This window comes from Diaporthe batatas (genome assembly GCF_019321695.1).
Source record: "Diaporthe batatas strain CRI 302-4 chromosome Unknown Contig00001, whole genome shotgun sequence".
Lineage (NCBI taxonomy): Eukaryota > Fungi > Ascomycota > Sordariomycetes > Diaporthales > Diaporthaceae > Diaporthe > Diaporthe batatas.
Genome location: NW_025408548.1, coordinates 638,586 through 1,172,639, shown reverse-complemented (window position 1 = coordinate 1,172,639; position 534,054 = coordinate 638,586). Strand labels below are relative to the sequence as shown.

The 534,054-nt window shown below is 50.6% G+C and overlaps 142 protein-coding genes across 142 annotated transcripts in view; 72 read left to right on the top strand and 70 right to left on the bottom strand.

The window, feature by feature from the left end:
• The window catches only part of KVR01_000535 (uncharacterized protein), a gene marked incomplete at both ends in the record, with an annotated part of 2,985 nt that extends 1,409 nt beyond the window's left edge, over positions 1 to 1,576 (top strand). Inside the window, 2 exons of the mRNA XM_044781766.1 lie at positions 1 to 750; positions 1,495 to 1,576. The exon at positions 1 to 750 is cut by the window's left edge and continues 411 nt beyond it. Coding sequence (XP_044650484.1) covers positions 1 to 750; positions 1,495 to 1,576 — 832 coding nt within the window. The remainder of the gene's footprint in view (positions 751 to 1,494) is intronic.
• A 2,713-nt stretch (positions 1,577 to 4,289) lies between these two features.
• On the top strand, positions 4,290 to 5,597 carry KVR01_000422 (uncharacterized protein; the record flags this gene model as incomplete). The annotated part of the gene is made up of 1 exon (XM_044783219.1): positions 4,290 to 5,597. The coding sequence occupies one exon, from the start codon at positions 4,290 to 4,292 to the stop codon at positions 5,595 to 5,597; it is 1,308 nt and encodes a 435-aa protein (XP_044650371.1).
• Positions 5,598 to 6,806: 1,209 nt separating this feature from the next.
• Positions 6,807 to 10,444, top strand: KVR01_000835 (uncharacterized protein). The gene is made up of 4 exons (XM_044782100.1): positions 6,807 to 6,893; positions 7,001 to 7,476; positions 7,590 to 7,798; positions 7,870 to 10,444. The coding sequence occupies exons 2-4, from the start codon at positions 7,183 to 7,185 to the stop codon at positions 7,925 to 7,927; spliced, it is 561 nt and encodes a 186-aa protein (XP_044650784.1). The 5' UTR covers positions 6,807 to 6,893; positions 7,001 to 7,182; the 3' UTR covers positions 7,928 to 10,444.
• Positions 8,699 to 10,359, bottom strand: KVR01_001008 (uncharacterized protein; the record flags this gene model as incomplete). The annotated part of the gene is made up of 2 exons (XM_044784123.1): positions 8,699 to 9,044; positions 9,068 to 10,359. The coding sequence occupies 2 exons, from the start codon at positions 10,357 to 10,359 to the stop codon at positions 8,699 to 8,701; spliced, it is 1,638 nt and encodes a 545-aa protein (XP_044650957.1).
• Positions 10,445 to 11,411: 967 nt separating the features above from the next.
• Positions 11,412 to 12,263, bottom strand: KVR01_000922 (uncharacterized protein; the record flags this gene model as incomplete). Its single annotated transcript, XM_044786286.1, has 2 exons — positions 11,412 to 12,003; positions 12,040 to 12,263. The coding sequence occupies 2 exons, from the start codon at positions 12,261 to 12,263 to the stop codon at positions 11,412 to 11,414; spliced, it is 816 nt and encodes a 271-aa protein (XP_044650871.1).
• Positions 12,264 to 13,803: 1,540 nt separating this feature from the next.
• On the bottom strand, positions 13,804 to 15,441 carry KVR01_000275 (uncharacterized protein; the record flags this gene model as incomplete). The annotated part of the gene is made up of 5 exons (XM_044793234.1): positions 13,804 to 14,181; positions 14,241 to 14,658; positions 14,718 to 14,883; positions 14,944 to 15,013; positions 15,133 to 15,441. The coding sequence occupies 5 exons, from the start codon at positions 15,439 to 15,441 to the stop codon at positions 13,804 to 13,806; spliced, it is 1,341 nt and encodes a 446-aa protein (XP_044650224.1).
• A 2,211-nt stretch (positions 15,442 to 17,652) lies between these two features.
• KVR01_000339 (uncharacterized protein) lies at positions 17,653 to 19,501 on the top strand. Its single transcript, XM_044781774.1, has 2 exons — positions 17,653 to 19,163; positions 19,256 to 19,501. Exons 1-2 carry the CDS (start codon positions 17,901 to 17,903, stop codon positions 19,262 to 19,264), a joined length of 1,272 nt encoding a protein of 423 aa, XP_044650288.1. The 5' UTR covers positions 17,653 to 17,900; the 3' UTR covers positions 19,265 to 19,501.
• Positions 19,502 to 22,850: 3,349 nt separating this feature from the next.
• KVR01_000410 (uncharacterized protein) lies at positions 22,851 to 25,187 on the bottom strand. The gene is made up of 5 exons (XM_044793855.1): positions 24,808 to 25,187; positions 24,593 to 24,755; positions 24,304 to 24,538; positions 23,298 to 24,241; positions 22,851 to 23,242 (listed from the first exon to the last, which is right to left on the bottom strand). Exons 1-5 carry the CDS (start codon positions 25,017 to 25,019, stop codon positions 23,180 to 23,182), a joined length of 1,617 nt encoding a protein of 538 aa, XP_044650359.1. The 5' UTR covers positions 25,020 to 25,187; the 3' UTR covers positions 22,851 to 23,179.
• A 618-nt stretch (positions 25,188 to 25,805) lies between these two features.
• KVR01_000915 (uncharacterized protein) lies at positions 25,806 to 27,323 on the bottom strand (the record flags this gene model as incomplete). Its single annotated transcript, XM_044781376.1, has 5 exons — positions 25,806 to 26,237; positions 26,353 to 26,699; positions 26,752 to 26,918; positions 26,978 to 27,162; positions 27,210 to 27,323. 5 exons carry the CDS (start codon positions 27,321 to 27,323, stop codon positions 25,806 to 25,808), a joined length of 1,245 nt encoding a protein of 414 aa, XP_044650864.1.
• Positions 27,324 to 28,772: 1,449 nt separating this feature from the next.
• On the top strand, positions 28,773 to 30,680 carry KVR01_000909 (uncharacterized protein; the record flags this gene model as incomplete). The annotated part of the gene is made up of 1 exon (XM_044784073.1): positions 28,773 to 30,680. One exon carries the CDS (start codon positions 28,773 to 28,775, stop codon positions 30,678 to 30,680), a length of 1,908 nt encoding a protein of 635 aa, XP_044650858.1.
• A 688-nt stretch (positions 30,681 to 31,368) lies between these two features.
• KVR01_000585 (uncharacterized protein) lies at positions 31,369 to 33,053 on the top strand. Its single transcript, XM_044785877.1, has 2 exons — positions 31,369 to 32,013; positions 32,068 to 33,053. The coding sequence occupies exons 1-2, from the start codon at positions 31,915 to 31,917 to the stop codon at positions 32,920 to 32,922; spliced, it is 954 nt and encodes a 317-aa protein (XP_044650534.1). The 5' UTR covers positions 31,369 to 31,914; the 3' UTR covers positions 32,923 to 33,053.
• A 123-nt stretch (positions 33,054 to 33,176) lies between these two features.
• On the top strand, positions 33,177 to 34,115 carry KVR01_000577 (uncharacterized protein). Its single transcript, XM_044786782.1, has 2 exons — positions 33,177 to 33,452; positions 33,551 to 34,115. Exons 1-2 carry the CDS (start codon positions 33,367 to 33,369, stop codon positions 34,017 to 34,019), a joined length of 555 nt encoding a protein of 184 aa, XP_044650526.1. The 5' UTR covers positions 33,177 to 33,366; the 3' UTR covers positions 34,020 to 34,115.
• A 318-nt stretch (positions 34,116 to 34,433) lies between these two features.
• On the top strand, positions 34,434 to 35,408 carry KVR01_000872 (uncharacterized protein; the record flags this gene model as incomplete). The annotated part of the gene is made up of 1 exon (XM_044785622.1): positions 34,434 to 35,408. One exon carries the CDS (start codon positions 34,434 to 34,436, stop codon positions 35,406 to 35,408), a length of 975 nt encoding a protein of 324 aa, XP_044650821.1.
• A 574-nt stretch (positions 35,409 to 35,982) lies between these two features.
• On the bottom strand, positions 35,983 to 36,795 carry KVR01_000102 (uncharacterized protein; the record flags this gene model as incomplete). The annotated part of the gene is made up of 1 exon (XM_044794565.1): positions 35,983 to 36,795. One exon carries the CDS (start codon positions 36,793 to 36,795, stop codon positions 35,983 to 35,985), a length of 813 nt encoding a protein of 270 aa, XP_044650051.1.
• A 1,670-nt stretch (positions 36,796 to 38,465) lies between these two features.
• On the top strand, positions 38,466 to 39,645 carry KVR01_000218 (uncharacterized protein; the record flags this gene model as incomplete). The annotated part of the gene is made up of 2 exons (XM_044794751.1): positions 38,466 to 38,931; positions 39,023 to 39,645. The coding sequence occupies 2 exons, from the start codon at positions 38,466 to 38,468 to the stop codon at positions 39,643 to 39,645; spliced, it is 1,089 nt and encodes a 362-aa protein (XP_044650167.1).
• Positions 39,646 to 40,252: 607 nt separating this feature from the next.
• Positions 40,253 to 44,072, bottom strand: KVR01_000794 (uncharacterized protein; the record flags this gene model as incomplete). The annotated part of the gene is made up of 3 exons (XM_044782300.1): positions 40,253 to 42,896; positions 42,952 to 43,348; positions 43,424 to 44,072. 3 exons carry the CDS (start codon positions 44,070 to 44,072, stop codon positions 40,253 to 40,255), a joined length of 3,690 nt encoding a protein of 1,229 aa, XP_044650743.1.
• Positions 44,073 to 44,743: 671 nt separating this feature from the next.
• On the top strand, positions 44,744 to 45,781 carry KVR01_000533 (uncharacterized protein; the record flags this gene model as incomplete). The annotated part of the gene is made up of 2 exons (XM_044782687.1): positions 44,744 to 45,078; positions 45,145 to 45,781. The coding sequence occupies 2 exons, from the start codon at positions 44,744 to 44,746 to the stop codon at positions 45,779 to 45,781; spliced, it is 972 nt and encodes a 323-aa protein (XP_044650482.1).
• Positions 45,782 to 49,887: 4,106 nt separating this feature from the next.
• Positions 49,888 to 51,199, top strand: KVR01_000196 (uncharacterized protein; the record flags this gene model as incomplete). Its single annotated transcript, XM_044785695.1, has 2 exons — positions 49,888 to 50,160; positions 50,231 to 51,199. The coding sequence occupies exons 1-2, from the start codon at positions 49,918 to 49,920 to the stop codon at positions 51,197 to 51,199; spliced, it is 1,212 nt and encodes a 403-aa protein (XP_044650145.1). The 5' UTR covers positions 49,888 to 49,917.
• A 1,560-nt stretch (positions 51,200 to 52,759) lies between these two features.
• KVR01_000658 (uncharacterized protein) lies at positions 52,760 to 54,922 on the top strand (the record flags this gene model as incomplete). The annotated part of the gene is made up of 3 exons (XM_044789452.1): positions 52,760 to 53,139; positions 53,191 to 53,959; positions 54,242 to 54,922. 3 exons carry the CDS (start codon positions 52,760 to 52,762, stop codon positions 54,920 to 54,922), a joined length of 1,830 nt encoding a protein of 609 aa, XP_044650607.1.
• A 595-nt stretch (positions 54,923 to 55,517) lies between these two features.
• Positions 55,518 to 56,894, bottom strand: KVR01_000237 (uncharacterized protein; the record flags this gene model as incomplete). The annotated part of the gene is made up of 1 exon (XM_044792518.1): positions 55,518 to 56,894. One exon carries the CDS (start codon positions 56,892 to 56,894, stop codon positions 55,518 to 55,520), a length of 1,377 nt encoding a protein of 458 aa, XP_044650186.1.
• A 1,437-nt stretch (positions 56,895 to 58,331) lies between these two features.
• On the bottom strand, positions 58,332 to 60,135 carry KVR01_001002 (uncharacterized protein; the record flags this gene model as incomplete). Its single annotated transcript, XM_044789050.1, has 5 exons — positions 58,332 to 58,491; positions 58,540 to 58,706; positions 58,805 to 59,119; positions 59,192 to 59,989; positions 60,055 to 60,135. 5 exons carry the CDS (start codon positions 60,133 to 60,135, stop codon positions 58,332 to 58,334), a joined length of 1,521 nt encoding a protein of 506 aa, XP_044650951.1.
• Positions 60,136 to 64,116: 3,981 nt separating this feature from the next.
• KVR01_000439 (uncharacterized protein) lies at positions 64,117 to 65,533 on the top strand. The gene is made up of 3 exons (XM_044785438.1): positions 64,117 to 64,442; positions 64,516 to 65,338; positions 65,411 to 65,533. The coding sequence occupies exons 1-3, from the start codon at positions 64,349 to 64,351 to the stop codon at positions 65,505 to 65,507; spliced, it is 1,014 nt and encodes a 337-aa protein (XP_044650388.1). The 5' UTR covers positions 64,117 to 64,348; the 3' UTR covers positions 65,508 to 65,533.
• A 292-nt stretch (positions 65,534 to 65,825) lies between these two features.
• KVR01_000756 (uncharacterized protein) lies at positions 65,826 to 67,957 on the top strand. Its single transcript, XM_044782480.1, has 2 exons — positions 65,826 to 67,166; positions 67,229 to 67,957. The coding sequence occupies exons 1-2, from the start codon at positions 65,909 to 65,911 to the stop codon at positions 67,651 to 67,653; spliced, it is 1,683 nt and encodes a 560-aa protein (XP_044650705.1). The 5' UTR covers positions 65,826 to 65,908; the 3' UTR covers positions 67,654 to 67,957.
• Positions 67,958 to 69,078: 1,121 nt separating this feature from the next.
• Positions 69,079 to 70,866, top strand: KVR01_000483 (uncharacterized protein). Its single transcript, XM_044789110.1, has 3 exons — positions 69,079 to 69,782; positions 69,839 to 69,885; positions 69,938 to 70,866. Exons 1-3 carry the CDS (start codon positions 69,171 to 69,173, stop codon positions 70,767 to 70,769), a joined length of 1,491 nt encoding a protein of 496 aa, XP_044650432.1. The 5' UTR covers positions 69,079 to 69,170; the 3' UTR covers positions 70,770 to 70,866.
• Positions 70,867 to 72,938: 2,072 nt separating this feature from the next.
• On the top strand, positions 72,939 to 74,747 carry KVR01_000975 (uncharacterized protein; the record flags this gene model as incomplete). The annotated part of the gene is made up of 2 exons (XM_044793080.1): positions 72,939 to 73,207; positions 73,268 to 74,747. The coding sequence occupies exons 1-2, from the start codon at positions 73,005 to 73,007 to the stop codon at positions 74,745 to 74,747; spliced, it is 1,683 nt and encodes a 560-aa protein (XP_044650924.1). The 5' UTR covers positions 72,939 to 73,004.
• A 717-nt stretch (positions 74,748 to 75,464) lies between these two features.
• Positions 75,465 to 77,193, top strand: KVR01_000564 (uncharacterized protein; the record flags this gene model as incomplete). Its single annotated transcript, XM_044782498.1, has 4 exons — positions 75,465 to 76,319; positions 76,380 to 76,697; positions 76,767 to 76,933; positions 77,007 to 77,193. 4 exons carry the CDS (start codon positions 75,465 to 75,467, stop codon positions 77,191 to 77,193), a joined length of 1,527 nt encoding a protein of 508 aa, XP_044650513.1.
• An 11,723-nt stretch (positions 77,194 to 88,916) lies between these two features.
• KVR01_000946 (uncharacterized protein) lies at positions 88,917 to 90,073 on the bottom strand (the record flags this gene model as incomplete). The annotated part of the gene is made up of 1 exon (XM_044793004.1): positions 88,917 to 90,073. One exon carries the CDS (start codon positions 90,071 to 90,073, stop codon positions 88,922 to 88,924), a length of 1,152 nt encoding a protein of 383 aa, XP_044650895.1. The 3' UTR covers positions 88,917 to 88,921.
• Positions 90,074 to 92,244: 2,171 nt separating this feature from the next.
• On the bottom strand, positions 92,245 to 93,830 carry KVR01_000395 (uncharacterized protein; the record flags this gene model as incomplete). The annotated part of the gene is made up of 4 exons (XM_044792668.1): positions 92,245 to 92,364; positions 92,423 to 92,563; positions 92,803 to 93,269; positions 93,350 to 93,830. The coding sequence occupies 4 exons, from the start codon at positions 93,828 to 93,830 to the stop codon at positions 92,245 to 92,247; spliced, it is 1,209 nt and encodes a 402-aa protein (XP_044650344.1).
• Positions 93,831 to 94,137: 307 nt separating this feature from the next.
• KVR01_000705 (uncharacterized protein) lies at positions 94,138 to 97,423 on the bottom strand. Its single transcript, XM_044783794.1, has 3 exons — positions 95,656 to 97,423; positions 95,478 to 95,590; positions 94,138 to 95,422 (listed from the first exon to the last, which is right to left on the bottom strand). Exons 1-3 carry the CDS (start codon positions 96,933 to 96,935, stop codon positions 94,227 to 94,229), a joined length of 2,589 nt encoding a protein of 862 aa, XP_044650654.1. The 5' UTR covers positions 96,936 to 97,423; the 3' UTR covers positions 94,138 to 94,226.
• Positions 97,424 to 99,748: 2,325 nt separating this feature from the next.
• Positions 99,749 to 102,402, bottom strand: KVR01_000711 (uncharacterized protein). Its single transcript, XM_044789938.1, has 4 exons — positions 101,701 to 102,402; positions 101,339 to 101,588; positions 100,911 to 101,261; positions 99,749 to 100,843 (listed from the first exon to the last, which is right to left on the bottom strand). The coding sequence occupies exons 1-4, from the start codon at positions 102,226 to 102,228 to the stop codon at positions 99,897 to 99,899; spliced, it is 2,076 nt and encodes a 691-aa protein (XP_044650660.1). The 5' UTR covers positions 102,229 to 102,402; the 3' UTR covers positions 99,749 to 99,896.
• Positions 102,403 to 102,856: 454 nt separating this feature from the next.
• KVR01_000305 (uncharacterized protein) lies at positions 102,857 to 108,212 on the top strand. Its single transcript, XM_044788171.1, has 6 exons — positions 102,857 to 105,569; positions 105,805 to 106,017; positions 106,143 to 106,202; positions 106,254 to 106,301; positions 106,378 to 106,533; positions 106,620 to 108,212. The coding sequence occupies exons 1-6, from the start codon at positions 103,283 to 103,285 to the stop codon at positions 107,729 to 107,731; spliced, it is 3,876 nt and encodes a 1,291-aa protein (XP_044650254.1). The 5' UTR covers positions 102,857 to 103,282; the 3' UTR covers positions 107,732 to 108,212.
• Positions 108,213 to 108,634: 422 nt separating this feature from the next.
• KVR01_000087 (uncharacterized protein) lies at positions 108,635 to 109,297 on the bottom strand (the record flags this gene model as incomplete). The annotated part of the gene is made up of 1 exon (XM_044789773.1): positions 108,635 to 109,297. The coding sequence occupies one exon, from the start codon at positions 109,295 to 109,297 to the stop codon at positions 108,635 to 108,637; it is 663 nt and encodes a 220-aa protein (XP_044650036.1).
• Positions 109,298 to 110,305: 1,008 nt separating this feature from the next.
• KVR01_000569 (uncharacterized protein) lies at positions 110,306 to 111,918 on the top strand (the record flags this gene model as incomplete). Its single annotated transcript, XM_044786028.1, has 2 exons — positions 110,306 to 110,612; positions 110,672 to 111,918. 2 exons carry the CDS (start codon positions 110,306 to 110,308, stop codon positions 111,916 to 111,918), a joined length of 1,554 nt encoding a protein of 517 aa, XP_044650518.1.
• Positions 111,919 to 112,665: 747 nt separating this feature from the next.
• Positions 112,666 to 113,769, top strand: KVR01_000647 (uncharacterized protein; the record flags this gene model as incomplete). The annotated part of the gene is made up of 1 exon (XM_044786935.1): positions 112,666 to 113,769. One exon carries the CDS (start codon positions 112,666 to 112,668, stop codon positions 113,767 to 113,769), a length of 1,104 nt encoding a protein of 367 aa, XP_044650596.1.
• A 2,457-nt stretch (positions 113,770 to 116,226) lies between these two features.
• Positions 116,227 to 118,605, top strand: KVR01_000033 (uncharacterized protein; the record flags this gene model as incomplete). Its single annotated transcript, XM_044791168.1, has 3 exons — positions 116,227 to 116,733; positions 116,803 to 118,068; positions 118,171 to 118,605. 3 exons carry the CDS (start codon positions 116,227 to 116,229, stop codon positions 118,603 to 118,605), a joined length of 2,208 nt encoding a protein of 735 aa, XP_044649982.1.
• An 836-nt stretch (positions 118,606 to 119,441) lies between these two features.
• Positions 119,442 to 123,002, bottom strand: KVR01_000743 (ubiquitin-ubiquitin ligase HUL5; the record flags this gene model as incomplete). The annotated part of the gene is made up of 3 exons (XM_044787382.1): positions 119,442 to 121,791; positions 121,850 to 122,470; positions 122,527 to 123,002. 3 exons carry the CDS (start codon positions 123,000 to 123,002, stop codon positions 119,442 to 119,444), a joined length of 3,447 nt encoding a protein of 1,148 aa, XP_044650692.1.
• A 3,161-nt stretch (positions 123,003 to 126,163) lies between these two features.
• Positions 126,164 to 127,090, top strand: KVR01_000357 (uncharacterized protein; the record flags this gene model as incomplete). The annotated part of the gene is made up of 2 exons (XM_044792290.1): positions 126,164 to 126,334; positions 126,581 to 127,090. The coding sequence occupies 2 exons, from the start codon at positions 126,164 to 126,166 to the stop codon at positions 127,088 to 127,090; spliced, it is 681 nt and encodes a 226-aa protein (XP_044650306.1).
• A 1,187-nt stretch (positions 127,091 to 128,277) lies between these two features.
• KVR01_000893 (uncharacterized protein) lies at positions 128,278 to 129,048 on the bottom strand (the record flags this gene model as incomplete). The annotated part of the gene is made up of 2 exons (XM_044794366.1): positions 128,278 to 128,847; positions 128,902 to 129,048. 2 exons carry the CDS (start codon positions 129,046 to 129,048, stop codon positions 128,278 to 128,280), a joined length of 717 nt encoding a protein of 238 aa, XP_044650842.1.
• A 687-nt stretch (positions 129,049 to 129,735) lies between these two features.
• KVR01_000957 (uncharacterized protein) lies at positions 129,736 to 132,688 on the top strand (the record flags this gene model as incomplete). The annotated part of the gene is made up of 8 exons (XM_044783255.1): positions 129,736 to 130,653; positions 130,912 to 131,083; positions 131,269 to 131,303; positions 131,409 to 131,581; positions 131,739 to 132,010; positions 132,067 to 132,260; positions 132,375 to 132,477; positions 132,504 to 132,688. 8 exons carry the CDS (start codon positions 129,736 to 129,738, stop codon positions 132,686 to 132,688), a joined length of 2,052 nt encoding a protein of 683 aa, XP_044650906.1.
• Positions 132,689 to 133,099: 411 nt separating this feature from the next.
• KVR01_001051 (uncharacterized protein) lies at positions 133,100 to 135,221 on the bottom strand (the record flags this gene model as incomplete). The annotated part of the gene is made up of 6 exons (XM_044794303.1): positions 133,100 to 133,211; positions 133,391 to 133,522; positions 133,746 to 133,839; positions 134,048 to 134,171; positions 134,312 to 134,477; positions 134,530 to 135,221. The coding sequence occupies 6 exons, from the start codon at positions 135,219 to 135,221 to the stop codon at positions 133,100 to 133,102; spliced, it is 1,320 nt and encodes a 439-aa protein (XP_044651000.1).
• Positions 135,222 to 135,624: 403 nt separating this feature from the next.
• Positions 135,625 to 136,550, top strand: KVR01_000100 (uncharacterized protein; the record flags this gene model as incomplete). The annotated part of the gene is made up of 2 exons (XM_044789392.1): positions 135,625 to 135,662; positions 135,713 to 136,550. 2 exons carry the CDS (start codon positions 135,625 to 135,627, stop codon positions 136,548 to 136,550), a joined length of 876 nt encoding a protein of 291 aa, XP_044650049.1.
• A 2,641-nt stretch (positions 136,551 to 139,191) lies between these two features.
• Positions 139,192 to 143,204, top strand: KVR01_000168 (uncharacterized protein). Its single transcript, XM_044782675.1, has 4 exons — positions 139,192 to 139,713; positions 139,937 to 141,830; positions 141,891 to 142,149; positions 142,207 to 143,204. The coding sequence occupies exons 2-4, from the start codon at positions 139,967 to 139,969 to the stop codon at positions 142,325 to 142,327; spliced, it is 2,244 nt and encodes a 747-aa protein (XP_044650117.1). The 5' UTR covers positions 139,192 to 139,713; positions 139,937 to 139,966; the 3' UTR covers positions 142,328 to 143,204.
• A 10,448-nt stretch (positions 143,205 to 153,652) lies between these two features.
• Positions 153,653 to 156,335, bottom strand: KVR01_000027 (uncharacterized protein). Its single transcript, XM_044793433.1, has 2 exons — positions 155,460 to 156,335; positions 153,653 to 155,382 (listed from the first exon to the last, which is right to left on the bottom strand). The coding sequence occupies exons 1-2, from the start codon at positions 155,962 to 155,964 to the stop codon at positions 154,805 to 154,807; spliced, it is 1,083 nt and encodes a 360-aa protein (XP_044649976.1). The 5' UTR covers positions 155,965 to 156,335; the 3' UTR covers positions 153,653 to 154,804.
• Positions 156,336 to 156,809: 474 nt separating this feature from the next.
• KVR01_000706 (uncharacterized protein) lies at positions 156,810 to 158,834 on the top strand. Its single transcript, XM_044784095.1, has 3 exons — positions 156,810 to 157,341; positions 157,400 to 157,958; positions 158,048 to 158,834. The coding sequence occupies exons 1-3, from the start codon at positions 157,159 to 157,161 to the stop codon at positions 158,473 to 158,475; spliced, it is 1,170 nt and encodes a 389-aa protein (XP_044650655.1). The 5' UTR covers positions 156,810 to 157,158; the 3' UTR covers positions 158,476 to 158,834.
• KVR01_000880 (uncharacterized protein) lies at positions 158,831 to 160,369 on the bottom strand. Its single transcript, XM_044781963.1, has 3 exons — positions 159,764 to 160,369; positions 159,394 to 159,685; positions 158,831 to 159,320 (listed from the first exon to the last, which is right to left on the bottom strand). The coding sequence occupies exons 1-3, from the start codon at positions 160,325 to 160,327 to the stop codon at positions 159,226 to 159,228; spliced, it is 951 nt and encodes a 316-aa protein (XP_044650829.1). The 5' UTR covers positions 160,328 to 160,369; the 3' UTR covers positions 158,831 to 159,225.
• Positions 160,370 to 160,912: 543 nt separating this feature from the next.
• On the bottom strand, positions 160,913 to 163,418 carry KVR01_000303 (uncharacterized protein; the record flags this gene model as incomplete). Its single annotated transcript, XM_044783898.1, has 8 exons — positions 163,317 to 163,418; positions 163,180 to 163,229; positions 162,768 to 163,118; positions 162,396 to 162,694; positions 162,059 to 162,322; positions 161,835 to 161,983; positions 161,384 to 161,737; positions 160,913 to 161,053 (listed from the first exon to the last, which is right to left on the bottom strand). The coding sequence occupies exons 3-8, from the start codon at positions 163,091 to 163,093 to the stop codon at positions 160,913 to 160,915; spliced, it is 1,533 nt and encodes a 510-aa protein (XP_044650252.1). The 5' UTR covers positions 163,094 to 163,118; positions 163,180 to 163,229; positions 163,317 to 163,418.
• A 732-nt stretch (positions 163,419 to 164,150) lies between these two features.
• KVR01_000013 (uncharacterized protein) lies at positions 164,151 to 166,384 on the top strand. Its single transcript, XM_044787787.1, has 3 exons — positions 164,151 to 164,295; positions 164,352 to 165,118; positions 165,197 to 166,384. Exons 2-3 carry the CDS (start codon positions 164,732 to 164,734, stop codon positions 166,298 to 166,300), a joined length of 1,491 nt encoding a protein of 496 aa, XP_044649962.1. The 5' UTR covers positions 164,151 to 164,295; positions 164,352 to 164,731; the 3' UTR covers positions 166,301 to 166,384.
• A 22-nt stretch (positions 166,385 to 166,406) lies between these two features.
• KVR01_000304 (uncharacterized protein) lies at positions 166,407 to 170,754 on the bottom strand. Its single transcript, XM_044795023.1, has 3 exons — positions 170,541 to 170,754; positions 169,502 to 170,485; positions 166,407 to 169,445 (listed from the first exon to the last, which is right to left on the bottom strand). The coding sequence occupies exons 1-3, from the start codon at positions 170,655 to 170,657 to the stop codon at positions 169,314 to 169,316; spliced, it is 1,233 nt and encodes a 410-aa protein (XP_044650253.1). The 5' UTR covers positions 170,658 to 170,754; the 3' UTR covers positions 166,407 to 169,313.
• On the top strand, positions 167,256 to 169,208 carry KVR01_000938 (uncharacterized protein; the record flags this gene model as incomplete). Its single annotated transcript, XM_044782930.1, has 1 exon — positions 167,256 to 169,208. One exon carries the CDS (start codon positions 167,256 to 167,258, stop codon positions 169,206 to 169,208), a length of 1,953 nt encoding a protein of 650 aa, XP_044650887.1.
• Positions 170,755 to 172,001: 1,247 nt separating the features above from the next.
• Positions 172,002 to 173,513, top strand: KVR01_000855 (uncharacterized protein; the record flags this gene model as incomplete). The annotated part of the gene is made up of 2 exons (XM_044786197.1): positions 172,002 to 173,274; positions 173,368 to 173,513. The coding sequence occupies 2 exons, from the start codon at positions 172,002 to 172,004 to the stop codon at positions 173,511 to 173,513; spliced, it is 1,419 nt and encodes a 472-aa protein (XP_044650804.1).
• A 982-nt stretch (positions 173,514 to 174,495) lies between these two features.
• On the top strand, positions 174,496 to 175,209 carry KVR01_000552 (uncharacterized protein; the record flags this gene model as incomplete). The annotated part of the gene is made up of 1 exon (XM_044786435.1): positions 174,496 to 175,209. One exon carries the CDS (start codon positions 174,496 to 174,498, stop codon positions 175,207 to 175,209), a length of 714 nt encoding a protein of 237 aa, XP_044650501.1.
• A 2,644-nt stretch (positions 175,210 to 177,853) lies between these two features.
• On the top strand, positions 177,854 to 178,592 carry KVR01_000021 (uncharacterized protein; the record flags this gene model as incomplete). The annotated part of the gene is made up of 2 exons (XM_044788150.1): positions 177,854 to 178,063; positions 178,131 to 178,592. 2 exons carry the CDS (start codon positions 177,854 to 177,856, stop codon positions 178,590 to 178,592), a joined length of 672 nt encoding a protein of 223 aa, XP_044649970.1.
• A 157-nt stretch (positions 178,593 to 178,749) lies between these two features.
• KVR01_000482 (uncharacterized protein) lies at positions 178,750 to 180,321 on the bottom strand (the record flags this gene model as incomplete). Its single annotated transcript, XM_044792687.1, has 2 exons — positions 178,750 to 179,151; positions 179,209 to 180,321. 2 exons carry the CDS (start codon positions 180,319 to 180,321, stop codon positions 178,750 to 178,752), a joined length of 1,515 nt encoding a protein of 504 aa, XP_044650431.1.
• A 1,090-nt stretch (positions 180,322 to 181,411) lies between these two features.
• Positions 181,412 to 184,029, top strand: KVR01_000039 (uncharacterized protein). The gene is made up of 2 exons (XM_044789837.1): positions 181,412 to 182,143; positions 182,214 to 184,029. Exons 1-2 carry the CDS (start codon positions 181,670 to 181,672, stop codon positions 183,540 to 183,542), a joined length of 1,803 nt encoding a protein of 600 aa, XP_044649988.1. The 5' UTR covers positions 181,412 to 181,669; the 3' UTR covers positions 183,543 to 184,029.
• Positions 184,030 to 184,240: 211 nt separating this feature from the next.
• On the bottom strand, positions 184,241 to 187,969 carry KVR01_000842 (uncharacterized protein; the record flags this gene model as incomplete). The annotated part of the gene is made up of 1 exon (XM_044782299.1): positions 184,241 to 187,969. One exon carries the CDS (start codon positions 187,967 to 187,969, stop codon positions 184,241 to 184,243), a length of 3,729 nt encoding a protein of 1,242 aa, XP_044650791.1.
• A 3,093-nt stretch (positions 187,970 to 191,062) lies between these two features.
• KVR01_000897 (uncharacterized protein) lies at positions 191,063 to 191,953 on the top strand (the record flags this gene model as incomplete). The annotated part of the gene is made up of 1 exon (XM_044787554.1): positions 191,063 to 191,953. One exon carries the CDS (start codon positions 191,063 to 191,065, stop codon positions 191,951 to 191,953), a length of 891 nt encoding a protein of 296 aa, XP_044650846.1.
• A 1,004-nt stretch (positions 191,954 to 192,957) lies between these two features.
• Positions 192,958 to 194,019, top strand: KVR01_000866 (uncharacterized protein; the record flags this gene model as incomplete). Its single annotated transcript, XM_044794479.1, has 2 exons — positions 192,958 to 192,967; positions 193,298 to 194,019. The coding sequence occupies 2 exons, from the start codon at positions 192,958 to 192,960 to the stop codon at positions 194,017 to 194,019; spliced, it is 732 nt and encodes a 243-aa protein (XP_044650815.1).
• A 395-nt stretch (positions 194,020 to 194,414) lies between these two features.
• On the bottom strand, positions 194,415 to 196,551 carry KVR01_000861 (uncharacterized protein; the record flags this gene model as incomplete). The annotated part of the gene is made up of 6 exons (XM_044789731.1): positions 194,415 to 195,204; positions 195,317 to 195,361; positions 195,435 to 195,545; positions 195,609 to 196,024; positions 196,100 to 196,265; positions 196,340 to 196,551. The coding sequence occupies 6 exons, from the start codon at positions 196,549 to 196,551 to the stop codon at positions 194,415 to 194,417; spliced, it is 1,740 nt and encodes a 579-aa protein (XP_044650810.1).
• Positions 196,552 to 197,962: 1,411 nt separating this feature from the next.
• Positions 197,963 to 202,353, top strand: KVR01_001023 (uncharacterized protein). Its single transcript, XM_044794159.1, has 9 exons — positions 197,963 to 198,400; positions 198,459 to 198,558; positions 198,638 to 199,200; positions 199,268 to 199,381; positions 199,433 to 199,575; positions 199,662 to 199,949; positions 200,048 to 200,654; positions 200,726 to 200,898; positions 200,964 to 202,353. Exons 1-9 carry the CDS (start codon positions 198,142 to 198,144, stop codon positions 202,134 to 202,136), a joined length of 3,420 nt encoding a protein of 1,139 aa, XP_044650972.1. The 5' UTR covers positions 197,963 to 198,141; the 3' UTR covers positions 202,137 to 202,353.
• A 172-nt stretch (positions 202,354 to 202,525) lies between these two features.
• KVR01_000639 (uncharacterized protein) lies at positions 202,526 to 203,629 on the bottom strand (the record flags this gene model as incomplete). Its single annotated transcript, XM_044783067.1, has 2 exons — positions 202,526 to 203,195; positions 203,217 to 203,629. 2 exons carry the CDS (start codon positions 203,627 to 203,629, stop codon positions 202,526 to 202,528), a joined length of 1,083 nt encoding a protein of 360 aa, XP_044650588.1.
• A 1,895-nt stretch (positions 203,630 to 205,524) lies between these two features.
• On the bottom strand, positions 205,525 to 207,085 carry KVR01_000442 (uncharacterized protein; the record flags this gene model as incomplete). Its single annotated transcript, XM_044785614.1, has 2 exons — positions 206,803 to 207,085; positions 205,525 to 206,741 (listed from the first exon to the last, which is right to left on the bottom strand). The coding sequence occupies exons 1-2, from the start codon at positions 207,059 to 207,061 to the stop codon at positions 205,525 to 205,527; spliced, it is 1,476 nt and encodes a 491-aa protein (XP_044650391.1). The 5' UTR covers positions 207,062 to 207,085.
• Positions 207,086 to 207,874: 789 nt separating this feature from the next.
• On the bottom strand, positions 207,875 to 210,466 carry KVR01_000684 (uncharacterized protein). Its single transcript, XM_044783022.1, has 4 exons — positions 209,247 to 210,466; positions 208,940 to 209,139; positions 208,505 to 208,857; positions 207,875 to 208,412 (listed from the first exon to the last, which is right to left on the bottom strand). The coding sequence occupies exons 1-4, from the start codon at positions 209,394 to 209,396 to the stop codon at positions 207,958 to 207,960; spliced, it is 1,158 nt and encodes a 385-aa protein (XP_044650633.1). The 5' UTR covers positions 209,397 to 210,466; the 3' UTR covers positions 207,875 to 207,957.
• A 1,028-nt stretch (positions 210,467 to 211,494) lies between these two features.
• KVR01_000147 (uncharacterized protein) lies at positions 211,495 to 212,545 on the bottom strand (the record flags this gene model as incomplete). Its single annotated transcript, XM_044783687.1, has 5 exons — positions 211,495 to 211,934; positions 212,041 to 212,175; positions 212,236 to 212,347; positions 212,411 to 212,433; positions 212,518 to 212,545. 5 exons carry the CDS (start codon positions 212,543 to 212,545, stop codon positions 211,495 to 211,497), a joined length of 738 nt encoding a protein of 245 aa, XP_044650096.1.
• A 986-nt stretch (positions 212,546 to 213,531) lies between these two features.
• On the bottom strand, positions 213,532 to 216,255 carry KVR01_000665 (uncharacterized protein; the record flags this gene model as incomplete). The annotated part of the gene is made up of 7 exons (XM_044782107.1): positions 213,532 to 213,651; positions 213,795 to 214,070; positions 214,145 to 214,825; positions 214,932 to 215,235; positions 215,325 to 215,422; positions 215,486 to 215,729; positions 216,245 to 216,255. 7 exons carry the CDS (start codon positions 216,253 to 216,255, stop codon positions 213,532 to 213,534), a joined length of 1,734 nt encoding a protein of 577 aa, XP_044650614.1.
• Positions 216,256 to 217,817: 1,562 nt separating this feature from the next.
• Positions 217,818 to 218,477, top strand: KVR01_000466 (uncharacterized protein; the record flags this gene model as incomplete). Its single annotated transcript, XM_044794082.1, has 1 exon — positions 217,818 to 218,477. The coding sequence occupies one exon, from the start codon at positions 217,818 to 217,820 to the stop codon at positions 218,475 to 218,477; it is 660 nt and encodes a 219-aa protein (XP_044650415.1).
• A 545-nt stretch (positions 218,478 to 219,022) lies between these two features.
• Positions 219,023 to 220,551, bottom strand: KVR01_000276 (uncharacterized protein; the record flags this gene model as incomplete). The annotated part of the gene is made up of 6 exons (XM_044787157.1): positions 219,023 to 219,357; positions 219,508 to 219,587; positions 219,673 to 219,896; positions 219,965 to 220,123; positions 220,199 to 220,303; positions 220,393 to 220,551. 6 exons carry the CDS (start codon positions 220,549 to 220,551, stop codon positions 219,023 to 219,025), a joined length of 1,062 nt encoding a protein of 353 aa, XP_044650225.1.
• A 1,064-nt stretch (positions 220,552 to 221,615) lies between these two features.
• KVR01_000445 (uncharacterized protein) lies at positions 221,616 to 223,633 on the top strand. Its single transcript, XM_044793016.1, has 3 exons — positions 221,616 to 221,991; positions 222,061 to 222,484; positions 222,540 to 223,633. The coding sequence occupies exons 1-3, from the start codon at positions 221,740 to 221,742 to the stop codon at positions 223,433 to 223,435; spliced, it is 1,572 nt and encodes a 523-aa protein (XP_044650394.1). The 5' UTR covers positions 221,616 to 221,739; the 3' UTR covers positions 223,436 to 223,633.
• Positions 223,634 to 224,242: 609 nt separating this feature from the next.
• KVR01_000923 (uncharacterized protein) lies at positions 224,243 to 227,889 on the top strand. Its single transcript, XM_044784693.1, has 5 exons — positions 224,243 to 224,532; positions 224,644 to 225,314; positions 225,393 to 225,504; positions 225,568 to 225,854; positions 225,942 to 227,889. Exons 1-5 carry the CDS (start codon positions 224,409 to 224,411, stop codon positions 227,808 to 227,810), a joined length of 3,063 nt encoding a protein of 1,020 aa, XP_044650872.1. The 5' UTR covers positions 224,243 to 224,408; the 3' UTR covers positions 227,811 to 227,889.
• Positions 227,890 to 228,435: 546 nt separating this feature from the next.
• KVR01_001065 (uncharacterized protein) lies at positions 228,436 to 230,956 on the bottom strand (the record flags this gene model as incomplete). Its single annotated transcript, XM_044792533.1, has 4 exons — positions 228,436 to 229,167; positions 229,222 to 229,791; positions 229,858 to 229,971; positions 230,033 to 230,956. The coding sequence occupies 4 exons, from the start codon at positions 230,954 to 230,956 to the stop codon at positions 228,436 to 228,438; spliced, it is 2,340 nt and encodes a 779-aa protein (XP_044651014.1).
• A 1,054-nt stretch (positions 230,957 to 232,010) lies between these two features.
• KVR01_000846 (uncharacterized protein) lies at positions 232,011 to 234,345 on the bottom strand (the record flags this gene model as incomplete). Its single annotated transcript, XM_044786746.1, has 4 exons — positions 232,011 to 232,298; positions 232,371 to 233,216; positions 233,315 to 233,434; positions 233,500 to 234,345. The coding sequence occupies 4 exons, from the start codon at positions 234,343 to 234,345 to the stop codon at positions 232,011 to 232,013; spliced, it is 2,100 nt and encodes a 699-aa protein (XP_044650795.1).
• Positions 234,346 to 237,192: 2,847 nt separating this feature from the next.
• On the top strand, positions 237,193 to 238,587 carry KVR01_000219 (uncharacterized protein; the record flags this gene model as incomplete). Its single annotated transcript, XM_044789255.1, has 1 exon — positions 237,193 to 238,587. One exon carries the CDS (start codon positions 237,193 to 237,195, stop codon positions 238,585 to 238,587), a length of 1,395 nt encoding a protein of 464 aa, XP_044650168.1.
• A 7,705-nt stretch (positions 238,588 to 246,292) lies between these two features.
• On the bottom strand, positions 246,293 to 246,757 carry KVR01_000381 (uncharacterized protein; the record flags this gene model as incomplete). The annotated part of the gene is made up of 1 exon (XM_044793668.1): positions 246,293 to 246,757. The coding sequence occupies one exon, from the start codon at positions 246,755 to 246,757 to the stop codon at positions 246,293 to 246,295; it is 465 nt and encodes a 154-aa protein (XP_044650330.1).
• A 997-nt stretch (positions 246,758 to 247,754) lies between these two features.
• KVR01_000759 (uncharacterized protein) lies at positions 247,755 to 250,157 on the bottom strand. Its single transcript, XM_044793137.1, has 6 exons — positions 249,721 to 250,157; positions 249,593 to 249,618; positions 249,134 to 249,437; positions 248,954 to 249,029; positions 248,092 to 248,497; positions 247,755 to 247,991 (listed from the first exon to the last, which is right to left on the bottom strand). Exons 1-6 carry the CDS (start codon positions 249,761 to 249,763, stop codon positions 247,851 to 247,853), a joined length of 996 nt encoding a protein of 331 aa, XP_044650708.1. The 5' UTR covers positions 249,764 to 250,157; the 3' UTR covers positions 247,755 to 247,850.
• A 4,737-nt stretch (positions 250,158 to 254,894) lies between these two features.
• KVR01_001027 (uncharacterized protein) lies at positions 254,895 to 255,516 on the top strand (the record flags this gene model as incomplete). Its single annotated transcript, XM_044793548.1, has 3 exons — positions 254,895 to 254,979; positions 255,074 to 255,133; positions 255,350 to 255,516. The coding sequence occupies 3 exons, from the start codon at positions 254,895 to 254,897 to the stop codon at positions 255,514 to 255,516; spliced, it is 312 nt and encodes a 103-aa protein (XP_044650976.1).
• A 3,925-nt stretch (positions 255,517 to 259,441) lies between these two features.
• Positions 259,442 to 261,080, top strand: KVR01_000689 (mitochondrial 37S ribosomal protein RSM7). The gene is made up of 2 exons (XM_044788767.1): positions 259,442 to 260,036; positions 260,186 to 261,080. Exons 1-2 carry the CDS (start codon positions 259,584 to 259,586, stop codon positions 260,633 to 260,635), a joined length of 903 nt encoding a protein of 300 aa, XP_044650638.1. The 5' UTR covers positions 259,442 to 259,583; the 3' UTR covers positions 260,636 to 261,080.
• A 2,889-nt stretch (positions 261,081 to 263,969) lies between these two features.
• Positions 263,970 to 267,615, top strand: KVR01_000663 (uncharacterized protein). The gene is made up of 3 exons (XM_044782177.1): positions 263,970 to 264,864; positions 264,944 to 266,666; positions 266,739 to 267,615. The coding sequence occupies exons 1-3, from the start codon at positions 264,690 to 264,692 to the stop codon at positions 266,908 to 266,910; spliced, it is 2,070 nt and encodes a 689-aa protein (XP_044650612.1). The 5' UTR covers positions 263,970 to 264,689; the 3' UTR covers positions 266,911 to 267,615.
• Positions 267,616 to 268,454: 839 nt separating this feature from the next.
• On the top strand, positions 268,455 to 269,855 carry KVR01_000551 (uncharacterized protein). The gene has a single exon (XM_044792227.1). The coding sequence runs from the start codon at positions 268,717 to 268,719 to the stop codon at positions 269,671 to 269,673; it is 957 nt and encodes a 318-aa protein (XP_044650500.1). The 5' UTR covers positions 268,455 to 268,716; the 3' UTR covers positions 269,674 to 269,855.
• Positions 269,856 to 269,865: 10 nt separating this feature from the next.
• Positions 269,866 to 272,722, top strand: KVR01_000972 (uncharacterized protein). The gene is made up of 2 exons (XM_044789827.1): positions 269,866 to 270,619; positions 271,057 to 272,722. Exons 1-2 carry the CDS (start codon positions 270,245 to 270,247, stop codon positions 272,623 to 272,625), a joined length of 1,944 nt encoding a protein of 647 aa, XP_044650921.1. The 5' UTR covers positions 269,866 to 270,244; the 3' UTR covers positions 272,626 to 272,722.
• Positions 272,723 to 276,804: 4,082 nt separating this feature from the next.
• Positions 276,805 to 277,901, top strand: KVR01_000458 (uncharacterized protein; the record flags this gene model as incomplete). The annotated part of the gene is made up of 2 exons (XM_044782742.1): positions 276,805 to 277,090; positions 277,141 to 277,901. The coding sequence occupies 2 exons, from the start codon at positions 276,805 to 276,807 to the stop codon at positions 277,899 to 277,901; spliced, it is 1,047 nt and encodes a 348-aa protein (XP_044650407.1).
• A 158-nt stretch (positions 277,902 to 278,059) lies between these two features.
• KVR01_001041 (uncharacterized protein) lies at positions 278,060 to 280,023 on the bottom strand. The gene is made up of 4 exons (XM_044788982.1): positions 279,817 to 280,023; positions 279,153 to 279,755; positions 278,693 to 279,092; positions 278,060 to 278,632 (listed from the first exon to the last, which is right to left on the bottom strand). The coding sequence occupies exons 1-4, from the start codon at positions 279,860 to 279,862 to the stop codon at positions 278,149 to 278,151; spliced, it is 1,533 nt and encodes a 510-aa protein (XP_044650990.1). The 5' UTR covers positions 279,863 to 280,023; the 3' UTR covers positions 278,060 to 278,148.
• Positions 280,024 to 280,505: 482 nt separating this feature from the next.
• On the top strand, positions 280,506 to 282,478 carry KVR01_000377 (uncharacterized protein; the record flags this gene model as incomplete). The annotated part of the gene is made up of 3 exons (XM_044794937.1): positions 280,506 to 280,931; positions 281,002 to 281,318; positions 281,707 to 282,478. 3 exons carry the CDS (start codon positions 280,506 to 280,508, stop codon positions 282,476 to 282,478), a joined length of 1,515 nt encoding a protein of 504 aa, XP_044650326.1.
• Positions 282,479 to 284,645: 2,167 nt separating this feature from the next.
• KVR01_000126 (uncharacterized protein) lies at positions 284,646 to 285,692 on the bottom strand (the record flags this gene model as incomplete). The annotated part of the gene is made up of 1 exon (XM_044782981.1): positions 284,646 to 285,692. One exon carries the CDS (start codon positions 285,690 to 285,692, stop codon positions 284,646 to 284,648), a length of 1,047 nt encoding a protein of 348 aa, XP_044650075.1.
• A 6,404-nt stretch (positions 285,693 to 292,096) lies between these two features.
• Positions 292,097 to 293,063, top strand: KVR01_001026 (uncharacterized protein; the record flags this gene model as incomplete). The annotated part of the gene is made up of 4 exons (XM_044783481.1): positions 292,097 to 292,148; positions 292,232 to 292,353; positions 292,493 to 292,703; positions 292,780 to 293,063. The coding sequence occupies 4 exons, from the start codon at positions 292,097 to 292,099 to the stop codon at positions 293,061 to 293,063; spliced, it is 669 nt and encodes a 222-aa protein (XP_044650975.1).
• On the bottom strand, positions 292,709 to 294,395 carry KVR01_000950 (peptide-methionine (R)-S-oxide reductase). Its single transcript, XM_044793828.1, has 3 exons — positions 294,386 to 294,395; positions 293,852 to 294,315; positions 292,709 to 293,785 (listed from the first exon to the last, which is right to left on the bottom strand). Exons 2-3 carry the CDS (start codon positions 294,090 to 294,092, stop codon positions 293,394 to 293,396), a joined length of 633 nt encoding a protein of 210 aa, XP_044650899.1. The 5' UTR covers positions 294,093 to 294,315; positions 294,386 to 294,395; the 3' UTR covers positions 292,709 to 293,393.
• Positions 294,396 to 294,831: 436 nt separating this feature from the next.
• KVR01_000385 (uncharacterized protein) lies at positions 294,832 to 296,639 on the top strand (the record flags this gene model as incomplete). The annotated part of the gene is made up of 2 exons (XM_044787492.1): positions 294,832 to 294,949; positions 295,027 to 296,639. The coding sequence occupies 2 exons, from the start codon at positions 294,832 to 294,834 to the stop codon at positions 296,637 to 296,639; spliced, it is 1,731 nt and encodes a 576-aa protein (XP_044650334.1).
• Positions 296,640 to 297,323: 684 nt separating this feature from the next.
• Positions 297,324 to 297,771, bottom strand: KVR01_000057 (uncharacterized protein; the record flags this gene model as incomplete). The annotated part of the gene is made up of 2 exons (XM_044789589.1): positions 297,324 to 297,482; positions 297,637 to 297,771. 2 exons carry the CDS (start codon positions 297,769 to 297,771, stop codon positions 297,324 to 297,326), a joined length of 294 nt encoding a protein of 97 aa, XP_044650006.1.
• Positions 297,772 to 298,682: 911 nt separating this feature from the next.
• Positions 298,683 to 301,875, top strand: KVR01_000873 (uncharacterized protein). The gene is made up of 4 exons (XM_044781654.1): positions 298,683 to 299,096; positions 299,271 to 299,374; positions 299,454 to 300,490; positions 300,591 to 301,875. The coding sequence occupies exons 1-4, from the start codon at positions 298,868 to 298,870 to the stop codon at positions 300,652 to 300,654; spliced, it is 1,434 nt and encodes a 477-aa protein (XP_044650822.1). The 5' UTR covers positions 298,683 to 298,867; the 3' UTR covers positions 300,655 to 301,875.
• A 675-nt stretch (positions 301,876 to 302,550) lies between these two features.
• KVR01_000301 (uncharacterized protein) lies at positions 302,551 to 303,726 on the top strand. Its single transcript, XM_044786560.1, has 2 exons — positions 302,551 to 303,265; positions 303,338 to 303,726. The coding sequence occupies exons 1-2, from the start codon at positions 302,638 to 302,640 to the stop codon at positions 303,661 to 303,663; spliced, it is 954 nt and encodes a 317-aa protein (XP_044650250.1). The 5' UTR covers positions 302,551 to 302,637; the 3' UTR covers positions 303,664 to 303,726.
• Positions 303,727 to 304,501: 775 nt separating this feature from the next.
• Positions 304,502 to 305,698, top strand: KVR01_000890 (uncharacterized protein; the record flags this gene model as incomplete). Its single annotated transcript, XM_044785845.1, has 1 exon — positions 304,502 to 305,698. One exon carries the CDS (start codon positions 304,502 to 304,504, stop codon positions 305,696 to 305,698), a length of 1,197 nt encoding a protein of 398 aa, XP_044650839.1.
• A 473-nt stretch (positions 305,699 to 306,171) lies between these two features.
• KVR01_000248 (uncharacterized protein) lies at positions 306,172 to 307,074 on the bottom strand (the record flags this gene model as incomplete). The annotated part of the gene is made up of 3 exons (XM_044785842.1): positions 306,172 to 306,487; positions 306,540 to 306,633; positions 306,696 to 307,074. 3 exons carry the CDS (start codon positions 307,072 to 307,074, stop codon positions 306,172 to 306,174), a joined length of 789 nt encoding a protein of 262 aa, XP_044650197.1.
• A 4,516-nt stretch (positions 307,075 to 311,590) lies between these two features.
• KVR01_000767 (uncharacterized protein) lies at positions 311,591 to 313,557 on the bottom strand (the record flags this gene model as incomplete). The annotated part of the gene is made up of 1 exon (XM_044792205.1): positions 311,591 to 313,557. The coding sequence occupies exon 1, from the start codon at positions 313,505 to 313,507 to the stop codon at positions 311,591 to 311,593; it is 1,917 nt and encodes a 638-aa protein (XP_044650716.1). The 5' UTR covers positions 313,508 to 313,557.
• A 1,308-nt stretch (positions 313,558 to 314,865) lies between these two features.
• KVR01_000426 (uncharacterized protein) lies at positions 314,866 to 315,916 on the bottom strand (the record flags this gene model as incomplete). The annotated part of the gene is made up of 2 exons (XM_044783149.1): positions 314,866 to 315,497; positions 315,589 to 315,916. The coding sequence occupies 2 exons, from the start codon at positions 315,914 to 315,916 to the stop codon at positions 314,866 to 314,868; spliced, it is 960 nt and encodes a 319-aa protein (XP_044650375.1).
• Positions 315,917 to 318,495: 2,579 nt separating this feature from the next.
• KVR01_000064 (uncharacterized protein) lies at positions 318,496 to 320,027 on the top strand. The gene is made up of 2 exons (XM_044791787.1): positions 318,496 to 319,140; positions 319,318 to 320,027. The coding sequence occupies exons 1-2, from the start codon at positions 318,727 to 318,729 to the stop codon at positions 319,837 to 319,839; spliced, it is 936 nt and encodes a 311-aa protein (XP_044650013.1). The 5' UTR covers positions 318,496 to 318,726; the 3' UTR covers positions 319,840 to 320,027.
• A 304-nt stretch (positions 320,028 to 320,331) lies between these two features.
• Positions 320,332 to 322,602, top strand: KVR01_000502 (uncharacterized protein; the record flags this gene model as incomplete). Its single annotated transcript, XM_044790663.1, has 1 exon — positions 320,332 to 322,602. The coding sequence occupies one exon, from the start codon at positions 320,332 to 320,334 to the stop codon at positions 322,600 to 322,602; it is 2,271 nt and encodes a 756-aa protein (XP_044650451.1).
• A 489-nt stretch (positions 322,603 to 323,091) lies between these two features.
• On the bottom strand, positions 323,092 to 324,266 carry KVR01_000195 (uncharacterized protein; the record flags this gene model as incomplete). Its single annotated transcript, XM_044793061.1, has 4 exons — positions 323,092 to 323,213; positions 323,302 to 323,423; positions 323,560 to 323,863; positions 324,083 to 324,266. The coding sequence occupies 4 exons, from the start codon at positions 324,264 to 324,266 to the stop codon at positions 323,092 to 323,094; spliced, it is 732 nt and encodes a 243-aa protein (XP_044650144.1).
• A 656-nt stretch (positions 324,267 to 324,922) lies between these two features.
• On the bottom strand, positions 324,923 to 331,655 carry KVR01_000993 (uncharacterized protein). Its single transcript, XM_044789788.1, has 7 exons — positions 330,702 to 331,655; positions 329,726 to 330,413; positions 328,601 to 329,566; positions 328,428 to 328,523; positions 326,962 to 328,170; positions 325,969 to 326,906; positions 324,923 to 325,888 (listed from the first exon to the last, which is right to left on the bottom strand). Exons 3-7 carry the CDS (start codon positions 328,714 to 328,716, stop codon positions 325,500 to 325,502), a joined length of 2,748 nt encoding a protein of 915 aa, XP_044650942.1. The 5' UTR covers positions 328,717 to 329,566; positions 329,726 to 330,413; positions 330,702 to 331,655; the 3' UTR covers positions 324,923 to 325,499.
• A 4,206-nt stretch (positions 331,656 to 335,861) lies between these two features.
• KVR01_000373 (uncharacterized protein) lies at positions 335,862 to 338,576 on the top strand (the record flags this gene model as incomplete). The annotated part of the gene is made up of 6 exons (XM_044781853.1): positions 335,862 to 336,018; positions 336,075 to 336,151; positions 336,214 to 336,586; positions 336,672 to 337,791; positions 337,875 to 338,257; positions 338,377 to 338,576. 6 exons carry the CDS (start codon positions 335,862 to 335,864, stop codon positions 338,574 to 338,576), a joined length of 2,310 nt encoding a protein of 769 aa, XP_044650322.1.
• A 409-nt stretch (positions 338,577 to 338,985) lies between these two features.
• On the bottom strand, positions 338,986 to 339,556 carry KVR01_000409 (uncharacterized protein; the record flags this gene model as incomplete). Its single annotated transcript, XM_044787087.1, has 2 exons — positions 339,148 to 339,556; positions 338,986 to 339,064 (listed from the first exon to the last, which is right to left on the bottom strand). The coding sequence occupies exons 1-2, from the start codon at positions 339,549 to 339,551 to the stop codon at positions 338,986 to 338,988; spliced, it is 483 nt and encodes a 160-aa protein (XP_044650358.1). The 5' UTR covers positions 339,552 to 339,556.
• A 3,213-nt stretch (positions 339,557 to 342,769) lies between these two features.
• On the bottom strand, positions 342,770 to 344,047 carry KVR01_000022 (uncharacterized protein; the record flags this gene model as incomplete). Its single annotated transcript, XM_044794160.1, has 3 exons — positions 342,770 to 342,972; positions 343,082 to 343,608; positions 343,704 to 344,047. The coding sequence occupies 3 exons, from the start codon at positions 344,045 to 344,047 to the stop codon at positions 342,770 to 342,772; spliced, it is 1,074 nt and encodes a 357-aa protein (XP_044649971.1).
• Positions 344,048 to 363,397: 19,350 nt separating this feature from the next.
• On the bottom strand, positions 363,398 to 365,296 carry KVR01_000490 (uncharacterized protein). The gene is made up of 2 exons (XM_044792469.1): positions 364,624 to 365,296; positions 363,398 to 364,559 (listed from the first exon to the last, which is right to left on the bottom strand). Exons 1-2 carry the CDS (start codon positions 365,114 to 365,116, stop codon positions 363,754 to 363,756), a joined length of 1,299 nt encoding a protein of 432 aa, XP_044650439.1. The 5' UTR covers positions 365,117 to 365,296; the 3' UTR covers positions 363,398 to 363,753.
• A 2,617-nt stretch (positions 365,297 to 367,913) lies between these two features.
• Positions 367,914 to 369,955, bottom strand: KVR01_000891 (uncharacterized protein). Its single transcript, XM_044790701.1, has 5 exons — positions 369,554 to 369,955; positions 369,274 to 369,490; positions 368,818 to 369,206; positions 368,359 to 368,732; positions 367,914 to 368,300 (listed from the first exon to the last, which is right to left on the bottom strand). Exons 1-5 carry the CDS (start codon positions 369,743 to 369,745, stop codon positions 368,051 to 368,053), a joined length of 1,422 nt encoding a protein of 473 aa, XP_044650840.1. The 5' UTR covers positions 369,746 to 369,955; the 3' UTR covers positions 367,914 to 368,050.
• A 354-nt stretch (positions 369,956 to 370,309) lies between these two features.
• On the top strand, positions 370,310 to 372,432 carry KVR01_000083 (uncharacterized protein). The gene is made up of 3 exons (XM_044783460.1): positions 370,310 to 370,872; positions 370,951 to 371,300; positions 371,361 to 372,432. The coding sequence occupies exons 1-3, from the start codon at positions 370,500 to 370,502 to the stop codon at positions 372,219 to 372,221; spliced, it is 1,584 nt and encodes a 527-aa protein (XP_044650032.1). The 5' UTR covers positions 370,310 to 370,499; the 3' UTR covers positions 372,222 to 372,432.
• A 1,307-nt stretch (positions 372,433 to 373,739) lies between these two features.
• Positions 373,740 to 375,717, bottom strand: KVR01_000272 (uncharacterized protein). Its single transcript, XM_044785753.1, has 2 exons — positions 374,340 to 375,717; positions 373,740 to 374,281 (listed from the first exon to the last, which is right to left on the bottom strand). Exons 1-2 carry the CDS (start codon positions 375,535 to 375,537, stop codon positions 374,190 to 374,192), a joined length of 1,290 nt encoding a protein of 429 aa, XP_044650221.1. The 5' UTR covers positions 375,538 to 375,717; the 3' UTR covers positions 373,740 to 374,189.
• A 2,245-nt stretch (positions 375,718 to 377,962) lies between these two features.
• KVR01_000951 (uncharacterized protein) lies at positions 377,963 to 378,769 on the bottom strand (the record flags this gene model as incomplete). Its single annotated transcript, XM_044788733.1, has 2 exons — positions 377,963 to 378,121; positions 378,143 to 378,769. The coding sequence occupies 2 exons, from the start codon at positions 378,767 to 378,769 to the stop codon at positions 377,963 to 377,965; spliced, it is 786 nt and encodes a 261-aa protein (XP_044650900.1).
• An 881-nt stretch (positions 378,770 to 379,650) lies between these two features.
• On the bottom strand, positions 379,651 to 380,682 carry KVR01_000977 (uncharacterized protein; the record flags this gene model as incomplete). The annotated part of the gene is made up of 2 exons (XM_044793466.1): positions 379,651 to 380,197; positions 380,294 to 380,682. The coding sequence occupies 2 exons, from the start codon at positions 380,680 to 380,682 to the stop codon at positions 379,651 to 379,653; spliced, it is 936 nt and encodes a 311-aa protein (XP_044650926.1).
• A 562-nt stretch (positions 380,683 to 381,244) lies between these two features.
• KVR01_000652 (uncharacterized protein) lies at positions 381,245 to 382,448 on the top strand (the record flags this gene model as incomplete). Its single annotated transcript, XM_044783427.1, has 3 exons — positions 381,245 to 381,290; positions 381,525 to 382,217; positions 382,276 to 382,448. 3 exons carry the CDS (start codon positions 381,245 to 381,247, stop codon positions 382,446 to 382,448), a joined length of 912 nt encoding a protein of 303 aa, XP_044650601.1.
• A 602-nt stretch (positions 382,449 to 383,050) lies between these two features.
• KVR01_000413 (uncharacterized protein) lies at positions 383,051 to 391,293 on the top strand (the record flags this gene model as incomplete). The annotated part of the gene is made up of 3 exons (XM_044790983.1): positions 383,051 to 383,680; positions 383,748 to 390,788; positions 390,877 to 391,293. The coding sequence occupies 3 exons, from the start codon at positions 383,051 to 383,053 to the stop codon at positions 391,291 to 391,293; spliced, it is 8,088 nt and encodes a 2,695-aa protein (XP_044650362.1).
• A 3,648-nt stretch (positions 391,294 to 394,941) lies between these two features.
• On the top strand, positions 394,942 to 395,666 carry KVR01_000110 (uncharacterized protein; the record flags this gene model as incomplete). The annotated part of the gene is made up of 2 exons (XM_044786339.1): positions 394,942 to 395,473; positions 395,530 to 395,666. The coding sequence occupies 2 exons, from the start codon at positions 394,942 to 394,944 to the stop codon at positions 395,664 to 395,666; spliced, it is 669 nt and encodes a 222-aa protein (XP_044650059.1).
• An 824-nt stretch (positions 395,667 to 396,490) lies between these two features.
• Positions 396,491 to 397,596, bottom strand: KVR01_000820 (uncharacterized protein; the record flags this gene model as incomplete). Its single annotated transcript, XM_044794344.1, has 2 exons — positions 396,491 to 396,634; positions 396,700 to 397,596. The coding sequence occupies 2 exons, from the start codon at positions 397,594 to 397,596 to the stop codon at positions 396,491 to 396,493; spliced, it is 1,041 nt and encodes a 346-aa protein (XP_044650769.1).
• Positions 397,597 to 398,722: 1,126 nt separating this feature from the next.
• Positions 398,723 to 402,566, bottom strand: KVR01_000576 (uncharacterized protein). Its single transcript, XM_044791944.1, has 2 exons — positions 401,338 to 402,566; positions 398,723 to 401,279 (listed from the first exon to the last, which is right to left on the bottom strand). The coding sequence occupies exons 1-2, from the start codon at positions 402,320 to 402,322 to the stop codon at positions 399,262 to 399,264; spliced, it is 3,003 nt and encodes a 1,000-aa protein (XP_044650525.1). The 5' UTR covers positions 402,323 to 402,566; the 3' UTR covers positions 398,723 to 399,261.
• A 9,083-nt stretch (positions 402,567 to 411,649) lies between these two features.
• On the top strand, positions 411,650 to 414,435 carry KVR01_000496 (uncharacterized protein; the record flags this gene model as incomplete). Its single annotated transcript, XM_044792885.1, has 4 exons — positions 411,650 to 411,997; positions 412,048 to 412,486; positions 412,545 to 412,890; positions 413,580 to 414,435. Exons 1-4 carry the CDS (start codon positions 411,842 to 411,844, stop codon positions 414,433 to 414,435), a joined length of 1,797 nt encoding a protein of 598 aa, XP_044650445.1. The 5' UTR covers positions 411,650 to 411,841.
• A 339-nt stretch (positions 414,436 to 414,774) lies between these two features.
• On the bottom strand, positions 414,775 to 416,070 carry KVR01_000217 (uncharacterized protein; the record flags this gene model as incomplete). The annotated part of the gene is made up of 3 exons (XM_044788635.1): positions 414,775 to 415,396; positions 415,427 to 415,500; positions 416,020 to 416,070. 3 exons carry the CDS (start codon positions 416,068 to 416,070, stop codon positions 414,775 to 414,777), a joined length of 747 nt encoding a protein of 248 aa, XP_044650166.1.
• A 2,328-nt stretch (positions 416,071 to 418,398) lies between these two features.
• Positions 418,399 to 420,030, top strand: KVR01_000105 (uncharacterized protein). Its single transcript, XM_044789037.1, has 2 exons — positions 418,399 to 418,914; positions 418,971 to 420,030. The coding sequence occupies exons 1-2, from the start codon at positions 418,684 to 418,686 to the stop codon at positions 419,613 to 419,615; spliced, it is 876 nt and encodes a 291-aa protein (XP_044650054.1). The 5' UTR covers positions 418,399 to 418,683; the 3' UTR covers positions 419,616 to 420,030.
• A 1,994-nt stretch (positions 420,031 to 422,024) lies between these two features.
• On the bottom strand, positions 422,025 to 423,449 carry KVR01_000619 (uncharacterized protein; the record flags this gene model as incomplete). Its single annotated transcript, XM_044790687.1, has 1 exon — positions 422,025 to 423,449. One exon carries the CDS (start codon positions 423,447 to 423,449, stop codon positions 422,025 to 422,027), a length of 1,425 nt encoding a protein of 474 aa, XP_044650568.1.
• A 3,473-nt stretch (positions 423,450 to 426,922) lies between these two features.
• KVR01_001016 (uncharacterized protein) lies at positions 426,923 to 431,157 on the top strand. The gene is made up of 7 exons (XM_044792564.1): positions 426,923 to 428,308; positions 428,374 to 428,489; positions 428,566 to 428,713; positions 428,764 to 428,854; positions 428,905 to 429,312; positions 429,405 to 429,489; positions 429,541 to 431,157. The coding sequence occupies exons 1-7, from the start codon at positions 428,225 to 428,227 to the stop codon at positions 430,856 to 430,858; spliced, it is 2,250 nt and encodes a 749-aa protein (XP_044650965.1). The 5' UTR covers positions 426,923 to 428,224; the 3' UTR covers positions 430,859 to 431,157.
• A 1,060-nt stretch (positions 431,158 to 432,217) lies between these two features.
• On the bottom strand, positions 432,218 to 433,544 carry KVR01_000664 (uncharacterized protein; the record flags this gene model as incomplete). The annotated part of the gene is made up of 3 exons (XM_044790571.1): positions 432,218 to 432,450; positions 432,641 to 433,412; positions 433,485 to 433,544. 3 exons carry the CDS (start codon positions 433,542 to 433,544, stop codon positions 432,218 to 432,220), a joined length of 1,065 nt encoding a protein of 354 aa, XP_044650613.1.
• A 1,776-nt stretch (positions 433,545 to 435,320) lies between these two features.
• On the bottom strand, positions 435,321 to 437,854 carry KVR01_000783 (uncharacterized protein; the record flags this gene model as incomplete). Its single annotated transcript, XM_044785669.1, has 6 exons — positions 435,321 to 435,687; positions 435,795 to 436,497; positions 436,637 to 436,678; positions 436,760 to 436,848; positions 436,932 to 437,371; positions 437,429 to 437,854. 6 exons carry the CDS (start codon positions 437,852 to 437,854, stop codon positions 435,321 to 435,323), a joined length of 2,067 nt encoding a protein of 688 aa, XP_044650732.1.
• Positions 437,855 to 444,679: 6,825 nt separating this feature from the next.
• On the top strand, positions 444,680 to 445,586 carry KVR01_000477 (uncharacterized protein; the record flags this gene model as incomplete). The annotated part of the gene is made up of 4 exons (XM_044793318.1): positions 444,680 to 444,725; positions 444,797 to 444,885; positions 444,960 to 445,343; positions 445,449 to 445,586. The coding sequence occupies 4 exons, from the start codon at positions 444,680 to 444,682 to the stop codon at positions 445,584 to 445,586; spliced, it is 657 nt and encodes a 218-aa protein (XP_044650426.1).
• A 958-nt stretch (positions 445,587 to 446,544) lies between these two features.
• On the bottom strand, positions 446,545 to 447,426 carry KVR01_000411 (uncharacterized protein; the record flags this gene model as incomplete). Its single annotated transcript, XM_044789981.1, has 1 exon — positions 446,545 to 447,426. The coding sequence occupies one exon, from the start codon at positions 447,424 to 447,426 to the stop codon at positions 446,545 to 446,547; it is 882 nt and encodes a 293-aa protein (XP_044650360.1).
• Positions 447,427 to 451,501: 4,075 nt separating this feature from the next.
• Positions 451,502 to 452,547, top strand: KVR01_000198 (uncharacterized protein; the record flags this gene model as incomplete). Its single annotated transcript, XM_044786893.1, has 2 exons — positions 451,502 to 451,742; positions 451,799 to 452,547. The coding sequence occupies 2 exons, from the start codon at positions 451,502 to 451,504 to the stop codon at positions 452,545 to 452,547; spliced, it is 990 nt and encodes a 329-aa protein (XP_044650147.1).
• A 6,772-nt stretch (positions 452,548 to 459,319) lies between these two features.
• Positions 459,320 to 461,489, bottom strand: KVR01_000203 (uncharacterized protein; the record flags this gene model as incomplete). The annotated part of the gene is made up of 4 exons (XM_044788741.1): positions 459,320 to 460,326; positions 460,396 to 460,787; positions 460,913 to 461,098; positions 461,269 to 461,489. 4 exons carry the CDS (start codon positions 461,487 to 461,489, stop codon positions 459,320 to 459,322), a joined length of 1,806 nt encoding a protein of 601 aa, XP_044650152.1.
• Positions 461,490 to 463,894: 2,405 nt separating this feature from the next.
• KVR01_000051 (uncharacterized protein) lies at positions 463,895 to 465,468 on the top strand (the record flags this gene model as incomplete). The annotated part of the gene is made up of 2 exons (XM_044788651.1): positions 463,895 to 464,113; positions 464,194 to 465,468. 2 exons carry the CDS (start codon positions 463,895 to 463,897, stop codon positions 465,466 to 465,468), a joined length of 1,494 nt encoding a protein of 497 aa, XP_044650000.1.
• Positions 465,469 to 465,658: 190 nt separating this feature from the next.
• KVR01_000420 (uncharacterized protein) lies at positions 465,659 to 466,739 on the bottom strand (the record flags this gene model as incomplete). Its single annotated transcript, XM_044793957.1, has 2 exons — positions 465,659 to 466,376; positions 466,438 to 466,739. The coding sequence occupies 2 exons, from the start codon at positions 466,737 to 466,739 to the stop codon at positions 465,659 to 465,661; spliced, it is 1,020 nt and encodes a 339-aa protein (XP_044650369.1).
• A 1,700-nt stretch (positions 466,740 to 468,439) lies between these two features.
• Positions 468,440 to 469,398, top strand: KVR01_000398 (uncharacterized protein; the record flags this gene model as incomplete). Its single annotated transcript, XM_044781850.1, has 2 exons — positions 468,440 to 469,198; positions 469,324 to 469,398. The coding sequence occupies 2 exons, from the start codon at positions 468,440 to 468,442 to the stop codon at positions 469,396 to 469,398; spliced, it is 834 nt and encodes a 277-aa protein (XP_044650347.1).
• A 680-nt stretch (positions 469,399 to 470,078) lies between these two features.
• Positions 470,079 to 471,857, bottom strand: KVR01_000677 (uncharacterized protein; the record flags this gene model as incomplete). Its single annotated transcript, XM_044793939.1, has 2 exons — positions 470,079 to 471,763; positions 471,818 to 471,857. The coding sequence occupies 2 exons, from the start codon at positions 471,855 to 471,857 to the stop codon at positions 470,079 to 470,081; spliced, it is 1,725 nt and encodes a 574-aa protein (XP_044650626.1).
• Positions 471,858 to 473,358: 1,501 nt separating this feature from the next.
• On the bottom strand, positions 473,359 to 474,384 carry KVR01_000189 (uncharacterized protein; the record flags this gene model as incomplete). The annotated part of the gene is made up of 2 exons (XM_044793790.1): positions 473,359 to 474,262; positions 474,329 to 474,384. The coding sequence occupies 2 exons, from the start codon at positions 474,382 to 474,384 to the stop codon at positions 473,359 to 473,361; spliced, it is 960 nt and encodes a 319-aa protein (XP_044650138.1).
• Positions 474,385 to 476,077: 1,693 nt separating this feature from the next.
• Positions 476,078 to 477,202, top strand: KVR01_000905 (uncharacterized protein; the record flags this gene model as incomplete). Its single annotated transcript, XM_044785935.1, has 3 exons — positions 476,078 to 476,352; positions 476,408 to 476,471; positions 476,525 to 477,202. The coding sequence occupies 3 exons, from the start codon at positions 476,078 to 476,080 to the stop codon at positions 477,200 to 477,202; spliced, it is 1,017 nt and encodes a 338-aa protein (XP_044650854.1).
• A 911-nt stretch (positions 477,203 to 478,113) lies between these two features.
• On the bottom strand, positions 478,114 to 479,057 carry KVR01_001062 (uncharacterized protein; the record flags this gene model as incomplete). The annotated part of the gene is made up of 3 exons (XM_044783042.1): positions 478,114 to 478,450; positions 478,513 to 478,574; positions 478,680 to 479,057. The coding sequence occupies 3 exons, from the start codon at positions 479,055 to 479,057 to the stop codon at positions 478,114 to 478,116; spliced, it is 777 nt and encodes a 258-aa protein (XP_044651011.1).
• A 504-nt stretch (positions 479,058 to 479,561) lies between these two features.
• On the top strand, positions 479,562 to 481,004 carry KVR01_000959 (uncharacterized protein; the record flags this gene model as incomplete). The annotated part of the gene is made up of 4 exons (XM_044791534.1): positions 479,562 to 479,886; positions 479,957 to 480,396; positions 480,455 to 480,624; positions 480,695 to 481,004. 4 exons carry the CDS (start codon positions 479,562 to 479,564, stop codon positions 481,002 to 481,004), a joined length of 1,245 nt encoding a protein of 414 aa, XP_044650908.1.
• Positions 481,005 to 481,572: 568 nt separating this feature from the next.
• On the bottom strand, positions 481,573 to 484,112 carry KVR01_001066 (uncharacterized protein; the record flags this gene model as incomplete). Its single annotated transcript, XM_044790541.1, has 4 exons — positions 481,573 to 482,806; positions 482,861 to 483,282; positions 483,342 to 483,547; positions 483,761 to 484,112. 4 exons carry the CDS (start codon positions 484,110 to 484,112, stop codon positions 481,573 to 481,575), a joined length of 2,214 nt encoding a protein of 737 aa, XP_044651015.1.
• A 714-nt stretch (positions 484,113 to 484,826) lies between these two features.
• Positions 484,827 to 486,486, top strand: KVR01_000714 (uncharacterized protein; the record flags this gene model as incomplete). The annotated part of the gene is made up of 6 exons (XM_044791197.1): positions 484,827 to 485,243; positions 485,312 to 485,778; positions 485,837 to 485,897; positions 485,972 to 486,152; positions 486,209 to 486,287; positions 486,357 to 486,486. The coding sequence occupies 6 exons, from the start codon at positions 484,827 to 484,829 to the stop codon at positions 486,484 to 486,486; spliced, it is 1,335 nt and encodes a 444-aa protein (XP_044650663.1).
• Positions 486,487 to 488,889: 2,403 nt separating this feature from the next.
• Positions 488,890 to 490,740, top strand: KVR01_000566 (uncharacterized protein; the record flags this gene model as incomplete). The annotated part of the gene is made up of 1 exon (XM_044791061.1): positions 488,890 to 490,740. The coding sequence occupies one exon, from the start codon at positions 488,890 to 488,892 to the stop codon at positions 490,738 to 490,740; it is 1,851 nt and encodes a 616-aa protein (XP_044650515.1).
• KVR01_000320 (uncharacterized protein) lies at positions 490,684 to 494,232 on the bottom strand. Its single transcript, XM_044790844.1, has 7 exons — positions 493,772 to 494,232; positions 492,203 to 493,690; positions 492,112 to 492,129; positions 491,977 to 492,043; positions 491,409 to 491,876; positions 491,266 to 491,303; positions 490,684 to 491,201 (listed from the first exon to the last, which is right to left on the bottom strand). Exons 1-7 carry the CDS (start codon positions 494,084 to 494,086, stop codon positions 490,788 to 490,790), a joined length of 2,808 nt encoding a protein of 935 aa, XP_044650269.1. The 5' UTR covers positions 494,087 to 494,232; the 3' UTR covers positions 490,684 to 490,787.
• Positions 494,233 to 494,654: 422 nt separating this feature from the next.
• On the top strand, positions 494,655 to 497,471 carry KVR01_000328 (uncharacterized protein; the record flags this gene model as incomplete). Its single annotated transcript, XM_044788668.1, has 2 exons — positions 494,655 to 494,986; positions 495,063 to 497,471. The coding sequence occupies exon 2, from the start codon at positions 495,078 to 495,080 to the stop codon at positions 497,469 to 497,471; it is 2,394 nt and encodes a 797-aa protein (XP_044650277.1). The 5' UTR covers positions 494,655 to 494,986; positions 495,063 to 495,077.
• A 592-nt stretch (positions 497,472 to 498,063) lies between these two features.
• Positions 498,064 to 499,960, bottom strand: KVR01_000659 (uncharacterized protein; the record flags this gene model as incomplete). Its single annotated transcript, XM_044786394.1, has 1 exon — positions 498,064 to 499,960. The coding sequence occupies exon 1, from the start codon at positions 499,774 to 499,776 to the stop codon at positions 498,064 to 498,066; it is 1,713 nt and encodes a 570-aa protein (XP_044650608.1). The 5' UTR covers positions 499,777 to 499,960.
• Positions 499,961 to 504,769: 4,809 nt separating this feature from the next.
• Positions 504,770 to 507,765, top strand: KVR01_000609 (uncharacterized protein). The gene is made up of 4 exons (XM_044784716.1): positions 504,770 to 505,356; positions 505,434 to 505,635; positions 505,691 to 505,832; positions 505,907 to 507,765. The coding sequence occupies exons 1-4, from the start codon at positions 505,171 to 505,173 to the stop codon at positions 506,592 to 506,594; spliced, it is 1,218 nt and encodes a 405-aa protein (XP_044650558.1). The 5' UTR covers positions 504,770 to 505,170; the 3' UTR covers positions 506,595 to 507,765.
• Positions 507,766 to 507,809: 44 nt separating this feature from the next.
• On the bottom strand, positions 507,810 to 509,121 carry KVR01_000755 (uncharacterized protein). Its single transcript, XM_044791063.1, has one exon. The coding sequence runs from the start codon at positions 508,835 to 508,837 to the stop codon at positions 508,010 to 508,012; it is 828 nt and encodes a 275-aa protein (XP_044650704.1). The 5' UTR covers positions 508,838 to 509,121; the 3' UTR covers positions 507,810 to 508,009.
• Positions 509,122 to 509,542: 421 nt separating this feature from the next.
• Positions 509,543 to 511,256, bottom strand: KVR01_000283 (uncharacterized protein; the record flags this gene model as incomplete). Its single annotated transcript, XM_044784399.1, has 1 exon — positions 509,543 to 511,256. The coding sequence occupies exon 1, from the start codon at positions 510,890 to 510,892 to the stop codon at positions 509,543 to 509,545; it is 1,350 nt and encodes a 449-aa protein (XP_044650232.1). The 5' UTR covers positions 510,893 to 511,256.
• A 273-nt stretch (positions 511,257 to 511,529) lies between these two features.
• Positions 511,530 to 514,410, bottom strand: KVR01_000362 (uncharacterized protein). The gene is made up of 2 exons (XM_044781777.1): positions 513,646 to 514,410; positions 511,530 to 513,209 (listed from the first exon to the last, which is right to left on the bottom strand). The coding sequence occupies exons 1-2, from the start codon at positions 513,678 to 513,680 to the stop codon at positions 511,913 to 511,915; spliced, it is 1,332 nt and encodes a 443-aa protein (XP_044650311.1). The 5' UTR covers positions 513,681 to 514,410; the 3' UTR covers positions 511,530 to 511,912.
• Positions 514,411 to 515,909: 1,499 nt separating this feature from the next.
• On the bottom strand, positions 515,910 to 518,423 carry KVR01_000454 (uncharacterized protein; the record flags this gene model as incomplete). Its single annotated transcript, XM_044786653.1, has 2 exons — positions 515,910 to 517,121; positions 517,563 to 518,423. The coding sequence occupies 2 exons, from the start codon at positions 518,421 to 518,423 to the stop codon at positions 515,910 to 515,912; spliced, it is 2,073 nt and encodes a 690-aa protein (XP_044650403.1).
• A 1,776-nt stretch (positions 518,424 to 520,199) lies between these two features.
• KVR01_000999 (uncharacterized protein) lies at positions 520,200 to 522,276 on the top strand (the record flags this gene model as incomplete). The annotated part of the gene is made up of 2 exons (XM_044792118.1): positions 520,200 to 520,225; positions 520,839 to 522,276. The coding sequence occupies 2 exons, from the start codon at positions 520,200 to 520,202 to the stop codon at positions 522,274 to 522,276; spliced, it is 1,464 nt and encodes a 487-aa protein (XP_044650948.1).
• A 961-nt stretch (positions 522,277 to 523,237) lies between these two features.
• On the bottom strand, positions 523,238 to 524,185 carry KVR01_000508 (TATA-binding protein; the record flags this gene model as incomplete). Its single annotated transcript, XM_044788688.1, has 4 exons — positions 523,238 to 523,521; positions 523,585 to 523,740; positions 523,796 to 523,875; positions 523,941 to 524,185. 4 exons carry the CDS (start codon positions 524,183 to 524,185, stop codon positions 523,238 to 523,240), a joined length of 765 nt encoding a protein of 254 aa, XP_044650457.1.
• Positions 524,186 to 534,054: the final 9,869 nt, after the last annotated feature.

Here is a 534,054-nt window from a genome sequence, read left to right as displayed (position 1 = left end):
CGGAACGACGAGAATGTGTGGTTGCTACAAATGGAACCCAAGGTTACCAGTGGTCGTTGAACCGCTGCATATTAGGGTGAACAAGGGGGAGCTTGTCATTATCAGGTCCATATTTGGTGGCGATCATCAGCACGCCGAGTTATCTTCCAGCAACGGTATGGTCTTGATGTCCTTTGAAGAAGCTCTGGCCATGTCCGCTGGGAGGTCCGCTACTGTGGCCGAAGACCAAATATATGGCGTCCTGGGAATATCCATTGGGGGTGAGAGAGTCACTGTCGAGTATGGAAAGCGACAACCACTCGACTGGCGAAAGATGCTGCGTAAACTGACAGACGCCGGTATGATCACGGACAGGCAGCTTGCCGCAGCCAGTGTCAACGATCTCCCGGGGATGTCCTGGCTGCCAAAATCAGGGTGCTCAATCTATGGGCCATTTTTGGAAGGAGAAAGACTTGCGGCACAGATCCCAAGACCCCCGTTGTTGTGGACCGAGAAGGGAGCGACAGTATTCGCTATCGAATTCGCATGGGTTGATGTGGTCAAGTCTAATCATGATGGTGCAATCAACAACCGCATGGAGAATATTAACAACATGCCTTCCCACAGAATTCTTGGGTCAATCAGGGTTCAAGAGATCCTTCTAGACGTAGCTGGCACAAGCTCAGGAGCCGAATTCACGATGCGTAGGCTGGAGGGTACACACATGATGCTGTGTGACATTTCTGGAAACCAGGCTATCGCCATCAGAGTGTCCGGGGACATTCAAAGTGGGCGAGTTCAAAGACAGGATGGCTATGTGTTAGAACTGTTTTGCCCCGAGGCTACCCTTCAGTCTCTGAAGGGGAATAAGTTGCTCGTAGGTATATAGCTTGGAAAGATTTTACGAGGCTAGAACAGTGGATGTCGAGTAATGCCCTGCTAAGGTCAAAGCCCTCCTCAGCCCCAAGGGACTTCAGGATCCCGTTAAGGATGTAACTCGTACTGTATCACTATCTCTCTCCTTCAAAATAGCAGCATAGTATTATCAACGGACTACAAGCCTTCTGTGTTCGCCCTGCCCACTATGCTTGAGAAGCTGAAGAGTCGTGGACTCTCTCCTTTGACAGAATGTCCCCACCCTCCGTCATATACTCGCACATTGAGCTTTCGAGAAGGGCAGAATGTCGGTCGCATAGGTAGAGCCCTCTTTCAAGAAACATGCTTTGAATCTCGGCCTCGATGAATTCGCCCCACCGTTGATCTGGAGCCTGGGTTGCCCTGCCTTCGGCCAAATAACCGGTATCAAGAAATCGAGTCAGCCATCAAAATAAGAGAGACTAGTAATACGCATTCTCGGATCAAGTCCTGCGAGTTTATGATCTCCATGGATAGCCATGCCTATAACCTCTCACAAGAAACAGACCGACGGAACTCGGGCTGTGGAGAGAGAGGGTAATTCCTGACCGAGGATCACGCAGTGCTTTTCCCATAGAGGTGAGGATCTCGAGAAACGAGATTGAACTTTATTAAGTATCGACAAGGAGTCATTGGCCGCCCTAAATGCTTGTACACAGGATCAGGCCTCGAAATTCTATAGTTGAACGAGACACTCTTAACAGAAGCCGCGTTTTCTCACTTGAAACAGGCCAGGGATATCACATACACAAGACCGGCGAAGCTCCTTCGCCTCCTACAAGACGCGCACTAATACGTTCCGAGGAGTAAGAGCCGTTATGCCCAAATCAGTCGAGGTTATTCCGGGTGGTCCCTTAGTTCGGCGCTGTAGAAAACAAGAGCTGTTCACATACGGCAAGCATCCTCAAACGATACCCTCGAACAAAACAAACTCAATTACAGCATAAGAGACCCACCAATCACCGCGGGGTGGACACCTGTCTTGGGAGACGCCGTTCATTGACCGAGAAGCGATTGGTTGATCGTGAAACTGAGGCGAGAGATATGTCAACGTCTTGAACAAAAAGCAATAAACGGACGATTCTCCGAGTTCTGGCTCTGAACGTGTGCCTCGTGATGAATCACCGAGTCAAATCTGCGCAGGCAAAACCCGGCCTTGGACTGAACGCGTGCGCGCGCGCTAGATGCTTAACCGGTGGGCGATCCCCAAATCTCGCTACATTCCATAGCTTTAGGAATACCTCTTTCAGCTGTGCTTTTCGAGTATCATTTGCACGCCAGCGTGGCAAGGAAATGGCTTGATACTCCGGCTTCCGAACATCTGCTGGTATTGTACACTCTGAAACTCATGTGGTATCCGTTACTCGCCTTTATGAATGAATCCTTTCATGACAAAGCCTTCAGGAACGTATTTTGAAGAGCCTCGCCATGTGTCCTGAGTCGGCGATGAAGATTTAGAGGCCAAGACAATCATGGTGTGGCCAAGTCACCAACAAGCTGGACAGGGTCATTCGGATAGATAAAGCGAGCTGGGATCCGCGAAGCAGCCTGAACATATAGCTAGGCATTAAATGCTGTCCATGCTTCTCAGTTGGAAAAGTCTGTTTGTTATTGATCAAGGCGCGTGAGTATTGAGCAGCTTACCCCAATAGAGCTGTTCCGATGCAAGGTGAAAGCTTCCCTTCAGACGAAATGCATGGGGCATCGGTTGAGCGATCAGCTGGGATGAGAGGCTAAGGACCTCGGGATGTTTTCCCCACGATTGGACACCGGTCATCATTTATCAGACTGACGTGCAGTATGTCCCTTCGAGAATAAATCTTATGACAGTAAGATCTCTGCAAATGTTCCCTTGCTACCCATTGAAGCATTCACAGCATTGTCCTATTCTCGGAAGCAATTACCCATCGTGCTGACCCGGATGGTGGAAACCCAGCCTATGTCGTTATGTGTCGTGCTGCGGCATGCTATACGTGGAAATACATCGGTGAGATCCATGGATGCCAGGAATGGCGATACATTGCGAGTACTAACGAGTTGCCAAGATGAGATGTGCACCCTGCTGATAAATTGCAATTATCGGCCAGGAGAGTGTGCCTTGTGTGTCGGCTGTAGATCCTTCAAGGCTCTGACACACGGGACTTCTCACCAATTGGTCTAGCTGTGCATGATCTTCACAAGCCGTATCGCATCAACCAGCGCCAATCCCTGCCGAGCCTTACGACTCTAGTCTAACAAGGACACGGACTGAACAGACTGCCACGGTCCCCTGATTGTAACGGGAGCTACCCGCACCGTCGTATCCATCAAGCCACATCCCATCAAACGCGACTGGTTGGGATAGAGTTTGGACGTGCGGTAGTTTCTGTTGCCGTCGAAAAGATGGGCTGAATCCTGTCTTCACGTAGGATGATCCACGCAGCAGCAGGAATGACAGCTGCGGCAGAGGTCTGTCCGCACGTCAAGTCTGACACTTTTGTGACAGGAAACACTGCCAGTGGCACAGCCTAGAGTAAATCGGGCCACGTTCAAAAACACACATCCCACTTAGGAAACATCCTTCGGCATTCTACACGCCATACCTAGGTACATGGACCCCATTGCCGGCAGATCTCGACCCGCCCGCCCCACACAAGACGACAGGGCCGTCTCCCAAGCCGGCATATTGCAGTGGTGTTGTACCGAAGCCTCATTGTGTGGCCAAATGCATAGGGTGTGAAATAAGGGACACGCCCATGTGAGATCGGCGCCTATTGAGGAACCATACATGCTTTCGCTCTGGGTCGCAAGATCAAACCGGAAAGGGGTAGCTCGTTTGTGTGCCACTGTGATCACGTTTCGACCAGAGACAGCGACAGTCCTGGGCCATAAAGCAACTCAATTAGACGTCACGTCACCGAACCATAAATTGTTTTGCTTCCCCTTCTCGCGATCCCAGGCACCTGTAACACGAGCCGGTCTGGCTGCTGAAGGCCACCTCCTTTCGGTCCCTACAGTTTTAATATGATACTACATCGGTCCTGGCGACTGATTTCATTAATATATAAGCCTTAGACACACTCATTCAACCACCCGGCTGCGCGGCGAACATGACAGATATATGTGAGAATAGCGGCGGTCTAATTTGTGAAGGAATCAACGGTTTCAAGAGCATCGTGGAAGGCTTTGCAGGCGCCATCGGCCAGACGAGTGCTCCCCCGATACCTACACCTGCATCAGCACCAGAGCTGGTCACCTCTGTACCGGACGAAGCGAGTGAACCCACATTACCGCCTCCGCCTCCCCCAGTTATTGTCACGTCGACCTCGCCGCCCGAGGTCGTGACTGTCTCCGTGACTCCTCCAGCAAGCACTTCAACTGCCATAGTACAAGCGCCGCCGCCGCCGCCGCCCGAAATGGCTTCACCTGCACCACAGGCGCCCATCACGAGCTTGCCCCCTCAGATTATCGTGCCAACAGCTGTGCCAGTGCTGTTGACAACCACCTCGCCTCGGGGATCCTTCATAGAATCACTCCCGACAAGAACAGCGACCACTGTCAACCCATCCAACAGCCCTCTGGTTCCGGGCATACTCGCCAGCACAGATTCCGGCTCAGGCATCGTCGGTCCGGCAACAACCATTACATCTTCTCCGGAAGGGACGGCGATAGCCCTTCCAGGTGCCGCGCAAGGTGGTGCCATCTCAGACAAATCACCACAGTTCCCCACCGCTCTCATCGCAGGCGTGTCGGGCGGCGTCATCGCTTTCATCTTCATTTTCGCCCTGCTGTGGAGGTGGTACCTCCGAAGACAATCGGCAAGAAGGCAAGTGGACAGCATGGCCGACGAGAAGGGACTGGTCCGCACGCACGACCACGATCGCCGTTCAGGACCTTTCCAGCGTCCTGCCGATCGCATCATGACCACCAAGATATGGACTGGCCCGAAGGCATTCAAGTCAGACCAGACCCGGTTCTCCTGGGCCGCGACCGAGGTCTCGTTGGGCGATGACCTCGAGCCCCTCACTCCCAAACCGGTGATCCAGCAGACTGTGCACAGGGTTAGCGTGCCGCTTCCCGTCGAGGCCAGCAGTTTTCGGACCAGCTCGAAGGAAGGCAGCGTGCACAGCTCTGTCTCTCAGCCAAAATCGTCGGTGCAGCAGGCAGTGGTGCGGGAGGTTGTTATAAAACAAGTGGGAAGTGGCAGGCACAGCTCACCCACCCAGCTGCCAGTGACTGGTACGGACGACTCTTCACAGTCAAAAGATGTTGCCATTAAGCCGGAGGAGTTGAAAGTGGACCCTCAGCCGCAGGAGTTGGAGGGAAACCCTCAGCCGGAGGAGTTGGAAGGGGACCCTGTGCCGAGCCTGAGTGACTTCGACATGGAGACAGCAACGCTGGAGAAGGAGGAAGAAGAGCCTGAAGGTCCGGGACTGAAGAGGCAGTACACGTTGACGTCTTCCCCGCTTCACCAGAACCCCTTCAGAGACCCGGTTGAAGAAGAAGAAGGAGGAGGGGAGGAAACTGAGAGTCCGATGTTTGTCACATTCGAGATGGTCAACACAGAGACACCGTCACCAAAAGGCGCACCGGAGAGTGAGCCTGATGTGCAAAGGGATGATGGGCAGGAACGTTCTTCGTCACCCGTACATGTTCCACAGACCATCACTTTGACAGCTGAAGACTTGAAGAGGGCCTCGACGGCGAAGACCATCGCGGAATGAACTGTATGATGCGGCAGATGGATGCAGAGCTTGCTGGGACACAGATTTCAAGCAGTACTAGTAGATTGCAAGTCGATCATCATTGTACATAAACATGTCTTGACATATTACTTCAATTCATAGCGTACTTGGTTGGACCGTCATTTTCTTTGATAGCCATATGCAGAAGCCGACAAGCCACACGTGCCGCCTTCCCGAGATACTATGAGAGCACTTCTAATGTTCGTATTCAGCAACCAAACCCGCTTCTTTTTCCTCAGAAAAGCAAATGGCTCTGAGATGCACTAGTCGGTGATCAACACTACCTGCGTATACAATTGACAGCTGCCAGTAGTTGTTCAACTGAGGACACCGTGGTCCGCTACTTCTTTCATAGTTTAGCCCACCTTAGAGTTTTGAGAAGACACCCTCAGCCCCAGCCTCTCAGATCCTTCTTGAACATTACAAATTACCTACTTACTTAGGTATCCTGCTGCACCTGTTGCCTACCCATACATCCCGATCCCTCCGCACCGCCACTGATCAGAACGCCCCGCCGAGGCATACTGCAGTAGAGGCATGATTCGTAGGCGTGCGAACTCACGATCTGCCGGATTGGAGTTGACTCAGACTTGAAACCGGATGCAGTCTGCTGCATCTTGTGGGACCGTAAGGAAGACGTGAAGGTGGAATAAGCGCAGGCCCGCTGAGATGCTTTTCTGCGCGTGTCCTGCGGTTGGCTGGCTTGTTGGGAGCGGACTCGGTAGTGGCGCCATTCATTTACGCGCTCAGACGTGGTCACGAGCCGTTGACCACGCTTGGGCTTCATGCAGATATTGCAGTGATGTATAGATGCCTAATAGGTTTTGGTAATTTGATAAAAGCGGAGCCCAGCCGGCAGTGCAAACAGGTAGAACAAGATTAGTGTCAGCGGGCGTTTTGAGCTGCTTGGGACTAGTATTTGACACTCATGCTTGCTGCCTACCTGTGATAGTTATCAGGAATTAGGATGCAAACTGTTTACTTGCAAAGCACTCAGCCCCCGTTGCAACTGGTGTTCTGCCAAGCCACCCGGCGTTGTCAATCCCGAATCCTGCGCCGCTGCGTACCTCAGCAGGGCCGTCGAGCCCTCCAAAAGCTTGGTTTGCTCAAGGATCGTGTGGCTGGGCAGGCAGCAGGCACTTCGATGTTCCTCATGGTGGCGACCTCGGAACCCGGCAGCCCGTCAGCCCGGCATGTTCCTTTGCTGCCGTCCGTGGCTGCGTCACGATGAGACTGAGGTCACATTTGTTGGCCCACTTGTGTAAGCAGTAACTAGTTAGTGAGCCGCCATGAACAGCCAGGATCGACACGGTGCTGGGGGACAAAAAGGGGACTCGGAAGCGCGACCCGTGAATACTAATCCGAACTTCCTGACTATTCAGAAACTCGAATCCCCCCCACACGTTTCCAACTACCCTGCGCACGATCAAAAACCTTCTGATCAATCCGCATGACGACCACCTAGGCATACCACCAGTGCCGAACGTCCAACTGCGAGCTTGGACGAACTAGTATTATTTGGGCCTTCGACTATTATACCCGAAACCTTGGAACAGGCCTTGGGATGGTCCATCAGCCAACCCACTGGGCCGAGCGCAAGGCAGCCCGCACGGCATGGACGACCATGCCGGGGCTGTACAGGGGCCACTGGGAGTTCGAGCTGTTCCCCTATGGACCCAAGCCGGGCGATTTTGACAGGTACGGCCAGTACCTTTGGTTCTACGGCGGGTGGTACATCATCTGGCTCAGCACCGTCGCGGCCGCTGTGCTCGTTGTCCTCGACCTGGTCCTCTACGCCCACCCGGATCCGGCGCGGGAGGAGCCTGACTTCAGGTGCTTGGTGCTGAGTGTGGTACCGGTAGGTTAAGATTAAGTCCAGTCTCGCCAGCGACGGACATTAGCACCTGTTCCCCGCCCGGAGGGCCGCTTTGGCATTTCGATCAATGGCTAATCTGTGCACCTCGACGGTAGGCTGCCGTCGTTCTCGTGTGGATGTCTGTAGATGGCTCTCTGAGAAAAAGGACGTGGCCAAAGGGGAGGCTCGGTGTTGAAGGTGTGGTAGTCACCGGCACGGTCGTTTGTCTCGGCCTGCTTGGAGCACTGGCTGCGGTTAAAAGCAGTCAAGGTGATTCCTTTGCCGACTGGTACGCTGGATTGTCTGGGGTTTTGGGCGCCTTGTTGTAAGTCGAGTTCTGCCCTGCAAGCCGTTGCCTTCACTGTTGTCACTTTACTGATTGGGAGTCTGCTCAAGACTCTTGCGGCTCCTGCGACTTTGCGAGCTTGGTTACGCACTTCGTCATCCCGAATAATTCCATTGTCCGTTGCAGAATTGAATACCTGAAGCCAGATCTCTTCCCTCCCCTTGACCATCATCCGTGACCATCCTCCTTGCATATCCTTCATGATCATCCCCTGTGACCACCCTCCTCGAACACCCTCCTTTCCACCTATCCGCGTGGGAGTCAACCACGACGCCCCGATTCTTCCCTGCGCCGTCACCAACTTTTGTGGTCCCCTTCCAAGAGACAAGTATGTTGAATACTAGACGGTATGTTGAATACCAGAGGGTGGGTTGAAGATTTGGGTGGATATCGGAATATCCGAGAGGACCCGAGAGCATGTTGAACATCTCAGGGTACTCAAGAGTATGGATCACGCCCGCTCAGGGCAGCCGAATCAGCATGATTACTCAATTGATAGCAGGTGTTCAGCTGGTCGGGGCTCGCGAGCTCGTAGTCTTGCAACTACCGAGCTCGAGGCCGACCGATAGAACTCAATCTGCTATGCACTCGAGCCGCCCGCCCGGGCAGGCGGGGGCGAGTGACTGACAACAGTGGGTGTGGGCATTTGCCGTGCCTCCGGGAAACTCGACATTCGAGGTCCGGTGGGCACCCCTCGGGCAAGACCGCTTCAGCAGCGGTAAGCACCTAGGCACGATATACAGTGGTCTCAGCTAGATCGTCCCCCGCCGGTCAAGGCGGGGGCCGAAATAGAGAGAAGTTTCATACAGTGATTTGCTGTTCGGGGGCCAGGCCGTCGCTGGCGACGCCCCCTGCCGGCGGGCATGTCCCCCCCGGGTTTTACACCGAGGAGGAGATCCAGTTTCGCATGATGGAGTTGGATGGAGCCCATCGATGCTGGATCTTCTTCATTTCAAGTCGTCGTTGTTTCTTGGCTTCTTCGTCCTGTTCGCGCTTGACCTTCACCTCCTTGACTACAATCACGTCGTCGACCTGTACCACGTCAGCATGGGTCACATGGTCAGCATGGGTCACCTCCTCGGCTTTGATCACCTGGGCCCTGGTCACTCTGGCTTCGATCACGTCCTCAACTTTGGCCTTCGCGGCTTTGAGCGCCTGGGCTCTGGTTACTCTGCCTTCGGTCACCTCAACTTTGGCCTTCTTCTCGGATTTGATCGCCTGGGCTCTGGGCACTTTGGCTTCGATCACTCCTCGACCTTGGCCTTCTTCTCTTGATGGCGTCCATGCTTGATGTCATCGTCATCCTCGGACATAGCCCTCTTCTTGATCACGACGCCACCACCTTGGGGTGCGACGAAAGGTGGTGTGCTCGCGGATTGGGCATTGGGAACGGGGTGGGGGTGTTGTTGTTGTGCAGGGCATTGCTGTTGTGGAGGGGCGACTGGCGGCCGCGCCGAGTACACGTGAGGCGCGTATGCGTGGTTGGCCCAGCCATCTCGGAGCGCTGATTCATTCTGCACACTTCGCGATGAGAAGTTCTGCAGAAAGCACCTCAGAATGGGATCCTTCTTAGCCTCCTTGACCGGAATAGTCTTGTCCTGGTAAGGATCGAGCGTGTAGGCCTTGAAGGCTGCGAAATTGGACCATGGTAGGCGAGTTGTATCTCTACCCAGACGGCAAGCGTCGAGCAGGTCAACGATGTTGACAAGGGTCGACTTCAGGATGCCCTCACATTCAGCCTTGGTTTTGCCGGGGTTCTTGCCGACAGCTCGGCACATGGACTGGAAGCCGAGGAGCTCTAGGGCTGCCTCCTGGCGTTGTGGGTCAAACTCAGAGACGCTCTCCAAGGCTGCATGCTCGTGTTGCTCCTTTTTGATGGTGGAGGCTCCCTGGCCCTCCTCTTCCTTGACCACAGGCAACTGGACAGACTGAGAGGCGAAGAAGTGTGTTTCTATCTCATTCCGAAGGGCGGAGGCGCGCTGCTTGTGGTACTGCCAGGTGCCACGTTCCCAGCCCTGGGACCGCGAAAGGCGGGCCCACTCGTCGCTAAAAGAGGCCTTTTGGTCGGGCACGAAGTCTTCAGATTTGAACAGGGAGAAGTGGCCGCCCCCGCCGTAGACGGCACAGAACTCTTGGGCGGCGGCGAGGGTGGGGAATTTCTTGTATCTGGCGTCGGAGAAGCCGTCCACCTGCTCGCGACAGTCGTCCCAATTGTGGTATATGCCTGGCTGGCGGCCCCTTGCAACGGCGTAGAAGGGCCCCCTCGCACTGGAGGCCGAGGACGCTGAGCCGTGGTTGACAGGTTGGTCAAAGGTGGCTGGCGGGGGAGTGGGCGAGGCGGAAGACTCGGTCTTGAGATTGTTCAGGTATATACCGCCCTGGGCGAGCCATTCGATGGCTTCCCGTTCGTGTGTGAAGCCTCGGAACCTGGCGCGTGAGTAACCCATGACCTGTTTCGCGCAGGCCGGCCAGCTGTAGTACAGGCCAGGGCGCACGCCCGCGCGCACTGCGTAGCAGCTATAGTTGTTTCCTTTGGCCATTTTGTTGACTTGTGTGGGCCAGAGGTCGTGGCACAGGACCGTGACCAGCAAGTACGAAACGGGTGAGGTCTTATGAGGTGTCGAGGTGACGAGGGGATGAGGGTCAGGGGGACCGACGCGTCACGCGTCGAAAGTGGTTCCCGTGTTGTTTATACGTGGTCCGTGTGCCCACATTCCAAGGTTCCCCGAGATTATACCCCTCGCCCATCGAACCATAAACCTTCCGTGGACACCACTGGCACGTCGTATTGTACAGTACGCTATCGCTATCGGTGTCTCAAATGCTGATTACCCCTGAATTACGATGCTCTCCCTTAAGTACCTAGGTACCTAAGTACTCACCGCTGCGAAGGGGGGCAGAGAAGGTCCGACCCCGGATTGGCTCCCAACATCCGAGTCCATTGCTGCTCACATCAATGATAATGTCGCAGCTCTAATTGGCACACTCGCAACGTTGATGATCACACGCTGAGAAGGGAATACCATCCATCCATCCTCCAATGACACCATCACACAATTGGCCTTTCAGAACCGCCATCTCTCAATAGAGCGAGGCTCTATCCAAGGCCCGCGTATGCCTTTCCGATCCACCAGTAGCCGGCCGCTGTCGGATGTGTTATCCGAATATCACCCACTTGAATAGAGTTTGTCTGCGCCACAGTATCCACTGGGCAGCGGCCACGACTTCGCCCGCGTTCTCAGATCTCTTCTGACGCCTCCGAGTCTGTTTCAACTGCCTCGCGTCGCCTTCCAAGACCGCTGCCTGGCCAGTTGCCACAGACACGAGTAGAAGACCATCAATTCACCGACGTCTGTGCCACAATCAACCCTGCTATGGATTAACTTCAGGGACAGCCAGTGCCTAATAAAGACCTCGGGCGCCAACTTGATTCCATTCCCAGCATTTGGATGTTTCAGTAGTTGGGGTAGAATGCTACCAATGTGAATAGAATATGCTCTACTACAGCTATGTGAGGCAGCGAATGTACATATTTTGAAAGGAACTTTATCTTCACATCATCCCACACCCAACACCATGGACGTCGATTCACCTACTGGCACTGTGAGTAGTACGAGTTCTGTACCTTGCAGGTAAAGCCAGAGGCGCAGGTGGTTGCTCCAGTCCAGCCGATCCCACCACACTGGCCCCACTGGGCAACGGTACCGGAGCCGGAGCCGGATCCAGTGCCTGGAGGCGGTGTCCCCGTGCTGCCTGCTGAGGTGGTCGTGCCGGTAGAGCCGCCGGTAGAGCCACCGCCGGGAGCCTTGCTCAGGGTAATGGAGCCCTGGCCGGAGCCAGTCCAGGACTCGACAGAGATGGTCTGGTAGTTGTACGTGCCCAGCTGCATGCCAAATGACTTCCAGGCGTTGAAGTGGTTGGCGACGGTGACGGTCCCCGAGGTGCGGGGCGTCTGGCGGATGGAAATGTACTGGTTGAAGGTGGTGGTGCCAGAGATGGAGGGCTGGTTGACCTGTTGGTGGACGTAGACGTCGTAGACCCCGCCGTCGCTGGTCACCGTGCCCTTGTGGGTGCCGACCTTTTGGTAGCCAATGGCAGTCTCCATGATGTAGTACTCGACCAGAGGGTTGGTGTACCACCCGTACACAGAGAGAAGACCAACACCGCTGGCGGAGAAGGAGCCGCTGTAGGTGATCGGGTCGGCATTACCAGGCTGCCACCCGAGGCCGACGACGAAATCAGCATTGGTGTTGTACTTCACACTGAACGAGCCTGCGCTCTGGTTCGGGGTGTAAGTGACACCGGCGCCTGAGGCAATGTAGTTCTGGTTGTAGTTGACCGGCTCGGCACGCTTGGTGAGGATGGTGGCAGGGTTCGCTGAAGACTCGAGAGGGGCAGCCAAGGCTGGAATAGCCACGGCTGCTAGGGAGAAAAGCGACCGCATATTGGACAAGCTGTAACGAGAGAGGCCGATAACTGATGAGTGATGAGATGACCCTTGGGGAACACCAACTGGCTTTCAGGGTGCTTGGCGCCAAGTCTTTATATTTATATTATTGTGCAAGGCTTACACCTACTTGCGGCAGCCTTACAACTACGGAGGCTCCATACTTTTGCTTTGGGGGCGATTACTGCTCTCGTACATGATATTGCACTGTCCTAACCAGCGGTACGCATGGGCACCGGTCGTATGGAGTTCGATCCTTGAAACAGAACGGAATTATGAGGCTCGAATAAATTAGCGGGTAATATTCATGCAGAAAATCGGCCGTGCTAGTGTTGTTCTGTCATTCTCGACTAACGAAATGGAGATGCAGTGCCGATCAGGCGGTAGCCCAATAAGGCGCTTAAGTCCGAACCGACTCGGACACATTTAGCCAAAATAAGCACATGGTCATCCAGGCACTCGAATGTTTTTAGCCGCCGCGTGGCCTACCACCGTTGGATTTCCAGGGCGCTAGATTTATTAACATTCGATGTTCCCACTGACCTCCCCTCCAATTAATGACCCTTAGATCCCCGGTAAAATGAATTACTGCCTCAGTCGAGCGTCAGCTAGATCTTATACAAATACAAGACACCACGTAAATACCAGCCTCGCGCGCGTCAGGCTCCATGGCGCTTTTCTTTTCCAATCTCTGGCAACCGTTGCCAAACTATGTAAGGCCTTGCTACAGTCTCGGAACTTGGTCTACGGGCGGGGCCATATCAAGCCATTGGCTTGAATAGTCTCCAGCGTCGTGCTACGAGCACACTTGTCGCTCGACCAGGCCCCAATACCCGATCCGGTAAAGTTGTCAACCCAAAATTGTCCAACCTCCAGCGTGGATGCTTCACTGGTATCCGGGTATGTTGATGCAATGCCAAACACATTCTTTCCCGGGCCCGCCCGGAGCACGCGATTGAAATCAGAATCTGTCAATTTGCATGCCCAGCAATCGCCATCAAACCCACTAGTAACAGTTCAAACACCACAAGGCGTCTTGCGCATCTCGGTACTCGAAATGACGATGAAGCCCATCATGAGACACATTTTTTGCGACGGAGTAAATATTTTACCATGTGGCTGAGATGCAAGGAATGATAGTAGGTGTTTTCATGGCTCTGGCGAAGTAGTAGTCAATGACCACCAACGAAGGCGCCATGGTGACGTGGTACACAATGATGCAAATCAGGAAGCTGAGGCTCTATATACTCATTATAGTCTTGAGTGCTTACCACCATATGAAGGCCCCATGTATGTCCTCGGACGTATACGGAATAGAAGCGAAACCACTTATGCCGACATTTGGAAGCAAGAATGACTACTTGGACTGGCAACTCAGAACCTTGGAATTTGGTGTCGACAGACCAAATGATGGCCTTGATAAAGTCTTCTACACTCAACAGATCAAGTATGAAAAACGACACATTAAGCACTATAATTACATGCACCACTATAATCACTCTACCTTTTAGACCCTACTCCCCTTCACGGCCCCAACTCATCGTCCAACAAAGCTGAACAAACTCCTAGCAGGAACAGTAGATTGTGCAGCGCCCTTAGTATTCTTGGCATTGCCCTGCTTGAGATCATATCGCTGGTTGGTCAGGAATGTTTCGACCTGGCAGTCATGCGCGAATCCAGACACGCTGACTGACTGAGGCGAGTCGCTATTGTTGATGATTTGGACTGCGACGGAGCCGTCGGTGTTCCTGAACGCGGTGGCGTTGAGGGCTGCGACACCATTGGCAGAAACGGCAGCATCGATGCGGACCGCGTCCTTGCGGACGAACTTGGAACCCCAGTGGGCCATGGCGTAGAGACGCTTGGTGACTTTGAGCTCGGAAGTCCCGTTCACGATGAGGAGGGATTCATTGTCCTGCGTAAGTCTCGTCAGATACTATTATTGGTTGTTCTCCAAATGAAATGTAGACTTACGGTAGCGTTGGCAGCACCCCACCAGTACAGAAATGCACTGACATTGCTGTACTGGAAGGCCTCCTGGATGTGGTTGGCCCAAGTGAGACCGAAGCTCTGCTTGTATGAGCCAGTGGTAGAGTTGTACCAGTCGAAGTTGGTGGCATCGAACGTAGACCACTCCGTGACCCAGGTCTTAAGCGGGGTGTTGTAAGGAGTGTTGGGAGCGGAGCTGTAGCCGTGTGCAGTAACGAGGCCGAGGTTGTGTTCCTCGCCGGCTGCTTGAATGCCCGTGAGACGCTGTCTGTTCTGATCCCAACCAGCTCCGTCGCAGCATGCGATCTTGGTCTTGACTCCGGCCCTGTCGAGCGTGGGACGCAGAATCTTGATGAAGTCAGCTGCCTGCTGACCATCAGACAACATAGAAGCATATGTGGTGCTACTCAAAAAGTCAGCATTGAATACAAATTGCACATCTGTCAAGTCTTGTGGATCTACTTTTGATCGGGCTCGTTCAAGAAGCCAACATAGTCAATTTTGATGCCATTGCGGCGGTAGTCTTGGATGTAGCGCACAATCTTATTCGCATACGATTGCCTCCAGTCCCCAGTGGCGCAAGAAGCATTCGTAACGCCACAGAGGTATCCTCCGTAGTCGTCGTTGCCTGAGGTTTGATATCAGCGATGGACAGACCTCGGGAGGTTCTACGATAAGAATGACTAACCGTTGGTCTTCATGTACCCATCAGCGGACCACGCATTGGCATAGATTGTGTGTACACCTCTTGCAATAGCCTGATTAGACAGCCAAACCTGAAACTCGTCATCCCGAGGAAGCGGGATAAAGTTCAACTTTTGAGCATGTCAGCACTCTTTTTCCCTATACCAGAGCAATGATGTCCTTTCAGGCTTACCTCGCTGCTGTTTGAAGCAGGTGCCACGGGACAAATTGACTTCATGAGGTCGAAAGGGTCGGTAGGGGAAGATCCAAGGCCATTCCGGAGAATGGTCATACCCGCACCCCTATCGGTAAAGAGAAGGTCAAGGGCGGCATTGCGGGTAGGCGGGTCGAGCAGATGCAGAACAAGAGATCTTTGAAAGGCTTCTGAGATACCAGTGCCGTCGTAGGTCTGGTAACGGATATTGTCGGAGACCTTTACCGTAATAGGCGAGGCCGCGAACGCGGCAGATGCAAGGGCGGCGGTAAGGAGAAAGGACTGCATATTGAAGGGCAACCACAGATACAGATGTAATGGCAAAACCTGTGAGGTTTCTTGTGATGTGACCATGTGACCATGCACTTAATTTATATGTGACCAGCGGCAAAAGCCAGACACGACGTCAAAATCCTCATCCGAAAGACCGAGATGATATGGGCAGCTGGTGATGACAACATAGCGCAAAAGACAAGCCATTATTAAACCAACTACCTATTCAGAGTGAGCAATAGTGCAAGTCATACCCCGGGTCATTGGGGTTGGCCATAACCAAGTACGGCACGCTAAGTGATCGAGCTGTCATTGTCACTGGGTTCCTGGCCGGATAAATAAGAGGGCCTCCACGATGCTACGGTATTAGCCGGGACGACTGCCGCGTGACGGCCAGTAAAAGCTTGGGAAAAGCTTGAGTTCACGTAAAAGGGTTCTTGGATGCCGTACACTCTACGTGTACCAAACCAACACCGGGGTACCTCATCTTGCGGCTCTACAACCCTATCTGGCTGCCCGGAGACGTGGAAGGCGTTACACATGGCTCTACATTAACTTTTGTGGGGGCCAGATTGGGATAGGAAGAAGACCAGTTCAATCTGTTGTGTATGTCTTGGGCGAGGTAGAACGATGATTCCAACACAAGCGGAAAGAAATAGGCTACCAGGCGATCGGTTCTTGAAGGAGTTCTAACGTTCTGTTCCTCACTGTATTCGTCATCGGGATATAGCTTCACCATCAGAATCTGGCATGAATATCAATGATATCTGCCGCTTTTCCATTGTTTATTGACACATATCCATTGCGTTGAGCCGCCTTCGAGCTCTTGATCAAGTGGCCGAGCCATGAGGTCCAGCCAAGGGGTGTAGATTTGTCGTCTCACATATTCTCACATGTGGTTGAATAATGTTAGGCTTTATTGAGACCACCGAAGACCCCGCATGGCGGCGGCGCTACTCCATCCAAGTCTACTCCACGACATTGACAGTCCGGACGAACGCATCTACTAGCAAATTCGTGATGAGGTGGCGTCCCAATAGCTAACCGCTTTCGCTTTGCTGCAGGCTTAGCTTTGGCCCTAATCAAAATGCTGCGTTCTTTTGCTCTAACCATAAATTCGAGGTGATGTCTTGCTATGAGCCTGTCTATGAGCATGGCTTTTACTTTGAGTCGTTGTCTCCCTAAGCAATGAGGAGGATGTCAAAACGCGATCAAGACTTTTGGCAGTAGGCTAGCAAGATCACTGAGGGGTTTATAAATTGGGTGGTAGTTTTAGAGATGTTGAAAAAATTTCGTTGTATAGAGTGCTTAGCTGAGAATATAATTTGCAAATACAAGGTGTTTCTTAATACAAGTGGGCACTCGAAGCATCACTTAGGATATCTATTGCTGTTTGAGTATAGAATTCGCAACAAACCAGCTGGATTAGTGATCCTGACTAACGCTTCTCCACTAAGCTCATGCTTGCCGGAAAACTCTGGTGCTCAGCATAATTGCAGCGTCACCTCGTCAAAACAGTGCCGCAGTCATAGGTGCCCTGGGGTAGAGAACCGACGGCGGACGAACGATTTCATGTCTGAATCCCGTGGCTGGGATATAAGATACTACCTAGGTCTTATTAAGTCTGCTCTTGTCATCCGATTCACTTGGATCAGAGTACGCACGTGAGTGTCGAGCCACATAATATTGTTTCCCGGCGCAGCGGAAACACGGGGTAGGCGACTCGGGAAGCTTTCCCGGAAACCAGGGGCACCTAAGTTCGCCAGATGGCTAGACTTGTGTGCCAAGCAATTGCTTCTGGAGCGTGTTGGGGTACGTTTTGATAACATGTTATCTTGACCGATTTTGAAACCGTCTGAGTGCCAGATCATGTGTATGGCCTGATGCCTGACACCCGGACACTGGCCAACAAGCGCCCGTATTTTGAGCTTTGGATTCGCGCCTGAAAAATACCTCGCTTTACAAAAGCCAGGTCCTCCTTCCAGATTGTTCCAACCTTTTTTTCTCGGAAAAAAGATGATGGCTATTTTTGTCCACATGTGCAGTGGTGGCAACGTCTGCAAGTCGGCCGAGTTGCAAATCCGGATTTGACCCCGGCTTTCCGGGAGCGTGTGGTGAGGTCGGACCTGCAGATCACCCCCATACCTTGTTTTGAATACGAGTAAGCTTCGCTTGTACCCAGAAAAGATGTCATCTGGCATCCAGCTCTGTACCACAATCACCACTGACGTCTGTTCCATCGTCAGCCCTACATGCAGATCCAGATACACGTCAACGGGTTGATTCTTTAAAAACGAATTTCTGAGCCAGGCGCCCAGAAGTCTGACCGAGCGGATAACAGCAATGCCTTGACTCTCAAAGCTTCAGACATTCTCATCTCGGCCTGCCCCAGCGCCTCACTGCCACGCTCACCGGCGTCTCATCTCTGTTGACCGAGTCTCACCACTCGCGTCAATGTCCACTCGCTCTAAGGAATGGAAGTTAGAAATAGTGATGGCATGACAGTATGGGTTCCAAATGAGGCCTTCGAATTCATCCAGAAGATATGGAAGCCCGAGTACCAGTGGGCCCCTGTCCCCGTGGACAAGTCCCTCGCAAGGGCACCTGAGCAGATCGCTTTCATACGGGCCCCAAGTCCTGGCCCGGAACCAACAGCACCATCAACAGCATCTAATCAGACCCAGAATCCAAATGCACCCGCAAATGAGCCCAAGCCGGCAAAGAAGCCATCGGTGCTACAGGCATTTAGGGCATTTGCCGGGCGGCGCAATGGTTCGGCACCACCGCCGCAAAAGCCACAGTCGGAACCAAAAGCGACCCCAGAGGCATCAAAACCAGTAGTGCCACAATTATTCTCCGAGATCTTGGTTGGCTCCGAGAAGCCTTCTGCCACGCCATCACTGCCACAGCCAGTCAGTGTACCCACGCCCGAATCAAAGATGCCAGCCATACCACCCGTCCCGCCAACACCAAATGTGGTCCCCGGAACTCCTCGAACTCCACGGACGCCCAGGACTCCTCTTCCGCCGATAGAGACAACCTTGCTACAGCGACGCTCAAGAACCTCCGGCGACAGCCCTGCATCGGCTGAGCTTGAGACGGCGATAACCACAGTATCAAGCCCGGGAGACACGGAGTCGCTGCAGACACCTTCCACAGCGACAGAGCTTGAGAGCCCACGAACGCCACGAGACAGCTTCAAGCGCAGAAGCAATCGCAACACGCTTCCGTTGCCTTACATTGAAGGGATATCCGGGCTAAGCAAGCCAGCGCTCCAGCTGTCGAAGCTCGAGTACCTGGGCAACGACAACTACCAGCCCCCACAGGGCCCATGGCCCTCTGTGGACAACTGGCGCAACTACCAACAGGACAACCAGTGGGGCGGCTACCAGCTTAACCAAGACTTCCATCCGGGCGGTTGGGAGGCCGTCGAGAATCGGCGTGCGCTGCCTATGCCTGGCGACCTGTCATCGCCACCGGGGCCATGGAAGCTCGAGGACGGTAGGGGGGACTACAGACCCAAGGCTGGCACGCGGGCCGCGGCGTGGAAAACGCTTGACGGGAGCCGGCGGGAATTAGACACCAAGGACAACTTTGTCACGCGGAAGCAGAGCAATACTGCATGGCATGGGAGCAAAAAAGGATTCGCGCTGCGGATGGATATGCATCTTAATGTGGAGGTGCAGCTGAAAGGGAGCGTCTCTGGTGACATCACATTGTCTTCTGAGGCTCTGTTTGTGAGTTGACAATCCCCCCCCCCCTCACACACACACGCAACTCGCAGTGATTGAATAATTTTCGACGTCTGAAGCTGACATGAACCTTCTAGGCACTGTAAATAACGTGTATATTATGTGCTTTTGTGCTGCTGTACTTACGGCATCGAGAGGTCTGGTGTTCTTCCAAGAAAATGCTAGCCCAGGTCAGGAGGAATATGGAGCAGGAGCTGAGCACCTTGTAAAAAGCGTTGTCATTTCATGATACCCCCATTGTATAGTACATCACGGGCCACCAGCTACGTGGTGTTGTAGGACTATGACGGTGTAGCAGAAGACAAGTCACATTATTGACATCATATGTACTGCCGCCCTGCCCTGTGATGTCAAGGCTTTGTCACTGAGACATTCTCGAACAAAGCTTCGGCCGCGGAGACTCTCACTCCACCCTGGTCTTCCACTGTATGTTTCATTCTGGGTGGTGAACTCGGGCTCGCTCATGTCCCCTACAACGAGTTTACTTTCGCTGCGAATGGCGTTCACTTGGATGTGATACCGCGTATTTCCGGAAACATCAGCTTGGGCCGGCCCCAATCTCCGTACCATGTACCGTTAGTTTTGCCGAGTGTGACTCTTCTGACAGTGGATATTCCTGCATAACTAGCCAACGAATGCATTCAAGGCACTTCTTGAGAAAGCAGTCCTGAACAGCAGACCCGCATCAGTATCGCCGCCAGTAATCATAATGTCGCGTCGAAGACCAATGCAGTTGAAATTTGGTGCTCAGAAACGCCATGCCTTCATCTGGCGACTTGGCATTACCCATGTAAGCTGTCCAAGTGGCTTCCTTTGTTATCCGCATACATATGAGGCGTATGTGGCGCCTTCATATAGTGATAAACGCTCAAGATCCAGCATTTAAAAAAATCACAACGCCGATATCATGCATGAAAAACACAATCCACGGGCACGTGGCCGCAGTCTCGTGTCGCACAGACAAAGCTAGGTAGCATCGATCCCGATTCGGGCAGCAAAATGCGAGTGTGCATCTGAAGTCCCAAGGTTACGAGACGTCCACGCTCACTGAAGTCAAGAATTGACGCTCACAGCTGACTGCAGGACACCAACATTGAAGGGTGCAGAGTTCGTCCAGAGACTCGGTATCCTTGGCATCTTCTTTTTAGGTCGGATGATCGGATCGTCATTCATACCTGCCAATTCCTGAATGTCGTGTGGTTACACGGTTGACACCCGGGGGCCCGAAGAGCCCCTCCACCGTTTAGAATTACCGCCACGATTGTGCACGTGTTTAGCCCATGGCCAGGTCGGGCCGAGTGGCGGAACAGTAAGCCGACTTCCATCAGCAATATCTTTTGGGGGCGGCCAATCGTCTGTGCCGGTGACAATGCCGAGATCGCCTGCAAAGAAGCGGCGTCAACTATCACACCGGCTGCACAGTGGCGTCGGGGAATTGATAGTAATGAGGAGCTAAAGCGCTCACCAAAGCACTATCTTATTTGGTTAACCTTAATACCAATATTACTAATAAGGATTTATTCACTTTTATATAATAGATATTTAAAATTTAGTAATAAGAAATATTATAAACTTTATATAATATATTAAAAGTATAATAAAAATATTATAATAATAATAAGAAGTTATAATATAAAATAATTAATTTAAATTATAAAGTTTTAAAAAATATAATAAGTAATAAATAGACTTTATATATAGGATAGCTTTAATTATATTATATTTTTTTATTTAATTATATATTTATTTCTTTATTATTTTCTTAACGTTTAAATTAATTATTAACTTATAATTTAAATATAAAGTTAATAATTACTTAATATATATCCTTAAACTTATTTATATATAGGGATTAAAAACGAAACTATTATATATATAATATATACGGTCTTAAATGCTTACTACCGTATGAAGGCGCTATGTATATCCTTAGACATTTACGGAATAGAAGCGAAACTACATATAATATATACTAGTAACTAGTCTTAGGGTTAAGAATATAATAGATAGCTAAATCATGAAATAAATAAAATAATCTAGCTAAAGCCGCTTCTATCATAATACCATTTGACCACACTTGTTGATTGTGGATGGATCCCACTTAAGTGGTATTCTAGCAAGGAGTGTGCCACACCAAGTGCCGACTTCACAATGAGGTATAGATGGCCGTCAACTAGTACATCTGCCAATATCTGATGACAGTAGGCTGGCGAATTGATAAATAGAGAGATTTCTCTGTCATCTTGCGGCTTCTGACAACTTTCCATGCCAAACACTGTCTTTTCGATAGCCTGACAGACACTGATAGCGACAACTTATGGATTTATTGACACTGAGAGTGCAACAATGTTGAGACACATCTCTTTGCTGAGGCCTTCGAGAAGAAGAACCATAGCTGTCCCGCAATGCTCTTCCAACCGCAAACAGATCTCATATCTCAATCCTGGCATAAAGAAAATGCCTACTGAAGCGCTACACAACTGGGAAGCTCACTTAGAGCAGAGAAGTTCCTCTGCAGCAAACGACTTCCGCAGTAAGCTCCTCCGTGCAATCGAGTACCTCAGTTCCGGAAATCAACTAACTTTTGCCCAGGCGATACAGTGACCACACCAAGCGAAGAAATGCTTACTTCGATCCTGTCTAACGCTGCAGGCTTCGGGGATGATGTATTTTCCGAGGATCAACCAACACACTCACTTGAACAATTCGCAGCAGACATCACAGGGATGCGCAGCGCCGTGTTTGTGCTTTCTGGAACGATGGGCAATCAGATCGCCATTCGGTCCTTGTTAAAGCAGCCGCCCTATAGCGTCATCTGCAACCGTCAAAGTCATCTCTTCCTGCACGAGTGTGGAACGGTCTCAGCCTTCTCGCAAGCTCAGATGATACCTGTCATACCAAAGAAAAGTGCTTATATGACTCTTGAGGACATTATACCGAATATTATCCCTGACGATGGAAACACCCACTGCTCTCCGACGAGAGTCATATCGATCGAGAACACCATCGGTGGCAGAATTGTTCCCCTGGAGGAGGTTAAAAGAATCTCCAACTATGCTCGAGCCAAGGGAATCTCTGTCCATATCGATGGAGCCAGGCTCTGGAATGCCTGTTATCCGCGCGAAGCCGGTTTGACGACCACACAAGCAGCCGAGAACGCACGCTATCTTCTCAAGTCTTACTGCTTGCTGGCAGACACCGTGACTTTGTGTCTCTCCAAGTCTTTGGGTGCACCCGGTGGCTCTGTATTAGTATCCAACTCTCCAGATATTGCATCGCGCGCCCGACACTTTCGCAAGGCCATGGGTGGTGGCATGCGTCAGATAGGAGTATTGACAGCACCAGCACGTGTGGGTATAGAGTCGGTCTTCCTATCGGGTGAGCACCTGCCGCGTGCCAATGCCATTGCCCGGCGACTGGAAGGCACGTGGAAGTCCTTAGGCGGACGTATACAGCCAGGTCTAGATCAGGAGACCAACATGGTATGGCTCGATTTGAATGCCCTGGACATCACGGACGAGGAATTCGTTCGTATCGTCTCGCCATGTGGAGTGAAAGTCGCGGGTTGTCGGCTAGTAACGCACTATCGTAGGTGCTCCTCACTCTTCCCTCCCTCTGGATTAATGATGACTTGAACTTGTCTATTAACCCATTTCATCATTCAGAGATTACGGATGACGCCGTATCTGCCTTGGAAGACGCGCTTAAAATTGTTGCACTTAGGATACAAAGCAGTTGAAAGGGCAGCAGCAACCACCTTCCCAGCGCTGAGGGGGAGAATTCGATGCCGTTGAGCCGAGTCTTGTGTATAGATTTTATGACTGCAGAAAGAGTCACACCTAAGTACTCAAGCACTTAATACCCGAAATTGGGCTCTTTCACTATATACCTGGCAGATAGTCATACAAGTCCTTTCATCTGTACACTATATCTGGTTTCGGGATCGCGACTGGACATAAGCTTTCCGCGGGTCGAAAGCAAAGACACTCTCATTGTGACAATTAGTTCAACAATCTTTCCACTGATTGAACGACGGGATATCGGGGAAAAGCCGGCTTATAGACCTGACAGCTAGTTAGCAAGAGCTGAAATGGTGGCATCACGATTTGGTTGACATACGGCTTGGCAGCGACCGTTGAACTCGTCAGTCGATGCCGCGATCAGAGACGTCTCGTCACCAGGGACACCAAGCTCGACAAGTGGGCCGGACTCAGGTGTGACCTTTTCCCAGCCAGGACCGGCAGAGGGATTCTTAATCCACTCGACGAACCACTGGTGGATAGAATCAGCCAGTGCTTGCTGCGCCTCAGTAACTCCCGAGAGTCCTGAGAAGCACTCATTTCCACCGTGGAAGAAAGGGACCTCGGTGCCGTGGGTAGGGGCTGTATTGGGTGGCCCCACAACGTTGTCGTAGGCGCCGAAGAAGCGGTACACCCAAGTATCCTGGATGGCACTGCGGAGGTCTTGGAGGTAGTCCACCGCACAGTTGAAGCGGGCGTCGCCGTACTGAGCGCCGCTCCGGAGTGACTCGCTTCCGTACTCGGAAGCGTTGTATGCTTCAATCAAGACAGAATCCTCGATATGAGCGCTGTCGGCATCGAAGGTGTTGATCCAGGAGCTGAAGTTGGTGTTTTCACCGCCGTAGACGAGGCTGAATATAGTGCCCTCGCCATCTGACGTGCCAGTCAGGAGGGGAACGTGGGACGCATATTGGCCGGCGGCGAAGCGAGCGGCATAGTCTGAGTGGCGGGTGATGTTGTCGATGACTGGAGTGAACCAGGTGTTGAAGGTCGAGTTGAAGTTGGAGGTTTGGAAAGCATAGAGGTCAACCTTGCGCAGGCAGTCGATCTGACCATCGCCGCCGGCAGGGCATCCCACTTCGGTGGCAACAGCGTCAAGGGCTTCGTTGGTTGGGGCATAGGCAGGGCCAGAGACAGCATTAGCACTCATCTGCACGGCACCTTTGAGCCACGTATCGGGGTGGTTCCAGAGGTAGTGATCGACATGCACGGAGCCTGAAGAATGACCACCAAACACAATGTGGTCAGGGTTTCCCCCAAAGGCTGTTCTGATGTCAGCTCTCCTTCATTTTGGTCCACACGTAATGGGGATCTCAAATTCTTACCCCGGATGTTGTCGTGGATCCAATCGAGAGCCTTCTCAACGTCCAGGATACTGAAGTTCTGGGACTCTTCAGGACTTGCATCATCCAACTCTGAAGAGTGCGGAGACGCGAATATGCTCTCGCGAGTATTGAAGTTGACGTAGACAACTCCATTGCGGGCAAAGTTGGCGCCTTGGAGTTGAGGGTTGCTGTTGGAGCCTGTCACCATAGCACCGCCATACATGTACACGAAAACCTAGAATTAGTTAGATGAAAGTTCTGGTGATCATGTGCTATGCTCGACACTCACGGGCAGGTCCTCTCCAGTTGAGGGAGACCATATATTCAGGTTGAGACAGTCCTCTCCCTGCTGGCTAAAGGCCGTGCCAGAGATGGCCTGAGGGCATGTCGGCCCATAGGAAGTCGCCTCAAACGTTGAGTTTGATTCCGGGACGTCCTGGGGCGCCCGCCACCTTTCGAATGCTTAGCAACACACGACGCGAAGCATTACAGAGGCTAACAAACCTATTGTCTCCACCAGTTGTCGCGGCATATGGGACACCTAGATAGACGGAGTTGCGAGTATCGTCGCGAAAGCCATTGATTCGTCCCTGAGGAAGAACGACGCTTGTTGGCCTCGAGATGTTAGTGCGTGCCCCTGCTACCACGTGAGGGAAGAAAGAGGATGCAGCCAGAGCCAGGCTGGTGCCCTTGGTGATGGCATTGACAAGTCCCATGATGCAGTTGGATGTCGTGCGGCGAGGTGTAGAAAACTGTGGACGACAATTACTGGTGCAAGCTACTGACAGCGTCCATTCTGATTCATACCGACCAAAAACAGACTCCTTTTGCCTAGGCTAAGATGGAGTCCCCACAAGAGCATGCCCAGGTGTGCAGGCAGACAGATGGCGATAGTTTGTCGAGTGGAGAGGGTGCCACAGAACATCAGGGGTCATAACCAATAGGGGACTATCTTGGCCTTGCATTGGCGCTATCGAACGAAAGGGTGCATCCTCCGGAAATCTCATTTAGTCTCGAGCTGGGCGGTCTGGGGTCTGGGTCAGCAAAAACACGCTCATCATAGCAAATTTCATGCATCCTGGCGGTGCGGCTCCATAGTCGACCCTCTTGGCGCCGGCACCACGGCGCCCACGAGGTTGGAATTCGCCACATCCTAGGCAAGTGCCGGTGTTGACCGTCTGACCGTGTCAGCTTTAAAATCAAAGAACGCAGCTAAGCTGACCAGTCTATAGCAGGCCTAACAGGCCGGGGCTGCCGGCATCCACCCGAAAAGGGACTTCACTCTTCCTCCGGCTTCTTTGGTTAGTGGCCGAAAGGGTGGGAGATCCCACTGTTACCTCCAGTGTGAAAATCGGCGTCCCGCAATCACACTGCTCTCGGCTGCATGAACGCACCGGCCCGACTGCAGGGTCCGGAATTTGGCAGCGTGCGCGATGTTTCGGTCATCAATTTGTATAATTCAACTTCAAATTACTGTTGAAATTGTGTATTGTGGCCTGATTTCATATCTTGTGAATCTTACTCGACTTCCACTCCTTGTACGCCATTTCACTCTCTGCAATCACGTCGTGCCCAAGCAGCTCATCCTGAGCCGATGGGTCTGCCCACCTCCAGCGGGATGGACGGATCCAGTCGTGAGCCTTCAGCTCGGTATCTCGCCGCCTCTGCTCCTCTCCATCCTCAAGGTGGAACATGTACTGGTTTGCCTCGGCACCCTTGGCATTGGTCGTCGTACGCAGCTTTCGTAACTTCTCATACACCTGCAATAGTGAGCCTACATGTTCATGTGCCGGTCCAGGCAACTCTTTCTCGTCTCTGACCAGGGAGCCAATGAGATTTCCGAGCACGGCTCCATCCTCGACCGCCATTGCCGCGCCTTGGGCCTGGTAGGGCAGGGTAGGGTGGCAAGCATCACCGAGGACGGTTACATTGCCCTGCTCATATCATCAGCCCATGGACGTCGTTTTTTGAGTCTGGGGGTGGTGGAGGGGGACTGGCCTTGCGCCACGTATCAAGTTCGTCATGGGTGCATATCTTCCACTTTAACACAGCGGGGATACGGGAGATGATCTTGGTGAGGCTGCTGTCCCACCCCTTGAAGTTCTCTCGCATCTCACCGATTTCGCCCTGGACCTTGTTGGTTCCCGGAGGCAGGTCATCAGGCCTGATTAGGACCAGATTATACTCTGAACCTCCTTTGACCGGGTAGAACACGCAGTGCTTGTTGGGCCCCACCCATACGGTGCAATGCTGTTGCTTGCAGAGGTCGGTAACTCTGGCGTCATCTAAGGCGAGTAGGTCGGACGTCTTCAAAGTTGCTCGATAAGCCAGATCACCTGTTTCACGAGGAGGCGATGGATGACCGAGTATTCGGTCCCGGGCAGTAGACCACAGACCTGCAATGGTTATATACGATACACAAAGGGTGGGAAAACATTGCTGGCATACCGTCAGCCCCGACGATCACATCCGCTGATATGACCTGCCCCCCTCTCACCTCCACAGTTGTATCCTCGAAGTCGATATTGGTCACGATGGACCCAAGTCGAATTTCTGCGCCAGCACTTACCGCGGCATCTAATAATGCTTTGTGGTAGTCCGCTCGATGGATGACTCTGCACAAACGTTAGTCCGCAAGTCACGTCTATGGCATCAGGTATGATGTTTCGCTCACATCCACGGCGCTCGATATCTCTGTTCCGAATCCCGAATGTCCCTTCGTATGATGCAAGACCCATCCTCATATCTAAGGAGGTCAAAAGAATCCGGGAGGCAGGCCTTAGCTTGAACCTGTTCGAGTAGGCCCAGCCATTTCAAGGCGCGAGAGGCATTGGGCGGCGCTTGAATCCCAGCGCCGATCTGCGCGCATCAGCGAAGGTCCGAGCTGTAGTTTCGTGGCTTCGTACCGGAGTGATTCTGGGGGCTTGCTCTAGAACAACAACTTCTAGGCCGTAGCGGCGACATGCAACGGCGCATGCGAGGCCACCCAGGCCAGCACCGATGATGACCACTTTGAACATCACACCGACGCTGCTTTCTGTGGCCTCACACAGTCCCTAGCGATGCAATTCCCTCAGCCTATCGTCGGTCTATGACGGAGATCCCGAGCGCAATATACAACTTCTGGAATGGCTCACCGGGCGAGCTTTGACCGGGATAGTCAGATATATAGAAACAACACACCGCCGGACGCAATGGTTTTACCTGTTCGAATTTTGAAAGCCAAGAAAATTCCCAACGGAGAAGTGCACCACTGTTCCTAAGGTTGCCGCGGATGACAGCCGCAGCTCCACCCCCGCACTCTTGTGTACCTACTTAAGTACTTCAGTAGTAGGTACCACAAAGCAACATAGAGTTTCAGTAGAAGATGGTTTGGACCTAGCTTGGCCGAGGCGAGTGGTTTGTCACACGCGCCTCTTAGGGGCCGCGACACCCGGATTTCTGTATTGTTACACAGTACAGTCTCCCCAATCCCGGGGCCCTTTTGGCGATGCCATCTTCCCCGATATATCGTCGTCGCACAAGCCAGATGTCATGGCGTACTCACAATTTGACGCACATGGCGTGGCGACTAAGGCAGTCATCAAGTCCTGCCAACAATGCCGTCACAAAAGGGTAAGAATTCTCCCCCACCCCCCGTGCTTGTTCATTGCCCAGGTGATCAAATCAGGCGATGCAATATGGCAACTGACTCTGTTTTCCCAACTCAAATGCACCACAGCGCAATATCCATGCCCGAACTGCCAGCTTTACGGAGCCAAACCTTGGAATGCGTCCATCAAACAGGCTCAGCCGCTGCGCGGCAGATGTGGAACGGTCCCGCCGGACGATAACGGGCACATCCGGAGGTATATCTGTAGAAATATGCTCCGATAGTTGCTCCGAGGAATGCTTCTTGGAGACCGAGGGTGAAATGATTATAGTTGTTTGTCCACTTATGTAAACGTAATACTAGTAATAATAGTGGACAGAAGATAAAAGTCTCTTCGCTCGCACTTAAATTAGTGCTGGGAAGAGAGACAACTGAGTATACACTATTCGTTCTTCACTTTCTACAATATCTCCCACCGTGAACTCCGACGCCCAGCTCCGTCTCGATTTCACATTCCCAGTTCACCAGCAAGGTTGAGGCAGCACCTCGGATACGATACTAGCAGCAGAGATCCCGCCGCCGCCTGGTGACTTGATGAATTTCTTGAACAAATGATGAGGTACTGACTGCAAATAATCTGGCCTCCGTGTATCCTCCCAATCGTGCTGAATTTTAGACACGCATCAATGATTTCGTAGTGACACAAATGAGGCCCATGTTGGCTGCTGGCTGCCGGCTACTGGCTGTCGCCGCAAATTGCCTTTTTGGGAATTCTGCACATGTGCTCAAGTGGGCCTCTTTTCAGCTCAGAGTTGTCAACACGGTTTCCGTGGTCCCTGACTGACATCAAACGACCAGCCCTCTGCATCAACACAACATGGAAACAGACAAATACCAGTACTCCCCACTATCGGGCTCGCGCCAAATTCGTCTTCTCAAGTTACATCCCAGGGGCAATTCAGAGGACTCGCAGCTCTCCGTGGACCTCATCACCGTACCTCTCGATGAGGCCCCTCCGTTCGAAGCCCTGTCGTACGCATGGGGCGACCCTCTTCCGCAGACAGAGATCCGCTGCTCTGGTCTGAAAGCTACGATAGGGCTCAGTCTCCACGGTGCGCTGCGCCAGCTGGCCCCCCGCGCTCCGGAGCCTGGCCGGTTGATCTGGGCAGACGCGCTCTGCATCAACCAGGAGGACATCCCTGAGCGGAACGCCCAAGTCCGAATCATGAGCCAGATTTATGCGGCGGCATCTAAGACGGTGATCTGGTTGGGTGATGAAGATGGCCATGTCGCCCGGGCGATGGAGTCTCTGGAGCGCTTCCTCGTGGCCGTGAAGACATTTGACTGCCCCGAAGGCGCTACAAACTCCTGGGACGACATTTACTTCAAGTCTCAGGGGCCAAACAAGCTGCCGATGGCCTTGAAGACTCTTCAAAAAACCTTTGGTGGCGAAGCAAGCCGGATCGAGGCATACGGGGACATATGGATGCTGCTGCGGCGGCCCTGGTTCTCGCGCAAGTGGGTGATCCAGGAGCTGGCCAACTCGGAACACGACACTTTCCTCGTGGCCGGCCCAAAGAGTCTGGCATGGGAGGCCGTGGAGGCGTTCTTCCTTGTGGTGGTGCAGTGCCCGGGGACCGTGGGGCTCTTTCGCAAAAGCTGCACGTGGAGCCTCGAGACTCCTCCTGCTGCCATGTCCTCTGCGATGCACCGGGCGAAGACGCTCGCCTTGTTCCTTGACGAGGATACACCGCTGTTAGTGCAGGTGGCACGCACGCTCCATTTCCTGTGTGCGGATCCCAGGGATCACATCTTTGCCATATTGGGTATCTCGAAGAACAACTCGGCCTATGAGGATCTCATTGACTACGACAGCCCGATGGCGGTGCTCTCCCGCCGCCTGGCCCAGGCGTCTCTCAACGACCCCCGGGACCTGCAAGCTTTGTGGTCATTTGGTTCTGTTCTCTCTGCTGATCATCGACAATCCGTCTGCTCGGTCTCTTGGATGCCCAATATTGAAAAGCTGCAGGCTATGCACCCTCTGTCCGCTTCCATGTGTGTGACATCGCATCAGGTAAGCCGATTCGCAAGTGCCTCTGGAAACACAAGGTTGGCTGCTTCGGTGAGGGGAGGCCAGCTGCATATTATGGGACGGGTTGTGGACCGTCTTGAAGAACTGACAAAAGACGAGAGCCATTGGTACGAGGCGATCTGGGGTGTTTCTGGCACACAACTGGCTGGCGCTCTCCGGGAGGCCAGGGAAATCGATCGTTGGCTGGATGACTGCCAGGCGATCTCTGATGCGGCCCACAAGGATGAAAAAAGCTTTCTACATGCCTTGTTCAATAGCGAGTTGGAAGCTCTAGCACCACAAGAATACTACCGGCGCGTAGAGCCGGCCATGAAAGCGTTCCCAGAATATCGACGGTTTGAAAAGGCCTTGCATTCTGCTGAAGACGAGAAACAGGCTGCGGAGATTCTGGCCACCGCGTTTCCCTTATCCACCAGAATGTCCTTTGCTCCCATACCCGACCTGCTCTTCAGCATGATGTATAGGCGCTTTGGTCGCACAATGAATGGGAGACTGGGTTGGGCCCCGCGCACAGCCGAGGCAGGGGATCTCGTCTGTGTATTTGATGGCATGGCTCTGCCATATGTCGTGCGCCCGAAGCGGGAGACCGAGGGGGTTTACGAGCTTGTTGGAGAGTGCTTCATCTCAGGACTCTTGTCTGGTCAGGCCATGAACATGGTTGGCATTCAGTCTACCGAGATTAAATTAGAGTAAATTAGCGAGGTGGCGATAAAATAATGGCTATTGAACTCAGTACGACGCACTCTACCAGGTATATTCCTGGCCCGACATTCCTGTTACTCGGTGATGTGATCATAGATTACTATTATGCCTCGACTAAATCGTGGCTGCGTGGCTGTTAATGATCAGGCCAAGTTGGGTTGATAATCTTTTATGTTGTCCTAGATGCCCACGAAAGCAATAGTTAGGTGAGAATTCCAACTCACGACCCTTTTTCTTCGTCAGTTGTCTCGGACCAATTTTAGCCGCCACAGGGTGACCATTTTCAACTGGACAAAATGGTACTGCGGCCAGGTGTGGCTTTGGATCTATCCTCGTTGGACTTGTCCGTAAGTTTAAATGGGGACTCTATAATGGCCCCATCGGCTGTCTGAATTTGACGGGGTGCTTTGGATGTGTTGCGACTTCAGGATAGAACCTTTGAAGAGAGGTGATGTTGAAGTCTCGCGTCGCCGAAGCACTGCCGAAAGCGGCCCCCCGGGACCGTGGTCGGCAGCCTTCGGCTCGCCTCGCGAGGGTGGCCGAAAGGCGCGCAAGAGGCCCGTGCACTGACCGGCCGCTCCGGGACAGCGGGAGATAAGCGAGGAGCAAGAGCGCGATAAGCAACAAAGTGCCACCGTCTCTCGGTAACACTGACGTCACACGTCTCCCATGGCGTTCGCGTGTTCCTTGCTCGATGCACCGTTTTGGAGGGACCAGCGAACTCAATTGACCTCATCGAGCCGAGTCCCCCGCTGTCCCGCCGGTGACGACTTTGGCGCGAGAGATCCTGATCGCGTCGTACTTATTGACGGGCCTCTGCTGTCTCGGTCTTCTAACTACACGCGTTCTCATATCCGTACTCTTCCTGGCTTTTGACTAGCCCAACCTGCGAACGCATAGATCCATCTCCACTCACGTTTTGCAAGGCCTCCAGATTCCAGCCTCTAGATTTCCAATCAGACTTGTTTACGACACATCCGAATACATATCAGCCCTCCGGCATTTGAACTTGATACCCAGCTAATTCTCCCCGTCCTGTGTTCCTGGCAGCAGCGCCAGCTTATCTTCCAAGGTTCCTCCAACATCCTCCAAGGCTCCCACCAATCTTCTTCATCACTTGGAGACTCCGCCGCCCCGGACGCATCCTACCAGCATCTCTGGCCTGCGTGCCACAACCGACAGCCAAAGCTTGTCATTCATCAGAGTTTTAGACATCTAGACAACCATGTCCAAACAAGAAGAGCAACAGCTGCCAAACTACGGGCCGAGCGATTATGTCAAATTCTTCGGTGCTGGCGCCCTGGCGGCGACTCTGACACATGGAGTATGTCTTCACCTTATAGACACTGATGGAAGCATGAGCTGACATTGCACGCAGGCAGCTACCCCGATCGACGTGGTCAAGACGAGGATACAAGTCGATGATGCCATGAAGGGCCTGAACATGGTCAAAGCAGGACGCACAATCGTCGCAAAAGAAGGTGCATCAGCCCTCCTCACAGGTTTCGGTCCCACAGCGGTCGGGTACCTGATCCAAGGTGGTGGAAAGTTTGCAGGCTATGAGTTCTTCAAGAAGAAGTTCATCGAAATGAGCGGGTCGACCGAGAAGGCAACCCAGAACAGAACCGCCATCTACCTGGGCGCATCCGCCACCGCAGAGTTCTTCGCCGACATTGCCCTGTCACCATTAGAAGCGACCCGCATCCGTCTCGTGAGCCAGCGTGGCTACGCGAGCGGCCTCGCCACGGGCTTCATGCGCATGGCGCGCGAGGAGGGCTTCCGGGGCTTCTACTCCGGCTTCGTGCCGCTGCTGTTCAAGCAGGTGCCCTACGCGGTGGGCCAGTTCTCCGTGCACGAGGCCGCCAACGAGATGATCTTCCGCGCCATGGGCCCGGAGAAGAAGGCCAGGCTCACCAAGATCGAGTCCACGGGCGTGGAGCTGACCTCGGGCATCGTCGCCGGTGTGGCCGCTGCCGTCCTGTCCCACCCGGCTGACACCCTGCTGTCGGCCATCAACAAGGGCGCTGGCGACAAGTCGCAGAGCACCACCGCGCGCATGTTCTCGCTGGCGCGAGAATTCGGCCCTAAGAGGCTGCTGACCTCTGGGCTGGGCCCGCGTGTGGTCATGACTTGTGGCCTGGTCGCGGGGCAGTTTGTCATTTACGCGCAGTGCAAGGCGCTTGTTGGTGCCCCGCCTGGAATTGAGATCCATAAAGAGGAGAAGTTGGCGTGAGGAAAGTGGGTCTTGTCTCGGCGTTTCCAAGGGTGGGACTACATACCATTGATACAACGTAGACGGCGCTTATCACGGAGTCAGGGTGGACGGCGTCTAGAGTATCCAATTACAGAGCCATTTTGTCAGAATGCAGTGGTTCTCACCATGATCAACAGTGCTTTCATGCAAGAAATGATCAATAGCGCGTTATCCCCGGCAACGTGATCTAGCATGCCTGTGTCGGTTTCACTAATGCAGGAGACCAACAGACAAGAGTGCTCACCCACTAACATGCCGCATATCGATCCCCTGCGTGCGCCTAGGCGCCCGAGAGTCATGGGGATCGAATGCTGATTAAAGACAGCATTCATTGCAAAACTTAAACTCTGACTTGTCTATTTAACACGCCCTTTCTGCCACGATCTCTCCTGCATCTACTAGTCACAGTACCTACCTCGCCACATGATTTCAATTTCCCATATTGGTCTACAGCTCTATTTGACATTCTATTTGAGACCAGATCTCAATACAAATCTTAACATTCTACAGTGCGTCACTACCCCCTCACGCCATCTATATATTTTGGTCATTCGGATTTGCACGCAAGCGACAGAGTACTTTCGGCTAACGCAGTGTGGAAACCCAGATTTATCAACATGGAGGACACACTCAGACTTTCAGAACTCGTTCTTGATGAGTCAGGCAAGATGAATCATTATGACGAAGACGAGGTCCAAGACACAGAACTGCTGTTCGACGCCAGCGCCCATGAGGACTCAGACGCAACCTCAGGGACCGACGGTAGCCTAGAGTCAGAGAATGATGTCGGCTCAGAGTACTCTCTCGAATCGGAGGAAATCCTGGACGGGGACGACGAGGTCAACGTAGTTGAAAAGATCGACGCAGTCGCAAGTGTCGGGGTTGACGATGAGCAAGACGACGAAGAAGAAGACCTGGATGAGGAGGACGGAGAGCTGAATTCACAACTGGAAGTGTTTGAGGATGTGGAGGATGAGGAAATTGGTGTTGGCACGTCTGAGGAGGTTCAGGTCGGTCCGAAGAAGTCGAAGTGGTTTGCCGAGTGGCTTCGACAGAGGGAAGAGCGGTACAACTAGATCAAGATATAGATCTGTTCCTTTACGAAATATGAGCATTAAGCGTTCCGGGTACTTCCATTAAAATATAAAAGGTATTATGGACACATTATCAAATCATGTTGGACGATACTTATCATAATGGTGATCGCATGGGATGTCTCAAGAGGTCGTCCCCGCCACTGACGCCGCCGTCGGCTGTGGCAGCCACGAGGCGCCTTGGAACTCCTTCAAGTGGCTACATCAGGCCACGTCCGAGACCTCGTTCTGGAAAGAGTTCGAGTTCGAGCACAAGTCGCTCTGCGACATGTGCCGCGTAGTCTTTGGTATCTCTTCCTCACCATTCCCAGGGAGGCGGCCCAAGACGTCCATGCCGTGTCGATACCCACGAGGCATCTTGAAGCTACTGACCCGAGGGACAAGGTCTAGGGACTCATGGGAGTCTGTGGGGAGCTGGTCAAGACCATCAAAATCGACTACGCGGCTCCGATTCGAGACGTGTACGCCGATTTCGCGAGGAGCCGGATCGAGGCGGACGGTGAGCTCTTAACGCTTCTTGCGGCTGGATCGTGTGCTCCACACAATGGAGAGGATATCAACCTTCCTTTGTGGGTCCCGGATCTCCGCGGCACGGCTGGTGTTGACACCAGATACCTGAGTGGTGCTTACCTCGGAACGTACAATGCCGACGGCAACGAGGGTTTGAATCCTTTCTTTGCATTTTCCACGCGTGGCGAGGACCATATCCTCGAGGTTGACGCCTTGATCTGCGACTCTGTCCAGGTCCACATGAAACATGAGAACAACAACGAGGACCACCGCGAGACCCTCATCGACACCTTTTGTAGGACGGCCGACGGAAACGACTTCTCGGCCGCCAAGCTGCGCCAGTACTTCGAGGTCATCAGCTTTGGAAAACCTGTACTCGCCGCAGGCAAAGGGCAACTTGATAGGAGACAGAAGAAGGTTATGGAGAGGCTGGCACTTGGCATGTTCGAAAGCCTAGAACACCGCCATGGCCCCCAACAGGCCCTCATAGACTTCCTAAAGTCCTTCCGGGAAATCGGGATCGACCTACTCGACAAGCACTCCTCCCAGATCTCACCAGACTTCGGTCCTGACGAGCTCCGCCGCGATGAGGCCGAGTACTTGTTGCGCACCGGTGCGAATGGGGAATCAGCCATGTTCTCCACGGCCAATGGTTGCCTTGGTATTGGCCCTCAGACTCTAGAGCAAGGAGATTTGGTTGCTATTGTACAGGGATCGCGGGTCCCGCTACTATTGCGACGGCGGGATGACTGTTTTACACTCGTTGGCCCTGTTTATGTCTCCAACATCATGCAAGGGGAGGCTGTTTCTGGTGGCCACGACTCAATCAATCAGCCCTTTGAACGGATAGAGATCATGTAGTACAATTTAACATAGAACAGTGACTCTGGGCATTCGGAGAAGACACTGTCAGCTCATTTCCTTTCTAGTATCCAGTACCTAGTTACAAATCGACATCAAAGCGAGGCTTGGCACCAGTTGACAGTTTTCCGCCCCAATGTCTCCCTCAATGCAAATGTGAGCGATCGTAAAACCTAAACCATTCACCGTACTCATGATACAACCGTCTCCATCATTTAATATGCAATTGAACCTTTCGTGGCTAGCAGCGTGCTCATACATCAAGACAGGCATCGACTTCTGTCGGCACATGAACAACAGAGTCAGTCAGCCAACTATCATCGCTCAAACTCGTCAAGTTTCGGTTTAGAGAAACCCAGGACTTTTTGATATGATAGGGTTTTCGAGGCTCTTCTACTGGCTGTTTCGTGAAGAGAGCTCGGTCATCGCATCGTCGTTCGTATATCCTACAGTGCAACAAAACCTATTCAACGAGGCACACACGTAAGACGGCAGGTCAAACTCGGGGTTTGGAAGAATTCGTTGTTTGATCTAAATATGGGTTGTAGTTTGAGTGGCCGCCTCATGAAACTGCTTAATCTACCCGGGGCCGCTTGTGAGTGGTATCCCTTAGCCTCACCATGCATACCGCCGCTGCAGGAGGGCGCCCGACAAATTCCACGTCCAGAATCCCAGAAGCTTTAGCCAGCTGGCGCAGCGTTCCGAAGCCGTAGTTTGCAGCTTTAAACTCCGGGGACAGATAATTGCCGACGTTAGATAGGTTCGCCTGACCATCGTCCCCAGCGCACGCCTCCACAGCCTCCCTTAGGATGCTGAGGGCCTGTGCGTCCAGCCTACCGGTCGCAGCGCCGGAGCTGGCGGGTGCCGTGGTCGGTGAGATGCCCACATTGGCATGGGAGCTTGCGGGATGTGGTGTCTCGCCAAGGCTCTGCGAAGCTTCGAAGGCATGGATATAATAAAATTTGTCATACGCGTTGATAAAGGGGCGCGGCGTCTTCGCATCGCCAAAGCCGTAGACGGCGAGCCCCTGTTCCCGAATGCGCAAGGCGAGACGCGAAAAATCGCTGTCGTTTGAGACAAGGTAGAAGGCGTCAAAGTGGCCAGTGTGGAGCAGGTCCATGGCGTCAATGGTCATGGCACCGTCGGTGGCCTTCTTGTCGGTGGCCTTGTCGGTGGTGTAGGCGAACTGCTGGACAGGCAGGATCGAATGCTCCTCGAGGAACTTCTTCCAAAGCACGTGGTCGGGCTGTGTCCAGTCGCCATACATTCGTCTGACTCTCGCATCACCGTGCTTGGTGATCTCGGCCAGGACGCCTCTGATCGTATAGGCCCCGAGGTTGATGCTGTCGATGAGCAGAGCAACCCTGGGAAGCTTGTCTGAGCTCATATTGGTTTGCAGTGTCGGTTTCAGATATCGTTGCGAATACTATGAATGAGTCTCACGCGATGCGAAATGAAGAATGGAAACTGTGTATACCTGAAGGCTTCGTTCGGCTAAGGAATAAGCAGAGCGAGGAGATAAAACGCCGCGCGAGGCGGCAGGGTGCCTAGAGCCGAGCGGGAGCTGCTCAAGTGCTCCTTCCTCAACACCACGCAATAACAACTCCTTGGGTAGGTACAGCACACTGAAGATACATTGATTGACCAATCCGTGCACGAGAAACATTTTGCCGGGTTGCACAGCAATGGAGAAAGCCCCGCTCGTCGTTGCCCTTCCGCTTCCTTCCAGGACACTCCTCGCTATGCTTAATGATCTGGCGTTTTGTCAACACCTAGGCAAGAAGCACGCATTGAGACGTCTTTTCGTACCTTGGGGGTACCTTGTCGAGTCAACCAACCACTTCAGCCTCAGCCTCCGAAACGACACGTCTTGGACACTAACCCTAAGCTTGATTGTGCCATCGTGGATGGAAGTGTTATGGAAACCGGGACTTGTTTCTGCTTTACGACGGTGTGTTGGAAAGGCCCAGGCATTACTCAATTAGCAGGTGGCAGAATGCGAAGATGGATACAATAGGGTGCAGCGTGATTATGGGCCGTCTGTACTCCAGTATAGTGGCCATGTCATGATTGACGCGGTGATTTCTTACTGTTTTGCTAATAAATTAAGAGGTACAGAGGGTACAAGAAGCCGTTATGTTGATTACCAGTGAGTCCCCAGGTAATGGATGCTTGGGCATCGGACCTTGCAGTTTGCGGTACGGCTGGGTCATTGTCATTGTCCGATGTTACCAGGTGCCGTTCAAGTGGCGCTGCATCAATGCGGGACATTTGACGGGCTTCTGGCGCCGGTATATATGTCAGGTGTAATGCACGGTGAATTTGGTTGGTGTCATGAGGAAGTTGGACCTTTGACCGTGGAGAAGATACATCTGTTATAAACTAGGACGATCCATCAGTATATCACAGCTCACTAACCTTTAAAGGATTCTCTACGGGGCTGGTCTTGTTTGGGCCTCTTGCGATTAGGACCGTGACATTGACGTGAAATCTATGTTGACGGAGGGAGCAAGTCTGCTTTCGTACTCGCCTATTCGAGCTGAAGTTTAAGGGTTTACTCTTGGCAACAAGCCAAAAGCGCAAGAAGATCATCCTACCGTAGGTGGACCAGCTATCAGAGACGGGGCCACGAGGTCTATTTGCAGTGACGTGTAAATCTGTATGCATTTCCACAGTGATCTGAAACCTCCCAGAGCTGGGCGGTGTTCAAATACAACCACTTCAATCGACAATATCGCTGCCGCTCTCAGCCCCAGTGTGATGAGGCCCGTATGTGAAATAGTAACATTGGAACAGCGGCACTTAGCCTCATTGGGAGCGGAAGTGGGGATTGGAGGAAAAACATTACAATTTTCAAGGTTACTACACCTGGGGACAGAAGATTGCTTCCTAATTAGGGTCCGTCCGAATTCAATATTATGGAGTACCCCTCTAAGGCGGGTTTCCCAGCCCTGGGCTATAAAAAGGTGTGAGACTCCGATCGCCAAGCTTTCGGTCGTGTTCTTCCAAGAGATCGGATGAGCTTGGCTTCAGCCCCAAGTGCTCTAGACAGACAATATGTTCAGCATTCTAGCTTCTATTGTAGCCGCTCTCGGCCTTCCTTCTGTGACGTCTGCTCTAGCCTTCCCTGGAGCCGTGGGCTTCGGCGCGGTCTCCACCGGCGGGACAGGCGGCACAACCTGCCATGTCACCAACCTCAACGACTCCGGCTCTGGCTCTTTCCGCGACTGCGTGAGCGCGTCCAACCGGATTGTCGTTTTTGATGTCGCCGGATACATCAAACTAAGCTCAGCCGTGTCCCTATCGAGCCACCTGACCATCGATGGCTCGACAGCGCCCAGTCCCGGAATCGGGATCATGGCTGCTGAGGTCTCGGGCAGCGGCAAGAATAACATCATCATCACCAACATGAGATTTCGACAAGGCAGCCTGGACTCGAACACAGGCAAGAGCGCAGTGAATTTTGGCACGGCTTCCAATATCATTATGGATCATTGTTCGTTTGCGTATGGTCAATGGGACAGTGAGTGGATTTCAAAACCGCCCTTCCGCCAAACCGCTCGGCTGTACTTGTCTAATTTCTTACATCAATTCCCTAACTCTTGATTGTCAAGCGATCGACGCCGTCGGGGTGGTGAACTTGACCGTGTCCAATTCTATAATTGCATTTCCCATCGGACAGCAATTTGGTGCGCACATCGAGACTGGGCCATCTACATTCTTCGGCAACCTATGGGTAAGCGCGCATAATCGCCAGCCACTATCCAAGGACAACACGCAGTACATCAACAATGTGGTCTACAACTACCAGGCAGCATATACCGCGGCAAACACAGGCGGAAAGTTTTCCCATGACATTATCAACAACTATTTCATTGCCGGCCCCAGCACGACGAAGGCCTCCAATCGCTACTACCAGATGAATGCTAACCAGGCGGCCTACGCCACCGGGAACTATGGAGATGCCAGTCTTGACGGAGTTCTCAACGGCGCACAGGAGAACCAGGTTGGAGACGCTGTCGTACTCAGTTCTCCCTGGGCTGAATCATCCACTGGAATGGTGAAGTGGAGTGCCGTTGACGCCGTGACGAATGTTTTGGCTTCGGCCGGAGCAGTGCCGCGGGACGAGGTCGATGCGTTGGCCGTGAGCCAGGTGAAGTCCTACGGGACAGCTGGAAAGATTTATGGAGATCAAAGCAGCACCGGTCTGTCGAACGGTGGCTATGGCACTTTGTGAACGTGGCTCCGGTCGGCCGTCAAACGAGTGGACTATCGCCTTAACAAAGTCACAATCGAAATGCCTCTCAAATTCAAATGCATGTATATTGCCTGTCTGCCATCGTGGGGATCCTCCATGCCACATTCCATGCCGGATAATCCTAGACCTTTCGTCTTAATACCCTTCGCACTCTATGCTTCGATTCCCTTTGTCAATTTGACGATATGATCAAATTCTGTTCTTGAACTTTATTAGAAAGCTTTCAGATGCATCGCTCATGTCACCATGTCCGTCGTTCCCCTGGTTCTTTTCCTCGGCACAGTTGGTTCGCATCGCATCAACGTGACGAAACTGGATTATTAGTAGAAAGGTCATGCGTCGTTACTGGGTTACGGATTCACATCTTTCAAGTCTAGCTTCTGTTCCAAGTAAATATTTGGATGGAGCACTGAATAAAGCTTTGCTTCGCCTTGGGATAACTCAAGGAGAGCGACATATCATTGTGGATTCCAATCAGATTTATGTCATTGATTCTATGGAAATGCTGAAAGAGTACCTGCTCCTCAAGCCTCAGTACTGAATTAGACAGTAGACGTAGATATAGGCACCCATATAAATTTGAAAGCTATGATATTTGCTCCAAAGCCCAAGTGGCTTCCCTAAAAATACCTTCCAGTGCACCCTCAGCATCGATCGGGAACACATCAACCTCATCCGTCGCTATACCCTCCTGATCCGCGAGCTGACTGTGGACCATCTCTGCCTTCATGTAATGACCCTTCCTCTCCTGCAGCCTAGCGATCAACGTCTCAGGACGACACTGCAAGTCCAAGAATACCACATGGGCCCTGCCGTCCGCGCCGATCTGCCGGATCTGATCCCGGTAGGAGCGCTTCAGCCCTGAGCAGCTGACCACAACCGTGTCGTAGCCCAGCTCGAAGAGCTCCTCGTGTGCCCGCCGCACGAGTCGGTCAAGCCATGGTTTCCTGTGCTCGTCGGACAGGGGCTGGCCGGCGTGCATGCGGTCGACGGCGTCTTTGCTGTGGAGAGAGTCACCCTCGATGAATGGGGCGGCCATTGGCGAGCTCGCCAGTGCGGTGGCCAGGGTTGTTTTTCCACTACCGCAAGGGCCGGTGACGATGATTACTCGCTTTGCGGGCGAATTTGTCTCGCCATCCTTCTTGGCCGCCGAATTCTTCCAGGCTGTCCTGCAGAACTGGTCCACGAACTTCTTGGCAAAGTCCTTGTCCAGTAGTGGCGCATTCTCCAGGGTTTCAGAGAGCGACCGCGCCGTGTCAGTGACATACTTCTTCGAGGGCGAGAGCTCGTCACGGTCGTACTTGCTTGCGAAGAAGTCGACCAGCTTGATGGGCGGATTCACGACGGGGTCTGTGTTAGACTCCCTGAGCCGCTTGACCCACTCCTTTGGCTCGACCTCCTCAAACTCTAAGCCGGCGCTGCGCAGAGCAGGTAGAAGATCCTCGGTCCAGCTGAATGTGCGGTGGTTCACCACGTTCGCGAATATGGCGCCAGTGGTTGCTTTACTGTTGTCATCTGTGAGCGAGATCTCGGTGACACCCTTTGCGACGATGTCCACAGGAAGCCAGGATGGAGTCTCCGTGAGGCGTGGCAGTGCACCAATCGTGAGGGCGCTTTGCAGCATCAGCGGAACGGCCTCAGTGGCGTTCCACACGCCATGCGTCGTGTCGGCAACAATCTGGCCAATTCGCAAGACCCGCACTGGGATGCCCGCGCCCTGAGCGGCACGGGAGCAGATCGATTCAGCAACGCACTTGGACTGCGCATAGCCCATCCCTTGTGCCCATTTGGCGTCGGGCAGGGACTCGGGAACGGGGCCTTGTTCGTCGGGGTGTCTGGCGACCGTGCTCACCGACGAACAGAAGTTGAAAGATGCGCCGCCGGACTGGCACAGGTCGATCAGGTGGCGCACTCCAGCAATGTTGTCCTTCTCAAACGATGACAGGCGGATGTTGAAGTTTACGGACCAGGCGGCGTGGATGACTGTTCTGAGACTTGAGGTTATCTCACGGTATGTTGACTCTGGCAGCCCCAAGTCAGGCTTGGAGAGGTCGGCAGGAAGGGAGATGACCTTTCTGCGAAGCTGTTGGGGTAGGCTGTGGTACAGCTTTCGCGAGATCAGAGATTCTGCTGTCCGCTTGGCTGCGCTTGACTCATCTTGAGCGCGGACGAAGCAGTATATCCGATCTATGGAGGAGTCTTGCACCAGCTGGGCGACGATGTGTGCGCCAAGGGAGCCGGTCGATCCAGTGACTGCGACAAACTTTCCAGTCTTGGGTCGAGGTGGGGAGAAAGTCGAGTATTTCTCAACCAGGGATGCAATCTCGTCTTCAACGCTGGTCTGTGTTGATGAGCCCGATAGATACTCAGCGAGCTTGTCGATAGAAGGATGGTCGAACACCACATTTTGGGTCAGCTTATTTGGTGTCTTGACGGTTCTCAAAATCTCTGCCCGTATTTGAATCGATTGCAATGAGTCCAGTCCAAGAGCGAAGAAGTCACTCTCATCGGTGAAGCTAGTCCCCTGTGGTACGGACTTGGTGACCAGTGCTCTCAGGAGATCGCGCAGCTCTGTCTCGGAATACTCCCGGGCATTCTCGTTAGTTGCCGAAGATATCTCATATGCAAGTTCGATTTCCTTTGCAAAGACCCTGTAGAACATCTTACGAATGAGGCTGCCTTTGTCGGTGCGCGGGTAGTCGACATCATGAGGGAGAATGACGACCATATCCTTGGAGATTTTGGCGAATGCATCATCCGATTCTTGAGCTGCCTCGATGAGTGGCCATACCAGATCGAGAACCTCAGATGGTGATTTGTCGAGGGCTGCCGCAGGCGATGGCACGACCAGAACTCCAAGATATGGCTGCTGAGCTCCAAAAACAACAGCCTCCGTAACGAGCTTACTGGATCGAATCTTGCCTTCTGTGACTACAGGATTGAATTTCTCGCCGTTGACCAACACGATTGTGTCATCTTGGCGGGCAATATACTTCCACGCGCCAGCAACTGTTGGGTGAGGCTCGAAGAGATCTTTCGTGCGGTAAGAACCGTCATCCATATTGGTGGCTGTCTTGGCCGGCCAACCTGGGAGGACACAGCACTCAAACAGGCCAGGCCCCTGTGGGATCCACTTCAAATAAGGCTTCAGCTTGTCATGTTCCCGGACGTAGTTCCAAGCCTTGTCGCCAGGTTGCCGGAAAGATGTCATGAGCTGGCCCACTTCGGTTCTATTCGGGGTTGTTAGCAATGGTCTTTACGGCAGGGATATAAGACTTTACTCACGCTCCGTAGTGGCTAACAAGATTTACACCATGCTCGACCAATAGATCACCTAGGTCATCGGGGCAGGCTGAGCCACCATACATAACGATCTTAAGCTGAGCGAGCAGTGACAGGCCTTCGTCGGCCTCGGCGAGGAGCTTCAGTGCATAGGGAACTCCATAAAAGATTTCGAAATCGTGGGTCTGCAAGATCTTGATGAGATAGCTGCAGGTCAAGGGCAAGTCCGCGTTATACAGATGAATGGCCTTTTTGGACCAGATCGCACGGTAAAAGTTAGAAATACCGTGGTTGTGGTATAACGGCAGCGTGATGAACGCTTTCATGTTCATGTTGCCCGAAAAGTTGGACACCGCTGCGTTTTGTTTCTGATAGATGGCTTTTGGCAACCCAGTTGATCCTGCGAGTATGGGTTGTTAGTTCTAAAGTTGTGAGACAAGAAAGCGGGGATGTAGTCTTGGTGCAAATTTCTTACCACTTGAATGAATAATGTACACAACCTGGGTCGTCTCCACGCTCGGATCAAGAGCGCCGTCGAGCTGAGTGTCTCCAACGACATCGACCGGGAATTCAAAGTTCGACCTCGTAGGCATGTCGAGGACTTGAAGGCCTGGTACTTGCTCCTTGGTAGCCAGTGATGGCTCCATATGCCGGGGATCTGCGAGTATGTATGTCGCCCCGGTCGATTTGATAAGTCCCTCGATGGCAGGGACTGATATTCTAGTCGATAGGAACAGGACTGTGTGGCCGAGTTTGAACAGTGCCATCATAGTCACCAGATATTCGAGGTTCGATGGCCCGAGCATAGCAACAACGGTCCGCTTCTCGTTGGAGCTTGTCCTTGATGGAACAGTAGCCTGGAGGTGCTTGCCCACCCGATAGGCGAAAACATCGAGCTGCTGGAATGTGTAGTCGACATACTCGGTGCCTGAGGACGGGTATGACACAACAGGCAAATTTGGATCTGTCCTTGCCCGCCGCCTTAGAACCTCATCCAACGTTCTAAGTGTTGAGTCGTCTTCCACCTGCTCAACATGTTGCACACCTGCGACGTCCTTCTCAGTGCCTGCAGCCAGAGGTTCAGCTGGCCTCCAGATAGTTGACACAGCTGCTGCGGGGGCCATGGTAAGTGAGCAGCTCGGATGAAGGGATCCAGTGGGTAGACTTCGAGGGCCTGCGGCGGGTTGGCAGAGCTATTAGTTGAAATGTTTGAAGTATCGCGCGGGCTATGGGAAAGATGTAGTCCAAATCAGTTGAGGATGTTTGTGACGGTCGGGTAATGTGCATGCTCAACTACAAGTGAGTGCAGCTAACCTATGGTATATGAACTCAACTCTGACAGTCTCATGAGCCACACGCTGCACTCGGGTATTATTGATACGAACATATTTCCAACCGGGAACACCTTATTGCCGATGACGTTTCCGTAGTGGATCATCGTCTTACGCGGTAGTCTGCTCTTGGTGAGATTCGTGACCAATTGCACGCGAATCCGGCAAGGGCCCGCTTCGTTGCGGCCTGTCCAAATTGGGATCCCGGAAAACCAGCGGGCGGGACAGCATTTCCGAAAGTCTTGGATGTGGTCCGGCGCTCGATCGTCAAAAGAGTGCGTGGGGCATAACCGCTGTGAGGAATAAATCCCAATGTCCCCAAAGTGGGCTTGGTTAAAGAGGCCAGGGATCACGGGCATCTGTCAATATTTCGCAAATCTGATAGCTGTCCGAGCCAATCCGAGGCACCTTCTCTGCATTGATACCCCAAACCCCAACTGCAACTTCACATTGACTCGTTCGCGATGTCGCTCCCCACACACTTCACCCTCAACACTGGCGCCAAAATCCCAGCTGTTGGATTCGGAACTTGGCAGGCACCCAATAATGAAGTTGTCGGGGCAGTCAAGACAGCCCTAAAGACTGGCTACCGCCACATAGATGCCGCCGCCATCTACCGCAACGAGGCGGCAGTTGGAGAAGGTATCAAGGAGAGCGGTGTCCCACGTTCAGATATCTTCATCACAGGAAAGCTCTGGAATACAAAGCATGACCCAAAGGACGTCGAGGCCGCGCTGGATAAGACACTGAAGGATCTGGGGACGGATTACCTAGATCTCTTCTTGATGCACTGGCCCGTGTAAGTTGAGGATTCCACAATGCCGAGAGCATGAAGATTTGGATCGCTAACAAATATTTGCTGCAGTGCGTTTGAGCCTAGCGAGAAATGGTTCCCGATCGACGAGCATGGCGTCTTCAAGCTGGCAGACATCGACCCAGCAGTCACATATACCGCGATGGAGAAGCTGCTAGACACCGGAAAAGTCCGCGCGATAGGCGTCTGCAACTTCACGGTCAACAAGCTCAAGGATCTCATCTCGAAGACGAAGGTGGTCCCCGCAGTCAACCAGATCGAGGCACACCCATATCTCCAACAGCCTGCGCTCGTGGACTTCTGCAGGTCAAAGAACATCCTGATCGAGGCATACTCGCCACTGGGGAACAACCAGACCGGCGAGCCGAAGGTCGTGGACGACGCCGGGGTCAAGGATCTGGCAAGCCAGCAGGGCCTCGATGCCGCCCAGCTCGTCCTTTCGTGGGGCGTTCAGAGGGGCACCGTCGTCCTGAGCAAGAGTGTCACCCCGAGCCGGATCGAGTCGAACTTGAAGGTGGTGAAGCTGCCGGATGATGTCTTCCACAAGGTGACCGCACTGGAGAGGCATAAACGCTTCAATGTCCAGGCGAGATGGGGCTACGACATCTTTGAGGAGATCGGAGAGGCGGAGGTCAAGAAGATCGCCCGGGACGCGGGGCCGGAGAACTTAACCAAGTTCAACATATGATTTGTGGTCAAGATGCATGTATTATTACTTTTACACGTAGACTATATAGACCGCAACTGTCAAAGAATATGTGCTCAAAGATGGTGCGTATTTGTCAGGCCACATTTCTGGTTGTGTGTTTCATGAAAACGGGGCATCGTAGCTCTCCGAGAAAGTACCAAATGCCTGTGGTTCGGATTAGCCAAGACCCATACGGATATTTAGGATGCATGTCTCCACACTTACCATCGAATCCAAGTTCAACCAATCCTCACTTTGCCACTCCTGTAGTGCCCAATTCATTTCCTCAAAAGTGGCCCCAAAGCTATTTTGTGGTGTTGAATTCAACTCCATCGCACTCTGAGGGCGACTAGCTGGACTAGGGAACGGTGCCTCTGGTGTCTGAGTAGGGGTTGCATGTGGTGCATGACCAGTGGTGCCCCTCATCTCAGTCCCCTGCTCTGCCAGTGTCTCCCTACGCGCTGCCGCCGAGCTGATGTGCCTCGGCATGATTCCTCGAATCGCCTCCCTCCGCAACTTTTCCAAGATCAGACTGTACCTCCGGCTGGGCGAGTTGGAAGCTGTAGCCTGCGCCAGGTGTTTATGACATTTCTCAGCCAGTGCCATGAGTTCCGAGTGGGAGATCTCCGCATCAAAAACAACGCTTGGCTGTGTCTTCCTGCTCTGGACCTCCCAGGCATAAACTATAGCCAGGGCACAAAAGGTAACGTAATGTGTCCACCAGAACGCGTGAAACAGGGTTCCCTGCTCAGTCACCATTTCGTCGACTGTCTCGAGCACAGTAGTTGCCGCGATGATGGCTTCGCGTATCTGAGGTTCGCTCCCAGTGCTGACTTTGCCCAAGAGAAACAGACGGTTGATGTGCATAATTGCATGACAGTATGCTATTCGAAGAGTAATTGACTGACGACGGAACGTTGGTATCAGGCTGGATGGGTGGATGGACCCCAGATACGGCGGGAGGCTCTCGCGCCAACGCTGAAGGTCCTTCCCAAGGCGGTGGGCAGCTGTGATGCGTTCCTTGTGTGATACCTGCTTTATTGAATAGACCGTCCTGGCTGCTTCGCTGATGATGGTTCCGATCCGAGAATGATAAATAAGGGCATCTACATGGCAGTCCTTCTTGCCCCGTTGATGTGATGCAGCAGGGCCCGTAGGAGTCATATCCTCGTCGTTGACGCTGTCGGGCGCTTCTTGGTCGATGTCTTCGTCGTTGTAATGTCGTGGCCTGCCGAAAATGACACCAAGGTATTTGTCCAAGATGTAGGCAGTCCAGAAAGTTCGTTTGCGCAGCTGCAATTCGATGTAGTTCCCTTTCGGTACTTCTCGAGATTTTCCTCCAGGTTTTCGATGGAGGCCAAGCGCGGATATAAGCTGTATGGCAGTGCCGAAGACATACCAGGCCTGGTTGAAACGAGACGTTGTGAGGAGGTACAGAACTTGTATAAGCCGAGCCTGTGCGGATTCCAGTGTCGGACTCGCGGTCTCCTGCTGAACAAGCGCAGATGCGTCGGAGAACAAGGCGTCGGTCTGCTCCATTGATGCTTCTTCGTCGACTTGAAACCTTCCAGTGGCCTTGTCCTCGTGAGACTTTGCTATAGCCAGTATAGTCAAGACTATGGCAGCCTTTGCACGCCCCACGCCATGATACAGTGGAAGACCGGCTCTGTCGTTGGTGGACATGAAAACCAGCCAACCTTCAACAGTTTGCAAGTGGAGGAAGCGGTATGTCGCCATGCAAACATCCGAGTACAGGTGAAGGAGCCTCTTTGCCAGTTGAGTGGGTGGAAATTCAACACGGTCATGCCGTACACGGCCGAGGGGCTTGTCGCCTACTGTCAGGGTCGGGCTGTCCTCGTTCTCGGGCTGGCTAGGCACAGGAGCGATGTATTTACCAGCCTGTGCACTCGCCTCTTTGGACAATCGTCTGCACGCTCGATGTAAGAAAGCAAGACCGGAGGTGGTATCGTGGTACTGGCCCTGGATCTCGGACACCTCCAGTTCGGGTGAAGCACGCGAAGGCGCAGAGGTTTCGTTCCCTGCGCGTTGTTCTGACTGTGGCATTTGCATGGGTTCCATCGGAGCATTGACCGCGCGGAATCGTGTGCTCACGCCGGCGTTGTTGCTATCCAGGCCTCGGCGGCCGTAGCCATTGCCTTCCACGGCATCGCGGTCGCCAGAAGAGTAAGAATCTCGCCGGTCGGGCACTCTCGGCGGGCTCACAGGCCTTCCCCGGCTATACTTTGCATCATAGTGACAGTCCCGGGAGCGGCCCCGTTTCACACAACTATCACAGGGCAGCGTACCGGAGCATCTTGCCTTCCGTGCCTTTGGGTTTTGCTCGAGCGTCAGCTTCGGCCTACCGTGTGACCAGGCGGGACAGCCACTGCTATCTCCGGGAGTGTATAATACCTTGCAGACGTCACAAGCACGTGTGACCTTTACTATCTTCCGCTTTGTGGGCCGTTCTGTAGAGTCGGAAACGCTGCGTTTCCGCTCCTGTGTCGAGGCGTGTGCCAGGACGTGCAGGGGCGTACTGGATGACACAGACAGCGAGGGCGACGCAACCATGGGTGCGCTCTGTGGGCCCGATAATGGTGTGTTGACAGACGCTCCTCCAGCTGGATCATCATCCTGACTGCTGCGGCTGTGTACACCCAACATCTTCGGAGGAGGGACGAGACGTCCGTTGGCCCGTTGGTTCCCCCCCACAGCCCCGGAGGAGCTCGAGGCCAGTAGATTCCCAAAGCTCACAGCGGCGGCTGTGGCATCGCCCCACGCGACAGTTCGCGCGAACTGGGTACCGAGAGGCGTGCGTACAAGTAGAGATCCTTTTCCGACGGCGAGCGGAAATCCTTAAGACTGGTGTTCGATGCCCTTTCGATGCGTTCGCCTCGTGTCATCAGTACATGCGGTCTTGGCCAGCGGCCTGTGGGGGAGGGATGGACCTAATCCATTTTCGTCTCGGGTAGTTTCGTGTGAGTGCAGGGTTTGATAGGGTAGACACGCGTCGTCGAATCACAAGCATATCCGCCTGCATAAATCCGGGAATGAGGCCCATATTTTTCATGCGAGAACCCCGCGTTACCCACACCCCCCCTCATCTTACCCATCAACCCATCAGTCCGGGGAAGAAGCTTGGCCCCCTGCCAAAGGAAGCGATCCCGAAAGGCTGGGTTCGAACACTTACAATCGTAAGCTGGTCATTACTTTGACGCACCGGCAGCTTGGTGACCTGCAACTAATAGTATGGGGAGTCTGTTTGATATCAATAAGCCCAAAGTGAATACTACTGGGTTGCGCTTGTCAGGACCTGGAATTTGACCATCGGCCATGCTCCTGACGTTCCTATTCTTAGACCCGGGATTGCAACCGTGACATCCTGCTTGTTTCATTTGCCCTTTTCCAGTCAGGGGCGCAAAAAGGAAAAAAAAAAAACAAGAATGGCCGCCTTGTCCAGCGAGGCTGCCGATAATAGGCTTTGAATCATTCGTCTTCCTATCGACGGCTTCACCTTTCAGCCTTAAAATTCCTCGATCAACTCTCAAGATGGCAGACAAACCAGATATCTCGATGGTCAACAACCGCAGCACGGAAGACGGCGATCGCCAACATCCATGTCCGCGGTGGTTATAGAAGAAGGCCATGACTGCACTGGATATGGACCTCGTGTCTAATAATATAAAAACGTATCTCGACTGAATATGGCCATTACTTACATGCGCATCACTCTACATCCGTGCATCACGATTCACTCGCTACGCTCCTGAACTAAACGTGTCTCTATGTTTGTAAAGTGACAACGCCGATGGTTTGGGGTACGGGAATCAAAGAGGTGACACGCCTTGAGCTAACCTGGCAACTCGTCCCTGCAGTCATCAAGCCTATCGCTTTTACGTTCGGAAGTATTACTCATCAGATATTCCACTGATTCAAAGCACACCTTACGGTCAGCTTACGCCAAGACAGGAGATTTGTGGTCTTCTCTGGAACAGGCCCCATCTTACCTGGTTTCGTATAAAGAGTTTTTATAGGGGTCAAGGAATGAGTCGAATTCGCTTTTCTACCCTCTGAATTACACGCGTCGAGATGGTGCAACCTGTACCGACTTTTTCATGACCTAGCAATCTGTTCCAATGAAGATGTTTCCAGCAGGGCGCTTGATCACTGCTCTGTATCTCAAGTTCGCCACCACAAGCGCAAGGAGAAGCTTGTATGTCTCGAATTATGGAGGGACTGTCTCACACCTCTCCCTCGAGGAGACTTCAGGGATGTACTTAATCAATTTGCTCACAGAAACACAAGACTGCGGCTATAATCCCGCATGGATGGTGTTGGAGAAATCCAGAAACACCCTATTGTGCCTCAACGAGGGTTACGTGAGTCTTGGAAACTCGCCTGACAGGAAATCCTGATGCGAGTACTCTTGGGTTCTAATGCACGCAACAGACCATCCAGAATGCTGGGTCTCTTGCGGCCCTGGATGCAGAGACGCTCAGAGCCACCAGCAACATCACTACGCTATTCGGGCCGGCAGCAGGGAGCAAATACGCCTCGGAACGCATGGCTATGGCTCACTACGCCGGTTCCGGCCTGTCCGTGATCGACACGAGCAATGCAAGCGCGCTGATTGAGCTCCAGCGATTTCACTACGAGCATAAGCTGCAGCCAGGGCAATATCCGCCACTCCAGAACCAATCCTATAACCACGGCACAGCAGTTGACCCCACTGGCCGCTTTGTTCTAGCCTTCGACCGTGGTGCCGATGTCATCCGCAAATACAGAATCGGTAGCTGGGATGATCGGCTGGACGAGCTGGGCTTCGAGCCCTTGGACCCCGGCAATCCAACTAACGGAGCTCGTCACGGTGTCTTCGTCAAGGGAAACGGAAACAAGACCTTTTTATACGTACTGGGAGAGCTTACTGCGTCTCTCTTTGGATTCGAGGTCATCTATCGAGATGTTGAAAGAGACTTTGAGCTCCAACCGATCTACAAAGACAGCATATTCCAGGATGGTTTCAGCAATGGTCTGGGGCTCGAGATCTCCATTCCAGCGGAAATTGCACTCGCAGAAAGCAACCATCTGATCTTGTCCTCCAGAAACGACAGTAGAAGTTTGTACCAAGGCGAGGCAAGCGATACATTGGTCACGTACGAGGTGGACCTTGATTCCGGTGGTCTTAGTCTTGTGCAACTCGCGCCTTCGGGGGGTAAGTGGCCACGAAGCTTCTCCGTCAGCGCCGATGGCACTTTGATTGCGGTTGGAAATCAATATTCGGTACCGGGAAGGTTGTCTATATTCAGCAGGGACCCACTTACAGGTATCATCAGTGACGACAAGGCACTTGCTACGTGGACCACAAGTGTTGCTTTGCCGGACGGTGGCAGCTGGTCTATGGTGTTATGGGATGAGTGATGCAATGCTGGTCTTACTTTGTATGGTTAGATACAAGCTTTCTAGTAACTGGACATGTGAACCATTCCGGACCGCCACTGGCGGCCTAGGCAGTTTTTGATCTTGAAATTTACCATCACAGTTGACGGCCATTGTCTTGCGACACCGCATCATAATTCGTGGCGTATTTGTTTTTTGGCCTGAAATTGATTACTGAGCGACTGGCGTGCCACGCAGCTGCCATTCGGCTTCACAGGATTCAAGGTATCCATTAACAGTACCTAGGTAGGCCACAATTTACCAGAGGTATGGTAATAGAGATTCTGTAAAAGAATTCAATCCAGGCTGTGCTACATGTGCAGCTGACGATGGAAGTGCAGGGGTCTCCCCGCTCTGCTGTCTCGGAAAAACGAAGTTAGGCCTCCCCCCTGTTTTATTACCCCTGTCAAAAATTTTAAAGGTTTATTAAAGAGTAGTCTTTTTTTAATAGCTCTATTAATACTTAACTTAAAAATATATAAAAAATATATTTATAATTCTTATTAAAACTTCTATATAATAGTATTTTTTAAATATTTATTATTAAATCTTTTTATATAAGGTATAGAGGTTACTAAGCTGATAAGATGAGTAAGTGCACGGACCTATTAAGTAGTCTAATCTACAACCCTAGTAATATATAAACTTTAAATAAGAATTATTTAAAAATTTTAGTCTTATAAAGACTTTTATAAGGATTATAAAGATATTTTTTATATATTTCTAAGTCTAATATTGATAGAGTTATTAAAAGAAGACTACTTCTTAATAAACCTTTAAAATTTTTGACAGGGGTAATAAAACAGGGGGGGGGCCTAACTTCGTTTTTCCGAGACAGTGATTATATAAGCCTTTCAATCCAATACAAGAGCCTCACTCTACATTTGCCGTGCTCAGATGCCTTGATCCTATCCTGATAAGTTGTACAGTAACTCTGTGCCCTACACTCAGCTCGCTAAGTGGAGGTCATCAAGCGCCTAAACAGTCAGTATGATGTCGACAAGTCCCAAGATCCGTGAATCAAACAGCCTGAACTTGTCTTGGCCCCAGTCTGTCCAATACCTCATCGATCCAGTCACGCCTGATGTCAGCAATCCCAATGGCAGCCAGGCAGCCGAACCACCGGACACACACATCCGAGTGCCTGTTACCACTTACAACGGAGTCCCGCGGGAACTCCTCAGGAAGGCGCAAACAGTGGTTGAGGATGAGATCCGCGTCTTGGATCTCAGAAGCGGCGCGCGCGAAGATCCCTTAGTAGGATCGCTGCGTAAAGTGCGCCTATCAGACCCGGTCGTGTATGAGCCGCTGTCCTATACGTGGACAGACTACGACGACGCCATGAATTCTGATGATGACGTTGAATACCAGGCCATCCAGACCATATTTCTTGAAAATGCCGATACCTTTCTGAACATCGGAACAAACTGTGATAAGGCTTTGCGCAGCATACGGAAACCTACATCAGACCGGAGAATCTGGGTGGATGCAATCTGTGTCAATCAGGACGACCCAGAAGAAAGGTCTCGCCAAGTCGACCTGATGCGAAAGATATTCGCCAGGGCTTTCACGGTCCTTGTGTATCTCGGCCAGGAGTCAATGGAGGATGACAGTGGCGTCGCAATGTCGTTGCTTGGACAACCTGAGCGACTGCGGGACTTCGATGGGCTTACGTCCCACGAGAGATCCAGTCTCACCAATATTTTTGCGAGGCCTTACTTTCGACGTATGTGGATAGTGCAAGAAGTGGCGCTGGCACCGACCCTCGAGTTGCACTGTGGCGCGGCGACGACCTACCTCTCAGCATTTGCGAAGAAGCCCTTGGAAGCAATATTCGGTTCCGGAATCGCACATCCCCCATGGCTCAAGCACTCCAGATACTCAGCTGGCTTGACCCCAAAAACGCCTACAACCGCCAGCGTGTCACGCGCACAACAGTTTCTGAGACTCCTCTTTGATACTGCGTCGTGCAGTTGTAAGGACGACCGCGATAGAGTCTTTGCCCTCCTGAGTCTTTTACCCTTAAGCGAGGAAGAATGGTTCAAGGCGGATTACGGCTTGTCCACTGCGCAAGTCTATACGGGAATAGCGGCCTTTCTCGCCACCAACGGTTTAGAAGGGGCAGTGTTGATCCTGGCTTCGCGCCTAGCTGTAGAAGGTGATTCAGACCTTCCATCTTGGGTCCCAAACTGGAAGATGCTCGTCAATGCTAGTATGGAGGATCCGAAGCTTTTTGATCATGTGGTTACGCGAAGTCAAGACTTTGGGCTGGTTGGGGTGCCTGGTGTCACCAGGTTTGGAGCCATCACTGTCCGAGGCAAGATTCTCGGACCTATCACCGTTTCAGACCGCGACCTGTCCTATATGGCGGTCTCGCGAAATTTCATGCGGGAGCGTCACCAACTTGACACACAATTTTGGCACGCAAATTCTGTCCCTGGTGAACTGGACCAGTGTTTCACAAGCCAATTCACGTGGACGTTCATAAAGCCGGCTCAGTCCCCGTTTGACAAATCTTGGGAATGCCACATTGAATCCAGGCTGAATTACAAGCCACCAAGCCATGCGCAATACCTTGCTGTTATGCTTGAAAATGAACAGATATATCATGCGACAGTCTTGATCTTGAGGCAAGATGACGGCTCTCATGGCCAATACACGCTAATTGAAATCGGAATGCCCCTTGTGTGGGGGGTTATTCCCATGGATCGGGCATGGATTGATAATGAGGGCTGGATAGAAGTCCCTCTCAAGAGACTTTCATTGTCCATCTCCGAGGACGGTTGGCTGCACGACATCCCACTTCCCCCAGAACGGTTTCCTCGCTTGCAGACATACCCTTATTTGTGGGGCTACAATCCGGCGACCTCGGGAATGAGTCTGAAGCACAAGGCAGCAGCAGAAATCCTGTCCACCGATCTAAAAACGCTGGACCTGTGGCTGGAGTGGGAAAAGCAGGCCGATATTTGTGTGCAGTTACTTAGCGACAAGGCACGCCTTCAAAGCCTTATTGACGAAATCAAGGGTTTGACACAGGAAGATTATAAAGAGATTGAAGTGCAGGCAGGACTGGGCCAAAATTGGTCCTTGGATCACTTCTTAGGTCTCCTCGTCAAAGATCCCTTGACGACTGGGCCGATGGAATGGCCTCACACGCAAATTGACCGTGAACAATCTTACGAGGAAACACCTGCATTGCCGCTCCTTATGCAATGGGCGGCAGTCACCTACCGCTTCTTGCTGCTGCTGCGACCGCAGTCCCACTCCAACATTCGTTGGCTGGCTCGCCGTCCGACCCCTCATCCCAGTCAGGTCGAAGATTTCTTTGCACGGGCTATGTCCGTTGCCCATTCCCAAGGATCAGCTGCACCTCTCGCCACTAATGGCCACGAAACTCGGGACTCAGAGCGAGCTGCCTTTCTGCTCCGAAAGATTTTGCACCAGTTCTCGGAGTCAACGGATCCACTGCGTGAACAAGAAAGGTGGAGCCCGTCGATAATACGACTTTACTGGAGCTGGGAGAAGTTCAACGCTTTTTTGAGAGAAGAATTGTCCAGCTTGCGCTATGTTCGACCGGATATAGAAAGTCTGCGATCGTGCTTCAAGACCCCGATGCCGGACTTTTATCGCGCTGATGCTCATGAACTCCTAGTAGCGCATGGGGTGGATCTCAGAAACGAGTACACGGAAATACGAATCAAATAATTGGTAGAGTCCACATTCTCAACAGTAACACTGCTTTATCATCTCCTGCTTGAGTAGCTGTCTACACTTGGATATTTAATTAAACCATGTGTCCTACTCGCATTTTGAATTCGTCGGCAAGAAGTGTGTCGAGTTTTCATGACAGAACGCAGAATATGGCCATGTGATCGAAAGCTCCTAATGTGCATCCTACCAGTGCACCGGTGGAGGCAGTGGAAGCTGGGGCTAGGCATAGTCAGCCACCAGGCGGGTATGGAGTTGTGATTGGCTTCCCAACTGCAGACAGCACAGCAGTTCAAGGCTGTCATCCGGAGAGGGTCTCGAGCGTTTACCAATGTATAAAGTCGCCATGTATATCCTCAGACGTGTGCGGAATAGAAGCGTAACCAGTTACATACACCGACAGTCTTTCGAATCCTTGTGATATCTGTAGTCCTATCACGTAGGTACGGGCCTGAGTACACATTTATGCTTAAGGCCTCTATATCATTTGACATTCCCATTATATGAAGCTAAAGTAATTAAATTACTATTACAGAGTAAAGCTCAGTGCATATAGTGTACTTAGGTAGTGTAGGGTGACCCTGCGCATCATTTACAGCTCAGCGAGCAATTCGGAAACGACACTCTTTGTGAAGTCCCAAATTGGCGAAGAAGCCTGAGTTACCCATGCAGCACCAGTCCAGTAGGTATTCTGCTGCCCCTGAAGCCCGTACAGCCTCGAGTAGAATCCGTCGCGAACGTCCTCCGCCGAGACGTACATGCGGATGTTTGGATGGTCGAAAAGCTCTAGGAACTCGGTCTCCGATTCGCCAATAACGCCCCCGGCAGCCAATCTCTCGAGAGTGGCGACAGTGTCAGCCTTGACCGCATCAGGCTCGACACGTTCGTGTGCAGTGTAGTAAATCACAAACGTGTTGTCTTGGAAGCCAGTGGGTACCACGTTGAACAGCGCCGGAAGTACTGGGATGTTGAAAGGGGTTGTGAAGCCCACATTTTGCACGGTCACTTGCGGCAGACCCGAGTGGCGGATGACGCCGGCGTAATACTGTTGCGTTGTGAATTTGTCGAAAAGCTCGGTCTCCTCATTACTCAAGTCCCAACCTAGGAAATTGGCGGACACTGGCGGAGTCGCCATCAGAAGCTTCTTGGCCACGAAGCGTTTGAGTCCTGTGGGTGTCCGCACGATGGCCTCAACTCCGGATTTTGAGCGGCACAGCGTAATGACGCTCGAGTTGTAATACACGCTGTTACCGAGAATCGAGGCCGCCGAGCGATAGAGGTCGTTGACATCTCGCGTGACTTTGAACCCCGTCGTGATGCCTCTCAGAGGGTCCAAACTGAGCAGCTTGAGTGGGAACAACGCAGGTTCTTTCCATGCCTCCGCAGGCTGGATAATTGTGTTGATGAGATTTGCAATGCCACCAAAGCCGTGCTTTGACATGAAGTCGCCCCAAGGCATGTAGAGGTCCTCCGGCACCGGATCAGGCAGGTAGTAGCCAGGGTAGACGGTGGAGAAATTCGCTGCAAGATACTCGCCGTACCTCTGGATGGCGATTCCAAGTTCTGTGGTGCTCACATTGGCTGCGGGAGCTGCTACACCAAGGGAGAAGTCCGCATTGATGGTACCTGACGTGTCGATCGTTGGCGCTGTGAAGAGAGGCACGCCGTGTCGAGCAAAGTAGTCGATGACGACAGGAATGTCGTAAAATATTTGTACGCCGACGTTATACACGCTGCCATTGGGCCCATAGTACGAGTCTGCATGTCCACCCAGTTTACCTGCGCGCTCAATGACAGCCACGGTCTTGTTCGCATCGTGCACCTGTATGGCTCCGTAGGTTCCGGAAGAGCCGCCACCAACCACAAGCACATCTGTGGTCACAGTCTCAATCTCGGGTTTGGCCGTGTGCTTGGTCGCCGAGGCCAGATGAAGGAGCCTCGAGTAAATCAGAAGGTCGAGTGCACGCATGATGGCAGATTGTGAGTCAAGGCGCTGAGACTGAGAGATAAAAAAAAGAACAAACAAAACCAGATTTGCACGAAGGTCTTTCTGGTGAAGTCCGCTATCAGCATACCTTCTGCTTTTTATATTGGTAACAGAGCAAGCTCTTCGGAATATCGCGGTGTTTAATTTCCCGTCGATTTCAAAGAGGGTATGCCCGTCCCCTTTTGAGATCAAACTTTATTGTTGCAGTGAGCAATTCCGCATCACTCGGAAGCTTAAATATAACCTCCCCGAGGCCTCCTTAATGCTGTCAATGTCAACGGCGGATGCCCAGGGCCAAAAAGCGAAAAGGAAAACACGCACCCTCGACGAGTTGCCCTTGAAAGATAATAAGAAGTGAAATCCGAAAGTAGACTGGGTAATATATAACTTAATTTCCATGCCGCGCTGTTCTATATGCTGCTGTCGCAGATGCCAAGGCTCCGGGGGCAACAAGCTTCCAGGTGGGACCAAACTCGGAAATTGAATTTCATATTCCCTGCCTGTCATGCCGTCAAGAAACTGTCCAGGCTTCCTGTCCACCCGGCGACACGTCCTGACCAAGGTAGGTAATATCGGGAATGGTGGAGAGACCGAGTATTCTTCAACAATGAAATTAAGCGAGCATGTGAGATCTTAGCATCGAACCTTGGAAGTTGCCAACGACTGGGAACTCCTCTGGGCCTCACCCCTGTAAGGCACTCCCTTCAAGTTATATATTGACTTCCCAGAGGACAGCCACCCATGCGCGCGGATGGGAATGGGACTCATCTCACATTTAATGCTCCCTCATACTCTCAAATGGGAAACCCCTAGAATAGTCCGAATTACCCCTTGTCCAGGTTCAGGATACTCCTGCATCAAAGAGGCCATCGAGATCTGAACAAGGAGCTGAAGCTTGCCGACAACAAGGCGAGGGGCCTTTGATAAGCTCCCAGGGAGACACTCAGAACCTCTTGAGTGTGTCTACTAGTGTCTGTATGACCTGAGCTTGTTTTGAGGATTATATACTCTTGACATAATACTGTAGAGGAGGAGCCTGGGATGCGCAGCCCACAGTACCTAGGTATTGACAAAAGATGACACAGCAGACCCCCTGAAAGCTGTTTCTATTACCGCGTCATTTAATGCCATCATTGGCATCCTATTGACAGGCTTTTCTTTCCTTGCCATCGGTCTCGATGACATAAACCGACTCCTCGTCAGTTCTCATTTACAGACCTTGCGAGCAAGATCGGTAATGGCTTGTCCATGGACGTCAAGACACACATCGTCTTATTCTACAGACATGTAGGCATAATTGAGATTGCAGTTCTATGAAACTCCTTATTGTGATATGATCAATTGACCTAAAGTCTTCAAACTGTTCGTACTGCAGCTCACAACCATCCATTGCCGTACTACTTCTTCTCACAAAGCCCTCTAGTTTTGCCTAGACTTCACATACACGTGTAGAGGTGGTTTCTCCCAGATGCTGAAGGCCTTACACTGGTCGATCCAGTTTCTCGAGTCCTCGGCCAAGGCCAGGTCGAAATTCCACAGTACCTTGCACATCAGCATGCGCATTTCAGAATTTGCGAGGCTGCCGGCGTCAGTAATGGGCTGCAACAGGACAAGAAGAGAGACGTACTTCTTGCCGATACAGACGCGCGGGCCGTTTCCAAATGGCATAACTGCATCGAGCCGATCGTTCTTAAACCTTTCATCACCTAGCCATCGCTCGGGAATGAACTCATTGGGGCGGTGGAATAAGTTCGGGTGGCGATGAATGGCCCAGAGGGGATTCTCGGCAAGTGTCTGGTGCGTTGTTAGGCTGTCAGGTCAGGGGCAGATAGACGAAACGAAATGGTTGGAATATAAACGCAGGGACAAAAGGAATGCACTAAATTGCTTACACCGGGGGGAATGTAACGCCCGTCGATGATCTCGCCATCCTTGTTTATGACACGTGGGACTGGAACGGGTGCGGCCGGGAACAGGCGAAGGGTCTCATTGAGGACTGCTTCCACGAAGGGGGTTTGCACATCCTGAGTAAGGCTGATCTCTTTGTCGTCGACATAGGACTGACGGACCTCGGCCACGGCACGAGCCAGAACGTTAGGATGGGTGGTCAAGAAGTATGTCGCAGCGGACATCGTGGTGGCTGTCGTCTCGGAGCCTGCAAGGATCAGGAGGGCGGCGTGTTCTTCGATGCCCTCGACACTTAGGCCCTATGGATGAGGCGCGGCATAGGGTCAGCTACATCTGCAATGAAGACAAGGAACCTTAGATGCGCAACTTACATCATCCTTGCCCTTCCGGCCCACAAGCATCCTGCTGACATAGTCGGGCCTCTCCACAGTCGCTGCTAGGCGCCTAGCCACCTTCTCCCTGCTCAGGGCCTTGTGGTATGCGTTTTTGCCGGCGAGGTCGCGGGGGAGGACGAGTTTTGCCAAGAAGGGACCTACGCGGCGGCCGTAGCGTAGCATCTCATTTGCAAAAAGATTCTCTTTGACACCTTTGAAGATGTTGGCGACCCAGGGGTGGTACGACTGTCCATCGAGACACCCAAATGACTCGCCAAACGAAAGGTCGCCAATTACATCAAAAGTGGCCCAGTTGTACCAGCTCGTCACATCTAGTGGTCCCGGCGCACGCTTGCTATAGCTTTGCATACCTTTGATCAACTTGTCGGCGTATTCGCGGAACATTGGCTCCTGCTCTATCATGGCCTGGTTCGAGAAGCCCGAGGCCAAGATGCGCCGCAACCGCCCATGCTCTTCGCGACCAACGGCGAGGATAGTCTTTTCATTCCCGCCCAAGGCGAGGACGTCTCTCGGATTCTCGTCCTTGCCCCCCTTGCGATGGCCATGGATTGTTGGGACTGTGTCGGGGTGCAAGATCGAAAGGATATCAGGCGCGACACGGATAAAGTAGCCATATTTCATGGTCATCTCCTGGAGATGACGAGGGTAGTCGCCCGAGAGCTGACTCTTCGTATACGGTATCTTGCTGATAGCATTAAGCTTGGGTCCTGGAAAGTGCCGCAGGGGGTGGAGGTATAAGTTGTACAAGATTTCGACGACACAGTAGGCGAAACCCTGTGAGAGGACTCGGTTGTTAACAGGTAAAGAATTTGATAATGAGAGGGCTGGGAAAGGCATACCAGGCCAAGAGCAGCGAGCAAAATTGTGCCCACGCTGGGAAGAGCCGCATTCTTCCCCGCCCAGGAGGTACTACTGTCCATGGCGCATGTGTGAGTGGGAAAATGATATGGGATCTTGGTAAAGACGATGTACTGGAAACCAAGCAAAGGCGCAAAATCTGGGCTTAATCCAGGACTTGATGAAGGGCGTCTTGCTAGATGGTGTTGGACCTCTCTATCGTAACGACCTCCTCGTGCTGCTTTCCCAGGTTACTTATAGTAGATGGATCGGATCACTTGAGCAATGCACCTATCTCGAAGCAGCCGCAGGGTAGCATTATTCAAAGTTTGTCGGCGCCGAAGATGTGAAAGGACCGCCGAGCTGGAGGGTACGCCAAGGTAGACGCGTGGACTCCACCGGCCAACAGATCCCCCTCAAAGTTGGCATTCACCTGAGAGCTTGATGCCCGCATAAGTAGGGATGGTCCATAGTCCCATACAACTATATGTCTGCAGGGCAAAAAGTCAATACATTCCAGCAAATCTTGCGACCACAATTTACTTCACTCTGCTCTCTTAAGGAAAGGCGGCTAAGCACATGAAGGTAGTTAGGATAACTGACATAGACCTGCGGAGAGGATACTGGGTTCCACGTTCGGTGTCGGTCTTACTAGGGGCGCCGACTGGCGGATATCTCCGCCCAGGTGCATGTGGGCATCTTGAACGGATTTCAACCTTCCGGCCGATCTTCAGTCAAAGCGCATGACATGACAACGCAGACATACCTGACTGGTTCAATGACCACACGCTTCTTTCACCGCTACCTATCCTAGGGTGCATATTGTATTCTCTATATAATATTATTCATAATGGAGTTTTCAAACACAGGGACTTAAGGGTTTAATTCTATTTGAAGACGCTATATATGTTTATATGTATGGGGATTAGCAACAAAACCACCCCTCGATGTCGTCACCGTCTGCCAAGGCTCATGTCAAGGATTCCGCGGTCAAAACAGAGAAGCCTCCACCCCGAGAGTAGCCATCCGCATCCTTGTCCCACATACGGCTTCCCAATAGGGTCAATCAACTATAGCCTTCTCATAGGTATACATAGCTTTGGTGTAAGGGGCAAGTTTGCGCTCCCTACGAGTGCCATTGAGCAGTCCGCTGCGAATACTCTCAAGTGCCGAACAGCTTGATACAGTGAAACGAGACTTGAGTAGAGGCGGTGTCAATAGTCACTGAAGGTCTATGAAGATTAAAGAAAATACGGGAACCGGTTGGATATGTTATTCCGAGCTGTCTCGGAAGCCAGGTAGGTGGATGTTTGAAGAACACTACGACCGACGACGTTCGAGTGCATACTCCTCGTCCGTAGGGCCAACGAAAACCTCGGCGTTCGAGCCATCGATAGCTCTAAGGGGTCAACTGGTATACCAGCGGCCTCGAGGGCCTCGTATGTGGTTTCCAAAGGGAGTCATTGGTGGGAGTCAACGGCTCTCGCCCCCCACCGCGTTGATACGGAAAAAGTCCGCATCGGATCCACGAGTATCCTCAGACAAAACATATGAATGCCAAACTCATATAAGCGGCTTGAGCGAGTGAGTGCTACAAGGACTACATGCAGCTCACACGCACCATTGCTCGTGCTAGGATGTGTATTGCTGTGTTGGTAAAACTTCGCTGCGTCGAATGGTATCTCATCGAGCAGATCCGCTGGCTGAGAAAGGAGGTCCCACAGTTTGGAAGGTGGAGACGCACCACCCAGAAATCTGCAGGCGCTTCCCACAATAGCGATGGGTCCTTTCACCGGTTAATGCGGCATCTTGTTGTCGCTGGCGGCACGCAAGACATCTTTAAAAGTTGTCCTGAAAAAATCGAACAGTCTAGAGAGGTGCCAAAGGAAACACCAGCTTTCGCGGTTGCCATGGTTATTTCTGCAGCAGAAAAGTCCAAAGCTCGCCCAGGAGACAAGCATGCATGATGCGATCGCAGCTAGCACAAGGGTGGAGACAAAAAGGTTGGTCGACAGGGCAAGTCACCCAAGCAGCACTGGGTGTCAGGGGCAAGGCGGTACAGAGTACACCATGAGGCTCAGAGAGATTACGGAAGGAAGTCAGCATACCTATATCTTCCGCCATGGGCTTGTCGTCTGCCCTAGAGAGCGCCCGTCGTCATCAACCCCATCGGCGCCGAGTGTATTCAAGAAGAAATATTTTACATGTTTCCGGCCGCGGGCCCTAAACTTGGTTTCGCCGTGCCTACTTATGAAGGCCCCGGCTATGGCCTAACTTTATGAAGCCAGCATTCTGATGCGACCCGACTGGGAGGCGGTACATTCAGCCGTGCTAGACTACCTCTTCCAATACGTACTCGAGTACAACGAGCTTCGGATTGACCTGGACTGAATCCCCATTGCTAGTGTATCACTCGAGGCCTACGTCGTATTACGCTCAGCGGCTGACCCACGCATCAAGGCATGCATTACCGCCGATTTACTTTCTTACTTCTGGGGGTTCGTCACGGCCTATCTTGTACCCACCTTCTTCCGAATGTGGATACGTGGATGGGTCCTGGATGCGATCGTTAACGGTATCATTACCCGTGGGCCTCGGCTTCCACTTACCCACTCCTGGCGGAGTGGGTGCCAAAAACCCGCAACGGCCAAAACCTCGCAACACCTATACCCACCTATTTTCACTACTTTTCTCTATAAAAGTCTACTTTTTAATTAAGTATATTTCCTTTATTAAATTTTATATTATATAAAAATAAATATCCTTAAAATCCTTATTTTATAAAGATTAATAATAAAATATTTTTAAATTTTTAGAGTTAGGGTTTAAGATTTTAGTTTTTTTAGTTAAGGGTTTTTTAAAATTAGTATATTTATTTAAATAAATTATATTATTAAAAGTAAAAATATTAGAATATTCTTAAAATTATTTAGTATATATAAATAATATTTTTAAAAGTCTTTTTAAAATTAAGGTTGTTATATTCTATTTCTTTATAATATTTTTAATATTATAAATCTCTTTTAAAACTTTAACTTTTAATCTTTTATAATTAGATTCTAATTTTTAAATATTATTTATATAAAGTAAATAATTCCTATAATATTCTATTACTTTTATTTTTAATAATATAATTTAATTAAGTTAATATACTAATTTTAAAAACCCTTAATTAAAAAAACTAAAATCTTAAACCCTAACCCTAAGAATTTAAAAATATTTTATTATTAATCTTTATAAAATAAGGATTTTAAATATATTTAACTTTTCTTTATATAAAATTTAATTAAGGAAATATACTTAATTAAAAAGTAGATTTTTATAGGGAAAAGTAGTGAAAATAGGTAGGTGTGGGTGTTGCGGGATTTTGGCCGTTGCGGAATTTTGGCACCCCCTACGCCAAGGGCGTAGGGGGGTAGGGAAGGCCTGCCCCCCGGGTACTGCGGGAAACTATCTTCATTTCTAGACGCGTTGGGAGACATTCACCTCTGCTCGCTTCTCCGGAAGCCACTCAGCATTTGAGCTCCTCCTGGCTGAGCGAAAGTACAAGTCAAGGCCCTATCCAGAAACCGAATGGGAGCAGCCGCCGCAAGACTTGTCAAATATGGGACCGGCACTTAAGGAGGATTCTTGTCCAGGTCCATTGCCCGCCCAACCTTGGTGACAGGGGTAGCCAACTCACTCTACTTCGATGCCGAAGATCATACGATAAGGATCTTCCGAGAGCCGCCACAAGACGCAAATGAAGTGCGGACTGGACCTCGGCCCGGTGAAGGTGGTCTGCAGGCCAAGATGGAAGCCTAGGCCCTATGTAATCAGCGGGCGTTTGCATTTCTGGACAAGCAATTTCAGGTGCAGAGAAACGGGATCGAGTTCTCGGTTCTCGGCCAGCGTGCCGCCAACAGTAGCATTTGTGAGCCGCAGGAGCCACCAACAGTTGCATTTAGGCCGTTTAGGTATCATGGGGGACCACCAAAACAAGCATTTCCACCTATCATTCAGTGCTTGGTAAGGTTCTCGAAACCAGTCTAGCCCTTGCTGTTCTGCGTCGCTGCTCGCTGCCCCACAAGGCCTGCGGCTGGATCACTCTTCCATAAAGTACCTAGCATCAACAGCAACCAACATCCAACGCGCTATTGATAAGGACCGCATGTGCAGCCACACTAGGCCCCGTTGCTTCGCGCCACGGGTTCTGGTCAGACTGCTCTTCTTTGCAATTACAGCTCAGCGCACCTACTTTCCGTCGCCAATTCTGCATTGGAGCTCCGATCGCCGCACTATCCCACTTGGCGTGCCATGTCTTCACTCTGGGCGCAATTTTGGGCAGCCAGGCTCCCTCCCGCAGACCCTGTCCATCTTTCGTATAAGGATAAGGCCGTTCTAGTTACAGGTAACATATTCTTAGGCAACCTTGGAAAGCTTGAACCACCATGTCGTGTCGCGTTGATGCTGACGGTGCTCAGGTGCAAACTCTGGCTTGGGCCATGAAGCAGCTGTGAAATACGCTGCCTTGGGCGCTGACCCTCTTATACTTGTTGTGCGAACTATAGCAAAGGGTGAACAGGCGCAGGCGGACATCATTCGTCGTACGAAATGTTCTCCCGAGATTTTTATTATTGAGACCGTGGACTTCACCGAACTCGCATCAGTCAAAGCCCTCGGTGATCGCCTGGCGTCACACCGTGACCCTCGAGTGCAACAGCTCCACGTTGCCCAGCTTGCTGCAGGTGTTGCCCAATGGCAGTATGAAAAGAGCTCTGAGGGCTATGAGGTGACATTGGCAGTGAACGTGCTCTCTCAGGCACTCCTCGCCATTCTTCTACAACCGATGATGCGGATGGCTGCAACTACAGCCTCTCCTGATGGGTTCATGCCTCACCTGTCCTTCTTGCACAGTATCGCCGGGTTTGAGGTGACGGCAGACTGGTTTCCAGCTGGCAACACGCAGTCACTGATTCAACGTCTCAATGATCAAGAGAAATGGGACCCAACCAAGCAGTACTTCCTCGCCAAATTCGCGCTCTGGGGTATAATAGAAGGTCTAATCCAGCGATGCCAAGAAGACGACTCGGAAGCATGTCGTAACATCGTGATCAATGCTTCATGCCCATCAGGCTGCAAGACAAATATGGGCCGCAATTTTCCCTCATTTGTTAAGCCTATATTGGCATTACAACATTTCATCTGCGGTCGAACCGCTGAACAAGGCGCGCGCTCCCTTGTCGGTGCCACAGCACTGGGTTCTGAGAGCACTGGTAAACTCTGGAGAAACGACAAGATTCAACCGTAAGCAGCCTTTATAGAATGCAGTCGCTCTTTCCTGGACGTCTACTGACAGTTTCAACAACACTAATATAGGCCCTCAGACTTTATGCAAAATTCCCGTGGTCGGGAGATCCTGCAGGATACTTGGAAGGAAACGCTGGAAATCCTTCACCAACGTAATTTAATGTAATTCCGAAGCTAGAAACTGTAATGCAAGCTACCGTGATCAAAATCGCCCGTGCAAGTGGTTGCTGTTCAGTGGTCAACGAGATCACTGACAGACTGCTCCTTGGGGATGTCTTTTTGACATGTACCTCCGTATTGTCACGAAGTAATTTTGGTGCCCAAGTGGGTAAGTGGAAGCAGAAGCCCACAGGTACTTACCTAGGTAAGTAGGTACGGAGCAGGTATGTACATCCGGCGCTAATGTCTGTCTGACCCAACGCGCACAGCTTTAGTGGGCTGAGGCACCAGCTTGCTTTTCCTGCGACTCCTGAGGCAGTTCTCTCTTTCCCGAATCTTTCTCCGCGAAAGTGAACACCTCACATTATCGTCTTTTAGGATCACAGCTACACTGTTCCAGCTTCCAACATGTTCGAATGGGTTGCCGACCAGCGCAACGCCTTGAGAGGCCAGTACGAGGCAGCAGTCAACGCCATCCGGCCGTTGAGGTTGACCCAGTTCGAGCCATTCCGTTTATTTATCAGAAAGACCACGCATGATCTGCGTTCTGGGGACCCCTCTTCGTTGGCAATTCTTGCAATTCTCACGATTGCCACTATATTCATAATCGACAGACTGAGTGCCAGGTTTGCTTCAGCAGGGCGAAAGATGAGGCTCCCGACTTTGAAGATGCGTAAAGGTTGGGACTATCCAACACTCCTGCAACAGGGAGCCCGGATGCACCCCAATTCCCCATATATCATCACGTACAGTGGATACGAGTATGTGGTGTTCCCGTCGTCAGCTTTCGACGAGATTAAGAAACTCAACGCTTCTCGGGCCTCCATGGTCGACTGGTTCACGCAGATTTTCTGGCAAGGATGGCATTTTCTGGGCACCGACAACAGTGCTCGCTACCACATGGTTAGCATCGATATTGCGCGTGCACTACCCTCGCGGGTCTGGATGCGTCAAGAAAATGCTCAACAGGCCTTTGAAACAGTGTTAGGTCCTACAGGAGTCAAGCATGACTGGACCACATTGTCCTTGTGGAGCACAGTGCAAAAGATTATCTCTCTGATGAACGCTACCGGCCTCTTTGGCCCTGAGCTTGGGCTCGATCCCCGATGGCTGAAAGCTACTGAACGCCTCCACAGTGCTATCATGGTTGGCATCGTGGGCTCTCATCTAACGCCCCGCCTGTTACGACCTCTGGTGGCTCCTGTTGTTTTCCTGCCCGCCAGGCTGGTCGACTGGCATATGTCTTCGCTGTTGCGACCAATGCTACAGAAAGAGATGAGACACTACCAGGAAAAGAATTCTTCCCAAGACAAGGCAAAAGACACGACCACCGTTCCCGGTTCGTCCTTTCGCCCAGAGCCAAGCAATGAGAAATTCCCCTTGACGTCTTGGCTACTGGATCGGTACCGAGCAGGGGACAAGAACCTCACTCACCTTATCCGTGATCATATCGTGGTTGCCTTTGAGGCAGCTACAACTTCAGCTGGAATGTTATATTTCTTGGTAGCGGAATTGGCTGTACGACCTGATCTTGTGGAAGAGCTGCGAGAAGAGCTGTCTCAGAATATGGATTCAGAGGGTCATTTGCCACTAGGCTATCTCGCGGAGTTGCGCAAGATGGACAGCTTCATGCTCGAATCTGCCCGAGTGACTGGAAGCAGTCATTGTATGTTTACCGGACCTTTCCGCCATCCATCTGTGCGCGCTGCTAATACTTATTCCATGTAGTGGCACTGTTTCGAAGAGTCCAGAAACCACTGAAGCTCTCTCTTGGGCCAGAGCTAGCTCCGGGAACACTCATCTGCGTTGACGCGTACCACCTCAAAAAGTCTCAGACAAGATATGAGGCTGCCTCAGAGCTTAAGCCGCTGCGATTCTACGAGATGAGGCAAGAGCCAAACCAAGAAGAATTGCACCAGTTCGCGCAGCCGGGACCAGACAATACGATATGGGGCGGTGGTACGCAGGCATGCCCCGGAAGACTGTTCGGAAGTGTGACTATCAAGGTGGCTCTCGCTCATTTCCTGCTCAACTATGACGTTCAGCTTCTGCCCAATGGTAAAAGTGCGCCTAAACGAAATTCAATGCCCAATGGTTCCATTTCACCAGATACCAAAGCTAAGATCATGCTTCGAGAACGGAAATACGCCTGAGGGAGTGCACATGTGGTTGGATTTCATGTGCCCCAGCCTGCAGTCACGTAGTGCTATGAGGTCAAACATCTGCATTGGTGGGCCGCGGTTTTGGGACTTTTAATTGATAGAAGCTCAGATTATGTTTCGGGATAGACTTAAGCCATAGCTGATCACTCAACAGAAAATACAATGAGAGTCGTGCGGCGGGTTGAAAACAGCATCCAAGCAAGCCGTTCAATGTCATCGAATTAAGGGCACTCATTGTGACTATTCTGAGTGACTTGCACAATGAAAGTGCATCCAGACTCTTGTTTGAATTTTCCGCAGGCATGTTATGATAATTACAACCCACTTGAGAGCGAAGCCACAGTATTGACAACTGAAGACCGGGGATACGGTCGCGGGAGCAGGACGCCATGGAAACAAACGGACGAGGTCCATTATCGTTAATTTATCAGAAGGTGATATATATGATCTTCAATATGCAGTTACAAATGGAGGTGCATACTTACTACCGGCATGTACCACTTATCATTCCCCGCCAAGTTAACGCCCAGCACGCGGCGGCGAACTTATCATATGCCGTCAAACCAGCTTGCACCCTATAGTCACCTGAGTCCACTTGTGCACCAAAAGCCCACATATTCTCGCCCCGAATCGTGCGCGACTCAGTTACCATTTCAGTATTTCAGCTGGCCACTCTGCTTCCTCTATGCACGCGATCGTCGTTTATACTACCTAATCTAAGCAGAAGCCGAATCCTACTCCAGCGACAAGAAGCCAAGCCCAGATTAGCCGGTGCATCCTAACACACTACATCGCGCACTATGCGCGATATGGAATCATCTCACGAGCAGTCCAGAATTTCTGAAAGCTGTATATCAGCTGCCAAGCTTTTCGTATCTGCACGTTTGGCAGGACTTTTGCCGGGTCGCATTCAGGCGGGTGGGACCGCCAGCAAGCGCCCTGCTGTCAGCCGGAGATGGTCGAGAGGACCAATGATATGCTGTCTGAGAGTGATAAAAGCTGGGCTCGTGGAAATTAATACAACGCATGTAGTTGTTTATACGGTGCCGTGTAATTGAAAATCAAATCTGACCATTTGACACTCTCGAGGAAAACGCGAGATGACGTCCAGTCCCAGGTGGTTTCATGGGACTTGCTGCAAGGAGACTTGGGAAGCTTCCTCAATAGTCTGAGTCCTGGCCCGGAAAACCGTTAGACAGCATGCAATAGTGTCGGAGGATGCACATTAGCGAGAAGTTTATCCACGGTACTGGCGCCAATTATGTGGTGCGAGGGGATCCGCCCTGCCTTGGTGGAGGGGAGCTGTGCAATCCCAGATGGCAGGGGATTCCGCTGTCGCTGACTTGAGGGTGTTGACTATGCAGAATTACCAAGACATGATATGTGCGGATAGAGCTCTTGATCGTCATAATAAAATGTTTTCAGAAGCATAAGTAGTGCCCATTCCTTCACACTGTTACATAGGCAGTGCACTGTATATCTTTGATTCCGTGCATTAACCAAAAATCATGATGTCCCGAGTCTTCCTATCCTCGATTATTATTACCTTTATCCGCTGCGCCTTGGCTGACACCTGCTCGTCAGTGGAAGCACTGCGCTACATAAATGTATCCCGCTCCCTAGACCTCGCTTATATCGAGGAGCAGTCCCAGTACTGGTCCACTTCATGTTCAGCCCTGACTCCCTCTTGTATTATCTTTCCCAAGTCAGCGGAGGAAGTTGCCACCGTCGTGACAATCCTTGCCAACAATAGTGAAACATTCGCGGTCAAGAGTGGCGGACATAATCCCAACAATGGCTTCTCCAGTGTCCAAGGTGGGCCGTTGATCGTCACGGAACATCTCGACCAGGCCAATGTGAACCAAGCGACTGGTGTTATTGATGTGGGACCTGGTAATCGACTAGATGGAATTGCAGCCAAGTTGCAAGGGAGTGGATGGACGTTCGTTGGCGGTAGGATTGGGAACACCGGTGTAGGCGGTCTTGTGCTCGGTGGTGGACTGTCATACATGTCAGCACAATATGGATGGGCTGCCAGCATGGTCCTTGAGTACACGATAGTGTTCGCGAACGGGACTATTGGTTACATCAACAACGACAACTACCCCGATCTATTCAAGGTAAGATGCATCTCGTCTCTCGAAGCCCTCCAGGGTATAATGTTAAATGTGGACAGGCCCTGAAAGGTGGTGGGAACAACTTTGGTATTGTTACCAACTACAGGTTAGTCTAGGACCTTCCATGAGACAACTTACAGAGATTTACCAGTGAGCAGATTGCAAGGGCAGCGTCAAGGAAACGTATGGGGCGGCAATCTCGTTTACTTGAGGACACCAGAGAAAGATGTCAAGCTTCTCAAAGCAGTACGTGATTTCACAGAATACAATGACGACCCCAAGGCTGCTGTCATTGTGACCGCAGAGCGCACCAATGTCAACTTGGTGGACTCATGGATCATCTTCCTCTTCTACGACGGCCCCTCTCCCCCAGCAGGCAAGTTCGACAACTTCACAGATGTCAACCCGCTTATGGACACCACCCGAGAGCGCACGTACGCCGATCTCATGGCCTCGAGCAACTGGGTCGTCCTGAAGGGGGTCGTGGTGGACATTGCCACGGAAACTATCCCGCTTCCCAAGGCCGAAGACGAGGGCAAAGTGATGGAGGAACTGCACAGTCACTGGAGAAACGTCACTGAGACCACACTACTTGAGCCCGGCATCGTGGCGTCCATTGCGTGGCAGCCATTCCCCAAGGCCATCGCCAGGGAAGCACGCGCGCGTAGCCCGGATCTCATCGATGCGGATGACTCTGTCGATCGCATCATCATCGAGATGAACTACGCGTTCGCCCTGCAGACGAGCTATGACAGGATGGCTGACACAATGGAGGCGACGTATGGCGGCGTAAGAGAGAGGATCTTGGGCTGGCAGCAGGATCGGACTCTTGAGGAAAGCTACAATCCCGTGTTTATGAATTACGGGTTCTTCCGCCAAGACTACTTTGGGAGACTGAAGCCAGAGAACAGGGCGCTGGCGAAACGGGTGCAAGAGGAGGTGGACCCAAACGGGCTCTTCCGTACTAGGACCGGCGGATGGAGGCCCTAACTTCTTTTCCTATTGTTGTAGCCCTCTGTGGGCGAATTGATCTGGTGGTTTGCTCAGATGCAGTCATGTAGTCAAGTCAAGTCAAGTCAACCCTGAAGAGTTCCAGCATAGTGGACAAGCTTGTTAAAGCAATTGCGGTTATTGTCGCACTTGGTTCCAGATAAGTGAACGGCCGTGAAAGAGTCTCTGATCTAGGGACCCTTTGAGCAATCCCAGAGCCCGCCCGCTGTGTCATCCTACAAGTTTATGACTTGTCTCGACAGCACAGGGACGCGCCACCTATCCCTATCGTGTAAGGTTTAATCCTCACCCAGTCTTTCTAATACCTCAGCTGACGGTACAAAGAACGTGGACCCGGTGATTGGCGTGGAGAAGTCCAAAATCCTGTCATGCAGTCCCGGTGGGCTGCCAGAGAACATTCGCTCAAGCATCTTCTCAATGACCCACAGCTTTTTCGAATACCCAATAAAGTACGTCCCAAACTCGCCCGACGCTGGGGACCCAAAGGGCATGTTGTCTCTCAGAATGCCGTGCTCATTGCCGTCTTTATCAGCAATTGTTGACAAGCTCTTGTGAGACTGCTGCTGTCCGTCTTCAGCGTCGTCCAGCTCGATGTTATCCAACTTCGTCCGCCCGATGATGGCCTCCTGCTTCTCCGTCGACAAACCTCGCCATGACTTGAGATCATGTAGATACTTCTGTACTACAACATAGCTACCTCCCGGCGCGGTCTCAGTCTTGTCATCGTCTTGAGTGACCAGAACGGCTTCAGATACGTCTGGGCCCACGGGATTTGCAGTGCCATCGACGAAGCCCAGAACATCGCGGCCATCGAAGTAGCGAAAACCAACTGTCACATCCTCTGTCTCGACTGCATCGCCCAACAGGTCCATGAGTTGTCTCTCGAATTCGAAGGACATGTCTCTCCTCTCCGACCGGATGTGGAGTAGCAGGTCACCTGGTGTCGACACTGCGGTGTGCTTGGCGCCGCGGACCTCTTTAAATGGTCGCAGCTCTGTCGGCCGAGGGACCTGAGCCAGGTTGTCCCAGATATCGCTCCCAATGCCGACGGTGCATGAGAGATGGGCATTCGGGTGGCGGGTCGCAACGTTCTTGGTGATGTCTGAGATACTAGAGATGGCGGATCGAATGTTCTTGACCGCGTCCGGTTTTCCCGTTGCCGTCAATACAAGGAACGTGGCAGATTGAGTTAAGGGTGCTTCAACGGCTTGCGGATTCATTGTGGCGGATGAGTTGTGTTGGGTTGTTGCTGAGAGGTGACGGTTATAACGCTCTGGGCGGGCTGCCCTGGTTGGGTACCAAATCCTGTCTCTGCGGAATAGGTGTGCCGGGCTTATTCGATGAGGTGGAAACGCATTAGGGACACGAACATAGAGCATGTTGGTTGACTTCGGAGCAGAGGGATCATACTGCCATCGCACATGATGTGTTCAAGGGTTATTGGTAACATCAATCAGCGGGGTCGCGAGGTCGAGACATCCAGGGCGTTGGTGTTCTCGACTTGCTAAGCAATTCCTTGGCGATCAGCGACCACAGCTGGGGGCGTCATCGCAAATCGGTCTACGGCACCACAAGGGAGGCCGGTATCTTCGTGGACAAGGGATACTGACCCTAGCTAATGCAGATACCAGCGGTCGTGGAATCGCCCCGGGCATTAGCGAAGTAACCTACAGCAGCAAATCGCGAGGCACGTCTGGAACTCCCCCTCTCCTCAAGGTGACGCTGGAAGGAGAAGAGACATCGTCCGAGCGACACCGATAGCGACCAGCCACTCACAAAGCGTATTCATCAACCAACTTGGGCTAGTTGCACTTCCGAACATCCGCAAAGTAACGCAAGAACTGAAACGAAACTAGTTAGGTCACGACCAAAGGCATAGGAAACCTGGTGGTGCTCAGTAAGCACGGGCGATTTTCATGCATCAGCAATTCTTGTCTGGGTAGCAAAACGCTTGGGCACGGTTGCTAAACTCTATCTGGTAGAAGCTATACTGCATTGTGTGATTGGTATTCCATCTTCACGCCTAGGACTATCAGATGCAAGCCTCCACATTTGTGACGTTTCCCCGTCTGGTACCAAACTCACCTTCTCGGCTAAAAGACCGAGTGTCCCGGCGTCTACAGTCGTACACTACTGAATCCTCGATTCTCCGTCTTTACTTTGTAGTAAACCAGATCACAGACTCCTTCCCTTCACTGCTCCAACCCCGCAATCATGAAGACTACCAACAGGCCCGATGAGTGGAAGATTGAGCAAGGCCTTGCTGGGGCTGAACTCCCCGTTCTTGATATGACGGGGCCCCAGACAAAGGTGCTCCCCCCTCAAACCTTTGGTGATCTTACGAAGGACGAGGAAGCTATCAAAAGTGTCGGTGATTGCAACAAGCTCTTCGCGGAGGAGCGTGAAGGGTGGACTGGGTGAGAGACACTCGTTCGCAATCAAGGAAAGTCGTTCAATGACTTATGATCTTCAAACAGCTTCGTCGAATGGGAGAATTACCCAGACAAGAAGGCTGCAGCCCACAAGATCTTGACGTCACAAACTTTCCCTCCTAATCCGGAGTTTCAGCTTGGCCCTATTCCCGCCAGCAACCCTGTTCTGCCTGGCACCCATTGGAAGATGTGGCACAAGGCAGTGGGTGGCGCCCTGTCCCGGATACCAGATGATTCTTGGGATATTGTACTGAAGGAGAAGCACGCCGATATGCTCCATTTGCTGCAATTTCCCTACAACGGAGAGCCTCCCAAGCGCCTGGTGACTGACCATGAGATTACCCCCAACCCTTTGCACTTCGTTCGAAACCATGGCGGTATTCCTATCATCGATAAGGAACATTACAGCTTCCTACTGGATGGTTTGGTCAAGGAATCACGGTCATTCACCTTGGACGACCTCATGGACGAGTCCAAATTTCCGCGCATGGAAAAGACCATCACAATGCAGTGTTCCGGGACCCGCCGCATTGAGCAGATTCTGAAGTATCCTGGCCAGGGTGACGAGGTTCCACAGGCCCCTTGGGCTGAGGGTGCCATTGGCACCGCCAAGTACGTCGGTGTTAGTCTTAAGAAGGTGATCAAAGCCTGCGGTGGCTTGACCGAAGGCGCCAAACACCTGGAGTTCTACGGCGCCGATACCTACTTCAAGGACGACAAGACCATGAATTACCTCGTCAGTGTTCCCTGGTCCAAGGTCAAAGCTAACGAAGTCATGCTTGCTTGGGAAATGAATGGTGAAGTCCTGCCCAGAATCCATGGATACCCTCTCCGCATCGTCGTCTTCGGTTATATCGGAGCTCGAAGCGTCAAATGGCTTTATCGCATCAAGGCCATTGAGCAGCCTACTCGCGCGCCAGTGCAAAGCCAGGAATACCTGTATTTCCCGCAGCAGGTCGGCAAGCACAACTTCAAAATGACCGATGGAATCCAGATCCAGGAGATGCCCGTCAGCTCCGCCATAATGTCACCATGGACCAAGCAGGTAGTGATTCACAACGGCAAGATCCGCTGCAAGGGCTGGGCCTATTCTGGTGGTGGTCGCTGGCCGGAACGGGTCGAGCTCTCCTCCGACGGCGGTTTCAACTGGTACACAGTGCCGATCGAGAACCTCTCCAAGAAGCGCAAGTGGACCTGGCGAACCTGGGAGATGGAACTACCATGCGATGTCGAGGGCTGGATTGAGATTGTCTGCCGCTGCTGGGACAACTCCCTCAACACTCAACCTCCCGATGTGCGGACCGCGTGGAACTGGGGGCTACACGTCACCAGCTCTTGCCACAGGATCTCGGTCTACAGTGTGAACAATACGCGACCGAAGACCCAGGCTCGCCTTCAAGAATTTCAAGAAAAGGGCATTCCTTTCGCCCCGATCACTGTCCCGCTTGCCTTCCCCTCCCAGACCTGGGACGATTACGAGAAATTCTGGGGGACACATGATCCACGAGATGCTGAGGATGAGTAAATTATGACCAAGTCTGTGAAATGGGTTTCGTATCTGCTTTTGGTGCTGCTGGAGAGGATCGTCAAAAAGGCCCCTGGGCTTATGACTCTTCGCTAGGAGAACGTTGAGCTTTGAATGGGATAGGACCCTGAAACAGTTTGTGAGTGCGAGTGACTTCTGCTACAAATTTTCTTCTGCTGCCAAAAGGGCGAGAACGGCTTCAGGGAGTGATATACTTTCATTTGGTTCAAGAACCAAGTGTTTTAGGCGACGATATTCCGACGAGCAATTGACTCGGTTTGAGCCTGAACGTGACCGGAGCTGATACAAAAGTACAATGCTGTGAGCAATTACAAGCCTCCCGTGGAAAAGATGATGCTTATTGCCCTTGTTGCCCCCCTGAATCGACGACTCTGCGCTTTGCCTGTCTTCGGTGCTTCATCATCATCTCCTTACACTGCTCTAGGTCACATACGTAAGGTTTTGTTTGCTACAGATTATGCTTCCAGGAAACGTGAATGGTCGGATTAAATATATTGAATTCCGGTGAGGAGGCGGAAACTCTGTGATGTGTTGCAACTCAAATACTCATTAAAGTTTGGCGGATCCATCGGCCCTCTCCGCTGTGATAGGATGCCCAAGTTGATGATACGTCAGAGATTCCCCTTCTCAACGGTGCTTCTTTGCTCATCTTTGAATCTTACATCTCATCACCCCTTCTTTGGTGAAATGCCCACAATGGCCGTGTTTGCGTTACCAGGGGGCTTCAGTCTGGGCCAAGTAGTCGGCCTCACCACGATCGTGGTGGCTCTATACCATGCCTTTAACATCATCTACAATCTCCGATTTCACCCCCTGGCGTCTTTCCCAGGGCCCCTGGCTCACCGCGCCTCACGCATTCCTTACACCCTCTCGATCCTCCGAGGTCGCCTTCACACCGACACGGCAGCCCTGCACCGCAGATATGGGCCGGTCGTTCGCGTCGCGCCGAACGAATTGGCATTTGCGGACTCGTCGTCGTGGAAGGATGTACACGGCGGCGGGTCCAAGGAGCTGGCCAAGTGGGGGGAAGCGTATCTCGTGCCCGCGTTCATGGCGCCTCACCTACAAAACACTGTTGATAAGGAGCACCACAAGATGCTCCGCCGGGCTGTGGCGCCGGGGTTCAGCGACCAGAGCTTGCGGGCGCAGGAGCTACTTATCTCCAAATACATCCAGAATCTCACCGAGAGGTTAAGGGAGTCCTGCAGCGCTGGGAGTGGTGTTGTAAACTTGGAAAAGTGGTATCGCTTCACCGTGTTCGACATTATCGGCGACTTGGCTCTGGGCGAGTCGTTCGGCTGCCTCAACAGCGCCGAGTTCCACCCGTGGATACAGGGCATGAACGATGCCGGCAAGGCCATGTGGCTGCTAACCGCTCTGAGCATGTACCCGGTCCCCAGGAAAGTTTCCAACTGGATCTTCGAGAAAGTGGCAACGAAGGGCTTTGAGCTGCATAACAATTTGGTGAAGTCAATGATGGAGAGGCGCGTGGCTCAGGGTACTAATCGTCCCGATATGATCAACCCCATTATCATGAAGAAGGACGAGTGGGTCAGTGAAACAGGTCTGTGGTGGTGCATCTAAACTTTAGGCTGACTGTGGAGCAATCAGAATCTCAGTGCGAACGACATGATCTCGCACGCGACGGTGTTTATCGGTGCTGGGAGCGAGACGACGGCGGGGGTACTGACGGCTGTCACCTCTTTCCTTCTCGAGGACCCAGACAAGCTGGAGACGCTGAAGCAGGAAGTTCGCTCAGCGTTCAATTCTGAGGCCGAGATCTCACTGGATGCTGTCAACAGCCGCACGCCCTATCTGATTGCCTGCACTGAAGAGGCTCTCAGACTGTACCCGCAAACCGGCGTGGCGTCTCTACGGGTCACCGGGAACGGCAACGATGTCATTTGTGGGATCCCAATACCGCCGAAGGTATATTGTTATTCCGACCGACGAAACATATAGATAACATTTATGGCTGATGCTGTGGCGGTGATGCAGACGGTGGTAGGGGTTTGGCCGTGGTCGATGTACCGCGACCCGAAAGCATTCGTCGACCCCGATGGGTTTCACCCCGAGAGATTCCTTGGCGACCCACAGTATGCCAATGATGATCGTGAAGCATTGAAGCCCTTTTCTACTGGAGCGAGAGATTGTGTGGGGAGAGGGTAAATTTCTCTGCCATTGTTTCCATATATGCACTCGTTTGACGTTGAGGCAATGCTGACCGCCGTTCATCAGCCTCGCTGTCATGGAGCTGCGAATCGTACTCGCCCACATGATATTCAACTTTGATATGGAGGTACAGACCGACAGCAGGCACTGGACACGAGATCAGAAGAATCTCTTCATTGTGTGGGATAAGCCGCCCTTCAATGTGCGGTTGATACCCGTAGGGCAGGAATTGGGACAGGAGACGACTCGATAGATTCGTCCTAACAACATCCGTATTATATGCCATATGTTGATACAGTCTGGTCGAGTAGAAAAGAAGCTCAAGAGCCTGGTATATCCATCTACACCCCTATTGGGCGTACCTGAAGTCCTGAGGACGGGTGACTCGTACTGTGAACCGAGTCATTGAGTGTTCTTCGTCGAATGCGTCAGATGTAACTCCTTGTACCCACCAACCCATGCAAAACTCCTTTCACTGTGGTGCGATCCTACATGACCAGTCCTGCTATGCAATTTTCTGTTTGTCCAAACCCCAGTCAAGCCACCGTGCATCAGACCGGATGGAAAGCCTTTTGATTTGGCATGCCAAAAGTGGCCTCGTCCTCGGCATCATAATTTTTCGAGTCCGCCGGTAACCACACCTTGTTGAATACAACCTCCTCTTTATCATTACCGCCGAGTGACGCTGTGGAGCCGTGGTCGATTGCAGATAACTTTGTGAGGTCGATCGTGTCTGGGTAAAGTTCTGGGTGTGATCTCTTTCTACTGAATATGGTTTTCTGGCTGTCAGAGTCAAGCTTGTCCTGTGGACGGTGCTGATACTTCCTCCCGTTCTTGAACTCCCGTAGGCGGTGCGGTGTGAATAGTGGCTTGAGGGCCGGGACGCTGGCGCAGAGGATGGCGGTATTAATTTCTATCTGTGAAAAAAGATTCACCTGTACACACGAGTCAGTTGGTCTTATTCTCTCTGGGGGGTATATTGAATGAAGAAAGACTCACCGCAATTGCGTCACGGAAGGGGTCGGTTGCCAATGTGTACGTGTAAATGCTCTGCAGGCGTACCACTGACATAATGGCCGCGAAGATACCGGCTCCGAAAATCATAGCGAGCGCAATCTTCTCCTGAAGAGGACGATTGTATCCATTCAAGGTCTTGATAGGGAGGGCTATAATCCAAAAGTCCGTTATGATATTGACACCGGAAGTAGCTGTCGAAGGGTCAGAAGTTATTCACTCTTTCTTCGATAAACAGAGATGGAGGCGTACAGTAGAAAAATGCAGTGGTGTTGATACATGAGCCCGGCTGTGTCCGAGTGAGGTCCCACAGCTTGCTTAAGGGCTGGCATTGGCCCAAAGTCACACAGAGGCAAATGGCTGTGAACATCATTTGGAAGACAATGGTGCCGTAGCACAGATAGCGAAAGATCTCAGACACCGCTACGAGTGAGAGTCAGTGGGTGCAAGAGGTGTCCCTGAGGAGAGGATTGACATACCAAACCGGAGGTACATGCACAGAATAGACGCCTTTATGAATCCAACGATGAGATAATAGGTGACCTCGATTGCTAGTGTCGTCTGCAAAAGCTCGAGCATGTTGTTTGTCGTCAATGTGGATGCCGGGAATCCGACGTGGTTTGCCCTCAAAATCAATATTTCGATCATGTAGCCGACGGTGAAGAAAAGCGCCACGAGAATCGTGTACTCGTCCCACCCAGGTTTCCGCACGACGACGAAGCGTATTAAACATCGCACCGCAACAATGAATGCTGAAAAGGAGGATGTCAGCGGTCCAGGCCCCATCACCCGCAGAATGGCGCCGACGTTGTCGTGACTGTGACTTACTGGACAGTGTTGTGAGAACAATAGACAGAACGACGAGGCTGTCCTGCCTCTCCTGGTCGGTCTGCAGCATGATGTCCTTGACGACCCGAAAGGGTCATCGAGTGTTTACAGCCTCACAGGTGGAATAGCCCACGGTAGCGCGGGCCACTGGTGACACAAGGCTCGGCTTAAACAGATCCCAAGATGCGAACCGGTCGCGGGAATCATGCTCAAGTGAAGCAGAGCTATAATAATACACAGAGCATACTGGTTCTATTGGCCTAATCCCAGAATGGCGACGGGCCGTCCTAAATACGCAGGGCTTCTTGTCGGTGCTTTGATCGCTTCCAGCCCTTCGGAGTGACGATGATTGGGAGAGGTTGGCGCTGGGCTGGGAAATGGAGGGTTGGTGGCATGCTCGGCCCAGCACATGGTTGCAAAAAGCTTCCCGCTTGTGAGTTCGTGATTGTGTGCTGTGCTTCCCGATAGACTCGGGCTAGTGAGCCTCCTGATACTAATATGGAACGCTCCTGGGAGCTTGGGCGGAGGGAGCTTCGAGGTCATTTACGACCCGAGGATGCGGTGAAACCATCGATCTTAACGGGCATCAGATGTACACAAGGGCTTTGGGCCGCGTCGTCGCCCAGATGTGCCATTTCTAGTGGCTGAACGCGGATTAACTCTGCTAGAGCTCATGCTGTGCCTTATCCCGCGTAACGCCTGGGTGGTCAAGCTTTTCGGACAAGGATCGCACGTCTTCTCAGGGGCGATCGATCTCGGCATCAGCCCGTTTCAGGCATACAACCCGCAGCTGAGCCCGCCTGAGCAGGCCTAGGCCAAGTCACGTATTGGTCTTTTTGTCTACAGGAATCAAGTTGTGAAAATTGCCATCACATGGAAATTGGTACTGTGGTACGGCGAGGTAACCCTCAACCAAACTCGCGCCTGTTACGCTGAGGTCACATGGTTGTCAATAACATTCCACCACTGATGAACTTCCGACAGTCCAAGTGAGAAACGCCATCTAACTTTCAGTAAGGAGTCCATTTTCAGTGGCCGTGCTCCAATTCCAGTCCATTGTGTATTTTACATCATCTTCTCATGACCCCATCCGAACTTAGTCTACAGGCTGAGTACGTTGGGGATTCATCTGAAAAGACGCAGGCCAAGGCCTTCCACAACAACAGGGCATGATCTGCCTCCAGTGTTGCATTCTGCCCCCTGAAATCACGCGTAAGCATGGATGGCAACTTGGAGAGGCTCACCGAGCTTTCCGACGTGGCGTGCACCTGACCCTTCAAAAGTGGATCACTACAAGTCTGCAATGTGCCTGCAGCCAACATATGCACCTGCGGCTGAGAAATACACCCATCGTCAACCAGAATCCGCGATGAGACAGCTTCGAACCAGCTTCTGCGCTTGAAATGCTAGCAACATTGTTGGCGAGTACAATATTGCTCGGACAAACGGGTCACTACTCCGCATTACGACCCGGCCCTCGTGTACTACTTAACAATCAAACTTTAATTTCTCACCCAAGCCATGCCATGGCCTAAGGAAGAGCCTCGGGAAAGCCTTGGGAAACTATGATCTCAGTGCCGCGTGCTTACCTACGTCCTGGATGGATCAACGCATGTTCCAGCTGTGCGAACGGACAACCGCATGATACCGCCCACACACCATCGCATACTGCAGCCCTTCTGCGAGCGATCATTCAAGCATATAGTCTCGCTTGAAGGCGATGTTGGGCGGATTCGCTTCTGAGCTCCAATATCCAGTTTCTTGCTGGTGCTGGTAGTATTCAGATCCAGTGGAGTGCCGGGCCCCCTGCTTCGTCTAGACTCTGGATGTGGTGGCTCGCATTACGGAGAATTCGGAAACCTTCGTGCACATGGGTGGCTATTTGAATTTGGCTTTCCAAAAAGTCCCCGCCAGGAACAAGTTTCGTGCCAAGCTGCCAGACACTGCGCAGCACAGGCCGTGGAGTCAAACCCCAGAGGTCGGCAAACTCTGAGCCCGCCCATGGCTGGGGCGAAATATGCATGGTAGCCCGAGCTCCCTCCATGTCGAATGCGGCTGTGTCTCATGGAGATCTCGACACGGGTGGAATATAAATATCAAGGTTCGAATGCAGTACTCAAACCCTACCGGCTAATTACACGGCTGTTCCCCGCGGCGAGGACGCAGGACTCAGCCAAGCTTGGCTCGGATCCTGCTGGGCGATTGAGCAAGCGAGTGATGATGGAGATGACTCTTCAGGCACCAAGATTGCGGTATGGTAAGAAAATCTTGGTGACGAAATCTTATTTCAGTGCGTACGCGACAGGTAGGATTCGGGACCTGAAGGACCTCGCGTTGTGTGCCGCGTTTCATGGGGATGGCTCGTTTGGAGTTGCGAGCAGCCCGGCCACTCGTCTCCCGTGCCGAGGGGTGTGGCCCCATTCAGACCACGCCATGGGAAACCTTAAATATCGGCTGTTCCCCAAACCTCGGTGCTACCGCACGTCCCATGCGTTCGCAACGTGGTCTCCCGGTGGGGGGGGGGGGTGGCGCTTACATCTCCATCTCCCTTTGCCTCCCCACTGCGGCATCTCTATGCGCTGTCGGTGCGGAGGGCCATTGCCCATGCGATGGACAAGGACAGCGGCCCGCATGATGTGCCGGACTCATGAGATTGCTGGGAGGCTACTGCTCGAGCCTTAGGTGCGGCTGGGTTAAGAGGAATCTATCAACCGGGTTCATCAATGCTTCTAAGATAGTAACGGGCGACGGTGTCTCCCCGCTGGCGATCTGACGGCCCACCCGCTTACCCGCTTGCCCGTTGGTTTCAGCACGTGTGGTTCATTCCAGGTTCCTATAGCTTGTAGTCGGCACGTTACTGATCCCCATTTTACGAGATACTCTCTGTGATGATCGGCCCGCAAATTGATCAAAACTTTGGACTCCTCTCCTTCGCATCTGGCCCAGATCGATACGAGAAGGATGCAACGTGTCACAAGGCATAGCGGAGAACTTTTCACCGTGATGCCTTGCTCCCCCGGACGATACCTGTCGTATGATAAGAAGCCCTCTCGTGGGCGGGCCAGCTAGCGGTGGGAGCATGAGCAAATACAGACTCCGCATACTCCTACCTCGGTTAAACCGCTGTCTGGGAAAAACGAAGTTGCGCCCCCCCCCGGTTAAATACCCCCTATTCCTCAGTTAAACTAAAACTTCACTAATAAAGCGAAAAATCCAACATTCTCACTAAAACACCCCTATTAACCTTATTAACACTAATAATAAATTATCTTTATTATTTAATAAAATAAAAATAATATTATATTAATTTTATATAGTTAATTTAAATTTAATTTATAAAGATATATATAATTTATTTATTTTAATATAAAGTAATATTAATTTAATTAACTTTATAAATAATATTATTAAATTAATTTATTAAACTTAAACTATTTAATATTTATTATATAAAATTTATTTAAAAGTTAAATTATATAATTTATTAATAAAATATTATACTATTTAAATAATTATATATTTAAAAGTTAACTATTAAGGTAATTAAAGTCTAATAGATTATTTAAAAGTACTTATAAGTATTTTTAAAGACTACTTAAAATAAGGTTATTATAATAAATTAAGTAATTTAAAGAGTATAAAAATATTATTTAAATTAATAATAAAAAAATATTTAATAATAAAAAGAAGAGGGTTTAAAAGGTATTAATAATAAAACCCTTTACTATTAAAGTAAAGTTTTAATAAATAATAATAATAATAATATTAAATATTTTAAAAGTTATTTAGTTAACCCTTTAATATAAATATATTTAAATAAACTAACCTTAACTTTATTTATTAAAATTTATAGTTTAAAAGTTATTAATATTTTTACTATATAATTTAAAAGATAAAGTATTATATTAAAGAAGGAAAATTAAAGTTAAGAAATTTAGAGTTTTATTAAATTATATTAATTTATTTAAAGATTTAATTAAAAGAAGTATAAAAATTATTTAAATATAATTATTAAGTTAAGAAATATTTTTATTAAAGCTAATTAATTTATAAATTAAAACTCTTTAACTTTATAGTTAAAAACTATAAAAAAGATATTAATAGGAAAATTAAAATATTTAACTATAATAATATTATAAATATATTTTTAAATTTTAAAAACCCTTTTTTTAATTTTAAATAATTATAAAGTTATATTATTAATATAAAAGTTATGAATATTTATATTATAGGATAATTACTTAATTAAGTATATATTAATTAAAATTTTTAACTATTATTAATTATTTAATAAATAACTACTTTAAAAATAGTTTATTAATAATTAAATAGATAGTAAATATAAATATATTTAATAGAAATTTAAACTTTAAAATTTTTAACCTATATTAATAACTATTAAGTAAAGTTAAAATAAAGATAAAAATAAACTTTATGTAAAAAATATAAATAATTAATAAGGATATAATTATATTTTTAAATAAATACTATAAAGTTAATTATTATTATTAAAATAAAAGATTTTCTATAATAGTAATATTTTATTAAATAAAATAATATATATATTAGTTTATTTAATAAAAACTTAAATTAATTTAATATAATTATAATAAATAATATTATAATTAAATATTTATTAAAAGTTTTTTTAATTATTAAGTAGTTTAAATAAAACTTAATAAAGAGAAGCTTAATAATAATAAAGTTAACCTTATCTTTTAAAAAAATAATAAAAATAAAAATAAAAAAAGGATTATTAATATAATTATTAACTTATTATTTAATATTAATTTATTTAAGGTTAGATATAATTAAATAGTTTTAATAAGATTATTATTACTATTATTATTATTAACTTTCTTTTATAAATTTAATAGGCTTTTAACTTTATTATTAATAATAATAATAATAATAATAATATTTATAAAACTTATTATAAAAGTAAAGGTTATTAGTTATTCTTTTATTATTATTATTATAAATAAAAGAAATAAAATAGTTTTATATTAAGAATTTATTATAAAAATACTTTAAAAATACTTTAAGAATCTATTAGAGAGTTTAACTTTAATAACTTATAAGAATTATAAAATATAAAGAGTTTAATTTTATAAACTTTATAAAAAAATATTTAATTTAATAAATATAATTTAAAAACTATCTTATTAATTTAAATATTAATTAAACTATATTTAAAAAGAAAGAAAAACTTTATTAATTTTTTAATAATAATAATAATAAAAGAACTTACTATTATAATAAAAGTTATTAAATAACTATTTAATAAATTATTAAATAAATATTAAAAATATATACTTTATAAAATTTATAAAACTTATTTAATTAATTAATTAATTTTATTTAATATTAAACTTTATAATTAAGTTAGTTATTTAATAAAAGAGTTAAAAACTTATTAAAGTAGTTTTTATATTTAATAAAATAGAAGTTATATAATAAATTTTAAAAGACTTTTAAATAAAAAAGTAGTAATTAAATATATAAAAGATATAATTAGTAATAGAAAGTAGTTAAAAAGAAAGTTAATTATTTTAAGTAAATAAAATAAATTAAGTATTTAATATTAAATAATTAATTAATTAAATAGATTTATTTATAATTAATTTATTTATTTTAATTCTAATTATTAACTTAACTATTTAACTTATAAATAATACTTTTATTTATATAATTATATTTAATTAAAACTTTATTAATTTTAATTTTATAACTTTTAATTAATATTATTATATTTACTTTATTTTATATTTTTTAATATTTATATATAATAAAATATTTTAAATAATTTTAATTTTAAATTTAATCTTTTAAATATAAAAGAATAAAATTAAATAAAATCTTTATTTAAATTATAATTTAATAATTTATACTAATATTAATAATATAAATAATACTTTAAATTATTAAAATATACTTTAATAAAATTAAAATTAAAAAATATAAAAATAAATATTTATATTTTATATTTTTATATTTATTATTTTAATTATTTTATATTATAATATTATAAAATATTATTTATTATAAAGATTAACTTTAAGTTTAAATATAAGTTTATTTTAATAAAATACTTTTATTAATTATTATAAAAGTACTTTTTATTATATAATTTTATATATTATAATAATAAATAAACTATTAAATATAATTATAAGGAGAATATAAAAGTAAGCTCCTTACTTAAAAACTTTTAATCTATAAAGTATATTTAATAGGTATTTAATTTATTCTCTTTATATTATTTTATTTATTAAAATTAAATTTATTAATAAAAATAAATATCTTTATTATATAATTTAATTAATATACTTATTAAAAATAGTAATTATAAAGTTCTTTATTATATTAATAAACTAATATATATATTTATTTATTATTTTATATATAAACTTTAAAAATATTATTTATTATTTTATAATAATATTAATTTAAAACTATTTAATAAAAATATTATATTTTATTAAAGTATAGATTTAATTTATTAAATAAAAAATTTTTAACTTCTAACCTATATAATTTATATATTAATTAAACTTTATAAACTTATTATTAAAAATAAACTAATAAACTTTTAAAATTTATTATTTTAACTTAACTATATTTAATAATAATAATAATAATATATTTAAAGTAACTATATAAATAATAATAACCCTTTAATAATAACTTTAAATTATTCTATAATAATATTAAAACTTAATTTATAGTTATTTATTAAATAATAATAAGTTAAAGTGTAAATAAAACTTTAACTATTAAAGTTTAAATAATAATAAATAATAACTAACTATTATTATAACCTCTTTTTTACTAATTAAAGAATATTAATAGGTTAATAAGGGTGTTTTATTAAGAAATATTAGATTTACCACTCTACTAGTAAAGTTTTAATTTAACTAAAGAATAGAGGGTATTTAACCAGGGGGGGGCATAACTTCGTTTTTCCTAGACAGCGGCACCTGGGCATTGCACGGACTCGAGGAACCAGTTCATGCGTTAGCCGCGTTCATAGTAGGCAGCAAATAATCTCATAGGCATGCCCTTCTGGCACTTGCCATCCGGAAGTCAAGAGCCGTGGGATGATTTATGCTATAGCTCGCGCGAACCACTCATTAAGCAAGCCGCACATATAACTGACAATGCACGCCGCGGCTGCCCATAGTTCCAGGGCTATGATGTAAACCTGCCAGCCTAATCGGTTCCTTTCTTATTCCGTATACTTCCGAAGCCATACGCGGCGTCTTCATATAGCGGTAACTACGAAACTACCTCGGTACGTAGACTACCTAAAACCTGGATGCACAGCAACCCTATCGTGCTCGTCACCCGAATGTAGCTATAGTTGGTACATCAAGACCCGTGTTGTCTAAGCGGTTGTTCCATTTGACACGCCGCAAGCATCGCAGAAGGATCAGTGCACGGTGGATCCGCGTACTACATTACCTAGGTAATTACCACTTGGAGGCGCGCCATGGTAACCAAACGATACGGCTGATGAGCCCCCACGCTTCTCCCGGACAGCACGGAGTTGCTCCAAACACACCATCTGGGTAGTACTTGCGACAGGAAAGTGAGCATGGCCTACCATATTCAGACAGCAATGACGGGTATTATTTCCAAGGTTCTTGGCGGAATTGTAAATCGAGCCATATTAAAAGCAAGCGCTACGTGGCGGCCGCAACTGGAAGGTATCCGAAATGTTGATTCCGAGGCCTGTCTCGCGCAAAGAGACAAGGGGCCGAGGCTCGCGCAACGTTGAAACCTGAATGTCGTGCAAGAGGCTTGCGTTACGCAGAGTCGACCATGAGCAGACCGCATGTCGATTCGAAAGGAGTCGACAAGACATGGAACTGCCAAACGGCAATGTAAAGAGTCTTGTTTTGTGTGTCAAGACGCCATTGGCTTCGATCTCCTAATGACTTAACTGAGACTTGTTTTGTGCCTATACCATTGATCGCTTCACTGCAAGCAGCCAGCACGGATTGACGCCGTTATTTGAGGCAGACTGTGTCGCGTTTTTGACATTTGTTGGCATTACCGAGGTTGTAGAGATCACGGGTGTATCCTATCAGCACTGGCATATGCGGCCGACTAACACCGCTAAGTTCCACTGTCACTGAACCATGGACCGTTTGGCTGGGAGTTATGGGGAAGAGCCAAATCTTTCTTCACTGGGTCTCCCTTTATGGGATTCTTCTCTAATGTGGTTTCGCTTCTATTCCGTTTACGTCCGAGGACATAACTACATGGCGCCTTCATACGGTGGTAAAAGCTCAAGACCCAGCGGTTAAAAAGATACAGTGCCATGACAACGCTCAAAGTCTCCCTAGCCATGCCTTAGACGAGGAATTATCACGCTAGTTCCCATTCAATCGAAGTTTCAGAAGCACTTGGCTGTCTCCAAGAGCACTGGAATCCGTAGGTGCCAGCGACATCGGGATTGGGTTATTAGAACGACGACCTTGGCAGGCATACTGGTATTGCGTCCCACGAGAGCCCCGATCTCGTTTCATGATTACACAAGTCTATGACTGTGCACATATTGAGCCATGCAAGGACACAATAGATCGGTCCGCACCCTTGAACCACACGTATATGAAGGGATCACTCGGGCGTAAACGCCCAGTGGGAACTGTGGGCCTTCTGGGAAATCAAGCAGCAAGACGATGACCGATCATCTGACGGATGAAGTTAATCCCTCGTGATGTCTGTTCCAGCTACGAGCTCGGTACTGGCATGAAAGGGCCGCGATGGTGGATACATTACCTGGGTAGTGGGTAACGAGACGTCTCTTGTTCTGCCACTATGCAATTTTCTGTGCCAGACCAAAATGAATAGAATCCAATACGACAGTTTACAAACGTACAGAATCTTCTGGGATCCGATTGGCCTCTCGCCGTCATCTCATCATTGAATACCCCAGGCGGGTTTCGGATAAACACCTAAATGACCATAAGCACATGCCCGCCTGAAGGGGTGAAAATACGATTCTGCATTTGAAGTTGAGCAGGTGGTCGAGCTAGCCGAGCCAAAGTGAAGAGTAGATGAAGTATCGCTTGGTGGTGGAAATTGTCATTGCAAATTCTCCCCGTCCGACCAATCGTCCGTCCCAGGCTCCACGAATTCGAGGGGGGAATATCAAACAGAGCAAGTTGGCTGTTTTCCTAACTATGAATAACGAGGAGGGGAAGACCGTATTTATAGACAGTAGTGCTACACAATATACTGGAGCCCCGTGCTGGTGACATCAGCCCGTGGCTTGGGCTAGACCACACAAAAGCGACGAGCCAGACAGTTGAGGACTAGAGTACAGGGGCTTACCGGTCGTCATTCTGCCGTCGTTCGTTTTCACAAACATAACGCCACAAGTTAGGGGAGGCAAAATAGTAGAGCATCTCCTCCATGAGGGGTGGAAAGAAACCGACATCTAAAGACGGCAACAAACATCTACGGTTATAGGGCGCAATTCGTCAAGACGGTGCCCCTTAGCCTTGTCTATACGTCGCAAGGCTGAGGCCACAAGCACCTATCATATTATAACTATCGTTATCAGCATCATATTCTTTCCAAACACTAGGTCTTAAGTGCTTACCACCATATAAAGGCACCATATATGTCCTTAGACGTATACGGAATAGAAGCGAAACCACATAGGGCGCAATAGCCTAGTAACCTTGGAAAAAAAGCCCGTGCGATACTAGCAAGAATTATTGCTGTTTCAGAGAATTTACCGTTCTTCCAGCGACCAATAAGAGGTCCCATGCCTTTCCTTTGCTGTTTGAAAATGTATCGAAGCATCACGCTCGCTGCAATCGTGATCGTGTCTTTGAACGTCTATCGGAAAGGGGACAAACAAACGTATTTGCACCAGAAAAACTGCACGGAGAAGCATTCTCTCGGCCGAGACGGTAGCATCTGCTAAGAATCAAAGTAGTAGAAAATTATTGACACCTGTCAGCTAGACACAGGTGATGCCTGGAAGTATCAAGAGCGCCGACAGGGTCGGGTGAAGATATATATATACACAAATTTCTAACGACGACGGAATTGACCACGGCAAGCAAGCCTGCGTCCACCCCCCCCCCCCCATCAGCGCATGGCGCAGAGAATCCAACACCTCAAACGGTGACCTTGCCCTTGATGAACTCCGCAGCAGCAGTGACATCAGACCCATAGCCAAGGTGGCCAGAGGCACTGGCGCTCTTGGTGCCCCCCGCAGACGGCGAGGCGCCGGCCCCGGCGGTGCAGACAGGATCGGCGGACGCGCAGAACGACTTGAACGCGCCGGCCGGCACGCCCTTGACGGCCTGGCCCACAAAGGGGTCGCCAAACGTGACGGCGGCCTTGACTTTCCCCGCCTGCGCCGCGTCCAGGCTGTTCATGGCGTTGTGCACGAGCATCGCGCCCTGCGAGTAGCCCGACAGCACGATCTGCGTGTCCGGGCAGGCCGCCAGCGCGTCCGCCACGGCTTTAACCATCGCCTGCGTCCCCGCGCCGCCCGTGCCGATCTCGGTCGCGATCCCGCCCGCCGACGCGGCGTACGCGACCCCCGTCACGACGCCGTTGTTGTTCAGCGCCTTCGCGACGGCCGTGTTGAGGCCCGGCCCGACGACCATGCCCAGCGTGCCGGGCTCCGTCGTGCCGCGCGCAAAGATTACCGTCACGGCCTTGCAGCCGGCTGCGCCTTCTGCTGCGGGGGCGGCCGCGGCTGTGTTGGGCGAGGCGGAGGTGTCGGCTAGGGCGTCGGTCGGGCTGGGGGAGGCCTCGGATCCCGCCGCAGGGGCGGCGCTGTCGCCTGAAAGCCCGGGGATTGAAGGGGTCCCGGAGCCGCCTGTGAGGCCGCCCAGGAGATCGCCCAGGCCGCCTGCGCCAGCCCCGCCGCCGCCGAGGCCCGGAAGGCCACTCGGGAGAGACGGGAGGCCACCACTTCCGAGGCCTGTTCCCGCGCCGCCTGTGAGGCCGCCCAGGAGATCACCCAGCCCGCCTGCGCCAGCCCCGCCGCCGCCGAGGCCCGGAAGTCCACTTGGGAGAGACGGGATGCCACCGCTGCCGAGGCCTGGGATCGAAGGGATTCCCGAGCCACCTGTTAGACCACCCAGGAGGCCGCCCAGGCCGCCTGCGCCAGTGTTGCCGCCGCTGGGGAGACCTGGGAAGCCGGTGCCGGTGCCACTCCCAAAGCCTGGGATGCTCTGGCGGGTGGTCTTTGTGGAAAGAGGCAGCGCAGCCGCCGTGGAGCAAAAGTATGCTACGAGAAGAGCTTGGTAATGCATTGCTGCGGTTGAAAAAGAACGGAAGCTTTGGTAGTCGGAAGGAGGTATGTGAGAAACCGGAGCGAGGCGGATGAGAATGAAGGACGGCCTCAAGCCTGTTGTTTCTGAAAAAGGATAGGTGAAGTAAAGAACGCCTTTGGCGAAGTGAAGGTAGGATGCGTCTCTTTTGCTGATGGTAGACTGCTGGATCAACAGAATTGTGTCCGAGTCTCGAGAGAGAACATCTCGAACACTTATAGACACAACACAACAACCACAACAACCCAACCAACCATGGCAAGTGATGCCTTCCTTCCCCTTCCGGAAGCCAACCCGGGTCCTGCACGCCAATGATTCATCGCATGAGGCCGCAATATGTCTGTGGCGTTAGCACGAGCACGCGTCCGGGGAAGAAACATCCATCCTGAAGGCTGAGTTGCCCAAGCCGGTCTGGAGCAGCCCACTTGGTCCACTCGCCCGGTGATCCATCCTCCAACCCAACCAAGCCGCTAATGAAAAGGAGAGAGGATCACCAAAATACCCCGGAAGCCAACCCACCCATATTGACGTCGGCATATTCCTGTGCAGGGGACATGGCCGCGGGCTGAGAGCTAGTGTCGAAGGGGAACAATTCAACGAGCAGACGCCGGGAGGGAGGGAGGCCCCCCCACGAACTAACCCTTCGCATCCATGAACCTGTCGGCCGAAACATGACTATGTGCGGCCTGGGCATCGCTCCCCCGTAGCGGCTCCCCCCTGCCCTGTCAGCTCAGCCCGCCCTGGCGGTTCGGGCGAGGTGCACGCTCGGACGCACGGCCGTCCACCCGTCAAATTTCTCCCCGGTGTCAACCAGCTGGTCGGCCTGGCCGTTGAGCGCTGTCAAGTCTCCGATTGGGCTGGCCGTTGGCCAAAAACACGAGAGGCTCCTGTGGGGCCGAGTCATGAGAAGCTGCAGCAGGCTGGAGGAGTCGGACTTACACCAGTGCCGTGGTATATAGATAGAACAGGGTTGCACCACACCGTCCGATTTGCGGTTCATCTGTACTGCAATGCACCACACCACCACTGCACGAGGCTGAGGTCGTTAAGGTTCCTTTTTTCCTTTTGTTTCTGATCCCCAGGAGTGTGGGCCGGGACACACAAACCACCCGTTTGTTTCCATATAATTAGGGGGAGCTTAAAGTGTCGATGTGTTTATGCTTCTTTTTTTGCACCTTTGGCAGCTGGAGAAGACGTCAGGCAGGCCTGTGTGCAATGAAACCCCTGGCAGGGGGGCCCGTCCGGTACGGATTGCCTGGGCAAACTTTTGTTTTAGTCAGCCCTGGCAGATCGCACCAACCAACCAGCCCACTGGGACCCAAAACCAAACCGTTTCTGGATGTGACTCGCGGGCCGCAATCAATCTGAGATTCAGGAACGAACCTGTCAGCTGCTCTTGCTTCTTCCTAGCCCCACGGGCAGAGCTGGCAGCCATCATCGCTGCATGAAAATTGTCCGGCGACCAAGGCCCAAGGGCCCGGCCAGGTCTCCACTGGGGAGTGAGTATCCATAGTGGCGGGCCGAAGGTTAAGACCCTCCTAGGCCGCCTGCGGAGCCAATCGCATTACAGGAATGCGGCGGGTGGAGTGGATCACGATAACTCGCGCGGCTGCGAATCGCTCGCCATGTTTGTTGTGGAGGCCAGCCATTTTGTGACGACCGAGTAAGAAGTATTCTTTTTAGCAGATCAGTCACACCATCATGTGTTGGCCAGAGTCAGCATCGGTCAAGGTGTGCGGCCTCTGGGACTGATCAGGGCTGCCTGCATCAGATGATGGTCTCAGAGGCCACCCATAATTGAGATGGCAGCCGGCCTCGTTCGGGGATGCCCTTGGTGCTGGTATGTGAGCAGCGCGCACATGTGATTGAGACGGGCGGACGAAGAACCCCGAGCCCAGGTGAGGTGGAAACGACCTGTCATGTCTCCTTGACCACCAATCACATCTCATCCGGTGCATCCAGAACTGTCTACCTTGAGAGGACGGAGGCAAGACGAGGTAGGAATTCGTCCCCGATTAACAAGCCAAGGTGAGCAGCCACAATCCAAGAGGCCTCGGCCGTCGACGCCTGATATCTGAAACCCTGCGCGATATCTACACAGACGACGTCAGTATCATGCGATACCGAGCCACAGAAGGGCAGGCTCGGCGCCCTCATTCATCATCTGCGCTGCCGTCCTCGCCGTCGCCATTCTCATCCTCGTCTTCGTCCTCCGAGCTCGATTCGCTGTCCAGGTTCGGATCCGGCATGACCACGTCGTTCAAGAAGCTCACCTGGACCTAGTCAGCCACGGGGGTTTCACATTGATGCCGAAAAGCACGCTCCACTCACATATCCAACCATGGCCCTGATAATGTCCGCGATCCTGTCCTGGCTATCGTCCGCGGTAAAGATGCTGTCAGGGATCTTCTTGCCAACCGTAAAGTTGCGCAGCTTAAGCAACTCGATGTCTCGGTGATCGGCGTCGAATCCCTGTGATCACGGGGTGGGTGGGTTAGCAGCTATTTGGCTCGAAGTTTCTCACCGGCCGGCACTCCCCGGGAAGCGGGCCTCGACGTCTCTCCGAGATCCAGCCGGACCCCACCGCCAGCCAGCATAACCTAGCTAGCTCAGTTCCGAGCACCAAGTCAAGAGGTACAGTTGGGCCTCGGTGTCAGAAGTTGGGATATCCGGAGTGGCGAGGGGAAACGAGGACAAGAGTTGCTTCGTACCTTTGGCTTCGTCTTCAGGGCGTTCTCCACGTTCGCCTTGCAAAACGCCTTGACACAGCTCTTCTCATCGCCGCTCTTGGCCCCAGGAAGGAAGGTGGTCCGGAAGGCATCGTCAAGCAGCACCCTCCTCCACCTCCGCGGCCTCTCGTCTATGGAGGCCCGCAGTTTTGCCACGTGCGAGGCGTCAGGGTGCCAGATACCACCGCCGATAAAGCACGACCCGGGCTCGCAATGGACGTAGTAGCAGGCGTAGGGGCCCTTGCGCCCGGTGCGCGAAAAGGCGACGCTGTAGTGCGGCTTGTACGGGGTGGGGTCCTTGCTGAAGCGGATGTCGCGGTATATGCGGAAGACGACGTCCTTGAGCGGCAGCTCTGGGATGGTGGGGTCTGCCTCGATGATCTTCTGCATCAGGGTCTCGACGTAGCTGTTCCAGTCCTGGAGGGAGCGGCGGTACTCGGGATCGTTGGCTGGAGGGGGGTGGTAGGTCAGCCGGGGTCCACGTACAGCTGTAGCCTTTCTAGGCCAGGGACATGGCTATGTGGCTTACACTTGAGCCATGATCTCTTGTTGTTCGCCTTGAGGTCCTTGAGGAACAGCAGAGTGTTCGGATGCAGCCTGTCATCCTGGTAGTCGATATCGCCGGCGGGTCGCATCTTCTTCAGCGGCGTGATTGTGACCCTCGGCTCCTCGTCCTCGTCCAGCTCGTCGTCGTCGTCATCCTCCTCTTCTTCTGCCTCGTCCCGGAACTCGTCTCCGTCGTCATCGCTCTCGACCTTGGCCTTCTTCTTGGCAGAGGTCGGACGCGACACCGGGTTCTTGCGCGGCCTGCCTCTCTTCCTCCCTGTGCCATTGCCATTTGTCGCCTTGGAGTCATTCGCTGACGAGTCCTCGATCTTGTCGTCAGATTCGTCGGGGTCGGACTCGAAGTACTGGCTCTTCTTGCCGGACGAGCTGATGCGGGTCGACCGGCGGCCGCCGGATGCCACGGGGGTCGCGGGCGACGCGGCTCCTCGCTTCCGAGGGGGCATTTCGAAGGCGTACCTAGGTATGTGTGTACGTAGCTGATCAGCAGAAGGTCAATGAGATAAGAATGCAGGTTGATAGTGCAGTAATGCTATACAATGCAGCAGAGCAGCGAGAGGCTTTGGCTCGAGTGTAGACGTCATTCCTAATTTCAGCCGGAGAATTGACGCGACCGAGGCGCGTTTCACCCCCCTCACCCCCCTCATCCCCCTCTCCCCACTCTCCCCCAACCCTTGGATCTTCCCGTCCCAGCGCGAGAGCACGTGTGAGGGACCCCCTTCGCTTCCTCTCTTCGCCCAAAGTGGATCCTGGGTTCGTTCATCGACCTGATGTCAACACTCATCATGGCAACAACTCTCACTCTCAATATGCTATTATACGACGACTATGACTACACACATCTACCCGATCGCCTTGACGGACCAGCTCGGCGGCAGGTCCTCGTCGGCGGTGCCCCAGCTACCCTCCCTCGTGCCCACCACAAACTCCAGCACGCCGCCCCTGACAAAGAAGTCGTGCGTGATCCAGCTCCGGGTCCAGGGCTTCCCGTCGAGCGTGGCGCTCTGGATGTACTTGGCCTCGTACGTGGGGTCGAAGTTGGCCACCCTGATGACGGACCAGCGCCCGCTCCTCGCCCTGAGCCTCACCTCGCGGAAGAAGGGCGGCGTGAGCAGGTACACGTCCTGGCCCGCCACGGGGAAGAAGCCCATCATGGCCAGGCCCGAGAAGGCGCCCATCGCGCAGTCGTCGTTGCCGGGGATGCCGTTGAAGGTCGTGTTGAACAGGCTGGGGATGTACCGGTGCGCCCAGTACGAGCTCAGCCCGGGCCGGCCGGCGTAGTGGAACTGGAACACGGGCAGGAAGGACTGCTCGTTGCCCATGTAGATGATGCCGCTCTCGTGGAAGTAGCCGAGCCGCCGCGCGAAGAGCTGCGGCCCGCCCATCGCCCGGATCAGGCCCGCCATGTCCTGCGGCACGAAGAAGCTGTACAGCCACGGGCTGCCCTCGTACGTGCCCATGCCCGTGTCCAGGTAGCACCGGTGCATCTCGTGCACGGGGCTGCACGTCCGCGTGTTGTGGTACCGCCAGCTGCCGTCCACGCCGCGCTCCTGCAGGAACCCCTTCCAGTCGCTCCACACGTGCTCCTCCTCCTCGGCCCCGAGCTGCCTGCTGGGCTGCACCAGCACGTCGCCCTGTTCCGGGTTCCACAGGTTGCGCCAGTTGCCGCTGCGCTGCATGTACTTGTGGTAGTCGTCCTCCTTGCCCAGCCCCTTTGCGAGGAGGGCGATGGCGAAGTCGTCGTACGCGTACTCGACTGTGCGTGAGATGCTGCGCGTGCTCCGCCCCGTGCCGTTGGTGTCCTGGTCGTCGTAGGGGATGTACCCCAGCTTGTGGTAGCTGACCAGGTTGCCGCGGCCCTCCGTGTTCCAGCTCAGCGGCTCCTCCTCGGCGTCGGATATGACTGCTGCGTAGGCTGTCTCCCAGTCGATGCCGTCCGTGATGCCCTTGAGGAACGCGTCTGCGATCACGACATCGGCGTTGGTACCGCCTTGTGTGAAGCCCTTGCAGAAGGCCATGCGGCAGTCTGGCAGTTTGCCTGTGATTCTTTGTCAACGGTTGAACTGAGCCCTGTCCTTTGAGGCCGTGCTTACCAAGGTTTCGATAGATATCGACCAGTGTGCGGACCATTTGGGCCTGCGCGTTGGGGTCGATGATGCTCAGCAGGGGATGCTGAGCACGGAACGAGTCCCAGATGCAGTAGAACCTAAGAAGAACAAACGACCACGGTCAGACTTATTCCCGTGTCTGCTTGCGGGCTGTCTCACTCACGAGTCAAAGTAAGGCTCATCCGACTTCCACAGCTGGTTCTCCCCGGTATAGTTCTGCGGCGACAGCATCGTCCTGTACAGCCCAGACCAGAACGTCACCAGCAGCGCCGGGTCGACATCCGCCTCGTCCACCTCGACGACGCTCAGCTTGTCGGCCCACGCGTCCTCCACCCGCGCCCGCACGCCCGCAAAGTCCCACCCGGGGATCTCCGCCTCGGCGTTCCGGCACGCCTGCTCGCGCGAGATGAAGCTCAGCCCGACGCGCGCCAGGATCTCGTCCCCGGGCGGCCTCTCGAACTGGACCCAGCCGCCGACCGAGCCGCCGGGGAGGCTGAAGTCGCCGCCGGGGTCGTTCTCGAGGATGCGGCGGCCCGCGTCGGGGACGTCCTGCATGAAGGTGCCCGCCTTGCGCACCGTGGCGCCCTTGAAGTCGGCGCAGAAGAAGGCGTCGTACTCGCCGGTGCCAAACGACGGCCGGTACTTGCTGTCACCTGTGATACGCGCGCCGCCGCCCGTGTCCGCGTCGACGCGGATCCCGCCGCCGTGCCGTGTGTTGTCCAGGTCGTTGAGGTCCACCAGGATCAGCGGCGAGTACGGCACGCTCTTGCCGTCGCCGTCCTGGGGGCTGTCCTTGTCCGGGAAGCGGAACCGGTACAGCGCCGTGTGCTCGGCCGCCGTCATCTCCGCGGCGACCGAGTTCTTGAGCCGGATGGAGAAGTAGCCCGGTTTGGCCTTGGAGGAGAGCGGCCACCGCATCACGGCCCGGGTGAGCGTCATGTACTTGCACCTGGCCACGTCGTCGTCCGGGCAGCCCGGGTGCACGAACAGGGGGAACTGGCCCATCGAGGGCCGCCCGCCCGTGCCCGAGTCGTGCAGGTGCGAGAAGCCGCTGATGAAGCTCATGTCCTCCACGTAGCCCGCCGCGTTCTCGTGCGTGTTGGCCGAGTCGGCCACGGGCTTGGCCATGCCGTACGGCAGCGTCGCGCCGGGGAACACATGGCCGCCGTTGGTCGTGCCGATCAGGGGGTCGATGTACCTCAGGACGCCCCGCGCCGGCGTCAGTCTCTTGGGGACGGCGTGCCCCGGGATGATGAGGTCCAGTACTGATCCTCTGAATGATGTAAACCCGGGCACCGGGATTAGTATCACGACCAGGAAGAATACCAGTGTGTACACCACCACTTGTCTCCTGTTGGGACGGCGTGGGAGTCTTTTGGGCCGGTACGGCGTGCCGGCCTTCTCCTTGTACTTGGCGCCCCGGGGCAGCGCGCCGCTCGCCATGGTCGATAACTCAGCTCGGCGTCGACGACGCGGGCTTCATGCAGGTTTGCAGCCCGCTCAGATGTGAGCAAGTGACGTGAGAGCCGCGTATATGGCAAGGATTGTGGTCCGAACCTCAGCTCGGCGAGGTCGCGTTTCTTCAGGTGACGGCGCCAAGGAGGAGGAATGTCGTGGCTGCTGCGGACCGAGGCGGCATGAAGTGGTCAGCGGATGCACCCCCTCCGTGTCAGCTCATGTGCGGGTGTGTGTGAGCTGCGCGTGTGCGTTTTCGGATGCAAAGGCGGCTCAAGCTACTTGACCAGACTGACAAGAAGAGGCTGAGGCGCACCGGGCTTGCGGTCGGCTCTGAGACATGTCTCGAGGGCGCCCAACATGTGAAGCCAACATTGAAGGAATCCATCTGGACCCACATTCTTGACACGGTGTCGGATCCCGCCTGTACTCTTCCCCCGGCCCTTGGCAGGGGACATGCCTAAACCCGCTGGCTTGGCATCCTCACGGTGGCGAAAGTCCAGACGCACGTTGGAGTAGCAGCAAGCTATTGCCTGGGTAGCTGTCAACTGCACGTCACAGACTTGCCCAACGTGATGCTATTTACCTCGGTATTCACACTCTTCTCCCGAAGCTCTGATTGACTTCATAATGCTATTGCGCCCTTTCTTGTACCTCCATGCTATGGCAGACGGACTGGTAAAAAGTGGAGAAGCACCACGGAATCAAAACCGGCGCAATGGAGCGTTCAACTAATGCTCACCAGAGAGGTACAAGATCAAATACAATTCGTCAATGGGTCATACTACCTCATTCCTATGGCTACTTAAGTAGTTAGCGGATGTTCTAACTAGAAGCGACTTAAAGCGGCTGGCTGAGTCTGAGCTCCGCTATAATGGTAAGCCCTCCCGTCTGTACATCTATCTCCGCATAGGAGGCTGCATGTGTGGAGAATAGCGGATATGGCATCCTCTGGATGAATTCAGCTGTCATGGCGTGAGGTATCACAGCGACCTGCACAACTTACTCACTGTCACGACTTGAGTTATGGATGAGCATCTTGCCATTGCCTGGGGACGAGCACCTGTAGTCAGCAATATGTGATAAATTATATGCACCAGGCCGTACGAAGTCTAGCTTCGTGCTGCGAGCCAAGCAGACTTGTGTGATATTTTCACCTCGCATGCTCATACAAGGCCACCTATGCAGTCGTCCACGAGCCTTGGAATATTTCCAAGCTGTCTGTCCGATGTTGTTGGGAAGAGCCATCCTCCTCATGCCACTCATTTATCTGACTTTCCGATTCATACATTGAAGATTCGCCAAGATGGCCGGTGTACCGCAGCCGATAGCTGCACTTGCGATCATCGCCGTCCAGGTGACCACCACGAGTATTGTGGTTGGATTCGCGGCGCATAACTCCCTTCTTCGCCTCGGAGGGTTACTTGTCACGCTTCTCGCCACATACGCCCAGCTATCCGAGGCGCGCGTCCAGCATCCCATCGCCCGGCCTTTCGTCGGTGCTGCAAGTGTTTTCCTCGCCCTCATGTACCTCGACACGGTCCTGCTGAGCAGGTGGGCCTTTGACGCCGACGGCCCGACCTCCTCCCTTGGTGGGCTTGATCCCACCCCGGAGAGAGGGGACCAGGGCAAGCCTGAGGAGAAGGACGCAACCGAGGAAGGCGGCCACTCTCCCGAAGGTCCTGAGGTGACCGAACAGCCCCGGCCGAGAAGCGTTGCATCACGCCTGCGCTTCGGCTTCAGCATCGCACTGCAGAGTCGCTTCCCCTGCACGCCGTGGGGTGTCAAGCACACCCGGGGCTTCGACCGCGCGGACATCCCACCCAGGGAAGCATTCATCAGAAGCATGGGCCTCAAGATCGCCATCCTGACTCTGATCTTGCGCATGGGCAGGCCGTCCGGCGATCCCGTCCAGAACTGGGTGCTCTTCTCCCCGTATGAGATCCCAATGGTCGGGGTCGTCATCGACCCGACCGCGGACTGGTCCGGCTTCATCAACTGGGAGCGGCTGCGGATCAGGATCCTGGATGTTCACGGTTACTGGATAGTCCAACGAGTCATCATCAGTCTTCTCTACGATTTCTCCGCCACGGTGGCAGTCGCCCTACGCATCACTGAGGTCCAAGTGTGGCCACCCGTGTTCGGTCGGCTGAGCTCGGCGTGGTCTTTGCGCCAATTTTGGGGGTGAGTTCTCCCCTGATGTGGACGATCCCAAGTCCGGGAATACGCCCTCCAAGTAAATCTTCATGCAGTGCATTCTTGTTAACAGGACTTCGTATCCCTCATAGCGAGTTCCAACACCAGCTCCTCCGCCGTGGCTGCAGCAGCATCGCCCACTGCATCACGTCACGCTTCCTGCGGCTATCCAGAGATAGCCCGGTGGCGCGATACATATTTATGAGCCTCGTGTTTGCCCTTTCTGCAGGGTTTTTCTTGCTCGTTGACATTGCGATGGGAATTCCCGTGCGTGAGAGCGGTGCCGTGGTCTTCTTTTGCTGGCAAGTGCCGGCCATCATGCTCGAGGACCTGGCTCTGGCCACAGCCGGAAGAGTGGCGGTCAGTCAGGGGTTGGGTGTCACGAGGCAAGGCGAATTCAGCGTGGATAGGTTACCGCCTATCGTGGGATTAGTTATTAGGGCAATTGGTTACCTCTGGGTTATCATGTGGCTGACATGGATGTCACCGGTATGGATATATCCGGCCATGGAACGGGACACTGGGGAGCCTATCATCCCGTTCTGAAGCTTGAGTGGCAATGCACCCCGGATGGAAGACTATTGCAGGATACTACGACAGAAAGATGAATACAAGAAGGATAAATATTGATTGTCTCCTAGAAAACAGCAGTGAGACCATGATCCATCTATCGTAGAGCGCACAAGCACCGCTTACCGAGGTATCAATCACCAATTCGAAACATGCCTCCCGAGTTATATCCACTGCTACTCCTTACCAAGGCTCAGGTGAACCTTCCCAGCTAGGTTCGGAGCCCGAATGCAGCATGTAACGATCGATTACCCGAGAAGAACTGGGTGTAAGCCCAATAGATGGCATACCATGCATGTTTAAAACTTCACGGTCCCCCTGGAAGAACTGATGTGCTAAGCCTGACCTCCACGGACTGGTGATGAGAAGCTTCGTGTTGGCTTGAACGGCGGGGTCGCCGACGAGTCGCGTAATCTCTGCCAGGACAAAGTGCGCTTCGGCAATAAATTCATCGCGCTCGTAGAATACCATGCAGTCGATTAAACAGAACAAAGTGGTCTCGCTTGGCAGATGACGGACGAGCAGGCTGAAAAGGTGACATAATTGTTGTAAATCCACTTGGCCGACGCGCTCGGGATGGAACTCCCAGGGGGTAGGCGATATGTTCATGTGAGGCTGTTGGTGCAACAACTGACAGATGAGAGACTGGATCAACGCCTTGCCACCAACGAGGGCATCTTCGGACGGGTCAATGTGGCAGCTGCAGAAGAACACGAGGGTAACGAAGCGAGTGGGATCTGCCCGACCCGCTTCGGTCAGAGTGGCGGTTAATAAGGTCAGAGGTGACGCGGTTCTGCTGCCGCGAAAGTCGCCGTGTACTAGAAGCTTGACTGGCCTGACAGAACCCATCCACTGCCTGAAGAGTTCACTCTGGACCACCCGATCTGCCTTCTTTTTGTCCTTCAACGCCAATATTGTGCCCAGGTTCTTGACCCTCGAAAGGTCTGAAGAAGATACATCCGGGACACCTAGCAGCTGTAGAAGTGATTGGGCTGTCCAGATGGGAAAGCTTGGTACATGCATAGGTGGTCCGTCCCAAGATGATGGAGATGGCAAGAGTGCCAGGGGAGCCGGAAGAGGCGAGACAGGACGCGGAGCTATTTGAAGCTGATTCATAAGTGCAATAAGTTCTGCCACAATGATTCAGTTTTAGCAGGCCGAACACCATGTTGACTTGGTTGTTTAACTGCACATTACCTTGGCGGTCCCTCCGGTGCATTGCATCTTGTTGCTTCTGAATCTCGTCTCTGCGCCTTAGTTCTTCTTGGTGCTGCTTCCGATCCAATTCTTTCTCTCTCACGTACACCTGCATCAAGCTCAGGATCGTGTTCTTCGTGTCAGCTGAGTGTCTGGCAGCTTCGGCTTGCCCTGCAAGCAGCTGGGCCTCACGAGTGAGTATCTCCTGCATTGCAGTTCTCGTCCCCTCGTAATGGGAGTTCTGCGCCTTCTGGACCAGGTAATTGCTTCGTTTCTGAACTTCATTAAAGCTGTTGAGCAGCGTGGTCTGATATTCGCTACCAGTAAGCACGGCCGCTGCGGCTCTTCGACCTATGTCAAGTTTTAAACACCACGTAAGTCAAACCGTAGCTGGCGCCCGGCTCACCCAAAGTAACACACCAACTTACCTGAACTCTTGAGAAAGAATGCCATTGCCTGCTCCACTGCCTGGAAGATAGACACAACTAGGGACACCGATGCCTCTCTAACACTGTCATCCCTGGGAAAGGTAGCAGCGAAACTGTTGATGTTCGAAAATGTCTTGGAAAGATCTGAAAGACTCGTCAAAACCTCTTGTCTTGTTTTCGCCGCCACCGTCATGGCCTGCAGAAGGAGGCCAAATGTCCCGGCTACGGGAGTGGTCCATGGCTCTATATCCTGGCACGTGTTAGTATTGGGGCCCTACTATTCAGTCTACTAGTGTGAAGTAAATCTTGATATGTTCCAAAAGTTGAAACCCGAGAATGGAAAGAACAGCATTGGTACTTACAGGTACCAGCTTCGTTATATGTGCCGCAGGTTGACTGAAGTTGTCGGCAACTCTGCGTCGCATACGCTTGAGCGTGCAAGCAGTTCCATCTTCACCTGTGTAGGCGTTCTGAGCCTTGCTCAAGCGAGAGCAAACCTCGCCCCACCCGCTGGCATTACGAATACCACAGGCCGAGCTGCCCAGGATTTTTGGCTCTACAGATTCAGCCAACAGTATTGCAATCGCCTCTTCGAATATGTTGTCCCAGAACTTCATGGATTCCAGATCGGCAGTCTGGCGTTCCTGGTCGGGTATCGTGACTTCGCCCTGAGAGGGTTGAGATCTCCATTCTGGTTTCGTTACCGTCGATCTCCCTGCATCACCTTGACCCGAGGAAGCAGGTAGTACAGGCAAGTACTGGCCAGAAGCCTGGTCGAATGCGCTCGGGGCATCCATAAAAGCTGGATCATGATGTGGAAGCCGCTCATCTATAAATAGAACCGCAGGCGACCGACTTTGAAGCCCGCTGGGCGGGCTATTCTGCTCCATTCTGCTGAAATCGAGCAGCTTTTACAGCGAAATTCGTTATTGAGATACTGCTGGTCATGAGTTCCAACATGAACTCTGTCTAATACAATAGGCACTGCCGCAGCATAGAGAACTGAATGCTTAGGATGATCAATCCATGACTTCTATCTACAGGAGCTCTATGGTGGTATAGAATGCCAAACCGCGCTGGAAAAGTCCTGCAGAGTCGTCTCATGCAAGTATCAGGGGGCGGAGACACAACTAAGACTATCGGAAAAACGGCCGTGGGCTTCACATGCAAGGCTTGTGAATTTTACCACACCGAGGTAGTAAGCGGCATATGGTTGGTTCTGATGGAATGAAATTAGATACCTCAGCCGGCCAACCGCATATTTTGCGACAAACCTATCCTCATCGCGGATGTTCAAGGCCCAGTGGGCGGCCCTGGGTTGGCCGAGATGGTGTAACGCCACACTTGATTACGCGCTTTCAATTATACCAATAATTGGCCAAAGCCCTTCAGCCGAGCTTCATATTGCATGAAAATCTGGTTCGGCATCCAGAACCGGTCAAGCCTTGTAGTATGGCTGGACGTGCGGAAACTGTGGTGTCACACCACAGCACCAATGCGCCAGACCGGTATGCAAGTCGACCGACAAGTATTATCAAATGGCCACTCGGATCGAGCTCCTTAAGGGTATTCACTCTTGTGTTGCTCATGTCACAATCTGTTGGCCGCTTCGACAGAAAGTGTCTTCTTGCGGGGACATTTGGAGTATTTTTGAGAACATGATTCTTAACTTTGTGGTTTGAGGCATTTACTTAAAATGAACTATTGATATCGTGTTCATGCTTCTTTTGTGGTTTCTTTGAGGTCATTCCACAAAGACAATATTCGAAATTCACTTGGACAAAAGCTACCTACCCCACCTGCAATTCCTCGAACACACAAAACATCCCACCTTCTCTGCCCAAGTGAAAAGCTTCTCTATCTCCCAAGTCACTGATATTCTTGCGATATTGGATTCAAGTCACTACCTAGGTACCTTGCCCCTGACCATATTCGACACAAGACATGATCAGCCCGAATCAAGATGTTCCCACCCAACCAGGCCCGGGCATACAGGACGGGGTGTCATCAAATGCAGCAAATACTGCCTCGCGACAATCGCAGGACGATGACAGTGCGCGAGCTCAATACGTTCCTGAAACGAAGGAATCAGAGCTATCAGAACGATCAAGCAAGGAACCTATCGACACGAACAAGAGTGGCGATGATGTCCGCATCTCGGATGGTGGCAGCAAAACAAAAGCAGAAGTCTTAAGCAGCATTGAAGCGCTTGAGCAGGACTTGGAGAGAGTAAAATTTGGGTTCCCATTGGAAAAAAAGCTTAATGAAATTGAAAATCGATGGGACGAGAGTATTGAGCAGGAAGGAAGCGACATGGAAGGCCGGAGATGGAGATTCGTGAAGGAGGAGAGATCGCAACATTTATTGCAGGAAGCAACGGCTTTCGCATTTGGCAAAGAATGGCTCCACGATAGCCAGAAGAGTTTCGTTCAGAAAATGATAGCGCGTGAAGAGTTCGAGAAGAAGCTCAATCTACGCAGACTGCAATGGGAAGCTAAGAGGGGCATCGCGCCCTCGCCAGCCGACGTTTCTATCAGGTCGGCGTCGGAGTGGCCTAACTACGGCCGCCATCTTACCATGTCAGCGCAAATGTACGATGGGATAAGCTTTGAATCGCTATTCAACGACACTATGGAGGCTAAAGGATACGACGCTCAAGAACGTCAGCTTCGGGGTCAAATTCACGAGGTGATTCGGCAAAAATATGAGTGTCTCAGGGACTGGGTGGACCGTTTCCAACGGCATGAACCAGCGGAAGATGCGAGAAGGGTCTTTTACCACGATGTTCAGCCAAGATCTACAATCATCCGCGCCAAGTGGGAGCATTTCAAGTCCTGCTCGCCCAAAAAAACCTATCTCAGCGAAAACCGGAAGACTCTCTATGCTGTGGACGTATTGGAAGGCGAACCCGAAGTCAACCTTATGAAGAGACACTGGCCCTCTCCGAGAGCGCACAGTAGCGAGATACCTTTCGATTTCCCCGAGGCAGAGCAGATGGTTGTTCCAGAGCGGATCCGGCTCAATTGTCCCGAGTCAATCTACACCTCGATTGGACTTGCGCGCGGAGCTTCCTGGCGTTTAGGTGTTCAGACCATTCTTTTGCAGCCATATCGCGTGCTCATATATAACGAGCGAAAGATCAGAGGTCGACAGGAAACCCTGAAGAAAAAGCTCGACGAGTTCACTAAACAAGATGATCCACCCCATGTGAGCGTTCAAGCACACGAAGACACCGACCAGGCCAGTGATGGGAAGCAAAGCACACCCCTGGACCCCATCGATACCATCATGCTCTCGCAAGCCAAAACAGAGACAGCAGTCAATTACATTAGCTGTGTCATCAAGTTCCTGGATATCTTCGTCGTACCTAGACGAGACTATGTTCAAGGCACGCATTGTCGGCAAGTCTATTTCCGAGATTTATGGTACCTCTTCAGCCCTGGAGACGAGGTGATCAGGCTGGATAGAAAGCAGGTGTATAAAGTCATCGGTGTCGGCAATCCTAGACACAAAGGATCACTCAAGAACGCATTTTTCGACTTCAATGACAACGGCTCGTCGATGAATTTTGAGGTGACGTGTGTGTATGTAGATTTCGACGGGAAAAGGCTTGGGCCGGTGTTGATCACATTTGCTGTGAAGCCGTTTGCAGGCGAGAGACCGGTCGACTCGCTCGAAGTCTATCCACTTCGGCTTCACATTTGCGCAGTCGATGGAAGAACGAATCTCCCTGTTCCACCAGACACCACAGCTCTCAGGCAACGGTTGATACAGAGAGGGAAAAGGTTCTTTGAAGCTGCATGCATGAGGTTGGATAACGCATTCTACAATGGACCAACAGCAGAGGGTGATGAAGTTGAGAGTCAGGTGGTGGTCGACTTCGAAACAGCATTGGCATCGGGTACGAACTTTGAGAAAGGGCTGGTCCCCAACCTCGAATCATTACTCAGCAATACTGACAATCCAACGGAACCCATCCCTGCGGACGACGTTCGGTGCTTAGGACCCTGTTGCGAGGGCGAGTACGTTTTCAACGACGATTTCGTGGATACTATCCGCAGAGAAGATTTTGTCAACAGCTTTATCCCCAAGGCACACGGAAAACTACCTTCTGTTGCTGTATACCCACGGGCTTTGGAGGATACGATCGGAGAGAATGCTCTGACGGACGAGGAGTTTCTCATCATGACTTATCGTGTATTCGCATTTGTACTGAGAACTCGAAAATGGGGTAAGTGAATTTGATTTCCCACTTGTTGATTTGCGTCTTTTATCAACTTGAAGAGTCTCATCTTATTGGATGATACTACAACTTGCACTCGATGGAGTGAATATTGTGGGATGTGATTAATACGAAAGAACTGCCTGTTACCGTATCGTCGGTTACACTATGCACTCTGGTTGTGGAAAATAGTTTCGTTAGAATTCAAATGAGCTAAGGACATTGCTAATTTGAAGCATCACAGCTGAGCTGGATCTGACCTACATGGAAGATGAAACCAGAGGTGATGTTCAATCGAAAGATAAGAGCACAAACAGAGTTGAGGAACCAGCTTTTGAGCAGCTTGTGTTGCCCGACGGACATAAGAACATTGTGATGTCACTGATATCACAATATTACCGAAACAGATACTATGGGAGGCGCGGCATTGACCAGTCTGATATTGTGAAGGGCAAAGGTAGGAATCCGGATTCCTTCAACCCTTCATTTAAGAAATCTCTCAGAAAGCCTGCAACACAACTCGAAAGAGATGTCCGTCATCGTTTTAGGCACGATGGCTACTGACGTGGTGATATATAACAGGAAAGGGTCTCATTCTGCTTCTGCATGGGGCTCCTGGGGTGGGAAAGACGAGTACTGCAGGTGAGTAATTTGAAAGAAGACGTCTTCGAAGCAGTCTGACGCATATACCAGAGGGTATTGCAGAAAAGTTCAAGAAACCGCTCTTCACGATCACTTGCGGTAAGCGGCGCAATTTTTCATTATCCACTCCTCTGATGCCCTTGACGATTTATTGACGGATACTATTCTTTTGAAGGTGATCTCGGCTCCACTGCTCGAGAGGTGGAACAAGCATTGGACCTCAACTTCAGCCTTGCCAATAGATGGGGATGTATATTGCTTCTTGACGAAGCAGATGTATTTCTGTCTTCTCGGACTGACGATAACTTCGAGAGAAACGGCCTTGTTGCGGGTCAGTATTCCTCCAAAATATTGCGATTCCAAGGTTGCAAGGTGTAGGGTGAAGTGTGCTAATGCAACCTCCGTGCACTTGTACAGTCTTTCTCCGTGTCCTTGAATATTACGCTGGAATTCTCTTTCTCACCACCAACCGAGTTGGAGTTATTGACGAGGCGTTCCGCAGCCGAGTCCATATCAGCCTGTACTACCCACCTTTGGGTTACCAGGAGACTCGGGCTGTTTTCAAGCTGAACCTGAAGCTTATTGAGGACCGCTTCAACATCGACAAGAGAAACATCGACATTGAACGTGACGAGATCATCGACTTTGCTCTGGACTATTTTAGAATACACGAGAAGGCCAGATGGAACGGCCGACAGATTCGGAACGCCTGCCAGACGGCCCTTGCTTTGGCCGAGTTCAAGGCACAAGGCGAAGATCATGAGCGCTGGGATCCAAATGCTGATGTGCGACTTTCAGTTGAGAATTTCAAGACTGTGTCAAAGGCCTACCTCGAGTTCACGAAGTACCTCGATCATCTATATGGCATGAATAACGAGTGGAGGGCCAAAGAACGTGGCCTGCGAGAACCTCATGCCGATTTTATGCGGTCGGCAGCTTCAACTGGGACCTTCGAGCCCTACGGCAATGCTCAATCGTACAACATTGCGCCGTCGATACCAGCGCAAGCCGTCCACAGCCAAGCTTACCAGCCAGCTCCGGTGACGAGAACAGCTCATCTGAGCCCGACCGTCGGTTTTCAGCAGCCGGATCAGCAGGTCCCATACCAATCCATGCCTGTGCAGGACGCTCCTAGAGGCAACATCATGGATCACAGATCGTTGGGCCAATTCCCCGCCCCAGTCCAGCCCAAGCAAGCACCACAGCCCGGCCAAACCTTTTCCGGCATGCAGTTCCAACATGCACAGAGCCATGCCAACAGACAATCAGGGCCATGGCTGGGACAGGTGGGGCCCGAGGGAATGACACCACTGCAACAGCAACAATTCCAAACATTCATGCAGCAACAGTTGCGTGACCCGCCGCCACCATGGGTGTCGAACTCCCAGGAAGCTCCTCAAGTCCAGTCACCCAACCTGGGCGTGCAAGGTAACGTTATGCAGTCTTCCCGTGTGCCCAATCCTTCAGGTCCTTCGCCTCCGCAACCAAGGAAGGTCGATGATGGTGGCTTTGAGTACTCTATGGAGTGAAGCGCACTATCTGCTGCCGGTCTATGGCTCAACGGAGGAGAAAGGACTAAGTCGGAGGTGCCTCGGGACCCTTGGGATACAAGAAACGGTTTGTGATGAGGTTGAGATCTAGAAACAAGGGCGGGAGAGGCACTATCACAACAGCTAGTTGGCCTTCTCTTCTGGTCATTGGCTTTCCTTTCCCTGCGGTGCGCTTTGTCTTCCAAAAACATTTTCTACACTCCCTTAGGTGGACTTGGGTTGTTTTGTGTGTTCGGTGGAGCAATGGCTTGGGCACAGTCCTGCAGGTTTCTTCAGTAGGCGCCGCCTCTTGGTCTCACAATTATGTATCGTCTCTCAACACACCAGTATGCACCGTGACAGTGTGTGGGAGGGGGGGAGTCGGGCGCGTGATGGATACACTGAATTTGACCTTAAACCGTGTACTGGCTTGAACACATCGTGTAACTTGAAACTCAAGTAATAAATGTTCATGCTTCAACTGATCAGGCCCCTAATTTGCCGTAGCTCAGGGTTACTAATCTGGGTTCTCGACAAGCACTCTATGTTTACAGAGAATGGATGTGCTTAACAGTCGAAAGTGCCAGTAACTTCAAATTTGGACCAGCATGCGGTATTTGAGGAAGACTCCTTGCGTGTACTCATTGTATGCTCAAACAATTTCGCTGCTACGGCTGTCCTACCAAGAAGTGCAGTAGGTCAAAATCAACGGCCCGGGCTATTTATTTTATACAAGGCTGTGGACTCCAGCCTCTGGATTTCCTTCATATATACTATTATTTGACACGATTGGAATCTGTTTGGCACCAATACTGAGGAAACTAGAATCTCAACTTGAGCAGCAGAGAATGCAACACATAGGACATCCGCACGTCCCAATGCAGCAGAAAAAGCTTGTTCGAATCAGCAATGACTTCTGTTATAGATAAAAAGACAAAGAAAAGAACGGAAGGACACGTACAGCAACCAGGTGGCCCAGATAGTCTCGACCTCCCACGCCTCCCGCATCTCCCTCGGGCCGGGCCGCTTGACTACCTCCCATGTCCGAATACACCTCTGGCGACATGCCCCATGGTGCTCCGGATCGTGTTCCGCGACGAATTGGGCCTGGCTGCCGACATGGTGCTCATACTGCATCGGTTCCGTTCTCGAATAATCTGTCGTGATAATTGGAGAGCCAGGCGTGGCATTGTGTGGTGCAGTTCCACCGGCCTGGCTTCTTGCCTCATCCTCGTTCGTCTCGTTCACCCGGCTTCCGTTGGCCAGCGGCCAGTCAGAAGTTCCCGGGAGAGTAGCTCTCTGGCTTTGATAAACTTGGCCAGCGGACGCCTCTGAAGGGTGAGTCTCGTAGTCTCGAGGCGTTGTGCTTGGCAACGGTTCCATGTTATATGATTCTGACGGATGCCCGGTTTCTAGACTCCTATTGTCTTCAGCCCCAAAAGACACATCCTGGCTATTCGCGGTGATAACTGATTCCAGCGTGACTGGCATGGCGGCTTGTCCATCATGATTAATCCTATGTTCGGCTTGCTCTATGGGGCTTCTTGTGTTTGTATCGTCGACCATACTGAGCCGGCAGGTGATTCACAAAACGGGCGCCGTTAAGGAGTGTGGGTCAGAGGTCGTGCAGGAGTATTATTCTCGCGAACACAAAGCGTTGCGGTAGAATCACCAGTAAAGACATGCTTGCGGTTTCAGCTACTCTGTTTCCTTTCGACCGCGGCTCGGGGTATCAATAATTTATTTCAGCACCTAAGAGTAGGCCATTGCGACTTCGCGCGTGGGCCGGTATTTTTCGCACCAGCACACACAAGAATGGAAAGTTTACCCTGGGAGAGCGTTTGTGGAAGCTCAGCTCTGTGTGGCGCTCACAGCTGAGGCGGGCTGGAACCTTCCGAGGTGGCACGGCTTATATACGTCGTCTTGCTCCACAACTTCGATTTGCCGCCACTTATACGGGGACTCTCAGTAAGCCCATTGAACCCAACCTACTCAAATCGTAACTAAAGCTGATGACTCTGGAAAGTCTGGGATCGAATCTTTAGTGATACCGCAGGTAAGACAGCATCAACAGGGTGCGCACTCGCATGTATGAGCAAGGGTCGCGGAATACATATGTAGGCGCATATCCAACTCTGCATTCAAAATAGCGAGCGATCCAGGCTGAATATCCAAAATCAAAAAATACAAGTTCAGTAGCTATCAAGTCATAAGTCAACCATTTTAGATCACCTCCACTAATTTAAACGGCCAAGCACCACCGATTGAACTAGATTCTTGAAAGACGAATCTCATCAAGTTCAAGTTGTCGTGGTTCAGGAATAGCTTGTACAAGCCACATGTCCAATGTTTCAACGCTCCCTTCCGGACTCAGCATGCTAGTGTGGCAACATTTTTGTAATGCGTATAAAAGAGCCTTTTCATGCCATGCGTTCCCAAGGTTTCGGCAGTCGAGCAGGCTCCCGTGCGCTTACCCTGTGGCAGGGTCGCCCCGGCGTCACAAGCGGCTGACCTCTTCTCCAAATCTAGAACGTCATTCGCCCACCTCGGCGCCTCGGGCGTGGGGGTGTCGACATGGGGGAGCTCGACTCCCTCGTCAAGCCGACGGGGCTCCCTGCCACCAACTCTCACGGGCCCTCAGACGCCCACGCCCTGGGAGAAGCACCAAAGGATCCCAGGTCTTTCAGGATGGACAACTCAAAGCGAGCCCGGGGCGAACGTCAGCCCCTGCTAAGAGAGGTCGCCCCCGTGCCGATCCAGGAAGACAGCAGCCTGTCTCCTGGTGACCTGTGCCATGCCCACGAGCACGACACATCCCACGCGCGCACAACCGGCACAGCCGCCAAGATCCTGGCCACGACGACCTCCTTCCTCGTGCTGGGTACGTACTACTGCTACTACTACTAGTACTAAGAGAACACACAACTAACACCCACCCAGGCATGCTCATCTCCACCCCGGGCGTCGTCCTCCCGCACCTGGAGGCCCACTACCACCTCTCGGACGTGCGCGCGAGCCTCGTCTTCCTGGTCGCCCCCTGGGGCTACCTCGCCGGCGCCTACCTCAACGACCCGCTGCACCGGCGCCTCGGCCAGCGCGGCATCGCCGCCGTCGCCCCCGTCTGCCAGGCCCTCTTCGCCTCGCTCGCCGCCAGCTTCCACGACCCGCAGCGCGGCGGCTTCGAGGTCTTCCTCGCCGCCACGGCCTGCGGCAACGTCGGAGCCGGCCTGCTGGACGGGTCGTGGTGCGCGTGGGCCGGCGGGCTGGGCGGCGGGCGGCGCAACCTCGTCCAGGGCCTGCTGCACGGGAGCTTCTCCGTCGGCGCGGGGCTGGGGCCCTTCCTGGCCGGCACGCTGTTCTCCGTGTGCGGGCGGCCCTGGTGGGAGTGGTACTACGTGCTCCTCGGCGCGGTCGTGCTGCAGGCCGTGGTCCTGCTGTGGGTCTTCCGGTTCGAGGACGGGGCGCGGTACCGCGAGGCGCTGGGGGCGCCCAAGCAGGGCCTGGGCGGCGATGGGGTCGCGGCGGTCGATCGCATGTCCGAGGCGCCGCCGCCGCCTGCTGCTGGCCATGCTGGGGCGGGCGCGCTGCGGCACGCCGTCACCTGGACCTGCGCCGTCTACTTCCTGGTCTACGTCGGCACCGAGTCTGCCATATCAGGCTGGGTTGTCACCTTCATGTTGCGGGCGCGCCACGCCTCGACATATGTCGCCAGCCTGTCGTCCTCGGGCTTCTGGATCGGCATGGCGGTGGGCCGGCTGCTCCTCGGCCTCGTGACGGACAAGGTCGGCGTCCGTGTTGCTGCCACCGTCTACGTGATCATTGCCATTGCGGCCCAGGCAGTTGTGGCTGCCGTGGACCTCGCCGCGGTGTCGATCGTCGCCGTCGCCGTCGTGGGTTTCTTTCTGGGGCCCTTGTTCCCCTCCGGCATCGTCGTGCTCGCGCGGCTGCTACCCAAGGACCTGCATGTCGGCGCCGTGTCCTTTGTTGCCTCTGTCGGTCAGCTCGGGGCGGCCTTTGGGCCGTTCGCCATGGGCGCCATGGTCCAGCTGTTGGGCATCCGGACCTTCCAGTTCTTCATCCTTGCCTTACTCGTGGTGGCGCTGCTGATTTGGCTCATGTTCCCGAAATTGCCCCCTGGTGAAACAGATGGTGAAGGCCCGGGAAGTACCGAGCCCACGGGACCTTGATCTTGTAATGAGAGCCTTCAAGGGCCTCGATGCGGTTTTCGCCGTTCAAACCTCACGATCCTTTTACTCTGACATGTCCATGCATATGATCTGATCACGTTACAACTGATTGGCCAGACTGGAACATATAAAACATTCGTCATAGAACATATATCACTTGAATTATTCACTTCACCCCCCTTTCCAGGACAACCCTGTACTCAAGCTTTCCCCAGGGGACCGTGGTAGCTTACCAAGTTTCCATGCCAATTTCCGCCAGAAAGGTTATTCAGACCCACCGCCAAGCAGACATTAAGTGAGCACTGAGAGCATGCTATAAAGCCGCAGTGGCCCCGCATGAAGCAAGCCTGGCCAGCCCGTGGTTCTGCACGCGCAGCTGGAGGACCCGGCGCCGAAAATATACATGCGTGTCTGGGCGCCAAGGCGGTTTGACTCGCCGTGAACCCTCCAAGGCTCCCATAGTGGACGAGGCTCGTGCAGATCATCGAGGTCGGCCATACCACCAAGGACGCTACCCAGGTATAAGGTCAAAGGCGCGCGTCATGCGTCACAGCGGCGTGAACCCAGGCATTGGCCAACAGCAGAGACTCCCGCCCTACACTCATTTTTATCGCGGCCTTGACATACCCGAACCTTGATCTTGCCTCTGGCGTGACGACAAGTACGCCATTCCCTCCGTCCGACCAGGCTTACGCACAGTATCCTGCGGGAGGAGAACATTGAAACCAGCTACTAGTGCGGTCGAAGATGCCCAGCCTCACCAAGGCGACAGCCCTCGCGGCGGCCGTGGGCTCCGGTGCCCTGGCGCAGCAACTCACCTCGTCGCACCCGGACCTCGCCGACTTCGCCGTGTACGACGCCAGCTTCCAGGACATCCTGGGCGACAGCGCCTCGATCGAGCTCATCTACAACGCCACGGAGCCGCTCTTCCACGAGGGCGCCGTCTACGTCGCGGCCGCGGACACGCTCTTCGTCAGCTCGAACCGCATCCCGCTGCCCGAGGGGCAGGCCGACGAGAGCACGAGCGACCAGGTGATCAGGTTCTCCGCCGTGACGAACGTGTCGGCGCCCGCCGCCCAGGACGGCGCCGCCCCGCCCGCCATCGCGGTGCAGCCGCTCGACACGTCCAGCATAGTCCTGCCCAACGGCGGCGCGCTGCACGCCGGCGCGGAGGGGATCCTCTTCACGGCGCAGGGCAGCAAGACGAGGCCCGCGGGCATCTTCTCCATCCCGGACCCCATAAACAGCCCCAACGCCTCGGTGCCCGTGGTCACCTCGTTCCTGGGGCGGCCGTTCAACTCGCCCAACGACGTGGTGGCGAACCCACAGGACGGCGAGGACGGCACCATCTGGTTCACGGACCCGTCCTACGGCTCGTCGCAGGGGATCCGGGGCCCGCCGCAGCTGCCCAACCAGGTCTACCGGCACGACCCGGCCGCAAACGCCACGCGCGCCGTGGCGGACGGGCTCCAGCAGCCCAACGGCCTCGCGTTCAGCGCCGACTTTGGCGCGCTGTACGTCACGGACGCGAGCGCCTCGGCCGAGGACCCGGCCGGCGCGGCGACGATCTACAGGTACGACGTGGTCTACGACGCCCCCGGGACGTTCCTCGCCAACAAGAGGGTGTTTGCGTTCGCGCCGGCCGGGATCCCGGACGGCATCAAGGTCGACGCCGAGGGGAACGTGTGGGCCGGCACGGGGGCCGGCGTCGCCGTGTGGAACGAGGCTGGCGACCTGATCGGGCAGGTCACGGTGCAGGGCGGGGCGTCCAACTTTGGGTTTGGCGGGGACGAGAAGACCGTCTTCGTGCTGGGGGAGAAGCTGCTGTGGAGGGTGAGGCTTGATATCTAGGGGGTAGACGAAAGAAAAGAAAGGGTATTCTTGTACATAGAATTAGGGTTGAATGAATGAAAAGAGCCTTGGCCGTGATGGATGCATGTGCACAATCGATCCCGTCGATGAGGGTGTCGAGGGCTCGACGCGGCTCGCCGGCTCAGCCTTGGCAGATATGCGTGCCGGGCCACCTGGCAGCGGCGTGCAGGCGGGCTGGCGGGTGTCCCGATGCCCCTAAATTCGTGCATGAGATCAATGCACGCATGAAGTTCGAGTACTGCATGATGACGAAGATAGAAAGGCATCAAAAGAAGCGGGCCGTGAACCCTGGTAGACAGTTTGACTGCACTGGCAGAACTGACGAGACAGACCGATTCACCGAACTGACTATAGGAGAAACAAGATCCAGGAACGGGCCGCCGGGTTTGCCAGGTGGGCTTTCCCTGGGTCTTGGTTTGTGTTGCTGAAGATTGACGGGAAACACAGATCGGTAGAGAAACAACTACACCGACCCTATTCGGTCACGATCACCACGATCAACAATATGTGGCGACCAGCCTTGTCTCGGGGCAGCCAGGCAGCCAGGCAGCCAGGCAGCTTGCTGGTTGACCCCTCCAGGATCACCAGTGGGTGATTGTCGACTTTTTTTTGGGCCAGAAGCCCTCGCACATGTTCCGAGGTGGTGAGGTGCGCGGATTAAATTGCGATGCCAATTCGGGTAAGGCGACTCGAGACACGAGGGCGGGCTTGGCACGCCGCTCAGTCTCAGTTTATTGCTCAAGTTAGTCAGTTCACTCGGTCTCGGTTGAGAGGCGATGTTGATGATGGTGGTGTAGATCCATTTGGACGTCTTCGTATAGTGCTGGATGCGTGAAGGACGTGTTAGTCTACCCATTACGGAGTACTACCGTGCCTAGGTAAGCGCACCTGGGCAGCACACTGACCTTCACCCAAAGTCTGGTGCACGCATCTCACACAGGGTTCCATCAGGAACTTCCAGAAACCCCAAAACATGTCAAACCCCGGGCTGGCAAGGCAAGATGGGATGAGCTCGCTCACTGTCGCCGCCCATGGTCAAACACTGGCTCCCACAGACGTCCGTCTGTCTGGTGGGGCTCATGTTTCAACACGGCGCACGCTGGACCAGACACGCATGGCAGTAGTCGTCACTGCTCCCTCATCCTCTGCGCAACTGGCGATGCTCGAGCTCGCCACCCCAATGCGGCCAAGGGCGAATCAAGCAGCCGATCCCCCAGATTTCAGATTTCAGATTCCAGATTTCACCCATCCAACTTCGGAAGAGGACAAGAAGGAGGAGGCCAATGGGTCCCCTACTGTGTACGTATAGTAGTACGCTCGCAACTCGGATGATCCCCGTCGCCTCTCTCACTCCCACCTGTGCCCCAGTGGCCCCGGCATCTGCTCCTCGGCTCAACCAGGCTAGCCTGCATGAGGCTGCGGGTGGCCCGCCCCCTTCTCTCGCATTGCCCCTGAGCTCTGCCGACGCTAGGATGGTGCTAATGTAGCAACTGATGGGGGTGGACTGCGGACCAAACCACACTTTAAGGCTGAGGCCGGCGTCAGCCATCGCCCATCGGGCAGGCCAGCACTTGAGAACAGGCCAGACAGAACACGGACGGGCAGACAGGACGCTCCGGCTGGGCGTTCAGACTTGAGAGAGTTTGGGGGATTCTTTACGAGTCGTTGGCCCGACCCATCACTGATGCCTCCCCTGCAAGCTTTAACTCTGCCCTTACAGTGTGCCTTGACACCAGCCCAAGCTTGGAAGCTTATATTCTTCCCTCTTGCAGACCCTCACTCACTCTGACCACTGGCCGATCGACAGCCGCCTTGCCTTTTTCTTTGCCTTTTGGATCTTTGAGACTATTCTTCAAAGTCAATGCAGCCGATGAGACACTTTCAGCATCGGCAACAGCTCCTGGAGTCCTCGTGCTGCTGAATCTGTATCATTGCTCCGTAAGACACACTCACCTTCGGCTAAGTACCGGGGCCCTGGGCTGACGTGCGGAACCAAAGGCGCCGCCTCGCGACGGTACTAATTCTAAGGGTGTTCCCGAGGTCGACTGACTGGACCGGGCTGGTTGCTTGTGTCGGTACTCGCTCACACATAACACACTCACGCATACGCACACACACACACACATTAAGACGCTTGGAGTCGGCCGTTTCAGCCTTGTGCCGGACACCCTCCAACAAATCCCCAAAGCTACTTTTCTTCCCCAAGTGAATTGAACAAGTCTGTTCACGTCAGAGGACACTGCAACCCTATCTACCGAGCGGGCAAAGGACTGGTTTCCCGGAGGAAGTGTCGTGGTCGTGGTCGTGGTCGTGGTCGCCGTCGTTGTCGACATGACCAGACAGCGTCCATCATAGACTTGCCCTCATCAACTCACTCTCACTCACCCTCGCCCACCCCTATACTCTCATCCCCCCGCCAGCCCCCCTGAAACGGGTATGAAGAAGCGCGTGGCCATCCAGACGCCCCGAGGCATTCGGTATCCAGGAGGCCTGCCCTCCCCGCGCCGCAACAACATGCTGCGCTCACGCCAGCAGACATACACCTTTGTCGCCGGCGTCTTCATCCTCTACGCCATCTTCGCCACGACACGCACATTCCTCCCCGTGGCGGACCTGCCCATCCTGTCGGACATCGAGCCGCCCTCCTTCGCCTACGACAAGGCCCCCGTCTCCGTCACCGACGATGGCGACTGCCCCGAGTACGGCCGGTGGGCCGCGCACCCGCACGAGCCCAGGTCCGCGGGCAGGCACCGCCTGCCGTACCAGAGGCCCAGCCCGGGCTGCAGGAAGATTGTCATCCCCGAGGTCGAGGAGGTCATCCGGGAGATGAACAAGACCATCAAGGACCCGGACCTGTTCCGGCTGTTTGAGAACTGCTTCCCTAATACGCTCGACACCTCTGTGACGTGGACGGGCGTGTCCAAGACCAACATGCAGGAAGAGGTGTGCCCCTTTTGCCATCTATTGCCACATGCGTGATGATAGTAGACCCTACTGACACTCCTCCCCCAGCTCACCTTCATAACAACGGGCGACATCCACGCCATGTGGCTGCGCGACTCGGCCAACCAGCTCCAGAGCTACGTGAGCCTGCTAAAACCACCATCAAGCGACAAGAGCAGCAGCAGCAGCAGCAGCAGCAGCTCCTCCTCGTCGTCGTCATCATCATCCAGCAGCAGCGGCGAGGGCCAGCCCGGCAGCGGCAAGCTCGCCTCGCTGTTCCGCGGCGCCATCAACCTCCAGAGCAGGTACATCCTGGCCTCGCCGCACTGCAACGCCTTCCAGCCGCCCGCCGAGTCCGGGCTGGCCCCCGCGGACGGCGGCCACCGCTCCGACTTTGTGAGCCCGCCCTACAGCGACGCCGTCGTCTTCGAGTGCAAGTACGAGCTCGACAGCCTGGCGGCGTTCCTGCAGCTGTCGTGGGACTACTACTCGCGCACCAAGGACGCGCGCTTCTTCGTCGACGCCAGCAGCGGCGGGTCGTCGTCCCCCACCACGGCGGCCAACAGGAGGAAGAAGGGGGCCGGCAAGGCCGCGACCAAGGGGGGCGGCGGCGGCGGCAGCAGCAGCAACAAGAAGAGGACGCCCAGCAACAGCGACAAGACGACGACGAGGAGGAGGGGACCCCGCCGCGGCGCCATGGACGGCTGGAAGGACGCCGTGGAGGCGATCCTGGACACGGCCGAGGCGATGCGCGCGCCGACGTACAAGGAGGACGGGATGGTGCCCGACGCCCCCTACCGCTTCACGCGCACGAGCTCGTCCTCGACCGAGACGCTGCCCAACGGCGGCAACGGGAGCCCCGTGCGCAGGGGGACGGGCCTGGTGCGCAGCGCGTTCCGGCCCAGCGACGACGCCACCACGTTCCAGTTCCTGATCCCGGCCAACATGATGCTCGCGCGGTACATGGGCCTCTGCGCCGAGATCGTGGACCGCGTCGAGAGGGAGGAGGCGAGGGTCGCTGCTGCGCTGGAGGCTGCTGCTGCGTCGTCGTCGTCGTCGTCGTCGTCGTCGTCGTCGAGTAGTGGTGGTGGTGGTAGTCCTTCAAGCCAAGACGTCGTGGGCGGTAGTAGCGCCTCTGACTACTACGACGATTCCATCGGGGACGGCGAGGATGAGGATGAGGACGACGACGACGCCGAGCCCCTCGCCGACAGGATGCGGCGCATGGCCGCGGAGATTAAGAAGGGCATCGAGACGTACGGCAAGATCAAGCACCCCGAGTTTGGCGAGATCTACGCCTACGAGGTGGACGGGTACTACTCGACCAGCTTGATGGTGAGCAATAACAGCCCCCTTCCATCACGACAATACACATATATACCCCGTCGAAACAACAACCACAAAAAAAAAAAGACAAAAATCTAACATCCCCAACAGGACGACGCAAACCTCCCCTCCCTCCTCTCCTCCCCCCTAACAGGCTACGTAGCCCGCACAGACCCAATCTACAAGGCGACGCGGCGCTTCGCCCTGTCCGACGCCAACCCCTACTACGACCACGGGCCCGTGATAAACGGCACGGGCGGGCCCCACATCGGCCCGGGCATGGCGTGGCCCATGTCGCTGGTGGTGGGGATCATGACGAGCGACGACGACGACGAGATCAGGAACCTGCTGGGCCAGCTGGTCTCGTCGACCGACGGGCTGGGCCTCATGCACGAGAGCGTCAACGTCTGGAACGCGGGCATGTGGACGCGCGCCTGGTTCAGCTGGGCCAACGGGCTGTTTGGGCAGATGGTGCTCGACCTCGCCGAGAGGAAGCCCGGCGTGCTCAAGAGTAGCTTCCAGGGTGGCGGGAAGGGTCGGTCATGACTGGGGCGGGCGTCTGGCTCTCTGCTGTTTGTGCATCGGGTTTTGCATACATGCGTGTGCCGGGGTGGGTGGGTGAGGATTGATGATCTTGGGAAGGCTGGCGATAGTAGCCCCCTTTCCCTACACCATTTTCTTTCAAATAGCCGGGGCATAACTTGCATATAGAAGCGGGATCTGAATTTCTTTGCATTATTTCATATGACGAACAGCTAGTTTATCGCACTCTCAGCCTTGTGATTACAGCACTGCCTACTCAGCCCTTGGTTTCGGGTTGATTGGCCGTCGTCCACGGCTTGCGTCGCAGAAGGCACCTTTGAAGTACCAGAAGTGGTCTCAAATCATCATCGTTAACTAAACATGTCCGCACAAATAAACCTCCTGCCCCCTCAAAGAGGAGGTCGTCCTACGGGAGGCTGCTCCATAGCATGTAACACGGTATTTTCCCCAAGCTGCCATGGGCAACTCCTAATGGGGAAACCTCCTGTGCCTCTTTTTCTTAGGGACTCCCTCCTATAGGCAGATGAACCGGGTCCAGGACACGGTCCAAGAGGTGGCCTATTGTGAGAAGCCACCGTGAAAGCTGGATGGTAACTGGTCAGGTCGGCTCGCTTTCCTCGTGTACGTGCACAGGGTAAAGGGTATGTATACGCTGGTTGATTACGTCCCTACGGCTGGCTGGCTAAGCCCTCTGGCTAGCAGCAACATGAATGACCGTTATTTAATGCCCTTTACTCCACGCAAAACATATTCGAGACCCCCTTAACCGTAAAAACGTACGGTCTGAACTTTTCGCCGTTCCGCCCGCACGCCACGGCAGCCCGAGCCGCGGCCTCCTTCTAGCTCAGATCGAACCCAGCACCAGACAGCACCGCGTACAGCAGCTTCTCCTCCATCTCCTTCTCCGTGCGGTACATGGGGAGCTTCAACAGGTTGACACAGGTGCTGGCGCTCGGCAGCCGCGTGGGGTCCGACCCGCCGTCGCGGATGCTGAACGCGGGCTTGAGCTGGCCGAAGCCGAGCAGCGGCGCGCGCGGCGTCGACGTGACGTACTTGAGCACGGCGCGCCGGTTGCGGTCGGGCAGCCTGTGCAGCAGGTCCCAGAACATCTTGATGACGGGGTGCTCCTCGCCGTCGTCGCCGATCTGGTACAGCCCCGAGTAGATGGTGTGGCGCCGCAGGTCCTCGAGGTCGATCTCGGTCGAGTCGCCGCCCACGAGCCGCTGCAGCTCCGACTGGTTGAACATGCTCAGCCACGCCGGCTCGATGATGGCGCCCAGGCCCTGGAGGAACGCCCGTGTCACCCGCGAGGGCTGCGCGACCAGCCGGTGCCGTGCCACGTAGTTGATATATAGGAGTTTGTTCTCATTGGTGACGGTCATCTTGTCACCGTCGGGCGCGAGCTTGCGGGTCGCAATGCGGACCGGCTCGTCCGGCATGGAGATCTGGTCGTCGATGGTGAAGTCCAGCCCGAGCTCCGACACGTCGCCGGGGTAGTTCTTGAGTTTCATCATGTTCGCATAGAGGTCCTGGTCGAGCTCTCTCAGGTCGTTGATGTTCGCGCGGTACCCTGCGTCGGACGCCGATGCTGCCCATTTGAGCAGGAAGAAGCCGGCAAAGACGACGTCAATTAGGATTCCCTCGTACAGGCACTTGCCGATTATGCGCCCGAGGAATTCGTATTGCTCCAGAAGATTCGTCATAGCCTCCCTCCATTCCGGCGAATCGGGGGTTAATCCTGTCTCGCGAAGCTTAGTTTGCCGTTGATCGATGGCACACGGGTTGGGGTAGAGAGAGTTCTGGCTGTTGGCGACAAACAAGCCCTGCTCGTCCGAGAAGGCTTCTGTGGTGGCGCTCATGAGAAACTCCTTGGTAACGCCCCCGCCGTCGATGCCCGCTTCGGCCATGTCGAACTGGTCAACAAACGTGATCTGGATCGGCTCCTTGAGGCCGTCCTGCAGCTCGTAGAACTGCTCGTATGCATCCTCGAACACCCGTCCCCGGCGGACCTTGGCCGTGTGGCGCCCGAGAACCTCCTGAGCTCTATTTGGCGACGGCATGGTGTGCATCAGACTCATGCGCCACTGGTCTGCTTCGACGTGGCCATCTCTCCGCCTGATCTTGTCGAGGAACACAAACTCGCGGAAGATCTTGACTCGCGTGTCGAAAGGTATGACAAAAGGCATGTTGCGCAGGATTTCAAGCTTCGGCGCGACAGTCGCAACCTGTAACTTCCGCTGTTCTTGTTTGTGAGCTGCCCTCATCCTCTCCAGCCGTGCGTTGCGCGCGGCTTGGGTCGTATAAGCCGGAGTTATGTACGAGTCCTGTTCGTCGCTGTCGCTGTCCTGCTCAAAATTGACGTCTTCGTCTTCACTTTCGGCATCTTGGATTTCCCGCTGCCTCTGGTCCTCGGCCACAACAGCAGACTTGAACCCCTCCATATCAAATCTAGAGGTCATGAGCCAGTGGTCGCGAGGCAGGAATCCTCGTCGAGAGTCACGCTCATAAACCATGCGCATAGCTTGTGTCACGGTTCCCCTGAACGTATCGAAGTCCACACCCGAAACCACGCTGTATGTCTCTTGTGTCGTGCTCGACTCGTGCAGCGCCTTCCACTGGGAACCAAATAAATCCTGCGCATTCTTGTTCACACGCGAGGTGTGTCTCGAGGCATGCTGACGCAGGTCATTTGCGTTGTAGTACAGCGTAAAAGAAAGATTCCTCAGGAACAGCGTCAAGCTTTTGAGCTCCTCCAAGTCAAGCATACACTGTCGCAAGCGGGACACCTCGAGTGTCTGGACATTCGCGGGGCCAAGTGGGAAAAAGAAGTCCTCGTCATCTGTGAGCCGTAGGACAAAAACGTAGAGTTCGAGGAAAAGTAAGATGGTCCTCCATTCGCGGTCCCACACCGCACCGCCCTTGGTTGGGGCAAGCTGCTTCGAATTTTTGCCCTGCAGGAGATCGAGAGTGCTGCCTCGCTCGTCCGACATGACACTCAGAAAGGTCTTTGTACGGGCCATAGCATTCCAGAAGAACTTTACCGAATTTGGGTATGAGGGTATGTCGGCGAGATAGAGCCTCATGCGGATGTCGTCGCTGAGGGCCGGGAAACAACGGATCAAGGTAAGAATGTATGCCGCAAGCAGGCTGGCCTCGTCGGATTCCTCTTGTGAAGAGCCGGCAAAGTTGCTATGATCCGGTTAGTAGTTGGACAGAAGATGAGTGGTAACATCTTGGGCGTTCTCACCTTGTAAATCTTTCCAAAACATGAGTGATCTCGTCCTTCTCAACCAGAGACTGGATAGACTGTTCTATGAAAGATGGGAGGCGTTTCTTGGTAGTGGCTGAATCTGTCGTTGTGTGTCCAATGTGGTACTTCTTCAACTCGATGTGCAGGCTGGAGAGCTGGATGTACAGAGCATGCAAGTACGATGGTCCGAGCGAGGAGTCCCTCGTGGCATTCCCCAGGGCGATGAAATGGGCCAAGAGCCATAATCTCGAATCTGTCTGCTGTTTTGAGGCCCAACCAGCGGTATAAGCTTCCAGAATGCCAGATGATACCTTCTCTGTGTCGATCCGCTCCGCAAAACCACCAACATTGCCCTCGAACAACTTGAGGTTTGGTTGAGTCAGGAAGCACAGAGCAAATGCATTCGAGGCCTGCCGTTCTCGGTCCTGGGCTATAGGTATCAAGATCGCCTGTTCCAGTAACGAGAGGCTCTCGGTATCTCTGATTTCCTCGTTGCGACAGTAATTGGCGATGATTTCGAAGAGGCTGTCCAGGTTATCGCGGGCGGATTCGAATCTTGTGGAGAGGATTCGTATCACCACTTCCAAGTTTGAGCGGGAAACTTGACTGTAGCCAGAGCTAGCGACAAATGTCAGATATTGGTATGCGGGTAATGAGCGCTTGGGGCTGTTTACCTCTGCAGGAAGACGAGTAGATGTCTTGTTAACCTCCTTATTTGTGAACTGTTTGCTGTCTCCCCGGATCTGAGAAGGGAGCAATCAGTTTGAAGGAGGTCTTGGGAGAAACGCTCAAGTCGCATGCGGTCGTCGGGCATCCGAGGATCGAGGGCGGCAAGCACAAGAGGGAGGGCTTCGGCTGCCCTTGTTCGGGGGTCGGTCCGCGACGAGTCGTTGTAAAGGGCGTCGAGGGCCTCGCGTCTTTTGTCCTTCAGACGTCTCCTCGAAGCATGGCCCCTCCATGTCTTCTGTATTGACTGTGCGGCCTTGAGCTTCTCCCTCTCGAGCTGTCGCTTGTTGCGTTCGGCCTGGGCGTCAGCAACGGTCTTGGAGGCGTTGGAGGAGCTGCTGGGCGACCAAGGGTTGAGGTTCTTCTGGCCGCTCATGTTGACATTTCGCGGCCGCCGAGAGTTTCCCGAGAATGTGGGAAACATTTTGATGGCGGGATCGGTCGGCGGTCGGCGGTCGGCGGTCGGTGGTTGGTGATGGGTGATGGGTCAGCAGCAGCTCGAAGGCCGAGTCAGATCGAGCAGAGGCTCTCGGATGCGGTATTCGGAGGGAGGGGTGAGGGTTAAGTATGCTGGAGAAGGTCAGCAGTTTTCCCTGTAGGGGACAGGGGACGATTCTCTAGGAGGGTATCCTACCGGATTATGTCCCCCTGGGTTATTCACTACGAAGTTGTTCAAGCAGAAGGTTGGTTGTCCCGTAAGAGGATATCCGGCCCGAGGGTATCGGACCCCTAGAACGGCGCAGCGTGAGCACGTCACAAACAAAACCCAGGTGCAATGGCCTTGGCGGTGACGCGGATGCGGTGCCGCGCCCGCCGGGTTTAGCGGCGCCCTCGTTCGGGCCTAGCGCTGACGCGGACTCCACCCGCCGCTTTGCTAATTGGCCCGTTCGCTACGTCGCGACCGCATGTTTCGCGTGGCAGCATAAATAGAGCCCGCCTCCCTCCTGTCCCGAGCTTGTACTCTCGACCTGACAACCCCTCAACTTCCACCACTTCATCCTCGCCGACAGCGCCGCTGCGCCTTCGTGCTCATCTCGTCAAACATCCTTGTTCAATTCCACCCAACCCTCCTGGCCCTTCGCCTCTGGGTCGCACCATCGCGTCTCGCGGCATCCAACTTCCGCGGCTCGCTTCCACCGCTGGCCGTCTAGACTAGACTCGCCCGTCCCTCTCCATCCCAACCCCAATGATTCCGACGACGCGACACTCGTCAACATGCTCTGCGCTGAGCGACTACGATGGTTTCCACACTGAGCTCCAACAGCACCTCATGTCCGCGCGCCGCCCACCGTTCCGAAAATATCCGTCCCTTCGTCCTGACGCCTGACTCTATGTCTGCCTAGCGGATCCTGGACGCAACCCACATTGCCTGCCTGTCCTGACCAGTCACAAAAATGCCGCAGATGCCGTTGCGTCAACGCGGAGACACCAGGAGGCCTCTTCCTCGCATGGCTTTGCCCAAGACATCCGACCTTGTGGGCTGGACGCTTTGTTGGTCGTGGTCGGACCGATTTCTAGCGTCAGCTGCGGCGGGATATGCAGGGGCAGGTCACGCGGGAGATATCGCGTCGACCTGATTCGACTGTTGGTTAGCCGTGATTCAGGCCGCAGCGGGCAGAGACGGCGAGGAGTGGCCGGAGACGAGGTTGTGGTAAAGCGGTCCAATTGGAATGAGTCCCGGAGAGCAAAAGGAGGGGATCCGGCAAGGGGACAAGCTGGACCCGAAGATGACGTGGCCTCTCTGGTGTTACGAGTTGACTCGCGACCTACATCCCTGCGCGCGCATGAAAAACGCCCCATGCCTTTGGTCGATGGCGAGGCAGATACGAAACTAGGAAGGAGCTTAGAGGCTGAGTCGACGGCGCGTGAGAGCAGCTCGGTGAGATTTCACCATCCCGTTGGTGGCTTCGGGAACGGCACGGCCAGGGAGAGTGACGACCTCATGCAGAAGGTGCAGGAAGGGCACCGCGCCTGTATCACATCGGCTAAGCCGCCCTGGGCAGTCTCCAGAGATACCGTGGACCTTGTGCCATCAAGCCAGGGGCGTGATTCGCAGCGACGACGATGTCCTGCGAAGGCGACCTCCGGATGCCTCCTTTCCGTCTCGGCAGCTGCGTGATTGGCAGAGGTACGAGGGAGTGGTGTGTCGCCGCTGCTATGAGGAGACGCTTATGGCCGAGCACGTTTCTCGCAAGCTGTTGGGATTGATGGAATGGACGGGCAGGGGGAAATGCAGACAAGCTCTTCTTCACTGGCGCTGTGGCCAAGCCCTCCCTCCCGCTCCTCGCACATAAATTTCGCTCTTCCCCCGCGTCCACCACATTGAAGACGCTTTGCTTCGCGCCGAACACCCCTCGGAATCCGTCCTCAAGTTTTTTGACTTCCGCAATTCGACTGCCTCAGCGCTCGCAACACGATGGCGAACATCTCCCTTGATAGCCAGATCTTTTTCAGTCTCCCTTCAGCAGCTGGTGGAAAGCTTACGAGCCGAAGTCGTTCGCCTCGGAATGGAGACCCCTCTGTTGCCTCTTTCGGAGGCAAAGAAAAGCTACAGCGAGATGTACACGACAATGGGTCCTCCCTGGCCGATGCAATCCTGATTCCTAGCGATAGCGAGTCCGATGACGGCGACTTCGACGACGGTCAATCCGATACTTCTTTCCCGCCGATTGACGAGCTTGTTCCACCAATTAGACACATTGTTGAATCTGGCAGCGTTGCCGGTATAAGTATGTAGCCGAATTCTCATCCCTCGGTGGGCCATTAGATTGACGTATATAAGCAGGCAAGAGTTTCAACACTGCATCCGGTAGCGACGCTGACGCGAAAAAGCCATCGGCCACCGATGCAGCCAACTCAGACGGCCGGAGATCCCAGCCGCTGGCGCTCGCTGTAGAAAGTCTGAGCCTGCCTTTCGAGGGAGTTCAAGATCGCTCAGAAGAGTCATCCCTCGCCGGGATGGTGGAACCAAGCCGAGCGACTACGTCGAGGCGGCTACAAAAGCCCGGCGCGGAGTGTGCCGCAGCTTCTCCGTCATCATCTTCGCCGAGGCCACCGTCCTCGCCCACGCCTCAGCAGACTGATCCCTCTCCAGAGAATGACGCGGAGAATCCCCTACCCGAAGCCGGTCTCGCTCTCCGAAATGGCGACACTGCAGGCCACATCAGGGTCCCAGATACACCAGGTCCTTCCCCCGATGAAGACATGGTCGACATGCATTGGTCTGAGTCGCAGCGCGATCCTCTGTTTGGCCAGCAACGGACACGCGACCCGGAACCTTCTCCAGGGCCGCCTACCACAACAGCACCGCGGCGACTGTCTAGGCCGCCCAGGGCCGTACAGCAACACGAGCCGGTTCCCCAGGGCAGTCCCTCATGTGAGGCAAGACAGACATCCCCTTCTGCGGACACGTGCGGCAAGACCACTACGGAGATATCTCGCGTGTTACCGCTAGGAGTGGAGGCTTCACACTTGGTTAGCTCAAACCATCCTTCTGTGCCTTCTTCACCATCTGAGAACGGCACATTTCGAGAGAGCACGCCACACCCTATCTCAGCAGGCAGAGGCGACCACGATGACGAAGCCATGCCGCCTCGCGTCAAGCCGAAGGCAGGTCGCAGGAGGGCTGCGGTTCGCTACGGGAATCGTCATTCTGTTGACGCTCTCGACATTAATAACCGCAATGGCCGGGCTGAAGGTGTGCAGCAATCCGACAAAGACGATGACATAAGCCCGCCACTTCGCAAACGCCGCAGGGTAAGCTCTCGTCGTAATACGGGTCCTTACCGGCAAGATGCGGATAACGAGGTTTACAGCCCTTCCCAGGACAGCGACAACGAGCGGGAGGCTCGGCCACGCCATAAGCGCCGCCGATCAGGCCCCCGGAAACCCGCTCCCACAACAGCCACCGGACGGCAGACAAGTGCGAATTACGCTGGTACCGGATCACGCCAAGTCTAGATTCCCGGCCCCCCTTCTTCATAAGGTTCCAGCGAACACCAGAAGTCTGTCAAAGCGCTGTCTGCAAAGTTCACAGAATGGCTACTTGAGACCGCAGTCGTCAGGAGCGCAATAGTGGATGGTGTGACGACGTTTCAGCTACAGTTTAAGGCAGACCTCTACTGTTCAAAGCATAGTCGCCGCGTGCTCGGCGGCCCACAATCTGATTGCGGGTCCAACTCGCCGGCCAAGTGGCACAACTCGAAGCCAGGGCCTATCGCGGGTGCATTGACATCGGGCAAGACCCCTCCGGTTCCCCAGTCGGACGATGACGTGCAATCCCTGCTGCTGACAGAAGACGCTGAATGGGAGGTCGACAAGATTTTGGAGACCAGGAAGCGAGGAAGAGGCAGCCAAATACTTGTCAAATGGGTGGGCTTCGAGAAACCAACCTGGGGACCATTGCGGAACTTTCTCGGGACGGAAGCGCTAGGCGCCTACATGGCGGAACATGAGGACATCCCATCACTTAGCGCCTCAGGGGGGCCGGGCGAAGATCATGTCGTGCGCTGAACCCTGTGAGGGCCTGTGGGGGTGGACCTGAACGCAGCCGAGGGGAAAAGCGCCATTTTACTGTAGTAAAATCGCGATTTTGATGCTAGCTGGGAGCTAATGTATTTACAGGGGACTTAATGGTAATTGTGGGGTAGATGTGTCCACGGATGAAAAAAAGGGGTGTCCCTCGATTAGACCTCTTAAATAACCCCTTAAAAATGTAGATCCACATCATTCGCCCTCAATCATGAAGTCTCTTCTAATTCTGCCTTACCTAGCATAATGTTTCGCCTTATAAATTCGGATACGTTTGGTCCTTATACATCTCCCATCTTCAACGCAGTATTCGTGGCGCACTAACCCCTGGGCCAGTAAGACCCTACCAATGTTACGTTTGCCTCACTTATGCAAACACGCCCGTCTACTCTCAGTAGCTGGCACTTAACGCCACTTTATTGCGGACCCATGACTAGCCTAGACCGGAACTCGTAGAACGAGCGTCGGACACGAGAAGGGACATTCAGTCTACCTACTGAGCAAAGCTCCCCTACTGACGGACGTGGACTAGCAGGCATATCCCAGGGTTTGGCAGAGTGAAGGGGAGCATCATCGGGTCCGTCAGCTCCGCTGGGCTGCCCTCTCAGGGTTAACGAGTGGAGGCTTGGCTATGATTCTCACGCTCTCACTCGTATTGAACTTCCAAGCGGAGAGAGGAAATTCACGTACGTGGAGCGTCCGGGCGGGTCTGACTGCACCGCCAGCTAGTCCTTGCCACTGCCCGTCCATGCCTCCTCGGTGTAGGAAGTCGGGAGAACTCCGATACACTGATCCCACCCCGTACCTCTGCCAATCACGCAACTGCCAATTCGGAAAGGAGGTCTCCAGAGATGTCCGCCATCGCAGGGTATCGTCATCGTTGCGAATGACATTCACGGCCGCACCTGGTGGTACATCGTGGTTCTGGATTGATACCTACACGTATATGTAGTACTAGTTGGATAAAATGATTAACAGGCGCAGGGCCAAGACTTGACAGAATCCCCGATTTAAATAACAAAACCAAAGGAGGGTAGTGGTCTTTGGAGCCAGAACGCTGTTAAATGGAAAGAATGATACGCGCCCGTACTACTCTCGATGGAGTTACGATCTGCTCTCGAAGCACTCGGATTGTTTGTCTTGCAAACAGCCTTGTCCACACGAACAAACTAGGCAACAACAATCAACTGCAGCGCGTGTGAAACAATAGCGTGTCCCTCGGTTCCTTCCGGGAGAACCTCGCCGTTGATGTTGAGGACAGTCTCCTGCGGTGGCTGGCCGGCAAAAGGATCAGGAGCGTGGCCCAGATGGGTGCCATTCCTAGTCGTGCTACAGGTGACGTTGTAGTGGCTGCCGGATCGAGTTGTCGTGCACTTGAGTTGGATGATGCCTGGGACTGAGCCATCAGCGTATTGCGCGTAATCCGCGGTCGCGAGCCAGTCCGTAGTCGTGGACGTCTCGACATCCCGAGCAGGCAGCCAACTGGCGTCGGAAACCAACACGGTCGAACGGACTTGGCCCAGCTCAAACTCAGTGAAGACCTTGTCTTTCGGGCAGATGGAGAGAGCCGTCAGCGCAAATATGTCCTGGGCTCCGAGGTCTAAGACAGCAGCCGCAAACGTAGCGACGAAGTCCTCGTGGGCTGACAAGTCCATGCCTGGATTGGTGGTGAACTCGTAGGCAATCATGGTCCCATCGGGGGCTGCCTTGAAATAGAGGCCACGCATGTTGGGGGTCTTCTGAGGAATCCGGGGGCTACAGAGAAGGAAGTCTCCATGACTTTTCCCTGAGACGGTTTCGTAGACCATGACTCGCCCTTCGGGTAGATCGAAGTGCTTGTGGACAAGGTGGATAGAGAACTTGTCTGCGAGTCCATGAGCGGCAATAATGCCGAGGAGAATGGCATGTGCCTTGGGATTGTTGGCTGCGGCGTCCGCCATGTTGTCGATGTGAGGAAGCTTTTTGTATTCAGCAGAAGGCAGGGGACCTTCGTGGAGGCGTTTATTGTTGAGAGGGCTGAGAGGAAGAGACATGATGGGCAGTGAATCGGGGTGATATAAGCGGTTAGGTGCTGTGAATGGAATAGGACGGACTCAATGAAGGCAGACGTGACAGCCTTACGCAACCCTTGAGCAACGAATTGATCGAATTGAAGCAAGGGATGGGCGGGCAACAGAATAGCAGCTGGAGAATATGGTGCTGTTCGAGAAGTCTGCAGCAGGGTCTGACTGACGAAAAGAGCCTTTGAGCGTGAACGCGGGGAGGCCTTCCTCGACTTTTCTACTTCCACTGACTCCGACAAGCAAAGTACTCTGGACTGAGATGCATTTTTACTGAACGAGATAGGAAGGTAAAATGCAAGAGTGAACCAACATGCATTCAACCTGCAGGAGTGTTGGCAGTTGGTTCAACTGGCATGTTTCTAGCCAATCAACGCTCCCGGACGGGATGACTCATAACTAGCCAATCGGGTCCGGTCCCTGCATCCAGGGCTCCACAGCCTTCCCCACTCCAGGCACCACTCTGATTAAGCTCTCCTTCTATCTTCCACGGGCTGCGCGCACACCTGCACACCTGTCACCGCCTCCATTTTTCTTCATCTACATCCTCACGAGATCCTCTCCACAATGCCAATGGTCACCGCCGACAAGGATCTGCCCAAATTGCTCGATGCCCCGGCGAAGCAGGTCAAATGGGCAAAGAAGCTGGTCGCCGAGCATTTGGGCAGTACCGCGAAGCGCATTGACAAGCCTCCAATGCAGGGAATGTTTAGTAGGACCCTATTCGTTACCCTCGCTGACGGTCGTGAGGTGGTCGTGCAATTTCGTACCGAACCGCTTGACGCCAACGCGTTCAAAACCGCCAAAGATGCCCTGGGCTCATTTGTCCCAAATGCTGAAGCACTCGGTAATGAAGAGTTGGAGAACGCAGGTGCCTGGGCTTACTCCCTCACCCGCATGCCAGGCAAGATGTGGCTGCACGGAGTCGCTGGCAAGGGAGCCGAAGGGCGTATTGCCATCAACAAGTCACTGGGCCGTGTCTTTTCGAAGGGTTATCTCGCTGATAATAGCCACAAAGCTGTTGAAACCAAGCTTCGACCGCACCTAGACGCCATTTTAGCGTCACCGTTGGAAGATATCCTCCCCTATAAAGCGACTACCGAGAGCTTCGCCAGAAGGCTTGACGAGTTTGCGCACCTCCCGCTGTGGGTTGCCCATTACGATCTCAACAGTGTGAACGTACTCATCGACGGAAACTGCGAGGTCACCGCCTTGATCGACTGGGAACTGTCTACCCCGCTGCCGTTCGGGGCCGGATTTGGCCGTATCCACACCCTTGCTGGCGAATTTACCGGAGGCGAGTTCTGGATGCCGGATGAGTTTGAGGTTGCGGAAAGGGGATTTTGGACGGAACTGTTTGACGGAATGCCGGAACACATTCGAGCGATGTTGGAGAAGCGCCTTGACTTGGTCCAGGATGTTGTCATCCTTGCGACCTTACTGAGTTGTTTCTTCTTTGAGGATGGGAAGATCGGCGTTGGCCAGGTTACTTTGAAAGCACTTCCCAAGTTTATGACCTATCGAATTCCTTTCGTCCGAGGGCAAGAGCAGCCGTATAGAGAATGATATGATGTCTGGGATAGAATATAAAAGGGGCATGGAGAAATAGCTGAGGATCTTAGATCTAAGGGCGAGGAGAATTAAAACACCCGAGACATATTGGGACACACCTGCTCATTTCACTCACTCACACACACACACACACACACATAAAAGATTGCAGTAGGGTGTGAAGTGTTTTAGCCACTCCTCCCAGATTGCTTCTGGCTCCGACTGATACAAGAACTGAACCTCGACTTACTTGACCTCTACCTATGGCAATCCCATCTCTCCAAGCACGTTGATGAGCGGAGCATTCCGAATCTTGAGGGGCCTTTAGTCCAAGTGACCCACGGTGTGGTCGCTATTGTTGCCGGTACGCTCGGGATAGTCCATATCGGAGTGATCCCCCACGTTACAGCCTAAGACCAGGCCGGGGTTTCCCGATGGGAAGCGGACCAGGAGACAGGTTCGCGCCGCCGAACGCCACGCTCCTCCACAAAGAGATTGCGGGCGAACCAGCTGCGGGCCTCCAGCTCTGTTGTTCACGTTGCTTCCTAGACACGTCAATCCAGGGCCGGGTATACCTGCGGCCGGTAGGGTGACTCACGAACGCCCATGGTTGCAATGACACCCGTAAACATGAGGCTCTGCTTGCGTGAACTACATGGCTGCCTGCGTTCGTATGAGCTGTACCCCAGTCATGCGATAGTGGGCGCGGTGTCTGCTGCCTGGAACTGAGCAGTACCAACAAGGGTTTCGTGTCGATCTTGCCCCACCGCGGACTTCAGGCCCAAGAGAAGCTGCATCCTGCCAACGGCGCCTTTTGCCAAATCGAACCACTCCGAGCCACTCTAACCACAATTGGGGCAGGGTGCGTTATCCGGTCTGTCGTCGCAGCCAGTGGGCTCGAGGGGATACGGCTCCATTTCTCCGGTGGTTAAGCCGCGTCCGCGACGGCGGAATAGTGACGACCCCGCAAGATACCCGACGGCCAATCGTTAGCCGCCCCCACGCCCTGATGCCTAAAGAAGTGGATTTTCGTGTCGCCGAGTCCAAAATCACCTCGACCCAAACAACTCTTTTGCAACTGCTTTTGACGAAACGAACGACCTCGCGGCTTGCAGCAGGCCTTTTCCGTCGGCCAGCCTGAGCGCCGATAGAAACCTCATCCCCCCGCGCGTCAGCACGTTCCTTGCCATGAACAGCGGAGTTTCCAAGGCGCGGACCCGCCGCTCTCGTGTGCAACTATCCAAGGCCTTGCAAGAAACGCTGCTGGACGCTATTGCAGATAGCATTGCAGGTGCGCATATCGATGTCCCCTGAGACCGGGAAGACTTGTTAACCCATTAGGTACAGACCTTCCGCGGAGCCACCGAGAGCAGTCTCCAGAGAGCGGAGATCCCGCCGGAGACGCGACACCCGTGCAGGCTCGGAAGAGGCGACTCGACGCGACAGGTAGCGATCCGTTGCCCGCGAAGAGAGCCCGATTGATACGGACGGACACGCAACAGCCTGGAGTTGAGGACGAGAAAGCAGAGCAGGCGGACAAGGTATGACATCGATCACCCATGCACGTCCACAACTAATAGGGCAGCTCGTGCAGACAACTCTATAACAGCCAAGGCCCAACCCTCCTAACCATCCATACGCCTCGTTCCTTAAAGACTTCGTCGACCCCGTCCATTCGGCCCCCGGTCCCGCATCCATCCACACCTTTATTTTCGAGTGGCTCGAGTCGGTCGGATCGGATCGAGAGAAATAGTGCCGGTCGGATAGCCATCTTTACCATTTAGACGACGTCCCCGTTTCGAGGAACCTTACGAGATTGGCACCGGACATGGGCTACACACGGGATGCTGATGGGTTTGTAGTGCCGCCGACGCCGGCTTCTACCAGGTCTCGTTTATACCGTTCATACCAGGCGATGGAGGATTCTGCTTCCAGTACTGCCAGCGTTCGCCATCCGTCTTATCGTTAGAACAACCTAAACTTGAATAACATTAATATTAGGCATGCTAATAGTTAACTTCCTGGTTATATTTCCAGTTATATTGAGATATTATGGGTAGAGCGAGACTCGCCTAGTCCGTTGTTCGAACAAATTAATGGATATCTTGACAGGATGGAAGACCTGTAAAGGGGATGCACTGAGGCGGACGTGGAAGAATTCTTTATAGATATGGTGTTTCCAAAAAACTCAGACCGGACCTACGGGCACCTGGCAGGCTTGGAGAGTTTCAAATTATCCCTGATGTCTTCTTACCTTATTCCCAACAACCCTGAAAGCCAGTTTAGGGTTTCTGGGCCGAAACCTGATCTACTTTACGGGTACTCCGGCGCTCTTAGGGATGGGGCCTTCACCCAGCCACAATTCTTAGCCCAAGAGGGTCTATATTCTTGAAATGCATGGTTTGCGGAAGCGACAATATAAGGCTTTAGGTTTTCGTTCTTCGCCATTGAGTTCAAAGCTGCCGGAGGTACTCGCGGCGACCTCTGGGTTGCTACAAATTAGTGTGCGGGTGCTTTATTAGCCTGCCTCAACGCCATCGACTAGCTGAATACCTCGCTTCGAGACCACTAGAGCGTGCAACGTGTCGACAACTTATCCTATTGTATTGCCGTGGACAACAATATTGCCCAGCTCTATATATCGTGGAAGGAAGACGGTTTGAACTATTACCTCCAACGGGTTGACGCTTTCCTATTATCGAGGCCAGAGGATTTCAAGAACTTTTGCAAGCAGGTCCGAAACATTCTCGATTGGGGAAAGGACACACGCTTGACGCAGATTAGGGATGCATTGGATACCATCCTTGAGGAAAACAGGAAGAAGGCTGCAGAACATGCGAAGTCCCGCCTACCACCATCCGATGGTTCTGCCACCACCACCAGCAAGAAGCACAAATCTTCATCGTCGCACAGAAACAGCAGCAGTTTCAACAGCGTGCAAGGACCAAGCGGCGGAGCAAGTGGGGCGTATTTGGAATGGGATGAGACGACCTCACAACAAGCCCATGAGGAGCTATCTTGCCCACCTCAGCAACTGCAAAGCTTCATTGATGCTGGCGACTAAGGGAGAGCGACTACCTAGGCTAGGTGGTGGGTTGTACAGGTGACCGACCGTGCAATCTGGAATGTGGGACGTGGGTGTGCAGAAGCCAAGAGTCGGGAGCCACCTGCGCCCGAGCCCGGGCGGGGGTTGGCCGCGGCCGGGGCTCTGGCTGGCGTTTCCAGCCCGCGGGGAAGGCGTTTCAGTCCCGCGGGGAAGGCGTTCAGTGCCCACCGCAAAGCCAGGCTTTAGGCAGTGGCGTGGTGGGGCGGGCGGCCACGAACAGACCGCGACGAACCGCGACGAAAGGACCGCGACGAACCGCGAGCAACAGCGACGAAAGGTCGCGGCGAACCGCGACGAAGGGGCCGCCATAAACAGCGACCAAGGGCTCGCGATGAACAGCTACGGTCTAGTGCCAAAAAGCACAAGTGCGAAGTGCGAAGTACAGTGTAAGATTGCGACAATGCGTAAGGTGCAAGTACTGCGACATCTTCAAACCTCCAACCCAGTTCTCGGCCCATCTCTCCCATCCAGTAAATACTCCCGCACTTGCGCCGCCACACTCCGCGTATCGCATGATTGCCCGGGTTGGACTGCCGATTCAGCTATTTTGGCGAGCTCCCTGCAGACGATGGCAAGCCCGGGAGGAGACGTCTGCGCGATGTGGGATGCTAGGAACTTCAACGTCGGTACGTTGAACCCTGAGGATCTATCGCTGTGTGATAATTAGCTTCGACGAGACGCGAAAGTAGAAAGGTGGTATGTACGCGACAGTCTCGGCCACGTCCGAGTAGATGAGGAGGGAAAATGGCGGTTGTACTGTAAGGTCCCTCAAACGCCTGGCATAGCGTGTGCGCTCCCCGAGCTTCCTCTTCGTCGTTGGCCGCCCTTGAGCGCTCGCGTATATATCGATGGCGAGGCTCGAAGCGCCATAGCCGGACCGAAACTCGACCCTCCCATCCCGATGGTCCAAGTCGATGATCTGCTCGAGGGACTCAAAAACACGTAGTAATTGCATATAGGCGAGCCTTTTGAGCATGCGCGTGCTCTCTCTACCAAAGATGATGCTGTCCAATTCCTGGAAGGCGGTAACGACGCGGGGGTCCGAACTGGTGATGTTGTCCGGCAACGCCGTCTTCCTAAGTATGGAGATCCAGCTCGCCAGAGCCATCTCACAATTGTCGGCGAAGAAAGCCAACGCATCGACCCGGATCAGGCTAGAGGAAACCTTGTGGATTTGTGACCAGTCCCCTTTGTTCGCTCTCTTGGCCCGCAGCCGGCTCCCTGACTGCTTACGCCTTGCTACCGTTGCCGATCTCCTGCGCGAACGCTTGCGTCTCTTGGTGTTCCCCGCCTGCACCCGCTGTGACTTCTCGGCGATAGCCGGCAACCGGGGACTGACCATGTTGGAGTCCGCGCCGGTTCGAATGTCTTCGTCGACCTCCATAGCATCATACATCCCATCTGTGGCTCCGGGTACGACAAGTGGCTGCTTGCCGGAGAACCTGCTACGAAGAGTATGAGGTTTCAGGAACTGTGAGCTCGGCGAGGTGAGGCTGGCGAGCGTGTGGTTCGTTCTATATACAGGTCCAATCGCATCCCAAAAACGCGGCTCCGAAAGGACATGGGCCGGAAGCCGGGCTTATGGCCTGGGAGCCGGGATCACGGCGGCTAGCCGCCCGACATTCCGGATCCTCGCATCGGGGATCCTCGCATCGGGGATCCACTCGGGGATAAATGGAGGCACCCTCTATTGGGAACCCCATCCCCAGTCCTCCCCAAGGCCTTCCAACCCAAAAATGCATCCGCTTACAGTTTCCGCAATGAAAGGAGCAGCTGGGCCGCTCCAAGCAGCAGGGGCAATGGTCCTACCGGATGTAGACCTCGACCAGTTGAAGCAGTAAGCTGCCAGGCGAAAGAAAAGCATCCATTCTAACGCGCTGGCACTAGACTCTTGACGGAACCGGTCCAATTCCTCGTTGGTGGCGACGGAGTCGCTTTTCACATCTGTCGAGGCCTTCTGTCTCGGCTCTCCGGCCCATTCCATACTCTCGTCCATGGCGGGATCCCGTCAACGAAGGGCTGCGTGGACTGGATGGTTGTCGAGGAGGCAGTCTTCTGGCGGTTCGCTCAGTTTGTCCACACCGGCTCGTACACGGACTTCGCGCCGGTCGGGGAAGACGGGCCTTACCATAACAACAACGCCAACGACAGCGTGGCTGGCGGAGCAGAGGAGCAGGCAGACACCAGCAGCTCTGGCGAACGCCTGCTACCAGCCTATTCCGGAGCCCATCCCAAGGCTTCGTCGGAATCCCACGAGATAGAGAGAAGCGACGTGTTCCGATTGCCGTACTCTCTTGTCTCCTACGAAAGCGCCGCCAACATGTGGCTCATCAATCGATTCTATACCGCCCCGCACTCCACATCGTGCAAAGACCAGGGCGGGCCGGTACGGCTCCCGTCCAAGCGAAAGTTCGAGGAAATATCATGCAATTGCGGGCCTTCCGAGAAGAAACGAGACTGTATCGCAGCGTTCATAGCGCAGTGCGGTAGCCTCCCCCCCAGCATCGAGAACGAGGAGGGCATCAAACTTCGCGGGGACGTGTCGACGCGCCGCACCAGGTCTGCTGAACAATTGCTCATTCACGCCAAGGTGTGGTTCTTGGCCGAGAGATACGCCGTGGCGTCGCTTATGGAACTTGCTTGCTCCTACTTGGTTGATGAGCTTGCGCAGTGGACCATTTCGGCATCGGACTTCGTTCCGAAGTTCAGCGCTCTCGTCCGCTAATGTGTATGCCAACCGCACGACTGGGGGATGCCGGCTCCAGCGGCTCGTAGCACAGTTCGCGGCTTGTATGGTGGAGGACGTGATCGACTTCGAGGGCTGGTCTGGGTTGTTGGACGAGGTGCCGGATTTTACGACGGATTTGGTTCGTCAAATGACGGACCGCTTCCGGTGAAGTCTGGTGACGAGGAGCTTTGCAGCACCGGGGGCGGGCGACGGTTTCGTAGTTCTTGAGGCATCCGAAAGGTTAGGAATACGATCTCTAGTTCTGAGAATTTACTTCTGTCAGCGGCAGGGAAATAGCGGTGATAACCGTGGCCGCGGTGCCCTGCGCACCAATGTTGCGAACGGACCTACAAGCGTAGCCGTCCTGCTCGATTCTCATTCCACCGTAAGGAAAGTAAGTGTAGCTTCACGTCGCCAAGCGGTCGTCCTGATCGCGCCGCCTACCCAACACCCCAGACGGATAGTTTAGATCGCGAAAGGGGACGGTATGTCGGGGGCATCAGAGACGTCTATTAAGAAAGATAGGAAAAGTCTTGCGTAAGCCTTGATTTTGTCGGAGGAGCCACGTCGGAAGGTTAGAAGGCCGTATGTCGTAGGGTTTAGCATAAGTCCGCCATTATCAGGTTAATGTGTCTACAGCCCAGATTAGCTAATGCGCCTCGGCCCCTATATTAGCCATAGGGGCTGGTGGAGCTGAAGATTTTGGCTTGAATTCTGCGGTCATGTCGCTGTGTCTTGAGTGATTGAGAACCGTGAAGAGAGCTTCAGTACTACGGCCTGAGGAAGTTTTAGATTAAACCCGTTTGATGTTTGAAAACATGAAGCAAAAATTAATAGTAAAAGTTGTGAAAAGCCTCGAATGGGCACGGCTGCGAGGCAAAAGATGCTCCCAGAGAGGTGGGCGAGCCGCAGGTAGCTAGCTGGCTTGCTGGCTGGCTGGCAGAACGGGCAGGCAGGCAGGCAGGCCAACGATGAGGCAATCAATCAGATGTCATCCCGCGGGTGCAGCTGCAGGGCCGCCCCAGGACCCATGGAGCCAAGCCGAGCTTCTGGAACTTTCAGACGGTGGACGGGGTGCTGGGATTTAGTCAGCACAGAGCGAGTGCTCCGTAACGATAGGTAGCACGACAGTGCCACAGCACCACACACACAACACAGTACCACAGTAGGGGACAATTCCGACCCAGCTGACAGCTTCGGCCAAGAAGGGGTCCAATGGACCGACAACCTCGGGAGGACTCACCCCAGTGTGCAGTGCCCCGGCCCGTGCCTTTCGCCCAGTGCACGGTACAAATGTGTGGCAGAGACAGATCTTGAGAAACACATCTTGGAGATTCATTACAGTTGATCGAGATGGGTCTCGACTCGACAACAGACATCTAAATCGAGAAGTCCTCACCAACCTCGCGGTGGGGCTCTTCCCCGGAGTCCCGCTTCATCATCTGCTCCTCATATAAAGGACGTCGTGATGCATCTGACCCAGCAACTAGCATCTGTTCGACTCGCGTTCTTGTTGCTTCTTGACGCTGGGTGAAACCACATCGACGTGCAGACAAATAGTATTCTGGCCCGAGCCATGACTTCAAAATGAAGCTCCCCCTCATGTTCATGGTCATGCTTGGCCTCGCCTCCATTGCTGTCGCGTGTACAGCATCGCAACCCTAGGGAGGGCCGTGTCAGCACGGAACTGTGGGCCTTTACCACCGACTAAACTGACACCTCCATCGTGCTGGAACAGTGACGAAGCTTGCCGAAACCAGCACGAGAGCTGCAAGGCAAAAGTGCATCCATTGCTGGCAACTTTAGCGACTGTCCATGCACCGAGACTTCCTACAGAGCGTACTTGTGCAAAGGCTTCGACTGCATTGGGGTAGACTGCAAGGATGCCATGTAGTCTACATCCTGGAGGTGAACATTTCTCCGTGTCACAAGGATGGAGGGGCAAGCGTGGGATGAGAACCAAGCGATAAGAGATAGCGAGACCTTCCTTCCCCCGGGAGCGAGGGCTGCCCCGCACCTGCCTCAAATCGGATGCTGCCAGGCTCACCGTATCCATGCAAGTCAAGTCAGTAACGAAGAGCAGGCGTATGCAGTCTGGCAGTCTGGCAGCCTGGCAGTCCTCTGAAATGGATACGGTGAGCGAGTTGGTTCATGGTTGGGTCCTGCGCCGTCGACACAGCTACAAAGTACTCCGTAGGAAGGTACCCCATTAACATGCGCATTTACGACAAGTTCATTGTAGACGGGGAAAGAGGGGCCTGAAGTGGCTGGCCACTGATGCTTACCTGATTACCAAGGTACCTCAGCAACTGGCGCTGTGCAATGTTTGTTCCCTGCGAAATGAAATGGGAGCAATTCCATCATGGCAGGCATGGCTACTATGCTAGGCCATCCCGATCCATGCACTTTTGTCTTGGTAGCCCTGGGGCGGATGGCGGATAGCAGATAGCAGAGCAGGTCCGTCGCGCGACCAGCAGCAAGCAATGGGTCAGGCGCGGTCGCTGCTGGCGTACTCCGTAAAGAGGCACGGGTTGACGGGGTACGCAGGTACTTCCGTACTAGCGCATGTGACGCGCGACCGACAGCCTGCCCAGCCCAGTCCAGTCCAGTGCCAGCAAACAGCGACTGCAGGCGGGAAAAAAAACTTCATCAAAAAAGGCCAGTCGACTCCGCAGGCCCCTTCCTTCCTTCCCTTCCTCCCCCCTCAACCCACGAACAACCTCTTATCCTCAAGAAACCCTTCACGGTCGCGCGAGCTTCAGATTCCCTACGTACGACTTCACCATCGTACATGTGTTCTGTTCTCGTCTTTCCCAATCAGAAAAACTCCACAAAAAAAATTTGAAAACTCCCGCAAAAAAGACCAAATCCCAGCCAACCCAAACCAAAAAGAAAAAGAAAAAAACTACAAAATCACAACAAAAACCTCATCCCCTCCCTCCTTCTCTTCAAACAAGTCAAGACGCGGAACTTGTCGTCTTCTTCTTTGATCAGATCAAGCCCTTGCGACCTGCCAATACCGAATCCGACAGATTCCAGCATCACGCGGTCCTCCTTTGACCTCCCTGGTTTGCTTTGTCTGCAGTCAAGCACACCGTCTGGTCAACCTGGTCCACTCGTCGTCGCCGCACGATCCCATCGCATCAAGACCCATACTTAGGTTCGTTGACTCCAGGCGACGCATACACACTGCGCATCACGCCTCGCTCTCCCTCCACTGAGCAAACACCTTGCATCATACTTCCCCCACCCCCCAAATACCAAAAATACCACGTCGCGACGGCAGATCCTCCGACCGCCGCGGCACTGTCCATGAGCCCATGCACATCAGCATCAGCTACTTGACTGTCGATCATTACTGACCATCGTCTCCCATCGTGCAGTGTCGTCAAGCGCACCTTTCATCCTTCGAAATGGCCGCCCCTGCTTCCACCGCCGCTGTTGACCAGCTCGCTGCTGATCTCGGCAACACCAGCCTCAACGGCTCCGACAAGAACCCTGCCAACATCAACACCGCCGTGAACCCCACCGAGGGTGCTGAGGATGGCGCCCAGCCTACCCCCAACTCCGCCGCCCCTGGCAACCATGCCTCGTCTGCCTCCCTCTACGTTGGCGAGCTGGACCCCACCGTCACCGAGGCCATGCTCTTCGAGCTCTTCTCCCAGATCGGCCCCGTCGCCTCCATCCGTGTTTGCCGTGATGCCGTCACCCGCCGCTCTCTCGGGTACGCCTACGTCAACTACAACACCACCGTCGATGGCGAGAAGGCTCTTGAGGAGCTGAACTACACCATCATCAAGGGCCGCCCCTGCCGCATCATGTGGTCCCAGCGTGACCCTGCCCTGCGCAAGACCGGCGCCGGCAACGTCTTCATCAAGAACCTCGATGTCGCCATCGACAACAAGGCTCTGCACGACACCTTTGCTGCCTTTGGCAACATCCTGAGCTGCAAGGTCGCCCAGGACGAGCACGGCAACTCCAAGGGCTACGGTTTTGTCCACTACGAGACCGACGAGGCAGCCTCCCAGGCCATCAAGCACGTTAACGGCATGCTGCTCAACGAGAAGAAGGTCTACGTCGGCCACCACATCCCCAAGAAGGACCGCCAGAGCAAGTTCGAGGAGATGAAGGCCAACTTCACAAACGTCTACGTCAAGAACATCCAGACCGACTGCTCCGACGAGGAGTTCCGCGACCTCTTCACCAAGTACGGCGACATCACCTCGGCTTCTCTTGCCCGCGACCAGGAGACCGGCAAGAACCGCGGCTTCGGTTTCGTCAACTTCACCACCCACGAGGCTGCCTACAAGGCCGTCGAGGAGCTGAACGGCAAGGACTTCAAGGGCCAGGACCTCTACGTCGGACGTGCTCAGAAGAAGCACGAGCGTGAGGAGGAGCTCCGCAAGTCCTACGAGGCTGCCCGCATGGAGAAGGCCAGCAAGTACCAGGGCGTTAACCTGTACGTCAAGAACCTGAGCGACGATGTCGACGACGAGAAGCTCCGTTCCATCTTCTCCGAGTTCGGGCCCATCACATCCGCCAAGGTCATGCGTGACGCGATCGAGGCCGGCGAGGAGCAGGAGGACACCGAGGGCAAGGACAAGGAGAACAAGAAAGAGACCGAGGAGACCTCTGGCGACGACGAGTCCGGCGAGAAGAAGTCGGACAAGAAGTCAGACAAGAAGTTCGGCAAGAGCAAGGGCTTCGGTTTCGTCTGCTTCAGCAACCCTGACGATGCCACCAAGGCCGTCGCCGACATGAACCAGCGCATGATTGACGGCAAGCCCCTCTACGTCGCTCTGGCCCAGCGCAAGGACGTTCGCAAGTCCCAGCTTGAGGCTAGCATCCAGGCTCGGAACCAGATCAGAATGCAGCAGGCTGCCGCCGGCATGCCTGGCCACTTCATGCAGCCACCAGTCTTCTACGCTCCCGGCCAGCAGGGCGGTTTCCCCGGCGCCGGCGGCCGTGGCATCCCTTACCAGCTCGGCATGCCCATGCCTGGTGCTCAGGGTGGTCGTCAAGGCCAGTTCCCCAACGCTTTCCCCGGCCAGCCTGGCGGTGGTCGCGGAGGCATCCCCCCTCAGCAGATCCCCCCCAACATGTACGGGATGCCTGGAAACTTCCCTCCTGCCGGCTACAACCAGCCCAACAACCCTCAGTTCATCCAGGCCCTGCAGCAGGTCCAGCACCAGGCTGCTGCTCTCGCCGGTGGCCGCGGCGTTCAGCCCGGTCGCGGCCCAATCCAAGGTATGGGAGGCATCTCTGGTAACATCCAAGGTATGCCAAATGCCTCGACCCTCGATGCGTCTGGAAGTGGTCACGCTAACACGCTTACAGGCGCTCCTGGCCGCGGCAACATGGGCCGACAAGGCCTCCCCCAGGGCGGTCGTGGCGCCCCACCACCACAGATGGGCCCCTCAGCTGACCTGAGTGCCACTGCACTGCTTTCGGCTCAGGTCGCTGCTGCGCCTCCACCTCAGCAGAAGCAGATCCTGGGCGAGGCCATCTTCCCCAAGATCTCCGCTATCCAGCCTACCCTGGCCGGCAAGATCACTGGTATGCTTCTGGAGATGGACAACCAGGAACTCATCAACCTGTAAGTTTCCGCCAGCCTGTGTATAGTATTAAATAAGCCATGCTAACGTGACCACAGCACCGAGGATGAGAACGCCTTGCGTGCCAAGGTTGACGAGGCCATGAACGTTTACGACGAGTACGTCAAGAACCAGGGCGACGATGGCGAGAAGGAAGAGAAGGCGGAGCCCAAGGCCTAGAGGGTCTAGACACTCGCCAAACTTTGAAACGGCCATCGCAAGCGCTTCTCGATATGATACCCTTGATTACTTATCTTTCTCGATGACCCGCACGACTCTCTACGGTTTTGACAGCACACTTCGTGCTGTTTCAGTTGGCTCTCATGGGAGAGCCCAATCTGACGACGAGACTCAACGACCGAGGAATTTCGGCATCTTCTAGTTTGGTATCTCTGGTCGTTCTGAGGCGGCGCTGTCAAAGCATTCTTCGTGGACCATCTCAATGTGTCCCACAGCGCTCGGAGGATGTACCCTGGTTCTTGTTACACGGTTCAAGCACCCACGCTTCTACCATGCATTGTTGAACGATTTTCTTTTTCTCTTTTCTTTACTCCCAAGGGACGGTGAACCCACGGCTTGGACGATTAAGGATGGACCCCCCGCGTACACGATCTTCTCGGAACGGTCTTCCTCCTTCTCGGCGGTTTTCTACTGGCTGGCGTTAATAGGTTTCCTTTCCGGTTGCTGCTCGTGTTTTTTGCCCATGAAAGGGGGCCGCCATGCTCGGAACCATTTTCTTTCACCCGAGCCGGGCCGAGCTTTGAGATCAAACAATACCCCCGTCGTCACCTGCCGGAATTGAGGCTTGTGCGACTTTACGTCCATTTATCGAGAGGGAGAAAAGGGAACATGGAAGGGATGGGAAGCGATGAGGAGAAGGAGGATGAACGGGATTGGGGGGTGGGTATGAGGATTATGATGATATTGATTATTTGCTGCCTCTTTTTCATTTTCATTTTCATGATGAGATGACTATGGATGGATGGCGATTGATGATCGGTAGAGTTAGGTACTATTATGGACCCCCGGAAAAGTTCTTGAGGTTTTTGTTTGATGACCTGGTCAGATGGATCTCTTGCTGTGCTGATGATGATGGTCTTTGGTGAATGATTTGGTGTGTGTTGGTGTGAGGACTCGATTTCCTCGGAGACATACGCTCCCCTTTATGCACCAGCTTGTGTCGGCCGGGTTGCCTTGCCCTGCCACAGCGTATTGTAGTCGGCGCGGCTCTCGTGCCTGTCCTGTCTGGCCGCCTGTCCTGTAAGGTCTGTCGTTGGTGTGCGCGGCAAACACCTGCAGGTCTTTTGCCAGCCCCGGCTTGCTGTTAATGATGTCCACGCATGAAGACCCAGCCAGCCAGCCAGCCAGCCAGCCAGCCAGTCGCACAGTAAGCAGAAAGTTGACTTTTCAAAAGACACAGTTCCAGTTCTATCCATACCACTTGCCCCTTCACAATTTACGGTGGTTGCTTGCTGGCTTGCTGTGTGCCGTCCCCTCCCCTCCCCTCGCGCCTGCCTCTCTCTCTCTCTCTCTCTCTGTGTGTGTGTGTGTATTTGTGTGAAGGGAAGCCAAACCCTCCCCATTCTTCATCATCATCACCCTCTGCTGAGGTCCGTCCGTCCGTCCTCTTGTGGGTGGGGTGGGTAGGTACACCTACCTATCTTGGGTACCCAGCTGGCCGGCTGGCTGGCTGGCTGGCCGGCTTGGCTGGTCGCTGGTCGTAGTTCCCGGGACAGCGGGCAGGCGGCCCATGTTTACATACATTAGGTAGGTACTTATCAGGCCCATCTCGCCGTGGCATACATGGCGACGAAGCAATGTTTCGATGGATACATGCATGCATGGGTGGGTGCTCAAACACCACCGTCCGCTCCCAGCCAGCAAGTCCGTCCGTCCCTCCCTCGAGGGGCTCGTCCAACTCCGCCCAGCTGCGTCGGGGACCTGGATCACATACACACACACATACATGCATACATCTCCCTCTGAACCACCCAGCCAGCTCAAGCAAGAACAGCAACAACCCGCCCACATCTCTCCATCCACAAAGCCAGGCACGCGACGGGACGGCAACATGCACCACGCGCAAAGGGGTAAAGCATCCGCGTAACAAATACGTATGAGTTGGCTGGCGTGCAAAGTGCTAAAACATGCTCTGTATCTCCCCAGGTCCCCGGGGCACACAACACACAACACCCAACACCGCTCGCTGTCCTAGGCCATCCTGCAACAATCACCAACGCTGCCTACATCCCTGAACTGCCCGCCTCTCTAGACACCATATCGTATCATCTCACAGCCTCCGCCAACCTCCTCCGGATCGACAGGTTCCCCCGAGATGAAGCTCGTGACTTGCTTCCTGACGCACTTGGGACAGGCCGCCCTGTCGCCGCGGCACCACCACACCTGACAAGGTTTGCAGAAGCGAGGTTTCTTGTGCAGGGGCATCGTGGCTTGTGTCGAGGTGTTGATCTCCGAAAGGGGTTGGTGTGTCTGCTTCGTGTGAAGTGTACTTGATTGCTTCTCGGCGTTGTTGGCGTCAGTAGGTCGGTGGGTAAGGTATTTGGCGGCTGTTTTGGTTCGCGTGCTTGCGTGAGCTGTGAGGGCGGCACAGAGGCCTAGCTCAGACCAGTCGTGACCTGTTTGGTCGACATACACTGTCAAGTAAATCCACAGTTCCTCTAACAGCGTACTAAAGCCATGACAAGCCATCAAGTTGGTCACAGAGTCCCTTCGCTGCCACATGTGTTGGTGACATGGGAAGAATCAAGAACAGCCATCACCGCCTCAACAGTGAGACCACCAGGCCCTGAATGTTAAATCAACCCAGTCACTTCCGATCGGTCCTGACAGTATCACACGGACGGTTCACCCCACACCTCGCTTCACAGCAGCCAAGAGAGCTGCGAGGCAACATCAGGGACGGTCGTCGGCGCCAGCCTTCCAGACAACACAGCTAAAAGACCTTGTCAGTCAAAGCCTCCAGGTGTAACTCAACTTCACGAGACTGGCTTACTTACCATGAGACACGAGTCCAGTGCCGTGCCCTGCATCCGCCAGATCGCGGACGGCTTGGCTCCATCGTCAAACCTCAAGGCTGACCACGCGACCGAGTCCGAGCTGATTCCAGGGATCGGCAAGCCTCCGCAGTCAGGCCAAATAGTAATGATACTAGTCCAAAAAAAATCGACGCACCCCGTCTACTCCCCGACAGGCTTCTGCTCGATAAGCCGATCCCTGACGACGCCACTGCCGCCGCCGTAGAGCATCTCCATGAGCTTGCCCTTCTGGCGGCTGCGCACGCCCTCGAGGTAGACGCCGACGTCCTCGAGACCGCGGATCTGCTCGCCCACGGTGAGGGTGGACGAGTTGACGCTGCGCACGAGGGGGCTGACGAGCTTGCGGCGCAGGCTCTCGAGGTTGGCCTTGAGGGCGAGCAGCTTGTGGTTGTGCTCGACCAGGATGCCCTTGTTGCGCACCGTCTTCTCCCGCACGTTCTGCAGCAGCAGGCGGTTGCGCTCGTACTTCTTGACGTCGCTCGCCCGCGGGCCCAGGATACGCGTCCACAGCGACGAGAGCAGGTCCGCGTGCATCTCATCCTGCGCGTTGGACTCGCGCACCACCGTGCGCGCCAGGTTGAGGAACTGGTGGTCGATGCTCTCAAAGAGCCCGAACAGTGCCAGGCTGTGCTGCAGCTCGTTGTTGATGGCCTCCTCGAGGACTGCCAGGAATTCGTTGAATGTGCGTTGCAGGGTCTGCCGGGTGCGCTGGGGATTCGACATGCCAAAGACGGACGTCGCGATGGCACCGATACGAGTGGGCGTGCCGGCAGGCGTCTCGAGCAGGCCGGCGGTGGTGAGCATAGTGTGGATGTTGTCAAAGGCCGACGTTAGGGGCGCGGATGGCAGGGAGGATACTTGGGAGAGCTCGCGCCGAGCCCAGTCCATTACGATCAGGATGCTAAATTGTGAGTGTCAGCTTCTTCATTTCAAGTACCGAGAACATTTGTAGCAGTGGGGAGGTCTTGTTACCTGTCAATGTCCCCATCGACATTGGCAAAGAACTTTGTGAGCTCAATGGCCAGCGTCTTAAGACTGTCACTGAGCTCATCCAGCTCCTTGACAATGATCGGGGCGCTGGTGAGGTTGCTGCTGCGCACGCTCTCGCCCAGGTCCCACACCGCAACACCCGTGGCCTGCAGGTCGCCAACTTGTGCAACGCCATTCTCGCTGTAGTAGATGAGCGGCTCGAAGCTCCGCGCGATGCCGGCGACCTTGACGAGGTCCGGGACGGGGCGACCGTATGCAGGCTGGAACAAGGCGCGGGCGGCGGTCAATGACAGAAAGGCGACCACGGCAGACAGGATCATACTGGACCAGCTCCGTGTGACGAGCCTGTAGGCCGAGCGCACTAGGTTGATGGCCGACTCGATCGGCTCGGTCCGCTGCTGGACCTCGGCGCGAACGGCGAAGCGGATGTCTGTGCGATTGGCGGTTAGTTAGATGTCCACTTCGCGCGAGATCAGGGAAACATGCAGTTCTCAGGATCATCTTTCTGCGGCAGTGCGGCGAGTCTCGCCTTCATCTCCTCTGCGGACGGTTCCTCACTCTTGATGCGGACCTCTCCGTTGGTGGTCGCATCTGCCTTTGCATTCCGATTTCCAAGATTTCCAAACTTGCCTGCGGCCTTGGTGTGAAAGGGCTGCTTCATGGGCTCGGGCTCAGGGCTCCTCTCCTTCTCGGGGCTCATGCTTCCGGTGGGCAGCCTGGTGCGGCAGGCGGCAGCGAGGGTCTCGTCGTCGTCGTCGTAGTCCTCGTCCATGCTGTCGTACTCGGGGCTTGACTCCCTGCTCCTGCTCCTGAAGCGAGGCGGGGGCAGGCCGGCGTATCCGAGCATGTGGTCGCCGCCGCGCCAGAATCCTATACTCTTATCACCGTTTCCTAGGCGCCTCCAGGCTGGCGGGCTGTAGCCACCTCCGGAAGCCATCGAGTTTTCCATCTCGCTCAGGTCGTCCTCCGTGTCGCTCCTGAGGAATCCGCTGTGGGCCGAGGGGTAGCGAGGAAAAGGCGGTGGCGAGCGACTGACCGATTCGAAGTCGTGCAGAGAGGCGTCCAGGTGATCTTGGGGGTCGAACGGCATCACTGGCGGGCCTGTTCCTGGGCTTGCTGTCTTTGGCTCTGTCGGTTTCGCCAGCCTTGGTCCTCCTGGTAGCGCGCAAGACTATGCGCGATCCCGTTCCTGATCTGCGGCGGCCGTCCTCGAGGGCAAGCGTCGCGCGGGGTTGGGGTAGGCCTTCGGTGAGGGGTGGGTGGTTGCGCAGCTCGATTGGGTCGGGCGCGCGGTTGCGATTCCAGTATGGGTACCACCAGGTATTGGTGTAGTCAAAGTACGAGGCAGGGCGATTGGCGTAGTAGTCGGTGGGGTGGGTGGCGACGTCGTCGTGGTACTTGTGCTTGGAAAGCGATACGGACTTGTCGGCTGACCTCGCACTGCGGAATGGCAGGGCAGGGAGGTACAGGGCGAGGAAGACGAGGGCGATGGTGAAGATGGCGAGGGCTGTGCTTGGTGCGATTGTCACACTCACTAGACTGAGGCTGACGTTGTTGTTGACAGTCACGAGCGACTGCATTGAGTGCCTCGCCGGGGTGTCTGGAGGGGCGGGAGGCAGATGGACGATGGATGATATGAGTGAGATAAGGGCGGCGGGTGGCGCGGGAGAGAGGGAGAGAGATGTTGAGAGTAGAGATGGGGGGTAGGGGGTTGTAGTAGTTGGTTTCCGTGTGGTCAGGAGGAGTAGAGTCGACTAGTGCGCAACATGGACTGGTGGTTGCTCCAGTTCTGGGTGCAAGTTCCGTGTGCAGTTCCGTGTTCACCGCTTGTCGCGACAATCGTCAGAAAGGGAGAGAGGGACAGCAATAGTCTCTAACCAAGGGATGCGATCTGGGGCCGAGCTGAAGAGTCGACGTTTGTTTGGCGGCTGTCGCAACGCGGTCTGTGCCTGGTTGGATGGTGACAGGAGCTATAGCCAGGCCTCGGAAAGCTTGAGCATGTATGTGGTTTGGAGGCTGGAGGCAGGAGGGCCTGGTCGAATGAGATGATGCGATGGCAGTGGGTAAGGTAAGGTAAGGTAAGGTAAGGTAGACAAGACAGGTAGAGTTGAGGTTATCCCACCAGGTCGGTACTGTGTATGGGAGAATACTGGCAGATGGGTCATGCGGGTGCGGATCAGGATCAGGATCAGGATAAGGTACGGAGTAATGCGACAAACAGCGTCAAAGCGGAGTGCAGAGGGCTGCAATCGCCGCGGCCGTGGGAGGGAGGATAAGGGAAGTGGAGAGAGAGTTGGGTGGGGAGTCGGGTGGGCTGGGATGTGGACGGTGGACGGTGGACGATGGACGATGGATGGACGGTTGTGTTTGGCCTGTCCTGCCCTGTCCTGCACTGTTCTTCCTGCCCTAGGTATCCTTCCTTCCCTCTCCACCTGCAACCTGACAACCTTGGAAGTTGCTGTGTTCTGTGCTGTGGGCTGCAGTTATTATGACTTGGCTTACAAACATGCAGCCATACAATACGGGCAGATCTCTGGAATGAGGACCCCAGATCAGGTCGGTCTCACTGTGACACACCCACGCAGCTGTCATAAGGTTTTAGATATGCACTCGATGGAGGTAAGGTCCACGGTTGTTGGAAGGGCAGAGGGGAGGGGGGTATGCCCTCCATCTGATGGCATCTGGGGGAAACTGTCCCTCCTCCCTCTGCAAAATGGAGGGGCTGGCGGGCTAGACATGCGCATCCCTGCCCCCATGCAAGTCCCATGCAAGGGAAGGGGACGGCCGTTTTGGAGACCACGCTCTCTGCCAATCAGCCTCGACCCTCAGCCAGCTTCCCGACCAATTCAACCCCACCCCTCCAGCCCTCGTGGTGGTGCTCCGTCCCTTCCCTTCCGTCTTGAGATCATGCACACCCCATCAACTTGTCCCTCCTCTGCCGTGACGGACCAGTCTCAACATGAACAAGTGCCTTGTCCTTCCTGCTTTGCCCTACCATGCCATGCCTGCACTGTCTCGCCCAGCTTTCCCAATGTTTCTTGCTGATCGTGGCGGGTTCCTGAGACATGTCTTTAGTCGGGTCCGGCTTGCCACCTGCGGCATGTACCTCTGCCTGGGAAAAGAAAGTCCGTGGTCTGTGGTCTGTGGTCTGTGGTCTGCCTGATAGGCTGCTCAAATCAATAAATCCCCCCCCCCCCAAGTGCCCATCCATGTCCATGTTTGTGTTTTGTTCGAGAAGCTGAACGCACTGACTGAATGACTGACTGACAGACAGACCGACAGTCAGGCAGATGGACCCAACAAATGGATACCTGCAAGCACTCAGACTAATCGACACTCCGGCCCGCAACCTGCATACACCGCACATGTACACTGCCCTATGTCCGATGCACCTGCAGTTCCTCCCCCATTCCCACATGTGCCATCATCCGCTCATCCATCCTGACCTCCAATAGCACACAGCCTCCCTCCTGCCCAAGACCCCCCTCCCCCACGGTCCCACTCCCTCCTGACTCCCGGCCCAGTCCACACAAGTCCACGCATATGTCCACATGACAACCTGCAGGAGATCCACTGGATCGTTCGAAAAGGGGGCCCTACTGATCACAAGCTAGCTCACCTCGTGTCTGTCTGTGTATGTGTACTGTCAACCATGCTGGGCAGAATGCCAGACTGCCAGCTGAGACTGCTGCTTCTATCTGTCTACTTGCTACACTTACTACTTACGTGCCTAGGTAGAGAGGTGTGTAGTCGTTCCCGTTGGTTTCCGGAGCTACTATAGTCCTCCCGCCCCGAGAGACAGGCCGAAACATGATAGGCAGTCGCTAGCATGTCATGGCTGATGGTTGCTGGGCAGATACAACGTCTATCCGTTGTGAGTCTAGAACATGGTGTAGTTATAGTTAATCCATCAATGCTATACACAAATTATAAGGCGTGATATCTACTGTATGCGCTCGCTCCCAGGCAATCAATCAGCCGCATACAGAACACAGCAGCAGCATCATCATCATCATCATCATAAGCACCCCTCGGTTTCGACACTAATCCCGCCGCCACAGGTGGTGCGCTGCAAGGATCAGCCATGGTCCCTTCATGCAACACGTAGCACTGCATGCATACAACAACCTTACCCTACCACCCTCCTCACCACCCTCACCCTCCGCGCCATCCCCCTCGCTTGCTGATGACTGCTCACACACCACCCCCCCCCTCATGGCCACCTGACCGGAACTGCCTGCCACACCGGCCCTTCGTGAATGGTCCGATAAGGAATTTCACTGTAGATAGTTGACTCTCGCGGCCAGCAGGCACAGCGCAAAGGGGTGTTCTCTCGAGCTCGACGTCATTCCGTGAAGGGGGAGGGCCGTGGGGTGGGCTGGAGGACCCTTGGGGACACAGGCTGGCTGGCACAGGCACTCCCGTACCTGCTTCTTATTAGCCGCGCTGCTCTGCCTCCCGAGGTCGGCGCCCATCCGGGTTTGTGGCTCGGGACCCGGGCCTTACCTGATGCGTGTGTTGTCGGTGCTCTGTGAGCTCACTCACTCACTCACTCACTCACTCAGTCGTAATAGTGACTATGCAGGTGGAGTTGCTGACATGGTTCTGTGTTGGATATTCTGCGCTTGCGCTTCTCGAGTCCACCAGCACACTCAATCATATCCGCGCTGCACTAGCAAAGATATGGAAGGCGCAGGTCATAACGGTAGCGTTTCGTCATGGAGCACTTAAGACCCTAGGCAGCCTTTATAGGGCGGCATCAAGTTGTTTCTCCTCAGTTTCACTACCTAGGTACCTAGGTAGCGCGTGTAAGAACGCTCAAGCGTTGCGCATATGGCAGCTACATAGTAGGACAAGGTGAGGCTCTCACAGGCCGAGAGCGAAGCGGCATGTGGCTCTACTAACCGTGCCAAAGATGTCAACCTTGTAAACGTTGCTATTAAAGGTTCGACAGTAAGATGTAGTATGTTCAGGGATGATTTCTTCTACGACAATACTCTGGAATACAAATGTGGGAGGCAACTGGTCCGAGAGGCTTGAAGTGGTTTCATTTCTAATCCCCATACATAGAAATCGTAGTTATGTGGCGCCTTCGTTCAGTGGTAACCGCTCAAGGTCCAGCGTCCGAAGAAACACAATGCCAATAAAAGTACAGAGGAAATACAACTCCGGGCCCCAGCCTCATGCCGCACAGACAAGGCTCGAGAGGCCTACAGGGGCAAGAGACTGAAGGGGTTCAGGACTCAGCTACGGCTGCGGCACTTTCAGTGCTTTCGTTCTAAATACGCATGCAACCAGAAGGCGTAGGGTCCCTTCACATAGTGGCGACCGCTCAAAGGCCCAGCGTTTAAAAAATCACATCGGTTGCCATACATAATTCATGACTGTGTACCACCTTTCTCCGCAATGCTTTGATGGTCTGAGTGATGGGGACCTCGGGCTGCTGCCACTTCGTTGCGCTCCATGGTCTCGTAGAGGAGGTCGAAAACCATGCTCCCCATGACTAGACTGAGCACACTCAGAGGCAGATAAAATGTGGCAGGACTTATGGGCAGAAAAAAACAGGTAAACAGTACGTGAACCATTTTTGACTTGACGGCAAGGCCCAGTCTCGAGGGAGATGAATTAGGCCATATCCAATATCGACTCTTAATCAATCTGAGAATCCAGACCAAAGCATTGAAGGTTCATTAAGCAGTACCCTAGGGTAAAGGCAAACTAGAAGCCCGAATGAGCCTGCCGTAATGAAGGCCAATACTCTCACTCCAGTCTCCAGCCACACAAACATGCCAGTCAGAAATGCCAGGACATCACCCACACTGGATGCATAAATGCTTGGCTTGGAGAGGGAAGAATACTGAAAAGTGCAAGAGTTATTACCTTTCATACTTCTCTAGTCTTTCAGTTCTTACATCACCACGAAATTCCCTCATGGAAGCCATGCCTTGATCATGTCTGATGAAATGTGATATGTCAAGCCATCCATAGCCCAGCAGCGTGACTGACGCCACTAAGAAGACAATGTCAAGCCGTTCCCCCCTATATCCTTTGCGCGAAAGCTCATACTGAGGAACTCGGGAGTTGTGAGGCTGTGTGGGGTGGGAGGAAGATACAGGCAACCACCGCAGAAAGGTTCGATCCCGACCTGCCATCTTTCGCTTGTCTCTTCCTCAGTGACGCCATTGAAAGATCAAAGCGCCTGTATCTGGTCCACCAAGTTGTGTGCACTTAGGGCGTGTCCTTCTGCAGCAGCCTTGGGAGGAGGACTTGTTCGATACCGTCCACTTGTTCTTGAAGGAGTTTCGGATCGCTGAGCAGTATTGCCCTGCTGGTGATACCTATCCACAGCGTTTGTACATGTCTTGAATCGTGGTGCAAAACCACGGAAGTTTTTCCGAATCTCCGTCATTTGGGAACTTTGTCAAAACATCCACACTTCGAGCTCTTGGAATGTGATGAGATGCGACCGTCAGGGAAGCGGTGGAGAAGTGATTTCATTTTTAATCCCCATACATATAAAATGTATTTGGCGCTTTGATATATTCGTAAACGCTTAACACTTAAGACCCAGAGTTAAAAAAAAAATTACAGTGCCAAGAACAGTGGAAAGAGAATGCAGCACGTCTGTGGGCACGTCTACAGGTGGCTCAGCCTCGCACAGACAAGGCTGGAAGGCATCGCTCCCAGGGCACAAGGATTCCAGGAATATCTACCCATGGAAGAAGCAGCGTCTACCGCATCAAATCTACTGTGGAAGAAAGATATTAAGCCAACGTGCCAAGCTGAGGCGAGATGTCGCGTAGGCTCTGAGGAAGCTTGAGGAGCAGAAGCTGGGCCCCATGCGCAAACAGAGAGATTCAGACAAGGCTTACGCAAGATCGCGACTTTTGCAATGGTCGTGGAGTAGCTCAAGTTTGAGTGACATCAATGTTTCGGTGGCCTAGGTCCCTGCCAGGTCCAAGATGACGCAGTCGGACAAGGCGCGGATGCAACCGTTCAAGTTCAAGGAAAGCAGAACCATGGAGCCATCCTATGGCAAGATGCAGGATCTATACAATCAAGAACTCTCAACCATGGAGGTCTTGTGGAGTGGGCGAAGACAAACCAGCTATAATGATAGGCAATGGTAGACAGTGATTCTATGGCCATCATCTATCGAGCTGACCGACTCCATGGTCCTGACCACCGCACCAGTTCTGAAGTTTCAGATAACATAATGATAAGCTGTAGAGGTCACACACGAGTCAATTTTACTTGATGGTACGGTGGAGTACGCCATAAGCGTAGCCCGGACGCATCTGAGCTGTAGGCCAACGTCCAACCGATCCAGGTTGTCCATGAAGCGGTCGATGAGCCCGCAACAGAGCACTTGCAGCCGTTGAGGCCCTTAGCTACTTAGGTACTCTATACTCGACTTCGTTGGGGGCTTTCTTCCCTCATTGCTTCTTTTCTTAACTGGGATATGTATTATTTGAATGGCTAGGTAAGATTTCGACAAAGACTGGAGAGCTTCACCTCTCTTATGTTCCTCCCGTGACAGGGCAGGCAGGTTGCTACGCCCCGTTTAGACCTAGAGGAGACAGCTCACGTTCCGCGGACGAGCCTGATGCACATGGGCACATCGTAGCCCACAGTTCGATTGGGTCGGTCACTTGCTTATTGGTCCACTTGCTGGCTGTTGGTCAAAATCCTTAACCAACGCAAACCAAAATATTACTGATCAACAATTTGAACGTGGGGCGTAGATTCCAATCTCTGTCCCTGTGTTCCCTGCTGTCAATGATCGACTTGGCAGACACCGAGTGTGTTGAATAGAATAAGACGAACACCAAAGCATTCCATCACTCCCGTGGTCTTGGGTGACCTGTTCTTCGCGAGCCGATCAAGCAACCTCGTCGCGACTGCTTCGAACCTGGCAGAAAAAAAACACTCTTGTGCAGCATTGTGAGCTCTTGGTCTACCTGGCCTGGCTGCCTGGTTGGACTATCTTCAGCGGTTGCGTCCGTCGCTGTCGTGCGATCCTCGGTCACCTCACGTTTCCGGAATGCCAGCCTTGGACTCGCTCATGACTCGGGCCTACTGGATCACAGACAGGGATCTTTTAGACCAACCTCTCTTATCGTGGCGCAAGCCAAACCCGAACAACCGGAAGCTAGGCGAGCGGGGCCATCCTGTTGGGTTCCTTTCATCAACCCGTACGGGCCCCCACAGGGAAAGATCCTGGCAAAATCACCTGTCAACTCAACGCCTGTCCACACTTGGTAATGTTTCTCACGAAAGGAGCGTTGAAGTTCGGCCTGAAACTCGGTTGAATCTTTTTTGACAGGTGATCTAGTCTTCACTAGCTCGACTGCTCATGTGGGCCCGATATCACCTGCGATGATCCGTCTACCCATGCAGTGAAGGCAGCTTGCCAACCCCTGCTGGTATCTGGCCTGCTGAACTCCGTATTGGTGGCAGACTGGAGTCGTCTACATGACATCTCCCCACCATCGTGCGTTCAACCTCACATGTGGATTCTAAGGTTTAGCCCCTGGACCAACACTGGACCAACAGGTCCAACCAGCTGCCCCCGGAAACCCCGCGCGACCCATTTTCGGCTTCGTCTGCTTCATGCCGCGGCCGATGGCTTGGGCTGGTTGAGGATCACGTCGATGACCTTGTGGTCGTTGTACGCGGCAACAGTGCGCTCGCAGAAGGACTCTATGCGCTCCTTGGACTGCAAAGCAGCAGGGCAAACAATCCAGACGACGTTGGTCATGAAGGAGCGGCGGTATTCGATCATCAGCTCAGGGTCGTTGCGGTCAAACTTGGGACCACCCTTGCGGTGCAGGCTCTCGAGGTAGTGGTCGAGGATCTCCATCTCGTGGGCCCGGCGGTCCTCGACGCTGAGCATGGTTGTCAGGTGGTATGAGATGTCGTGGAAGCACGAGCCAAAGTGGAACGCCGACCAGTCGAGAAAGCCGATGCGCCCGTCGTCGGTAAAGTAGACGTTCCCGAGATGCGTGTCGCCGTGAAGGAGTGTGCGGAACCGGGGGTTGCGCTCGGCGTAGTACCGGTCAAGTGCCTCGTTGCATCGTGCACCGTCCATCAGGTACTCTGGCAGCTTGGGCCGGCCGGGCTCGCGAACGATGTCGTGCCATGGCGTGCACATGAACTTCATTGCTGGGTCGTAGTTATTCCAGATCCCTGCTCTTCAGTCAGCCTAACTATTTTCCTCAAGCGGTGGTCAAAGGGAGCAGCCGCCGCCAGGGGGATCAGCTTACAGGGATGATCTTCCTGACTCTGGCCCCAGTAACGCGCATGCAGACCCGCCAGCTGTTCCACGCCATTCTTGACTTTTTCGACCGAGTAATTGGCGACCTCTGGGGCAAAGGTGCACCCCTCGTGGACGAGGTCGCTCATGATGGCGATACCCTGCTTCTCGCTCTTGCCGCCCCACAAGCTCGTTGGAAAGATCATCTGTCCTTCAATGCTGGGCGCGATCTCGGAGAAGAAATCGGCCTCGCGCTGCGCCAGACTGAGCGTCCAGGGCTGCTGTTCCACCATCTCTGGGCTGAAAACGCCTTTGATGCAGACATGCTTGGGCCTAGACTCGTCCGCATCGTTTCCGTCCTCGTACGTAATGGTGTAGAAGAGCTTGCTGGCCGTGCCGAAGATGTTGCGTGTGTTTTCGAGCGACTTGATCTTGTGTCCAAGCTTGGCTCCCAGCCACTCGGGAGTGACGCCCTCGGGCACGATGGGGAGCTCCTCGGTCGTAGTTGTAGACATTTTCTTGGCGTACTGCAGGGGGGGATCTCTCTGATGGGTTCACGGGGGTTGGGTTGTACCATCCTCTCACAGCGGAAGGTGTTCCCAATATATAACACACCACTTTTGCCTGCCTGGATACCTTTTCTCACCGCCAAGCCTCCGGTATCAACCCCACGTTTGCCGCATCCTCGAGAAAATATCGCTCACTTCCTATATAGGTACCCTAGGGTAGTCATCCGTTGATACAGCTTGCTGTTCTGGAATGTAGAAGACGCAAAGTAGCCCGGCATATTTGAGTGGATCCGGCACCAACAGGTCGGTCCAGTCGCAAATCACGTCGACAATGACCCAACGCAACGAGATGGTTTCCACTCAATCCTACTTTCGGTACCGCTTCTCCCAACACGAAGCCCAAATTAGGCATTACTCCGGACCCAGATTTCCGCTACTACTAGAAAATTGTGTACTGCATGGGGCGCAGCTGTAGAATAGTATCGGCTACAGCGAGTCCACCTCGCGTGGAGCGTACGGCAAGCTGTTACAGTAGAAACCAATGACAGCACTTGAGAACTCCTCCGCAGAAGACTGCCGCTGGGAAACGAGAATCTGCCGGTGCAGAAGAGGCTTAGCATAAAGCTTGGCTGAACGGGTGCCATGTGCCAACCATCCTTCCAGGTTCTTTGGCGATCGTGCGGCGATAGGATTGTGCTTCAAAGGTTCTCGCCTACATGTCCCCAGGGTACCTAGGTACCTAGGTAGGTACCTAAGTACTTATGTATGTGGAGGGGTGGCGAGAAGCAACAAGATTCAGAGCCCTGGAAATTTTCCCTGTTCCATGCCATGTGTAGTCTTCATGAGGAATAGTGGATCTCGTCTTGCTCCGGGGACCAATTCGTTGTTTGGTGCCCTGCTGGACAGCCCCGGGGTCCTGCCGCCCCCTTAATGGCATCACGCCCCTTCTTCTTCTTGGAAATCGATGATCCCCGATGAAACTCTGGAAAATGATCCATCAGGTAATCGTGTTAATATGCCAGCAAAAACCGTCTCCTGCAGACACTGATCAAGGGTGGGTCATGGTTAAATGCTGAAACAGAAGTCGTTCTCGGCGTCTTCGGCGGAATCACACCTCCTGCGAAGTTTTCGAGGCGAAGCTGTCTTGAAGACATTCAACCACACGCCGGATGCTGCGGGCGGCCTGGACGAACCGCAAACATGGCGAAGAATCTGACGACGACCGAGTTCGAGCCCATCCAACCGGAGGGCCTCGCGCTCGACATGCTGATAGTGACGATTGTCATGACCGTCGTGTCCAGCCTGGTAGTGTGTCTCCGGTTCTATGTCCGCTTCACGGTGACGGCCTTCTCTACCGAGGACTGGTTGATGCTTGCAGGATGGGTAAGTTGCCACATCAACTCTTCTTTTGATGAACCCTAGCCGATGAACTTTCTTGCAGGTAGTCAACCTCGGACATAATGCATCCGTCATGGTCCTCGCCTTCAGCGGAATCGGGTCACACGACGACATTATCACCGTCGGCATGATGTATAAGATGGGACTATGGACGATAATTTGGCAGTTCCTCTACGTGCTGGACGGTGCTCTCATCAAGTCCAGCATCATCTGGACCATGCTCCGGCTTTCCCAAGACACCAGTAGGATATATCAGAGGATCCTCTGGGCGCTCCTTGCGCTGGCTTGGATAGTGTGGCAGATCTCGTGGCCGGTAGCCATCTTCCAGTGCAAGCCAGTCTCAGCCGCCTGGGGAGAACCGGGAGACTGCACTTCGGGACAGACGGTTATCCTGCAGGTGTCCTACTTCGTATCCGCCGCCAACATTTTCACGGACATTGCAACCGCTTCAGTGCCTGCTTTCCTGCTTCGCCACCTACAGATCCCTAAGAAAGCCAAGATAGCGACTGTGGGTATTCTGTCACTGGGTGTCTTGGCCGCTGTGGCTACGACTATCCGTATCGGCTATACATGGGCCTACACGGCTGAGGTTGATAAATTCTGTGAGTCTTGCCGTCCGTCGTTTTCTCTGCTCTCGCACCGCAAGAAGCGTTTTCTTCCATTAAAGCGGGACTGATGATTTCTCCCACAGACACCATCGCCAAAATCGTCATGTTGACAGTTCTCGAATGCGACCTCGGAATCATATGCGGCTCCCTGCCCATGCTTCGCCCCCTTTTCAAGAAACTCTACTCGAACTACGGCTCCAGCGACAACTATGCGACAGGCCCCTCCGGCCATAATAACATCAACCTAGTGACCATCGGCGGCACCGGCGGGCGCCGCACGCATGTGAAGCTGACCAACCCGGATCTCGACACGGTCATGGGCGACCGCGACCATCACTCGGAAGACGACGAGTCGACCCGTCGGATCTTAAAAGTGCATGTCACCCATGAAGTCAGGCAGGAGACTATGAAAGTGGGTGGGGGACGGGATGCTGTCCAGTTCCAGGTCGCCGTGGGGAGCCCGAGGCATGAGCACAGCCCAGTTACGAAGAGCGCCCAGTACTATAACTAATGTGTATCGCTATGTGTAAGGAACTGTAATTCAGGCTAATTTTATATAAGAAGATCCTGGTCAGTTCACGCTCAATGGGTGTTGCCTTTATCTACTCAAATATCTTCCACCGTATGAAGGCGCCATGTATGTCCTCGGACGTATATGGAATAGAAGCGAAACCACCTATAGGGAATAGGCCAGGGTTCATGAGCTCTCAGATGCCTTTATACGCGGGCCACGGGCAAAAGGATCGCATACAAGAAGCTAGAGAGGGGCCAGTCGCCTTCCCCCATTCCCAGAGGAGCTCACTCTCACGCTAGACAACAACCAGGACTGTTGTACTATGTAGTAACAAGTTTTGATATATTAAGGGCCAGGACGTCTCCACCATCATCTACCCGCAAGACACATGTATATGTAATTACCCTTTCTTTTCCTCTTCTTTTCTTTTCTCTCGTACCTAAAGTCTATTTTAGACATCATCTCACCGCAGCGCTAAAGCTGCATCATCCATTTTGCCTCAGCCACTGTTATTGACACTGTATTTCTTCAAACGCTGGGTCTTGAGCGTTTACCACTGTATGAAGGCGCCACGTACATTTTACATGTATGGGGATTAAAAACGAAACCACCATTTGCCTCAGCCCCATTTTCCAGCCTCTTCACCTATGACAATGCGGGCTGCCTCTGCCGATGACATGTGGCAGACGCCCCAGACAGGGACGCTCTTGAAAGCGCGTTACACTCCCGGAATGTTGGTTCGTCTTCCTAATTTCCCTGAAAGGATTCACAATGCTGTCTATAAGCCTGAATAGTCCAACCCTCTAGTTGTGTCCTGTCGTTCTTAGGTCGACGCGGGAGGCCTTTAAGAAGCGATTTGATGTTAGCTATCCGCAGTTTAGGTTTGACTCCAAGGGCAGGGCTCTTCCCACTCACCGAAAGAAGAACCGCCAATCATAAAATAGTAATGAATATGCCTCATAGCCGCGAGATTGTGATCAGGAAGCTTCAACACGTCACTAACCCATATGCCGGGTACCCAATGGCTTTCGGCCAAGGCATAGGACATAAAGCTGGGGGGCAGGAACCCGGCCTGGTCGAAGTCAATAATAGCAACATCACCAGAATCAGTAAAGATAAAGTTGCTAGCATAGAAGTCACTGTAATAGAAACATAGGCTCTTCTCAAGGTTAACAGTCGGGGATGTCTTGAATCTGATGGTGGACGCCTAGGTAGCAATTCGTGTTAACCACGATCAGAACTGGGGCTGCCTTGGGACAACGGGGCTCCCTGTGTATCCACTTACATCGTTCAAGTGCTTCTCCAGCTCGTCGACTGATGAGTAAACGCAATACGAAATGTCATCCCTAAACAGGGAATGCCGGATTCGACCACCGCCAACAGGGCCAGGCGTTTGCCCTGCAGGTACTGGAATTGACATAAGCAGCCTCATGGCCCTTGCGATACTGTTGGTCCGAGCAGCTCTTTGTGGGTCACTCCAGTCCTTCTGGTCCATCAATTGTTGCAGTGTCTTTCCGGGGATGTATTCCATGACGATATAGAACCAATGGCCGCTCTGGAATGTGCGGTAGACACAAGGGGTACGGATTCCTCTTGTCTGATCTGGTGGCATATCATTAAGAGCTTTCCAGACATACTCTTGGTTCCGCAGCTCTGGCTGGAGTGCAGCTTGGGAGCCAACCTTAACGTAAGCGATGGGTTGTTCAAGTTGTGGGGGGAAAGCGAAGCCCGTCACACCATAGCCGCTAGGCCTCACTCGTGGTGTCTGTTCCCAGGCGGCAATGATGTCCTCCTCGCGCCAGCTCAAGGCAATCTCCCGTTTGGATGAGGCTTGGCCGGGCGGTGGCATTGTGTTCTGGATGGTGAGAAGGATGAGTGACGGAGAGTGTGGGAATCCTGTCGAGTACGGAAGTGTGGAGGCGTCTGAGTGGCGTGAAACGGGCTGCTTTTAAATCTTGTAGGCCGTCCCCAACAAAAAAGAAATGCACAGATCAATCAGCTGCCCACATGTCCGACACGGCTCCCACAGATCGGAGTAGAGGCTCTACAAACTCGCTTAAGAAAAAAAATCACCTATCATATTACTGTTCTCCCTTTGTGGGGTCTTTTTCAAGGGGACCTGATTTGCTAAAATAGGCTGCAGCTTTCCTATGCCCTGAGCTCCAGGGCTGTGCCACCAACAACTACATAAGTACCAACAATGTAGAAGGAGTCGACTCACGCGGACTTGGCCCGCGCAACTCATCGTCTCCATTAAATCCCTTGATAAAACCTGACCTGAGAGTGCACCGGTCCCTAGTGGAATGAAAAGCACCGGCCATTCCAGACCCTCAAGCTGTTCTATTTGGGTCCTTGCCCGGCTTACCAAGGCGACTATAGTAATCATGCAGTCTGTCCTGCTACGCTAATATGATGTGCTGTGTGTGCCAGACGTCTAGTCTCCGTCATATTTCGCAGCTTCCTCTCTCCACATCTCCTCTATGATCTTGATGCCGCTGTCGACGATCACTGTGCCACCTGAGCCCCCTGGAAGATAGAATATGCAAGAGTCAGCAAACACACAGGCTCGCATGGCCTATGAATTGAGCCAATCCGGGAAGAATGTTCCTCCGGAATTTCGTCAGAAGTCACATTCTCTATCCGCTCAGATTCCTCCCTGAAGAGGGTTGCTGCGTCCTTCTCATAAACAGGTTAATTTCTGTGGAGCGAAAGGAGCCTCGTGAGTAATACAGGTGGGTGTCTTGACCATGACAGAATGCATATCGGTAGACATAAAGAGTGCGTCAAGATGCTTTAGATTTCAACCAATTAGCGGGATCAAGGATGTTGTCATTCCAGTTGTAAGATAACGAACCTATACTAATATTCCTGCGTTATACAGAGACCGATATACTCACAATCATACGTCCCGACACAGCCAAGGGTGTGTTAGTACTCCTGCTATATCCAGTCGAGCACTAGGCTCAGTCACAACCATTCGCTGAATCAGATCGATAATTCCTTTTGACTGAGCATCCCAACGATATTGCTTGTCTCTCCAGCTCGTCACAGCAGCTTCTGATAGTTCTAAAATAAGCTGGTCTTTAGACAAGATTGGTGCGCTCCCACGTAAATCACGACTTATGGAACTAGAAAGTTTCTCAAAGTCTAGGCACTCGAGCCATTCCTTAGGCGGTGAGCCACCAACGCGGAGGGCATTTCCGAGACGCTGGTAAAAGTCTCGAAAGCCGTGTTGGTCGACTAGGATTCCGGGATAAATCTAGTTGGCATCAACAGGTCAGGTGCTGAGTCTAAATATTACGATCTGCCATGCGCTAAGACTTGCGACTCAAAAAAGAAAGTGTTCAGGATCTTACCGTGCACCCCAACGCCCATATATCCGCTTCCTTACTCCAAACGGTCCCCGCGTTGCCGTTAGTAATGTCGTAAAGTATTACCTCAGGGGGACGAATTTGGAAAGGGGCCCCGCCAGGTAAGTGGCGAGGAGACCGGTCAACGGAAAATGCTGTAAGGATGCTATTCAGTCTACAACGGAGCAAGCGCACAGGCGCCAATCAGTCAATAAAATGCTCCTGCTTACCTCTTCCAAAGTCGAGCAACTTGATGGTGGCCGAGATAGGTTTCGGGTATTGGCCCTGTTCTGCGAGGAAGGCTCCGAGTTGTGCTGATGGAGTGACGTAGGCTGGTACCGTATTTCTAGGAAATATTGGGTCCCGGGGTATCACCGGAAGCACCTCTTGGTCGCCTAGGAAGAAATCCTGGATATCCTCTTCAGAAATCTCCTGAAGTCCTGGTGCGGCGACGCCAAAGTTGTCCCCGTGCAGGTCTGCGTCCAAGGCCGGTGCTGTCAGTGCGGTTGTCCACAGGTCGGTTTATCTCGGAGTGTTTTCAGGTCCAGCAAGACTCATTATACTTACCACCGTGTGCGATTCCTTGGGAGTGTAATAGGAGAACTGCAGATGCAATCTGCCTCAAGATGTCCTTTTTCGGCCATCCCTGCTTAATTCCTAATCCTTCCAATGGAGCCACAACTTCGGTAACAAGACACTCGTGAAACCCATTTGGGCCTGATATGATAAAAGCCTCATAAAAAGTCAAGATGTTATCAAATCCAGGGTGTGCTCGGCCAGATTGTTGGATTCCGTATAAGATATTCGTCTCCCTGCTGAAGGAGGGCTTGTCGATACCGCAGCAGACTTTGAGAGCAACATATCGGCTAAGAACGAGATGCTCAGTAATTGTTTTTATTAAAACGGTGATGCTAGTACTTCTAGTAAGGCAGTGCTCACCATTCTAGAAGGTCGCGTGCAAGCCACACAGTTGCAAATGCACCGAAACCGAGTTTCTGAATCACTCGGTACCTAGGAGCTTTGGACTGATCGTTTTCGCAGGTACCCGGCTTCGGCAAGACGTCGCCGAGGATAATGGGGTGATAGCCATTTTTCCGGTACATAGCAAAGTCTTCATAGCTCAAGCCATCACCATTCAAATAAAACAACTGTTGCTCTTCGCCCAACTTTGGGCTAGCCCTTGTAGGGGGGTTGGCATCATCGACACCGTCCATGGTCGGAACGCCAACGGCGGCGGTAGGCGACGCCTTACTACTTTCGGCCATAAAATATCCAGAACTCCGTTCTAGACTATCCCCTGGAGTTTAGCTGGTTTCGCTTCTATTTCGCATACGTCCGAGGACATACATACCAAGCAATGTGATGTTGAAAGTGCAGCTTGATGGAGACGGTACTGGGTCACTGGGATATGAAGTCTGTTGTGAGAATTGACCTTCAACCCGAGTAATCAGGTAGTTGAATTCTACGCGGTGTGTGCGCATATCTTACAGCATCAAGGGCCTTGGAAAGATGCTCATTTCAAGCTTCAATTTGTTGAGGCTTCAAGTTGGGTTTTGGAAGCTTGCGGCGACTCGAGGCGCGTGATTGGACTGATCGCGCGAGGTACTTACAATTTCAGGCAGAAGTGGTGTGGCAACATCGGCGGCTGGAGGTACTTATTAGCGGGTCGAGTCATAGTACAATTAATAGTCAGTATCTAATATTGTTACTAGGGTTCTATATATAGAATAGCTTATGTTTGTTATATTAATTCTAGTTCCTATTTCTAAGTTATATTTAAAAGCCTCTAAGAATTACCTATTTATTTATAAAAGAATATTTATTTAAATTATATAATATATTTTATAATATTATTTTTTTTAAAAAACTTTTAATAAATATATTTATTTAAGATATATTATTATTCCATTATATTATTAATAATAGTATATTACTATATATTTATTAAATATTAATATAAAAATAATAATTTAATTTTATATTTTATAATTTTATTAACTATTATATTAAGAATTTAAAAGTTTAATAATATTAATATAAAATATCTAGGTAGTAGTTACGTTATTAGTCATGCACAGATGGAGTGATGGTACGAGTCTCATGTACTGCTAGGAATAACTAATAGGTAGATTGGTTTTGATGGTCTTTTGGCCGGGCGGCAGAGCGCTGGATCGCCGGTTTATCAGTTGCGCCCCCAGAGGGTACGCCGAGGAGATCGGCAGCGGGCCAGGGTGCCATTGGACTCCAGCGACCCGGACGGAGTCCCGAATTCGTCTAGTGCTGATCGGGACCTTAAAAGGTATGGAGAGTTAAAGCGAGCTGGCGAGTTAACAATGACCGCCTGAAATGAGGTTACAAAGCCAAGGCGACGGGCCCGTATATCGGGTGGCGGACCCAGAAACATTACAACGTCGAAAAACAATAAATTCAGTCGTCCGCTAGAATGGCTTCAGGGCTTTCGATTGTGGTATGTGGCTTCGCACCTCTGGCCTGCCACTGTACTGTACTGATCCATCATGTCAGCCCTTCAGGTCTCGCTTTGTGTTGTTTTGCTCTTGGCCAGAGGCGGCCAGGCGGCACCGGAGCTCATCGAGTCGGAAAGGGAGCAGCTCACCGCGGCGGACATCGAAGCACTCCCAAGTGGATCCAGCCATTTATTCCAGTCCAGTTCCCTCTCACAACACCAAGGCAGCACCCGGTCCTGCAAAGTCTACCCAGGCGACGCCGACTGGCCGTCCGACGAGACATGGGCCGCGCTCAACCAGGCCGTGGACGGCAACCTCCTGAAGCCGCACCCACGGGCGTCGGTATGCTATGACGGGCCGTACTACGACGCGGCCGAGTGCAGCAAGATCTCGGCCAACTGGACCAACTCGTACATCCACCTCCAGGACCCCATCGAGATGTTCTCCCCCATCTACCAGGGCCTCACCTGCATGCCGCCCACCATCTACGACAGCAAGGGCTGCACGCCCGGTGGCTTCCCGATGTATGTCATCAACGCCACGACGCCGAAGCACGTGCAGGCGGGTGTCAACTTTGCGCGCAACACGGGCGTGCGGCTCGTGGTTAAGAACACGGGGCACGACTTCTCTGGCAAGTCTGGTGGCGCAGAGTCCCTGAGTATCTGGACTAGGCACTTCAAAGACATTCAGTATATCCCCGAGTATGAAGACGAAGCCAGCGGATACTCCGGTGCCGCTTTCAAGACCGGGACCGGTGTTCAGGCGTTTGAGATATACAAGGCTGCTAGCGAGGTGGGCAAGGTTGTGGTTGGTGGCGAGGGTCAAGTAAGTCTCCTTGGAAGGACATTAAAAAAAAAGACAAGGCCTCGAAAGTTACCAGCTGTAACTGACCAAATGTCGTAGACCGTAGGTGTAATGGGCGGCTATATCCAGGGCGGCGGACACAGTCCCCTGAGCTCCATCTACGGCACCGGAGCCGACCAGGTCCTCGCATTCGAGGTGGTGACGCCAGATGGGAACTTTGTGACTGCCGACTTCACGCAGAACACAGATTTGTTCTGGGCACTACGTGGAGGCGGCGGCAGCACATTCGGCGTCGCCACGTCCGTGACAGTCAAGGCGCACCCGGATGTACCCACCACAGCGTCGAGGTTCTCATTTGACACATCCACAGTCGGCAACGAGACATTCTGGGCTGGAGTGCGGGCCTACTTCGACTACTTCCCCAACAACGCTGACCTCGGAACATATGCGTACTTCTTGCTGCTCCCGAACAATCCTAAACAAGGAGTGTGGACATTCCAAATGACGCCCTTCTTCGCGCCAAACAAGACCCTGGAAGAGACCGAAGCCATCCTCGGCCCATGGCTCACCCAGCTGGACGCGCTCGGGATCAAGGTCGACCCGAACATCACCCACTACGACTCCTTCTACCCGGCCTGGGTGCAGTCCTTCCCCCTGGAGACGATCCAAAAGGTCAACTCCAACTACGGGTCCAGGCTGTTCCCCCGCGCCAACTTCGAGGACCCAGGCCTCCTCAACACGACCTTCGACAACATCCGCCTCTCCTCGGAGAGCAACCTCGTCATCGTCGGCTTCAACATCAAGGCGACGTCCCCAGACAGCCCGGACAACGCGGTCAACCCCGCGTGGCGCGAGAACGTGCTGTTCGCCATCCAGTCGGTGCGCTGGCCCGTCAACGCCAGCACCGAGCAGATCTGGGAGGCGCGCAAGTCGCTCACGCACGGGCACATGCAGCGCTGGCGCGACATCACGCCCGGCGCCGGCAGCTACCTCGCCGAGTCGGACCGCATGGAGCCGGGCTTCCAGCAGGCGTTCTGGGGGGACAAGTACCCCCGGCTGCTGGAGATCAAGAAGAGGTACGACCCGGGCGATGTGTTCTACGCGGCTACGGCCGTGGGCAGTGAGTCGTGGCAGGTGGTGACGGCGAATACCCTGCCGAGTGAGAATGGGCGGTTGTGTCGGGTCAATTCCACCAGCACATAACGTTCAAATGGACATGGTGATATGGCAGAATGAATATAAAATTGTCTCACAAAGATCTGTAGGGTCACCAAGGACGGCATGCCATGGATGTTTGGACATGCCCAAGGGCTGATTGATTTTTCACAGTCCGTGTGTCGAGTTTGGGAACATGGATGAGACTGGGTGAAAGATGTGAAGTTTCTTAATTTACGCCTCTAGAGCATCGTCGAACTGCCAATCAGGCCTGAAAGGAAGTTGTTCATGGCTTTGCATTCTCCCACGACCACTCACCAGTCCATATCTCCTCAGCAGCAGCAGCAGCAGCAGCAGCAGCGACTCATCAAGTAGAATTGAGTCTCTAAATGAAACCGCCAACACTCATGACAAGCATGAGCCCAAATAACAACCTTGGAACGATTCTCGCTGCCTGTCGAGTCGCGCAGAGCCATAGATGAGCATAGCCATGGCAGGGCTTTTCTGTGACTCAACAAGTTCGAGGGTTTTGGGTCTTTCACCGCTCCAAAAAAGACGGAAAGGTCCGAGTCGGTTTGTGGGAGTCAATAGCAGTCATAGGTATTTTGAGAGACGTGAGTCACAATTGCCCAGGATTGTCCCAGGCAAGTCAGGACTGAGGTTGGCCCGCTGACTAAGAATGGGCCAGAATGGGCCCTGGTGCCTGGAAGCCCCACTAGCCGCAGATCGCTCAGCGCTACTGTATGAGCTTTCAGGGTCCTAATGACTTCATCGCCACTGCACTCGACGTTTCTTTCGACCCGTTCTCCTTCCAGCATGCATGCGCCTTGAACTGTATCTGCATAAAACCCGCCTCTTCTTCACCTAAGAACCTATCTACTGCAGAATTCTCGGTTACATTCTCGACCTGAAATAGTTATAACCGACTCAAATCTCACTCCTGTCGAAGCCCACCTGGCTTCATCAGGCCTTGCTGTCCTTTCGACGGCCACTCAAGTCGACGATGCTCGACACCCTTCCAGATGACGTTCTACTCATAATAGTCGTCCATCTAGATACCGCAAGGGATATCCGTGCCCTCCTCCTGGCAAACAGACGTCTCGCATCCCTGATCAGAGCAGACAACGAGAGCGGCTGGCGTGCTTTCGTCCGCTCCCGGTTCCCATCAACGCCCATCCCCTTCGTGCCCTCACCCACCTCACCCACCTATCCGAAATGGGCTGAGATAGCGAGCTCACTGACCTGGCAATCCCGTGCCTGGGAGCGCCGCTCGCTTGCTTTCCAGGCCATGCTGCCAGAAGCCAGTCTCAACCAGGGCAGAGGTCCGCGACGCCGCCAGGCGACTCCGTATCATCCTGTCCTGGATGCCCACTTTGACTTTGCGGCAAGGGAGGAGCTAGTCGTCTGGGGCGCTGGCGAGAACTTTGTTGCGAGGAGGCGAAGGTTAGGGCGAAAAGGCGGCTGCCCGGAGCAGGTCACATGGCATCGGCTGGATGGGAAAGACCAGGGCTACTCCGCTGGTCCTGATGATATCAAGGCCGTCGCGGTTGTGGAGGATGTTGTCGATGGCTTAGGAGCTCTGGTCGGCAGAGACAATGGCCATCTTGTCCTGCTGGATCTGAGCGAGAAGGGCTTCGGCGAGAAGATGGCCGATTTCAGCCCCGAATTCACCACCATCGATGGGACCGAAGAAGTCGGCCCAACCACACGGTTCAGCCAGGCCACCATCAATTCTATCGACGTGCTTCCTCGGAAAAGGCTTGTGGCTGCTGCTACAAAGGCTGGGGTGCAACTGTACCGTCTCCCTGAAGCATCCGGGGTCAACGTCGAGCCCTCCGCCTATCTTGACCTGACGACCGATCACTTCGATGTGCCAAGCATGACCCTGGGGTACGCACGGTGGATGGGGGAAGACACGATGGCCTTTGCCTTGCAAGGCTGTCAGCACCAACTCAGATACGCCACGATCACTCCTACCGGGATCGAGACCTTGTCCCCTTACAAGAACCCTGCCCTGGAGGACCGATTTGACATCAGCTATGGTAAGGGCAGGTTGTGCACCCATTCGTTGACCCCGATCGACGCCTCATCCATCACCGGCGGGAACGCCAACCTGCTCCTGACCGCCTGGCGCGACGGCTCGGTGAGGCTGCAGGATCTACGCACACAGTCACCCTCCGACCTCGTGTACTGTGACAACATTGACCCATGGTCCGAGTTCGAGTCACTCCTGCCCTTCGGCACGGGCCACTTCGTCGCCGGCGGCGCCCACGGCGCAACCATCAAGGTCTTCGACTTCCGCTGGTCCAAGGACTACTACCACACCGCGGCGCTGCCGTGCAGCGGCGAGCGGCCTTTCCCGAAGCCCATCCAGCCGTTCCTCCAGGCCCCAGGCCTCCCCGCCAAACCGCGGCCGCAGTGCCAGGCCCGGCCAACAGGCAGCCGGTGCACATGGCACGAGCTGTCGCGGGACCAGTACTACCGCCCGAACGGCACCTTTTTCTTCTCCAAATCCCTGCCCCGAAAGGATGCCTACGCGGGCGTGTGGAGCATGGCCCGGTCGTCGCCCCTCGCACCCAACTTCTACATCGGCATCTCGGGCGGCGTGGTCGAGGCCAGCCTCTCCGCAACGCTGGGAGGTCTTGCCGGCGGCGCCACGGAAGCCGACACTGTGTTCGGCTCCACGATGGGGGGCCAGGACTCGGGCGCGGGATACTCGACCTTGCCGCTGGAGGCGAGCCTGATGGAGACGGGCGACGGTATGATGTACAGGGAGAACGACCGGACCGTGAGGATGCCGCCGATGAGGGGCAAAGGGTGGAACAAGCTCAGGAGGGACGAGTATGAGGACATACCGTTGGAACTTAGGGCGAGGCACCGGCTGGACGAGCGATACCAGATCATGAGCGACTTCGTTGGCGATGTGGACCCGCGTCGGGCAAAGGAGAGGTGGTGATAGACACCATAGGAGAGTGTCCCACACAAGGCTTGTGGGTATCTGGTGGCCGCGTAGTGGGCACCTGAGCAGAATAATAGCGCATATTACTGCCGCACCTTGGGGCTACTTGTCAGAGGTTCCCGTCAGCCTTTGGGGTTTGCAGCTCTCCCCGACCCCTCGGCAATGCCTGAGGATCCATGGATGTTGCAGGACCCTGTCGAGGGGAAGCCTTCCACTGGGGTCAACGACAAGCAGCTTTGAGGCATGTCAGCAGCCAGTCCTTTTCTCGAGCGGATATCGAGCTCACCGACCTTCTCTATGAGATCCCTAGCCTCAGCACTCACGAACGACGGAATATGCACGTCGCCGCTCGCGATCCTCCGGGTCGTCATCACAAAGGTATCCTCGAACGGCGCCTCGCCCACGAGGAACTCATACGTGAGCACGCCGAGGGACCAGAGGTCCACCCTCTCGTCGTAGGACCCGTCGGCGCCGGGGGGACCCGGCGCCGCCACCATCTCGGGCGGCAGGTAGTCGAGCGTGCCGCAGTACGTCGTGCGCCTCTTGCCGGGCGCGTGCACGCTCCACCCGAAATCCGAGATCTTGATCTCGCCGTGCAGGCCGACCAGTATGTTCTCGGGCTTGATGTCGCGGTGGATGACGTTCTTGCGGTGCAGGTGGCGCAGCGCCCCGGCCATCTGCGCGACGTACCGCGCCGCCCGGCCCTCGCCGAACCTGCCCCCGGCCGCCCTGCGCAGGTGCCCGTACAGCTCGCCCTGGCCGGCGTACTCGAGGATCAGGAACACGCGCCGCGGGTCGTGGAAGTGCCCGTACAGCCGCAGGATGTTGGGGTGCGCCAGGTTCGCCTGGATCTCGACCTCGCGCCGCACCTGGACCTCGACGCGCGCCTGCTGCAGCTCGCTCTTGTGCAGCACCTTGAGCGCGCAGATGAACCCGTGCGCCCGCTCGCGCGCCAGGTACACGCGCCCGAACTTGCCCTTGCCCAGGGGCTTGCCTATCTCGAACATGCCGAGGTGGAAGGCCTTGGGGGGTGAGGGCTGCTTGGTGAGCTTCGCCAGTGCCGGTGCTGGTGCCGGTGTTGGCTTTGCTTCGGGGGTCTCATCGGGGGTGACCGTCACGGTAGGGGCTGCTTTGGGATCCTGCGAGGGCTTTGTTTCCGCTGTTTGGGGGACAGACGAGGTCGACGTGCTGTTGTTTATCTTGGCTTGGAGGGCGACTTTGACGAGTTTCGGGCGGAAGAAGGTATAGGAGAGAGACTTTCCCATCGGCCTGGTCTGTTACGGGGATTAGTAACGGCTGCGTGATACTCGAGAATCATTTGGGACTCGCCTTCAGATTCTCCTTGTCTTGCCCTTGGGAAGTCGAATTCTCCTTATCCTGGCCTTGCTTACGGTGGCCATCAATAGACAAGTCTTGCAGTCGGGTCTGGAGATCGTGAGTCGACATCTTTGCGAGCTGTCACTAGTACAATGAACAAAAATAAAAGCGGCTCAGTTAGAAACAAATTGGAATGGCAGACAAGTTCAAATAGGCGTGATGCGAGTTCCTCGGGGTTGGAGAAGCCAAGGCAGCATGCGGCGTTGGTCCCCAGCCGCAGTCTGGTCGCCCGCGGGCGATGCGGCACAGACACACACAGTTGCTGGGCAACCTTCAGCCAGCCAACCGTAGGGTTGTTCTCACTCATGACACATGTCGGGGTTGAATATTGCCTAATTCTTAGCACACGACAATGTTCGCAGTCATTTGAAGATCTCCTTGGCAGTGAATTACATATTATCGGTGATGGCGCAGGCAAGTAGGATTTGGTCAAAAAGCGTTTTCAACGCGTTTAATGGCAGAAGTACCAATTATGACGTTCACCCGCAACCATATACGGTGGGCAATACTCTCCCAGCAGAGCAATTCGGGCCAATATGAGGAACCGTGGCGGAGCTTGACGTACATAATCTGATGGGCAGCGCCTGCCTGCAGAGAATTGCGCCCTAGACCAGTTGCAATAGCAGTCCCGATCATTTTCATACACTGGAAAAGTGCTGGAAAAGTCATGATGAAAGCAATTGCGTTGGCTAAAAGCTCCTAACTATGCTTCTTCGACACAGTCAAACACGTTTCCATTTCCGCGTCGAGGTATTGTGCGGAACCATGGCCGCGAATAGGTCCACCTGGGCAGGGGCGGCTTCCCTACTTAAGTAGAAATAAGGGAGATGTGCCTCGAAACATTTACCCTAGTTTCGCACCATATGCCTCCTTGATTACCGAATAAATGGGCATGCATCGTTCATTGCAACCAACAAGCTCACGTTAAACGTATCAGTATTTATATGCTTCGTACACAGAATTCAGGAACCTCTTCCGTGAACTACTCTCAGTGCTTGCCACTCGATACTTGCGTAGATATCCACGTATCTAACACCAAAATGGGAGGCATTATATCGGGCAGACCATTGGGCTTTTCATCTAGGGATAAGAGTATCACATGCTGCTCCCTTGCTCAATTAAACAAGCTTCCAAGTGGGTAACTGCCGCTCCCGCCAAGCGATGGCTTGAGCAATTGTCTTATTTTGAACGTGGCTTAATTCCTGTCCAGTATGAACCTGCCCCTCAGCCCCTGAGAGCGCAATGTCCCATCCACTCACGCCTGGCCCTTTACTGAATGTAGGTGATTCTTCACTTCCTGGGCAACTTGCCAAGTCAAACTTCACGATCAATCGAGCATTCGAACATTGGAGGTCGTTGACAGTCCATCTCCTTGATCGGCTCTCGAGGCTCCCCCCCCAACAGGTTTTCACTATGTTCTCATCACAGAAAAGGCTGAACAAAGTTCACATCCTAATCGTACTGGCAATCCTCTCGGTGCTCGCCACGGTGCTCGTGCTGTTAGACTTCAGCGATACCAGCGTGCTTATTGACTCCCTCAAGCACTACGAGCAAGTACAGGCCGCCAGTCAGAAGGAGAACCATGCTTCAGGTAGCCCCCGCCCACCGCATCAGGGCCAAAATACCTGGTACGGGAATATTTGGCAGAAATTGCAGAAGAAACAGTATTGCAAGTGGGAGTTCTCGCATTACGAGGCGAGCGAATACGAGGAGCAATGGTTTTCGATCATCCACGAGGCCCAGCACGACATTTGCTCCGTAGTCGCGCGACCCGAGCACGCCGAGAAGAGCACCAACATTGTCCGGCGAATCGAGAGCCTCCTACGCCTCGACCCCAACATCACATGGACCGATTTCGACACGATGCCCCACACCGAGCCGGTCCCGGAGGACCGTCTCTTCTCGCGCATGCACTACCACCGGAAATGCTACGACGACAAGCTGGCAGCCTTCCGCCCGTCCGCGGGCCGCGGCGTGCAGCTCATCGAGCCGTTGTGGGGGATGCTGCGCGACCCCTTTGACCCGTGGTGCGGCGCAAAGCGGCTGACGATGCCGGGCTGGGACAGCCGCCACGAGAACCAGAGCAAAGAGGCCATCATGCCGATGGGCTTCGCGCCCTATGCATACGACGCGGCGGCCACCTCGGCCATCGGGCTCGACGACCACAGGAGGGCGCACCTGTGGAGGACACACGGCGTGCCGCCGTGGCACTCGCACCTGACCCCCAGCCAGGACCCCCGCGGCGGCGGCATGACGGTGTTTGAGAAGCCGCGCAACGTCTTTGTGGACCTCGGCTCCTCGTACTTTGAGGGCTGGGCCGGGCCCGGCGGCACCGCCGCGAGCGGGCGGTGGTTCTACGACACGTACCACGCCCGCGGGCGGCCGTTCGACACCTACGTCGCCGTCGAGGTCGAGAAGCTCGACCCGACGCTCGTCCAGTCCCAGCTGCCCCCCGATCTCGTCGGCATCTACAACCTGATCAACATCCCGCTGACCATGGACAAGGGCGACAAGCTCAACGCCGTGGATCTCTTCAAGCGCATATCCAAGCCGGGTGACTTTTTCGTCCTCAAGCTTGACATTGACTCGGCCCCGATCGAGGTACCGATCATCAAGAACCTGCTGGCTGACAACCCTGAGAACGGCGGTGCTAGTGCTAATATTGATGAGTTGATGGTTGAGCACCGTAAGCTGTTCCAACTTCTTCCTGTTGCCAGCTTGATTTCCATAACATGGTCACACGAGTCACTAACGTATTTGTGTTTATCCATCTTTATAGACGTTGTTTATCCGCCCATGACTGGCCCCGAGCCTTGGCGCCCATGGGGGGATCTCGACCCTGCTGTTTCTGGTGACTTGGCTTACTCCTATACCTTCTTCCGCGATTTACGCAAGAAGGGTATTCGATCACATAGTTGGCCTTAGGCTTTCCTACATGCCATGAAAAGAAATATCTCTCTGTCGACTCAAAGGTGGGGTTTTAAATGGGAAGCGTGGATATTGTGGTTAAAAAGGCCAGTCACCCCGGCTAATTGAACAAATGCCACGAGTTGCCAACTTTTGCAATGCCGCGGCTTCATGTCTCAAGTCAACCTGTTTTCAACCGATCGAACCACGAATGCCTGCCGGGTATAATGATGGTTACAACAACATACTAGACTACTGTCTTGAGCGTTTGCCGCTGTAGGAAGGGGACATGTGTGTCTTCTGACCTACGCGGAATAGAAGCGGAACCAGATAATTGACTACCAGCAAGAATATCTATTTCAGTGACTGTTGGATCAGTTTTGAGGCGGACTAAGCTCATCCCTGCTTAGCCAAGTTACTAGGAGGATGCGGGATGGATGGGGTTGATTGGTGTGGCTGCCCATGTGGCTGCTGGCCAGAGAAGTGCTGGGCTGATTTCGTGCCTGCAATGAACACCGATTCTAAACGGTGCTCACACACGTCTGGTAAGATATGTTTACCTAGGTATCAGCTGAAAAGTGACACATGATTCCCTTGCAGATGTGCCTGAGCAGCTCCTGACAAGACCGCCTTTCAGGACCTGAAATGGATTGTTGTGGGGGCCGGCGGCCGCTTGTCCCCCCGTAAGCAATTCTGAACATACTTAAGTACACATGAAACCTGAAGCTGGGGGTAACTCTTCCACATCAGTCAGCGACCGCCTATTCGATTCCTTCCAGCAACTTTGTATTTGGGCGTCTATTTGTCCTTGAAACTCGTCAACGGCACAATATAAAACTGGACTCTGCCTTTTCTCTTGTTAATCCCCTCGAGCCCGGTCGACTCCTTCTTTGCAGTTTTCCGTGCGCGGATTAGTTATTGAATCAAACCGGACAGATTCGCATTATATTTCAACTCACATACCGTTCACACTTCTTATAATATCTCACCAAGTGGAAAGATGCCCTCGACATTCAACCCCTCCGGCTCGTATATGAACTGCTTCTTCGTGACAGTGACATACCTCCTGGGTCTTGACAGCGTCAATGATCTGCCACAGCCTGTCAGGGATAAGATGAACAGAAGTAGAGGAATCGCTGCTCCAGATGGAATTGACACCGAGATGGAAGACTGTCTGAAGCAAACTGGCCGTCCCTACCTACTGAAAAGCTGGGTCGATCTTACTGGCCCGAACCCTGACAACCGCCAGGGCTCAGAGGTTCTCGGTGGCCGCCACGGGGGAGGTGACGGGAATATTGTCTGGAGGGAAGAGCAATTTCTCTTTGGGGAGTGGAACGTCAACCAGATCGGAATTGGGTACACAACCGCGGAGAATAAAGCCCACTTCCTTGTCGTCAAGGACACCAACCCTCCATCATACGTGTGTTTCCAGGAAGACACCGGCGGGACGGAGAGATGGAAGGAAGTGAGAGGCCAGGAGCAAGAGATCAATGGAAACTGGCACGATGTGATCAATAAGAATCGGTCGAAGGTCCTGTGCGCCTTTGCTTTCAAGGATGTTCCGGGGCCCAGAGGACACACGCAAGGGCCCAAGGGTCACACGCCAGGGCCTAGAGGACACATACCAGAGCCCAAAGGAGACCCGTCAGGGCCTAAGAGGGCCCCAAAGTCGCGGTCCAGGCGGTTCTGGTCGAAACTTTGCTGCTTTTTCTAAGGGTATTACTTATTTTGAAGACACGATTAGAAATCCATCCTGTTGTACGATCTGGAATGGACTAGGGCATGGGAACGTTTTGTATTCTGAGACTTCATGGGTTGGAATATATTCGGCGCGCAGATCTGGCTGGTCAGTATCGCATTATTCATTGAAGCAGATACATTTGGGTGAGAGTCCGAGCGGCTGGTATCACTTAATAGTTGACAAGCACCAAATACTCTGGAAACACTCTGCCCTCTTTCTGAGCCTGCATGTGGCGAAGCCGACTAAGTGCGCACAGCTTGCAGCTTCGTGCCCACCACATGCACTTGCTTCAACTATCCACTATTACTAGTTCATCTAACAGATCAAGAAGCGGACAATGCTCAGGCTCCGCATAGTACACCGCACCAAGGTCCTGCATAATCTTGCACCGCTCCTCCATAGTGATTGCCATATAAATTCTTCCCGAACCCCCATACCGTACGTTAGTGGGTACTAGAGATAGTCACTATAATGTTCATTTACCTATTTAACTATCATTCCTCTAAGACCGACTTTAAATACACTCAATGTAAATAGTAGCCTTATAGTATAGGTAATCATTTAGCCTTTTAGTGATTTCTTTATAGCTAAATAAACTTATAAAAGAGAGGGTCGTTAAGGGATGAAGTAGTCGTTAAGAAGTCTTTATACCTTCCCCTATATAAGGAGTGGAGGAATACTTCTTCCCCTTCCCCTTCCTTCCTTCCTTCCTTCAACTTCAACTAAGTCCTCCACCTTCCTTCAAGTCAATCACCTAGGCAGTCAGAATCAACCACATCTAGAAATTCAAAAATAGGGCCATCAAAAATAGGCCAACAAAAGCCAAGAACTTAAAAAAGACCCAATAGGAAGAGAAAGGGAGGGAATCTCTCTCAGCCAGCCAACATACCTAAATAGAAAACCAACTATAGGGGAATAAAGAGAGAGTTACTCAAAAGGAAAGAGCCTCCCTAATAAGTCTATATCCACTCCTATAACTACTTTTTCTCTATAACTATTTTTAACCTTTAAAATACCCTTAAAATTTAGAAAGAATTATTTTAACTTAATAATATATACTATTATAATTATTAAATTAAAATAAATATTATAGTAATAACCTTAAAGGAAAAGAAGTAATATAGTAATTAAGAGGTTACTAGAAAGATATAGGTATTTATGGTGACTATCTCTAGTACCCAGCAACGCACGGTATGGCCATCTCGCTAGCATCAATAACAGTTGTGCTCAAAGCCCAAACACCACGCTCGGCTGGCCATCCAAAGTAGACTACTGGCGTTTCCAGGTCCCATTCTTCCTCTGGGTTCTCGAGCTGCCACATCCACTCTTCATCTTGGCTAGCCCACCATTTTGCGCCAAGCTGACGCATTCGCTTGCAGTGCGCCTCCTCGTCTGCGGCGGTCGAGTTCAGCGGCCGTTCGATTTCTTGAAATCGATCCAAGCCGAGGAAGCTCATTTCGACTGTGAGGCAGGAGTCCAAAACGTAATAGCCACCTTTTGAAGGCCATCCACGGACTGATGCGCCGGGCCCATCGCCAAAGCTCACCCGCCATTGCTTCCTTTTACCCGTCAAGTAGGATTCATCTGCGTCCTGGCCAAAGGTTTCTGAGGAGTTGCCTGACGAGTTGCACATGGACTCCCACGTACTAGTAGCAGTGGCTGTGTCTTGCCCAAGCCAGTGATAGCCGCTTGATTCCAGATGCATATACAAAGCATGAGCGGCGATGAGAACGAGGTAAACAAAGAGTACAGGAGCGCAGATCCAAATAATGAGCCTATTCCCAGCCATTGTGACGATGATGACGGTCACGACGTTGGTGAGGAGTGTCTCGGTGCTGCCTGGAATGGCAAGAAACGCCTCGGCCAATTTTCGGAAGCTTGGTTTTGTGACAGCCAACCACAGAATCAATTAGGAAGTAGCGTTGTCTTTTTCTTACTGGCTGTGGGCTATTTTAGTCTTAGTACCAATTCGATTAGTGCCACCAGGAATACTACCTAGGTACGGCACGTTCAGGCAAAGCGCGTCATCAGCCCTGATCAGATACCCGTGCCAGCACGCCCAATAACTAGTAGATTTCAGGAGCCGCATTTGTTCATATTGTGAAGGGTACAAATATCTACTGTATTCATCATGCTGGCGTTCTCAATCCTCCGCTGGATCAGCATTCTTGCATGTCAAGCTCGGTTGCAGACCATGCTGGGATCTTTGGAAATTGTGTGTAGTTGGATGCTGACACCATGAAAAATTCGGTCTAACCGTTATTCGTATTTAAAGTGTTAGGTAATCGTCGTTCACTTAAACAGAAGGGGAAAGCATTAGGCCGACGGAACCAACAGGCACAGGACAGGATCTTGGATGACCCAAATGGTTGGGCCCGGATTCAATAGAATCACAAAGAATACTAGTATCGACACAAGAAAGACCTCCCAAGTGAGCCGCATGATTAGAAACCCACCCACACACTTGGAGCTTGGCCAGAGTTCTTTCAAGTATAAGTATGATATCTCTACCCATTTTCATTTCGTCTTCGGATACAGCTTTGTACACTAGATTTGCCACCTGCCCATCCATAAACATTCCTGGAAACTATCTCACCTGATAGGAAAGCGCTCCAAAATGTCAGACCTCAAGCCCATTATCGTCTGGAGCTTGGGCTACAGCCCCAACCCCTGGAAGGTGGTCCTCACCTTCGAGGAACTTGGCCTTCCGTATGAGATGAAGCAAATCGGCATGGCAGAGCTCAAGCAGGAGCCGTACATATCCCTGAACCCAAACGGCCGAGTGCCAACAATTGAGGACCCCAATACGGGGATAACGTTGTGGGAGGTATGTTATGCTCATATTGTGTAAAATTTAAGGACCCGTGGCTGACATAGGATTGTGGAACATCAAGTCCGGCGCCATCGTCGAATACCTCATCGACACGTATGATACCAAAATGACCCTCTCTTACGCTCGGTCCAATATGGCGCACTTCCACCAGACGCGTACCTGGACGTACTTCCAATGCAGCGGCCAGGGGCCGTATTTTGGCCAGAAAGCCTGGTTCCGCCGCAGCCACCCGGAGAGAATACAATCGGCCCTTGACCGTTACGATAATGAGATCAAGCGTGTCACTGGAGTCTTGGACCTTCACCTGGGCAGAGAGGGCTCGCAATACCTGGTGGGCGACAAATGTACATATGCAGACCTCGTCTTCCTCCCCTACATCAAGTTCCTGAATGTCTTGATCGCTCCGGAGATAAACACCAAGACTTACAAGGAGTACGAGAAATGGGTGGAAAGGCTTTGCGATAGGCCGGCTGTCAAGAAAGTCTTTGCTTTGATGGACCAGGCACTTGCGAGCGCCAGCTGATTGGGAGACTTCTGTCTAAGAGATCGCTCTTTACTTCCCAGCAGTATTTTATTCTCCCTGAACGCTCAATGGGATTGTGCCTCTTTAGACTCTGGGTCTCATGCGTTTTTGATATATGTACAACTAGGAATTAGAAACGAAACCACTTTCTACGTCTTCATTTTGTCCCCAGCGCATTTTGAATATCACAGTAAGCATCCCACGTCTCGATCCTCTCTTTCAACCACCCACTCGTTGTCTTGAGCGCCGTTTTTCTCTGTGGCATCTCCGGCGCATAGCCCTTCCCCATGATGGCCCTGTCATCCATCTTGCAGAGATCCTCTGCGAAGCTCCATTGGACGCAGTTATCCCAAGCCATGCAAGCTGCTTCACAGGCCTCAACAGATTCCCATGCACCCGCCCATGTGTCGGTATTCTCCAGACCTTCTGGCGTTGGCGAGTCGGCGGTGTTGGCCGATGTGACCCGATATTTGCTCGACATGTTGTCCCACCACTCAGCCCTTTTCTCGAGCTCAGGGGCGATCATATGCGCGAAGAAATCTCCATGTCGGAACGGAGTCTACAATCTCTTCGTCAGAGTTACTCAATTTTCTTATCGTCACCGAGAGAAACTCACTGTGTAGTCCCATGTCTTTTCCAGTTCGTAATACCTCGCCACATCCCGCGCGTGGACTTTATGCCACGAGTAAAGCGGCAGACACCAGCTCCATTTTTCAAATGCAAAGGTCCAGTGCACGAGCGGGTTAAAGCCGTACCGGAACACCTCGTCCCCGCCATTCTCGCCAAGCTTGATGCCGTACTTGTTGAGCGCATGGCCCAGCACCTGGTCGCCGCAGCAGTGGTCCGCGGTGTACCTCTCGTACTCCTCAGCCATGGCCTTGTTCCTCCCGAAGCTCGCCTCCCACGCGCCCCGGCTGAGCGCGAAGCCCGCGCCGCCCTGCGCGAACACCACGTCCGACTTGGCGGCGTAGCTGCCGAGCCAGTGGGGCTCGCGGTGGTCAAAGCCCGAGAGGTAGTGCAGCACGCTGGAGAGGAACAGGTACGTGTCGTCCTCCGTGTAGATGTACCACTTCGCGTCCGGCCAGTTCTCCCCGGCGTGCTGGACGAGCGGCACGAACTTGTACTTGTCGATGATCCAGCCGCCTTGCGGGCCCCAGTCGTCGCCGTCCACGCCGGCGGCCTCGAGGTAGACATTGTGCGCGGCGTAGGACACCTGCGACCGGTAGACGTCGAATTCTGGGGAGTTGAGCATCTCGGCGCTGGTGTTAGCCAGGACGTCGATCACCGTGAAGGCGCCGATGGTGTCGGAGCTGTCTGAGTAGATCACTGTGTTTTTCAGTGGGATGCGCTCTGGTGCTAGGGTGGTGAGGAGGTGGGCTAGGAGGCGCTTCCACATTGAGGTGCCGCCGGTTTTGACGATGAGCAAGACATCCTCGGGCGAGAGCGTCTCATTTTTGGTGTGGGTGGGAGTGGCTGATGGGCGAGAGTCGGAGTGAGATTGAGCTGATGGTGTTGTTGCTGGCAATGGTTGTGATTTGACTTGCGGCGATTCAAACTCCAATTGCCAGTGTGGCTGTTGTGTAGACTCTGTAGCCACCTGCACCACTGGCGGCGGACTTTGTATTGCGTGGTGGAAATTGTCGGGATCAAGCAGGATGAAGAAGAACCACAACGACGCAGTAATGATGATGGCCGGCACCAAGCGGTTCTCTTTGTAGAGTGCCCCCATTTTGATGCCACGAGTGTAAAGGGCGTGAGGGATAGACGCCCGTTAGATACCTAGGAATTGATGCGAATAGTGGCTCGTCTCCTTCCTGCGCCTTGCAGAGCAGAGATGTTGTGTCGTAAATATAATTGAAAGAGGCCCAACTGCATGTATTAGTTGCTGAAGCCCTTGTTGAAGATGAGGGTAAGAGGCTAGGTAATTATCTCTCTCTAGTCTCAATGACTAGTATGTCTGTATATATTTGAGGACTCTACTGAACCAAATCGTCTTATAGTCAAGGCAAAATACTGGTGCATTCACTCGCACCCGTGTACATGTGCAGTGGTGACTACTAAGTGCCTATGTATCCTTCACAACCATCCACGATCCTAAATTAGGCACACGAGGCGCTAGGACACAATCTCTTCACATCAGCCAGTTAACTGCAATGACTCCCGGAGTCGGCCTGACCGCTCCTTCAGCTCGTGTATGCAGTCACACGGTCCGGCGAGGAGTACCCGAAGTCTGGTGTGGCTACTCAGCCTCTTTTTTTCCGTGCAACGAATCATTGGGGGTAGTCAGCAGAGGCATTGGGGTAAAGAACGGCCTGATTTGACAGAGGCGGGGTTGTTGCAGGCAGCGGCCCTGCAGGATGGTACTGTGGCGTCAAAATTCACTGTCCTCCTATGGCACAGTTCTGGGCATTCTAGGCACGTGCTAGGCAACTTGGGCTGCGAATTTGCAAAAAGATCAGAGACACACACACCCATTTCTGAGTAATCATACCACCCAAGCTAATTGGAGCCTCAAAGGTAACATTTCTTCGTGATCGTGAAGGAGGGAGGTAGGTAGTGAGCAGCCTCCGAAAATAGGTGTGCGAATCCCCACTCTCTTGCAAACTCAACCCGTATTCTCCAGTTCTGCTAGTTTTGCCTGGCCTGCCTGCGTCGGATACTAGTGTACCGGTAGACGGGCCGAGTCTCAGTCGGCTACAGGTATTATTTCACGTCAACATGCATATAGATGCACAGCCTACTTGGCCATCATACGATGATGATGCCTGCTAGGTACATTGTGGGATTGAAAATGTGGTCATGGGTACGGGACCCGAAGAGTCACCGCAGAGAAGCATTAACACTTTGTGGCTGACTTGCCTGCTTGGCAATGCGTACCCGATCCTTAGACTGTGTAAAAAGAAAATGCACCTATTCAGGGTCATCGTATATATACCTTGGGGTTGAGAAGGGAGGGCATCGTGGTTTTTATTTTCACACAGCTCGTCAACCCTGTCACGTCATTCGTTCTTGGGCGCTTCAAAGCTCGTCTTTCTGCTCGGATTCCTGTCCAACTGTCTTTCGTTGCAAGTCATACAATGTTGCTGGAAAAGGATTCCGGGGCTCATGTCACCAGCACAGCATATCCGCGTCACGTTCCCGTCTGGCGGCAATGTCTCAATATTATCTGCTGCTTTCTTTCCGCGCCAATTTACTTCTTGATGACTATGTCGACTCACTACCCCGTCACACTTGATATACTCTTGACTATAATACTAGCAGAGCTGAACCGTTTCTACAATCAACGGAGACGAGAAAAGCTTCAAGAATTGAACGGTCAGGATGAGAGTCCTGTACGAGAGAAAGAAGACTGGCTGAAGTGGGAGTTGAACGTCGAAAAGGCAGCCCCGCGACTGGACTGCATGGCCGCCGTTGTTGGCTGGAGGGAAGATCCAGATCTGTTTTCACGCGCGCTGGAGAGCTACAAAGGCACGGAGGGATGTACGTTCCTCTTGGTGGGTGTCGATGGTGACGAAGCAGAGGATCAGGACATGGTTGACGTGTTCAATCAGGTAAGAGCCCAAGGGTTGAGCAAACAGACACGCACACCTGGGCACATAGCACCATGCTAACCTAGCCCAGGTTTACCCTGAACGTTCAGCCGTTATCCATATCTCAGAACCACTAGGCGAGCTTGCAGAGCGCACAAGGGCCAAGCTCGTCGCCATGCGCTTGCAAGACGGCCAGCCGGTTGATGACGCCGAAATCGACAAGCAGGCGATGCAGCACTGCATCGCCCTCGCCCGCACCATCCTCGACCACCACAACCTCACCATCGGGGGCGACTACCACACCGGTATCCGGCAGGTCTGCCTCCGTCAGCGGCACATGCACAAAAAGGGCATCATGTTCACGACCTTTGTCTTCTCCCTCGTCATCGCAGATATTCTCGGCATCGAGTTCCTCTGGTCCTCCGACAGCGACACCATCGTTTTCGAGGATTCCATCTCGCGCACCGTCGACTCCATCGCCGCGGACCCGCGGATCGGCGGCGCCTCGTCCGGGCTCGTTGTGCACAACTCTGCCGAGACGGCCGTTACCAAACTAGCAGCCACCATCTACTGGGGCGAGCTGTATCTGACGCGCTCGTCGACCGCCGTGACGGCCACCAGCGACTGCCAGAGCGGGCCGAGCTCCGTCTTCCGCCTCGCGGCGCTGCCCGACATACTGGTGCCGTGGTACCTGCAGACGGTCCTGGGGAAGCGGATGATCATCAACGAGGACAGGCACCTGACCACGAACCTGCTGCTGAGGGGCTGGGGCGTGGTGTACGCGAGCGATGTGCTCGCCGCCACGGACACGCCGACGACGATGAGCAAGTGGCTCAAGCAGCAGCTGCGGTGGGCGAGGGCGACGCACATCGAGAGCCTGCTCATGCCGCGCGTGTACCTGAGGACGCACCCGTTGCTGTTCTTTGGCATGGCTAAGCGGGAGTTTGGGCCGGTCCTCGGTGCCGTTGCCGTGGCGTACTACCTACTGACGTCTCGAAAACTTGTGTCGGTGTCCTTTGCTGATGTCGGGATAAGGATGCTGTTAGGCGTCTTGTACAACGTCCTGCGGAATCCCGACCGCCTAGGGAGAGGAATTGGTGCTTCCGGAAAATGGGTTGTCCCGGGTTTCTTCTTCTACTACATCCCGCTTCCAGCAGTCCATGTCTGGAGCATGCTGACTTTGACGGCTGACGGATGGGGGACGAGCATGCGAGCAGATGGAGATACTATACCGGCAACAGTGAGCGGAGAAAAGCCGCAATTTGATTTGGGGTTCTTTGTTGTGTGGATTGGTGTGCTGGCTGCAGCTTCGGCGAAGTGGGCTGCGTGCTATCATGATCTCGACCTGTTGAACACAGGACTTTTGATGATTATTAGCATCAGCATTGCCAGTTTTGGAGCATGGAGACTTACAATTTGAGGAGCAAATGTGGCCGTGCGTTAGATGTCGGCGAGGAGTCGGCTGATGATAGACTATATAGATTCGTTAGGCCCATAGCCTTTTTGTTAAAACTCAAGACAGCATCGATCTTTCTTAGTATTGGATAAGTGGTTATGAGCGTGAGAAGCGCCGAGATATCGGTCTGTGAGTGTGTATATGCTTCTAGTACTCGAATGTGGGGCCATCCTACTTCTAAGTTAAGATGCGGGCTGGATGAAGAAATTAGCGGTGTCAATGATGTATGGACATTGCTTTTCGATGGGTGGAGATTGCAGCTCGATAGGTTCTTTATCGCATGCAACATTATATCAAATGCCAATTATGAGCCATTCCATTCGTCTCTACGTCAGCACTCATAAGAGACAAATGCAGCTACTCGCAAAATCACATCCGAGAGAGTTTACAAGATTTCTCAGAAAGAAAGGCAAAATTTGTTATGGTGCGGGAAAAAAACAGCTAGGCATTGACAGGGGAATGTAAAGACTTCAAACAACTTTAGATTAAACTTTATCAACGGAATTATTTGATCCAAAGTATTTCCTGTTCCTCCATTAATCTAGCACACCAGGGAGTGCTCAAGAATCTTGGGAGGACAGTGCACAATACACCTTTCAAACCCTACAATTTACTCCATCGCTATCCCATATAAACTTCTATGTGCCTGTCGACGCTCGAAGCTAATCACGCAGTCTAGGGCGGAGAGGCGATGGATGCGGCTTCGTGCCATCGTGTAAGTAACCGCCTGTACCTGGTGGTGCCGGCTCCAATGTTCGTGTCGAGGACGGCGTCCCAGGAGCCGTCTTTGTCCCCTGCTCAGTGGCTTGAGGAGGGATGGATGGCGTCGGCCGCCCGGCTGGGACTTCAGGCTCTGGGATACCAGTGATGCGGTTACCACCGTGCTGATACGGGAACGGCGGGAACTCGAGTCTTGAAGTGAAATCAGGTGGGGGCCCCATCGCAAGAACGCTGTCCAGGCTTTCAATATCTGACGGATCAGTGGCGTTGGCCTTGAGGTCGTTCAGGACGTCCATAATAACCCATGGGACAGCCTGCCAGAAGTTGAACGCAGCTCCCACTACATCAAGGGCTCCTTGCGCAGGAGACACAGGCGGCGCACCGCTGCCGATACGCTTGTACAGTGTGACACCCCTGGCTGCGAAGGCCGCACGAGGAGCGGCTCCGGAGGCGCCCTCGGCAGCCGAGGATGCAGCCTCTGTGATGACTCTCATGGCAGCGACGACAGGATCGGTCCCAGAGGCCTTGGCCGCCTCGATGGCCTCGGCCATGGACGCGGCAGTGGCATCTGCAGCAGCAGCGGGAACACCAGCGGGGCCGAGAGACCACGCGAGACCTGGGCCGGAAGCTCCGTTGACTGCGGCCTTGGCCGCCTCAGACGCAGCCACGCACGCGGAGGAGGCGGAACTTGAGATGACCCCGAGTGCAGCATTGAAGGCCGGCCTTCCGATCCAGCCCTTGGGTGCGGCCGCGATGGCGAGTTTGATAGCCTCGACCGTTGACTCGATGGCTTCAGAGGGGACGCCTGCCTTGAGAAGCGCATTGGCCAACTCCTCTGGGGAGGTTCCAGGAGTTGAAGCGAGCTGCGCGGCTGCTTGTGCGGTCCACGAGTTGATGGCAGAAGGAGTGTTGAAGGCAGCTCCAGCAGCAGCGTTGACCACAGGCTCGACCTTGGCTGCCCCTGAGCCGCTCGCCGCCGCCTGGTCGGCCGCCCACTTCTCCGCCTTTTCCATATCGGCCTTGAAGTTGTCGATGATCTCAGCCGCCTGCTCCCCGGTCTTTCCACCTCGGCAAAGGTCGTCATACCAGTCGTCCACGGAATCGGCCGCCTCGCTGACGATGTCGCTTGGCGGACGGGGAGCCCAAGGCTTGTTCGGATTAGGGTTGAAGTTCCAGTGCGGACTCATTTCCATTCGATAATTCTTGAGGGTTTCCATCACGGCTTCCGAGGGGCTTCTGCCATTTGAGAGCTTTCTTATCTTGTTGAGCGCGCGGAGCACCTTGGCAACCCATTTGATGAGGTTTACACCGGGGATTCCGGAGCCCGAGCCAATGCCGAGGGCCTTTGCAAAGCGGTCTCTTTTCCTCCCCTTCGAAGGTTCGACGTTATCGATCACGTCTTGCAGGTCTTGATCCAAGTCCTCTGGAGAGACCGGGGGGTCACTAGAAAGTGGCGGGTCAGTAGGCACCGGGGACTTCGAGTTTGTTGTAGTCGATCCTGTTGACTCGGCTGTGGTCGATTTCGTTGACTCCGTTGTGGTTGATTCAGTTGATTCGGCTGTGGTCGATTTAGTTGACTCCGTTGTGGTTGATTCAGTTGACTCCGCTGTACTCGTGATATCAGAGCTTGAGCTTGTTGAAGATTTGGTGCTCGTGGTGTCGGGAGGCTTGGTACTCGAATCATCGTGGTGGTGCTTTGTACTCGTGCCGTCTTGCTTCTTGGTCTCTGTGGCCCTAGGGGGCCCAGGTGGCCCAGGTGGCACAGGAGGGGGAGGGGGGACAGGAGGCACAGGTAGCCCAGGGGGCCCAGGTGGCCCAGGTGGCCCAGGTGGCCCAGGGGGTGTAGGGGGCGTAGGTGGAGGAGGAGGGGGAGGAGGGGGAGGAGGGGGAGGAGGGGGAGGAGGGGGAGGTAGCCCAGGTAGCAAAGGTGGCCCAGGGGGCGTAGGTGGCCCAGGGGGTGTAGGGGGCGTAGGTGGCCTAGGTGGCCCAGGTGGTCTAGGGGGCATAGGAGGAGGGGGAGGGGGAGGAGGTAGCCCAGGTAGCCAAGGTGGCCCAGGAGCCACAGGCGGCCCAGGGGGTGTAGGTGGCCCAGGTGGTCCAGGGGGTATAGGAGGCATAGGAGGAGGGGGAGGAGGGGGAGGAGGAGCCACAGGAGGCATAGGTGGCCCAGGGGGCCCAGGTGCTCCAGGTGGTCCAGGGGGCACAGAAGGAGGAGGAGGTAGCCCAGGTAGCCAAGGTGGCCCAGGAGGCACAGGGGGCACAGGTGGCCCAGGAGGCATAGGTGGAGCAGGTGGCCTAGGCGGTCTAGGGGGCACAGGAGGAGGAGGAGGTAGCCCAGGTAGCCAAGGTGGCCCAGGAGGTCCAGGTGGTCTAGGTGGCCCAGGTGGCCCAGGTGGCCCAGGGGGTGTAGGTGGTCCAGGTGGCCCTGGTGGCACGGGGGGCACAAGGGGCAAAGGTGGCATAGGTAGCCTGGGTGGCCCAGGGGGCTCAGGCGGTTTAGTACTCGTATCGTCATGGTGATGCTTGGTACTTGTGCGATCATGCTCTTTGGTCTCTGTGGCCCCGGGAGGTTTGATGGTCGGTGGAGGTTTGGTTCCCGTGGGAATAGGGGCGATAATGAAGCTCGAGCGTGTTGAGGAGCTGCTGGTGGATGTTTTCGAAGGCATAGTGGAACTTGAGCTCAACGGACTGCTTGTCTTCTGCCCAACAGTGGACGACAACTCCGAGGAACTACCGCTTGTTAAGACAGGCGTTCTAGTAGTTGAGCTTGTCGTGGCTGTCCCATTAGTTTTGGAGGCCGTTAAGCTTGGCTTGAACAATGTGGGGGTGCTTGTGACAGAAGCTGATGAGTTGGTATGGCTGAGAGATGTGGAATTGGGCCATCTGACGGTGCTAGACCAGGCGGCATGAGTGGACGAGGTGATCGTGGCAGATGAGTTCGTGGTATGAGACTCTTTTGACCGGGATGTAGTGAACGTCGAATTCGTGTATCCGCTAGAAGGATTCGGAGTGGACGTGGAATTCAGAGACAAAGATGGGCTTCTTTGTGATGTCGACGTGCAGGGTGGAAGTATTGGACTAGTACTGTGGTTCCTGGTCTGACTTTGGCTGTTGACGCTGCATGAGCTTTCTGGGCCGACACTGGTGCCAGACGACGAGGCCGTAGGTCGGGTCTCGGATGTGGTGGAGTTAGGCATATGATACAGGCTGCTCCTACTTGCAGTGGTGGCGGCAGTGCTGTGACCCGTTGTTGCGTTATGTGCAGTGGTTGTCTCTCCGATGGACGGCATCGCGGAAGTCGTCTGGTTCCCATAATGATTTGAGGGAGAAGGACGTTGAGTCGGAAGTGGCGGGTTGTCAGGATCATCCTCTTTGCACCCAAAACTCATTTTGCGATTGAATAAAGTCCAACGGCAGCATGGGAAGACGTGTCCCGTCATGTGACATTCAAGTACGACGTTGACACGGGTTTTTGGGTCTGGCGCAGCTCCTGGATATGCAGTGTGGTTGCCGGCGCCGGCGTGACACTCGGGACGGATGTGTGTACTCGAATTGAGGCCACAGCCTGCATTGATCTGTTCGGGAGTCAGGCCATCTTGACTAGTGAGTGCCGGAAGTGCGCTGACAAGCGCTGACCCGGCGAGGGCGACGAGAAGTGTCTTGGGCAACATAGATAGGTGATGATGGTAGTTCGAGTTGAAGTGGGTGTATTCGGATTGAAGCAGAAGTCTGGATGGAGGCAAGAATTCAAAAGCTGTAGAATTTCAAATTTACTGACTTCCGCTATCCATGCACTACCTGGTACTAGTCGATGAATCGAACTTGTCATCGCCGCACTAGTTATCCCACGATATTCTCTTACCTCCTCCGTTCACGAGACTAGTTGGCTACATGTCCACTTAGGTAGAAAAGCTCCCCTTGGCGCAGAGTCGACATGTCCTAGTGACACGAAGCATGTTTCTCTTGCCGCAAAAGAAAATTCTGTCACAAAGGTATTTTTTTTACTAGGTAAGATCTAAAAGTTCGCATGCAGCCGATAAAAGTCTGGTTTAGCAAATTTGGATAAAATTGACCACAATAACGACCCACATCTTAGTGAGGTAGTTGTTACATTTGGTACCCAGCTTCGGAATCCATGCCAGACTGTACTCTCACCATTTCCTACTATAGTAGGGGATCTTACCTAGTTTCGCTTCTGTTCCATGTACGTCTAAGGACATACATGGCGCCTTCATATAGTAGTACAAGCTCAAGACCTAGCAATTAAAAAACATATAGTGTTGATAATGGAGGGTAGTTTAAATATGATAGGTGCTTATAGTTTTAGCCTTATGAAGCATAGATAAGGCTAAGGGGCACCGTCTTGACGGCGGTGTTAGCTAGAACACCACGAAAGGAGTCACACGGTGTACGAGATCTAAATGTGTTGAAAATATTCAGCCAGCAATACTAGGCACGTATTCCCCCGCCAAATGTCCTGATCTTTCAACCTTGATAGTATTTCAAGTTCTAATTTCAGTTACACAGCCTTAATCTGATAGCTCTCTGGATACCTATGTCAAACCTTGCGTCGCAGGGTCGAATTTACAGGGCGTTAATCATGCATATGACCCTGCGTTCTTAGATGTTAGTAGTTGGCTGTGATGAAGAGGCGGGGATTTGCACGCTCCCCTCGGGTCCACGGGTTTGTTCCGGCTTGCGTGCTTAGCCAGGATTGTTTATCAAGGATACTGCCAATGCATGCTGCTTACAAGCCACAGGGGTATACAGCAGTATCGTGCAAATCTCAAATGAGCAGAGGTGGCTTATAGCTTGCAAAACACATTGCAGTGCTAATGTTATATTGCCGTGCTGACGAAATCACATCATACCACCACTCCATTAGAATATGGACCTCGTGCTGCGATGGTCTCCATCTAGACGACCAGCATCTGCTCGTGTGGTTTCACTTCTAATCCCCATACATATTCAACATATATAGCACCTTCACACAATAATAAACGCTCAAGACCTAACGTTTAAAGAAATGCAGTACCAATAACAGTACAGAGAGAATACAATACGTCTATGGGTACGTGGCCTCAGCCTCGTACCACTCAGACAAGGCTAGGAGGCATCGCTCCGGACGGCGCCGCTAACTAGAAAGCCGGCAAAGCCGTTATACGGCGAGACTACTATATGTCGGAAATAAAAAAAAACTGAGCACGGGTGGCCTGGTTGGCTGGGATGCATCATTCTACGGCTTATGTGCTTTGAGTATGGATAACAGCAAGATCACAAGGAGGCCGTTGACAGGTAGTTGACCTGGACAGTAGTTTCCTATCCGGTATTGGGGACCGTTGTATAGATCGTACTCATCGGGGCGGCGTTGAGTATTACAATGTGAATACGTAGGAGAGTTGCACAACACTCTGAGAACTTGGTAACAGAGTTGCAATCCTCAATGTCCGGGATCCGAGTCGGAGATAGTCCTCTCTGGGAATACCTTCCGAAGGTCTGCGGCCGCCGCACCGCCCTTGGCCTGCGAGCGCACGGCCATCACTAGGTGGGCAATCCCAAGAGACAGTAGCTGTCGGCACCCAGCTAGTCCCAGTCCTACATTGCTTCCCATGACAATGGCCACCTGGTCTGTGAATCCATTCTTGCCCGGCAAGAGCTTGGGTCTCGTGAACTGCCGGGCCGAGAAGCCCAGGGCTGTACCCTCGAAAGTGTGGTTTCGTCTTGAATCCACATACAGATAAAATGTATGTCGCGCCTTCATGCAGTGGTAAGCACTCAACACCCAGCGTTTAGAAAATACAGTGCCAATAACAGTGGGAAAAGAATACAGTACTACACTCGAAAGAAGCCGTGCTTTCTAGTTCTCACGACATGATGGGGGCATAAAGAGAGGTGCCGTAAATAATTTCAAGGATTTGACTATCCACTTCGACATCTGAAGGTATGATCAACGCTCCGAGTTTTTTGATGCGTGTATCTCTTGCTCTGCAGGCCGAACGATATCGTCTAATATCGATGCTTACACTTTTCAAGATTAGGTAGTCTTGAAAAGCGTGAGCACTACATTGGGCATATCACTCTGCGAGCCCACATGGCACCAGCATGTCGTGTTTCATTTGTTTGGAGAACTTGGTCAGCTTACTGCTGGTCTTAGCTACACTATCCCTCTTACATGCCTAGCTACAATTGAAGTATTACCGGTAGCCATCGCCCCACTCGCCAAGGCGAACGGACTTTTAGGGGGAACGGACTTTATAGACGAGGTAAGTCTCCGCTGTCTGCCCGTGCCGGAGTGATTGTCCTCCCGATCCCTGAGTTTTTGTAATCAATTCGAGGTTCCTTCTCGCCTTGCCCGTGCGAGCATGTAGTCTGAAAGGCATGCAGAAAGCTCACGCCGGATGTCAAACGTTTGGAGCCCACAGGGCCCAGCCGGAAGTCATTCTGCTTTGAGGATCTGTGGCTGAAAGCTGCACTGGAGCGGCCTGGGCGTCAGATTACCAACAAATCTGGGCCCAAGAACTGTGTATACATGCCCATTTAAGTAGCAAGGTAAGTTGCCATATATATTGCATAGGTACTTTTACAATCTTGAACGGAATCTCCGGTAGTAGTGTCTCATATTAGAGCCCTCTGTCATTGTGAAGAGCCTTGGAAACTTGCCGCCGATCTCGTGCAGCTCAAGCCTTGGATAATCTTCCTCAGTACACATCTAATCAGCTCCAGCACGCCTGCTTAGTGTGGCAGCAATGACTTCACATTTTACCATGACAACAAAACAAACGATTCTCATCACCGGCTGCTCAGACCATAGTCTGGGCTCAGCCCTGGCCCTCGCTTTCCACAAGGCCGGCTGGCGAGTCTTCGCATCAGCCCGGAACTTGTCAAAGCTCAAGCTGGCGGAGGAAGCCGGCATCGAGACACTGAAGCTTGACATCACCTCAGAGGAGTCTATCGCGGCCTGCGTTGCCGCGGTCCAAGAGCTCACCGGCGGCCCGCTGGACGCACTCCTCAACAATGCCGGCGCCGCGTACAGCCTGCCACTCCTGGACATCGACATTGACAAGGCCAAGGGGCTGTTCGACCTGAATGTGTGGTCGATGCTCAGGGTGACGCGCGCATTCGTCCCACTCCTGATGCAATCAAGGGCCGGCGGCCGGGTCATCAACAACACGTCGGGGGCGTCCACGGTTGCCGGCTCGATGCCGTGGCAGGGCGCCTACAACGCGTCCAAGGCCGCCGCCACCAGCGTCACAGAGACCCTCCGCCTAGAGCTCAGCCCCTTTGGCATCAGGGTCATCAACATCATAACGGGCAGCGTCAAGTCGACATTCTTCGACAACGCGCCCCCTGCCAGGCTACCGCCCACCTCGATTTACGCCCCCGCCAAGGATATCATCGAGCAGAAGATGGCCGGCGCGGTCATGGACGAGAATGGGGCCGACCAAAACGTGTGGGCGGCGCAGGTCGTCAGGGACCTCAACAAGAACAGGCCAACGTACTGGGTGTGGCGGGGCTCGCACACTACTATCCTGAGGATTGCGAACCTGCTGCCTGTTGGATTCATGGACAGCATCATGAGGAAGATGACGGGGTTGGATTTGGTTGAGCAGAGGATCAAGGAGCAGGGGGATGCCGGCAAGGTCAAGTCATCGTGATGGGCGCAGGGGCGTACATATACTTTCTTATGTCAAGCGTTACCCACCATTTTACGAGCATTTCGCTATAGATTCATAATTCCAAATAGATATCAGCGTTATTATTAAATTAATTGTATTGTATGACCGAATCAGAACCCTCCCCCCTTCTGCTAGGTTTGTGTGCTGCCTCCCTGTCTTCGTACCGATGATCGTGTATCCACTAGTCCTGGTCTCCTTCAAATGTTACTCCACGGATGCTGTTCAGGTGACTTGCCTTGACATTTTGCCTGACGAAACTCGACTGGGGTTTTGCAGCGAGCTACGATGTCAATGGAAGGATATTCCAGAAGCTTTTTTAGCCGTGCAAGCCTCTATATCGCCCTAACTGAATCGCCCTACTACTTGTCTTATAAAGCAGCCATTAACTACCTTCTTTGGCGGCCCACAGAGCGTTGTCGAGTCCGGTGGCACATGATTTACTTGTAACCCCAGACATAAGATTACCCAGGCAATCGACCACCTGGGCAGCTTGGAGCCCCCATGGTAGGAATACATGAGGCTGCAGGTCAAAATACAGTCACTGGATCTCCAGGGCAACATCTTTCAGACCACCAATTTCAGTGGCATGGCCATGTAAAGGACCGAGTTAAAAAGCTTGCATTGCTTGTTCTATAGTTCTTGTACTTAATTGAAAGTGGGTTGTATCTTGGTCTTGAACCAATACATATGTCTGATCGCTGATTTTATAGATCGTAGAGAAGCATATTATTTCCAGATCGACCCCCGGCTACTTTCTTGCCAAAGTGGGCCTATTCCCAATTCCGGTCCGTCACTGCCTCACCTGGGCTCCCGCCTGGCCGGATTCTGAAATTTACCCCGTGCCCAGGAACTAAGGCGAAATTTCACTCGCAAGATGTAGAATCAAATACTGAACTGCCACCCACCAAACGCAGTAACCTGCCTACCTACTCAAGTAGCTGCTTAAATTGGAGTTGAAAATCTAAGAATGAATTGCTGGAGCTATGCAAGCTCGTCTCTGTCTCTGGCTTTAGGGTTCATAGAGCCGCATCACAATTATTTCGGAACTTGACTTCTCATCGAGTGAGATTGCTTGTATTATTTGTTTGGTGGGTGAGAAGTACAGTGAATTATATGAAAGAATATCTAATTATAGCAATTATTTGGTGACGCTCAGAAACTTCAATACCATTGGCTCATCCCGTGTAGCATCGCTTGCTGCCTAGTCCTAACCCCCAAGCTAATACAACAGGATGAGATCCCACATTCCGAATCTCCCTTCTCACCACACTTCCCGCACCCCCAATATGACTGAACCTCGACGCCCACCCACGGGGTCCCCAGGTCCGGATCCAAGACTCGCTTCACCCAGCGCCTACAACCGAGACGATGTAGTGTCTCTGCTGTCTTCGTTTTACGAGTCGCTTCCACACGTCTCCTCGTCAATGATCCATCACGCCCCGGAAGGCGGCTGGCCAAGCATCTCCAAATCCAGCCTCGAGGCCTGGGGGATCCACAAGACGGACGAGGCCATCGAGCTCCTGCGCCACCTGCCCTACCTCACCGGGCTCGAGCACGCCTTCGTCGCCCCCGCCGCCTTCGCGTGCGACTACCGGGTCCTCGGGTCGGCCGACGAAAAGACCGCACCCGGCTGGCTGTGGGGCCTCAAGTTCGACGACGCCTTCTGGCCGGGCTGGGTCGTGCAGCTGACGGCCGGCGTGGACAGGGAGGGCGCGTGCTACATGCTGGACACGACGGACGGCACGGTGACGCGGGGCAGGTCGGTCGGGTTCCGGTTCCCGCCGTCTTACGGGGAGGACGACCCGCGCGCCTGGCGCGACAGGCTGTGCGATGATGTTACGCTGCCGCTCCAGGCGCAGCTGCAGACCTGGGCGGCTGGATATCGGGATCTGATATACCTGGCTGTGCCGCCCACCATCTCCGATTACGCCTGTCCCGGGGTCTACGTGTGGAGTGACAAGGACGGTCCTGGGTCCGTGGACTGGAATGAGATCGAGGTGAGTAATGGCACACTCATGGGCCTATCAATCGTTTTCACTGCCTAGGTGCCAATCAAGTTACTAATCCAAGTTAGGGCCTGAGGAAAATTTATACAGAGCATGGGTGGCCAAATGATTACCGCAAAGATGAGTGTATCACAGCCATTGAGCAGTGGTGGACTCGAGGCAGAAAACACAACTAGGCACTAAGTTCATACACTATGATTTAATGAAGCCAGAAGGGAGTGCGGCTCGGTAGCTTGAGCAGTCTTCTTCTGGGATACGATGTGTACAAGTATCTTGAGCACGAAATACAAAGTCAAGGGGTCCTGAGATCAACAGTTTTGATCACAGGCGCAGAGGTTCCAGATCAAGCCTTTCTATGTTGGTAGGGAGATGATTTGAAAATTAAAAGCAATTAATTCTTCAAGAATCCCTAAAATAGCACGCATATTCTAAATCTAGCTCGATACGATGCCTACGCAGTAGTACTCCTGGGCCCAGAGACTCGTCGCACAATTTGCCCCGTTGGCCCCCAAGACAGTGTTCCACGCATACAGATTGGCGTTCGAAATGGCATTCAGAGACGCAAACACATCGCAGCTATCCCCATCCACTGCCATAGCGTACTTGTTGCAACTGGCTGTGATGCCAGTCTGCGTCGGACCAGGAGCCGGCACGGGCGTCGTAGGAGCAGGGGGCGGGGCGATGCCAACGCAGTACCACTCCTGGGCCCAGAGCGAAGTCTGGCAGTTCTGCCCAGAGGTGCCCAGCACCGCATTCCAGGCGTACAGCTGCGCATCGGTGATCTTGTTGCGCGACGCGAAGACATCGCACGTATCCTCGGACACCGCCTGCGCAAACTTGTTACAGTTGCTGACGATGCCAGACTGCGTCGGCCCGGGCGCCGTGGCCGGCGCCGTGCTCGTCGGGGCGGCCTTGACCCCGATGCAGTAGTACTCGCTGGCCCAGAAGTTGGTGGTGCAGTTGGCACCGTTGAGGCCGAGCACGGGGTTCCACGCGTAGAACTGCCCGGTGCTTATGCCGTGCGCGCCGGCGAAGTCGAAGCAGGTGTCACCGGCCTTGGCCATCGCGAAGTTGTTGCACCCGCTCACCAGGCCGTCTTGCGTGGGAGATGGGGCGCCGGCTCCTTCCGAGGCTGAGTTGCCTGTTGTCGTTGCCGTTGATGTCGGGGTGACGATTCCCCCTTGGCCCCCTCGTTGCTGGTTGCCGGCGTCTGCATCTGTGCCCCTGCAGAATGTCAGCTAAGAGATTTCCAAAACGGCTGAAACAACCCAACAAGTATCCATCGAGGATTTCGCTGATGCATCAAGCCTAACTCATGGGGACATTCGATACTTACAGTGGCGGGGGAGGTAGCACGAACGATCCTGTGGTTCCTGGGGCACTATTTTATTTACCGAAATGATTAGTTGTTGACTCTTTCTGGTGTTCCCCACGGACACGACACCTTGACATACGTGATGCATATATACTGTCCTGCTGTGAGATCATCACAGAGGCCCATGATATTCTTGTTCCAGCTGAGGAACTGAACGGTTGTTACCTTCAGTGAGGCTGCAAGCGTGTCACTGCAGACGAACGTTCGTTAGAAAGAATACAGCAGCGGTTACAGGCCAAACACATAAACGTACCAGGTTTGACCACTCGCGACCTGCTGCAATTTGCAAGCAGCGCGCAGGCATGTACTGGCACCCACAACGCAAGTATCGCTGCCTGTCTTGGCCTTCAGTTCCCCAGTGGTCACACCGTACTGGTTTGAGAGGGAGTCGCAGCCAGAGCCGCTTGAAACCGTCTGTCCGGGACAGGTGGTGGCTGCAGGGGAGGTTGTGGTCGTGGCAGTGCTCGAGTCGCCCACGTTGGCCGAGGTCAGGGGGGGTGCTGCATCGTATTCGGGCACGGCACGGATCGTGAATTCCGGAAGCTTGGTGGTACATATATCCTCGATATCCTGGAGCTGATCGACGAGGTAGTCTGAGTAGTCCGCCTCGGTCAAGAAGCTCGAAGTGACGCGGTTGTAGAGCATCCAGATAAAGCAAGGATTGCACAACTTCATGTGTGCACTGTCAGCTTCTTCATATCCAACATTCGAATTCTGTCAGTTCAGGCGGAATCGGTTGCTTACTGTGTCGTCATCGTATAAGTTTGCCATACGGACGTTTTCAGTTGGGATCGACGACGAGTTCCCGCTGCAAGTGGGATCTGTCGGATTTACAGCACAGTCGGCCCTCACGATGTCGGATCCGACCCATTCTTGTGACTCTGTTAGACACCACTGATGGGTGTCCGAACTATGCAGGCGCATATAGGTCAGACAACCAATTCCCAAGTAAGCTTCAACAGGCTTTTCGCAAGGGTGACTTACTCAGAAGCAAGGCATGCAACGTTGAGTCCATCAATGAAGCGATCAGCTATGGAGTACGCAGGAACGAGTTTGCCGTACGCAGTAAGATACTGATCGTAGCAGTCATTGGTGATGCTGTCAATCCAGGTGGACGCGTCCTGTTGACAAGTCCCGCCACAGAGTGTTGTAACGTTGTCGTCCTCCCACCAGTAATTATCAAATTCGCCAACCATTTGAAACAATGTTTGATCACAGCTGGGAATGGTCTGGTTTCTTTGAAAATTTGTATGTCAGTCTCGCATGGTCTTCCACTTTCAATCTCAGAGAAGCCGAATGAGTTACCGTACAGTGATTCGATGCAGTCTGTAGATATGTTCAAAGCCTTGCTCAATTTTCCTGGGTCCACTGGCGGATACAGATTGAACTGTGCGACTGTGGGACGAGCCATCATGAGAATCCCCACGCAGGGGAACATGAATTCTAGGGAGAACATGATGCTTGGATGCTTGAGTATCTTGGGAAGCAACAGACAGGTTCCTCAAAGAGGGCGCGAAGTCCCTAGAATGGGGGAGACAAGAGCCCGTCGAAGGTATGTCGCTGGAGGTAGACAAAGGCGACTTGCTGTGCTCCTGACCGCAGTGTCATGCGAAGAATTCGAGATTCCTTCTTCTGATTGTATATCAGAGAATGAGTAGACCCTGTACAAACATAGCATTGGATTTGACACGCTAAGCCTGTTCCTGAGGGCCTCGTGCGTGTGGTTGAGGCCCACCATAATCAATGAGCGCGTCAGCGTATCAGGTACTACTAACACGCCAGATGGGTAGTCTAGACCCTGAAGTTTCTGACATTTGAGCAGGGTACCTAGGTAGTAGAGCATTCCGGGAGTCGGATCCTTCTTCCTTCGTGTGGCTTGCCAAGACCCCAAGTCAGATCGCAATTTGCCAGCTGACAATATTGAAGAAGCTTGTCTCGGCCGACAATGCTTATTCCTCCGCCCAGAAAGCTTGACTTTAGACCCAAAAAGCTTAGCATGCGCCGGGCGTGTTACCGAATTCGCACGAACAGGCAGCAGGCAGACAGTGAACCGCACTCCGTATAATCCTTTAGACCCTTAATCTTGATGTAATATCGATAGCAAGGTAGGATCGGCTAACAGAATCTTTGGTGAGCATCACTGAAATTCTCTACCACTCCCACTAGAGAATTCTTCCCGTCTTTAGCGCCGGACTAACCTTTAAAAGCCCTGACCATTGTACCAAATCTAGGTTTGATAGTGTCGAACAGCGGACGATGATTGGCCAACGTTGTCCGCGCGGACAGTAGGGTCTCTCAGGGCCAGCCCCATCGGGCCCCTTTATCCAGCAGATTGATATCACCGGGAATGATTTTCAATCTTGATGCGAAGCTGGTGTAAGCTGAGTAAGAACAATAACCACGGAAACGTGTCTGCCTAAAGAATAATGGATCAAATCAGGGGCAACACAGCATTCCAGGCCCGGAAAGACCTCGGGAAGGATCATCACAAGTGATCATTTGACCAACTTTCATCTGGGAAGGAGGGTGTAGTGATTTTAATCACCAGGATCATCTTTCCTATGCAACGACAGAGCAAATTCAGGCGACTGGGATCGCTTGGGCTCGCTGGGATTATCAGCAGAGGTTTTAGAAACCACGGTTTTACCGAGGTCAAGAATGTGGGATACGGAAGGACACAAATTGGTGTCATGACCGCAAAACCTTTTCTTTGATTTCCCTGTGGCCATCACCATAGTCCTATGATATCGTGACAGTGTCGTCTACTCTAGACGAGCTTCACTGCAATGCTTCGATCCTACATTCCTTTGGCAGTTCCTATCCTGCTTCTGCACATTCTTTACTTTGACCTGACCATTGCAGTTCCCTTCAATAGCATTGACCATAGACAACACAATTCCTTCTTCGAACACCCATCTCTGAACAGGCACAGTCTAGAGAGGCGGCTACCCACGGGAACATGCGACGCAAATACACCTTGCGAGAACGCGGCCTGCTGCGGTACCAACGGCCTATGTGGCTACTCGCCAACTGAATGCGGAGCAGGTGGGGTTTTGATGCCACAGCCTGTATGAATGTCCCTCCAAGACTGACTCATTTACAGGGAACTGTACTTCGAATTGCGATGCTAAGGCCTCATGTGGGCAATATGGAAAGCCTGGGCAGCAGAACTGCCCGCTGGACGTGTGTTGCTCAAAGTTTGGGTAGGTTTAAGCTGTCCCCAACCCCTCTCTGGAGCTTTTCATAGCTTGGTCTTGAGTCTAATACACATATAATCTCAAGGTTCTGCGGTTCGACCAGCGACTTCTGCGATGCAGGATGTCAAAAGGACTTTGGCGGTTGTGGCGATGTCAAACGACCATCCTGCAATGGGAACTCGATTGCGAAGCGCACAATCGGCTATTACGAATCCTGGGCCAACACGAGAAAATGTCAACCCGTGTCGCCAGAGGATCTGAACCTCAACGGTTTCACACACTTGAACTTTGCCTTTGCCTCCTTCGACCCTTCGAGCTTCGCCATTGCGCCCATGGACTCCAAGAGCGGTGAGCTATTCGGACGTTTCACCGCGCTGAAAGACACCCATCCTGGCCTCGAGACGTGGATCTCTGTGGGCGGTTGGTCTTTCACGGACCCGGGCCCTACCCGGAATGCCTTCAGTGACATGACAAGCTCTGCTGGGAACCGGCAAAAGTTCATCTCGGGGCTCATCAGCTTTATGGAGCAGTATGGCTTCGACGGGGTGGACCTCGACTGGGAATACCCTCAGGCCGATGACCGTGGTGGTATCACGGCAGACAAGGACAATTACTCCGCTTTGGTCAAGGATCTGCGCGCAGCCTTTGGTAAGAAATTTCCATAATCTTGGAACTTGTTGCGCTTTTCACACATGCTGACAGATTCTCGGTATAGGCGACAGATATGGCATCTCAATGACTTTGCCAACATCGTTCTGGTATCTTCAGCACTTTGATCTCAAGGCCATCCAGCCCAATGTAGACTGGTTCAACTTCATGTCCTACGATCGTAAGTATTTTCAAACAATGACCAACTTTATCACATACTGACAGCAATAAGTCCACGGCACGTGGGATGCCCAATCCAAATTCCTCGGTCCTTACATCGCTCCCCACACCAACGTGACCGAGATAGACTTGGGCCTCGACTTGCTCTGGCGGGCAGGAGTCAAACCAGAAAAGGTCATAATGGGATTCGGCTGGGTACGTTATTTCTCAAAGTCTACTGACAGAGCCGACAGCCTCCCCTGAAAGTCGTGTGGCTGATGATATCTTGCGTGTCCCAACAGTACGGGCGGTCGTTCACATTGACAGACCCATCATGCAATACACCCAATGGTGTCTGCCAGTTCTCAGGTGGCGCAAAAGAAGGTCCCTGTTCCGGTGCGAGTGGCATCCTTGACCTGCAGGAGATCAAGGATGTCATCGCTGACAAGAACGTCAAGCCTGTCTGGGACAAGGATGCGATGGTGAAGTGGATAACCTGGGACTCTAACCAGTGGATATCCTACGATGACGACGATACTTTTGACCAGAAGCGCAAGTTTGCTAATTCCAGATGTCTCGGTGGTACCATGGTGAGCCATCCTTCTACTCCACGTACATTTGTGCACCACATGTGTCACATCACCTAATCTTGTCTTTTGGCTGATCAATTTCCCCTTCCTTGTTTAAGGTCTGGGCTATCGACCAGGTGAATCAAGAGGACGACAACCACCTTGCTCCAGCCCCGGGCGTCTCGACACAGGACCAGCAGGACGCCAAGCAAATGAGCGATGACCTTGCCGCAGGAGTGACCTGCTACACCACCGACTGTGGCCAGAAGTGCAAATCGGGCACGAACAAAGTGTCTGAGATGAACGGCCAGCCAGGAAAATTGTCAACCAATGGCCGGTGTGGGAAAGGTGAGTACCGGTCACTCTGCTGCGATGACGGCACGCGCATGGGCACGTGTACGTGGCGAGGCTACCGAGGCGTTGGCCTGTCATGTATGGGCGGCTGTGCCGACGGAGAGACGGAGATAGTGCAGGACACGAACAGCCATGACAAGAATGGTGACCGCACCTGCACTGGCGGCATCCAGAGCTACTGCTGCAAGGACTTCAAGCCAGCACCATCTGCGGACGACATCAAACAAGAGGCCGAAGATACTGCGAAGGACCTGGCTGAACAGGCTGCGGAGCAGGCTGCCCTGGATATTGCAGCGAAGGCTTTCTGTCGCATTGCCGTGCCGGCTCTGCTGGCACCTTTAGAGCTCATCGAAGCGGCCATCCCGATCATAGGTATGGAAAACTCTCCCTCCCCTAACGCCTCCCCAGCAGAGATGAGGAACTTGACTGAAATGTTACCACAGGAGAGATCTTGGATATTGCCGAAGTTGCTGCCACGCCGGCACTGGTTCAGCTCTGCATCAAGGGGGTGGAAAAGGAAGGGAAGGCAGTCTTCAAGGTCTTTGGAAAAGAGCATAGCCTTTCTATGGACAAGCCAAAGACAACCAAAGTCTCCCGGCCACCAGAGTCAAGCCATGTAAGTGCACATTCACGATCTGATCGTTATGTTGACGACCTGACTCAGTACTGATCTTCGGATAGACCTCAGCCCCCACACGTTCAGCCTGCCCCAAGAGCAAAAGGGCCGACTGCGAGAACAACGACCCGCAATACCACAAGACAATTACGACAGCAGTGGTTGACCAATTTCGAAGCCCTGTCAGACAGATCATGTGCGACGGCGGCGGTGCCAACCCCGGAATCAACGACCACCCACAGGCTTGTTTCAACTATGCGTCCATCTCTCGGGTCAACCCACAGTATGCGACCATTACATGTCCATATCGCAAACCGACAGCGAGAACGCTGCGACCTGTCACGGCGGAGTTCAACGGCCAACGCGACCGGGCACGCTTTGATGCCCAACTAGCAAACTTGCCTCTTGGTGGCTGTTCTCCCGACGAGTATCCACCAGCGGCGATGGCAGATATCAACGATGGCTTCAACGACCTGACCTCAACTCAGGGCGTGCGCCGCCCAGTGGGGTATGTAGACCGCGGTCAGATGGTGCGGCTCATCGCGAGCCGCGACAACTACCTCGCAGGCCGGCTCTTCGACCAGTGCAACCCCTACGCGCCGTACAGTCTGGACAACCCCCACAGGGAGGTCCCCGCCGGGAGGGGCGGCAGGGCCGGCGTCGTCACGTACACATACTTCAGGGCCGTCTTCGACCGCGAGCGCTTCACCATCGCCACCCAGAACATGCCCAACTGGGCCGACGACGGCATGAGCGACAACGCCTGCGCCATCTTCAACAACGGGCCCGTCACGCACCCGGGCTACGCCGTGCTGAACCGCGACCCCTGGTTCGACAACCACCCCACCGAGGCACAGCTGACCGCCGCGTATGCGCCCGCCGCGCGGGCGAGGCGCGAGTGGGTGGACGACGTCGGCCTGGTCGTGGTCGCCGGCAACTCGAGCCATGTGGCCTCCAAGGGCGAGATCCAGGACGAGTTCGGCTTCGACGACTGCGCGGACGAGAAGTGCGCCCGGGAGCTGCGCGCACTCCGCGCTGTTGCCCAGCAGCGGCGGGACGAGCTGTCCCCGTCCCGGCCCACGAGGGTCGATGCCGCCGCCACGCCGGCGGTCGAGGTCGCCATGTTGGACCAGGGCGAGGACGGAGGTTTGGAGCCGGCGACGGAGATCAGCGCTGATTCTTTGCGGCCTGATGTACCGCGGTATACTGGTACTGCCAGTGCAGGGCAGGGTGTGTAACAGTTTGCAAAACTGCGTTGCAGTGCTGGCTGGCAGTGACCGGATGTGGACTGTCCTTTTACTTGTTCGCCTGGGAAGTCTTGCGCAGAAAGATGTTCTGCCTTTCGAGGTTATGATGGTTGGTTGATGCCTACCCTACGGTAATTCAGTCAGATTCTTCTTGTCACGCGTGCCAGTGATGCATTCCAAGGTTTCAATGCTACCAGAATTCAACATGTATTGTAATGTCTGCCCAGGCCATTAGAAATCGGTAAACTGCCGAGTTCAGACCCAATGACGGCCGATGAGGGCGCCAGGCCACTGTCTCTTCTCTCGTTTTCTCCCCCAGCCCAACTGAATGTGCACATGTCCAGGTGGGCTCGCGCCAGACTCCTCCTCTGGAAATCCCATCACTCTCTTGCTGCTGCTGCCTTTGCTGCTGCTGCCTTTGCTGTTGCTGCCCTGACCAGGTCCTCGAGCATCCCAATGGCGCCCGGTGTCTCTCGCCATGCAAGTGCGTGGTAGTCACACACGACCAACTGTTGAAGAATCGCGTCGGTCGCCACAGGTCCCTGGATGACCCTTTCCTGTCTGAGTGGCTCGTAGTGATACCTGATCGACCTTTGAAGACTCGCGTCGGTCGCCACAGGTCCCCGGATGACCCTTTCCTGTCTGAGTTGCTCGTGTACAAGGAAAGTTGGCCAGAACATCGGATCGGTACGCTGGACTCTGTAAAAAATGACCTTGACCTCCACTTTGAGCAGCTTCACGAAGAAAGCCGTCTTATCCACGGAAGCCTCAGCGATATCCTTCCACGCGGCCACCACGTTGCTGACCAGCGGCATCTGAGCTCGGATCATATGGATGAAGTCTTGACGGAGCACTCCCTGGAAGGCGCGGGTGGCGTTCTGCATGTTCTGCAGGTCGAGAAGGATTCGCACCTTGATGAGCATCGCGGCCATGATGTGGTTCATGTTCATGGGGCCATCGACGCGGAGGGCCGTGATGGGGCACTCAACGGGGTCCTCGCCCCTCATGTCGAGATAGGGCAGACTCCGAGTCGGATGGGCCCAGTCATAGCTGGGGGCTGTGAGTGCCCACCACTTGATGAAGTCGTAGCACTCCTGGTCGCGGCCAAGGCGTAGGAACAAGGTGGGGATGATGTCGCGCGCGCGCAGCTCATCGGGATCGGAGGGACAGAGGCGGAGCACCTCGTTCAGGTGGCCAAGTGCGAATTCCACGGCCACAATGTTGTCGAAATGATTCAGGGTGTCTGTGGCGACCTTGCGGTGCTTCAGCGCCATCTTGGTGCGGTCTTGATCCTGGCGGGAAAGATCCTCGAGGGCCTTCTTGATGACACTGCACGGGTGCTCATGGGCGGCTCGGTCTCGGTGTTGATGTGCGCGACAGCAGTAGTAGACAAGCTTGCACACATCACAGGGCTTGAGCGCGACGCGTTCGTGGCAGACCTGGCACTGGCGTCGCTCAAGGGTGAGTTCCACGGTCGGGTCCATCTTGAGGGCGAATCGGGTGTCTGTCTGTACAAGTGAGGAGATGCTGTTGCTCTGGGAAGACGATGTCCCGATGTTGACAAAGGCTCTCCGAGATGGAAGTCAGCTCGGGGGAACTGGAGATGGAGGATTATGAATCAAGGATGGAGGAAGCTGCCTGCAACCAAACAAAAGATTGCAGAGTTTTTCAAAGCAGCTTGCAATTCGGACGCGCTTAGCGTTGTTGACTTGCGTTTGTCAAAAGGGACGGGGCAGCAATTGGACAACCAGTTGACCAGTTGACCCTAGCAACCAAAGGTACAATAGGGACAGGGCCATAACTGCTCAAGTACCTAGGTACCTGGGCAGCAAGTCCTACCTTGGAAGATCACAAGACTGGTATAAAGAACCTTGATATCACGTGAATTCGAGTGGAGGGCGCCATTCACCACCCCCAAGCCTAAAGTTTTGATTGTGGTAGTTGAATCAATTGCAACGCCCTCATGCTACTGTTTGCTCAGGTTTGAGCTGGGGCATAAATTCACTCAGATGGCATATCATAAGCCAGACAAGACTCTAGGGTTGTGGACTCAGCTCACAGCACCTAGGTAGACAGCAACAAGTGTAGGATGGGTGGTTTTCAAAAGGAGCCCAGTTTCAAGAAGACGAGTCCTTCAGCACAGCCATGAAATTTGATGTTACTTGCCCTTGGCCCTATCATGGGACACACCACAGCAAAGAGTTCGTTATGGGATCGGGCGATTTGCAGCTTGACCTACCCAGTCATCGGAGGCATTGACACACACGGACGGCCGCTCGACTGGGCTGGTGGCTGATCGCCTCTGGCCACCACGAGACAAGGTGTAAAAGCCTTCCAAGGTTGCTTGGACGACTGGCCAGACTGCACTTGGGTTGTAGGGCTGGGAGTAGCCAAGCAAGAGGTTAGAAGGCCTTGCTGCCGTCATGACCTTGGCCAGGCCCTACGAGTTGAGATTCGGATTTTGTTTCTTCACCAAGGAGCCCAACCTCTGCTTTATTTTCTGTCCTTGTGTCGTTGACTACTGGAGTCCAGATATCCCTTGTTGTTGTTCCTTTTTCAGATACCTAGGTAAGCTCCGTGTGCGGGTTGACCGCGTTGTGGTTGATCCACTCATCGCCGCCATCAAAGGCACCCTTGAGTAGGAGCTTTCTCGCCTGCGCAGGTTGATCTGATCCTGTTAGCTGCCACTGAGATTTGCTTGGTCTAGTTTTGGCTAGAACTTTCTTTGGTCGGAACATACCGTGAGGTCCTCCACGACCGCATCTTGCGAGTCATGATCGCTTCGCTCAGAGATTGGGCGCATCATTTGCGTGCGCCATGTCGCTAATATTACTCTTTCTACTTGGTGTAGAAAGCTGCAAACATCGCCCATCTCCGGGTTTCTGGTGACGCACCGTCGCTTGGGTGTCCGTTTCGCAGCATGGGCAACGGTGTCCCCCTACCCACCCACACCATAGGGCAACCTCCTGGATGGCTCTCTGCTATTGTGACCCTCGCATGGGACTTCCCTGTATGGAATACTTACCACAGCGGAACCTCCTATTGGAGGTGATCACATAGATACCTAAGTATCTAGCAGCTAGTTAAGCTACAGCAGCGTTCTTATGATCCATTGATGCGTCGTTTTCGAAGGTGTGGCGGTGCTCTGGTTTCTGGATAGTAGGGGGTGAACGGGGAAACACACATAGGATCTCGACGTCATGCTTTGCGGTCAGACATTCGGCCACACTTTGCTTTGTGACATTGATATGTAGATATTCAAGGGGTATTTAACGATGAATCAGTATTCAATATATTATTTGTTAGCCTTATCGCATAAAAAGTGTTCCCTTCGCCTGGTGGAAGAAGAAGTGCCAAGAGTTAAGGATGCTTAGACTCTTTACAGCCTTACATGAGCATACTTCAACAATTCTTCATCCTCCAATAACCGGTCCGCACACCCCTCCTCCAGACACACGCAGACCTCCAGACCCTCATCCGGCGCGGCGCCTCTGACGCCAGTCCTCTGGGGAAATATGAACACGTAGCCCTCAAACTGGGGGTTCGGCCACCTCAGCGCCACCGGCAGGCCGAATCCAAAGTCATGCTTCCGGTACGCCTCCATGCCCTGCCAGCTGGTCCCGGCCAGGTCGATGCCCAGGAAGTTGTTCATGTTGACGGTGATCCAGCGCCTGTCGCGCAGGCCCGCCACCCACTCGGGCATCTCGGCCGTGTACTGCGGCGTGATCTCCCTGATGCCCTGGCGCACAAGAGGGGCCAGGCGGCGCAGGTCGGCCCCGACGAGCTCGCCCACGGCCAGGGGCCCGGCGCGGGGCAGGGCGCACCCGTTGCCCAGGTACCGCGGCGGCAGCGGCGGGTCGAGCCTGGAGCGGGCGTTGGCGGGGTGGATGATGCTGCTCCTGTCGTCCATGGACGGCCTGAGCAGGGGGATCTTGGCGCGCGTCATGGTCTTCCAGAAGAGCGCCATCACGGCGTCGTAGGTCGAGATCCACCCTCCGAGTCCGTCCCCTGCCTGGGCCGGCGAGGCGTCTGCCTTGAGCTGCTCGAGGCTTGCCCGGGTCAGGTGCCAGATGCGGCTGACGATTGGTGGGACTACAAAGTCCGCGGGTGGCGGGGGGGTCGGACCGCCCACGTCCTTGAGCGTCGTGAACTTGCCGTCCAGCTGCTTCCACCGCTCGGCGCTGGGTGCCTTGGGCGCGCTGAGGCGCGAGCGGTCGCGGTTGGCATCGTCGATTGGCTTGAAGGCAGTGCCGTGCTTGGCAGCCATGGAGTTCTCCGCCCACGTGGTGAGGAACCCATCAGCGCCGGGGGCATCGGTAAGGCTGTGGTGCATGGCCAGGCCGAGGATGAAGCCCCCCTTGATGAACGTGATCTGGAAAGTGGCGACCATCAACCCGTCCTTAGCGTCCTGTCCCACTGGAGAGAAGATCATCTTTTCCGTGACCACCTTCGGCAGGAGCTTGTCTGGGAGCAGCTCAGATGCCGGGAAGTGCCGTGCTGCGAGCTCTTGGAAAGATGGATGCTGCGCCTCCTCGTCATCCCCGTCGAGGTGCTCTACAAAAAGGCTCACGGCATCAGTACGCTTTGCGACAACCCCTGTTGTATTCGCTGTTAGTTCATCGTACGTCTTGGAATTGCCCAGTCTCATGGAACATACACAGGCGGCCATTGTCCTCGTCCATGTGAAGAGAGCCGTTGACGACCGGGTACTGCGTCAGGGCATACTCGAGGCCTTTTCGGAAGGTCGTGACGATTTCGTCCTTGTCTGCTCCGTCCGGGAGCTCAAAAACTTCGACTATTGGGACGAATATCTTTGGCATGGTGTGGTCCATGTCGGACAGCTCAAACTTCTCCTCTCGTGGCACGTGGCGCCAGTCGGCGCGACGCACGCGGATCTCTTGTCCAGCAGCCGCCATGTTGCAAAGTGAATCCAGATGTCAGAACGGGGATAGCCGAGTCTTGCGACGGTCTTGTAAGTGAAAGTATGCAGCTAAAATTTAACGTTTTCAAGGGCAAGTCCAGCCGTTGGCGGAACCTTCCGGAATATATACTTAAGTACTTAAGTACTCAGACATGACGGATCAGGGTCGCGATGGGGAAGCTTTAATTTCTACCAGATTCACGGTCCGATACGACCAGAACAACGATTATCTTTACGTTATGCAAAGTTGTGCACGCATCAAGCGAACACTGACCCGTGCAAGTACCGACAATGATCGACGTACTCCTGACTGACCCCTGAGCATGCAGGGACCCAAGAGACCCACGTGTGGGTAAGGCTCCGGGACGGTCCATATGGAGTTCGACAAGCCGTTGGCTGCAGGTAACAGGAGTCATGGTATCCAACGAGACCTGATCAGTGCACCAGACACGTCTGAGCTTGATTGAACATCATGGAATATCCTGGGTGTGGCCCCATGCATCATTTCGGCCGGCCGAGTGAGCGTTACACCGACCTTCAGCAATGCATGGATGCACCTCGGCAGGGCTGATCACGAACATTCTCGGCGATGCTAAGGTCCATCCGTCCAGCCAGAGATCAATAATTCTGTGGAATTCGGTGGGCCAGTCTCACCTTGGGATCATGATATTCGCGCCAACTGTCTATTGACATCTGTTCGTACAAAAACACGGTACCGATGCTCTCTTTTGCTAACTATCAGCCAGCTGTATTTTGGTGAGTGATATCCACGAATTTTAATTTCTCGCAGGCTATGGGGCCAGAACGGTCTCATCGGTGTCATTATTATTGCTTATTAAGTAGAACTATGTGTACAAAGTAGGTATCTTTCATCTGTCTCCAGAGCCGCCCCTAGACGGCTGATCCGTACGTAACGGTGACTTGACGCGTCCTGCGAATTCCATCTCCGTAACCTTGGTGTTGCTGGTCATCTCCTAGAATCTCCTTGTCACTGTCGTTATCAGAGATGTGGTCTGTGTTCTTGGCGCCCATCGGGGCAGACGAGAAGGCGGTCACATTCGTGGTAACCATCATCCCCTTGCTCTTGGCCCCGTTGGACGGCCCGAAATTCGCCATGCCGAAGCTCTCCGCGTCGGGCCCGCCATCCACCGATGCCAGCGTCTGCTTCTTGGAGGTTCCCCTGCCGTAGCGGCTGCCGTCAAAGTTGTCTCCTGTGCCGTACTGGTAGGCCGATGATTGCATATGCAACACCTTTTGCCACATAGGCCGGAGCGTTGGGACGGAGATGCAGACGACGGTGACCATGAGCTCGCTGGAGGTGAACATCACCGAGTCGGCCGTGGCGACTAGATCACGGGAGTCAAATGTCAGCCACTCTGTTCGATAGCAATGATTGTCCCCGAAATTGGGGAGGAGAGTCGACTTTTCGGAATCTTACACAAGTAGTCGGCAGAGTTGCCCAGCACTCCTAGGCCGGTAGTCCTGATGACGCCGCAGACGCCGGCAAAGATACCCAGGCTAAGCGACACACAGACGGTGATCTTCTCCTTCTTCTTCATGTTGAGTTCCCACAACACAAACCACGGGAAGATGGCCAGAAAGAAGTCCATGGCAGCGCTCCAGCTGCAGGTGACGTAGGCCAAATTGGTGAGGCTGATGGGGCATGCCTCTATCGGAGTCTTCTGGTCCCATAATGCGTGCGTTGGCGTACACTGCGCCCAGACGCAAATAGCCAGCATGACGGCAACAAAGCCGTTGCTTAGCATCCACGCCCAGAGTAGCATTTTGTGCCTGTCAAAGAACGTCAGAGTCAGCAATTCAGCTCATCGATAGGAGGAAACGCAATAGTGGTCCAAAAGTCTATGATACTGACCAAGAAGTAGTAAGAATCCTCAACAAGAACAAGGCTCCAGCTGCTTTGCTTGTGCCCATGGTCAGGGCTACGGCCGACTGCCCGATAAGCTCCCAGAATGTCGCCCCGGCTCTGTCAGAGATCGCTAGGTCGGCATTGTGCTGGCCGAACCCATAAGCACAAGACACTGAGAACGTGACGGCAAATACAAGTTGCAATATCTGTATGTCTGATCAGCCTTGATAGATCCCAAAGACCCCAGGAGAGAGGTTTGTCTGCGGGGCAGCCATTCCTCTGAGTCCCGTGCGAAGTCGTGAAAGATGCTTACCCAGGTTATCCAAAGCAGATAGTCATCAGACCCAATCTTGCCCTTGATGAAGTGTCTTGTATACCATCTCAAAACGATGAAGGTCAGCGTTATCGCTGCCTCGGTCCATATACACGCGAGCACCGCCGGACCCTTCCCGCCTAGAGGCATATCGGACTGTCGGCGGCGAAGACTTGCTTTGGGCGCCGATAGAATGTCGAAATGCAACAATTTAGTCTTTCAAAGAACCAGGGAATAAGAAACTGTGAAAGATAGAGCAAGTCAGATGAGTCAGTACCTGGTCACAGACCGAGAGCACAAAAGTTTTGTGTTGGTTGTCGGTACAACATCTGGCCTGGATTTCTGCCATCAGAGGAAACGGGGTATATCAAGCGGTTAAGCGTTTTGGCGTCACCCAACGGGAAAGAAAAGGGTGTCTCAGGCCCCAGCAGCATCGAGACCTGGGTCCTGGGGCTGTCATGAAGGTGGAGCCTCATTTCTGGGTCCTAGTGCGATAATGCCGGTACGCGGTGAAATTACCCGTAGTTTCAGTCATGTATGTTGCTAGGGACCGTCAACGACTCTATGCCCCCCATCTCTATGCGAAAATGCTTTCAGCGCTGAACCATAGTTTTGTGTGACTGCGACCTCATTCTGGCAGCGATGTGTCGTTCCCGTGAGCCAGCGCCCTTTAAGGTTCTCCACCGTGACCATTGCGATTTTCAGAGTTCCGGAGTTCTCAGCTCATTCTGGGGCGCCGGAAAGAAAGTGACAAAGATGGGGTAGTCAGGGCGCTGTGTATGGGTACCTAGGTATGGAGGACGGCCCAGGTGGGCCTGGGGTCCGAACTACTGACTGCCGAGACGGTTTGTCCTTATCCCTTTCAGTTGCATCAAGCATACGAGCTGTGTTCGAGTCAGATGAAGTGGGAACTGGCATTGGTCCCCGAGGACTGGACTCCACTTTTCAGACTTCGAGTCGGTGACGATCTCGATAGGGACATTACGCGGCGGCGATCAAGTCGACGCCAAGCCCTAATTCCATACTTTACCTCCACCAAGAACCTTTCATTGCCAACGTCTGGCCCGTTCATCGCCGAAGTTTCTACGGGGCTGAATCCGGCCGTTTGATATGATGCCCGCGGGCGTGAGCAGGTTGCTATCGCCGAGTGGCTTTTCAAAGTAAAATGAGAACAAATGTGGCTTACCCCAGGGCAGCTTGGGCAGCTATGGAGAGCCGTGGTTGAAGCTACGTGTGTCAAGGCAGCTCTAGTGACGACTAAGGCAAGCCACTGATTTTGTTGCGTGGCATCGTTCGAAAACTTGGGCCTGTCAGGTTCGCACTAAAAATAAACACTCCGTATCATCCCATGTTCTGCCACGGCAATGACCTGTCAGTGGCTCGGGCTCCCCGCAACCCTGCAGTCGGGCACTAGCTCCCGAGGTCAACAGTCAGGGCTGGACTGTCCTTTAATCGTCAATTGGACGATCCTGCACCGGGGAACATTGCACCCGAGAGTACTACCTTTCTCATGTTGTATGTCTTTTACAGGTGATCGCACGTATGAGTGCTTAAAAGATTTAAGAATGAGTTTCAATAGCTTACATAATGTTGTTTTAATCTTTTAGGTGTGGGATATCATATTCTTCAAGTTTCTTTATTACCTCGAGCTGTAATAAGGATTGAAGAATGAAGCATGTATTTGACGGGATCAAACTCATTTACTACTAGGAATAACTTGTTAGAAGCCATCAGTCACTGTAGTCCTGCGGGTGTGACGGTACGGGCTTATAACTGCTAAATTTCCAAGGCGGGGGACTTGGAAATTGTGGTCTTTTGGCCGGGGCGTCTGTTACGCTAGCAGTTAGCAGATCCGTCTCAGCGGGCGAGCAGTCTATTAGATTAATAATTAGTAGGTCTGATTGTTTTATAATCTTTTATAGGATTTACTACTGGACCACTACAGGAAACTTATAACATCATATTAAATCTTGCTGAACAAGAGCAAACACTCTTAAAGGTATTGCAAGCTTTTTTGTACGTCTTTCTTAGCCCTTGATACTAGCCAAAGTTCTGCCGAACCGTTGTTTAATACGGTCTCGGCATATACAGGACTCAGAGACCCTGCTAGCGGGAGAGTAGCTGGACAAGAGACTGACAAAACATTCCATGCTAGTGTGTGTGATTGGTTATTACTGGCGCCAAACTTGGCGTGTCAAAAAGTGAAGCTTGGGATACATCGTGGCATCTACTACATGCAAGGCTAGCCCTAGCCCGCCTTCTCCTCAGCTTTGATCTTAGCCTGATATTCGGCCATGTTCTTCATGCCCTTTGGCATCCCGTGCCAGTCCAGCCCTTGCTCGTCCATCAGGACCGCGCGCGTCTTCATGGCCTTGACCCAGGAGTCCCTTGCCGTCACCCGCTCGTGCCACGCCTGCAGGTTCGGGAACCCCTTGAACTTGTCGGCGGCGGCGCACTCGAGCAGCGCGTCGGTGCGGTCGTTCCACGGCGCGAAGGCCAGGTCCGCGTAGGTCATCTTGTCGCCGACCAGCCACGTGCGGTCCTTCAGCTGGCCGTCGAGCACGCCCTGGATGCGGCGGACCTCGGCCTGGTAGCGCTCGATGGCCGAGGGGAGCTTCTCTGCGTGCAGGACGTTGAACCAGCCGGCCTGGCCGAAGTATGGGCCCTGGCCGCTCATCTGGAAATGCACTAGGTCAAAAGATCATCAGTGATAGTTCGCAGGCGCCGGCATTGCAGGATGCGGTGCCGGAAGGTAAAACAGAGGCTAAGGGGGGATAGTTTATGTCTGCCTTACGCCACTGGTTGCATTCGTGCTTCTCCTTGAGCGTGTCGTAGCTGAGAACATGGTTTTTGTCGTACTGCTCGATCAAAAACGTGATGATGGCGCCGGATTCCCACAGGGTGATGCCTGTGTTCGGGTCCTCGATGGCTGGATGGGTTAGAAAGAACCAATGGGCTCCTGGGCGGTTGATGTCTACATCCTACGTACCAGGAACACGGCCGTTTGGATTGATGTCGATGAACGGCTTCTTCTTGATCTCCTCGAACTTGAAGGACATGATCTCGTAGGGAAGTTGCAATTCCTCAAGAACGATGACGACCTAGCGCTGGTGTGTCAACATCCTGTCACACACCGAGACTAACAGTCCTTCGGCGGTAATCACCTTCCAAGGGTTCGGCCCGGGAGCTGAATGTTCATGATGGAGTCAGCGGTCGCGATTTCGCCCAGCGAGGGAGGGCCCGTGCAGTAGGGTTCTTGTCAATCACGTACGTGCCATCCAAACCTTGATTGGCTTCATGATCTTCGCCGTCTTGTGGTCTCGCAGGTCAAATGCAAAAGGCTAGAGTGTGGCCGATGGTCTCGAAGTTGCACAGCGTGCCTTGCTCGAAAGTGGTTGGAGAGTAAGCAGCTGGCAATCCAGAGCGTCGCTGGATTAAATACCCCGCCTCACAAGCGGAGGTTGTCAGCACGGGTAGGTCTTACTTATGACGGCACGTAGATTGCTGACGGCCGTCTGCTGCAGGTGCCCTGTACCAACACATCTCGGGCAGCTGCGATGGGCCGTTTGGTTCTTTGAGACCTGCAGGCAGCTGTGAAGCTCGACACGTTCCCCGGTCCTGACTTTCTTGCCGTGGGGTTGTTTGGGCTGTTTTTGTCATAGATCGACAATTGCCACCCCAATGGACTTCTCATAAACGCGTGTCGAACAACTGAGCCTGGATGAGAATGCCACGCCTTACCCCTCTCGCAGGCGTATGCACAGATGGGCTCACGGATATCGGCGAAGTACTGTGTGACGAAGCGCGTCCCAAGTTACCACTGGCAGTCAGTGACTGGGCTTTTCAGTCTGTCACGCAGCCGTACTTGATACGGTCACCCTATGTCATTTTCAACTACCAGTGCCAGTGTCTGTTTGGCCCTTTGACTGGCTCTTTGTCTGGTCAATTATCATTTTCCTGGCCCCGAACTCTTTCCCTGCCGCCGTCTGCAGTTAACTTCCACGGTTTTTGATCGAGGCAACACATTAATGCTCACATGCAAACATATGACACCACGGAACCACATTTCAAAATCCTCACTTATTGTTAATTTTAAGAATTACGAAATTGTTAGGTCTGGGAATCTACAGCTCGAGCGGTGTGCTTTCAAGTGCTAGGGCTCACAGGGCCTGGATGAACTTGGTCGAAGACTCAGAGAAGTGAACTACTAATCCTTATGTGCACTCATTTTCTGGTGCACATTCTGTATTAATCCGTCCTTTTCAAATGGACCTGCGAACCCGGTCTACGGATTCATCCCCTCCTTTGTTTTGTCTGAGTTGGACGGTGCTGACTTCTTGGTGGAAATCCACTTGCATCCACAGACTAAAATGAAGGCAATCGCAGGCGCTGCGGCTGGAAGGTACTGTGGCATTGTTAGTTTGAGTGACTTCATTGGCAATTTTCCATGGCCTATCTGATCTCTTGATACATCGTGCTGATATGAACGCATTTGTTCTCCCCGAGGGGGTGGTGGGGCAGGGGTTTGGTAATTAGGATTCGTCTCACAAATACCTGGGTGCAAGACTTGCCATATGCCTTGACAACAGCAGCCAGATCCTGATCCGGAACGATCGATCTGAAGTTCGTGGCGCCGGCTGAAATGACATCCTCCACGAGGTCCGATGTAATCACGGCAGACAGATTCGTCTCCAGCCTCTTCTGGAAGACGGCCTGGCCCAGCGCGAGAAAGATCGAGCAGCTCGTAGACACGAACATGAGCAGATTGGAAGACCCAGTCGGGACCAGGTCAGGTGGCAGTGATGTTTGCATCCCGACCTGAGCCTAAGATCGCGGGAGCATCATTAGCATGAGAAGTAATACCGTGACGAGGCAAGGTTGGGCCACTGGTTCCTTACTAGGTTTGTCGCTAAAGCATAACCTGTTCCTCCCAAGATCTGATACCCAATCCAATTACCGCTGGGGATGCCTGGGTAGATCGTGCTCAGCAGGCCACCGCTGAGACACACACAGACATTTGCGAACAGGAGAAATGGATTCCACCACCCAATCTTCATCACGACCCCGGTACCTAACAACGCCATGATCGCATCAGAAATAACAGTTGGCAGATAATTCACCCCACTCTCCGTGGGACTATCACCTCGCACAGCCTGAAACCAGATGGGCAACCAGTAGATGATAACCTGGAAGGGACCGTTGACAAAGAAAGAGCTGGCACAAAGCAGCCCTACGTTCCGGTGAGCCTTGAACAGCCGTGGCGGTATGAGTGCATGATCCTGAAAGTATATCTGCCAGGGGATGAATGCGCCCAGCGCCGCGGCGGAGCCAACAAAAAGTCCAATGATGGTTGGGGAGTTCCAAGCATAGGCAACGCCACCCCATTGTAGTGCCAAGAGCAGCATGAGCATGAAGCCTGCAAACAAGCAGAATCCGAGTATATCCAGGCCCTTGACGCGCGTCCGGAGTGGAGTGTGGTCTGACTCAGCGTTGTGTATACGAACGAAGAAGGCAAATATGGCAGCAGCGAAGCATCCGATGGGCAGGTTGATATAAAAGCACCATCTCCAAGTGACTTGCTTGAAAGGAGAAGCCAGTCAGTAATGCAAGCTCTGGTAAGCTCTATCAAGTGAACAGTGGTGTGGCCGGGCTGGGTCAAGCGGGATGGATGTCAGTTCAACGAACCTCTGTCAGGGCCCCGCCGATCACGGGTCCGACGATACTAGCAACCGCGAAAGTAGATGATATGGCTCCAATCCATATAGCACGTTTGTGTAGTGGGATGATGGCAGCTTGGACGGCGAAGCCACCTGCAAACATGCCGGAGGCTCCCAAGCCAGCCACGGCCCGGCCCGCGATCAGGGCCGGGGACGAAGGAGCGAGGGCGCAGACAAGACTTCCAATCTCGAATACCAACAGGTATGCCAAGTAGGCGATTTTCTTTGAGAACAAGGTAAACACCTTGCCTGCTAGAGGTTGTGACGCACATCTGGACGGGGCATCTTCTTAGCGCCGGGACTGAATAAAACCAAGACCACCAGAGCCGGCTTGGGGAGGTGAGGCGGTGACAGGACTCACATGGCGAGCTGAAAGGCAGCTCCGTACCAGCCTACATCTTGAATCGAATTGAACTCAGACGTGATGCGCGGAACCGCAGTTGCAATCAAGGTGAAGTCCTATGGGCCACGAGCATAAGCCTTGGCCATCGTCTGATCCTGTGTGCCAAGGCATGGACTTACCAAGCCGACGAGGAGCGTACAGAGGCAAAGAGAAGCGTTGATCAGGAGCAGTCTGCCGCCTTGTACCTCGTTAGGGTCACTTGTCGAACTGTCCGGGGGCCCTCCATTGGGCTTGTCAAGGTCGACTCTCGGGTAGGCAGGGACATCGCTCGCCTCAGGCTTCGTGCTGTCAGCGTTCTTTTCGCTCATGACGGTCGGCACCGAACCAGAACCTGAGAGAACTGATAGTTCTGTCGACGTCGGGCTTGAGTGAAGAAGACGCGACGGCCGCTGATGTAGGCTGACACAGTCAGTGAGTTTAGGCTAAGAACATGTGGTTTGATTCTGGCACTGCCTGAGCTCGGTAAGCAGCCGGAAATGAGGCAATGTATCCTCTACTCGGACAGTACAAAGCACCAGAAAGCTGTGTTGGTTGTCAGCCAACGGCGAATACGACGCATTTGCGGCAGAGCTGTCACATGCCGCACGTCTGGCCGCACAGGTCCCTGTTGGATGCGACCTCAGGAGCTTCTTTTCACAGCTCAGTAATTACGCGCCATGATTGCTGACTTCTGAGAGCTCACGTAATACAACGTTTTGGACGTGGCCACCGTGCGAAAACCGCCCAGCTTCGATTGGCCGCTCCAAAGTGAGCTGTAAGGTGCACAAGGCGCCTTGCATGCCAATGTTGCAAGGGATTCTGACCAAGTGCCGATCTTTTATGCTTCGGGGCACGACCTCGCCCCTGCTCCGTCTTGATTTGCATTACACACCGGTAGCCATTCCAACATCCAACGAGAGACCAGTGATTCGATGCCTCGCTATCGCGTCTCCCCTTTCCGGGAGCAGGGTGCGTCACACCGCGAAAAGCTACTCAAAGCTCCTTCCTGCACTGGCTTGATAACGGCGGCCGTTTCTGGCCTGCCAGCCCTTCCGAACCAGCTGGATGTCGTGTCTGTGGTCACATTAGGTAGGTGTTAGATTGATCTCCCAGCGCAACCTCACAGGATCCGCCATATGCGGGATGCACTTGATCATCACCAGATACGATGACTCAGATACGACGTTGAACGGATTTAGGGCGTATTGTGCACCCTACAACAGAGCCGCAGCTTTCAGGGTCTTTGCCGTGCCCCGAGTGTGTAGTCATGTGGCTGATTCCAATGCCCGGATGCCAATCACTCGGACTTGGCTTTCCGCCAAACGGGTGGCTGGCGAGTGTAGTTAGAACCATGCTTGTCACAGCCAGTGCCTTGTCACCCCCAGACAGAAGAGACACACAAGTGGCGTTATTGCAACGACATACACATTGAAAGTCAATATGATTACTTGGCCATGTATTTCCTGGGCTTCCTTGTGCACGGGGACGCTCGTGCTTGGGCTCATATACTATTTGATTGATTCTATCCTGGTGAAAAGAGATGCCGCCAAGTTACCAGGGGTTCCTCTCACTGGCACCCCTTGGACACTTACACCCAGAATTGTGTCGAACTCATTCTTTGCGTTAGACGCCGCGTCAATCCTAGAGAGAGGATACCAACGTGTGAGTAAACGGGGGCTTTGAGGCTCCATCCCATGAATCGCAGCCAAGCTGATTGAGAATCGAGTTTAAAACGGGCACATTCCAATTGGTGCAAAATGATAAGAATGTTATTGTATTGCCCCTTTCGACCCTGGAAGAGCTCGTGTCAATTCCCTCAGCTGTCGCCAGCCCTCATGGCGGACTAGAGAATGATCTGCTCGGGCCATACACGGGGATTGATCTCGTGCTCGAGAGCAGGATACACCATTCCATTATTCAGCGGAAGCTAACCCCGCGACTTGGATTGGTTACTCCTGGGCTTGAAAAAGAACTTTGCAACGCACTTATGGAGTGTCTGCCGACCGGCGAGAATTGGGAAGTTTTCCAGCCTTACCAGGCTTTTAGCAAAGTTTCAACCAGATTCTCCGCTCAAGCAATTACTGGTCCAGCGTTTTCAGACAATGAGGAATGGCTGCGGATTGGAGTTGAATATGTTGAGTCTCGTAAGTGTAACAATGTGGACCGACATTCGGAGCACCTGGGCAGTTAACTGACCTCGATTCAGTATTCCAAACCATCGTCTGCCTCCGCTTTCTGCCCCGCTGGATGCGTCCGGTAGCGTGTTGGTGCCTCCCTTCTTATTGGCACTGCCGTGGATATCTTCACAGGGCAAAACGGCTCCTCGGCCCCAAAATACAACACCTGCTCAACGAGAATGATGCTGGACGTTTCGTCCCTCAGGACAACGACGAGCAACATACGAACGTCCTCAGCTGGCTCATCGACGCCGCCCGCGGCAGGGACCGCAACGCTGACACCATGTCCCACGTCATGGTGATACTGGCTCTCGCCTCAGTGCACACGGTCCTTCTCCGTATTGTAAACGTGCTGTACGACATCACTGCACACCCAGATATCCTATGCGAGCTTCGGGCCGAGATAGAGACCGTAGCTAGGACCTGGGAGGATAAGCCCTACGAGAGGTTACACAAGCTCGACAGCGTGCTGATCGAGTCCCAGCGAATGTCTCCTCCAACCATTACCGGGTTGAAGCGACTCTTTCGCGCCGACTACACGTTTCAGAATGGGCTGCACGTACCCAAGGGCTCTTACGTGTGCATGCCCATCTACGCTATCGAGAACGACCCTTCGCACACCGAGGATCCTCGGGCCTTTGACGGGCTGCGCCAGTATCGTCTATCCACAAAGGAAGAAGATCTAGGGATCCAAGGCAATAGCAAGAGGGTGACTTTCAGCACACCCACGCCTACAAGACTGAATTTCGGGTACGGTCGTGCTGCGTGTCCTGGCCGGTATTTTGCCGAGCTGGAGCTAAAGATGGTATTTGTGAAGCTGCTGTGCGAGTACGAGTTCAAGTTCCTCCCGGGGGCTGAGAGGCCGGCCAATTTGATGTTACATGAATTTCTTTTCACGTGGCCATGGACGAAAATGCTTGTCAGACGTCGGCAGGGGGCTACAGCTCCCTTCTGATGAAAATGCCAAGGTGTTTCTCTTGAGGTCACAGGAGCTATATTTGTCAAGATAAGGGCAACTGTGTCCTCGAGGAAATGCATTCATAGGGGAATATCGCCGCCGTAATTTACCTTTGTGTGGACGGAGACATATTAGTCAATCAAATCATGCAACTTTTGCCAGCAGTGACATTTTTCAACAATATTCAAGAAATTATTTCACAAATAAATCCAGTCCTCCATTGGCTTACAATGTTGAACATGCCCTAATACCCAGCTAGAAATCTTATTTGAGTGTCTCCTTTTAAACTGATGGTGATTAAATGCATCATTTGAGTCCACCAGTCTCAAACGTTGATCCTAGTTTAACTCATGATTGGTACCAGAATTATTCTTCGAGTATCCAGAATCATTGAGTTCCATTTCAAATCGGTTGACGGTTGGCCCTAGAAGAAAAAAAGGGCTCGGTCAAGACTTCATCTCCAACTGTTCATTGAAGAACGCGACCATCTAACTTCTCTCAATTCTTTCCAACTGGAGTCCGCTCGGAGCTCTTTAAGAGCATCAATGCCCCCTGACGACGTCCACTCCCCTAGTGACATTGATGCCACCGTCAAGATCATTCAACTCGATTTCCTCAGTGCGCCTGTCTGTCGAGTCAGACTTGATGTGAACCTCCGTCGTGCCGTGCGAAGTGAACTCTCCGTGCTCTGCCGCATTGATGTCCTGACGCGAGTCGGAGTTGTCAGGAAGTCGAACACCTGATCTGCTCTTGCTGCCGCGGCTGCCACGTGGAGAACTGCCACCACTCGCGAGGGAAAGAATAGAGCGGACACTGCGAATGAGGGACTCTGGAGCGCGTCCACCAGCGACAAGTGGACCGAATGTGGGTAGAGACCCTGCAATTATAGAGCAGTGAGGCTCGATGATGAGGAAACAGAATTGTGTTGCTTGGATGGCTGTGATAGACCGTCAGTGAGTCCGTATCATGAGAAGACGCTCGATGTGGTGGGTTAAAATGCGAAGGCCATAATATGCATTTAACTTACACACTGAAGCCTGTTGGCTGAGAATAGATGTGAGGACCTTGTGGTTAAGTGCTAGCCGGACTGCAGACGCAACGCAACAGCTACCGAGTAATATGGTTAGTTGAAATAGAATACAAGTGTCCAGATACTAGCACAAAGAATGCCATTGCAGGGCATCTGACTTACAAAATACCGAGCCAGAAAATGGCACCAACCATGAACTTTCTTCTTGTGGGCATGTGGAGTGTGGAAATAATAGGCAGAGGAAAGCAGAGAATAACAACGTCGAGGATCAGACTTGATCCTACTTGTGTGTAACCAACTATCACCGGATCAAGTCTCCAAACATACACTTCGTTGGCGGCCGTAGTCCGTACGAAAGTCGCAGGATTGCCTTGGAGGGCCACGATCTGTGATGGTAAAGAGAGGAGTTAACAGTGATTTCCATGACATGGCATCGAGTCTCTGAATTGCTTACCAGAATCATGGCTATCCCCCAGAGCGAGACGAAGACGACGGCAATCCATGTGGCGATTCGGAATGGCCGTACGGCAAAAATCCTTTTGTACAAGAGTAGTATGGATACCTTCACCGTGGTCAAGACAACTTGGACTAGACATGAAGCTACGACGAGACACTGCACGCTTCCTGGGTTAGACTGGTAGAACTCGGGTGATTAATAAGGGTTTGTGACAGGGAGAAAAGCACTGACGACAGCGGCATAGACAGAGCATGACAAGGCATCTACTGTGCAAGAATTGACGCCTATTATGCCAGCATAGGCCCAAACATTGATACTAAGCGCGATAGAGAGGACCTGTCCATGACGCGAATTAGCTACACTGCTACGGGCGTCCCACTGACGTCGTGAATGGGTGGGATTTGGGGTTGGAGACTTGGACTTACCCATGTTGCAACGATCCACCAGTCGTCGGCCAGAATGCCTTGCTTAGTCTTCAATCGTGCCTTGACTCGAAGTAACACCGACGCCAGAGACAGCAAGGGGAAGATCACCGAGACAACCACCAGTCCGGTGGTGATTAGAGAAGGGCTTCCGGTATCCATCTGGGCGAGTCTTGGTTTGTGAGAAAGAGCACCCTCCGTGATTGTTTTCCGGTCTGCTCTGCTTGGGTCATTTTTTGGGGAACTAGGGTGGGTCAACGGCCACGTGAAAAGGGTGAGAATATATGATCAGCGCTACTAAGATATGGGACGGGCCAAGGGAAAGATGCAACGCAGATGCAGGTCAATTTAGCCCTTGTGTACGGTTCCATCAAGTAAATATGTGTGGGTGGAATTAATGGCTGAATGGTCAGCTATCTATCCCGGGTAGTCTTGCTGGGTTGACGTAAGTACCGCAAAAGTCCTGAAGATCGGCATCGGTCTTGGTGTGCGAGGCAAACCCTTGACCGGTCAGAGCTGAACGTCCTCGCGTCCTGTTCCACGACACCTACCAAAATGCATGGGGAAGTCTTGGACGTTGATCTGTTCTCGCTAGAACCAATCCCAATCAAGTTCGCGTACCACTGCACTGACAGGAACTTTAGACCGCTGTGGTCAAGTACGCGAGTACGCCATCTACACAACGCAAAAGCAACCGTACTTGGCCACTAACTACATCGAACAGCATCGAGCACTTTAAGAAACCATTCACCGGCCCGAATTTCTACATGGCAGGCGCTTATGTCGAGGGCCAAAATACCGACAAGGCAACATCGCTTAAAAACTAGACCCCCGGGGCGTATGTAGGGCAACAACATGCATTTTCCCACATAACGTGTAGACATGTAAGCGCTAAGTCTGCAGCCTTGGATTACGTGTACGAGGTTGGAACGTCTCCTGTAAATCATGCAGTCATGCTGCGTAGCATTGTAGACACCGACTGTTCCGCACTGTGCAGGCAGCCCCACGGTCCTGGCGGAATCATTCACATCTGCCTGGTTTGTGGAGAAATGGCAGGACTCAGAACACAAGATTGGCGCTTGTGGTGTCATGGCTTTATTCAGCCTGCAGAATCTCACCTTCCCGTCTTCGAAGGCCGGCGTCAAGGCATGCCAGTGGCTGATGACCGATCGCGTAGAACTCTGAAGGTCCATCCTTCTAGACCACACAAGGCACAAGTAGAGTCCGATACCGTAGAAGTAGTCGACTGTTCAGTAGGTCAATGATGATGAAACATTGCGGATATCTTCCCAATCATCTCATCTTCACTGCCTCCCTGACAGTTGTATTGAACCCCTTTTTTTCGCGCCCATGGCTTCCGAAAACAACACCGGTGACACATTGCGGGATGTGAGCTTCCCGTATCAGGCCTTTTCTAGCCAAGCCATTTGGGTCGCATTGCTTCTTGGCGCCGTGCCTATCCTCCTGTCCTTCGTCCAAGACAAGACGTACAATGACGGGCTCCCAATCGTCAACCGATATTTCTCCCGGGAACCGCATTTTCTGTCACGGCTGCGATGGGCCGTTGGGGCTAGGAAGATACTGGCCAGCGCCAAGGAAAAGGTTAGCTGTCAATGCAATTTGGACGCCAGTGACAGCTGGGAATGCCAACACTAGTACTGATGTATTTAGTTCGGAGATCAACCGTACCGGCTCGCCCGCGGTGACACCGATGTCGTCGTCCTCTCGCCCGACTACATTGCCGAGCTGAACAAGCTTCCCGTGGAGGTCATTAGCTCGCGACAATGGCATGCACTGACAATGCTGGGTGATGTGACTGGCATAAGCATTGTGCGGCGGACGAGCTACCACGTCAAGATATTGCTGAGCCGGATCAGTCCAGCACTGCCGGAGCTTCTGGAGCCGGCTGCCGAGCGCGCCTGCAGAGCACTGACGCGTCTCCTTCCCCAAGACCCTGAGGCTCCATGGACTGTCATAGACCCTCTGGACACCTTTGTCAGGTGTGTAAGCGAGGTTGTCTCTTTGGTCCTGTACGGAGCTCCGACTTGTGATGACCCCGAGCTTGTGCAGTTGTGCCACGAGCACACGAAGCATTGTAAGTGTCCCCGCGACAAACACATCTGGCCCTGATCTAACCCATTTATAATCAGTATTCACCATTGTATTTGTCCTGCGCTGGATCCCTGCGGCTCTTCAACCATATGTCGTCTGGCTACTGCCCGCAAAATGGTACCTTGAGAATGGCTGGAAGGTGATCGAGGCACGTATTGTTCCTCTGATCAAACAGCGCATGGAGGAATTTGAAAATGGCCTCCCGGCAAACCCGGACATGGTCTCATGGATGGTGAAAGACGCTCGATCAGCCCTACAGAAAGACCCATGGTCCCTCGCCCGCCTCGCCGGCACTCTCACAGCTGGCGGCACCTACAGCACGGCTAACTTCGTGGTGGAAACCCTCTGCGACCTCGTTGCCCACCCTGAGCTTCTGGAGGAGGTGCGTGAGGAAATCCGTCTCCAACACGAAAAGTGTGGCGGAGTCTGGGATCAGGCCGCCTTCAACGCGTTGGACAAGCTCGAGTCCGCGATGAAGGAAAGCAGTCGTCTCGCGCCAAGCGCTATGCTGCTGTACGGGCGTGTTGTTGGCGAGGACTTCACTCTCCCTGGTGGACTCCGACTCAGCAAAAACCAGAAGATCGCCGTCTGCGCTAACGACAAGGCCATGGATCCAGAAATATTTGAGGACCCGGAGACATACAGGGGCCGACGTTTCTATGATGCCGATTTAGCAAGCCACCGCGCGCAGCCTTTCCGCCATGTGGATCCGGTGCTCTTGACCTGGGGCTCAGGCCGCTGGGCGTGCCCGGGCCGATTTTTCGCAAACATGACCGCGAAGATCCTGTTGGTCAAACTCCTGGATGAGTACGAGTACAAGTTTCCGAAAGGAAAGCGGCCGCCTAATGCCATGATGCATGAGTTCATTTTGTTTCATCCTCTAGGGAGACTCTCCGTTCGCCGAAGAAAAGAGAATCTGGGGATTCGTTTCTGAGATCACGGAAGTTTCCCGGATAGAGTGTGGGCGAGTATTTAGATCCATCCAGTCGACCGAAACACTGTTTTCCTTCGAGTGGTCTTCGAAGAAACCTTTCGCATTAACGGTCACTTAGCACAAATCAACGATGTTTTCTTTCAGTCCTCACGTCGAGTTTTAGCTACAATATACACATGATAGATTTGATTGCGCCAATGACCTCCACAGCGGATCTTTTGATTAAGCTGAATGTGGGCATAACTAAGCGTGATTACAGAAGAGCATCTTCATCGTAAGTCCCGCCAGCTGGTGCTAGATATAAACTTAGTCAGGACTGTAGGAGATGTCTTGATCCCAGATTCGTGAAGAATTTTCCTCTGGTGGCTTTGATGTCTATGATACGAGGATAGACCGAAATATTACCTTTGAAAGTAGAGTACGAACGTCCTACACACATCATGGTTGAAGTAGCGACAAGTAGAGGGTACTTGAACAGGACGATAAGCAAAGATCGGCATGGAAGGCCCCTTGGCAATGCCCGCGTTGGTGTCCCTCCGAGCCAAAATGCATGCACGCTTATGCAAGCAAACGGTAGTATTACTGGCCAGCTGGAACATCAGTCCAGCGAGGACATGGACGTCAGAACTGATCAATAATGTCATGCCGATATGAAAGTCGCTCATTCAGAAAATGGACACACAAAGATCTGCATGAAGCGACAGGGGGCTATCTTTGCGCAGCATGGCTCGGCGCTTATGTAGAGCGATCCTTCAAACTGTCGGATTTTGTAAGTCTTAGTCGAAGTCCGCGTATTTTCATGACGTGGAATTTCACATATATATTCCCGAGGACTAAGGATGGTGGAACACGTAATGTCGGATAGAACAATCATTGTCCCCATCCATGATCTTGGCGAGTAGCTGCAACCTCACTTGCAGACCATCTTAGAAATCTACTTCCCTGCACGCAATCGGTCAGTTGCCGGATAAGAATGGCACCAGAGACAGATGACACCGGCCCGCCAAGCCCGGACATTCTGCTTGCGACACTCGCCGAGGCTTGCCTGTCAGGACAAGGCTATGGATCAATGTCTCCATCCATCTATGATACCGCCTGTAAGTACTGCAGAAGTGAGGTGCCGTGGGGGCCGGGCTTTGGACACTCGGTTCGGTGCTTGTGTTTTGGAGTCATTTCGTTAGCATTTGTACATTTCTGATTCAAGACAGGGCTCTCTATGATCGAGAAGCCAGTCGGCTCGGGACTGTGGCTATTCCCTGACTGCTTCGATTACATCTTGCGACAACAATCTGACAATGGGGGATGGCCATCTTATTCCACTGTGACGGATGGGATTTTGAACACGTCTGCGGCACTACTGGCGCTTATAACACACCAAAAGAGGTGTCGCTCGGATCAGGTCTTAGAGTCTCGCTGTCACAAAGCCCAACAAGCCCTCGAGACCTTATTAGACCGTTGGGACGTGTCAGCGTGCGATCAAGTAGGCTTCGAAGTGTTGGTAACGCAGCACATCAATCTGCTGGCCGCGGATGGAGTGGCTATTAAGTTCCCGGGAAAGCAACACCTTGATGAGGTTTTCCATGCAAAGCTCAAACGGCTCTCATCATTACAAGACTTCCTTTACAAAAGGCCATGCACATTGCTGCACTCACTGGAAGCAATGATAGGGCATATCGACTTCGACCGGATCCGCTGCTGGAGAGAGCCCAGTGGATCAATGATGAACTCGCCATCGTCGACAGCTGCATACCTTATGCACGCTTCCGAATGGGATCAGGCCGCTGAAGATTACTTGCGCGCTGCTTTGCAGCAAGGACCAGGACGATCCACAGGGTGCGTGCCTTGCGCTTGGCCTACGACAATATTTGAGGTTTCATGGGTAAGATCTACAGCCCCTTCAGCACTCAATGTGATTAGGTTCTTGAATTCTGCGTGCTGACTTGTATGTATTTGTTAGACAGTTACAACTCTTGTTCAAGCTGGTATCCGAATAGGCGAAGGGGACTCAAGTGCTCTGAGAACGGTTCTGGAGCGTGCTTTGTCTGATGGTCAGGGCTGTGTTGGATTTTGTGAGAACTTCTTCTTTACTTGGTTAACAAGAATTCGTGTGACTGACAAAGATGCTCTTGCAGCGCCAAACTCGACCGTTCCAGATGCTGATGATACGGCAAAAACCATCCTCGCCCTGCGATATTTGGGGAACAAGGATTTTAGCATTGACCCACTCCTGGCGACGTTTGAGACTGAAGAGCACTTTTTGACTTATCAAGGAGAGAGAAATCCGAGCTTCAGCACCAACTGTAACGTTCTCATGTGTCTTGGTATGCTAGAGAATGCTCTGGAATATACCTCACAGATCACCAAGACGGTCAAATTTCTGAGCGACCGCATTTTCGCGGCCCAGCTTACAGACAAATGGGTACGAGCCCACATTCAATTCTTCACAGCTCCTATCTCTCACTTAAATTTGCTGGTATAAACAAATAATCTGATTCAACCTCATCAGAACCGATCTGAACTGTACTCGATGATGCTTCTATCCCAAGCTTTGGAGCGCCTATACGGCATCGACAATGAATCGCTACTCAACAAAGTGTCATTTCAATGCCCCATACTATTCAATGAATCTGTCCCAGTTGCGACTATCCAGGTTCTCATCAAATTGGTTGGCTCACAAGGAGAAAATGGCTCGTGGGAGGATATGTGTGAGCCGACGGCTTACGCTATTCTTGCCCTGAGGTCGCTTGTACACCTACCATGGTTGCGTGACGGTTTGGAGCTTTATGGAATCAAGTCCTGCATTGACCGGGGCAGATCCTATCTGAAAGAATCTGGCCATAGCGAATGGGTCAGAGGGAGGCACATCTGGATCGAAAAGCTTACCTACGCTTCGCCCCTCCTATCGGAGATTTATTGTCATGCTGCACTCTACATCTCGCCTCCTCAGCCGCAGGGGAATGATACACCTACACCGTCTCTAGCGCAAGTACTGCCGAATCCTACGATCCTCGCAGGGATGCGAAAAGCCGGCGTACTTATGGCCCGCACGCCACTCCTAGGCCCTTCTCAGCTAGAGCCAAGTCTCCTCCGCGCCGCTGAGCTCCAGGCGGCTTACGCATTGGGCGAACTCCAGAGGCACAAGCGGGACGTGTTTCCCGCACCACCACGCAAGCATAAAACCAACGGCAATGGAGGTGTGAACGATGCGGCGAGGGACAGATACCTCACGTTCGTGCCACTCACGTGGACGGCCTGCGCTGCGGTGTATGGTGGAAAGTCCGTGAGCCTGCGCGTACTATACGACATGATGGTCTTCTCCATGCTGGTGTATCAGGCGGATGAGTACATGGAGGGAGTGGTTGAGGCTGACCTGGGGACACATTTAGAATCGGTCAGGGAACTAGTCAGACGTGTTGTCGGCGAAGAGCTGGCCGATGCTCCTCGCCCTCTCGGTCAAGAACAACCCTTGCAGCCGAAGAACGGCGTCACCACCAGCAACGGCACCACCACAAACGCACATCCCAAGGCTCTCATGGATGCTGAGATAGTACTCCGGAGATTTGTCTCCTACGTGCTGCGCCATCCATTTGTGCTCGGGAGCCCGGCTCATCTCCGGATGAGAGTGACGAGCGAGGTGGAGGCGTTCTTACTTGCTCATCTCCAGCAGGCCGAGGACAACAGGACGCTGCATGCCTCCCGACAAGGAGGCACCCACCTAAGCTTTACTCAAACTGATGAAGCTGGTTGTGGATCACGCATCTCGGCGAATCCATGGGAAAGCGCTGGCGGTGACAGCTTGAAGTCAGGCCAAACACAGGAAAATGAGAGGGTCCATCCGGCAAAAAGGAGCAGGACCTTCTACAACTGGGTCCGGAGCACATCAGCAGATCATACTTCTTGTCCTTGTGCATTTGTCTTCTTCAACTGCCTAGTCACGTCTTCGTCACCCAAGGCGTCCTCCGTTGATCTATACGGAAATTCGGCAAAAACGGCGTACGTGGCCGAGGACTTGTGCCGCCACCTAGCCAGCATGTGTCGTATGTACAATGACTATGCAAGTGTTGTGCGGGACGAGATCGAGGGTAATCTGAACTCCATTGCTTTCGCTGAATTCGGCTCAGGTCAAGAGCGTATCGAATCAGATGGGAGTGTGGAGCATAAAAAGGCGCAACTCATGTGGATCGCAGAGTACGAGCGACGCGGGATGGAAGCGGCCATGTTGGAACTGAAGGGAGAGGTCGACAGCCGCAGTGGGCTAGATCAGGGGATCGTGGATTCAACTAGGTTGTTCGTCTCGGTTACGGATTTGTATGGACAAATTTACGTGATTCGGGATCTTACTAACCGTGTGAAGGGAGGTGGGACTCGGAAATAGATAGCATCGCCCAGGTGTGGAAGAGGATACGAGACAAGTTGTTCATTTGAGCTTTCCAATGTTTACCACCATCAACGTTCTACCATGGCTGCCTCACCTCGTGCCCAGTATCAATTCTCTCATGTAACAGACTTCCTAACCCACTGTACACAGCCAATCCTGCCTTTAGCACTTCGTTGCCCCACTGCTTTTGACACAGACAGCATCTCTTGCTAAGGGTTTTCCTACTTCAGGACAGCTTCTCACAAGCATGTGATTGGGACCAGAGTCTCTCACAAAATGCCCCAAAGGGGGCTCTATTACCTAGAAGGATTTGTAGAGCAAGCTGTACTGATAACTACAGCCCATCAAACTATCTAGAACCAAGCTTGAGGCTTGTTGGACAATATTGAATTCGCAGGCATAATCGACTGCTTGGCTTCAAAGGTCCTCCAAAAAATCACCCGTTGTCCTCTTGGCGACAAAGGAACCATCAAAACGCCCAATGCCGCCAATCTCGCAACACCTCTTCTCCATCATCCAAGCTGAAGTAGGCCGAAGTACACAACTGGAAGGCCAACGAGGCCACCGACTCTTAGTACAGCCGCTCTCATCTTGCTCAGACTTCGCTTCAGTCTGATCCACCTTACGTGTCCGCACCATCGGACTCGTCCGAGCCGAACAACGATCCGGAATCAAACGTCTCCCACTCCTCCTCCTGAGCCTTCTGCTCGCCACGCTCCGCCTGCTTCGCGCCTTCGCTGCCCAGTGTGTTCTCCAACTGCATATTGGCCTCGTTCGCTCCCTCGTCCTCGGTGACACCGTCCTGCTGAGTGGAGTGAGACATCTCGTTGCACGGACGGCCAGACGGAGCCAGAGGATCATTGGGGTTGTAAAGGTAGCAGCCGTCCAGGCCAATCGGCGGCTCCTGTATATCAGCAGTATGCTGGGTGTTCGCAGGGCCACCGTGACTGGGCTGGCTCGCAGAAGCGATGCCCTGCTGGGTGGTCGCAGGGCGACCCTGACGAGGCTGGCTCGCATGAGCGATGGGGCGGTTGGATGGGGGCATTGCATAGCCGCCTTGATTCGGCTGGCTCATGGCATAGCCGCCCTCACCAGGCTGCCACACAGGGAAACCATAGCGGTCGAGCTGAACAGGGGCGAAGCTGGTGTTCTGTGCGGCCATGGGGTTGGGCATCATCATGTTGTTGTAGGCTTGCGGCTGCTCGTTGACAGGGACGTGGCCCTGGAGGTTGTTGGCCGGATGATGAGCCCGAATAAAGTAGCCGTTCTCGTCCACATCCAGAGGAAAGGTGCAGGTCGGGTCCATGACGCTGGCAAAAATCTCGTCCGCCGGTCCATCAGGCATCGGCATGCTCTGGGAGCCGCCATTCTAAGGCGCCCCCTGCGAAGCAAGACCATGACCTGGGACGATGGGACCTTGAGCAGGAGCCGGGTTGTAAGTTCCGGGCGCGAACTTGGCCGGGATGTAGTTGTTGCCCTGGGTGTAGTTGCCCTGGGGCTTTCTATTTGCCTGGGCGTGGTTGTTCATCCGCGGCTGAGCGTTGAGACCAGTCCGGGTGCGGTTCAGGACGGCAGGTCGGTTGGTTTGGCCGTGATGCTGCTGATGAGGCGACTGAAGATTCTGTTGCTTCTGGCTGGCCGGCAGCTGAGGCTGGCTGTTCTCCTGCTTGACCTCATCGGCCTCGGGCTCGGTATTCTGAGTCCTCTGGCGCTTTGCAGAGACATTCGAAGCGCGGCGCGAACCAGTATTCGCGATGCTGGGCGTGACAGATGCTGCTGCAGCTCCTGTCCCGGGGTTATTCACGGTAGAGTTGGCCCTGCTGCGCTTCGCCTTGGTCGCCTCCCTCTGCGCCTCGTACTTCTGATCGTTCGTGCTCTTGGCTTCGCGCTTGAACCTCAATTCCTCATATGGGTCTGCGGCGATGCGGTTGATCCACTCGTCCGATTCAAATGCACTGCCAGCGAAGTGCGCATTATTCTAAGAGGCATTGTTTAACGTTAGCTTATTTCCATCGTGAGGAGCGGGAACATCAAAATCACTGACCTTGAGTCCGTCCTCGATGGCGTCGAATCGTGTCGTGAAGCTCGGGTACTCCACGACGGAGTACCTCTTGTCGGAAAGCAGCAAAGTGCCCTCCTGCGCTCTCACACATGCCGACTGGGAGTCATTGTTAGCGAATGTCAAGTTTGGCCACGCCCCGGGGCTTTCAATAACGTACCAGGAGCATCCACCCCGTCAGCTCTTGAATGAAGTTGTTCTGGGTCCTGATTTTCTTGACTGCCTGCTTTGTCCAACCGGGGGCATCCGCCCTCCAAGCCTTGAAGGCGTTGAATAGGCGCTCTGCCAACTCACTCTGTTGGGCCTCAGTTGTGGGCAGATCCTGTGCCAGATCAGGCGTTCTCTTCACCCTCCTCAGCCTCTCAGCCTCTTTGTATTTCTGCATCTCTCGAAAGTTGTGGATGCGGCGTCCGAACTTGTGGCCGCCTTCGTCCATCCAGCCTTGAACCTTCGCGATGTCCTCTTCAGTTGGCTGGAACTGTGATAGCTGTACAGCCCATGGTTGAGACCCAGCCTGAACGGTCGGGGCCGCTGGAGCAGGACAGCCAAAGTTCTGGACATTGGCATGGTATTGCCAGTGGTGGATGTTTGGGTGATTCTGGTGTTGGATGTTTGGGGGATTCTGAACCATGTTCGGGGGAATTTGCTGGTTCTGGGGCACGTACTGAGCCTGGGGCAACTGCTGGCTCTCGGGGTTGGGCTTCTCCTGAATCGCTGGTGCCTTGGGGACGGCAGTGTAAGGGTCAGCGAAGTGGCTGTGGATAGCAGGCTGGTTGTGGTTCTCAACAGTCTGCTGGTTGGGAATTGCAAGATTGTCGTGAGGCACCCGCTGATCCTGACCCAAAGCCTGCGGCTGATGCTGGAAGGTGGGCTGGTAGTGGATGTAGCTAGCGTTCACGGTCGCTGAGCCGTACTGGCGTATCGGCACGCCATTATCGCTGCCGGCAGAATTGGTGGAATTGGTAGAAATTCCTTCTAGACCAGTCGGACCAGGCATGGCCGTGGGAGAGCCACGAGGCTTCACAGGGCTCGTGTTGAGTGCCGCCTGAGGCGGACCCTCCGCACCGAAGCGATCTTGATCCATTTGATGAGGCTGAGTTTGCAGAGCCAAGTTAGTATTGAGATGGAAGTGAGGTCAACGAAACACCGAAACACCAGACTTCATCGCATTGGACACCACGATGAAGTTGGTCGCAGGCAACACAGTTGAGTATGCTGATCGAATCAGGGTGAGGGGAATTGGTTGGGAGGCACCAAGCAGGGAGTTCGCAACGACTTGCAATGGTCTGTCGCCAACCCGACTGGTGTTTGGTTGCACTGAGGACGATGGAAGAATGGAGGGAAGAGGGCAGGACGGCAGCAAAGGTATGGATGGTGGATATGCTTACTATGGTCGCTTGCTCGATGGCAGAAACGGGATGGAGGCTGTCTTGGGGATTGAAGGTCGGACCAAGGGCCTTTGTGAGTGTGTTGTGGTTGGAATGAAGGAAGGGAGCGGACAGAAGGGGGGGAGGGGAGGGTTTAAATGTTCGGAAGCCTGGCTGCGGTGGGGTCGGATATCTTGAGTGACTGACTTACAAGTGAAGTTGTCATATTACTTGAAGCACCCAGATGCCGTTTGTCGACTCAAGGTAAACAGTATACCACCAAGGTAAACAGTATGCCCCAGCCCGAGGCGTTTGATAGTCACCCTGCCATATCAAGGCGCAATGTTACTTTCAGCATTCACAATACAAGATTTCTACAGCTTGGAACTTGCTGCGGCAGCGGGAAGCAGGTGTGCCAGAGTCTGGTGTGATTCATTCATTTCACGACAGCTTCACTGTTTCCCATCTACGGTTTCAATGTGCAGTGTCATGTGATTCACGACAGGAGGGAGTCTACGCGCTCTATCAGCCCAGTGAGTGCCAGGCACCTAGACCGTCGGGCACAGAGGAGTCAGTAATGGATCAAGATTGTGGCGCTACAGACCTAGACTATAGCAAGAGGACGAATGAAGAACTCTAGTCTCCAACCAAGACGTACGTCCGAGAGTGTCGGGACATAAGAGTATAGCACGGCCCGCCCTCTGCCATCGATATCTTACCACAGCTTCTCCTTCAAGTTCCGGCACACATCTTCATGGCCACAAAGGCCGTCTACAGCCATCCCCGACGACCACCACTCTCGTCTTCGCGTAGCTCGTAGAGAGACGGGTCGAGATCGGCGAAGCCGAACTCGAGGCCGAGATCGTCGCCGGGCTCGTCGCCGGGCTCAGCGTCGGGCTGAGCATCGGGCTCAGCGCGGGCAGCGCCGAACTCTCTGTATATCAGGTCGGCGCTGCTGGGGCCCCCCAACGGCGGGTCCACGCTTGCGAGGGTGTCCATAAACGCCTCATCTGAAAGCCTTGGATCTGCCATCGCCTCACGAATCAAGCTGAGACCTTCCTAAGGTTCCTGCGGTCCGTCGTGGGCGCCTGGAGTGGCCGTTCCGGCCGTGGTGGCAGTGGCAGTAGCAACAGGGCCTGGCATGGCTGCCGGCTGCTGGCCGGGCTGCTGGCCTTGAAGCTGGGCAGGCTGCTGAAGGTTTCCGCCCTGCTGCTGCGCCTGGTTCTCGCGAGGCCGAGCGGTGCCGGGCTGGCGAACGGGCTGCTGGCGTTGTTGCTGAGCAAGCTGCTGAACAGTTCCGCCCTGCTGCAGCGGCTGCTCAGAAACCTGACCAACCTGAGTCTGCGGCTGGTTCTGACGAGGCTGAGCAGTGCCTGGCTGAGCGGTGACGGGCTGCTGGGGAAGCTGCTGAGCAAGCTGCTGATGACTTCCGCCCTGCTGCTGTGGCTCGTAAAAAAAGTGACCATCCTCAACCTTCGGCTGGATCTCACGAGGCTGAACGGTGCCGAACTGCTGACCAGACTGCTGGCCTTGTTGCTGCACGTGGGCAGGCTGCTGAGAACCTCCACCCTGCTGCTGCGGCTGCGCCATAACCTGACCAACCTGAATCTGCGGCTGGTTCTGACGAGGCTGGGCGGTGCCAGGCTGCTGGCCTTGTTGCTGCATGTGGGCAGGCTGTTGAAGACTTGCACCCCCCCGCTGCGGCTGCGCCAAAGGCTGACCAGCCCGAGTCTGCGGCTGGTTCTCGGTAGTTGTGGGTTTCATCCAAGTAAGTGCGTAAGGAGGAAAGTGCCCCTCCTCGATAACCCGCCTCGCCCGCTTCGAGCCGGGTTCAGCGGCGCCAACCTTCATCTCCGCCCTCTTCCTGTTGAGGTAGGTGTTGGTAACCTTCCTGCCGCGCTCGCCGAAGGGATCGGCGACGATCCTCCGGAGCCCTTGCTCGGACTCCAGAGCCTCCCTCACGAGGTTTTTGTTGACCTACGGATTGTTCGCGTTAGTCAGCGCACAGTCTCCTATATCGGTACATACATAGATCTCGTGTCGGAGTTCCAGTGCAATAATAGTTCGAGACTTACCCTGAGAACCTCCAACAAGTCAGTAAATCGTCCCATGAAGGTGTCATATTCCGCGAACCCCGCGGCCCGGCCGCTGTCTGGTAGCTCGAGATTTCCCGTCTGGGCGTCCCGGATGGCGCACTGTAGCTGCTGTTAGTTACCAAACAAACAAGAACAAAAAGGGGCGGGTCGCGGGAAGGGCTGACCATGAGGTCCCACGCCAGCATCTCGGCTCGGAACGGGCCCATCTCCTTGACGCACTTGACTCCCACGCTGTCGATTTCAACAGTGCCGCGCTTCTTCGAGTGGTGGTTACGGGTCGCTCCGGACTCGATATGGTCGAGATTGAATATGGCCTCGCACATGTCCCTCGCCAGCTCCTCCAGGGCTGCATCGTCCTGGGGCATGTCCACCAGACCACCGACGGCGTTCTGCCTCTTGGCCAGGTCCCTGAGGCCCTGCTTGAAACGATCGTGATCGGCGAAGCTCCAAACGAGGCGGGGATAGTACATCCCCTTGCGTGATAGGTGGTCCTGCACATCGCCAATGGTTTCCTCCCGGGTCGGGACGGGACGGCGGCCACGCCGGGGAGGCGGGATGCCAGGCACGTTTGGCTGATTGATGGTTCTCTGCCCAAGGTACTCAAGCTCCGGATCAGTATCGCCTGGCATTCCGGCGTTGGAAGGGGTTCCGACGTTGGATGCGGGATCAGCCGGAATCTGCGCTGGAAAGCTCGGAGGAGGCACTCCCAAGCCAGGATTGGACGGATACTCAGAGAGGGGTCCACGCGCAGCATTGGACGGCACATTCGGATTGAACGAAGATGCAGCATACCCGGGCGGGATGCCTGCAGAGGACACTGGGCGAGGGTGGGTGTCCGCGCAGAAATCTCCCGAGTCGTCCTCGTCGTCTTGACTAAACGCGCTCAGGATGGGGTGACCGAAGGGCACCCACTGAGGCTGGCCGTTGGCCTGCTCGGGGTCCCAAAAGGGATTCCGAGCGTGACCGGGCGGGGGCCTGGGGATGGGAGGGGGTCTGGGCCTGGGAGGCATCGTAATGAGAGACTGGACAAACAGAAGATTAGTTCGAGGCGGCTGCGGTCAACAAGCGAAGGGGCATGAGAAGATGTACGGCGAGGGACACGGCGGGCGAATAAATGGTGGCCAAGTCTAGATTATCATAGACAATGTCTGAGGGAACGTTCTCGTCTGTGAGAATAAGGAGAAAATGCAGCTGGTTGGGACTGGGGAGGATTGATAACAAGAGGTGGTGTGTTGTGACCGCCCGAGGGACACCGTCGAGGAAAACGGCCGAGGGAAAAGGGACGAGGGACACAACGGCCGAATAAATAGTGGGCAAGTCTAGATTATCATAGACAAAGTCTGAGGGAACGTTCTCGTCTCCAAGAATAAGGAGGAAAAGCAACTGGTTGGGACTGGGGAGGGTTCATAATGAGGAGTGGTGTGTTGCGACCGCGCGAGGGACACCTTCGAGGAAAACGGCCGAGGGAAGGGGACAAGGGACAAGGAGCAAGGGAAAAGAAGAAGAAGATACTTACTGATGAATGCTCGAGGATTGTATTTGGTTCACAGATGTGTATGATCGTGTCGCACGCCGACTGCTCAAGTAGAACCAAGGACTGTCCTCGATGTTGGTGTTGGTAGATCAAGATCAAAGAAAGACTGGGAAGGCTGGGCTGGTGTGAGGTTTTGTGCCTGCTATTGGCGCTAAGAAAGATCACCAGCATTGAATCGATGGAATCCCACCACTACCCCGCCATCGTTGTTTGTCAACAGCTGTTTGTCAGTGACTTGAGCTGTGCCAGAGCTGTGCCAGGTGCCGCGGGCAACTTGAGCTGTGAAGTCCAGTCCCAGACCCACTGTTGACATCGATAACAGCTGCTGTGCAGGAGGACGACCGACCACGACGAAGAGAATCATGCTAACTGCGCTTCTGGCGCGCCTGTTGGGAGAGTAAACACACGTGGGATGCAGCTCAACTTATACGGAGCTCGATCTAGGGACCGCTGGGCTCCTTGTCAGTCTAGAAGGATCAGCGGGTCTTGACAACTTCGTAAGGGCTTCAAGCAGACGAGAACGGTCGAACTGCACGGCCGAGAGAGAATCATTGTTGTCCAACAACAGTTGGACGGCAGGAGGTTGGACGGACCTGTTAGTACTTCATCCTTTCGGAAAGCAGCTTTGGGCCTATCGTCAGACGAAGTCTTGGACAAACAGGCGACCTTGGAGCATTCGTAGCAGGCTGTACGTCGTTCTGGTCTGAAGTTGAAGCTGACCAACGGTTCATCCAAGCTTTAGTGCTCAGGGAACAAGAGGAGCATATGAATGGAATACTTGATGATCAACGACTGGGGGACAGGAACCCTCATCGAGATATTGGCACAATTGTGGCAGCATGTACACGACCTCATCACGACAGTCAGACAACAAAATTATAGCTGGGCGGAGCCGCACCCCCTCAAATCGACACGAATGATCCTCCTCGGGCCCTTTGGGCAAATATGCCTAACGCAGAGACACAAGATCAGGGCAGGGACAACGTCGAGTACGGCGGTCATGAAGAGAAGATGATCGAGAGGCCGTCCCTAGAACGAGGCATCGGGTCTCCCCTAGAGTAAACACTTACTCGACAATCCTTGCGCCAGCTACAGACACTTCGTTACGGGGCTCCTAGACTGGGGACTTTTGCAGTCCAAAGACAGATAATCGTAGCGACTGGTGGTGCCCACCAGCTGGAGTCGTCATACAACATTGGAAATATCAGGATACGACAGGCATGTCGGGGCATTCACGAAAGAGCTGGCTCGTGTTGTGCGACGGTGAGAAGGATGACACAGCTTGAGACGATGCTAGGTTGTTTACCTAGGTAGATGGGCAGTCAGCCAAAATATTTGTCTCTTCCACTCTTCTTTGCCCCGTCCGATGCCTTTTCCACGGGCGTTGTAATTCTATCCCTCACTCGTGGGCCAGTTTACAAACGGCTCGCCAAGGAAATAAGCGCGGACACATCGAGCTTGTTAGATGTCGAGAGGACGGCTCTTGCAAGTGTGTGGCTTTCCAATCCTGCCTGGTCTGGACTGCGACGAGCTCTTCGTCCGCTTCCAGAACAATTTTCCTTTTGTTATAGGAGCGGCTAATAATCTCAGATGGAAAAGTCCCCAGTTGATAGAAGACCAAGATCCATGCCCGTCGTGACTACGAGTTTGGACGGTGGCGACCATTGGCCCCAGAAGACAAATGGCGGGCCGAAACTGGTACCGAGCACGAGAAGAAAACACAGACGTAGGCCGGGGGGAGGTTCAAGATGCTTCAAAGAGCCCATTTACGGCTGGAAGCGACCCAGGTACGGCGCACGGGTCAATAAGAGTCTTCGAATTGGAGCAAGGGGCTAACGTAAGTACCTAGGTAGTAATAGCATTCCTTCCTATCCAGGTCTTCTCACTACTCGTAGTGCCCGCGGCCAGCGCCGAAACATATTAGGAACGGGTCTTCAAATGTTTCACAAGGGACCAACTACACCAACAAATTTCAAGTGGTGGGAATAGCGCTCAAAGTTCATTCATCAGAGGATCAAAATCCCAAATCCTAAATCCTGGCTTCCTGCGACCTGTCATGGCCCCCGAGTCACCACTGCCGCAACCTGTTTCAGGGCCCCTGGCGGCCGTGGTCCGACACGAACGGTTTCACCCTAGCTCGCGTCCACAGATCAGGCCTCGTGCATCCCAAGATTCGTGAGAACAAAACCTCCAGCTCTTGGCCCCAAGCCGTTCGCCTGCTGTCAACATCTTGGCTTCATCTCTTGGCCCTCGCCCTACAGCGGCAAGGCGTTCTCATCCCGAACACGCGGCTGCTCGTTGAACGACAGCCAGCCAGCCAGCCATGCTGTGCCAAGACCGCCCCTGGGTGGCAGCCCTCTTCATGGGGCTGCTGCTCATCGCCATCTGGAGCGCCCGGCTGACGACGGGGTTCGACGGGGTCGCGGTGCTGCTGTTCGCGCAGGACGGGGCCGGCAGGCCACAACACGAAAACGACTTGGCGGTGGCGGAGAGGGTGTTCATCCAGCAGGCGATGGACACGGAGTTCCCCACGCCGATCGACTACAGCCCCATACGGGAGGTGTGCGCCCGCACGCCCTCCAACTTCAGGCCGGGCCTGCTCTTCACGTGCGAGGGCCAGCACGGCGGGATCGGCATGCTGCGCAACCAGATCCTCAAGTGCGTGCGGTACGCCATCAACGGGGGCGGCGCCCTCGTCGTGCCCTCCATCGCCCTGCGCAACCCGAGCGACCTGACCGACATCGAGACGACCAACGAGGTGCCGCTGGACTACCTGCTCGAGCGGGACGCCTTCGTCAGGCACCTCGAGGCCGGCTGCCCGGGGATGCGCATATACGACAGGGCCGAGGACTTCCCGGGCTACGACCAGCGGGTGGAGGTGGACCTGACGGGCGACCAGTTCGAGCCCAACCACCCGCGGGAGGGGCTGCGGTTCCCGCGCGAGTGGCGGCGCTTCTTCGACGAGTGGCTGGCGGGGGAGAAAGGGGTCAGCAGCATCAGCGCCGACAAGCCCGTCCACGTGCGGATGGGCCAGTCCTTCCTCGAGTACCCGGTCCACGACGACGGCGACGCCTTCGCCAACGAGTTCGGCAAGATCCTGTCGTTCCGCAACGACACGCGCGCGATGGCCGCCAAGGTCCTCTGGGAGCTCAAGGAGCGCTTCGGCCTGCGCCTGGACCCGGCGGCCGCCATCAACGGCGGCGCGTACTACGGCGCCCACCTGCGCCTCGAGGAGGACGCCGTGTGGGCGTGGCCGCCCGACGAGTGGCGCTTCTCGCGCGTCGACGAGCAGTTCCGCGAGCAGTTCGAGAACATCGCGCGCACGGGGCTGCGCGTCGTCTACGTGGCGTCGGGCGACCAGGGGGTCGTGGACCTGTTCAGGGAGCGGCTGAGGGCGTCGGGCCTGGTGGAGGGCGACGTGGACGTGGTCACCAAGCACGACCTGCTCCGGGGGGCGGACCGCGAGCGGCTCGACGCCTTCACCTTTGACCAGCAGGCCCTGGTCGACTTCACCATGATGTTCAAGGCGAGCGCCTTCATGGGCGTCGCGCACTCCAGCTTCCCCTGGAACGTGGCCCTGCGGCGGCACGAGGTCAGCAGGTACAAGGCTTACGGCAACGAGGGCTCGGATCTCCTGAGGGACGAGTACAGCATCATCATGGGCATGCGGGCCGACTACCCGCACGTGGACCCGTTCGAGTACGGTATATGGCCGTGAGGTGGTACGGGGTGGTCCGAGTTGGTTTAATATTTAAAACACGCCCGAAGCGTGAGGCGGCGATAAATCATGGTGAAACTGCCTACCTGAACGGCCAAGCCCACAATTTGGGGGATATCCAGCCTCAAGGAATATCACGCCAAGCCGAGGCTGTTGATTCATGGAGCTTGTAAGCCCGTATGTAGGCCACAGCAGGCCAGCAGGTGCAGGCTACAGCTTACGGCCACATCAATGATCCCAAGACGGATCTGCGGGCCGGTCGTGGAATACGGTAGTCTTAGACTGTGTTAGAGACGTTTGTCACAATAAGCTGGCACCAATGGGGCTCCAATATGGTGCTGGCGAAGGATGCTGGTACTAGCGCCCCGGCAGCGCAGATACCCCGCCGCGCAGGCGCGGCGCTAGCTATAAAAGAATAGAGGGAAACTAAAAGATTTAAAAAAAAGGAAGGAAGGTAATAATTAATAGCCTACTACTATTTAATATACTACTTTTCCTTTACGCCTATTTTATACTTATATTATATATACCTATTTACTTTATTTGTAATTTTTTGCTCTAATAGTTTAATTGTTTTATTTATTTTAAAAAGTAAATTATTTAAAATATTAATATAATATTAGTATTACGCCTTATATATTTATATATTAGTATTATTATGCCTAAGCTATAAAAAATTTATAACCTTTATAAGGGCGGCTAAATTTCTTATTTTTAGGTAGTATAATCCTTTTTTAATCTAGCTTTATTTTAGCCTAATATTAAAAATATAGTATATAATAGTTAATTTATAAGTATATAATTTAAATATAAAAAAAAGGAATTTAATTAATAATTTAAAAATAAAACTATTTATTAATATTTTTATATTAAGTAAGCTAAGCTTATATTATTTTTATAATAAAAATAAATTTATTTTAATTTTTATTTTAATAGCTTTTATATTTAAAAATATTATTTTTTATTTTAAAATATAAAATAAGCTTAATTTATATAATATTATTATTATATTTAAGCTAAGCTATTATTTTAGCAAATTTTTGCCTTTATTTATAATAAAAATTTTATATAGCCTTATAAACCTTTTTTAACTTTTATTATTATTTTTATTTATATAAAATTATAAAATTATAAAAGTAGGTAGGCTATATAATATGCTATTTAAAAGGCGTGTTTAAGTAAAATTAAATTAGCTTTATTATAAAAAATAAATATAAAATATAAATTTTTATTATTTTTTATAAACTTTAAAAGTTTTATATAATTAACTTTTAATTTTATTATATATATTATTACTATATTTATTATATTTGTAATAATTTAATAAAAATAATAAATTTATTATAAGTTTTATATTATTATTAAAAGTTGAAATAAAATTTCTTAATAATTTTATAAAGTTATATTATATATATAATATAATTAATAAATTTAAGTTAAATATTTATATAATATTTTATATATAGGTGTAACTACTTATTATATAGAAATAAATAGTTAATTAAGCTTAATATATAAAGGCTATAAAAGAAATAATATTAATTAGTAATAATATAATATTATTATAATTCTATTAAGTTTTTAATTTTTTATATGCTATATTTGCTAATAAGTTAAGTATATTTTTAATATTATAAAATATATTTATAGTAATAATAAGCTAATTATATATTTAAAATGCTTTTATAATTACTTTTATTTAGGCTATTAAAAAAAAGTAATATTTTATTTTTAATTAGCCCTTTTAATAATTTACTATAATTATTACTAATAAAATATTATACTAATATATATTTTAAATTATATTAAAATAATTATTATATTTATAAATTAATAAATTATATTAGTAGCTAGTATTTAAATGCTTTTATTATAATTATAAGTAAAAGGGCTATATTATTATTTAATACTTTAAGACCCTTTTAAAAACTAACTAATAACTTTTAGGGTTATAAATATACTAAATAATTAGTAATATTATGCCAAATAAATAATAGCTTTATATTAATATGCGGGTTAAAATTAATAATTATATAAAACCTTTTAAGATATTATTAATTTAAAATTAAAGAAAAATCTTATTAGCTATAATGCTATTAATATATATAAATATTAATATTATTTTAAAAATAAATTATAATTTATTAATATTAGTAATAATTTAATTTCCTTTTATAATAGTTGCTTTTTTTATTTAAATAATAGATTTTATAATATTATATATATATAATATTATTATTTTATTATTATAAACTTATTTAGTAAAAATATTATATTTGGCTTTTTTGGCTAAAAGTAGTAAATTTATTTATTTAGTAAAAGTAATAATAATAGTACTTTTATTTTATATAAAAATTAATTTAATATTTATATTTTAAATAAGCTATTTTTATTTAGTACTATTATTATAGCTATTTACTTTTATTTTATTTTTTTAAAAGGCGTAAATAATAGAAATAAAAACTTTTTAGTTGCGCCCTTATTATACTTATTAGCCAAATATATTAAATTTAAAAATATTTATTTAAAAAAAGTTATATATATTTTTGCTAAATATATACTTATAAATTATAAAATAAAGCTAAAAAAAAGCGCCTAGCCTTTATAAAAATTATTATATCTTCTTTTAGGTATAAAGTTAAAAGTACTTTAAAGCTATATAAATAATATATTTATATAAGGATTTATTAGGCTATTTATTAGCTTAATAAATATATTTATTATATTTATGCTTAAAAAAGAAAGCTATATTTTATATTAATTATTATATATTTAATTGGCTTATATATAAAAATTATATTTTATTATTTTAATTTTAAAATTTTAAATTAATTTAAAATATAAAAGTATATATTAAGTTAAATATTAAGAAATATATTATTAGGTTAAAATTTATATAAGTAATAAATAAAAATAGCTTTTATATAAAATATAATTATTTTAAGTATATAATAATACTATTTAAACTAATTAATGCCCTTATAATATTTTAAATATATATTAATTGCGCCTTTATAGGGCTTATAAATATATATTATATTATATATTTAAATAATATTTTTATTTTTAATAATAATAATAAAGTATATATAAAAATATATATAATATTTTAAAATGCTTATATTAATAAAGATTATATTTAAATTTTAAAAATATAAATTTAAAACTATTTGGGTTAAATTTTTAGGTTTATAGTTATATTTAATAGCATTATTATAAAGTAAAATTATATTGCTATTATTAAAAATAGCTGCTATTTTATAATATTTATAAAATTTATATTTTTTAGGTTTTAGGCTTTTATTAATAATTTATTTAAGTATATTTTAAAGTAATTATACTTTTAATTAATCTTTTAAAGAATAATATTATAGGGCTAATTAAGCTTTTATTTTATATAAAAATAGCATTTAAGTATTTAAAACTATTTTTATAATAGCCTTTATTTTATAATATTTTATATTTTTATTATATATATATTTTAAAATAAATATATTTATTAAAGCTATTAAATTAGTTATTTTATAACTTTTTTAAAAAGCCTAATATTTAATTATATTTAGGTTATAAAATTAATTTTTATAAAGTAATATTATAATATTAATAATTTAAAATTATTTGCTATTATTAATATTATTATAATTTAATATTATTATTTATAATATTTATAATATATTATAATTATTTTAATTAATTATTTAAACCTAAAATATTAATATATAAAAAAACTTTTTATAAAGTAGCTATAATAGCTTAATGCTTTAATAGTAATAAATTTAGTAATTAAATATAAGTTAGGGGATAAAAATTTAGTAAATAGTCTATTTTATAAGTTTAATTATATTTATAAAAATTAAGTAAAAATTAAGTTATAAAAACTTAATAATTTTATAATATTAAAGAAAATAGTGGATTATGGCTATAATTGTTAAAATATAAATTTATATTTAGAAAAAGGGGGCCTTAAATAATGTAAAAAAGTAGTATTAAAGCGCAAAATATGCTTAATAATTATAATTGTTTGAAATTAAAGTATATATTTAAATGCCCTTTTATATAAAATAAGGAAGCAAAGTATAATAATAGTAATAATATAATTTAAGCAACTTATAATAATATATTTATAATATTTATAGTAAAAAAATATTTTTATATAAGGAGGGGCATAGTATAAAAGGCGCGAATAATATAATAAAGCTAGGAAAATATAGTAATTAAAAAATAGGCTATTTTACTTTAATAATAAGGTTTATATATTAGATAACCTAAATATATAAATAAAATTATTATATATTTATTATAATAATTAGTTTATAGGGCATTTTAATATTAGTAAATTAATTAAGCTACTTATATATAGCTATTATTAAAACTTTTTAAAAAATATAAAATAATATATTAATATATATATAGTTTATTAATATATAAAGGCCTAAATATTAATTATTTAGTTTTTAATATTATTATTATTGCTTTAATAATTATAAAAAAATTTTAATAAACTTTATTATAAGCTTACCTTTATTAATTAATTTATATAATAATAAGCTTTATAATACTATTTTATAATAATAAATTACTTTATAAAATATATAATTTATATTATAATAATTATATAGTTAATAAATAATAGCTTAATAAATATTTTTATTTTATATATTTTATTATATTTAAAATATTTTAGGAATTATATTAAATTAAAGCAGTTTTTATTAGTTATTTTAAGCAGAATTTTATATAAATTTAGAAATAAAGTAGCATATAAATATTACCTTTTATTTATAAATTAATAGTTAAATGAAATAATAAAATTAAAACTTTAAATACTACCTTTATATATATAGAAATATTAAATAAAGTAATTAGATATAATAATTATATTTTATATAATTTATATATAATAATTTTAAATATTTAATAATTAAAGCTAGCTTTTATTTATATTATTTAGTTATAACCTAGTAGCATTTATTAATATACCTTTATTATAAGAAACTAATATTTTAAATATAATTAAGGCTAGTAAAAATATTTAAGCTATATATATTTAAATTATATAATATTTATATTATATTAATGCCAAATATATAAAGTAGTATAATTATTAATACTTTAATATAAAATTTATAAAAGGTAATTTGGTTATAATATTAATAAAATATTTATAGTAAAAATATAAAAGTAAAAACTTATAAATAAGTATTTAGGCCTATTTTACATTTTAAAATAATTAAAAGTATAGCCTTATTTATAAGTTGGATTTATTTATATAATATTATATTTATAATATTATTTTATTATTGCTTTAAAGCTATTTAGGCTTTATAAAAGTAAAGTATTTATATTATAATTTAATATTAAAATTAAATAAAATAATATTTTTAAAATAAAAGCTATTTTAGGGCATTAAAAGCTATAATTAGTATAATAATATTTTATTTATTAAAAGAATTATAGCTATAATAATAATTTATAAAGCTGCATTTTTATATATTAAATAACTTAATATAAAATATAAAATAAAGATTAAAAGGTAGTTAAAAGCATATTAATATAGTATTAAAGTTATATATATAATATAATTTATATTTATTTTTATTTATATAAATATTTTATATATTTACTATTTAGGGATTTAATATTACCCTTATAATAATTTTATATTATATTTATAAGGGTATAATATGCCTATTTATTTATGTTTTTATAAGGTTATTATTTCTTATATACCTTTAAATTATTTTTTATTATTTTTTTATTTTTATTTATTTTTATAAAATATATATAGTGCCCATATTTTATATATAAGCTTTTTAAATATAATAATATTATAGTAAATTAGTAATATAAACTTATTTTTTGTAACTATTAAAATAATAATAAGTATAATTTATATAGTTATAATAATTATACTTTTAGCAAGTAAAAGGTAGATTGCCTTTATAAGGCGCTTATATTTATTATTTTAAAAAAAGGCTTAAAACGGCTTATATATAGTAAAAAATTTAATATAATATATATATAATAGATTAGTAATATATAAAAAGGAACTAAAATATATTTATAAAAGTATAAATTTAGTTGCTATAATTATAATAAATATAATACTTGTTAGTATTTAAATAAAATTATATTAATTATATATATATAATATAAATATATAATAAAAGCATTATATAAAATATATATTTTATTAGTTTAATAATAATAATAATAAATATTATTTTTAGGTAGTATATATAATGCACATATTATATAAATATTATATATATAGGGCTAAGTGCTTTTAACTTTTATAAAATAATTAAAAATATAATATTAATATTTAATATACCTAAAAGGATTATAATAGGGCATAATATAAATAAAATAAACTTAAATATATTTATTTAAGGGCAAAGCTATTAAAAAATAAAAATAAAAAAATTAAAGTATTTATTAATAAAAGCCTAATATAAATATAACTTATATATTATATAAATATAATATTATAAAAATATAATTTATAATAAAAGTAGAAATATTAAATATTTAAAAACCTATAAAAGCTATTAATATAAGGCACAAATATTATAAGTATATTATATAAAAATATTAAAAACTAATATTAATAATAGTTATAATAAATAATTAAAAAATAAGTTAATATAAATATCTAGCTTAAATAGTACAAATATATTATAATAGTAATAAAAGGAGGACTTACTATTAGAGTTATTATTACTATTTTATTATTACTATTTTATTATTATTATTATAATATATTAATATAATTTTTGCAAATTATTATATATAGGGGGTATTTACTATTTAACTAATTGCATTAAGGAAAAAAAAAAAAAAAAGAAAATAAGAATATAAAAGTTTAAATATAAGGGCAAGAAAGTGCCTTACCTATATTATAATAATAAAGCTATTTAAAATAATAAATACTTTTAATAATATAATTTATTATTTAAAATAATAAAAATAATAATAATAAAATAAAAAAAAAATTTTTTAAAAATTATAATTATTTTACTTTTTTATAATATTATTATTATATTAGTCTAGCCTTATTAAAAACTCTTATATTAATAATATCCCCTAGTTACTATTATATTACTTTAAAATATAACATACTATAGCCCGGCCCTTTTATTTTTAACTTGGCCTTAATTATATTATAATAATATTATAATAATATTATAATATTATATTATTATTACTTTTAAAAATAAAAATATAAAAGGGAGGGCAATTTATTAAAAATATTTATTATAATAAGCTAATATTAGTGGGGCTTTAATATAATACTAGTAAAAGATGCTAGTATTAGCACCTTAATAGCATAAATATTCTATTATATAGGCGCGATATTAGCTATAAAAAGATAAAGGGAAATTAAAAGGTTTAAAAGGAAAAAAGGAAGGTAATAATTAATAGCCCACTACTATTTAATATACTATTTCTTCCCTACACCTACTCTACGCCTATATTGCGTGTGCCTATTTACTCTACTCGTAACCCTTTGCCCTAATAGACTGCTTAGATAAGATACTAGAACTTGTAATTAATACCTTCAACCGGCCAGGCCGTATCCAATGTCGTATCATCATGAGTGATGTTGAGCCCAAAGAACACCTGCTCTTCGTCGGTGAAGGTCCCAGTCGCTTTGCTGGTGATCAAGACCTACTAGTACCCTTGGCTCCAGATGTCCGCTCACTTATTTGCACTTCGTCTTCGGAACATCATACCAAACAAAGACGATCAGCTCAACCGGGCGTCCCCCAGTGGTGTCCTCCAGCCCCATGCTCCTGCAAGCTTCTGCCGAGTCCTCAGGCCCGACACGTGTCGTCTCCGACGCGTCGCCGAGGGCAACCTCCTCGTCATCCAGCCTGATGTGCAGGCCCGGGCGGGGCGAGAGGAGCTCCATGTCAGCGGCGAACCCGTCGTCGCCCTTGAACCTGTGGTAGCCGAGAAGAGGGGGTATGGCCCCGGTCGAGGCGTCGAACGCGAAGAGGCCGTCGCATCCGTCTTCCGCGTTGTTGTAGTGGGCACGCAGTGAGATCATTGCCGTGCTCCCTGAGTGGATCCTGGGATCGTCTGCGAGTGTGCACATGTACAGGACGGCTGATCCTGCGCTGACCAGGGAGGCTGCGGCGGGTAGAATCAAGATGGAGGAGTGCATGGTGTGGTGATAGCTCGAGGCTTTGGATGTGTCGAAGTTTGCGAAGGAGACAGAATTTCGCAGTCATCGTGTGTGCTCGTGTCATCGAGGGCACTCCTTATGTATAAGTGTTCCGGAGAGGATTGATTCCATGGATTTTCTATACTCTAGGTACTACACCGACAGCTCAGGCCCAGAGCATACACCACACAACTCGATGATTGTAGGCAATGAGGCCGCCACTGTGCTCCTCACGATAATGAAACAGTCCAGGCCTAATGTCTCTGTGGCTCCTGAAGTCAGTAAACAACACACGTGTCTTGGAAACCAGCTCTTCACCAGCCCTACTACCATGCTAGCGTAAACTACGATCTCAGGGGTTTCTGGGTAGTGCGGTATTCCAGACCAAAGATGTATTCAAGCATTAATTGACTTGGTGGAATGGACGGATCTGACATGGCAGCAAGCATGGGCGGTTGACCTCGAGGGCTCTCAAAAGCCCAGACTGGCCGTCTCGAATGTTTTTCCCCAAGAGAATCCGTCTCTGGCGAACAGACGGCGGCGTATTTTCTCAAGGGCCTCCTCTGCCGCGGCAGCTCAGAGGCCTCGTGGCCGTCGCGCCACGCCGGCGGTAAGGACCTGAGACACAGCGGCGCCCGTCGACAGGCGCCTGCGACAGGTACAGGAACATGTTTGTCTTGGGCCGGGTAGGGCAGCAGCAGCGCCTAGATTTGGTTTTAGAATGGAAGTAGGGCCGGAATCGACCTGTGGCGACAACAGAGCGCGGCCGGCTGAGGTCAGCCTGGGAGCCCTTACGCGTTTGTCACGCGCGTTTGCGTGGGTGGGGAGCACCTTGACAGACGAGACCGACAGAGAGGTCACGGGATCAATTCATCGCAGGTGAACAGCAGGCATTGTGGGGGTGGGGGGGTCGGTCTACATCTGAATTCAATGTTACAACAGGCCATTCGAGATCACGTGTTCAGATGGGCAGTCACCGTCCGGTGAAGCCTTGGTGCTGATGTCTTGAAATCCGAGACTGAATGTCGGTCGATTGGTCTGAACTTCTAAAAAAATTGGCAGCGGTCAAATGTACACTACTTCTAACACACATCTACAGCTTGCTCTGTGTCGGCGAGACAAGCTCCAGCTTCTCCTTGAGCGAGCCCTCGGCCTCCACGCTGATCCTCTCGACGAGGTCCTTGCACGTCGGGATGTCGTGGATCAGGCCGATGACCTGGCCGGCAGTCCAGACCTTGAACAACGCGCCACGTCAGCATCATCCCATCCGGCACGACAAAAAGCAACAGATGATCGGTCGCGGGGGGGGGGGAGGGGGGGAGGCCACAACTTACACCATGGTCCGGGTCACCGTTGATAAACACCTGCCTGCCCCGCTGCCCGCTCACGTAGGGGGCGATCTCGGCAAACTCGCCCGTCTTGCTCTCCCTCTCGACCTTGAGCGCCTGCTCGGTGACCTTGTTCCTGTACAGGCGGGTGGTGTTGGTCCACCTGCGCAGGACGAGGGCGGTGTCGGTCTCGCTGGCCTTGACGATCTCCCTCTTGATGTTCTCGTGGATGGGCGCCTCGACCGTGCACATGAAGCGCGTGCCCATGTTGACGCCGCTGGCGCCCAGGCACAGCGCCGCCGCGAGCCCCTGCCCGTCCGCGAACCCGCCCGACGCGATGAAGGGCACCTTGAGCGACTGCCGCGCCCGGCTGAGCAGGATGAAGTTGGTGATGTCCGATTCGCCCACGTGCCTGCGGATAAGCGTTAGCATGGCGGGTCCCCCTTGGTGACTGACCAGCCCCCCCTCCCCGGGACATCGTATTCTCAAGTTGAACTTGTTCCGGCGGTCGGAGGCATGCTGGTTATACAGCTCAGGGGGTGGGAAGGAGAAGCAAAACTACGAGGGGAAAAGCAAGTGGCCGGGCTGCCGGGAAGCTCGCATGTGCATGAGGCAATGCGGGCGACCATATGACGGGAGATGCACAATACAGACAAGGGCCCGGTGGGTGTCCGGGCCTGAGCAACGTTGCCCGGCAGGACCAGGCCGTCAGCCGCGCCTTGTCATGACGTGCAGAGAAAAGGGGGAAGAGGGGGGAAACAAAAAAAGAAAGAAAGCAAGGACCGCGGCATGGCAAGCGCCACGTAGCAAGCCGAAATCACGGGGACAGAAGCATGACGGGGCCGGCATGCGGTGTCATCTCACTCACCCTGCGCACTCGAACCCGTCGATGCTGAGGAAGTCGACGCCGAGCTTGACGGCGCTCTGCGCGTGTCTGATGGTGGCTGTGCGTGCGAGGTGTCACCACGTAAGCTCCTGCCGCACCACCGCGCATGCGCGCACGCACGCACACACACAAAGGTCAAGGGGGAGGGGTGGGCAGACTCACTGCACTTGTGCAGCACGATACACCCGGCCTCCTTGAGCTTCCTGATGACCGGCCCGGGGCTGTTGCCGGCGGTCTCGACGATCTTGACGCCCTCGTCGATGATGGCCTGGGCGTAGGCGCCGTAGTCAGGCGGGTTGATGGACGGCAGGAGGGTGATGTTGACGCCGAAGGGGTTCTTGGTCATGGTCCTGCACTTCTGGATCTCCTTGCGCAGGTCGGCTGGCGTTGGGAAGATGAGGGCCGTGATGATGCCCAGGCCGCCGGCGTTGGAGACTGCGCTGGCCAGCTCGGCGTACCCGACGTACTGGAATAGGGGGCCCGGGAGTCAGTTATCTTTCTCATCATGTGGTCATCGCCACGGGGCCGCCTGCTCATGGCCACGTCTCGTCCAAGGGAGACGATGTGCCCTCTCGGTGGCACGAGTCGCAGGGCAGAGCCGGGCAGACTCGGGACACGTACCATCATACCGCCCTGCACGACGGGCACTGCGGCTCTTGTCAGTCGACTGTCTCTAGACGGTATCCACATGTCCTGGTGGGCTTGGGGGTGTCCCTCCAGAGTATCTCCCTCCCGAATACCCTACTAACCTCGAATGCCTAACCGGCGGGTGAGCTCTGTGTTCCACGGCATGGTGCTGGTCTTGACTGGTGTGGTAAAGGGATGGCTGGAAGTAGGACCACGGGGGCTATCTTGACGATCTCTGCGGGTATGCAAGTCTAGGAGAATGAGAAATGTCGTGAGTCGAAGTCAAGTCTAGGAAGAGAAAGGCGCTGAAACGATGCTCTAGTCTATGAGGAATGAGGGCGGCCCCGTCTTTGTGAAAACAGTCTCGAGTCGCGGTCGGGGACGGAGGACGACCTCGGGATCCAGGGAGGGTCAGCCGAGTCAAAGGAGCCGAGGTCCAGTTGTGGGGAATGGGGGATTGGGGGGATGGGGGGCCTCTTCCGTGGCAGTGGGACCCCTGACCCGTAGTCTGGGGTAGCCGACGATCGAACCCCTGCTCAGCCGCTTACTACACACACCTGTGCAGTGCTGTGTGCCATGTAGGCTATATCGATCGCTATCGTTATCGCCATCTTCTGACAGCTGAAAGCGCGAGTCACCTGTCCCGCCCGACGAGACAGACAGAACATGGCAGGAAAATAAGTCGGGCCGGGCGTAGAAGTCGTGACAACCTGAAAATCACTCGACATGGTGCTGTTCTCTCGTGTTGATTCTGGGCATCATGCAAGGGCCAGAAGACATGAAGTGCAACAGAAAGAGGGCTGCAGGTCGGAGGCCAACTATTGAAGCTATTCCCACACTGAAAACCGGCAGTATCGGCGAATGCTGGCACAAGCAACAAGACTAGCCCAGCGTAGAACCTTGTGACAAGAAACTTTCCGCCAACACCATGTTGATACTGGGATATCACTGATCTTTTATAATTCTGCCTACGTCATGGTGGCCGCTCTTCCCGAGGTCCTCATCAATACTGGTCTTAATCATTGACAGGCAGACCTTTGGCTAAAACCCGAGGCATTCTAGTGATGCGGGGTTTCCAGAAAATTAATCGATAGATTCGTCATTGTAGAAGGGGAGTATTCATGAACAATGTAAGGTCCTGGTCTATCTGATAGCACGCAATGTTCTGGTCAAGCCTACCCGCCGGATGGCTCTTGTCATTTGGCGACCCCTGGCAGAGCTCAATGCTAAATTGGGCAGTCGCCCGGACCCTGGGCCCTACCCTGGGGCCTGGAGGTTCCCAATCGGAAGTGAACCTTGGAACCCAGGCTTCAGTCACGTCACTGGCGTATCAACCTCTTCTGTTTACCTGCGGTCCTTGCCCGTTTTCTGTCAACCACCAGCCAGCTCCATCAGCCAGCCAGCCACCTGACAGCTGCAGCTGCGCCCGTCGATACCGATACTCGATACGCAGACGACATGCCGCAGTTCGTAATCAAGGCGATGGCAGGACGTGGCTTCCATGGTCTACCTGCAGTCCCACGTTGAACACTCCGGCGTCGGTCTTACCTTGGGTGGATGATGGGCTGCTGGGCTGCTGGGCTGCGACATGCCTGACCAGCCGGCCGCTGGGCCCAACCAATTCTGAAGTTTGGAAGAAATGACACCGCATCACCCTTACCCGCCCGTTCAATGCGCCTCTCCGAGCAATCGGCCCAGCCAGCCGGTCCGTCCGGAGTCTGGTGTTGCCTAGAAGCTGCCTGACTGCAGCTGCCCGAGGGAGTAGAAGCTGCTCTTCGGACGGAGACGGACACTGACTTGGTCATAGAGACGCCGCCCGTCAGTCAACATACGCTCCAACAGCTGAGCGTTCCTGCTTGCTGGTGGTGCTGTTTGACCGGCTAGCTGCTTACCTTCTGCACGTCATCCGCCCCAGCCCCTTCGGCAGTCCTTCGTCCACGCGTCTTCGTCGACCCACACGTGCGTCGATCGCAAAGTCGGGCTTCGCTTCTTCTGCGAGGGGAACGCCTTGCCCGCGGCCAAGCCTTGGGCCTCGCAGTGATCTATCACCATCAGTGATTTGTTGGCGGTGCCTGGTATCTCTTCTTTATGGGATGCCCAAAATTCGATCGGATATGGCTGCCGCATCTTGCCTTTGGCTTATCATGGATAACGAATCAACACGGCACCATCGGGATACTTGAGCGATTGCATATGTTGGGCTGCCTGGCACAAAAGTAATACGACACTCTAGGACTCGGGCATATGCTTCGGTGCTGGCCACGACAGATGTCAGCAACAACGCTGCTGTGCAAGGCTGACTTCACGGTTCAAATCGACGCTCTGCTGTTGTGTGACCAGCCTGGTAGCCTGTGGACGGGATACCAGAACGGGTTATCACCAGTAGTGTAACGCGCACCTGTGCCTACCGATTGGGCGTTGCATGTCGCTCTGCTGCTTGACACTGGCAGCTTGGAGACACTCCCACAACGCTGGGTGGTACCGTTTTGCTTTTTCCTTCGGCAACCGCAGCTGATGATATCGATCGCTCAAAAGAGCCGCGTCTCGGTTGACTCCATGTCTGAACGTCTACAAGCCCTAACAGCCAGCCATCCGAGCCATCACTTACCCCTTTTGCGAGCGCAAAAGAAACACGTTTCGCACTTCGCAATTCAAAGGCAGTCAGGGCTGTTGATCACCCACGCAACCCCCCTGGCTTTGTCGCAGTCCGCCATCACCACCAGAGACGTACGTCTGCGCCTCAGCAGAGAGCCCTTAACAGGGCTGACCAGGACAGCTGGCCTGTACGACCGTATCAAGGGCAGAGGGCTACTCCCATGTTGCATCCGCCGGAAGCCTCGCCTCGTTCAACCTGCCGGCCACTTAGTGCGAGTCGTCGGTGCAGCACCAGCACCACTACCAGCGTAGCTTTAGGCAAATCAGTAGACGACACGAGCGGACAGGGAAGAGTTGATCCTACTGACCAAGAATTTGTATCGTGAGGCTGACTACAGCGGCAAATTTGCAGGTCAACTGTACCTCTTCGTGTCGGGACGCCTCACACTGATGCGTGTGGCATCATGACTGCCACGCTTCTGCAGCATAACCCCGCTGACCAAGGTCAACAATTGTCACTTGGCAGACTCCTGGACCTGCCTCAATCGAGGCTTCAGGCAGCACAAGTGCAGGCGGCACTGTGCCCAAAATATTCCGTCCAAATCTAGGCCTCGTCTCTCCCTAGGCCGTAATGGAGATTGCCATCTTTCTACCTGACCTCGGACTCGCCTACGATGAGGAATACTAACACCACTTGATGCCCACTGGCACCGCCGAAGTCTAATCTCGATCATCAGGAGCCAGCTCATCGACTTCCAAAATTAGGCATTTCCGAATCCTCATCAGCCTCGTTTGTTGGCTGTGGCTTTCGGGCGGCATAACACATCACGAACGAGCCTGGGCATGCCGGTTCAACATGACATGACCTGCATGCATCAGGTGTCAAGGCCCCCTCCAAAATACACATGAGAATGATTGGTTCGGGTACAGTAAACGGTGGAGGGTCACATTGGTCTGTCGTGCCTGGCATGAGTCCTGCGAATATGCTAGATTTGGGCCTCCGCACATTGATGCCGCCGTTTGTCCCTCCCTCATCGCTTGGGCCCAGATTTCCGGGACGCTACCAAGTGTGGGTCCCGGTCTCATTGGAGCGCGATGGCTGAGATCAGACATCTGCATACAGGATCGCCAGGGCGAGTAAACATTTCGAGAGACACCTAAACACCGAAACACCGACCAAGTGAAGCAATCCCCAAAAGTCGTTGCAAGCAACGGCGTCAGAGCTGCGGTCGACGACACCCACTCATTCAGATGGGGAACGCCCGGTGTAGGATCAACGCTGCCCGACCCCCCCAAGTTCTACACCGGGGTGGTTGTCACGGATGCAGGCCCATGTCTGCCGCATATGCAGGTGCCACACCCGCTTGCTGTCTCCCTGGCTGCATGATTGCTTACAGGATGCTGGGCATCTCGAACCACCGCCCAAGCCAGCCTGTCTGGGCCTGGTCCGTTCTGTCTGCCCTGCCCTTTGTCCTCGCGCTTGCTTCCGGGCGTAATCTGAGGTGTCACAGAGATCTGGAGCCTAACACGACTACTCAAATCTCCTTGAATAGACCCAAATCCCCCCCTCGTCATTTTACATGACGCAGATGATGAAGCAAGAAACAAAACTCGAATGGATCCACGATAGCAGAATCCCCAGTCGAAATGATGCGGTATGCCCTCATCTTGCTTTTCGGTACATGTGCCATTTCATCCGGCCCGGTCGACTCCCTCTCCCAAGACAACCGTCACACACCTTCAGACAGAGCTCAGAACACTGCGCGTCTCCTTCTGGTACTCTGCTTGTACCACTGCGCTCCTCCGACGGACGCCAGTACCTCCGCACTAGGCCTTTGTTCTGGGTGATGGGTTGTCACTCGCCTTAACAATGTGGGGATGTTTTGATGATAATTCAACTGCAATACTTACGACCAAGGTCCTCACAGTACGTTGTCCGCCTTTCTCCTATGCTTCTGTGTTGGAAAAGTAAAGATGGCCTTACAAGGGCCCCAAAAAAGCTGAGACTTTTCTTTTCTTTGATATTTCCTTGTCTTTTTCAGGCCTAGATCGTCCGCGTAGCAAATACCGGCCGTCCACCCTGCTTGCCACGATTCAATGAGGATGCACTTGCCCGTGGCTACCAAGTTAATTCCCGACCGGCCCTGCCGTCTACATGCAACGTCTGATGCAAACAAGTCGAATGTAAAGGGGATCTATGTGAGGAACGCCCGCAATACACACCCACCGTCTCGTCTTTTTTTCCTGCCACCTCACACGCATCGAGGCACCACCCCGTCTCCAATCATTTCTTTTCTTTTGCGTCGTTGGACTTGTACCGTCAGCTTGTTGCACGGGCACGGGTATAAGAGCATCGTGGGCCTCCCTCCCTTCAGTCACTATCGGACCACCACTACTGCACCAATATCACATCACACTTTCCTCCCTTGCTTGACAAGACCTCCGGCGTTGATTCAGCCCGCGGCCTTCAGAAACCTCCTCCTTCTTCTCACGTCTGACTGTTCCTCCGGCATCAAAATCTCACTGCACGATCGCTGGGAAGCCCATTTTACCCTCGCGCAATAAATACCATCGCACACGGCACACAGCACCACCCACATACACATACACATACACGCGACGCAACGCAAAGCACCGCAACGCTTCACAGCACATCTCACATTGCACCGCACCGCACAACACCCCACCACAACACGACACCATGTCTTCTTCGTCACGACACAGCTCGAGGGCCCACAGCACCAGCAGCGCCGGCGAGAGCTGCGCATGGCAGAGCAGGCTTGAAGGTTGGAACTGCCCGCCCGAACACGTCGTGCCTTGTCCACGTCACATATTTCACCAGCTTCTACATACTTTATGCTAACAGGGAGGAATCCGCAGACGCGTGCCGCGAGTATCAGATTGCCTCGCCATCGTTCCAAATCGTCTCAGACAGAAGAGGTAAGCCTGAGCCCCCGAAAGCCAGCCGTTTCCAGCGCCCCATCATCCAGAGTGGTTCCGAAGATGGATGAGGCGAGGTGGCGGCGGCAGACAGCCAGACAGCCAGCCAGCCCGGCCGCCACCCGTCCCCACGGAAGTGCGAGGGGGTTGGAGGGAAGGAGGCACAGGAAACTATCAGATCGATATGGCTGACCACACATTACCCAAAACAAACAGGTGGCCGCACAGCCTGGTCGAGCCGGGTGACCGTCAACGGCGCGATCCACCAGGCCCGGTTCTGGTACGACGGCAAGAACCTCAACAACGCCAAGGAGGACGCCGCCGAGGTCGCGCTGAGCTTCATCTCCATGGCGGCGTCGCCCTCGGCGGGGAGGCGGTGGTAAGACGGGGGGGGCGCCCGACTGCCCACCACGCACGTGCGTGTGTGTGGGAGAGAGGGAGTGGCGGACGGACGGCAGGAACAAGAATGGGGGGGGGGAAAGAGGGAGGGTCGAGGGTCGTGGGCGAATGCGAGGGCGAGGCCGCCACCCGAGCAAGACGGCAGCAGCGGCAGCACTCGTTGACGAAGAATCCGTCTGTGTCGTGTCTGTCTCTATCTCTGACAAGCCACGGGTCGCAGATCGCTCTCTCGCTCTGCCGCGCCACAGCAGCCTCACTCGCGCCTTTTCCCTCCAGGGCCCTCCCGGCAGCACAACGTGGACCCGTGGCGCGTGGCGATGGGACGGTCGGTACCTGGCCTGTTCCCGCTGCGTCGCGTCCACGGAACTTCTTGCAGCTCGTCCGTCTGCCGGGGCGCCTGGTCGACTGCCGCGAGTAGACGTCTGCTCCCGCCTTCGGCCAACCCTTCCCACGCCCGGCGGCCCGGCATTTCCAACCGGCGGCACTGGATCAACTTTTTTCATTGTATTATTGGGTTTGGGGTGATTTATCACGGATTTCTTTCACAAGAAAAAAAAAATTCATACATACACACACACACACTCCTTGTTTTCTCCCGGCTTACTTCGGACCACCACCCATCAGCCTCGCAATTTATTCCCCCCCCCCCGGTCCGCTCGGTTTTTTTTTCTCTTGCGACTCGACTTGTACCATACTTACTTGATACCGGGCGCCCGCCACCGTGCAATGGAGGGACGACAAGACACAAAAAAGGAGACAGGCAGTAGGCAGCAGGCAGCAGGCAGCAGCGACAGTGCAGAGAAACAGCCAAAACGGCGGCGCCACACGGCGAGGCGAGGCAAGGCGAGGAAGGCAAGGCGGAATCAGGGCGCGTCTCTGGCGTTACTGTTGACTTTGCTTTTGGAGCTTATTTTATTTTATTTATTTATTTTTTTCTTGGTTCAATTTTCCTCCCTCACATCATTTCCCCACTCACAGTCCTTACCTGTTCATCATCATTTGGGGGGGGGGGGGGTGTTTGGGGAGGCATGCAGGCAGCAGGCAGGCGGCGCCTTGACGACAGCCGCACTGTTGTGTTGGGGTCACACAGATGGACGATCAGGGTCAGGCAAGCAGGCAAGCACTCCAGCCAGACAGACAGAAAAGGGCATGGCATGGCACGAATCTGCCGGCACATCCATCTATCTACCACGAGATGCAGCAATGGGATCAATAATGAATGTCCGATGACGCCACGCGCGCCATGTATTCTTGACAGCGCATCATGCATCCCCGTTTAATTCCTGTGTTTCTTTTTTTTCTTTGCCTTTTCTTTTTGTTTTGTTTGATGTCTTCTCTCTCTCTCGGGGGTCCGGTTCTCTCTTCTTTTTTTTTTCTCCCTTCAGATCGATCCATCCCGCACGACGATCACCCATCCGGATGGGGCATCCGGCCAGAGGGCAAGACATGCGGGAACAAGCGAGATTGAGAGAAGAAGGATATCGGGCGAGGGATGCTGGCCTGCCTCTGCTGCTTCTTCTGCTTCTTCTCCTTTGCTGCCTACCGACCTCCTCAGGGCTGGGTTCTAGACGGATGCAGATCTAGAACCCCCGGTGGGCAGGGCAGGGCAGGGCAGGGCAGGGTGTCTGTGTGTTCTTCCCTTCTGTGTCTTTTGGGTCTGTGCAGGACTTGGGGTGTAGTCGAGATTGTTCTACGACATCGACTTCACGCCATGAGAACAGGACTTGTTCTCCTCCGCCTACTGTCGTTGACGCAAGGAAGGGCAGGGAACAAACAGGCAGCGCCTGTGTGAGATCAGGAAAAGCAAGCGTGGCGCGAGGGGTGGTTTCCATATGGTGGAGTCGATGGGCACATGTCTTTTGTTCCGCGCCCCCGGCCCACACTCCCTCTCCTTTTACCATTGTACTCGATCTTGGCGCCGGCATCTCGAGATAAGATCAGATGAGAGCAGTCTCATAGTAATGCCAATCAGATATTACATGTCTTTTGTCAAATTATCTGTGACATGCAACCAGGAGAATAAAACAGAAGCAAAGCCGGACAAAGCTCACAATGTGTCCCCTGGGTGAGGTGTGACAGGTCAGTTGCACCTGGGCGAGCATCGGGGGGAGCCGTCAAAGCCAAGATCTGCGAGCCGGGGTCGCTCAACGTCCCATAGCGTTGATAGCCGATGTGCCGGTGTACTGTGTATCTCTCCCTCTCTCTCTCGAGGTACTACTCGGCCATGCAGGACGTTGGCGGTTGGGTCCGATGTTTCGTGTCGTGGGGCAGGCTTCTGCATCGCCTCGCTTCGCTCCGGACCACCCTCTCCCACCACGGGGAGCAAGATCACGAGCTGTGTGATCCGGGCCTCGACTCCGAGGATGAGCTGAACCACCCCGCCCCCCCCCTGCTACAGCCTGCGACGTTGACAGGAATAAAAAACGGGGTTCGTTCGTTTCCCTCCCAGCGAGCTGCAGCCACCTTGGCTCTTACTGCAGATTGGCATGCAGCCGGTGCTGCGGCTAGGCTAGCACTTGCTGAAGGGCTGGGTCGCTTTGGAGAAGAGTCGGGTAGTCAGGTAGGTGGGAGGTACTGTGTAGTCAGGTAGTTGAAGTCCAATGACACCCTGACAGCTGCAGGACATGCTCGTGGGAAGGGGAGCCGACCCTTGTCTCAGCCATGGGTTCATTGTACACCCTCAGCCATATTGAAACTGCCTGACTGCCAGGGTTGTCTATCGGGTACCAGGCAGACTGGCAGACCGCTAGGCAGCAAGCACTGTCAACCCTGCCCTGTGGCCCACCGTGGGGTTTTTTGTTTGGCGGGATGATCCGGGATTATGTAGTGTAGACAGTGGACACAAAGGAAGGAAGAGGAGAGAGAAAAAGCAAAAAAACCAGAAGAAAACAGCAAATGCCCCTGCCTGGGTGGTGGGTGTTGAGCCTCCCTCCCCCACCTCCCTGCCTCCCCCATACCGGGTCCTGTGATCACAAGCGATGGCGATCCACTGAGGCAGCGGCCCAGGGAGGAGCAGCGGTCGAGGGTCGCGGATGTATGTCGCGCATGCCAATGTTGGGCTTGAGTGCTGACTGCGCCGCGGTCTGCTGCATGCCAACCACCACGTGGACGGGGGGGACGGGGCAATTTAGCCGAGCGAGACATCATGTCATCAGTTGATGATATGAGCTGTGGAGCTGCCTGCTGGCTACCTGGCTGGCTGGCTGGCTGGCTAGCTGAAGGGTTCCAGAACTCGCGGTATGATGACGATGACGATGCTCCTGCTGCCAGTAGCCGGCCTTCGGGTCACGGTCTCGCATTGAGACCTGATCGATGGATGGTAAGATGCACCCATCCATCATCTCGGTGAGGCGGACGGGCGCTGATGGGGCGCCCGGTTGGGTTCCATTTCGAAGCTGCCCGAATGCAACGAGAGTCGCAGCGGAGGGGGAAGGGGCAGCTGTTGGCGACGATGCTGACCGGTGTACCGGACCAGACACACATGTGGTTGCGTCGACGGCACGGGAGTCGACCTACGTACTGTGTGGTAGTCCGGGCGACGAAAGAAGCCGGTGTCAGTTCGTAGTAAGATCGTCGACGCCCAAATGCTGGGCGGGCGGAAATAATGGAGACGGCTTCAGACCGGCCGTGCTGGCGAGGCAGCAGAGGGAAGCTGGTCGTGGTGTTCCAGAGTGAGACAAGGGCGTTATTTGGTTCGACGTCTTGAGGCGAAGACCGAGGCGTTTTTTGAGGTGAGATAATGAAGCATGGGCAGAATAAGAAAAGGAGGGCAGGGATCGATGCGCAAGGAGCAGGAAGGTTGATCCGAGCTGGCAGCTGGGCGAAGCTCCCCAGAGGAGAACCCAGGATGAGCTCCCCAGGGAGTGGGAGGGCTGACCCTGGCAGAAATCTGGGGAGGGGGGAGGGGAGGGATGGTGTGTCAGTTATGTAAGCAGGCCCGTGCCTGCCGGGAGTGGCGTCGATTTTTCGCGATGGCTTCGACCGCGCATCACGGCCGCCTGCCAGCATCGGGTCTGCGATTGGTTCCAGCAGCTCCCCAACACACCTTACAATGCCGCCAACCTCCAACATATGGGGCGCATGCCGCTCCATCGCCATACGATCACGACGGCCAGTGTGCCAATCACAACGGCCTGCGATCGCGGCGATTGCGCGACAACTCTCCACTGATCCAGGAGCGCCGCGCCCGAACGGGATCCCCAACATACCCGGTGTGGAAGGAAGCCTGGCTGCTGGCCGCCCAACACCGCCGTCTCCCGAGGACAGCATCAGAGAGGAGGATGTTCAGATGCGGGAGCCGACGCCGGGGGAGCTGGCCCTGTCGCAGCTGGAGCTCACGGCGATCGGCCTGAACCCCTTCGGCGGGTTCAAGTTCGGGGAGCCGGAGGTACCCGTGGGCAAGCTGCACGAGACGAAATTCCACATGAAGCACCGCTACGAGGAGGGTATAATACAGCTCACCAAGCTGCTCATGCGCGACGGAAAGCTGAGCAAGGCACAGAGGGTCAGTGACGATAAGATCTACCTCCTCCCGGACCTGGCAGGACGAGGTGGACTGCCGCGTGGACGGGGAAGAGCCACACGCAGGGGGACACCAAAAACATGGCCCGGCCCGGCCCAGAAAACCAAAGCTAACACGCTCAAACCCAACAGGACATGGCGATGATCCTCAACTACCTCCGAACCTCCCCGCCGCCCAAGCTCAACCCCCAGCGGCCCCTGCTGGCCGGGTCCCCGCCGCCCGAGCACCTGCCGCTGAACCCGAACCTGTACCTGATGCTCGCCATCGACTCGGTGGCGCCGCTGATCCGGATCCGCGGCTTCACGGGCCTCGCGGGCGGCGGCAAGGCGCTCGAGGTGCCCGTGCCCATGTCGCGGCGGGCGCGGCGGCGGACCGCCTTCAGCTGGATCATGGACGTGGTCGAGAAGAAGACGTCGATGGGGTCCGGCCGCAAGATGCTGGCGCACCGCATCGCCGAGGAGATCGTCGCCGTCGTCGAGGGCCGCAGCACCGTGTGGGACAAGCGCAACAACGTGCACAAGACGGGCACGAGCGTCCGGGCGAACCTGACCTCGCCCGCGCTGCTGAAGAGGAAGGTCTGATCCGTGCCTCTCGGCTGGTTGGTTGTGGGTGGGTGGGTGTGTTTGAGAAACTGCATGACGGGTGGGGGTGGCCTGTCTACTACGCACGGGCTTGTATGAAATGCTACATGGTGTATACTCGTGCGCGAATGCCTGTTCGAGCAGCTGGAAAGCTGGCGGGCTGTTTGTGTGTGACTGTGGGATTCCTCCGTCTCACTGGTGATCCAGCTGTCTGGAATGCAACGGCACATCACATCTACTAATGCCATACCGCTGCTGAGGCTTCTCTTTTTTACATGTATATAAAAAAGAAAGCATCATAGCGGAGTCCCAATGGCTTATGTACTTGATATCTATATGATCATCTCGCGTGGGGGATTCCTCCACAAAACGTGATTGCTTAGGAGGGTATCATATAGAAAGGCGGATGATCCCTCCCACAGGACAGAGTCTCGTAGGCAGCTATCCCATAGAAGGGAATCCTAGGGAAGAGTGTGCCGAAGAATATTCAGGAAGGATGCCGTGGACCGCGCAGAGCTCTTTGAATGGGAAAGCCGCTCTTGGAATTGGCCCGCCAGCGTGTGTTTTTGACTCGAGATGCAGGCTGCGCTGGCCCCAACCACGCGCGTAAATGCTGTCCCGACTCGTGGCTGAACTAAGGTCGCCTGCTCCCGTTGCAGCAAAAGGCTGGGCAATTGTCATAATGTTAATCCGAATGGTGCTTGTTTCGATTTATATGTGTCACGGCATGCAGACTTGGCCGGCTATCAGGTATTGAAATGGACCCTTCGTGCACTTTTTGCGGTGCAGGGGCAGGGATCGAGAAATGTCGGGGGGTCATCTAAAAGATCAACCTTGAAGCACAGCGGGGTTCCTGGTTAGTTTGTGTGGGGCAGCGCTTAGAGGGCCCAGACGACTCGAAAGAACCGCGGGAAGACCATACTAGCTAGGTCCAGAGCCCCATCCTGCCTGCCCGTTTTGGGGTTCCTGGGGGCTTGACGTAGCTGTTTTCTGGCTTGTGATACGCCACGGCGTCTTGTGCAGAACAGTACTTCTGATGGAGCGTGCAGAGGAACGATGCCAACAGCCAGAGGAAAGAAGCTCAACGCTGGTTTCAAAGACTCATGACAAACTCACAGGTTGGGCCTCTTTTGGCCTGAGCTTTTTCATTTCCCACAGCTGCCCAAGCGGAGCATGGCAGGCGCGGGTGAACACCACACTGTGCATACCATTTTTATACATTAAACAACCCTAAATGAATTATTAATTTATAAAAATGGGTAAGATAAAATAAAGAGTGAGAGCTTTTTTCAAAAAATAAATTAAAAGATAAATATAAAAATTATATTTTATTTAATTTATTAATTTTTTAATTTTAAAAAATAGTTCTTTAAAGTTTTTTATAATAATAACTATTTTAATTTTTATTTAAATATTAGTTATTAATTAATATAAATAAAATAAAGTTAGACATATAAATCTAAAGTACTTAAACTAATAAAAACCTTTAAATAGTTTACTAATAAAGAGCTACTAAGCTATGGCACCTAAAATAAGGTCTCTCATTCCCAGGCATGTCTATTTCTTCAAAGACTACAAAATATTACATGTCGAGCGTGGATTCTTGCCTCTGGAAACAGAAATGCTTAGGTGCTTTGGCGCCCATCCATCGAAAAGTAGGTTCTTTTATCTTTGATATCTTCATCCCCTCTTCGGCGCACCTTGCATGCTCTATGAGTTCACCATGTCTCTGCTTCACAATGAAAGCTGGAGGAAATTTCTAGCCTCCGGTCTTCTTGCTGCCAATCCTTCACGGTCGAGCCTCTCACCACGTTTCTCAGTCCTGCGGTATCATTCTTCTGCACATCCTCCACAGCCGTCTCGCAAAATGGCGCCACCTCACCGGCTCAACGGTCAATCAGGCCGCATCTATACCATCGGAAAGGTTCTGCAGGAGGAAGAACGTCCACCAAGTCATGTATATCTTGCAACGTATGAGTCTCCAGTGTGACCTCTAAAATGCACTCCTGCTGACAGCGATGCTCACAGCGCCGAAGAACAAAAGTTTGTTGTGAAAAACGTGTCCAGGACTAGTTTCGTCGACTATCAGGAAATTTACCAGAGCCTTCGTGATTGCCCCAACCTCGTGTTGCTTGTGATACCATACCGGATCGATCGACCTTTGTCTACGAGTATTTCAGCGATAATCTCCCGAGTCTGGCTCAGGAGAAACCGCCGCTAAAGGTGGTGAAGCATGTTCTGAGAGACGCGCTGAGGGGGCTGGCCAAGTTACATGAGAAAGACCTTGTCCAAATTGGTAATTAAGTTCAAGCATTATTACCCGCAGCGGAGAAAAAGACATAAACACCCCATAGATGTCAAACCGAACAATATCCTCATCCAGCGGCAGAACACCGAGGCCATGAATATCGATCAGGTACAGCTAGCTGACTTGGAAGATTCTGCTCATGTCCCAGGGAAGCAAGCGGGGAGCCAGATGTGGCGGAGCCAAGACGCCCATGCGTCAGGCCCCGTGAATAAGCCCTCTGATATGTTTTCCTTTGGCATTGTGGTAAGTAGCCCTGCACGTGTTGGTCTTCTTTCTTGTTTTCATCCTTCACACTAAGCCCATAACGCTATGCTGATTGCCTCACAGTGTATCTACGCTGTGCATCAGAGGCTTATATTTGCGGTTGGTCACCGTATGAAGGCGCCGTGTATGTCCTTGGACGTATATGTGGGTTCGCTTCTATTCCGTATACGTCCGAGGACATATATGGCGCCTTTATGTGGTGGTAAGTGCTCAAGACCTAGCGCTTTAAAAAGATATGATGTTGATTACTATGGTTACAACTTAAAATATGATAGGTACTTGTGGCCTTAACCTATAGACAAGGCTAAGAGGTATCATCTTGACGGTGGTGTTAACTAGAACGTCGTGCCTTTTAGTTAAAGAATCTCAATAGTTAGGGATCTTCTAAAGGTCTTAGCACCTTATACCCTAGATAATTTATAGTTTCTAGTTTCTTTTTAAGATTTCTTTTCAAAGTTTATTTTTATTTAACATAATATTAAGAATTAAAAATATTAACATGGATATATTAATAGTATTTATATTTATATGTTATGTATTGAACTCTTAACTTATATAGATTTCCTGGATTATTTTATAGTTTGTTAAAAATGGGGAGTTTTGGTGGGAAAGGGGTGGGTGGAACTGGACTTTTGACGGCCCACTGTACTTCAGGCCTATTGATTCGGCCCCCTCCAGCTGCCTTACCTATTGGAAAACGTGCCCAAAACTCTCTCGTAGGTCTTGATTTCGTAAATGAACACACTAAGGAAGGACTGCAAGATCAATCAACAACGCAAATCTAGGGGCAGACGGAGAAAAGGACTGCATCATCTCAGCCCACCACAGCAGGCGCAGCAGAAACACCACGAGGAACTTCCCCTCCTTTGCGTCGATCGTCGGCTGCGCCAAAGACTTGGCGCAGGTCAGACCTCTGAGCAGCCCACACGCACTGACGCACTTGGCACCCACGCCTACACCGTCTCTGTCTCCGTCTCCGATTGTTGCTGCGTAGTGCACAACAACCCAGACTTGGCAACCACTACTCTTGGCAGACCCGACCGGGCCACTTTCTGCTCAGCCATGACTTGAAGGAACACCAGTCGACCTGTTGCATCGTCCCGCTCTTTCCTCCTCTTCCCCCCCCTTCTGTTTACACACGATGCTGTTGCATCTTCTCCCTGGCCTCGAATCCTGCAGTCACCCACGACAACAAATCATCCCACGCTAGGCTCCAATCTGCCCATATCTGCCATACTTGCCATACCTGCCATACCTTAATCCTAGAGTTACAATACCACACGTCTCGGTCGAGCATCACCGCCAGCCTCTTTGCGCAACGACAACGATCTTGGCACCCACCTGCCGTTGGGCGATTCTGGTGCTGTCCCCGACTGCTGCGCCCATCTCGTCCCGTCGTCCTCCCACGCCGAGCCCGTCCACACTCGACTGCCTGTCCTACCCGATCACAATCGGCGCAAAACACTGGGTCCCTCCCTCAGAATGTCTCATCCGCACAAAGTAATGTCTATGGAGGCGGCGCTGGAGGAGGAGAGGCGCGAGGTCGAGGCCCTCATCGCCGCTAGGAACCGTCCCCGCCCTCCCAGCGCTCTCAGCGGCGTCCGCTCCTCCTCTCCTTTTACTCCTCGCTCCCCCGTCAGGAGCATGCTTGATATCGGTGAGGATTGTCCCTTTTCTGCGTGGCCAGTCTGACCGGCTTCGACTCCACAGCGCTAACACCTTCCCTCGCCGTGTAGGCCCCATGAAGAGCATGCTGGACGTAGACGGTCCACCTTCCGCCCCCCGCAGGAGCATGCTCGATATGGACAGCCCTCCAGCGTCTGCTTCCTCTGGCAAACAAGTCTTCAGCACCCCGTCCTCGCCCGTCCTGGCTTCCAACCAGCTGGCCCGCGCCGCCAACTCCTCCCACCCCAGGCACATGTCCGATGTGTCCTCCAAGCCCGTCGGCTTTGGCCCGCGATCATCAGACGGCATCCGCGACCTCACTTCCGAGTACCAGTTCTCCGACATCATCACGAGCAACACTGGCCATGCGGCCCTGCCAAAGCGGGTGTCACAGGGCAACAAGAAGACGCCCCAGCCCCCCTCCGCCATGTCACACCTTGTACGGGGCGGTGATGTCAGCAGGATACCCCTCCCCGGCGACACAAGGGGTCGCCACTCCATCGCAGGGCCTGGCATGCGGATAGGCAGCAAGTCGCGCTCCCCCCACTCCCGCCTGGGCATGCGGTCAAGCTCGCCTGCCACGAACCTCCTGTCAGGCAGGCACCTTAGCCCGGCCGGGAGGGCCTTCGTGGAGGAAACATACGGCGTGGACATGAGCAACGCATACCGGAGGCTCTCAGATGCAAATCTCCTCCGCTCTGGCGGGACCCTTGCTGAGATTGGCCGCAAGAAGAAGAGCGAGGACAACCCGGACGGCGGCAGGCTGGCGAAGGACTACCTCACCCCCGACGGCGACGACCTGTACGACGATAGCAGCGATGATCAGGATGATGCCAACACCGAGGAAGGAGAGCGTGGGCGCAAGGCGGCTAGGAGCTTCGAATCGCTTGGCGGCCCGGACAAGGCAGGGGCGACGGACAGGGCAGCGCTCAGCTTGCTAGCAGCTGCTGAGGAAGAACGCATCGAGGTTGCGAAGAACCCGCAAGTCAAGTACCAATACCGTTCGCTCTTGGACGAGCCCCAGATCACGGTTACCGGCCCTTCTGGGCAGAACGAGAAGTCAAAGTCCTCCAAGGCGTCCGCGATACATCCTGCTACCAGCTTCGACGATGGCCCGCCCTCCGGAGCAAGGACGCCTATGGACTCGGACACCGAAGCTGATTTGACGGACATCAGGCGCGCACAGAAGCTGTCACTCTTCCAGACTCCCATCAAGGACACACCCAACGCCGCTCGGGCTCTCCGCATCATCTACCGTGGTGACTGGCGCAAGGTTGCCCAGGAGGCCAAGGAGGAGCAGAGAACCCTGCGCAAGTACATTGTTGCCTCCGACCTCAGCGACGAGTCAACGCACGCCCTCGAGTGGGCCGTTGGTACAGTCCTCCGGGACGGCGACACCATGATCTGCCTCTACTGCGTCGACGAGGAGGCCGGCATCGCCGGTGCTGACGACGCGAAGTCGGTCAAGGATCAAGGTGCTGCGCTGAACGTGGTTGCCGATAGCAAGGCCCCCGTCACGCCCGGTGGAAGCGTCTTGGAGCTGCAAAAAGCCGATCAGAGCTCGGAGTCCTTGGCAACGCCCATCAAGTCAAAAGCCGAGGAAGAGCGGCACATGGCTGTTCAGGACATCACCGACAGGGTGGAGAAGCTTCTCCGGAAGACAAAACTGCAGGTCCGTGTCATCGTGGAGGTCTTGCACTGCAAAAACCCGAAGCACCAGATTCTGGAGATCATCGACGTCGTCAGCCCTACCTTGGTCGTCCTCGGGAGCAGGGGGCAAAGCGCACTCAAGGGGTAAGTTGCCGCCTCTCATCTACTTCTCTTCGTATCCCACGATAGTTTCAAGATGGCTAACAACTAGCGCAGCGTAATTCTTGGCTCCTTCTCTAACTACCTTGTGACCAAGAGCTCTGTCCCAGTTATGGTCGCGCGTAAGAAGCTTCGTAAACAGTCTAAATACAAGAAGCTCTCGATGACGCAGGTCAACAACATCAGCAGTCCCATGGCCAGGACCCTCGCAAACGCAAAGATCGACTAGAAGCCTCAATTAAGGGGGGGTCTTGCTGAAAGCTCTGACCCGGGACGCACGCGTCACGTCAGATTTAAGGAGCCAGAGCCGGACCCCAGACATGGGCCCCCGAAACGGGGTATACGACTAATACGGGACGTGGTTGTCGACGTCGTTAAAGTCCGCCATGCTCGCTTCCTAGTGGCAGGCTGGGTCTATCAGCGAAGATTAGACCGTGACGACTCGGCCAGGCGGATCCAGAACGCCGAGCGGATGAACACCAAGCTCAACGCCCTCAGGGGCGTGCGCGACATGGGGGGCGCGGGGTACCAGCAGTTTCTCGACCGCACGCCTCCGGAGGACCCGGGGCCGTCGGAGGAGGGGCAGGGCCGCTGGCGGGACAGCAGGGTCGCGAGGCGCCTGCGCAAGGAGAAGGAGAGCCTTTCCCGCACCCCGGCCCCGGGGCTGCTTCCGGGGAAGTATCAGCGCTGAAGAAAAGGGGGTGATATCAAGTGACCGGATGGGGCTCCTCCACATCTTCGGAATCGTGTTTGGTCGGTCATGGTCGGTCTAACGTGATGGTGGGGTTTGGTTTAGCGTGGATATGGCCTTGTTTTTCGGGGTTTTAATACATGACACAGCGAGTACATCGATACCTCAGCTATAGTGATGACACACAGCGAGAACATTGATACCTCAGCTTAGTGTATGTAATACAAGTGTTTCTTGTCTTGGCTTCTCAGTTCCAGGCCCCCCGTGGATAATCCGATCATTCGGGTAAGAGCGGCCAAGATGAGAGGTTGGATGTATTCATTCAGCCTCTCTCGATTTCCATGTCCGAAATGCACACCTTGCAGAGTTGCTCTGTCCATTTGCGCGACCCGGGTAAAGGTCCACTCCGAGTAGATGACATTCATTCTATCCTCCCATACAACCATCACCTGACAGATAACGTCCTGGCCGTATAACCTTGGAAGACAAATTTGTATAAGGCGATCTGCTAACATCTCATAGGTCAACAAGCCAGGAGATAATATCCCGCAGGACAATCCCCTCCGGAATAACCTACAACGGAACAGCCTCTCGGGGGTAGCCAGGGACAGCCTCTTAAGAGATGCTCTCTTTCACAACAAGTTTATGTGGGCTGATGTCTTGGAATCTTGCGAGATGACCAGGTCGGCTGTCTGGGGCCAACATCCTGAGGGGAACCTCTCAAGACACAACCTCTCGGTGACTAAACTCTTTGTAATTGACCTCCCAGCACACATTGACGGTGATGTCGGAACGGCATTGTGCCCCTCTCCCTTGGTCTCCAACTTGATGGGCGTGACCTGTGGACAGAGGCGTTTGACAGCCCTGGAGGCAAGCCCAAAGGCGCCATGCATATCACACCTGTTGCTAGCCATCACCATCACTCCACACAGATGAGAAACAAACAACGGCCTCTTCCATTTCCTTGTCCGCCGCCTTTGTCCTTGGCGTCCCACTCACACTGGCAGAGGGACCAGAACAAGGCTTTGTGCACTCGGCGCGGCTTTGTATTCACAGAAGGAGCCATGAAAAGGCGAACAATGCCTTTCACCAGGGGTTTCTAAATTTGGATATAAAATTTTAGAACGCAGAGTCTCGTCGGCAGTTCTCTATTCTTGGACTTGTCCACTTCCTTGCAATACCTGCTTACACTATTGGAATAACCAATCATCGCTGACAGCTTCACCGTGAACTTCATCCACCATCTTGCACAAACCCGGCCATTTTGTATCGACGAGTGATCTGTCTCGACGGGAAACAAATCGAACTCTGGTAGATACCCATTCCCAACCAGTCGTCTGGAAAATGCAAGCACTGACAGACGATACCATGGAAAGAGGAACACGCTTCGAGGCTTTCCTACGCAGTACGTTAAAAGCTACATCCACATTCGCCATGGCGTGCTTAATGCTGATGTTCTCCACAATCACCAAGCCGGCGAGGTGGATCTGTTCCTGCTGCCGCCGGCCCGGGAACGCCGACGACAGCGACACGCGCGACGTCGAACTCGGGGATCTGGAGCGCGAGCGCGAGCGGAACAGCAGTGTCAGTGATTATGACAGACGTGGGAGGAGTCCTACCAAGCGCGGCAGAGGAACACCACCCCCGGACGAGTCCGAAGTCTACAGTAACCACTGGGACAAGATCTCGATGGACTCCCTCATGCGGCCCAGGTCTCTCCGCGTGCCAACCCCGGACGGGGCCAGCTCGTGGAGCTGGGACGAGGATCCTGATGCTCTTGACGTCGATGAGGTGCTGCCGCATCCCGATGCGTTTGATATCACCGCTGAGCTCGAGAGGACCACGCTCGCGGGCACCACGGCGCAGAATACCCCGGGTGTAAGCTTGTCGGCCGATTCAGCCGTGTCCTTGCGGTCCGTATCTTCCACACTCGGTCTGGATCATCATCACGAAGAGGAGGTCGAGGGCGGGGACGATACAACAGGCGAGAGCAAAGCCACCACGTCCGCCACCTTGCACCCGTCCTCCTCCGCCTCCTCCTCGGCTCCATCCTCCACCCTCCCCACCTTTTCCGGGCCGCTGCCAGCCTGGCTCACAGCCCCCAAGGCCACGGCCGGCCCCAGAGCCTCGCGCTTCAACGAGGAGGACGTGGACGGTTCGGATATCGCGCCGCCGGACTTGAGCCTGATCGCGGAGCAGCGGGGCCCTGTTGGTGCCAGGGCTAGGGGGAAGAGCTGGCATGCTGGCCAGGACGGGGGGCGAGAGGCCTCCGGGCGTGCGTGTGGGCGCCGCTCTGTCTAGGGAGTTGGCGCGTGTCTTGGTGGGGAGGCTTGTGTAGCTGGCCTTTTTTTTTCTTTTGGCTGCCGCTTGGTGGTGGGCTTTGTGCTATCTTTCGTCGTTAATTTTAGTACATTAGTTTTAATACAGTGGTTTTAAGCTGGGAATATAAGTAGTTTCGTTTTTAATCCCTATATATATAAAACAGAAGCGGCCAACGCGGAAGACGGAGATGGGAAATGAGCAGTTGAGAGCTTGGAGCTCTTGTGTGAGGCACAGCACGTGATGAGTCAGCAGTGACAGCATCCGTACAGTGATTCGTGCAGTGATTCGTGCATTTAGGCGCCGGTACTTGATTAAACGCCAACGCCAGTGCTTGATTAAACACCGGTGGCGCTTTGGCCGCTGTGCCTCACAATTCTAAAGCTAGAAGGGTCATGGTCATGATGGTTCTAAAGTTGACATACGGCGTGTACTGCGCAATTTCTCACCAGTCGTCTTCCCAAGGGTTGGTCGTGACCTCAGGTGAAACACTGAGGTGGTAGTGATTCGGTGGCGCAGTGAGCATTGCCAAGTGTTGATGCATTGAAATCTCATGGTGGCGCATGCAGTTGAGCGGCGCAGCCCCCACAGTCTCTCAACCCATTTTACCTGCCTACATTTAGGCAAGTCTCCCCAGCCCCCCAGATGGCTCGTCGCATTGGTTCCCGTGGCTGTTCATTGTTCTTTTGTCCGAGACTCACCATTCTTGAAAATTGTTTGGAGGATCATGCGCAATACCCGTAGCAACCGACAGTGGGACGATATTGTCGAGGTCCAAGGACCGGCCTACTGGTTGGATGTATCTCGTCATGATCAATTCAACAGGGTTCCATGTGGCGGTGAAGCGGCTCGAGGTGACCGGGAAGCCACGCAGGAAACCACCCCGGAGTCCAAGATGGTTTTGAAGTTCTCAACTCCTCCTCACAATGTAAGTATTTTCTTGATTGCGGCATAAGTTGCTATGGGGCACCTGTCATGAGACAATTTATTTTAGAGGTCGGATATTCGCACTCGCCGAAACGGAGGATATACCCAAGCCCCAAGGGATAACCTCCCATGGGATGATCTCCTGGGATAACCTCCCCTGGGATAACCTCTCATAGGACAGCCTCGTGTGGGACAGCCTCCTATGGGACAACCTCCTATGGGATAAAACTCCTGGGATAATCTTATGGGATAATTACTCGTGGTTTGGCGCTAAACTACGCACTTTGATCCCCGAGTTTCCTCGTATGGGTGTTCCCACCGTTTTGGCGGGGGGGAATTTCCGATCTCTGTGGAATGATCAACGTCGCGATAGATCGTGTCACGCTGATCACCGCCGCCTTGCTGACCGAACAAACTTTGCTGACTGACTATCTCAAGGGCACTCCGTGGTTCTGGTTCGGTCAGAGTGATGGTCCGGATACCGATGTCCTCATAAGCTCCTCGATAGCCGTTAGTAGATGTCACATCCAACTCGGGTTTGATGATTGGGGCCAGGTCGTGATAAAGGATGTCTCGAGGTTCGGTACCGAGATTACCTACACACAACTTCGCACCATAAACGGAGCAGACGCAAAGCTATCTCCACAAATACACGAAATTACCGGTGATAAGATCAACCCGTCAGTGTGGGTAGTCCCCGTCGGGTGGAAAGTCCTCATTAAATTAGGCCGAGTCGGACTCCAAATAAGCCTCCAAGTGCCGGACCATTCGGACCATATGCAAAAGTATCAGGAGAAGGTCCGTGAGTTCAAAGCTGAACAGAACAATCCGATGCCTTTCTTGGGGGGGCTCGCCCTTGACAGCAGGGAGATTACGACTGGTGGCTTATTGCCAACAGTGAACCGTCATACGCATGATAGCAGGAAAGGTCGCTACGCTTGGATCATTGGCGACAGGAAACTTGGCAGAGGCACGTTCGGACAAGTTTTCGAAGTGTTCAACAGCTCAAACTGGGCTAGGTGCGCCGGCAAACGCCTTGAACAGGGCGACGAGCTTGAGCGCGAACACTCTCTGATGAGCAAGCTGGATCACAAACACATCGCTCGCTACATCGATGTTCACTACATCAATGGTTTTACCCCGATGATAATAATGGAATACTGCGGCCTCGGGTCACTCGACAAGCAACAGAAGGACTCGAGATTTGTCCAGGACGAGGTCATTGCCATCATTACCCAAATTGCTTCTGCTATCGCCTACCTCCACAGCAACAGCGTGACGCACCGCGATCTCAAGCCAGCAAATATACTCATCCGTTCCAGAGAGCCGCTTGAGATTGCAGTGAGCGATTTTGGTGTGTCGAAGCAGGGAGAGTCCGCCATGGCGACAGTAATTGGTACACATTATTATATGGCCCCCGAGGTTCTAGCAAGGCTTTTTGACGACGATGATCACAAGACCAAATATAACAACAAGTCGGACATCTGGTCATTAGGGATTGTGGCCGTCGAGCTGATCAACGGAATGCTGCCCACACTCGGAGTCACGACCTGGGAAATCTTGGACCTCAGCTACGCCAGGGCGATGGCAGAATCCTGCGATAAGCTTTTGGCATCCTGCGGGAACAAAGACTTCGCTCGTCTGGTCAGAGAAATGCTCTCATGGGACCCTAACGCGCGCCCTACCGCCGCTGAGTGTTTTAAGCGTGCCTCATCATTGGTCTCAAAAGGTGCAAAGGGGAAATCTCCAGCCCAGCGATCCGAAAGTGGGCATGTTGACGCCTCGGTGATGCGGCTTAACAACTTGAAGCGCCAGCCGTCCGATCTCAGCACAGCAGCAGAACCACCTGCTAAGAAGGCCAAGGCTTCTCAAGCATCTGGGCAATCGGCATCCAACCCAGGAACAGTATTCCCTACTCCTTTGGCCAGAGAGCTGGACAAGAATGAATCTTATCGACCCAGCGCTGCGGCTGGCGGTGGCGACTCTCGTTCTAAAGGGGGATTTTAAAATACTATTATGAATAAAATCTATTAAGGGGTTAATGTTATATTAAGTTTTAATATTATATTAGAATCTTTAAATATATTTATATTAAATTTTATAAGTTAGTGGAAAATTAAATTTTTTATAATTCCTTAATTTTATAACTTTATTAACTTAATATATAATAATAATTAAGTTGAAATTAATTAATAAGTAGTTAAATTAAAGATAAAAAAATAAAAGTTAACTTTAATAAAAATTTAACTCTTTTTTATTAATATATTAAGCTTTTAATAATATATTATATACTATTAATTATAAAATTATATTAAATAAAAAAGTATTATATTATTTAACTATTATATAGCTATATTAATAGTATACTTATATTTTAATAGAATATTAATATTAGTTTAAAATAATAGTATTATAAAGTTAATTTACCCCCTCCCCCCCGGTAGGTGCTGTCTGGCCTACTACTCGCAAAAGCACTCGTCGCAATAGCACCCCTCGCAATAGCATTCCTCGCAATAGCATTCATCGCAGTACTAATGCCGAGGATGCACAGGAAAGTGTGTCAACACCATCGTCTTCAATTTGGAGGAGGCATGGGACGAAGCCACGGACTGGTTCATGAAGGAGGTCATCCTAGGAGGTTATCCTAGGAGGTTATCCTATAGGAGGTTGTCCTATAGGAGGTTATCCTAGGAGGTTGTCCTATAGGAGATTATCCAATAGGAGATTTTCCTATGGGAGTGTATTGCTTAGGGCTTGGGTGCACTCTCCATTTTTGTGGGTGTGAATACCCGATCCCTTTTATATTACGACAAATCCTCTCGTGGAAATATATACAAGTCTCTGAATTTCCGGCTACGCTGTACGGGGCCGTGACATGTCGCAGCCGCTGAGGCAGCCAAGAAGCGCCTCTTCTGACGTTCGTAGTCTGTCTCCGAGGCAACCCCAATCAGCCCTACCACCCTCCAGCCCCCAGAAACAGCGATGCCACACATTACCACTTCATTGAAAGAGACTGCGATGAATCCTAATCAACTGCTTCCTTACTGAATACGCGATTTTGGTCTGGCCTACATCAGATCTGCAAAACTAAGACGACGCCCGATGGCTGAACAGTCTTCCCCCTCCCCCTCCCCCCTCCCACCCGGCGCGAATTCTTGTGGTCGTTGGCCATTCATTGGCTAGAATATGAGGAGCTGAAAGGGCTGTGTTAAGACTTGTGAATTGGGTCATGTAATTTAGCCGATGTCATGCCAGTGTTGTGAAGAACGAGTACTACTTGATATTTCCTCTACAGTCAGAAGTGGAGTTGACAAGACATCATCCACATCATGAAGCTCTCTTATATCATTATCATAGTCTGTGGGCATTCTCGTCGGCCTTAGTCCCAAATTATAGACATAGCATCTTTTTTTAAAAAAAGAAAAACACACTAGGTCTTGAGCATTTACCACCGTATGAAGGCGCCATGTATGTACGTCCCCGCACGTATGCGGAATAGAAGCGAAACTAGATGATAGTATAATAGAATAATTTGTTTATACTTATTTAATGACTTAAAAGTTTCAAATTTAATTAATATTTCAAATTAATGATTTCTATAAAAGAAAATACTATTATAATAGTCTTTTAATAGACTTAGTTAGTAGGAAGATAATTATTTAAAGAAGCCTTTAAAGTAATATATTAATATTTATAAAGAATTAATTATATATAATATTACTTCTTTACACTATTATATTTATATTACTAGAGCGCTCCCTTTTTCATCACATTCTTTATATATTATATAAAGTGGAGGAATTTATAGTAATAAAATAATATATTTAGTAGAGGAATATTTAATTATTAAATATTTAAACTTCTACTTTTCTTATATAATATTTATTTAATATATATTAAATATACGTTATTTAATTTTTAATAAAACTTTAAAGTTTTATATAAATTATATAAAAGAATTCTTAAAATAATTCTATTATTATTCTATTATTTATATATTTAAATTAGAAATTATAATAGATTTAATTAATTATATAATAAGTATATTAATAGAAAAAAGTTACTTCATTAAGTTTTATATTATAAAATTCTTTCTTATATATAAAATATTTTAAAAAATATTTTAATCTTATTATATAATTATTATATTAACTTATTATAATAAATTACTTTTAATTACCTATATTACTTACTTTAATAAGTAATATTAATAGAAGTAATATACTTTAATTTTATTTACATATAATATAAAATTAAATTATATACTTTATATATTATATTTCTTTAAATATTAAGTTTTAAGTATTTATTATTATATAAAAGTACTATGAATATTATAAAGATATAAAGATTAAAAATAAAACTACTTAGATTCCTAGCTTAAAACTACTATATTAAAACTAATATACTAAAATTAATAATAAAATATATTACACAGCCCATCACCAAGCGGCAGCCAGAAGAGAAAAAGGACAAGGGTCAACCCAGGGAGCTGAGACGAAAGGGAGCCGGTCATCGCAGCCCAACCCACAATCAAGCCCGCCTGGAGGGAAGAGGGCCGGTGACGACTCCTCTGGGGAATCAGCCACCGTGGTCGAGTCGCCAAGATCTGAGTCCCAACACCGCGGCCGTCACCAACCGAAACGGCGCAGGCTCCGTGGCTCAACCCCCGAAGATGACATCCAAGAACCCAAATTCACACCCAGCAGCGTCAGTAGCGCATCAAAGGGGCCCATACCCCGTAGCAAGCCCCAAGCTGTACCCAAATCCCAACGACGGGGCGCAGATTTCGTCGCGCATCCACCCTGCGGAGACGCACCTTCGACACTCAGAGGGAAAGGGGCTGGTAAAGCTGCCCGCGGCCAGGAGGCCAACTTTGAGAGACCGCATGCGGCAGAACCAAGCGGAAAGTCCAAAGCAGGTCCGCGTCCGAAACATCGGGGAAGAAAGGCAAAATCCAAGAAGTCACAGCAAACGGCGAAGCTAGTGAAGAGCTCAAGTGGCCCGGCGACTGGGAATCGTACTGGTGCCGCCAAGCGACAAGGGCAGACAGACCCGTCTGTTGCCGGTGTCAGGAGGAGTGCAAGGATAGCGGCCGCAAAAGCGAAGGCGAAAGTCTAGGCGAAGGAGCACTTCGAGGTACAGCAGGAGTATTCAAGTGAACTGGCATTGTGGCGCGGGTGGGACAGCGCTGAAATGGTGTTTCTGGGCTAATTTATTACACTACAAGTAATATATCGAACACAATTACAATTAATCAACAGCAGGCGCCATCTTTGCTAGCACCCCAAAGAGTTAATGTCATAATGACCGTACGTGGCTGCAAGATGTATACTTACCAAACCCGAAACTGCAGATCAAAAGAGCGGAAGATGAGTGTCAACCTTTGGAGCCCGTGTTGTCTGAATAAAGTTCGCTGAGCTATGACTATAAGCTCAATATGAGAGGCAAGAGTTACGAAGGAGTCCTACCTGCATTGACAACAGCTGGGCGACTCGAAAATCTACTATTTTAGTTTATATTCTAGATCTATTTGTTTTGTATATCTTTCCCTGGCACCTATCGTATTATAACTATTGTTTTCGGCATCGTGTTCTTTCCAAGCGCTGGGTCTTGAGTGCTTACCACCGTATGAAGGCGCCATGTATGTCCTCGGACGTATACGGAATAGAAGCGAAACCACATATCTTTCCCTGGGTAGTCCTTGATCTGTGTATATTGGAGTGCGTCTGCAGTCCCTTGACAAAATGGTAGGCCCTCAAAATCTTGCCTTTTAACAACGAAATAATTTTTTGGCAGAACTCAAACAGAAAAGAAAGCAAAACACACATTTAGCTGTGAAATATAGCCCCAGCCTTGTCCTGACGGACAGCCGCACAGACGAGGCTACTCGAGGTACCTAGGTACATAGCGAGAGTCGCTACTAGAGCAGCGCCACTGACCGACGACCGCCCACGCAAGTACTAAACAAAAAAGACGTGGCACCTGGGGCTAATGGACCACTTATAAGAACGACGGCAAAGACTGTCTACCCTAAATCTTCCACAAAAATCAATCCCCAGAATGCAGCCCGAGCCGAAACCTTGATCCCTCCTCATCGAGTCCACACACACAACTTTCTCTATACTGGAAGAATCGGGATACGCCACCTTCGAACGTCACAAGTCCAGGGATAAGTACTACGAAATGGATAGGACCTCTGATCACGGCTCACTCGGCGTGTGCCGCCAGGATACTCGTGCCCCGTATAGGCAAATCTCGACCGAGTGGATTGAGCATACACAAACACTTGACATTCTTGTTTTCGCCAACACTTATTCCGGCGATGGCGAAACGAATAGTAGCGACTTTCCATCCTGGGTAATCAACTGGGATCTGCCCACATCGCCGATTTGGGCTAGAGCCCTCCCTTGCAGGTTTAAAATCATCCCGTATGACGAACCAAAGCGTTCAGGCCTGTGGAAATGGTTAGGTATGATATTCTCACCGACTGCTTGAAGAAATCGTACTAAGTAGCGACAGATAATCTTTATTTCCACGGCCGGGGCGACCGAGCCAGGTGCCTTGAAAAATATGAAGGGGCAACCCCTGGGACACAGCCGTTGTGGGCTTTTCACAATCACGGCAAGAGCCTTGCCGTCGCCGGTGTCGTCTTGACTCAAATTACTTCTCATTTCACGCCGCCGCAACCCATTCGGGATCTCTTCTCTCTATATTACGACGCAAGTGTCGGTATGAGCAGAGACCAATATATGAGTTCGACAGGTCCTTGCGGAGCGTTCCTGGATAGAGCAAGGGGGGGTCCCGAAGGTCCCGAGTTCTTCCTGTGGCTGCAGCGGAGGCTGGCCGCAGGCAGAGAAAAGCTTGCGGCATCTTGGCGTGAAGACTCATTAGACTCATTCATGTCCAAGATTGCGTTACATGGATTTCCAGACGAAAGTCACGAAAAGGAATGGGGGGTCGATTGGATGTTGGGAGAAAAGGATCTTTGTGCCGCGGCCAGTCAAACAAGGAGAAATTTGCGAAACGAGAGGCTGAGTCTGGTTCTCTGCGAGACCAACTCCGCATGTCCCGGTAGTCTGGCATACGCTGCGAGAGGAGCTCAGAAAGGGGACACGGTGGCTCTGGTTTCTGGGGTGTCATACCCTCTCGTGCTTCGCCCTACTGGCGACAAACGCTCCAGGTTCAGACTGATTGGACCTATCTTCCTGCCGGGGGTGATGGACGGAGAGCTGAAGGATCTGTTGAAGCCGGAAGTGTTTGACGAGATGGTGTTGGTTTAAATGCTTGGCTCTGGCGGGGTGAGCAATTCGACTAATTGCAAGTTCATATGGTATTTTGGTTCAAACGGAACACCAGCTGACCAAAGAAACTGTTCTATTTAGTCATCACCGGGTGTAAGTTGTGAAATCAGAAGAGTCTACTTAAGCAAGTTTTCCCGTTTTTATCGGCTTCTTGAGGTGATATTTCATTGTCAAATGCTCTTCCAAGCCATGGAGAACGCGTTATCAACCCTATGGCCTTCAAGATTCACATGACTAGGACCTGTGTCAGTTCAGGCAAGCAGCTCGTCCACTTCTGACCCGCCTTCCTCTTCCATATCCGTTGAAGTGACTGTACAGCAGCCGGGATATTGCGAAAGCGTGTCCGCTGGTATGTCTCGTTCATGCGGGTAACAAAGAAGTCCCTTTGTTGCGGGTCGTTGGTCTCCGCCCCGGCGATGAAACATACCCAGACGAGGGCGTGGGCGGTCGGCGCGTCGCTGTCGACCTGTGACAAGAGCTGCATCAGGCGCTTGATGGCCAGGTCCTGCTCGTGGTCGGTGGTCGCACGCCCGAGGTAGATGTTGCAGGCCTCTGCGAAGCACTGCCTGATCAGGATCACGTTGCGCCTGTCCTGGCAGTCTGGTGGGAGCTCCTCGCATGACAGCCAGTCCGTGCATCCGTTGAATGTCTGCTGTATGAACCTCACGCCACCCTCTTCTTCAAGGAAAGGCTGTCCCAGCATTGTGAACCTTGCAATCACGTCAGTGCTTCGGACAGACCTGAGAATTGGGGAACTTCTGTGTACTTACATGTGTGTCTGGGCCTTGAGGAATCGAGTCAAGCGTGATTGTTTGTTCCTGATGATATTGTTGCTCGCAAGACACAGCAGCATCTGCACAAGAAAGCTATAGTCTGCGTTGCCTGTGACGGTCTCGCCCACCAGGAGGACAAGGAGAGTTGCCCACGTATGTTCATTGAATACTTGAGACTCGAGTAATGCGTCTTTGCGAAGTCGCGAGATCACCGCCGTGCGTCCCTTGTCGGCCGCCAGCTCGAGTGCCGGGTTTCCTTGGCTGAGATGTTGGGCGGCCACAACTGATATCGCCCTGCAGAGCACTTCATCTTGAAGTGCCATCGGCAGGATGAATTCCCTATATCCGTTTGATACTTTGTCGAGGATGACCATGACGGGCGCGACTGCCTCTGAGACTGCTAACACGTCAGCCCGGGTGCCACGGTCCAATTTCTTGTGGGACTGGTGTTGCTTACAGTGATGAAATAGTCCCCTTGTTTCTGAGGGCAGAGGTGCAATCCAAGGCATGATGGTATGGAACTGGCTCATGTAGTGATTTGGCTGTTCGTGGACTATGGCTGGGAAACTTGCGTCTATCTCCTCATCACCAGTTTCGGCCTCGGTTGGTGGGATGTACTGTGCTCGATAGTCGCCTTCAGCCCCACCCGACCCATCCGCTGGCGGTATAACGGGACAGTCTGCTAATGGAGGGTCTGAGGGTAGACATTGTATCGCTGCAGGCTGGTCTACCACTGCTCGTTGCGGGTACGGCGCGGGTCTCGGTCGTCTTTTGGTCGTACGAACCTTCCGTGTCTGTGTAGTTCGAGGTGGATCGTGGGGGTGCCATTGAAGCTCAGGGAATGTCACCACAGTCGGCAATTGGCAGTGAGTCTCGCCATGTTGGCTAATGATATCAGGGACTGGGACCGTGCAGTTCTTGAGTCGACCGCGCCGGGCAACCCCCTCGTTGAAGCGGATCCTAGCGAGTCCAGAACAATCAAGTCCCTTCTTTATGCACTTGCCACACGAGGGTTCAGCCCTATCACAGGTGATCCTTCGCTTAGAGCATTGGAAGCAGCCTATGCGCTACCATCAGCGATACCCACCCGATGATTTGTGGAGCGTTCCATGGGATGTTACCTCGTTCCTTTGCGGCCTGGCGCTCCGTGGGAACAGACGCGGGCATGACTGGTCCCGAGCACTCGAGGCCCACTCTGATACGTGAGCCCAATCGTGATGAACCAGGCGTGAGAGAGTATACAAGATAGCAGTGCACCGGCAAGATTCGTGGGCCGGGCTGCAGCTCTTCCAAAAGTGGTTGCAAGTGGGAGAAATCCAGGAGCCAAGTACTCAGTGCCGGCGGAGCTGAGGACTGGAGGTTAACCTTGGTCGTCCCCACAAACCGAGACCAAGACCCGGTCAGATCCGGGATCTCGGTGCCCACGTAGCGCCTATTGGCTGATCTAGAATATTAGCGGGGCGTTTTCTCTCGATAATGCCCCCTTTGGGACGAGTCGTCTTGTTAGTGGCGCCCCAAAGAGCCGCGAATGAAAGCATCGTGGAAGACGGCCTCTCTGAATAATTCTGCAAAATTCGCTTCCCATGCTTGGCATGCCTGACTATATATAATCGGAGTTAGCAAGCCACTTGGGCAGAAAGTCCAACCCATTCTGGCCACGAACTTGAATAACAGAAGACAATATATTGCCTCTGTGGATTACATTTCATACTACAATTGCAGGGCTGTCTCGTATGCTTCTCCAACATTCAAATTTGTGATTTTTTTCTTCAGATTATTCCTTGGAGTTTGGTACCGCTGCACTTCGAAGATGACCTCCCGCGATGGCTACTGCTGGACCAAGGCCTCCGGTTTGAAACAGGGCGTCCCATCAATCGGCGTCATCTCGCCTCCTACGAACGTGACGTCCGTCGAAACAAAATACGACGTTATTGTGATAGGCGCAGGGTACTGCGGTCTTACCGCCGCTCGGAATGCTGCTATCGAAGGCCTGAATGTGCTCCTCTTGGAGGGCAGAGACCGCATTGGAGGACGGTCATGGTCGTCTAACATCGGCGAATACCCGTTCGAGATGGGAGGCACTTGGGTGCATTGGGGCCAGGCAAATGTCTGGAGAGAGATTGCTCGGTACCAGATGACCGACGACCTGGTAAACTCATTTGACTTTTCCAGAGGGGTCAACCACTTCGAGTTCAACACCGCACAGGGCAGTGTTACCATGAATCATGATCAAGAGGTATGAGCGTCTTCAATTGGTGTTATTTGTCCCGAATATGAAATTGCTGCTAATGATTGCGTGTATGAAGGATGAGCTCATGGCATCAGCGCTGGCCAAATTCTTCAATGTCGATGGATCATACGGCCGCAAGGTCATGCCTCTTCCGCATAATACCTTCAAGACCCAGGAAGCTCGAGATATGGACAGGCTCTCCGCATTAGACAGGATCAAGCAGATTTCCGCCTCGCTCACGCCCGACGAGCGAGCTGCTCTGGAGTCTTTCATACTGCTCTGCAGCGGCGGCACCCTGGAGACGATGAGCTTCCACGAGATGATGCACTGGTGGGCTATGAGTGGCTACACTTATCAAGGTTTCCTTGATTACCTGATTACATGGAAATTCAGGTAAGCTTTCAATTCTCTCAAGATTCTGCCCGGGTGCTGCTTTCGTCTTCGACTGGGAACGTGGCTCCCTACTGGAGCACTGCCGTCGTGTGCGCCACTGGCAGTGGATGGAATTGAAGGGAATTCGAGCTGAACTGGGCAAATAATTTCGGTTTAATACTTCATTAGTTGTGTAGTGGGAGCGGATGTGACTTTGGATCTAAGGAGCTATCCTCAAGTGCTTGCCGACAGGAAACGGTTGTTGGGTGAGGATGGCTCTGCTGATATGAAAAGCCAGGCCTGGATTCAAATCCTGGAGCTCCTCATCTTTTGAACCCCTAATTTTGCCCTCAGCCCCTTATCCGGTTCCCCACATTCTCGTTTGATCTAGGTGCTAACTTCGTATCAGAGGTGGGCAGTCAAGCTTCGCCATCAGGTTCTTTAAAGAGGCCCTCGCTACCAAGCGTTTGTCCTACGCTTTCAACAGCCCCATCCAGGGTGTCAAGGATGATGGAGGACTCGTTACTGTGACAACAGGAGAAGGGAGACAATACCGCGCATCCCGCTTGATCTCAACCGTGCCCCTTAACGTCCTCGGTTCCGTGTCTTTCGACCCGCCTCTGCCAAGTGGAAAGCAGTCTGCAATCAGCATCGGCCATGTCAACCAATGCGTCAAAGTCCACGCCGAGGTCCCAAATAAAGATCTTCGATCATGGACCGGGGTCACGTATCCCCACAACAAGCTCTCCTACGCTATCGGAGACGGCACAACGCCGGCTGGGAACACACATATTGTTGCCTTCGGTGGGCAGTTCAACCACATGGACGCAGACGAAAATGTGGATGAGACACTGAGGGCGGTCAAGGGCCTGTTCGCACCTGCGAACAACAACGGCATGTCACCCGAGGTCGAGCGACTGGTCTTCCACAATTGGTCTAAGGATGAATTCGCCAAAGGGGCGTGGTTCTTCTCACCGCCGGAGCTTCTGGTGAACCATCTGGATGACATGAGAGCTCGTCACGGCAACATATTGTTCGCAAACTCGGACTGGGCTCTGGGGTGGCGGAGCTTCATCGACGGGGCCATTGAGGAGGGCTGCAGGGCTGCATTCGAAGTCAGGAATGAGCTGCAAACACAACGGAGTGAAGACTCCCCAGCCAGTGATCGGGCTCGATTGTGAGGGACGAGTGACAATGCTAACGGCAACAGAAGAAACAACAATAAGCCATCCGCTATTGTGCGACCTTAGTAGCTGAGCCTTTGATACATGACCAGCCGTGTCAGGATTTTCTTTGATGGGAGAATGGGACCCGCTGCACATATACAACGTCTTGGTTACCGCCGTCTTTCCTTGTCCTAATATGTCCCTGGGCCCGTGAAATCCTTACTACTTAAAGGCGTTCCTACCCGGCACGTGAAAAACAAAGCCTCTCTTTACACTGCAACGGAAAATCCTGTCACGAAACAACTTGACGGATCACCCTCACTTCCAGTCAGACGGCATATCCTGGTTTGATACTTGCTGCAGTTACTGTGAGACCTTTCGAAACAGTTCTTTGCAACGATGGCTCCTCTTTGCAACACCACCGAGTCTTGCGCTCATGCTCTGGACGTAGCTCAGGAGCAGCTGGAGAACTTTCAGCGGCTGAGCTACATACTCGCTTCACTCTTTGGTATCATGTTTGTACTCTTCCTCTGTAGTCCGCTAATCTTCAACTTCCGAAAGAGACGAGGCGACGTTACCAGGAGCGCCTCGTCTCCGCAGGAAAATGAAGGCATTCAGATGCGAGATCTGGAGAACCGTGATGATACCTTGTCTGAATTCGTCATTGGCTCGGATGATGAGGAGGACGACCCGCCAAACACGATCCAGGCCAGCAACTCCACGTTGCCCGACCCGGGCCGGTTCCGACAGGTGGACGTGGATGGTGAAAACTTCCACGTCGCTAGGTCGGATGAAAACGTCACCCGCCTGCAAGAGACAGGCGTCTTCCGAGGGGCTGGCGACGAGCGGGAGCTGGCCCAGCACAGCGTCAACGAGGCGCAGCCCACGTCGTTGTCGTCGTCGTCGTCTCCTAGCCCTGCCGGGCCTGGTCGCTCTCACAGCGCTGAAAATGAGGGGAGGCGTCGAGACTCCACGGACTCCACGGTTGGGACAGCTGCGTGAGTTTAGTATCATCTCTTTCATATATGATGTGAGCTGCAAGCTAACTCGAAGTTTTCACCAGTCGCGCGCAGGGAATTGGCAGACTTAGGTATCCTTGTGATACGAGTTCGAGCTATTCTTTCCTAAGTTATTATTTTGCATCTGATCGGTCCATGGTAAAAAGGTTGCCGGGACACAGATTGCAATCTCCAATACATAGTGGTTTTCATTGAGATTAGGTGCACACCTGGGCATGTGAGTATCATGGATTCAATATTTGTGAGTTTTACATTCGTGACATTCAAGGGGCTCCATGATTTGATTCAAGAATGTGGCCACTTCAAGGGCAGGTTATGATTTTGGGAAAGTTCAGCCACAGCATGAAGGTTTGTTGTCCGGTCCACGAGAGTCTTGTGCAGTGAACCGTAAGGTTTCGACCATTGCCCATCGTAGCCTCCAGCGTTTGCCTTTTAGTGGTTCACAGTGTGTGAAAAGAATTGCAATCGGTCTAAGATGCGTGCAACGGCGTGACTAATATTCAAAATCGCAAATGTATACCTGGGCGGGGGGGGGGGTCGCAACCCTACCTACTTGGTAATTATTGTAAACCTTGGAAAAATTATCGCAATATGATCAATTGTCGCTAACATCCGATCCAAGTATAATGATAACATATTATTATTTGCTGTGTGGGACATCATAGGATGCAAAGATTGTGAAATTATTACATTCTTGATATCCTGTCACATAATATCAGCCCTTTGATAGATTTCACTCATGACAGCTTTTTGGTATCCTATTGCCAATCATTTATTACTAGTTTGGAAGTTGCATCAAAATCACACGACGGTTTACAACAATGGAAATTCATGGCTGGGTTATAAATAAATAGAAACATTTTCCTCCCGAGTTCTATCAACTTTATACACATGTAGGCTCTTTCTTGGGTCTCTTGGAGTCATGTCGTTGATAGAGTTCGATCGGCTCATAGGTTTGGCATGGGAACATGGCTAAATTGCACTGGCAAAGAAAGAATACCAAGACAACTTTGAATTACGATACATATAAAAGTTTCATCACTTACCTCTTTGTACTTACCCTTGAGTCATGGATGGAAATAGACCCTCTCTGGTCCAGATATCATAAACTGACCTACCCTACTAGCAGAGGAAAGGCTGCTGCGCAACCACCCCAACATCACCTAGGATTCATTGCCCACCTTATGGACCAGTTCAACCGGGAAATCGTCCTTGTCAAATCGGATTGCGTCCTCCCTTCGCATTTCGGGTATGTAACTGCCTTGAAGGACCGAACCCTTGACTTTGAGCCAGGTAGTATCACGGATGACGGTGTCCGGTTGAAAACACATGAAGCGGTCACTTTGTCTCTGGCCAATGATGATAATGATGGGTGAGCGGGTGTATAGGATAGCTGCATCGTGACCATACAAATCACCATCGGCCGCAAAAGAGTTCCGAATAGTCTGGTACTCCGTTTCGAAGAAGCCTCCCATAGAAAAGTAATGGTATGCCAGATTCGTCGGTTGCCAGATGTCAGTTACCGAACCATACGGCAGGCGATGCTTCCTGGGAAGGTTGATCAACCCAGGTCGGATGCTGCGACAGGCACTGAGATCAGTGATCATGAACTCGAGGTCCGGCCGTCCCGCAACGCAGCACAGCAGCCTGAGACTCGCGAACAACCTGCCTTCGTCAGGGCTACACGGGACCCCAACCTGGATCCAGCCCCCGCTGATGTTGGTCTCATCGGCTCGGAACATCGATACGAACAGGATCCCACAGCTGGCCCCGGGGACGAAGTCGGCGGGGTGCTTGTCCTCGAGCTCCGCGTCGTAGGGCCCGCTGTTCGAGCAGACGGCCACGTAGGAGCCCGACGGGATGCCGGCGATCGCCTTGCGGAAGGACCTCGCGACGTGGTCCCAGAGCACCGCCCGGCGGATGGCGTCGCGGCCGCTCGGGCGGGGCGGGTTGAGCGTGCGCTCGATGACGGCGTCTGCCAGGTTGTGGAGGCCCGTGAACCGAGGCTCTCTCCGGCCTGGGTGGAACTCGTCGCTGCGATACATCGAGTCCGGAGTTAGCATGCTGAAGCCGTCAGAGGCGATCTCTGTCTTGACGACTGGCTTACCCGGAGACGCCGCTGCTACCGTGCGAGCCCGCTGCCCGAATGTGCCGCCTGGGTACAACCTCGGTGTTGTGTCAACTGTGAGCTTCTGTGAAGGAGATGGCATCTTGAAAAGAAATGTTGGGCTCGGGGTTGGAACAAGCAGTGACGGATCGAAAGGTCTACCAAGAGTATCAGATGGGCTTAAGTGCGCACAATCTGCCCAGTTGTCGAGGATAAGACTTCTGAACAGCGTGCGACATCCGGACGTTACAATATGATGGTTTTGTATGCGAATACAAATTTCGTATCAAAGACTGCATTTGAAGTCTTCTTAGTACCTAGGCACAAAGCAAATTGTACTCCGTGACTTAGAGACCGGCTAAATTTGCACAGATGGCGGCAGACAAGCCTTTGTACACAGCTGCCGTGTTACTATTGTCACTAAGACAAAGCCTTGTTGATGACATCGAATCTATCCCTCGCATAGCTCTGGTGATGTTGCCTCACATTGCGACCAGACGAAAGTGCTTTCCATCCGCTAAAGAGGTTTGAGTTGGGCCTGAGGCTATTGTCCCTTTCTAACCTCGTAACACATCCAGAACTATTAGTCCGCTCACTGTCGTCCATACAATGCCCATGGATTGTGCCAATGATGATGCGTAGATGCATGCATTGTGATTGTGTCCAAGGACGCATTAGAAGAGTGGGTCGCGAATATGTGTCAAGAGGCACGTCCAGAGCCCATAACATATTCCCAGTGGTCTCAAAACAATAACCCCGGGCCGTTTATGGATAGAGGCCCCACAGGAGTCAAATCAATTTTGCCAAGGTTTATTGTTACCTAGGTAGCCAGCACATCAGTGCAAATCTAACACAGCCTTGCCCTTGGTGGGATTTTTCAAAACAGTGATATATCAAGCTCCTTAAATTGCAGGTGTCAGTCCTCTCGGCTTGCTCCGGGTATCCTCGCGGATGCCCGAGAGCCCCTGTCGGCAAGTTTGTTTGGTTGACTCCGTTAGTGCGCACGGCATCCATGGCGACGGAGGTTGGCCTCCGTTGATCTCGATAGGAACATGACCACATCGAGACCCCTTGTCGGCGTGCCAGAACGAGCGTTTCCGTGCTCCTCCGCAGTATGTCACGTTTATCAATAAGAATATGGATTACTTACGTGGCTTGAAAAAAAATAACCAAGAGTCTTGAAGCAGAGAAATGTTAACAAGGCCAGACGATCACCAAATCCAATGGGAGGTGAGCCGCAAGGGATTTTTTGTGCAGTGGTGATCACGTAAGATGGAATTACAGCAGCATATAAATTGTGTTCAAGCTTTGTTTCATAGTCTCACCCCTGTAAGCCGCTATCTTGGAAAAACGAGAGTTGCCCCCCCCCTAGTTAAATACCCCCTATTCCTTAGTTAAACTAAAACTTTACGAATAAAGCGGAAACTTTAATATTCTTATTAAAATACTATATTTAATACCACCTATACCCTAAAAAAGAAAAAAAAAAGATTAATAATAATAAACTATTATCTATTAAATTATAAACTTTAATAATTAAAGTTTTATTTATACTTTAATTTATTTTTATTAAATAAATAATTATAAATTAAGTTTTATATTAATTATATTATAATTAAAAGATATTATTAAAAAATTACTATTATTTATATAGTTACTTTAAATATATTATTATTATTATTATTAAATATAATTAAATTAAAGTAATAAACTTTAACGATTTATTAACCTATTTTTTATAATAAATTTATAAAGCTTAATTAATATATTAATTATATAAATTAAAAGTTAAAAATTTTTATTTAATAAATTAGATTTATATTTTAATAAAATATAATACTTTTTATTAAATAATTATAAATTAATATTATTATAAAATAATAAATAATACTTTTAAAGCTTATATATAAAGTAATAAATAAATATATATATTAATCTATTAATATAATAAAAGTTTTATAACTATTATTTTAATAAATATATTAATTAAATTATATAATAAAATATTTATTTTTATTAATAAGTTTAGTTTTAATAAATAGAATAATATAAAAAATAGATTAAATATTTATTAAGTATACTTTATAAATTAAAAGTTTTTAAATAAAAACTTACCTTTATATTTTTATAATTATATTAAATAGCTTATTTATTATTATAATATATAAAGGTTATATAATAAAAGTTTTTTTAATAATTAAAAAATATTTTATTAAAAATAAATTTATATTTAAACTTAAAGTTAATTTTTATAATAAATAATATTTATTAATATTATAAAGTAAAATAATTAAAGTAATAAATATAAAAATATAAAGTATAAATATTTACCTTTATATTTTCTTAATTTTAATTTTATTAAAATATATTTTAATAATTTAAAATACTATTTATATTATTAATACTAATATAAATTATTAGATTATAATTTAAATAAGGATTTTACTTAATTTTTATTTTTTATATTTAAAAGATTAAATTTAAGACTAAAACTATTGAAAGATATTTTTATTATATATAAATATTAAAAAAGTATAAAATAAAGTAAATATAATAATTTTAATTAAAAGTTATAAAATTAAGATTAATAAAGTTTTAATTAAGTAAAGTTATATAAATAAAAGAGTATTATTTATAAATTAAATAGTTAAATTAATAGTTAGAAGTTAAAGTAAATAAATTAGTTATAAATAAATTTATTTAATTAATTAAGTATTTAATATTAAATATTTAATTTATTTTATTTACTTAAAATAAATAACTTTTTTTTAATTATTTTTATTACTAATTATATTTTTATATATTTAATTATCCTTTTAGGTATAAGGTTAAAAGATTTATAATTATAATTTTATAATTAGTTTTTTATTTAATTATATTATATTATTATAACCTTATTTAATTTCTAACTTTATTTAAGCCTTTTTTTAAGCTTTTTTTACTTTTTTTTTTTAAGGGAGTTAAATTTAAAGGAAAGCTTTTAAGTTTAAGTTTAAAATTTTTATAAATTTTAATTTCCTTTAAATTAGGTTTATAATTTCTTAACTTTTTTAAAAATATATTAACTATTTTAAATATTAATAACTTCTCTTTAAAGTAAAGGTCTACCTTTATATAGTTATAGATCTAATTGTTGATAGCTATTTCTTCTTTTATAAAGCTGTTAGATCTATAAACCTAGATAATGGAGTGTGGTTGCCTTATCTGGAGGTTGTTTCTCGGTTTGGTGGTGTGGTAGGCTGAGCGACTGCTTTTAAGTGGTTTTGCTTGTGGAGCTGATGGTCTCTTGGGTTCGCCAGATAGGTGTTTGCTTGATGGGTGTTTGCTTATAAAGTAGAGCCAGAACCCTAGTTGGGGGAATAATAGCTTTATCTTTACCTATTTTAGCCAACTTGCATTTATACTTAAGTTATATAATAACCTTATATATAGTACTTAATAGTATTAAAATTAGGTAGCCCGCAATCTATAATAGCTTTAACCTTTAATAAATTAGTTTATATTAAGGCTAATAATACTAACCTAAATAAATATAGCTTAACATATTAATATAAAAAGGTATCTTTTAATAATAGATAGTATTATAAATAATTATAAAGTTACTATAAAAAGTTCTATATAGTAAACTTAACTAAGCTAATTTTTAAAAAATATATTATATTTTATTCTTTTAGGACTTTAATTATTTACTTCTAGCTTAATAATAGAACTAAAAATATAAATAGTCTATATATTTAATTATTACTTTTTTATTTAAAAGTTTTTAAAATTTATTATATAATTTTTTACTTTATTAAATAAAGGGATTATTTTAATAAGCTTTTAATTTTTTATTAAGTAGCTAACTTAATTATAAAGTTTAATATTAAATAAAGTTAATTAGTTAGTTAAATAATTTTTATAAATTTTATAAGGTATATATTTTTAATATTTACTTAATAGTTTATTAAATAGTTATTTAATAGCCTTTATTATAATAATAAGTTCTTTTTATTATTATTATTATTAAAGAAATTAATAAAGTTTTTTTAAATGTAGTTTAATTAGTATTTTAATTAATAAAATAGCCTTTAGGTTATATTTATTAAATTAAATATCTTTTTTATAAAGTTTATAAAGATTAAGCCCTTTATACCTTATAATTTTTATAAATTATTTAAGTTAAGTTTTTTTAATAAATTTTTAAAGTATTTTTAAAATACTTTTATAATAAACTTTTAATATAAAATTATTTTATCTTTTTTATTTATAATAATAATAATAAAAAATAATTAATAATTTTACTTTATAGTAAGTTTATAAATATTATTATTATTATTACTATTAATAATAATAAAGTTAAAACCTATTAAATTTATAAAAGGAAGTTAGTAATAGTAATAATAATAGCAACCTTATTAAGGCTATTTAATTATATTTAATTTTAAATAAGTTAATATTAAATAATAAGTTAATAATTATATTAATATTATTTTTTTACTTTTATTTTTATTATTTTTTTAAAAAGATAAAGTTAACTCTATTATTATTAAACTTTTTTATTAGGTTTTATTTAAGTTATTTAGTAATTAAAAGGATTTTTAATAGGTATTTAATTATAATATTATTTATTATAATTATATTAAATTAATTCCTTAAGTTTCTATTAAATAAGCTAATATATATATTATTTTACTTAATAAAATATTATTATTATAAGGAATTTTTATTTTAATAGTAATAATTAACTTTATAATATTTATTTAAAAATATAACTATATTTTTATTAATTACTTATATTTTTTATATAAAATTTATTTTTATTTTTATTTTAATCTTTTATTTAATAATTATAAATATAAATTAAAGAGTTTTAAAGTTTAAATTTTTATTAAGTATATTTATATTTATTATTTATTTAATTACTAATAAATTATTTTTAAAGTAATTACTTACTAAATAGCTAATAATAACTAAAGGACCTTAATTAATATATATTTAATTAAATAATTACTTTATAATATAAGTATTTATAACTTTTATATTAATAATACAACTTTATAGTTATATAAAAATTAAAAAAGGGTTTTTAGGATTTAAAAGTATATTTATAATATTATTATAATTAAATATTTTAATTCTTTTATTAATATTTTTTATAGTTTTTAATTATAAAGTTAAAGACTTTTAATTTATAAACTAACTAACCTTAATAAAAATATTTTTAATTTAATAATTATATTTAAATAATTTTTATATTTTTTAATTAAGTTTTTAAATAAATTAATATAATTTAATAAAAACTTTAAATTTTTAACTTTAATTTTTTCCTTAATATAATATTTTATTTTTAAATTATATAATAAAAATATTAATAGCTTTTAAGTTATAGATTTTAATAAATAAAGTTAAAGCTAGTTTATTTAAATATATCTATATTAGGGATTAATTAAATAATTTTTAAAATATTTAATATTATTACTATTATTATTTATTAAGAATTTTACTTTAATAGTAAAGAGGTTCTTATTATTAATACTTTTAAATTCTTTTTTTATTATTAAATATATTTTTATTATTAATTTAAGTAGTATTTTTATACTTTTAAATTACTTAATTTATTATAATAATCTTATTTTAAGTAGTTTTTAAGAGTATTTATAAGTACTTTTAAGTAGTTTATTAAACTTTAATTATTTTAATAGTTAATTTTTAAGTATATAATTATTTAAATAATATAATATTTTTATTAATAAATTATATAATTTAACTTTTAAGTAAGTTTTATATAATAAGTATTAAATAATTTAAATTTAATAAGTTAGTTTAATAATATTATTTATAAAGTTAGTTAGGTTAATATTACCTTATATTAAAATAAATAGATTATATATACTTTTATAGGTTAAGTTTAAATTAATTATATAAAATTAATATAGTATTATTTTTATTTAATTAAATAATAAAGATAACTTATTATTAGTATTAATAAGGTTAATAAAGGTGTTTTAGTAAGAATGTTAGAGTTTCCACCCTGCTAGCGAAGTTTTGGTTTAACTAAGGAATAGGGGGTATTTAACTGGGGGGGGGGGGGCAACTCGTTTTTCCGAGACAGCGAGCGCAGGGCCGAGCAAAGCACGGGACTCATGCATAGTGCCAATGACACCCGGTCCTTATCCGAAATATATTGATCCATCTATTCACAGCACACGGTTCCTTTTAGCCACCCAATGATAGGCTTAAGCGCCGATGTGTAAGTCTGGGTATGGATGTTGTACAGGATCGTTCGGGCCATTCTCCCGCAGCGACGTTCGGTCGACTGACGTCCACCGGCATCAAAGGCAAGGGGGCGAAGGCTTCACTTATATAAAGGAAAACTCCCGGATCTACTTCTGCCAAGAACACTTTCCAACGATCCCAGTGCAGTAACTCCCGCGTGGCTTTGATTGACCCGAAGAGCCTCAAAGTTGTGTTCATTTCGACTGTTAAACCTATTGGCAAAGGACTACTTTCCCGTTCTGCGCGAATATGCAGATCTTCACCGCCATCCTTGTGGCGGCGTCCACCGTGACCGCACACTGTCAGTCCATCAAACAAGTCTATCCACCGTAGACCTTGACCATATGCAGGCTCCTGGCTAACTGAATCTCCTCAACCGCTCAGACACCTTGCCATCGATCCAGAACAGTCCTTCTTGGACTGCCGTCCGCCAGGCGAAGAACTGGCAGGACAATGGTTTCGTCGGCGATGTCAAGAGCAATGACATCCGCTGCAACCAGCTCTATGTACGTGTTTGTTGTGAAGGGCAAAGGATTACGAACACATAATACCCCACACCTCCCCGAAGAGACAATATGATTCATTAGCACAAACAAATCCGGAACACCACATACATACTGAAGAAAATTAACACCACACCAACAGGCCGGAAACTCGACCGTCAGTGTCGCTGCCGGAAGCGCCGTGAGCGTCAGCATCGCCCCGAGCATCTACCACCCGGGCCCATTCCAGTCATACCTGGCCAAGGTCCCCGCCGGACAAGACATCAACACCTGGGACCCCACCAACGCAGTGTGGTTCAGGATCTACGCGGAGCAACCGACCTTCGGCAGCCAGCTGACATGGTCCTCGAACGGTGCGTTTCTAATACAGGCGGCTTGTGATTAGAGAGAACGCCATGTCAACATGATACTAACTAAACCTCTCTACAGGCAAGTCCACGATACCCGTTACCATCCCAAAGTGCATCCCGGCCGGCAACTACCTGATGCGCAACGAGCACATCGCGCTGCACGTCGCGCAGAGCCAGGGGGCCGCGCAGTTCTACCTCTCGTGCGGGCAGCTGGCCGTCACCGGCGGCGGCAGCACGCAGCCGCAGAACCTGGCCGCGTTCCCTGGCGCGTACAGCGCCACGGACCCCGGCATCCTCATCAACATCAACTACCCGGTCCCGACCTCCTATACGAACCCGGGTCCGGCGACCTTCACCTGCTGAGGACGGGAAGGTTGAAGCTGGCGACGTCTTTCAGGTCGGAGCCGCTATTTTGGGGGGTCGGGGGAGATGTTTAGACGAGATTTGAGCACAACTTGAACTGTATATAGCTCAGCAGCAAGATGTATATAAAGAGTGAACAGCACCTGTCTTCGAAGGAATACCACCAAGATTCTGCTGTCGCATTCTACCTTTTGCACTTTTTGAGTTTGTGACATGAGATGCTGAGAAGAAAAAGGACCAAGTTTGGATTCAATGCAAACGCTTCTGGCTACCCGGCTACACACTCACTCACAACACACATACAAAACACGACCACGGCCACCAACACCCCTACTCCTTCTTCCCCTCCTCACCACCAGCCTTCTGCACAGGGGCGTCCTCGGGGCTAAAGTTGAGGCTCACGCTGTTGACGCAGTGGCGCTCGTCGGTCGGGGTGGGGAAGCCCTCGCCCTGGAAGACGTGGCCGAGGTGCCCCCCGCAGTTCGAGCAGACGATCTCGATGCGCTTCATGAACATGGAGTTGTCCTCGAAGCGCTTGACGGCGCCGGGGATGCTGTCAAAGTAGGCGGGCCAGCCGCAGCCGCTGTTGAACTTGTGCGACGCCTTGTACAGGGGCGCGTCGCACCCCGCGCACGTGTACACGCCCGACGAGGGCTTGTGCTTGTCGAACTTGCCCGTGCCGGGGGGCTCGGTGCCCTTCTCGCGGAGGATCCGGAATTGTTCTGGCGGGTGTGTGTTAGACTGTTTAGGGAACTGGGGTGTGTATGGATGATGAAGTAGGCAAGTACCTTTGTTCAGCACGGCTCGCCACTCGTCGTCGGTCTTCTGGACGGGGTACGACATGCTGCTGGGGTCGCTGCTGGCCTTGGAGCTGAAGAGACCGCCGATCAGTGGGATGGGCATGGATCTGAGTGAGCTGGCGCGGTGAGGCGATGAGTTCAGAAGTAGACCTGGCTGTGAGGCTCTGGTTCGAGTGAGATTTGAGAGAGTGTACAGGGTTCGCAGTACACTCGAAAAGTAGAAGCGCATGGACTCGGAAATGTGCAGAGAAGATTGTTGAGTGGTGAGATGGTTGTCTATATAGTGTTGGAATGCACACGTCTGGTATGTGGGAGAGGGGAATTTGGAATATGGATCCTGCTCACAACTTACAAATAATGTGAGGCTTAGATGATGAGTGATCTAGTGTGCGTGCAGCTGAATGATATCGACGACAGCCGGTCCGGGGTCCGAGAGTGGCGACGTCAGAGATCTGGAACGGTTCCGTCGTAACGTAAGAGCGGCAGTTCCGTTACACCGCGCATGGGTATCTCGGTACGTACCTGACTGAAGTACCTGGGTACTCGCATGTCTGGGACCCGACCCCACAGCTCCCTCTGTCAGACACCCCCGCCAGACTGTCAATCAGCTCAATCGGCGCCCAAAGCGGGACTCGGGCGGTTATCCAGGAACCCTGCAAGCTTTTCCCGTAGCGGGTTCCAGCCAGACCAATGCCTGCCCATAACTCAATCCGTAGCGCATTCGGCCCTGCCTAGCAGACTGACTGCGCCCAGCAGAAAGACTATCTGTACTCTGTACAGACAGGCAGACATCTCAGCAACTCCAACTCCAACTCCCTTTATCCCAACCTCACTTCCAAAGTCGGCCTCGCAAGCTAGCCTCGACGAGCCCCTGCCAAACCGGACCGACCCGACCATCGCTCCCAATTCGATATCTCCGGCATACTTGGGATCTGTCGAGTTCATTCGTGCACAACAAGCAAGCAACCATGTCGAGGCGACCGCCCAACCCTGCCGCCGAGCGGGCAGCAAAGAACCAGGCGACCATCAAGTCGCTGTTGAAGCTGGAGCCCAACAAGATGTGCTCGGACTGCAAGAGGAACAAGCGTACGTCGCCCATTACCTCCCATGCCCAGCGCAACCACGCTGGTGACGCCCGCCTCGCTGACACCGCCGTTTCACAGATCCTCGATGGGCAAGTTGGAACCTGGGCGTCTTCATCTGCATCCGCTGCTCTGGCATTCACCGTAGTATGGGAGTCCACATCAGCAAGGTCAAGTCCGTCGACCTCGACTCCTGGACCGACGAGCAACTCCAGAGCGTCCTGAACTGGGGCAATGCACGAGCCAACAAGTACTGGGAGGCGAAGCTGGCACCCGGCCACGTGCCCTCCGAGGCCAAGATCGAGAACTTTATACGGACCAAATACGAGCTCAAGAGATGGGTCATGGACGGGCCGATGCCCGACCCCTCCACGCTGGGGGCCGACGCCGACGATGACGTGCCGCTCAGCATCGTCAAGGAGAAGCAGACCATCGAGAGGACGCGGTCCCTGAAGACACACCCGGGCCAGCCCTCGGCAATTGCCCAACCCGCCCCACAAGTCGACCTAATCGGCGGTGACGACCCCATCCCTCGCGCCAGCACTGCTGGCCCCGTTGCCACAAAGGTGCCGCCCAAGGCCGAGCCCGCGCCGCCAAAGTCGACGAGCGCCAACAACTCGCTGCTCGGGCTGGACTTCCTGGGCTCCGAGCCGTCGCCGCCCCCCCGACCTGCCAGCACCACGGGGTCCGGCGGGGTGGGCGGCCAGTCGCGGCCCGACCTGAAGCAGTCCATCCTCTCCCTCTACGCCACGGCCCCCAGGCCGCAGCAGCCGTCCCACGGCCACTCGCACTCTGGCTCCTTCGGCAACATGGCGTCGCCCACCGCACCGCCGCAGATGGCCCAGCAGATCAGCCAGCCGGCCGGGGGAGGGGGGCTGAACGACGCGTTCAGCAACCTGAGCTTCTCCAACCTCTCGAGCCCCAGGAGCCCCCAGAACTCGGCCTTCTCCAACCTGAACCCCGTGTCGAGCAACAGGTCGACGCCCGCACCCCAGCACCAGCAGCAGCAGCCGTCGTCGTCCGCCTTCTCCGGCCTCAGCGGCGGGGGCTTCTTCGACTCCAAGCCCGCGGCGGCACCCAGCAAGCCCGCGGCGGCCAGCAGCGGCTTCGGCGGCTTCGGCGGCTTCGGCGACTTCTCCTCCCCGGCGGCCGCGGGCCCGCCAAGGCCAGCAGCCCCAGCATCCTCCGCGATGAACGACCTCTTCGACTTCTCCTCCCCCGCCCCGGCCGCGGCCCCATCGCCGGCGGCAGCCGCGCCCAGCCCGTCGGTGTTCAACCTCTCCCAGCAGCCCAAGTCACCGCCCGCCCCCGCGGCGGCGAACAACCCGCTCGCCGGCAGCGGTGCCGGAGGCGGGTTCTCGGGCGCAGACGTGTGGGGCGGCAACGCGTGGGCGGACCCGGCGCCGGCGCCGAGCAAGCCCGTGACGAGCCCGCCACCGCCGTCCAACGACTTTGGCGCGTGGGGGAGCAGCACGGGCGGCGGGTCGATGGCGATGGGCGGGTCGTTTGCTAACACGACGATCGTGCCGGGGGCGTCGGGCGGGCTGGTCGCGCAGCAGCAGCAGCAGCAGCAGCCCAAGGTGTCGGCGGACGAGGAGTTTGGCGGGTGGGCGAGCAGCACGGTCGCGCCGGCTGGTGTTTCCTCCGGGGCGGGGAAGGGGAGCGAGGATCTGTTTTCGAATGTTTGGGAGTAGGGGTTTCGCCTGTCGTGTTGGGGGGTGTGGTTGGGGCCCGGACGGAAGGGAGCGCGGGTGGATGAGCGAGGGGCCTGGAATGGCCAGAGATGGATGGGCTGTGGTCGCAGTGGCCCTGCGGAGTATTTTTGTGGTGCTGCGAGCGTAGGGGAGAGAGAGATAGAGAGAGAGGGGGCAGCATGGTGTGATAGTACGATGGCAATGGTGTTGCGGTACGATGTGCGTGGGCGGTGTGCATTGCGGGAGTGACGAGGATGGCCGGCCGAGACGCAATCGATACATAAACGGACGGATCATTATTCAGACAGTACCTCCCCGAGACCTTCGCCCCCCCCCCCCCCTGCTTTGCCTTTCCCGTTATCGAAATATATGTACAGAGCCCGCTGTTCAAAGTGACCATAAAACGCCTGTTGCTATGCCTGCCCTCGTACCCCCACCCACTCGTTGTATACATGTATGTGTATGCTAGCACAAGATAACCATCCAACATCCCATCCCGTGAGACAAGACACAAAGCCTTCCTCTTGGCAGATAACCCGCCTTACCTCCCAGTGGTCCGCGACCCCCCGGCTTCCGCAGGCCAGCCTCCTAACCTCAGATTAAAACAGTTTCTCCCTGGGGCTTCAATGAAGACCCTCCCTTCACCCCTGACAGACAGGGTCATCCGCACACCCCAGCGCAGCGCTACAGGAACAGCTTCCAGCCGTAGTACAGCACCAGCACGGCGCCGACGAGGATGGCGGACAGCTTGAGGATGGCGACCTTGTTCCCCGCGGCGGCCATGCGGCCCAGGCGGCCGGCGGAGCCCGTCAGCTGGGTGCGCATCGTGGAGAAGGTGTCGGACTGGGTGGGGGGGGGGGTGTTTGTGTTAGCAGAGGTTCTTCCTCTCTCTCTCTCTCTCTCTGTTCTCACATGATCTTTTTTTCTGTGTAGGAGGGGGGGGGGCCTTTGTTTTCGGAACACACAAGGGGGCGGGGGGACAGGGACGCGGACATACGGTGTTGTCGATGACATCCTGGGCGCGCGCGTTGTCGTAGATGTCGATTGTCACGCCGCGCAGGGCGCTCACCTTTGCGGACAGCTCGTCCAGGCGGGAGTTGTTCTGGCGCTCGCGCTCGTAGGCCTCGGACATGGTGGGCTGGGCTGGCTGGGTTGTTTCTGGGGGGTGTCGGACCCGGTATGGGCTGGCAGATGGATAGAAGGAGTTGTTTCGCCCCCCACCTTTCGGCTTTCCGTGCTCGCTGGTCGAGGCGGGTGGATTGTGATCGGTCGGCGTCGCTGAGGTGGACGGGTGTGGGTATATCGAGGGTTCGTTCAATTGATTCGGGTTATCGGTGATCGCGATGTTGTTTACGCCAGTGGCTCTCGTGGTTGTCGGGTTCGTTGTGGTGGTCTGGTCGCAGGTGCAATGAAAGCAGGCAGGGAGGCGGCCGGGTTGGTGTGATGTGATGTGACGGGACTTGATTGAATGCTGAAGTTGAAACCCGGACTGCGGCTGGGGAGGACTCGCCAACTGATACGGTCCAAGGGTGCGGTACGGTGCACGGGCCATGTGGTATGTAAACGGAAGGGGTGAGTGACGGCACGTGGGGGGAGCAGAGGGGACTGCTGATGTACGGCGGCGCTAGAGGGCGATCTGGCTGGGAGATGCAGTGGCCCGCGCCCAGTGACGAAGGGGAGCTTGGCAGCCGAGGACAGGACCGCTAGGGACACGGAGCTGTGCAGGCAGCCTGGCAGCCTGCCTAGGTACACTGGTACATCAAAGCTGGGCCTGAATGCACAGCCCTGCCAGAAGAGTCTAATGAGAGGGGGCGATTGCGCGTTCTGTGGCGATGGGAGGCCGTTGTAGGTGAGTTGACTTCGAAATAACGTACACTACAGTACACTATGCTAGTAGAGGATCTGCCCGTGACCTGTGCAACCTGAATACCGGCTGAAAGGTGCTGATGGAGTTGCACTTTTCGGTAGTACAAGCCGAAACTTAGTTGAGTCTGAATGCCGTTGTAGGGGTGCAGCAGCATCAGCAGGCAGGCCTGGGGAGGAGCAGAGCAGCTGAGGAGGGACCGAGTACGTACCCCACACAGTCTGCCAGCCTGCCAGCCTGCCAGCGGGCATCATCATCGTCAGCTGCAGCTGCGCCCCTCGGGAGGCCCTGGGCAGCCGCCCATTCTCCAAAACAATCCCTGTCCCTTGGGGCTGCACTCCGCCTTTCCCATCCCTACCGCCGCATGCCCATTTACAACAGTTCCCCGACCCAACACACATGTCGTATCTTTCTTTGCGATCCATACCTTACCTTACCTTCCTTCTCTCCCTCCCATCCGAACCTCCTACCTACTACTGCTCCTCCTCCTCCTCCTCCTCCAATCACTCCCTCCCTCCCTCCTAACACCTCCCCTTCAGATACCAGCATCGCAAAGATGGGTATCAACAACCCACTCCCGTCGTCCATGGCGTGTAAGTCCCACCTTGCCCGACATCCCCCGCACTCGCGTCGCCCTCCCAAGCCTCGCCCGTGCCGGCCTTCCGGGCTGCGCAACCACGACAGCTTCCACGCTGCGAGGAACAAGACAATCGGGGGATGGGAATTTTGCGAAGAAAGCAATTCCACTGACAGAAAATAAAAAACAGCGGAGTGCAAGAAGTGTGGAAAGATCCTGGCGTCCTTCATCGACCCACGCCAGGCGTTTGGCCCGGACAAGGTCATCCCACCCGCCGTCCTGGCCTCAGCAAAGGCAAGCAGCAAGAAGCCCCCCTCCAGAAAAGAACCCACGAGAAAACACACTGCTGACACCTCCTCCTACTTCCCTACAGGGCCTCGCAATCCTCACAGTCATAAAAGCCGGCTTCCTCGGCTCCGCCCGCTTCGGCTCCGGCCTCGTCGTCGCCCGCCTCCCCGACGGCTCCTGGTCCGCCCCCTCCGCCATCGCCACCGGCGGCGCCGGCTTCGGCGGCCAGATCGGCTTCGAGCTGACCGACTTCGTCTTCATCCTCAACGACGCCTCCGCCGTCAAGACCTTCTCCCAGGCCGGCTCCCTCACCCTCGGCGGCAACGTCTCCATAGCCGCGGGGCCCGTCGGCCGCAACGCAGAGGCCGCCGGCGCCGCCTCCCTGCGGTCCGTGGCCGGCATCTTCAGCTACAGCAAGACAAAGGGCCTCTTCGCGGGAGTCAGCCTCGAGGGCTCCGCCATCATAGAGCGCAAGGACGCCAACGCCAAGCTCTACGGCCGCCCCGTCTCCGCCAAGGAGCTGCTCGGCGGCGCCGAGCGGCCCCCGCCCCAGGCGGGGCCCCTGTTCAACATCCTCAACTCGCGCGCCTTCGCGGGGACCCGCTCGGGGAGCTTCGACGACGGCATGTACAACGAGAGCCCCGTGTACGACGACCGCCACGACGACGTCGTGTGGAACGGCCAGCGGGGAAGCGCGTACGGCGAGGGCCAGCCCAACAACAACAGCACCACCAGGCACAGCATGTACGGCGCGGGGACGGGCGCGGCGGCCTCGAACAGCAGGGACTCGTTCGGCGCGCCCAAGCGCGCGGCGACGTGGCAGGACGACGTCTACGACAGCCCGCGGCAGTTCGGCGCCGGCTCGAGGTCCAACACCCTGCAGGACGTCACGGTGCCGCGCGAGTACACGGGCCAGCAGTCCGGGTACCCCGAGGACAGGAAGGTCGGACCGGGTCGGCCGGCGGCGCCCAAGCCCAACTTCACGAGCAAGCAGGCGCTCATGAAGAAGAACGAGGCCGTCGCGCTGTACACGTTTGAGGCGGAGCAGCCTGGGGATCTGGGCTTTAAGAAGGGGGATGTCATCACCGTGCTGAAGAAGACGGACAGTGATAATGACTGGTGGTATGTCTTGTGTGTTTTCTTTTTACCTGCCTCGGGGCTTTGTTTGATGGGTGTGGTTTTGGGGGTTCGAGGAACTGACTGACTGACTTTTTCGTCATAGGACCGGCATGATTGGCACGAAAAGCGGCACGTTTCCCAGCAACTACGTCAAGATGAAGGAGTAGGCGGACTACATCGTGTACGAAACAGTTGTCTTTCGATAGCCGCCACTCATGCCTGCCCCTCGACTGGTGGCCTCCGAGGCCTGGGCTGTCCGGGCGGGCTTGTGGTCAGTGGCGGCGACCCAGCGGGTCCAGTCCATGCGGGGCAAATGAGAGCCGGGCGGGTGAGAGGCACAGGCGCGGATCCAAAAGTGAGGCCGGGACGGCACGAGCCGGTCTGCCCGCACGTCGAAGTCTCACGGTTTTTCCATCTGACAGAGAGAAAAAAAAGGTGGACGGGTGTCTGTATGATGCTCAGGGCACGGTGCACGGGGATTATTGTTGGAATCCTCACGGCGGAAGATGGACGGAACTTGCAATGAACGAAACGGAGCCCAACGGAATACCCCACCCAAACCAAACAAACCCCCTTGCGATATCCCTCTGACCCCCCCCCCCCGGACAACATCCCCCCAACCCAACCTGCTTTATCGTGCGCACCACAAAGTACGGCGTTCAGGACAGGACAGGACGGATTATACACATCTTGATGAGCTTGGCCGTTGCTTTTCTTATACACAACCCACACACCGCATCCAGCACCCTTGCTTGTCCTTGCGCCGCTGTTGTTGCTTGCTGTCTTGATCGAGTCTCTGGCGGGCCGGCGTTGGATGAGGGAACGGGAGGGGATCTGGGCTTTTTTTCTTCTCACACGGGAGGGCTCCATCCAATGAAGTAATGTCTTCTTCTTAGTACTTAGTTATTCGCTTGTTCATCGGGGTTTTGCAGATTCAGAGCAGATCAGATACCTCTTCTCTTGTCTCGTTTGGCAAATTCAAAAAGATTCGTTGCCTTTTTTTTTTTGGCTTTTGGCTTTGGGTTGATCTGGTATGTTAGTGAAATGTGGTTTGTGCGTTTAATCTTGGAAAACGTGATGTGGATGAACATGTTGCTAATTGGGGGGTGTGAAATCTGGATACTCGTTGCCTGACCTGGATACCACTTACAATTTGTTTTGAAGGGCTCGGAACGTTTTGAGTAGTACCCTAGATAAAGACACCTTACATGGCGGGCTTTTTCCGGCTCAGCTACGTCAATCATGAGGTATCATACAGGCAACTGATGCTTATTCTCAAATTCACATGAAGCCTGCCTCCTCGAAAACAACATATCAGCAGTATACATAAATCTCCCGCCCGGACACTATCTTACGGGCTTCAAGGGGGCTGGCTACCGAAGGAGGCCTGTTTGATGGAGTGCCTTTTTCTCCCTTGTCCTATTTACCAGCATCGGTAAGTCTAGATCTACCAGTTATTGGTCACAATCCATCACACCACCGGGAACCTCCTGCATTTGGAGCCAGCGGTCCAACACGAGGGGTCTCGCAGCCTAAGAAGCATCGCCATGTTACATGTCCTTCAAACCCCACCCAGGACCCCCTCCGTCCGCCCGGCGAGGCTGCTTCCGTCGCTGCCCATGAGCCCCCTGTGGGACGCGTGGGACTTGCAATTCGGTCGTCTGGGGTATTCCGGAATAACCCCCCCCCCCCCGGGCCTCCTGGCCGCCAACTCGGCCGGGCTGGGTGAGCTCTGAGGTCGATGGCATCTTGGATTTGATGGGTGCGGTCAACGCGTGTTCAATTATTACTATTTGTCCCCTGCATTTTCAGATCTACATTGATCTCTCAAATTATTTGATCAATGAGCCGAAACCCCTGAAGTCGCATGGTAGACAGGCAGAGTTTCATTCCTCAAAAATAACAATCCAGTTCACGCGCGTGCGTCAGTGCGGCCGCTCGCCTTACTGTAATATACTTTTAACGAGTACGCGTGCCAAGCCGCTTGTGTGGAAGGGGAGAGAGAATGCAGGGGTCCGACGTCGCGTACATACCTCCTGGCGAGAAGTGGACGCGTCGCAACCTTGCAATGTTTCCCGATAACCACGCAAACATCAAATTGTACTGTCGACTTGGTTAAACGGGTTGAGTCTCAACCCGCTTTGTTACACATGACATCTGAAGCTTCCAAAATGCAAGCCAACAGCCGTCACAGCCAGTCTTATGGCCTTCCTGGTGACGATGACTCTGTTTGCAGGCTGCTCTTTACTTCCAAGAAGGAGGACGCGAGGGCGCCAACGCAGCCGGCGACGCGCAAGAGGAAGACACCGGCGTCAGGCGGGGAGCAGCCCTCACCAGCAAAGCGACCGCGCACAACGATCTCGGAGTGGCTGGCCCGCCGCAGGAAGAGTATGCTGAGGTTCGAGCCGGAGGAAACCCAGGTATGGGTGGAGACCATAGAGCTATGCAAGTCGAAAGGTCTGCTCAGACCGAACTCGCGGCAGTCGGGCTCCGTCTGGGAGAAGCTCATCGAGGAGTTTACCCGGATATTCCCGGAGAAGAAGTGGACGAGAGAGGAGATTGAGATAAGGATGGCGAATGAGAAGAGGAAGTGTGATGCATTCCTCGACGCCCTGGCCGATTTGGGCCCGTCGTCCGACGAGGGGACTGATGACATGGCCGAGGACGCCGAGCAGGACTCTGGCGTGATCGTCAAACACTATCCCGATGCCCTGCGGCCTCAGAATAAACGGCTGGGCGACCCTCCTGAGGACATGCTTCCGCAAGACATGGCTACTGGTGCGTACATCGATCCGATCACGCCAAGAGAGTATTCCGACGAGGACGGCTTTACAACTGACACCAAAGAAGACTACGGGGACACTCTTCGCAACCTAGCACCCTCCACGAGTCCCATGACTGCTGCAGCCCTGTTCTCAAAGGTTCCAGGGTATAACGATTTGACATTGGCGTCAATGGACCTGCAGGCTCGCTATGGAGGAAGAGACGGTCAGCCGGGCCAGTACAGCAATTTCGTGCTCTCATTTTGTCTGTTCAAGCTCAAGGAGACTTTCCTGTCCCCTGTAATATGGAACGGTCTAACTGAAGACCGCAAGAACGCGTGGATGAAAATTTGGGCCCGTGAAGCCGCTGAAGCAGAAAGAGCCTTTTTCATGATCATGTCGAAGTCGAGCTAACCCTGAGAATTTGCAACAAGCAGTCATTTAGCGAATGGCCACGTGATAGAATGACGTTTGAGATTGATCCGTAATATTTACATTGGTGAATACAAATGTTACGAACCCCGAATGGCTTTCGATGGACACTAGCAGGCAAACATTACTGGCAGTGTCCAGCTAAAAGCTGCACATGTGAGCAGTCACCACTCATGATGATAACTAATGACAGCGAGGAGGTCAAATTCCTGCGCGGGATCCTCATCTCCATTTGACTTTGATATATTAAAAGAAAGAAGGGGAAAACAAAGAGCACGACGCTCCTGGGGATAACCGTAGACCTCATGAAAAGTCCCATCCAGATGACAGCAAATAAATTCAAGGCCGACGTTGACCGATGTTACCGTTGTTGCGCGCCTGGTCACACCTTCATCCTATCACAAGACCCATGGGAGGATGGAAAACTTTCATATCCTAGGGTCTCTGCTCTTGGGACCCATGTAAAGGTGAGACTTTGCATCTTTAAATTCCAGGCCGTGGCGTTGTTGTGGATCTTACTGTGGTGGCCTGTAGTAGGATAATTACCCCACCGGTTTGTCCTGGTATCCACCGTGACGGCAAACACGCCTACCAACACGGCCTTCTGGCCTCAGGACTTACCTCCCTCCTAGCTCAACTTACATCAGGAGGCCACCCATCCTCGTCACGATGAATTCCCGGGTCCATATTCAATCAAGCCACTCCCGTTGCCCTGATGCTTGACCCCTTGTTCACATCCCCTCACCAGACATCTAACTTGAGTCAACTCGCTGCCACTCAAATCAACCATCGCTGCTGCTTGCACAACGCGGATATTACTATGTCTGAAGGATCATCGCACGGCACCTGGGAGATCAATAAGCTGGATCAACCACAGCCAGCCTGGCTGATCGACATTCTCAATCGGCCGAGGCCGTCGGCGCCGTTACAGCCCTGGTCCCCTCCCGACGATCCAGATAAGCCGAGTCTCCCATATATTCCGGGCCTTGCCCTGGACATCGATCGCCACGTACCACCACCACCTTTCATCGAAAGTCTTCGGAACAACTTGGAGCCGCGCCCTCCAGTGTCTGAAGATTACCTTCGCAGCACTCCGCAGAGCAAGGCCGTTGTGGACAACCCCCCTATCGAGACCGACCCACCCACCCGACCCGAGACGGCGCGGTTGGTAGTTACCTCCCCCATCTGTATCGGGGCGATCCGCGGTGCTCAGATTGTCAGCTGTATAATTCATCCCAAATCGGGCAGCAGCCCTTACGAGGCCACTGCCAAGATCTACGATCCACTATACTACAACCCCAAGCCTACCCACGAGCCGCGAGACGTTGTGTATGATGCCGACCAAGATTACAGCAACGAAGCATCAGCTTATAACCAGCTTCACGAGACTGGACAAGCAGGCTCGTCTGCTCCAGCGTACTATGGGTCCTGGACATTTCACCCACCCATTACCGTCGACAGCAAGTCATGTAGTAGACCAGTTCGATTGATATTGATGGAAAAGCTGAATGGAAGCACAATCCGAGATACTCGCATTCGAAATAATCCAAACATACGGGAAGGAGACTCCTTCCATTACCCCGAAGAGTATAGACTGGGAATATTAGCACATGCTATGGACGCCTTCGTCAGGCAGTTGCAATTCGGAGTCAATCAGTTCGATTTCGCCGGGCGCAACGTTGTACTTGTGCAAGACGATCAGAAGATCTCCCAGACATCGGTGACTTCAGGCGGACTGCCTCTACCACGCGTCGTACTGATTGACTACAACCATGCCATCGTCAACCAAGCTTCTTCCTATCCATCGCTGCCCGAGAACCCCATCGCCATATTTTGGAAGGTCTATCTCTGGGCAGACTTCGCAGGTTGGGTCCCCAATGAGTGGGAGGATGGCAAGTCTCACAAGAAGTGGCTTATTCGGCGGTTCAACGGAGACAGCCAGAGACAGCTCTATCTACCTGTTGACGACGAGAGAATCATGGAGGAGATGGAAAATTACCGTGAAGCTGGATGCTAAAGCAATCGTGGTCACAGGTGGATTAGAAGAGCACGTAGTCCCGATAGAGTATAGATTTAATATATTAACTTTATAAGTTTAGTTTATATATTAATATATTAGATAAAATAATTAAATTTCATTTTAAAAATTAATATATTTCACTATATTTATTATATAAATATAATTATAAAAAAATATAATTATAAAAATATAAATAAAAAATAAGTAAAATAGTTTTTTAAATTATAATTAATTAAAAGTTTTTATTTAACTTTTTTAATTAAATATATTATTTTAAGAAAGTTATTTTATATTTTTCATTTATTAAATAATATATTTTATATCCAGGGATCCTTCTGTTAAGGGGACGAGGCTACGAGCCAGGAGGCACGGTCATATATCGATTCACAAGACAAGCGATTCTACTTGGCACTCTCCGATCTGACAATTTGATTTCACAATCCGTGGTGCTCTGAGTAAGTCCACCATAATCACAGCTCAGCTGAACCAATCTGAGCTGTTTCACCGTGGGCACTACCCTCACCATTCCCCGGCTCGAACACCATTGCGGAGATAGTGACACCGTCTGGGGTGATTTCGTCTCCATCAATGTGCACATCCTCTAAATTGGTGTAACCCATGGAGGTGTAGAGCTTTTTGCCCGAGCTCGCAGCCATTACTCCTTGCTTCACACCATCAATACGAGCGAGGTCGAGGCCCCATTTCCCCAAGGTGGTACCGTGACCCCTCCGCCAATACGCTGGGTGTACAACAAGCATATCCATAGTAGAATATCCGTGAAAGTATCTGTAGAGGCTTGTGAGCCATGTGCGGGTAAGTTGAGAGGAGGCAGAGATACCTTTTCTCGATAGGTCCCATGCGGTCGCCAAACAATTCGCCATGCTTTTGCTCCTGGTCTTGATTTTGGTTTGGTGGTAGTGACGGATAAGGGCCTGTATGCCAAGAGTTAAAAAAATGCCTAGCGATGAGTGGGACACATCGGGAGGTTTGCTACCTGTGTCATTCTGAAACTCGCCAATACGTTTGGAACCTGGCTCGAGCTTCCAGCAGCCGACGCCTACAACGACTTCTTCACCGGCTGCAGGGGCATCCCATCCGTTATCCTGCGGGATGATGGCCTTCGTCTTCTCATGCTCCATAGGATCGAAGTGATCCACTGCGACAAGAACCGCGTAGTTCTCGTCTTTCATAACAGAAGAGAATTCCTGTCGATAGGAAAGCAGGGTGTCACCTGGGTACTCTTCATGGTACGGTCGTTCCCAATCAAATACAGGAGAGTATCGAAAGCCTGCGGCCGCGACAATGCCAATACGAAGTAGATCACCGGGGGAGGCGAGGCGCAAAGCCCCAAATGGAATAAGGGGAAGGCTCATGATTGCAGTGGACATGCGAAAGAGTGGATGATGGAGGGAGGCGTTTTTCTTGTTTCGTTGGAACAGAGTCAACAGGTCTTGTGGTCTTTTATGACTTATGAAGCAGCGGCACTCCTTCGTTCGCTTGCTGTTGCAATACAAGGTAGCGGAGGAGGCTCTGGGGGTTTCGACGTGGAGTCAAACAAACGAGACGTCAATCAGGCTCTCAAGATGCACGCACTTCAAAATCGCCGGTCGACCGGGGCGAGACTTTGCGACTCTTAATTGGGCGCGTGACAAAGAGGGTGCGTGGAGGGCCAGCCCCCGCCTTCCCGTAGAGCCAACGTCCACTCACCCAGCAATTCTATCCACTCACCCAGTTTTTTTCAACCACTCACCCAATATAAGAATTTATATATAGAACCTATATAAAACTATATACCTAACTAGGGTTCTCTAAATTTTTAATACTTTAAGTATAAGCCCCTTTTAGACCCCTTCTTAATCGCTTTTAACACCCCTTCTAAACCCCTTCTAAACCTCTTCTAGCACCCTTTCTAGCACCCCTTCTAGCACCCCTTCTAGGCCTTCTAGCCTACACACATTTAAGTACCAACTAAGCATTTAGATGCCAACTAAACACTAGAAGGCTAGAAGTCTAAAGGGCTTAAAGGCTAGAAGTCTAGAGGGCTAAAGGGCTAGAAGGAGTGGTGCAGACCGTAGGGGGTGTGCCAGTCTGATAGTTAGCTTACATAAGCAGGAAGGGTCAGCTTACCTAACCTTCTGCCCACGCCCTGCGCAGGCAGACCTTCCTCTCTTAGACAACTAACCCACCAATACATTGCTTTATGCCCAACCGTACCGTGCTACACTAAGGAGTGCCAGAAGGCTAGAAAGCGCGTGGTCTTTACCTTTACCTTCTTAGCTTCTAACCTTCTAGCATTCAGTTAATATCTAAATACTCAGTTAATATCTAAATTCTTAGTTAGTACCTAAATGTGTGTAGGTTAGAAGGCCTAGAAGGGGTGTTAAAAGAGGTGCCTACTAGAAGGGGCTTATACTAAAAGTATTAAAAATTAAAGAAGGAAATCATACTATAGGGTCTCTGAATGCTAACTTAGAAGGTACTTATAAATGTAAGGGGGTTACTTAGAAAAATTAGTATTAAGTAAGCGGTTGGCGGGAACTAGGTAAGTGGACACAATTGCTGGGTGAGTGGACGTTGGCTCCTTCCCGTAGCACAAATTGGCTGGATCAGCACAACAGCTGCAGAGACCAAATTCTTGCCGGTTGGCGCCACCAAGGTGCCAAGCGAATCATGGAGATTGCATGCGCCAGTTGTGCCCGATTCTGCAGCGCCCAAAATATTGCCGGTCGACGTCTGTTCTCAGGTGAGACACCCCCCAAGTGCTGTCAGCTGCGTGACCCCCGCACCAATCCTTGACAAGAGCTTAGAGATGGGATCTCAAGGGATGCTCCCTGGATATTGTCACTGGATGCACTTGAGCAACTCAGTCTCACGTATGCAACCACCGGCTCACCACACCAACACCAGGCTATCGGATCAGGATGGAAGCAGATGCACAGTCAGGTCAGCGAACTGCCCACGAAGATGGCACATCGAACCCCATGGCCCCGCTGTATGAACAGTATCCCGACTTCCCATGGGCCGTGGAGCAGATACCTAGGTAGACTTCGAGCAAATGTTCGAGACGGCCTACCGAGACACCGTACCGCGATATGGATCAAATGGAACAGATACCGAGGTGTCCCAAGATATGTCAACAGACTTGGTGCCTACGTCTACAAACTTGAAGAAATCATTCGAATTTCAGGAACAAGACTCCGAAAACTTGTATCATCAAGTCTGTAAGAATGCTGACGACACCTCCTTGTTGTGCCATGCAGCACAGCCCACCACCGCGGAACACGCTCATGAGGCACAACGGCGGTTGGGAGGAGAATCGGCTCAAGACCCTATACAGTACCAAGCCGCTGCTCTCAATGTTGGCCCTCCCTCAGAGCAATTCACAAACTCTCGTACAAGCGCACCTTGTCCGGCCGACTCGAGCTCCACTTACAGCCACATTGGCTCTGAAAACACTCTACTCACCGTTCCTTTGACCACCAGCATTATGCGGCAAGGTTTGGACCACAGTCTGGATTCCAGCCGGTATCCCACACCATCATCGTCATCAGGAACCCAGCTATTCACGCCGACGCATTCTGGCACTGAGGCAGGCTCGTCTCGACGTGGCTCTGTCTGGTCAGCACCTGCTTCGGATGACCCGCAAACACATCACGGTCTATTCTCGCCTTACACTGGCAACCGTCCGTCAGACGCTGTCTTGCACACTGAGGTCAGAGATAACATAGATGTTAGACCTGTCACAGCCAATATTTCTCAGGAAGCAAGCCTCCAGGTGGCGATCCAGTCCAGCAATCACGGCTTGCTTGTCAATTCTCTTCCGCCACATCGATTGCAATCACTTCAACGTGGCCCTGAGATACCAACCTTCCCGACCTCGCATTTACAATCGGTCCCTTTCCCCAATGCGCTTCCTTCCAGTGGGCAATATTTGGCGGATCTGGCATATTACTCCGGTTGTCAGTTTGAGCCGATCCTAGATGCCGAAACGCCCATTCAGCCCGCCTTTGAATCAATCGATCGGCCGAATGAGACGGTCACACAAGGAAACAGAAAGCGGAAGGCCAATGATGGACAGGACAGGGAACAAGTCAATCAAACCCGCAAGAAGACTTCGTGCTTGAGGTGTCGGATCTACAAAGAAAAGGTAAGCTTTTGATTTATGTTCTCATACGCAACACTGGCATTCTTACCATCCTGCGCCTACTGAGACATGCTGCAGTGCAATCGTGAACAACCTTGTAGCCGTTGTTTGGAGGTTGCCAACTGTAAAGAGGAAAGCAAAGTCATATTCAAGCAGCCGTGCCAAATATTAGACCTGCTTGATGTCGTTTGTTTCAGAACCGGAAATTCTCGTGCTGGAGTCAAGAACTCTGTCTTCTCTGACCCGCGGTGGTCCCTCGACTATTCAAAGACACGGATAATTCATATCACCCAGGATTTCAAGGATGTGGACACTGCATCATTGCCCAGTCTCGAGCTCGCCTGTCGACAATTCCTTCCTAAAAAGGAGGACGTCCTCGTTGAGCCGTACGAGTCCGCCACGGGCGAAGTTATTTTGGTGGAGTCTCCCCCGTTTGCCTGTGTAAGTCAAGCCAGGATTTGCCCTAATTAATTCAGACGGACACGATGCTTGGTAGCTTACTCGAGGTGGCACAGTGGAACATAAGCTCCCCGAAGACAAAGACGGCCTTGATAAGCTACATTCACGATATCCGCCCTTTCGCCATCAACGACATCCTTGATGCACTCAATGATGAAATATATCGCAAAGGCATCGTTGAAGCACAACGCTTCGCCAATTTGAACAAGGTCACTTGCTCCGGTCTTTCATGAACACGTCATGGCTACTCAGCTGACCTGCTCACTTTTTATCAGGGCTCTGCTGTCGATACATCACTTGAACTTCTCGTGTGCATCTACATCAACTTCAAGCAGCCCCTGATGGTGGGCGCAGATAGGCTGGGTGTATGCGTCAATAACCCGAACTTCCCAATTCATGGGAAAAGTCCAGTTCCATCAGTACTGGACTACCAACTAGACACACTCTATATACATCACATGAAAGCCCTCATGAAAAAGGTGTCGAAATATCTCAAAAGACAGATATTTCAGCCGAAGGAAGAAGTGAGATGGTACGAGATTTACCTCAGTGTGTTTGTGCAGCTAGTTGCCCTTGAGAGTGTGTACATCGCTCAATATCGATATGTCCTAAAATACTCGAAGGCTAAAGATGTGAGCTCGGCCCTTGAACTTGTTCAACTATATTCTATACTTTAGACTAATGTATTAATAGGCGGTCAATGCGTTCGCTCTCACAACAGCGGTTAGCAATTACATGAACCAAATGTGGAGGGCCTCAGCGAAGAATCTCCTCTATCATTTTCGCTGCGTTTTGCGGGGAAATGTTCCCCTTGATCCCGCCTACAAGTTAGACGAGGAAAAGCTTTCCGGACTAGATGGAGAATCTTTAGAGTATGTCAGAAAGATGAGGACGATGCTTCTGGAACGGCGTAAGTGTTTTGCGTTTCTCTCCTCAGCTGGAAAACCTCATTGTGGCCTAACTCCTTACTCCACCAATAGGTGATGAGTTGCAGAGACTTCGGGAAGATAGTATGGATAACATGAAAGCACAGCCACTTGTTTGGCTGACGGAACTTTTCTATATACAAGATAATCGGTAGGAACTAGTGGTTACAAGTGTTGCGTCTTATCTCCTTTCAAATCACTACCAGCCTAACAGGTGGCAGGTGGAAGTAGAATTCATTTAGCGAAAAAATAATATATTAAATTACACTAGGATCCATTCTAGATGTACTCCCACGCACGGTCCTCGAAAAAACAGATACGGCACGGAGAATAGGCAAAGAATTTGGAAGTGTATTAATTCTAAGGATACAACCTCGGGCCAGTAGCAACGGGCCGTACAATCCCTTCTTCCTCCATCTTAGCCACCAAGCTCGCAAGGACATGGTCGCAACCCCTAGCCACCCTCACCGCCATCGACACGGGAAGATACTCAACATGCATGGACTTTGTGCTGTTGTAAGGTACCTCGCCAATCGGGACAACCACCTCAGGGGTCCCAGCAATGACCGCCACACGCGAGTCGCCCATGCCAAGTGGGGGCGTCGTAGGCGCGTCGAGGTACTCGTCCCGGTACTCGGGGTCCCCGGTCCGGAACAGGTACGTGTATACGCTCTCGGAGCAGGACTCCGGGTCGCGGCGGCCGTAGCCGTCGGTCTCGTACCACTCCTTGAAGGTGGAGATGTTGCGCAGGGCCTCGGCGTAGACCTCGTCGGTGGCGTAGGTCTGGCCCCACCTCCAGCGGGACAAGGGGCCCGGGTTGATGTAGGGCTGCCGGCCGCCGTTGCTCGCGGCGTAGTCGTCGAAGAAGGGCTTCCCGAGGAGCTTCCACTGGTCGTGTGATATGAAGACGGCGTAGGTCAGGTTCAGCATCTCGTCCACGGCCGGGGAGTCGCCGCGGGTTTCGGACCATAGCTGGGAGTAGTTCCCCGGGAGGGCTTCGGTGCCGAGAAGGTCGCCTAGTTTCTGGATAAAGGTTTGTACCATCGTTATGGTGTCGCTGGGGGCCACTTCAGCCAATGCCGCTAGGTCGGACAGAGAGGGCGAGCTGTAGAGAGTGCTCGGGAGGCTGGTCCAGTTGGACTGCAGATTTGGGTAGTATGCCTTCGTCGCCTGTGCCCAGAGACTTCCGCTACGGGAAAAGATGCCAGCTGTATCCGATACAGGGCTCAGAGGAATGACATGTTCCAGTGAGATAGCACCAGTCGACGGTCTGTTGCCAAAAATGCCCTGTGCCCCGGCGGGCCCCCGCATCGAACCACCAGTGTCACTGCCCATGGAAAGATCCAACCACTCGTATGCACCCATTCCGGCGCCAGGCCCAGTTGAGGAACCACTGGGGTCGCTGTAGCCGTCACCCCGAGGATTGAAGGGGGCGTGGAGGTCCACCCAGTCCGCAGTAGGTCTGTCACCGTTCGCGAACTGAACGGTGCCCATCTTGCCGACGAGGACGGCCCCGAGGTCGATGAGGCGCTGCACGGCCGGGGCGGTGTTGTTCTGTGTACCATAGTGGTAGAAATATGCTCGATTTCCGGCGCTGGTGGCGAGGCCCTTTACGTGAAAGATGTCCTTGACGCCAAAGCGAAGACCAGCAAGGGGCTGCTCCTTAGTGGGCGTGTAGTATAGCCTTGATGGCACAGCGATACTCTTGGCCATGACGTTCTCCGTCACAGCTGGAAGCGACGTGTAGCCGCCATGCCCATCGCTGATTACGCCTTGTATAAAGGCAAGGTTGTCGTCACCGTAGAGTCTGTAAGCTTTGTAGACTTCCCCGGTGAAAGGCGAGACAAAGTAAGGGCCCTTTGGGATTGCTGGGGTGATCGTGCCAGGGGTGATCACAAGCTCAACGTCGAAGTGGTTTAAACTCGATTTGATGGACTGGGCGTCAATGTGAGATCCTGCTTTGTCGCCAGTGATTTGAAGGTACACCGCCTGGAGGAAGGCCGGCTGGAACACGTCGTCCAGCTCATCATACTGAGCAGTGATATTGACGATATCCTCAGCGCTGATGTCCTTTGATGGTGTCTCGATGACGGTCAGGGGAAGCAAGTCTTGGCGAATGCTGGCGAGCCCTGCTCGGGTGTCGTTGACATCAACCCGGGCAATCGGGATGCCACCAGTGTAGTATGACAGTCCTCCAAGCTCGACAACCCGTCCTCTGTCCACGATGGACGCGGAAGCATGACCAGCGGCGGCCAAGCTGAGGAGGGTAGACCACATTGTGCTTCACTCGTGAGGGACGGACTTCGACGTGAAGCCAGAGGCTGTGCCCAGATAACCAGGGAGGTGTGAGCAAGGCGGACCACATTCCTACTACAAGAAACGGACATGGTAAATCTTATATGCTTATTATCAATAGCCACTGACATAATTACAAGGCACCCGGGATGGAGTGGCTGGCTGGCGTGTCAGCATCAGCATCAAGTGCATTACCCCGGCCATTCCGACAATCGGGATGCACTCGCAAAGTCCGGAGCTTGGGGAGAGATGCTAAACAAAGTCTCGGCCATTTTCCCGGCATTTCTTGCATTTGACTACCGAAGGCGCTGGCAGCCGATGAATATAGTTAATTCCGATATGCGGATGCTATTACGGTGCCCGTTTTCTTGGGGTAAAGATAAGGATGGAAACGAGCTATACGCAGTCTTGGCCGGTCACAATTGGAACATAGTGTAAGATGCGGGGCAATGAAGGATTTCACGGTCTGACGTGTGAAGGTCACTAGGGACCATGGATCTGGTCTCTTCTTGCGAGAGTAATTGTGTGTGAGAGAGATAAGCGATGGGCATGGCTTTTGCCGGATGTCTTGGCGGGACCCAGCCGAGAGAGCGACGTCTGGGCTTGCCAATAGCACTATTGAGTAACCATGACTACTTAAGTATTATATAAGCGATCCTACGGAGTTAACGGCAAGTCTATAATATATATTATGGGCCCGTCTCCCCAGTGCGGCGATCGAGATTCCCTCCTAGCTCCCGAGGGTCCTTACGCGCCGACAGAATGTTTCCGCAGCCTGCCGAAGCTTGAGGCCGGTGGACTCTTTATAATATATTAGAGGGGCATGGATATGTCCGGACCGCGCGACGGACGAGGTCTCGGTCACTACACACTGCGCAAAGGAAATACCCTTGCCACCCAACACCAGAATCTTCACGCCCGTCACCTGGCTCTCCATCGGAATCATGCGTCCAGCCGCCTAGGGGGCGGCCATGGCGCAGCGAAAACTGCTAGCATCGTCCAGGTACTATGGAATCAAGCCAGGCGATTCCCAGACCATTCTCCTCATCGAAGACAGAACCTTGGAAGCTTCCAAGTGACGACCCAGCAGTACTGTAGATGTCAACAAGCATCCACCACAATCTGGACGTCTTGGTGTTTCTTATTCACAACGATGGGTACACGATTGAGAGATATATACATGGTCGAATCAAGGATACAACGATATCTCTGCTTGGCGATATCTAGATGCCCTTCGCTTCTTCGGTGCAGGAGGTGACACTTACACTGCCATGGCAGAGGGTGAGGTGGATTTGTCGCGACGCAGAAGTGAATCTCACATGTTGCCTCAACAGAATGGATCATTCAAACCCGAAAGGTCCAAGCATCTCCCAAATCGCCTCCTCCGATTGCTTTTCAATCTTGTACTTACAAATGCCGTCTTCCTCTTCAATGGCATTATACCACCTTCTCAGGCCTTCCTGTTCACCTGGATGAAACAGCCTAGTATACTCCCAGTACTCAGGGTACCAGCCCGCAAACTCCCAGTCAATAATCCCAGTGATTTTACCATGCTTGACCCGGATGTTTTTCGGCGCAATATCGTTGTGTGTCAGCTTGAGCTCGTACGCCCCCTCTGGCCTTCCGTGGACCGCCATCACGCTGGGCTCATGTTCCCAATGCTCGATAGGCTCCCTGCGGCGTATGTAGGTATGAAAATCCGCTATCGTGGAGAACGGGCCAAATGGCCTCGAGGCGATGCGGGTGTCAAAGCCGGCGATGCCGCCTACCCCACCTACCGCCGGCGTCTTGTCGCCGGCGTCCTTTTCGAAGCGCCGAAGCTGCATGATGTACCCCGATAGCTCCTTGACGACCGCCTTGAGCTCCGCGTCACTCATCTTATCCATTACTTTCGACAGGTCATTGCCAGGAATCTTGGTCATGACAATATTGGCAAAACCTTCGTGCTTGGCATCGTGGTAAACTTCAAGGACTGCGTAGATTCGCATTCATTGTCAATAACGAGTAAGGAGCATGGACAAGGGAAGAGTATGTGTCTGTAAGTATAGTTGTGCTTGGCTTACTTTCTGGGACGGGTATTGACGTGTTCGCACGTACAAAGTTCAAGGCCGCGATCTCAGTGACGTGAACATCGAGCTTGGCGACTTTGTTAAAAGGTAGCACAACCACATGCTCGAGTCCGTGCCGGTGGGATCTGTTGAAAGGTATGCTGGCCTTGATGCGTAGTTGTAGCCATCTAGGGAGCGGCGATGGTCTCCAACCCGCCCGACACTGTGGCGACGTCGGCGACATAGGTTGGGTTTCCTCGGCCTTTTGTCTAGGCGACGATGACACATCAGCCGGTCCTGCCGCGATGGGGTCTTTGCTCGAGATTCCTGATGTTGAATTCATTATTAAATGGCTGTCCTGTGTCGGTTGGCTGAATCAAGTCAACTTGGTGTTCACTGGAGGGAGATCAACTTTATTAGTAAGTGCTTACCGCTGGTCAAAAGTTGGACTGCCGTTGTTGGTGCACGCGGCCCCCACGGCCGAATCATAGCCCGTCAGCCTGGCTACACCTTGGAACGCTCGGCGCTAGCATCACTACGTATCGCATCCAACTCAAGGTTGGCTTCGACTTCGCTCGGCCCACCTAATACAAGCAATCGAAACATGCGTTGGTGCACGCGTACACTAGTCTGACACGGAAGAAGGCCACTAACACCGGGGCAGTCCCGTGATAGTGTCATGTCGCTTGAAGTCTCGCCTTGTGTCTTTGCCCGTCGCGTTGCTCAAATGATGTCTTCGCCTCGAACTTTCAACATCTTCTCAGAACAAGTTTCCCTGCCCAGTGTGGGGAGCGATGCCTTCCAGCCTGTCTGTGCGGCACGAGGCTGAGCCACGTGCCCACGTACTGCAGTCTCTTTCCACTAATATTGGCACTGTATTTCTTTTTTTCTTTTTAAAAAAAAGCTCGGTATTGAGCGTTTACTACTGTATGAAGGCGCTATATATATTTAGTATGCATGGGGATTAAGAACGAAACCACCTAGTAAGGTATATGGAGTATTCTGGTTGTGCTTAAGGTGACTCGACGTTATATATAAAAGGGAATGAAAGACTGCAATGACTCAATGGTGGAGACAGAAAACCATCTGAGCTTTCAACATGGTCGGACACCTAAATAACTTCTTACCTTGCACAAATTTTTGCTCCACTGGAAACGCTGTCCTCACTCCTTGGGATAAAGATCCGTCTCGGAAACTTTGACTCCGAGCTAACGTGTCACAGTATGTTCCAAAGCGCCCGAGGCCCAGGTATGAAAGCCACATGATAGCAGTCTCAGCCTTGTACTGGTCAAGATAGGCGTTATATTTGATGACCTGGCGGAATGACTGACTGATGAAAGTTCTGTACCAGTCATTGCTGAACGAGGCTCGTAACTAGGTCAACGAAAGTCCACCCAGCCATCTTGAAGTCCCGTCAGTGTGGTTGTGGAATGCGTGTCCGAGGTCGATGCATGGAAGGCCGGACTATTCAAAGAAACAGCCCCCAACTCTTCTATAAACTTCGGTCCCGGCCACTACTTCGCATACAAACCTCAGACTCGCACTTTTGCCAGATCCAGACGACCTTTTAAATCCCATTTCATGAGCCGCACATGCTATAGCCGTGTCTGCTTCTGCCTTCAACTGCTCCTTCCGGTCAGCAAATATTCCCTTATCCGTCAGCAATCTTCAACGGGTGACGTGTCTGCTAGCAATACGCTCTGCCAGTCTGGCCAAGAGGCCAGAATCACCAATCTAAATTGGTCACTTTCTAGCAGCACACAAGACCCGTCCCATCACTCAATCTAGGCACCTCTAAAGTGCACCGTTATATGAGGTTACTTTTAGACCGCGCAATTGATCATCGGGCTGTGTACAAGTAGATTTTTCACGAGTGTAACACGTGAGGCTCGGGACAGCGCACAGAGTCAGCATGAATGCAACCACGTGCCTGGTCAGCCCCTCTGTGACATACTGCCAGCCCAGACGGCTCTGACTGTGGGCGGTGTGGAGGAGCCTATTTAGTAAGAGCAGTTCTAGCTTATTAGTAGTAGTGCCATCTATGCCTTACTGGTATAACAAGGCTGAGGTCACGTGCAAATTGCCCACCGCATCTTTATTACCATTCCAACGTTGGTTATCGGCATTGTGCCTCAGAACATGGTTAAAACATGCCGAGTCTTTGAGAGTTCACCATTATTTAAAGGTGCCGTATATAGCTCCGGGCTTATGTGGTTTCGCTTCTATTCCGTATACATCTAAGGATATATACCTAGGTATGGTGCCTTTATATGGTGGTAAGCACTCAAGACCTAGCGCTTGGAAAGAATATTATGTTGATAATAATAGTTATAATACGATAGGTGCTTGTGGCCTCAGCCTTGCGACGCACAGACAAGGCTAAGGGGCACCGTCTTGACGACGGCGTTGACTAGAACGCCGCGAAGGAGTCGCTCCGGGCTTATATGGGATAGAAACGGAACCGGAGGCACAAAGGAACCTGCCGATTAACACTGCGTCTGATCATATGAGGGAGCCTGGCATGTCTGTCGGATCCGCAGCTACATCATTTCCCAGTATTTATCAAGGTTCCAAGCCATCCTGCTATAAGATAATCGGCTACCTATGCATATAAGGATAAACTTCCACAGGCTAAATCAGCCTTCTACAGGACTATTTATAGTTAGACAAGTTTACCAAACTATAATGTCATATAGATAAGTCAATATTGAAATATTATAGTTTAGAGATAATCAAATGATTCCGAAATCATGATTCTACTTTATGTTGATGGAGCCCTTGTTTATATTGAAATGAAGCTCGAGGGCTGAGACAGGGGTCTTACAGCTAACCCCAACCCTAGTGTGAACTTTTTCTCGAACCCCTGCAAGTTTGACCTCGAGTCTTTGAGGCTCAACGGTTAGCTTCAACAGCAATAACGGACGACGCGATACTCAACAGGCTGGCCATTCATCACACGTATTTCTGCAGGGATAACCTCTCACTGCATCAAGGACACTGGAACTACCTGACTTGACACCATTTCAACCATTTCGACCTTGGAAGACAGTGTGGCGTTGGGACTAGTGACCTCATCGGTTTCACTTTTCACATCCAACATTTGAACCCACCTCCGATGATAACCAGCGCTCCCTCGCCCGAAGCACAGCCAGGATGCCGGTCAAGCCACCGGTGAGATGGACGTCCCGCTCACTAACGGTGATGTTCCTCCCGGAGATGTTCCGCAAAGCCAGGAACTTCGCCGAGGCGATCGGCCCCATAAAGGAGAAGGTGCCCGTGGACGCGGACCTGAACCACTACTTCATCAAGAGGAAGCAGGAGAAGATGACAAAGGCGATATGCAGGGAGTACAAGCTGAACGTTGAGAAGCCCCCTGAGACCCCGAAGGGGTACATATGGAGCGTCGCCACCGGCGAGTGGGTTGCGCCACACCGTCTCAAGCTCGACACCTTCTTCCCGTTTGCCCTCGGGCCCATGGTGGCGTTTGCGGTCTCGGCTCGCATCTCCTTCCGGGAACATTACAATGGGTTGTTGCTGCCACCGTCGATCTGGGCGGCTTACAACAATGTAAGCATCTCATATGAAGCTGCGGGTGGCGTCGGAGCTCTTGCGCCGTCAAGGCCTTGCGGACATCTAAGCGGTCTTTCTGAACCCGTAGCCAGCCTTGCAGGCCTCTATAATCCCTGGAATCGTATCCGTATTGTGTGAGAGAAGAAGGATAGAAGCTAATCGTGTCCGTTGCAGTGGAAGCTCGCCATCGCCCCTCAGAAGGAGCACCTCTACGAGAAGACACCCAAGGCCTACCAGTTCAGGGTCCTGGACAAGGGGCCAGAGATCCTCAAGCCGGTGTACCCAGACTCGCAGCTGAAAGTAGAGGACCTCGACCGGAAGCCGCTCCAGCTGAGGAGCACGAGGAGCGCCACCACGCCGAACCCCCACTCCCTCTACTTCCAGAGCTGCTGCGCCGTGTGGAAGCTGACGCACCTGGAGCAGCCGGACCGGAGCCCCGAGGAGTTCTGGGAGCGGTTCCAGTACAAGATGGACGGCCTGTGGGGCACCCTGGGGGACCGGAAACGGGTCCTGGACATATTCAAGCCCCCGGAGCTGCTGACGGCGCAGGAGAACGATGAGAGAGCGGCGGAGGCGGCAGCGGTGATTGCGTCTCCGCCGGAGGAGCCACCCCTCGAGGATGAGCCATCCTTCGAGGATGTTCTAGACAAAGCTTCTGCTCATACGGACATCACTAGCAAGAAAGCCATATTTTAATGATATTGACCACCAAGGTAATGCTGTCGCCGGCCTTTCCTCCGTATACCGGATGACTCTTGTGCCAGGCATAGTTGTCATCTATTGAAACCCTGTAAAAGATTTTAGCATCACATGCGATTAGTTTCCGGCCCTTCAATTACTTGTTAGCTTCTCCCTTAGACTCATTTTATGAACCAGTGATTGGGCGAGCTGTGACGGATTGAGAGGCCAGCATACGCGCTTGTGAGATCGCGGAGGGGCCACTCAACAAAATTATCCAGATAGACTACATACCTACCTAGGTACATAGGTAGGTATTTACCAAGAACGTGCTATAAATTTGAGCATTCCCCCTCTCTGAATGCATTCATGTTCTTCAACTTGTCATCTCACTCCTTTCATACCGGGTGAAACCGCATAAAATCATCACACGGTCCTTACAATTACTCACCAAGAGCTATTTCACTGCCTCGGGTAGCTACTTAGGTACCCCCATCAACAACAGCTGCCATGGACGACCTTCAGAGTCCAATGGGCACGCAACCACAACCCATGATCCTCCGTGGTGGATCGGCAATGCCTACTAGACAACGTTTCGAACGAGCCCGCCCCTTTCCACCCCAACTACACCAACCACGCCAACGATTTCTACGCCAACGACATGTACACCAACCACAACAACTACAACCACAACACCTACAACTACAACAACTACAACAACTACAACAACTACAACAACTACAACAACTACAACAACTACAACAACTACAACAACTACAACAACTACAACAACTACAACAACAACAACAACAACAACAACAACAACAACAACCACAACCAAAGCCCCAACAATCCCGCACCAACCCCCTCCTCCACTTGCCCGACTGCCCCATCGCCGCCGTCGCCCGCAACACCTGCAACCACGCAGACAAAGTCAACAACAACAACAACAACAACAACAGCAACTACAGCAACAACAACAACAAAAAAGACTGCGGTACCTGCCAGGCCTTCGCACACGAGGAGGCCATCCGCAAAGGGTACCTGGCGCCCCTGTGTATCTGCGGGGAGCACAACCGGTTGCCGAGGATGGACACGCCGGCGGGGCGGCACAGGCTGAACGAGACGATCAAGCAGAGCGGCGCCGCGGAGCTGGCGGCGCTGTCGTGGGCGCGGGGCACCATCGCCGCGGTGGCCGAGATGATCGACTCGAACCTGGAGCGCATCCTGCAGGCGCGCGGCGGGGCGGGGAAGCCGCCGCAGGCCATCACCCGAGACGACAGGGTGGTCCTCACGGGCGCCGCGCAGCTCATGCGCCGCGTCATGCCGGGCATCATCACCGACAGCGGCGACTTGGACTTCTCCCTAGACGGGGGGAAGACGGTCGTCGCCGTGCCGGGACACCGCCGGCGGGAGCATCCTCCTCCTTGGGCGGCGGCGGCGGCCGACGACGACGACTATGTCCGGAAGTCGAGGAAGGCCCTTGAGGACCTTGTGGGGTTCACCGGCCGCGTCAACAGAGACCTCCAAAAGATCACCATGGAGCAGGCGGGCAATGGGAACCCGTTCTATGACGGGGCGGGCAATCTGAACCAGTTCAATGGCGGGGCGGGCATTTGGAAACCGTTCGATTACGAGGACCTATGGATGAGGGGCCCGGGCATGTGGACGGACTTCCCCAGGGCGGACCTGCAGGAGCTCAATTGCAATGAGGCCCACGACGTGATCCAGTCGCAGGAGCCGCTCCCAAACCCGTACTGGCAGCAGCACAATTGGTCCCCGGACACGCACTTGTCCCCGTTCCCGCCGAATTGGACCCAGCCCGGCCCGAGTCGGTCCCCAGCGGGCCCGGCGTGCGGACAGGTGAGCCCGCTCGTCGTGAACGGCTCCGTGCCGTATCCCAATCCCGCGGCAGCAACGCCAGCAGCAGCAACAACAGCAGCAGCAACAACAGCAAGCGTGCGGCCGCCCACAGGCTTGGGCCTGCCGCTCCGGCCCAAGGACACAGCGCCGCCGCCGCAGCCCGGCACGACGGCCCAGCAACAGGCGAACACGAGCGCAGCCCCGCCTCCCGAGACGCCTCAGCGGGTGATGCCGCAGGTGGCTCAGCAGGCACAGGTGGCTGCTCATCAGGCACAGCAGCAACAGGAGGAACAGGGGCAAAAGATGCTACAGGCCCTCCACGCGGTGCGGCCTGTCCAGCTGCGGGCTTTCCCAGCCGGCACCCAACCTCACGATTTCACCCAAGGAGTGGTACCCGCAGACGTCCAGGAGCGCCCACGGCAACAAGACACCGCAGCCACGCAGCCACAGGCGCCCAGCAGCCACGCAAACAAAAGAACGCACCCCGCCGCCGATGGCAACCCCGGGCCCTCAGTCCGTCCAACAATCCTCCCGCCCCGTTTGAACTTGCTGCCCGCGGAGGAGGGAGCCGAGGCCCCGGCGCAGCAGCCGGCGGCGGCGGCGCCCGTAGACGCCCCCGAGGCCAACGACGACGCGATGGACTGCACTCACCCTGCCGAAGACGAGCAGCAGCAGCCCTCACGCGAGTGCGAGGCGCAGCCTCCCGCCGGTGGTGCCCAGCGAGGAGCCCCGCCGCCCGAGTCCCATAGCATCGACGTGGATGAGTTGATGGCTCCCCAGTTTGACTTTGACCACCCCAAAGTACACCAAACCCCTCCGGGATCGGTGTCGCCCTCTTGGTCGACCTCGCCCGGGATGGGGTCTGAGTCTGAGTGGACGAGTGTCCACATGGAGGAGGACGATGAGGGTTCCTATTGATGACTGGACCCCGTATGATAATGAGTAATGATGTGGTGTTGGCGTTCTGAGGCGGGTGTACGAATCTTTGGAAGCATGCTGACAGTTATTTGATGATACCCGCTTCGAGACGATTGATGTTTTAGCATTGTTCAGTAAACCTCACAGACAAGTTTTGGTTATTCACCCGCAGAACGTACCTAGGTAGGCACATAATCACTAATTCCACTATCAAAAAACACTTCCTCCTCTCTGCCCATGTAGGTGCTAACACTTTTGTTGAAGCACTCTCAGTTGCTCATACATACAGCGGGGAAGCATGTTGAAGCCGAGAAACCCTGAACCTTTGGTTCGTCGGCACGTCGATACAACTTTTCGGCGCGGCCAAGAGCTGGAACGAGTGACAGCATCTCGTGGTTTTGTGTCGCATGATGCCGTGTGTGGCGGAATCCCGTCGTGTGGTGTCCCGGGGCATCGTGGGGGGAGACAGTACATCGTTGTATCGGCCACCTAGCACCGCACGCCAACCCTACGGTCCTCTCTCAGCTCCTGACTCCGCGGTCGACAGTCCACCACAAACGGAGGCGGGATCTTGAGGCCCTCAGCAGCAAGGTACTTGGCATCACGGTTCCCTAAAGCCACGAAAGTAAGTCAGACAAAAGCGCAAGAAAGCTCCAAGGCAGTGGGTCAGTCAGTCAATAGACGAGTTGCAAGACTTACACTCAGCTGGCACCAACCAGAAGAGGATCTCAACACCCCACTGGTGCATGATAACATCAAGCAGGGCAAGAACCACCTCCCAGAGGTCCCAATCACGGATCCTCGACTCCCCACAGCCGAGCCTTCACACACCAGCGTCAGCAAAAAAACACCTCTGTGAACAATAAGCAAACAAAGAACAAAAAGCACAGAGAGAGCAAGTAAAACAACAACAACAGGAAGACGGAAAGGTAAGGAAAGACAAAGGAAAATACTCACCACCCCCTCCTAACCCACCCCCCAATCCGCTCAGTACAACCCAGCGCGACATACTCCGAGTCGGTCTTGACAATGACCCTCCCCACCGCCCCCCCACACGGCACGAGCCCCTTCTCCAGCATCCGCACGACCGTCCGCAGCGCGGCCACCGCGCCCGCCAGCGCCCCGCGCTGCAGCGACAGGAACGCCCCCGGCGGGGCGACGAGCGCCGTCCCGCTGTCGTTGAGCGGGTTCGACGGGCCCAGGAACACGGCGTAGCTCGCCCGCGGGCCGGGGTAGACGAACATCTCGTGCCTGTAGGAGCCTGCGGGCGGGGCGGGGGGGTGTTGCTGTTAGCTTTGTTGAGGTGTGGGATCCTGCCTGCCTGCCTCCCTGGGTTGGGTGGTTGGGTTGAGGGGATGGATGTCTTTGTGTTGTTGGGTCGTGCCTGCCTGACCAGGCAGAGCAGGCAGACAGACAGACGCCATGGGTGTGTTGTGTAGGTGTGTGGGTGGGTGTGTGGGTGGAAGAGTGCCTTACTTACCCGCAGTCGCGATGATCAAAGAGTCTCCCCGGTAAAAGGGCGTCGCGGTGCCAGTCAGCGGGTCCGCCAGCGCCTCGAAGACGAAGCCATCGCGCGACCGCTCCACCTGGTAGTGGTTTGTGCGACGGCCTGTTGGGTCCGTGATGGGGTCGTAGGTTAGGACTGGATGGTACAGGGTTGCCATTTCTGACTGTTGGGGACGAGGATAGATGATGCTGGGTACCTAGGTAGACAAAGGAAGGGAAGGGGATGGAAGAAGGGAATGTAAGAAAGTTGGTTTGCTGGTAAGTGGTTGGAATTCTTGGGATCTGGCCCTCCTGCGCAGGCAGGCAGGTGGGCAGTGTCGGTGGTGGGTGGTGAGTAGGTGGTGAAGCTGGGGTCGAAGGAAGGAAGGAAGGCGCGGTCTTTCAGAGTTCCTGGGAAAGTGGTACGGGCGTGGATGTACTGGATTGGACTGGGCGACTTGGTTGATGCACTGCCTGTGTCTTGTAGCTTCAGACATCGATAGATCACCCCTTTAGAGATTTATTTATCGTAGCTTGACCTCCTTCTTCTCAACCTACTCCACAAACTGTAGTGGGCGAATGTCCTTGGAAGAGCCTCCCACGACACAAACCTCTTGCAGGTCGCTTTCTAGAATGTCTTCCTTCCTACCACATCACGCTTTAGGTTGTATCTAGGCTCCTAGATTTGCAAGCCACTCATCTGCTACACCGGCCTTTGTGACCTTACCAGTTGATGTGATAACCGTTGTTTAATCAATCGAGGCATGCATATCAAGTCCACCCTGCTTGCCTAGGGAAGTAATTCAAAGACATCACACTCAACAGCTATCAATTCTGAACGCATAACAGCATTATCATTAAGCATTTCTCTCACTGCCCTTTTTCGTCGCACATGGCTTAAGGAGAGCCAAAAACCAGTCACGAGCTACCTTCCTACAGTCTACAAAACCGAGCAACACCAGACTCGCAACAAACACTTCTGAAAATAATCAGCTTCCAAGAGCCCGCTCCGGTCCGTTTAACGCCAGACACCGTCGTATATGTGAACAACTCAATAACGCTGGTGGCCGGTTGGCCGGTGCCCTTCGCTCCCGGCCCATCACTTCCAACCCTTGCTTCCAGCAGCTGGTCAGCCGCACCTGGGCACGCACCACACTCCACGCAGGCTTCTTGTGAGGAATATTCTGAAGAGAATACATGACTCTGGGAGTCTCCTCAGCAGGGCCGCCGACTGGCCCACATACTGGGGTATCGTTCCTGTGTAGTCTAAATACCAATACAGTGAGGGGCCAGTCTCCCTGGCTTAACCAGAGTGTGGTCGAGTGTTAGTCTCAAACCGAATACTGGTATGGTAACCCAATGTTTGTCGCACAGAATTGCCAATGGACCCCGAGATTCTCAGCTGACAACATCTACTCCAGGATAGAGCCAGAAGACATGCGCCCGAGTGAAGGCTGATCCCTCGGCTTGTCCAGGATGTTCGAGTAGACCTCCAGGCCGTGCCCCATCGTCTTGACCAGCTCAAATATGTGCTCGCCCTTGAAGGTCTTGGCCCAGATACGGAGGACAGCCGACGCAAGCTGGCGCAGCTTTTGCGAGTCGTTGAGCGAGCTGTCCATCCTCGATGGCTGCTGGGCGGCAAGGCTAGGGTCAATGGGCACGGCGTACTCCGTCTCGTCTACTATTGTCCGGATCGACGCCAGTATGGACTTCTCTTCAGCGGTCTGTATCTCGGTAGGGCTCATCTGCGCCATGGTCATCAACCATTTGGCAAGGAGGACTGCGCATTCTAGATTGCACACTACAATGGTGACTGTCAGTACTTGTCCATGCCCTCAACTTCGGAAACATCCCGGCAGCATGGGGACAACGGCTACTTACGGGAATGCTGCATGCTCCATTCCAGCGACTTGGTCCGGGCAATGTAGTTGATGCCGGCCTTGACAAGCATCGAGAGTGCGTGCACGGCTTGCAGTATTGCCTTGTTCAGGCGTGGGCCCCGCGGCAACAAGGGCAGCTGGTTGAAGATGTTTGCTGCTGCGTAGGGCTCACGACTCTCGAGCGCCCTAGCGGGGACGAGGTCGGTATGCAGGCGGATATGCGCCAGTCGGGAGAGGGCGGTCGCATCAAACGACACTGGTCCACCCGGGAAGTTCTCGCTGCCCATCTGCTGGGCTGACTGGGTGATCCTCATACGGTGCTCCTCAAATCCCAGCTGCCAGACTCGCAGTGCCTGCGTGACCTCCTCCACATCCTCCGCCTTGAGGCCCCGGTGGATGTCAAAGGGAGACATGTTGGCAAAGGAGGTCTGCTTGAGCAGGTAGATATGCTGGATCAAGGCATGTATCAAGACGTAGTTGCCAAGCGATGTCAGGTCGTTCAACGGTCCCTGAGACGGTCGGTGCAGCAGCCTCGACAACGCATCCTGCAGGGAGAGCTCCATGTACTGGACAGACTGCCGGGCCTCTCGCCACGCCCATGCGCTCTCTGCCCTCCAAAGGCGGGCAGGGCCCGGAAGAAACAAGTTCATCTCCGAGGTGAACAAGACAGGCGGGCTGTTGTAAGCCACACTGCAAAGGTTGAAGTAGCAGTAGGCTATCAACTTGGTCCTGTTGCTTCCCTCATTTCGGACCCACGTCTCCCAGTCGGCAACCTGCGTCTGATTGGAGTTGAGCCCTTCATCACGTATCAGCAGGGCGAGCTGGCTTTGCAGGGACAGGGCATCCTGCAGAATAGCTTTGGCTCCCCAGAGACCGACAGAGAAGAGTAAGAGAAGAGCTTGTATCGTCTCGAGCCGAGACTGAGGATTGTTTGGAGAACTGTAGATGTCAGTAGGCGCAACAGTGTTTTGATACTCCACGGTGGTGCACTTACTATGGCTCACGATGGGTCTCCTGCGTCATGGGTCGGTCTGAATGGACCGAATTGAAAGAGTGACGGAAACCAGAGCTAGGCGATGCTCGTGTCGAATGTGGGCTGTAGGCTGCTGGGGTTGGCAGCAGGGTGTGGACCTCGTGACTGTGACGTCTCCGAATCTGCTCAAGGGCGACAGCCTTGGCAGCGTACCAGAGAGCATGGCCACGATGGCTCTCAAATCGGTATTGTGCGCCGACTGAAGCGATTGCCAACAGGAGCTCGGGGGCGATCTCACTCGGGTTGAGGGTCGGTATGTGAAGGAAAGGGAGGTGCTCTTGGAAACCGCTAATGTAGCCCTCAAGATATCGAGTCAAGGTATGCCGGGAAGGGAAGACGAAGTCGTTTGGAAGCACGCTCGAGAACTCGTCCAGGCGGCTCTTGATGACGCTGTGGTCGTTGCTCGAAATCCGCCAGAGTGGCGCTCTCATGGCCTCATCCTGCAGCCTACCCGTCCCGTCTGTGGATGCTTCAGGGGCCAGGGAGGGGAACCTCGACGGGAAAGACGAGGTTCCTGGTCTCCAGCCGCCAAAGGACTGCTCCGTATCCACTCCAGCTGGCAGGAAGTGTGACTGCGTGGCAAAGTCATCCATGAAGATGTCATAGCCCTCGCCTTCGAAGGTTGGTTGGGGATTAGAAGTGACAGGGAAGGCCGCGGAAGTGACGGGGAAGGCTGCTGATGTTATCGGAAAGGGCGCAGAGGAGACGGAGTACGGGGCCGTAGTGACGGGGAAGGGCGTCGAATAGACGACTGGGTCCTGCTCTCTGTTTCGGTCACCATAGGCCGGGATGCTGTCAACGCGCCCGAGGGGGGTCTGCTGCTGGCTCATATCTGGGAGCATGTTCTGCATCGACGACACGTCGCCGGCGGAAGCAAGATGTGTCGCGGCATCGGACAGCAGGTCGAGATTACAAGCTGCTGCGGGCCTCGGGGCGATGCGCGAGTCGGGCGGCAGGCTCGACACGACGGCAGACATGGCGGCGTCCGGGGCGAAATGGGACTGGGTGGGCGTCTGTTGCATACCGAGCATCTCGGTGTCGGCGTGACTCTTGGTCGGGCTCGACTGGGTGTTGGCCGCCGACGACTTGCGGCGCTGTGTGCTGACGCCGTTGGTGTCTTTGCTGCCATCGCTGAGATGCACGAGCTTCTCATGGCGGACGAGAAGGTCTCTGATGTCCATGTAAGCATAACCCGGAGACGGGATGGGATACAGAGTAGGATGATAAGACGCGCGATACGGTTGTGGAGCCGAGCACGGGATGGGGTTCCAATATATGGCGACGTGCAATTGGGGTAAAGTCAATGGAGTACAGAGCTCAAGAGCGACTAGGCCGAGAGGTGGTGGACAAGGGCCGGGTCGAGTTGCGTGCCCAAATGGAGGTAGGGACGATAAATGAGATGAGATAGGACGAGAAATGTAGCTCACCTTCTGCCGAAACTCTTGCCGCAGCTATCCCAATTGCATGAAAAGGGTTTCTCCTTGGTGTGCGTTCTCTCATGTCTCTGGACGTGCTCCACGCGCCTATATCAAGACACAACCCCGCGTCAGCCGGTGCCGTCGCCGCCGCGGGAGGTGGTGGTAACATGTCAGCAACTTACCTGAACCACTTGTTGCAGTACTTGCACGGCAGCGTCTTTGGCTTCTGCTGCTTCATGTCACCATTCTCGTCGTGACGAGGAGGGCTGGGTCCCTCTACGGACTGGATGGAAAGCATCCTTGGGCAGCAAGCGTGGGCTAATGCCACGACGATTGGGGTATCGGAACTGGTGGGATGTCTGTGGGACAAAGTGAGGCTTGCGGGTGCCAGGTGTGGGGGACAGGACCGGGGACGACGGAGTATGTGTGCTGGGTGTACAAAGCTTGACGGGCTGATATGCGTTAAGCGGACGAACTGAGCGCGTACCGTCCCGGCTGCCGAGGAAACCCAAAATTCAAGGTGAGGAAACGGGGTGGGCTTGGCAGGTTGGGCCTTGTGCGCGGAAGGCGGCGCCCGCAGGTTGGTGTCCTTGACGTGTTTCGTAGGTGGCACTGATGGAAGAGTCTCTTACCCCAAGCAGCAGAGCAGTGACATCCGGGGCGACACTGGGCTCGAGGGGCGCGGCCAGAACAAGGTCGTACTCCCGGGCAGGCGGCAAGTACCAGGTACAGCAGACTCAGACCCGTCAACTCGGAAGGCCGTGGACCGCAGATGGGGGCCGTGGCCAGTGAGACAGTACAGCGTTGAGCGAGGCCGGACAGGAGGCCCAGAGGGTGGGACGGGAAAGCTCGTGTGAGCTGTGGGGGGCGGCTGAGTAGGAGAGAGCCCTGTGGCGCACAGATACGTTGGCGTCGGGCGCGAGATCTGGAGGGCCAGGTGATCCAATTGGCTCGGAATGTCGATGACAGGCGAGCGGGTGCCAAGGCGGAGGTGCGAAGGCGGTCGAGCAATTTGGGTCGCTATGCCGACGAACAGACTTGAGATGAAATGGGATGTCGTCGAGCCCCGGAGCTTAAGGTGAGGGGGGGATGGGGGTGGATGACGGCAGGCCGGGCAGGGTACCTAGGCAGGGAGCTGCTATGGTAATCTGTGTGCATATTAGCAATTAGTATGTAAAGCGGCCACAGACGTCGACTAGGGTGCAGATGTATATGGGCAAGTGTGTAGATGTGTGCTGTGTGCGTGTGAGTTTGCATGAGGGAGCGTGCGCGCGCGTGGCAGAGTACAAGGGGCACTAGAGCAGTACAAAATGCGTGCAATGCCCGGGGTATGATGAGTATGGAAGCTTGGGCCGATGTGGGAATTCTCCGAGGCGTGGGGGAGCTTGCTGGTAAAGCTGGCTGGAAGCTGGTCAGGGTAGGTAAATAGCGGCGACACGGCAACATGGGGGTCAGCCTCGGAGGGGATTCCCCAGGACGGGACGAAGAGGGGGGGGTGGATGGGCAGCGGAGGAGCGGGGAAGCCTGGCGATGATGGGCAAGGCGTGGCTCGGTAGTGGACAGCCTGCCCAGACTCGTGACATTGGGCGGAGGGGCGTGATGTCGTGACTGGCGACAGGGACCGGATGGAGAGGAGGTGATGTCGCCCTGAATTCAGAGGCAAAAGACGGGATGGAATTTGGAGTAGACAGCAGACAGACATTCGACATTCGACATTCGACAGTCGACAGTCGACAGTCGGGCGGCGAGGGCGGAAAAGCAAGTCAAACCCAGGGCAGACCAAAGCAAATCGACTCGGGGAATCACACCAAGGGGACGGGATCGCGACGGAGGCAGGCTGAGATTGGGCAGGCTGACAGGTTGGGCACCTACTTTTGCAAGACGATGGCAGGGCAGGCAGGGTAGACAGGGCACAGGACACCTGGTTGGGGAAGTTCTGAAACCAAAGTCAAGCCTTGTTTTGTGAGCCGATCGTCAGGAAGGCTGGCTAGGAAACTGCGGAAATGTCAATCGAGGACTGTGGAGGACGGGCGAGACCAGGCTGGGGGGGACGGCGCGGCAGCCGTGGCAGGGCATGGCATGGGCATGGCATTGCGTGGGAGGGCAAACAAGGACGAGGAGGCAAGCAAGGAGGCAGGCGATGCAAGGCCTATCTATGATCTGCCATCACAGCATGGCACAGCAAAGCATAGCAGAGCATGGCAAAGCATGGCAAGGCATGGCAAGGCAAGGGAAACAGGGCAAACGGACACGGGCAGGACGATGACAAGGACGCGTACGTACCCTCTTGCGCTGCGTGTGCATGTACTCGGTAGACAGATCTACGCGGTGCGATCTGGATATGCTTGCTGTCTTGTCCAGCTTCTCCAAGCCGATGCTGATCCTGATGAGATCAGATCTGATGTGGCCCTGATCAACTCCGCAGCGATGTACAGTACTGTACTGTATTGTTTTGTACCGTGTCGTGTCTGGCGTGCGGCACTGCACTGCACTGTCTGTTGCGTGGCTGCTCAATTGGAGAGAGGCAGGCCCCCTTCAATGGCGTTCGTCTTGGATGTGGGGAGGGGGGGAGGAGGAGGCGCGGAGGAAGAGAAGTTGATGACTTAAGGCGGATGGAAACGCGGGGTTTGGGGGACACGAGGAGGGTAGCTGGGCGGGCGGGAATGCTGAGGAGTCGCGTGTCGAAATCTGGCCCCGCGACAGAGGAGGGAAAGGGTGACAAAGGGGACCAAGTAAATCAGTCGATCCGAGCGCAAGCAGACAAACTATGAGAACCGTGGACAGACAGACAGACAGTCAGTTAGTCAGTCAGTCAGTCACACCCGTCATTCACTCCACCTAGTCGGTAGTAATAAAGAAGGTTGGCAGATCGGTGAATGGCCCGTCCCTCATCGACAAACGGCCGCGGAACAAACGGGGGCAAGCTCGGGTGGTACGGGTCACTGCACTGCTATTGCTGCTCGTGCTGGTACGGATACACTGGAGCTGATGCGCTGTTGCACGTCTGCAGGCTGGGTTGTGGAGACAGACGGGCGCGCCTGGTCTGGCTGGTCTGCTGCGGTGCTCCACAAAACTGCAGCTTGGGTTATGTTCAGGTGTGGGCGCAGAATGCGGAGGCGGGGGCGATCAAACGGGTGTGAGTGGGCACCTTGAGGCGGGCAGCGGGTAGCGGGCAGCAGGCGAGGTGAGGAGAAAGCGAGAGGGGAGGGGAGGGGAGGAGGAGGTGGGAGGAGAAACTTGGTTCGAGTTGGGGTTTTTGCGGAGGAGCCACGAGCGACAAAGAGAAAGGGAAGGAAAAAAAATAAAGGGCGGGCATCAGCACCGAGCGGGCAGAGGAGGGAAATGGCTTGTGTAACGTCGTGTTTTTGACCTTGCTGCTTGCCCTGCTCTGGTCTGCTGCCCAGCTACCATGGCAGGCCCTGCATCGGGCTCTCTGCTACAGAAAGAGGTGGTAGCCGTCCCCATTTGGTATTCCATTGGTAGGATGTAAGCGTGGATCTTAACATTGGGATTAACAGCTAGTCACGGCAAGTCACAGCGAGACGGGTCAAGGTTTGCGACAGACGGGGCCGGCTGTTCTGGCTGTCCGTATCGCGCCTGGTCTGCATCAATCTTACCCTCACTACTAACTAGTAGCTTCTTGTTCGGTCTTTAAAAAAAAGGTCATTACTGTACATTACATGACATGTCTGTCCATCTCCATTTCTTTTGCACTTTTCTCTGCTAAATTTGCAGTCTGCAGGTGGTCATGTCTGGAGTAGATTGCAAATGCGTCTGAACCTCCCCCGCATTGGAGACACGCTGACAGGCCAGGGCGGCCAGGGAACAGCTGCTCTGGACCCCAGCCAGCCCAGCCTAGGATTCCAGGGGTAGCAAAAGCAAAAGAGGCCAAAAGGCGGGGGCTCGTCGGCAATGCTCTGGGCCGGAGCTCCCTCTGGCTTGCTGCCGACCTTGGACTAGCCCCGAGCAGGGCCCCACCCAATGGCGGCCGCCGTAACTCGCAATTTTCTATGTCAGCAGGTCATCATGACGACTTGTCGCGTGTGCAATCAACGCTGCCGGCCTGGTTCCGTCAACCTGGGCTGGGGCCTGAGGCACTGACTCTGGTTCCTGGAATAACAACACACAAACTTTTCGCCTGCAGTCCGTTGGTCGAGTCGATGGTGGGGATTTGCAGCCAAAGGCAGAGGGGGGGAAATACTGCAAGGGGAAATCGGGTTGGAGAAGCTGACGGGAGCTGGGCCGGTTCCAACAAAATCCGGGGAATCTGGGGAAGGGGCCAAGGGAGCTTCTGCCCCCCTGCCTGGTGTGTGTGTGTGGAGGTGGAGATGGGAAAATGGAGATGGGGGGATGGAGGTGAGAAAATGGAGTCTCCCGTGCCCCGTCACGGCCGCAACTTGCAATGCACTCTCATCATAAGCATGTGGAGAAATCAAGTCGTGTCATTGCTGCATCGGTCGGTCAGTGCAAACCCAACAAGCCAACTAACCTCCCAACCTCCAACCTCCAACCCCCAACCTCCTTCGTGTTGTGTCGGTCGAGATGTTGTTGTTGTGCTGTTGCTGCTGCGTTGCATCTCCATCAAGTTGCATCAGTCAGCCCAGCCAGCCAGCCAGCCAGCCAGCCTTACCCAACCCAGCAGATGAACCCGTCGAACCGCCACCTTGGCGCAGCACTGCTTCCCGGAGCACCACCCACCGCCGTTTCCCAACATCGGCTGGTCGGATGCGTCCGTGGGGACAGTGGCTGTATTTTCGTACACATGTACTCGGCTCGCTCCACTATCGCTGCATCTCGGCCGAATGAGATTTGTGCACGAATGACAGTCGAGAGAAATATCACTTGCCGCACACGCACACACACACACGCTGGGCACGCTGCATCATCAAGAATATGCATGCTTATGCTTAATCCTCACCCGTCCGATAACTGGGATGCGTCTCCCACGGAAATCGGCGCATCATCACGTCTTCCAAAGTTCGTCCGATGACCCTAGGGACATGGCGACAGCCACAAGCAAACCAGTATGCAGTGTATAAGACAGCAGAAACAACAAACCAACCTGGGGCCAGACCTCGGCTGTTGCTTTTGTTTCGATTTTCGGCGCTGAGCGTTTCCCGCCGGCAGCCCGCAGCCTTTCGCAATCTGAATCTGCATGGACATAATGCTGTTTGATGTTTTGAAGCCAGTTTGCCATTGCGCGTTTCTCCGTGCCGCAGGACCAGGACGAACCGCCAATGCGTGCGTATGGACGGTATGGCGAAGGAGGCTTAAGGTTTGACGCGCCCGTCAGCTTCAACGTCGCCGCCACTCTTGCGTGCCCCGTGCCATCATCAGCCTGCCCTGGCGCTAGGTGCTTGACTGACTCTGAACCGATCGCCATCCGCCCGCTCGTCATCGCGCCCGAAACCGCGCCCGAGCCCGAGGCTGTTGCTCGCAGCAGCTCCATCTTATATCCGAATCGTATTTCCAAGGTTCGCTGACGAAACACCATGCCCAAGCAGCGCGCTGCATCACGATGCGCACGGATCATACGCAGCCGAGGTTGGAGAATTATGGAAAATTAAGCTTGTGGCTGCACCGTCCACCAGCCACTTGTTCGAGAGCCACCTTCACAGGTCTTGGGTGGCTTCACCTTGGAAATTCCGGCCCAGGCACATGATGTACCATTCTAGGGCGTCTCCTGCCAACCAACATGAAGCTGGTCACACGGCAGCCGCTACAACTGCAGGCCCTTTTTCAGCCTTCCTGGGTGGCTTACTGCAAGTCTCACGACATGATGGAAAGTGGAAACCCAAGCTTCCCAAGCTTTCCCCGGGCCTTCCATTATCCTCAAGTCCCCGGGTTACATCGCGGTCTGAGAGGTGTGCACCGTGAGGCATGTGGCCGGCAGCGCCCAGCAGGCCCACCCCGCAATTTGAGCATGCGGAGCCGTCCACTGATCAGATCCCCTGTGCAGATCTCGCCCAGGACGTTGGCCAGTGTCAAATTCGCCTTGTCCTACAATGAGGCCACTCACTTGTGTCTATCTGGGACGTCTCTAATGTCTTGTGATCCGATACACTCGCCCTGCAGACCACACCGCATGACATGCGCCGCTGCTTCCAAGCATCCTTTTTGGGTGGCCGCGTCTTACTAACGGGGAAATGATTCAAGACCAGCAGTGAGCCGCCTGTCCGCGGCCCGGTACCCGATCTCACTGGCGCACTTTGACCCACGGCTGGTGTTTGATATTCTCAGGCTGGGCCAGTCTCGACATCCACCTTCTTCTTATGGCAGAAGCGTGGCCGTCTATGTACGGAGTCTATTTTCCTCTCGAATAAGGCCGACATCGTCCCGGCCCCATCAGCGCTGGGGCCCGGCTCTCGAGCTCCGTGCCAGGGTCCAGCAGTTGAACCAATGTAACCCCCAGAGGACCTCACCCAGGTGTGCAATTTCCCTTACGCCAATCCCGGCGCCGAGAGGAAGCCATCATCGCCGGGACTTGTGCCTGGGCGGCCCAGATGATCGCCTAATTGGGCAAAAGTCGAACCAAGCAGCCGGCCGGCCAAGCTCATTTGGTCCACTTGCCTGGGTCGACCGCGGCGGGCGCTTGAGACTAGAGCCATCTAAGGCCCTCCCCGTCATCACATTCCCCAGCATGGGGCTTGATCCTACATTCTTAGCCATTTGAGACAACGAATCAACGAGTCTGTTCCCCAGCCCACTCGGCTCACTGCCGCGTCCTCGGCTACTGCCAGGCGGCCAGCAGGCACATGGCTACGCGGTACATTGCAGACCTCTGACGACAGTGTCGTCCTCACCTGCTCCCCTCAGTGGATGTGAGAGGCGAGTCAGCGCCTGCTTCTGGGGTTGATACCAAAGCTGATGATAGTTCAAGGCATTGCCGTTGACCATGTGCCCATGATCCATCCATCCACTCCTGAGGTCCCGTGAAGGAGTGATTTGGGGCCCGTGGACATATCCAGCGTATCAAGTGGCACGCCTACCCAGCTGGCGAAGCAACCTCATTTCTCATGGCTTTCTTCCCCACAAGACAAGAGGCGGCTCGAGGCAGGCCTGACAGGCATGACATTTGCGCTTCGGCCCTTCGGCCAAATTTCATTCGCCTGAGCCCCTGGCCCGCACGCGCAGCCTAGAAGGGGGGTGGTGTGTTGCTACCAAGGGATGCCACGATGTCTTAGGCATGCCAGCCTTTCCCCTGCCTTTCGGGTATCTTGTTGCAGAATCCAAGTGAGAGGGCCGCAGCGGTGTGAATGCCAGGTACATCTGGTCGACTGTCGTGCCACTTCTTGACCTGACGCACCACGGATGCACCTATATACTGCTTGCCCGTGCCGTGTTAAGATGGGTGTTCGTCCCAACCCTCTCCAGCATCCAGTCCTTGCGCGGGTTGACATCCGTGTTTCTCACCTTTAATCCCATTATAGGTCAAAGTTGACCATGCGTTCCTTCAACACTTTGTTTCTGGCCCTTGCCAGCCTTGTGCTGGCCGTGCAGGCCGCGTACTGGATGGAACAGATCCCCCACCAGGGTCTTGCTCCGTACGCAGGTAACGGCTACACGGTGTTTAGGAATGTAAAGGACTACGGCGCTCGAGGTATGCTAAGGTTCAAAGGGCTTTCTGTGGTCAACGATGCTGACGGCGAGGATCAGGTGACGGTGTTACAGACGACACTGCTGCCATCAATGCTGCCATCACTGCTGGTGGCAACCGTTGTGGGAGGAATTGTGTATGTATCATCTCAGTCACAATGCCAACAGGCATTCAACAGTCCCGGCTAATCCTCATCAGGCTTCTGCTACCACCACTCCGGCCGTGGTATACTTACCAGCGGGCACATATCTCATCTCTTCTTCCATCATCCCATACTACTTTACTATGCTCATTGGAGATGCCACAAGCCCTCCGACCCTGAAGGCCACCGCCAACTTTGCAGGATTTGGTCTGATTGATGGCAACCCCTACTGGACGGAGAACCTGAATTGGGTTTCCGTAAACAACTTTTACCGCCAGATTCGCAATCTTGTCATCGACACGACAAACGTGGCCCCCGGGACAGCATGTACCGGTATCCACTGGCCGACTTCACAGGCCACAAGCCTGCAAAATGTCAAGTTCAACATGCCCACTGCCGCCGGTGTCGTGCACGTTGGTCTGTTCATCGGTATGTTTAGTATTGGCACACTCGGCCTTCACGGGCTGGAAAACCACCCTCTTGTTTACCGCCGCTGACCAGCTGTGTTGACCAGAGTCTGGGAGTGGTGGGTTCTTGTCTGACCTGACCTTCAATGGTGGTGCGACGGGTGCCTCCATCGGTAACCAGCAGTACACCATGCGTAACTTGGTATTCAACAACTGTGTCACGGCCATCATCATGCTGTGGGACTGGGACTGGACCTTCCAGGGTCTGAGCATTAACAACTGTGGAACTGGTATTGACATGTCCGCTAGTGGCGGCTCTGGCCAGCAGGTGGGCTCCATCATTGTGATTGACAGCACCTTCACCAATGTCCAGGTCGGCGTAGTCACGGCTTATACGACTGGTGGGACCCCCGACGCCGCTGGCAGTCTGATCTTAGAGAATGTCGCCCTTTCCAACGTCCCCGTCGCGGTCAGGTCAGGCGGAGCCACCGTCCTAGCCGGCACTACAGGAACAACGACAGTCGCAGCATGGGGCCAGGGACACAGCTACACATTGAACTCGGGTAAGGTTGACTTCCAAGGGATCATCACTCCCAACTCTCGACCGGCGGCACTCGTGGGATCCGGCAACAGGTACTACACCCAGGCTAAGCCACAGTACGAGTCGCTCAGCGCCAGTAGCTTTGTCAGTGTCCGTAGCACTGGCGCGGTTGGCAACGGCGCGACCGACGACACCGCCGCCCTGCAGCGGGCCATCGACACGGCCGTCGCGTCCGGAAAGGTGGTCTACATCGACTACGGCCTGTACCTGATCACCAGCACCCTCCGGATCCCGCCCGGATCCAAGATCGTCGGCGAGACGTGGCCCGTGATCATGGCGACGGGCAGCTACTTCGGCAACATCAATGCGCCGCAGGTTGCCGTGCAGATCGGGACGAGCGGCCAGAGCGGCTCGGTTGCCCTGAGCGACTTCGTCGTGGCCAGCAAGGGCCCGGCCCCCGGCGCCACGCTGATCGAGTACAACCTGGCCAGCCCCGCGGGGCAGCCCAGCGGTCTCTGGGACGTCCACGTGCGCGTCGGCGGCTTCACGGGCTCGGACCTGCAGGTTGCGCAGTGCGAGAAGACGCCTGGGTCTTCGAACATCAACAACGCTTGCATTGGTGCTTATATGAGCATGCATGCCACCAAGGGTAGTGGTGGGTTGTATATGGAGAATGTGTGGCTTTGGTTAGTACCATTCATCATTAAAACTATCGGCACGCTACTTCGGTGTGCCCAGAGAACGAAACTAACAGATGTCGCCTCACAAGGGTCGCCGACCACGATATCGACGACACAGTGGACAACACGCAGACCAACATCTACGCCGGCCGCGGCCTGCTGATCGAGTCGACCGCGGGCCCCGTATGGCTCGTCGGTACCGCCGTGGAGCACCACACGCTGTACAACTACCAGCTGTCAGGCACCAAGAACGTCTACGCGTCACAGCTGCAGACCGAGACGCCCTACTTCCAGCCACACCCGAACTCGCTGTCACCCTTTGCACCCAACTCAGCGCTCGGTGACCCGACGTTTGACTGCACGGGCGTCAGTGGCAACTGTGCCATGTCGTGGGGCCTGCGGATCGTGGGGTCTTCTGATGTTTTCCTGTACGGGGCTAATCATTATTCTTTCTTCAATGATTACTCGACGAGTGAGTGCCTTCTCCCTCCACCTTTCTTCTGCCCCTCCGTTATGCGGCGGAAGTACTTTGACAACTGCATGATGGGTGAACAAGATGGTAATGTGTACGCTAACATTATGTAATTGCAGCCTGCTCGACCTTCGCAGCCGGCCAGACGTGCCAGGCCAAGATCGTTGGCCTCCAGGGAGCCAACAGCAACATCAACATCTTCAACCTCAACACGATCGGGTCGATCAGCATGCTGGATAACTCCGGGACGACGGTGGCGCGGTTCTCGGATAATGTAAATGTCTATCCTAGTACCATTGCCATGTTCAGGCTTGGCTAGATAAAGTATAGGAATTTTTGTCTGTCTTGGTAACATATATATGGTGTGATGAGGCGGAACCGATCGTTCACAAGTCGTGATGGCGGGGGTTGGTGGGACTGGGTTGTATGAATAAGTAGCCTGGCACGGCTAAACTGTCGAGACAAGACAAGTACTTTATTCTTTTCGGGGGACAATCTGTGTGTGTATATATTCATATACTTCTATCTGCAGAACGTTGAAAGGCATGTTCTAAACATGACACATGTACGAGGATCCTGGTAGATGATCGACTTCTCATGCTGGACATCCAAACATCCATCTCAAAAATATATACAGTTGTAATGATACAACGTATGCTGGCAGCCTTTTCCTCGTGCGAGAATCTTGCCGCGGCACACGGAGTCGGTTGAGCTCAAGTGCTGCTCGCTTATGGGCCGAGGTTCAGGGCCGGGTCCTGGGTGCAGAAGGTCTTGTCGTCCTTCTCGGTGACGCGGCACTGGGTGAATCTGTGACGGGAAGGAAAGAGGCTTTGGTCAGCAAGGGAAACAAAAAAAAACAACACACACAGATAGAGAGAGATAAAACTCACGGGGACGGGTTGGGGTTAGAAAGGTAGCAGTCGCCAGGGGTGGCGACGACCTTTTCGGTGCACTTGTCGGTGATGTAGCCGTAGAAGGTGAGGCCCTTGCCGGAGCCCTCGGTGACGGTGTGCTTGACGAGGTGGGTGGTCTCGGATGGCCCGGGGATGTCGGCGCTGCGCTCGCACGAGGCCGGGAACTCGTCCGAGGCGACGTACTCGTAACTGCCCTGGGCGATCTCGAGCAGGGCGTGGGCGGTGGCCTGCATGCCGATCTGGGCGCCCGAGGGGCAGGTGTAGCCGAAGTCGCTGATCCAGGTCAGGCCCTGGCACCCGCCGACGCCGTTGCAGAGCTTCTGGTCCCAGGCCATGGCGGCGGCGGGGAGGAGGGTGAGGAGGGCTGCGGTGGCGTGCATTTTTGCTGGTTGGGGGGTGAGTTGGGTAAGTGAGTGTGTTGAAAAGAGTGTGTGTTTCTTGAGTGTCTTGATGCTTTGTATGCTTAATGAGTGAGTGTGAGTGATGATAGACGGAGGAGTTTGGGGAATGAGTGCGGAATAGCCTCGCTTTATATCCATCTACTTGCTCAGTATTGCAGTATGGAGTACACAAGATTAGCTACGGAGTGAATTAAGGTTAAAACAGAGCCTTGGCGTCGATCACAAGATCACGGACCCGGAAACAATCTCGGAGCCGTGGGCCCGTCATGTTGGGTGCTGTCCAGGTGTCTCTCCCACTATTGCCCGTTGACGTCGTAGCAGAGGAACAACAACCACACATACAGTACACGTGTAGTATGACAGTTTGTAGCGCAGCCTACTACAGTCTACTACTAAAAGCGCGCGCCCGCCCCCTGACAAGGCGTAGGGCCCGCCCCCAGGCAGGGGTCCGCTCATCTATCTCCAACCGCAGGCGAGGCTTGTCTCCCCCACACATTTCCTATCTCGGTGGCAGGGCCCGCCGTGTCCACCACCGCCCAGCCCGTTTTTTTGTGGTGTACAGGGTAGACCCCTAATCATAGTCAAAGAGTAACTTCCAAGAGACTAGAAATGGATGTACCCTAGCTACCTTAAAATTATAAGAAGGAATATTATAGTACTAGGTTTTAAGGTAAGATTATTAGGAAAATTAAGTATTAAAGTATTATATAATGGTAGTGAGTGTAACGATATAGAAGTTATTATTTAAGAGTAGAAAGAGAAGATCTGATTGGTCTGTGAAGGTTGTATTTTTCCATAGGTAAAGTCCCTGAGTGATAAAGTTTAGGGGTGATTCCTGTATTTGGAAGAGCATAAACTGACTCACTCACAGGCCCCCCCTCACCCCCACTAATATCGCGCCGGCGCTGAGGCTTCGCTTGCATTGGCCTGCTAACCTTGGAAGGAAAGGGTTTCCCGCCTCACGTGTTATTGATAGAGTGCGCCTCCAGTTAGGTAGGTGGCGGTGCGTTTCGAGCATTTCTGTTTGTGGGATAGACTACACTAACTAGGCAACTACTCCATAACTAAATAGATGCCGTTTAACAACATTCGAAGCGAGCCCTTCATTCTCGAGCGCTCGTACAATTCCAGTTGACACATATTAGCCTTGCGAGCATTTATGTTTACCCTATACACTGTGAATTAGGCGACCTCATTTATTAGGCGAACCTTCTTTTTCCCGCGCGGTCACATATTTACATATTAGCATGTAGCATTGGGTTGGTTGAATTTGCGCCGGTTCTGTACAGAGTTCATTACCTAGGTAGTCAACCCTGCTGCCAGGCTGCCTAACACCTTTTTGAGCCTCTGATCCGGAAATTGCGCAGGGCTGCCGAGCCTGCCGACTATCTACGCGACTGCAAGGCTGACGGGATCGATGGGCTTGGCATAGATTCTCTCTCGCCCATTGACCTCATAGGGCTGGACCATGTGTTGGCATCGGGCCACTCGGGACTCGGATATGCGACATTGGGCCGGGTATGGCGGCTGCCACTGGGTGCCCGACTGGCTTCGGAGATGTCAATCACTTGCTGGATCTTGCCTCGGACTGCAGTCGGAATCTACTGAGCCTCTTCAGATCTAGATTTGGGGCCCTTTAATAAGGCTGCCGAACAGGTAGGCCATGTCTGTCTTTAGGCTTTCTGCTGTGCTTAGTCGGTGCTCACATTGCCCGGCTGCAATGGTCCGATTTCCCTTACATATAGCTAATCTCTAGAAAGTATTTTCAACTCTTGGAGAAGCCCTATGTTGCCAAACGAATAACAGACAGTATTCGAGTTGAAACAAAGAAAGCGATACTGAGCTGCAGTATGAGTAGTAGAAATAGCTGTGTGTGTGGTATTCATATATGTCATCTTTGAGTCGAGTATGATTTGTGGATCCTCCTAGACATACAGTGGGTCCCGGACGGGGAATGTCTCTGTTCACATTTAGACACAAGAGCCTGATTTGGGAAGGAATGTTTCATATACTCACTAAAGCTTTCTTAAGGTGTTTGAGTTTACTCTATGTATTGGCCCTTCTTCCAACATTCCTTGGTTTGTAGTTCCAGTAGAAGAATGAATGTACTCCTTATGAACAAGTGAAAGCTGTTTTAATGCTTGCAGGTAACGAGATTGAAATTCGGCCAGCTTCTATGACATTAAATAGAAAGAAGTTGAGAAAACATAAAGGAGAGACAGTTTAATGATTCCTAATTACGCTTAAAAATGCAAACCCGACCAAGAAGACACAATGTCGAGATGGTTTTGTAGATCATTAATGTCCACCTGGTCACGTTTGATGTAGTAGTGACTCGTGGCACGGACTACGAGTCGTCTGGGGGCTTTTTGGGTGTGGAGAACATGGTGACCCAGAAGGACACCGCTGGCCTCAAAACATGAGTACATATGGGCCGGAAAACAGACCGAGACCTTCTCTTCATTTGGATATAGAAATTCACGTTCACTCCTTGCGAATTGCATGAGCTTGAACTACGGTTTCATCTGGTTGAAGTCATTTGTTGTCACAAGATGAAAAAGAAGTATTCACCAGATGCCATACATGCAGTAAAATGACACTGAAGTACAATGGGTTGTCAAAAAAGTCTATGCATTGAATATGCTGTCAAGAGCAGTGCATGAATCTCTGAATGTTAGAGAATGGAATGAAAGGAAAAACACCCCAACCCCAGCGCCCTCGAATGAAGACAGCTACGCCTCATTGTGAGCTGCTATGCTGTTGTTGAGAGGAAAAGAAATGCAAATTTAGCCAGGGCCAAAAATGAAAAGAAGACCATCAGAGGGCTGCCGATGACCAAAGAAGCCAGCCATGCTCGTGCCAACATCAGCACAAGGAAAAGCAGACACGTCTCATCAATACAACCACCTAGCACGAAATCCAGCTACTGCAATCAATTGATCCTAGCTCAGTACTGGAGGTCGTGTAACCATGTGGCAAAATGACCACAAGAGACTCTGCCCTGGCCCCAACTTTTTCAGAACTCCTTCCAACGCCTTTGCTATGCTAGATATCCTGGTCTTGTGTCGTCATCGCATTTTGCAAACGCGAATCCAAACGACCAGAAGTGAATCAGAAAAAGTCAAACGCGGCGACTAGCCCAAGCCAAACAAACAACGCTGTGGAAAACAAACGAATTCACGCTAGTTGCCCCCACGCTAGTAGAGGGAGTATCCACCATCGATGACGCAGTTGGCTCCAGTCATGAAGCTGGAGGCGTCCGAGGCGAGGAAGACACACAGGCCGTTGAGCTCGTCGACGTTGCCGAGGCGCTCCTGTGGAGTGAGGCCTTTCCAAATCTTCTTCTGCGCATCAAGCGCGGGCACCTTATTCAGGGCGGTGTCCATGTAGCCAGGGGAGACTGATGGTGCATGTTAGCTGTTTGTTGCAAATCTGAAGTGACGCGTTTGCTTGGGGTGTGCCATGAAATGAAAGAGGGGAATTGGTGAAAGACACAGAATGGCACTCACTGCAGTTCACACGAATGTTGTATTTGGCCCACTCAGCAGCAAGCGAGCGGCCAAGCTGGATCACACCAGCCTTGGACGCGTTGTAGCAGGATTGCTCCTGGGGGTAGTTGACGATGCTGCCGCTCATGCTGGCAACGAGGACAATGGAGGCAGGCTTGCCCGCAGCAATCGCAGCGCGCCCCACGGCCTGAGACATGAGGAACGAGCCAGTGAGGTTGATGTCGATGAGGCGGCGAAACATGGTGGCGTCGTACATCTCCGCGGGGATGTTGCTATCAGCAATCCCAGCCGCATTGATCAGGGCATCAGGGGTGCCGTAGGAGCCCTTGACAGACTCCACTGCTGCCTGGATGGCCGCCTCGTTGCGGACATCGATCTTGTAGAATGTGACGGGGAGTCCGGTCTTGTCGTGCAGATCTGCGGCAGAAGCATCACCCAGCTCTTGGTTGGCGTCAAAGAGGGCGATCGCCTTGGCGCCGGCCTCAGCGCAGGCTCTGGCCATGAAGTTGCCCAGGCCTCGGGCACCGCTGCGATGATTCCAGTGTCAGGATGGGTGGATTTGTCAATTGGAGGCGAGGGAGTGAGGAAATAAGAGTAGATTGGGCAGAGGAGCGATGCTTACCCAGTGATGATGATGACCTTGCCCTTGACGGTCAGTGCCTTGAGGGTGGCAGGCAGCATCTTGTAAATCTCATCGGAGAGGGTGGTGAGGTCCTCCATCTCGTTTGGCTGCGGGGCAGCAGGGCCAGCTCTCTCCTTGGGGCTGACGGGGATCGCGGTTCGCAACTTGCCCTCGGTGGTGTAGACCGTGGTGGGCACCTTGGAATCATCCACGGTGTTGGCCCTAGAGACCACAGAACTGGTGGTAAAGACGCGATGGGCGGCAGGGAGAGCACGCGTCATCGCAGTGGCAGACTTGCCAGAGGCCAGGCGCAGGATACGCAGAGTGCGGTGGGAGGCCGACATTGTCCAAATATGACCTGGATAGTACTAAGAGTGTCGTGTTGACTGGCTGAATGGTCGTCGATGGTTTGGGTATCGGTCTTCAAGTTGTGGATTGACGATGAGGTGTGGTAGAAGGAAGATTTGGAAGAAAGGTGTGCAAGTTGGCTTGTGGAATTCAAAACCCTGGAGCTGCTGGAAAGGTGTGGTGGGAAATCTCGTTTGTGGGAACCCAGGATATCGGACGAGATTTAATATCACGTGGGCTGGACGAAGCTACAGGCTTCCCAGGATGCATATTAGGGGATCTGATGTCGAGTGATGCCCTGCACATTTGAAATGTGTCCCGACTCTTCCACATCTGAAGTTCTTTTGTCCGTTACCCCAGAGTGACAACACAGCGACAACACGTGAACAAAATTCACTATCCACAAACAAAGTCGAGAAGGCCTTCAGGCCCAAGAGATATGAACAGAGTCTTCTCTTAACCACTAGTATAGCGAAGAATGCTATTTAATTTACCAGTGTGTGGTGTGCTACTTCTTCATGTGTAGGCATGTTGGCTCTGCCTGCTCAAGTGGGAGTGAATGACGACAGTGACAGTTACCTAGGTACATGTACACCGTTCCCACAGCTTCCATGTTAGCGATGAGTATCTGATCCAGAGATGTTGAGTTTATGTGTCTGAGCATATACGGCATAGGTCCTATGGCAGGAGTGATTATGGGATTCTTCTGCTGGCCATAGTAGCGTGACAAGATCAAGATACTCAGTAGACAAGGATTGGCTGAAGTGAGAGGAACATGAGATACAGCCAGATCAGCACGTGACTAATAAGTAGGGCGCTGACTGGGCTTCACTATGCCAGTTCCTACATTGGAGATGCATGAAATGCAGCCAGACCTTCGTCCATGTCAAGCTTATGGGAGGCGATCTATGAAGCTGCTGAATCTTTTTTTGTGCGAAGAGGGAAACCAGAGCGCCTCGGAAAAAATGCCAAAGGAGACACTTATTTCTATTTCCAGTCTCTTCTTTTGGTGTGGATATTTGGGCATGCGGCAATGCTCCCAGCTTCTCCATTCATGTGGACACCCAAAGCGGAACACATGTCGTGATGGGAAGACGGGGGTCTGCAACAGATGGTCCAGCGGGACCATAAAGCGTTCAGCGTGAAATGTCTACCCGGGAGGTCCTCACGGAATATAGGCCACCTGAACCCCCTCTCGTTTGACGCGTATGCGGAATTTCAGGTGTCCCCCCAAGGTAGCAGACCGGGTGCAAGGCAACATCAAAGAATGGCCACTGATAGGTAAAGCTTCCGTTGATGTTCTTGCTTACTCTAATTATGGTTCACCAAAAGATCGTAGACTTCAAGGCCATTCCCCGGCAGGTCTGGTGAGCAGAGCTGGCTGCACAGCGTTTGTGATCGAATGTTATAGAAATGTGTCACGACGGGGAGCCTTGCGAGAGTCTGCGCAAGGGGTTAAGTGCATCTAAATCTTCGGAAAGATCAGAGCCTTACGGAGCTCAAGTCCAAAGAGCCCCATGCAATGATGTTGGGCCTGATTCGACGCAGTTCGGTAAAGTAGAGGCAGCGCATGAACCGGCACCAGATGAGTGAAAGAGCCGCTTTTGAAGAGACTCAACGATCAAGAGAGTGATGTAGTCAGCTAGGAGATAATGAAGAATTTTCACATAGCCTGAGCATGAAAAAAGCTGTCCATATTTGCAATGCCACTGGAGCGAGAAAAGTCGACTCCGGTCCTCGAGCCGCGGGTGTGGGACGAGGTGAATGAGCGCCTGAATAGCAGCTGGTATCCCCATAGTCCTTTTTACAGTGACTGCTGTGGGTGATGCCGCATGTTTTCAAAAGTGCGATAGTAGGCTGTGTTTTGCATGCTGGACGTTTGATGGCTCTAAAATGAGGCTAAGATAAATCTGACGACACAACCAGGTATTCTAGCATTAGACCCCTTCTTATGTCATTGCTGGAGACTCGGTCGCGATTGTTGGACCTGGTTGCACCGTGAAGGTCTCGAAGTAGGCACACAATAACCACGTGGAGCTGATGTATCCACTATAGCCTCACGGAAATGCGATAGACTGTCTGAAGCAGCCTTTAGGCCAAACCGCCCGTCATGCCTGGGAATGAGCTCTGGTGCGTTGTCCCGCCCACGAAGGACTGTGGACACGAGTCCTAAAAAGACAGCAAGGCGAACATGTAAGAAACGTAGGTCACCCTACCTGTTCGGGTCCAGCGGACGGCACTCACCCTTGCGTTTGCCGCCTAGGCCACATTATGAAAGAATCGCTTGGAATGACACTACTGTAGTACAATTCTAAGGCATCGACAAATCGAGGTTCTCACAGCCGAATCATGATCCCCAACCCCGAGTCTAGAAAATCAAATTAGCCTTACAAATTTAACAGCACATATAGCAACATCATCTACATACTTAAGGGCCCTGACATCCAGGTGTCGTTGGGGGATCATCAGGCTTCAGCCGGGATCACGCGAAGAGATGCTACCTGGTGGTGGGAGTTCAGAATGTTCGATGCATATGCCGACAGAGCTTCTAGAGCCTACAGAAATTTTCCATTGCTTCCATTCTATTCGGGGTACTCTAGGTAACCAATTGACAATTCTAAAGCTTTGAGCCCAACTCAACGCGACGGCTATGGCTAGTGTTGCTCAACCTCTGAACGGGCAGGAGGAAATACAATTCTGCCCAGCTTGAGTTCATCCCATTATAGTCGCAGGCAGGCTTTGAATTTACTAAGAAGTACCATGCTTATATAGTGCTATATACTAAGATATTAGGAATATAAAATAATAAGTATTTAATTAAAGACTCCCTATTAAGCTTTAATTAATATATTATAAGTTTAAAATATTATAATTTAATTTAATTTAATTTAAAATTAAAAATTATAAAGTTTTATTAATAAATTTTTAACTTTTATTTAATATTTTAATTATTTTAATTATAAATTAATATTAAAAGGTTAATAAATATATATTAAAAAAATATTTATTTAAATTTTATTAATTATAATAATAATTAAAAACTTATATATATAATTAATTTAATAAAAATAATATTAAATTAATTTATTAATATATTAATTTATTTTAAATATTTTTATTTTATTATTTTTAAAAATTAAAATTTTATATTTTTAAATTATATTTATAAAATTTTAATTTTTAAAAATATTTTAATTTTTTAAATATTAGTAATATTTTTAAAAAATAAAATTTTATTTTTATATAATTATAAATTTAATTATTTATAATTATTTATAATTATTATTTTATTTATTAAAATTATAAAATAAAATATTATATATAGAAATAGAGGTAATCGCAACTAGTAGATAGTTTAGGTCACATAACCCTAATTAGTAGACTATAGTAAGGGACTCATTACTAGCTCTTTAGGCCTAGCTTCCTCCCTTCTATACAATCTAACTTAATTAACCACTCTTTATATATATATATATAATAACCTATATTAACACTAATTAATAGTTACCTTAAATAACTATAAATAAAAAAGTATAAAAAAATAGTTAATTACTATAATAAATAAAGTAACTATATTAATATTATAATAATAATTAATATTAATATTAATTTATTAATTAAAAATATATAATAAGTTATATATATCTATTATACTTTAAGAATTTTTAATAATCTTTAAAGATTTAAAATCTATCTTTAACCCTTATTAATAACTCTTTATTTATACTTTTAATAAATACTTTAAAAAGTATAATAATCTTTAAAGATTTAAAATTTATAATCTTCTCTTATTAAATAATTTTATTAATATTTAAAATAATAATTTAAATAAAAGTATAGCTTATATAGTTTATAAGTTACTTTTATTAAATAACTAACCTTAATAAACAAATTAATACTAAATATTAAACTTAATTTTATTTAATTTTCTCTTTTTTATTTATTTATTAAATTTTACTACTATAAAGAAGGTTAAAATATATTATATTTACCCTTATATTATTAAATAAAATATAATTATATCTTATTAACTTAATTATAATAATAACTCTTCTATCTATACTTTTTTCACTCTCTCTTTATATCTATTATACCTTTAATAATACTATTATTACTAAATCCTTACTATTTAAAAATAAATAGATTAATAATTAAAATACTATTATTATTAATATATAATTAAAATTAATTTTAATATTTATTAAAAAATAAGCTTTTATTTTAATTATAATTATATTTAATATATTTCTATTAAATTAATATAAAATAAAAAAGTTCTTAAAGTTAAATTAAATTATTTTCTTAATATTATTTTAATTTATAACCTTTAAATTATAAATTTATTAAAAACTTAATATTTATTTAAAATTTATTACTTTTAACTTAATTATTATATTATAATAATCTTTAAAGTAATATTTAATATATAACTACCTCATTTATTAACTATTATTCTAAATATTTTTAATTATTATATATAGTTTATTAAATATATATATACCCTATTATATTCTATTTATTTCTTCTTTTTATATTATCTTAATAGCCGTTAATAACAGCCCTAGATATAAATTATATAAATAGGTACCTTTCCCTTAAAGGACTTTATTAATAATTTATCCTTCTTATTTTTATTTAATTAGTACCTAAAAGTAACTATTTTATCCTCTTTTTTACTTATTATAAGTAAATAGTTAATTATAAAAGTTGGGGGTAGAAAACCCCTAGCCCTAAGTATAAAGTTCTTGCCCCCAGCTTTATATAATAAATAATTATAAGATTTATAATAATCTAGTTAAAAGCTAAAATTATAATAGCTAATTAATAATAAAACTATTATAAATTTTAATAACCTAAAATATTTTATTTTAAATAGGTAAAAAAAATAAGCTAGTATTTAAAAACTTTATTTTATTTTTAAGTAAATATAAAAAACTTTAAAGTTTAAAAAATTATTAAAAGTAGCTTCTTTATACCTATTTCTTTAATTAAAAAGTTATTTAAATAATAATAAAGCTAGGCAGGCCTAGCTTTACTTTATATTATTTAAAGGGCTAAAATGGTTTAAATAGTAATCTAAATTAATTATATATTAATTCAACAATTTGTACAAGCAACCATTAAGTAAAAAAATAACTAAAAAGCAGGAATTACTAGCTTCTAACCAACTAATATAAGAGCGCAATTTATTATACCTTAAAATAGCTTATAAAATAAAAATATATTTATTTAGAGGTAATATTATATAACTTAAATATAAAAAGTACTCTAATAAATAAGAAATATTAGTAAAAAATAGTAAAATAATACTATTTGCTACCTAATAAATTACCTTAATAATAATATTACTACTATTTTAAGAACTAATTATATAAATATAAATATTAAAAATTATAGTGCTAGCACCTTGCCTAAATATTTACTAGGAACGGGTATTTTAAGGTCTTTAAAGAAAATACTACTATTAAATAGTAATTTAGAATAAGAGTTTGTAAGCTTTTAAAGAAGCTAAAAATATAATATATAAAAGTAATAAAAAAACTATTATAAGGGCCAAATATAAATACCTATAAGGAATAAGCTTGCAGGTCTAATTAGCCTATTTAATAGCTATAATATAATAAATTATCTAATAAGGTATAAGTTTATTAGAAATATTTTTAATATTTTTAATAAATAGGCACTAGAAATACTTAAAGGCTTTATAAGTATACTTTAAATTTCCATAAATATCCAACTCTTTATAATAAGTGCCAACATTTAAAAGAAATAAAAATAATAACTTAAAAAAATATACTAAAATTTAAATATTTAGTAAATATACATGCCTAAATAATAATTATAATATCTATTTAGGGATATATATATTAAGTTAGCTATAAACTTTTATTATATAGTTTTAAAGTTTAATTAAATTTTAAATTAATAGGTTAATAAAAATTATAAAATATAAAACTTTTAGAAAAAGCTTTTATTAATTTAGGTGTACTACCTTTATATTAATTACTAGAAAATTAAAAATAATATAAAATAAAAATGGCTTTAATTTATAATAATACTTTTAAAATATATATAAAAATATAAAAGAAGAAGAAATAGAATTTTAAAATCTAAAAGGAACTTCTAGAAAATGGCCACATAAAATATATAATAATTATAATAATAGCCTAATTAGTTAATTGCTTTATAATTAAATAGGCTAGTAATATTTTTTTATATAAAGCTATATTAGGGTATTACTTTATAACTAAATAGCCTAATTTTATATAATTAAATATATTTAAATAGGTTTTATAATTAATAAATATTAATGGGCTATTATTAAATATTAATTAGCCTAGCTTATATTAATAATTATAATAAGCTTTATAATATTTTTATTAATTTTAGGTAATATATATATAGCTATTTAGCCTAAATTAAATATAATAGCTAGGTAATAAATTTAATAGCTATATTAGTAAAAGTATTATTTTAAAATTCTAATTTCTTAAAAAATATTAATTTTATAATTAACAAGCTAGCCTAAAAATAAAAGGCCTGGAAATTAATAATTAAAGCTATTAAAAGAAATTAGTAATATAAAAAAAATAATTTATTTACTAATAAAAAAAAGAGTTATATTAGAATAGTTATAGCCTAAAATTATAATTATAAAGCCTATTAGTAAATAAATTGCTATATTAAATAGTATTATTTATACCTAAAAAGCTAGCCTAAAATTAAAAATAAAAATATTTTAATAGTATTTATAAATAGTAATTAAAAGCTTTAATTATTTATAAATTAATAAATTTTAAAAATAATAGTTAATAATTTTGCTATATATATAAAGCTATTAAATATACTATTTAAAATTATAAAATTTTAAAATTATAATAAATAAAAAATACTTTTATTAAAAATAAAGCTAAAATAAAATGCTAGTTAAAAATTAAAAGAAATAAGGAATAATTTAATATGCTTTATAAATACTTATTTAGTTTAAATATATAAGTTAATATTTAAAGTTGGGTTTTATTAATATACTTATAAACTTTTAAAAACCTTTTAAAATAAAATTTAAGAGCTATAAGTTCTTTAATATAAAGCTTTTAAAAAGTAAAATATATATTTTATAGGTAATATATTCTATATAATTAATAAAATATTATATAAACTAAATAAAAGAAATAATTAATATCTTAAAAGTAGATTTAATTATATTAAATTTTATATAAAACTTTAAATTTAAAAATATATACTTATTACTAAAATAAGCCTATATTAAATATTAAAACCCTAAAATAAATAACTAAATATTAAAATAATAAAAGGGTTTATTAAGAAAAGGGCTAATTATTAAAATAGCCTTAAATAATAATTAAAAGGCTAAAACTTTTAAAATAAAAAAATAAAGCAAATATAAATAATAAACCTAAATAACTTTAAATAGCTTTTTTAAATAAATACTTTTAAATGCTAAAAGAATATATTTAAAATAAAATTTTATATATAACTTAATTTAGAAATAAACTTATTAATTATATTTAATTAATTTAAAATAAAGTAGAGTTAGATATATATAGCTATAAAGTATTTACTAAATGCCTTATAACCTAAAATTTTATAGCTAAAAGTTAAATATTTTAATATTATAATATAATATAGGGCTAAATAAAAATATATTATTTAAATCTTTTATATTAAAACTAATTACTAATATAGAATATATAATAGTTTTACTAATCTAGCTACTAATTAGCTAAAAAAGCATAAATTAATAGTATTAAAATTTATACTACCTTAAAATATTAATAATTAAAGTATATAAAGCTATTAATTAGGCTATAAAATATTTATTTTTAAATTTTAATATTACCTTAATTATTAAATATAATTATATATTAGTTAATATTTTACCCTTAAAGTAAAAAGCTATAAAAACTAACCCTATTTACAATACTAAATATTAAAATAAAACTTATATTATTAATTTAAGCCTTTATATAAAATTTATTTTACTTTTAAATAGCTTTTTATTTTAAAATATATAATAAAATAGTAATTAGTATAATAAATATTTTTATTACTAATATATAAATTAATAATTATAAAACTAAATTATATTCTATATAATTAATAATTAGTAGTTAAAGCTAAACTATAAAATACTTTTTAATATATCTTTTTTTATTTAAATAAAAATAATCTTTTAATATATAGCTAATAATAAGCTAAAAGCTAGCTTTCTTTTTAAAAAAATATAATTAATTATAATGGTGAAATAATTTAAATAATTTAAAAAAGATGCCCTTATATTTAAGGCGGAAAAATAGGTGCTAATAATTTTAAAAAAAGGTAGAAAGTTATTAATAATAAACTAGTTTTTAACTAGCTTAAATTTTACCTTAATAAAAAAAAATAAGCTAATTTTATTTATATTAAATATTAAAATACTTAACTTTATATACAAGCTGGCCGCCTTTATTACATACTATTTAATAAAGGTATATAAAAAGGTATTATTTAAAGGTTTAATAATTTACTTTTATAATTATTATTTTATAAAATTAAAAGTTTTGCTATTATTAAGCCTAGCTAATATATATAAATAAAAAAAGGGAGTATTTAGCACTATTAATATATTATATAAATTAGTAGCTAAAAATAAATTTATTTTAAATTTATATTTAAATAGTTTAATATTATAAAATATAATTAAATAGAAATTAATAAGGGTTAAGTAAATATATATTATTTAAGTTAATATACTAACTATTTAATATAATAAATAAATTTAGTTTAAATTTTTAAATATTTTAGCTAAATTCTACTTTATAGAAAAATATTAGATAAAAATATAGAAAATAAATTATAAAGGTTTTTAAAATAAAAACTAGTGCTTTTAAATATATACTTTTAAATAAAAAAGGCCTTAATATAAAAATTTAATAAAATAGGTTAAATTATTTTAAAATAATACTACTATAAGATATTAAAACTATTTTATATAAACCCTTTTAATTATAAAGTATTCTAATTCTTTATATACTTTAAGATAAAATTATTACCTTATTTAAAAACTAAATTAAATAAGGAACTATTAAGAAAAGCTATATATTATATAGGAATAAATAGTTTTTATATTAAAGAAAATAATAGCCTATAGTTAATTAATAATATATAAAATATAATACCTTTATAATTAAAAATATATTTATATTTCTAGCTATAAATTAGTTTTAAAGGAATTTACTATATATAAGATTCTATTATTATTTAACTTTTTTAAATATAATTAAATTATATTAATAAATACTAACTAAAATATAATAACTTTTACTATACCTATTAGTTTATTTAAAATATATATATTTTTAATAAAGGTTATAAATTTAATTATTTAATTTATAAAAGTAATTATTTAATTATTTTATAACTTAATACTTTATATATACTAAGCTTTTTTAATAATATTATAATTAAAGGTTATATACTATTTATAATAAAAAAAGTTTTAAATTACTTAAAGTAAAATATTATATATTAAAATATATTTAAAACTTAAATAAAGTTTTTTAATATAAAATTTATAGGTATAATTATTTTAACCTTTAAGTTTAAATAATATAAAAATAAATTAAAATTATAAAATATATTTATAAAATAAATAATTAATAACTCTAAAATAAAAAATTATAAAAATTTAAAGTTAATTAAATTATAAAAATATTAAAAAAGTTTATTTATTTCTTAAAATAGTAGTTTATTATAATTACTAAATTTAAAACTTTATAAATATAGCTTATTCTCTTTATAACCTTCTTAAAAGAATATTATATTTAAATAAAAATAGTTAAATAAAATACCCTTAATAAGTTAATTTTATATATTACTATAAAACTAATTATTATAGTAATTAATTATACCTTAATAAAAGAGGAAATTATTCTTATAATAAATATAAGGCTTATAAGATAGAAAGCTATATTAATATAAATTATTAATAGGTATTAAAAGCTAGCTAAATTTAATAATAGAATATAAATAGCTACTAAGTAATAATATAATGCTATAAAATAAAAGTACTAAGCTATATTTTATATATTTAAAAGGCTATATATATATTTATTTAAATACTATTTTACTTTAAAATAAATATATATATTTTAGTTAATTAAATTAATAAAAATATATTTAATATTCTAAAAGTATTAATTAGCTATTAAATTATAATAATTAAGTTATTTAACTTTTAGTTAAAGTATATTTTTAAAACTAAAAACCTAATTATAAATACTTTTTTCTAATTATTTAATTTTACAACTTTTAATAAAAACCTAAAAGGAAACCTAAATAATTAGTATAACTTTTAATTAAACCTAATAATTATTTAATAAGCTTAGCTAATTTTAAACCTAAAACTTAAATAATTATAAAAATTATTATAAATAGTAAACTTCCTTATATATATAGCTTTTTTTAAAGGGCTAACTAGATGCTAAGCTACTATATTTAAAAAGAAAGCCTTAAAATTTTAAATAATTAATAAAGCCCTTTAATATTATATAAAAAAGGGGCTTCCTTAATAGTAAATAATTAATAATAAAAACCTATATAGAAAAATTATATATAAATATTATATTTAGTTTAAATATAAAAGGTATAATTTAACTATTACCTAAATTAAGTATATATATTATTAAAACTATATATAAAATATATTATTATAATAATATTCTTATACCTCTATATATAAAATTTATAATATATATTTAAAAGTAAGGTATAATGCCTATAATGCTAAAATAGCTATTTAAAATAATAAAAATTAATATTTAATATATACTAAATAATATAAAATACTAATATTTTATTAAGGTGTAATATAATTTAAATAAATATACTTTTATATAAGCCTTAAAAGTAATAACCTTTTAGTACTTAAAGACCTTTTATATAAAATATTTCTAACTTTAGCTATCTATTTAAAATATTAATTAATAATAAACTAAAAATAAAGCTAAATTTACTAAAATACTTAAAGGATTAGATATTTTATATATAATAACTTTATCTATAATTTAAAAATATAAAATTTTATTAAAACTAAATATTTTATAATTACTAATATATTTATAAAATTTATATATAAAAATAATAAATAAAAATACCTTAACTTACTTTATTTATAAATTAAACTATATATTAACTTATAAATATACTTCCTTTTATTTAATCTATAAATAGAATTTTATAATTCCTTTAAAAATTAAAGTTTTAATATAAAGGGTTATATTTTAAAAGCTTAATTAATTTATAAATAAAACCTTAAAATAAAAATTTAAATACTATATATTAAATTAAATAATATAGCTAAAATAATTAAAGCTATTATATTATACTAAAAGAATATTATAGCTTATATAAAAATTTTAACTTTTAGAAATTAAAGCTTTATATAAAAGAAACTTTATTTTAATATATAATTATATTTAATAAATAAGCTACTTAAAGACTATAAAATTTTATATAAATAAAAACTATTTTTTAAAAAAAAGCTTTTAAAAATACCTATAAATTTAAATTACTAAAAAGCTTTTTTAAAAAAATCTTTACTAATAAAACTTAAAAATTTATATATAACTTAAATAATATATAAAAACTTAAAACATTAATACTATAAAATATTTATTTTAAAAATATTCTATTATATATAAAAACAAGCTAACTTTTATTATACTAATACTAAATAATAATAAACTATTAAAACTATATTTTAATTAAATTTATTATTATCTTTTAAATATTAAATATTATTAATATTTAATAATAAAATAAAATTATAATAAAAATATAATACTAATTAACCTAATATAAAAAAATAATAAAAGTATACTATTTAAATAAAAGCTTAAAAATTTTATTTATTTTATAAGGGCCTAGGCTAAAAAACTTATAAAATAATAATATATAAATTAAAATAACTAATTTATTAAAATCCTAATAAAAGCTATATTTAAAGCCTATAATTATTAAACTTTATAAAAAAGGCCCTAATTTCCTTTAACTATATAGTACTATTTAACCATTTAAGCATTATTTTTTTACTATTTTAGTTTTTTTTATTTTAAACTTAAAGCTAAAAAGCTTTATTTTTTAATTTAAAGAAGGAAAAATACTAGCTATATCTAAATTTATAATATAACCTATACTTAAAAAAACAATTTAAATATAATATAAAAATAAATAAAAATAATTAAATAACTATTAAAAGATATTAAAATTTAAATTTAATTATTAAAACTAAATACTATAAATTATTATATATTTACTACTAGATAGCATTTCTATTTTTATAAAAAAAACCCTTTTAAACCTACTTACTAGCTGCTCCTTTTTACTTACTAGCTGCCTTTTTTTAAAAACTAGCTATTTCTTAAAAATTCTAATTATATTACTTAATATCTTTAAAGGTATTTTTAATATTAATAATATAGACTATATTTAAATTAATAAGCTTTTAAGGAAAAAAAATAAAGAAACTATTTATTTAAAAAGAATATACTAAATTATTAAATAGCTTATAAAAAAAAAATAAAGTAATAGCTAGCTTACTTTAGCTATATTATTATAAATATATTAATATTTAATATTTACTAAATAAAAGTTATAATTACAACCTAATTCTATATAAAAATATAATTTATATACTTTTATATATAATATTTAAATAAAGATATATTTAAAAAAGCTAATTAATATAAAATATAAAAATAGGTTATAATTATCTTTATAATAATAAAATTAAAAATAATAAATATAATAATTATAAAAGTTTTATTATAATAACTAAAAGCATAATAATAAAACTAATTATTTAAAAAATAAAAATAATATTAGTTATAATTTTATTAAAAGGCCCCTAAATAATATTAAATAAAATAGATTAAATATAAACTTTCCTTCTTTATTTATTTAATAAAAGGAAAAAGGCACTATTAATACTAGTTAATTTAAATAATATATTATAAAATTTAAAATATTTTTAAACTTTTAATATATATATTTATTACTATTAAAAATTAAGGTATAAAACTTAATAATATTTACAAGCTTTTATAATATAATAATTATAACTATTAATTTAATTAAATTACCTAAATAATATAAAATTACCTAAATATAATAAATAGCCTTATAAAACATTTTAACTTTAAGAAAATTAAAAATAATAAATATTTTAAAATAATATACTAAAAATAAAAATTTATAAAAAAATATAATTAATTAGTAAAGTAATTATATAAAAAATAAAAATAAAGTTATAGTAAAAAGAAAAAATATAAATACTAATAAGTAAAACCTTTTTAATAAAAAAAAAATAAAAGAAGATAATATAATTTATAGGCTTATTAACTAAATAGCTTAAAATTAAAATTATAAAAGCAAGCTTATTATTTAACTTATAAAAAAAAAAGGTTAATTAATAAAAAAACTAATAAATAACTACTTTCTATAAATAATTAATAAAAATAAAAAAAAGGTATAATAAATTAATATTAACTAATTAATTAGAATAAATATAAAATACCCCTTTTAGTTATAAAAAATTTAATTCCTTTCCCTAACCACTTTATTATTTTAACTAATAAATTACTATTATTAAGTAGAAAGCCTACTTTTTACTTATATAAAAAGGTATTTTTTAACCTAAATACCCTTTTATTATACTTTTTCTTTTAATAACCTTTTTTATATTCCTCTTAATACCTTATACCCACATAATAAACCCTAAAGGTAAAGGCTTTACTAACTATAAACTTTATAAATAAATACTTTTAAAACTAATAACTTTTAAAAATAGCTTTTTTCTTTTTTATTTAAAGTAAAAACTACTAGTATTATTTATTTATAATATTATATTTAGAAAATAAAAATATTATAATATAAATATAAGTACTTTATATAATTCACTTAAATTAACTATAAACCCTTAAACTTATTATAAGCCACCCCCCCTATATTTATATTAAAACTTTTACTAAAAATTAAAGCTAATTTATAATAAATAAGTTTTTTTTAAAATTATATAATTAATTATATTATAAAAGCCTTTTAGCAAACTTATAAAATAAAAGTATATTTATATAATCTTTAATTTTTATAGCTATTTATATAATAGCAAATAGCCTACTTTATTTATCCTTTTAGTAGAAATATTTTATTATATTTAATATATAAAGTAAATAATTTAAATTTATAAAAGTAAAATTATTATTATAAAAACTAAAAACTAATAAGTTTAAGCTTATAGTATTTTAAATAAACTTATAACCTTTTTAATTAATAAATATTATTAGTTTTATAATTTATTATAAAAGCCAATTTATACTAGCTTAATTTAACTTTAAAAGTATTATATAGCTTATAAATAACTATATAAAAATATTAGATTTTAATAAGGGTAGAGTAAGTATTTACTATAATAATTAAAAATAGCTATAAATATAAAATATAAAAGGCTAGTTTATAAATATATTAAAGTATATATAATATTTATAAAAATAAAAATAGCTTCCCCTTTATATATATTTAAAAACTTTTATATAAAAGGTATTAGAATTACTTAAATAAAATAAGGAAAAAATTACCCTTTAAGTTAAAAATTAAATAAAATTTATATATATATTTTTTATAAAAATAAGCCCAACTTTAATATATATAAATACCTCCTTAATAAATATTATTATACTTTTAATAAAACTAAATATACTAAAAAAATTATTATATTAGCTTAATTAACCTATTAAATTACTTTTAAAAAGCAAAAAGTATATTAAAAAGGATTTAATTATCTCCTAGCTAGCAAACTTAAATTTATTAATAAAAGACTTTTATATAAAGCTTTTACAACTTTTTAAAAAATTTAAATAATTTAATAAAATATATATAAAATTTCTATTTATAAAGTATATATATTAAATATTAAGAGAAGTAATATTAGTAAAACCAAGCCCTATAATAAGCTAAGCTAGAAATTAAAAACTATAAGAAAGTACTTAGTATAATATAAGGGCGCCAAATAACCCCTTATAAAAATTTTAAAAAACATATATTTTAAAACCTATAAGCTTACCTATTATTTTACATTAACCCAGCCCTATATTAATAAAAGTAAAAATAGCAAATAATTAAGAAATACTACCTTTACTATACTATTCAAATAGGCCAATTTTAGTATACTATTAAATTTATAAAGCTAAGCTATATATACGCCTATTAATTTAAGGTTTTTAATTAAAGCTAATATTATTATAACTTATATTTAATTATAAGCATTTATAAAACCTTATTACTTAAAATTTTATATATATGCCAACTTATATTAAAAATTAGCAGAAATTTAAGTTTATAAAATTAAAAAAAAGGCAAAAAAAAAACTAAAACCTTACTTACTAATATAATACTAATTAAAATTTTTAAGCAACTAAAAAAATTAAAAAATAATAAAAAACCTAAAATATAATATATTAATTAATAGGAAAAAATTATTATTTTATAAGTAATAAATAAAGAACTATTTTTTTAAAAAAGTAGCTTATAATATATTAAATATTTTAATATATATTTATTTTTAGTATTTCTTTTTTTTAAATAGCTTAACCTATAATTAATAATCTTTACTATTAAAGAAGGTATATTTTAATAGCTATTAGTAATAACCTTAAATATAAACTACATAAATAAATACTTTTTCCTTAAAAAACTTTACTAGTAATTCATCCTCCTTATTCTTATTTAATTAATACTTAAAAGTAACTATTTTATCCTCTTTCTTACTTATTATAAGTAAATAGTTAATTATAAAAGTTAAAGGTAAAGGACCCTCAACCTCAAGTGCAAAGTCCTTACCCCCAACTTTATTAATATTTAAATTAATAGTTTATATTAATAAAGTTAAAAAATATATATATTATTTATTATTATATAAATATTTAAATTATTAATTTATATTTTTATAAGCATCCTTAATTAAGTTTTATAACTATAATACCTATAATAATAAAAAATAAAGAAAGCTAAATTAATTTAAAGTATTAAATTATTATATATTAAGATATTTATATTTATTTATAATACTTTATAAATAATAAAAGTTAAACCTATATATATATTTAAAAGTAAAAGTTTAAATATTTAAATTAATATTTTTAATTAATAATCTTATTAGAATTAAAACTTTAAATAAAAATTAATATATTTATTCTAAACTATTAAATAAATAAATTACTTTAAAATATATAAATTAAATATCTCTAATAATAACCTAACTTTTAATATATATTTTTATTTAATAATACCTTAATAAAAAGAGTTACTATTATTATAAATTAAGGAAAGATAAAAATTTAAGTTTAATTTAACCTAAAGGATTTAAAAGGAATTAAATTTTTAAAGTAGTTATTTAACTACTTAATAAAAGATTACTAATATAAAAATAAAGGTAATTATAATTAATAAATAGTTTAAATTATATAACTCTAATTAGTAGATTATAATAAGGAATTTATTACTAACTTTTAAATCTAACTTCCTCCCTTCTATACAATCTAACTTAACTAATCACTCTTTATATATATATATATATAATAACCCGTATTAATATTATATATAATAATAAATTTTTTAAAATATAAAATTAAATATTTTATAATTATAAAATTTTAATTAATTTTATTATATTATTTTATTATATTATAATTTAATTTAATTTAATTTAAATTTTTAAACTTTTTTAACTTTTAAAAATTAAAATTTTTAAATCTTTAAAATAAAATTTATTTTATATAATTATAAATTTAATTATTAATAATTATTCTTTTAATAAAATTATAAAGTTATAAATAAAATAATAAAATAATATTATTTTATTTAATTATATTTTAATTTAATAAAAATAATAAATTAAATAATTATTTTTAAATAATTTTATTAATAAAATTAATTAATAAATATTTATTTTAATTAATTTATAATTTATAATAATTTTAATCTTAATAAATTAATTTATATTAAAATTAATAATATTAATTTAAATTAATATAATTTAATATATTAATATAAAAATATTATTTAATAATAAATGATATTATAAATTATTTATATTTTTAATTTAATAATTAAATTAAAAATAAATAATTATATTTTAAAAATAAAATATAATATATTTTTAAAAATTAATTTAATTAAACTTATTATATAAAATCTTTTATAATAACTCTATAATTTATATTTAAAATATTATTTATTATTAAAATTATTTATTTATATTAATATATTAATTTATATTAATTTAAATTATTATTATTAATTTATTAAAATTAAAATTATTATAAATTATTAATTAATTTTAATATTATTAAATATTATATATAAAATTATTTTATAATTTAAATAAATATAAATTAATTAAAATAAATAAAATAAAATTATTTAAAAATAATAATATTTTATTATTTAAATTTATAATTTTAATAATTTTATTATAAATAAAATAAAAATAATTATTAATAATTAAATATATAATTATATAAAAATAAATTTTTATTTTTAAAAAATATTATTATTATTTAAAATAACTTATTTATTTTTAAAATATTAAAATTATAAATTTAATTTAGAATAAATTAAAATTTATAAGAATTTTAAATTTAAATTTAAATTTAAATAAAATTAAAATTAAATTAAATTATAATATAATAAAATATTTAAATAAAAATTAATAAAAGTTTATAATTTTAAATTTTTACTTTTATATTTAAAAAAAAAATATTATAAATATAAATTATAAAATTATTATAAAAGATTTTATATAATAAATTTAATTAAATTAAGTTTTCAATAATATATTATATTTTATTTTTTAAAATTTTAATTATTTATTTTTATTTTTATAATATAATTAAAAAGATATAAACAATTTATATTTATTATAGTCTTTAATCTTTTTATTTATTTTTAATTTAAGAATAAAATTAAAAAATATAAATTAATATTTATTTATTTAAACTTATATCTACTTACTTAATTCTTAATTTACTTATTTAATATTAATATTTTTAAATAACTCCTTTATATTTATAAATACTTTTTAAGTTAATATTAAAAGACCTTATAGTATAATTTCCTTTTTTAATTTTTAATACTTTAAGTATAAACCCCTTCTAATATACCTTTTAATATACCTTCTAGTATACCTTTTAATATACCTTCTAATATACCTTTTAATACACCTTTTAGCACGCCTTCTAGCCTATATATATTTAAGTATTAACTAAATATTTAAATACTAATTAAATATTAAAAGGCTAGAAGTTTAAAGTATTAAAGGGTTAGAAAGAGTATTAAAAGGTTAAAAAGAGTATAGTCTTTACCTTTACCTTCTTAACTTTTAACTCTTTAATATTTAATTAGTATTTAAATATTTAGTTAATACTTAAATATATATAGGTTAAAAGGCCTAAAAAGTGTACTAAAAGGTATATTAAAAGGGGTTTATACTTAAAGTATTAAAAATTTAAAGAATTCTAATTAGATATATAGTTTTATATAAATTATATATATAAATTCTTATATTAAGTAAGTAGTTAAAAACTAAGTAAGTAAATATAATTATTAAATAAATAAATATTAACTTAAAAGTATATATAATTTATAATTTATAAATAAAATTTTATTATAATAAATTATAATTAATATTTATAAATAATTATAATTTAAAAATTTAAAATTATTATTTTAAAATTTTTATATTTAAAATATTTTAAATAATTATTATTATATAAATTTATAAATAATTCTTTTAAAAAGTTATTTATTTAATATTATTAAATTTAAAATATATATTTTAAAAATATAATATTTAATATAATATAAACTTAAATATTTAATTTTAAATTATTTTATTTTAATAAATATAAAAATTAAATTAATATTTATTTATTTAATTTTTATAATTTTATATATAAAATTTCTATAAAATTATATATTTAATTAAAATTCTTTAAAATTTAATATTTTAAATATAAACCTTTTAAACCTTTTTTAATACTTTTTTAAAACTTTTTATCTTTACTTTTTAAAACTTTTTACCTTTACTTTTTAAAACCTTTTACTTTTATCTTTTAAATCTTTTAAATTATATATATTTAAGTATTAATTAAATATTTAATAATTAATTAAATACTAAAAGATAAAAAATCTAAAATATTAAAGAATTAAAAAGAGTATTAAAAGGTTAAAAAGAGTATAGTTTTTACTTTTACCTTCTTAACTTCTAACCTTCTAGCATTTAGTTAATATTTAAATACTTAGTTAGTACCTAAATACATATAGCCGCGAAGGTAAAGGGTCCTAGAAGGTGTGCCAGAAGGTGTGCCAGAAGGCATGCCAGAAGGCGTGCCAGAAGGCATGCCAGAAGGTGTGCCAGAAGGCGTGCCAGAAGGTGTGCCGAAGGGGCTTGTACCTAAAGTACTGAAAATTGGAGAAGGAAGTTGTGCTGTGGGGTCTCTTGGCGCTAACTTAGAAAGTACTTGTAAATGTAAGGGAGTTGCTAAGAAAAATAGGTACTAGGTAGGTCCAAGGAAATCACTGGGTAGGTGGCCGTGGAAGCTGGGTAGGTGGACGCTGGCTCATAGGGGCTAGCTTAAGATTATTATTACTTTCTGTGAAACACCTCTACTGTCTGCTGTATCATTTCCTGCCAGTCAAAGTCCCAGATCTTGTGCGATCGTTCTGACATCTCCCTCTGGAAATTTTCTGGACCAATTTCCGGACTGCGTCGCTGGTACATATCGGCCACAGCCCGGCTGCTCCTCACCTGCCACTGTGAGCGTTCACGTCGCACCACATCGTAGGCTTTGATCGCGGCAGTGATAGCTGCGTGCCTGGCCGTCGGCGACACGCCGACAACACCGCGCAGCGAGCGTGCCGCTTCTTCCAGCGCTGTGGCCAGGCTGAGTGCGTCCTCGATCCCCATGGAGGCACCCGCGCCGTGATGGGGCGGTCCGCCGTGCGCAGCATCCCCAGCAAGAGCCACGCGGCCGAACGCATACGTGGGCAGTGGATGGTCATAGGAGTCGTAGATGGCCCAGCTGTCGACTTTATCCGGGAGCTGGTCGATGAGTGCACGGACGACTGGGCCCCAGGAGGAGAATTGCTGGAAAATGTCGCCCTTGGCCACCGACACACCACTGCCCACAGGGCCACCCCGGTCGCTTGGGTCGTGGACAAACGCCACAACATTCACGACCTTGTGGTTCGCTACCGGGTATGTGTTTATATGTGCCCCGGGGCCCATATACATGAGCTGGTAGCGGACGGTGTCTCCGACGGCAGCAATCGCTGTGTCCATGTCCAGAAGAGCTCTGTATGAGACTTGGTGGCTGTAGGAAGGATAGGCTTCTGGGACATCGCCCACCACAAGCCTCCTCACTCTGGATTTGATGCCGTCGCAACCAATTACTATGAGTCGTCTTTCCATCAGCTTTTGGGATGTACTCCGGAAACATCGAGGGAAGTAACTCACCGACATCAGCCTCTTCAGTAGTGCCGTCATGGAATCGGAGAAGAAGCTTCTCGTGAGCTCCCCGATCCTCTATGGTGTCTAGCTCTTTGTTCAATTTGAGCATCTCGGGTGGCGCAAGGGCAACAAGCCCATCAAGTAGCTGGGCGCGGTGGCAGCCGGGAAAGGAGTCGAGGCCACCAGCGACAACTTCATAGTCGTAGGGCTTGGTGCGCCGTCTTATGTCTTCCTGGGTGTAGCCGTCGGCCCATCTCAAGCTGCCCGTTGTCGAGGCAGCGATGGTCTTGAAGCTCTCGGCAATGCGAGGATCAAGTGCACGCATGCACTCGATGGCCACCTTGGGGAAGCCGAGGCCTGCGCCGATCTCTTTGAACTGGGCAGTTCTTTCAAAGACGGTGGCTGGGATATTGCGATGCAAGAGACCCAGGGCGATATGTAGGCCAACGATGCCTCCGCCGACGACAGCAACGTTGAAGGGCTCAGGTCTGTTATCCATAGTCTCTTGAGGGATTCAGTCCAAAAAGAGACACAATTGAAGCTTGAACAGAGCAGAACAGAAAGACTGGCCATTGTCCAGACTCCTTTATACTCCGCTGTAAGCACATCGAATCCTACACTACATGGCTTCACTCAACAAGCGCGGAATTAGTTTGCAGCCTGAAGGTGACTGGCCAACCCTCCTTCTGGGTTTGCAGTTCGCTACTGTAGGCAGCGACCTGGGCCGTATTGGCCCCGGCGGATTTACTTCTTTTGTATCCCCTGTAGTCCGCATGTCTGGTGATAGCTCCACTTGAAGTACGTACCTACATGCTTGTATTGGAATCCCTGCATTAAAATTTGTGGGTTGTCAGGTTGTGGGCACTGGTCAGCTCCAAGAGGCTGGTAAGCCCCGGTCCTTGTCTTGACAACACTGACCAAGTGCGTTTGAATCACCAATTTACGCGAGTACTGTGTACATGGGTTGCCTTTGCTTATAGGAACCACACCTCTACAGGCGTCCCAAATGTTGCATCTTGTACAATCTTTTCCATTGGCAGATTCGGACCCACCAAGTCACATTTTGCCCAATTTGCTAACAAAAGCGACCTTGGGAAGAAAAGTCTCCATTTAACGTACGGGATGCATGCAGAGGTTTATATAGTGTGACTACAGTGTGTACATAAGGAGTGTATCTATCATTATTTACAGCGTCTTCTCCTCTTGGACTCGCTCTCCACAACTCTATGTTGGTCCGAAGCAGTGGAGCTCGGGAGAGTTCGGTCCCGTAATATTCCTCTTACTGCACGCGAGCAACAACAAGCCCTACTAGATTACTTTTATCTCTATTTGCATTATTGAAAGGTGATCTAGCTCTCAACTCAAACTAGACCGGGAGGTCAGAATCTCAGCGAAATGTCCAATTTTGATCGCTACACAGACGTTCTCGGTCAACTCCCCTTCCTGCAGAGCTACACCCATCTCCTCCTCATCTTCCCCATCGCCGACGCTGCCGCGGGGGAGCAAATACTCGCTGAGCTGAAAAGAGCAGTCGAGCAGTTGGGCTTGGTTTTCCCATGGCTTAATGGCCGCGTCATCAATGATGGCCGCACCCACACAAATTCAGGCGTATTTCGAATCGTCCCATCCGAGTTCTCTTCTCTGTCAATTGTTCAGGTGAAGCATTATCAAAAAGAACAACACCCATCTTTTGACGACATCATGGCAGCCAAAGGACCGTTCGAAAAATTGGATGGAGCACTCCTTACACCAATGTGCGCTTTTCCCGAGATCATGAGCGACCCAGACGGACCTGTTATTTCCTTCCAGGCCAACTTTATCTCGGGAGGTCTGCTGCTGGATTTCGCAGCACAGCACAACATAATGGACATGACGGGCATGACACAATGTCTGCGCCTCCTTGCTGCATCCATGAGAGGTGAAGACGTCCCGTCGGCTGCTGTCGAGCAAGGGAATCAGGACAGACGGTGTTTGATTCCGCTTTTCGAGCCTGAACGTCCTCTCCTTGATCACAGCCATTTGCAATCTCCAACAGCCTACAAGAAAAAGTCTGCTCGATCAGTTCCATACACTTGGAGAACCTTTCGATTCAGCCCAGACACACTCCTGGCACTCAAAATGCAGGCAACCCAGGATATTGTCCGAGCACGCGGAGAGGCTCCGGCCATCGGAGAGGTCACAAATGTGGAAGAGACCTCTGTGAAATTCATTTCTACCAATGATGCTTTATGTGCCTTTATGTGGCAGCGAATTTCGTCCGCTCGGCTCCACGTGGGTGTATCTCCAGACAAGCCAACCAAATACATGCGTGCCATCGACGGCCGCCGAGCACTGGGTATTTCACACGAGTATATGGGCCACATGATCCACATCAACATGACGCAGCTCCCTTTGGGGTCTGTCGCCGGCCGGCCGCTAGGACTCGTCGCTGCCGACCTGCGCCAAAGCCTGATCAAGGGTGCTTCGGCAGACGTGGTGCGCAGCTTTGCCACACTCATAGCCCGCACTGAGGATCGATCTGGTGTTTCGTTCGGCGCGACGTTTGATCCGGATCTTGATATCGGGTGCTCGTCCTGGGCGCATTCGGACATTTACGGACACGCCTTTGGATCGCTGGGTCGGCCGGCGCTGGTGAGGCGGCCGCGCTTTCGAACTCTTCGCAGCTCCACGTATTATCTGCCTGCGTGCACGGATGGGACTATTGACGTTCTGGCGTGTCTGGCGGATGATATCTTTGCGGTCATGGAAGAGGATCCCGCTCTCGGTATGGTTGAAGTGATATAGCCTGGATGACAGAACAAAGACGATGAAAGGGAGGGAAGCGCGAGTCCCGCGGAACTCCACAGCATGCGCATCGTATCCGCCCTGAATGGCTGGCAGAGAACGTAGAGGACCCAGACCGAGATACTGGTCCGCGACGAGATAGCTTCTGCGATTCTGCGATTGAAGTGGACATTCTTGCATGGCCCTTTCAATTTTACGGTCTCGCTTCAAGTTCTAGTGGGCTTAAGACTCTGGCGTGGACGGGTATTTGTATCAATAGATATGCCTCGGTCTTACTGAATAAAATGTAACAAGTCATTTCGTACAGAGGAGTCAGTACTGAACCCTGGTGAACATACATGGCACATGGTTACAGCGAATTCAAGTATCTTGGACGCGTTCGGAAATGACCTCGGGAGGAAAGACAGACAACTTTTAGACCTGCTTGATTTGAAAATAGTCATTCAAAGTCTGTTTCACACAACACTAAAGCGAATGGGTGGAATGATCGCATATACAGAGGAAGATTGAAATAATGCGCTGCTGAACAGCAGATGCAACAAAGTGACAATTCCACTAATTTGAAGCTACCTAGGCACTAGCGTACAGGCAGACTGCCAAGTGCAAATTCTCGGACCTGGCGAGGTCCTGCTCGAGTGTCACAATGTCCCTAAATGAGAGGCACGGGATTGGTGAAATTGAACAAGCCCTCGGGATCCCATTTCTTTTTCAATGTCTTAAGCTGCGAGAGTTTCCGCGAAGAGTACCATGCCTCGGCTCCTTCGTCGCCGTGCGCATAGTTGACATACACAGAAAGCTGCGTGTTTCCACTCGTGGCGTTGAGCTCGTCGCGTGCATTCTCCAAGAAGGAAGTCATGGTCGAGTCAAGGGTCGAGTCAGCTATGACGGCGTACATGAATCTATGCACAATAATGGGTCAGGAATGCATTAGAGTGGGAAAAGGCGCAAGGTACGCACACGTGAGCTTGTAAGTTGCGGTAGGGGTACGCTGTCTGATCGTCCGATGTAAGAAGGGAGCCGGCGTTAGAAAATCTCTGCACCGTCCATGCAGGGTTCGCGCCGAGGTTCTGCGTGTACAGGTCACCCAGCTGGTTGAAGATTGTGCCGAAGGTATCAGCATTGACGATGCGTAGACTTTGGCCGTAGAATTCGAGTCGGAGGTTTTTCACGCAAGTCGCTGATTCGGTACCGAAGCCGGTGACGCTGGGGAGCACATTCCAGGGAACGACTGAAATATTGCTCCTGATGTTGGGGATGGCGAGGAAGGGGGCGATGGCGGCTAGACCCTCATCTTTTGGACCATAGAACACCGTGCTGATGGTGATGGATGGCTGACGATAAGGGAGCGGGTTATTAGTCTGCTATCCTGACCAGATCGAAGTACAAACAACATATCTGAGACAGACACCAACTCACGGCTCTAATAGTCGAGTTGATTGACACACTCTGGACAATGGCAAGATTGGCTGGCATGTCATCATTATAGGATGCAAGAGCCTCGAAGACACTCTTGTTCTGGGCGGCAGCAAATTCGAAGTCCGCGTTGAATACTTGCCCGTCGTTGGTCAGGTCGTACACTTTGTAGGTGGCCGATGTGACGATACCGAAGCTGGACCCGGCGCCACGGATGGCCCAGAACAAGTCCGAGTTCTCCGTTGCGGAGACGGTGATCAGGTCACCGGATGCCGTGACGAGATTTACGGACAACAAAGAGTCGAGTAGCATGCCGTGGATGCCCTCCATGCGGGTGACACCACCCCCAAGGGTCGCGCCCACCACTCCGACACATGGCCCTGATGCTGTGGCTGTCCGTTTATTAGCAAATAGACACAAGAAAGACTGCGATTATTCGAGTCGAGGTTAAGAACTCACGGATCTCCTTCCCAGCGGCGTAGAGAGGCTCATACAGCTGCTGAAAGGTGGTCGACCCGCCAATTGTAACCTGGCTGTTGGCGACATCCACCTCCACACTTTTGAAGTTGCTCAGGTCCAACTCGATACCATTGTAAAGCGTTCCGGAAGTCACAGATGCGCCGTGGCCGCCTCCCGTGGCCATGAAGGGGATATCATTGGCGCTCGCAACTTGGACCTACAGAGTACATGAAACGTTAGCCATCGATGTGAAAAATCTGTATACAGCATGGTGTCTTACTATGGTGGCAACATCTTGTTCTGTGGCGGGGATTATGGCACCGAGGTAGGTGGGTGGAGCGAATACGGTCCATCGTTGCTCGACCAAGGTTTCCCACTGCTGATCGTCCCGCATGATGATGCGGGCGTTCGGGGACAGCTGCGCCGAGAACAGCAGCGTCAGATTGACGGCACGAGAAGCCATGGGAAGCATTGTAGCGTGCTTGAAGCGGTGATGAGTGAACGTTGTGGTGATCCTGTGTAGGAAACCTCCTTTTGGTCCTGGTCCTCGCCATCATGGCCATTTTGCACGTCTTCTACGCTGGCAATATATGTCGCGATGCACTGTTGCCTCTGAGTGCTCCGTACCTCCTTAGGGATTCCCTGGGGCAACTTGGCACTAGAGGTTCTCACGATCCTTCCGAATCCCTAAGCGTGGCAGGCTCCGCACAGTCCAGATGTCCGCAACAGATCATTACATAGGTACTTGGGCAAGACCGAGGTACAACTTTGGAATGTACAGTGCCTAGATAGTCCAATATACTGCTTTGGAATTCTCAGACCCCTGGCACTGTACCTGGAGATACGCATCAGCAATGTCTGCGTGCTAGCAAGGGTCGGGGGCGAGCCGCATGCATGATGCTGCAGGGCGGTGAGGGACACTCCTCCGGGTCCATGTGTTACGAGATCATTGCAATCGTCAAATTTTGAGCCCCATGTTGACGTCGAGATAACGGTCCCGCCCGGACTACGGAGGTAGCTTAACACCGCGAGATGGCGCAGTTTGCGGAGATATTCACTTCCACATCGGGCACCTGAACCACCATGCACACGTAAGAGCGAACTCGTCGTAAAACCAGTCACCCTTTCATGTACTCAAGCGACCTGTAATACAGGCTGTCTGATCAGTTTCAATCTCCATCATCTTCCCGTCAAGCCAAAGTAGTCAGGCCGCGCTCGGCGAAATCATGGACACAAAGCAAGAAAAGCCACGAACAAGTCTACATTGGTCTCGGGTGATCTGGGAGAAGTCGAAGCCGCGACAAGAACTTGTTGACTATCAGTTTGATGGCTCTGGGACCGTTGACGACCCGTTTCTTGTCACCTGGCTCGGAAACGATGCTCAGAACCCTCTGCAGTTCCCAAACTGGGTGAAATGGTGCATTACGCAAATCCTTGCCTTGTCTTTCTTCTGCGCCTCCTTCCTGTCAAGCGCATACAGCTCAGCTGTCAGCGAAGTTCGCGCCGAGTTTGGAGGTAGTAGTTCGGTCAACAGCCTGGGCGTTGGACTCTTTGTGGCAGGATTTGCTGCGGGACCGTTCATATGGGCTCCCATGTCAGGTAAGTGAGTTCAGAGCTCAAAAGATGTATAAGTAGAAAAGCTGGAAGCAAGTGCAGAACAAAGCTGATCATTGATAGAGCTATTCGGTCGACGATACGTTTTCATTTTCACCATGATGCTCGCCACAGTGTCCAACATCGGCGTGGTAGTGGCTCAAGACCTGGCCACCATCCTCGCCATGCGTTTCTTCGCTGGAACCTTTGGTGCATCCCCTATAACGAACGCCGGGGGCGGCATCGCCGACATGTTCGCGCCTGAGCAACGCGGCCTGGCCATGACTATCTTCTCATCCGTGCCCTTCCTCGGGCCAGTTCTCGGACCCATTGTCGGTGGGTTTGTCACTGCCGGCGCTGGATGGCGCTGGTTGATGGGACTGTTGGCCATTATGACGGGAATCAGCTTTATCCTTGGGGCCGCCTTTGTTCCCGTGAGTGATTCGCTCCATCTGCGCCGTGGGCCCTTACACTAACTGGCTTACCAATGTTAGGAGACGTATGCCCCAGTCATTCTAAGAAGGAGAGCCGAGAGTCTCTCCAAGCTTACTGGGAAGGTGTACAGAACCAAAGACGACGCGTACGGGGCCAGAGAAAGCCCCTCCTCCTTGTTCTTCCGTGCGCTGAGCATGCCCTGGAAGCTGCTCAGCGAGCCCATCGTTTTTCTATTGTCCGTGTATCTCGCTATCGTATTTGCGACGCTGTACCTACTCTTCGCGGCGTACCCAATCGTTTACCGCGAGGCTCGCGGATGGGGCATCGGCGTCTCTGGCCTCCCGTTCCTCGGAATCATGGTTGGGATCATCGCCGCCCTCTTGTATTCGGCCGTCATCGATAATGCACGATATCAGAAAGTTCTCAGACGCAACGCCCCCGGGCAGACACCGCCTGAGGCGCGCTTGCTGCCCTGCATGGTCGGCTCTCTCTTCATCCCCGCGGGCATGTTCTGGTTTGCGTGGACGAATTCGCCGTCCATCCATTGGATGTTGAGCATCTCGGCCGGCGCATTCTTCGGTTTCGGGCTGGTCATGGTCTTCTTTGGCGTGACGACCTATCTCGTGGATTCATACACTGTATATGCCGCATCCGTGCTGGCTGGCTCTGCGGTTCTCCGGGCAGTGTTGGCAGCGGTCTTTCCTCTGTTCACGGGCATTATGTACGATAGGTTGGGACTACACTGGGCGTCTTCAATTCCCGGGTTCCTTGCACTGGCATGGGTGCCCTTTCCTTTTGTTCTTTACAGATATGGGCACTTGATCAGGACACGGTCTCGGTTTACGGCCAAGGCCGAAGCTGGGATGAAAGCCACGCGGCCTATTGCCGTAGACGAGGTACAATCTGCCGCAGAGAGCTGAAGCAGTGTCAATATTGGAGGTCCAGATTACATTCAGTATCGACTACTGTCACCATCCGGGCGGCGACCTGTTGTCATAAGTGGTATCTGCAAAATTGAATAGACAATTTACTCTGGTACCACTCCAAGGCCCGTGAACCAGAATAAGGGGGCCAGTGAACTTAGGGCTTTGATGGTAATTACGCCGCCTTGGCTCTGTATCTCTCTTCTCGGTGCGTAATACATGAGCCTCCTCTATTTCAAGGTTGATATCCGAAATTATGCGGCAGGGACCTTGGTGCATGGGGCCTCATCCGTCCCGGGGACCTATCTTCAACTTCGGTCTCGTCTCCGGGAATAAAACATCATGACACTACTCCACTAGACTTTCGATTACAAGCTCGTGTTGCTCGGATAACCAGGCAATCGCTAAGCCCAGGGTTTAGTTGGGGCACTCCACCTTGCACCTGCAAACTTGACAGGACTGGCAGGATGGTGTGGCAGCCTAGCCTGCCTGCCTGTGTGCCCGCCTGCCTAGCCGCCCACTAGGTAGCTTTCGGGCCGTCTAGGGACGATCTGGGACCCCTAATGGACCTGTAAGCTCATTCTACCTTAGCATGCAGACAAATCTGTGGGCCTGCCAGCCTGTCAGCCCTATTGGGACTTGGCTCCCAAAAAGATCTGGGAACGTTCCACTTGCACAGTGCCTCTCCTTCGTCCGCTGCTGGATCCACAACCGGTGCCCTGAACATGTCACTGGGACTGGAGTGCACATCATGCACACACGGAGGTGAAAGCGACATCTGGACACGGAGGCCGGCAGGCAGGCAGGGTGCGGCAGCGGCAAGCGGAAAGTCGTTGTCGGCTTGGGTGTGGTACATATTAAGTACTACGGAGTATTGGAATCCCTGCTAGTAGTTTAGCGCCGAGAGGTCAGACAAGCTTTTGCCAAGAGGTGAGACAAGCTTGTACCAAGAGGTCAGACAAGCTTTTACCAAGATGTCAGCAACCCGGTGGGATCACTCAGTGGCGTCCTTTAAGCGAGCAGTTGTGGCCCCTGCACTGAGGAAGAGGCCACCAGACAGTGCACACAAAGGCGTGGGCTGACCCGCGCCGGAAAGATCCACTACTAGCTTGATTAAGTAGTTCGTACCGACTTCAACGTTGTTACTGTGAGGAGCCCACCAGGCAGGTACTTACTGTACTCCACACATACTCATCTGCAGTCGACGGCGCAAAGCAACTACATGTCATTGAAACATCACCTACGTAATTGTCTGATAGTGATGTGATAAGAAGCAGGGTTCGAAGTGACGCAACATCAGATCCACCAGGGCGAGATCGGAGCAGAGAGCCTTGAGGCTCCATCTAGGCTTGCATCAAAAGTAATCCGTCAGACCTAATGCACTGCGCTTCCCAAGGTGCCAGCAGGCCCCTCGCCGTGTTAAGGCTCAATAGTGGCACACTGGCATCGGCTGGGACCCGGGCCATTCCAAGTGACCTCGGGAATCAACCTCTCTTTGAAGCCCCTGCAGGCGCCGAACAATTGTGTGTGAAACGAGCTTGACAGCGTCAATTTGATTGACTCGGAGCTAATAAAGATGTGTCACTGCATAACTGTTGGCATCGGATCCGGCTGCGGGTTAAGATAATGACGGGCACTACTCTTCTTTCACCTAAGATTCGACCTAAAAAAAAATGTGGATCTGAATAAACCTACCCTAGGGTAGGAATTGAGAATTGGGCAGCGAGTTGGGGACACCGTATTATTTTCTGATCTTGGCCCAGGAAAAGCGAGAAGCAGTGAGCATGGGGGCTGCAGTGGCTCAGTACACACATCAATTGCCCAACTCTAGTCCAGAGAGTAAATTTTCCACAATACCCGATGCCAGCCCACTGACCACGGCTTGGTCGTAGTAGGCTTCATTGTAAACCATGTTGAGATTCAGCTCACCCTTGAACAACCATAGAAAGCAGTAGATGTGTCGTGTCACAGTCTCAACGCCAAGTGAAATGCCTTCGATGAGCAGGCCAGTGTGCCCCTGTGTGTGAGTAGCCTGAGCGTTGCACGGGTGGAATGATCTGACCACGGCGTCAACATCGCCAATGCTTGAGATATCAAGACCGCCAAGCAGCTTGCCTGGAACCGCAGGAGCCATTGCATGTGGCTGACGAGGAGACCGAGCGTCATCCTGAGCATGGGCAGGTCGCATGCGACCCAGCATCTGGGTGGCATATTCTCGGCGGGAAAGGAGGAAGTCCTGAGTGAGGCGGCCACCATACTGCTGTTGGAAGAAGACCACATGCTCTGCCCATGATGCAGATGCCGACACACCGACGAGCCATCCGGCTGTATACAAGCCCGCCGCTTGAACTGGGAGGTCTGCAAGACTTGCTGACACTGCCGGCCGCAGACTGGCTCTGATTGTACTGACGAATAGCCCTTCGTCTCCATCGCAACGGTTTTGGGCGGCAGTGCAAGCAATGGCTGCATGGACAGCCGCCGTGACACACACGCCAGCCCTTGCACATGCCTGCACAATGGTATCCGTCACGGTGCGAGACAGTCGACGGCCAACACAACGAGTCCCGCCCGGCGGCGTGGACGGATCGCCGCGAAAGTGGAGACACATCGCGTCTTTCGCCAAGAGGGTGGTTTCCAGGCATCTGCGGGCCTCGTTGGCAAGTGGGGCCGGAGGAGGCGAAGGTGGGTTCAGCAGAGCCACCTCCACGCTCGGGGGAAGACGACTTGTCTCATGGCCCCACTGGACTGCGCGCTGCTTAGCCTCGGGCGCCATCTCGGCAGCAATCAGTGACACGAGGTCGTTCAGAATTTGAACGGCACCGTGACCATCTGTTCGCCAGTGCGCCATCCGCAGTACGACATGACCTGTCTGCTTGAGATAATGCAGTGTCGCAGAACCAATCGAATCAACCGCGATGCCCGTAGGATCAAGCTGCTGCAGGAGAGTGTCCAGCTGCCCCTCTTCCTTCACATCGGATTCTGCTGGCAAAGCGCTGACGACGCAAAAAAAGGATTCATCGGCCCACTGCTGCATTGAGTGTTCGTCAGGCACGACGTATTGGAGGGTGTCGCCATTCAGGAAGACGCTCGCGATGCCCGGGTGCATGATCCTACATGACATCCAAGCCCGACGAACCGCCGCCTCGCTTGCCGAGGAAGACGCGAGGCCGACCATGGCGAGTTTGGCAGTCACCGTGATAGCCCAGTGCTGACGCCCATAGGGTTTACCAAAGTCTCCAATGGTCTTGATCATGATCTCGTTCTCGCCTGCAGGTCTTCTGAACACTCCTGGCTGCAGCTCTTTCCACGACATAGCTTCCGCAGTACAAATAATGAATTAGAGCCGGATCGGTAATTAAAGACTGGGTATGATACGAGGCTTGTTGAATGAAATATATGGAAAAATTGCTTGTTGAGCAGAATTGTAGTTGGCTCTGAATTGCTGAAAAGCTTTCACAATGTGTGCACTTGAATGAGAATGATTTATACCTACTAAGTGATTATCAACAAACGCCACTCGCGCTACCCTTCCCTTTTAGCTCTAGTGTTGTATTCTAGGTTATGAAATAAGGGTGGATTAATATAGGGACTACCCATCTAATTAAGAGTTTCTATCTCTTAAATATTATAAGGTATTAATATTTAAAATATTTTATATATTAAATTAGTTAATTTATAAAATATTTAATTAAATTATATATTTATTTAAAACATTATTAATTATTTAGTTTTTCTTTATTATTTTAATTTTTAATAATTATAATAATTTTTATTAAAACCTTTTAATTAATTATAATATTTTAAATATTTTATAAATTAACAAAATTTAATTAAAGTTAAATATAACTTTATATTTTTCTATAAAATTATAATTTAAACTTTTATATATTTATAAAATTACTTTATTTAAAAGAATTATAATATAAATAAATATATATATTAATTATTTTTAATATAAAGTAAAGAAATTTAGAATTATAATTTTTAATTAATCTTTATTTAATTAATTTATATTATTATTATTTAATTTAACTTTATTTAAACCTCTTTTAAAATCTCTTTAATATTTTTTTATAAAAGTTAAATTTAAATTTCTTATAAATTTCAATTTATTATAAATTAAATTTATAAAGTTAATAAATAAATATTTATTTTAATAAAGTTAGAACTTTTAAAGAAATAATAGTTTTATTTTTATTTATTTTAATTAATTTATATTTACTTAAATTATATAATTAATTTAATAGTTTTATATAATAATATTTATTAATATTAAATTAAATAATTTATAAACTATTTATATTTTTAATTTTACTATTAAGTTAAAAGTAAATAATTAGAGTTTTAAAGGAATAAAATATAATATATCTTTTAAAGATAAACTTAATTAAATTTATTATATATAACTTTTTATAATAACTTTATAATTTACTATATTTATAACGCTATCTATTATTAAAAGATATCTTTTTACGTTAGTATATTAGGCTATACTAGTTTAGGTTAATACTCTTAGCTTATTAAAAGTTAAAACTATTATAGACTATAGATTAGTTTAATACCGATAAGTACTATATATAAATACTAAAATTCACTGTATAACTCAAGCCTTCATATATATAAATATAAGTTAATTAAAATAAGTAAAGATAAAGCTACTATTCCTTTAAAGGTTCTAACTCTACTTTATAAACAAATACCTATCTATTAACTCTATAAATAAAAACACTTAAAAGTAATTACTTAGCCTACCACACTTTCACTAAACTAAGATATAACTAGGTAAGGTAATAATACTATATTATTATATATAATATTTAAATTAATAATAATTCTAATAGCTTTATAAAAAAAGAAATAATTATTAATAATTAAATCTATAATTATATAAAGGTAAACCTTTACTTTAAAGAAAAATTATTAATATTTAAAATAGTTAATATATTTCTAAAAGAATTAAGGAATTATAAATTTAATTTAAAGTGTATTAAAATCTATAAGAATTTTAAATTTAAACTTAAAAATATAAAGTTTTAACTTTTAAAGATAAAAGGTTAAAAAGATTTAAGAAAAATTTAAATTAAATTAAATTAAGTTATAATATAATAAAATAATTAAATAAAATTAATTAAAATTTTATAATTATAAGTTTTAAATTTTATATTTAAAAGAATTAAATAATTTATAATTTATAATAATTTTAATTTTTAATAAATTAATTTATATTAAAATTAATAATATTAATTTAAATTAATTAAATATAATTTAATATATTATAATAAAAGAAGATTTTTAATATAAAATAATATTATAAATAATTATAAAGTTATTATAAAAGTTTTATATAATAAATTTAATTAAATTAATTAAAAAAATATATATAATTTATAATATAAATATTATAATATATAATAATAATTAAACTTAAATATTTTATTTATTTTTATAATTAATTTTAAAAAATATATAAATTAATTTAAATAGTTTATAAATATTAAGGAATTTAACTATTTTAATATATAGATATTTTAAATAGTAGTGCCTTATAGTAATTACTAGATTCTCTTATTATAATAATATCCTTTTCTGTAAATTCTTCTAGAAAGACAGGACAGAACCCTAAGACTGGCTTGGCCAAATCATCTAGCGATAACCTCAAAATTAAACCTCTCCATCGGGGAAACGTCGGCCCCACTGCTCGTGTCCGAAGTGCCTTATTTCAACATCCAGCCTAAGGTTCAAACCTCAACTAGCGTCAACGAAGATCCGAGACTTGTCTCCATCATCTCCAAGATGTTCACCAATATCCGCTTCATACTTGCACTATCATGGTAAGCGTCGTTGTAGTTGACAGAGAGCTTGAAACATCCTCGAAAAGTCATGGCGTACAGCAGTACCTGCCGAGTTAGGAGGCTGACACCGAAGCTAAAGTCGGTCACCTCCACCGAGGGCTCCATTTTTGGACAGAAATAGACTTTTGCAAGATGCTTGTCGATAACTCCGAGGCTGCTGAGAAATATGTTGCTGGGTGGTGTCATCGGCTGGGGAGGTGCCTCCAGTAGCTTCTCTGCATGGTAGTGATACCGGAGCCGCATCGTCTTTGCGAACACATCGCTGTGCCACTCCTTGTACTCTCGAGTGAGGCTGCGGGCCCTGTCCACGAAGGAAGCGTCCCTCTGAACCACTGGCGTGAGGCCATTGACATACGTGGTGCACGCATGAGAGGCTGCGCCGCAGGGCGCAGGAAGATAGTCTCGGAAATTTGCCGAGAGCACGGCGGAGAAGTGCGTTACTGTCGAATCCTCCTTCGCAGAAGGCAAGTCAAAGACCACCCCAGCCAGTGCTGCGTGGACTGCTGCAGTCACTGTGACCCCCATGGACCTGCAGGCGGCGACCAGGGCAAGCGTGCGTGTCTCCGTCAACACGAGACTCTCGCTCGTGCAGTCTGCAGGGCCGGTGGACTCATCGCCCAAATAGGGGAGCCCAATACCGTGAATAGCGTCGGAGTGGTGTTTCGCAATGGCATCTCGGGCGTATTGGGCCATTCCTGGCGTGCAGTTGTCTATGGGCACCGCTCCACAGGCATCCTCCAGGCACGGCGAAAGGTCGTGCGTACCAGGGTGCGCTTCACGTCCCGCCAAGAGCTGGAATAGCCTGTTGAGAAGTATGCAGGTCCCGATGGCGTCGATGCGCCAGTGGCTGCAGATGAAAAGGACTTGAGAGGCCCCAGAACAGTAGTACAGGCGCGGCAAATCGTGTGGACCATGAGCTTCCTTGAGTATGTGGTCAAAAGTTGATGCACTCTCTATAATGAAGAAAGTTTCGGATAGCCAGGTGTCCAAACCGTCCGGTGGGGTTTCTTGGAGCCGTCGATACACTTTGTTCATACCATCCGGTCTGACGGCGAGGTTGGGATATTCGAGTGCCAGTTGCCGCCATGCTTTGCGCATAGCTATCGGAGTGTCGTGAGAGCTAGCTTTAAAGTCAAGGGTGCAACGACAGTATATCTGCCATTGCTCCCTTCCAAGGTGCCCGAACTTCAGCGAAGCTCCGCGGTAGACCTTCTCGATTCCTTCAAATGGCCTTGACCAGATATCGGGCTGCGTCTTTATCCAACCTTCCATCTTGAAATTTTCTGATAGCGTAGCAGTATGTGGGTGATGAACGGAGGGGGGCGGGGGGCAAAGTAGTCACGTCCGTGGACATCACGTCTATCGATGGGAGCCTACGTTTTATGCTGCAAGACACACACACACACCTGACACATTGGGCCACACAGGTTTATACACGTGACTGGATAGGAAGGTGACTTGCCCTTGAGGCAAACTTGATTGGATAGCACAGAGGATTGCTCGTTTATTTAAGCCCGAAGAAAGGCGCCTGTGTGTGGGCCACGGCCGGCTGCTATCGAATCGCTCCATTTGCATTAGGCCAAGGTAACCACCACCTTCTTTGCCGACACACCCTCTCTACAGACTTCAAAGGCCTGCTGCACGCTCTCCAGTCCCTTGCCAACGACTTGTGGCTCGGGGGCACAGATGAACGTCCCAGCGGCCAGGGCCTTGCCCAGGAAGTCCGAGTACACGGCACGGCCGACCTTGTTGTCGCGCAGTGTGCCTCCGAATACATTGTTTGCTTTGACCCCCTCGGGCAGCTCTGCTGCCTGCACAGAGATGTTGGCGATCAACTTGACGCCCGTAACTTGGGACAAGACCTCAGCGACGGGACCAATCGAGCCAGGCGCAATGGCCATTCCGCCCGCCGAGTCCTTACCGACAAATGCGCTAACGATCTGCTTGATGACGTCTCCCTGGTGATAGTCGAACACCTTGGCGGCCCCTAGCTTCTCCAGAAGGGCAAAATTCTTGGGTGAAGCTACGGCGAAAACCTCGTACCCGGAGGCGACAGCCAGCTGGACCGCACAGCATCCAACGCTCGATGCACCGCCCCAGACGAGGAGGGTCTTGCCGGTGCTGGAACGAGGAGGGGAGAGGGGAAGCTCAAGGGCGAGTTGATCTTCTTGATACAAGCCGCACGCAGCGGTTGACAAGGCCAGAGGAAGCACGCACGCCTGTTCGTAGGAAAGGCTGTTGGGAATCGGGGCGGCCATGAAGTCCGACACGATTGTATACAGCTGGAAGGCCCCCTCCGAAGGTTTGTTGTTGGTGATGTTGATGGCATGGGCGACGACGCGGTCACCTGGCTTGAAGGACTCCACGCCGGGCCCTACTTCGGCGACCTCGCCAGCGATGTCGTTTCCAAGAATCTGAGGATATTTTATCCACGGGAACAGATCCGGGCCGGCAGACTGCGTGACAGCGTCAACGATATTCACCGCAACGGCAAAGTTACGGATCAGGATCTCAGCCGCCGCCGGCTTGGTATAAGGGGCATCCTTGACCTCAAGGCTCGGAGCTTTGGGGGCTGTCTGCCACGCTGCCAAGTTCTGTGAGACCATGGCGAGTAGAGATGTGCTCGGGGTTTTGGACAAGTTGTAGAATGATAGAGGCGGCGTTGACAAAAGTGCACAACTAGAAGAGACCGTCAATTTCTCGCAGTGTCCTTTTAAGCCGGAATTATTGATCGAAGATACCGTGAATAATGGAGGAGACACATTCCATTCGCCCCGGACATATTTCCACGCCGGAGATAGGAATCCTTGGTACCGGCATGGATATAACTGAATACCCCATTTGTCCACCACGGAGATAGCATCGATCTTACTATCACTTCACAACTGCGCCATTTTTGACCCGACGAGGTTTCGCAAAACCAACGGCCTACGGCCAAATGCAAGCCATCATCCAGTCGGGATCAGTTCGGCCGGGGAAAACCGCGGCGCCATTGTGGATCACATTTAATACCACTGCATATACAGTGGAACTAGAACGTACCGAGGTACTTATAAAGATGGCGCTCCGCTCCATTGACACACCCTACCCCAGGAAAGAAGCACCGCAATTTGTACATCTTGCTTTCTCACATATCGTTTCGCCAACAGAACATCCCCGTTATTCATTATGCCGCCCCCTAAAGGTACAGCTGGTAATATCCTCGAAGGACCAGGTAAGCAACATGAGAGACCCCACCCTGACATGTCACAAAATGACAGATCAGGGGTTCCAAGATGTATTGCCAGCCCGGTAATACTTTGACACTGCAGCATCTGGATGTGTTTGTCACTACATAAGATTTTGGGGATGGAGGACTTGAGCCTGGACCTTTTGGAATCCCCAGCAAGCTCGGTATCACCAGTATCCATACTGAATGCAATACGACTCTGACTGTGTGGATCTTTAGGCGACTACGACGTCACAAGCACAGTGCACTGTGATCCATACCCAGCCATCGACCCATCCCACTTTGACTTATTGGGCAAGGCCGTACTCATCACCGGGGCCTCTCGCGGACTGGGACGGGCCATGGTGCTTGCCTTCGCCGCCGCCGGGGCTTCCAAAATTGCTGCGGGCGCAAGGGGAGACACAGCCTCGCTTCGAGATGCCGTCAACAATTGTGCTAGTGCCAACGGTCACAGCAAGCCCAACTTCCTGCCACTAACACTCGATGTGTCACACGACGCCAGTGTGGCAGCCGCCGCCGCCGCAATCACGGCCGAGTTCGGCCGTCTTGACATCGTCATCAACAATGCTGGGGTTCTGGGCACCTTTGGCAAGGTTGGCGATACCGACCCGGATCAGTGGTGGCGCGTCTTCCAAGTCAATCTCCTTGGGCCTTATCTCGTGAGTCGGGCCATGATTCCACTGCTGCGTGAGGCCGAGCACTCGTATTTGATCCACGTGTCCAGTGGGGGCGCGCACCTTGTCAACCCTGGATTGAGCGCCTACCAGACCTCCAAGCTGGCTCTTCTGCGCTTTTCCCAGCTTCTTCATCGAGAGTACGCCGAGACTGGGGTGACGTCCTTCGCTGTCCACCCGGGCAATTGTCCCACCGACATCATGGGTCCTGGGGAGCTGGATGAGTTCCACAAATCGAGTACGTCTGATCACAGTCACTATACTACTCCACGTTATGCCCAAGCTCACTCTTTTAGTTTACACGGACGATCCGGCTTTGTGTGCGCAGTCTCTGGTGTACCTCATCTCGGAGCCCAGGCCATGGCTTGGTGGCAGATATGTGAACTGCACGTGGGATTTGCCAGAGTTGATGGCCCAGAAGGACGCAATCGTAAAAGGAGACAAATTGAAAGTCAAGCTGGACTTTTGATAATTTGCCGGCTTAGCCTTCTTTGCATACGGAGTGAGAATTTATATGACCTTGACAGGCACACCAAACTTTTAAAATGGTGGTTCTTCTGTTACCTAGGAGTTTGGATCCATGGATGTTGATAGAAAATGTCAGAGAAGGCTCTCATAATCAGGGCTCTTCTGTTGACAGACTTCGTACGTTCTCCGGCCACTCTGTCATACCTACATTGGCACACACACAGTAATAGAGTTGAAAGATGATTCTTACGAAAGGTATGTTTCTAATCCTTTGTCTGCTGCCTGATCAGACAGCCGTCTTCGGCTTAATCTCTCAGTCGTTTCTGTCCTGCACTGCGTTCCATCACTAATGCGGGCTTGCTAGGTATCGATTCCTTCCCACGATACCCACTGCGCGCTATCGCATGTATAGTCAACCAACGGCATGTGTACTGTGTAGTGAGCCAATGGCTTACAGTTTCTCGAGCTTGAGGTGCCACCCACGAAGCTGGACTTCGTTGCATACCGACAAGGACGTTCGGTATAAAGGAGAGGTCTTGTCTGGCTCTAGCCTGGGTACCGGAAGTCGAATCCTCTTCACAGTCACTGCAACTCGTCTTCAACATGGCGAGCCCTCGTTATTTCCTCTTTGGGCCTCAATTATCCTCCATCGACCATGCCTCGCTCGCTCAGACAAGAGAAGTCCTCACCAAAGAGTCACGTCTTTGGTGGCTTCTCGAGACGATCCATGATCTCCCCGGACAATGGCATACTCTCTGTGCCAGTTTTTCGCTGCTCCACGCGGCGTCCACAGCAAATCGGCTCAAGCAACTGTCTCTCTTCTTCAATACCGGGGCCGTAGATTCCTCCCTTGACCAGCTCCCGAACGCCATTCTTACGCCCATGGTCGTTTTGTCTCAAATGCTGCAGTACGAACAGTATGTCGTTCACTGTCAGCCTCCTGGAGAGGTTGATCCCGTGGCTTCTATGGGTCGAGAGAGTGTGGAAGCAGTAGGCTTTTGCACTGGGCTCTTGAGTGCTTTTGCTGTGGCCAGCGCTAGAAGCCAGGCTGGGCTCCGGCAGTACGGCGCCGCCGCCATCCGCATTGCCATGCTAATCGGTGCTCTCGTTGATGAGCGAGAGATTCCGTTGGGGGACGAGGCGCACCGGGGGCCCTCACAATGTCTCTCTGTCATGTGGAACAGCACTCAGTCAGGACACAAGGTGCAAGACATGCTCAAAGAGTTTCAAAACGTAAGTCAAAACCTCCTCTTCTGCTGGAACGACACAGTGCTGACCGAGTCGCACTCGCTGCGCATAGGATGCATTCCTTTCGGTCAAGTATGATGAAAACAGAGCCACCATCACCGTCACGGAGGAGTGCTGCGCCTTGCTTGAAAGGAATCTGAAAGACGCGAGCGTCTCGACCAAGCGCATCGGGCTAAAAGGCCGATTTCACTGTCCGGCGTATAGAACCGATCTCGACAGCGCCATGTCTTTCTGTGACTCTCATCTCGACTTTCAGCTCCCCTATGCATCACACGCAGTTTTGAAGACCCGTTCAAATCTGGACGGCGAGCTCATTACTGAGAGCAGGCTGCACGATGTCGCTCTCAGGTCCATTTTGACCGAAACCTGCGACTGGCATCTCACCTTCAGCAAGATTTTGGAGACCCACGACAAGTCATCGGCGCCTCTGTCTATTGCTACGTTTGGTCCTGAAAGATTCGTCCCTCCGTCCTTCTCCAGCCGAGTATCACAGACGGTAACCCATATCGCTGACTTGAAGCTGGGATCACCTCCCACCTCCTCCTACTCTTCCGTCAAGCAACCGCAAACAACAGCCCAGGCTCAGGGCAATGGCTACGTTGCTGTAGTGGGAATGGCTTGCAAGGTTGCTGGGGCAGACGATGTCGACGAGCTCTGGGACCTGCTTTGCAGCGCAGAATCACAACATGTTGAAATAACGCCGGACCGCATCGACTTCCAGACAGCGTGGCGGGACGGCAACCCAGGGCGCAAGTGGTTCGGCAATTTCATTCGCGACGCGGACGCCTTCGACCACAAGTTTTTCAAAAAGAGCCCCCGTGAAGCAGCATCCCAGGACCCCCAGCAGAGACTGATGCTCCAGGTGGCCTATCAGGCTGTTGAGCAGTCTGGCTACTTTGGCAAGCCGCTCTCCCAGCGGGAGAAGAATGTTGGCTGCTATCTGGGCGTCGTTTCTACCGATTATGAGAACAACATCGCTTGCCACGCTGCGAACGCCTTCTCCGCCACGGGCAACCTACGAAGCTTTATCGCCGGCAAGGTCAGTCATTATTTTGGCTGGGAGGCAGCTAGTATGACGCTCGATACGGCTTGTTCGGCGTCCGCTGTCTCCATCAACCTCGCTTGCAACGCAATCCTTGCTGGCGATTGCGTAGCCGCTTTGGCCGGTGGCACCAACATCATTACAAATCCCTTGTGGTTTCAGAACCTTGCCGGTGCCTCGTTTCTGAGCCCTACCGGCTCGTGTAAGCCGTTCGACGAGAAGGCTGACGGATATTGCCGAGGCGAGGGGGTTGCGGCGGTCTTTCTTAAGAGCTTACCACAAGCTATCATCGATGGTGACCAGATCCTAGGCTGTATTGCCGCCACAGCCGTTACCCAAAACCAAAATTGCACGCCTATTTTCGTCCCCAACTCAACGTCGTTGTCTTCGCTCTTTGATATTGTTACTCGTCGTGCCGGCCTTAAATCCTCACAGATTACCGTTGTTGAAGCTCATGGTACCGGGACGCCGGTAGGAGACCCGGCTGAGTATGCCTCTGTTCTGGATGTCCTTGGCGGTTCGGCAATCCGCAGCAGCCCGCTGTTCCTGGGTTCCATCAAGGGGCTCATCGGACACACTGAGTCCGTGTCTGGCGTCATATCTCTTATCAAAATAATCCTCATGATAAACCGCGGTCGCATCCCTCCGCAGCCGAGCTTTCAAACCATGAGTCACCACATCAAGGTGTCGTCGTCAGATATGATACAGGTTCCAACAAAGCTCCTTGCCTGGAACGAAGACTTCCGTGCAGCTCTCATTAACAACTACGGTGCTTCGGGTTCCAATGCTGCCATGGTCGTCACTCAGCGTCCAAGCCAGGCTGGCAGTGGCAGTTCTGGCGCGGTGCGGGAGCCCGTGCCTGACGTCCAGCTTTTCTGCTTCCATGGCAACGACGACCGCAGCATTCGTGCACTTTGCGCGCGACTAGCGGCATTCCTCGAGCCCAAGCCTCATGCTGGCTGGACGCGGCCTTCTCTGGCGGACATTGCCTTCGCCTCTTCACGCCAGGCCAACCCGTGTCTGGCTCGCCGTATGGTTCTGGCTTGTAAATCTGTCGATGAGCTCCAGGCTACTGTTTCCAGCCTTGCCAAGACCGACTCTGTTCTTCCGGCGATTGCAAAGCGGCAAGAAAGACCCGTCGTCCTGTGCTTCGGCGGCCAGGTCTCCGACTTTGTGGGCCTGGATCGCAGACTGCACGATTCGGTCACCGCCTTGCGATTCTACCTCGACCAGTGTGATTCAGCGATCACGTCTCTAGGCTTAGACAGCATCTACCCCGATATCTTCCAGCGGGACACCATCGGTGACACGGTCAAGCTCCAAACAATGCTTTTTGCTACGCAGTACTCGTGCGCGAAGGTCTGGATGGATAGCGGAGTCGAAGTGGCGGCTGTTGTAGGACATAGCTTCGGCGAGCTGACCGCTCTTTGTGTGTCTGGTGTTCTTTCTCTGCAAGATGCCGTCAAGCTCGTGGCAGGTCGCTCCAGAATTGTTCGAGATCTCTGGGGCAGTGACCGCGGCGCCATGCTCGCTATCGAAGCCGACTTGCCGGTTGTCGAACGGCTGCTGGCCAAGGTGAACGCTGGATCCGACGAGGCAGATGCCGCAAATATTGCTTGCTACAACGGACCGCGAAGCTTCACCCTGGCAGGATCTACCGCGGCTGTTGACCGGATTGTCAACACCATGTCTGAGGATTGTTCCTTCTCCGGCCTCCGTACCAAGCGCTTGAGTGTCACCAATGCCTTCCACTCCAATCTCGTGCAGCCGTTGTGGAGAGATCTAGAGCTCGTTGGCCAGGGCCTGTCCTTCAACGCCCCCAACATCTTCCTCGAGAGGTCCACCAAAGAGGCATGGCGGGGCCCAATGACCGCCTCGATCGTGCCAGAGCATATGAGCAATCCAGTCTTCTTCGACCACGCTGTGCAGCGCCTAGCTGAAAAATTCCCGTCGTGCGTGTTCCTCGAGGCCGGCACCAGCTCCACCATCACCTCAATGATCAGCAGGGCGCTCGGCTCGCCCGCCAGCTCTCACTTTCAAGCCGTCAACATCAACAGCGACAATGCTTGGCAAAATCTCGTTGACACCACTTCGACGCTGTGGAAGGAAGGCCTGCCGGTCAGGTTCTGGGGTCACCACTCGGCTCAGGCGCAGGACTACCAGCCCGTTTTCCTGCCTCCGTACCAATTCGAAAAATCACGTCACTGGGTTCAACTAAAATCCCCGCCAAAGACTCTCCCTGCCCCGTTAGATCATGTCCAGACTCCAACACCGCCAAAGGGACTATTTTCCTTCCAGGAGTACCGAGACAATAATCAGCGTCTGGCTACATTCATCATCAACACCGATGGGCAGGAATACCAAAACTTAGTGGCGGGCCATACCATTGCTAGAACGGCCCCCATCTGTCCAGCAACCCTAGAAGTCGACATGACGGTCGAGGCCATAAGTAGTTTGAGACCAGGCCTTCTAGAATCGGGCTTCCTCCCTCGAATCCAAAATGTCAGCAACAAGGCGCCAATTTGTGTGGACCCCTCCAAGACCATCCGCCTGCACGTAGAAGCCACAGACAAGGAATACTTTGACTGGGAGTTCAGCATCACCGCTTTCGACAGGAATACATCTGCAAAACCTACTGTGTGCGTGACGGGACGAGTGGTGTGGAAAGCCAGGTCCGACCGCGACTTCCAGGCCCAATTTGCTCGCCTGGAGCGTCTCGTATCTCACGAGCGATGCAAGCGTCTGCTCGAGTCCGACCAGGTGGACGATGGCATCCAGGGTCGTGCGATATACTCCGCGTTCGCCGACGTGGTCGACTACGGGTCGGAATATCGTGGATTAACAAGGCTGGCCGGGCACCAGAAAGAGTCTGCGGGCCGCGTGGTAAAGCGCCATGGTGGCAAGACCTGGCTCGATACCCACCTCTCTGACTGCTTCAGCCAAGTCGGCGGCATCTGGGCCAATTGCATGACGGACACTGACGCATCAGAGATGTACATTGCCAACGGGTTCGAGGAATGGATGCGCTCCCCTTCTTACCCGTCCAAGTTCGACGAGCTGCCGGCGGAATGGAACGTTTTCGCCATTCACCAGTTGGCCGCCGACGAGAAAGGCTACATGACCGATATTTTTGTCTTCAACGCCGCAGAAGGTACCCTGTTGGAAGTCATCCTGGGCATTGATTATCATCGCGTAGCGAAGATTTCCATGAGAAAAATGCTTTCCAGGATGACGCCAGGCAGCCAGGCAACGACCTCAACGACGATGCCACCGGGCCCAGTCGTTCCGAAACAACCAGACCAAAAGAAGCTTTCAGCTACTCGAGCGACAGCTCAAAAGACCATCAAGAACACCACAGCCTCTTCAGATGTTCCGCAAAGGTGCCGGCGGCTGCTTGGTGTCATGTGCGGCTTGGAAACCAGGGACATCAAAGACAGCTCGTCGCCCGCCGACATTGGGATCGACTCCCTCATGGGCATGGAGCTAGCGCGAGAGATTGAATCAGAGTTCAAGTGCTCGTTTCCGGCCGATCTGCTCATGAACATCAACAGCTTTCGGGAGATGGTCGTGGCAATCGAAATTGCTACTGGAATGCCACCCAACGCGACCCAGGAGGACGACTACAGTGACAGCACGGGCAGCTCCGATGCTTCAGCGTCCCAAGCGGAAGAGTTCCCCGGCACACCAATGACGGACAATTCGGAGAGCAGCTGGGACATTAAACTATATCTGGCGGACTTCCTCGGCATCGACGGCGGGGACATCTCTTCGGACCAGCTGCTGCGCGACTTGGGCATCGACTCACTGCTCTCCTCAGAGCTGAGATCGGACATCGCGTCTCGATTTGGCCGGCAAATTGCGGAAGATACCCAGATCGAAGAGCTCACCGTCACTGAACTTGTGTCCAAGGTCGAAGGAAAGCCAGCACCCAAAGTTGCAGCTGTGGAAAGGCCGCAAGCGCTATCACTGCCCCTGGCCACATCCCAACCCCAGAGCCAAGCCACCTATCCAGTTGATCTCCCGGTCCGATCCATGGACCTCCCAAGAGAGGCCGTCCTGGACGCATTTGGGGAGACGAAGCGCCAGACAGACCGGTTCATAGCTGAGCACGGCTGTGAGGGATACCTGAACAAGGTCTACCCAAAGCAAACACGACTCTGCATCGCTTTGACGGTGGAAGCATTCGCGCAGCTGGGATGTGACATTGCTCACGCCGCGCCGAGCCAGCGCCTCGAGCGAGTCCAAAGCTTGCCAAGCCAGAAGAGGCTGGTCGATCACCTGTACCGAATGCTCGAGCACGATGGTCGCCTGATTGACGTGGTGGGAGACAAAATTACGCGAACGTCCGTGACAGCGCCGGCGGAGAGCAGTCAGACCATCCTCCAAGACCTCATCTCTCGGTTCCCCGACCATGTCATCGCCAACAGGCTTACTTATTACGCCGGCACGAAGCTTGCAGACGTGATTACCGGCAAGACGGATGGCGTCAAGGTCATCTTCGGCTCGAGTGAAGGCAGGGACCTCGTCGCGGCCTTGTACGGCGATTCGGCCCTGAACAAGCTTTCGTACAAGATGATGGCCGACTTCCTTCACCGCCTGGTCTCGAGCCTTCCCAACGAGTGCCGAGACGGCACAATCCGGGTTCTCGAGATGGGTGCAGGCACAGGCGGCACAACCAAATGGATGCTACCGCTACTAGCCAGCCTGGATGTGCCCGTCGAGTACACATTCACGGACCTGTCCCCAGGCTTCGTAGCGGCCGCAAGGAGCAAATTTAGGGAATATCCTTTTGTGAAGTACCGCGTTCACGACATCGAGAGGGCCCCGGCGGATGACCTCATCGGCACCCAGCATATCGTTATTGCCAGCAACGCCATCCACGCCACCGTCAGCATGGAGAAGTCGCTAGAGCAAACTCGCAAGTTCTTACGCCCAGATGGATTTACCATGATGCTTGAAATGACCGAGACTCTCTCCTGGGTGGACGTCGTTTTTGGCCTCTTCGAGGGCTGGTGGTTGTTTGAGGATGGAAGGAACCACGCGATCGCCAGCGAGGACCGCTGGGAGACGGCCTGCCACGCCGTCGGCTTTGGCCACGTAGATTGGACCGAGGGCTACCTGGCAGAATCGAACATACAGCGGGTCCTTGTCGCCATGGCGGGTGGCGTGCAGCAGAGCCGGCTGCCCATCAGCCCGAAGCCCCTCGCCCGAAATCTGACAACGGACCTGTCCACACGCGCGGCCGACGTCGAAGCCATGGTCCAAAGGTACTCGGCCGACTTCGCTCTTCCCGTCGCCTTGCCGCCCCGCACCTCCTCGCCCACGGTCGTGCTCGTCACCGGAGCCAGCGGAAGTCTGGGATGCCATCTCGTCGCGCACCTGTCACGGCTGCCATGCGTGTCTGCAGTTGTGTGTCTGAACCGACGAAGCAGTAGCAGTGCTAGCACCATGGCTCCCAAGCAGAGACAGCTCCAGGCACTCACAAGCAAGCGTATCTCCCTGGGCGACACCGAGCTTGCGAAACTTCAAGTAGTCGAGGGGGATACGGCTGAGCCGAGCATGGGACTGCCTGCAGACGAGTATGAACGCCTCATCCGGGCCGTCACGCACATTGTGCACAGCGCTTGGCCCATGAGCGCCACGCGGCCCATCCGAGGCTTTGAAAACCAGTTTAGGGCGCTCCGCAACCTCGTGGACTTTGCAGCCGCGGCCTCGGCGTGTCTGGCCACCGGGCAAAGGATGAGCTTCCTCTTCGTTTCGTCCATTGCTGTCGTCGGCCACTACCCCGTATGGACCGGGGAGCCCCGCGCGCCGGAGGACAGGGCGGACATAAGGTCGGTGATGCCCTCGGGCTACAGCGACGCCAAGTTTGCGTGCGAGAGAATCCTGGACGCGACGCTCCACAGACACTCGCAACGCTTCCGCACAATGACGGCGCGCATTGGCCAGATCGCGGGCTCCACGGCCAGCGGCTACTGGAATCCGATCGAGCATTTCTGCTTTCTTGTTAAGTCGTCCCAAACGCTGTCGGCATTTCCAGATCTGCATGGAGTAGGTGGCCCTTCTCTCTGCGCTGCCCGGTTTGGCCGGACGATTTCAAGGTTGAATGACCGCCCAGGTGACTAACCCGTGCCTCTAGGTCTTGCTGTGGTGTCCCGTGGACGTGGTCGCTGGCACAGTGGCCGACCTCGTCCTTGCCGACAACGCGCCGCATCCCATCTACCACATTGATAATCCCGTGCCCCAGCCGTGGAAGGAGATGATGCCCATTTTGGCGGAAGCTGCCGGCGTGCCGTCCAAGAATCTGATTCCCATGGCGCAATGGCTCTCGCGTGTACGACGCTCTCCCTTGTCGGACACTGATAATCCCGCTGTGAAACTGGCAGACTTCTTCGAGGACCACTTCCCCCGCATGTCATGCGGGGGGCTCATCCTGGACACGGCCAAAGCCTGTGAGCACTCGCCTGCTCTACGCGCCTTGGGCGCTATCAGGCCCGAGCTGGCACAGAATTATGTGAGGTACTGGCAGGAAATTGGCTTTCTGCGCACGACATAAGGTGTTGATGTATGTTCAGGCAGTCAGGTCGGTGTACGAACTAGTGCCAGGCAATTGCATCAATTATTTTTCAGGACGGGCGCCGCTGTAGAATCTAGTTAGTTCACACCAGTTATTGATCCACCAATAATCATCAATTGTCCTCCGTATCCACTCATTCGTATTTTCATCATCCAGGCCCAAACGTACAACGCGAGGTCTTAGTGTTGTCATTGCTGGGCCCCAGCCTTACCTATATTGTAATGAGTTTAATATTATACTTTTAACATAGTTTTATTTTTCCTTTATAAAAAAATATAATTACTATAATAGAATAAAGTTTAAAGTTTTTAATTATTTATTTTAATAATTTAATTTTATAATTATAATTAAAGTTAATATTTACCTACTTAATTCTAATATTAAAATAATTTCTATAACCTTACTTAATACTAACTTTTTATATATAGAGTCTATATAAAACTATATATCTAATTAGAAATCTTTAAATTTTTAATATTTTAAATATAAACCTCTTTTAAAGCTCTTTTAATACACTTTCTAGTACACCTTCTAGCACACCTTCTAATATACCTTCTAATATACCTTTTAAGCCTTTTAGGCTATATATATTTAAGTATTAACTAAGTATTTAGATGCTAACTCAATACTAGAAGGTTAAAAACTAAGAAGGTAAAGGTAAAGATTATACTTTTTTTAATTTTTTAACACTTATTTTAATTCTTTAACACTTTAAACTTCTAGCTTTTTAACGTTTAATTAGTATTTAAATACTTAATAATTAATATTTAAATATATATAGTTTAAAAGGTACTTAAATATATATAGTCTAGAAGGTATGCTAGAAGGTGTATTAAAAAGAGTATTAAAAATTAAAAAAGAAAATTATCTTATAAAGTCTTTTTATACTAACTTAAAAAGTACTTATAAATATAAAGGAGTTAATAAAAAATAGATATTAAATAGGTTTATAAAAATTATTAAGTAGATAAATATTAAAGTTAAGTAAGTAGATATTAACTCTTATAATTATAATTATTTTTATAAATTTATTAAAAAGTATTATAATTAATTAAAATTTTATATTTATATAATTATAAAAACTTATAAGTATTATAATATTAAATTATTATAGTAAGATTAAAAAAGATTATAATATTATATTTTTATATTATAAATCTATATTTATTTATATAACTTACTTAAAACTTTAAACTCTTTTCTTATTATAATTATATTCTTTTATAAATAGTTATTTCTTATTAAAGTATTATAAATTATAAATTATAAGTTATTATTTTTAATTTTACTATTAAATTAAAAATTAATAATTAAAGTTTTAAAAGTATATATTATTATATATCTTCTAAGATTAATTTAATTAAGTTTATTATATAAAACCTTTTATAATAACTTTATAGTTATTTTTAATTTTATTTATTATTAAAATATACTTTTTTATAATATTATTTATTATTAAAATATACCTTTTTATATTAATATATTACATTATATTTAATTAGTTTAAGTTAATATTATTAGTTATTAAAAGTAAAAGTTATTATAAACTACAAGTTATTTACTTTTAATGTTATTAAATACTATACAGAATCATATCAGCCGCGATTTCCTCGGTGGATTGAATCACGGGCATCCTGAGATATCCTTCGACATTGCATTACTTTGGCAGCTACACCAACACTATGGATCAGATTCCCGTCCTAGGAGACGGCTCTGCGAAAACGCCAATTGAGATCCTCCTATTTGGTCCTGGATGGGGTGGCGGGGCCATTTCAGCTTCGAAAGCGACGAGGAATACGTTGTGGCCTGTTCTGGTGTCGGGTTCACCCAGTCAGTTGCGCAGTGGTATACAATGCCCCACCCACTGACACCTGCATCAGATAGGCAACTGGTGAACTGTGAATGGCAGATGCACAGAGATGCTGTCCAAAATGATTCAACCTATGTTTCTTCCGGCTGGCGAAGGATTCCTCTGGATTAGGACATTGCTACCAACGAGAGTCAGCTGGCGAAGGTGTCAACAGCGACAACAACCTCAGATTGAACCAGGGGTGGAAGCCTACCCGGTTCAGATATCCGATCCCTCTTCCGCCGTACACGGAGACGTGCAGATCCGTTGAGCAGCACCCTTTTATTTTCGCGAGAACAACCCGTTCTTTCTTCAGAACGAAGCGCATGAAGCTGATCCGGAGTCAGTCCCCCCACCGCTCGAAAGTGTATCATTTTGGACTATTCTGTTACAACGATGAGTTCGCCGGGTGGCTGCACCTTGGCGACACATCGTACGAGCCTGGCTTCCAAGTAGAGGTCGTGGCAGTGGTGAAAGGATGGACTACGACACTGTCTTTGGATCTTTCAGCTTTGCAGGAGGAATATCAGACGATGGACCTGATGCCCGAGAGGCCTCGCAGAGATTGTATCTCTGTCCTCTGCGTAAAATGGGAGGATGGTGTTGCAAAACGTCTGGGTACCGGGGTGGTGAAAGCAGACATATGGGAACGGAACCAAGAGCCGGTGGATCTGACCTTAGGATAAGCTTTGATTTTGCTTCTCTGTCACCAGCCATCTCTCTTTCATCCCCCAAACGTGCATAACTACGTCTCGGTTGATGCCACTGGTTCCGAGCCCTGATTTTACTTATTGGATAGAACCTAAACTATCTAGCTACTCTCTGTATTTGGCATGGTGTTTTTGGGGGTTTGTTGAGGTCTCCAGCGCTGACTCGTATGGCAACGTCTCGTTACATCGGCTTGGAAGCAAGCACTCATCCACGAATTTCCCTCACACAGTGACGTGCTGACATGTGTCAATGTCAATGGCAGTGGCTGACCTAAAAATATTTCCTATGATTGCAGAATTTATGAATATGTGTGTGCCACTTGATGTTCACCTGGTAGCGCAGCTGATCTGGAGTGTTCTAAGGGATCACTTTAAGTTGTGTCTTCAAGGTGTAGATTGCCGTAAGCACCTCATGCAGCCGCCAAGTCGACAGCTACTTTTTTGTCCTTAAGTAGGTTAAATGCAAGGGAAAGCTGGTCTTTAAAAGCTACGCATACTGTCCTAGAACGTAAATATAAATACAAGGAAGTGACTTCGAAAGTAGGCACTTGGTGGGCTACTGAAAAGAGCTGGGTGAGTGGACGGAAGAAGCTGAGTGATTGGGCGCTGGCTGGATGTGAGACTTCATTGGAGGAATTTGGCCCGTCACCATCCCCCACCTGATGCCGTCGAATTAACCATTCCACCACAGATCTTGCCGCCCTCCCTGCCAAGGTCGTTTCGAAACGGGCGGCCTGGCTCCATCCCTGATGCGATTTCCTAGAGAAGTATAATCGGGCTGGCGGACCCGTACAGAGCAGACAGTTAGATATGTCCGGAAGTTCATCCATGTCCGAGAAACGACACAGTGGATGCGTTATGCAGAAATAAATTAATTGCAAGATTGGCTTGGCCGCAACGGAGCGGAATGTGTTCATAGCGCCGCTGACCAGTTTATCGTAGTCGGCATAAATTTAGTCGTTGATCGTCCCTCTCTGCCGTTCGGACTTGTCCTACAGCTCCAACGACAATCTTCACTTCTTCTGACATAGTCCCGCGGCTTGCCCGCCCATCCCATTCTTTCCAATCATGTATATATCTACCGCAGCCGTCGCCCTGTTGGCGGGCGCCGCCTCGGCCCACTACAACTTCGAGAGCCTCATCGTCAACGGCGCCGTCACCGAGGCATACAAGTACGTCCGCAGGACCAAGAACAGCAACGGACCCATCACGGACGTCAACTCGCCCGACTTCATCTGCAACAATGGCGGCATCGACGCCGACACCATGGCGGCCACCGAGACCTTCACCGTGGCCGCGGGCGACCAGGTCGGCTTCAAGATAAACGAGTATATCGGCCACCCGGGCCCGCTCGCCGTCTACCTCAGCAAGGCGCCCCAGACGGCCAAGGGGTACAAGGGCGACGGCAACTGGTTCAAGGTTTACGAGTCCTCGCTCTCCAACAAGACGGCCGACCCCATGGTGTGGGCTTCTTCTGCTGGCGGTGGTGTTCGCAACTTCACCTTTACTCTACCCAAGGACCTCCCTGCTGGCGAGTACCTGATGCGCGGCGAGCACCTTGCCCTGCACAACGCCGGCACCGTCGGCCAGGCCCAGTTCTGTGGGTACCCAAGTTTGAAATCCCAGAGGATACTCAACCGCTGACCGATGCTCTAGACATGGGCTGTGCACAGCTCAAGGTGACTGGCTCCGGTGCTGGTACCCCCGGGCCGACTGTCAAGTTCCCCGGGGCCTACAACCCGCAGGACCCTGGCATTCTTGTCAACATGTGTAAGTTCCTGCCCATCCTGTGATATTGAGATTGGAGATCCACACCCGTGAAAGCGGAGGTACACTCCTACAAGTATGGCCCATATGTACCTCCTGTGAGTCCTGTGGGATGATCTCCCAAGGATGTCCTACGGGGCGACCTTCTATAGGACAGGATCCTATGGGACAAGCTTCTATATGATAGCCTCATACGGTATAACTTCCTACAGGATGGCCTGGGATAACAGAGTCGGCACCAATCTAGAAGGGTGACCTGAGTTGCACAGTATGGGTGTGACCTCTGTTTTTGCGGGTGTGGATCGGGACTGATCTCATCATGTTCACCATCTGCATACCCTTCACCCCACGAGGTCGTCACGCAGTTGATGTGTCTAAGTTTCATTATCTGCATATCGGAACATTGGGCAAGCCGTCCGAAACAGTTGCTGATCAGTATCCCCCCCCAAAAAACAGACTGGCCTCCTTTGCGACAATACACCCCTCCCGGCCCAAAGACCTGGCCTGTAGCCTGCGACGACAGCACCGTCAACGTGCTCGGAAAACAGAGCGATGGGGACTGCACCCCGCTAGAGGCGTCCGCTCAGGGCGACCCTGTTACAACATGAGCGCCGTCGCCACTTCCGCCAGTATTCCTGCCACCCCATGGCCCAAGCCGTCGCTGGTGAGTGTAGCGAGAAGCGCGCTATGCGCCGCAAGAACCGCGTGAAGGGGGGAGTGCGCAAATATACTGATGTCCACCGTTTCGACCTCCGAGGAGAAGGTTCTTTGGGTCTGGTTCCCCGCCAGTTCATGTGCCCTACTTCAGTGAGAGGTAGACTTGGCTGAAATGACATTTCAATTCTCTCCTTCAATCCGAACCGATAGATTCAGAGGCCGACTCCTCAAGAGAGTCTGGTGCTGGGTGGATGACCATGTCGTAGCCCTCCTCGTCGCCGACTTCCTCGCCGTGGACCTCGTAGAGGACTCCGGCTGAGAGATTCCGAAACTGCTTCTAGAGAAAAGGGCGCGTCAGCTACGGGAACCTGGCCCAGTCCGATCTTGATGCTGGTAACATACCACTGGCACTGTCTCGGTATCGTTCAGAGTGAACTCAGTATCGTTCGTAGTGATCTGGACATCGTCCGGAAGAACTGCTAGCATTCTGGCCAGGAGGTCAACGCTCGACTCGTACGTTGAACTCTTGCAGTAGACCCGCTCGTCCTTGGCCAGGAACACGACCCCAGTGGTGATGTCGATTCCACAGATCTTGCGCAGGAGATCCTTTGTGTCGCACTTTATGTCCTTCCAGTAAGATTTGAAGCGATGGTTATTACCATTCTCGGCTACGGCAATTGTGTTGTCCTTGAAGGTGAGGCTCCACCCCCCGATGACGTCGACGCTGAACTTTGGGAAATCTGAGTGAGAATTCATTGTTGGTGAAATGTCACAGGTAGCAAGGCGCTTGAAGATGCCGAGCATCGCGGTGGACGTCAGCTGCGGGTTGTTCTTGACGAAGTCGCCATCGAGCGGGGCAAGCAACATCCCCCGAACGTGCTTGACGTTGGCCTTGGCCACCTCAGGCAGAGAGAGACATAGGTGGTGCGAGTAGTAATCGGGGCCGTAGCGGCTGTCCTTCGCCCACTGGCAAATCTTCTCAATTGGGCTAGCGGTGCTGTAAGGCTGCACGAGGTTGAGCGTCGCCTCTGACCAGTAGGTGGGCAGGGCCTGGTCGTGGATCTCGCGGCAGCTGAGCAGCAAGTTGAAGTGAGCAGAGTGGCGCAAGTGGAGGACATGGTGATTGTCGCCAGAGGGCTTGTCCTCCATGGCAAGCACTGCGTCCACCTTGGCGCCCTGGAATGCCATCTTGTAGATGTCCAGGCGCACCTCGAGAGGAAGCAACTTGAGCTTGTGGAAGGCAGCGGCCTGGGCTGGGGAAGACGCGTTGGTCACGCTCATCTTGGAAAAGTTGGCCATTTTGAGTGCGACAGACGTCAAAGTAAGTTGACTGTCAGTGCCCAGGTGGTTAGAATGGAGGAGGCTCAGCAGATGTGTAGGCTGTTGAGGCCAGGGAATGTTGACTTGCCTTGGTGGTCGCTGTGGGCTTTTCACTTGCGATGACAAGCTTGCGATGAGAAGCTTGCGACGACAAGCGGGAGGATGACTGTATGATGGCTGAAGCAGGTAAGAAGGAAGGGAGATAACCTAGGGTAGAAAGGGAATCAGAGAGGAAGGGAAGTAGAAAGGAGGGGAAATAAAGGGGAAGGGAAGTAGAGAGGAAGAGAAGTAGAGAGGAAGAGAAGTAGAGAGGAAGAGAAGTAGAGAGGAAGGGATGTAGAGGGGAAGGGAAGCAGAGAGGGAGGCCAGCAGAGAGCTCACGTCCTGTACCAGCACCAGAGTGAGCAGATACCTTGGAGTGAACTGACTACAAGAATGTCCTGGCCAAAACGCGGGGCATGTTTCCAGGAGCCAAGGCGGTCAAGGATAGAGGCGCAGAGACGTGTTTGGAGTGAGTTCCTTATCGTGTTAACCAAACGACATCCATGAATGTCACCTCTACAAACGGATCCACCAGCTTCGTCTCATCAGTCAATGTTTCCAGGCCAACACCCAGCAGGCTCTTCTTTCATCTATCTAGGTAGCTAGAGATCAGAGATTCAAACCTAAAGACACAGAGGGACGCCCATATGACCTTGTCCAGTGTGACAAGCTCCCATCAGAGGCCATTGGAGGAGGTAGTTCTGTGGGTAGTCATGTAGGAGGTAGTCAATTTGGAGCTTACCCTATAAGACTTGTAGATGACAAGGAAAGGAGCGCCCTCCTTGTTGATGTGTGTCAATCTCTGGCATCTATGTCTTCATCTGACAACAATGACTTTGCCTTTGGGTCAACGCCCTAGACTTGGGGGGGAGAAAGCATTTGCCATGGACTGAATCCAATGAAGTCCCAGCAGCTTGAGGTGCCTGCCACGTCATGACTATGACATGATCACCAGCACAAGTCAGGCCGGCCAGAGCTCGTGAAAGAGATTTCCTCACTCATGGACAGAGGCTGCAGTAGACATCGACCAACCAGTCTCCACACAAGGGGCTCAAGAAAAATGTCATGAAAGACAAGAGAATTAGTGTAGCAATAATGGGCTGTCTAATCCGCACATAAAACAATTCCACAATTTTTCTCTCATGTGCACCCAGTCCCTCATGACAAGACTTTTCCTGCGCCACCTATCATCAACAACGCCATGGTCGTGGAGAAAAAAGCTCAACAACAAAATTCTGGCACCAAAAAACCCAAGCCCGTCAAGGCTCTCAAACCTGCAGCTTCAGAGAAAATATGTCAAGCTACCGCCCACTCCAAGTGGTTTCGTTTCTAATCCCCATACATTTCAAACCTATGTATCACCTACCGCTCCCAGCCCCGCAAGTTCTTCGCAAAAAGCATCTGCTCCCACGCAAGAAGCCGCGTGTCAAAAGGATCCCGCTTATGAACACCACCACGAACATTCTGAGGGAGCTTCACGGGGGCGATCGCTCCCAAACGGGGCAGCATGGACGGCCGCCGGGACCGCGGCGCCGGAGCCGTCGCACCGGCCGGGCGGTCCTGCCCCGGCGGCGGTGACAGGGGCCCGCCTCCGCGGGCCCGCTAGCCCCGGTCGTCGATCAGCTCCAGCAGCGTCGAGACGGGCTGGGCCAGCACGCGGTTCTCGGTCATGATCTCGTGCAGCCGGGGCAGCACGACGCGGAACAGCCGCTCGTTCCAGCCCCGCGCGCCCTCGGGGACGCCCTGGCGCTCCTGCTCCTCCAGGAGCTGCTCCTGCGCCTCCGTCTTGACCACGTTGCGCGCGATGTTGCGCAGCACGAGCACCGCGCTGAAGGGCGTGCCGGCGGGCTGCAGCGGGCCGTTGGGGTTGCGCTCGTCGCGCGCCGTCATGGTCTCCTCGAACGTCAGGGTGAGGGACTTGGCGGGGACGAAGTGCGCGCGCTTGACCCTCTTGTTGGGGTTGGCGGTTGGGCTTGGCCCGCTGCCGTTGGAGGACGCGCCGTCTGAGGCGACGTTGCTCTGGGCCGGGGTGGCCTGGGGCTCGAAGTTCTGCTGGACGGCCATCAGGTGGGTCTTGACGTGCGACATGAATGTCCCGAGGGGTGCCTTGCCATCGCCGGTGAGCTTGTGACAGCCCGCCCAAAGACAGCGGTAATCCCCTTCCTTATTGAGGTACTTGCCATCCTTGTCGGGCTTCTCATGGACGTGTGCCAGCAGGATGTGCTCGTACATCTTCTCTGCGTTGGCGAAGAAGTTGTTGCACTTCTGGAACTTCTGGCCCGGATTCATCGGCAGGGTCCAGAGACAACGGAAATACTCCCTGCCGTCATCATCGGGGTCTACGGGCCTGGTGCGAGCTCGGATTCCCTTGATTATGAACTTCTGGTTCGTTCCATTGGGCGCCTTGATGATTTGCGCGCCGGCGGTGGTCCACACATGGTTCACGTTCCTAATGAAATCCGCTGGTGAGATCATGGTCTTGCCGATGTTAACCAATCGACTACTAAATGACGATTGGTAGGCGGTCCAAATGGCAATTTGCGTGATGCTGGCATCAGTGTCTTCTTCGAAGAGACACCGAAGCCACATGTAGCAACGCTCAGGTTCCTCCATGGACAGCAGGCGTTCCTGAAGATCTTGCGGTAACGGTGCGACCTCCTCGCTGTACGGTATGCGTACCTCGGGCTTGATTATCTGGTCCTTGACGACACGCTTGGCCCCATGCGAGAGAAGACGGACCAGATGTTTGACCAGGCTTTCAGGCTTGTCTGGCTTTGTCGCTCTGAACCTAAGCAGAGTCTCGATGTTGGACACCACAGCCGTATATTGATACAGGAAGTCAAGACAGGCATCCAACAGCTCGTCATCGTTCAACATGAGCCAGTCGATGATGTTCTCGAGGATATGCAGGGGAACGTCGCCGAGCTTGTTGGCTTCTGCCAGGTTCATTGATATGCGGCCAAGAGCCCGCAGAGATGTCAGGATCTGGCCACGGTCGGTCGACATCAGCTGAGCGAGGAGTGAGCGGTAGAGAGGGTCGTCGGCACCGAGATTAAGCTCAGGGGTGAGCTGTTCCGCAATGTCCAGAGCACAATGCTTTAGTTCCACAGTGTTGTCGCCAGAGGGCAGGTGAAGAATGATGCACAAGAGGTCCCGAAGTATTGGGAAGTCGGCCATCGACTCGCCGTTTTCCCGAAGCATGAGCATATTGCGAATGGCGAGAGAGGCCTCCGTGATCAACACTATCTGGTCGGCGAAATAGGCGGGCTGTAGATGTTCCTGTCCAGAGCGAGGTTTCAGCTGGCCGATACGCTCGATGATATCCGCTGTGCCATTGACACCATCCAACTCCCCGATGTCGTCGCCGTCGGCCTCCGGGTCGTAGGATATCGTGAAGTTGACATCCCAGAAGAGACTGCCGACCTTGAGCGCCATTTCCACTAGGCCTTCTGCCAGCCCCGGAAAGGCATCGAACTTGTAGCGGTCACCTCTCTCATACGATATCTTCAAGAGGTGGTGCAGCGCAAACGACTGTTCCTCTGGTATTCCGGACCGAAGGGCGTACAGGCATCTAGCGTAGATATTCGGGCCGTCGAAGGGAGATTGTTGTACCGGCAGACCTAGACGCACAGCGGCGATCAGCACACAATTTAAGATAGAAGATAAGGTTGGACTTACTGCCTGGCAAGGGGGCCTGGCGATTGGCCATTGAGGGCGCAGGGTCCGGCACACGCCTCGCTTTCATGAACTTTGCCGGCGCATTTGACGGAGTCTCGACGGGGCGCAGGGGCAGTGGCACATTTGCTGGCAGTCGAAACCTCTCGACGGTTGCAGATTGGTACTCGTAGCTCTGGGGAGTGAAACTTGCGGAGGCACCACCACGAACGATGTGCGGCTGGGGAACCTGGCCAAGGGGGGCATGTGCCATCTGGTGTGAGGGCATACGGTTGGTGCCTTGCATCTGGCTGTGGCCATTGCCCTGCGAGCTTGCGTGGCCATGGCCATGGGAAGTATGGGAGCCTTGTGGGGTCGAGGAAGCACCGTGATGCTGCGCCGATGAGTGACGTGATGGGCGTGTCGGGCCAGTCTCTGGCTGGAAGATGACCCTCTGAGGCGGGGCCTGGCGCAGACCTCTGGCAGCACGGCCAGTGCTGGGAGGCTCCTCAGGTCTGCTCTCGCGGGCGGGTGTCCCATCATCACCAGAGGGCGCAGGGGAGTTCTGGGTGGAGGTATCACGGCGGTCCTTGGGTTTGAAGTTGCTGAGTGTCCGGGTCAGGAGGGAACCGCCCTTGGCTGATGTCTCTTCGAGGATCTCGGGAGGTGGGGGGGTCTTGTTGTGGACGGTGCGGATCTCGTAGGCGGCGAGGTTCTTGTAGTATGCTGTCTTGAGACTGAAGGCGGCCGCAGCCTCGTTACTGGCCCGGATCCCAAGCTCTGCGCAGACCCTGCGCCAGGCCAGCTTCTCGTCGGTGATCCTGTCGTAGCCGCCGCTGTTGACGACATGGTTGAATATCTTCAGAAGGTCGAGTTGGTACGGGGTGATCTTGGGCTCCGGGTCGAACCTAGTGCCTCTCTCGGTGTGGAATTCTTTGAGCTTGTTGATAAACTCCTCGTACTCGGGGGTGCGATCGATTGCATGCTCGGGGGGGCGTTGGGACACCATCCTGGCCGACTCTGCCCACAGAGCGCGGGCGAGGGAGCGCGGTTTCGGGTGCTGCTGACTGGCTGGAAAATCAGGACAATTGTCGCGATTGACAGCTCGGATAAGCCCTGGAATATGGTGAGTCTGCTAAGATTACACACCACTTCGGCTTAGCGACGCGCCTGGGTGATGGCAGCCGAGCTGGTCGCAGTGCAGGTGCGGGCGCAGGTACGGGTTGACGATGCACGCTGGATGCAGATGGAGCTGGGCTGGGTCGTCGCAAATCAAAAAGATGCAGGCTGGCAGCAGCAGGCTAGGGGATTTTTGGACCGGCGACGCACGGACCACATCTACGTAGTAACCCAATCGTTGTCAGGGAGTACGAAGTAAGTAAAGGGGGTGCATTTGTTTCTTATTCTCTCTAAGTTTCTATTTAATAAGCTAGAGGCTGAGGATTCCTTAAGAATACTCTATAAGGGTTTGTATATTGTTTTGATACTGTTCCTTCCTAACAACCTACCCCCCTCTAAAAAATATTAATACCCTTATTAATTAAAAATATTTATTTAAATCCTATTCTTACTTTTCTTTATTAATTATAGTATAAAATAAAATATTTATATATTAAAAATTAAAAGTATTTATAATAAAAATATAATATTATTAAAATTTTATTAGTTAAATATTAAAAGCTTTAAAATTATAAATATTAAAAGCCTTAAAGTTATAAATATTAAAAGCTTTAAAGCTATAAATATTAAAAGCTTTAAGGCTATAAATATAGTAAAATTTTATTAATTAAATATTAAAAGCTTTAAAGTTATAAATATAATAATATAAAATATTTAAATATTTTATATTATAAATATTTATTATTTAGAGTTTAAAATACTTTATAGAAAGTATTATTTAAAGTTTAAGTTATTTAGTTTAATTTTTAATTTCTTTATTAATTATTATTAATAATATTTTCCTTATTATATTTAATAGCTTTATTTTTACTTTTATTTTATATAATAGTTTTAATTTATTATTAAAGCTTTATAATAAATTTATATAGATTTTAAGTTTTAATTTATATTTATATTATAAGAATTTAAAAGTATAATTTATAAAAGTATTATATTTTTAAAATTTAGTTTAATTTAATAACTTTATAATTAAAAGAACTTTTAATATAATTATTTTTAAAATTTTTAATATTTTTTATTTATTAAAAGTTTATTTTATAATAAAAGATTTATTTTAATAATATAAAGAAGTAGATTAAAGGCTTTAATTCTTTTTTCATTTTTAACTTTAATTATTATTTATTTAACTTTATTTAAAAGTTTTTATTTATTTTTATATATTTTATATTTTTTTATATTTTTTAATAAAGTATTAATATAGTTTATATTAATAATAAAGCTTTTTATTAATAAGATTTATAATTAATATAAATAATTTTATTCTATTATTTATATTTAATAAAAATATACTTTAATTAAATAATAAAAAATTAATAAAAGTTATAATATAAAGTATAGATAGCTACTTTAAAGAAGAGCCCTTTATAAATAGGTTATTCTTACTATTAAGTACTATTATTTTTAAGGTTTTTAGAGCTTTATTATTAAGGTTAAAACTAATATTAATAAATACCTTTTATTTTATAAACTTCTTTAAAGGGACTTTATTTTTCCTTTTAGTTTTATTTTCTTTTAAATTTAATTTTATATCTTTTTTAAATCTTTTAAATTATTTAAATTTATATTTAAATCTTAAATAATTATATTATAAAATAATATATTAAAAATTATAAATTAAAATAAATAAGGCTTTTACTTTTAAGGTAGAGTTATTTATCTTAAAACTATAAAATATAAAAAATATACCTTCTTTTAAAAACTATATTAATAAGTTTATTATAAATATATAAATATTAATTAATTTACTTTCCTTAATAATAAATAATTAACTTTAAAAATAATTATTTAAATCCTTTTATATAAACTAAATAAAAATAAAGGTATTTACTATTAGGTTAAGTTACTTTTAATAATTTTTTATTTTTTAATATTATTAATAACTTTATAAAAGTCTTTTATAATAATTATAAAGCTAATTTAGTTATTCTATTAAATAATAGTTTTAATATTTTTAAAGTAATTATTAGATTAGTAAGAGCTATTTATACTTATTAAAAGGCTTATTTTTTTAAATAGTTAAATAATTTTTAATTAGTTTTTATTCTTTTTAATATTAATATTTTTAATACTATAGGGTTATTATTTAATAATAAAAGGATTTTCTTTTTTAATATTTTCTAATACTTTATTTAACCTTATATTAGATAATTCTAATACTATTTATCTACTAATAATATTTAAATAAAAGAAAAATTATTTAAAAAAGAAATTTTAAAATCTTAAATAATATAAAAATTATAAAATAATAAATAAAGGCCTACTTTTTTATTTTATTTTTAGAATTTAAATAGTTATTATTATAAAAGGTTATTAATTTTTATATAATTATATAAAAATATATTAAATAATTCCTAAACTTTATTATCTAATTATATTAAGGTTTTTATTTTATAACTTAAATTTAAAATTAATATATTTAATAAAATATTTTATTTTATTTATTAATAGGCTTTATTTATTAAATATTTATTTTTGTAATCTTTTATATAAATTAGACTAATATTAAAATGTTTTATTTAAATAGGTTTATAGAATATAATTTTAAATAATTAATTAAAATTATATTATATTAAAGCTTTTATATTTATAGAAAGTTTAGTTAGTATATTAAATAGTTAATTTATTTAATAACTTTAAAAGGGTTTATATATTAAGGATTATATTTTTATTTAATATTTTATAAAATGCTATAACCTTTATATAAATAGAGAAGTACTTTATTTCTAATATTAAAGAATTATATAAAATATTACTAATTATAGTATTATTTAATAGTTATATTTATTAATATTAAAGTATTATATATTTAAATATAATTTTAAAAGATTTAAAATTAATATAAAATTTAATTTATAATAATATTAAGTATATTATTTAATATAAAGCTTTTAATAACTTTATTTAAAAGTAGTTAATAACTTAAGATTTATTATTATAAAATTTAAATTATATTTATAATAGAGCTTTTAATTATCTATTAGGATTATTTAGACTATAAATAAAGTATTATAATATTAATTTAACTATTTATACTATTTATTTAAACTATTTATCTATTTATAAATAATATACTATTATATATAAGAGCTTTATTCTAAAAGTTTCTATATTATAAACTAAACTTCTAATAAGAATTTTAAAATCTTAATCTATTAAAATAACTTTTAAATAACCTTAATTACTATAAAGTAAATACTATAAAAGTTTAATTATTTATTTCGTTACCTTTTATATTACTTTCTAAAATAAATAATAATTCCTTAAAAATTTATAAATAATTAATAAAATTATATTAAATTTATTTAACTTTATAATAAATAGTTTAAAAATAAAATTTATTATAATTTAATAATATAAATAGAGTAAATTAAATATAGATTATAAATTACTATATATTTTATAATAATAAATATTAAAAATAAAGTATTATAAGTAATATTAAGTAAACTTTTATAATTTTAATTATAATTATTTAATATAATATAAGTAAAGAAATTTACTAAATTAAGTATAATTATAATAATTTTTAAATATATAAGCTTTAAAATATTAATAATATAAGAGTAAAAGATATAAAAATATAATATTCTATTTTCTATAAAAGTCTTTTAAATAAAATTAAAATAGACTTTAAAAATAAAATAGCTTTATTTTTACTTAAAATATTATTTTAATTAATTATATTAAAAATTTTAAATTATTATAGATCTTTATAATACCTATCTTTTAGATATTTTTAAAATTTTAAAGATACTTTAATATATACCTATCTATTTTATAGGTCTTAATTAGATAGGAATAACTATATAATTATATTAGCAGTAAAAGTCTAGTATTTTTCTTTATTATTAGATAAAATTTTTAATTTATTTAAAGTATTAAGGGTAGTTTTATTTAGGAATAATAAATATAATAATATATTTAAAATAATATTTTTATTTAAATTTATATAAAAGTCTACCTTAAAATTACTTATATATTTTAAAATATAAATTAATTTTTATTATTAATAAAAGTAACTATTAAATTTATAATATTTAATTATTTAAAAATTAAAAATTATAAAATAATTTATATATAATATTAAATAATATTTAAAAGTTTAATTTAATATTTATATTTTTAAAACTTAAATATAATTAAAAATCTTTATTTTAATTACTTAATATTAATACTTTATATTTAAAAGTTTAACTAAAATATAAAATTATCTTAATTAAAATTTATAAAAGTATATAATAATATAATTATCTTTTATTAATTTTAAAATATTATTATTTTATTATAATAAATTTAAACTTTAATTTCTAATATAAATATATTAAAATTAATAAATAGCCGCTATTTTATATTAAAATATATAATAAATATAAACTTTAAAAGGTTTAATTTAACTATTTTAAAGAAAGTCTTCTAATTTATTAAGTAGTATAAAAGAATTTAATTTACCTATTACTATTAAGCTATCTTTCCTTATAGTTTCTTAATAAAATTTAAATAAAAAATTTATTTTTAAACTTTTAATAATCTAATTTTTATACTAAAAGTAGAATATTATAATATATATACTTAATAAAGCTAATAAAATATTTAAAGTTCTTTAAAAATTTTAAAACTTAAAAGCTATAATAATATATAATTACTTTAATAATTAATAAACTAAAAAGTCTATATATCTACTAAATACAACACTTATAGGTATAATAAAAAAGACTTTTAAACTTATAATAATATTTTATTCTCTTAACTTTTATAAACTTAACTAATATTATATAAATAATCCTTAAATATACTATTAATTAAAATAATAATATTATCTAAATATACTTTCCTTTTATATTATTAAAGAAATAATTTATCTATTATTAAATATAAATTAGGCTATTATAATATTTTATAATTATATATTTAAAAGTAAACTACCTTTAGGTAAATATTATAATAAATATTTATTCTAATTCTAAATATAATTACTATTAATAGAAAAGGCTATAATATTAAATATTATAATATATTTTATATTTATAATTTTAATAAAAATATTATTTTAATTCTTTATAAAATAGGTATTTATAAAGGCTATTTTATTAAGGCTTTAAATATTAATAACTATTTATCCTTTTAAATACTATTTAATATTAACTATTAAATAATAAAATAAGAAATAAAAGAAAATAAATTACTTTATTTTTAATCTTCCTAATATTTTAAAGTTTTATAAAAATATTATTTATTACTTTTATATCCTTTAATATTATAAAATAAATATAATATTTCTTTAAAATTAAGTTTTATTAATTATCTTATAAATAAACTTTAAACTATTCTTCTTTAAAATATTTATAAAACTATTATTAATAAATATATTTTATATTTTTATTAAAAACTAAAAACTTATACTTATTTTTTAAATTAAAACTAAAAAATATTTATATTAATAATTAAGTAAATTAAAAATTACTTATATAAATAAATACCTTTTAGGTTAGTTTTAAATAATTATAAAAGTAATAAAATAATATTAATATTATTTTATATAAAATAAATATAATATTATAAATTTATAAAATAAAAGTATTTTATAAATATATTATTAGAAATTATAATTAAATTATTTTATTTATTCTAAATAATAATAAAAGTAAGGTAAATATTTATAAAAGTGTAAAAATATTAATATATTAAAAATAAATATAAAATTAGATTTTATATTTTATTTAAATATAGTTTATATTAAATAAATAGCTAAGCTATAAAGTAAAATAAAATAATAACTTCTATAAAAATAAAAACTTTAACCTTTATAAAGTAAGTTTACTTTTTTAGTTATATTAAAATATAAATATAATATAAATTAATATTAATATATAGTTTTAAAATAAAAAATATTAAAACCTTTAAATCCTATAATATTTATTTTAAAGAGTATATTTATATAAAAATTATTAATAATAAAAACTTTATAAATAAAAAAGTAACTATTATAGTTTTATAATTAATATATATATTTAAAAATTATAAAGATATAATTATATAATTAAAAGTCTTATAAATATTTATTTTAATCCTATATAAATATAATAAAAATATTTATTTATAAAACTTAATTTTAAATAATTCTATAATAGCTATTTCCTATTAACTATAATATAATTATATCTAATATCCCTATAAATATTTAATATATTATTATTTAAAAGTAAATAAAAAATAAAGATAAGTTTAAAAAAAAACTAAATTTTATACCTAATTTTAAATCTATCTTTACTAAAAATTTAATAACTTTTACACCTCTAATAATACTTATAATAACACTAAAATCAATTAGTTTTTATTTATAATTTTCCTACTAACCTATTTAATATATTTAGAAATATATTATTAAAGTATAAATTATTTTATAAACTTTATAAAAATAATAATAACTTTATTATCCTTTTATATTATAGGTAATTTATTCCCTTTATCCCTTTAATTAAAACTATTAAAAATAAAAGTATAAATATAATTTATTAATATATTATAACTATTAAAATATTAATAATAATAATAATATATTAATAATAATAAAATTATAATTTTAAAAACCTAATATTTTAATATTTATATTATTTATTATTTAAAAAGTTTTTAAAGGATAGTTAAAAGTTATAAAAATAGCTTTTATAAAAATTCTTATTAAAAAATTTTTAAAAAATTACTAATAAATAAATATATTAAGTAGCTTTATATAATTAATAAACTTATTATAGTATACCTATTAATACTAACCTTATTAATTTTATAAATTTCCTTTTATTATATTAAGCTTATAAAATAAAAAATATTAACTTTTAATATAAAGAATAGTTATAAAGTATTTAATTATTATTAAAATATTTATTATTATTATTTATTTTATTATTAATATTAAGTTATATATTAATTTAATAGTATTTATAATTAACTATATTTAATATTTTATATTTAACTTTATTTAATTAAATAATTTAAAACTAAAATTAATTTAAAGGTTAAAATTAAAATAAATATTAAAATTAATTTAAATATTAAATTAAATTAATAATATATAAATAATTAAATTATAAAGAGAATTAAAGTAGTTATATTTAAAAATACTATTATAACTATTAATATTAAAGTTATATAAATAAATATTATAAAATATAAAATAAATAATTTACCTTTATAAATAAAAGTAAATTATTAAATATAAATAATAAACTAAAGGAATAAAAGTATTATTTAATTAAATTAATAATTATACTTTTATAATTATAAATAAAATTAAAAAGTTTATAAGCTTTATATCCTTATTAAGTTTAAAAATTTTAAATTTAATTTTTAAAATAAGTAATTTAAAGGTAGTAATAAATTAAATAAAGAGTTTTATATTATAATATCTTATATTTAAAATAATTATTTAAAAAAAGATAATATTCTTTTATTAATAATATTTTATAATAAAAATATTTTATTTTAAAAGTTATTATATTTAAATAAAACTTTATAAAGTAAGTTTTAAGCTTATTATAAATATCTTTAATATTTACTATTTTAAATATAATATAATTATTTTTATTAAAATATAAAAGTATTATTTTAAAATATTTTTAAAAGATATTATAATTATATTTAATAAATATTATTTATAAAATAAATTTATTTTAAATACTTAAAATATTTAATAAAGTAAAATATATTAAAATACTTTATAATTTTTTATTAAATTAAATATTAAAATTAAAATCTTTTATAAGTAAAAATATTTAATATTAACTAAATAAAAGATAAATAATTATTATTTTTATTAACCTATAATAAAGGTTAAAAATAAATTTATAAAATGAAAAATTTATTATAATTTAAACTATTATTATTATAAAATTTTAATTTTAAGTTTATTAATTATTTATTATAGCTTATATAAGTAAAATTATAATATTTTTAATAATAAAGGAGTTATATTAAAATCTTTTATTAATAATAAGGTATATTAAAGTTAAATTTATTATTTATAAAATAAAAGTTATTTTTCTTTAAATAGTATTTTAATAATAAGTAATTAAAAGTAAATTTAAAAAATATTATTAATAAAAATTTTAAGATATAATAAATTTAATATTTATTAATATATTAATAATTTATAAGTAGTTAATAATAATAAGGTATTAAAAAGTAATAAATTAATAATAAAAAAGTTATATTTTATTTAAATATAATTTAAAATCTAATTAATAAAAGCCTTTATTAAGTTACTAAAAATTAGAAAGGTTTTTATTTTATTAATTAATTTAGTAGCTATTAAACCTTTTTTAGAAATTAGATTTTATTTATTAAAAAAGGTTAGAATAAATAAATATATTTAAAATTAGTGTTATAAATCTTTATAATATAAGTAAATTTTAATAGTAAGTAAAAGTAAAATAATTATTAAGCTTAAAGCTAATAAACTTTTATATTAGTTAATTTTAAAGCTATTTAATAATAAATATAAATATATTAATATTATTAATAATATTTTAAAAAATAAAACTTTATTAAAAAAGAATAATAGTTTAAAATTTAAAATTTAAAATAAAGCTATTAATATAATAATACTTAATGTTTAACTATTATATTTAAGTTAAGTTATTAAAAAGTATAAAGTAAGTAAAGAAGGTATATTTATTTTTTATTCTCTTTAAGTTTCTATTTAATAAGCTAGAGGCTAAGAATTCCTTAAGAATACTCTACAGGGGCCCGTGCACCGTTCTGGTACTATTCCTTCCTGACATAATCGGTAGCCTCAGGACCGACCCCTACAGCTAACTGCTTCCACCGATAAGCATCCAAGTCAACGGCCATATCAGGTATGTATGTACCTAGGTACCTAGGTACTTATGTACCTGTGTAACTGGGTGCACTTGTAATCTGCCAGACCTCAGCTCCTTCCCACCGTCCGTTTTCCAATTAGAAGCCACCGTAAATCGAGGGGGCGGAAGGTGTAGCTGCTTCCTTCCAGCTCTATTGAACATGCAGGGCTGCAACGAGTGCTGGGAGGGCATTTGTCCTCCTGGTTGCCCGTTCCCCACCCCCACAACTTCAATGGTTCTGACCTCCATCACTTCATCATCCACCATCCAGGCCTGTCAACCTCTGGTAGCAGCCGTTTACTGTGGTTCTTGACAGACAGCCTGCCGCTGACACTGAATACCACCATCAGCAAGACGACAGCCTCCGATCGAAATTGTTACCGTCGCATCTTGGCTCCGCTCGGCACCTTCCAGCCTATCCCGTCCGTGCTTCATCGATGAGGATCTATCCCCAAATGGTTTGAAGCCCAAAACACACTCGTTCCGCCGGAACAATGGCCTCAACGGGCAATAAAATCCATCGCCTGGGTCTGGGCCGTCTGGTTGTTGAGGGCAAGGTCCAATCCATCGTTCGGGCCGCCACTCTCACGCTCAAGGACGAGAAGTCCGAAAAGCTGATTGTCCAAGTCCATATTGATGGACACACATTGGTCAGTGGGAGATTGCTCCATTTCTACACTGATCACTAACCACTTGTCAGGCACAATGGGACCTTGTCATGTTGAGGGAGCGGAACCTGTTGGACGAGAAGTTCTTCTCCGTCACCGAGCAGAAGATGCTGCAGCTAACGCTGCCCTTGTTCGAACCGGATGGAAAGAAGGTCGCAACAAGGAAGACGATTCAACTCTTCATCCTCACCGCCAAGGACTTTCGTACAGCTGTCGAGTATTTTTCCACCAACGCAGGAATGCAGCATTGTCATATCAAGCAAGTGTTGCAAGATCTCAGGGGCGCCAATGTCCCTAATAAGCCTGCACCCGTCAGCAGGCCTCGGCAATCGACTGGCATGTCCCTCATGAGACCACCTACAGCACCTCCCATGCGACGACCCCAGAGCCAAACCTCTGTCCCCCCACCGGTCAGATACAGTCCATTGCAACCTATCTACAGGCCACAAACTGCGAGACCAAGCCTGACACGTGATCCTGGAATTTCTTCCCAAAGCCCATCAACTCCGGGTCCCTTTGTCCCAGTCAGCAGACGACCTTCATCGCAAGGGCTTGGCTACTTGTCAAATTCAACGGTGGGTCCTCCAGGCCGTCGTAGGTCTTTCATCCCTGGTGAATTCAGCTATCGTCAACCGATCTTCGACATGGATCATGATGGGGGCAACTTTGGAGACACGGAGCCACTGTACGATACTCAGGCTCATCCTGAGTCCATGGGCAGCCACCCTCATCCAAATCCTTTGCAATCTGGCGCCTGGAGACCTCTGCCATCAGGTCCCCAAATCAGGGCAGATTTTGGCAATGTACACGATGGGCGTTACCATAACCCCTTTCCAGGCCAATTTGCAGGCAATTCGGGCCAGACCCTACCCTCAGCACGTCGCACCACCAGCACCACAACTTACCCGTTTGGAAGGCGTCGATTATCTCCGCCGCACACTATCAGACCCACATCTCGATCTTCTACATTGTCAGACCGTGGGGTGCCCATTAGGATTCAGGTGGTAGACCCTCCTGGTGAGCCCGAATACGCCCGCTGGAGCATTGGTCCCAAGATTCGATGGGAATTCACTTTATCTCTTCTCCCGACAACCAAGATCTGGGAGCTTTGCCTCCACGCTGCAAGCTACATAAGTCGTGAGTACCAGGAAACTGTGGATGGCAGTAAAATGGAAGCACGGAGCCAGGAAGGAACTCCTCTCAGGCCTCATGACAGCCTCTCAGACGAGACCCTGCGTGGGCAAACAATTTGCTTGCTTGAAGGCAAACCCTCGAGTACGGCGCAACATCTGCATTCGGACTGGAGATCAGAGGCGAGCAGACTCGACGAAGCGCGCCCTGCGTCTCCTCCAAATCCTTTTCCCCTTGGCATCGAAGATGATGATTGCGTACCACCACCTCGCCAACTACCTTTCCGTGTTGTCACTACACCCGCTCCACCAAGATCTTCGAGCTCGATACCTGCCCGCCGGCCAGCTCTCAGCGAGAGAACAGCTTTGATGAACGCGAATCCTCGGTCGCGTCCAAACCAAAAACCGGTACAACCGGCGAGTCGCGAGTTAAGGAAGAGAGCAGTTGCCTCGAAACAGCCGAACAGTAGCCAGGAGCACCTCGCACACAACACGAGAAGACCGGCATCGTCAGCTAGCGGCAGAAAACTTGACTCGGCGACAGAAACAGCCATTTCATCTGAGCCTCAGACCTCAGAAAAGCGACCTGAGACTTCACTAGGCATCAGCCGTAAGAGGAAGGCGCCGTCTGGTGATACGGGAGTGTCTGCAGCAGTGCTGCCAGTCGTTGATAAGTCGAGCACAAATGAGCCTTCGGGAAGGTCTTGCATGGGCTGTCGCAACAAGAAACGGAAATGCGATCGATCAAAGCCAGCTTGTGGCCCATGTCGGAAAGACAAGAGGCCTTGCACGTACCCGAACATCCCACCTACCACAGGCCATAGCTTCAAAAAGCCATCCAAGAGCGCGGGCTCCGACACCGACTCTCATCCGATGATTGTCAGGGACCACCACGCACTTGCGTCTCTACCAATGTTGTCAGATGCCTCGACTCAGACTAATCACGCAACAATGTCCAGAGATATCGGCACTCAGTCGCAAGAATTTCCGCGCGCCAATCAAGACATAGAGATGAAAGATGTCGGAACAGACCCCTCCAATGTGTACACTGATGCCTGCGCGGAAACAGACAGGTGTGATGACGTATGGGTTCCTGTCTCGCAATTCGCACAACTGGTACTGTGGGCCAGTGATCAGTACATGAGGAAGGTTCATCAGGCTGCTGAAATTCTGAGGACAACTGATCCATCTCAAGATGACTACAAGGACAAGGTTGCCCAGGCTGCAGTATACGCAGGGCAATTTATGGATGAGTTCCGAGACAAGTACGCGCAAACTTTGGAGAGGTGACGGAGTGGGCACTAAATCGGCTGTAGTCTGTGAAGTCAAACTTCTCGGTAGATGGCCTTATATCACAGGCGTGTGAGCACTCGTTTTCAAATTCTTTGCTCATATTGGCAGTATAGAAGCTTTTGCTGGCAGATCAGCCGCAACGTCAAGGAGGCGCTACAGTGCTTCCAAAGAATGGGGTATGGTCTGGGAGGCGACTGTGCCACAACGCTTAGTTCCTGATGTTTTCCAATGACATTGTTAAATTACTATGCACGTGCTTGAACGTCGGGCCGTGAAATGTCGACCCGGGGGGTTGTGGATGTGCCAATTTCACCCGTCAGCCCATCAAATCGACAGCTACAGGGACCCCAAAGCTGCAATCCCGGATCTTGCCTTCCCTGACCCATCCACCAAGAGGTTATCCGCACAGCTAGACCCCAATCCCGCGTTGCCGATCCACGCAGGCTCCCAGTAGTAGACACCCACGCCACCCTTGACGGCCCTCACCACGTCGCCAACGCTCTTGAGCCAGGTGGCCTGGCCCGCCTCGCTCTTCGGGATGCTGGACGCGTCCGAAGGGAAGGCGTACTGCGGGTTGGGGCAGCTAGCAGGCCAGTTGGTCTCGGCGACGACGATCTGCTTGCCGTAGGCGGAGGCGAGCTGGTTGAGCGAGCTCTTGAGGTTCGCGAGCGTGGCCTGGGCGTTGTAGAAGGGGTAGTACGAGACGCCGATCATGTCGAAGTCGGAGGCGACGAGGGGGCCCTGGCCGAGGACCTGCTTGTACCACCACGTCTGGGTGCCGGCGTCCCAGCCGTTGTCGAGGTGGATCATGATCTTGGGCTTGGGGGACAGGCTGCTGTCCTTGATGCCCCAGGCGGCCGAGTGCAGCAGGGCGGCGATGTTGTACCACGACGAGGTGCCGCCCAGGGGCCAGAGGAGGCCCGTCCGGATCTCGTTGCCGATCGAGATTATCGAGGGGCTCAGGCCCGCGCTCGCGTAGGCGTTGGACACCTGGAGGGTGTAGTTGTAGACCGTGTAGGTCAGCTTTTCGATTGTCGAGTCGTCCCAGGCGGCGGGCGCGTCCTGTTGGTGGTGGCTCGTGTTAGTGATGTTCTACATATTGGATGGCATGTGTGTACGGCTTCTCATCTTCATCCTGTGGCTGGCTGGGCTTGTCTTACTTGGTGTGATGGGTCGGCCCAGGTGTCGCTGAGGTGCAGGTCCAGGTACAGGCTCTGGCCGGCCGCCTTGGCCCGCTTGGACAGCTTCAGGTTGTAGTCCAGGTTGTAGTTGCCATCGTTGGGGTTGACCCAGAACCTCTGGCGGACAGAGTTGACGCCGGAGGACGACAGGATCTTTTCAAGCGGCGTGGTGACGCCCCCGGTGGTCTTGTACGTCTTGCCTTGGGCTTCGAGCATCAACAGGGATGAGACTTTGGTATGTCAGCGGATCGGCTTTCTAAGTAGGAACGATTCGAGCTAGTCCTCCCGTGAGACGACCTGACAGGCCGTCTCGTAGAGTAGACTCGCCTGAATAGGAAATTAGAAAAGAGTTGTGTCACTTACTGTCAGCCCCTTTGTAAGTGATGGTGTCTCCCAGCACCAGAGACGGCGCCAGGAGCAACGAGAACCAGCCTGCAACCTTTCCGAGCATCATGATGTGAAGCAGAGAACATCGCAGAAGAGATCAACGACCGCCTGCAAAGTAGGACATGGCTCGCTATTATTATGTGACGAACTGACGTTCGTCTCATGTGAGCGAGAAGCGACCGCCAAGCTTTTGGCACATGTGCGAGCCAATATAGACCGAGGCGGAAGGGTCCGAATTTCAAATAAGGTCCCCACAAACGGGAGTTCATAGCCCGATTGGCTTGGCGGAGGGCTACCTCCGTGCTAGGTTCGGCAGTGAAGTCCTATAAGAGAGCCAATACCGTCGTACGCCCAGTGCCATCGGGGCGTTTTTGGGTAGCCGCGCAGATGGGGCTGCCCACATGACAGGCGGGTCTGTCGCTTGTAGTGTAAGATGCAAGGAACGGAATGGGTTTGTATGACTGCACGGAATAATCTGTCCCCGGCGGTGGTACGTTGGAAGGTTTCAGACTGATCACCAGGCCCCATTATATCTGGGTCGTTTTAAGACGGGCTCGTTTATAAAGATCGCCTCTGTCAGTGGATGACAGGCACGTGCGCGCATCCACTCTCTCGCGATGATCGTGCTCGCCGGGCCGAATGGTATAATCTCCGCCCCAGGTCCTGCTGCCCCTTGCGCCGATAACCACAGTGTGCTTTAATAAGGCAATGGGTCAATGCGGGCCGAGCCTCGCTCGCAACCAAATCAAACACGAAACAAAGGATGGGCATATTCATGTCTCCTTTACAGGCAACGGGCGTAGATGTTCGCGCTCGCTTTGTGACGCTGGGTCCGTTAGGATAGGCAGAAATTGCTTACAACGGACGGCCACCGAGATAATCACGAATTCTAACGTTAGTACTGCTTTCATTCCGAGGGTTCTATACCCATGGGTTACCACTATTGCCGCCTTTTCCTGCCCGTTGTTAGCTGTCTACCTAAGCATACGTCTCCTGATGAGTGTTCTCGATGCCCAGGTGCTGTAATTTGTTTGACCCTTGCCGATGCCCACTGCTTCATAAAGCCGTCAACTACGCTTGGAGCCAATCTGTATTCGCCATGACCGCGTTGCTATCCCTCGGAGGTATCTATCCAGGGACGTACCCATTTTCAAGCCTTGAGAGAAGCCCCATTTTCGATAGCTAATCACCACCTTCTGTATTCACACTTGAAACTCAGGCGGCGTCTGGCAGGTCATGGTCTGTACTTGATAGGGCTTATGGAAACAGTTCTGTCAGGCTGCCATCATTACGGCAGCAGTGCCCGAGGACCTCAGAACTCGTCAGGATCGTCTAGAGACATTGTGAGTCATGTCCTGGGACTGGGCAGAAGCAGTAAATGAAGGGTTTGCAGACCGAGAAGCCGCAATTCCTCGGCTTTGGTCAAACAAACAGGGAGTATTTCACAGACGTACTGTATTCTCTTTCCACTGTTATTGGCACTGTTTTCCTTCAAACGCTGGGTCTTGAGCGTTTACCACTGTATGAAGGCGCCACGTACATTTTACATGTATGAGGATTAAAAACGAAACCACTATTTGGAGTGGCAACCACAATCGAGTTCTTGAGTTACTACCTAGGTACAGACGCCGAGCAAGCATATCTTCCATAGTGTTTGTGATGATCAAACTAGCCACTGCTTCCATTTTTGAAAACTGCACATAGCAACATACAACAGAATATGACTCAGTGATTCCAATATAGCATAAATTGAAGACCCATGCGTGTGTATAAAGTCTGAACTATGGGGTGCACTATTCATTCTACCAGTGCACGGCTGGCGTAACATAGATGATTTGCCGCATTTTCTTTCGCAACACATTCCGCTTATTTCCACATATTATTTCGGGGTCGCTGAATGACTTTTGATCCCTTTTAAGATCTGTGTCACCGTGTGAAGGCGCCATGTATACCCTCAGACGTATGAAGAAAAGAAGCGAAACCAGTTAAGATCTATGTACAAGTACTGGTCTCATTCCACTGCCAGCAGAGGTTACCATCTAGCTACAGATTTTCTTGACTCCAGGTAGAAATGTACGCAGTCACATCTATGCGATGAAGACAGAATGAAACACCGCCGACCAGGCTGGGGCTATAGGTTGTGCAGGATATGGGCACGTGGCCGGTCACATGATGGCTGGGTGTGACCAACACAGGGGATTCCGCAGAAGGGTTCTCGCTCGACCATAAAATTCACTTGCAAGCCTTGTGATTCACTGACACGTGCTTCAGCCTTGCCATTCACTGACACGTGCGTCAATTCACTTGCGGGAGGCCTCATTTGACAGACATAAATACGTAGCTTCTCCCCACCTCAACTTCTTTTCTTTTCTTCCTTCCGACAACCACTTCCGTCACATCAGAAGTACCAGGCACTACGGCACCATCAAGCTGTCTTTTCCTGGTTGAGCAACGATAAACCATCAATCTGCTCACCCGCCTCGGTGAACAAGCCACCGTCTTACCAATCTTCCTTTCCACCCTTCATCGCCTACCGAGCAAGAAGCAACCAAGCAGATCACCAAAGCTTCAGGAAGGACCTGTTCTCAGATCTAAACAACACAGAGTGCCATACAATCACTCTGCCATACAATCACTCTACCATACAATCACTCTACCATACAATCACTCCATCACGATGCCTCGGTCTCGCAAGCAAACGCGACCCGCTCGTCAGTACGCTCGCCCCGGCTGCAGCTACGAGCTGCCAATCTGCATCGACAATGAAGAGCAGGTGGCACCCAAGAAAACAAACACAAATCAATCATCCAACCATACAGCCTCATGGATGGAGGCGCTGGCGAAGGGCAGATGGGAAGGCGGAGCCAACAGGCCTACCGTCGAAGGATCCCAAGCCCAGGGCTCTCGTGTAAGCTGAATGGTCACCCCCCGAAAAGCCAACCCCGAGAAGCTAACGATTTGCAGAAGAGAACAAATCGTGACGTTGACGAGGACAACGAAGAACCTCGCAATGGTGGTGCGAAGCGCCTGCGGCTGTCTGGGGGCGACAGCCACGCAAAACTCGTTACACCTACTGCAATCCATCAGCCGTTGCCAACACCCAATCACCCCACCAAAACTGTCAAGGGGCAAGCTAAAAACAACCTGAGAGCGCCTCGAATTGGTGTACGGACGAGACCGCACCAGATTGAGCAAGAGAACTCCGAGTTCTTCGCACGGAACAATCAGGTGGCTGTGGGCCAGACAAGTCCGAAAGACGACGAGGAACAAGCCCTTGATGCCAACCCGAGGGAGCAACAATACCAACCAGCGCCCTGGGCAACTCTACACACAATGTGGCAAGACCACGACCGACAACTCGAGGCAGCCAAAGAGCGCCTCAGAATCACAGAGCAAGAGGAACGGGAGAAGGCCGAAAGGCAGGCACGAGAGAGAGAGGAGGAGAGGCTTGGGGAGATTGGCACCATCGAAGCCAGCATCAGGAGTATGTGGGAGGCCGATCCGTTGGACGAGAGAGGGGATCGGAAGATAAGGCTTGGTCTTTCGGCAGAAGCTGGCCTACGGCGATTCAGAGAGCGTCAGGAGATGATGAGGCAGAACAAATTTTGACTTGGCCTCAAGCATCCTCCACTGGTCAGACAAGGACTTCATGGAGGAGGCCAAGTACCTGATCCTAGACCGAGAGGGCCTCCCGCTGTCACCATGGGTGCACGCTGTCACCATGGGTGCACCACCCGCTCCACCTCGTCATCGCCACCACCTTCGAGGGAAGGAGTATGCCAACCTCGAGTCTCAGGTCTGGTAGCATCATGGAGGAGGAAGATGAGGCGGGTTGGACGGTCTGAGTATCACGAGATTTGGATACAGTCGGGCACGGTCAAGCGTTGAGAAATGGCAGACACTGCCTTAGAATCTGTGCAGAGGCCATCTGGCAACATGTGTAGCAAGTGCCTAGGTCAACCAAAAGCCATGTTAGCTCATGGAATACTCATAAAAGTTCCGTTAATATACTGGACAGAAACGACTCGGAGGATTTTCATGCCCACCCCATATCTTGCTGTCTTTTTGACCGTTCCTTGTATGCAAAACGAATCAACCCAAATCTAATTAACACCTCCACTTCGTCCCGTGTTGTAATATACTTAAGTATCATGGGCACCCCCAGGAGTTCCTTAAATCCATTTACAACTTTTGCTTCTCATCGTAAAGACAATGCAACGGTACTGCTAACTCTCTTCCGATCGCTCTCTTACTCACTCGTAACCGACTAGTGCATGCAGATAGTATTACTTGCCAAGTACTGGCGTCTTATTACCATAAGAACAACCCTGAACCAATTGGCGATCTGCCATATCCACATTATCAGAAGTCATCAAGTATAATTCCTAGAAGTACTGAGAAATGTCAAGACGACATCTGGAGAGACTGAGAGCTGGGATCGATGACAGAATTAGATCAGGCGTGCCAAAGCCTGGCCCGACATGGACAAGCTCTTGCGCGTAATAGACTGATATGTCACGAGGTTTTCCCACTTGATGTAAATTTTCTATACACAACTTTACCAGTCATTCAATCTATTAAGTATGAGAACGGATATTCACACAGGAAAAAACAGCTAGTACACAGGTATAAATGCCCCTCGGTACGCCAACCTTAATTTACACCACCCACTCACTATACAAAACATAAATTTACACTTATTAACTATATATATCCTTATTAGCCCTTAATTTCTAATCCTCCTATTATTACTTTTAGTCTAATAGTTTACTACTTCTTTCTTTATCGCCTAGAGCGCTCTAGTGAGTCCCTAAGTACTACAATATCCTCCTAGGTTTCTTTATTGCCGATGAGGTCCTCTACAGTTAAGTCAACCTATATTAACTAGTTGATAGTCCTATAAGCCCTTATATAGAGCTTCTAGTGAGGAGGGCTTCTAGTAAGGGAGTTTTATTTAATAGGTGAAGAAAAATTAATAGGTCTGTATAGAGGGTATAAAAAGCACTTTATATAGGTAGTGTATATAGTTAGGGGGGTTGAATAAAGCCCTCTGATTAGCTATAGCCCTGGAGGAAATATTGTACCTATATACTAGCCGTTTTTTCCTATGCGAATATCCATTCTCTTAAGTATAGGTAATACTTACGAGGTCAAATTGCTAAATTATAATTAAATTTACAATATATAATACAGATATAATAAAGAAAATAGGTAAAACCACGACAGAAACAGCAGGGACAAGACGCCAACTGAATCAATGAGGACCACATCTCGTTAGACAGAGGCCCTTCGAATTGAAATCTTCACCCTCATCCGCAATGGACTCTACTTTCACCGCGGCGTCCTCGATGCTACGGTCAAAATTATCACGGTGACTCATCATCGACGATCATTGTGGTCATCACAGGCACCGAACTTGGCTTGTCGCAGGCTGGTGAGTGGCGTAGTGACGCGGTGGGTGTAAGTGTGCACATGTGCTCCTCACTGCTGGAATATGTAGCTGTCCGCAAGACGATTTTCTAGATAGACTGGGTTTGGTGCCTACTGTTTAATATGGGTGTTGGAAACCACTCCATCGGCCACCTCGCAATACGTTTCGGCTTGCGCAACCAAGCCCAGTCTTCTTTCATTGGTCATGAATTCAGGCTGGCTCGCTGGCCAAGGCACCCCTTGGCCACTTTTCACGGCATGGTCCCTACTCGGATTATGGCGTCGTCGTCGACCGGTGCTGTGCAAGAGCCTGATTTTTAATGTGCATTTTTTATTTCACTTACCATATTGGTATTCTACGTTTCTCAAATCCGCTACCGCGGCAAGATCACAGGGACGCCTGGGCAGCGTGTATCGTTAGCATGTGACATGCAATTCACCTCAATTTAATTTAAACCTTGGAATTCTTCAGGCCCAATTGCGTTTTATTTGTACATACATCTTGAAGTCCCAGATTCTGCTAAAAAATTCCTAGTCTCTCTAATCGAATGTGCTCAAGTCAACAACAACAGGAGTAGACACTCCTCGTTACATGATAGACCATTCATCTGGATACTTCTCCTTCCAAAATGCTGCAGCGGGCAGGATTCGGTTGTGTATAACCTCCGCCTCTGTCTCGTCCAACGGAGCATACACGATAACGCAACCGTGGTGAAGAGGTGTACTTCTGCGCAATATCCTGTGGTAAAAGAACCGATAGAGCAATGACTCGTGCATCACAGCTAGAGGGTTTCGCTGGCCCCAACCCTTCCGGATAACCTCTTCGGCGTCGAGCGGATTCAGGTACATGACCGTAGACCCATCGGGACGGGCCTCTGCGACGAGATCATCCCACTCCCTCATGGTGCCGAGGAATATTTCATCGTCGTCTGTTGTATCCAGCCAGCGCTTCAGCCTGGGGAATTCATTCGACCCAGCTAGATAGTGGGCCTCCCACAAGTCTGGTGCTTTTTGTTGGTAAAACACAAATAGGCGCCCGACAATTTTCATAGCGAAGGAGTTGACACCGGTCATCTGGGCGAGCGGGTCGATGCCCTTGATGACCGGCCGTGTCCCTGGTGGCCAACCGCGCTCGGGCAGGGTTAGCTTCGCCGACCACGTCGCCGTGATCGGGTCACAGTATGGCTTCGACAAGACGTCGACGCGGAAGAGCCCCAGGACAATGAATTCGATGATCTTGGTCTTGAGCCAGCCCCAGGCGTTGGAAGGTTGGCGGCCCGGACCGAGTGCGATGTACCCGGAGTAGCTGCTCCTGATGCTGCTGACGATGTAAGCGAACAGGCCGATCCAGAAAATAGGAGCAGACCACAGATAATCTTCTGCAGCCCAGGTTATAATGAGGTAAATGTCCTCCGCAAACCATAGGGGGTGCCGGAATGGGTTTGCGATCTCGAAGTCGACGAGCCACCAGTACCCGTATGCCAAAATTGGAAAGTTGAAAATCCACGTGTACATGACTGGGGGTAGCTCGAAGTTGGCAAGCCATCCAGCAAAGGCTGTAGGTAATATTCCAGCCATTGAAACTGACCAAGACGGAAGGGAGAGCGGAATGTAGATGTGCGTCCGATAATCGAGGGTGGACAGCAACATGTTTAGGCATTTCTGGAACTCGAAGGTGAACATGTGCGTCCGATAATCGAAGTTGGTCAGAAACATGTTTAGGCGTCTCGGGAACTCGAAGGTGAGAATCCAATAGTAAATGTATGGCAGGAAATTGAACTGGTCAAGCCATTTGTACACGCGTGGCGGGCACTCGAAGTTGACAAGTCCGATGTAGAAGTGTGTCAGATAGTCGAAGCTGGCAAGCCACTGGTATAGGCTTCGCAGGAAGTCCCGCTTGAACCACCGAATCCAATCTCCTCGCAAGAAAAAGAAGTCGACGTTCCACCACATGCTGAAGTCGAAAAGCCGCCAGCGCAGCCACGAGGATAGGTCTCGCAAAAAAAAGCCCATTGTGATGTTCTCTTCGGTGGAATGAGTCTCAGGTTTCGCTGCTGTTCAATGTCGGGCTGCTTTGGAGATTCAGTGTGAAATGTGCTGCTTGAGAGTGGTTGTTGGGTGGTTATCTTTTCCTCCACTTTCCTCGGTCCAGAGCTCCTCCTTATATAGAAAAATGTCTGTCACGGGGAAATATGACAGCATAGTACATGCCGCCTCTTTACCAGACTTTAGCGTTATAACACCAACTAATACCGGTCCTTTTTGTTCCTTTTGTGTATCTAGGTGGGTATATTGTTATCAAGCCGCTTCTTTGCTGGGCAGAGAGTTTAAACAAAGAGTTGCGGGCTCATTGGTCCATATAGTGCATATTGTCCTAAGACTACCCTTCGTTCAGAATGATATAGCGTGGTTGACCTCGAGAAATCTCACAAAGAAGGCGGTAAGAAGAGCACAAGAGCCCCCGCCACGGAGACAAGGATAGATAATGATAGATTGCACGACGCCAGGAACAGCCGCAGTGCGGTACATTACCTCGCAGTGGGGGCAGCCGCGGCATAGCCACACGCCCCGATAGTATTGATGACTCCAGTCTCAACCTCAATGCTCTGCAGAGCACTTGAGCCGGGTCTTGATGTTGACACCGCGCATGGTCGGCTCCATGAAGCCTCGCGGTGAATCATGCCGAACCCGCGCCAGACAATCTCTTTGTGGTGTCCGAATCCACCCGTGAGGGCATCAAAGACTTCCGGGGCATTCGACAAACCAAGGACAGAAGCCGAAAACTCTGCATCCTTACAACTTGCACCGCCGGTCGGAGTACGAAGTATGGCGGGAGGAGAAACAAACAGGATCAGGGGCATCCATGGGCTTCATGATATCTCCCGTCCCGTTTGTACGAGAAGTTCTTTTTTTTTTTTTTTTTTTTTGCGGGAGCTGGTGTCCATGATCAACTCTTCAACTCATACGGCTAAAGTGGTCACCAGAATACACTTCAGGAAAGTGTATCGAATAATAGCTAAGTGGTATAATACAACCAGTATTGGAACCTCTTCGTCTGCGTCCTCGCATGGTTTTAACTCGATTATCTCCTCCATGTCATATTATCCGAGTACCACGGCCTAGTAGTAGGTGATCTCAAGAACCACCTAAAGAAACACGACGGTCGTCTTACCAAGTATCTGGCCAACTCCGGACGGGTTGCTCTTTTCCATAGCTTACAACACCTGTATGGATCGGAGCCTCACTGATAAATTTTACTGACTATGTCGGCACAAGGTGCGCTTGACAACTCTTGCAGCGGTTGGTAGCGATGCACTACTCGTAGGAGGCTGCGTCAACTGGTGCATGGCGATTGTTAATCCGGATACATCCCGAAGGCGTACGGCCCCTTCAGCGGCCCATGCTGATCAGTACAAAACTCAGGACGGGGCTGCAGGTCTGTCAACTGGATGAATGCGGAATATACCGTCCGCGAGTCCCCCGAGGTCGTCATGATCGCTGTGGTCAGGTCCGGCCCAGTTTCTCCAAGACCGAGAGGGAAGCCCCTCGAATCCTGTACCAAGGCGGCTGACCTTGAGAGTAATATATCTTGAAAAGATCACGGCATCGGTGACTTATACACTAGTAGACATGGCGGCCTATGACAGAGCTGACGTAGGACTTCTATGACGACAGGACAACCATCGGGCTCTGGCGATGGCCGGAAGTTCATTAGAATTGTCTCAGGCCTTCAGTAAGGGGACACACTGATGAGATGCAGCACATGGGGATCATCAGACAAATCACACGAGTGAGCCTCCAAAGTCCAGTTGGTTGGATGTGATAACCATGTGTGACAGACAGGCCGCATGACCTGCCCAGGGCAACCTTCCTTTTAAGATAATTGGACCTGTTTCTACGGCCGTAGCAGTTGATACATAGGGTGCCGAAAACCATCGGGAGTTGGGGCATTGGCTCAAGTCAACTATGCTAGTAAGGACTCATTGTAGCGTGCATGGTGGGCTAGCTGCCGCTGTCAGAGGGGCGGCCCGGGGGAGCAAGTGTAGGCGGATGGGTCGTGGGACAGAACAGAACACATGGCTCATCAAGGATGATTTTTTCTTATTTTTAAACTTAGGTCTACTGCGGAACCGCTTCTGCGCATGACGATGGCCAGTCAAGGCGTGCCGGGTCGAGAGCCTGGTCTTGCGGCAGCGAGCCTTGTTGGTCTCTGGTGCCGCCCGAAAGTCATCGGGAAACGGTCAGAGGGCCCAGTGGGAAGCACAGGCATCTGGGGCCGGATCGTACGATTCCGTTGGTGTCTGGGAGGAATCATGCGATTGGGGTGCTGGGCTGGACGAGAGGGTCAAGGCTTTGGAAACGACGAACAACGTATAATGTTGTGCTGTGCTGCTGCTGTCGTTGGGAAAGAGTCGACGGGACTTGCTCCTTCCCCACACAGAGAGTTCTTGTGGGGCGGCGCAGTCCTGCCTCTGCTACTCGTCACCCCTCAAACCACCACACCACACACCAAAACCGCATCCCACCTTGCAGACACCACCACCACCACTACAAAAGGGAGAAGCAATTGATTCTCTGACCGTCTTTTGCCACAAAACCTCAGCTACTTGTTTTCCTGCACAGCAATCCTGCTCAAGCCGGCCTTTCCATCATCTCTTCAAGGCGGCGAGTTGGAGCAAGAGAAAAGAAAGGGGCCATGGCAACATCGGGCCGACCGACCGGTGCGTCACGGCCCAAAGACTCGATTCGACTCGACTCGACTCAATCATGGTCTGTCTTGATTACAATGAGCCAAGGTCAGCTCAAGCGAAGGAAACAGCGATGGGCAATGCACATATCCTGACAGCTCCTCCGCAACCACCACTGGCAGCACGAGCATTGGGAGCACACGAGCAGCCGAGCATCTCACGAACAATCTTTGCGACGCCCAATTCGACGCCCAAGCCAGGGGGACAACCCTCGATGCCATGCTCCAAGCACGTTGCAGCTGTCTGCCACTGGCATGCTGCTGGGTGGCACAGCTTCCTCCAAGTTCTGGCCACGAGTAGCTGAACTCTATGCCAAGCGATCCTGGCCCTCAGCTGCTCGGCTCGATTCACCGACGCTGCATCTGGTCCATCCTGCGTGCCTGCGTGCCTGCGGCGGCTCCCCCACCAACCCGGGCCCGACCGACCGGGACAGGGCGCCAGGCGCCATGGAACCGTCCTGACTCTTGACATCGTCCACTAATTTCCAGCTGCCTCTTTGGGCCATTCCACGGCTGCCTCCTCGGGTCCTTCTTCTACGGTTCGCGCACGGTGTTCATTCGATGGCTGGCTGCCCAACGCAATCAATCTCTTGGCTGAGACGAACTGCTTGGCTGTGCGTCTGTCGTCAACACAGACAGACCGCATGGGTGCGTGTGATCTCATGCTTCCTGAGGACTGGAGGCGACGAGGGACGTCGCTGCGGTGCCTCCTGGAGTCCTGGGCACTTACTTCCTCACGCTTGTCGGTCCGGCTGCGACCCTGGCAAGCCTAGCATCGGTATGGCCGCTGATGCGACTTTCCCATGCAATGCACAAGGCCAGATTCGCGAGCCTCGCTTGTCAGCTTCCCTTCCCAATTGGAGCCCTCAGCAGACTGCCAGCTAGCAGCCAGATCTGTAGTTCCTGCGAACCGTTCATTGGCGGCCACCGGCTCCAAGATACCCACGATACCCCAACGTCATCAGTCCTTACAGGGATCCTCATGGTCGTTCATAGCGCCCTACCGGCTCCCTAAGGCGATCGCGCTTTACCATCCAGCCCATCGTGTGCCACCCTCGGCCGACAAATTCCAAATAACACTGTCTCCAGAAGCCTAGAGCCATGTCTTACCCACGAGTCCAATCGCTTCCAGGGCGGAGAAGCCCCGGAGGACCGGCGCCATGCATCTTGCTTTTGCCGCGACGATGCTTGCCCATACGCTCCCTTACACTGTATCACGCTGCCGAGTTTCTGATGTACCACGAGACTTCGAGACCATCTCTGCGAAACCCTCCGCCTCAGCTATTGATCAACCCGGCGCTTCCGCGTGTGCCATTCAGCAAGCCACAGCCATGTTGGGCTCATGCCACATCGCCGAGTGCCTGCTCCGGGACAGCCACTATCCCTGTAGGACGCCTCTGCCAGGTCGGCTGCTAATAAGCAAGCTCCGCGGACGGCACGTCGACGGGAGGCCATCTACAACCTCTATTGGCTCAACAAAAGTTTCTTCAGCAGCGTCAATACTGCTATCCCCCCGGGCTCCCTCAGAATTAGCCTTTGTCATTGCCGTCCATTGGACATGGGCCACATGCAAGAGCGGAGCTGAGCTTGCTTGGCCCGCTCCCAGCTGTGATAGGCGGAAGGCAACGAGTGTTGACAAAAGATTTGGGGCTGAGACATTAACGATGAGAGATCAGAAACATTGTTTCGAGTGGCTCCGGGTAATGACCCTGAAGCTGGTGCGCTTGCAGGAGCTCCATCCAAGCAGCTCCTCTGGCGGCTGAACCAAAGGTTCAGGCCGTTGCGCTACCACCACGCTACTCAGCCGGGGGACCCCTTACCATTCATCGTGATCTCCACTCGATCTAACGCACCAAGGAATTCCGACGGCGAGCGCCCAGCTTAGTCACTCCTCAAATGTAATTGCTCTCGGACGCCATAGAAGACGGCCTCCCCAGGGTTCCTCCTGTGCTTGCTTGCTCGTCAACGAGGCCCCAGAAGCCACCGTTGCCCTCTTCCTCCCAGATCACGTCACGCCATCTTTGTCAACCGCTTCGTGGAAATGAGTGGTAATAGCCCAGTCGACAAGCCGAAGAGCGGACGTTCCGCCACGTCCTGCCTCGAGTGCCAGCGGCGAAAGCAGAAGGTAAACGGTTATGGGGGACATCCCAAGTCATCTAGACAGCAGCGGCTGACACCGCACGCAACTAGTGCTCACGCGAATGGCCTTGCAATCATTGCCAGGCCCGCAAGGTGCCACATCTATGCCAGTTCGCACCCAAGAAAGTGGCAACGCCGGAGGATGACTCGTTTGCTGTTCCTGCAAAGTATGGCAGAATTCCATTTGATCGCCCCCTCTCCACCAGGATACGAGGCCGGTGTTCTGACTTAGCACCTGCGCAGGTTGTCGAGGAAGAGGAAAGAAGGCAGCTTCGAGTCCGACACTTCGGCATCAGCCAGCGACCCCGAACATGGCCTCTCGGACGGGCTGGCCAAGCTAGGCTACATGCCTAGCCATGAGGTCTTTGCCCTTACCAGGTCAACAGCAGACGTACGTGAACCTGCCATCGCCCTTGCTGCCTTGTTTAATGACCCTTTCAGTCCTCGTATGGTCAAACAGATGACAACCAAGACGGTCAATCCGAGGAAATCGAGGCAGCCTTGAAGTTCATATTACCCAAGCCGTATACAGGTACGCAATGTTCCATCAGAGCGTGATTCGCCCACTAACGGAGAAGGAAGATGTACTGGTCCAGAACTACCTAGACACTGCCAACCTCCAGTACTACCCGGTCTTCCCAGAACAGCTCCGAGGACAGAGTGCAAAGTGGTGGGAGTCGAGGGCAGCCGGTCAGAAGCTGACCCCTGAGCTCACCTGTCTCTTGCTGCGTGTTTGTGCCGTTTCCACCCAGTACCTCGAGTCATCTCTGCTGCAAAGACTCGAGGCCGAGCTCGGGGAGAAGGCGCAGACAATGACCGACCGCTTCCATAAGGCTGCACAGAACCTGAGCGCCTCGATTCCTCAGGGCAAGGGCGGTGTTGTCAACGTGCAGCAGCTCTTCCTCGCAGCCAAATGGTACAAAGGGGAGGCGTGTATGATCGAATCTTGGCATGCCCTCAGCGCCGCTGTCCGCGCAGCGCAGGAAATAAGTACGTCTGCCTGCCTGCCTTCAATCGGAAGACTTCTGGCCACGTCTTCGGCAGCTTCTCTTGGATCGATGCTGACAGGCCCTTCAACTTAGATATGCACAAACCCAGCGAGGGTCTGCCAAACTTCGAGCGGGAGCTGCGCAAGCGAATGTGGTGCATTCTTTGGACCTGGGACTGGTAAATCATGTGCATATCCTCGCAGAAGAATACCGCCGCTGACTGGTACAGGCAAATGTCAACTCTGCTGTCCCGACCGCTGCTCATCGACCAAGACGACCATACGCTAGAAATACCAGACGGTCGGCTCGAGAACATCTCCGACCCCAATGTGCCCCATCCGCTATCGTCTGTGGCCCTACAGGCCGAGCTGGGCCTGCATGCATCCCACCTGTTCCAAGCACTGGGCGCCAAGTACTCCGTCGAGCTGGCGCTTGAGCTTGAGGACGAGCTCGAGAGGTGGATGGGCACATTCCCGGCTGCCCTTCGAGACCATCGACCCGACACTCGGTGGGATCAGAAGTATCCCAATATCCCATTTATGCGCTGCCAGATCAACATCATCGCATACGCGTACCTACTCGCGCCTCTGAAACCCTTCCTTCTTTCCAAGCCAGACTCGGAGATGATGAGCCCACCACTGGGGCCCAACCTGCGCGCCAAGGCCGTCGACACCTGCCTCGACCTGATGAGGGCCTCGGAGCAGTTCTATGATCTCCTGTACCCCACGGGCTTCAAGTACTTCTTCGTCATATTCTTCATGTTTGACGCCGCCACCGTATTGTGCTCCGCCATCGTGCATGATACCGAAAACAATCTCCCCAAGCGGAGCCAGTGCATCCGCGCACTTCGCACGTCTCAGGAGCTACTGGACGCTATCAACCACCTCTCCGAGTCCGCACGGCTGTCCGCCATGCTCCTGCGGAAGCTCACCCCGACCCTGCCCCTGACCGAAGCCGAGAAGGTGATCCTGGGCGTCGGCTCGCCAGCGCCGTCGTCGGCCAAGAAGATAAAGACCAGCCCTTCATCGTCGTCACCCCAAGGACAGCTCGCCACGGCTACGGCTTTTGGCGGCGCCGGCGGCGACTACACGCTAAGCAGCGGCGGTCTTGGCAACGGGCCGCCGGGCATCCCCTCCCCGTCACTGGGCGGCGCAACGCCATACGAGATGCCACAACAATACCAGCCCCATGCCCAGGCACACTACACGGCTGCCCCGCTGATGCCCCTCGCGGATCCCGGCGGGATTCACCACCCCATGATGCCGGCGGCGGTGCCGGAGTGGCCGTATGATTTCACCGCGGGCCTCACCCCGCTTGCGCAGGAGCAGATGCCGCAACAGCAGCAGCAACAGCACCCGGCTGGCCCATCATCCGCTGCTGCTCCGTCCCATCAGCAGCAGTTCGTCGGGGGCGGGGGCATGAACCCCGGCGACGCGCTGGCGGGCACGTTCCTGGAGCCGCTGTGGGACTGGGAGCACCTTGATATGGACCTGGGACAGTATGCCATGCCGCATTTTGCTGGTAGCAGCAGCGGGCCTGAGTTTTGAGGGGTTGGGGTTGGTGTATACGTGGTGGTTGTGTGGATGGGTGGGTGGCTTTGGGGGGCTGAGTAGCACCTGGGGAGGGAGTGTGCTTCTGGATGGAGCGTCCTTCTGGGCAGACCAGCCCGGAGCGGCTTTAGCGAGGTGTGGTATGGTATGGTGTGGTGCGATGCGATCTGATCTGACCCAATCTTGGGGGTTTTGGGATCAACTATAGATTTATTTTCTTGGGTGGCGTCATTTCTCAGGGTCGGGAGCGGGCGTGAGCGTGTGGGCTTGGGCCGTAATGGATTCGTCAGTGAAGGATGGATGGTTTTGGGTGCGGGGGGAGGGGGTGGTGGGACTGATTGGAGCTGGGTATCTGCGCGGTGTTTGGTACGTACACAAGGAGGTAGGTGCCTAGATAAAAGGTGGGATTCGATTACAGCTAGTCAATTGTGGCTGCTGGTCTTCTATACTTGTCCTGCGCCCGCGTGTGCTGTTTGCTGGTGCGTTGGATTCCTGAGTTGTGGGGGGTTGTCACTGTGCCTGTTCTACTCCCCCCCCCCTTTCCCCCGAACCCAGAGGCAGCCAGCCAGCCAACCCGTGGTTCTTATTAGGACCGGGCAGTGGTCCGGCCGGGTGCTGTTGTTGTTTTGAGCTTACCTTGGAACTTGCTTCTAGGAAACGCTGGCTGGCATGTAACGGTGGGCAATTTCTGGCAAGGCGAGGGGCCCGCTTGAATGGTGAGTGGTGAGTGGATCCTGTGACGGGATATGCAGAGCTCGGGATGGGCGTTGGAACCTTGGGGATTAGGGGGCTCATTTACATGCCTGATGCGATGGAGGATCTGGTATTTTCCGCCTTTCTCGAGGGGGGAGAAAGTCGGAGTTCAGCACTCGGTACCTAGATGATGGCGCCCTTGAGCAGGTAGGTCTCCGACTGGTTGTCCAGGCAGTCGGTCTTGCGGGCAGATCCATGGATGCGTTAAAAGCCGCCCGCCGCTACTTTGAATGCGTCCTCGGAGGCTGGTGGCTTACTGCAATGCCAGACATTCCTGACTGGCGTGGGTACGAGTACTTGTACTTCATCGCAATCATTGTCGACAAAATCACATGTCAACTTGGGCTCCGCTCTTGAATGAAGTAAGCCATTACGTGGGTTACAAAGTTGGTTGTCTATCTAAGAATACTTTCTTTATGAGGCCATTCCTCTCAGTGAGCCTTCCAAGGTTACTCCGTACTAGTAAATCGTCGACGTGGACTCCAGTCCAAGCCTCGGATAAAACGGCCGGATACAGCGACGTACTATGCATATCTGACTGACCAATGCCAGCTTGACCTCGCTACAATCATCCAACATCTCCGCCCTCCAGCTGACTCTCACTTACAGCATCTCAAGTGCTGGCTCTAGGACCTCGGGGGCTCTCACGCGCCGATCAGGGTCGTAGAAGCCCCCGCTGTGGAAGGGGCGGTACGGCTCCTCCTCTTCCATCCAGTGCTGGTACTCGTCGCACAGGAAGTCGATGTTCTGCGCCGCGAGGGGGCAGTCTATCGCGCAGCGCCGCAGCATCTTGGCGAGCCTCTTGAGGGGGTAGACCTGCCAGATTATGTCTGTGCCTGCGCGAGGGGGGTTAGTTAAAGTTACTTAGGTGTTGCGCTCTCCAGTATTTTCCCTTTTTTCCTTGTTTTACTTTTTCTTTTTTTTTTGGGGGGGGGGGGGATAGGGGGGCTTTTTGGATTTCGGTGTTATGGAGGGGGAAGGGGTGGGAAACATGGATGGGCTTCTGGGACTTGTGTCTTCACTTACAGTATGTGCCGACCTGGTCGCGCAGGAGGTTGTACGTCTCGGTCCGGCTCTGCCAGTTGTTGAAGTTTCCGCCCGTGACCACCTCGAAGACGCCAACCTCGGCGAAGTCGTCGGCCGGGCGCAGCCGCCAGTTGGTGCGGAACCTCGCGAAGGGGTCGTCGGGAATGTTGAGATCGGCCAGCTCAGCATCGAGCTCCATGACCTCCTCGGCATTCAGTCCGCGGAACTCCTCGTCGCTGGCGTCGGAGTCGGTGTCCGAGCCGCTGCCGCCAGAGTCGCTCTCGTCCTCGTCGCGGTCATTGTCCATGCCGGCGCCGAAGCCAGGCTCCCCGTAGGAAGGGTCCTGGTCCTCCTCCCGCGTGCCGCTGAGGAACCGCAGGCCGACGCGCCCGTCGTAGGGGTCGTGGCCGAAGCCGCAGCCGGTGGTCATGGATAGCTCGTAGATGAGGGTTATGCGCGTGACGTACCGCAGGACGTCCGACCCGTGGTTGTTGAAGTCGGCCCACATGGCGGAGAAGCGCTGCAGGGCGAACTTGTCGACGATGGGGACGCTCACGTGGGCGTCGTGCGACCGGTGCTCGGGGCCCCGCTTCACCGTGATCTCGAAGGCGTTGTGGGTGTAGTACATGGCCAATGCCTCGTTGCGTATGGCCCGGCTGGTCTGGAGGAGGGCGGGTGGCACGAGGGAGCGGACGATGTCGGGGGTTATGAGGGCCTCGCGGTAGATGTTGTTGCGGATCTCGGCGGGGAGGCTGAGAAGGGGGAACCTGTGCTGCTGAGGAGGATTATGTGAGGGGCATGTTCTTGTCAACGAAGACGGTAGGTAGGTGGGTATTGAGCTTACTGCTTGAGGCATTCCCTGCTGGTTGGCAGAGTTCTCGGGGCACATTGCTACGCGCACCATGATGCCGATTGTCGTGGTTCTGAGAAAGATGATGTACGAGTAGGGGTGAGTGCTATGGAGATAGGGGAAGGCTAAGATATCATAGACGAAGTAGGAGACCGAAGACGATGCTCTGTTGACATGGCAGATTCGTCAAGGCCTCTGGGTTGAGATTGATGGGGTTGGTATCGGAAGGCCAGACCTGAGCGACCCGACGCATGAAACTGGGCAGTGAAGGGTGCGCAGCGATGGTCGACGCCGTGGGTGATTAACTGTTTGCCCTCCTTCAGGTGACCGGCTATAGTGACTTCCAGTTTGACATGACGCTGCCAGCTGCCCCTGGTGATGCCCCGGCCGTTTCTCAGTCAATGGGTGCGTACCGCGTTTGGCAATGGACACCATCAGGGGCTGAACAACAAGATTGTTTGCATCTCCGGCACGACCATCTGGGGCGTGGCATCTGGTAATCTCGTTTCCCACCACACTGTAAGGCGGTGTCTTGTGAATAGGGCCTGCAGCCATTCGCAGCCTTGCGAGGCAGGTGACTCCTATCTGGCGAAGGGGACACTGTAAATATAGAAGGCATCTTTCACACCGGAACGATTGGGTATATACATCATACTTGGTGTTCATAGGGGTATTATGCGAACATGTTGGCATCACAAGTGGTAGGTATGAATATTGCGGGTCCCAGGGTGTAATATATGTAAGAGTGGAAGATCGTTGTTGCTACTAAATGGCGTTGGAAAGCAGGGTGATGTAGGCAAAGTGACAAAACACCAAATTTGAGTCATATTTTCATTAGCAAGCGAAACAGGTGCGAGGAGATCACAGAGCCAAGGGCCCAATTTGTAGGGGATAGTGAGATGTGTGCACCTATCGTATTATGACTATCGTTATCGACACCGTATTCTTTTCAAGCGTTGGGTCTTGAGTCCTTACCACCGTATGAAGGCGCCATGTATGTCCTCGGACGCATACGGAATAGAATCGAAACCACATAGTGAGATGTGTCACGGTACCCACTAGGTATCATGGCCCACTATATAAACGCCCAGGCTTCGCCAGCGGCTTGTAGTTTAGAGCTTTCCTTTCCTCGCGCAACAACAAGTTCTTAACCATGACCAACCTACTAGCCCTGTGACAGATGTGTGTCAGCAAGGTTCAGAAAGATTGCCTTGGTTTCGAAGATTGTCAAGCAGATCTTCCCATTTCCTATATGAGTCCGCTGGAGTGCGGCTGGAAACTGATTCACGCTTCGTTGCTGCAATCTTGTCAGCCTTGAAGTGGTTACTACTAACAATTATGGTGTTGTATATGCATTTTAAATTGGTTAATAGTACTCTCAGCTCTGTCAGTATGTTTCGTCTGTGGTTGAGCATCTAATGATTTACAACCGTCTGAACAAGAGAGTATAAGAAGGTCGAAGTGAGGAACCATTTACCTACAATACAATCGTGCAGGATATACTCATACGATGTTCTCTCCAGCTTCAGCACACAGCACTGAGGCAATCACAATGAAGACGGGAATACATGCTGGACAATCAGGAGCGTTTAGTCGTTCTTAATCTCGACTCCGCTATCCTATCCAGTCAGATCTCACTTTGGTTGACGGCTTTGTTGACCGGAGAAAGCGTCTAATTCAGTTGAAAAGTGCTCACGAGAGACACGGACGGAAGAAACTAGAGCCAGAGTGGTGGTGGCACATTTTATTTATACAATGCGTTGCTCCAGTCTGGATTGACGCGCGAAGTGAACACGGCTGTGGAGTTTTCCCAGCCTGGCTGCCCAGGTATTAACGACCCTCGTCCCAAAGATCCACGCCCATTCTCTGCTTCAACCCACGTGACAGGATTGACCTGGCCGCGGGAGACGCTGTGCTGTTACTACCCGAGCCAGTCCACTTATCCACGATCTCGGTAACCTTGCCATCCGCACAGCTCGCAGGCACGGTGTACGAACGGGGCGCGGCACCTCTGTTGCCACCGTCCCATTGTGGTATTCCGGAACCGTCCATCTTGAGATACTGGTATGAGAACTGCTTCCCGGCAGGTAGCTCGAAGGTGAGGGTCCAAAGGGGGTCATCGCTAGAATAGAAATAAGATCCCAGAGTGACAGCTTGGTGTCGGTCATTAGAGCCGAACTGAGGGATGTCGCCAAGGCTGTGATAAGACGGTGGTTAGCAGAGCATTCTATGCGCTGCCAAAAAGAAAACCCCAAAAAAGAAGAAAGAAAATTAGAATATAGCAGGAAGAAGATGAAGGCTCACATTTGGACGTTTTGCCCGAACGCAGTGGTAGTAGAAATGTTGAATCTGACCAGGCACGTCTCGCTGTCGCCATAGGTAGGATCCTGGGGTAACGAGCACAACCCTGAGCTGAGGGCATCCGTTGCAGGGTAAATCGCCCGCGGTGCCCATCCCATCTCGAACGAAACAGCACCTTTGCGGTCTGCAACGAAGCTCTCGCAGCTGAGCAGGTCGACGTATACACCGCCGGGCGTGTAGTGTGTGGCACTGCGAGGGAGCACGACATCCAGCTTTTGCCCGCCGACGCCCACGTTGGTCAGGACAGTGACGAGGGAGCCCTTCTTGATGGCGAAATGGTGGTTTGTCAAGGGTATTGTTGGCGACGATGTCGTGCTGTTACTGGTACCGTTGCCCCCGCCGCCGTTGTTGCCCGCAGGTGGTGCCTGTGGCGGCCAGACGATGTCTGCCTGTGAGGAGACAAATCTCGGGTCTGTATCGATAGCAAGTGCCCGGGCGGCGTTGAGCTTCGCGATCCAACGGTACAGCTCGGAGTCCTCATTGTAGCCGGAGGTCCACAGCCGTTCACGGTTGAACGGGTCGTTCTGTCCCGAGAAGTGTTGCTCCTGGCCTTGGTAGATGATCGGTATTCCGTCAAACAGGAGGGTGAATGCCAGTGCATTCTTGGTCAGGGCCATGTCGCCTACGAGAGATGCAAAACGTTGTTCTGAAAAACTCTGTTAGCATGCCGATCTCATGGTACTCTAGTGAGGGCTATGGGGAACATGAAAGGGAAAGTTTATGTCCAATATCGAAACAGACGATGAGTTCGCAATAGAAACATATGTAGGTACATGGCCACTTACCGTCGTGGTTCTCAAAGAACGGCGCAAGCAGATTTGTGTTGACTATTGAAGATTTCGGAGGTCAGTCAAGACGTTCACAATTATAGGCCCAAGCTGATACTAATCCAGCCGTATTGTACTTACTTGGTCCATCCCGCATTGTCTTGATGCCCTGGACGAGCTCGGTCATCCATGTCTGCGGGTTTTGAAATATCCGCCTAATCCAATAGAAGCTGCAACATAATTGGAATTAGATATATGCCTATTCGAATAGGGAGCGTGCAGATTCGACCCTGAATTTCCGAGCAAAGCTTACGTGGGGTAGTTCAAAACGCCTTCGTCCTTGCTGGGAATCAGCTCGTCGTTGTAGTTCTTCGGGTCACCGTCGAGATATTCGGCCACGCTGAAGACGCCGGCAGCATCGATGAAATCCGGCCAGAAGTCCCGCTCCACATGCTTGTATGTATCGAGGCGGAGACCATCAACATGGTACTTCTGAACCGTATCTCTGATCCAGTCCTGGAATATGTCTCGGACCACGGGATCATCAGTCTTGATATCGGGCAGAGTGAACACCGCCGTGGATTTGTCGTCTCTGAGCTGGCACACCTCGACAGATGTCTCATTGGAGTTGTCCATTACGCATGGGCGGTGAAAATACCTGCTAGAGTCGAACGGAGTAAACATGCTGTAATTTGTCGCGTTTTGTGGGCCGGGTGAGAAGACGTGGTTGACGACAATGTCGAACATGAGGTACTTCCAAGAGTCAGACTTCCATTTAAGTCCCATTGAGAGTGATACTTATCCACATACCATTCCCCGAGCGTGAAGTGCATCGGAAAGCCCAATTAGATCTTCTTCGGTACCAAAGTGGTGGTTGAGACCGTAGAAATTGCGCGGCCAATATCCATGGTATGAGTATTCCGTCGACGCGTTCTCCGTGTTCTCTATTACGGGTGAGATCCAGATTGCAGTGAAGCCCATCCCTTGAATGTAATCCAGCTTGTCGATGATGCCCTGCCATGATCCCCCGCAGTACTGTTTTGGTGATGGACAGTCCGCATCTGAGTCCGGGGGGCTGATGATACCGAGCCCGCTGTCGTCGGAAGGGGCCCTAGCGAAGCGATCGGTGACGACCTGGTAGATGGTCTGTTTCTGCCATTCCTCCGCGTTCAGGGCGTCGACGCCAGCCACTGCGGCGCAGATTAAAGGGGCCACGGCCCCAAGGAAGTTTCGCATAGCACAAATTGGAAAGAACGAGTGTCTTGATTTTATTATACAAAGTGATTGTAGGACGCCCGAAGGCTGTGTGAATAGATGCTAAAGGAGCGGACGTCGTCGATACAGACGAACGGGCAAGTTTGAGTAGAAGATTCCGAACGTACCGTCTGTTGGGAACGAGGCGCAAAGTGAATCTAAATATAAAGGTTCACCCTTCATGTTAATTTCAGGAACAATAAGCTTTCCCTGGTAGCATTGGGCCTGACTCGGCCTCGCGGACCTGTTTTGGTACACTAAGCCTTATGCGTGGCACTTGTTTTGGCCCATTCACAGGCCCGGCTTGCTGTATCTAAGACAGTTTTGGGTTTACAAACGAGATATTCAGCGCAACTAGGGAGCCACTACATGAATTAACTTAGATCTGCATCGCCCTAGATGACAGCCCTTGCCAATGTTGAGCTTAATTGGCGGCCTGCAGCCGGTGAGTGAGTACGAAACTCAGGCGCCAGTGGTGGCTGCTTGTTTGTCTCTTCAAGGGTATTGCCGGGACAGGGAGATGGAATTAGCCTCGAAGGTTTATCGTCGTAGAGCATAATTCCTTGGCTCCCGGGGCGGAGATTCGAATCAGCCCAGTCCTTCAAGCTCACCAAGCCCCACCACACCCGATCCTGATGTGCTGCAAGCTCGGCGCCATCCGGTAGCACAGATTTATTTTCTGGGAGCTAGGGTCATTCCACCCAGACACGGGCCAGAATTCGGGGCCGTCGTATGGATACGAAGATCCGCGCACATAGCTTGGAAGTCAGACACTTCTGCCATACCCGGAATGGTGCGCGACTGTCGATATTGACCCAAGAGCTCAACGCACAATTACAGAACCAGCCAAATTAAGTGATAAACTCAAATCAGCTGGGAAGGAAGATCCATGACAAAGATCACGGGATCAACAATAGCGATGACCTCTAGGTAGCAGGCTATTTTCAAGGCCATCTCAGTTCTCGCCTCTTCACCGGACTTTCGTGAGTCGCGGTTTGGTTGTTCCTCGAACCATCAGTCCACTTGATGACTTCGCCTGAATGCCCAAGACATTCACGCACCAAAGAATGAGGCCGTCTTCGACTTTGGTATAGGTCTATCGGAATCGCGGTGTGCCTAACCTCTTTTCGTACGCAGATTGCTAGTCGAGCCTCTGCGGACTGAGGCATATGTGTATTGGTGGCTTGGACCATATGTTGTAAGGTTTCTGGTTTTCCATCCAGTCCAGACTCGAGTCACTTAGTGACAATCCAAGTTGAAAAGAATTCGAGCCAGAACCAGGCGCATCTCAATATAGGCCAGCTGGTTGAGATTGTGACCCTCCCGGTACTTTGTCGAGATAGGATGACTCACGATCTGCTAACACAACTCCGTTTGCCCACATTGAACGTCTCCAGTACTTATCGCTCATCGTCTACCCGTGGGTCTCGGTTCTTCTCTTCCACTGCTGGCGCAGGGGGGCTTAGGGGGGCAACTGATGGTCTGACTCCAATCTTGGGTCGCCCACTGGCAGGAAGTGCTCTGGACAGAAACTTGTGGGGTCCGTAAAGTAAGCCGGATTGTGGTAAAGAGCTTGATGCCATACGGCGACATGGGTCTGCATTGTAAGCTTGAAATTTTTGAACTGGTTTCGCTTCAATTCCGCATACGATCGAAGACATACATGGCGCCTTCATACAGTAATGAGGAGTGAAGACTTAGCAATTGAAAAACATGTAGGGTCGATGACAGTGGTGAAAATATAATAGGTGTTAAATACATAAAAAAGAAAGAAAAAGAGAGAGGAAGGGAGGGGAAGACGGAGGGAGGGTAGGAGGACTGGTTTAGGATTAGATTAGAGCAGTTATTGTCGTAAAAAACACTAGGTCCCAAGTCAAAATTACACCTGGGGTGGGGAGTCAGTGCAATGACCAAAAACGTGATGTGGCACTCATTCAGCTATGACATGCTGTAGATGTAACCGAGAGATCCTTCATAAGGCGGGGATGTACAGCTTACGTTAGATAGGTTCCCTACATCTCTCCACGCCCGCGCATTTGACCTAGGATTCTTCTTTTTTTAAAAAATTTCATCACCGCAGTGAATACGGCGGAGCTCGATACATCACCTTATAATGAAGTTCTCCGGCATGCGCTCTAGGCTAGCAGCCCGCTTGAAATCGGGCAAGCGATCCGGGGACACTGGCGATACGGACCAAGCTTTCGAAGGTATAGCATCGACAAGTCGACAACAGAAGGAATCCGCCTTTATGCGAATGCCTCCAGAGATACGGTATCTTATCTTGGAGAACTTGTGGAACGATGCCGGGGCTGTGCAACACATTATACTCGAAAACGGCCGTTACACCTCAAAGAAGTGTGTAACGAATCACTCGGCGCCGGGAGATCTGATGCAGGAATGCGCTGAACATCAGTCGACTCGATTCGAAGATGAGGCTCTCTGGAGCAGGATGACTTCGGCCTGGGGCAACCATTGGAAATGCGAAGAGTTCCACCGGGAAGGAGAGCCGAAGGGGTGGAACCCGTTTCTCGCCATGATGCTTGTCTGCAAGCAAATGCAAGTACCGCTTGATTTGATCATCATAGCAGCATTTGAAGGTCCGAGTCTAAGTTCTTTGCAGGTATATCGAATCCCGCACTTCTGTATACAGTCAGCTCACCCTTGTAATCCACGATATCGAGACGCTGTACAGTTTTACCGTATCCCAGCGTCTGCCTATTATCAACCATATTCGGAATTTGAAGATAGCGATGCGTCTTCCCGTACGCCGGGAGTCGAAGTCGAAAATGAGCCCCGAGGCAATCTCCACCATGTCCCGCTGGCGCGACTCCTGTCAGGCCATGGATCGGCTGCAAAACCTGGCTGCGGTAGACCTGTGGCTGGACACGGCCGAGCCTGCCTGGCGAGCCGTATTGAGCGAGATACCGGGACCGAATGCGAACCCATTTGTCTTTGGTTGCCGGCTAGCTAGCGTTCTGACCGTTGATCTGCCCGTGAATCCCGAGAGACCTGAGGCGTGGCAGCAGGTAGCCAAGGTTGAGCCACGGTTTTCTATTCGAGCACGTGGATGGCCCGTATTTAGGGCGCAGACCGAGGCAACCAGAGCAGCTTACTCCATCATCAAGCTTTGGGACAGTGCAGAGCCAGGTACTCCGCAGCCTCCGCTGGTATTTGGTACCCATATGTAAGTGAATCTGGGAGTCGTTTGCCATCGCTTCTGGTGCATTTCGTACTCGAAAAAAAAAGTCTCCTGGTCAAACTCTCTATTCAACTCTGGGGGCAAACTCGGCTCCCATAAACGAGTAAGAAGGATCCACAACGTGACTAATTCTTTCTACTATAGTGCACATCGACGTCCTCGCTAAGTGTCGGCTGTAAGGCCAAATAGATGTGGCAGCTTGCTGGGATATTTGGGATTGATTGTCCGTTTTTTTGTTCTGAAACGGGCAACATTATTAGTCGAGCTTCACTAACACGATGCTGTGAGTGCTTGTTTTCAAGTTTTCTTGGTATGGCTAGAGTTCCTACGCTACTAAGTTCAGTGAAATGCGTTGAAGCTCGGGACATAAATCGTACTCAGTCTTGCCAGGACGTCTTCAGCTGGTTTTCTCAGCTTTGAACTCGTACTGCAAACAACCGTAATCAATATAACCACCAACTCCCCCATTGTCGCATTGGGTGTAATCAGCAATCAAGATGTCCTGACACTTGGTATGCCCAGCGTTCTCCTCGTTTAGAGGGTTCGAGGCATACACCTCCGTTTGCCCCGTCTGAAGCTCGCACCCATCCTTCCAGATGACATTGTACTGATATGGAGCGCCGTTGGTCACGGTGCTCCAATGGATAAAGGTCGAAGAATCCCCGGCCTTGATTGTTTGTCGCGCGGTGCCAGCGCACGCGAAGCCTGAATAGTACTGCACCCAGGACTTGTGGATGTCGGCGTGGCTGCCAAAGTCGTCCCGGCCGTAGCATTGTTGGCTCCCCATCGTCAGGGGGGTCTTGGGCGTGGAAGGCGGCGTGTCGGCGTCCGGGTCATTGATCTTGTACTTGGCCGTCCCGCAGTCGAGGTCTATCTCTCCCGTCGTGAAGGCGGTATGGGAGTCGGAGGTGCCTGCGATTATGTGTCAGTGAGATAGCCTTGATGCCGTGATGGCTGCGATTTACTCACATGACGCGAATTTCCCAAACACATTGATGCACCTATAGGCTGTGCACTCGTCACTTCTACTTACGTCGAGGGTGAAGTCGAACGACCAGCCTTCGAAGGAGCTGATGCCCAGATCCGAAGTCTTTACTGTCTGGCTTAGGGGGTCTGCCAGCTCATCTTTGCCGTCGCAAAAATTGTCAATGGCTCTGTGGCTCGTTAGAAATGCATAAAGAAAGCATTGCAGATGGAAGAACACATACTGTTGAAACACACTTGTCTCCATGTTGACAAGGTTGGGGCTTTGTGATGTACCGCCATCACACTTGGGATCGGGAACCGGCTGGGGGTCACTTTGGTCAGGTCCGAAAATCCACGAGTAGATCAGATCTTCAACAGCATCGTAGTCTACACCCTGCGCAGTCCAGAAGTTGTCATCTCCGGACTGCTGAGAGGAAGGATTACAGTTGCAGCCTTTCCACTCATTGCCACACTGGCCGAACCTGTTGCCCTTGCAGCGGACCCCCGAGCACGCCGGCGTAGCCGTTGGACATGAAGCCGGTTGTGTGGTACTGGGTCTTGGTTGTGAGTTGAAGATGGGCATGGGCTGGGGATCCGCCTTGAGCTTCCAGAGGTCCTCCAAGATATTGGCGGCACTAAGGAGGAAGGCGAGCGAGCCAAGAACGCCGAGCACTGCGCTACCGACGGAAGCGAGGATCTCGCCTGCGCTCGCGACTTCGACGACTTCGTACTCGGTCACTTGGATGATTTCGAAGACGATGTCTTCATCCGCAAATGTCATCATCTGGTCACTCTCGGCCAGGGCGACGGCGTCATTCCCAGTGGCTGTGGCCACGTCCTCGTTGAGGCGCACCATTTGCCGTGCAACATCAGGGTCTTCACGGAGGAGCTGGTTGAGGCGACTGGTGCGTAGCCTGACACATTCAGCGGTAGGAGGAGCCCGCCGCATGACCTGCGTCTGGTTACCGCCGAGTCCATGTTCAAATTCCAGGTCTCGACGCTTCGCTGCTGCGCAGGAGGGTAGTTGGGAAGAGATTGAGGCCAGTTTGGTTTTGAGCCATTGGCTGAGTGTAATTTCTACTTTGCCGCTGTTCACGCCCACCAGGAAGGCTTTGGGGATGGTTGTGGGCGTGCCTTGCCCATCTACACCCGTGGTAGTGATAGTTGCGGTGCCAAAATCTGTTGTGGTAGCATGCCACTGATTCACGTTAGCTGTCAGAACGTTGGAAGATAAATCATAGCTTCAAGGTGACGAAACAAGAAACAGTAGATGATTGACTTACTGATGTAGTAGTGCTGCCGTCTGTGACAATTTCTGTAAGGTATTCTGTATCAACGCCAATGGGCGCGATTCTGTAGCGGCATTAGTATAACTGTTCAGGTTTGAGAACTCGACTATCCCAATACTCACATATCTGACTCAGGAGGAACGTCCACTGGATTGATGCCAATTTGTCCAGCTTCAGTGGGTATTATGGCCCCAATATGAACACCATCAGGGAGCTTAGCAGTGCGTGAAGGCGCTTCCCCATGAGCGAACGAAACCAAAGAAATGGCTAATATGATAGGGAATTTTGAATACATGATGGGGGATGCGACAAACCCCTTCGATGACAGTCCCTTTGCTTCAAACTAAGAGTGAACTGTCAGTGCTCTTGCCAATTTGCAAGTAATTTTCAATGGCGCAGCGGGAGCCTGCGCTGTTTTGTAATCGGGGCCGCCATCATGCGTGTAAACATTGAAGGTTCTGCCAATATCCCCGTAGCTTGCCCATCGTTTCCACGTCGCAAGTAGGATAACGTGCTTCAATCTACGGCTTTCTCTTAACCCTCTGCTGGTGTGATGGACTCTGCATGTGAAGATGCCGGGAGAAAAGGGTGTGTATGGATAATTTGGAGTTTGGGGGCTTGTAGACGGCATGTACAGGTACAATGGATCATAAATGTGGCCGGAAAATCAGGTGATACTCGGTGCAAATCCTGTCAGAGCCGACGCTTATATGCATTGCCGTTTCTAGAAGTCATCAAGTGTATCAGGTGTGCATGTTGTGTCAGCAGGTAAAGGTGTGTGTCGCCATCTTACACAGTGCGCAACTTCGACTCCAACAATCTCGGCCTTCATCCCAACACATGACGCAGAAGGACCTAACCAGGATACATTGGTGGACTCAATGGTAAAAATGAAGAATACCTTCCGAGAAGACTGAGACTTGCTTGCTATATAGGCGCAGATACCACAAATTGTAGCAATGGGCCATTAGACCCTCCTTCATGGAGGATAGGTATCCCTGAGATGCAGCTTTACTGGATCAAGATGATGTTTTTCAGAAAACTCATTTTCTTTTGTTTCCTCCGGGTTGTGTTCGGGATGCATCGCTATGTGATTGATAGCAGGAGTTGCGCTCGTGAGTACCCTGGACCGGGGCCGCCGTGATGATCCCTACCTGAAATATATGCCCCCAAGCGGCCGGCTACGTCTTCTTTTCTCTAACATCAGTCCTAGCCGAGTCAACCAAACTAAGAATCCAGCTCTACATGGAGAGTGCCATTACTCGCTCAAATTCAGTCGCTAATCTAATTCAGCCTCTTGTCGACGCTGGAGACATCAACCCGATTCCTGACCGTATCAAAAACCAAGCACAAATGTTGTTTGGCAAAAAGGACTTGGACACGTTTCGCAGTCTATCCGGTGAGCTCACAAAGTTGGACTTGGATTATGCCAGTGAGAGAGCAGCTAACAAGGTCGCCTCCCGCGATTAGCAAAATTTGTAGCGGCTGGAACGTACCGGTTCCACGATGTTGACAACTGGTCGCAGGAATGGATAAACGAGAGAGACCAGTTGGACTTGGTAAGATCAATAATTCACATTTATATATACCCAAATATCATTGCTTTATACTAAAACATGCTTTTACCTTTTAGGAGGTTTTTTGTAGCGTCGACTACATTGAAGACGACTCCGCAAATCCGGAACCAAATATCAACTGGAAGGACACAGTTCAGATGCTGCCCATAGAAGATGGAGACGCCATATTGGACCTGAAGGTCAAAAGCGGTACCGTTGCCGTGACCAGTCCATCTAGAACTAAGCAGAATAATGGGAGGTGGCCCCCTGGATCGCCCGAGCTCATCACACTTCACCCGGACTACGTCACGACGTTTTTGCAAAAGAACGTCCTTTTCAACACTGACCGGATCAAAAAGGCTGATAAGAACAGTCTTGTGGATTTTATTGGACGCAAATTCAGGCTCGGGGCGACCGGTGCCGACATACTTGCCACGCCGGAGGGAACCATACTGCATGAGGTACGCGACACAGCCACTTACATGTCTTTTGTTGTGTTGCTTCAAACCCCGTTACAAATTTGCTGTATATGGGAACTTATCAATACTCAGATGATGCATTTAAAGTTTTGCGGCCTCGCGGACGACGTGGACGACGAGGACAGTTACGGCTGGGCCAACTGCGTCAGATTGAAGGACATAGACAACGCTGGTAAGATACTCCTTGCGGAACGAACAAGAGAAGAAGTGTCTTTTGTTCAATAAGGGCCGTGCTGACACATATGTAGAAAGTCTTATGTTTTTCGGGATTGCCTTTGATATGATTCAAAACCATCAATACGATATAAATGAGAAGGGCAAGCTAGTGAAGTTTACATAGGTACCTGACATTGCTTCTATTAAGAATCAGGCTGTTGAGGTTGTTATGTAACCGTTCGAAAGGTATGATATAAGTACAAATATAAACTTACAATATGTCTTTTTAACATGAGTTGATAATAAATAAACTCCCTGACTATCCTATGATATTGAACTATTAAAATTATAGATTTATATTAAAGCATTAATTGCGACATTATCAATATATCTATACTATTACTATTGAAATTAAAGCAAATATCTCAATATTACGGAGAAATATATTGTGTACTGTTGAATTCTTCTTTTTCTGGCTTGGAAATTGGCTTTTTGAATGTTGATTTCTTTGAAGGGGCAGGCGTTGTGTTAAGGCATGCATGCCTTGACCGCTGCCACCACTAATCGCCAGCAGGAGAGGTGCGTAAAATTTGAACTTCAAAAGAATGACCCAGATACGAAGGTCAAAGAAGAAGGCCTAAGGAGACACTCGGTCTTACATGTGTACCAGTCAGGCTCCCTAGGCTCAAAACCAAACCGTCAGCATTCGAACGGTGCTTGCTTCTAATCCATGTCGATTGGTCTAACAAATTGAAATGTTTGGAGCCTAAACCTTGAGTTCTCAAGAAATATATGTATCTTTACTCTGAGAATGCTTTAATTCTGATATGATTGTGCTGATGACCTAATACATTTGTGTTTCTTGCGCTTTGCGCGGTATGACGGCTCAGCGTGAGACCAGAAACCCAAGACACACCGAATTCGGCTGGACGAAGTCAACCATAGGCGTCGAAAGAAAACACCACCTTGCCAAACCCTCAAATAGCTTCGGAACAATACCATGGTGCGCAAAATTTGCTGTGACTCTTTATCCATCGCAACAATCGTCACCTAGATTAATGTCTTTCTTGAAACGTGCCGTGACAGCTTGAGCTATAGCCTCGTGGCCAGCCTGTTTGGGGTGAACGGGGCGCAAAGAAAGGCCAGACTGGCCGTTCTGGAAGGGACCGGTGTGGACTCTCTGCTCCGGCGCAATGACTTCGTTCCAGTCGTAGGTGAACATGCCAGACTGGTACCACATGTCAAACTCCTGGGCTGTTGGGGCTCGGACAGTGTAGGTCCCGTTGTCCAAGATGACACCTTCGGGTATAGCATTCCAGAGGAAGACCCTCGACCCTTGGTATTGGTCCCGCAGGCTGTGCTGGCACTCACAGAACCGTCCCCCGTCAAAGACGTGGCTGATGTCGATGTAGCCGATCCTCGTGTCGTTGAAGCCCTCTGCTAAAGTTTGGAGTTGGCTGTTCACAGCCCCGACAAGGCTGTTGAGCTCCTTACGGAGTTCCAAAGTAAGCTTCTGGCGAGAATCCTGCCTCCACGGGACCACAAAGCTCTCCGTGTTGCACCAGGTTGCCTCGTCGTCGTCAGCAAACAGCAACGAGTAGCCCAGGATGTAAAGATGAAAGTTCTGATTGTACCGCACGCCTGGAGAGTTCAGGATGTCCCATACAGCGTCCAGAAAAGAGCCTCTTAGCCCCGTGTTGATGCGCATACGGGCGTCAACCATGGACCTGACACATTCGCCATTGGGATCCGGCCAGTCTGGCCCGTAGTTCTTGTTCTGCTCATGGAAGACGCAGTTGTTGACGACGTTCCAGAAGCCGACATCGCCACCTCCGGCTTGCATTGTAACGATATCCGCTTCGCCGGCTCGGTCCATTTGCACGTAGCCCATGTAGGCAACATCAGCCATGGTGGAAAGATTCGCCCCAGAACACGCCGAGAAGCGGAAGTCGGTCTGCTTGCCCGTCGGCACCCAGGTTTTGTTTTCATTGACTAAAACGGGCCATGCATTGTTAATTCGGAGACATTGGTCCTTGTTTCCGTCGTAATCAGTTCGTCCGAATATGTCATAACTGACGCCGCTCTATAGCTGGATGGTCAGGGACTTTGACACATGGTACCTAGGTATTCATTCAATTGGGAGGTACTTACAGCCCACGAGTCGCCAATGGCTGCCCAGACAAGCTTGTCTTGCGATGGGACCAGGTCTTCTTCAGGAACCTGCGAAAAGACTGGCGCGAGCTGAGTTGCCAATGCCAGTAAACAAGCCTGGTAAAATGAAGGCATTGCGATAGCAGCCTGACAAGTCTAGAAGCTGTAGAAATGGGGGATTGCAATTGACTGTGTTTTGTCTCAACACACTGCCTTTACTATACACAGACGTCCTCAAATGTAAGTTTTATTCATCTGCGCTGTGTTTGCCTTGTTCTGTCCCGTACAGTGCGAGTTCATATCAAAAGGCGCCGCCTCAAGGTCATGAGACTCTTGAAGTTTTCGAGCTGCCATGAAAAACTTGGATATTCAATCCTAGTAGTTGACTCTTTTCATGAAGGAACGCCGCGATGCTGACCAGCCTGTCTACCCAGACTTAACACAAGCTATAGCTGCTCCAACTTCAGCTACCCCAACGAGCTCCAATTTCCCCCATGCTGCTGAGTTGGAGGGTTGCATGTTTGTTTAGGCCTTGGATAGGCGAGTGTATCGCTTGTAGTGGTACAAGGTGGTGTCGTGAAACGATACATGCAGCAACCCGCAACCGACGTGGATACGCTGAATCCTTTCGCTTAATCAGTGACAGCTGCCCCTTACAGCTAACTGAGCGGGGGCATCGTCCCGGCCCGCCGTTCGGCACGTGGACGCACAGCTCGGACTTCTGCCTGCTGCAGGATTACCCACATCCCGATCTCACATAAGAATACGCAACATCCATAACTCTAAACAGTGGGCCATTAATTTGTAAGCCTTGCCAACCAGAGCCCAAGACATCTACCTCAGCCTCATGCAGTCATATAGCTACCGGTCACAGCTGACAGTGATTGGGGCCCAGGTGACAGGCTCTAGATTCGGAAGCGTGCAACCCGGCAATATCTTCGACAGACAGCAGCCACACACAGCAGCCACATTGGATTAGACGAAAGTCCGATGCCAATACTTTCTACGATATACCACCCTTCTCGGTTTTTTCACACCGCCTTCGGCTGGACTTTACCCAACGTCACCACGCCCACGAATTGACAAGTTCCTAACTAAAGAACTTCATCGGATGTTGTGATATTTCAGTAGGATCTAATCCCAGTTAATTGATAACTCGTGACTATATCATCGGGAATAAGAGCATTGTCACCTCAAGTATCCTGCAAGTAGAGCACCATCTCTAGAGTCTTTCATGTTCGCTGGAATCAGGATCTGGAGATTCTGACAGCCTCGGAACCACTTAATGGGTCACATGCTGGATAATTCACCTCAACCCGCCTCGATGTGCACTTTGGGGCGCGTAACAGGCTTGACTAAAGACTAGTCTCTGCTCTCATCTTGGCTTCGAGCATCAATGATCGGTGTCCCTTGTCTCATTTGACGATTGTTTGACCGAGAAGCTAGTAGCCTTGGGATTTCCGCCCAGAGCATTTAATTCTGTTTGTTGTCTCTCCAAGTCCTTCACTCCATCAGCTTCATTCCGGGTAGTTTCCTTTTACCGAAACAGCCATGTCTTCGTCGTCGTATCCTTGGGCTTGTCGCCACCAAGACTCAATGGCCTCCGTGACAGCTGCACAGGAGTCCTCGGATGCCAGCTCCAGGGCTGTACTATTTGAAATCGTAGGCACTCTTCAACGTCTAGAGTCCACCATCCAAGCCCAACATGACCGGTTGAGCTTCTTCGAATCATCCATTCGAGCCGAGAGCGTGACAACTGCCTCGCCAACCATGAGTAAAAGGTCATTCGACTCCCAGCGGTCACAGAAAGAATCTGTTTCGACTACGCCGCCATTGTCTCCCGCTGGAGAGCGTGAAGGAAGCCCTTTCATGGTGCAGAGGAAGTTCGAGTTCGAGTTTGAGGATGGAGGCCACGACAGCGAATTACGTCCTGGCATGCAAGTATCATCCTCAAATCAGTTTATTGGCCCCAAATTAATCATGTCTTCTAGATCATCATGTCCCAACTCCAAAGATGAAGTAGAGGTCGAGGAAGAACCAAACGTTGTGCATGCCGGCTACGCATACTCGGCATCCAACTACTCCCTTCCACTCTCCCAGATTCTTCTCGGGGCGGCGTCAATGATGAATATCCCCCGCATTCCAAGCCGGTCTCCATTACGGCCCGTGAGTATGGACAACGATGATATCGATCCAATTCCCTTGTCAGGGCCCTCGAGCGGTGATCGGAAAGATAAGACGGCCGCCACTGATTTTTATCAGCTCAACCCAGAACACACATTTGATTGCCGCCCCGTCACCGTCCTTTCGGTGGAGAGTTCTCGTCGCACTAGAAGGAAGAGAGATTGCATAGTTCTCACGCTGGAGAAGTCATTTGGTCTCTATGATAAGTGTATTACAAGCGTCATGTCGTTCTCTATCAAAACACCAACGCTGCATGTAATTGGGAAAGCCACAAATAAGCTCGCCAATGGCTGGAGAGCCTTTGAGACGGATCTGAAGGTGTATGTGTATCGAAAGCGACCGTATCAGGTAGCTTAGGAGACTGGTGGAAAGTCTGGACGCAAGCTAGCTCGACAGGAGAAAGTGCTTGGTATTTCTTTTGTAGTGTTTGCCTTGATTATAAGCTTCAGTCTGCAGTAAATTGAACTTCCTTTCAAATAACTGACAGAGATACCCAAGAAGATCAATCACATCCATTTGTCTCACCTCGTCACTTTTAGAAGAGATACCTTTCAAATCTGAAGCTCGTATATGCTAAGCCATTCAAGTGTCAATAGAACGAGCGAAGCCTTCACATGCCGTTGTAGTTCCAACTAACATAGCTCGCCGAACGCGTACGGCACCTATGATGCCCGACCCTCTTTGAATTGGTCAATCAGGGACAAAAGATTGCTTTCCAACTGCACACCCTTAGGAAGAAGCAAAGCCCGAACTAGAACCTCGAATGAGACCTGCAGGACGGGCACCAGGGTAGGCATTCCGTGTCAGCACGGCGGCCCTGCATGGTACCGATGGGTACAAAACAGATACAAATGCGATGTCAGAATGCAGTTTTGTAGAGGTGTGGTGGGGAAGCTTCCCCAACTTCTCCAAGTCGTGAGCTCCTATCCCGATGTAAGCCACCAACAACAGGGTTCCACAACTCCGAGCCTCACATGGCAACCCGACCTTCAACACCACCGGTGAAATAGAAGGAAAAGTCTTGCTGTCAGAAGACGAATTTTCAAGTTTGCTTACAGTCTTAGTGCCAGCTTTGTAATATGAGAGTTCAGCTTAACTAGCTGTTCAGCCAACTACAGAGTGTCATTGGCCATTTTCAAGGCCGAGCCTCGAGCCTCGTGATAGCTTCCATTTTTCTATGAGGGCTCTTATCTTCAACTAGCAGACTAGTCTCATCGACCGATTGATCCTTCTCAAAGCCTACCTAGCTGGAGACCTCGTGATAGATTTCTGCGAGGTCCTTCTTGCTCGGTAAGCGTAAGGGTGTCATTGATCCTTCCCAAGGTCACGATGTGATCAGTTGAGACTTGTGTGATAGCTTTCCGAAGGACTTTTCACCACATGACGAGTTCTTGGATCATCTTGAAGAACTTGTGATGATCTTTCAGGGATGTAATCAAGGATTGTCCTCGTCCCCAATTGGAACCCTAGGGAATGTCGTGATGACGGATATACTGAGCTCCTGACAGCTATGGCGACCTTACTTGCTCTGCTGAAACTCGGCCAAATACTACTACTTGTCTGCTGTTCCCTCGGCCAGATCTCTCATTTTCCATTCTCATCCTTTCCTCGTTACTGCCAAGCCACCTTCTTCAAGCATAGCGAACGCAATGGCTATTTTCAAGCTTTTCTCCGTTGGAGTCCTCTCCGCTGCCGTCATCACAAAGGTTCAAGCCAACGGCACCAAAGATGGATGTACCTTCTCTCTGTCCGCCTCTGGCGGAATTGAGTGTCCAGCTGGCCAGCTTGACGATGGCCAGATCCGCCTCAACGGCAGCTATCCCACTGCCGAGTTCACAATCCGTGGCGATAAGATTTGGGACTCAGTTGGGCGCGGATGCATCGTCACTCGTAAGGAATTTCCCTCGTCAAATTTCCTCAGAAGTCTCATTGACACTTCGGTTTAGCTGCACCCATCACGCAGGTTCAATGCGACTTGAACGCGGAACCAGCGCCGGGGTTCTCCATCGACAGCTCCAACAAGCTGCTCTACCAGGGCTCATCAGAGTTCTACGCCTGTCCGGCCACGGATACTGAGTACAATGTCTACATCAAGCCTGATTTTGGCCAGACTAAGTGCTTTGCCGTGACTCTGACAGCCAGCGGCTGCGGCTCGGCACCGCCGCCGCCGCCGCCACCAACTTCGGCTCCGACGTGTCCAAGTACTCAGCCTCCTTCTACTGTCACGGAGACGACTACCTGCACCGTCACTCAGGCGGTCACGGTTTCCGGAAACGCCTCAACCGTTTCTGTTACGGGGCCTGTTTCTACCGTCTCTGTTTCGGGTGTTGGCTCAACCACCACAGAGACGACAACTTGTACGGTGACTGACACGAGCACGGTCACCTCGATGGGCACCGTGACGAGCACGCTGCCCTGCAACTCTACCTCGATCTCCTCGACCAGCAAGATCTGCAACAAGTGTCAGAGCCACAATAGCACGACAACTCCATCTTGGACAACTTCAACTACGGTCTGCCACAAATGCATGGGCACAGGCACAGGCACTGGTGGGCCGTACCCGACCGGCGGCAACTCGACGTGGTCGTGGTCGATGCCCACGAGCATGACTACAAGTGGTTCGTCATCTTCATCCTCGTCCACGAGCATGACTACGAGTGAATCGTCATCCTCATCCTCGATGCTGTGGAAGTAATGTCAAGCGACCGTCTAATTGCGGTTCAATGCGCAATTCTTTGCGGTTATCGTAGGTAGAACTAGTGTTGCGTATTAGTAGTACTTGGTCTAGTGTCGACCGCATCAGAAACATTGCGTCTTGCTTGGCCTCTTTGGAAATTTAGCGGCTGCGAGAGTCACTCCAGGGGTGCAATCAAGTGGTAGTAGAGTTGGGTGGTTGATTAAGCTATGGAGTGTTATACTGAGGTCGTAGATGGGTCGTTGAGTGGCTGACTAAGCAGCGGACCAGTTTGTCCGCCAATTGTCTCCCACAGTGGCAATTCATAGGTATCTAGGACGTGAATCGAAAGTCTAGCCGTTTGTTTCCGGGATTCTGGTTTGACCCATGATTCTCTATATGTTTTTTTTATAATATTCTATCCCATATTCGCTATCGATTATTGGTTCGCTAAGTTTAGTCAGCCGTTGTCGAGAAATTAAAGACAGATATTGATGCCGATGACTGAAAGCATAACCGTGTTGCCTAGAGTCTACCGTGGATCATTATCTTTCTGGTAAATCCTATATGCAATAATGCTGCTACTATGAACCACAGGCACGAAGTGAGTTGAAAAGTACAGTTGATATCCGCGGGGAATGGTACTTAGGTATTCATTCAGTGGCATATAACCATATTTTGCAACATGTATCTTCTATGACCATCGTGGAACCGCACGTGCGTGTCAAAATGTTCTGCGTTGATGCTTGTCTGCGCATAATCCTGCAGCGTTTGCTCTTTTGCTCAATCAACACTCTGCGGTGGCTTATCCTTGATGCTAGTGGCAAATGGTGCTGCGGAAAACTCGACCTGCTCACTTGATATTCTACTGACCACCTCAACTCTGGACTCAAAATATCTGTCATTATTTCAATAATAAGCATAGTATACTTAAATCAAATTCGGATCCTTGAGATCCGCCATATGAATGCGAGGTTCCCCTTCTACATTTCCATCGGATAAATGAATCGCGATCTGTGTCGATCTTTTCTTCATTTTATCACAGGACCCATGCGAGGATGGAAAGACTTCATGTCCTGTTGTCTCTGCTCTTAGAATCCATGCCAAAGGTGATGCTTTCCAAACTGAACTCCCGGCCCCTTGCCTTTTCGTGGACCTGACAACCAGCAACAGGAGCAAAACAGTCAGAACAGTTAGTGCAGCTGGAAACGAGAGCCATGCCCACTCAACCTGGAGGCAGGTTGCATAATGATATACCTTCCCCTGTACGTCCCTTGAAAATTGCAAACTGTCTGGTACCTGCGGGGAACCGCCATGTTTGCGGATGTGAGTTGTGAAGGAATTGGATATATTCCCCACAATGCCCTGGATACGCTCGAAGCTCGTGTGGCCCCAATTGTACATCCCATGCATAATGACCGATCCTTCGAGACCCGTCAATTGAACCACAGCAATGTCTGCCAACTCAGAGCCAGTAGTGCCGGATCCTCTTGCCTCAAGCTTTCCTCCTAGATGCAGTGTTGCGACGTCTATGATTGAGTCCGCTGAAATGAGATATAGACAGCCGCTTTGTAGGAGGGACATAATCTCATCTGGGAGGTGAGTCTCGTCCATGAAATTCAGGTTGAAAGGTATTGAGAGGTTGTAATTATACGGAATCCATCGATTTCCGCTGCCAGGGTGAATCGCAGATGAACACTGAGTGTCGATCAATGAGAGGAACGCGAGCCCTCCGCGAGAGTCGTAGATTGTACCCCAGGTAGCATCGGCGGAGCTCTCGATCAGTTTCTCTTCAAGGATCCCTGCGGAAATGCTGGCACCGTAGATCTGTACACACGGTTTGATAGAACAAACGGCAGCACCATAACCTTGGCAGCGCCATGATGACTCTGACTTCGTCGTGTCACATGTTGAGTTTTCGGGGGTCCAGTCAATGCGTCCGCCGGCCGCAGCAGTGGCTCCAATGAGGAATCCAAAGATGAGGTCGCGTTTGTTGTCGAGATCTCCGATTTCCAATACGCTCATCGCGTTGGCAAGCAAGACCCTTCCAGGTCTTGCTCTTGGCACGGCCCCTCCCGTCGTTGATGGTGACAGTATCGTCATTTTGGTACCCAGTCTCATGTCTTCGTGGGCAGTGAGATTAGAATCGACGGAGAAGTTTGAGTCGGCGGGACAATCCGCCGGGGATGTCGGAGGGCTGCTTGCAAGGGGGCCAGCATCTGCGCAGCTGGCCGTGATGGTTACCTTGGCGGAGGCATCCTGGCAGGACGAGCAAAATCCAATGGTGCCATAAGGAGGGAATGTACAATTGCCCGTGAGGCATTGCCAAGGAGGAATCTGTCCTGGAGAGAAAACGGCATCGTATACGTTGGCCTCGAGGTCTTTCTCTGTCATCTCCAAGTCGCGTCTCCGCGGTGTGGGTGACCCTGTGCGATTGACATATCCGCTATATCCGTATCCGACGAAAAGATTTGCTCGCGGCAAGGATGCAGTCGCGTGGTCTCCGGATACCTCGACACTGCAATTGACAGGTCTTATAAGCTGCTGAACAAATGGGTCGACCGCGATGATAAGGACCATGATGATACACCCAAGTGAAGTGAGCGGCTGCCGGAACTTCTGATACCAAATCAGACTCAGCGCCCCATCTGCACCCCGTGTAGCACTGTCAAAGCAGACCATATCAGAGAGCGGGCGTATATCAGAGAACCATGCCCATTGCAGCTGCCCGATGCATGAGACAAGTACAAAGCCTACACAGGCCTTGAAAATTATAGAGTATACAGCGAGTAACGAGTTAAATGAAATTTTGAAAGGCCATTGTGGTAGTGGCTGATTGCGGGCATTGTAAGGATATAAAGTCGCGAAAGTGATGACCGGTGTGGCCAGAACTAAAAGGCAGGCAGCGAATTCCCATTCCCAGTTGGTCCAAATTCGCGACTTCCGTAACTCGCTGGGCCGGTCAGAGCTTTGAGAGACAGTCGACTGTGTTACATGCTCGCGGGTCAATTGGCTTTCTGATAGACAACTTGAAGGGGTTCGGCGCAAGAAGCTCGATTCTGGGGAAATCGCATCAGAAGATTGGAGGCTTGATGGCATTATGAAGGACAGCGCAAGAGCTTTTATGCTGTTAAAGAGACGAAACTTTCTTTCGACCACGGTTGAATAGAAACTTTGGAAAAGGGAAAAATGGAAGCAAGATCCACTGGTGCCTGAGCGAAAACCCCACTTCCGGCTCGGCGCCGTGTTGGGGGCCTCGTCAGTTTCAGAGGTGTCTGGCATTTTCAGCTCTATGTTGTGTGACGACTGTAACTACTCGAAATAGACCCCAACTCCCCGGCTGGAGGTCCCACTTGTTGGCGCAGGAGGTCATTCCTTCATCGGTTTGGGGGCTGTGTTACTTGAAATCTGCAATCTTCGCTGATCATTCGATGATTCAACCGTGCATCATGCTATTTACTCTGCCTCCCGTATCTGCCAGAATTCACCAGCATAGGACCTACTAGACGTGGCTGCGAGATGTGCAATAAGTATCCAAAACCTGCAAAGCTGACACAAGTTCTGCGATCACGGATGTATATCTCCCGGGCGTACATCACATTACATATATGAGTATCAGAAGCACTTAGGTACACCTGGGCAAGGGTCTAAGTTGTCATTGCTTGCGGGACCTTTGCCCTCTAGATAATGTGGATTGTATTCACTTGCTCCCTCTTAAAGGCCTCTCCAAACATCCAACCCAGAACATAGGTCGAGCATACTGCCATGTATTGAGTACCAAACCAGTCTGCATTTGCTGGATCCAGAGGTCGCAACACCATGGGGGCGGCCACGCCAGCTACGAGTGCGAGCCGGTCTCCGGGTATTACTGAGTCTGTGCCACAGCCGAGATATCCATCAGAGGTGATAAACCATCTCGAATCTCTGTCGCCCAGAATGTCGATTAGTTTTATGAAAAATTCAGCTAGGCTTTCCTCATAGAGCGAGTTCAATACATCCTGTGCAGCATCTAGAGTCATTGTAGGCGGTCGAGACTTTTCACTCTCATCTCCTCCCGTGAATATATCGTAGACTTTCCTAAAGCGCAATAAGTCGTAATCTGTGGCTTTGACGCGACTCTTTCTGCGTATCAAGAAGGTGTAGACAGCCGTAGCAGGATGTTCGGCCTGATCTCGCCACGTGCAACGGCAGTCTCTTCTGTTCACTTCACCGCAACGAGCTGCTTCGCAAGCAGGGCCGCGGCGTATCACTTGGTATCTCATGAAAACGAACTTCCGAAGTGCATCTACCCAACCCGAGAACATCTCGATGGATGCATAAGCAGCATCGTCTTTGCGCAACGAGCGCGAAACCTCAGGTAAAGTCACGTGCTGCAAATTTCCCATGCAGAATGCAACAGCCCCTTTCCAATGTCCCGAGACTAGAATTGCTTTTTGGTCGTTGCTGAAGCTATTGACGGGATGAATCCCCCTTTCTGTAGCCCAGTAGAACTCAGGGATACTAGAAGGGTCAAGATAGTTGAATTGCTTTGCCCTGAGTTTGCTCCAGTCAGGGACCCACGTTGGCGACAATTCTGCCCGTGTACTTGAAGCTTTCTCGTGGTGAACTCTATTGGCGTACATGATTAGGTTGATAGCGGAGGGCCGGAATTTCAACATGTCCAGACAAAGCTCATGAAAAATGCGCCCTTGCGCCTTGGTGTAGTCGAGTGCAGAGAGGTCGACGCCAAAGCCGCGAAGTATGCCATACAATGCATAAGACATATCCTTTGGCTCTTTCGCTTTCCGATAGCTGAGGTTCTCAATGACTGACGACATAAGTTGATCCTTGACGTGCTTTTCAGCTTCCCTGATGTCCAGATCCCGACTGTACCCTTCCGGGTTGTACGAGACAAGCTGCAGTGCAAGAAGCACACCGGGTGAGCCGAACAGGCAAGCAGTAACCACTGCGAATACTTTTGGAATACTTGAAAGCCCGGTATCCCCAATCTTGGTAGGATTGAAACCCACAACTGCAATGATAATGCAGCATACGAGTAAGTAAACGGCTATGTGTGTCGAAAACAGCCCAAGTTGTCGTAAGTGACGGTGCCACATATCGATGTAGGGCCGTTGGTCCAAAAGGATAGACCGATGATCAGGGACCCTGTCGACGTGCATCCAGAGGAAGAATAGTCGCTTCAGAGCAATGAAGCCACGTGGGACCCTGAACTCGCCCTCCCAAAAGTCCTCTTGGCACCCTATCGTTTGTCCTGAGGACTTTTCGTACAGAAGAATATCTTCCTTGTGGATGCGGTCGATGCTGTCCGAGTAGCCCACGCGGTTGTTCAGGAGGAAGTCTAAACACCGAAACCCCCTCACAAAAACGGTCCAATCCAACGTTGTCGGCCCACACAGCATGACCGGGTTGGTTGCGAGCACAAGCTCTTGAAACGTCCAGATTCTTGAAAACCAGGCTACGCTGAGAAGCTCTTCTAACTCGGCAAGCGGGTATGAAAGACGTAATGCGCTCAACTTCCACGCGTTGCGCATCAGCTTGATGGTCACGAGAGGCGGCAATACCTTGCATAAGAACTTCAGTCGCTGATAAGCACCACCAGTAGCGCTCTGGTCCAGAGGAAGATACATGAAAAGTTGCCGCGAATCGAAGATATTCCAGGGCTCGTCTCATGCCTGGTGTCTCGTGGCCGAGCCAAATGTAAACCTTATCGGCTCCCGAGTACACATCGCCCATGAGCGAGACTTGGTGATGTCGTTCGTCTTGGGAAGTCTGGTCGATACAGATTGAGTCCACCCATATCGTGGTGTTCCCATTCAAGCTTCGAATCTGCCTCAATGCATCCTCACAGTTCCTAGTAATGGGTAGATGACCCCACCCCAGGTTGATATTTGCCTCCTCCGTCGGCTCTGCATTACCCCAAACGTACGAGAGGGCCGTATAGTGAGGAGGGTTCTCCTTGTCCAGAGATGCGCACCGGAATGTACCCACGAGCGGGTCGTCGTGGTGTTGTGATGCCTGCAAGTCAAGAAGGCGTATCTCTGGCGATATCGTAGATATTGGGAATGTGCATGAGAGATATGAGCCCAGAGTGAGCTTCGGCGTTGGCAAAGAGAATGATGGACTGGCTCCTCCCGAAGTCGAAGTTGGTGGCGCGGCGTTGATGGTGACAACGTAGTCGTCATCCGCCATGCCTTTTGTGCATTCGGTCATGGTCAAGAAATAAGCGCGGCTGGGGACCTTGGGACGGACAGTCTCACGATACAATAGTATCTGAATACTGTGATCTTCTTCTCAGTGACCCTTCCAGATTCTTTCGTAGGAAAAGTTTAACGCCTCAGTAAGTGATCTGAGAGCCGCCACTGGCAGTTATTTATAAGTGACTTCGTTCTTGTTCCGCATACATCCCGAAAAGGTGCGAGGTGCCTTCACGCCATCATAAAAAAGCTGAAAGACATTTATTTATAAACCTTCCAGTTATCTGCAGTAACCACATATTGCTGTTGCAACGCTAAATTGCTATCAAAGGGGAATCGATGCAGCCTGTGTTTGTCGCCCTGAGACGGCACGCCTGTGATACCATAACCAGGTTTGATAAGGCTGCGCGTGTGAATAAAAGAAGATGAGTGGTCAGAAGCGAGTTACATTCTGTTCTGCCTTGGCACAAAATTCCTGTTTATAGAGGCGCAGTCCAATTTGTCTCGAACCGCCTTCTCTTTTGGTGCACATCACGTCGTGGTGGGAGGGGGCCAAAGAAGAAATTAGATCGACCGTATGCAGCAGAGCCAAAGACCAATCAAGTGGTGTAAGCGCCCCCAACACGGCACAACCTCCCGTTCTGCGTCGGCAGCTCTTCGTACCCCTCCGGCTTCCTGACCTCCCACTCGTCCCAGCCCGGACTCACCGCCGCCAAGAACAAGCTCCACGGATCCCTTGACTTCTTGATGGCCCCCAACCTATCGTACTTGTCCCCATAAAACGCCTGCTGCCAGTCAGGCTCTCCAGCATCGGCCTCGTTGATATAGCTGCCGGCCCCGGGCGACACATCAATGAAACCCTGGAAGTACCGCCGGAAGCGCGCATGATTCGCCACCATGCTCTCGAGCGGCGGCGTCGTCGACTCCGGGCCCTCCCACCCTTCACCATGCATTACCGTCCTTCGGAACGCCGGGTTGACGCCACTGTCGCTTCCGGGCCACCCAGCGCGCTCGCTCGTCGGCGCGTAGTTGATGCCGTGGAAGACGTAGCCACCCTCCTCGACGTAGGTCTGGATGACCTCGGTGGTCCTGTTCAGAAGCGCCGGGTCCACGAGGTTCTCCCGCGGGAACAGCCGTGTGGCCATGCGTTGCTGCTCGACAGGTCCGCCCGGCGGGGAGGTAGGGGGAGGGGGAGGTGTCGTGCCGTTGGGCCTGGGACCCCCGGACACCGACACGACCGGCGTGTTGAGATTGACGCCTACGGCCCGCAGGTCGGCGACTAATGCGTTCACGCGCGCCGTTGCGTCCGCAGAGCTCATGGCTGGGTAGCTGATGCTGGTTGTAAAGGTGAGGTTCCGGGGTACGTCGACGGTGGCGGCGGTGCCATTGAAGACCGGGGCGGGCCGGATGAAGTTGTATCCCTGGCCGCCGTCGTCCACCATGGCCGGGACAAATGCGAAGTAGGTGCGGATGCCACGCCAGAATGCGGCCGCGGAGGTTGCGGGGAGGCCGCTGCGCGGTGTTGTAGCGAAGGAGATGCTTGCGGATGCAATGCGGATCGGGGAATACACTTTGATGATGGCCGAGGTGACGACGCCATATGTGCCTTTGAGGTTTTTTGTCAGCAAGTACCTTCTCACCAGAGATATTCTGAACATAATCTGGGGTGTCATACCCGCGCCACCCCCTCGCATAGCGTAGAACAGATCAGTATTCTGGTCCGGATCCGCCGTCAGGAACCGGCCGTCGGCCGTGACGACCTGGATGGAGAGCACCTGGTCTGCGGCGAGCCCCAAGTACGACGTGTAGCTAGAGTGGCCGCCGGATGCGATGAAGGCCCCCAGAGCGCCGACTGTCGGGCAGCCTGGTGCGACCATGGAAATTCCGTATTGCGATTGATACGTCGTCAAGTCGAATCCCTGCAAGCCAGCACTCATCCTAGCGGCTTTGCCGGTGTAGGGCCCGATTGTGAAGCTCGGGATGAAGGAGAACTCTTTGAGGGCGTGGGTCCAGATGGAGAGGGCGCCGCCGCCCGTAGAGCGGCCAAGAAAGTCGTGGCCTGTGTTTCTAAATCAGTGTCAGTCCGACCTTATTTGTCTGTCTATCTGAGTAGTATGATTTGTCCATATTGTAACAAGTTGGCGAGTACTCGACATTTCTTAGAGCTGTCATCATGTTGAAAGTTCACTTACTTAATCACGAGACGTATGTTCGCATTGCGGGCGAAATTTATGGCCAGCTGAATGTGCCTCACCGTTGTTGCTTTGACAACGTAGGTCGGGAATCCGTCTAGTGTGCATGTGTCGTTAGGGTTGAAGGTTGGCGGACAGGTGTTGCCTTCGACCCATTGAGGGCCGATCGACACGGGATCGTCCATGCTGAATGCTTGTCAGTTTCTTGTAAGTTGGACATTCTTTCTGATTCCTCTCACTGGATGCGGGAGTCGGTCCATTGCTGTTGGATTCTAGCACAGCTCAGTGAATCATATTGCGGTCCGGCATAGCATGGTGCAGGAATCGGAGTTGGCCTTATCAGAGCACCTTCTAACGTTGTGTTGAAATCCTGCCATTGTAACTCCGAAGGCCAGCCTGAGTCTCCTGGGTAGATCTTGCATTCTGAGTCTGGGAGTTCCGGATTGAGGATGTTGCCAAAGGCGATGCTGGGGCTGTCAAGGACGTCATCGTCCGTCAATTGAATGGCTTCAAATGGGAAGTTGTATGAGACAGCAAGGGAGGCAAAGGCACTGAACAGCAATATGGATTGCGCCATTGTGATAATACTGATGGTTACAAGTTTTTACAATTTGGAAAGATCAAGCACAGCTGCTCGAATCTATCTTGAGTTTCCAAATATGCTGAACCCCATCACATATATACTTCACTGACACAATGGCGGGCTATAGGCCGACCAAGATTTGTATACATTTCAAATCGCAACGCGTAGAGTATAATGCCGAAAATACCACATCGTTCTTTTCTCCTGATCAGACTTATCATAAAAGCCGATGCACCACGATATTTACATCGGCGTACTATTGAATGCGAAAAGTCATGCGCCAGCTCTCCTCGAGGCTCAGCCAGTCCCTGTCCATATGCCAAGACCAAAGCTTTCAATATTTAGATGAAAAGAGTCATGATACTGCAGTGTAACGGGGTCTACAAATGAAGAAACTGGTTCGCTTCGACGAAGTCTGGCTTTTCGTTGCATTTAGCCGTGGAGAATCGGTGTCGGGGTTGCTTTATCATGCCTTTCCCCATGCAACGTGATTCTGAAATCCTGCGACCCAAACCAGGTAACATCGCACCCTGCTGTACCACCACGAGTTGTTGCAACCGGCTAGTGATGCCCTATTTGAAAGCAATTTATAATGATTAGAAAGGGTCCGTACCCGCAGAGTCGTGTATATTCAAAGACTAATCGACGGTAGACAGCGGTTACACACATCTGCTGAAGCAGTGTTGGAAGCTGATGTCTGCTGCCTGTCTCATTGCTGTTGGATCAGCCCTATTGATGTACAGGTCAAAAGTCACCTTATATCGTACCGGGGCTTCTGGGCACCCTATAATAGTTGCGCAGGTACTCAATAGTTGCGTTGTTTTTAAGCCTTATTTAGTGCGTAATGGTTGTATAGTGTATAATGGTTATTTAATTTAAGGTATAGAGGTTATATAATGAAATTTTAATAGATATAGTAGTATAAGTTTATTTAAGAATTATAAAGAGGTAAGTATAAAGAGGTAAGTATAAAGAGGTAAGTATGAAGAAGTAAGTAAGAAGAGGTAAGTAGATGCTATTAGGACTAGATGCTATTAGGATTAGATAGTAGATTAGATAGTAGTTAGGGAGAGGTTAAAATAGCCTTAAAAGTAAATTCCTTTTTAATTAAACTTTATATTAAAGTAAATAAATTACTTTATTAAAATATTATATAACTTTTATACTTAAAATAGCTTATTTATTATATAGACCTTTAATTATTATGTAGGATATAACTATTGTATAGGTATGTAATAGTTATAGGGTGCCTATGAGTCCTATTATGGTACTTTGGCTTAATGGGGGCCTCTCGACTTGGGATGTACACGATATTTGAATCGCTGCATTACATCCGCCAACCAACATACGGCTTGGGATTTAACGCGGGGCCTTAAGCGTTTACCACTGTATGAAGGCGCTACATACATTTTATTTGTATGGGGATTAAAAGCGAAACAACTCCACATTGCTACATCGAGGTGATTCGGCACTTACCACAATCTCTCAGTATCATGGAGTGTGAGTATACGGGAAAAGCAGAAATCAAATAGACTTTATAAACCTTCATATACGCTTTAGCCAGCATCAGCATCCTGTGAGAGCTCTGATACTTACACCTTAAGGGGTACAAGATCACCCCATCAGCGGCGATTATGCACAGAGTCTTTAAAAAACCGTAATTTATGCCAGAAGAGATTGGTAAAGGGCAGCATTGGCTAAACATATCGCTCACAACCTGTTGAAAAGGAACACAAATAGTTTCGTTACCTGTGAGCGAATGTGGCAAATTCTCCGCCAGTATCCATACCTTCCAATGTTTCTAACGGACAATGGAAAGCTATGCGGTGTTTCCTTAAAGGAGCTACGGTGATAAGGTATTTTCCTCCGCCACGGATAACTCGGTTATACGCCATATACCAGCTGACGATCAACCACCGACACTACGGCGCTCGGATTTCCGAGCGCCGCTCGCCGCTCTCATACTGTCAGCGCCAGTCTATATTATTCACAACTTGCGTTGTCAATCGTGTCGATAGGTGTGAATAACAACAAAATCATTCTTGAACTGCGTGCGAATATCTTGTCTCATATATCATCTACGTCTTCGATATCACGGACCTTTTGGTGGAGCTGGCGCGTGGTGACCAGAAGACTTCAGCCTTAGACTCGCCCATTTCCCCAAGAGTCGCCGAGCAAGCTCTTTCCTTTAATATTTTGACCCCATATCTAGGTATCAGAGACCTTCTTGTTCCACAGCCTGCTTCGTTTCATCCGCATATCGCCTCCTGGCAACACCCTTATCGTAGAGAAACTTTAGATACATATCTACTATTGGAATGAGCACAGCCATGCAGACCAACGCCAAACATCTTCCTCACCAAACCCAAAATGATAGGGAGACACCAAGAGCAGAGATAATGGGGAGCAGCGATCTTGAACAAAACAGAGGCCTGTACAACGAGACTAGCGAAGCCGACAAAGATCAGGGAGGAGATGTTTCTAATGATTCGAATGCATTCCTCGTCACTTTCAGCCCAGATGATATCCAAGATCCGCTCAACTGGTCGATGAAGCGGAAATGGAGTATCACAGCGGCTATTTCTGGCACGGGCTTCCTCCGCATCATGGTCTCGACGGTATGAGTACAGTCCACGTATCAAAGGCGTGGCCACAGCTTGGACATGTCGAATGCTTTGCTGACATAGTCGTCGCGCAGATGATGGCTCCTGCGATCGACACAATAGCGGAGGAGCTGAACATGTCAACCACAGAATCGACTATGGCATTGTCAGTGTACCTGCTCGCCACCGCGTTCGGCCCCATGGTCATCGGCCCTCTCTCCGAGGTTTACGGCCGGAGCTCCATCTTCCACTTCACAAACATCTGGTTCCTGGTCTGGAACCTCATCTGCGGCTTCGCCAACTCAAAGGGCCTCCTGATCGCCGCTCGCCTGCTTGCTGGCTTCGGCGCCAGCGCCGTGTACAGCATGGCATATGGCGTTCTTGGCGACGTGTGGTCGGCCAGGCAGAGAGGGAGGTCCCTGAGCCTCTACCTGCTCGTCCCGCTCACCGGCGCCGCCATCGGCCCCATTATCGGCGGCTTTATTGTGCGATATTCTACCTGGAGGTGGATGTTTTGGGCCACCACCATCCTGCAGGGCCTTTTGGAGCTATCCTCGCTGTGGCTGTTCCGCGAGAGCTACGCACCTGTGCTCCTCCGCCGGCGGGCTCAGGAGCTGCGCGCTGAGACAGGCGACTCCCGCTTCCACGCCGAGATCGAGATGCGCGAGTCCGGGCGCTCAGCCGCGTGCATAATCAGCCACAGTCTGTCGCGACCGATCCGCCTCCTCGCGTTTCACCCCATCATCCAGATCCAAGCCATACTCGAGGGCCTCAACTACGGCCTGCTGTACTTTGCACTGGCCAGTTTCTCCTCTCTGTACGTGTCGGCGTACGGCGAGTCAGCCGACATGTCGGGCCTGCACTACATCGCCATCTGCGCCGGCGAGATCTTGGGGTCGCAGCTGTGCGGGCCGCTGATGGATCTGGCCTACAGAAGGCTAACCTCGCGTACCGGAGAGGCATACGTGCCTGAGCTGCGCGTCCCGTTGATGATTCCGGGGGCCCTCTTCACGCCAGTTGGCTTCTTGGTCTATGGCTGGGCCGCGCAGCATCACCTTTTCTGGCTCGTCGTCGACGTCGGTGTCGCCCTGCTATCCCTCGGGATGCAAGTCTTCGACACCCCGCTCCATGCCTATGTCATGGACGCTTACCCGGAACACATCAGCTCGGCATCGGCTGCTACCCAGCTGCTGAGAAGCTTGTTGGCCTTTGCCTTTCCGCTCTTTTCACATAGTATGTACAAGGCAATGGGCTACGGGTGGGGCAATACCCTGTTGGCTTTCCTTTCTGTCGGTATCACGTTCCCGGCTATTGGCATTCTCTGGCGCTTCGGTGCCAAGTTGAGGGGCAAGCAGCAGGCAAGCTATTAGGTGGTCATATATAATTGGCCCAAATAGTATGTTACTGTGTTAAAGTCAAGGTGGTGTGAAGTTCCTGCTCGGTGTGAACCTCACTACGTACACTGGTACATGCCCCAAGGTGCGCAGTAATGCATTTCGCTCAAACTGAATCGGACGTCAAACTTTTTGCTTCGTGATATTTGCTTTCTCATGTTGAAACTTAGATGACCTTCTCACTGCTGTCCTTATATGCCCCTAGTTTGAACAGCCGCTTCGCATTTTCCCTGCCAATCTTAGCCTTGTCCGGAATGCTCATCTCTGCGTTATCAAACCAGGTGCAAGCCGGCTCGAACTTCTCGAAAGGATAGTCCACCGAGAACAGTATCCTGTCCGACCCGACCTCATTCATACAGAAGTTGAGCGTGGTGGAAGAAAAGTGGCCGCTCGTTGTGATCCAGATGTTGTCATTGAAGTACTCCCGGATGGTCTTCTTGCAGTCCAGGCCCAGCGGCTTCTTGACATCCTCGAACCAGTGGTTGATTCTCCACATGTCGAAGGGGATGTGCTCTCCCAGGTGGCCCAGGATGACTTGGAGTTTTGGGTGGCGGTCGAAAACTCCGTTAGTCACCATGCCCAGGACATGTAATGACACTCCCTGTGCAAACGAGAGTGGTGGACCGACAAGCCATTGGCGGTCTTTCCACAGCTTCTCAAAAACGCTTCCTGTGGGGTTGCGAGGATGGAGGTAGAATGGGACATCGAGCTCGGTGACAGTTTGCCAGAAGACGTCCCACTCGGGCTTATCGTAAAAGATCATGTCGTCCCCATCCTTGCCCGCTCTTTGGGTGTCATTCACCAGCGCGCCCTTGAAACCGTATTGGGTGACACAGCGGCGAAGCTCGGCAGCTGCCTCCTTGGGGTCATGCATTGATAGTGTCCTTTACGATCGATTATTAGTGAAACAATGTTACAGATACTATGTCGATGATGTGCACTTACGTGAATGCGCCCAAACGGTCCTCGTGGCCCTTAATCTGGCCCGCGACGTAGTCATTGATCTCGGTGGCCAAAGCCTGGGCCTCCTTAGGGTCGCTGACGTCTTGAACACCGGGAGCAGTGTACGAAAGTATCGTGTACCCAACTCCGTGCTTGTCAGCCTGCTTCAGGCGGATATCTGTGAGATCCATAATTTCTGAGAGGTGGCGATCTGGCTCTGGGCTGAAGAGACCAGCCCACCAACGGGCCTTCTCAGAGAAGCGTGGGAGGTCGAAGGCCTCTTCAAGAATGACTTTTCCGCGCATGGTCGCTCAATGAGGTAAGGCGTGCTTGGATGTGATTTGGGTGTATAATGTTTTTGAGATCGTGTTGACATCGAGCACTTGAGGAAATTGTATTGCACACAGCACTTGACTTTTAAATATTCAATGTGTCTGAACGGTCATCTCTGAGTCGCGAAGGCCCAAATGTCCCCGATTTCTGACACGGTCTCAACCAAAACTATGGTCCATATGCCATCGCTTGGCTATGAGATGGTCCCGTGATAACATTGGTGCATAATCCCCTATCCGCCCGGTGTGGGCGGCAGCCGTCCGCCGTCGCGGTTCCCACATCCGCCGGCCAAAACCTGCAGCTCCTCGTATCCGGCCCCTACCTTACCCCCAGCCTATGATCTGCACATTGCTCTGCGGGGATGTGGAGTAGATAGAGCGGGAGCCACTGTGATAAAATCCGGGGAAATGGCGGGGCCGTCATCCCTCATCCGCCGCGTTGCTCCCCGAGGGTCGCCTCGAAGCGGCACATTTCCTGCGACGGTGGGGACGTAACCGACTTCAGGGCCCCCCCCCCCAAAAATATGTGAGACTCAAAACAGCAGCCGTCGCATGGCGCTGATTTATAAAGGGTGTTAATTTGTGTGAGTAATTTATGCGCAAAACCTAGACATCCCTCTTGGTAAGCCGGCAGTCACAATTTGTTCATTCTTTATTAATCCACAAACATATATACGATTATAGGGTTTAGTCACCTAATAACGACATACTAACTATATACTATACTAGGAAAATAGAGGCTTTAGTAATAGTTTCTTATTAAAATTAATAATTATATTTATAATAATAATTCCTTTTTTAATAATAAATAATCTTTAATTTTTAATTAATTAATTAAATAAATTACTTTTTATTTTAAAATTAAGATTATTTAAAAAAGAATTACTTTATAAGTTTTTTTTATATATAAATAAACTTAATATAAAAAGAAAATTAATTTTAAATCTATCCCTTTATATTCTTTTTAATTCTCTAATTTTTCTTCTTTTTTATAGATAATAATTTAAAGATCCTATAGTATACCTTTCTTAACCTTAACCTCCTTTTACCTATAGGTATACTATAGAGGGCCGGCTAATTAGAAGTTAGGGATTATTTGTTATTAAAGGAGGAATTATTATTAGGAGAATAACTATTAATTCTAAAGGGTATGTTAGTACCTTATAGTAGCTATTGTTAGTACTTATAGACTAACGGTACGGTACTTAGCTCTTATGTATGGAGGTTAGAAACGAGGCTATATACTTGGGCCTAGTATGCCGTGTCTTATGTTTACCTGTGGTGACTGGTATTGGGTGGGGGCTGAGTGAACGGTTACCTGCCTGCGGGAAAAAAGGTCGTGACTTGTCAGGAAGATGACCCTCGCCTATCTAGGTCATCAATCCGGGCCGCCGCAACCGAGGCTGAAAAAAGACAAATCACAAAATGTGCCCTTTGACACGCCGCACTTGGTTGCGTACTCTAACCGCATCCGATTACTCATGTGGACAAAGAATGGCTTGCAACATAACCCGCGCGACACATCAGTGATATTCATGTAGAGCCCCAACACCCGTGACACAAAGCGACCCGACCCAACCCAAGGCTACCACAACAATACAGTAGAAGCCCGACTCGGGGCCTACTCTTAGGCTCGAGTAGACCGCGACGGAGCAAAATCACATCTGGCCAATATGGCGCAACAAGCCCCGAGACGAAGTCTTCAGGGATTACAGCACCGATACCAGTCTCACTTTGGTCAAGTCACCGCCGGGAATAACCTAAGCAACGCGGCCTTGAACGCGTTATTGGCTAGACTCCAGTGGCAATACTGCGTGCTTGAGGAAGAGTTGGAAGGAGCACCATGCGTCTGTGCTGAGAGGCCCGAGACCCCAGAGGTCCCAGATGTTCGAATTGCCCCGGATCTTATCACTCTTCCGGAGGAGCTTCGAGACATGATCTGGTGGCAAGCACTGGCACCCAGCAACGGGATTGTGCGCATCGTACCCTATAACATAACAGACCCCCAAGACGGGCGAGACAGGCGTATAGGTGGCCCAAATTACCACCCTCTGCGCTTCGAGGTGCCTGGGGCAGCTAGAGAGCGGTACAACCGTGAGCGTATGACTTGGATGCGTGAGGGGGAGGGGTTCAGCGAAAGGCATAACCAGTTCAATCTTCTTCGCGTGAACCCCCAGATTTACCGCGAAGCCGATAGCGAGTTCTGGAGAATGGCCGCGTTACGGGGACTGATGTTTTCTTTCGGCCCTGAATTTGTGGAGGTACGCGATCCGGGGCCCACCGGCTCGTCGGAATATGACGGCATACTTTCTGCGTGGACCTTTTTCAATACTCTTCTCAGAGACGATCCGGCAGTTGATCCAAACTTGCCAGAACGCCGTCGGTACTTGCAGTACATGCCCGGAGTCGACTACTTACCACTCATTCGAAATGTACACCTCGACCTGTCTGATACCCCGTTGGGGGCAAACAGACAAGCCCTACGTACTGTTATGCGATACAATGCAGTAAATGCCATTCAGTATCTGGACAATCTACTTGACCTCATGAATCAGAGGCTCACGGGATTGGAACACCTGTCGCTAGGCTTCTGCGGCTGGCCGCCCGATACGACTCAGACACCGGTGAGTGACCCATCTGACTTTTTCTTTCTACTGATGTTAACATTCATGCTCAGTGGCTCGAGGGCGCTCCCTTTATTCTGGGTTTGAGAATACCACCAGTGCTTTTAGAAAGTTCAAGTTCTGCGCACTGGGTCAACCGATTGTTGAACTTCAGACGGGTGACCCGGCTGAGGTTGCGAGTGGTGTTTTTTACGCGCCGCGCCGACAGCTGGAATGCTCCGGAGGCGCTTCTACCACTGAGACAGGACGTATTACGCGTAGCTCGTTTCATTACCGAGCTTCGGTCACGTATGTTAGTCAATGGAGCCGCACTTGGTCGTGATTTCTGGAATGTTGAGCGTGTTTATGATGGGAACAATCAATATATGCAACCCAGAATGATAGTCCAATGCGACGACAGTTGGGACGCGGAAACGGGAGAACACGCACATCACACAGGAGATTTTGAATATGATCCTCCTTAAATCGAGCAGGGAAGAGCTGTGGTTGAGAATCGGTCGATACGTCTTCTGAAGGCACTGTTGCAGAACTTGCGTGCCCAGGTGATTAAGGGGATGCGTCGATCTCAGGCAAGATCAAACCAGTTTTATTATCCTCTTCGTTAAAGGCTACAAAACACGTTCGCTGGGAACCTTAAAACCATGATAAAAAGGTAGAATAATGACAAATGACATGATAGAACCTACTTTCAAGCCTTCACCGGGTGGTTTTCCACCCACTCATCCAAAATGCCAGCAAAATCAGGAGGCGTGTACGGCTCAAGCAATTCCTTCACCCATGAAGGTTTCCGATGCGTCTCAAGCCCCATGTCTCTCATCAGCATATTTGCATAAGGCAGTCCTTCGAACACGAAGTCTGGCAGACTTGCCCCGTATCCACAGGGGTATCGCCACTTCCCCCACTGAGTGTGCAGCATGATTTCCTGCGTGACCTCCTCTGGCGTCGTTGCGATCCTGTCCAGCTTGCCGTCAAGGAATGCCGTGATCCAGGCCGCCTGGGCCGTCGCGGTGACAGCCGTGCTGACGCTCGAGACCATACCGGCGAAGGCGAGGTTCCTCGACTCCAGCATCGATGAAGGTACAATGAAGCGGTAATATCGCAAAGGATCAGCCTCCTTAGGCTGGAAGCGCAGCTGGGGCTGGTCTTTGAGGCGTGGGAACGCTGTCAAAACATCGCTGTCGGCCTTAGCATTTAGCTTGAGCCTGTCTGCCTCCACAAGGGCCTGTGAGAGACCAAGGGCAACTTGGTCGAGGCCGGTGAATTTGATGGACGATTCCTTCTTCCACCCTGTGGAGCAGACCATACCGTCTGTTTCCAGAATGTCTCCCGAGGAAAGCACCACCTTGCCCGGCTCAAGATGATCGATGTTATCGATGTGGACCCGGATCTTGCCTTGCTTGACCAGGTCGAAGAACGGAGTATCGTAGTTCAGGATGCTCAGCCCGCTTCCGATCCAGAAGGCCGAGTTCCACGGCTTCAGCTTGGCCAACTCGGGATGCGAATCATAGCGGATGGCACCCAACACATCTCCCTGCAGGACCTTCCAGAACGAGTCCACCAAGAATCTGCCAAATGTCGTCCCGTGCAGGAATTTTGTGACCCCGGCCCCACCGCCCTCTGCACCCCATGGGCACGGGCTGAACCACGTCAGACATCGCGTGCTTAGCAGGGTGTCCAGCCTGCGCTTCAACGGCGTGACGAGCCGAGGTGCAATCCAAACCGGCCCGTGCCCGTTGGACCGGATCACTAGGTCCACGGTTGCACCGCCCTGCACGAGCGCGTAGGCGACGTCGTACGCAGACTTCGCCCCGCCGACGACCACGGCCTTCTCGGCGGTCTTGAACTCTGAAGCACGGCGGCAAAAGTCCTTGGCATGGAACAAGGGTCTTTCAAAATTTTCCGCGCCGGCGTACTGTGGGAAATTGGGCGTGGAGGTGAGGCCGGTAGCGAGGATGAGCTTGTTGGTGGTGATTTGGCGCTGGGTGCTGGCGGCGTCACTGGTCTTGGTTACTGTGAGTCTCCAGCCGGTGATGTCGCCGGATCCGGACTCGGGGGAACGTAGCGCCTCGACGTTATCGACCTTGGTGTGGAATTGCATGCGCGCCAGGACACCGTACTTCCTCGCGAAGTCCGTCAGGTACCGGTGAAGCACGGCGCCGGGTATGTGGCTGCCCTCCTTGAGGCCGTAGACGTCTTCGGACATGGGGAAATCAGGATACTCGTACGATCCCACCATGTTGTTGGACTTGAGTCCCGGGTACAGGCGGGCTTCTGACCATGTGCCTCCACAGCTCTCGGCCGACTCCAGCACGGCGATACGCTCGTGCGGATGGGTTTCTATATACGCCCTGGCAGCTGCCAAGCCGAACCAGCCTGAGAGGTTCTGTTAGGATCTAAGCGAGCAGTATCGAGGAAGAAGCGACATACCGGCTCCGACTACCACCATATCATAGTTTGACTCTGCCATGCTGAGACTTGCAGGTGATAAGACTCAACTCGATCTGTCTTTGAGGATGGAGAAGGCTGACAGTAACTCTACTTGGAGAATGGCAAGCGCAGAGGTGGTATCCAAAAAGAATCCACTGGGTCTCTTTTAGTCCCCCTCTGTCGCCTTTATGGTTTAGGGGATCACACTCTCCCTAATCCAGCTGGCGGCTGCTCGGCCGCCCATCACTATCAGGTCCATAACCGACGTGGCTGTCCGGCGCCGTGGGATCAAGATACTGATCATTACCGGCGATGAGCCTTGACGTGGCCTCTAGTGCGCCCCTAAATTAGAGTTTGGCTTATCTTTCGGGCATTGCTGTGTGGTCTCGTGTCTTGACTGGTGGCTTGGTCTCAGGGGAGACTCCCCATCCTGGCTAAATGCGGGGTGCATGGATCGTCTAGATACCGGAAGTCGGTCCCTGGCGGATGTCTCTGGCTTGTCGGCTGTTGCACCTGACGATAGCATGCATACCCCTGGACCACTAGTCTACCGCCAGGCTGAGGGCAGTCCTATCTCGTGAACGGACCGCCACGATGTCAGCACGTGCTGAGCGGGCCAAGGCTGACGGATATAGTGATGTGGAAGGTCACGGCTTCATCCTGTGCAGCCTGCGCCACTGTCATGAGGCTTGGTGAGTCTATATGATGTTCCAAAAAGGTTGTGGCTCAATTTGAGGTGTAATAATCGGTACTCAATGTTCCAACTAATATCTGAGTCTGGCTTTGGAATTATTTCTATTTGGTCACTGGCTGGCGGGATACGGGCAAAGACTTCTACCGACTGGTACTATAATTCGCGAACCAGGTCGACATTTATCGCCCTATTAAACTTAGAATGGAGAGAAATTGCCCGTCATGGGATAGATACTGGGTGCCCACTGCGGCGGGAATGTCGGGTAAGAGGGGTTGATGTGGATTTCATTGAGCTGGCCCGTCTACCAAGGTATCTGAGTAAGGAAAGACGGAGTTCTCCTTGTCTCAGGAGCTTTCATTCAGCTGTCTTAAAATCTGGCCATGATTTCAACCAGGTGGATACTCAGCTCATTCTTCAATTTCATAGTGACTTATAACGACGTGTTCGAATAGAAATAACCACGGCTTTTCAAGTACGTCCTAACTTTGAAACTCTTAGACAAGGAATATATGCTTTTTGGGGGCGCTATCAATTCAATGTAATCATCATAATACAGTCCTCTGCGTCTTCTGAAATTAGCCCCCCCCCCCCCCCAAAAAAAAAAAAAAAACTTCACCGCAACTAGCAGTAGTGGAAGTCATTGCCTCCCGGAGAATAATGAAACCAAAGCGAGAATCCAACGTGACCGAACTTATTTTTCAATCCATCTCCCGTATTTATCTGTTGATTGCGTACTTCCTGAGTCCTTTCTGTGACGATGTACCAACTGGTTCGCCCGTGTCCCAATCACACCATAGGCTTTATAAAGTCCAGCAGATCGGCACCACAGCTTCAATGACGCCATATATCATCCCCTTTTTGAATCGACTACGATTTCGATGACAGGGACCGACACAGTGACTGCTTCGCCTCCCTGGTCCGAGTCCTCCGCGTTTTTAGAGCCCTCTGCCCCCAACTTGCGTTTCCTGATGAACCCCAAAGCACCCATGCTAGCCCCAAACATGAGCACTCCCTCGTAAATGATAAGAGTCTGCCATTTGCCGGCTCCGTAACCGGGAAGTATACCAAGGTGTTCTGAGGCTCCCACTACTGCGGCACCGGTGTATCCTGACGCAATACAAGCAATCCCGCGGGTCGCCAGGAGAGCACCGGACACGACCAGCTCCTCGTTCGGGTGAAGTTTGTCTCCGACAACCGCCGCCGCCATGTGGCTCCGGAATACCACAAAGCTAAAAGAGAAGGCACCGAAGAGGATTGAGAGAATGACAAGCATCCAGTATGATCGGCCCAGCCCCCAAAGGACAAGAACGGCAAAGGCGCTCACGAGGGTGCTGAGTAGGAGTGGCACCAGAGCACCGATCTTATCAGTAAGTAGGCCGAGGAGGAACTGGCCAATCATCCCCGAAAGGCTAAGTACGGTGATGAGGAGGGCGCCTTGGGCTGTAGGGAGTCCTAGGTCTGTGCAATAACTCGGCAGGTAATCTGCAGGGAGCATGTTAGCCAAGCCCTGGACCAGCATAGAAAGCGCGAAAAGCCAAAAGAGCGGTTTTGCAAAGGGCTTCCAAGAGAAATTCTGCTTCGACATGGCCGTACGGGTGGTGTTTCTTGATCGGACGAAGAAGATGCTGAGGGAGATACCCGCACCCGCGATGACGGCCCAGGCAATCAACAGCGCGCGGGGTCCAAACTTCCGCAGCACGATGGCGAATATGGGGGAGCAAGCCGCGGCAGCGAAGTTATTGGAGCCGAAACTAGGTAACAGTCATCTCGTTAGCATGAAATCAAGAGTGGCAGGGATCGTCAGGAGGTCATCATACAAGATGCCGTTCGCAAGTCCCCGTCGCTCCACAAACCATTCGTCAATATATGCCATAGATGGGGCCACCAACAGGCCACTCCCAACGCCGTATAAAGCTCCCTGTGTAATAATGACTTGATAGGGCTTCGTAACTGCTTGTCAGTCTATTTTCAAATACATGATAGCTGATCAGCTTACTTTGGTCGAGAATGCAGCGCCGAGTGAAGCCGCAACTATAACCACCATGCCTACCCACATCATAGGCTTTTGATGTTGAGGCTGACATGTGAGGTATCGAAGCAGAAAAGTTGGCAATATGTGCAGCACACCCTAATCTCCATATCAGCTAGGCGTAATAAGCAGGTGAGAGGCTTCACCCACGATTTGGATTACTCCAGAAGAAACCACAAGCTGATTGCCGGCCAGTGGTCCGTTGTGGAAATAATATTCCCGGAAGACACCGAAACAACTTCCAAAGCCTATGCACAACTATGGTTAGCAAGGTTTCAGAACGGAGCTCATTGCTGGTACACACCCCAAGTGAGGGTCATCGACAAAGACACGGCAACGAGGACTGTCCAAGCGGCACGGCCTCGATCCCTGGGCGGGAGATTCTGATCCTCGTGTGCAAGCATTGCTAACTGAATGGCTTCTCCGCTATCATCAAAAAGATTCTTGTTCGATCAGGACACACGGCGTGATCAGCTCCGACAAAGTCCTGGTTATAAACCTGCGAACCAACCGCCCACCCGGCTTCGGCCTTGGAACGCATAATACTTTTTATGTGTACAGAAAACATGGGCTCTGGCTAGAACGTGGCCCAGCCGATCCCCACAAATCCCATTATGGTAGGTGAGAGTTGTGAATACGGCTTTCGGGTAAGCTTCCACTGTCCTGTCTCTTGGCCTTGGCAGGTTCGGGTGTCAGCGGGCTATGTATCAAGTGATCTAGACTCGCTTAAACGCTTCATGTCGCCACCCCCAAGACGGAATACGGCAGAAAGCCATATGTGGCCGCGCCTACAAACGCACCCCTGGCCGACCAAAATGTTCCGGTCGCTAATTTTCAGCATGTCAAATTTTCAGCATGTCAGCCCTTGGCTATGCGTCTACAGTCGCAAAGAGGCTACACAGCCTAGACTTTCTCAACATTTTAGACCCATATTTACCTGAATCCTCCTTCTCCACTTCGCAGCATGTCTGCTCTTACTTGCATTCTGCAGACATTCCCATGTAAATGACGGCCTAGACTTCGCCAATCCTCTTATACATATCTCGCACTGAATTGACACCCGCTTCATGACTTCCGAGGTCGGAAGATCCCAGCGTATGCCTGCATTTCTGTACCTAGTTATTGTCGCACAGAAGACAACCCAGACCCTTCCATTTCTCATGGGTCCCATAAACCATAAGTCCCTCTTCTCTTTTGGTCAGAATGTTGTGTCTTGGCTACATAGCCAAGTGAAACAGATTCAACTGCTTCGACGAACTCTTCAAAGACAGAAGAGGCAGGCGAGCAAAATAGAGTCAGGCCGGTGGCAAAATAGATACAAGCGGGCGAGTGAAGCTGCCTCGGTGAGAACAGTTGTTGAATTCTTTTTTGAATTATATAATATGAGCAGCAAATCACACGTACAATATTATAAAAGACCTGCCCGCCGCCATGAAGCCCAATGTTCATCTTGTTCAACTCGCCAGCATCGACTAACACCCATCAACGCATAGTCATTCGCCTTTCTCTGTCAATTTCCACTTAACTCACCGTCTCAATGCCTGCCCTATCTTTTGACGTGAGCCCCCAAGGGGAGCCTCTGGCCACTTTGAGGACCATAACATTTGCCAACCTTCTGGACCGCGATCCCATTGAGATGACGAAGCTGATACGAGCATGCGAGGAAGTCGGCTTCTTTTACTTGAAGCTTACTTGCCCTGGCTCACAGAATATTCTTCAAAATCTGGAAGAACTTTCTTCGACTATGCGCGAGTGGTTTTCTCAGGATGAGGACACAAAGCTGAAGACGGCAACCATCAGTAATTCTCATGGGTAAGACGGTCTTATCAACCATTGATTTGGCTTCTTGACGCTAAAGTCTGAATAGATACAAGCCACTTGGCCAGCACGCGGGAATAGGCGCAACACGAGACGGCTGGGAAGCTTTAAAAGTAAGATAGCCTTCCATGGCACCGCGAAATGGCACTAACTCGTGATGATGCAGATTGGGAGCTCCGAGCTTTCTGGCCGATGGGCCTTGCCGTCCGTGGTCAGGGACAGAGCCGAGAAATTCTCTGAGTTCCACAGCGAATGCCACTATGTCACCAAGATTCTTCTGGACTGCATTTCATCGAAGCTAGGGCTCTTGGGCCAGGAGAGCCTCCAGCAATACCACCGCAACGACGCACCGTCGAAGAGCTCCCTCTTCTTCATCCACTACCCAGCCATGGACCTCTCGCAGGGGTCGCTCGGGCAGAACCAGCATACCGACATCGGGTCGCTGACGCTGCTATTCGCGCAGCAGTGGGGCCTACAGGTCCTCTGCCCCGTCAACTTCGTCTGCCCTGAGACAGGCGAGCGGCTCCAGTGGCGCAGTGTTGAGCCCCGGCCCGGCCACGCCATCGTGAACGTCGGCGACACGCTGCGCTTCCTCTCGGGGCAGAAGCTGAGGTCGGCTCTCCACCGTGCCATGCCGCTCGACGGTGTGGGTAGGTACAGCGTGGCCTATTTCCTGCGGCCCAGCGACGACAGCGAGTTCCGCGACAGCCGCGGCCAGGCGACCACGGCCGTCGGCTGGTATCTCAAGAAGAACGAGACCTATGAGTCGCACGCGGCACAGGACGAGGCTATTCTCACCGGTGGTATTAAGAAAATTTACAGTCTCGATACTGGACGGGTGTAAGCTGGAATGCATCGTTCTTATTCCATTAAGCCCCGACATGGGCATAAAACTTGGTGGTCTTCTAGCTGGTTTTGACATGACATAGATGCGACTTATTTTTTATCTCATGGGCGATTCATCCATTTGCTGACACCTGTCTTTCGAAATCTTTAAGGGCCGTCTCTATATTATATTCCAGTGTCTCTCTGTTGTCACGATAGATAGGAATAGTTTACAATGAGTGTGAAATGTGCGGAGATAATGCTCTGTAATCCTATGCTCTCCAAAATCTCACCACCAACTGACATAAATCCCATGGTGCTACCACCAGATTAAACGGATTGGTGCCAAAAAGATCAGAGCCAAAAGGAATGAGACGAGACTGTTGATGGTGATCAAGGTACTCATTCCACAATTGGTATTTAAACCAAGTGCTAGAATGTATACATCTACCCAGTCACTTGCCAATAGTTATGTAATCGGGGCACCTACCCTAAGGCAGGAATGGTATTGTAAGATTTGCTGCAAGTGAGTAGATACCACTAATATTTGAGGAAGCTCTCCAAGCAGTATATAAGCTAAGCAGGACTCTTCAAAATGTTTGCATATCATGCCATAAGAGAATCATGTGGCATAGAGATGGTCTTATTCTCTTTGATGAAGGGCCATATGCTCTCGTGAGGGATTTGTAATCACGCCATGCGCTCGCTGCCTGCGAGTCCAGTGCGGGTATCTCCAATGTTCTCAATGCTTTTCCGGTGAGGACAAGTGACCAAAACACTGACACACCGTAAATATGAACATCAGCATATTCACTCACCCAGTGAGAGGGTTACGAATGACAGCTTAGGGATCATATAGGGCAATTACAAGACAAGCAGGTGGAAACCTTTCGATATTTCAACTATGACCAATATCACGAATATCTTCAGTTACTCGTAGCTAATGACACCATCGATAGTTCCAGCGTGCAAGCCGCCGGTGATCTGAATGTCAGCCGCCGTCGTATGCCTACTCGCATCGCTCAACAGGTAAACCACCGCTCCGGTGAGATCGTTCTGAGTGCTCAGTCTCTGTAGCGGAGGAGCCAGCCACATTTGATCTCCTTCCCTCTTGCTCTTCATCTCGCGCACATTTCTCGTCATATCACTGTCCACGAACCCCGGGGAGATGGTGTTCACCCGGATGTTGTGTGGCGCGAGTTCAACAGCCAGCGCTCTAGATAGCATCAGAATGCCACCCTTGCTTGCATTATATGCTGCCATGCGACTGGTAACCTGTAAGCGCGTGTCATACCTTCCAGATATGGACGAAATGATAATTATACTTACTAGCCGGGCAGCGCTATGTGGCTTGATTGCGACGCAATTAGTACGATGCTGCCTCCTTTCCCCTGTGACAAGAACTGCTTCGTAGCCAATTGAGCCGCGAAGAAGGTTCCCCTGACCTGGGTTTGGGTTAGCGGAATTTCAATCAAGAGAGTCAAGCAGATACCAACATTGATCTCTTGTATTCTGGTGAATTCCTCCCACGTCTGGTCAATGAACGGCTTGTCAATGGCAATGCCTGCCGCAGGCACCAATCCATCCAGCGAGCCCAGCTTGTGGACAGCTTTGGCGAACGCAGCGTTCAGGCTCTCCTGTTTTGTGACGTCCGTCTGGATGTAAATTGTCTTTGAGCCAAACTTCTGACTGAGGCTGTCCCATTCCTTTTCGTCGACGGGCTTGTCTTGGATGTCCATGACAGCCACATTTCCACCCAACTCACAGATGGCTCGCGTTACTGCGAATCCAATCCCCTGCGCGCCGCCTGTCACAGCGTAATTGCGCCCGCGCAGCTCGAACATGGGGCGAACATCTTGCAGTGGTTCAGACATATTTTCCACAACTTTCTATTCAGTGGCTGCTGAGAACTTGTGAATCCGGAGCCTTCAAGTGTGTGTATTGAGATGGTGCCAACATTGAAATGCTCTTCAATGAGTGTATGATCAACAAGTACTTCAACTCTCAGGGTAGCCTTGAAAGGAGGGGGAAGAACCTTTGACCTAGTGCCGGGCATGGGCCCCGGCGGCTAACGCACCCGTAGCTCAAACTTAATTCAGGATGGGACGCTTGACAACTTACCGCCCACGCCAACGCCGGAAATGGTGAAGATCTTGGCCTCAATGCGCCAGGCGACTGCCCATCATAGATAAGCGGAGGCCCATAGCCGACGCTATCATTCAAGGCCGAGTCAGCACGTGCAGGGGCGGAGTCTTCAAGAAATACAAAACACCAAAGCTGAACCCATGTCAGAATCAACGACGGGGAAGGATACCTCTTCATCAGTCCTATCAGAGTATCCACAATAATTGAGACTGAATAGTCGACACGGCTCCACCATGTTCAACGACATCAGCAAACCCGCTCCTCCACTTCCGAGCCCGGAGCTCTCGGAAGTCATGCCGGGCGTGTCCCTCCTCCGGCCTCTGAGTCGCCTTGGCACTGGTCCGGGGATCATCGTCCTCACGCACAACTACGAAGACTCACTGGCGATCAACGAGGGTGTGCCATCCCCGCTGGTCAAGTGGGCAGAGGAAGGATACACAGTCGTTGAGATTCAGACTAGAGCACTTCGCACCGGTGCGGGGCATATCATCAAGGCTGCCATTGAGGCTCTGAGAGACTGTGATAAATGTGAGCCGAAGGACAAAGTTGGGCTAGTTGGTCAGTATTGCCCCTTTCAGTCGGTATCGTTAATGTAGACATTGTTCGCCGGTCTGACTAGCATGAAAAGCCTACGAGCCCGGCTCGTGGATTGTCACGGCATCAACGATTTCAAAATACCCCAGCATAGTTGCGGCTGCAGTGTATGCAGACGTACCTGATGAGGCTTCCTCAGAGTCTCTTCCCAATGTCTCGATCCCAGTAGTATACCATCTGGCTGGCAAAGCGCCGGCTGTAAGGCCGAAGTTAGATGCGTCATCGAAGCGATACATCTACCCGACCGCCAGCTCCTACAAATTTGCTACACCTTTCCAAGCCTCTTTCCATTATAACACTGAAAACCTTTCTCATACACGAAACCTTACCTTCTTGAAGGAGAGGATGGGCGGTCCATATTTTGACCTGGAGACTATCTGGGAAGAGCATACCTATTATGAGTTTGCGGACCGGTCCGTTGAACATACGATGAGCACTATGGTCCAAGAGCCATATGTGAACCATGTACCGACTGTGAGTAATTATCTCATCGGAGGACCTCGATCAGAATGAACTGACCGCGGTGCATTAGATGACGGGCGGTATCGGTCGAAAAGCTCTCTCACATTTCTACCGGCACAACTTCATCTTCAACAACTCCGCAGATACCGAGTTGGAACTCATCAGTCGGACCACAGGCATTGACCGCATCATCGATGAGTTCATTTTCAAATTCACTCACGATCAACTGATCGACTGGATGTGTGTTTATCTGCTTCGATTCGCTCCTTGCTCTACTTGAGAACTGAGTCCTCAACTGACATCTCGGCAGACTCCCTGGTGTGCCTCCCACGCACAAGAAAGTTGAGATCCCTTTCACAGCCGTCGTAAACATACGCGGTGATCGGCTATACCACGAGCACATAGCTTGGGACCAGAGCAGTGTGTTGCGCCAGCTTGGACTACTGCCCGAATACCTTCCATTCCCATATCCTCTACCTGAGGGATCGGGTGCAGATGCGGGTAATAAAAAGATTGAGTACCGGCTACCAGTGGCGGGAATAGAGACCGCTCATAAGATGAGGGATAGGAATGCGGGTTCGTCGAATGAAATGTTCAAGTTCGAGATTCGCGAGGCATAATGGTCTTGGATTTAGTCATATATGTACGAGATAGCAGAATGGACAATATTACAGAATTATCTTTCATCACACAATCAGTAGGTAGCTGTTAAATGAGAAATCAAAATCCAGCCTTGGGTACCTAGGTACCTAGGTACGGCATCTGTATGGCTTTGAGCTTTTATTACTGTATGAATGCCCCGTGTATGAATTTGGACGTATGCGGAAAGAAGCGAAACCAAACAACATCTGTACGTAGCTCTTTGAAGGTGTTATGCATGCCGTAGGTCAGGCACTAATTTCAGTAACTAGTCTTTTGATTTATTCAAACGGTTATAAAATTCCAGCAGCGACCTCTACATAAAGCTTCCCCAATGCTATAGGTTCTCGATAATTATGAATTTGATTTTGCGTTAGGAGAGTACGACTTGAAGTCATGCACTATATTCATGCAGCGTTCTTACAGGATTGGGTAAAGACAGCGCCATTTTCTCTTGTAATCGAATACCGGATCAGATATTGTCCGGTGATCTCTCAAATTCATTTTGTACATTACACGTTTCATAAGCCAACTAATTAGCCAAATAATTCATGCGGCATTATTTTCCGGGGCCCCAACTGGCTGTAAAGGATCGTCAAAACTCATTGTATACCCATCCCAAAGAATCCGCAACATGAGCTCATTGTCTGCAGGGGATGGCCACTGGTCTGGGAACAAGTCAGACATGTTCATTGAGCTGAGGCTGTCACTCCCATCCCAGGCACTGGCAGGATTCTCGTCCATATTAAAGTCTGGCGTAGGGAGCTGCGACAGACCCGAACTTGCGCCGAAGGGGGGTTGTGGGCGATCCTGCCCTGTATCAACAACAATAGCGTTGCTATCGTTGCAAGTGGCTGAGGCTCCACTGTCATGTATCGATGCACTCACACCAGACGCAAAATCATAAGACAGTATCTGCTCAACGAAAGGGACTCCTGAGCCGTTCCTTTCTCGTCGCCTCTGTCGCTTATAGTTGTCGATGGCGTCGGAAAATGCGGAGAGGATTTTATGATACTGTCGCGCCTGCGGGCTCAGCCGCCCGATGATGAAGAGAACGTGTTGGGACCCGAGGAACGCCTCTCGGGCCTCGGTATCAGACGACTCGTCCGCTAAAAGAGCAAACCCCAACGCAAGGCCGGCTGCGAACACCCATGCTTTGATAATGCACATATTGCCCAGGAAGACACCAGCGTCGATGGCTTCCTTGCACATCTGGGCCATGTAGATTGCAGCTCCGATACAGGAGCGAGCGAGGTCTTCCACGGCACCAGCTTCATTGATCCATCTTCTCGCATTTTGAGGCTGGCCCTCTTTTGTTCTTGGCGAATTGCCATGCAACTGTGGCATGATATGTTGGATCAGAAATTGCCGCGTGACAAGGATAATACCAAAGTAATATGTTCCCGCAACATGAACGTTGGCAATCATCTTCTCTCGATATCCAGGTTCATTCAGTAAAGATTGGTCTCCTCTCTTGGGTCGTTGGCGGAGGGAAACGGGTAGTGCCTGGCTCCACTCTTGCAGAAGCTGAAGGAAATGCTGGGCGGAGGAAGAGTGCAGTACTCCGTCATCCGCAAACTTGCCAACCACCGTCTCAAGAATTGAACACGATTCGTAGGTGGCTCTGAGTGCCAGGGCTCTATGAGGCGTGGTGTTGGGTTCCTGCTGCACGAAATCACCGGTAGTAACGTCTCCAAACCTCAGCGACGAGGCGCTACCTCGTCTTCCCAGAATTGAAGAGCAGATTATGTCGAAGACTCTAATACTCTTGGCCACCCTCAATCTGTTGTTTGCTAAACTTTAGAAAAGTCCCAGAGCTTTAACGGAAAACACTCACCTGGAATTCTGTTCATCCTTCGAGATGTGCTTGTGTTTTGCCGCGGCATGAAGCCCAAGTATATCTGCAGATTTCGCTGCAACACCCAGGTACATAAATGCCGAATTTCGGCGACAGGCTCCTAGCATATAGAACGCGAGCAGAAGAAATGCCCTGGCCAGATTTATGGTAGGATCTTCGAGCATTTTCTCGAAGGCCATTTTCCTCCCCTGGCTGAAATATTTAGAGGCAAGGCCGAGGTCATCCCGCGAGCCCCCTCTGACCTGATATCCGATAGCGAGCATAAGGTACAACGAACCGAGAGCTGCCTGATCAACTCGTCGTGCATTTTGCGGTCTGTTGTTGTTGTTTTGTTGTTTCGAGGCCAGGGATATAAGGTCGGTGATCTCATCCTCAGTGTACAGGTCTAGGAACCCGCTTGACTGTATACACATGCGGTCTCAGCATCATGCAATGGGTCACGTGGGTGACTTTGACTTACAGCATCTAGGAAACACTGAACGATATCTTTCTTTTCGTTCTCACTCAGGCTATCATAGAAGATCCCACCATCGACATCCGATCCAGTCATCTCAAACCAATTATGGCTATGTTGCCGATCGGTGAACCCGGATGGCCCAACATAATGTTTCAGTGTCTTTTGCAAGAAGCGCAAGAATGAAAGTGCTGCCGTATTACCGACGAAGACTAGTCACATCAGCAAAGTCAACTTGTAATACATCTGACAGGGCCCACTTCTTTTCGCAAGCACGACAATCAGAAGCAGCAGGGTGGATTGTAATTTCAGACCCAGGAAGTTCTTGGTACCTTTGTCACCACTCGAGCTAGACAGCATCAGCGGCCGCTGCTGATCTGTTCTTTCAACCGAATTCCTCGAGTCCGGAACGTAGTCGGTCTCACTGTCTGCGTCCTCATCTACTACTTCGTCCCCCTCTGCGTCTTGTGACGTAACAGATCGGTCGCCAAAATCAGGTCCTGAACCCTGAGATGGCCCGGCGATCGCGGAACCGAAGTCCACCGTGGCGACATCATGGGCAACAGCAATTGAGTTTGCCTGGGATGTTTTGGATCCAGAGCGGTGACTGCGCCTGTCCCTAGCCGTCGGCGTGAACGTGCACGTGTCCTGGGTTCCCTTCTTGACACATAACCGACAAGGCTGATTGGCATCACACCTCTTTTTCGAAGCCTTACAGGCGTCACACGCTTTGGCAGAGCGCTGCCTGTCCTGCGGCTTCACCTTTGGTCGCGGCATGGCTAGATTCGACGCCCAACCGGCGATGCGGTCGCTGCGAGCGGCGGAACGGGGATCGCGGAGGTTTGCCCGGGCAGAGGACCCACAGGCGAAACAGACCAAAGCGAAATCCGGACTGGAGTAGTCTTTTTCGGGACGTGTCTCGTACGATATACGGTATGAGAAGGGTGCTTACCGCAGCGGAGCTGTGGGTTGCCTTCCCTCCAATACACGGCGGTTGATAATAGCGCTGAAATGAAGTGGAACGCGGGTCTTGAGGACGTGGGGGAGGACGACACTCGGAGCGGGTGTGGGAAGAGATAAGCTCTCCCGTTGCCGACTCATGCGGCAACTCGCCTTCTCCGACACTAATTGGCGTAGCGGCCTTGTGCCTGGTTACTCGGTACATTACCCGCAGTACTGAAACTCTACAGCGGTAGAGCGGTTCTTGGGTGACATGGGTCTGATCGCGGCTACCAGGGCGGAGGCGTTGATCGATGAACCACGATCATCCGAAAGACAGTAGCATCAATATGCCGCTATCCGCATCGAAAGGGTTGGAGGATTTTCGAAGCCATTATAATGGAATCCAAGATCATCACGATAGTCTTCATTATACCACTGACTGACACTGTCAACCTTGAGCAAGACCAAATACTACGAGTTTTGCAACACTACACCTCCTCACAAGCACCTTCTCACCTTTTTAATTCCAGAAAGTCATTTACGACGACCATGGGGTCTCACACTGACTCAAGCCCTGGGTGGCGTCACCTCAATGTGGGTGTCATCGGCGGCGGTATTGGCGGCATGTGTGTTGCCATTGCCCTTCGACGAGCTGGCCACAGTGTAACCATCTACGAGCGAAATGATTTCGCTGGAGAAGTCGGTGCATCAGTTTCCTGTGCTGCCAATGGTGCCCGTTGGCTGCACGAGTGGGGCGTCGACGTCGAGCAGGGCGACCCCGTTATACTGAAGAAACTCATCAACAGGGACTGGAAAACGGGCGAGCCGGTCAGCGTCTTCAGCCTGGATGACTACAAGGAGAAATGGGGATACGAATATTATATGTTCCATCGCCAATACATGCACAAGATGTTGATGAACTGTGCCTTGCAAGAGGAGGGAGAGGGAGAGCCAGCCAAGTTAATGGTGAACCACAAAGCAAGTCAACTCAACGATTTTGTGATAACGAGGCTCCGGCTAACTTCAACGCGCAGTGTGAAGATATTGACCTCAAATCCGGCGCCGTTACCTTCGCAAATGGCCACGCAGCTCAACATGACCTCATCATTGGCGCCGACGGAATAGGCTCGGTGGTGCGGAAGCTCATCGGCCTGACCCCAGACAAAAAGCCCGCGGACTCTTCATGTCTGCATGCAAATGTGCTGACAGAAGATGCCGTTCGTCTAGGCCTCGTCGACTATTCCAAGGATGCGGCTTTGGAGTACTGGGGCGGCCAAGAGGGCAAGTGGGACAAGATTGTGCTCAGTCCATGCAACGGCGGCAAGCTGCTGTCGTATTACTGCTTCTTCCCACGAGAGGCCGGCGACTACACGAGTCAAAGCTGGGGTGGCGAGGATAGGCCCGTCGAAGAACTGCTGGCTCCATACCCACATCTGGATAAGCAAGTGCGGGATCACCTCGCCATTGGCGCTGAAATCCAGCCTTGGCGGCTGTGGGTACAGTAAGCATCCCATCTCTGAAGATGCTTGAGGTCGACATGCTAATTCCTCGACTTTCAGTCAGCCATATCCGTACCTCGTGAAGGACTCAACATGCTTGCTCGGCGATGCAGGCCACCCAGTACGTTCAACCAGAGACATCAAAACTTTCCTGGGCTTTGAGCTGACTTCCATGTCAAGATGTTTCCTCACCAGAGCCAAGGAGCCTGCATGGCTATTGAAGATGCAGCTGCGATAGGCATCCTGTTCAGCAAGCCATACTTCAGCGGCGACGTCACTGAGGCCCTCGATGTGTACGAGAAGATCCGGCTGCCGCGAGCTACCAAGGTCCAGGCCTCTGCAGCAAAAGCGGCGACTAACATCAACGAAAGGATCGGTGCGTGAAAGGCTTATCAGAAAATATTGCTCCCTTGTACTGACAAGATCTGCCAGGTTTCTCCAGTAACACCAACTTCAAGGGATACAAGGTTGCAGATGAGAAAGCAAAACTGACAATCGAAGAGATGAATGCGTAAGTTCTAGGTGTAACGCCGGAGCAATATTGACTTTGTAAGAAACTCTTGCTGACTTGTAGTTGCAGCTACGATATGTACAAGGACGTCGAACAGAGACTGGCCGAAAGAAGGCACAAAGAGTATACTGACAACTACATCAAGGGGCTTCCAGTCGGTTTGGAGATGTCAAATGGTGTGGTGGTTGGGAAAGCCTGAGACGTCACTTGGTCTGCGACAGTCTGTGGGAGCTGCATGACCCAGACCCAATAGCTTTATGTATTCGTAGTTTTCTACTGCAGCTGCCACCTCCAGAGACCAAGTTCCGTGGTAGCTTGGCCTCTCATAATTTCACTTATCTAGACCTAGTCTTGGCTTTTGTACCGTACTTGTTGCATCGTGGGACATGTAATATCAAGGTACTCGTGCTTGGTGCCGTTGACATTGCACAGATCAGGCGGGGACAGAACAAAACGCCTGTAACATGCATGTTATTCATATGGGGCATATGCAAGCCCCAGGAGCTAAATCTAACTCAGCCTGACCAGGTATGCTAACATTTGGACTCCAACCAGGGTCGGGCATCAGCCTACACTTGGTGATGGCGTTGTCACGACCTTGCGCAATACCTGCTGCTGTTGAGAATGCGCCAGCACTTCGTGTAAAATTGGCTCTTCGAACGTTCACTCTAGTCAGGAGGTTCTTCAGAGCTACGGGCAGGAATTCCTACGCCACATCTGTAAGACGGCATCTAGGTATGACCCGAAGAAGGTGTTTCGGAACCTATGTCCTGGAAGCTTCAAGCTGCCAACTATGGGAAGGGGCTAGGATCGGCGGAGGAAGTCAGTTCATCCCACTGCAAACAATGCTACTACATCAGCCTATGTACCCAGGACATGGTAGCGTCAAAGATCTTCAGACTGATGCTCCGCTACAAGAGGAAGATATTGGACGGGAAGTACAGTGGAATCATACTTGTATATAAGGCGATCCGAAATTTACCCAGACAGCCAGAGACAATATCAAGAATGACATTGACATAGTCGAAGTCAGGTCCAACCGCCATTTAGAGCTATTGACGATGGAATACTACCTAGGTAGCTACCCTGGCTACTCCCCACCCCCTCACATATGTTTAAAAATTCGCCTCGATCTCTCGTTGATTCGATTGAGGATGGTAAGGTCAAAGCGATGTTTTTCCCAAATTAAATGTATTCCCTTTCCATTCTCCTTGGTGTTTTTGTTAGGGGTATTTGGTGCCATGGGATCGGAATTCCCGGGTGATCGTGGCCTTCGGGAGTGATCACGGAGTCTGCCCCGGCGGACTTGCCGGAACCGAATAACTAGGTATTATGCCAGGCCGGTGGCATCTTCTCCATTTCCAAGAACGAGATCTTCTGCGACTAAGAACAGCTTCAACGCGATGATAAAATTCCGCGTGAGACCTTAGTGTAGTCACTGGCGATGTGCTCTCTGAGAAGTAGCTATTGAATAACAACGCGGATCGATGCCCCGCACTTTCAAGGTTCTTTAACGTGAGGCCAGCGAGATTGACGAGGGTCTACGCGTTCTGTAAGTTTTCTGCAGGGCGGTGGATGGCACGCCGGAATGCCAGCATACTTTAGTACTCGGATAAGCCATCGGTTTATCTCTATCAACCTAGGACTGTAGACGGTAGCTTCGCCGTTAAACGCTCCGAGTTGGCAAAGGCTTGCACCTCGGAACCCTCATAGAACCCGTCTCGGCCCCGAGACCCAATGATCCATGGCCCGGTCCCTGTAAGTAATCCAGGACGGAACGCAACCTAGAACCATGTAAAGTGTGGATCTCAAATTCTGTACCGCCGCATGACTGCCCCGCAGATTCTCCATGAAGTTGGAGTGATTGTGGGGAGATCTGGGGAAGTGACGCTATCCCATAGCATCTACCCTGATCACTCACAACAGTAGATCGCACCTGAGCAGTACACTAGAGACTGGGGCTCTCCTAACGAACGCAATCATTCGAAAAAGCCCTTCAAGAAGAATCCTCCATACAGCCAACATCAAGCCTCCGGTCTATACGACTGTAGCATGTGATCAATCACATGCAAAGTAGCACTCGCTACAACATTGCAGTTATTCCGACTCGATGAACTGGTGTTCATCCATGAGATGCCAAGTCCCTCTCCGCTGGGAGTCCGCTTCTCCACATTCTGCTCGGTACCATGACCGTTGAAGGGCCCAAGGAAAGTGCCGCGGCCGAACCATGCAAATTAACTAGACTAGTGTAAAAGCAGGCCAAATTGCCCGAGGAACAGCCGTCAGGTACGCGGGGAAGCACGTATTCGTACTAGCAGGGCTTGTCAATAGCCCTATTATCCTTGGAGACATTCGCCCTCGGTGGGTCGAGAGCATGACTGCGTCGTCGTGAGCACTCAGGAAATTACGATCATGGGATAATCTAGGCAAACTTGGCCAGGGTACTAGTCTCGCAGCAAGAAAACGAGGACCTATATCATGAGCAAGATGACTAGATGTCATGAAGCTTACAAGAAACTATCCTTAGTCTTGTGTCTGTCTCCTTTCTGGGTCATCCTTTGGGTAGGACTTTGACCTCTCCTGTCATAGTCATCACAAAATGATGTTGGACCTCCTCCTCCTCCTAAGCGTGGCTGGTAGCACGTTTGCTCAACAAGTCTACGTCCCAGTGAACGGCACTGTGCCCCGTCCTCAATGTAGCTCGTCCTCGGATTCCGCGCTTTACGCGACTGCCAGCCCAACATACGCGTTCTCAACATTCTCTTTCACGCAGACAGAGACCGTCCGGACAGCGACGTCGTTAGTGCCATCTGCAACTACCGCTACATATGCCCCTCCCTACGAGTCACTCAGCCATCTGTTGCCCAACCTATCGACGACAACATGGGGCAACTGGTACCCCGATGCCACGGCCTCTCCAACAGATACTGAGGACCCCTACGGACAGGCAGCATGGTCAGCCCTATGGGAGCGTGCCGCACTACCCAATTTCACGACGAGGGGAATATACTCGACTACAGTTTCACCAACTCCGGTTCCTACGAGCGAGTTGGTCTTCCCACCTCCGGATTATTTTACGCCGCAGGACTGTTACACCTTCCCCAAGGGCTTCAAGTTAGGAGTTGCAGGCTCCGCTGCACAGATCGAGGGAGCGGTTGCTGATGAGGGACGAAGCCCGGGGATCCTGGAGCTCATCTCGCCTACGACGCCCAACTATGTGGCCAATGAGAACTATTATCTCTACAAGCAAGATATCGAGCGGCTGGCCTCCATAGGAGTGCAATATTACTCCTTCTCCATCTCTTGGGGCCGAATCATGCCCTTCTCCCTCGAGGGATCTCCCGTCAACCAGCAAGGTCTCGACCACTACGATGACCTGATCAATTTTGTCTTGGAGAAGGGCATGCAGCCCTTGGTGACCTTGATCCATTTTGACACCCCTCTCACCTTCCTGGGAGATCCATCCCAACTTGGCGGCTCATTCGGTTTACCGGGGGCCTACGACAACGCCACGTTTGAAGATGCATTCGTCCATTATGGCAAAGTCGTCATGATGCACTACGCCGACCGGGTCCCGGTATGGTATACCTACAACGAGCCACTGCTATCGAGTACCAGCGGCAAGAGCTTTGATACTGTGATCAAGTCCCACGCGCGCCTGGCACACTTTTACCGCGAGGAGCTGAACGGCACCGGCCAGATTGCGCTCAAGTTCAACAACAACTTCGGCGTGCCTCGAGACCCCTTGAACGAGGACGATTTGAACGCCGCATACCACTTCAACGACTTGCAGATTGCGACCTACGGAAACCCGCTCTTCCTGGGCAAGGACTATCCAGAGGCCTTCAAGATGACGTTCCCGGATTACGTGCCTCTCACGCAGGAAGACCTGGAGTACATCAACGGCACAGCCGATTTCGTAGGAATCGACCCGTACACCGCGACGGTCGTCTCGCCTCCCAGCTACGGCATCGAGGCATGCGCTGGGAACCGCTCGGACCCCCTGTTCCCGCTCTGCGTCAACCAGTCGACCCAGACAACGACGGGCTGGAACATCGGCTACCGCTCCCAGTCGTACGTGTACATCACGCCAAAGTATCTCCGGACGTACCTCAACTGGCTGTGGAACACCTTCCGCTACCCCATCGTCCTCACCGAGTTCGGCTTCCCCGAGTTCGGCGAGTCTTCCAAGGAGGACCTCTCGGACCAGCTCTTCGACTCGGCTCGCAGCAACTACTACACCAGCTATATGAGCGAGGTGCTCAAGTCTATCTGGGAGGACGGCGTAAATGTGGCTGGTGCTTTTGCTTGGAGCTTCATGGACAACTGGGAGTTTGGCAGCTTTGACCAGCAGTTTGGAATCCAGACCGTCAACAGGACGACGCAGGAGCGGAGGTTCAAGAAGAGCTTCTTTGATTTGGTGGACTTTGTTGCTACTAGAATGCAAGATTGAAGGCACGTAGTCTTGACAATACCAGTAATTCATATCTTTTCCGATTCTCAGATCATCAAAATAGTCTTCCTCGTCCGCGACTTTGGCTGTCTTGTCTCCAGATACTGAGCGCCAAGAAACTCGAAAGGAAGTGATCCTTCGACCTGCAGGTGGGCTGGTGCTCGACTGTGGGGCGTGTCGTCCGTATGGAGATAACAATCACCAATAACCTCATAGCTGTCAGACTTCAGAGATTGCACCCACTCCGGGTATTTCGTGTCCTGAGGTGCGATTTCTGGTGTTTTCGGTCGAAGCACAAAGTGCGCACGGCCGCTAGGGAGGATGTGTATCGTGTCTCCCTTCTGCATGGATGCAGGCCCAAGGCCCATGGAATTGTTCTGGGTCATAAAGAATACGCGGCCATCCGTCGCAACCTGTATATCTTCGAAGAATGGGCTGGGGGGTCGAGGTAATGCAAAGCTCTGTAGCATGTCAGCCCACATCCCGAGGTCTTTAGCCGACAAGGGCGCAAGATTTATGACCTACTATAGTGTCCAGGAACTTCTGCGCTTGCACACGTTTCTCTTTGTGCATGGTTGCGTCAGTGATTGTTAGAACTCGCCCGACCGACTAAAATGTGTGCATCACCTGGGCGGTTTGGCGGTGGGGTAGTTCCCATCAAGACTAACCTCTGTCGACCACCTTCAGACACTGCCCTAGCCACTCCTCAAGAGGTCCAAGAGATCTCCCATCTGCCTCTGAATAAGAATCCCCACACCGACACATGCCGCCGATTAGAGTTTTGATGAACTGGCGTGTGGGTATACGAATCAGCCGGGACTCTGTCGATTCAATGTGTCGGTCAATGAGCGCTGCACGCAAAGAGTGGAACCAAGAGATGAGAGTGTGTAAGCCAGAGTCGGTGTCCGCCCAGCCCAAATGTCTTGGACCACAGAAGGTAACAGTGTCTACTTCAATTGATTGCAGTGCCATGACACGCTCGGGAGTCACCGCATTCGTACACGGCTTAAGTCCATTGTCCAAGTCGAGTGGCTTGGCTTGCTTGGATTGATACTCCGTCAACCAGGACGCCGTGCCTAAGAAAGAGCACGATGCTTGGAAAAGCTTTTCTGGGGCTATGATGCCCTCAACACCCTCTGTCACGTATTAGCGACAATATGTTGAGAAGCCCATGCCACCCGCCGGAAAGGTTTTGCATGGCGTAACTGGCGAGTACAAACACAGCATTTCACTCACTACATAAGGATGGAAGTTGCTGACTTCGGCTAATGACTGCGTCAATAGCCAAGCTGATTTCCATTCCCTTGATTATTGACTGTTAGTAGATCTGTATAGCGGCATTTATTGACGCAGAATGCCAGTTTATCTTACCAAAATGGTTGTCGGTCCCTTTAACCAAGCGTGTGAGCGGAACTGCGTTTTCTTCGTGTGCTTAATCCAAGTGCGGTCACCTGATGCTTACCAAAATGATGGACTCAAGGTCGTCTATGGCACCCTGAGCGTTGTGCTTTGCTACTTCTAAGGCTTCATCCTCCGTTGCAGGACCAAGCTCTCCTAGACTTTCGCGCATTTTGGCGTTCCCAGGCGGTTCATCAATTAGGGTAAGGTCGGGTCTCATGTAGGCGACAACTCTGGGCGCTTCCAGGTATCTTATCCACCGCTGTAGCAGTTTGGCTCCGCAGCGGGGATAGATCTGATGTTGCTCACACCATTTCAAGTGCGTCAGCGTTGAGTCTGGTGTGACCTTATTTTCGCTGTCCCAGGTGAGGTGATCCAGGCCTATATCTTTCAGTTCATCTGGGTCAATCCTGAACGACTGTAGTGATGCGACCCGCCGTCTGAGTAGGATGAGGTAATTATCAATGAACGGACTCAATGACGCTGGTAGCATCCCAGCTTTAATCTCCAAACTGCACATAAGCAGCTCCATTTGGTCCTCGACTGCGTACCAGTAATCCCTCTCGCTCTCGATGATCTGAAGGGTCCACCCACAGTTCACGCTGTAGCTCTTATAAAGGTCCATGCGACCTTTGTCTCCGGTATCGACAGCAGTGCTCCAGTCTGGAATCCACGAGGGGAGTCCTTTGTTGAATTTTCGCTTCTGATCGCCTGCCCAGCAGGCCAGAGACCGCCCCTTTCCGATGAGAGCCAACGCTGTGGCTCTGTAAGTTTGGAGGACGTCACGTGTGTAATCAAGCCGTATGTACTGCTGGTCCTCCTCCACGAGATTAAGGAGAGCATAAATCTTATCGCGGTCGTCGCTGGCCTGACGGTCTGAGAACTCCTGGAGAAGCCGTACAAGATCCGACCCACCCTCGGCGTGCCACCTCCTTCGAGTCTGATCTAGGCCGATGACCTGTTTGGCGAACTGTGCGAAGACTTTGATATTCGCTGGCTCGACTCCGGCACTTCTTGCCAGCTGTTTCGTCTTCGGTATGGACCAAACTTCCGCAGCTGCGACAAGGGATTGCCAGGATGATGTGATTGTGCCATACTGGACAGTGACGGCGGTAGCCACGGCGAGTTCCTGAACAACCCATATCCGACTCCACCACGGAGAAACGACGAACCCTCGAAGACACTCAAACACTTCAAGCCTTGTGTGTTCTTTCATTTTCATGAGCTCCAAAAGCCCTGTCTCAACGCTCTCCTGATTTGGGAACAGCAATATCAAACCCATCGCGCAGGTGGCAGCGGTCAGAGTCGATGCAACTTTCCATGTCCCGGTGGATTGACATGTTTCCAACATCTCAGTCAACAACGGACGGTCCGATTCATGACCAAACAAGTTGACTTTTGGAGATGGAGGCGGCTCCCTCAACTGGGACTGGCTGACCCTGTGGGAGCGTCCATCACCCATAAACACAACGACCGCCTCGGCGTGCTTGTATATCAGATGCATGATTCCAACTTGGAATCTTCGCTCCGTGTGATCTTCCTGGTTGATGCACTAATCCAACATTAGCGGGAATGGCTGGCTGGATTTCACGGGCCGACAAGGCGAAAGAGTCAAGATGGGATGGATCCTCACCAATGAGTCCACCCATAAAGGTGTATCCTTGTCGACATTCCTCAGGTGTCGCAGCGCGCAAGCTAGATTCAAGGTAATCTGGATCGGTAATCCGTCCAGTTGAATGGTTTCCTTGACCTTGGCCGAGCCCCAAACGTATGACAAAGCTTTGTATCGTCTTCTTTCGGAAGAGTCGTCGCCAACTTTGCATCCCTCAAGCCTGCACCGAAGTGGGTCACGCCACTGGCCAGGCTCGACGTGAACGATGCGAAAGTATTTGGAGTCGTGTAGATGTGATTTATACAGGGTATCTGTCCAATACGTGGAGAACGACATGTCTGAGGACCTGGGTCCCGAAGTGGTTCGTGAAATATTTAACAGGAGATCAGCAGCATAGGTATGTTGTTCTTGAGTTATGTTGGGACATTTGAACAGCCCGTTCGACGCAGAAATAAGCAGCCAGCACACTTAGTGAATTGCCAACAGTCTGGCTGCATGTACGGTGGGGAGGCCTCTTTTCGACAGCCAATGGTATAGCCCCCCGCGCGGTGGAACAGTATTATCATGCTGAACGGTATGCGGAGGCGCAGACCTTTTTCTACTTTTCGCGCGAACACTTTGGAGTGCCACGACATGCGTCTAGGGGGACACCACCAACTTTGAAAACCTGCAGTCCCAAGGCAGCAATGCCATCTTTATTGGCCAAATGGATCGGCCGGGCAGCCACAGCCTACTCAAGAGATTACTGTCCTCAATATGTTTCCGTGACCTAAGAGAGCTTGATATATGTTCACATCCCCAGACGCCGTGTGATATAATTTGAGCCGTCTGCTGAACTTAAATGGCAAGACGCGAACCCCTGTCCGGGATCTGCAGCTCATTTATCTCCCCTGCACTCAGAAAAGCCAAACTACCTGCCAGATCCGGGGGCTACGCGGGGTAGATGCCATAGCCATTTGTCGACGTAACCATGGATCAGGGAGCCGCGATAATGCGGAGATCAGGCGGGACGAACGGTAGCAGCAATGGTGTTCGTCCTGCGGGTACGATCGCGTTGTTAACAAGTGTGCTTTGAGCTTCGAGCTGAGCTGGCCCAAAACCGTAGTCATATGGCATATGTTGCAGCTACTAGTACATCAAGTTCTTAGGTATTCACCACAAACCAGTCTTGAACGTAGCAGATCGGCCAACATCTGCTACCGCGAGGGGCGCCGACTTGACCCCTCCTACTAGTAGGTGAGCTGCAAACCTTCGGTGTCCGGTCACTGCTCTACATCTTTGCATCACCGTCAAGTGCTCATCATCTATGCAGATGTAAGTATTCAGCATGGCTCGTCTGCTGTCCGTAAATCTTGCCATCCTAGCCCTCCAAGCTCTGGCACAAAACAACACAAATACCACCGCGGACCCACTGGAATTCGTCGACCCGCTCATAGGCTCCACAAACGGCGGCAATGTCTTCGCGGGCGCCTCCCTCCCGTACGGCCTCGCCAAGGCCGTAGCCAACGTCGACGGCCAGAACACGGGCGGCTTCGCCACGGACGGCAGCAACGTCACGGGGTTCAGCTCGGTACACGACTCCGGGACCGGCGGGAACCCCAGCCTGGGCAACTTCCCGCTGTTCCCGCAGGTGTGCCCGGACGACGCGGACGTCAACAGCTGCAGCTTCCGCATCGGTGACCGGAAGCTGCCGTACGCCACTGACAGCGTGGTCGCCCGGCCTGGGTACTTCAGCGTGCGGCTGCAGTCTGGTATCGGCGCTGAGATGACGGTTGCGGAGCGGACGGCGTTGTACCGATTTGACTTCTCAGGTGCTTCGGGAGGTGGCGGGAATTCTCCGCACCCGTTGGTGTTGCTGGACTTGACGGACCTATGGCAGAGCCGCCAGAATGCATCGATTAGTGTTGACCCGGACACCGGACGCATGACTGGTAATGGTACCTTCCTGCCGAGCTTCGGGGCAGGATCATATGTCATGCACTTTTGTGTGGACTTCTTTGGGGGCGACATCTATGAGAACGGCGTGTGGGTGAACAACCGGGCAGGGACTGAGCCCAAGGACTTATTTGTGACCAGAGGCTTCAACCTATTCTTCCTCGAGGCGGGAGGCTTTGCCAGGTTTTCCGGTCTAACAGACAACACCGTGACAGCTAGGATGGGTATCAGTTTCATCAGCTCAGAGCAGGCCTGCAGCACCGCCGAGTCGGAGATTCCTGACCCCATCCAAGACTTCGACACGCTCGTCGGCAATGCCCAGGACTCGTGGAGGCGGAAGCTGAGTCCGGTGTCAATAGATGCGGGAGGCGCGAGCACGGATCTCCAGACCAGCTTCTGGAGCGGAATATACAGGGCCATGATGTCGCCGCAGAATTACACGGGCGAGAACCCGTACTGGGACAGCGGGATTCCGTACTTTGACTCGTACTACTGCATCTGGGACTCGTTCCGCGTACAGCACCCACTTCTGACCATTATCGACCCGGTCGCTCAGACGCAGATGGTTAACTCGCTCCTCGATACCTACCGCAACGAGGGGTGGCTGCCCGACTGCCATATGTCGCTGTGCAACGGCTGGACACAAGGCGGGTCCAACGCGGACGTCGTACTGGCCGATGCCTACGTCAAGAACCTGTCGTCCACTATCGACTGGGAGCTTGCCCTCGAAGCTGTCACCAAGGATGCTGAGGAAGAGCCGCTCGAATGGTCCAAACAAGGGCGAGGCGGTCTCGCAAGCTGGAAGAGCCTAGGTTACATTCCCTACCTGGACTTTGACCCCAATGGCTTTGGAACCAACTCGCGGAGCATCTCGCGCACGCTCGAGTACTCATACAACGACTTCAACCTCGCCACGATCGCGCAGGGGCTGGGGAGGTCAGACCTTTACACCAAGTACCTCGCGCGGAGCGGCAACTGGCAGGCCCTGTGGCGCGAGGACCAGACCTCCCTGATCAACGGCAACGACACGGGCTTCCAGGGTTTTTTCCAGCCCAAGTACCTGAACGGGACGTGGGGATATCAAGACCCCATCGCCTGCTCCACGCTGGCAGGCTTCTGCTCCCTGACGACCAACCCGTCCGAGACGTTCGAGGCCAGCATCTGGCAGTACCAGTTCCTGGTCCCGCAGGATGTCGCGGGGCTGATATCACTCATGGGCGGCGACGACGCCTTCGTGGACCGGCTGTCGTACTTCCACGGCTCCGCACTCGCAGACATCTCCAACGAGCCCGTCTTCTCGACCGTGTGGCTGTACCACTACGCAGGACGCCCCGGGCTGTCCGCGGAGCGGATCCACGGGTACATCCCGGGCTCCTTCACGGCGGAGCCCGCGGGCCTGCCCGGCAACGACGACTCGGGCGCCATGGGCAGCTTCCTCTTCTTCAGCATGCTGGGCCTGTTCCCCGTCGCGGGCCAGGACGTCTACATCATCTCGGCGCCCTTCTTCCGCTCCGTGAGCGTCACGCACCCGACCACGGGCAAGACGGCCACCGTGAGGGTTGTCGACGGGTGGGATCCCGGCTACGGCAGCATATACATCCAGAGCGTCACCGTCAACGGCGAGCCGTGGTCCCGGAGCTGGATCGGCCACCGGGTGTTTACTGAAGGGTGGACGGTTGAGGTGAGCCTCGGGGCCAGCGAGTCGCCCACCTGGGGGCGCGCCCTCGAGGACCGGCCGCCGAGCTATGGGGCCTCATCTCCGGATTCGGTGCTCGTGGGTATCTAAGTTTAGCTGGTTTCAGGAGGGATGGGTGAGCGGGAATGATCAGAATACCATTCTTCGGGCTCCTTTCGTGCTCGCGGCTCGGGAAATGTGCCCGGTCAGCGCTAAGTTGACCGGCAATTATGTGCGGGATGACTAGGTAAGCTTATACACGTTGGTCTCAACGATCATCTGCTGTGCTACTAGCCAACTGCCGGCAGTCTCGGTCCCGAAAGACTTCGAGTGGCACCTTCATGGTACTTCATTGTCCATTTAGAATCAGTGAATATACCGACTGTGTACCCTAAATTCTTTTTCTGGCACAACAGACGAGTTCCTGAATACACAAGAGAGAACAACAGGCGGGCTTCGGCGCGCCCCTGAGGGCCGCATCGCCGCGCAACAGCTCATTTGTGCTCACTCTTGCGGGCGTCATGGTTACTGCTGCCGTTGTGGAATCATTGCACACTTTGTACTGCCAAGGTACGTTCTATCGTTCCCATGCTGGGAACGTTAGGGGTGAAGCACGAGCACACTCGCCACTCTCAAGCCAGGTAACAACTCTCAACGATGGTCAATTTGCCAAGTTTAGTAGATCATCAGGCCACAGGTAGAATTAAGGGACTAGATCGGTATAATTGTACCAGTCTATAGCCGCGTAGGACGACACAGGCGTTTGCCTCCTACAAACACCCGTACCGAGCGCGTGAATCCACTCACGTGAGAATGTTTTCACTGTGCTCAGGCGTTCTGCTACCAGGCTGGAGATCATCTCGTCCTCAACATCCCAGTGTATCAGGAAGCGGTGCTCGTGAGGTTCGTCAAAGACCCCGTGGTAGACGGATGCCTCGCAGAACCCGTGCCCGATGACGAGACCGCCCTCGTCCCCAATGGCAGTCCCCGGCGCATCGAAGGGCACCATCCTGACCAGCACCGGGCTCGAGAACATGCGGAGGCTCTCGGAAAAGACGGCAAAGTCGCCGGGTCTCGCCCATGGGGGCAGGTGGATCTTCCAGCCGTTCAGCCTTGACGCGGTCCAGGTCGTGCACCCGGGGCCGTCGGACAGAGAGCCGGGCTGGATGACGTAGCCGGGCCCGGTGATGACCATCGCCGTCGATGAGACTCTCGGCTTCGACTCTGGGGTCGAGGGGGGCCCGTGACGTGCTGCGACTGCCTCAACGACACCGTCCGACTCGAGGTTGAGCCCCAGGTTCCGCCATGTGAACTTGGACACTGCCGTCAAGGAGCTGATCATTCTGTGCCTCCTCAGTCTCGATATTGCCAGCACGAAGTCCAAAGCAACCTCGAAATCCGTTTTGGTGTAGTCGGGTTTGACTGGCCTAACGGGCCCCCAGTCCAACAACGAGACTATGCCGTATATCTTGTCCTTGTTATCGGCGCACCGCAGTCCGCTCGCGGTGTCCAACAGCGATGATATCCTGCGCTCGGTTGGGTCTTCTGACAGAACATGGAGAGCTATCAGTAGTCCTTTCTTCATTGCCAGGGCACCTTCTCTATCCCTTGCCAGGTCGTGACTCTTAGGTATCGCGTGGGGGTCCGCGGGTTGCCACATTCGTACTGCCAGAAGGGGTGACTCCCGGGGCCCCTCAACCAGGAGCCTTCTGCAAAAGGTCAACGCCAAGGACGTGACGTTGCGCACGACTTCTTTTGTTGCCATGTCTGGCCCGCACAAGAAAGTGACCTGTTTGGCGTGCTGTTGTTCCTGCAAGACCCACATGCGCGTGAAATATGGACGTTGGGTGAAGCTGATAGCAGCCCACAGGAGTCTGCGGACCATAGCCACTTCCCCGGCCAGGTAAATCACCATGCGGCGTCTCGCCTCTGAACTTACTCGGGCCATCAAGATTTGTTGTGCCTTCTGGAAGAGAAAATGACTGTCGTCCATGTGGTCGCCCACGCTTGCCAGGACGTGGGCAGCCTGTTGGTAGATCTTGCCCATTATCGAAACCTGTGTGCTTTTTTCTTCGAAGTTTTCCTGGTCGATGCATATAGAGTCGACCCAATAGTAGCGGCCTATTTTACACCAGCGGGCTTGCTTCAACACAAATTCGCAGTTTTTACGGATTGTGAAGGGCTTCTCGTCGATGAGGATTGTCGCATTGGACCCTGCGTCTCCCCAGGTATAAGAGATTGCATGATATGGTGGTGCGTCGGTGATCCGCCATGTTGTTAACTTGCATCGGATTTTGATGTCCTCGGTACAGTTGCTCTCGAGGACTTCGAGGAGCCTAATGTACTTTGCTGTTTGTGGAAGAAGTTCGTGCTTGAATATGCCGGGGGGTTCAGCGGGTGAGGCGTCGCTCTTCATTCTTGGGCTGCGGTGAAGTAGCTCATGGGGAAGCTCAGAGATTCGAGGAGGTTGTTAATTTTGGCTAAGGGCTGCTACGAGTAGTAAAGACCCTGTTGATATTCCCAGCAGAGCACCAGAAGCGTTTGATGCACGCCAACACCTACAATGGCAACAAAAGCGGGGGGTGGGGGCAGCATGTCAGAATATTGCTCTGGATGTCCTGTGACATGAGGTCTCCAACATGAATGCAAACAGGGCAGGGATTAATGGATGAAGATAGCACTAACCCCATCCATATCCTGATGGCTGCCAAGGCATCCTGTGGCTGAGAGCACTGATTCTTAGTGGCTGTTCTCCATGTGCAGAGCTGACCACCAACGCGAGTGAACTATCTGGGCAACGGCAGGATAGCACCATGCTAGGAAGATCGTGTATTTTGAAGCGACACCTTGAGCATACCCTATGGTATACCGACGGGCTGTCCTCTTAGGGGATCATCAAAAGGTGTTGAATATCTCTCAGCCGATCTCCTTATGGTACGAAAATGAATAATGCTTTGCACAGGGAATCGTCGGATTCGTTGGCTACCACACCGACCACACACACCGCAACAAACCTTCCGACCATTATGTAGCGCTAAAGACCCTGTTGTCTTCACTCGGGTATAGCATCATGCATTCTAGTCCCAGTTAGAGTCTATCATCAATAAACCAAAGAATGTCAACCTCCATACAAAAAGCGCCATCAAACTATCTGTTATACCCCTCAGTCTGTTCCAACCACTTTATGTCAAATTCGATAGCAATATTCCTCAAGTCTGGTAGCAGTAAATACCCAGACTACAACCACCAAGTAAACATACTACTCCATTTCATGCTCGCCCATAGTTCATCTGTTAATAGAAAACAACTCATGATTATTATCGCAGTCTAGTAAGATACACGAATCAAGAAGTGTCTAGAGTTTCACGAGGTCCTTCCGTCATCTCTTTCCTCCGTTGTAGCAGGTGTGAGTAGGTATCTAATCTCCCATACAATGGTAAACGCCGGTTGTTTTACGTATTTGCCAGACACTTGATCGGTAGCAGCCATCTGTCAGACGAGACATAACAACTGGCAGCGCTGCAGTGTCCAAGTAATTGCTTCGGCTCCGGGGCGCATTTCTCTCAAATGGCTGCTTACCCGTCCGAAAATGTACTCGAGAAAGACACGTTCGCGGGTCTTAAATGTGTTGGTAAGTGAGGGGAATCGAGGATTTAAGCCATCAATGATGCACATGTGGTATCGACTCGGTCACCGCCGATGCTCTTGAAGGGATATGATCTCTAGTTGAATAGGTATATAATCGAGTTCGTGACCAAAGCCCCGTCGATACCCTCTTAAAAGGAAGGAAAAAGTCATCAACGCCGTCATGGAAGTTTTATTATAACTGAAACCGTTCCTCGACAACCACTCACCTCACCTGGACCCAACACGGCCAGATAGTCCAAGCCCCCCGTCATCAATTTACAGTGCCCCCGGCCACACCACAACGTCCCGCCCCGCCAGTCAGGAGAGCCCGCCCCACAACACACCCCTCAAAACCCATTCGAGTCCTTCATGTCCTGCGCGGCAGTAGCCCCCTTGACATACTCACTAAGCCGGATGTCATTGCTCTCCCCCGCGTGCCCGCGCATCATCATCCCCGCCCCCGCCGCGCCGCCGCCGCGCCCGTTGTTGTTGACAGCGGGCGAGTAGGGCGGCAGGTCGACGGCGACGCCGATACCGAGAGCAGCGCCGTCGCCGCCCGTGTAGCCGCCCCCGCGCGACCCGTCCGCCACCATGGCCAGGTTCGCGCTCACGTCCGTCGGCGAGAGGATGAAGCCCGGGGCCGGCGAGTCGGGCGAGAGCGGGGAGACGGGCTCGTGGGGGTGGGGGCGGGGGTGCTGGGCCCGGCGGTATGGTGTGGACGAGGAGGAGGAGGAGGACGGGCCCCCCGGTATCGAGTCGGCGGCTGCGTAGCGCAGCCCCGGGCGGGCGGGCCTGCTTGATGATGAGGAGGAGGATGGCGTCGCGTGGTATGTTGTTGCCGTGCGGGACTGGAGGGAGTTGGCCCGGCTGTTGTTGTTTGCCGCTGCTGGGAACCCGTCGTTCGGCGGCCGCGGCGCGACGGGCGACATGTTGCGCGTCGGGGTCGGCGTCGAGAGGGCCTCCTGGTCCTGGAGCTTGTGCTCCAGCCTGATGATGTTCTCGCGCTCCTGGAGGAGGTCGTCGAGCTCCTCCTTGGAGAACATGCGCATCTGGCACACGCGGATGACGGAGAGGATGATTATGAAGATGAAGCTCAGGCTGCGTCCTTGTGTTAGTGGCACGCACGCCACTACGGGACGGTGAATACGGAAAAGCCATGTTGTGTGTGGACTTACATCATGACCAGGGTGATAAAGTAAAAGGCCTTCTCCATGCCACAGTACTGATCCAGGTTGCCCCTGTCGGGACCCTGCATGTCGGTGAAGCCCATCGTGCTGAAGCCATATTTCTCGAGGCCGTCTTTGACGTCTTCATCAATTTCCTGGGAGGAAGCTGTGCGTGTCTGTCAGCGACTGCCCCCCTCGACGCGGGTCTGATCTGGAAAGCCATACTGGTGACTGATATCGACAGCCCGCTGCAGTTGGCCGGGACCCCGGCCACGCCGAGTATGGAGACGATTGCCACGGCGATAAAACAGAAGACGATGTCAAGGCATATGCTGCCGGTCATCCACACTGGCCGCTGGGCGAACCGGTAACCGTGCATCACCAGAAGCGATAATACCGTATATGAGAAAATGAGTGTGATCTAGTATGGTGGTTAGACATTGGGCACCGGACTGAAGGGTGTTCCTCAGACCAGAGGGCGGACACGTCCACGAGGAAGTTGGTGATCAGCGGCCAGCGGAGACAACATACTAATATCTGCAGAACAATTATCGAGTTCGACAGGGTGATGCCCTTGTGGTCGATGAAGTAAAGCAACCACCCGTTCAGCGCGCCCGGGATGAAGGACCCCATGAGCTGCACCGAGCGCACCGAGACTATCCATCTCGTGAGCTCCCAGCCCATCGTGAAGGAGTTATACGGAGCCAAGGGACATGGAATGGCCTCAGATGCGGCAGCTGGAGGAAAAGGAGAGTAATTAGGGCAAGAGGGCAGACTCTAGGGGGTCGAGGGGATAGTCGAGGGACGAGCAGGCGGGATATGGGGGTAAAAGGCAGTAGGCAGAGATGGTGAGTAAGAACACCCACACGGAGACACAAACTGGCACAGACACAGACACAGACACAGACACAGACACAAACACAAACACGACCAGGTCAGGGGAGGCAGGCAGGGTTATGACGGATTTGAATCCTCGCAAAGACTAAGAGACGCGGTGCTACATGACTGCCAGCTGGAAGAGCTGGAAGGCGAGGTGATATGTATGTAAGAGGCGATCCCGGGGCTGTGTGCTGCTGTGCTCCTCCCGACATTCCAAACGGGCAGACGGGCTGGAGCCGGGCGGGAGAGAGATGCAGGGAGTAGCCACCCAACCAAGGCCGGCCCTGCAGGTGTGGTGGGCTGTACGGAGACTTGGGTATATCTGCTCGGTACACTACCGCCGCGCAGAAGAGCAGACCTACTCACTTACCTCTGGGGGGGTGAGCAGCAGCTGAGGCCAGGCCCGGCGCTTGCGGCGAACGAACCACGACGTCTTGTTGTCCTTGCCGCACGTACATGCCTACAGTAGATACACTGGGGGCCCTCGTGCATTGTTTGTGCCGCGCAGGTGTGCACATACAAACATGGCTCAGAGGGCTACTACTGCAGCTGCAGACCGAGGCTCCGGCACGAGGGGGGCGCCTCTCGGGTCCAGAGCCGCGTTTCGGGGGCCGTACGCTGCAGGTGTTAGCGGGTGGCCCCACGCCGTGGTTGGACAAGACCCAGAGCCGGTGGGCCTTGTCATATCATATGATTTGGGGGTTGTCCGGGGGGCTTTTTGGGAAAAGCCCGTAGGCTCGTCATGCTCATAAGCCTGTAAGTAAGCCTGCCTGTGGTGTGTGCCAGGTTTTGTGTTGCTCGTGATGACCCTTTTGTCCAGGGCTGGAGGGCTGGACAGCTGGCTGCCGAAGTCCCCAGGCGAGAGGTCTGTTATGATTGTCGTTGATTCCAGGTGCGGGTCGGTCAAGGAAACCTGGCTGATGAGCGAGTGGGCGTGTGTGGTCTCGGTTGGTTGGTTGGTTTGGTGGACCCGGCAAAGCCAACACCAACAAACAGCCCCCAGGCTCAAAATAGCAGAGACATGCTGGCAGTGCAAGCAAGCACTTATTGGTCTCGGGCTGAACCACATCCGGCAACTAATATCGACAGCCTCGAGGGACTGACTTCTTGAGAGAGACGGGTGTCTGTGGTCTCGCTCGGTTCCCCACGGGCAGAAGACCAAAAAAAAAAATCCATCGGCAAGGGACCCGACCCAGGATTGCCGACAGAGACGCAGCATCGTGTTTCTTATATTAGTGAGACAGCGGGTCGACGGTTTGACAAGACGGCCGTGGGAGTCTCGAGGTGACGAGGAACTCGCGTGGCATCCGGGCCATGGCCGTCGTCACCTCAGCCATGGGCTTCATCGCAGTTGGATGAACCCCGGCGGGATGGATGGTCAGACAGAGCGAGGACGCGTCACCGGCAGCCACGGAAGGATTAGCTGCATACCGAGAGCACAGAGCAAATAAGGTTGTCGGCCAGGTTGGTGGGGGTTGGGTCGGTTTGGAGATGTTGGACTGGCAGAGTAGGCAGAGAACTCGAGGGTTCGGGTTGGCAACACGACATCGGGAGGGGGAACTAGGGTGGGCATCCCTGTCAACAGGTCTCCCTCGACGGTGGCTTAGACGGTTCGAGGTCGGCTGTGATTGGCCCCGTCGAGACTCATGGCTTGAACGGCACAGGCAGCAGCGTTTCTGGACACGCAAGTGCGTGAAAATAGACTAGACTACAGTACAGACTGGCTGAGGCTGAGCTCGACCAGATTCCAGGCGGGGACGTTGTTCTTTTGGGATCCTCGTTCGTCCATCAGGCCAGGTTGGTCTTTTTCTCGACTCTCGATTGTCTGATCCGGCCAGAGACTTCCTCGTTGGACACCTGATCTCCAATCAGTGAGTCGGTCATCTGTGGTCCAACTCGTCGTTGTCGTTCTCGTGGTTGTCTCTCGTAGTGCCTGTCCTCGATGCTCCCTGGCCGTGGAATTCGCCTCTGCTGACCGGCAGACGGGCCCATCCGCCCTCCCTCCCTCCGTCATCCAACCCGTCATTGAAACGCCGCTGGAAGTCCAACCATCTCCGTCGCCTCCGGGACCCACCGTCCACAAACCACCCCCCAAAGGTGTACGCCAGCGCCTCGTGGACATCCTCAGATAGCGCACAATGGTCGAGAAGCCGGTGGTGCCTCCTCCCACGAGGTTTAATGCCGTGGGGTTCTGCCTGACCGCCATCCGAATATGGCAGTGGTCCTCGTCCTTCTTCGTCTATGCCTCCTTCAGTCTCCTCTATGCCCACATCCAGAATAACCGGCTCGGCGAGAATGGCCGCATGCGAGGGGTCCAAGTCTTGGTATGCTATACTTCGTGTCTGTCTCAGTGACCCATATACACACATATATACTAACACACGCTGGCCAACGACAATAGGGCCTGGTATCACTCGCCTACTCCACGGTCGTCCTGTGCTGTGTCCATGTCTTCAAGACCCTCGGCCTTCGGACATGGCGCCTCTTCGCCGTCATGTCCGTCCCGTCGGACCTGACCATCATGGGCATCAACCTGGCCAAGATCACAATCCTGGCCTACTCCGGCCTCCCGGCCGACTGCCACGGTCTCACCAGAGACAAATGTACGTCCCTGGCCGCAGCTTTGTTCTGATCAAGTCCAGCTGACACTCCCATTAGACAGTGGCAATGACCTTGTCCGCCAGCCCTCTGACGGCTTCACAACCATCCGTTTCGGCACCGCAGCAGAGAAGCTCGCCGGCGAGCTCGACGCGCTGTGCACCTTCCCGAGGACCGTGTATGGTCTCTCCACGGTCGCAATGTAAGAACAGCCAGCCCGTGGAACAACAGCGTCCAAAACACCATCCTGACCGCCGGCAGCTGACATCCAAACAGCTTCTCCTACACCTTCTCCATCCTGCTGTCGGTCCTCTACCTCCAGCAGCACGGGGCATCCACCGCGGCAGACAGCGAGAAGCAAGCCGCCCACGGTCCCGCACAGGTCGAGTCCCAGTCAGCCCCGAGCAGCAGGCCCGGCTCCATCCGTAGTAGTGGTGCAGCCAGCCGGCACCCCTCGTTCCTGGGGAGGGGGGGCCCTTACGACCCCTCAAGACCCCCATCGCCAGGGTCCATCCGGTCCGCCGCGCCCTCGTACCACAGCAGGGCCCCCTCCCACGGGCAGCCACGATGGGCCCCACACCAGGACGCCGCCACGCCCACAGACAGCAGCACCGACAGCACGGGCTCCCGGTCGCGCTCGTCGTCCTCCGCCTGGGACGTGACCACCCTAGCCAGCGACGCCGACTCCATCCGCTCGGGCATCTCCCTCCCGGACACCGACTCCGTCGTCTCGGGCGGCTCGCTGCCGCCTCCCCCGCTGCCGGGCTCCCCCGCGCCCGCGCCCAGGCGGTGGTCCACGTCGACGAGCTCGTCGTACGACGCCAACGCCTTTGTCGTGACGGATGGGTTCCGCCCGGGCGGCAGCCACAACCCGCCCGAGTATTCCAGCCGGCCCGGGAGCCTGTACCACGAGACGGTCAAGTACGACGCGGGGCTGGGGCTGCCAGGCGGGCCGGCGCCCTGAGGAGGCGAGGGGTGGAAGGAAAATGACAACTCGGTTTCGAGGACCAGAACTTGTGTGTGTGAGGATCCGATTGCTTGCGTGAGAACGCATCGTATGACCGGGCCCAAATGTGACGGGTGGGTGGGTTTTGTACACACACGAGTTGAGAGCGCGGCGTCGAGGTGACATGACATGACATGGTGCGATCCAGCATTGGGGGAGGGGGGGGGTAAGAATGCTGCCAGTTCCCTTCGGACGGCCGCTCGACGGTGGAGACGGGGAGGGGCCGCGGCTCGTCGGCGGGAGAACGAGCCATGGGCAGGGCTGCGGTGGAGCACGATCCTCCACGCAAACAATCGAGATGCCGCCGTCGTGGATGGGCTGGCATGAACGCCCGTGGGAAGCTATCCCGCGAGACATTCCTCGACGGGAGCCCAGGCGCCCCCTCTGGGGTCACGGAATGGGCCCACCACATCCTATAGCACACATCGTAGACGTCGTCGGCGAGCAAGGGGTTGTAATGTGTAATAAGGTAGATGCGATGGGGTCTGTATGCTCGCTGACTAGATACGGGTCTCGCCCGGGAGGACAACCTGGAGCAGCAAAGAGTGGATAGCGACTCCGTGACAGCCAAGTCAATCGACCCGGAGAAGAGCTGTAGATGAACCCCAGCACCACAGCGATCCGACCTGAACCACTTTGCTTGCATCCTATCTATCGTGATTCCATACGTCTCGTCCGCTATCACCCGCCCATTCCTACCCCCGACAACAGCCCGACGCCCAGAACCCCGTCCCGCACCGCACGGGGAACAAGGAGTTCATCCATTAATCAGGCTCTTCCCAGTGCTGCCCCCGAGATTCATCGACCGGCAGCATCTGGCACAGATGCCAACGCGAGCACGTGAGGTTTCCGCATCCAGGCAGGCAGGCAGGCAGGAGGCAAGCGAGGCGAGAAAGGCCGGTCACTGGGGTATCATTTTGATCAGCGCTGCACCCCCCCCCCCCTGTTGCCGTGAGGCGGAGTGTCCTGTGCTCGCTCGGTACGGGCAGAGTCCCCTCGTTATAGATGGCTCGCCTGAGCGATGCCGTGGCTGTAAACCCCCAACCCCCACCCTTTGGCCCCGATCCGGCTGTCTGCCAGCGGGCTGCGTCGAGTCGGTCCGTCAAGCTCCTTGAGTCACTATCTCCAGGCTGGTGGCATCCCGCCCGCCCGCCCGTCCGTCCACCGGAGGAAAGGCGTGATGACGATTGATGTACGTACACCAGACGAGGCCCCCCACGCCGGAATCGCCTGGCCCGACAGCACGGAAGACGGGGCTGGGCAGCAGCGAGCCGGTGTTGCCGTGTCATTGTCGTCGGAAGGCCAACAGGGCCAGGCCAGAACCTCACCTCAACCCACCCACGTGAATCAATCAATTCAATCAATTCAATCGATCACGCCTCAGCCCCATCCCCAGCACCACCAGCCACCACCTCCCCCTCCCGCGGCCACCGCACGACCCACCCCGTGCACGTCTTGCGCACCTCCTCGTCCCCGGGGTCGTCCTCGAACAGCGGGCGGTCCATCTTGCGCTCGAGGACCTTGTCCACGGCGAACCCCCTCCCCCGCGCGAGGTCGAAGAAGGCCATGTCCTTGTGCGCGAGCCACGGCCGGTAGCTGGTGAAGAAGACGTACGCCCTGGCGCCGGGGCCCGGCGCCATCGTGTCGCGGATCGTGTCGAGCAGCTTGCCGTGCTCCGAGTGGCGGAAGAGCAGGTCCGCGAGGATGAGGACGTCGAACTTTGGGTGCGCGGCGGGCAGCTCGGCCAGGAGGGGGGCCGGGTCGAAGCCCCAGACGAAGCCCTTGGAGACGATGACGTCCGCCTTTGCGGCGATGATCCCGCACTCGGCAATGTTCCTCTCCATGGTGGCCAGGATCTCCGCGTCGGGGAAGTCGGTCATGACGACCCTGCGCGCGCCCAGCGCCGCGGCCACGAGCGAGGGGAGGCCCGCGCCCGCGCCCAGCTCCAGGACGGTGCGGCCCGCCACCGTGGCCGCGGGGTCGGCCTCGAAGTACTGCGCCGCGACGCGGGCGCCGTTCCACAGGTGGTGCGCCTCGGTGGGCGAGTAGCCCACCAGGTGCAGGCCGACGACGTCGCCGCCCGCGGTGGTGAAGGTCTGCCTCGTGGGTTTTGGCGAGGGCGGGTAGTAGCCTTCTGGCTCGGCGAAGAGGTCGCCCCCTTCTGGGCCCGAGGAGTCGGAGCCGTTTTCTGAGGGGGGCATGGCTGTTTTTGGCTGGTTTGTGTGTGTCTGATTGTTTTTGTGTCTTGTTGATATGTTGTGAGTTGAGTTGTGTGAGTTGTTAGTTGGTGACTGAGTGGGTGGTTCTTGAGTGAAAATCTTGACCTGGCTGGCGGGTGTCGAGATGTTTGCCAAGATATATATATAGATATAGATGTAAATGGAAAGACGATGCTGTAATGCTCTAATGGGACACTTCCAACTAAATTTCCAAGTTTCGGTCTAAATGATAATCAATATGAGAAAGATAACCTGACCTAGTGAACAAGCACATCAAGTTGAAGTTGAGACGGCCCATGTCAAAAATTGCCAAAATGGCTGGCGACTCGCCGTCATGTGACCATCACCAACACCTCACCAAACACACCCCCTACACAGAACATGAAGTCCTCACCACACCCAATTGACATAAGAATGGAACTTGTCTCGGTGAATACAACACTTACTATATGCTGCAATATATCCAAATAATCAAACAGCACTTTATGATTGACCAACACCGACGCTCATAAAAAGACACACACCCCCCCCCCCCCCACGCACAATAGAACAAGCCATGCAAATCCTAGATCTAGGATTATCGTACGTGGATGGATACATGCCCCCCCCCCCCCGCCTCACGAACATTCATCCCCCAGCCCAGCCCAGCCCAGCCCAGCCCAGCCCACCCCCCCCCCCCCACACCCCCTACCCAAACCGCGCCCTAGCAAGCTCCTTCAGCCCCCTCAGCTTCTCCTCCTCCCGCTCCCTCCACTCCCTCAGCCGCTCGAGCCTCTCCTCCTCCCTCGCCCGCGCCTCCGCCTCCCGCCGCAGCTCCCGCTCCGTCTTCCTGCGCTGGGAGGCCGCCCTCGCCCGCCGCAGCTCCGCCACCGAGTCCCCGCCGCCCATGAGGTCCCCGTCCCCGACGTCCTCCACCTCCCCCGCCGCACCATCACGGTACCCCTTCATCTTCTCGTTCGCCGCCGCCCGCTTCTCCAGACGCCGCTCGCGCGTCCCCGGGTCCGCGCGCGGCGCCAGCTCCTCCAGCCGCTCCCTCTGCAGGGCGCGGTCGGCCCTGCGCGCGCCGCGCAGGTCCTGGATGTGCGACGAGCGCTCCGAGGCGGCCGACTCGCGCTGGAGGGCTAGGTCCGTGAGGGTCGGGATGCCGGGCCCCTTGCGGGCGCCGGGCCCGGGGGCTGAGGGGGATCGGCCTGGGGGCGGTGGGGGGCCGTAGTCTGAGTCCGAGTCGTTGCCGCTGTTGTTGTTGTTGTTGCTGCTGCTGTGCACGGGCTGTCGCCCACCGTCACCATCGGCGCCGTCAGAGGCGGGTGAGTATCCCCCCTCTCCTCGTCGGCCCCCTTCCCTCTCGCCATCACCCCTGCCGGCCCCCTCCCGCGCACCGTCGTGATCATCGTGATCGTGCCCCGCACCCGCACCCGCGGGCGCCTCCCGCGCCACCCGCTCAAACATCTCCGGGTCGTACCACCCCTCGGCCAGCTCCCCGCGGTTCCACTTGCCCACGAAGCTCTTCCACCTCCCGCGCGCCTCGGCGCCCCGCGCCCCTCCGTCCAGCGCGTACAGGTCCAGGCTCTTCTGCACGTCGAGGTAGTACGCGAACAGCGGCGTGAAGGCGGCGAGGTCGTGCTTGTAGGACAGGGGGCGCGCGCCGTAGGGGAGGGTGGCTGGGGCGGTTGTTGTTGTTGTTGGTTTTGGGGTTGGTTTGTCTCGGTGGTGGTGGTGGCGCTTGTGCCTGTGGTGACGGTGCCGCTTTCGGTCCTCGTCCGCGGGGGATGCGTCTCGCGCGCGGTGATGGTGGTGTCGGTGTTTCCCGTGCCGGTCGTGGCCGTGGCCGTGGCCGTCGCTGTCATGGTGGCGTTCAGGCGACGCCCTCACGCGGTAAAAGTCCTCGGCGGCAGGCCGTCTCCTGGGTGATCTTGACCTCGACCTCGACCGGGTCCTCGTCCACTCCCCCCGTCCTGCGCCACGGCCACGGCCATGGCTCCCCTCCCCGTCGCCGTACGGCGCCCTCGGATCTTCCTCGCCTGGCTCGCGCGGCATGTCTATCGCGATGAACCCTTCGTGAGCGGGTCAATGGGCCACCGGCCTGCCTGCCTGCCAGCCAGCTCCGCCCCAACGAACACGCTCGGGTTGTCGGGCGGCTGTTTCCAAAAGTCACTCCTCACAGCTTCGATGTGGGCGGTACAAGGAAGGCAGGATTGGATATTGTGCAGGCAAGCACGGTGGTGCCTTTGGAAACGATGGTTGTTTGGCGAATGGAATGGTTCGAGGCTGGTGTTTGGGTGTCGAGCGGTGTAAAAAAAAGAAAGAAAAAAAAGTGTCGCCAGGTCAAATCTGGACAAGAAACATTTGTTTGCTAATTGAGTTGACAAGAGCTGTCGGCCTGGCCGCCCTTGGGATGGGGATCATGGGCGGTCGCTGCCCGCATAGGACAGGCTGGGTAGGTGCTCCCCCACTATGGAAGCTTGGCAGGTAGACTTCCGTTTTGGTTGGCAGGGGTCCAGGGCGTCGATCTCCAGGCGGCTTGGGGCGCTAGCGGGATTCACTCCAGGGGGCTCTAGCGTGTTGATCAGTTGATGGATGAATGAATCTTATCTTATCGGGGCCTTGTAGAATTGCGTGTGCGTGTTGTTTCTTCGTTGTATGCATGTTGCAGGATGATATTACCAAAAAAAATAGTCCAACATGTCCATTGCCATGCGTAGATTCCTGCTTCCTACAGAGAATACCCCGCTTGCACATCATCCATATTTTAGGCGTGGTACGGTACAGCACTGCAAGACTGCACAAACCCCCCGAACTCAAAAGAACTCCATGCTGCGATGCTCCCGTAGAATGGCTGCTGCCGACCCCTCCTCCGTGCCGTATTTACCCAGGGTATCAAAGAATATGTACAATCTTTTTTGTTCTGCTTTAGAAAGTATCCGAAAAGCCCGGCCGTTGCCTCCGCCCTGCCTTTCCTTCCTTCCTTCTCTCCCGGTGGCTTGAAACTCTCCAGCGCCCTGCGTGCCGGCCGACCGTTCCTGTTGGCGTCCCCGTTGCGGCGCCCCCAGGCTCGGGCTAGCTCCAGTTCGTCGCTGGTATGCCGTTGCCGGGCTTGCCGTGGACCTGGCATCCTATACAGGCGCAGTCGTCGCCACACGGACACCCCTCGGGCATCCCACCGCACAGCCCGCTCATGTCCATGTCGCCCATGTCGCCCATGTCGCCCATGTTCCCCATGTCCATCTCGGGCGGCATCGCCCCGAAGCTGAAGTCGGGCTGCGGGTCGTACTGGTTGATGTTGTCGAGCGGGAATGCAAAGTTGAACATCTGGAAGTCGGCCGGGTTGAGGAAGATGTCGGTCGCCTGCTGCGGCGGCGACTGGTGCGGCGACTGGTGGGGTGGCATCATTGCCTCTGTGAAGGGCTGTGCGGGCGCCATCATGCTGCTGGCCATGGCGCCGTTGGTCGACGGCCACGGCTGGTTGAACGCAGTAAGGGCGCCGCCGTTTGAGCCGCCGGTTGGTGATACGGTCGAGTCGTTGGTCGTCATCATGTGCCCGAATTCCGAGGCGATGTGGTTCATCGTGGCAGTGTTGTATGGATGATCGATGCAGAGAACACAGTTGCAGGCAGGGCCGCAGTTACACATGTGATCGCCACCGTTCGCATGCGCTGCCTGGGCTGCGGTCATGGCCAACACCTTGAAGTCGGGGGCAGATTGGAACTGCGGGGCCGGGGCCGGGACTGGCGCTGGCGCTGGCGCTGGCGCTGGCGTCGCAAAGCTGGCCGAGGACAGTGACTCGGTCTTGGTGTGCTTGGTGTGCCCGTTTCCATTGTGTCTGTTTCCATTCGTGAACGGGGTCGGGGTCGGCGCCTCAGATTTAACCGGCTGCGAGCAGCAGGACGATTGTGCCGGGGTGGCGACAGGGGCCGCCGGCGTGCTCGAGGCAGGTTGCGAGCAGCACGAAGACGGCGCCGGTGTTGAGGCGGGGGCTGGTTTTGGACCAGAGCAACAAGACTGGGGGGGCTGGAGCTCTATATCAACAGGCTCGGTGGTGACCTGCAGGCCTCGGGCGACGAGGTCCTGGAAGAAGATGGGCTGCGTCTCCTCGTCCGGAGTGGCCGGGGCGGCCCCGTTGCTGTGGCCACACATGCACTTCTTGCCGGTGCCCCCTGACCCCTGGCACGAGCACTTCTTGTTGCGTGGGACGGCAGCCTTCAGCCAGGTGAGAGGGAAGTAGTGGGCGCATAGGCAGAGGTCGCCGGGGCCGTGTACACAGGCCTTGTTTGGCCTGCCAGCTGGGCGCACTGCCCACAGGGGCCCGCCGAGGTGGTTGCATGTCGAAGAGCGGTGGCCCTTGATGCAGGATCGACTGTTACTCAAGTCAGTCGCGGCGGGACATGGCGGGAGCACAGAGAGGATGCGTGGGCGTGTTGAAGAAAGAGACAGCCTCAGAGTCGCCGACAGAGAAGCGACTGCTTGCTGCAGCTAGCCGGGGCGGTATGGAGAGGGACGGGGACGACAAGAAGAACTTGAGCAAGACACAAGAGATGACAAGGTGAAGCATAGTGTAACCAGCAACGGCGGTCAAGAGTCTCGGAGGTCACACTCGAAAGGTCCGACTCGGAGGATGGACTCGGAGGATGGACTCGGAGGATGTCTGGACGGGGGACGGAAGGAAACCGACACATATTGGCCGGCCTCATGGTCCCACGTTGCACAGAGAAGAAGGTGGCACATGGCACGGAGAAGAAGGAGGACGGGCGGGGAGGAGAGACACGGGACAGACAGAGAGAGACGAGGCTCACCATGACATTTTCTGTTTCCCGACCCAGATTGCCATCTCGTCGGCGGTCCGAGCCTTGCTGAGCTCGGTCCAGGTGGGAGAGGGAGGGACAGGCAGACAGCAAGGGGAAAGGAAGAAGAAGCAACAGGCAGCAAGTGGATTGGACCGGATGTCGAGGCGAGGATGCCGGAGATGGGAGGACCAGGACCCGAGGGGATGGGAGGGAAGGGAAGGGACCTTCTCGAAGGTTTATCACGATGATTATGAGGCTCGGCAGCGGGGCCTGGCGTGGCTGTTGCGTGGTTCCGTGGGCCTGGGCTGCAGATGGGGAGGGAGGGAGGACCAAGGTCGGCCGGCGAGATCGGTCCCTGTGCGTGCACCGCTAAGATCTGAGGTGTTTCGAGTTTCGGATTTGGAGTTTGTTTCTCCTGGTGGCGGGTTTGATGCGGGTGCTGCGATGCGATGCGAGGTGATGCGATGCGGCTGGGGTGAGAAAGGTGATGCGAGTCGATACGGAGTCCTGAAAATGAGAGCGGGTGCCAGTCCACACGCAGCAGTTCGCCGGCTGGGTGGGTCAGATATGCCGATGAGGGTGTCGTGGTGTCGTGGTTTGAACCGATGCGGTGAGTCGAGGTCGAGGTCGGGTTTGTAACGGCATGAGATGGGGCGGGATGCGGAATGCGACGGTGCTTAGCTTGGGCACTCAGGCACTTTCTTGGGTCTTACGGGCCATGATCAGAGGGGTCGCGGACCCTTAGACCTTAGGAAACGGGAGGGTGGGGTTACCCACGGTACTCCGCAGCGTACTGACCCAGCCGCAAGGGCAGGGTAAACGTCGACCAGCTTGCGAGCCTTCTCTTTTCGGTTTTCGAGGCGACTAGCGGGGGCCAATCCCCCCCCACCTTCCACCTCCCTCCCACCTTGGCACAATGCACTTTACTCAAGTACCTTTCACATGCATCTGGATTTACGTACATGGCCACCCACGTGCTGCCTCCCTGCTGCCTCCATGCATCTGCACGGAGAATCAATCAAAAGAAGCATCGGTACGCCTGGCAGTTGAACTTACAGCACATACGAGGAAACAGCCGACCTGCCCGAGGACCGGTCACACGGTACGTAAACCTTCCTGCGGCCCCAACCCCCAAACGTTCCTCCTAGGCCCCATCCGTGACTCCTCCATTCTATCTATGGCAATGCTAAGCTCCTAATGCACCCTGTTTGGTCTGGCCCCCCAAGACCTGCCCAACGTTTGGCCAGGCCACCTCCAAGCCGCCCCCCGTAACCGGCCTGCCGTCTTGGTCCTGAACCATCCTGTTTGTGGAATAGCCGGACGAAGCTCTCGTAACATGTCCTCCCTAGCCTGCGAGCTCACTTCGAGCTCCACTGTGCTGTGTCAGCCTCGGGCAGGATGAGCACTGGCTGCTGTTGGTTTCTGAGATTCACATACTCAAGTATACATAGACTCAGCGTCAATATCACGCGGGAGACCCCATCACCAACACCTTCGGAAGTCCTAGGCAACGTCCCTAGTCAGCTCGGCTCCAATCCCCCACGGGGTGAACGCACAGGAAACAGTGTACCTAGGTACCATCTCCTATTCAGTGTATACATTATTACCCATTCCAACAGCCTGATATAGATAGAAAGGGGCCTGCCTGCCTGCCTCCCAACCCGAAAGGACCACCAATGATCTAGTTACCACATCTTGAACAGTAATATCATGACATGACATCCGGACCACCACCAAGATGCTCACCTCCACCTTAGGTCTCCCCCCTTTCGCCAACCTCTGATGTCAGCCCCAATCCAGTCCGCCTACGAGGAAGGCTATGTGCTCCCAAGAGCCCTCTCACAACAACGGCAGCCGCGTATCCCCATCACCATCCGAATACATAATAGAATTTGCAGCTCCCTGAAGGATCGCGGGCTGTCGTTGGGAAATTGTTGGGGACTTGTTCTTTGGGTGCTGTGCAGGGGGTACTCTGCTTCATGTGCATGCCGCGCGGCGGGCGTGGTTGGGCTTGGGGGGGGGGGGATGTGAGTCGCTGAGTGATGACTGAGTGAGTGGACGGAGGTCCATACGACCGGGTGGGTTGGCAGACACGGCTTAGAGGCCCGAGACGGCTCCCTCCCCGGCCGCTGAGCAAGATATGATGTTGCTTGACTTCGAAACACAAATCGAATGCCAGGTTGATGGATGTCAAGGCGCATTATGTATGATTCATTAAAAAGCGGACACGACATCCCACCCACAACCCGCCAGTCACGCCCCCCCCCCCTTCCCTATTTCCCATCCGAGTCAGAGTCCGCAAACATGTCCGCGGCAGTAACCCGCTTCCGCTTGCCCCCGGGACCCGAAGCCGCCGCCGCCGCCGCCGCCGCCGCCGCCTTGGAGGCGCCGCCGGGGTCCTCCTGCCCCTGCTGCTCATGCTTCACGCCAGGCGCGGATGATGATGATGATGCCCCGTCTCCTCCTCCCATCCGCACGTCCTCCCCCCCACCATCAAGCGCAAGCCCCTCGATGTCAACCTCGAGCAGCGGCTCCCCGTCGATGTGGTACCGCGCGAGCAGCTCGTTGTCAGCCTCCTCGTCGTCCGTGTACTCGTCGTAGCTCCCGTCCGAGCCACCAGCATCGTCCTCGGCGGCGGGCGTCTCCGCCGCCGCAGCAGCAGCCGAGGCGGTAGCATCCACCGTCTTCCAGCGGCCACCCCCGGCCCCCCTCGCCACCTCGGCCTTGGGCCCCTCCCCCTCCCCCTGCCCCTCCCCCTCCCCGCGCAGGCCGGGCGGGCTCTCGAACGACCGCACGAACAGCTCCTGCGAGTCGTTGGGGAACACGCACCACCCCTCCCACAGGCCCAGGACGAGCCCGATGCTGCGCCGCCACTTCTCGGCGCGCAGCCGGCCCCAGCTGAGCCGCTCGGGGAGCCGGCCGAGCCCCTCGAACGACCGCCGCGCCTTCAGCGCCGCCTCCAGCAGCTGCCGGTACCGCCAGGCGTGGCGGACGCCGCTCGTCGACGACGACGAGAGGATGTCGCTGATGACGTAGAGGGCCACGAGCTTGGACCCCGAGGTGTCGCGGGATGCCGCCGCGGCCGGGTCGGGCGCTGCGTCCTTGTTGGGCGTCGGGGATGTGTCGCGCGAGCGGTGGTGGTTGTCGCCCTGCTGGTCCGGGTTGGCGGAGCTGAACGAGAGCGGGTTCTCGAGGTTCGTCAGGATCAGGTCGACTATCTCGTCGGCGCCGCGGTTCGCGTGCATTATCGCGAACGCGGTCACACGCGCTATGTCGCCCTTGCGTATCTTGCTTAGCGTCGTCGGCAGCCGTGACAGCAGGTGGACGAGCTTGGCCTTTTCGATCGGGTTGAGGAACACCTCGTCCGGCTCCTTGGCCCCTTCGGTGGTGATCTTGGGCTCCTCGTCGTCCTCGTCGTCGAATTCGGAATCATACTCGGACTCGGATACGAATCCGTCGACGGCTGTGGTGTACTCGTATGCCAGCTGCTTTTCCGGCACTTTCCAAGCCGAGCCCCCATCAAAGAGAGGCAGATACCTGCCCCTTTCCTTTCTCGATTGCCCGCCGCCAGTGAGGATCTCCCACAGGCGCCATCGGTACCATATCCCACCCTGTGACCTGGCGTCCCAGATCCACGCCCATTTCTCGTCTTTTTGCACGTCAGGCCGGGACATCAGTAGTGCCTCGAACTCCGGCCCGTGCTCAAGCACTGATTCCACAACCTTGTGGATCGTGCGCAGCTGCTTGATGTCCGCTGGTGGCTGTATGGGAACATGCAATAATACACCGCGGTTGACAGGCCCCATCGAGTTGTATGAGGTTGGAGGCGCAAAGCGGCCCCGCGTATCCTGCCCGCTCGGTGGCCCGGGCTGGGCTACCGGCTTTGCGCCGAAGGGATGATGCGACGTTGTGGTCGAGGCTGTCACGTTTGTCATGGAACCGGCGGCGATAGCCGCCGAGGACAGGTGACGGTGCAGGGACAGGTAGTATCCAAGGCCAAGATAGCGGTTCTGCAGCGCGCTGACGGCAGCATCGATCTCAGAGGCTGCAGTCTCTTGCGACAGGGTCACGATGGCGGCTATGGACTTGCGATCCGTGCCCGCGACGCCCGGTGTGTTGTGGGGGAGTATCTTGACACCCTCCACCGCGAGGTTTGTCGGGATCAGGGCCCTGATCGCCGCGGGGGATGTCGCGGGAGGCAGGTTCGCGAGCCGCAGTGTCGGGCGCGCCACGGCCTTCTCTTCGGACCGTCCCAGGCCCGTATGCTCTTCCTCGTCGTCGCTGGCGTCGAAGGCCTTGGCAATAGGTTTCGAGCCGGGCTCGCCGTCGTCGAACCCAGAACCAAACCGTCCCGCGCCCGTGGCCGAGTGATCCCTCCTCCTGTCGTTGTTGGACTGGAGGCCGTCGTAGGTCCTCTTCTTGCCAAAGCTCATGGGCGGCGGCGCAGGGCCGAGGGATCCTGGCCCGCTGACCTTGATGCCGCCAGCGCCAGGCGGGGCGCCAAAATGTCTTCTCCCGCCTCCTGCTCCCCCAAAGCCGCCACCCCTCGGCTGGGGCGGGCGTCCAAATGCGCCTGGGCCCCGTTCGTTCTGTGTGCGGTCGTCATGGTCGTCGTCGGCGTCGAAGCTCTTGACAAAGTCCTCGTAGACGGCGGCGGTCTCGGCGGCTTCTCGCAGCCGCTTGGCCTCGGCCTCGGCCTTCTGGCGCTCGAAGGCGGACTGTTTGGTGGGCTTCTGGAGCTTGGCCTCGACGTCGGGGAACTCGGCGATCTTGTTAGGGGCGGACATGGTGGGTGGGCACTATCATGGCTGCCACTGAGGCGTGAGACCGATTGCAATTGCAAGGAAGGTGCAGTGGCCTGTCGGGAAGATGGTCATCTCGCAAGTTGGAAGCAGAGAGAGGTGCCGTGGCTGTTTAGTTTGGGCCGGGCCGGGCAACACACTGCAAGTCTGGGTGGGACGTCGAGGGCGGAGCTGATCCCTGCTGGGCGGATGGTCCCCTGGAAAGTCGGCTTACTAACCAACCACTGGGCACTTACCGTCTACCAGGACAGCCAAGTCTTCTAAGCACTTCCTATCTAACACTCCCGTGCTGCACCAAAACCATGGTACACACCGTAGCCTTCTAAGCGAAGCACTGACTCTGCACGCTAAGCTACAATTAAATTCAAAGGTGCCTCAACTTGAATATATTTAGAAATAAGTATCTACTTTTAAAATTCTGGGGGATGTAAATAGAACTGGTTCATCTTCTAGAAACTTAGGTTATACCGACTAGCCCTACTCATGGCCCTCTGCTATGCTCCAAGGCATGCCATGCCCCCTTTGCTCAAGCCAGCTCCTTATAAAAGGAAAACCTTTGGCAGTTCAACAAGACCAAGAAAAGGTGCCTAGGTAGGTACTTATGTACGTTCATGTCCGTACGTGGGAGTACCAGACTGGGAGTGCTGGTCCCTGACCTCATGTTTTCTTCCCGTGAGCGCTCTGCGAAATCCAGCAATCCATCTTGACTCAATCATACAACCTTGAAGCCTGCTGTGCTCGAGTCTCAGCCGAGAGGTGGGGCTTGGGTGCGAGGCACCAACAACTCCCCAGCGGAGGACCATCCTCTCCTACACGAGCACACGCCGAGGAGTGATGTGACGGGCGAGTCGCCCTGGAGCATACCTCAGCGCCGAGTTCCTAGATTGTTTGTGCACCGGCCAGCATCTTTTCGAACCGCATCACATACACCAAGTCAATTGAGAGACGGAGCACGTCTCTTGCCACTATCTCCTATAAATGAAGAGCTCCCTGCATTTCGAACCCACAGCCGACAATCGTCTATATCTTCATCTGTAGCCGCCAGCATACAAACAGAGCCCGCCGGGGATTTCCCAGATGTCGACCAACGAAACCGTTCCTCCTGGAGGAAGAACCCCTTCTCCCGGAGGGTGCACGGACCACCCCACAGGCTCCAAGGGATGGAGGCTTACAGCAAACAACGCCGTTTCATCCTCCAAGGGTTAGGGGCGAGAAAGAAGCAAGCAACCCGCAGACAAAGGCCATGAAAAGGGAGCGCAGAGGTCCTTCTATACTGTGGTACACCATTGGCCTTTCTGCCCCGCTGGACATGGCCATGTCCCGACTGCCAGCCCCGTCTGGTGACTGACCGACCTTGCTCTCTTTCCCAGTCAGCATCCGTGGCGACGACCAGGGCCATGCCTCGCGACTTGCTGACCACGGCCGGGCCTCTCTCATGACGCCCCAGCAAGAGCTCGGTCAGAGTGCATGACTCAATGCTCGAGTCTCGACTGAATGGCACTGCAATGTCAGCTCGAGAATCGTCACTGCACACAGTCAGTGTACCGACCCCCGTCTGCCGCCCGCGCAAATCATCAGGCCATGACTGGCCCGGTGGGCATGGGCGGGGAGTGGCCTCATCGTGGGGCAGCCCAAGCAAGCAAGCTGCGCGATTGAGCAGGCAGGCCAGGCAGGCCTGGCAGGGAAAGCCGAGCAGAGCAGTCTGAGTCGAACCAGAGCACGCATGGCATTTTCCTCAGCTGCCCGGCTCCGACCCCGGCCATGGAATTTGCACGCTACCATAAAGTGTGCAGCAGACACACACAACTTTTTTCCCGCCGTCTTGAGGCATTGGGACTAATTTGAACAAGATCACATACTCGGAGATACTCTGATATCTGTTTCACCGACTCCACGGCCAGAGCCCGCCTCCCATACCATACCAGGACGCATTCCAGCGCTGAGACAGGACAATTTGGGACCTCTGGTGAAACAGGCCGCCCGGTGATCAGCCAGACCGAGCCAGAATCCTGACGGTCGTGTGTCACTCACGCCAACAACAAACGAGCCAGGCACTACCGACGTGAATAGCAACACGACTGCACGACTGACTCCAAGCCTCTTCGAGCCACTGCCACTGCCAGCAGCCCGCCAGGCCCGCACGGCACACGCATTGGTCTGGGCTGGCTCTGGCCCTGGCTGACATTGAGCCAATTGGTCTCTGCCCCCTTACAGCCGAGATAATGTCAGCCCCGAGCTTCTTTCCCTCCATCCCCCTTCCACATCCCCCCCAATCCCATCCCCCTTCCACAGCTTTGACCTCTCTCTTCTCCCTCCTCACTTCATCCTCAACCACCCTTCCTCCTGTCATGTTAATCCTCCCACAAATTAACCGTTCTAACTCTCTCCCTCCCCCTCCAGGCCTTCTCCATCCCCCTTAGCCACCAACGACAATGGCGGCCCCCTGCCCTCGAGCATCCTCATTGTGGGCGCGGGCGTCTTCGGCCTGAGCACCGCCCTCTCCCTGGCCCGCAACCCGTCCGTCCCGAAATCAACAACCATCACCGTCCTCGACCGCTCCCCCCAGCCGGGCGTCTTCCCCAGCCGCGACGCCTCCTCCATCGACACCTCGCGCATCATCCGCGCCGACTACGCCGACCCGGCCTACGCGGCCCTCGCCGCCGAGGCCCAGGAGGAGTGGCGCCGCCCGGGAGGGTGCGGCGCCGACGGCCGCTACAGCGAGTGCGGGCTCATCATCACCACCGATGACGACCCCGCCACGAACCCCAAGAACTACGCCCGCTCCTCGTGGGACAACGTCCGCGCCCTCGCCGCCGCCGACCCGGCCCTCCGCGGCAAGATCCAGGAGCTGCCCGACCCGGCCGCCATCGCCGCCGCCTACGGCACCGGCGGCGGCGGCAGCGGGCGGTGGGGGTACATCAACCGCAACTCCGGGTGGGCCGACGCCGAGCGGTGCATGGACTGGCTGCACGCGCAGGCCCGCGCCACGGGGCGCGTCACCTTCGTCAACGGCACCGCCGCGTCCCTCATCTGCAGCACGTACAACAGGCGCACGCCCGAGGTCCGCGGCGTGAGGCTCGCCGACGGCTCCGAGCTGCAGGCGGGCCTGACGGTCCTCGCGGCGGGCGCGTGGACCCCCTCCCTCGTGGACCTGGGCGGGCGCGCCGTGGCGACGGGCCAGGTGGTCGCGTACGTCGACCTCACGCCGTCCGAGCAGGCGTCCCTCGAGGGCATCCCGACGCTGCTGAACCTGAGCACGGGGTACTTCATCATCACGCCCGCCGGCGGGACGCTCAAGGTGGCGCGGCACTCGTACGGGTACCTGAACCCGACCCCGACCCCTGCGTCGGCGGGGGGCATGATGTCCGCCCCGTCGACCCACCTCACCAGCCCGCCGACGACCTCGATCCCCGAGTCCGACAGGGCCGCCCTCCGCGCCGCCATGTGCGAGCTGGTCCCCTCCCTCCCGGCGCTGCGCACGCGGCCCTTCCGCGAGACGCGCCTCTGCTGGTACACCGACACGGTCGACGGCGATTTCATAATCGACTACCACCCGGACTACCGCGGCCTGTTCCTGGCCACCGGCGGCAGCGGCCACGGGTTCAAGTTCCTCCCCGTGATCGGGGACCGCATCGCGCAGACCATGCTGGGCGACTGCCCCGCGGCGTTCCGGGGCAAGTGGGCGTTCCGCAAGGACGGGTCGGAGCGCGCGGCCAGCTGGGACAAGGTCGTCACCGCGGATGGGAGCCGGGGCGGCGTGCCTGGGTTGGTCCTGGGCGAGGAGATGGCGAGGAAGGGGCAGAGGGTGGATCAGGGGACGAGGACGTCACGGCTTTGATTTTTACGAGAGGGCGAATGAACGAATATATGTCACAGGTACGTGCGGCAAATCGAGCAAGACTTTTTGAGTGCAACTGTTGAGGCATTGACCATGAGTAGCTTATCTATCATCGGCTAACCAGACGCCCAGGAGACCAGAAGCGGGGGGGTGTAAGAACTCATAGAGTATGAGTGCTAGCCGCCGACGAGGCATGTAGGCCAAGTCTGAGGTCCCACAAGGACGTGCTGTCGAAAGCCCAGAGCGGACAGACGTTCAGTAAAAAGTGCCAAACTCATGTACTTGGCAGTCCCATTGAAGGGCTCCAAAAAGCCAGCAAAAAACAGCGCGCTCAAATCCGTGGCCTCCCTCCCGCTCGGGGGGAGTGGCCACGACGCTGATCAAAAAACTTAATCTCCTTTTCCTCATCCACACACACGCAGATGTGAGAGCTTGTCATCGGGTAACCTTTTACCGAATACCGAATGGGTGACGACTGGTGTACGCTCTCCCAACTCCCCCGAACTGCTCTGCTCGTAAACACCATGAGCAACTCAACTCCGCTGCGACCGTTCCAGGACCGCATCATAATTATGTTACTTCCGCGTTTTTGCGCGCTGATTTCTCTTCTCGGCGCGCGCGCACCCCGATCGAGGGGCGCGATCTATCGTCTTCGAAGTGTAGTGAAAATGGGGGTGGGGGAATAGGTGGGCCAATTTTTGTTGTTTTTTTTCCGTCGCAGTCCTCATAGTGTAGTCCGGGCCGACTGTAACCATCCTTGTCGTAACGCCGATGCAATGCTGTAGCAGAAAAAGCAGAAGTGAAAAACTGTGGTACAGCAGACAGACCAGATGTCGTGCCGGCTCGGGGGGCGAGAGCGCGGCAGCCGGGTGCCTGTCTGGGGTATGCGTCGTGAAAATCATAAAAGCGCGTAATCTTACAGTTGAAGAGGCGGTTTGGTAGGTTGTAGGTGTGAGGGGGTTTAGACCTTGCGGAAATCTTGCAAGACAGGGTAGATGAGCTCAAAGGCGTGGTAGATCTCGTCGCGGACCTTGGCACCAGTGAGAACGATCTTGCCGCTCACGAAGATCAAGAGCACGATCTTCGGCTTGACCATACGGTAGATCAGGCCGGGGAACAGCTCGGGCTCGTAGGAGCTGAAATTGTGATGGCGAGAAGCAAGACCCTCGAGACGGATGGGGAACTTGATGTCGCAGGATCCGACAATGTTCTGGATCTTGAAATCCGTGAACTTGGCGTTGAAGCCTATTGCAGGTGGATTAGCGACGTGACCTCTTTGCTATCAGGGATGCGCAGATAATGCCTTACCGAGCTTCTGGATGATCCGGGCATACTTGCGGCTGGCAAGCTTGGAGTCATCCTCAGACTTGGCACCAGTGACGACCATCTTGCCAGAGGCGAAGATCAGGGCGGTCGTCTTGGGCTCACGAATACGCATGATGACAGCGGCGAATCGCTTGGGATCTGTTCAACAGGGTGAGTAATCCGGTTGGAGCATAGAGACTCCGGATATACTCACTGTACTCAGCGTTGCGAGCATGAAGAGCGATGGTCTTCAGATCCAGACGGCAGTCCAGGTTGACAGTTGCCACGATGTTCCTTTAGGAATGCAGCATGAGCATCTTTGAGATCACGCACAGTCTGATCACGCGGACATAGCTTACTGAAGAGTTGGTGTCAAGCCGCTGCCAGTCTGCTGCGCACCAGGGGTGGCAGCAGGAGTGGCGGGCGCAACAACACTGCCGTTCGCAAGTGGGGATCCAGCGGGAGCACCGTTCGCGGGGGCCTTGAGACCAGCGTCGCCAGGAGGCGTCAACTCGTTGTGGCCGGTTGGGAAGGACAGAGAGCCAGGAGACATGAAGTTCTTGGCCTGGTTGGCATTGCCAGGGTGGGTCTGGATAGCCTCCATGGTTGCGATATTTGACTCTGTCGACGTAATGAGACGATGGGACAAGAGACTGGAGCAGATCTAATGGTAGATGCTATGTTAGTACAAAGAGTGGACCAAATCGATGTTGCGCGTGAGCATGTGTATGTCAATGTGGGCGCAAGAAACATGGCAGGGTTTTTATGGGTCGAGAGGCAAATGGAGCTATCGCCTCCCTTCCATTAACTACGGTGGTGGCAAGTGCAACTCCCCAGGAAAAAAACGGGGCAGGCAGGCTGTGTTGGCGGGGTGACTGGGTGACTCGGAGAACAGCAACATTGCAGTTGCAGTCCCGTTCATCCCCCACAGGGCAAAAAGGGTTCCCTCACAACGGTCCTCAGGGAAGACACAGTGACGTACCAATTGCGGGAGAAGAACAAGTCAATGTCTCCCCTACAGCGACTGCTCACGACAAGGACAACGGCGGACACGAGGTGCACGGCGGCGGGCGGATTCTTCGAAGTCGGTACTGTCCACGGGACTGCGTCTGCGGGTAGCGATGCGATGCGGTGCAAGGCGCTTGATAGCTTCGTCGGTCGAGTGTTATCGGGAGATGACTTGACTTGACGGCGACGAAGATTGCGATGCGATGCGACGCGACGCGACGGTGCAGGTGAGCGGTGTGTGTGACGTAATACCGACGACTCGAATCGCTTGCGCGCGACTTGTTTTCAGGTACGGAAATGAGGATTTTCTATTCTCTTGCTTTCTTTCTCCGGTCTTCTCTTTCTCAAGTGACAGGTAACACTGTGCACTGTCCAACAGGTCCTGGGGCCTAGCCTCGGGGATCTCGAGGTAAGAGAGAGAAGAGAGGTGTGAAGGGAGGAAGGGCGAGCCTTAATAGGTCGGCAGGGCAACAAAGGTCGACCTGTAGATGGAGGGAGTCCTTTATGAAAAAAAGAGGACGGGGGGTGGTGCGCACACACACAAGGCGCGACCAGGGATAGGGTAAGAGAAAAGAGGCGAGTGATTGGCGATGGACCACGGTTGCGATGAGCTCGCAAGTTGCTTGTGCGCTGACAGTCGAGGTCGGTTTGGCGGAGGGACCAGGTTGAGGCTCTCGACGATGGCAGGTAGCAGTGTGTGTAGGTGGTGGCTCTGGTGTGGAGTGAGAAAAAAAGTTGGTTGGAGGCCAAACGTTAATGTAGGGATACGTAGGGCCGGTCGGGACTTCCGCTCCAAAAGGATGAGCGATCGGGCGGTGTTGGGGGGTGCTGGCCTCTTTATAGAAGCAGCTGTGGCAACCTCAGGCAGGAAATGCAGCTGTGGCACCCGGATTTCACAGTTTTTCGGCTGTCAGTAGTGCCACCCTGGCCAGAGGCTGCACCCAATCAAGCGCCGTCGCTGGGCCGGCATAAGTGGGCCGCTTCCTGATGGGCACGAATTGCATTGGCATCATCCCTGCGCAGCTGGTGAACTTGCGTGCCGCCCCACTCCTTCCAGCCATGTACCGGTACCTCCATGATAGCCTGCTTCTGCCACTCTGCCACTTGACTTGCTCTCCAGTGGCCCAGCAACACGCAACCCCAGCAGGAGCCAGCCAACCAGCCAACTAGCAGTAGCAGGCAGCTCGTCAACGAACCAACCAACCAACCAACCAACCGATCAACCAACCAGCCAGCCAGTCACTCATTCATCAACCTCGCATCGTTGGCTCGCATCAAATGACGGTCCAGTCTAAAAGTAGTAGCGCTCAGCATCAGTGCTTTCTGTCGCTCCCAGCCATCGCCGCCAAAAGTCGTCATCCCTCATCCCGTCTCGTCTCCCCCCGTTCTCCCCTACTCCGTACTGCCGTTCACTCTGCCCGCATTCATTGGCCTGCAGAACCCATCACAACTCTGAAACAATGGCACCCTTCTCAACCCCCCTAAATTTCATGCCTCGTCCTTCCAGCCGGGCAGCTAGGGCAGTCAGCCCGACAATGTGCATACACATGCCACACCAAGCTAACAACCCAGACATTATCCAACATCCCTTCTCCTGATCTAAAATCCACTCGTCTCAAACCACTCCGTCGGGAGAAGCTGTCACGATGCATCGCACATGCCGTCGCCACCATCAGAATGCAGCAGCATCACGCATCAATCACCCCACGAAACCAGAAGCGGGTGAGAAAGGGACACCAGAGACATGACAGTTAGGGGTAGCAAATGCGGTCGACTGCCGTCTGCGTCTCCGTCTGCGTCTCCGTCTCCGTCTCTCTCATACGGATTGGGCCTCATTTCGTTGCAACAGCCGAACGCGAGACAGCCACGCCAGAACGACCGAGCAAAAAGACCACCGACCGAGTAACAACCGATCGAGTACACGAGACGCAACCATCTTTCCCTTCAACCCGACAGTCATCTCCCGTCGGCTCACCCATATGACAAGTTGTCAACGAGGCTGAGTGCCTGCTTGCTGCCTGGCAGTCAGTCAGGCCGTCAGGCAGGGTCTGCTGTGTGATGTCCGCCGATGCGACAGGCAGGCTCACTTGTCCTCACAGAAGATGCAGACTCCATTCCCGATCCCCAAGCGTCGCCCACGAATCGGCCCTTTCAACTCGGCGACCGAATCATGAAAGTCGGCATGAGAAGCATATACATTCCCGTCACATGCACTCACCACCAGGCCATTCGAATTCGCGACCCATAATTTTGCATCGCATTACTACAACAGTGTTGAGCTCAAATCAACGGGGCCTGCAGGGCTGGCTGGCTGGCTGGCAGTCACCACCATGCTGAATGAAATCCAGTCACCAGCTGCTAGGCAGGCTCCATCCAGGCTGCAGGCTGCGGGCGGGCTCCAAGCACCAGGCTCCAGGCTCTGGGCTCAAGTCTCCCTGTCTCCCTCGTCCATGCGACGCTACCGCCTTCGTTCATGCACAAACCCCCGTTGGCTGGCACCCCCGGAGATAAGCTTCTGTCTCCCTTGTCCTGGTCCTGATTCGCTGATCTGCGCCGCCTCGGGGCCTGTTGCCCAATTCGAGTGAGAGATGCTGTCCACAGTCTTGCGGCCTGAGGCATCCGCCGTCCGGCAATCCCAATCTTATTCTGGGCCTCCTCTCGCTGAAAACCTGCTCACTATTGTTTCCCCTGCCACCTTCCCAGCGTCGCGTTGGCTTATTTCTCGCAATCCAATTTCAATAAGCACCGCGACCATCCAACCTCGCTTCCAGACTAACGACATTCAAACCGTCGACTGGCACTCCCGACAATGCTGCATCTTCATTTTGTCAATGTCGATATCATCACCAGACGCCCCAGCGCCTGTGAGATGGTGAACAAAAGAACAAGACATCGACGACGACAAGACAGTCTCATCATGACGTCCCGCCAGCATCACGGAGGGGGTGCGTGAGCCACAGGTGAGTTGATCCTCCTAGCCCAAACTTGGAACACGACCTGCCATCCCTTCGCCTCCCCGAGGCACCGACGGGCGGCGCAGCGCTCCTGGGCCCCCAGTGCGTTTTTGCCTCTGTCGAGGGCCCCTGGGGCTGGGGCCCAGCTGGCAAGGCAGGGAGGGCGCACAGAGCCCCAGATTTAACAGCCTGCATCCGAGTTAGTGGCTTCAACCGGCCCAGGCTTTGGGCCTATGGAGCGAGGGAGCGTCGTATGCACACAGAGGGTGTGTGTGGGTGGCCCAGTCTGACATGTACCGGTACGCGCCCAGCCCCAGAGCCAGCCCGGCCGGCCGCGACCAGCCAGGAATTTTTTTCCTTTTCGCGCCTGTGTATCCCTCCCTCCACCACTGCGACAGCGCCGTCCGCAAATGATGCCTGGGATGGACCGTGCCCCCCTTTTTTTTCTTCTTCTCACGCGCACGCTCACGAGCCAACTCGGACGGACTGGCCAACCAGCGACGGCGCCGGCCCAGCCTTGTCCACCCTTCTGGGAAATGAGTCATTCCAGGTTGTTTGTTGCAACCGGCCTCCGTCACGCAATCGTTTACTTTCGTGTGATGCACCATCCCGCCAACCCGCTCACAGCCCCGGCACCTTCAAATATAAGCAACAATGCGCTGCTTTTGTTGCCGTGCGCCTGCGACATGGGCAGCAGACCAGAGACGCAGAAGGGCCCGTAGACCATACCGCATCGCGTGGCATGTTCAGGAGTTTGATGCTCTCCTTTCTTCTCATGCTGCGGTGATCCGTGTTTCGGCACGGCTCTCACAGCACGGAGCACTCCGTCTTGGGGTGTGGGGCGTTCCGTAACGACCTCGGGATGATGACGGTGACGATGATGATGATTGTGGTTGTTGGTGCTGGGGGACCGAGGAGACCGGTTCTGGCTCAGGCCCCATGCCCCACAGGCACCCCTCCATCCCTCCCCCTTGGTAGCGACAGTAGTGCGGATGGGGGGGCCTGGCAACTGGCACCCAGGGCACCTGGGCACTGGCAACTGGGAGGGGGAAATGGTGCGCTGCACATGCAACTCCCAAACTACCAAGAGCAGCTCCTTGCGCCGGTCCCGTCTCACCCTCGTGCATCCCTGTCCGACGCTTATCGCCTGCATCTGATTCCTCTGTTCCTCTGCCTCCTTCTCGGGGCCTGCAGAGGGCCCAATTTCCGACTGTTGCACCAACGCCCATTCCTTCGCTCGAACCAATGAGAGGGCGTCGCTGACCGTGGAAGACGGTTGGACGGTCTTGTGTCTCCTCTGCTTGGCGCCTGCAATCAATCAGATCTATCGCCCGTCCTACCTGGATGCGGCACCCAGTCTGACATGTAGAAAAAAGGGAAATGGGGAGATGCTTGTAAGATGTCACCCCCTATTTTTCTGTTTGGTCGTCACCGTACCAACGGTTGCGATTTGCCCAGACCGAGCTTGCATCCGAGGTGTCAAAGAGCCGCGTGGCTGGCTCTACAGAGTACCGTGGGCCTGCTCAGGCTGCTATGCACCATGCCATGCTGCACCCCACGTCTAATCGCTCGCGCAGGTTTCGCGCTCTGTTCGCGACAGCGACAGGGGAGATGAGTGAACGGAAAAGAATCAGACCGGCAGTCAAGGTTGCATGCATGCTGCACGGGGAACGCCGACCGTATACTCGGGCCGCCTGGAACTTTACTCAAAATCTGTTTCTCGCAACCCGTCCAGGCAGCCAGGGCCGTCCTGCTGACCGAGACAACGAGACAACCAGACAGCATGGACCCAGCCCCAAGGGCAAGTCCCGGGGAGCGGACCTCAGAGTTCACGTTTGCCTGGTAAGCTGGATGCTTGCCAGGTGCGTGTCCCCTGCTTGCGGCAGAATCCTGAACTCTTTTTACCTGGTGCGGTGTGGTCGGGGCGAGTCAGTTGAGCCTCAACATCAAGGGCTGCCCATGGCCTGCTCGCTTATCATGTTCGTTCGCAGCCTCGGGTATGAATTCCCCAATCGTATACCCGGGGTGGTAGTTCTATTGGACCCCCAGTCAGGCCCCCTACCGATGGGGAGGGCCGTTGAATCGGGGGCCCGATGGCACGGCCTCTTCTCCAGATCGGCCAACAAGCGGAAGGCCGCGAGAATTGCCCGTCTGTGCAAGTGTGCCTAGGAAGGAAGAGGCAATCGGGCCACAGTGGCCTCATCGTGGGTGTGCGTGTTAAGCTTACATACACACACACACACGATCAAGAGAGGCCGGCCGTGGTCGGGTCTTGCCTGGCCATGCCTAAGGTCTCGACTGCCTGCCCCGTCTCCTACCAGTACCATACTGCACACACACACCATATGTCCAAACCACGCAGCCGACGGCGCATTGCTATCGTGAACAGTGCGCCGCGTGACAGAAGTTGGGACGACGGGAAGTGGCGGCCTTGCGGCTGACACGCTGCGGGGGACGCGCGTACCAAGGGGTGGGTTCCCGCCCATCAAACGCGAGGCTGATACACCGTCCCGTCCTTGCTTTCCACCTTACTACCTAGGTAGCCTGACCCCGTCCAGCCAGTTATCTCATCGCCACGGTTTAGCCCACAGACCAAACCAACCAACCAAGCCTGCTGACCCCCGCGGCCTTGGCCGCCGCTGGTAGCCTCGCGCTCGCTCTCGTGTCTGGGTGCCTGGCCCGCCGGCTCACGTTCCAAGGCTTGCAGGCGTGCTGTGGCGTGCGCAGAAGCCTTGGCCACTACTGCAGATTATCTGACCAATGGTCTTGGTCGTGTTCGACGTCAGTACCCGATCGCGCTTGTTGGGGGGTCAAGTGACCAGCCGACTGACTGCTCTGCTGACATGTCCCGTCCGTGCCCATCCTCACGTATGTACTTTTGGTTTCCGCGCTTGTCGTGCACGCCGCTGCCGAGGCTATTGCTGCTTTTCTGTTTCCGTTGGTCGGTCGGTCGGTCGGGCCTTGATGGCTCGTCGGGTAATGACCGCATCAGGCTGGTGTCTCTACCCGCTGCCCCGCGAGGCTGGCCGTGCGCTCTGTACTCCATGTTGATGCCCGAGGCAGCAAGCAGCCTACTGTGTATGCATTAATCGACTGGTCAGCTGACCACTACTACTACTACATACGAAAGGGCCCACCAACCCAACCAACCACACATCATCCCACGCGCAAGGCTGGGCCTACCCTAAATTTTTAGGAGGGAGGCAGCGTAGATACCTAGGTACACTACTCGCAAGTCCAGTGCTGCCCGCCCAGCCTCGCGATTCCGGGTTGGTTTTGTTGTTGTCATGATGCTACAGGCGGGTTCCGCCTGCCAGCTATACCTGGGGTACAGTACATAGGTACCTACCTGGCTCTTCGCGATCTCGCTTATCGATCGATCTATCGGCCTTCAGCCTCGTCGCTCTTTTGGCGCACTCCCGGCTGGCTGCTGGCGCCTGGCGATGGATGGGTTGACGCTGCACTTGTTTGTGGACTTGATTTGGTGCCCCCCCCCCCACTGGGTATCTTGTACCACACACACACACACACACACACACACGCCTGCACACGGCGTGGATGGTTCTTTTTCGAGGCTCGTCATGGCTGGCTGGCTGGCTGGTGTTGGTGCGGCTTATTTTGTATATGTGTGTGTCTGATGTGATGTGATGTGATGTTTTCCTCGGGAGGCCTGCTACGGCCGGCTCCATCTCAGATACGCGTCGGGTCATATTGTGAGGGGTTTGTCTTGCTGCATTCGCTCCTCCGTCCATCTAGTCTTGCTTTTTGTTGTTTGTCCAATTCCGATGCTGGCTTCGGGGGGTCTGGGGGCGGGGGTGGGATCCATCCGCCACGGTGTGCTTGCTTGCCTCCAGGGCTCGTCTCGCCTTGTCCCCCCAGCCCGTCCCTCCCCCGGCCGAGCTTTGAATTGAATATTCCAGCCGGCGATCCAATCAATGCTCCTTGGTTGGTGCTTATAAACAATGAATGTATTTTATTTACTGGCTCGAGACCGACCCGTCCATTCAGTCAGTCCCACTTGAGGGTCCACGGGTCGTCTCGGATTTCTTCTTTCCTTCCTTCTTCCTGCTTCCCCTTCCCGGTGCTTTTTTTTGTTCCATCTCGCGTATTTGTGGTGTCTCGTATGCATATACGTATGTATGGGATCAGGTTTCCCTTGTACCAAAGATGGTTCATGCACGGTACTGTTCGAGGCACCTCAGCGTAACCGCCAGAGCGCCGCCCCCCCAAACCAGAACCGGCCATTCGGGTATAACTTTCTAGCAAAGGACCTCAATGACCCAACTCTGAAGACCGCCTAGCCCATCAAGAATCGACCCGGTCCTCGCAGACTATCTGAGGTACCTCGACGTGACCGCCAGGAGCGCCAGCCCCTACAAAACCGGCCACCCGGGTATGACTCCCCAGAAAGAGAAGAGGACGAGTATCAAAGGACAGCCCCTGCACGGGGAGATACGATCAGACCATGCATTGTCGACTTGACGAGTGAGGGCGAGTCCCAAGAAACCCAACAATCCCGAGTTCAGACCAGCGCACAACGACGAGCCCGAGCTACCAATGACAGCTTGTACGAAGAAGAGCCTTGCCATCTGCCATCAATGGCTGATATCACTACTGACTTCATGGCAGAATTCCGCGCCGATTGTGAGAAAGAAGACTGGTTTCCCTCTTGGCACCTCAAACCGGCGCTCGCCAGAGGCTATTGGGATAAATGTGTCGAACAGACCATGCAGGGGGGGTATGCTCCACTTCCTTTAATCATGTGTGACAGCGAACTCGCCGATATTGGCTCTACCACCTTGGCAGATGCTTTGTCCCGAGAAGAGCCACGACGGCACACCCGTCACATCCGCTTGAACGCAGCATACCTGAGGGGTGAAAATGATGTGCTCCAACATTCCTCCCACAAGTGTCACAAGGCCGCATGTCGTCTACTACGGCACGTGGTACCAGAACCAGCATCGGTCAACCTGACGGAACGCGAAAGGTGTCGCAAGTCTATTGAGCAGATCTTGAGGGAGGGGGCGGGTTTCCCTTTCTACTGTGCCGGCCATGGAGAACATGGTGCATACCTTCTGGGCTGTATGGCGCTTGACCGACTGGACGGTGGATGGCCGCGGAGACGTAACGGATCTGAACACCGTGCCTATCTGGAGGCTCGGGAACATGGCATCTGTCGATGGGACGATCCTTGAGACCTCACTGGTCACGTACCTGGCTGATGAGACCCGGGATGGCTACACTCTCCGTCATATATCCAAGCACTATCTGAAGGACCTTTGCCACACGGTTCTGGCTCCGGAAGACGAAGAGATTCGGACGCTCATGTTCGAACTGCGAGATGTTGAGAGCATCACGGCCAAGACACAGTCAGCAGAGGATGCTGCACTTATGAATGGGGCCATGATCCACCTACAGCGTTACTCGATTTCGGAGGTCAGGAGGAGGGAGGAGGGAGGAGGTAGGAGGTAGGAGGTAGGAGGTCAACTGGTAGGAGGTCGGTGGGGGGAGGGGGAGGGGGAGGGAGGAGCTATAATTTTTCCGCGCGGATCGTCTTAAAGGCCTTCTTGATCCTGTCCTGGAGTAGGTCCAATTGCTTGGGGTCGGCTGATTCGATGGAAGGTATAAGACTGGTGATCGTCGTCTTGGCCTTGACACCGTGGTTGATTGCGTTGTGGACCTGTTGAAACTTTGTGTGGTCGTCCTATGGTCTCTGCTTGATAGGTTTGTCGTCTTGGCCTTGACACCGTGGTCGATTGCGTCGTGGACCTGTTGAAACTTCGTGTGGTCGTCCCATGGTCTCTGCTTGACAGGTTTGGGCCCCATAGTGCAAGTGGGCGGGCGAGCAGGCCAGGCAGGCCCGGGCGCCAGGGCCAGGTATGTCAAGGTGACCGGTCGGGTGCACACTGCCTCCGATAGGGGCGTTACAATGTTGCTGGACGCTAGAAGTGTTGGTGATCAAGTCAAAATCGTGCTGGGAGTTAGACTGGGACAGATGATGGCGGACTCGGAGTGGGTGGAAGGCAGTGGAAGGATTGGAATTGAATTAGAGCGGAGTTGAATTGAACTAGGAGTGGAATTGAATTGGGGGTGGAGTTGAACTAGAAGCCAGGTGGGTTGGGGGGGGGGAGGAGGGAGGAGGAGGGAGGAGGTAGGAGGTAGGAGGTAGGAGGTAGGAGGGAGGAGGTAGGAGGGAGGTGGGAGGGAGGAGGAGGTAGGAGGGAGGTGGGAGGAGGGGGAGGGGGAGGGAGGAGCTATAATCTTTTCGTCCTAATCCGTGGCATTCTCGTTGTGTAGCATGATATCTGGACACGAGTGACTATCCCCCTCCTCCCCTGTCTTCCTACCTCCTACCTCCTCCTCCCTCCTCCCCCCAACCAACCTACCTATTTACATCTACACCTATTACATTACATATACTAGGCTTTTTAGTATAATATAGTAGACTTTAAAATACTCTTAGTGTTATAGGGTATAGTGGGCTTATTACTTAAAGAACGGAAATTTATAT

What these genes read in the sequence shown, in the direction of transcription:
- KVR01_000835 (XM_044782100.1), top strand. Translation starts at nt 7,183, where the DNA reads ATGGTCCATCAGCCAACCCACTGGGCCGAGCGCAAGGCAGCCCGCACG. An exon ending in TGGTGCTGAGTGTGGTACCG is followed by an intron (nt 7,477 to 7,589) that starts GTAGGTTAAGAT and finishes CCTCGACGGTAG; the next exon opens with GCTGCCGTCGTTCTCGTGTG. An exon ending in GGGGTTTTGGGCGCCTTGTT is followed by an intron (nt 7,799 to 7,869) that starts GTAAGTCGAGTT and finishes AGTCTGCTCAAG; the next exon opens with ACTCTTGCGGCTCCTGCGAC.
- KVR01_000339 (XM_044781774.1), top strand. Translation starts at nt 17,901, where the DNA reads ATGGAAGTTAGAAATAGTGATGGCATGACAGTATGGGTTCCAAATGAG.
- KVR01_000410 (XM_044793855.1), bottom strand. Translation starts at nt 25,019, where the DNA reads ATGGGACTTGTCAATGCCATCACCAAGGGCACCAGCCTGGCTCTGGCT. An exon ending in ACAACTGGTGGAGACAATAG is followed by an intron (nt 24,756 to 24,807) that starts GTTTGTTAGCCT and finishes AGCATTCGAAAG; the next exon opens with GTGGCGGGCGCCCCAGGACG. An exon ending in TCAACGGTCGCTGCCAAGCC is followed by an intron (nt 23,243 to 23,297) that starts GTATGTCAACCA and finishes ACTAGCTGTCAG; the next exon opens with GTCTATAAGCCGGCTTTTCC.
- KVR01_000585 (XM_044785877.1), top strand. Translation starts at nt 31,915, where the DNA reads ATGTCCAAACAAGAAGAGCAACAGCTGCCAAACTACGGGCCGAGCGAT. An exon ending in CGGCGACTCTGACACATGGA is followed by an intron (nt 32,014 to 32,067) that starts GTATGTCTTCAC and finishes CATTGCACGCAG; the next exon opens with GCAGCTACCCCGATCGACGT.
- KVR01_000577 (XM_044786782.1), top strand. Translation starts at nt 33,367, where the DNA reads ATGATTTCAATTTCCCATATTGGTCTACAGCTCTATTTGACATTCTAT. An exon ending in ACAAATCTTAACATTCTACA is followed by an intron (nt 33,453 to 33,550) that starts GTGCGTCACTAC and finishes GTGGAAACCCAG; the next exon opens with ATTTATCAACATGGAGGACA.
- KVR01_000439 (XM_044785438.1), top strand. Translation starts at nt 64,349, where the DNA reads ATGTCTTCACTCTGGGCGCAATTTTGGGCAGCCAGGCTCCCTCCCGCA. An exon ending in TAAGGCCGTTCTAGTTACAG is followed by an intron (nt 64,443 to 64,515) that starts GTAACATATTCT and finishes GACGGTGCTCAG; the next exon opens with GTGCAAACTCTGGCTTGGGC. An exon ending in AGAAACGACAAGATTCAACC is followed by an intron (nt 65,339 to 65,410) that starts GTAAGCAGCCTT and finishes ACACTAATATAG; the next exon opens with GCCCTCAGACTTTATGCAAA.
- KVR01_000756 (XM_044782480.1), top strand. Translation starts at nt 65,909, where the DNA reads ATGTTCGAATGGGTTGCCGACCAGCGCAACGCCTTGAGAGGCCAGTAC. An exon ending in AGTGACTGGAAGCAGTCATT is followed by an intron (nt 67,167 to 67,228) that starts GTATGTTTACCG and finishes TATTCCATGTAG; the next exon opens with TGGCACTGTTTCGAAGAGTC.
- KVR01_000483 (XM_044789110.1), top strand. Translation starts at nt 69,171, where the DNA reads ATGATGTCCCGAGTCTTCCTATCCTCGATTATTATTACCTTTATCCGC. An exon ending in ACTACCCCGATCTATTCAAG is followed by an intron (nt 69,783 to 69,838) that starts GTAAGATGCATC and finishes AAATGTGGACAG; the next exon opens with GCCCTGAAAGGTGGTGGGAA. An exon ending in GGTATTGTTACCAACTACAG is followed by an intron (nt 69,886 to 69,937) that starts GTTAGTCTAGGA and finishes ACCAGTGAGCAG; the next exon opens with ATTGCAAGGGCAGCGTCAAG.
- KVR01_000705 (XM_044783794.1), bottom strand. Translation starts at nt 96,935, where the DNA reads ATGGCGAGCGGCGCGCTGCCCCGGGGCGCCAAGTACAAGGAGAAGGCC. An exon ending in GATGAGCCTTACTTTGACTC is followed by an intron (nt 95,591 to 95,655) that starts GTGAGTGAGACA and finishes TGTTCTTCTTAG; the next exon opens with GTTCTACTGCATCTGGGACT. An exon ending in CGATATCTATCGAAACCTTG is followed by an intron (nt 95,423 to 95,477) that starts GTAAGCACGGCC and finishes AAAGAATCACAG; the next exon opens with GCAAACTGCCAGACTGCCGC.
- KVR01_000711 (XM_044789938.1), bottom strand. Translation starts at nt 102,228, where the DNA reads ATGGAGCAGAATAGCCCGCCCAGCGGGCTTCAAAGTCGGTCGCCTGCG. An exon ending in ATATAACGAAGCTGGTACCT is followed by an intron (nt 101,589 to 101,700) that starts GTAAGTACCAAT and finishes AACACGTGCCAG; the next exon opens with GATATAGAGCCATGGACCAC. An exon ending in ATTCTTTCTCAAGAGTTCAG is followed by an intron (nt 101,262 to 101,338) that starts GTAAGTTGGTGT and finishes AACTTGACATAG; the next exon opens with GTCGAAGAGCCGCAGCGGCC.
- KVR01_000305 (XM_044788171.1), top strand. Translation starts at nt 103,283, where the DNA reads ATGATCAGCCCGAATCAAGATGTTCCCACCCAACCAGGCCCGGGCATA. An exon ending in ACTGAGAACTCGAAAATGGG is followed by an intron (nt 105,570 to 105,804) that starts GTAAGTGAATTT and finishes GAAGCATCACAG; the next exon opens with CTGAGCTGGATCTGACCTAC. An exon ending in GAGAAACGGCCTTGTTGCGG is followed by an intron (nt 106,534 to 106,619) that starts GTCAGTATTCCT and finishes GCACTTGTACAG; the next exon opens with TCTTTCTCCGTGTCCTTGAA.
- KVR01_000168 (XM_044782675.1), top strand. Translation starts at nt 139,967, where the DNA reads ATGGCCGCCCCTGCTTCCACCGCCGCTGTTGACCAGCTCGCTGCTGAT. An exon ending in CATCTCTGGTAACATCCAAG is followed by an intron (nt 141,831 to 141,890) that starts GTATGCCAAATG and finishes ACACGCTTACAG; the next exon opens with GCGCTCCTGGCCGCGGCAAC. An exon ending in AACCAGGAACTCATCAACCT is followed by an intron (nt 142,150 to 142,206) that starts GTAAGTTTCCGC and finishes ACGTGACCACAG; the next exon opens with CACCGAGGATGAGAACGCCT.
- KVR01_000027 (XM_044793433.1), bottom strand. Translation starts at nt 155,964, where the DNA reads ATGTCTACAACTACGACCGAGGAGCTCCCCATCGTGCCCGAGGGCGTC. An exon ending in GAGTCAGGAAGATCATCCCT is followed by an intron (nt 155,383 to 155,459) that starts GTAAGCTGATCC and finishes ACTGAAGAGCAG; the next exon opens with GGATCTGGAATAACTACGAC.
- KVR01_000706 (XM_044784095.1), top strand. Translation starts at nt 157,159, where the DNA reads ATGGCGAAGAATCTGACGACGACCGAGTTCGAGCCCATCCAACCGGAG. An exon ending in GGTTGATGCTTGCAGGATGG is followed by an intron (nt 157,342 to 157,399) that starts GTAAGTTGCCAC and finishes ACTTTCTTGCAG; the next exon opens with GTAGTCAACCTCGGACATAA. An exon ending in GGCTGAGGTTGATAAATTCT is followed by an intron (nt 157,959 to 158,047) that starts GTGAGTCTTGCC and finishes TTTCTCCCACAG; the next exon opens with ACACCATCGCCAAAATCGTC.
- KVR01_000880 (XM_044781963.1), bottom strand. Translation starts at nt 160,327, where the DNA reads ATGCCACCGCCCGGCCAAGCCTCATCCAAACGGGAGATTGCCTTGAGC. An exon ending in TGGAGAAGCACTTGAACGAT is followed by an intron (nt 159,686 to 159,763) that starts GTAAGTGGATAC and finishes ATTGCTACCTAG; the next exon opens with GCGTCCACCATCAGATTCAA. An exon ending in GATTGGCGGTTCTTCTTTCG is followed by an intron (nt 159,321 to 159,393) that starts GTGAGTGGGAAG and finishes CGCTTCTTAAAG; the next exon opens with GCCTCCCGCGTCGACCTAAG.
- KVR01_000013 (XM_044787787.1), top strand. Translation starts at nt 164,732, where the DNA reads ATGTTCTCCCCCATCTACCAGGGCCTCACCTGCATGCCGCCCACCATC. An exon ending in TGGTTGGTGGCGAGGGTCAA is followed by an intron (nt 165,119 to 165,196) that starts GTAAGTCTCCTT and finishes CAAATGTCGTAG; the next exon opens with ACCGTAGGTGTAATGGGCGG.
- KVR01_000304 (XM_044795023.1), bottom strand. Translation starts at nt 170,657, where the DNA reads ATGTCGACTCACGATCTCCAGACCCGACTGCAAGACTTGTCTATTGAT. An exon ending in AAGACAAGGAGAATCTGAAG is followed by an intron (nt 170,486 to 170,540) that starts GCGAGTCCCAAA and finishes TCCCCGTAACAG; the next exon opens with ACCAGGCCGATGGGAAAGTC. An exon ending in CTAGGGATCTCATAGAGAAG is followed by an intron (nt 169,446 to 169,501) that starts GTCGGTGAGCTC and finishes CATGCCTCAAAG; the next exon opens with CTGCTTGTCGTTGACCCCAG.
- KVR01_000039 (XM_044789837.1), top strand. Translation starts at nt 181,670, where the DNA reads ATGTTGCTGGAAAAGGATTCCGGGGCTCATGTCACCAGCACAGCATAT. An exon ending in TGGTTGACGTGTTCAATCAG is followed by an intron (nt 182,144 to 182,213) that starts GTAAGAGCCCAA and finishes AACCTAGCCCAG; the next exon opens with GTTTACCCTGAACGTTCAGC.
- KVR01_001023 (XM_044794159.1), top strand. Translation starts at nt 198,142, where the DNA reads ATGCTTCGATCCTACATTCCTTTGGCAGTTCCTATCCTGCTTCTGCAC. An exon ending in CAACTTCATGTCCTACGATC is followed by an intron (nt 199,382 to 199,432) that starts GTAAGTATTTTC and finishes GACAGCAATAAG; the next exon opens with TCCACGGCACGTGGGATGCC. An exon ending in GGCCACCAGAGTCAAGCCAT is followed by an intron (nt 200,899 to 200,963) that starts GTAAGTGCACAT and finishes ATCTTCGGATAG; the next exon opens with ACCTCAGCCCCCACACGTTC.
- KVR01_000684 (XM_044783022.1), bottom strand. Translation starts at nt 209,396, where the DNA reads ATGCCTCTAGGCGGGAAGGGTCCGGCGGTGCTCGCGTGTATATGGACC. An exon ending in AGGATTCTTACTACTTCTTG is followed by an intron (nt 208,858 to 208,939) that starts GTCAGTATCATA and finishes GTTCTTTGACAG; the next exon opens with GCACAAAATGCTACTCTGGG. An exon ending in CAACTCTGCCGACTACTTGT is followed by an intron (nt 208,413 to 208,504) that starts GTAAGATTCCGA and finishes CCCGTGATCTAG; the next exon opens with TCGCCACGGCCGACTCGGTG.
- KVR01_000445 (XM_044793016.1), top strand. Translation starts at nt 221,740, where the DNA reads ATGGCTTCCGAAAACAACACCGGTGACACATTGCGGGATGTGAGCTTC. An exon ending in TGGCCAGCGCCAAGGAAAAG is followed by an intron (nt 221,992 to 222,060) that starts GTTAGCTGTCAA and finishes TGATGTATTTAG; the next exon opens with TTCGGAGATCAACCGTACCG. An exon ending in CCACGAGCACACGAAGCATT is followed by an intron (nt 222,485 to 222,539) that starts GTAAGTGTCCCC and finishes ATTTATAATCAG; the next exon opens with TATTCACCATTGTATTTGTC.
- KVR01_000923 (XM_044784693.1), top strand. Translation starts at nt 224,409, where the DNA reads ATGGCACCAGAGACAGATGACACCGGCCCGCCAAGCCCGGACATTCTG. An exon ending in ATCCATCTATGATACCGCCT is followed by an intron (nt 224,533 to 224,643) that starts GTAAGTACTGCA and finishes GATTCAAGACAG; the next exon opens with GGCTCTCTATGATCGAGAAG. An exon ending in TCAGGGCTGTGTTGGATTTT is followed by an intron (nt 225,505 to 225,567) that starts GTGAGAACTTCT and finishes ATGCTCTTGCAG; the next exon opens with CGCCAAACTCGACCGTTCCA.
- KVR01_000759 (XM_044793137.1), bottom strand. Translation starts at nt 249,763, where the DNA reads ATGCCGTGGAACACAGAGCTCACCCGCCGGTTAGGCATTCGAG. An exon ending in TATCGTGCTGCACAAGTGCA is followed by an intron (nt 249,030 to 249,133) that starts GTGAGTCTGCCC and finishes TCGCACGCACAG; the next exon opens with CCACCATCAGACACGCGCAG. An exon ending in ACGGTGACCCGGACCATGGT is followed by an intron (nt 247,992 to 248,091) that starts GTAAGTTGTGGC and finishes GCGTTGTTCAAG; the next exon opens with GTCTGGACTGCCGGCCAGGT.
- KVR01_000689 (XM_044788767.1), top strand. Translation starts at nt 259,584, where the DNA reads ATGCCGCCAACCTCCAACATATGGGGCGCATGCCGCTCCATCGCCATA. An exon ending in AGCTGAGCAAGGCACAGAGG is followed by an intron (nt 260,037 to 260,185) that starts GTCAGTGACGAT and finishes CAAACCCAACAG; the next exon opens with GACATGGCGATGATCCTCAA.
- KVR01_000663 (XM_044782177.1), top strand. Translation starts at nt 264,690, where the DNA reads ATGTCTCATCCGCACAAAGTAATGTCTATGGAGGCGGCGCTGGAGGAG. An exon ending in CAGGAGCATGCTTGATATCG is followed by an intron (nt 264,865 to 264,943) that starts GTGAGGATTGTC and finishes CTCGCCGTGTAG; the next exon opens with GCCCCATGAAGAGCATGCTG. An exon ending in GGGCAAAGCGCACTCAAGGG is followed by an intron (nt 266,667 to 266,738) that starts GTAAGTTGCCGC and finishes CAACTAGCGCAG; the next exon opens with CGTAATTCTTGGCTCCTTCT.
- KVR01_000551 (XM_044792227.1), top strand. Translation starts at nt 268,717, where the DNA reads ATGCAAGCACTGACAGACGATACCATGGAAAGAGGAACACGCTTCGAG.
- KVR01_000972 (XM_044789827.1), top strand. Translation starts at nt 270,245, where the DNA reads ATGGTGGCGCATGCAGTTGAGCGGCGCAGCCCCCACAGTCTCTCAACC. An exon ending in TCTCAACTCCTCCTCACAAT is followed by an intron (nt 270,620 to 271,056) that starts GTAAGTATTTTC and finishes GACTATCTCAAG; the next exon opens with GGCACTCCGTGGTTCTGGTT.
- KVR01_001041 (XM_044788982.1), bottom strand. Translation starts at nt 279,862, where the DNA reads ATGCCCGCGTCTGTTCCCACGGAGCGCCAGGCCGCAAAGGAACGAG. An exon ending in CCAGGCCGCAAAGGAACGAG is followed by an intron (nt 279,756 to 279,816) that starts GTAACATCCCAT and finishes GGTAGCGCATAG; the next exon opens with GCTGCTTCCAATGCTCTAAG. An exon ending in AAGGGGACTATTTCATCACT is followed by an intron (nt 279,093 to 279,152) that starts GTAAGCAACACC and finishes ACGTGTTAGCAG; the next exon opens with TCTCAGAGGCAGTCGCGCCC.
- KVR01_000950 (XM_044793828.1), bottom strand. Translation starts at nt 294,092, where the DNA reads ATGCGCTTCTACTTTTCGAGTGTACTGCGAACCCTGTACACTCTCTCA. An exon ending in GCGAGCCGTGCTGAACAAAG is followed by an intron (nt 293,786 to 293,851) that starts GTACTTGCCTAC and finishes CACACCCGCCAG; the next exon opens with AACAATTCCGGATCCTCCGC.
- KVR01_000873 (XM_044781654.1), top strand. Translation starts at nt 298,868, where the DNA reads ATGCCCATTTACAACAGTTCCCCGACCCAACACACATGTCGTATCTTT. An exon ending in CCGTCCTGGCCTCAGCAAAG is followed by an intron (nt 299,375 to 299,453) that starts GCAAGCAGCAAG and finishes ACTTCCCTACAG; the next exon opens with GGCCTCGCAATCCTCACAGT. An exon ending in GACAGTGATAATGACTGGTG is followed by an intron (nt 300,491 to 300,590) that starts GTATGTCTTGTG and finishes TTTTCGTCATAG; the next exon opens with GACCGGCATGATTGGCACGA.
- KVR01_000301 (XM_044786560.1), top strand. Translation starts at nt 302,638, where the DNA reads ATGACATCTGAAGCTTCCAAAATGCAAGCCAACAGCCGTCACAGCCAG. An exon ending in TCCGCAAGACATGGCTACTG is followed by an intron (nt 303,266 to 303,337) that starts GTGCGTACATCG and finishes ACACCAAAGAAG; the next exon opens with ACTACGGGGACACTCTTCGC.
- KVR01_000064 (XM_044791787.1), top strand. Translation starts at nt 318,727, where the DNA reads ATGCCGGTCAAGCCACCGGTGAGATGGACGTCCCGCTCACTAACGGTG. An exon ending in TCTGGGCGGCTTACAACAAT is followed by an intron (nt 319,141 to 319,317) that starts GTAAGCATCTCA and finishes TGTCCGTTGCAG; the next exon opens with TGGAAGCTCGCCATCGCCCC.
- KVR01_000993 (XM_044789788.1), bottom strand. Translation starts at nt 328,716, where the DNA reads ATGCTTTCCATCCAGTCCGTAGAGGGACCCAGCCCTCCTCGTCACGAC. An exon ending in GAGACCCATCGTGAGCCATA is followed by an intron (nt 326,907 to 326,961) that starts GTAAGTGCACCA and finishes TGACATCTACAG; the next exon opens with TTCTCCAAACAATCCTCAGT. An exon ending in ATGGAGCATGCAGCATTCCC is followed by an intron (nt 325,889 to 325,968) that starts GTAAGTAGCCGT and finishes TCACCATTGTAG; the next exon opens with TGTGCAATCTAGAATGCGCA.
- KVR01_000490 (XM_044792469.1), bottom strand. Translation starts at nt 365,116, where the DNA reads ATGGATAACAGACCTGAGCCCTTCAACGTTGCTGTCGTCGGCGGAGGC. An exon ending in TACTGAAGAGGCTGATGTCG is followed by an intron (nt 364,560 to 364,623) that starts GTGAGTTACTTC and finishes GACGACTCATAG; the next exon opens with TAATTGGTTGCGACGGCATC.
- KVR01_000891 (XM_044790701.1), bottom strand. Translation starts at nt 369,745, where the DNA reads ATGCTTCCCATGGCTTCTCGTGCCGTCAATCTGACGCTGCTGTTCTCG. An exon ending in AACAAGATGTTGCCACCATA is followed by an intron (nt 369,491 to 369,553) that starts GTAAGACACCAT and finishes TGTACTCTGTAG; the next exon opens with GTCCAAGTTGCGAGCGCCAA. An exon ending in TCAACTCGACTATTAGAGCC is followed by an intron (nt 368,733 to 368,817) that starts GTGAGTTGGTGT and finishes CCTTATCGTCAG; the next exon opens with CCATCCATCACCATCAGCAC.
- KVR01_000083 (XM_044783460.1), top strand. Translation starts at nt 370,500, where the DNA reads ATGGACACAAAGCAAGAAAAGCCACGAACAAGTCTACATTGGTCTCGG. An exon ending in CATATGGGCTCCCATGTCAG is followed by an intron (nt 370,873 to 370,950) that starts GTAAGTGAGTTC and finishes GATCATTGATAG; the next exon opens with AGCTATTCGGTCGACGATAC. An exon ending in TTGGGGCCGCCTTTGTTCCC is followed by an intron (nt 371,301 to 371,360) that starts GTGAGTGATTCG and finishes TACCAATGTTAG; the next exon opens with GAGACGTATGCCCCAGTCAT.
- KVR01_000272 (XM_044785753.1), bottom strand. Translation starts at nt 375,537, where the DNA reads ATGTCGTGGAAAGAGCTGCAGCCAGGAGTGTTCAGAAGACCTGCAGGC. An exon ending in AATGGCTCCTGCGGTTCCAG is followed by an intron (nt 374,282 to 374,339) that starts GCAAGCTGCTTG and finishes CGCCGTGGTCAG; the next exon opens with ATCATTCCACCCGTGCAACG.
- KVR01_000576 (XM_044791944.1), bottom strand. Translation starts at nt 402,322, where the DNA reads ATGGTGTCCCAACGCCCCCCCGAGCATGCAATCGATCGCACCCCCGAG. An exon ending in CCAGGCCCCCTTGCCAGGCA is followed by an intron (nt 401,280 to 401,337) that starts GTAAGTCCAACC and finishes CTGTGCGTCTAG; the next exon opens with GTCTGCCGGTACAACAATCT.
- KVR01_000105 (XM_044789037.1), top strand. Translation starts at nt 418,684, where the DNA reads ATGCCTCGGTCTCGCAAGCAAACGCGACCCGCTCGTCAGTACGCTCGC. An exon ending in CCCAAGCCCAGGGCTCTCGT is followed by an intron (nt 418,915 to 418,970) that starts GTAAGCTGAATG and finishes AACGATTTGCAG; the next exon opens with AAGAGAACAAATCGTGACGT.
- KVR01_001016 (XM_044792564.1), top strand. Translation starts at nt 428,225, where the DNA reads ATGAGTGGTAATAGCCCAGTCGACAAGCCGAAGAGCGGACGTTCCGCC. An exon ending in CCGCGCAGCGCAGGAAATAA is followed by an intron (nt 429,313 to 429,404) that starts GTACGTCTGCCT and finishes CCTTCAACTTAG; the next exon opens with ATATGCACAAACCCAGCGAG. An exon ending in ATTCTTTGGACCTGGGACTG is followed by an intron (nt 429,490 to 429,540) that starts GTAAATCATGTG and finishes TGACTGGTACAG; the next exon opens with GCAAATGTCAACTCTGCTGT.
- KVR01_000320 (XM_044790844.1), bottom strand. Translation starts at nt 494,086, where the DNA reads ATGTCGTTCTCCACGTATTGGACAGATACCCTGTATAAATCACATCTA. An exon ending in TCTGAAGGTGGTCGACAGAG is followed by an intron (nt 491,304 to 491,408) that starts GTTAGTCTTGAT and finishes CCATGCACAAAG; the next exon opens with AGAAACGTGTGCAAGCGCAG. An exon ending in AGAAGTTCCTGGACACTATA is followed by an intron (nt 491,202 to 491,265) that starts GTAGGTCATAAA and finishes GACATGCTACAG; the next exon opens with AGCTTTGCATTACCTCGACC.
- KVR01_000609 (XM_044784716.1), top strand. Translation starts at nt 505,171, where the DNA reads ATGGTCGAGAAGCCGGTGGTGCCTCCTCCCACGAGGTTTAATGCCGTG. An exon ending in CGGTCTCACCAGAGACAAAT is followed by an intron (nt 505,636 to 505,690) that starts GTACGTCCCTGG and finishes CACTCCCATTAG; the next exon opens with ACAGTGGCAATGACCTTGTC. An exon ending in GGTCTCTCCACGGTCGCAAT is followed by an intron (nt 505,833 to 505,906) that starts GTAAGAACAGCC and finishes ACATCCAAACAG; the next exon opens with CTTCTCCTACACCTTCTCCA.
- KVR01_000755 (XM_044791063.1), bottom strand. Translation starts at nt 508,837, where the DNA reads ATGCCCCCCTCAGAAAACGGCTCCGACTCCTCGGGCCCAGAAGGGGGC.
- KVR01_000362 (XM_044781777.1), bottom strand. Translation starts at nt 513,680, where the DNA reads ATGGCAATCTGGGTCGGGAAACAGAAAATGTCATG. An exon ending in GGGAAACAGAAAATGTCATG is followed by an intron (nt 513,210 to 513,645) that starts GTGAGCCTCGTC and finishes CTTGAGTAACAG; the next exon opens with TCGATCCTGCATCAAGGGCC.